The sequence below is a fragment of the Panthera tigris genome, chromosome B4 (assembly GCF_018350195.1).
Source record: "Panthera tigris isolate Pti1 chromosome B4, P.tigris_Pti1_mat1.1, whole genome shotgun sequence".
NCBI lineage: Eukaryota > Metazoa > Chordata > Mammalia > Carnivora > Felidae > Panthera > Panthera tigris.
Window position 1 is genome coordinate 125597414 of NC_056666.1, and position 487587 is coordinate 126085000.

The 487587-nt window shown below is 45.8% G+C and overlaps 3 protein-coding genes and 1 non-coding gene across 9 annotated transcripts; 2 read left to right on the plus strand and 2 right to left on the minus strand.

Annotated features, from left to right (window-relative positions):
• The first annotated feature begins 82832 nt into the window (after positions 1 to 82832).
• On the plus strand, positions 82833 to 397585 carry BTBD11 (BTB domain containing 11). 2 transcript variants are annotated; one of them, XM_042993104.1, is made up of 17 exons: positions 82833 to 84486; positions 264640 to 264789; positions 281585 to 281789; positions 319323 to 319475; positions 346755 to 346920; positions 349545 to 349634; positions 351583 to 351684; positions 353636 to 353729; positions 353846 to 353981; positions 354702 to 354922; positions 356702 to 356880; positions 371388 to 371493; positions 376318 to 376420; positions 378732 to 378813; positions 385796 to 385864; positions 387631 to 387744; positions 395547 to 397585. In XM_042993104.1, the coding sequence occupies exons 1-17, from the start codon at positions 83349 to 83351 to the stop codon at positions 395754 to 395756; spliced, it is 3318 nt and encodes a 1105-aa protein (XP_042849038.1). In that variant the 5' UTR covers positions 82833 to 83348; the 3' UTR covers positions 395757 to 397585. The 2 variants fall into 2 exon arrangements, with proteins under 2 accessions (XP_042849038.1, XP_042849039.1); XM_042993105.1 differs by lacking the exon at positions 82833 to 84486 and adding an exon at positions 261830 to 261974.
• Positions 107419 to 107521, minus strand: LOC122240628. The gene has a single exon (XR_006220407.1). It is a non-coding gene; the product is annotated as a U6 spliceosomal RNA (small nuclear RNA).
• A 21024-nt stretch (positions 397586 to 418609) lies between the features above and the next one.
• On the plus strand, positions 418610 to 442816 carry PWP1 (PWP1 homolog, endonuclein). The gene is made up of 15 exons (XM_007096455.3): positions 418610 to 418820; positions 421297 to 421355; positions 421715 to 421899; positions 423488 to 423573; positions 423674 to 423770; positions 429165 to 429275; positions 430131 to 430261; positions 430877 to 430938; positions 436110 to 436206; positions 437103 to 437164; positions 438601 to 438712; positions 440265 to 440355; positions 440446 to 440567; positions 441567 to 441672; positions 442459 to 442816. Exons 1-15 carry the CDS (start codon positions 418749 to 418751, stop codon positions 442566 to 442568), a joined length of 1503 nt encoding a protein of 500 aa, XP_007096517.1. The 5' UTR covers positions 418610 to 418748; the 3' UTR covers positions 442569 to 442816.
• On the minus strand, positions 430147 to 487351 carry PRDM4 (PR/SET domain 4). 5 transcript variants are annotated; one of them, XR_006220210.1, is made up of 13 exons: positions 487107 to 487246; positions 486639 to 486905; positions 484375 to 484508; positions 481672 to 481857; positions 478809 to 479603; positions 474750 to 474899; positions 473481 to 473599; positions 472401 to 472486; positions 471661 to 471788; positions 470416 to 470730; positions 468791 to 468959; positions 458144 to 458233; positions 430147 to 430228 (listed from the first exon to the last, which is right to left on the minus strand). XR_006220210.1 is itself a non-coding variant. In XM_042993108.1 (12 exons), the coding sequence occupies exons 2-12, from the start codon at positions 486647 to 486649 to the stop codon at positions 462588 to 462590; spliced, it is 2406 nt and encodes an 801-aa protein (XP_042849042.1). In that variant the 5' UTR covers positions 486650 to 486905; positions 487275 to 487351; the 3' UTR covers positions 461213 to 462587. The 5 variants fall into 5 exon arrangements, 3 of the variants coding, with proteins under 3 accessions (XP_042849042.1, XP_042849041.1, XP_042849043.1); XR_006220211.1 differs by lacking the exon at positions 430147 to 430228 and adding an exon at positions 441693 to 441777; XM_042993108.1 differs by lacking the exons at positions 430147 to 430228; positions 458144 to 458233; positions 487107 to 487246 and adding exons at positions 461213 to 462900; positions 487275 to 487351.
• Positions 487352 to 487587: the final 236 nt, after the last annotated feature.

Sequence of the window (487587 nt, forward strand, 5' to 3'; positions counted from 1 at the left end):
AAATTTTAGCTCTGGCTGGGTGATCAGGTGCCCAGCTAAAACTCCATGTGCTTGTTTGGATGGGGGTGAGGTTCCATTACTTAAAAAGGAAGAAGACAGGGGCGCCTGGGTGGCTCAGTTGGTTAAGCCTCCAACTTCCACTCAGGTCATGATCTCGTGCTTTGTGAGTTCCAGCCCCGCGTCAGGCTCAGTGCTGATAGCTCAGAGCCTGGAGCCTGCTTCGGATTCTGTGACTCCCTCTCTCTCTCTGCTCCTACCCACTTGTGCTCTGTCTCTCTCTCTCTCTCAAAAATAAATACATTAAAAAAAATTTTTTTTAAAGGAGAAGACAGCCTCAAGGGAATGGTTACAGACTTCATCACAGTTCCCCAAGAATATTTCTTGTCTTTCTGATACTGAGTTTTATTATGAGTCAGCATTCACCCACCAGTGGCCAGACTGTCTTTTTGCCATTTGCTTTATATGTGGCTGAGAAATGGATGCTGTCTCTTGGGTTTCACAAGTTCTCTTCACTTTCATTTCTTCTCTGCCCACCAAAGGAAATGTCATTATGCACACAGAAATATTGAGCTGAAAATGATTTTCTGATTTTACAGATGGGGAAATTGGGGTGCAAAGTAAATGACTTGTGTAGGGTTACTGGGATATTAAGAAAGGTGGGACTTGAACCCGGGTGTCCTTCTTCCATCCCACCCCATGAATATAAGTCCCTCCTCACCTAAGCCCCTTCCTTGGCCATTTTCCTGCTGGAGGGCAATGCCAAGAAAACGAACAACACATCTGGAAAGATTCAGAAGCTCTCAAGTTTTTTCTTAGAAAATCATTAACGGTGAGGCAAATCAAAATACAGACAAATCCTTCCACCTAGATAAAGCACAGTAATGCTCATTTGAAAACCGGTAGAAGCACTCCAAAATCACTCCTCGTAATTTCCACGCTTCCTATAAATCTTCCTGACACCCCTGAAGACATTCCCCGTCACCAGGATTGCTGTCTGGTCTGCTCATTGACATGAAAGGGTTACTCCATGCCTCAGAAATTCCCATATCCATTAGCACCATGAGGACCCAGGATGACATTGCTTTTTGTCCTTTCTTCTTTTCTTAGCTCAAATTCAATGTACTTGAGGGGCTGGAGGAATTCCATGAGCTCTAGAGTCTGGGTGAAACAGCCCCTCAACAGCATAGCAATCAGACAGGCAGGCTGTCAATAGGTCTGCTCAGCCTGGTTTTTCTTCACTGAGGAGAGATGAAGAACAGAGGAGGGACACAGAGGGCCCTCGTTTATGTGTCATAGATGCTCCTTTTAGGAGTATGTGTCTGAGAGGGTGTGTGTCTTGGGGGGATTAGAAGGGGATGTGGGTATGATTTGGGTGTGTGTTTTGTCTGAGACAGAGGAAAAGAAATAAAAGGAGAGAACGAAAAAGAATTCTAGAATGTGTGTCAGAAGTAAAATTGAAGAGGGGGCAAGAGGGGTACAGAAGGACTTAAAATGAGTGTGAGAGAGGGAAGGTGAATAAAGCACAGGTGGAGGAGAACTCTTGATGGGAGAGAAGTGACTTAAGTGTCAGTCCATCCATCCTGCAGTCAGTCAGTCACTGGCAGTGTTGTAAAGGCTGTAGGAATCTCAGATGTCTAGAGGTCATGGTCCCACCCACACGGAGCTTATAAGGAGTTGGGAAGGGAAGCCTGGGTGGCTCAGTGGTTAAGAGGTTAAGCGTCTGACTTCAGCTCAGGTCATGATCTCAATGTGTGAGTTCAAGCTCCAAGTCAGTATCTGTGCTGACAACTCAGAGCCTAGAGACTGCTTCGGATTGTGTGTGTGTGTGTGTGTGTGTGTGTGTGTGTGTGTGTGTGTACGCGCGCGCGCGCCCACTTCCCTGGCTCATACTCTGTCTCTCTCTCTCAAAAAAACCCAAAACTTAAACATTAAAAAAAAAACTTAAAAAAAAGGAGTGGGAGAGACACAGGAGAAAGACCCAAGATTTCCCAAGAGCCCCAAGGCAGGGGGGAAAGTGAGAGCCAGTAAGGCTGTGGGGAGAGACTAGCTCAAAGAGTTTGCCTGGAGGCAGGATGGGGAGGAAGGAGGACCCTCCTCCAGCGCTGAGTTCAACAAGAGGCCAGCATTAAATAAATTATAATAGTCTACCATATAATGTACCACCAGGAACAATGACGTAGATGCGCACTGATAAACACTGAAAGAGATCCACAACTTATTATGAGGTGGGAAAAAAGCAGGAAACAGTACATTATGGTATGGGGCAATTTTATTTTTAAAATTGTGTATTTAGATACATGAAAAAATATCTGGGAGGAGATACATAAAGTTGATAACTGGTTATTTTTGGATGGGAGGATCTTGATTTCCTCATTTTTCCCCCCCAGTGAGCATGTATTTCTTTTACATTCAGGAAAAGAGGAAAGAGAATGTGTGTAAGAGGGAGAGTGCCAGGGTGTGAGACAAGAGCAAGCGCTTACCAGTTCTCTCTTGGAGAGTGCAAAAGGCTCTGCCTGGAAGCCAGAAACTAAGAATGACCACCCTGGCTGTTCCCCTGTGGCTCCCCTCTCCTCCACTTCCCTCCTCTTCCCTCCGCCCCTTTTCCTCCTCCCCCTCCAGCCTGCCCCCACCCCAGCTGACCCTTGGGAAGGTTGCCTCCCTCACCCTAGGCAAAGCTGCACTCTGCTGGAATGTGCCCTTGACCCTGGGGGAGGAGGAGAAGAAGGGAGGAGCAGTGGGGTTTCCATTCAGGATTTCCCCCTCCGGTCCCCAGGCAGCAGAACTGAGTCAGGTCTGGGGAACAAGAACACACACGTTCTCTTGCTCAGATGGACTTGGAAGAGGACTTTGTCCTGCGTGACACTCAGACTGGGAATTCTTACGGAGAAAACCTGAGGAGCTCGGTCTTGGCAGCTGACTAATGTGAAATTCATGCCCTGATGGATTCTTTTAAAGTATGGGTTTGAAGTTTGCTCACACTGCTGAGGCCACCTGCCACATGGGCAGGGGCAACTCAAAAATCAGTCAGCCGTGGGGCTGGCAGAAAGGGAGACAGTGATAAATACCCTTCGGATTTAGCACAGGTCCCAGAAGGTGGACTTAACATGGACTTTCTTATTCACGTCCATCTTGCTCCCGCCATTACTGGACTTGCTTCTCTGTACAAGTGAGTTTTTATACATTATGCACATCAACAAATCTATTTAAATCACTATTTAAGACACAATTGCTGACAGCTGCTCTGCTCACAAACGGTGGTATAATTTCTGTCTAGAGGAGATGGCTTTTTGTTTAGTACAATTCAATTTAATTAGGTGTTCAAGCAAGCACCCCTCCCTGTGCCCCCTCGCACCCCCTACCAAGGATGGTTGAGAAAGTGAGGAGAAAGCAGAGAGAGCTAAACTCTCTGACAGCAAAATGAATAGAAATTCTGGGGCTTGGAGAAAGGAAGGGTTTTTGAAAAGTAAGTGAAATTTGGGGCACCTGGGTGGCTCAGTTGGTTAAGTTTCTGACTTTGGCTCAGGTCATGGTCTCCCAGTTCGTGGGTTCGAGCCCCACGTTGGGCTCTGTGCTGACAGCTCAGAGCCTGGAGTCTGCTTCAGATTCTGTCTCCCTCTCTCTCTGCCCCTCCCCCACTTGTTCTTTTTTTCTCTCTCTCTCTCTCAAAAATAAATAATAAAAAAAATTAAATAAATAAATAAAAGTAAGTGAAATGGTGGCAAGTGTAGATGATCTAGAAAAAGGCGGGTGGAAGGTCCCAGTGTCTGTGGTGGCTTAAGGACACCTAGAATAGTTTTTTATATTCAGTATTTTTTTTTTTTTTAAGTAGGCTCCATGCCCAATGTGGGGCTTGAACTCACAACCATGAGCTCAAGAGTCGCCATGTTCTACCAGACAGAGCCAGCCAGGCCCCTGTTATTGTTTTTAAAATCTGTTCTGACACTCTGTGGCCCCCTCAGTGACCCCCATTATAAAGACCATTATTCAAGAGAAAGAGTGTGGCACCAGTGGCTGGAAATTGGACTCTGGGTCCAGGCTGCCCAGTGTGAGACACAGCTGTGTCACTTGGCACGACCAGAACTTGGAATAAGTTCCCTAACTTCTTGAAGCCTCAGTTCCTTCACCTGGAAAATGAAAGGAATGGTATTTGTGGGGATTAAGTTTGTAAGGATTAAATGAGATCAGCTGTATAAAGTACTTAGGACGGGGCTCGGCTCCCAGTAAATGCTCAGTAAGTGGCATTGATGGCAATGGAGAAGATAAAGATGATAGTGATGATGGTGGCTGTGACAACACAGTGGTTCCAGCTGGGTTATGCAGTATTTCATCTGCCAGTATGTAGTATCAACTGAGAAACCATAGAAAGGAAGACCTAGCTGAATGCTGGACTTAGACAAATCAGTGGACTGGTTATCAAAGTGCGGTCCATGGACCTTCAGCATCAGCATACCTGGGAACTTGTTACAGGTGCAGGTTCTAAGCGCCCAACTCCAGATCTGCTGAATGGGAAACTCTGGGTGTTGACCCAGTAATCAGTATTGGGACAAGCCTTCCAGATGATTCTAATGCATGCTTTAAATTTGACAACTACTGGATTCGTGAATGCTGTTTTAGGGTCTTTCATGAAAGGTGCCACGTTGCTGGAGGGTTAGTATTTTCACCCTCGTTCAAACGCGAGTAGTGTACAATCATCATAATTTCACTGCATATGATTATAAATAAAGATATGGTGGAGTCAAAATTTACCCAGGTGTGAAAAATAGTGCTTTAGTTTTCTTTTTTTTTTTTTTAATTTTTTTTAACGTTTATTTATTTTTGAGACAGAGAGAGACACAGCATGAACGGGGGAGGGGCAGAGAGAGAGGGAGACACAGAATCAGAAGCAAGCTCCAGGCTCTGAGCCATCAGCCCAGAGCCCAACGTGGGGCTCGAACTCGCGGACCGCGAGATCGTGACCTGAGCTGAAGTCGGACGCTTAACCGACTGCACCAGCCAGGCGCCCCTAGTTTTCTTTTTTAAAATGTTTACTTATTTATTTTGAGAAAGAGAGAGCGTGAACAGGGGATGGGTAGAGAGAGAGGGAGAAAGAGAATACCAAGCAGGCTCCACGTTCAGACCGACAAGGGATTTGATCCCACGACTGTGAGATCATGACTTGAGCTGAAATCAAGAGTCAGACGTTTAACTGACCGAGCCCCAGTACTTTAGTTTTCTACAACTGATCTCTTGCTCTGCAGTTCCCATTCTCAGGGTGGGGGGGAAGTCTCTTTCAGTTTATCTCATTAGCTTATCAATTCTGAGTTCACACTCCTTTGGGGGATTTTTTTTTTTTCTTCTCTCACCACCCCTTGAAGAAGATGGCATCTGGATGTAAGGGGGAACTGAGGCAGCCCCGTGGATAAGGGAGAGGTCTCTGTGCAGGCGTGGTGTCCTCACTCTGTGGCTGTGGCTGTGGCTCATGCCCTAGGCTCACAGCCCTGACTCTGCTCTGAGGCTCTGTGCTCTGGCACTTGGGCTGGGTACCTGGTGATGGTGCTGAAAGCTGTGGTCCCTGGTTCCCCATGGCAGCCTAGTCATTCCAGTCCTACTGCCTAGACCTTAGAATGCTAGCAACTTGGACAGCAGACAAGAGCCTAGACCAACCACCTCAAACCAGGGAGAAATCAAGGGAAGAAATGCCGTTAGTAAGAAAGGACAGGCATCAATTTATCCCATAGCTATTTGCTATACTTCCTTCCTTTTTTTTTTTTTCTTTAATGAAAAGCCAAAAGGGAAGACATCTGTCTTGGAAATTGAGATTTAATAAAAGCAGGTAACACTTTGGGAGCCCCTGGTTGTTATAATTGCTTAAATATTCAATTCAAGATTCTTCCCAGAACTCAAGGTCTAGGGTATATGACAAGACACATCAGGAATTAAACTACTTTTTACTTTAGCTAGAACAAAAATTAAACTCTCAGTAAACGTGGGTTTAATATAAACCAGACCTTTTCTATGATTGTAGGCCACAGTCTCACTCTCTTTACTATTTTCTAGAATATGTACTAGATTGAAAATTTTCATTTATTTAGCCTTTGTTATAGGCAGTGAAAACTTATAATTTAATATTTAATTTTTCTTTTTTTTAATGTTTATTTTTGAGAGAGAGAAAGAGACAGAGTGTGAGCGAGGGAGAGGCAGAAAGAGGGAGACACAGAATCTGAAGCAGGCTCCAGGCTCTGAGCTCTCAGGACAGAGTCTGACGTGGGGCTCAAACTCAAGAACCGCGAGATCATGACCTGAGCTGAAGTCGGACACCCAACTGACTAAACCACCCAGGCATCCCTAACATTTCACTTTTCTTGATTCTTCTGTTCTACGTGAGTTGTAAGCCACTCAAGGACAATAATTATAATAATCATAGCTGATAATTTGAAAGGCTACTGTGTAGCAAGAGGGTTTATCAGGCAGGGAGGACTAGGTTGTGCTGCAGTTACAAATGACCTCAGATTCTCCGTGGCTTAACCAAACAAAAGTTTTCTCCTTGCTCAGTGTGCTCGTCCTTTGGGATCATTGGGCAGCCTCTGCTCCACATGGACTCTCAGGATGCAGATTGTCAAAGGGACCTGTGCCCCCACAGTCTTCCCAGCAGAGCAAAGAGGATGTGGCCGATTGTACAGCATCCCTTAAAACTTCTGCCAGAAGGGACCTATCAGTTCTGTTTACATCCCACTGGCCGAAGCAAGTCACATGGTCATATTTAACTTTAAATTGGGAAGGTGCAATCCTATCCTGTGCTGGGAAGGAGGAGAAATATTTGGGGAGCAGCACTAATGATTATACCAGGCATTGTGTTAAGTTCTTGACTCATGTTGTCTCCATCTTAACAAGTCCCTGATGGAGGAGCTGTGTTAGACCCATTTTTTTTTTAATTTTTTTTTAAGTTTATTTATTTTTGAGACAGAGAGAGACAGAGTATGAACGGGGGTGGGTCAGAGAGAGAGGGAGACACAGAATCCGAAGCAGACTCCAGGCTCTGAGCCATCAGCCCAGAGCCGGACGCGGGGCTCGAACTCACGGACCGCGAGATCGTGACCTGAGCCGAAGTCGGACGCTTAACCGACTGAGCCACCCAGGCGCCCCCAGACCCATTTTTTTAAAATAGTGTGAGAAACCAAGGTATCACACTTTGTTTCGTTTTGTTTTTTAGAGAGAGAGCACATGCAAGTGGGGAAGAGAGAGAGAGAGAGAGAGAGAGAGAGAGAGAGAGAGGGAGGGAGGGAGGGAGGGAGGGAGGGAGAGGGAATGAATCTTAAGCAGGCTCTACACTCACTGCAGAGCCCAACACAGGGCTGGATCTCATGACCGTGAGATTATCACCTGAGCTGAAATCAAGAGTCAGACCCTTAACTGACTGAGCCGCTCAGGTGCCCCAAGGTCTCACACTTTGTAAATGGTGGCATGGGATGGGAGACCAGATGCGCTGCATTCCAGTATCTGTGCTTATACCCCCAAAGCTAAATTGCTACTTCAAGAATAGTTGACTTCACTTTTGTTGAGCCTCACAGACTATCAAGGCACAAAGTTTAAGTGTTTCATCCACTTTTTCTCATTTAACTCCCACAAGTTTGTGAGGTGGATTCACTCATCAGCTAATGCTGAGGGAAACCAAAGCTTAGAGAGGTTCTCACGAGGAAACTTGACTCTTGTCCAAATCCAAGGACAATTCTTTTAATGTGCACTATGCTTCAGTGTGAATGTTCTTCATGAGAGTCACTTGTGGTGCTATTCAGATGCCAGCTCCTGGACCCCATCTGACCTACTGAGTCAACTTGCTGGGGAGGGCCTTGGGCATGACAGCTCCAGCACTCATGAGAGTTTGGGATCCACAAGCCTGTCGTCACTCTCACTGATGGCTGACCCATTGCCCCTGGCTTAGCACCTTGTTTCCCTGGTGGCAACTCAGTCAAAAACAACAAGACTCCAGCTCACCACCAGACCCAAAAAGGTGATGATTTCTTTGTCACTTTGCCAGCACTTACAGGAAAAGGTGAATAAATGAATACATTCAGTACCAGGTTCCTGAGCAAAATCCTTGCCATCAACATTTTTTAAGACTTAAGGCAGTAGGGAGGGGAAACAAATCAAGATTATTTCTCACTGAAATTAACTCCACAATTTAAGTCATAATTATAGAACCCATTTCTTACCTAAAGCGAAATCCAAAGACATTAAGATTCCGTGAGCATAGACAGTAGGTCCCTTTCCCCCTCCATAGCCCACAGGACAGCAGCTAGATCCTGATGCTCAGAACACAGGGGAGGGCAGATCTACCATACACAACTGTTAGGTTGAGCAGGTGCAAAGTGAGAATGCCACTCACATAGCCTGTCATGTACCTGCTATGAGGAGGGGTCACAGATATGAGTCAAGAGACCTGAGTTTTGAGCCAGTCTCAAGCTTGTGTGGCTTGGGCATGTCTCTTAACCTTTCTGGACCTCTAAAATGTCACGATTATGTGAGGTGCGATATAAGATTTTACAGATTATTACATTTATTGAACACTTTATATGCCACAAGCCCTATTCTAAATGCTTTAAGTCATGTAAATTTCAAAATAACTCTATGAAGTAAGTGCTACTTTTTTTTTCAGGAGGGAGACCATTTTGTTGCCTGCCCTGGACTGATGCCTAGTGTGGGTGGGGCAGGAGGGGTTAGGACCTGTTCTGGACAATAAAGGTATCCTCTGCGGATGGGGGCCATGTCACCAAGCAAGGGCGTCTTCACGCAGCCAGTGCAAAGCTGGTCCATCCAGAGTAGCACCTCCTTTGCTGGGGCGTGCAGTGTGTGTAGAAGGTGACGTCCACACCATAGTCGACAGACACCGGAGGGAGGCCATGTAGATGTCAGAGAAGCACACAAGGCACCTTGGGAAGTAGGTGGGGCTGTGGAAGGTGCAGAAGACGCTCCCACACAGAGCGTTGAACAGGGCCTGGGTGATGCACCTCAGCTCCTGCCTCTCATGTTTATTCATTTTTGAGAGAGAGAGAGAGAGAGAAGGTGAGTCGGGGAGAGGCAGAGAGAGAGAGACAGAATCTGAAGCAGGCTCCATGCTCCAATCTTTCAGCACAGAGCGCGATGCAGGGCTCAAACCCACGAATCGTGAGATCATGACCTGAGCCCAAGTCAGATGCCTAACTGACTGAACCACCCAGATGCCCCCAAAGTAGGTACTAGTCTTATCTCATTTTTACAGATTAGTAAATAGGCACAGATGGGTTAAAGTACTTGTGCCAGGCCTCCCAGCTGCAGCGTTATAGGGACAGGATTCAAATGTAGGCAGTCTGGCTCCCTAGCTTAATTCTTACCCTATGTGCAACATACTCTGTTCTACGGTACTTGAAGGCGGCAGGTATAACAGTGGGCCTCCAGAAGGAACTTAGTCCAATTTACTCAGGCTGGCCAGACCACAGTCAGCGGTAGTTCTCGGCTCTGGGTGATTAAAAGCGGCATAGGCAAATTAGAGGCATTTCAGAGAAGGCTGGTTAGTACAACAAGGGGGCTAGAGCCCTGTCAGCAATAATAAAGTCATACTTATTTTGTGCCTGACAATCCAGTGCTTTACCTGGATTGTTTTATTTAAGCCTGTATAACATCCCTATGCAATAGTCTTAAAATCATTCCCATTGGATAGAAAAAGAAACTGAGGCACAGACAGGCTTAATAATCTGTCTCCACACAACTAATAAGCATCAGGGCCAGAGTACAAACCCTGGCTGTGTGAATCCAGTCTGTACTTTAAACCAGCGTGGTGCACAAATCACCAGGAGATCTTGCTAAATAAAACTCACACTCTGATTCAGAGATCTGGGGTGAGTTTGAGATTTTGCACTTCTCACAGCTCCCAGGTGATGTTGCAGGTCCTTAAGCCACTTTGAGTAGCAAGGATTCCCACCACTCAACTTGACTGCCCCCAAAGTGAGTGGTGTTGGGAGAAACTAAGAGCGTCTGGCCTCCAGGCAGCTCAGCGGGGTGGAGTTGAAGAATGTCATGACTGTCCCCAAGTATTTAAAGGGCCTCCACGTGAAAAACAAATCAGATTTGACTTGTAGAGCCCCAAGGGACAGAATGACATGGACATGTCTCTATTCCCCGCCATGACATTTCCCCTGAGCTTCAGACTTCTATATCTAACCGCCTGCTGGACCAGTCACTTGCGTGTGTCCTTCAGGCAACTCAACCTCCAAAGTCCAAGTACACCCATTGTCTTCCCCCTAATTTTCTACCTCAATCTCTCACATCAGGAACTTGGAGCCATCCTGTACCACAGTCAGTCACCCCAACATCTGGTCAGTCCTCAAGACCTGCCCATTTTACCCTCTATTTATTTTTTTCAAAAATTAAAAAAAAATAGAGATATAACTGACAAATAACATTATATTAGTTTAAGGTATATGACATAATGATTTTGTGTGTATTTTGTGCAATGTTCACCACAGTAAGTTTAAATTCCATCACCACACATAGTTACACATTTGTTTTCTTGCGATGAGAACTTTTAAGATCTACTCTGTTCTCAACCTACAAATCTATCACACAAGCGTCGTTAACTGTAGTCACCATGCTGTACATGACACCCCCAGGACTTCTTTGTCTTACAACTGGAAGTTTGCACCTTTTGACCACCTTCACCCATTTCCCGTTTTTGCCCACCCCCAGCCCCACATTTGGTGACCACCAATATGTTCTCTGTATCTATGAGTTTGTTTTTGTTTTTGTTTTTTAAAGATCCCACATATGAGATCATACAGGGGTGTAAGGGTGGCTTTGTTGGTTGAGCATCTCACTTCGGCTCAGGTCATGATCTCACAGTTTATGAGTTCAAGTCCCACGTTGGGCTCTGAACTGTCAGCACAGAGCCTAGAGCCTGCTTCAGATTCTGTATCGCTCTTTCTCTCTCTCTTTCTTCCTCCCCCCTGCTTGTGCTCTCTCTCTCTCAAAAATAAATAAGTAAACACTTAATAAAATAAGTGAGAGTGTACAGTATTTGTCTTTCTCTGACTTATTTCACTTAGCATAATGCTTCTGTTTCCTTAATACATCTTCCCTCTGCTTTCTCTGCCTCTATCAACTGTTAGCATTATTATCTCCTGGCATTTCTTCCCTGAACTAGTCTTCCAGCATTCACCTTGGCCTCCTGGCCTCCAGTCTGATCTTGACTCCTTCCTCCACACTTTGGTTGCCAGAATCATCTTTCTGAGGCCCACGTCTTACCAAAGATCTCTTTGGTTTCACACATATCTGTGGCCCTAACTGTCCTCAGGATAAAAACCAAGGTCCTTAGAATGACCATGATCCTTCTCAGTTTGATCTCTGCAGATTTTTCCATCCTGAGTTCCTTCCATGTCCTATCTTGCATGCTAACCTCTAGTGACACCCGGTGCTTGGTGTGTTCCTCAATACCTCCCTGAGTTGCCTGCTTGCAGGTGTCAGGCAGGCTGGTCCCACCCCTGGAAAGATCTTCACCTGTCCATGCTTAGTCATCCAAGCCTTAGAGAGGCACTTCTCCCCCTGGAAGCCCTTATTGATCCTTTTCTGCGTTCCTGGGTATATTCATTTTAACGTTATCCTAACTACAATGTCCTTAATATATTAGTATCTAATATATTAAACTGCCCTGGGAGGGTGTCTGTCTCTCTTTCTGGGGAGCATGCAAATCAATCATAGGTATATCCCTTCCATCTTACACAAATATTTATTGAGGCAAGGCTGCTTGTTTAAAAGAAACTTGCCAGGGCACCTGGGTGGTTCAGTCGGTTAAGTGTCCAACTTGGGCTCAGGTCATGATCTCACATTTAGTGAGTGTGAGCCCTGCATTGGGCTCTGCGCTGACAGGGTGGAAACTGCTTGGGATTCTCTCTCTGTCTCTCTCTCCCTCCCTCCCTCCCTCCCTTCCTCCCTCTCTCTCTGTCCCTCCCCCACTCTCTCTCTCTCTCTCTCTCTCTCTCTAAATAAATAAATAAATAAACTTTAAAAAATAAATAAGGAAACTTGGAGCTGTCTTAGACTTTCCTTTCACTTCACACCTACATGTAATCCAACAAGTCCTGCTGGTTCTACTTTTAAAATACATCCAGAATCCAATCACTTCTAACCCATTCGCTGGCTGACCTAGTGCATTAACCTCCCAACTGGTCTCCCTTCTCTCCCTCTTCTCCGCCATTTTTCTGTTCCCACACAGCATCCAAGTGATGCTTTGAAAACATCAATTAGCTCACATCACTCCTCTGCTTGAAAGCCTCCAGTGGGTTCCCATTACACTTAGAGTGACTTAGTCCTTGGCATGGCTCTCAATATCTCTACTGTCTGCCTTCACATTCTTCCTCACATTCTTCCCTGATCTTGCTCTCCAGCCTTTCTCTCCTGTACTCACAACTTGCCAGCCACCCCCACCTTCGTGCTGTTACTCAGATATGCCAGGCAGGCATCTGCTTCAGGACTCCACCCTTGATGCTCGTCTTTCTAGAATGTCCTTCCCTCATTCACAAGGTGCCCTCACTCCAGTCAGGCCTCATGGTCCCTTCTTCATGGTGACCTTGCTTGACTTCCTTGCTTGACCAACCTTTTTAAATTGTACTCTTCTCACTCCCCTTACCTTGATTTAGTTTCTCCATAGCACTTAGTACTGTCTTTATATTTGAGTGTGTATGTGTGTGTGTGTGTGTGTGTGTGTGCATGTATATATACACATCTTAGTAATTGTGCACCTCTCTCACCAGAATCTAAGCTCCCTGGGAATAAGGACTTTGTTTTGTTCTCTGTTGTATTCTAGGACCTAGAACAATGCATGGCCCATGGTAGGTGCTTTATGAACTTCATGAATATTTCCTGAGTAAGGCCAGTGAGTGGAAACTCCAGAGAGACACTTTTCAGTTCATTAGAAGGAAAGACTTCCTGTCATTGGAACCTGAAGGTGGAAATAACTAGCTCTGTGTCGGATAAATCTCTTGTCGTGGAGGAACATTTAATTCACAGAAAAGCTGAACAATAGTTGTCTCATGGGCATGCATACTGGAGGCTTAGAGCAGCTGGGGGATTGGATGAGATGGTCTCCAGTATCCCTCAAGGCTTTGGCTGTATTTGATTTCATGCACCTGCACACGTTCCTCCAGAAACCCTGGTGGGAACCCTTGAAATTGGTTGAAGGAGACTGAATGCCAAAAAAAAAAAAAAAAAAAAGCTCACAGTGAAATGCTTTTCAACATAAAATTTATTCTTTTGTTTTTCAAGGAAATATATGATCATTCAAAAAATTCAGAAAGTATGAGAAGAAAACACACACACATAATCCCACCAGATGATCACTGTTAATATTTTGTGGTGTTTTTTTAAATATATTTTTTGTGTTACTCTATATAGTTATATATTTTACATGTATGTGTGTATATATATACGTGTGTGTGTGTGTGTGTGTGTGTGTGTGTGCGCACGCAATCTATTACTGCGTAAGAAATCACACCAAAACTTCGTGCCATAAAATGGCAATTTTATCATTCATGGGTCGGGAATTCAAGAGTAGCTCAGCTGGGAGTTTGGGCTGGGTGGTTCATGTGATTGCTGTCAGGCTGGGGCTAGACTCTTCTCAGTGGCTTCTACACTTGGGTCTGGTGCCTGGGCTTGAGGATTCAAGTAGATGGGACTTCTCAGGTATCTTTCTCTCTCTCATTGTGGTCTGCCCACGTAGTCTTTTGGGGATATGGTGAACATCCGTAGGGTGGCTCAGGATTCCAAAGCCATTTGTCTCAAGACAAATGGCAGGAGTCTTTCATGAGCTAGCCTTGGAAGTCAATAGCAGCACTTCTGTCACTTTTATTGGTAGAGGCAGTTACAAAACTCCACCAAGGGAGGAGGGTCAGTGTCACATTGAGACAAAAGTATCTATTCATCCATTCTTCTATCACCTATCTGCTCATCTCATCCTCCCACCCTCCCCACCTGCCTGTCTTTTTCTCTCTCTCCAACTTTGAAAAATCCATTGCACCATAAGTTATAATCATAAAATGTTTCATCCTATATTTAAAAACAACTTATTATAATATAAACCTTGCCTCAAGTTACAAACCCTTTAAACATTTTTTGTTTTGGCTGAAACAGAAATTTATTATAGGATAATGGTAGTAGATAATGTTTAGAAAGGTAGAATGGGATTGATTTTGAACATAAAATTCTAGACATAGTCAAGTTGCAAATATTTCTCTTTTAAAAAAATTTATTTATTTAAATTCCAGTTAGTTAACATACAGTGTAGTATTGGTTTCAGGAGTAGAACCCAGTGATTCATCGCTTACATGTAACACCCCACTGCTCATCCCAACAAGAGCCCTCCTTAATGCTCATCATCATCTAGCCCATCCCCCCACCTACCTCCCTTCCAGCAACCCTCAGTTTGTTCTCTGTATTTAAGAGTCTTTTACGGTTTGCCTCCCTCTCTGTTTTTATCTTATTTTTCCTTCTCTTCCCCTATATTCATCTGTTGTATTTCTTTTTTTTTTAATTTTTTAAATGTTTATTTTTTTAGAGAGAGAAAGAGAGAGACAGGGTGTGAGCACAGGAGGGGCAGAGAGAGAGAGGAGATACAGAATCTGAGGCAGGCTCCAGGCTCTGAGCTGTCAGCACAGAGCCTGATATGGGGCTCAAACTAAAGAACCACGAAATCATGACCTGAGCCAAAGTCAGATGCTTAACCAACTGAGCCACTCAGGTGCCCCAGCCTGTTGTGTTTCTTAAATTCCACATATGAGTGAAATAATATGATATTTGTCTTTCTCTTATTGACTTATTTCACTTAGCATAATACACTCCAGTTCCATCCATGTTGTTGCAAATGGCAAGATCCCATCCTTTTTGATTGGCCTCTTTAAACATTTTAATTGATCATATTTTGCTCTAATTAATTTTTTTTGATTTTTGACCCATGTTTAGTTTCTAGTTTTTTCTCTATTATAAATAATGGTGTAGTGGTACAATGGACATATTTATTAGTTATAAAGCTTTTCCTTCTTTATTTCAAGAATTAGGGATATTAGGAATTAGGAACTATTCTATGAAATTACTGGTTTAAAGAATATGTGCATAAAAAATAGGTTTCTCTCTTCTAAATAGGATAGAAATGTTTCTTTTAATATTCTCACTACATACTACAAAATTGCTTTCCAAAAGCGTTATATCTACCAATTTATATTCCTGTTACAATGCATGCAAGTGTCTTTTCACATAACCTTAGAAATTACTGTTAGGAATTACCATTAAAATAAAATTGTTGCTAATTCAATGGGCCAAAAGGTATTTTTCTGTACATTTCTTGAATTACTAGTAAGAGTGAGCATGTTTGCTTCTGCTTGATAACCTCTAACATTTGAACATTCTCTTTTTAAGAAATATTTAATAATTGGAAACCTGAAGCATTCACAAAAGTAGAGAGAATACTCTAATGAAGTTCCATGTACCCAGCATCCAGCTTCATGACATCCAACCCACGGATGGATGGATTTCATCTATAACTTGCTTACTCTGCCTCTCGCATTAGATTAAGTAAATCCCAGGTATCGCATCATTTCCCCCATAAATATTTTAGTATGCATCTATAAAAAATAAACATTGTTATAAAACATAGCATAAAATCACTATAAGACCTAAAATATTCTTTAATATTAAATATCCAGTCGATGTTCATTTTCCCACTTGTCTCATAATGTTTTCTTTTAATTTTTTTAATGCTTATTTATTTTTGAGAGGAAGAGCATGAGCAGGGGAGGGGCAGAGAGATACAGAGACACAGAATCTGAAGCAGGCTCCAGGCTCTGAGCTGCCAGCACAGAGCACAATGTGGGGCTCGAACTCCTGGACCACGAGATCATAACCTGAGCTGCAGTCGGATGCTTAACTGACTGAGCCACCCAGGCACCCCACTCATAATGGTTTTTTTTAATTGGTTTGTTTGAAGTAGAATCTGAAGGACTATAAATGGAATTTGCTTGATGTGTATCTTAAGCCCCTTTTAATCTATAGATTTATCCTCCCTTTTTTTAGTTTTTGTAATTTTTTTTTTGAGGAAACTAGGCCACTTGTCATATATAATTTGCCATTTCCTGAATTTTGCTGATTGCGTCCCTTTGTTGCTCAACACGTTCCTCTGTCCCATATATTTTCTGTGAATTATTAGTTAGATCTAGAGAACTGGTCTGATTCAGGTTTGAGTTTTGGCAAAAAGTAATTGACAGATGACAATGTATATTTCCATTAGGAGCCTTGCTGTCTAGTTGTCTCTTTTTGTGATGATCACTGCTATTGATGACCACTGCCTAGAACCATTGTATCTTTACAGGGTTTGCAAATTAGTGATTTTAAAAAAATTATCTCATCCCTTCTTTATTAGACGGAATATATTCCATAAAGAGAAACTTATCCTCATCAACTGTTTGGTTACCCTGAAGAATGTCTTTCCCTTTACTTACAAATTTCAGAACGATGAGCTGGTGTACCAGTTTGCTGGGGCTGCCACAACAAGTACCATAGACTGTGTGACTTAAACAACAGAAATTAACTTTCTTGTAGTTCTGGAAGCTGGAAGCCCAAGGTCGATGTGTCGGCAGGACTGCTTTCTGCTAAGACCTCTCTTCTTGGCTTGCGGATGGCTGTCTTCTCCCTGTGTCTTCACATAGTCTTCCCTTTGTGTGTGTGTCTGTGTCCTAATCTCCTCTTCTCATAAGGATATGAGTCATACTGGATTAGGATTCACCCCCATTTAATGTTAATTACCCCCACTTCATTTAATGTTAATTACCTCCTTAAAGGCCCTATCTCCAAATTCAGTCACATTCTGAGATAGTGGGAGTTAGAACTTCCACATGAAATTTAGGGGTACACAAGTCAGCCTGTAACAATTGGTTTCCAGGTATTCTCCAAAGGCAACCAATGAGGGACTTTTTTTGCCCCTTAGTATCCATATGAATTTATGGATTTTAACAGATTTGATATATTTAGCCTATCATAGTTTTTATTTTTTATTCTTATTGATGCTTAAATTGTCCCATCTTTAACTAGTGGGAGGCTCTCAAAGTTGGCTTCCGACCCTTTTAGACATGGTGCAGTTGTTTTTGATTTGGGTAGATTTCTTGCTTTCTGGCATTACAAAATGTTCCAGACTCATCTATATATCTCTTGCCTCAGACATAGAATCAGCCGTCTCTCCAAATAGCCTTGTTCCTTTCCTGGGAAGTAACAATTAGCGCCCACAATAGAGGTGTGAGGCACGCTCAATACTACCGGGTTTGGCTATGAGATATTCATAGTTTTTGAAGTAAGATGTCAAAATATTGATGGGAGGTGGTGATGATGGTGCAGTAACCACAAAACGCAAACTCCTAGCAAGGATGGGAGATACTCTTCTACTTACTGGAGACTCACTTCACTGACTCATACTTTCCTCGCTCACAATTTCATCTAGGTTAACAAATATGAACCAAGGGATCACTGTGGGTAAGGTACTCACAATGTGCAGAGAACCAAAAGACGAGTAAGACATGTTTCCTTCCTCCCCTCAATTTGGTTTCAATCTAGCAGATGCACCCACATGCCATTATTTTCATTGGGTTGCTTTAATAACATTCAAGTACTTCAGTATAGGTCTAACATTTATTTTGGCACTTCAAGCCCTGGTTCTGAGAGTTAGTCGCAGTTTTAAATGAATTAATCCTTATTAAGCCCTCAACCCAGTGCCTTATTCATGGTAGGGCTCAGTATGTGTCAGCATTTGCTGGTTGACTGCCTGTTTGCACTCCCATCCATCCCTGTCCTTCCTGTGCTCTACTCTGTATTTGAGGGAACTATGTTTCCTGGACTCCTTGACCCTATAGCTCCCAGGAAGCTTCAGCCATGGGAAGCTCTGGTGGGTTTGGGGAAAGGCCAGAGTATTTCTTCCTCTTTTTTCTGCATCCTGTGGCATCTCCTCTATGGCTCCAGCTCAAATCCTACTATAATTTCAGCTCCTGCAGGACAGCCCCCTGCTGTCTTTCCAACCCTAACAGCATCTTTATGGGCGTCTGTTTGGTGTCTTAGCTCTATTGTCTCCTGTATAACCTATTTCCTATATTGAATTCCTTTTGATTGAAAGACTCAGGTGGTCTATGTTTCCTGGATGGAAGAGTTGGCCACTGATATTAATATTACTATCTCATTTAACTGTATCTCAATAACTCTATCAGGCAGATGTTATTATCATCCTCACTTTATGGATGAGGAAACTGAGGTAGAGGAAGGTTAAATAACTTGTCTCAGGTCACATACTTAGTAAGTGGTGGGGCTGGGACATGAACCCAGATGTGCCTGTCTTTAGCCTGACTCTTGATGTGCACAATTAGGTAAGACAACCATCTACCCACTTGCTGTGCTTCCAGGAGCCTCTTCTTACACTTTGTAGCTAGTTCCTAAGCTGAGGAGTAGCACCTCTGGATATCTTGGGGTTATTTTACCCATGGGAGATTTTTGGGCCATTTTCTTGCAAAATTCCTCTCTTTGGGAACTCATGAATGAATAAAATGTCTGTGGTTCAGTTCTGCATTGCTCTGTTTTAGTGATTTATTGATAATTTGGAAGGTTTTACTGTCTAATGTGCAGGCATATAATGGACAGTTGATTAAGTGCAGGGTTTGTGGTCGTGTCTATAAAACACTGAGTATTGGCTCTCAGAAGGAATGTAACTCTGCATGATAACACAATTTCTCTGGTGTATCCAGAGTTAAGTGACAATACCCTTTTCTAAAAATCCATTCATAATAGTTCTAGGAATCCCCGTGTTATACAAAAGATGCTCAAAATTTAGAACATCTGCCTTTGAGTGGGATGAAAAGTGAGAGAAATCTTTACAAAGTGGAAAATTACTATTGTTCCCTAGAGCCTGGTATGAGAAATGGAACATCAGATTAATCTCACACATGAAATACAAAGTATTAAAAATCCCTATCGTCCCAGAAAGGCATTAAACATGGACACTGATGAAAGATTACTTTGGTTCAGAGAACTGGGGCTTTTTCCGTACAACAGATTTCGTTGTTATTACCAACAAGATATTTTCTCTCCCCGCCGCCCCCCCCAACTCCTTTTTGTTGTTGTTGTTGATATTTTGCCTTTTTCATCATGAAGCCACTCTCAGGTTTTGCCAGCCAGTTAGGTAAGGGCCCATGTCACCTTGGCAAGTCTGGTTAAGCTGATTATATGACGGGATTGCTGGCTTTGTGGATTCTGCCTTTTGTAGGCCCCAGCCATGAAAAACATTTCTGTCTAGCACCTTGGGTGATTTGAAGATTGGTAACACATTCCCCAGTTTGGTGTTTCTACTGTAAACCATACTGAAATGAGATTCTTTCGCCAGGACTTTTGAAACAGGATACAGTTTCAACAGAATGCTAGAGAAATGTCAGGAGAAAGACATCCTATGGCCCTCCTCCCTGCCTCGGGAACCTAGTGAATCCTTTCTTTATGGTCTTTTCCTGTTTCTCAATTCAAGGCATCCTCTGTCCACAATTACACCAAAGCTGATGGGGCTCAAGGCCACATCTAGCTAGTAAGTTTAGAGAAATCATCCTGTAGTGTTAATTCCTTAGCAATTTCTTTCCTGACCACTATGCGTGAATGCAAGGCACTGTAGCCAATTAACTTGCATTCTATTCAGAGACAACTCACCTGATAAGTCTGTTAAATTCTTTTCTGTGGGTGGGGGGGGCGCCTGGGTGGCTCAGTCGGTTAAGCGTCCGACTTCGGCTCAGGTCATGATCTTGCAGTTCGTGAGTTTAAGCCCCGCAAAGGGCTCTGTGCTGACAGCTCAGAGCCTGGAGCCTGTTTCGGATTCTGTGTCTCCCTCTCTCTCTCTGACCCTCCCCCGTTCATGCTCTGTCTCTCTCTGTCTCAAAAATAAATAAACGTTAAAAAAAAATTCTTTTCTGTGGGAATTCGAAAGGAACAAATCAAAACCAGCTCAAACCCATGAGTCTCATTAAACCCCAAACTCACTAAACTAGAATCATGAGGCCAGGTGTGGTGTGCAAGCCCATGCTTGAATGAGGTATTAGAAACAGGCTGTGTTGACCTTTCAGATTCTCTGCCTCCTTATCAATAATGCAAACCACAGCCCTCACAGCTTACAGCAGGCATGGAGCAGAGAACTCCTAGGGATCAGGATACATCTCTACTCCTATTCCATAAATATATATATATTCCATAAATAAATATGGAGAAAGGGGCCTCATCTCGACCAAGGGTCCAGGCCCTGACGAGGGCTGAGGAATAATTAGTGGGGAACAAAAGGGAAATTATCAGCCTATTTGCACACTTCAGAGTATGATACCATATCAGTTTTTAGCATGAAGCTGAGAACTTTTCCAATTTATGATCATCAAATTCAGAAGAGTCTCCAGGTTTCCAGGCTTCCAGCCTTATCATATCCAGTGAGCAGAATTCTTGAGGCCATTGTGGAAATAAGACTTTGCTGTAAGAGTCAATGATTTACAGTTAATAACTGTGAATCTCCTCCTTTCAAGAGATGAATTCAAAATGAATTAGAATCTTCTAGTACCAATTCCAAACACCCAGGATATGGATTCTCATTGGCTCAGCATGAGTCATATGTTTATAGTCAGCCAATCAACGTTGGGTAGGGTGACAGAGGCCTCATAGAACATACATGGCTTCCTGGGACTCATTCCTGTGCATGAGGAGGCAGACTAGGGTCCTTATGAATTGAGCATAAGCTTCAGGTAGTACATACTATGATTGTCTTGCAAAGAAAGTTCTGGGTGGCAATTCCTGTTCTTAGAATAACATGTCACTAACACAATACCTTCCCTGAAATTCTCCACTTTCTGGTTTAATTGTACTTTGAAGATTAAGGACATCTACTGTGCTAAGGGTCCTAGATCTTAGTTTTTGAATTTTGCGATATGGCTGTGCATTTCTCTGTATCTGTCGCTAGGCTCAATATGAACTAGATTCCACCAAAATGATAGCTACATTAGACGAATCGCCAAGCTGTAATGCATAGTTACTGAGATACTCCAGACATTTTCAATCTCTCATCCTTTGTTCTTGCTGTCTTCTCAGCCTGGAATAGCCTTAATAAATCCAGCTATTGAAATCCTATTCGTTATCCTTTAAGGCACAATTCAAGTGCCAATTCCACCCTGAAGTCTCCCTTGATCCTCTCAAGTTTAGAGTTGCCAGATTTAGCAAATAAGAATATAGGATATTGGATTAAATTTGAATTTCAGATACACAATGAATAATTTATAATACTCAAATATTTCACTGGACATAGTTAAAATTCATTTGTTGTTTATCTGAAAGTCAAATTTATTTGGATAGGGGCGCCTGGTGCTCAGTCTGTTAAGTATCTGATTCTTGATTTCAGCTCAGGTCATGATCTCACAGTTCCTGGGATAGAGTCCCACATCAGGCTTTTCACTGACAGTGAGGAGCCTGCTTGGGATTTTCTCTCTTTCTGCACCTCCCCTGTGTGCGTGCTCTCTGTGTCTCTTTCTCAAAATAAAGGAATAAACTTTAAATTATTTTAAAAATGTATTTAGATATTCTGTATTAAAATTTTTTTAATGTTTATTTATTTTTGAGAGAGAGAGAGAGAGAGAGAGAGACAGACTGTGAGAGGGGGAGGGGCAGAGAGAGAAGGAGACCCAGAATCCGAAGCAGGCTCCAGGCTCTGAGCTGTCAGCACAGAGCCTGACGTGGGGCTCGAACTGGGGCTTGAACTCACAAACCATGAGATATAAGCTGAGCTGAAGTCAGACACTTAACGGACTGAACCACCCAGGCGCTCCTGGATATTTTGTATTTTTATCCAGTAACTCTACTCCCATTGGAGCAGAATTGTTCCCAGCATTTTGCCTACACTCTTTTTTTTTTTTTTTACATTTATTTTCTTCTGTCATGGATTAGTTGCTTGTCCCTGTTTCCTTCTTTTTTCACTAAATTGTAAGATACTTGAGTGTAATACTGAATACTTGAGTATTGTTCCTTTTTCAAAAAGACTTTTTTGGGGGTGGGCAGTTTTAGGCTTACATTAAAATAAGGAGTGAACTACAGAGGTTTCTGGTATGACTCATGCCCTCACACAAGCATAGTCTCCCCCACTATCAACATCACTCACCAGAATGGTACATTTTTCACCAAGGATGAACCTACATTGACACATCGTAATCTCCTGAAGTCCATAATTTACATTATGGTTCCTCTTGGCATTGTGTATTCTGTGGTTTGGGCAAATGTTTAATGACATGTATCTTTCATTATAATATCAAAAAGTGTATTTTTACTGCATTAAAAATCCTCTGTGCTCTACCTGTTCATCCCTACCCTCCTTCTGATCTTTTTATTGTCTCCATAGTTTTGCCTTTTCCAGAATATTATATGATTGGAATCATTTGGTATGTAGCCTTTTCAGATCTTTCACTTAGTAACATGCATTCAAGATTCTTTCTTGTTTCTCATAGCTTGATAGGTCACTTCTTTTTAGCACTGAATAATATTCCATAGTCTAGATATACCACAGTCTTTCCATTCACTTACTGAAGAACATCTTGGTTGCTTCCAAGTTTTGCCAATTATTTATAAAGCTCTATAGACAACTAAATGCAGGTTTCTGTGTGGACATAGACTTTCAAACATTTAGGTAAATTCCAAGTGGTGAGATTGCTGGAACATATGGTAAGAGTATATTTAGTTTTGTAAAAAACCCACCAAAGCGTCTTCCAAAGTAGCTATACCATCTTGCATTCCTACCAGCAATGTATGACAGTTCTTGTTGCTCCACATCCTCCCCAGCATTTGGTGGTGTCATCAGTACTCTGGATTTGGGCCATTCTAGTAGGTGTATGGTAGTGTCTCATTGTTTTAATTTGCATTTCTCTGATGACATATGATGTGAAGCATCTTTTCATGTGCTTATTTGCCATCTGTCTATATTTTTTGGTATGGTGTCTGTTAAGGTCTTTGACCCATTTTTTAAGCAGACAGTGTGTTTGCTTATTGTTGAGTTTTAAGAGTTCTTTGTGGGGCACCTGTGGCTCAGTTACTTGAACATCCAACTCTTGTTTTAGCTCAGGTCATGATTCTAGAGTCATGGGATTGAGCCCTGTGTCAGGCTCTGCACTGAGCATAGAGCCTGCTTAAGATTCTCTCTTCCTCCCTCTCTGGCCCTCTCCCCCACTCACACACTCTCTCTCAAAAAAAAAGTTAAAAAATCTTGTATATTTTGAATAACAGTCCTTTATCATATGTATCTCTCGCATATATTTTCTCCAAGTCTGTGGCTTGTCTTCTAATTCTCTTGAGATTGTGTTGTGGCGTAGAACTTTTTAATTTTAATGAAGTCCAACTGATCAATTATTTCTTTCATGGATCACGTCTTTGATGTTGTATCTAAAAATGCATCACCACACCCAATATCATCTAGGCTTTTCCCTATATTATCTTCTAGGAATTATATACTTTTGCATTTTACATTTAGGTCTTGGATCCATTTTTGAGTTGTTTTTTGTGAAGGGTGTAAATTCTGTATCTAGATTCACTGTTTTGCAATGTGGATGTCCCAGCATCATTTGTTGAAAAGGCTATCTTTACTCCACTGTATTGATTTTGTTCCTTTGTCAAATATCAGTTGACTGTATTTATGGGAGTCTATATCTGGGTTCTCTATTTTGTTACATTGATATATTTGTGTATTCTTTCACCAATACCAGACTGTCTTGATTACTCTAGCTTTATAGTAAGCCTTGAAATCTGGTGGCATCAGTGCTCTACTTTGTTTTTCTCCTTTACTTTTGTGTTGGCTATTCTGGGTCTTTTGCCTCTCCGCAAAAACTTTTGAATCAGTTTGTTGATATCCATATAATAACTTGCTGATATTTTTATTTGGATGTCACTGTATCTGTAGATCAAGTTGGGAATGACTGACATCTTGACAATATTGAGTCTCCCTTTCCATGAACATGGAATATTTCTCCAGTTATTTAATCTTTGATATCATTCATGAGAATTATATAATTTTCCTCATATATAACTTAGGTATATTTTGTTAAATTTATACCTAAGTATTTAATGTTTTGTGGTGATAACGGTATTGTGTTTTTAACTTTAAATTCTATCTGTTCTTGTTGTATTATTCTTTATTTAACTCTGTACTTCCCACATTATATAGGAGAATGTTTTATACACAGCAGAAATTAATAACGATTTGAGAAAGTAAGTGAAAAATTTGTTGAAATAGGCTTTTGGCTGTCACATGTATGAGTTATATGTTTGCAACCAAAGTCCAAACTCTACTCTCAAGTAATAGGAACACTTGTTAGTACTAAGTTATACTAACTTAGTACAGTTATATGCCAGCCACTGTACCAAGCCACTATATGAAGCTGGTATAAAGATAGTATAACCCTATCTCACAGATAAAAATACTGAGGATCGAGAGGTTGAGATAAAAAATATTTTTTGAGGTAATATGCCAAAAGTCACAAAGTTAGTAATTGGCAAAGTCAGGATTCAAATCCCAGGTATGCCTAAATCCAAAGCCCATGTCTTATCTGCTCTTCTAAAAAATCTACTTTTACACAAAAGAGAGACTGAGTGGGTTTCTGTTTTTGTTAGAGTATTGATTCAGCTTTTCTTTAGAGAGATCAAAATTACAATGGATTAAATGAATAGAAGTTAATTGTCCTCTCACGTATAAATAAGAGCTGTTCGTCCAGGGAGATAGGCGGTCTGCTCCGCAAGGTCACTCAGAGACTTGGTTCCTTCTATTTGCTGCTCTGCCATCCCTTCTGCTGCTGCCCTTCCTGCACAGTTGATGTCAGGTCACCGCATCGACATTCCAGTCTATGGGATGGGGAAACTACGAAGTGAAGGGCAAGCAACTTCCTTTCAAGGACGTGATCCAGCTGTTGTTCATGCGTCTCTTCCACACATATCCATTGGCCAGAGCTTAGGCAAAAGGCCGTAACTTGCTTCAGGAAAAGCTGGGGAATGTAGTCTTCAGGTAACTGTCTTTTACAGGACAGGATTTCTCTACTGGAAAGAAGAAGGGGGGAATGGGTATTGTGCAGAAACAGCAGTTTCTGTGATAGTCATCTGAGTAAAGGAGGCAGAGCAGTTAGAGCGAGAAAATTTGAATTCATAGAGCTGGAGAGTCAGGGAGATGAGAGCATGTAAGTAAGGAAAGTTGTAGAAGAATCACTTAGTTAAGGGCTGTGCTGGATTTTCACATCTCCCTGAACTCCCTAAGGTTGACTGTGAGGGTGGGTGCAGTAGACATTTGCCATTCTTTCTGGCCACCCAATACCTTGAAAACCCTTCCTATGTTTGAGAAGTTCTCCTCTTAATGAATCAATTTCCCCATCTACATTCTTTTTTTTTTTTTAATTTTTTTTTCAACGTTTTTTATTTATTTTTGGGACAGAGAGACAGAGCATGAACGGGGGAGGGGCAGAGAGAGAGGGAGACACAGAATCGGAAACAGGCTCCAGGCTCCGAGCCATCAGCCCAGAGCCGGACGCGGGGCTCGAACTCACGGACCGCGAGATCGTGACCTGGCTGAAGTCGGACGCTTAAACGACTGCGTCACCCAGGCGCCCCTCCCCATCTACATTCTAACTGAAGCCAGAAACTTGCTTTTCTAGACTTTTTGGTAGCCAAGATACAGTCAATGGGATGCACCTGCTCTAGAAAATGAGCTGGAAACTAGTGAAGCAGAAAAGCAGTTTCTGGGTAGAATCCATTCTGAGGAAGATGCTGGCAAACACTTCCGTTTATAAGAAGTAGAGATAGAGGCTCCAGCAGTAGCATCTAGTGCCCAACATTAGTGTTGGAAACTGAAGGGGCTGTGTGTAGGAGTAGCAGCAGTAGGGGCATGTAGACTAAATAACTGTCTTTACTCTTCACTTTCTCCCTACAATGGAAGCCATGCTTTTGGACATGTGATTTCCAATGCCTCCCATGACAGTAGACAGAGTCTGCATTCCAGACCCATTGACCTTGAGCTTGGCTGTATAATTTATTTTGAGACATAGAAAGTAGATGGAAGGGACAGTGTCTCAGTTTTATCTAGACAGAGAGTCTAAGAAGCATGGCAAAGTTTCCATTAGCCCACTGGAGTCTCGACACTCACTATGAGAAGAACATGTGACACATAGCCATTGTCCCTTCAACCTGGGCCTTAGAATGAAGATTCCTGAAATAGACCTGAACCTAGCCTAAATTCTGGACCCAAACCTCAACTAAGCTCAGCTGAGCCCGGGTAAGATGAGCCAAACCACAACTGACCCATGAAGATAAAATAAAATGTTTGTTGTTGAGATTGGAGATAATTTGTTGTTATGTGGCTTATCAAAGAGGAAACCTGATTTATATAGTATTCCTACTGGAGTGCTTCCAAGATATGATTTGGGTAGGGCTGATATTCAGCGAATCTGTCCCAGAAGAGCTGTAGAGGTTATTTGCCATTTTATACTATTCTGATTCATTGAAGCCCGTGTCACATGGTTGTCAAATATTTGACAATCACCACTAGGTCTGGTTGTCTCTGGCCACATGGCCATCAAACCTGTTTCTGTAGCCTTTCTGGAGATTCTGTGAGGTACCTAATATCCTCAAATAATTTTTCTGCATAAAATAGGAGTAAGTATGTTTCAACTCATAAATTAAAACCCTAACTAAAAGAGATGAGAATGCCAAGGTCAGGGCCAAACGGGGGTCTCTCTCTTCCTTCAGTGACCACAGCACATTTTCAGATTTGCTTCGTAAAAGCATTTCAGTATTTTCTATCTTTGGACTTTGGGTAAAAATGTAAATAACCTAAGAACTCTGATCCTACATTTTATGAATTTGGCACCAGTACTGAAGACTCTTCTTCCTTGGTACCCCTGGGGCGGATTCTTTTTTCAGTCCAGTGGAAAGAAGCCTTGGCCATGATCCAAGAGACCTGTGCTCCAATCCCAGTTGTGCCAGAAATATGTGTGACCTTGAGAAAGTGACTTTATTTCTTTGGGTCTTAGCTTTCCTGGATGCTGAATCCCAGGACACTAACATCTGCTTTCCTTTTGGTGATGGTGGCCTGGGGAAAAGAAATGATGGGAACATATCATAGAAAGCCATGAGATCTAAATATATGCAAACTGTATGGCATACATCTCTGTTTAATACATAGTCTGGCATTAATTATATACAAATGTATATGTAAGCATACACAGTAGTCTGGAAGGAAATGTGCAAAAATGCTCTTTGTGGTTTTCTCAGGCTCTGAGATTATGGGTGATTTAAATATTCTTTTAAAAATGCTCCTGCATTTTCCACATTTTCTATAATAAGCATTTATTATTTCTATAATAGGAAGATTATTTTTAAAAGAAAAAAAGACTCTAATGTACTAAGTTAATGTAGGGTATTTTTTATGAGCAGTTCTCTCAAAAGCACTTTGGATCCAAGTAGGGCTTCTCTTCAAGTAAAGTAAACATAAGGAGAGGCGGGAGAAATGGGGAAAAAATGGTAGAAAGGAGGTGCCCACACCACAGTCAGGGCACTAACCCCTTGAGGGAGGGAGATGAGGAGAGGGGTGTGGAATAGGGATCCCCCTTCTAAGCCCAGGGAGCCCCATTGTAATGTGCACCCTGAGTCATGGGATCATTCATCACCAGTTAAGCCACGATCACCAAATGCACAGGAAGTCAAGAAGAAACCTGAGCCCCAGTATTAGCCTGTTGGTGAACGTTGTTCCTGTCTCCCAGCACAGGGCAATCAAGGATCTGATTACACACATCCTCAGGAAATCCTCAGGAAATAATCTGGGGCACATGACCCTGGTGAAGAGGGGCCAAAAACTTTCTCTGGGCTTTGGGTTTTTTTGAGGTGTCTGCAGCAACCATCTTTCAACAAGATTTTCCCAATATAGATTCGATGCCTAAGGAGATGAGGGAAGCTGAGGCTGTAGACTGAGGGTGGGCACAGAGGCCACAGGGTTTGGTTGGGCTATTTGCCACCTCATTCCATCCCATCTTTACTATTTCAACCCCCAACAAGACAACCTGGCCCTGCCAACAACGACAAAAATGAGACAGAAAAATCAGTTATGATCCTATTGCTTCTCAAGCCTAAATAAAGACATCTCTCCCCTCCCCTCCCTCAATGCATATGCTTCCTAAAAGTTGACAGATTCATTCCACAAACCTTTTTGGAGCACACAGTATTTCAAGGCCTAGTGCAAGGCTAGGGATATGAGGTGGTGTCCCCATGATTTTGGTCTAGTGAGGGAGATAAGCGGACACACAGGTTTCAATCCTGACTGGAGGTTCTCTAGAATTCATAACACTAGTTGCTATTATTTATTGAAGGTTCAATATACACCAGGCATGTGCTAGATGCTTTACATATGTCATCCCATTTAAGCTTCACTCCAACACTATGAAGTAGGTATTATTATTGTCCCCATTTTATAGATGAGAAAACTGCAGCTTGGGGAGCTTAAGTCTGATGTCACACAGGATTACCAGCAGAGAAGCAAATTGTGTGAATCTAACTTGCCTGGCTCCAGCCCCACCTGCTTAACCCCTCATCTCTATAGCACAGAGTGGGGAGTCAGAGGAAGGGGCAGTCCACACCACCTGGGGAAGATCAGAGAAGGTGACTCTTGAACTGGGTCTTGAAGGATGAGCAGGAGTTTGATAGGTGACAAGGAGGCAGGAAGGGAATTCTAGGCAGTGGAGCAGAATATTCTGAGGCAAAGGGTAGAGATGCAGCCTGTCTTCTTCTCCAAATACCAAATATTCTGATGCAGCTAGAAGGCAGGGGGGCAGCAAAGGTAGGCTACGAAGGATAGGAGCCTGTTGAGACCATTGGATCAGCAACTCCCTTACCTGGTGGCTTAGAATCATCACTGACATGTGGAGACACCAGCAGGCAGGGTGTGAGCCAGCAGTGGTCCCTCAGGGCCTGACGATCCCAGCACAGCTGGGGCTCCTTTCCAAGGAGCTGAGTTGGTTTTTTTCCCAAGATACTCCCTGGTGGATCTGAAGGCAGCCTGTCTCAGGGCCAGATCAGCAGCTGTGCTGGAATGCAAGAACGTTCTGGCAAGGAAGGACAGGAGAGTCTTTTACCTGAAATTCATGGTGGTCAAGACTGTCGGCTTTGTCTACAGAATGGTGGATTCGAAGCCTCCTCCGTTCACCTACTGTGTGACCTTGAGCACATCGCTTAGCTGCTCTGCCCCTCATGCATGTCTTATTTAAATCTGGGACCCATTATACCTATTTCTTAGGCTATTTGTGAAGAAGAAACGAAGCCATTTACGTCAAGTACTTAGCACAATGTCTTGCACAGAGTAAACACTCAGTTTATGATGGTCTTTATTATAAGCAGTTATGGCTATTACTCAGTCGATGTTCATTCAGCAAAGAATCATTTACATTTTCTTAAACCCAGCACCAGATTATAGCCATGAACGAGGAATACAAAGTTCTTACCTACCTAGAGCTTATATTCTAGGGAGGGGGACAGACAATAAACAATGAACACATATAATAATTTCAGATAGTAATGAGCAAACAATAAAAAGTTAAAGAGTGAAATGTTTGTGTGTGTGTGCGTGTGTGCGTGCATATGAGCTTTAGATAAGATAATTAGGTACGTTCTCCTTGATAAGGTGACCTTTGGGCAAAGACCTGAATCAAAGGAAAGTGAATCTCACGAAAATCACATGAAATCTCATGACAACCTCATGAAAATGTAGAGCAAAAATGATTCAGGCAGAGGACACAGCAAGTGTAAACGCCTGGGGGCAGGACAGAGCTTGACATATTCAAGAAATTACCAGAAAACCATTAACCTGGGAGGAAAGAGTGATAGGAGATGAAGGAGATGATGGTAATGGTAACAACATTAACAATAACAACAACTTGTATTGGACACTGGCTTAGATAGATGATTCCTACTCATCTTCACAACCACTCTATGAGGAAGGGGCTATTGGAGTTCCCATTTTACAATTGGGAAATCAAGGCTCAGCCAAGCAAAACGATTGCCCACGGACACGCAGCCAATATAGAGCTGCAGAGCCCATTCACATCACTGCCTCCTCCAGCTTCCCCAGGAAGGCACTCGACTGTGAATCCAGCTCTGTATGTGTGAGGGATACCCAAGTGCGTGCGAGTGCATGTGAGTGTGTGTGTGTGTGTGTGCATGCATGTAGGATCAGAGGAGGAGGACAGTGAGAATTACACGTGTATCTCAGCTGTTAGTTTGGACTAACACACAAGCATGATGATTAATGCATGACAGCATGTGGTTATGTGACAAGTTGTGTGGTACTGACACTGGTGCCTTAGGAATTGTCTAGAGAAGAAGGAATTGCTACAGGAAGAAGAGAGGGAAGGATGAAAAGTAAGGACCCCAGACTACACTGCTAGGGCTCATACCCCAACTGTTCCACCTACCAGCAATGGGATTTGGGAGCAAGTTATTTAAGCTCTCTGTGCCAGTTTCCTCATTTCTAAAATGAGAATACTATAATAACAATACCTACCTCTCAGAGTCGTTCTGAAGATTAAATGAGTTAATGCACATAAAGCACTTAGAATAGTGCCCAACAGAGTGTTGGCCATTATTAAGATTTTTTTTTTTGTCTTTTGCTATTTTGGTTCTAGACTTTTTAAATGCCTTCACCAATAAAACACACATGTTCATGGGGTGCCTGGGTGGCTCAGTCGGTTAGACGTCCAACTCTTGATTTTGGCTCAGGTCATGATTTCACGGTTGTGAGATCAAGCCCCGCATCAGGCTCTGCAGCTGAAAGCATGGAGTCTGCTTGGGATTCTCTCTCTCCCTCTCTCTCTCTGCCCTTGCCCCATGCACTCTCTCTCTCTCTCTCTCAAAATAAATAAAAAACATTAACATACACGTATTCGCTAATGGCCTCCTTATTTATAACCTATCAGCGTAGTCCTACTATCTCTCAATATTACAATTTCAATATAGGTGATCCACCCCCCTCCCCACCACCTGACACCTTGGTGTTCAGTTTCTTGAACTTCTTCCTTCAATGACTTTCTCTTCCACCATCTCTCCATTATTGTACCCCATAGCCACATCCATCCCTAATCTTGATTTCTTATGTCCACTCTCTAGCTACTAGTGTCTTTCTCTAAAGTACCCCAACTGCAACAATCCTGTCCCCACTGGGACCTCCAGTTTATGGATCTTACCATGTCACTATCCATGGCCAACCATTATAGGACTATAATAGATACATAATAGTATATATATACTGTATACCACATATGTGGTATGTTTATGCTATACACATATATACTATATATATTACATACTCTTATATGTACCACAGCCTTTATAGCATACAGTATACATTGCCTTAAGAATGTCCTCAACACCTTTGTCCCCTCTAGCTATGTCATCCTCTCTTGGCAAAAAGAAGCCCTAGTTAAATCCAGCACCACTGACTCCATGTCCAAATTTGAGCAACTAAACATGGCTGGAGAAAAATCACACACACACACTTCTTTCTGGTTTCACTAGAAATTCGTGACCACAGACTTCACATGATATTTCTCCAGTAAATGCATCTCTCACTGTGCAGATGAACTGTGCTTCTATCTGAAGGCAAGCCCTCCTTCTGCACATGGGATTGCATTCCCTCTACCAAGCGGCATCACTTCAGCAGGTCTCTCCTCTCTGTCCTGGATTTCCCCCCTCTGCAGGGCCATTCATAACAGCATGCAAACCTGTTTTCTTTCTTTCTTCTTAATAAAACTGTATCTAGCCTCACTGTGTTAGTTATCTATTGCTACATAACAAATCGCTCTCAAAACTCAGCAGCTTAAGACAACAAACACTTATTATCTCACAGGTGTTGTGGGTCAGGAATCTGTACATTGTTTCACTGGGTGTCTCTGGTTCAAACTCCCTCACAGGGCTGCAGTCAAGTTGTCTTCTGGGAAGGCAATCATTACAAAACTCCATGGGAACGTGGTCCATTTCCAAGCACATACACGTGGCTGTTGGCAGGCCTCACGTGTTTTGTCAGCTGTTGGGTAGACACCTCAGTTCCTTGCCACATGGACCTCTCCATGGAGAAGCTCACAACATGGTAGTTTGCTCCCCTTAGAGCCACCAAACCAAGAGGATAAGCCTTTTTACAACCTAATGTTGGAAGTGACATTCCATCACTTCTGTCTTATTCTAGTTGTTAGAAGCAAATCAATAAGTCAGCCTAGGAGAAATTATACACCACTGGTGGAAATGTAAATTGGTACGGTCATTGTGGAAAACAGTATGGTGGTTCCTCAAGACATGAAAAATAGAATTGCTATAGGATCCAGAAATTCCACTTCTGGGTATACACACAAAGGAATTGAAAGCAGGGACTCAAACACAGATTTATACATCTATGTTCATAGCAACACTATTCACAATAGCCAAAATATGAAAACAACCCAAATGTCCATTGATGGATGAACAGGTAAACAAAATGTGGCATACACATACAGTGGAATATTATTCAGCCTTAAAAAGGGAACGAAATTCTGATACCTGCTATAACATGGATGAACCTTGAAGATACTATGCTAAATGAAATAAGCCAGTCACAAAAGGACAAATATTGTGTGATTCCATTTATAAAAGGTACTTGGAATAATCAAATCCATAGGGACAGAAAGAAGGTAGAACAGTGGTTGCCAGGGGCTGATGGGGAAGGAGGATTGGGGAGTTAGTTTTTAATGGGTACAGAGTTTCATTTTGAGAAGATGAGAAAGTTCTAGAAATAGTGTTGATGGTTGCACAACAATGTGAATACACTTAATGCCACTGAACTGTACACTTAAATTGATGAATTTTATGTTAAGTGTAGTTTACCACAATTTAAAAAAATTTTTTTAATGTTTTATTTATTTTTGAGACAGAGAGAGACAGAGTGTGAGCAGGGGAGGGGCAGAGAGAGAGAGAGACACACACACAGAATCTGAAGCAGGCTCCAGGCTCTGAGCTGTCAGCACAGAGCCCAACGCGGGGCTCGAACTCACGGACCGCGAGATCATGACCTGAGCTGAAATCCGACGCTCAACGGACTGAGCCACCCAGGCGCCCCACCACAATTTTTTTAAATGAAAGGAAAAGTCAGTCTACACTTAAAAGAGGGCATGAATGTATGAACACAAGGGCATGAATACCAGGACACAACTCTGATGGGTGGGTAGTTAAGGCTATGGTGTGTATTCTCGGTGGGGGCAGTACACCCTCAACCAGATAAAAATGGATTCTTGGTGGGAGGGAGGACTGAAAATATCTTACCTGTATTTTATGTATAAAGCACAGATATACACACAGCACATAAGTAGATGGATAGTATATCCATATTATTAACATTTCATAGGGAATCTATGAGGGGAAAAAATGTTTCAAATTCTTCTTAGATAGGCCCATAATAACACTGGGGTAGGGCATAAAGCTGATCACTTCTGGCCATAGTGAGATGAGGTGGGTTTGAGGCAACCCAAGATCAATGATAAGAATCCTTTACACTGATCTTCCTTTATAGAATTTACCAAGGGCTTTCACATATGGCAGGTGTTCTTAGCTCTAGATCTGTGGACTTTTAAGTGATAGTGAATGAGCTTTGGGTGAAGGAATCTGGGACCCTTCTGAATTGTAGGCACAAACTAGGTACGCTTGTATGAAGAACAGTGAAGCATAGTCATTAAATCACTGAGTTTGAGTCAGATTACCTGGGTTCCAATTCTGCCCTTGCTGCTTCCTAGGTGACTTGGGTAAGTTGCTGAACCTAAGTTCATACCTACCTAGGTTTGCTGTGATGATTAAATAAATAAAGCTTCCAGATCAGTGACTGGAACATAGTAAGTGTTTAGGAAATGTTAGCTATAGTTATTATGCATGTTAATATTTCTGAGAAGAGAGTATATAGATTTCATAAAAGTCTATGAAGGGATCCATGACTACCAAAATGTTGAGTATCTCAGAAGTGCAAGAGCTATTCTCATCAGAAACAATCTTCACCTTGCTGATCCACATCCAAAGAACCACCATGATCTGTCTATTCAATTGCTATATCTATGACCTTAGGCTTCTCATACCTGGACCACTTCAAGAACCACCTCCCCGACACCTCCTTCCCACTACTCCAACTCTTTGTCTCCCATATTGACCTGTTTCAATTGTCTGGAATTGTTTTTGTTGTTTATTGGTTGGATTTTTAAAATTTTCAAGTCCTATCCCATCTCTCATACTGAAAATCCTTCAGTGGCTCACCCTGACTTTTAGAACCAAGACCAAAATACTTTGCATGACATAGTTCATGACCTGGCCCTGTTCACCTGTCCTGACTTATGGAGGCACACTCCCCACCTCACACTCTGTGCTAGAGTCATCCTGTGCCTACTCCTCTCCTGCCTTCATGACTTTGCGGGTGCTCTTCTCTGTCTGGAATGCCTTTGTCTCTGGCAGCAACTCTCAAGCTCAAAGCATTGCTTGATATTTCCAGACAGACTTATGTGCTTTCTGTATATGCCCCTTGAATTTTAAAACAATTTTTCATTGTTTTTGTAGTTATTTTTCCCCCAATTTTTGTCTTCCCAGAAGACTGTGAGCTCCTTAAAGCCAAGGATCAAATAATTCCATCTTTCATCCTTGAATGCCAAGTTCAGGGTCTCCCACTTGAGTAAGTGAATGAGTGAATACATGAAAGAATGAATAGACAGTTTAATAATTTACCCAGGCTTAAATGTTGTAAGTGAAACAGCCAAATCTAGAATCCTGTGCATTCAGACTCTGTTTGATCATATGTGACAATAAAAACAATATTTTCTTATATGAGAATAAAAACAAGTTGGCCTAGCTTAGTCAAAGAGAGAAAAATATGGCCCCATCTTGGAAGTCCAAGGGGTGGGTTTCAGTCTAGGTACAGCTGGCCTCAGGAGGTCCAGCATTCTGTCTCTGTCTCTCTTCCCCTCAGCTCTGTTTGCTTCTCAGCTCGTCATTCTTCTGTAGGCTTCATCCATTAAGGATGGACTCTATCAGCAATAGGCTAGCCCATCCTTAGAGCTCCATGATTCTAGAAATAACAGAGAACAACTACCTCTCCTAGCAACCGTAGAGCAAATTACTTGGAGGAGGTCTGATTGGCCTGCTTTGGTCGTGTGTCTCTCCCCTTCCCCCATTATACCAGTTGTTGTAGCAAGATGGGGTGTCATTGTTGGCTGAGACTGAATCGCATGTCCATTCTTGTAATCAGAAAGAAAGGCAATGTGGCTGACAGTCTACTGGCATCAGAAGAGATGGAGTCTGTACAGTGACAATGGACAACAGGGTGCAGGGAGGACAGAAGCTGTGTATCTTCATTTTAACCAGTATTCTCACCGTTACTTCATGGAGGCTCTTCAGCCAATGGCAGGCAGAGCAAAAAACATTTGTTTTTATTTGCATGGGTTCATTAAGGGTGTGGCTGAAAGGAATCATGGTCGTTCCTTTCAGTCAGTTTTGTTTAAATGTGACTGATTTGAGGAGTCTCAGCTGTTTGGGGGAATAAGCACATAACAATTTTATTTATTCTGTTCACTGTCCCCAGCCATACTGTGTTAAATCTTTTTTCCCTACTGGGTAGTAGATCCGTTATCAAGTGCATGAGCTGATCCAATAATTTCCTTGACACATCAGATGATTGAAATTCAGTTCAGTCCAATTTAAAACTCTTGCTCTGAATGTCCATTTCAAATTCCCTGGCTGCCCTTTCCCAAAAGGGCATTGTGAGCTGCTACTCTTCCTTTTTTGTTTTTTGTTTGTTTTTGTTTGTTCGTTAGTTAGTTTGTTTGTTTGTTTTGCATTTGGGAGTTGTGGGGTGGGTTGGGGGAAAGGGGAGAAGGGCTTGAGCAGCATCTGGTTCACTTCCTTCCCCTTCCTTTTCTTGGGACGATTCCCTATAGGATATAAAGGATCAGGAACAGGAGATGAGCTGGTGGGGGTGGGGAAATGCCCTTGGTCTCCTCTATTTGATGAGGTGCTCTCTGTGTAGATGACATGTATGGTTTTCTGGGGGCAATATTGAGCTTCATCCAGACCCCTGCTGTCCATGACCCTTTAATCCCCTGCCAGTGGCTCCTCACTTTGTGGGACGGAACATCCCATCTCTTGGCAGACTTGGACTACCCATGTCTCCTGCCTCTTCCTCTAACCCCCTGCTCCATGACATGGAGCCTTGGAAATCTCTGACTTCCTCTTTGACATTCTCAAATGGTTGCAGGGAACTGGGCTAGGGTGGAAGATGCATCATTTTCTTCCTAAGCACATTATCCATGATCCTTCTCTCCCTCTGGTCAAAACTATTGCAACAAGGGGCCCCTGGGTGGCTCAGTTGGTTAAGCGTCCGACTTCAACTCAGGTCATGATCTCACAGTTCATGGGTTCAAGCCCTGCATAGGGCTCTGTGCTGATAGCTTAGAGCCTGGAGCCTGCTTTGGATTCTGTGTCTCCCTCTCTCTCTGTCCCTCCCCCATTTGCACTCTCTCTCTCTCAAAAATAAATAAACTTCTAAAAAAATTTTTTAAAAGACTATTCCAACAAGACTCTTGACTTTACAAGCCTCCAGGTCAGAGGCCTCTGGGTGCATGCATACCCCAAAACAGAGCTGCCACTAAGTACACACTGCCTTTTGCAGACCATTAAGAGGCACTTCCTCTGAGTGGACAAATTACCAAAAAGTTCCCCTTTCTTATTGCTCCTCAGCCCCTATTCACCCCCTCCACCAGGCATCCTAATGCAGGGCAAAGATGTACAATCCTATGCTGTGGCTTTCCCAAATTCTGGGGTACACATGTCAAGTTCGGCCAAGAATCCCCTCAGGGTATGAATACTGGCTGCAATTCCATAAGCATCCAGAGAGAGAGAGAGAACAGGTCTCCTCTTCTTGCAGGCACCCCCTTTTTTTTTAGTTTTACCTCCCCTCAATTTTCTAGGATAGCTGTTCTCATAGTGTGATTTATGGATTCATGGGGTGTTTAAGACCCTTTCAAGGAATCACAAGGTCAAAAATATTTTCACAAAAATTATTATTTGCTTTTTTTTCACTGTGTTGACACTTGCACTGATGGTACAGAAGTAATTGGTGGGTAGAACTGCTGACACCTGAGCATGAATTAAAGTGGTGGCACCTGAGGGTACCAGCAGTCACTGGATCCTTCACCACCGCACACTCACCAGGACAAGAAAAAGTTCTAGTGTCACTTAAGAAAGTCTGGATGAAATAGTAAAAATGATTAAATTTAGCCATCTCCAATCCTTGATATATGTCTTTATAATAATATTCTGTGCAACAAAGTGGGAAGTACACACAAAGCACTTTTCTCCAAGCTGAAGTATGACGGTTGTCTTCAGAAAACACATTCGCAGCTGAGTCATAGGTTGAACTTAGTCACTTCTTTCATGGGACACCATTTTTACTCAAAAGAATGACTGGCATGCAAACACTTGCTAGCCCAACTTGGGTATCTGGCAGCTCTTGAAAATGTACCAAGCCTGTCACTTCCAGGAAAAATAGCTGATGGGATTTGTTGCCATTGATAAAAGTTGAGTTTTCAAACAGAAATTGGCATTTTGCAAGACTTGCATTCGAAACCATGAGCTTGATAGCTTCTTATATTTGAAGACTTTCCTGATGGCACCATGGGTGGTGATAACAAATGTGATTTTTGACTAGTATTATGAAGTATGTTAACTTAAATAGCTGTTTAACTCCGTGAACTAATGTTTCCAAATGACTGATCAATGAATGATGTGATAAGATATGGGTAAAAGATCTGTTCAGAATACAAGATAGACTGATGGGTTTTAATATAACAAAGTACAAAAGACATTTAAAAAGACTAGTTTGGTTTCAGATTCCACATTGCAAATAACCCTTCGAAGTTACTATTTGCTTTTTGTTTGTTTTTTAGAAATTACCACTTGTTGACTTTTGGTATAATATCAAAGAAGAATATTTCCAGTTATGTAAAAAGCTATTAGAATATTCCTCTTTTCTGAATGCATAATTGTGTGAGGCCAGATTTTCTTCATATTCTTTGATCAAAGCAACCTAATATAACAGAATGCAGAAGCAGACCTGAGAATCTAGCTGTCTTCTATTAAAATGGACATTAAGGAAATTTTCAAAAGTGTAAAACAAATATGTTAACTAACTTGAACTTAAATTAAAAAAAAAAAAGAGAAAGAAAAATGACTTGAATTATCTAAGTGTCCAGCAGTAGGTATTTGGTATATCAAATCATAGGATACTATACTATAAAAAAGTATGCTTTATCATGAGAAAATGTTGCTGAATCAGAAACACACGAACACAAATATAAAACAATGGTACTCTTATCATAAATTTTTTTGTTTTGGGAAAATATATTTTTCATTAAAATTTTATTTATGCTAGCATGTCATGGGTTTATTATTTTTAAATGCATTAATAAGTAAATAATTTAAAGATTTCTAGTTTTAATTTCTGATACTGTGGATGTTCCTAGATAGAGCTTACATAAGCATAAGCTCTTTGGGGTTATCAAAAAATTTTAAGAATGTAAAGGGGTCTTGAAACTAAAAATTTTGAGAACTACTATGCTAAGAAGTAGGGAAGCATCCCTCCCATCCATTATAGAAGAAAAAGGCTCTGACCCCAAGTGCAGTAGGACCCACTAGGCTTGTGATTACCCAGACCCCCCACAACCTCTCTCCTCCTGATATGGAACCAGTCCTTCTGCTGCTCTTGTGAAGTTCCAGATGGCTATGTGGCCCAGTTGTTTGTGGCTCTATTTAGAAGGTTGGGTATTAGGAACATTTCTTCGCTCTTCGTTGTCAATTCTTGTCAATGATCGTTAATAGTTTGAGAGTATTTATTTTGTTTTTCTGTGGGAGAATAGTTACTTGGTTGTAATGCAGATTCAATCTCATTTTTCAATATTCATTACCATTTTGGTGTGACAGTCAAGCAAAGCTGGAAGATAGGGTGATGTTTTGAAAAGAGCATGGGCTTTAGTTTAGGATCCCGGTTTCGCCATTTACAGAGTATTTGTGGCAAATTACTTAACTTTTCCAATCTCTTTTTCTCATCTGTAAAATTAGAAGAAAAAACCCTGCCTTCCAAATTGGTTAGAGATAATATGTACAAATCATCTGATACATAACAGCCAATCAAATGAACTACCATCATCATCACCACCATCATCATCATCACACTAGGACAGGAGTTGGGAGAATTTCTGTTGGAATCATGAGACAAGCAGCCTAAATTCTTGTTGGTGCACTTGCTAAATTCTTACTGGCCTCTTACTTCCTTTCTCCCAGGAAACTCAGGTTTATTTCTGAACACCAGGGAACGGCAGATCCATTGGACAAGATGAATACCTGTCACTCTTCCATGTTCTGTCTTGACACAGAGGAATTGATTCCACCCTGGGTGCGGGGTCATTCTCCCTACAGAGACTTTTCTTCTTGCCTCCGATTCCCTCCCAGGCAGACACCTTTCTACAGCCTTTTCCTGAAGTCTAGGCCCCAGTGTGGACTACTAGAATGGACCAAAAGGACCCACCACTGGATACTATGTTTGGCCAAGAGAGGAAAAAGTAACAACTAGATAAATTTTGTGAGGTCAGATTTGCTAAATAAAGACCTCTGTGTAACTGCAGAGACTGATTCCTCCAGTATTTTTATTTTTGTTTTTATTTTTTTAGGTAAGTGCTCCAGGGGGGGATTTTTATGGAATGGTGCATGAAAATGGTGCACTTCCTCATGCTGCTGCAATAGAAGCCCTGGGTCCCTTTCCTAGCTGAGGGAGGCAGATTAATGAGTTGGGGAATGTGGCTGCTGCCTCTCAGCAGCTGGCTCAATTACCTCTCCTGTTCAAACTGTGCTTTGGGCTTTGGAACGCAAGCCTGGTGGAATTCTGACCTTGTTAGAAGACTTTGTTCCTTCACCGACGCCGCCTACTTTTAACCAGAATATGCCCTTGACTTCTCATAGGTAGGTTTGCTGGCACCGTCGTTGTGATGGAGTTGTCCAGGGAGTTATTAAAAAAAAAAAAAAAAAAAAAAAAAAAAAAAAAAAAAAAAAAAAAAAAAAGGAAATAGGTGAGATTATGAGGATGTTAACAAATGAGAAGCTCTGGGAGGAAAAACTATAATTAGCTGGGGAAAAGATACTAGTGCACTGTATTCTAAGGAAGCATGTTGGTGGGAGTGGTGGCTTGTCCAAAGAGCTTGGTCAGAAAGCATTTGATTCCAAGTGACAGAAACCCACTCGGGTTAGTTCAAGTAAAATGTGAATGTAATGTAAGGCATTAGGCACAACTAAAAGAATCCTAACCTGAATACTAGCAAATCAAATCCAGCCACATAGTAAAAGGATATTATGGTGCATCCAAGATAGATTTACTCCAGGAAGGAAAGCTAGATTTAACATTAGGAAAGTAATCAATGTAATTTACTACATTCACAGAATAAAGGGGGAAAATCATAGGAGCATCAAATAGATATTGAGGGAATCTTTGCTAAAATATCTAGAAGCGCATCAAGGTTTTATGAGGCATGAAGCTGATACAATTTCTAATTCATTAATTAAAATTATGCAAAATTTTCAATGCAAAATACAAAAGGCACAGAAGTAAGTAAGTGTTTATTCAGTATAAGAAATTCCAACAAATTACAAGTTGTAAAAATCTGATAAATTCCACAGGGTTCTAAAGCCCAAAATAATAACAAATTATTTTTATTATTTAATTGTCTGACCTAACTCTGTAATATTTTCCTTACATTTTTTTTTTTTTTTTGCTGAATAAGCCTTCAGTCACTATTTTTTTCTGACAATTATTTTTGTAATATTTTCTATAGAGAAAATGAAAAGATAATTTGGTCTTTTTTCTAGCATGATTTGTTTTTAAAATTTTATTAAATATTTAGACATACATTAGAAAAATATATTTTATCTTCACAGCTTGTTATTGGTAATGAAATGTAAATCAGATTGTTTTCAATTTGGAGAAAAATCTATCAAATTTCTTTCATATGTGAGCTCTAACATTTCAAAGCATATAAAATTTTCTTGTAGCTATTTTTAAGTACTCTTTGAATTTTGATGACACTCATTAATCAATAGGAGTATTCATGGAAGTCATTCCTACAATAGGACAGCAAGCAATAACTCAACTACTCATGGACATGATTGAAAAGTACATAAGTATCTCCTACTGAACACAAAACCAACTGTATTCCCAATTTAGTTTCTCCTTTATTAGATCCCTCAAAATGCTCATGGACACTTAAATGCTATATAACATAAAAAGAAGTAAAATCACAGTAAGCTGGGGTAGAAAAACACAGTGATTTTAACTGAATGTAGTAAGTATATCTTTTTCACGTTTAGCAAAGCATCTGTTCATGTAAACACATTGCTAGGGCCTCTCTCAGAGCCTTAAAGAGCGTCCTTGGAAGTGAGGTATCCTGAAGCTGAAGCCTTATTAGCTGTATTATAAATCTGCTTCTATACACTTATTCATGTTAAAAACTCTTAGCAAACTAGGGATAGAAGATGTTTCAGCCAACTATTATTAGATAACAACCTACCATAAAATACTAGTGATATAAAACAACGAGCACTTATTTCTTGCCCATACATTGAACAAGAACTTGAGGGTTGACTGGAGCAGCTATGATTAAATTTATGGGTCTGTGCATTAGCTGAAGTGTCTCTTCCTCTCTTGTCACATTCTATCGCTCAGGATACCCAGGTATGTTCTCCTCATGGTGATGGCAGAGGTTCAGAAGCACAAGCTCACAGCACAAGCACATTTTAAGTCTCTGACTATGTCACATTCACTAACATCCTTTTTGTCAAGGCATCCCACATGGCCAACCCCAAGCATATCACACGGTCAGCCCCAAATCCAAGGGAGGTGGGGAATGCACTCTGCTTTCCTTGCAACAGTAGCAAAGGCATGGATTCTACCACATTCATTTACCACAGGAGTAATAATTGGTACCATGTATCATGGAAGTTAACATCCTAAATCTGATAAAGATATCTATTAAAAAAATTCTACGCAAGCATCATACTTAATGATGAAATATTGAAAGTCTTTCTCTCAGATCAGGAATGAAACAAGGATGTTCCCTATCACTACTCCTATTCAACACAAACTACAGGTCTGGAAAAAGAAAAAATAAAGAAAAAAAAATAAAGAAAAAATATACATAGCAGTATAAGAATTGGAAAGAAAGAAACTGTCATATTCATAGATGACAAGATTATGAACATAGAAAGTCTGAAAGAAGCTACAGATAAGCTCCTAGAATTAACAAAAGAATTTTGAAAAAAACACCAAAAAATGAATTTAGCAAGTTCATTGAACATAGTACATATAAATATAATATAAATTGTATTTCTATATATTTTACTACAGATAAAAATTACTTTTAAAAATTCCATTTACAATGGAACCAAAATATATCCAATACTAAGGATAAGTGAAATGAAAGGAGTTCAAGACCTCTCTGCTATAAAGTACAAACTACTATTGAAAGAAAGTAAACAATGCCCCAATAGAAGGATATTCCCTTTTCATGAAGCGGTAAACTCATTCTTCTAAAGATGCCAATTCTCTGAAAGTCGATCGATGCAGTCCCAATCAAAATCTCAGCAGGGTATTTTTTTCTTTCTGGAATTTGAGAAGCTGACTCTGAAATGTATGTGGAAATGTAAAGTGCTCGGTATGGCCAAGACAATCTTGACAAAGAACAACAACATTGATATTCAGGCTTGTTATAAAGCTACAGTAGTTAAGACAATAAGTAATTGGCACAGAGATAGACAAATGGACTAATGAAAGAGACAAAAATGATCCAGAAACACACCCACACTTGTGTGGGCATTTGATTTATGATAAAGGTGGCACTTCAGTTCAGTAGAGAAAAGAAGGGCTTTTCAATAAATGGTTAAGCTATGTCAAGGAGTTATGCATATAAAAAATCTTGGCTTCCACCTCACATGAAAATATCCTTAGCCTCATGGACTCCTCACTCTGTGTAGAGGGGCAGGGGCAGAGGAGGCTCAGAATGGGACCCACAAAAGTTGGGGTCAAGGGTAGAGACTCTTGTCCAGTTTTAAGGAAAATATTGCCTTTTCTTACAAAAAGCCACCTATGTATTTTTCAGTCATTAGAGAGAGAGAGACAGAGACATGCTTTTAAGTAGGGTGAGCAATTCCACTCAATGAACATATGAACTCGTACAAATCCCCAACAGGATATAAATACCATAAATCTATTTTGTTTTCCTCACCACTATACCCCTAGAACCTGGTGCCTAGTAGGTCTCAATGACTATGTGACCAAAAATTGGCTCTGCCGTTCCTTCTGTTGTCATCAGAAACTGTACACTGCCCCTTCTGTGAACGTCCTGCTGAGGCTGGTGTTGATACAGATGTGTGTTTTGAACCACCGTGGAAAGGGAGTGAGGTGGGGCTGGCCCACTGCTCCTACCTAGTAAGAGTTGAAGAATTTGGAATTATGGGCTGGATAAATGGTTGTTTAGGCCAGTGTTTCAGGGGGTCCAAGCTCCCCAGAAGCTGTATGCAAATATATGAGTGTGGGCGAATGGTCATTTTCCTGGGGAGATATCCGTGGTTCTCAATGAAAATTTCAAAGGTGTCCATTATTTCCAGAATGCTAAAAGCTGAGCTCTCAGTAAAACTTCTTATTTTACAGATGGTGGGTGTGTGGACAGGAGGTACAGGAAATCAAGGTCACTCAAAGCTCTACTTAAATCTACTGATTCGTGAAGCTTTATTTTACTGCCTCATAGCAGAACTCAGTCAGGGAGGGTGAAAGAAATTGTTCAACTCTTCTTTGCAGTGGTTCTCAAATTTACTTATTTTAAAAAAAAAATATTTTGGGAAAATGCAAGTAGGGGAGGGACAGAGAGATGGGATCAGAGGACCCAAAGCAGGCTCTACATTGACAGGCTGACAGCAGAGAATCTGACGTGGAGCTCAAATTCACAAATCGTGAGATCATGACCTGAGCCAAAGTTGGACATTCAACCAACCGAGCCACCGATGTGCCCCACAATGGTTCTCAAATTTAGCTGCACATTAGAATCAGGAATTTCTGGTGGGCAAGGTTGGTTTTCCTGGCTGCACACCCAGGGTTGAAAATCACTGGACTAGAATATTTCATGAGGAAGAGTGTTGCAGGGGTGGTGGGGTGAGATGTTAGTGCCAAGCCTTGCTCTGTGAGTCTTCTAGTCCCAGAATTCTGACTCCAAGAGTCTAGAATTTATACGAGGGAAAAGACGTAAATCAAAAACAAAGTTGTACTTCATTAATGGATGACCAGGTGTCCAATTACCCCACCACCACTCATGCAAATTAGGGCTTCCCTGGAAGCAGAGCTGGATCAATGGACTTCAGCTGGGAAACCCCAGTAGGGCTTCCTGTTTCTTTTCCCCTAAAAAGATAGCATAGCCCACAGAGCACACCCCACTCAGCTTACCTACATGGGCACAGGTTGGGGCACTGGCAGAGAGAAGAGAGGATGGCTGGCCCAAGGGTAGAGCCGCCTGGTCTCTGCCATACCCATGTTTGTGTATTCTCTTACTTTGCCAGAACTTTCCAAAGAGAAGAAGTGGAGGAAAAAGAAGGTTGCCGGGTCACTTCCCAGACCCTCTGTTGATGGCAGGGGAAGCCCAGGAAAATCCTAACCCTGCTGACCACCTATAAAATGGTCTTGACCATGGCAACCTCACTCACTAATGACATGTGGCCCAATCAACTTCTCAGGTGCATCAGATTAGCAATTACTTTCCCATTAGGTGGAGGATGGGGTGGGGGAGGAAGGAATCGGAAAGGAAAGAGAGGTGCTCTGATATTGTAACTGAACTTAGATCTGTCTGCCCAGTGTGCAGCAAAGGTAATTCCTGAGACATCAGGTATGCAGCAAGGAAGGGGTTTATTTGAGAGGCAGCCAAATGAGGTGACAGGAGGGAAAGTCTCAAATCTGCCTCCTTGCAGGAGTAAAGAACAAGGTGTTTTGTTTTTTTTTTTAAATAATCATAGAGGTTGAGATTACATACATTTTTTTAAGTAGGCTTCAGGCCCAGCATGGAGCCTAATGCAGGGCTTGAACTCATGACCCTGAGATCAAGACCTGAGCTGAGATCAAGAGTTGAACATTTAACCAACTGAACCCCAAGATTACATACATATTGATGAAAAGTGCAGGGAAACATAACTGCTCATGAGGAAGGATAGAGCATGAACATTGAACAAACATATATGTGACATACATCCTATGTTCACTTTGGGGTGGAGACTTAACGTCAGAATGAGGCAAGATTCAGCTCCCTGACATCAGGAAGTTATCTTAGGACAAAGGGAAGGGACTATGAGCATGCTCCAAGAGCCACTATAAACTGGATGGGGTCTTGGGCTCATTATCCCCAGTAAAGAATGTAGGGCCTTGCTTGTTCACAGGCTGGAACCATATCAGTTGACCTTAAATCCAGGCTTCTGCAGAGACAGCTAGTGCATTTCTTAGTAGGGTTTGAAAAGACACAATAGGTGATTATGGAAATACAGTTCTCTGAAAAACAAGCTTTAATTTTTCTGCTAGTTTCAACCTTACTAACCCTAAGGGGCATGGTTTCAGCATGGGAGGGAGAAAATCTTCCTTCATCAGCAAAGAGACAATCACAACATAGAAGGATGAGAGTTAAGGTCAGAGTTTTCTGGGTCATAGAGGAAACATCTGACCTGCATGGGGCAGAGAGTTAGTGGCCAAGGACAGCTCAGTGGAGGAGGTGACTCTTTAGCTGAATCCTGAAGGAAGAATGGATATTTTCCAGATGGACAGGAAGAAGGAAATGAATTTTCACACATATTATGGCATAGAGGTTGGAGTAATATGGTATTTGAGAGGATTATAAGAGTTGAGTCTGACTAGAATGTAGACTGAATGAAGAAGGTGTATTTGTAATGGGTCATTAAAATATAGGAATTAGGCATGGCTACCATGGAATTTGCTTAGAATGAATGACCCCCCAAATTAAGGAAATTCTTAATCTTCTTGGTTTGGAAAAATTCCACTAACTTTAACCAGCTTCTCTTTATTCACTAGACTCTGGATATTCTCAGAGAACAAGATTGCTTTGAATCTGACTCCATAAGAGTCACAAATAACAGTGTCTGACTTTTCATAAGTTCTGAATTAGTGTATTTCAAATAGGCTTTCTAGGCCACCACAGGAGAATCTCAGAATTATGGAAAGTTATTGAACTGGCCTGTGAGTAAACACAGCATACTCCTCAAAGTGGAGATGTTTTGTGCAGGTTACAGAGAGAGTGTTCTTGAGATCATGTGTTGATTCTGATACTGTGAAATGTCCCTCAGGACAGTGTGTGGTGAAGTAGAAGGACTTTGGAGGCTGACAGGCCTGGGTTCAGATCCCAGTTTAATTACTTACTAAGCTGAGCGCTTAAGCAGGTGATGTTGCCTCTCTAAGCCTTGATAACCACATTAACAATGTGGGAATAATACCTATCTCATTAAATTGTTGGGAGGATTAAGTGGGAAAAACGTTTGTGGACAGACTGTCATAGTCAAGGCTCTTTTCATTATAAGGAATAGGAAGCCACTTAAACTGGTTCAGCTGAAATGAAGGAACAGGAAATACAGTACAGAATTTTCAGGAAGAGGAACTAGGAACTGGATTTTCAGAATCCAGGCACATCCCTCATCCCCAGGGGCCACCAAATCGGTTTATGATGTCCCAATTTTTCCTCTGTGCATGTCCTCTCCTCTTTGTTCTCTGCAGCCTGGCGTCCTTAGCTTTCCTGGGTTCCCTTCCATCTCTCACTCTTTACCCTTTCTCTAGAACTTTCTACACCCCAGTCTTGCCACAGAAAGTGCTGTTCAGTTTCCTTGTGTCCAATGCCGTATTTCTGGGAGAAGAATTGGATTGACTGAGTTTAGGCCCAGTGTCCCATCCCATAGTATAAACATAGCCCTCTGTAGGCACACCCCCTCAGCTCTGGATGGGGGTGATTCCTAGTGAGAGGGCCTGTGGAGTGCAGACACCAGACATCTCAGCTACAAGCACCCAGCATACAGTAGAAGCACAAGCAATATTATCTTCCATCACTTTTCCTTGTTCTTACTCTAGCAGGTTTCCATAGTGAGCCCCACGCAAATTCATGATCATCTTTAAGTTCTTGCTTTTCCTTGCCTCTTAAGAATGTCCTCCATCCATCCATCATCCATTCATTCATCCATCTGTCTGTCTTGATCCCCCCTTGTCCTATCTATGTCTTCTTCACCTTTGCAGGCAACTTCCTCCAGGAAATCTTCCCTGATATCTTCAAACCCTCTTGATCCTTTTCATTTCTGTTAATTCCTTGGAGTCTTTAACACATAATTTAGCATTAAATTATAAAAGGGACTTTTGGATTTTTCTCTTAATCTTTTGAAGATGTTAATCTTGTTGTTTCAACTAGATTATAAATTCATTCAGAACAGAGAGTATCATAGTGCCAAGCACAGAGAAGAACAAGAAGTATGCACTCAATGAATGGAGAAAATTATAGCACAGTAAATGTTTTATAGTTGTTTTATAGTAATGTTTATAGTTGAATTGAAATAATTCAGTCTAATCTTGATTTCAGAACTGAGATCAAAATACAGGTAGTACTTTTGATTGATTGAATATAAAGGATAACATGGTGACTAAATATTATTTATGTAATAGAGGAATCCTCTGCAATCATACTATGGAATAGTATTTGAAGAATCACAATACATTTGACCTGGAAGAGAAGAGAGAAGTGATCTAGGACACGCTATTCAGGTCCATAGATGAGGAGATTCTTTCATAGGAAAAGGAAGTGATTTGTCCAAGCTCACCTGAGTATTTTGTGGCACAGCTAGGACCAGGCTCCACATTCTTCTGCTCTTATGACTTTCCCTTGCACTCCGCTGTCCAATTCTTACCTGCAATCTTAGGGGTTTCTATCCCTTCCCTTGACCATGCACCTGGCACCATGTAATAGATGAGTACCAGGCTCATTTGTCCTTCACAGCCTTAGTTATGTACTCTTTGCCCTGGTCCATTCCTTGTACTGCATCCCTTTTCAGCCTCTTCTTCCACCTGTCTGTTTTTACTTCCGTTCACTTTGTCATTTCTGGCTTTGCCTTGCCCTGAGGACTAAATGGTTGGCCTTGTCTCCTTGGCTATAACTTTCATTCTGCTCCTGACCTCTGACTGGTATAGATACACTTCCCAGTTCTGCCTAGCCTCAGGAATGGGTATTACCCACTATTGGCGAGTTTATGCATCAATTTAACACACATTTACCATGCATGTCTTCTGCAAAAGGTTCTGAATTCTGAGGGATTCGGAGATGAATAATAAGGTCATAGCCACCTCAATAAGCTCATAATCTAGCAGTGAGAGATTGACATTTTAAAACAATATGGCAGATGTATTCATCAAACTGAGCCTGGAGTGGTGGGAAGGTGCCAGCCAGGGAAGACTTCCTGGGTGAGGTGTTCCTTGAGATGAGATATTATGGACAGATAATGGATAAGCATTAGCTGATGAGGCAGTGGGGTGGGGGTAAGAAGATATGCCAGCAGAAGGAATAATACAAGCAAAGGCATAAAAGCATGAAATAGCAAGAAGATGAAAGAAATGACAAGCACCCTAATAGTTTTTGGAGGATGAAAAGGAGGGCAGGGGGTAGTGTGGAATGAGGCCAACAAGGTGGGTGGGACTCATCTACAAGTAAGAGAATTCTGTTGGGATTTAGGGAACTAATAGATGACACCCCTGTTCCCTACCCGAATTCTAATTAATTAAGAAAAACCCCAAAGAGTCAGGCATATGGAGATAAAAATGTCAGCTTTACTGCTGATAAAACAATAAGCATGGCTTAGATCCGGCCAAATTGCTTGCTGATGCTTCCCAGTACTGAACTTAATTCCCAAAACGTAGGCCTCTCCTGTGGGGACAGATCTGCTTAGAGCTGATGAGAATGTTTTGTGAGCCTCTGGCCCCCAAAGAGAGAGAGGGAGAAAGATGAAACTGACGATGTTGACTTCAGCTTAAATCCACCAATCAGGTAAGGCACTCCTCCTCTGGTGAAAGAGGGCAAAAGTGTTACTCTAATGGCAGTCCCTCCACTTGGAAACTTGAAGCAATGGGGAAAGGAGGTTCCCACATAACACTTATCCACCATTTCATTATTCACCCACTGTGTGCTGCCATGCAGAATACCTTCATTCCATAAATTGGGACTGGACAGAATCAGAATTGGTTTGGGAATATTCTCTAATGGAAAGGGTAAAGGACATGGAAACCTCCACCCTAGAATGTTGTGATTGAAATAAACCCTAAAACTCATTGAATCTGGTTCTCCACCAATGCTTGAAAATATCTATAGCATCTTTCTCCTGCCAGATGGCCATTCACTCTCTGCCTGGACATCCACTGAAAAGAAACTTATTGTCTCCTACAGCACAGGCATAGCAGAGAAAATGGCTGGGGCTGACTTAGGTGATATAGAGCTCTCTACAAGATTTTGCTGATACTCTTTGTGTTTATTTTTTATTTTTTATTTTTATATCTTCTCAAATTAGTAGGCCCTTGATAGATATTTTTTTGAATGATCACATGAATAAATGAATCTTTCAGTGCTAATATCTGATATGGCTACAGATATCAGGCTCATGGCTTAGTTAATCTGTATTGGTCACAAATCTTTCCCTGAAAGTAACATAAACTCAATTCAAACTCATTAAAAGAATTTTTTTAAAGCATGGGGTGGGGAAGGGATATGGAATTTTTGGCCCCACATAATCAAGGAGATGGATGGACAGGTTGGCTTCCAGGATGTCTGTCACAGGGGATCTCAAATGCTGTTATGTCTCTCTACTCCTTGTTCTGCTATCTCTCCTTGTCTGGGCTTTATTCACCCTCTGGTGGGGTGGATGGCCACCAGCAACTCCAGGTTCATTCAAATCCATGACTAGAATAGAAGAAGCTGAGCAGTGATTGGTTCAGCTGAGGCCACATGGTCATCATTGAACCAATCACTATGACCAGCAGAAATTGACCCTCTTATTGGTCCATCTTGTGTGACCATGGCAACCCCAGAGGCTATAGTATGGAACATGACTGGTAACATATACCAAAGGATTGTTCCCCAAAACATGGGAGGGACAGTTATCAGTTGAAGAAGGGGGAGCTGTGGAGGCCCCCAAATACCCATCAGATGCCAGCTACAGAACTCAGTCTCCAAAGTCTAAGTGTCTTTGCTGTAAGGCATCCCTTCCAATTATGAGAGCTTCTTCTTATCACAGAGGCAGTGGCTCAAAAATTGAGTACCTAATTTTTTTTCAGGAACAGAAGTTAACATAGTGCATGTTAAAGACACACAATATGTAACGACACACAATATGTAAAGACATACACAGTATGTAAAGACATACATACATTTACATACACACAATGTATGTAAAGACACACAATATGTGCTGGGGCCTGATTCAAAGAGTCCAAAGCGAGGTGGAGAATTCTGAAGGAAGGCAATAGCTGAGTCAGCCTTGATAAGAAGCCTAAGGAAAATGCCAGAAGGGAAGACAATGAACTGGTTTAGTAAGAGAGCAGAAAGACCGGATAGCTGTGATCTTGCTTTTATTCACAAAACTCATCAAGCACTAGTAAATCATCAGCTTGTGAGTAGGTTAAAGTACAGTGGAGGTGGCCTCTGTTTGTACTTGTGCAGGTTTTCAATGTGTGCAAGTCTTCTGGAATCATTAATCCTCCCTCTAAGAAGTCATTAAGCATTCCTTAAGTCCAACTCCCACCCTACCTCCAAGTAGAAGCCCAAACACCTTGAACAATTAGACCAAGGCCATATAGGATGTGCCTTTGATTTTAGGCAATTATTCAAATATCTGTGGCTCCAACAGTGGTTCTTAATGGGGGCAACTTTGCCCCCTCAGTGGTCAGCCCCTTCAGGCATTGTCCCAGCTACAGTGCCACCTTTCCTAGGTAACACAGATGCAATAACAGATCCATGTGGGGTCGGGGTACAAAGTTCCGGTTGTCTTGACCTATCTTGGTATAGCTATGAAGGGCTAGTCTATATTTAGTACTCCCCAGAGGTTCAACAGAAGCTGCTGTTGAACCTGCATCACAGCTCAGCTTATCTGTGCTCAATCTGCTTCTTTTCCTCCCTCTCTCTCACACTTGAAAGGTCCCAAGGTACTCCTTAATAAACATCCTTGCATGTAAAACATCTGGGTTCCTGCTTTCTAGGAGTCCAACCTGCCACATCCTGCCTATAAAGCTATGATCCAGCACCTGCCTCCCCCTCTGGTGTCCTATCTTATAAATCTCCCTCTCACTGAGTCCACTTTGGCCACATGGACCTTCTTTTGATGCCTCAGGGTCTGCTCACTTCTGTTCCTTTTGTCTGTGAAGCCTTCACTCCCTCATCCTTCAGGATTAGCTTAAACATCACTAATCTGGAGATGATTTTCCATGACTACTTCCACCCCTGTCCAAAGAAGATGATATTCCCCTTTACATAATCCCTTTCGCTATCCCCCACTTTTCCTTTATGGTGCTTAGATCCATTAAGATGCTTTAGCTGTAATAAACAGAACACCTGACTAAAAGTAACTTAAATAATAGAGGTTTATGAGTCTCATTTAATAAGAGGATTGAAGGCAAATCTAGAATTGGTGCAGTGGCTCAGCTCTGTGGTTGGGGTGAGAGAGGGCAGCTTTGTGCTCCCTGAAGTTTCCTTCCATGTGGAGGAAGTTCAATCATTGTAACTCCTGGCCTCTTTATTCTCCTTTACTGTCTCTGTCCCTGGGGTGGAAGAGTGGCTTCTCTGGTAGATTTGGTCAAGCTCCTCTTGTGGCAGAGCTTGCCACATGCAGCACTCATTCTCTGCTGCTCTGGGTGTGATCTGTAGTGCCAAGTCTGCCTAACTTGGGGGCTCAAACCTAACTGGTTCTCCCATTAAGTTATATCCCATACCTAGCACTTATCAGCAGCCAAAGATGATATTTTCCCCTTCATCCTTCTCCATTATCTGATTTCTCAATCTGTTCAGAACTCAGAATGGGAAAAGGGAAGCTATTCATTGGGCTTCTTTAGAGACTCCAACGATGCCATCAGGAACCCAACTATGGCTGCTCTGCCATCATCCGTGTGTGTGACCAGAGTGTCCCTTAGTGTCACAAGATGGCTGCCACAGCTGCAAATATCACACTGTCACATGACTGCATCCCAAGCAGGAAGGACAGGAAAAAGGACAAAAAGGCTATTCTTTTATCAGGGAGGAAAATATTTCCCAGAAGCCACCAGTAGACTCCCCCTCATGGCCTATTGGCCAGAACTGGGTCACACGTCCACTCCATTCCAGTGACTGGCAGAGCAAAATGGAAGTATGTTGACAGTTTAGTTCAACTGACCTAAATTTTGTTGAGTCACTTGGAACTAGGGATATGGCCCCCAACCAAATTCAGGGTTGTGTTAGCAAAAGAAAGAAGGGGGATGGTCTTCAATAGGCAGCTACTAGTGTTTGTTTTGATGCATTACTTGCTGCTCACAATTTGCCATTGAGTCTTTCTTGGTTTTGTGATTCATTAATAATCTGACTTCTCCTTTCCACCTTTCTAATTTACATCACACGAGTCAGGATGGGTGGCTGTGTTGTTCAGTGCTGTGCCCTCAGTACCTATTACAGAGCCTTCCTCAGGGTAGGCACTCAATTAGTATTTGTGGAAATGTATGAACAATTGCATGCACAGAATCACTGTGCATTGTAGTAAATCAGAAGAAATGTCAGACACACCCCTTGTTTTCAAAGAGTTTACAGTGCGGATAAGGCAAGACTAACACATTTAAGTCATTTTCTATAACTATGAGACAATATGTCGTCCTTTCTTCTTCCAAATAATACTTATTGAATGTCTACTATGTGCAGACACAATGGTAGGTGCTGAGAATGGGACCAAGACTTGAATCCTGTCCCTAACGGTGAAAGGATAGTAGAGGCATGAAAGGGAAAACCACCATAATAAAGGTAAGTAGGAAGGCTGGTGGGGCAGGGAACAGGAGGTGCTGTGTTGCTCTATACCCTCTAATCCACAGGATCCAGTCCAGGGCCTGGCACCTTATAAGCCCTCAAAAAATAATGGCTCTTGTCTCAGGGAAAAAAATATCCTCTCTCTCTCTCTCTCTCTCTCTCTCTCTCTCTCTCTCTCTCTCTCTCTCTCTCTCTCACACACACACACACACACACACACACACACACCTTACCAAACATCCAGAGCAGGCATTGTTGGTTCCACTTTGCAGATCAGGAAATTGAGACCCAGAGAAACAAATGACCTTCGTACAAACGACAAGGAACAGAGCCGGGATAAGAACTCAGCTCTGCTGATGGCTTGCTCCTTGTTTCTGCTCCTCCCTCCCTTCCTGGTGAGGTGACCAGCTGACATCAGATTCTCAGTCTTGGGAATTGTTCTGTGTCTGGTGTCCTCACTTGACCCACAAACATTTAAATCCATCTCCTCACATGTAGTGCAGAAGCCAACATTTCCCTCCTGTCCTTCAGCTAGCAATCCCAGCATAAGCGAATGAAAAGAGCCAGTGCTGGGAGACCAGGATCTAAACATGTAAGATTTATTTTCTCCTTTTCTTTTAATGATGGTATGTCTTTTGTATTTAAGCACTAATTATAATTAGTCACTTCCTAGAAAGTGTGCAAACAGCACAGCACAGCTGGGAGCCTGCATAATTTAAACATTATTGCTAATCTAACTTCACAGTCTGGGATTGTGTGGGTTTTTACAAAAGAGCCCTCAAACGCTGCAAGGTAGGGGAAAAGGTCCTTTCGTTTATTATCAGCATCTCTCCCCTAGTTCTCTGCAGGCCTTTGTATGGATCTGTAAGATTTCATAGGAAAACGGTAACCGATGTCCTCAAAATATTGAAATACTATTATTACATTAAGCTTTCAAAGAACCTTGGTTTGCCATCTCCCAGCTACAATTTTCATCGTTTAATGAGTGTGAATAATTCTTCTCTAAATCACGTGTATAGGAAATAGCATTTTCTTTATTTTCTTTAAATCACCTTAATTATGACACTGGGCCCTTATTCCACTGGGTTGTGGGAAATTTAGTCTCAGATTGTACTGCGGACTCTTTTAGGTCCCAGGGTTTTAATAGAACCTGGGAGGGGCTCCTGGGTGGCTCAGTCAATTGAGCATCTGACCCTTGATTTCAGCTCAGATCATGATCTCACAGTTCATGAGTTCGAACCTCCATCAGGGTCTGTGCTGACAGTGTGGAGCCTGCTGGGGACTCCCTCTCTCCCTCCGTCTCTACACACCCTCCCTCAAAAATAAATGAACAAACAAACAAACAAACAAATGAACAAACTTTAACAGGATCTGGGAAGCTCAAGTGGTCAGGTGTTCTCACTGTCCTAGTCTGAGGGGAAATACTTGCCTCTGGGCCATTCACAGGGTTCGGGGATCTTGCTGGATGGGCCCAGGGTCTCAGGGTCTCTGTCTCAGGAACACTGATCAGCTGTCCTCCCAGAAGCTCTTGTATGTTCTCAGAATTGGCCACGGAGCAGTCTGTGGGTCTCTGCCACATTCCGTGGTCAGTGCTCCTCTTCCTGTCTGGTTAAGTCCTCCTCTCTCAAAAGTCTCTCTACCCTCCCTTCTTTTAGGAGGAGACTGACATTTTCTCTTCAAATGGCTGATATTTGGACAAAAGATGGAAAAAACTGGTTCCAGGTTCTTCAACTCTTCCTCCCTGGAAGCAGGCACTCAAGTCTTCCCAGCTCCCCGCTTGAACTGCAGGAAGGGAAAAATTTGGGAGGAACAAATACAAATCAATCTTTTAACATATTATCCTTCTACAGTCTTTACCAACCAGTAGGATCCAACCCAGAGAGATTAATTTACAGGAATTCTCTCTACATTTATTGAGCAACATTTATTTCACATTTCTGATATACAATGCAGTGTGCCTGCTACTGCGGATACAGCCATGTGAAACACTGCATTATTGACCCTAGGTCTTCACCCATCCCTGTATTTGCACCCTCTGCAGTGTGACTTTGGAGTTGCCCCTGCTAAAGGCAGAGTGTATGTTCCCACTCCACTGAGATCAGGCTTGGCCATGTGGCTCACTTTAGCCAATGGAGTGTGGACAGAATGGCCAATTCTAAGACTAGGCCTTAAGCAACTTTGCTTTCACTGCCCCTTGCACTTCTGTCATTGCCACGAGAAAAACATGCCAGTGGCTCTAAAGAATAAGAAACACTGTCAGCTTGGAGTTAAGTTCAGTGAAGAACAGCCTCAGTCAGTCAAACCCCAGCCAACCTGTGGATATGTAAGTGATAATAAATCATTGTTGTAAGTTACTAAGTTTGGGTATTGTTTATCACACAGCATTAGCTGACCGATACAAGTGAATGAAAAAGACATGATTTTTACCTTCATGGAATTTATAGTCTAGAGAAAAAGACAGACATTAAACCTGTGATTACACAAGCAACTTTAATAATTGTAATTGTGATGATGTCATGAGAATACAGAGTGATGGGAGAGTATGTAACAGGAGCACCTGGTCTAGTTGTTTTTGTTTTTGTTTTTGTTTTTGTTTTTGTTTTTGATAAGAGTAACACTCAGGCTCCCTATCTGTAGCTGATTAATTTTACTCTTGAATTCTGTCACATAATTAACACTGTCACGTTTGTATGAGCCTTTAAGCTACCTTTACTCTGAGAAATTAAGCAACAAAAATACATGAATAGGTACTGATAAGTATGGAAATATGAGATTCAATGTGCTCTCAAGCCACTGGGGGCAGGGGAAGCAATATACAGGCAAACTAACAATATGAAATGACACATCATTAGTCTAAGAGTGTCTTGGGTAAACCCTGATGGACAGGTGAGGTGCACATCACTTGTGGTCCACACCTTATATTTTTCTATCCTAGAAGAAAGGAGTCTGCCTCTTTAGGAAAGCTCAAAATCCCACAGGGATATGCCAACAAGACATTCTCCAGATGCAAGTGGTCTTATGGGAGTATGTCACATTCATTAATGCCAGCAGTACAAGATGGAATGGGAGATGCAAAGAGGACCAAGTGGAGCAGTGAAAAAAGGACATCGGTGCCAGGCCAGCCCAGACTGAGGCCCAGCTCTGCCATGCAGTGGTCTGGCACCTTAGGCAAATGATGTAACTTCTTGGAATCTTGTTTTTCTCAGCAGGGAAATAGGGGTGACCACTATGGTTGGGGAGCTCAGCAATATCTGGTTCCCCTCTTCTTCCTGAGCACTGAGCCTGACTATATTTGCAGTTAGGTATGGCCCCATGACTGAGTTCTGGTCCATAGAATGGGAGAAGAAATGATGGAAGCCTTTTCTAGAACCAATTGACAAAAATCTCCCATGTGCAATCCTTATTCTCTTTCCACATCTTCCAGCTGAATAGAGAGAATCCTGAGATCCCAGAGGAGGGTCCAGCCACAAGGTGGAAGGATTCTGGGTCCCCAAATAACTGGATGGAGCAGAGCTCCCCCTGCCTAACCCAAACCACATTGATCGTGAAGTGAGCAAGAAATAAACTTTCCTTGTGTTCAAGCGCTGGGATTTGGGTATTGTCTTGTTATAGCCATTAACTTTCCTGATTCATGCAATTATCTACTTTGCAGGATTGTTGTGACAGTTCAGCAAGCTTATCAAATGCTTAGCTTAGGGGCTCAATACATAGTCATTGTTACCATCAAGATTATTGATAATTCCTGGGGCGCCTGAGTGGCTCAGTTAGTTAGGCGACTGACTTCAGCTCAGTTCATGATCTCAAAGTTCGTGAGTTCGAGCCCCAGGTCGGGCTTTGTGCTGACAGCTCAGAGCCTGGAGCCTACTTCAGATTCTGTGTCTCCCCTTCTCTACCCCTCCCCTGCTCACACTCTGTGTCTCTCAATAATAAATAAATGTTAAAAAATTAAAAAAAAAAGATTATTGACAATTCCTATAAGAATGCTGCTATACAGATGATCTGGGGCTTTGGGGGCATGGTGGTTTCCTGATTGACCCTCAGTTACCTGACTCTGGGCCCTGCCAAGTCACTGAGGTTATATGAAGTCTGAAGTTCTGGGAGACCTGGTCTTGGAGCTCTCTGATACCTGCCCAGAGGCCAGGAGACGATTGCCCAGTGCAGGAGACTGAGGGGAAATGAGAACAGGCTTGCAAATAGATGCAGTCATAAAAAAGCAATGCAGTTGTCTCTAGAATACAGACAAACAGAGGATTTAAGTTCCCAGAAAGCTCTGTTTTCCTTGATGATGACTGATGTTGGAAATGAGATGCCTAGACATGGCAAAGCCACAAAGTGCCTTCTGAATCAACCATGGAGCCAGCCTTAAATGCATTGTAGGGATGCTCTGATTCTCAGAGAGCCATCCATCTTTGACTGGGTATATTGTATCTGGTAAGTCAATTAACTAGTGTTTTCATTTAAACAGAATATAGCATTCTCCAACCCAGAACTTGCAAATTGGCAGCCCAGCTGTTAAAAAATTGAGCTAGTTGCCAACTTTTAAAAACTGGAAGATTTTAGGGGCGCCTGGGTGGCTCAGTCGGTTGAGCCTCCAACTCGGCTCAGGTCATGATCTCACGGTTGACAAGTTCAAGCCCCACTTCGAGCTCTGTGCTAACAGTTCAGAGCCTGGAGCCTGCTTCAGATCTGTGTCTCCCTCTCTCTCTGCCCCTCCCCACTCACGCTCTGTCTCTCTCTCAAAAATAAACATTAAAAAAAATCTTTAAAAAAAGATTCATTAAAAAAAATGGGGTGCCTGGGTGGCTCAGTTGTTTGAGCGTCCAACTTCGGCTCAGGTCATGATCTCGTGGTTTGAGTTCGAGCCCCGCGTCGCTCGGAGCCTGGAGCCTGCTTCGAATCCTGTGTCTCCCTCTCACTCTGCCCCTCCCCCACTTGTGCCCTGTCTATAAAATTTAAATAAAATGTAAAAACTGGAAGATTTTATATTTGAATATAAATATTTTTATTTCTACTATCTCTGTAATAATCAAATGACCTGTAATAATCAAATGACCATATTTCCAACTGCCAATGATTTTCTGGTGCTGAGTATCAGCTGCCCCCATTAGATGTGACAGACACTATAACATTTGCCTCTGTACTTACCCAAGGCTGTTTTACCATCTACACTACTTGCCTGGCCCTAATAGTCTTTTAAGTTTGCAACCCTTGCCTTAACTAGCATGATAAACATGACTTTAGTACATGGTATAATTGTTGGTGATTATGATTTATGGCTATCATCTTTATGCCAATGATATTTTGAAATATACTTGTTTATTTGTTCAAAAATGCCAATTGGGTAGTTGCTGTGTGCAATGCACTGTGCTGGGCATTTATGGTGACACGAAAATGAATGGTGTTCTCAAAAAGTCCTCAGTACAATAAGGGAGATATAATATATACAAAAATTCTATGAAAAGTCCCTAAAATATCGATTTCCAGGGAAGGACAAGAGGAAGATTTATTTCCTCTGAGAAGATAAAATAAAGCTTCTTGGAGGAGGAAGTATTTATGCTGGGCTTTGAAGGTTTGGTATGATTTAGGTGTATAGAGATTGTGGGGATGGACTAGGAAGGGGGAACAGCATGGGCAAAGGAATGAAGGTATTAAAGTACTCAATATGTACAATGAATGACCAATAATTAAGTTTCATGGGAGCGGAGGATTCATGAATGAGATTGGTAGGAAATAAAAGTGGAAAGTTGGATGAGACCAAAGCATGAAGGTTTGTGAAGCACTTGAGAGAGTTTAAACTATTTCTGTGCACAATGGGGAACCACTGAGAGATTTGGAGCCAGAGAGAGCCAGGCTCAGAGCTATGATTCAGCAAGAAGAGTCCAGAAATGATCTGGAATGCAAAGAGAGAGACCAGAGATTGCTGTAATTTTCTAAATCAAAAGTAATAGATATCCAAACAAGGTCATAGCCATCAGAACAACAAGGAGACAATGGAAGTGGGTGATACCAAGGATGTAAAGTCTCTGGGATTTTATAAGCAGTTCATTGCTGGGGGCCAAGAAACAACCTGAACTGAATGCTTCTGGAAGTGACGGCATAAATGGAGAGTGAGGGAGTGGGAAGTGTAGACAACTGTGAAGAACGGTGGCTGCAAAGGAAGGAAGGGGGAGAGCCTGGCAGGGGAAAGATGACTTTAGAATAGGGAGGCTTGAGCACATCTGTACTGCACTTTGTATTCTAAGGAGGATGCGGTGTCAGGCAGGGCTTTAAGGGGCAGGAAGAGGAATCAATGAGGGAGGGCCTCCTAGGAAGGAGAAGGTGGGACCAGAATACAGGAAAGGGAAATACTCTCAAGTGTTGCCTGACCAGGGAGAGGGATCTTCACCCAAATCAGCCACTGTTGGCCTCAGGACCGTGTTTAACAGGTAGGACACCTTGACCATTTATATCTGCCAAAAGCAACACCCCTGGGAAGTGCCAGCCAGGAGGCTCCCTCTGGGCCTCTGGTAACACTAGCCTGACAGTTTTTTAACTTCTGGTTATCCTTTTTAATGCACCACCTGAAAAGTGATTTACAACCAAAATATGTTGTGCCCCAGATAACCCTGTCCTCTGGTCCTTCCTTACAGCAGATTCAACTTACTAACCACAGCGGCTCTCAACTCAAGGCTCTATGAAAGCTCTTATACGCCTTCCCCATGCCGTGCTTTCCATAGCTGCTTCTATTTCCTTTTCACTTTAATTTTTTAAATTTATTTATTTGAGAGAGAGAGAGAGAGCAGAGGAGGAGCAGAGAGAGAAAGGGAGAGAGAGAGAGAGAAAGAGAGAGAGAGAGAGAGAGAGAGAGAGAGAGAGAGAGAGAGAGAGAGAATCCCAAGCAGGCTCTGCACTATTAGTGCAGAGCGAGATGCGGAGCTCGATCTCACAAACCATGAGATCATGACGTGAGCTGAAATCAAGAGTCAGATGCTTAACCAGCTGAGCCCACCCAGGTGCTCCTTTTTTTCACTTTTATTCTCTCTTCTCCATACATATAGATGATGATTACAACTCATAGTTGCAGAGAGAGTATTTAATATCTACAAAATGTTTTCTTCCTTGATTCTTCTAACAGCTTTACGGGGTGGGAAACCCCACCCATGGGGATTAAAACCCATCCCACAGATAAGGAAACTGAAACTCAGAGAAGTGAACTATCTTGTGCAAGCACTGACAGGCAATACATTGCAGAGCTGAGATGTGAATCCAAGATTCTGAGACTCCAGAGTTCTTGCTAGAAGGAACTAAGCCATTCAAACATTCCATCTCAACTATGGATTTTGAGGTTTCAGGAGTTTAGATTTAAGCACTTTGAGTTGAATGTATACCAGTTATCTACTGCCACTGTAATGCTGTGTAACAAACAACCACAAAACCTCAGCAGCATAGAAAAATAAACATTTATTAGCTCCCAAGTCTGCATGGTCCATCTGTTCTGGACTGGGCTGATCTTGGCGGGGCTCACCCCTGTGACTGTGATCAGGTGTATTTTGGATAATCAGCTTAGCTGATTTACCTGTGCTCACTCACAGTTGTGGGAGTTGGCTTGCTGTTTGCTGATCCAGAATGGCCTTAAATGAGAAGGCTGGGTCTCAGCTCTGGTCTGTGTGTTTATTCTTCCAGCTAGGCCAGATATGTTTTATGGTGATGACAGAGGAAGTAGAAACCTGCAAGTGTTTTTTCAACTCCCTGCTTGTATGACATTTGCTCACAGTCCTTTGGCCAAAGTAAAGTCACACATCCAGTCCATATTCTTTTTTTCTTTTTTTGTTGTTGTAAATTGAGGTAAAATTTTATTTTATTTTATTTTTTTCAATATATGAAATTTATTGTCAAATTGGTTTCCATACAACACCCAGTGCTCATCCCAAAGGGTGCCCTCCTCAATACCCATCACCCACCCTCTCCTTCCTCCCACCCCCCATCAACCCTCAGTTTGTTCTCAGTTTTTAAGAGTCTCTTATGCTTTACATCCAGTCCATATTCTAAGTGAATCTTTATTGAGAAGAATTGGAAAGTCACATGGCAAAGGGAATGAATATAGAGAGGGGAGAATAGGGACCACTAACGTGGTCAGCCTACCATTTGGAGATGAACGTCCAGATTGAGATTTTCTTATTTCTACAGATTGACTAATCCACTGACTATTGCAGCTAGAAGACAATGTTTTTCAACTTCAGTGGCTTCCCATGGCAGAGTAAAACCCAAGCTTGTTCCCATGACTACAAGGCTCTCCACTGCCTGACCCCTGACAACTTCTCCAAAACTCAACTCTGACCATTCTCTCCAGCTATCTCCATGCTCCAGCCACACTAGCCTCCAACAGGCCCAACTTTCCTGTCTCAGGACATGGCACATGATGTTTTCTTCTCCTGGAAAGCTTCCTCACCCCAACCTACTCTTCACCCTTTGTTTGGTTGCCCCCTCCTCATCCTTTAGGAGTCAGATTCAGTGTCACCTCCTCAGAGGGGACTCTCTATGACTCCTGACCCAAAGTTTTGGTCTCTACCTCAACTTAGGACTCCTACTTAGCCCTTATCCCCTTTTGCAGTAATATTCTTTATTTGTTTACCTGTCTTCTCTACCGTAATGTAAGGTCCAGAAAGCAAGGAACCATATCTTTCCATTCACCATTATTTCCCTGCACCCAGCACAGCACTTGACACATAGTGTATCCTCAATTGACACATGAATGAATGAATGAATGAATGAATGAATGAGGATCTTGGATAGAGTGTTTTCTCTTTTTTTAATGTTTAATGTTTATTTTTGAGAGAGAGAGAGAGAATGGGCAGGAGAGGGGCAGAGAGAGGGAGACACAGAATCCGAAGCAGGCTTCAGGCTCTGAGCTGTCAGCACAGAGCCCAATGTGGGGCTCGAACCCACAAACTGTGAGCTCATGACCTGAGCTGAAGTCAGACGCTCAACCAGTTGAACCCCCTAGGCACCCAGGGATAGAGTTTTTCTTGCAGATAAACTAAAAATAGAACTCTCTGGACTTGGAATTCTTGGTCTGGCATCCCCAGAGGCATCTCCATGACCTTAGAATTTCTAGATGCTTGGCTTATCGGTAAGAGCAACATTACAGAATGTCCTTCCACTTGCTTGGTGGGCAGTGGGCGGTAGGAGCAGAGCAGGACCAGCAAGCCATCCCAAAGTTTTGGGAGAGCCATGGAATCTGTGATGGGGAAGGAGTTACGTGCCACAGACCACAAGAGATGGATTCAAGGAATTGAGGCTCTCGACCTACACTGCCACTATCCTGCTGTGTATTCTTGAGCAAGTTCTCTGGAATCTGTGTGCCTCAGATTCCTGATCTGTGAAAGGGAGTAATGATCTCCAGCTTATAGAATTGATATGAAGGCGAAATGTACATGGTTGAGCACATCTCTCAGAGGACCAAGTTCAGGCCAGTTCAATAAGGACAGGTTCTCCATTATTATCTCTTTCCTAAACAGTTTCCAGGTGCTTGTCTTTCTTTTCACACTCCTCTGGAGTGCACATCACTCCGGGCCAATTCCTAGCAGCACAGGGTGGCCAGACACTCTCATTTCAGACCACGGGTCTGCATCTACTGCCAAGGGCTGAAATCATTTCTGAACAAGTGTAGGATGTTACTCAGCAATATCCCTAAGCCGATGGCCAGACTGGGAAATGGTGCAGACATTGGCAAACACTGGAGAACAAGGCCTTCCACGTTGCGTAACTTATCACTCCATGTCCAACAAACTGGTGGGGGAAAGAGAGCTCAATGTATTAGCCCTCACTGGAGCCTGACCCTCTGCCAGTCACGTTCACAAACATTTCCTAATGGAGGTCTCACAGTGATCATGGTATCATCCCCATTTTACAGATCAAGAAACTAAGGCTCAGGGACATGAAGTGTCCTTAGTCAGTGCCTGACTTTTATACAATGAGCTACTGAAAATGTGTGTGTAAGTCAAATGTTATAAGAGACAAAAGAGGGGAGTCTTCTTTGTTACAAACACTGGAATTCCTACTTATGCATCGTCTTTGATGATATGATTCCTGTACTTGGTACATGTTCTTTCGTTTTGTTCTTTTCCTTCGCAAATGAATATGATTGGCCAGGTTATATCAGTAAGTGTCCAATTCAAGCTAAAAGTGGGCTGATTTGTCTACTCCATGTTCTCCCTGTTGGTTCTTAATAGTGTTACATTTCTGAGAGTTATATTTCTTAGTGCTGATATCAATGTCATCAATTTTCTGTTTTCCACTCATTTTTATAGAACAATGAAGGGAAAATGAAATAAAATAGCTAACATTCTTTAAGTGCCTTACTATTTTGTGCAGGACTCATAAAAAATGTGTAGTTCGTTCATAATCATGTATGCGGCATAATCAAGTATTTTCCTGAAAAGAGAGAAATTCTGTTTTGATTAGGCATGGATGAGAACCCAATCCTCCACTTAGGAATTTACATGTCTGAGGCTGAAAGGAATTTTCCACAGACAGGATTCTGTTTCCCTACATTTTAAGCCTTGTTTCTCCCTCAGCACCCACTCCCTTCCAGTACCAGGCTCTGTGGGACAGTTTCATAGTACCGTGCCATCACCAGCCATGCACCTTCAGGTTACGAGGGATGAGTGTCACAGTATGTTGGAGGAATGCTCTGGAAGCCATTTCCACAATGGGGCGGCAAGCAATAGCTTAACCATACGCATCACTGACTGTGAACAGCGTAACATTCCACTCGATCCAAACTAAACGGTTCTTCTTAGACCACATCTCCAAAATGCCCATGACCACGTCAATGCCATCTGATACGAAGGAAAATAGGAGAGAGAGAGGAAATATTATTAAAAGATCTTCCTTGGGGTGCCCGGGTGGCTCAGTCGGTTAAGCGTCTGACTCTTGATTTTGCCTCAGGTCATGAGCTCACTGTTTGTGAGGTCGAACCCTGAGTCAGGCTCTGCGCTGACAGTGTGGAGACTGCTTGGGATTCTCTCTCTCTCTCTCTCTCTCTCCTTCTCTCTCTCTCTCTCTCTCTCAAAATAAATAAATCAACTTTAAAAATGCCTTCCTTAGGCAAATTAAATATTTCTTTATTCATTCATTCATTTATATGCAGTCCCATTGCTAGGGGCTCACCCAGCACATGAGTGGTGTACATGTGTACCTACATAGCTGAAGCCTCAGCAAATTCACGGTAACCCACCTGTGCTGTCACAGCCAAAATGGAGCAGCTAGACTCCGTATGTTAGCAGCAATGAGCACTGCAGATCAGGGGTGGGAGAAGCATGGGAATGCTAAGAGAATTAAGTGAGTGATAACATGGTACAGGGGTCAGCAATCACGACCCACAGGCCAAGCCAGGTCCACTGCCTGTTTTTGCAAATAAAGTTTTATTGGAACAGAGATACACTCACTCATTTACCTACTGTCTGGGTGGGTTTTGCGTGGCAACAGCAGCATGGAATAGTAGTTGCAACAGCAACTCTCTAGCCTACAAAGCTGAAAATATTGACGATCTGGCATTTTATATAAAAAATCTGGGGAGGGGCGCCTGGGTGGCTCAGTTGGTTAAGTGTCAGACTCTTGGTTTCAGCTCAGGTCATGATTTCACGGTTTGTGAGATGGAATCCTACATCAGGCTCTGTGCTGACAGCATGGAGCCTGCTTGGGGTTCTCTCTCTCCCTCTCTCCCTATCCCTCTCTTTCTCTGTCTCTCTCTCTCTCTCTGTCTCTGCCCCTCCCCTGCTCATACTCTCTCTCTCTCTCTCTCTGTGTGTGTGTGTCTCAAAATAAATAAGTAAACTTAAAAAAAAGTTTGGAGAGGGGCGCCTGGGTGGCTCAGTCAGTTAAGCGGCCGGCTTCGGCTCAGGTCATGATCTTGCAGTCCGTGGGTTCGAGCCCCGCATCGGGCTCTGTGCTGACAGCTCAGAGCCTGGAGCCTGTTTCAGATTCTGTGTCTCCCTCTCTCTGATCCTCCCCTGTTCATACTCTGTCTCTCCCTGTCTCAAAAATAAATAAAACGTTTAAAAAAATTAAAAAAAGAAAAAAAAAACGTTTGGAGAAAACTGTGAAGGTCTTGAAGATGAGAAAAATGAGGTAAGAAAAACCTAGTGCTAGATCTACACTATTAAGATTTAATTCTGGTTCCATCGTTTCCTGACTGTGTGCCTTTGGGCAAGTTACTCAACTTTTCTGATCCTCCATTTCTTCACCTGTTAATGGGGATACTAGTTCTTCTATCATAAAATTTGTTATAAGGATTAAATGAAACGCTCTATGTAAAGTGCTGGTACAGTGCCTGACATAAAGCCAGGGCTCAAAACATGGCTGTCATTAGGTGATGGCTACAAAGATACCAGTTTTTTGGTTAAAATATTGTTGGCTTAGGTAGAAGTATTTTACATGCGCTGTGAAACTCCATGGTTCGGTGCTGGTGCTTTGCCCCTTTAGAAGTTCTCATTATATTTCACGGTGATACAGCTGGGGCAGCTCAGGGGTTTTGATGTGACTAAGTACTCCCCTTTGTCTCTCCAGTGACTCAATTCCATACCACAACCAAAGTCTAGAACGTTTTCTTGTTTGTCAGGACACTCACCATTTCCCTACAGTCAAGTGTATTCTCTAACTCTAACATTCATTCACAGTGTCTGCTTAGAAAAATTTCTGGATTTTCTAAGGACACATCAGCTGTGGGGACCCCATTGCTATGCAGTTGCCACCTTACCTCTCCTTTCTTTTCTCATCCCACATCACTCTTCACCATCTAGTACATAACCTGGGATGGGGCTGGCAGAAGAAACCCTTTCAGAATAAACCTGAAATCAGTCAAAGTGCTTTGGGCTGCAAATAAAAGAAAATCCAACTAAATTTGGCTTAAAGAGTAAGGATATGTATTCATTCATTGGCTCTCATAAACCTAAATCCAGAAGTAGGACGGTTCCAGAGTTGGGTACTTGTGTAGCTCAGCAACATTTATAAGGACAGCTTCCTTCCAGTGTGTTGGCTCATGACCCCAGGATGGCTGCCCCAGCTCCAGTCATCACATGCTGCTGGCAACATCAAAAACAGAGGAAGATTTCCATGAAGCTAATAAAACTTGAGATTGAAAGTCTCTCACTTTCCCAGGTCCCTTCAAAGCCCAGCAATGTCCTCGGGTGACCATATACCTTTGCGAAATTTTTGGAAAGAAACTGTATGTGCATTCTTTTACTTGAAGAAGGTACTTCAAATTATATATGCTTTATGTCCCACAAAATATGGACCCATCCCTGGTCCTGAGACAGCAAAAAAAAAAAAAAAAAAAAAAAAAGCAAAGCAAAACAAAACAAAACACACCAAAGACAAAACAATAACAACAACAACAAAAACCTGTCCTAACTTGGGTCCCTTTTCTAAGAATAAAGACAAACTTCCTAAAAGCTCCCCTCCCAACACTCCCCTTTGCATCTCATTGGCCAAACTGTATCACATGCTCGTGCTGTAATTATTACTTGGTGTGTTGGCCCAGGTCCTCTAAGAAGCAGATGCTGGGGTACGATAAAGCATGCTAGAAATGCAACAGGGGGAACGTCTGTGAGACAAAATGGGGTGGGAGCTGGAAGGCACAGGGGAGCCAGCAGACAGTAACATGGGTCTGACCCTGGGTGAAGGAGAGAGAGCAAGAGGAAGGTTGGGCGAAAGCACCTTGCACTGCAGTGTAGCCTAAGGAATGTTCGGCAAGGTCCTCCTGTGGGAGGAGCCCTGTGACTCCCAGAAATAAGCCTGCCTGAGTATCCCTGCCACACTCTGTCATTGGCTGAGAGCAGCCCAAGGGAAATGTGAGTCATGGTCAAAGCAGGGATGGATTTTGGAGCACGGCAGACAGGCTGATGTCCAATTACACTCCCTACAGTAGGGGAATCTCAGAGGCATATTCTCACGGCCACTGCATTTAGCAAGGGGAATGAGAACCCCACAGCTGACTGACAGAGACCAATAAGGATTCATCCCTGGGGCAGGGAAGGGGCCTGCCTGGGGACTTGGCCACTCAGAGCAGCGAGAACAAAGTGAGGATTCCTCTGAGTGGAAGGAAGGAAGGAATGGTGATGGGGAGGCCTCAACAGTGTTTGCCGACCTCCCTCCACGCCACCCTACGTGGCTCTTGTACCAACAGGTGGCTGTTGAACATGTCCGTCTCAGCTTTATCTGTATCAGACATGGCTGCTTTTTATCAAGAGCCTTCCCTGTGCCCAAGGCCAGCATAATGTGTGAAGTAGACAGGAGGAAAACACCTTCTCCATTATTGCTATCCAAATTTCAATGTTTGTGATGAGCCTGTTCTACCGTGAAGCCAACAAAATGCCCAGATCCCGGGTCTCATTCTCTGTAGATCACCTGAGCTGGGGGCTGGGCTGCTTTTGGTTTTGATTTTTGTGGGTGTGTGAACCTTGGTGTCCTGTGTCTCTTCCAATTTGGCTAATTGCTTGTTGCCTATTTAAAATCTCCCCCACTGTTTCAATTAGATAAAAAGTTCTGCTTGGCAAATCAGGTTGCAAAACACTTGGGGTCCTCCCCTCTGGAGGGAAGGTGGGTGTCATTAATTATGCACGGGGTATGGCAGGTTGAATAAATCATCTGAGGAACGCTGTCATACTCTTGTCGATGATTTGGAAACCAAGGAAATATTTTATGTGACACGAGCCTGGATTATTGCAGCCATCTCTGAACTGGTCTTCCTGCTTTCCGTCATGCCCTCTACCCTCTATTTTTATTCTCTACCCAATGCCCAGAGTGACGCTTACACTGATCTACAAGGCCCTGCATGAGGGTTCTGCAAACTATGGCCCTCCAGCCAAACCCAGCTGCCTGCTGCCTGTTGTAAATAAAGGTTTAGAACTGCCACACTTTTTGTTGACATGGTGTCTTCGGCTGCTTTCTTGAGCAGTTGAGCAGTTGCAGTGGAGACCACATGGCTTGCAAAGGCTCAGATCTATTGACCCTTTACAGGAAAAGCTTGCTGACCCCTGCCCTAATCCCCCTCAATTCCCCACTGCCACTGTCACCTGTCAGACCCCACCTCCTCCTACTCTCCTCCCTGCTCACTTTGTTCACTCCACACTCAGCCCTAAGCTATTCCTCTGACTCAGCACACACCCTTCCACCTTGGCTGTGGCACTGGCTGGTCCCTCTGTGAGAATATTCTTCCCCTCAGTATCTTTTTGGTCTGCTATATCCCTAGGGTCTAGAATTGTACCTTGCACATTGTATGTGCTCAATAAATGTTTGTCAAAGGATCGCACATAACGTTAAAGGCTCAGAATTCTGCTGCCTCACAGAAGACCCAAACAATGTTGGCTCATTCAGGCCAGTAGGTGGCTCACAAGGCCATCAGGGCCCCCTTGGCCCCTCCAGGTTTCCTCTCTGCCATCTTTGATGGGTGGCTTTCCTTTCCCCATGGTGACCTTGTGGGCATAGGATGTTCACTCCACCTCCGGCCTCCCTTTCATGTTCCAGGCTGGTGAAAGAAGGAAGTGATGGCGAGGAGGAGGTGATACTCACATCAAGAAAGCAAATCTTTCCCAGAAATACCTCACAGATCTCTGCTTACATCTCTTAGGCCAGAACTGAGCCCCACAGCCACTCTCAGCTGCCAGAAAGGTTAGAAACGTGGTCTTATAGCAGGACATGTGACTATCTTGAAGAAAATCAAGGTTCTAATGGTAGGAGAAAGGAGAGATGGATATTGTAGAGGTGACTTATAGCATGTGCCACATCGGGCATTTGATTTTCACACTTAGATACATATATGTGAGCGTCTAAATGCCTATATTCCATTTATTGCAGGCTTCCTATATACCATCATATATATTCAATTCTGCCAACAATCCTGGGAAACCAATACTAGCATCTCCATTCTGTGGTGAGGATTATAGAAGTCTCTGTGTCCAGGCTTAGTGGCCTTAAGGAATGTGTTCCGCTCTACACGGCTAACAAGTAGTAGGGGCAAGACTTGAAAACTAGGTTGCTGGTTCTAAAGCCCATGTGCTCCTGGCCACATTCATTCATTTAGTCATTCAACAAATACATACTTGCTGCTTCCAGTGTACCAAGCGCTGTTGTAATAATCGTATTTCTTATGTTGAGAAAATATTTTTCAAGTTGAAACGTGTATGGCCGCTGGACCAGTGAAGGGTAATACAAAGAGATTAAAATATATGTGCCTTATCTCTTTTTATTTGTGTGTTTCCTCTGAAAGTTTCTAGACAAAGAACTCACCCCTGTGCCTCCAGTGTCATGTGACTTATTTTAAATTTCTCAATGGATTTCATTCATGTGCATGTTATTTATTTAACGAGATTGTAAATTCCTGGAGGTTGAGGATGAAGGACTATGTCTTATTCATTACCGAGTTTCAGTCTTAAGCTTGCCTACAGTTAGGACAGTGATGGCCACACTGGGCTCAATAGATACCTTTTTGATGAAACAGAATTAGTATCAGGCAAGGTTTGGGGCTGAACGCAACAGAAACCTGCCCAGAGTGATTTATGCAGGAGAGGGATTCGTTGGTGGGAATTTGGGAGGGGAAAGCTCAAAGACCCAGCTTCAGAGCATAGGTGGAACAAAAAGAGGTTGGAAAAAATATAGCGAAAGTCATGGCTTCTTAGGCTGATACCACTGGCACCACCACAATTGGACACTCGATCTATTGGTGCTGAACATCGACTGCTGTACCACACTGGAGTGATAAACAGTCCCAGCATCTCAATGTGTTAAATGACAAAGATTCATTTCTCATTTCTATTATATTTCTACAGTGGTGGACAGGGTGACTCTGCTCATCAGAGTCACTCAAGGGCTCAAGCCAATGGAGGCCTTGTGCTTCCATGATTCCAGAATCTGGAACAGAGAAGGATAATTGCAGCCCACCAACTTAATCAGCTCTTAGAGCTTTTTTGCAGTAGCGTGCTACGTCCCCTCGCATTCACTGGCCAAAGCAAGACATATGACCATGCCCAATGTATTGGGGGTGGGGAGGGGAGGGTTGGGAAATGCAATTCTATGAAGTGCCGTGATTAAGAATTTTTTATATCTATGATCAGCTTTGATGATTTCACGTGCTCCAATGCCACTTCCACCGTGAATGCTTGCTCACTAGCTCTGCACTTTGTGCGACTCATTTAGAATTCAAAATCCTGGAGTGCCTGGCTGGCTTAGTCAGTAGAGCACGCGACTCTCGATTTCAGAGTTGTGAGTTCAAACCCCATGTTGGGTATAGAGGACACTTAAAAAAAAGTTCAAAATCCTGCTAGAAGCAATCCTCCAGCCAAAGTTAGGTCATGTCCAGTGAGTGCTCTGTCAAGGAGGGACATGAGGGAGGGCACATGTTGGTCAGTTGAAAGACCACAAACATGACAGAATGCTCCCCCTTCTTTTTTTGTTATAATCTGTACTGCGAATCAATTAAGCGGGCTTCTCCTAAGGTGATACCTCTAAAAGGGATTCTCAGATTTGGCCTAAACTCTAAGGTCTTTTTTTTTTTTTTTTAACGTTTATTTTTATTTTTGAGACAGAGAGAGACAGAGCATGAATGGGGGAGGGTCAGAGAGAGGGAGACACAGAATCTGAAACAGGCTCCAGGCTCTGAGCGGTCAGCACAGAGACCGACTTGGGGCTCGAACTCACGGACCGTGAGATCATGACCTGAGCCGAAGTCAGCTGCTTAACCGACTGAGCTACCCAGGCGCCCCAAACTTGAAGGTCTTCAAGGAGACAGTGCTAGGTACTCAAAATATATTTATTTTTTTAAATAATAAATTAATAAATTAATTGTGCCTTATTTATTTTTATGCCCTAGGACATAGCACTCAATACGTCTTAGTTCTACATGTTTCCTGAAGTGTTTTTCTAAATTAAAAGCTATTACTTGAAAAAAAGTTAGGAGGCCAAATAAGAACAGATAACCCTGGGTTCATTCAGTCATTCTTTATGGTAGACAGGCTAAGTGGTCATGATCCTATCTCTCAGTAATCACACTGTTGGGTGTGGGTTGGGTTTACTGACTCACATCTAACAGAATATAATGGAAGTGATGGGATGTCAATTCTGATATTAGGTTATTAAAAAAACTATGGCTTCCGTCTTGGGTACCTTCTCTTGCCCTTTTGCTCAGAGGGAAACCCGCTGTCATTTTATGAGCTACCCATGTGACAAGGAGCTGAAGTCTTCAGCCAATAATTAGTGAGGACCTGAGGCCACCAAGAGCCACATGAGTCATCTTGAAAGCGGGTCCTTTCCAAATGAGGCTTGAGATGACTGCAGCCTGTGAGATCTTGAGCCCAGGACCCACATTAACTGTACCTGGATTCCTGACCCATAGAAATTGTGAGGTAGTCAGTGTTTGTTGTTTTAAACCACTGAGACTTGGGGTAATTCTTTTTTTAAAAAATATTGATTGATTGAGAGAGTGGGGAGAGAAGCAGAGGGAGAGAGAGAGCTGAGAGAGAGAGAGAGAGAGAGAGAGAGAGAGAGAATCTTCAGCAGGCTCCATGCTTAGCATGAAGCCTGACATGGGACTTGATCCTACAACCCTGGGATCGTGACATGAACTGAAATCAAGAGTTGGATGCTCAACTGACTGAGCCACCCAGGTGCCCCTGGGGTAATTCTTTATCAGCAATAGATATCTAGAACATTCTTCCATTTATTCAATAAATATCTAATAGCATTATATGAAGCTCTTGGGACACATTAGTGAGCACAACAGAACTGACTTCTGCCCTTATGGGGTTTAAGTTCATTTAAACATGTTTCTATGTTGTAGGAATAGACAGAGCTTTTAATATGCAAATGTTCATCATGAATCTCTAAGAGAGGGAGAATGGGTCTCTAGCTTTTCAACTCTTTTTCCTCTGCATTTTATAGGGCAAATGTTTTATGGAACACACATTGGAAAATTCTCTATTAGCTAAATGAGTAAATGAATTAAAGTTGTAATTTCAGAGGCTTAAGCTCCCCTGCAAAAATTTCAGAGTATGCCCCTTTTTGTTCATTATAGGCTTAATAGCTATTCTTTCCCTGGACCCCATGCACACTCTGCTAATTTGCTTAGCAAACATTGACTGATTATCTACTGTGTTGTAAGGCACTGAGAACACCAAATTGTTGCTTGGGTGATGGGGTTGCTGTATTTCTAATGAAGTATTTTTGGAAGTTCACTAATTGTTTCATTTTGTGAGTAATGGTTTCAGCCACAATATTTGGGCAAAGAGCAAAGGAAAGTAAGAATGGGATTGGCTAATGGTAAAATCAAAGGTTTGCTGAAAACACTAATGTGTATTGAAGCAAGGCATTGTCCTCAAGAAGAGGAGACATAATCGGTATTGAACTAGTGCCTGAAACACTTCATTGGACTGTATTTAAAGTGTTTAAAGAACTCTTGGAATAAATAAAGCCCTGAAAAGGTCTTTCAAAGTGAAATGAATTCTTGGCATGCTTTTCCCTCAACTACCACTGCTGTCCCCATACAGCCCACTTCAGAGAAGGCCAGGGAAACAGGGCTTTTCTCTTAACTGTCTAACATGGACCAAGTGTTTCATATTTGGGGTGGAAAGCAGGAGGGGTAGCTCATTTAGGAAAAAGACTGAAATGGAAATCCTCGTTTGTCTTTGGTGCACTCTCCCTTGGAATGCACGTGACATTTCCAGTTTAATAAAGTAGTAAATGTCCCGGGACCACCTCTCAGCAAACAATGTCCCATTTCTATCCCTGGAAGGTATTTGAGGTCTGGTCTAGAGCTAAAGCAATGCTGGTGTTGGCAAAGGTGCAGAGAAATGAGATAGATTGGGGGTTTCAAAGTAAAATGTGAAGATATAAGATAAAATATAGGATAATATTTATCCGCCAGAAAATAGGGCAGACTTTTTTCACTTGGCAAACTCAAACGGAAGAACTGACTAATGTAACTCTGAGAAAAGAAAAATCTTATGCTAGATAGATAAACAGACAAGCAAATAAATAAACAAATGAATTAAAAGGGGGAAAATGTCAGGGTGCCTGGCTGGTTCAGTCAGAAGAGCAAGCGACTCTTGATCTCATGGTCATGAGTTCGAGCCCCACATTGGGTGTAGAGATTACTTAAGTGCATAAATGAATAAAAACTTTTTAAAAAATAAAGGGAAAATTCAAGCCACAAAGAAAATAAAAACGTTATGCTAGATAGACACATATATAAATACCTACACAAGTTTAAAAGGAAAAATGACAAGCAATGGGGAGTTACCTGCATTACAGAGAAAGTTATATTTTTATTCTAGAAGTCATTCTTAAAAATTATTAAGAAAAAGACAAATATCTTAGGATCTACCTCACACCACCCCCTCTAAAAAGGAAATGATGTAAACAGGGTATTCTTACAAGCAAAGCTATAAAAGACAAATATGTGAAAAATATTCAGCTAAATGAAAAATTATTCAAATAAATGTTAGATACTCTCTTGAGAGGTAATAGTGGAAGGTAGATCATGACAGTCTCTGGATTAGGGCTCCCTGGGTTGCTGCTCCCCGGCTGTGTGACCTTGGGCAAGCTGCTGAAGCTCTCTTTGCTCATCTGTAACAAGAAGGTTATAGAGTGATTGCAAGGGTGAGGCAAGGTGATGTATGTCATATGCTCGGAATAGCACTTTACACATTTGGAATGGCATATAAATGTTAGTTATTATTCCTCTTATTAAATTGATAAATATAGAAATGATAATAGCCGTGGTGTCAAAGGAGCGGAGATGCACTCTTGTACACTGTTAGTGGGTATAAAGTGGTACAATCTTCTCCAAGGGCAACTTAGCATCATGCATCAGGCTTTTCTAATGTTGCACTGCCTTGGACCAAATTCCACCATAGGAAGTTTTCCCAAGGAAGTAAGTCAAATATATTTAAAAATAGCTGCAATGATTTTTTTTTAGAGCTGTGTACAATTAGGCAATCCTGGAAAGAACCTAAATGTCCAAAAATAATAGATTCATTGAACAAATTATTGGACATCCATTCAGAATTCTTTGTAGGTGTCAGATGAGCTAATGGAAAAAACAATACAAAGGATATTTGGGGGACAAGTGAAATATGAATTGTATGTCGGATAATGTTAATATATCAGTACTATTTCTTGGGTATGATAATGGTTCTCTTTGTAGGAGAATGTAGTGTATATACATGCGGTGGGAGGCATGCTGAAATGTGATGATCTTTGCAGCTTACTTTCAAAAGGTTCTGAAAAAAAAACAACATATCACACACACACATACACCTTTCACAGAGAGAAAGAGCGAGAGAAAGCAAATGTTAGAAATAGTGAATCTGGGTGAAGGGTGGATTGGGTGTTTGCCTATTAACTTCTCTGATTAAAATTTTTCAAATTAAAAGTTGGAAAAATGCAAAAAAACACTTAAGGACAGAGAAAAGTAATATGTTTTAGTGAAAAAGGAGCTTTCAAAGCAATATATACAATGTAATAATAATAATAATAGTAATATTACTATAGCAGTAGCTGTTATATAACCCCCGATAAATACTTATTGGACGGAGCCTTTCTATGTGCCAGACATTGTGCTAAGTATTTAAATGCATTGTTTCATGTAGCTAAAACCCTATAAAGTTATGAGGCATTATGATTTTCCTGATAGAAAAAATTAATAGTCAGAAACTCAGAAGTTAAAAACTTATCTAAAAACCACACAACCAGCCACTGGTAGACATGAATTTTTATGACCTCAAGTCCACACTCTTAACTACTAGTCTTTTGCACAGAGAAAAGAACAGAAGGCTGTTGCAGCTATTGACAATGGTATCAGTAGCTAATGATTTTCAATAAGGGTTAATGGAAGTCCATGTTCAATGTTAAAGAAGCAGAGCAAAGAGAAAGACTAGTTCTACAGGGCAAGACAGGATGAGTGTGGTAGTTCTTACCAAGTGGCAACATTTGAGATGGGCTTTGAAGGATGCATAGGAGACCAATAGGAAAAAAAGGGGGGGAACATTTAATACAGAGAGAATAGCATGAATGAGGAAGACACATAGTGAATTTAAGAAAGTATAATTAGTTTGTAGAGAGTGTGTAGGTAGGTAATGAGGGTAGATGGAAGTGAATGAGATTAGATTGGACAGAATCCAACACTACTCCTTTCTGATGGCAATGGAATTGTTTCAGAAAAATATCCCAGGCAGCAGAACAGAAGTGAGTGGATGGGAAAATGAGAGTGGCACCAGGGAGACCAAGTGCGGGGCTCCTGGACGGTCCTAACAGGAGGCGACGAATGATTTTACCGGGGTTAGGACAGTGGGAATGAAGAGGGGACAGAATTAAAGCTTCCACTTCTGAATGTCGGTAGCGTTATGTTGGGACACTCCATAATAGATACGTGTCTTGAAATATCTTTTTATCTGACTGAACTGGTCCTTTACTTGTTTGTACTCATATCTATCCCTGCCCTTCTCCTGATCGGCTTTGTCTACTTTGTATCTCAGGAACTACCTTTCCCAGAATTCCCTCACCCTCCAGCTTCTTGGTGGGTTTGGTACTGGCCGAAGATGGGGGATGAGGGTTCATGAAGAGCCCAGAGATTTTTTGTTTTTGTTTTTGTTTTTAAATAGTTTATTTATTTATTTATTTATTTTTTAATTTACATCCAAGTTGGTTAGCATATAGTGCAACAATGATTTCAGGAGTAGATTCCTTAATGCCTCTTACCCCCATCCCCCTCCCTCAACTCCTCCAGCAACCCTCTGTTTGTTCTCTATATTTAGGAATCTCTTATGTTTTGTCCCCGTCCCTGTTTTTGGATTATTTTTGTTTCCCTTCCCTTATGTTCATCTGTTTTGTGTCTTAAAGTCCTCATATGAGTGAAGCCATATGATATTTGTCTTTCTCTGATGGACTAATTTCGTTTCGCATAAGACCCTCCAGTTCCATCCACGTAGTTGCAAATGGCAAGATTTCATTCTTTTTGATTGCCGAGTAATAGTCCATTTTATATATATATATATATATATATATATATATATACACACCACATCTTCTTTATCCATTCATCCATTGATGGACATTTGGAGCTCAGAGTTCTTTAATCCTTATCTGTCCGCCTCAGGTTGTGTTCCTGGCAGCAGCTGTGTCTCATTCATGCGCCCAAACCCTGCCAGGTAGCCCCTCCCAACATGCAGCAACCTCTCCTGCTTTGCCTCCATTGTGGTTCTAGAGCCCGTCCAAAGGTTTGGTTTCTGAGTTCTGGCAACACTATCTCCCATTCCCTCCAGGGTTGGAGAGTACCTTCTTGCTGATGCTACTTTCCCGCTTGTCTCCTTCCTGTCCTGTTTAGCTACTCAGCTGTCCCATTTCCTCTGTAACTGATTCTTTGTATTAGATCCCCTCAGATGGAAACACGTAGAGTGGTGTCTGTTTCCTGGCTGGATTCCCCCCCCCGCCCCAACCTGGAGCAGAAGTTCCTAATGAACAAGGGCTGTACCTCTCCATTTTTAGAATTGCAGGAGGAGGAATACAGCAATCACTCAAGAAAGATTTGATTGATCTTGGCCTTGGATCCCAACGATAATCTTCATTAGCATCCTTGTGTGGAAATCTGAAAGAAGACACACAGGGAAGGGGAAGGAGCTGTCTTCCTGGTACTTTGTTTGGGTTACGGTGCAGTTTTCACACACCCATTCATCATTCATTCAACAACCATGTATTGAGTGCCAAGTAAGTGCTGGGCATATAGCAGAGATCCTTTCCTTGCAGGCTTACATTTGAGCAGAGGACTTTGGTACAGCAACACGCCGCTGGTAAGAAAGGGTCTGCCCATTTTCCCTAGAGTTATTACCTGGAGACCCCCATCAGATAATCTGTCTAGGAGGTGGAGGCTTTCAGGTGGAAAATAATAACAACTGTATCGTTTGGGGGGCCAGACGCTGCTCTAATGATCCCATTCAATCATCACAGACCACCATTGAGGCATGTGCTATTATTATCCCCAATTAAAGATGAAAAACCGAGGGGCGCCTGGGGGTGGCTCGGTCGGTTAAGCGTCTGACTTCGGCTCAGGTCATGATCTCGCCATCCCTGAGCTCGAGCCCCGCGTCGGGCTCTGTGCTGACAGCTCGGAGCCTGGAGCCTGTTTCGGGTTCTGTGTCTCCCTCTCTCTCTGCCCCTCCCTTGTTCATGCTCTGTCTCTCTCTGTCTCAAAAATAAATAAACGTTAAAAATAAAAAAAAATAATAAAAATAAAATAAAACAAAGATGAAAAACTGAGGCATGGAGAGGCCGAGGCTATTTGCTAGAAGGTAGCAGAGCCAGCTTCAATCCTAGGTGGCGTTGCAGCTCATGCACAGTAGACGTGTAGGGAGCGTGTGACAAGGCACCCAACATGTGTGAATCCAGCTGAATGAGGTTGGTTCACATTATGGTTGTTGGGTCAGTTGCTGTGCTTGCTGTTTGGCTTCTAGAATGCCGAAGGACAAAGGATTATATTACTACATTGATTAACAGGTAGGCTTCAGAACAGTACGCAGAAAATACTTTAATTTTCTTTTGGAAATAGCTTTCTGGCTCTGGTATAAATGATATGTCTTTGTCATAAAAAGTTCAGAAATACAAAGAAGAAAGTTAAAAATCATGGGAAAAAAAGAAAAAGAAGGAAAAAATGGACAGAACTAGAGTAAATAAAACTCCTTTAAAAAAAAAAAACACCAGAAATCCACCAAACTAGTTATAGCTATTATCTCCATATTTTTAGGCAAATTTACATACTTATATATATATTTAGCTCTACTCAAAGCATTTTACACAAATGGGATCATATTATACATGAAATTCCAAAACCCATTTTCAAAAACTTCTTCACTCCAATACAGCGTGGAAATAAAGACCACCACCATTATTCTTTGCAAGTGTTTAGTGTTCCCGTGTATGAATTACTATAATTCATTTCACCAGATCCAATTGAAGGACATTTAGGTTGTTTCCCAAAGTCCTATGTGAAAAAAAAATTACCAAGAGCATCCTGTATACTTCTGAAAAATTCACAAGAATCACTTTGGGTAATAATTAGAAGATACGATTTCTGGGAAATCACAAGGAATTCACATTGACATTCTGATATATATTGGCAAACTGCCTTCCCAAAATATTGCCCCAGTTTATGCCCCACCGTGACACACATTCATCATGACTGAATTGATAAATCTTTTCTAATCTGATAGGCAAAATAATCCCAGTAATTTAATTTTGGGAGGCTTTTTTTTGTTTATTCTTTAATCTTCAGTATATGTTTACTGTCTATTGGCATTTCTTAGAGGATAACCTATGTAAGACTTCTGGTTTCAAAGAAGAGAGTTGTTTCTGTGCAAAGAGGTCCATCAGAGCATTACTTATACTAGTTAGAAACAACCAAGAGAGGAATCAATACACCAATTAAGATACAAACATGTGTTGGAATATTTTGTAGCCACACAAAAAAAGATGTTTTGGATAAATATCTAATAGCATGTGGAAATGATTATACTATAAAGTTTGAGGAGCTTTTTAAAGTTTATTTATTTTTGAGAGAGAGAGAGAGAGAGAGAGCAAAACAGTGTGCATGACCGGGGTTGAGGCAGAGAGAGAGGACACAGAGAATCCCAAGCAGGCTCTGCACTGCCAGCACAGAGCCCCATGTGGGGCTCGAATTCATGAACCAGGAGATCATGACCTGAGCTGAAATCAAGAGGCAGACGCTCAACTGACTGAGCCACCCAGGTGCTCTAAGGAAATTTTTTCAGGAAAAAAAATCAAAATGCAAAATAATTTACAGAAAATTCCAACTCTATTGAAATACATATGTTTAGAAGAAGAAAGATGGGAAAAAATTAGACTAGAAAGGAAATGCAAGAAGTTGTTAATGTGGATGACCTATGTAAGGTGGAATTTTGGATTATTTAAATTTTCTTCCTTATACATTTTTGCAGACAGTGAATTTTCTAATATATGGAGCTAATATTTAACACTTGGTTGATGCATTCACTATTCTCACTGTCTAGAGGTCATTCACCCACAGATGTTTAACATTATCATTAAGGATTTATTTCAGTGTACAAAACGGACATATGCTTTGATTTATCCATAATACTAAGGAATACGCCCATTAGTGCTGGCACTGTATTAGAGGCCAGATCCTGGCTTTTGAGGAGTGTGCCCCTGGAAGGTGAGAGGAGGCATTGTGAGCAACATCTACAGCATAAGAGAGACGAGCACGTTTGCTGAGATACGGGAAAACCTTCTACAGGAGGCAGTATTTCAGCCCATCCTGGAAGAAGTTGGATTTTATATGTAACAGTTGTCACTCTCCCCTCTGCCTCTATAAGACACAGGCGTTTATTGCGGAGGATCAGAAAATGTGGAAGATAACAGACATTTACAGGGTTATTGTCACATGTGGGATACTGTGTTAATTTCTTATATGGAAAAAATCTTACTTAACCCCCAGAAACCCTATAAAGCTGGACGTGATGACTTTGTGTATTTCAAAGGCAAGGAAAGGGAGGACAAAAGAGATTAAATGAGTGAACACTGGGTACGTGGTTGGGAAATTGGCAGAGGCAGCACTGGAACCCAAGTTGGCCTGGTGCTACAGAAGAAAATAAATTAGTGCTAAGCTCATTCTTTCAGCTTCTTTTTCCCCCTATGCATGAAGCTTTCTCTGGTCTTCTTGCGACCTGCACCACTGGGTGGGTCTCACTCAAGCATGATTAGCACATAGGTGCTAACTGAAGGCATATGAGTGGGTGAGATCACCAGGGAAACATGCAGAGGGGAAGTAAAAAGGACCTGAGAACAAATCCCAAGCAATAAAGATGGATATGCTTTCCCAGGTCTGGACAAGGTGGAGAGCAGACAGCATGGGGAAATTTTCACAGTGATGGCAATCTTGGAGCTGGATCTTAGAGGATGAGAAGTTTGCTAGCTGGAGAACAGGGAGCCAAGTGTCCTGAGCAAAGGAAGGGAACAGCATCTGCAGAAACATACGGGATGCAAGGGATAACACGGTAATTTGGAAAACCAGCAAGTGATTTTAGTATGGCTGAGCATAGAGATTATGTGTGTGAGTGTGTCTGTATCTTTGCATGTCTCTGTGTATATGTGTGAGTGTATCTGTGTGTCTACATGAGTGTGAATATATGCTTAGGAAGTTAGCCTGATGATACAGAATCTGGAGAAAAAGGCAGGGGGCAGGGTTCAGCTCATTAAAGACTATGTATCCATGTGTTAGTTGGTTTTCCAGAGAATCGGATATATCTATATATATCTATCTATATATATAGGCTATATCTATAGATATATATAGATCTATATATATCTATCTATAGATATAGCCTATATATATAGATAGATATATATAGATCTATATATCTATATATATCTATCTATATATATATCTATATATCTATAGATAGATATATAGATATCTCCTATTGGTGTTCTGCTTCTTTGAAAAAACAGAGAAAAAAATAGAGAAATTTATTATGGGGAATTGAGTCATGTAAATTATAGAGGCTAAGAAGTCCCACAGCCTGACGTTTGTGAGCTAGAGACCCAGGAAAGCTGGTGGTGTTCAGTCCAAGTTCAAAGACCTGAGAACCAGGGGAGCCAATGGTGTAAATCCCTGTCTGAGGGCTGAAGAATGTACGTCCCAGCTCCATCAAGGAGGTGGGGGGGAAAGTAGTGAATTCCTCTTTCCTCTACCTTTTCTTCTATTTGGATTGGACGATCCTCAACCACATTGGGGAGAGCAATCTACTTTACTGAGTCCACAGATTCAAATTCTGATCTCATCTGGAAAGACCCTCAGAGACGTACCCAGAAACAAAGTTTAAACTGGGCACCTGTGGGCTGCTCAAGTTGACAGACACATAAAATCATCATAATCCTTTATAGAAGGTTTGGAATTTTATGGAAAGAGAGTCTGGAAACAGAGTGGAGAGATCCCTGAAGGCCAGCTAATTGCTACAAACTTTATTTATCTGGAAGGCAATGGGGAGTCTTTGAATTTTTTTTTTTTTTCAAGAAAGGAATGACAAGGTCAGAAATGGGCTTTTGGAAGATCCTGGACTGGATGGTTTGGAGAAGGAAGAGGCAGGAGAGAAGAACAGGCGGTAGAACATTATAATAGTCAAAGTGAAAAGTGATGAGTATATGTACTCATGTACTACGATGGTAGCTACAGAGGGTAGTGGTTTGTTGGGGGTGAAGGGATGAGTGGATTGGGGATGATCGATAGGAGAAACATCAGACGATCTATGGGGTTATCTGGGAAAGTCCATTTGAACCAACAGTTTGAACGCATGTCCTTCCTTCCTTTATCCACCCATTTACAGCACACATTTACTGAGTGACTGTTTTGTGATAGGCCTATGCACAGTGAACCCCTTGGCCAGTGTGCAATCTAGAAACATTATCATATTGCAACCACCTAGTGTTAAAAGGGCCCAGAAATCAACAGCTTCAGAATGGGGGTAGGCAGGTGAAGTCCCCAGGTGGGTACTGGACTACCTTTCTGTAGGAGGGGACTTCTAAGCTGAAGGAAGACGGTCCGAACCTCAGGCAGAGACATTGTGTGGGAGCTGGGAATCCCCTGGTGGGAAGGGTATCAATTCTGCCCTGGTGGGTGGAGACAAATAAACAAGCCCATGACATTTGATACAACTGCAGCTAAGTCATGCATACATGTGATATCTTTCTTTAGTCAAAAACCAAACCTCTCATCCGTGCAAATTTACCCTTTTAAGGCTGAGCTGTCTGGAACTACATGCACCATGATGGTAAAGTGGGACTGGAGCCTTCCCTCCAGCCGACCACCACCCGGGCCTTTGAAGGATGGGCGCAGGGTCGTCCTTCTGGCTATTGAAAAGAACCTAGTTCATGTGCCCTGGTGGCAGGTGGCTCAGGTCCTGAGATTCAGCCTTCTAGTGGTATCCATCGCCCTGGCCTCTCAGCTAGCTGGCCCTGTTTCTAACCTTCCCTCCACGTTGAGGCGAACTAGGGCTGAGAGAGGGCCGCATTAATTGGTATGGGGACCCAAAGGTGGGGGAAGGGTAGAGGAAGAAAAAAACAGGCTTTGCGTATGAAAGAGAAAAACAAAGTGAAATCCGAAACTCAGGGGCAGGAAGTGACCCCAGGCAGACACTTTGTGAACCACTGGCGGGTAGCACACCTCGGTGGGTGGGGGTCACCTGCCCAACCTACCACCCTCCCGTCCTGGTACCAAAGCCAGGAGACTGAGGGGCAGGGACAGCAGCAGAGGGACAGTATCCGCGGCTGTTCGTTCCCACAGACCCCCCGTAATTGCCGTGCCGCTGCCCCCTACTTCCTGCAGCCTTGGTCACCGCCGGGGGCGTGTGTGAGGGGCGGGGCTACGTGGAGCAGAGGAATTAAAAAAAAAAAAAAAAAAAAAAAAAGGCGAGATAATTAGCATCCTCTAATCCCATTGGCTCTCCGTCGGCCCTGCTTTACATACGCCCGCCCTGCTGGCTGCCAGGGTGTTGCGGGGTTCGGCAGGGTTTGCAGCCGCCGCGGTAACTGCTGCGCTTCAGTGCAGGGCGGGCTGGCGCTCTAGCGAACCTCGGGCCGGGAGCCCGAAGCCGGGAGCCGGGAACCGGGAGCCTGGACCCCGGAGCCAGCTGCCGGCAGAGCTGCTGCTGCGGCGGCATCTGAGTCCATTTCCGTCCTACGAACACTGAGGCCGGCGTCCGGCGGCTTCTGCGCTCAGCAGGGCCCAGGGAGGAGCGGGTCAGACACTTTTTATTTTATTTTGGAAGAAAGGGGCGAGTCCCGGCGTGAGCTTTCCTCCCGGCCTCGCTCGCTCCCCAGTGCGCCCCAGCTCCCGCCCGGGCTCTGGAAGATGACTTCGGGGTCTGCCCGGTGTCTACCAGCGGCGGCGGCGGCGGCGGCGGCTCGGGGAAGCAGCCGAAAGTAGTAACACTTGGTAGTAGCGGCTGGTGGAAAAGTGAACCGAAGCAGCGCGGACTCGGCTCTCCCCGCGCGCCGGCTCCCGCTGCTCTCGCTGCTCCTTCCCTGGCGGCCGCAGCATGAAGTGGCGCAGCGATGGCCAGGAGAGGTAAGAAGCCTGTGGTGCGGACCCTGGAGGATCTGACGCTGGACTCGGGTTATGGTGGCGCGGCGGACTCGGTGCGCTCCTCCAACTTGTCCCTGTGCTGTTCCGACTCGCACCCGGCGTCTCCGTATGGCGGGAGCTGCTGGCCGCCTCTAGCTGACTCCATGCACAGCCGGCACAACAGCTTTGACACCGTCAACACTGCCCTGGTGGAAGACTCCGAGGGGCTGGACTGCGCCGGCCAGCACTGTTCGCGGCTGCTGCCGGACCTCGACGAGGTCCCCTGGACCCTCCAGGAGCTGGAGGCGCTGCTGCTGCGCTCGCGGGATCCCCGGGCAGGCCCGGCGGCCCCCGGCGGCCTGCCCAAAGACGCGCTGGCCAAGCTGTCGACGCTGGTGAGCCGGGCGCTGGTACGCATCGCCAAAGAGGCGCAGCGCCTGAGCCTGCGCTTCGCTAAGTGCACCAAGTACGAGATCCAGAGCGCCATGGAGATCGTGCTGTCCTGGGGCCTGGCGGCGCACTGCACGGCGGCCGCGCTGGCCGCGCTGTCCCTCTACAACATGAGCAGTGCCGGCGGCGATCGCCTGGGCCGCGGCAAGTCTGCGCGATGCGGCCTCACCTTCTCTGTGGGCCGCGTGTACCGCTGGATGGTGGACAGCCGCGTGGCGCTGCGCATCCACGAACACGCCGCCATCTACCTGACAGCCTGCATGGAGAGCCTCTTCCGGGACATCTACTTGAGGGTCGTGGCCTCCGGACTGCCCCGGAGCTGCAGCGGCCCTGGCCCGGGCTCCAGCTCCGGCCCAGGCCCGAGCTCGGGCCCCGGCACGGCCCCCGCGGCGGATAAGGAGCGGGAGGCGCCGGGAGGGGGAGCGGCGAGCGGCGGCGCCTGCAGCGCAGCCAGCAGCGCCAGCGGGGGCAGCAGCTGTTGCGCCCCGCCGGCCGCCGCTGCTGCCGCCGCAGCCCCACCGGCAGCAGCCGCCAACCACCACCATCACCACCACCACGCACTCCACGAGGCGCCCAGGTTCACCGTGGAAACGCTGGAGCACACAGTCAACAACGACTCCGAGATCTGGGGGCTCCTGCAGCCCTACCAGCACCTCATCTGCGGGAAGAATGCCAGCGGTAAGTGGCCGCGCGGGTGCCGCCTCCTCCCACCCAACCCCTCCAACTCCGGTTGCAAGTTTGCCTCGCACCCTCCCCCCCGCGTCGTTCTGGCCACCCACTGCTGTCCCAGGCCTCTGAGAGGACCGCAGAGCTGGAGGCGGCCCGAAACTCGTCTGTTCACCCCCGCGCTCGGAATCCGCGTACTTTACGCGCGCGGCTCCTAAGGTTCCGAAGTCCCGGAGAGCACAGTTCTGCCCCTACTGCAGGGCGGGGCGGCGGCTGCCGCCTGCTGACTGTGGGAAGAACCCATCATCATGTGGGGGCACAGGTTTGATCATTTGCCCCTAGTACGTATTTCTGCCATAGCCCTGTGCTTTGTTTTGTTTTGTTTTTGACCTTGAAGATGCCAAATTCTCGGGCGCAGGACTTTGGCTGCTTGGAATTACGAAAGAGGTGCATTCCTCCTACTGCCGCCCAGTTCTCCTACTTCCCTGCGCCCTCCGGGACCCTATCTGGGCGCGGGTGTAGGAGAGGCCCCGCGGCCGTCAAGGCAGAACAGTGGAGAGATCGCTTGGCCTAGAAACAGTGGGGGAGAGGTGTGTGTGGTGAGAGGGTCGAGCGGGAAGACTTCTAGGTCCCAAGTTTTCCCGGGGCAGTTTTTGGAGGCTAGAGCGCACAGCTGGTGGGTGCTGCTCGACGGACACCCCCTTCCTCAATATCCGACCTTCCAGCTCCTGCCTCTCTCCGTTCCCTGTGGCGGGGAGCTGCAGCTGTCACCACTTGCCTTAAGGAGCGCCACTCGAGACCCGGGCAGGATGGGAGTGGGGCGGGGTTCTGCAGGGGGCTGTCAGTTTAGGGCGTCGTTTCCAGCAGGTTCGGTCATCCCCTCCCACAACCCCCGTTTTGGAGGCGGGAGCTGGGTGGGTTTGAACCTGCAGTTCTGGCGGTGGAGGGGGTGGGGCTGGGGGCTCTTGTTTTCGAGAGCTCGAGCTGGCGGTCCTGCCTGTCTGCGAAAGCCAGAGCTAGACACTTCAAAGCTTCAGTTTTCCACAGGAAATGGTAGAAGCGTAACTGGAGACTCTAAAAGCGAAATAAAACTTTGCTACATATTCGGTGGTTTGGCCGGAGATTGCGTGGTTGGAGCTGAAATGCAGTCTTTCTGGGTAGATTTCATTCATGTTGCTGCCTGTCGGTTTCCCGGGGGCTGAAGGAAAGATGCGGCGGGCGCGGCCCGGCCTCTGGGGGTGCCAAGTGTGTGCTTGTGAGTGTGTGCGTGTGTATGTTAAATGTGTCTGTGAGTGTGCGCAGGAGAGGGCAGGCGCGCGGGGCTCCAGCAAAAGCCCTTTGGAAACTGGCCCTCCAGCTCTCGGTCCTTTCACCTGGTTTTGATCATCGTTGGGGGAGGAGAGGGAAGGAGCAAAGTGGGCGTGGGGGTGGGGGAGGGGCGGGATCGCGACTTCCGCGTTGATCTGGAGACTCTCGAGGATCTCCTGGCCAGAGCCCTTCCCACTCTGCTGCCAGTCGAGGGCGCAGAGGCTCCCCCTTACCTCCCCCCCAAACACACATGAAATCCTGACCGAGGCGGAAACCTGCAGGAGAAGGTTATTATTGATTGGTCTTTGCATAAGCTTCTTCAGAAGGGGGAGGATTCGCTTGAAAACCCCGGGACCTGTGGACTGGACTGCTCTGTGTATGGAACTCTACCCCCCCCCCAAAAAAAAAAAAAAAAAAACCACAGAAGGGCTTAATTTTCCTCCCACCAGGTGCGCCCACCTCCCGTGATCGTACCTCTCCCATTACAATCATCCTTAATTCTTACTGGCCCCCCAAACCTTTAGCCCCCTGCTGGGACTGGACCTTCCTTTTAGTAATCTCTCACAGTGTTTCCTTCCGAGTAAGGAGCATTCCCCTTAGGGGGCGCCAGTCTTGGGATCTGGGAATCTGGGCAACCTGCTCCACCCCGCGTCTTTGCCATTCTCTTGAAGTTAAGACTTTAGCTGACTTTCCTTCTTGGGCCTCAAGTTTCTTCATCTGTAAAATAAGGGCGTCCTGTAGCTCTGTCTGTATTAGTAACCTCTAAATTTTTTTCAAATTGGTTTTACTTTTATGATCTTTAACATCTTTTAAAGACAGTGTTTGTGTTTATCCTTTTCAGAGTGAGTATAATTTAAGGAAGGAGAAGACCACAGAGTTGGTTTTGGGCAGGGTGAGTGTGTGGTGATTGGGGTTTGCAGCCATCCTGGCGTTTACCACACCACAGAGTTTAACTCCTGGGTGTCAGGGCCCCTTCAGCCATTTCTTAGTATGAGATATACTGTAATTTCACTGTGATCTATCTCTTTTCTTTGAGCTTGTTCAAAATGGCAGGTCATTTATGCAGAAGAGAAAGGAATGAGCAATTAATTTCTTAGGTATCTGAAACATACATTAAACATCAAACCTATTAAACTGTTTTGCATGGCAGTCTTTCTGCTCTGCCGGCCTTATTAAGGAGCCCAGTCCTCACATGATCGATTTTTTCCCCCTTTAACTCCGCAGCATCACTTATTTCATTTGTGAATTCATTTATTCGTCAATATTTATTGAGCTGTTAGTAAATTTAAGGACTGCGCAAATATGCAGTACACAGGTAATAACGGCCAATATATATCCAGCGCTATTCAGATGACCCATTTGATCTTCAGCGTTCCCTTGAAAAGCTACTGCTGTTATCCCCATTATACAGAGGAGGAACTGAGGCACAAGGAACCTAACTGTTTTGCTCTTAGGCCATCCAACCCAGTTGAACAGAGACCCTTTACAGCCTGACAGTCTTTCTGTCCCAACACATTACTCTTGTTGTTTCTTTCAAACTGAACTGGGCCGTACTAGATTATTACATTTTTATAATCTCTGCCAAAGTCTAAGGGAGCACCTGGTACACAGCTGGAGCTTATTAGATGTCTGTTAACACCTAGCATATAGCAGATGCTGAGTACTATTTGTTGAATGAATGTAAGAGGCCCATTAGCAGATGCTGAGTACTATTTGTTGAATGAATGTAAGAGGCCCATTAAATCTTTGGGATTTAAAATTTACCCATCAGCATCTATAATCAACTCTCTAAAGGCCTCTGAAGTCAGACTTCCTGGATTTGAATTTCAAGGCTGTCCTGTTCTAGCCGTGTGTTCTTAGGCATGTTAACTAACCTCTCTGAGCCCCATTTTCTTCAGCTGTAAAATAGAGGTAATTATTAGGATTAAATGAGATTACGTGTATAAAGGCATTACACTCTGGTGCCTGACACATGCTAGGGGCCAAAATGGTCATGGTAGTTGTGATAATCCAGGCACAGTGGTATCACACATCTTTATCTCATCCAAATGAACTCCTCTCTGGTGTGGACAGAGCCAGCAAGGTACAGGATTTTACTTGGATCCCCCTTCCCAAAATTCCCAAAGTCAAATAATTCATTGCACCCATCTCACGGATTGGCTCCATGGGCTCAGCCCCCACTGCCAAGGTCACAAAAAGATTGTTTTGGTCAAAAGAAAGTAGCTTATTTTATTTGCTGTATTTTTTATTTTTTTAATGTTTGTTTATTATTTTGAGAGAGAGAGAGAGAGCGTGAGCAGGGGAGGGGCAGAGAGAGAGGAAGACACAGAATCCGAAGCAGGCGCCAGGCTCTGAGCTGTCAGCACAGAGCCCGATGCGAGGCTCGAACCCACAAATGGTGAGATTATGACCTGAGCCAAAGTCTGCTGCTTAACCAACTGAACCACCTAGGCACCCCTTATTTTTAAATAAGCTGTATTATTTTTAAAAAGGCATGCTTAGTGAAGTGCTAGGGAACTTTCCAGGTAATAGAGTTCAGAGGTATATGCATTTGTTGAAATGGCATTGCATTGTAAACTTAAGAATGTGTGTTTCACTATATTTTAAAATGTACTTTAGTAAAAACAAACAAACAAACAACAAAGACATTAAGAAAAAAAAGATAGACGTCCTTGACTGAAATTTTGTTGTAATGCAGAGAGAGTTTGAAGGGAAGACTGGAAGAGGCAGTGTGGTGTGATGAAAGGGATAAAGACTTTATACTGGGAAAGACTTAGCCTTGTATATCAGCTCTGCTGCTTTCCAGCAAATGACTTAATTTTGCTGAATTTGGTTTTCTCATCTGCACAGTGAGGATTACCAAAACAAACAAAAAAGGCATTAAAAAAAAGGGAAGAAAATCCAAATCTACCACATACAGTGATTAAAGGATTAAATCAGATCAAGTATGTGAAAACACCTGTCACATAGTAGGCACTTAGCAATAATGGCTTCCTTAAAAAACTGATTATTCAGGCTGCTGATTTTGAATAGTCTCTTTCATTCAAGAATCCCAAATCACTTTATAAACATTAATTAACATGGGCCCCAGCCCCGGCAACACTGGCTTGGTGGGTAGGATGGTTTTCAGGTCTTTTTCTTCGCCGTTGCCCCCTTAGATTCTGTTGTGCACTAAATGGCTTACTCAGCAGTTTTCCTGTCCCCTATCTGGTCATGCTGTTCCATGGTGCAGTGTTGCTGTGCTGGACAAAAATGTCACAGAAGAAACCTAGCTTCTTCCAGAGAATAGCAAAACTATCTCAAGAGTCAGCCACGGCAGCGTCTGTGCTCACAGAGCACGTTTTTAATTAACTAGCTGAATGTAAATGAAAACTTGGAATTTGGGTCAGTGGAGGGTTATTTGGTTTCCTATGCAGACTTGCCAGTTCAGTGCTGGGGCATTTGCAAGTAGGGTGTTTCATGGAACAGAAAATAAAAATAACGGCAAAATAAAATGAGGAGGGATCAACCCGGAGACCTGGTATTAGGAGCCACATGCTGATGGCTTTTGAATAGGAGGAAGGCCTCCAATTCTGGGTCTATCATGATTAGTGACCTTGAGCCAGGCACCAAAATCACCTCTAAAATTGGTCTGATTATCGTCTACCGAGAGGTCCGACTTCGAAGTCAGGCACACCCATAACTTGCAAGCTTTCCTATCAGTAAAATGGGTATTCTAATAATAGCTACAGTTATGTAGTGCTTATTACATGCCAGGCACGGTTTCTCTTTATTATAATCATTATAATCACATTCGCTGTTACAAAAGACAACCCCCAAATCTCAGGAATTTAACATAATAGAAGGTTGTTTCTTACTTGCTAAAGTCTGATTGGGAGAGGAGTGATGGGGGAGGAGAAGGAGGGTCAGTTAGGTACCAAGATTGATGTGTTTGGCTTTCTTTACCTTTTAGTATGTGGCCTTCAGGGCCATACTTGGACATTCATCTAGCCAATAGGTAGAGAAAGGAGAGAGTAGAGATCTTACGAAAGGTGTTACGGGCTAAGCCTGAAAGGGATCTCCATCGTTTGTGCTTATATATCCTTGGCCAGATGTGCCAGGGTTTCTCCAGCCACCAAATATCTGTGTGTATCCTTCTTCTCTCACTTAAAACATGTTCCCCTTCCCAAGGGAGGACACTAATATTCTGTGCAGTCATTGCTTGCAGAGGAAAGTTGAGGATCTTTGGGTGAAGCTGAGTTCTAGCCATTGGATTGTGTATGGCTTCTCATGGTCCAGGGAGCCATGAGCCAACAGAGACATGTTATCTGCCCCTCTGCATCTATATTCCCACATTGGAAAGGGCAGGGTAGCCGCAGTAAAACTCCCATTAAGAAAAAGCAGTAGTGGAAGACACACACAGGTCACTGGGTTAGTTCTTCTGAAACCTTGGCAAGTAGGCACTGTGTAGTTGTGCCCTGGAAATGGGTGATGTTCCTTGCTTAAGCCCTGAGTCTGCTTCTGGGAGAAATTTCCTGGTTTCTTGTTCTCCATGCTCCTGGCTCTGCCTTGTGGTGGGAGGATTGTCTGTCCATTTTTTTTTTCTTGGCCCTTCCTGAAGCAGGTCCTGAGGGGTATGACCAACCTGAAGCTCTAAATCTTTTGTAACCTAGTTCCTTCCTGCCCTTGAACTTCTAGGGGCCCAAGGATTGTTTTAATGCTGTAACGGTAAAAGATTTTTAAAATGCACGCTTAGAGATGTTGCCAATGCAGTTCTCTTAACAACTTAGTAGGATTTTCATCAGTGACATCGAATGTGCCGATAGCCACACCCATAGTCATTTCCTAGAGCTAATTATCAAACTGGATTATTTCTTCACTTTCTTACCTGGATACCTTTATCTCCCCTTAATGACAGCTACCTTGCAGCCATCAGGCTTATGCGGAAGCTTATACCCTTAATCTGATCATTTTTTTCACTTAAAAGTCTTCTCAGTCTTTACTCTTACTGTTTGGGGTCTAGAAATCATTGTCTTTTTCAGCTCCTCTTTCTTATTAATGCCTTGCTAAACTCAGCCAGGAGCAATAAAGCAAACTATTACCATTTTTTTTTTTTTCCTAAACATCTTTCTCTAGAGCCTATAGGCTCAGTTGGCCCAGTTTCTGCCTCTGAGTCGTCCTAGGTGACAGTTAACATTTTACCACTGTCCAAAATGAGGCTGTCCAGTTTCCCAGGCTCTACTATCTGACTTCTAAGCCAGGACCACATATTTAAGCACCCTACTTCTGGTACCAATTTCTTTAGTAGTCAGGGTGATGGTAGCTGTTAGATCAGATCAACCATAACATCTTAGTGGCTAAACACAAGAAAAGTGGTCGTCTCATTCCTGTTGAGAAAAGTTGATGCCAGGGCAGGGAAGTGCTTTGTTCCACAGAAGTTGACGGAGGTTCTGCCTTCTGGAACATTTGACTCCCCAGAACTTCCATGCTCGGGGACAACAGGAGTGTGGAAGAGTGTAGGAGGTTTTTATAGGACAGTCTGGATGTGAGTATATCAACTCCTTCCACATTCCAGTGACCAGAGCTCAGTCACATGGCCTCACCTAGAAACGAGGGGGCTGGGAGTTATGGTCTCTGGCAGGGTAGCCATTCCCAACTACAATTCTAGATTAGAAAGTTGAGGAACAAAAAGTTTCAAGAATCTGTCTGAGGTGACACAGCTCACAAATGGCTGGGTCAGATCTGAACCCAGGCAGTCTGGCTCTGGACTGCCCCTTAGGATATTTGTGAAGATTAAAATAATATAAAAGAAATGACACAGTGTATACAAAGTGTCTTTCCCAGTGTCTCACGGTAAGTAAATACTTTATACCTATCATGCTTTACGTTTATTATTATTGTTACTGTCATCCTAATCCGGAAGTGGGGTGTGGTGTGGATTCATGGTGAATCAGTATGAACCTTTTAGGCATGGGAAGAATATGAATCCAAAACGAGTGGGTGCCCTCGGAAAAGTGTATTCCGTACCTGTCTCTTCCCCTCCAGCACCCCTTGCAGAGGGGCTAACACTTGCTGGGCCAGGTAGTGTACTAGCAGGGCGTTCCAGAATACTTCCCGCAGTCTTCACCCCATTCTTGTGAAGTGCGTGTTTCCTCTTCCCGTTTTACTGGGGAGGAAACCCAGGCTCAGACAGGTTCAGTGGCTGGCTGAGTTGCCACAGGTACTGAGGGGTAGAGTTGGGGTTTGGGCTTCAGAACCTGTGCTCTCTGAAGGGCTACAAGCACCGTGGTGAAGATGAGCCTCTGAGGGGATCCCAGAACAGCCCAAGGGGTGTGTGGAGTGGAAGGCACAGCTTGCCTTGGTGCTGGTGGTCCTGGTTGAGGATTGCCCTTCATGTAATATGTGATCCCAGCTCTTTTCTCAGCTCGTGCTGGTTTTCCCCATCCTGGCTGCCCCGTGAGGTTGCTGTGTAGCCTCTTCAGCCGAGGCCTCGGGGCGGTGGGTGGCTTTGTGGTCTCCAGGGGACAGCTCTGTCCATACCCTGCCTAGCTGGGTCAGTAGACTCAGTGCCAGAAGGAGGGCGGGCCTTCTCACTAGAACTGAGTGCAGAAATCTGTGGCATGATGGAGAATTTGTTCTGGCCCCCCTGAGAATCCCAGGGCTGGAGTTTTCTCAGACTTTAGAGTTAGTGGACCAAGGTGTAAACTCTGGTGACCTCGGGAAAGCCAGGTAACCTTTCTGAGCCTGGGTTTCCTCATCTGTTAAATGACAGATAATGGTAGTACGTCCTTACGGTGTCATCGGGAGGATGAGTTAGTTCATGTAGAAGTCCCTAGAATAGGTAGTATTGGACGTATCACAAACACTTAATGTCTGGTAGCAATTATTATTATTATCAAATGTTTAAGAGGTGCCAGCTTCCTTGCTTAAAGTTCTGCTTCTTGAACCCTGCTTCATGTATTGAGGAAAAACCTTCAAACACTCTACCAGTAACCAGGCTTCCGGGGTTTGACCACTTAACTGGTTGTATGATATCAGACAAGTTACCTAACCTCCCTGTGACTCATTCTTCCTCTTTGTTAAGTGAGAATAATAATAAAAGCGAATTCTTAGGGGAGTGTCTGACATGTAGAAATTGCTTGATAAATGTTGCTGTTGTTTTATTATGTTCATTATGATTTTTTCTGTAGGCACTATGTTAGATGTTAAGTAACATGGTCCCTGACCTCATGGAGCTTGCAGGCCTGTAGTGAATTATTTTCATCATGAATAATCATGTAGGTATACAACTGTGATGGTTGCTACAAAGGAGAGATACCTGGGGTAGTCAGGAGTAAGGGAAGGCTTCGATGAGGATGTGAGGCTCGAGTGAAGTCGAAGAATGACCCATTTGGTTGAAAAGGTAGAAGATACTCCATGATGCAAGCAGAATGTGCGAAGGGCCTGTGGCAGAAGGGAGCATGGTAAGAAGGAGAGCAGCCAGGATGGCTGGAATGGGAGAACAAAGTGAGGAGAGCTGGGTGGAGGTTGGACCAAGCCATCTTCCAGATTAAAGAGTCTTCTTTTCCCAAGGACACCGGAAAACCTTTGAAAGGTTTTAAGGAGGGCAGCGCTATGATCAGACTTGTGGTCTAAGAAGCTCATGTAGGCTGCAGTACTGAGAACAGATAGGAAGGAAGGGAAAGGTGAATGTGGGAAGGCCAGTTAGATATTGTTACCAGCCCCATCCTACCCAAGAAGAATCTGAGGCTGTGAGACATTTTGTAACTTGCCCAGAGTCTCTGAGGCAGTGAATGCAGAGTGGGGATTTGAGCTCAAGTCTGAGGGACTCCAGATTCTCCCTTTCTCCCACCCATGTGGTAGCATTCCTGGGGAGCATTCCATTCAACCCTCACAATTTTACAGGTAGGGAAACTGAGGCTCAGAGTGAGACTCCCCTTGCCCAACGTCACAAGGTCTTACAGCAGAGCTGGAACCAGTACCCGGGCTTCTGGATTCTTAGCCCGTCTCCTATTCTCTGTGATGCATTGCTTCCTCCAGACCAGCTCGCTCCTTGGGGGCAGAGAGGGCTGAGAAGCTGCGTTGTTGACAGCAGTTTTGGAGATTAATTTACAGCCAGGCTATACCATCTCCAGCTTTTACTCTGCGTATCACAGTAAAAGAAATGCTAGTCCAGGAGCATGGGGGAGGTTCCCATTCACTTGCGACTGAGCCCACGAAAGCAGTTACTGTGAAGATCAGGCATGCTCCATGTGGAACCATATTAGCCGCTCCCCAGTGGGTTAACATCCAAAAGCAAATCAGAGAGGCAGTTTGATACCTTAAAAAACAATGCTTGTGTCAGAGGTTGAGGCTGCTTGGATTAACTGGGTTCTTTTGGGTGGCGTGTGTCATTGTTTCTTCCTAATCCCAGCCCATAGCACCACCCAGAAGTCAGGATGTGCATGCAGAGGCAGACACAAATTACCAATCAATCTCTCTCTCTCTCTCTCTCTCCCTCAATGGCCTCAGAGAATTTCAAGTACTGGGGAACAGATACAGCGTTTCCTTTCCTCGGCCTCCCCTCTGGCCTCTTTTCTTGGCCTCCTGCCCCTCCTACCCCTTGCAGCCTTACCTTTGCTGACTCTGAGGGCTAGGGCCTGGGCTCACCCTTGTGAGCAACAATGGACATGGTCCTGCCCTGAGAAGCTTGCAGACCTGAAGTAGGTTTAGTTTATCCACAGATAATCACCCAAATGTAAAACTGTGCCCGTGACCGTAGCTCCTCGGCAGAGGTTCACAGGGTCGTAGGACAGAGTCTCCTCAGACTGTGGGGTGAAGTCTGGGGAGGCCCAGCTGGCCATCCTGTGTGCCTCCAGGGGTGACTGGGGATACCAGACCTCCGGGGATCCTGGGTGGGATTGGGGGTTAAGATTCGTGGTTACCTTCCCACCCTGGAGCCATGTCATCGGGGCCGGGAACGGAGCTGGGAATCTCCTCTCTCAATTCTGAATTCTGTGTGTGCCCCACTCTCTTTAGAAACCTACCCCGCCCCTCCACCCACTCTCTCCATTCTGCAGCTGCCATTTTCAAGGCCAGATGCTGAGTCTCCAGATGCTTGTTCTTCCCATTCCTGGGGTGGACTGGTGTGGGTGGGAGGCTAAGCGAGTGGCCAGGTGTGGGGCGCCCCCTCTTTCTCTTCCCCTCTCCATCTCCCGGGCTCCTTCCCTCCTGGTCCTGCTGCTGCCACTGACCCTCTTGCTGTTCCAGGTTTTCCTTTCCCTTAGCATGAGAGCTGTGGAGGAAAGAGCGACAGACCAGGAGCAAGCTGGCGATTTTGCAGCCTCTGGTGGTCTCAGCATGTGGAACCCCTTGGGGCAGCTGGGAGCCTGCAGAGTGGGGGCTGGTGGTCGAAAGGGAGGGGGTGCAGGAAGGTGCCTGAACCCTCTAGCAAGTAGGAGGGCTTCTTCGGCTCAGGCCTAACCGGGTTTACATATGCTGTGTGGCCTGGGACAGGCCCCTGACCTCTCTGAACCTGTTTCTTCTTATAAGAATGGGAAATAATGATAATACTAGGTTCTGGTATTCATGCTGCCATAAGTGTCAAACAAGGCAACACTTTGGAAAACAGTAAAGCCTGGAATTTACTAATGGGAAAAGGTAACATTTACGGAGTGTTCATCACTGTATTAGGGCTTTCCTGAGAAACAGAACCAATAGGATATATAGAGATTATATATGAGGTGATTTGTTATGGGAATCAGCTCACATGGTTGTGGAAGCCAGAAAGTCCCACAATTTGCCAGTGCTAGATGGAGAACCAGAAAAGCAGGTGGTATAATTCAGTCTAAATCCTGAAGCCTGGGAACCAGGGGCCACTGGCGTAAGCCCTGGAGTCCGAAGGCCTGAGAACTAGGATTTGCTGCCCTTTAGCTTCCCAGTGGCCTGTGTGAAAAGAGCCATCGTGAGCAGATAACACAATTCACAGTATGATGGATGAGACAGAAATAAACTAGCTGCTGTAACTTTTCCTGCAATTTAGGCCTGAACGAAATTTATCAGCAGGAGGCTAGAAGCAGTTATTAAGTGGCACTTAGCAACCTCACATTTCAGCCCATAGTTGTTAAGAAAGAACAAAGAGAGTCTCCTCTTGATTGCAAAGGGTCTCTCTCCCCTGTCTGTTCCGCCCCCCCACCCCCACCCCATACCTTACCGAACATCCAGTTGTGGTATGTGAGTAACAGAAGGCCAGGGATGGGGCAGCATATCAGTGTCCCTCCTGTGTTCTGGAGGAGGGTCTTAGGGTCAGAAGTTGGCCTGGAAGCTTCTATCTGTGTCACATGGTCCCTAGAGACAAGATATGCATTCATTTGAGTAAAAGTATATAAATGCTCCTCTGGGGAAAAATTAGCACCCTGTGCACTGTACCTGTAGATGTGGTCTTCAGCAAGCCTGGGTGCGAATTTGGGGAGGGCGGAGAGTGCTGGATGGGGTCTGGGCTTTGGAGAGATCAGCACCAGTGTGGTCAAATACCATCCTCTTAAGGGTTTAAAAACAGAAGAGGGGATGAAGCCCACTGTAGAACAAGCTGTGTGGTCTCAGGCAAGTGATTTAACCTCTCTGGACTTTTTTCCTTTTAATTTTTTTTTAATGTTTATTTATTTTTGAGACAGAGGGAGACACAGCATGAACAGGGGAGGGTCAGAGAGAGAGGGAGACAAAGAATCCAAAGCAGGCTCCAGGCTCTGAGCTGTTAGCATGGAGCCTGATGCGGGGCTCGAACTCACAGACTGTGAGATCATGACCTGAGCCGAGTTGGAGGCTCAACCGACTGAGCCACCCAGGTGCCCCTGGGCTTTTTTTTTTTTTAATTATTTATTTTGAGAGAGAGCAAGCTGGGGTAGGGCAGAGAGAGAGAGAAGGAGAGAGAGAGAGAATCCCAAGCGGGCTCTGTATTTATTGTCAGTGTGGAGCCCAACACAGGGCTCGAACCCAAGAACCATGAGATCATGACCTGGGCTTGAAACCAAGGGTCAGATGGACGTTTAACCTACTGAGCCACCCAGGAGCCCCTGCACTTGTCTTCTTGTCTAAAAAATCCCAAGAGTTTCAAGGCTCAAAGGATCATCAGTTATGATAGCGATCTGTAAACTACAAAATAATCATTTGTCCATTCATTCATTCATTCGACAGATATTTGTTGAGGGCCTGCTGGGTAGGAGGCATGGTTCTGAGCACTTAGCATATATCAGTTCACAGACAGACAAAGACCTTCATAGACCATGAATTCTGGTTGGGGGAGACCTTAAACAATCGTAAGTAAGCAAATATAGGATGTCAGAAAGTGATAACTGCCATAGAAAAGGTAAATCAGAGTGAGGGGGATTGGGAGGGCTGGGATGGTGAGTTGTAATTATAAATAGTGTGGTTAGGGTGGTCCCACTGAGAAGGTGACATTGGTGCAGACAGGTGAAGGAGGTGAGAACTTTGTGTGAGTATCAGGGCGCCTGGGTGGCCTAATTGGTTAAGCATCTGACTTCATCAGGTCATGATCTCACGGTTCATAAGTCTGAGCCCCACATCTGGCTCTCCTCTCAGCACAGAGCCAGCTTCAGATCCTCTGTCTCCCTCTTTTTCTGCCCCTCCCCAGCTTGTGTGCACTCTCTCTCTTTGTTAAAAATAAAAAACAAAAAAATTTAAAAAATTAAAAAATGGTAATGCAAATACTAAAAAAACAACAAAACAAAACAAAACAAAACAAAACAAAACAAAACAAAACTGTGTGAGTACCTGAGGAAGGAGTGCTGTTGGCAGGGGAACAGCCAGTACAAAGGCCCTGAGGCAAGAGTAGCAAAGAAGCCCTTGTGGCAGAGAAGTGTAGGTGAGCCAAGAGGAATAAGAAGTGAAAGCAGAAAATTATAGAAAGCCAGGTTGGGCAGGTCCTCATAGGCTATTGTAGGCTTTGGCTTTTACTTTTAGTGAACAGGAAGCCATTACAGGATTTTCAGTAAGGATTTGTAGGTCTGACTTATGATTTAAAAGGATCACTTCGGTTGCTGGTTGAAAAACAGGCTGTAGAAGAGGAAGAGTGAAATGAAGACCACCGGATAGAGGTTCTTAAAACAACCCAGGCAGGAGATGGTGGTGCACTAGACCAGGGTGTTAGTAGTGGAGGTGGGCTAAGAAGTGGTTGGATTGGGGTCATAATGAAAAGGAAGAGTCACCAAGACGTTGTTGACACATTGCAGGGGGAGGGGGGGTGGAGGGTGCGGTCAGGAAAGGAGGGGAGTCAAGGATGACTGCAGGGTTTTTGGTCTGAACAACTGGAAGGATGGAATTGCATAAACTGAGCCGGGGAAGCCTGGGGAATGAACAGGTTTGCAGATGGCAGAGAGATTGGGCGTCCAGTTTGGAACATGCGAAGCTTAAGGAGGCTTTGAGATCCTTAGGTAGAAATGTCAGCTAGGTGGTTGGATAATCATGGCTGCATTCAGGAAAGACTTGGGTTTGCAGGTATAAACTTAGGAGTCAGAAGCATATAGATGGTTTCTAAAGCCATGAGACATGACAAAGCCCCCTAGGGAATGAGTGTAGAAGAGATAGGTGGGCCAAGGGCTGGGCCTTTCCGTGGGCCAGGCCGAGGAGGAGCCAGCAAAGGACACTGAGAAGCAGGAGCCAGTAAAAAGAACAGAAATGTCCTCATGGTCAATGGAAGAAAGCATCTAGGAGGAGGAAGGGTTCATCTGTGCCTTGTGGCCTGTGAGGTAGTCACCACCATCATATCCTGAGCTGTGGGGGTATTTTCGCCTGCCGCCCCAGGGACCACTTTGGGCCCGAAGAAAACAAGCAGGATCAAGGTGCCTGATGGGGACCACACTAACCATAATGAACCAGGAAGATGTTTGGTATGTTTTCTCAAAGGGATGGAGGCAAAATGGTCTCAGTGTGTCATCTATAAACTGAGGGGATTAGACCGAATCACTGACTTCAGACTGGACTCTCATGGTCTGAAAGTTCTCTAAAGGGCATTCAAGTGGGGAGGCTTCCCGTCCCACCCTGCACACTCACTTCACCAGAGCTGCTACCCTTCCATCTGTTTTAGTATATTTGACTTTTGCATAAGATGCATTTGAGAAAGGGATTCTGTTTGTTGCCAAATAAAGTCTGCAAAGCACTGGTCTGGAAGATTAGCAAGTCCTTCCTGCTCTGACATCCTAGGAGGCTCAGCTACTCAGGGAGCAGGGATGCCACCATGTGCCTGTTTCTGTGCTTTGTTTGGCTTTGGCTGTGGAGATCAGGAGGGTGTGTCCCCCCCGGGGCTGGGAGAAGCACTGAGCCAAGTGGGATAGGGAAGGGAGAGTTAGGTAGGTGCTGTGCCTGGAACCTCGTAGAGCTCCAGGATCCCAAAGGGAAGGAAGAAAGAAGAAGAACCATTATTGGCAACAAACAGAACTGGTAGGATGCAGGGTCCAATTAGATGCTTCCAAGTCTAAGATGTCTCCTCTCTCCCCCTCCTCCTTATTGTTTGCAATTCTGCTTTTCTCCTGATGCAAAGCTCTTCTTTTTGCCCCCCCTTCACTGTTGCATCCTCACCTCCTGGGTGCCATTTTTGATACAAGGGAGCAAAGGTGGAACTCATCAAAGTCATCTCTGAACCAAAAATAACCCTGTCCAGCCAGACACGTCCCGACCTTCCAGGTCAGAGTGCTTGCTTTCATTTGTCAGTGCTGCTACATTCACCTATGGCTCTCAAAGGTCTGAGGTTTAAAGCTGGCTTGCCTCTGTATTAAAGAAATATGTATATTTTTTTCCTAATAAGTTCTGGGAGTAAATCAGTTTTACATCAACCAAAGGATCAGTCCTGAATTCCTAAACCCCAGTGTAGAAGATGGGGGCTTTGGGATGTTATGGCTTAAGTTGTTTGCTCATTAAAATGTCTAATCTGGCTGATGTTCTGGGGAGGAGTCTGTATGGTGTATCTTGCTATGTAGCCAAACGTCTGAGATCAGACAGCCTGGGTTCACAACGTGGCATCATCCCTTATTGGCTGGTGGCCTTGGGTGAGTTCTTCTCTCCTGGCCTTAGTTCCCCCCACCACCCCCCCCACCAGCGCATAGGAATGTTTTGGGGCTGGGACGAAATGCCATGATACTTATGAGCACTTAGTGTGGGGCAGTGAGCGCTTGACACATGACAGCTATTATTGCTGAAATTCTCAGTCCCTAGTCCCCTGAAACCTCTACTGTACCACCCATCAGGTTATACTGTGAACAGTCCACTTACCTGTCCATCTTTATAGGCCAGGCGATTTCCTGTTCATCTCTGGGTCTCTAGTGGGCACATAGTTGGCACTTACACAGATTTGTTCAATGAATGAATGAGGCCATGGAACACAAGCTCCATGCGAGCAGGGTATTTGTATATTTCACTCCCCACCATCACCCCGAGACTTAGAACAGTGTCCACACATAGTGGGCACTGAGTAAATATTTTGTAGTCTGTGAAATGAGCCATGGATCAATGAAACTTCACTAACAGGCAAACCAAGAGCCTGGAGCTAACCACTGGCCAATGGGCTGGGAGTCTTCCCCTGTATTTCTAAATTCCCAGCCCTGAAAAGCTCTCCTTTTCAAAGCTTGCCTCTCTCTTTGAAGAAGAGAAAAAGAATGGTTCCTCATTATTCCTTTATACCCACTTTCCTCCTGTGAGACCGCACCTTGCTCTCATTCAAAGCTGAAAGCTGTATCTGCATATAGACTCTCGGATCTTCGAACTGGAAGAAGCCACACAAGGCTCCTGGTATAGCCCTGCTGCCTTCAGATGGGTGTCAGGTGGAGTTTGCAAACCAGACATCTGAGAGCCAGGGGGATTAATAGATGTGCGTGGGGCCGCACCACTGTTGGCAGATGAGCGGGTCAGAGAAAGTGGAAGGTCCTCACTTCACGGCTGGACCTGGGCCTTAGCTCCCTGAATCCCAGCTTGGCGTCCATGCTGCCATGCTGCCCCAGGGAAAAAGAAACAAGGCTTTGTTTCCTTTACTCAACCGTGATTCAACCCTTTGTCCTGTTGATTGAGGTCCGCCATGGTCGGAATCAGTGTAGAGCAGTCTCCAGACATTCTCTCAGCCCAGTCCCTCCAGCCCCACCGATGAGGTCGGTATCTTTAGTTTGCCCCGCACAGCCTGGGGAACTGAGTCAGAGAGGCTGAAGAGACCCACTGAGGGCCGTGCTGTCCGGGTGCAGGAGCTGGGAGTCCCGCCCTGGCCACCTGGCGGGCCATTGGCAGGCTGTCCTGTGACCCATGCTGGCCGTCGGCAACAGGGGTGCAGTGTGACCCGTGAGAACTCCTTAAATGTTCTAATAACACTAAGACTGTGTCTAGACCATGATAAGACAGCTGGTCAGTTCCACAGCGGAAAAAAAAAAAAAAAGAATCAGCGATTAGACGAATAATCAATTTAATCAGATTGGCAATGTGGAATTGTAAAGAGAAAGCAACCGTGTATCTATTCCCACCCCCAGTACCCCCCACCATGACTCAGTGTTTGTGGTTTTGTTGGTCTCTCTCCATCTCTCTTTGTCCTTCATTTGAGAAGTAGTTCAGCGTTTACGAAACACTAGGCACTGGTATAGGAGGAAAAGCACACGTCGCTACCAGTATATAGTCCAGTTTTGTGATTACAAAAACCAGGACCACTTTTTTCCCTGGAACAGTGTGACACTTATTGATTCAAATACTTAAGCTGAGCCAGTTTAACCCGATGCTCCTATTGACTAACTCAGGTCTGTGTCGTCTTCCCCCTTCCTCAGGGAGCAAACTCATCTGCCAATTGAGTAGCATTGAAGCAAGGGGCCCCTGGAAGAGAGGAGGAAATGTTTGCTGTTTTTCAGGTTGCACTAACTGTAATTGTGAACCCCACAGTGCTTGTTATTATTAATTCTTTAGGCCTCCACAGTTTACAAAATTCCATCAGTTATTTCTATCAGTATTCCTAACAGCCCTGCGTATTAGCATGGGTGGTAGGCATTAGTGGCCTCATTCTGAGGGTGCCAGAGGTGACCTGTCTTGCTCAAGGTCGCTAAGTAAGTGGCAGCATGGGGCAGCTGTTTGAATCCTAGTCCGGTGCTCTTTCTGTGCGTCCCAAGTCGGCCCTTTGTGCATTGTGGGTGCTCAAGAGTTTTTAAAAAAATTTTTTTTTTAATGTTTATTTATTTTTGAGACAGAGAGAGACAGAGCATGAACGGGGGAGGGGCAGAGAGAGGGGGAGACACAGAATCTGAAGCAGGCTCCAGGCTCTGAGCTGTCAGCACAGAGCCTGACGCGGGGCTCGAACCCACGGACCGCAAGATCATGACCTGAGCCGAAGTCGGACGCTCAACCGACTGAGCCACCCAGGCGCCCCTGTGGGTGCTCAAGAGTTTTGAGAAACTGGATTGAATATCCCAAGGCAGGGAGGAAGAGTACACAGGGGTCCTATCTGAAGACTAACCAGGATCTGGAAGTTACCCCAGCTTTTGGCCCTCCTAACCTTTGGAAGTATGGGGTTACTGTGCCCCTCCCCTGCAGCCTGTCAGGTCAAGGTTCAATGGAGCCTTGAATCTGACCTTGGCCCCTACCTTTACATCTTCAGCCATTGCAAGAGGCTTCTCATGGGCTTCAGATGCTGCTGCTTGAAGGTCACAAAGTCCATGGGGTGTCCACACAGAAAGGAGGAGGGTTCCTGCTGTGCACTGCAGGACACAGCCCCTTAGCCAGCTTCCCACGGGCCCAGAAAGAATGGGCTATGAGAGCCTCTCCACTTGTGGACTTTCTAGAGGAATCTATGGCCCAGCCTGAACAAGCTCTTTCTGAAAGAAAGCGCAAGTTCAGAGGCTCATGAGGGCTGGTGTGCCTTAGCTCAGCTGTATAATCCATCCTGTTCTTGTATACAAGAAGTTGCTCCCTGTTGCACTGGGCACTTGAAAAGAGGGGGCGTGCCCAAGTGGGAGACACGCTCCCGGACAGGTTTCTTGCCTTGGTTTTCAGTTTGCCAAAAGTTTTCCATTGCAAAGGCTTGTCACAACTAGAAATCCTTACGTATTCTGTGCACAGGGTCTCTGTTATGGATCTTAATCATTCATCATGTTTTCCTTAAAGTAAAATGAGTTTTCTGTGAAAGGAGAAGTAGGAGGTTATTGATAGTACATCATATATCAAGGAAAGCTTCAGTTTGTTTCCATTTGGAAGAAGTGAGGGCAAGTGTTTATTAACTTCAGCAGTACCAGGAAAACAGGCAGCCATCGTGTGTGTGTGTGTGTGTGTGTGTGTGTGCGCGTGTGTGTGTGCACGCACATGTGTGTGTGCATGTGTGTGTGTATGCGGGCCTACATTAGTCCAGCAGACTTGTCAGAAATCGGGCATTTGCCAAGGCTTCCGATCTTAGTTGAGTTTTGATAGCTAAAATTGGCAGACTGTCACGTAGGTAGTTTTAACATCTTCCTTATTCCAGCCTCCCTGCCTTTGGAGGCACCGTCCCACATCACGCCCAGACATACCCCATCAAATTTATATTATGGCTGGAAAAAAAATTGTAATGATTTTGCTTTTGGAATTGTTTTGCCACACGTACATCTCATTTTTCGGTGGGCTCTGATTTCTCTGCTGTCATCATGTATCCTCAGGAATTCTTGCAAAATGAGAAAAGTCTAACTAGCCCTTCCTGTCCCCCCCCACCCCCCCCACCCCCGCGAATGTAATGAAATTGTAATGAATGTTGACGTCAGCAGTTCATGATGTTGACTTCATGTTACAGGTTTTAGCCACTTAATTACACAGCTATTCATTATGGCTTTGCGGTTTTCTTTTCATGTTTTGGAGCTGACAATTTTCACTTTTAAGGCTTTGGGTATTTTTGTAGACCCAAGAAGAGGCCCAGGAACTGAGTTGCCTAGTGGGAAAAAATGATCCCGTGCTGGTGACATTAAGAAACCGAGTTGAGATCAGCCTCAGGCCACTCTGAGAATTGCACTGCGCATCTCACACGTATGCACACTCACTCACACCCAGTCTCACATACACACTCACATTCATACTGTGATGCAGTTGTTGAGATAGTTAGAATCTAGCACAAAACCAAAGAGTGATCCCTCTCCGGCTTCTCCCTGCTCGCTGCTGAAGGTGCCTTGCATTGTCTACAAATCTGGACAGGACAGGCAATTTGGTCCATGGGTGTTTGGGCTTAGAGGTGTGGCCCTGCGGTGTGTTTCCTTCCTTGTACAATTCACCGGTCCCTTTTCCTACAGCTCCACGGCACTGACACAGCCCTTGGGGGGGCTGATTAATCGGCCAACCTTCCCATTTTAGAAGAACAATGAGCACCAGACAGAAAAAACACTCCTGAGAGGCTCACCAGAGACTTCCCAGGATGGAGCCCTTCCCTAGCTCAGTCACTATAACGGTCTGCACGTTCCCAAGTGTGTCTTCAAAGACTTGCCCAGGGTTGTTTTCTTCTTCTTTTTTTTAATCAGGAATTTGGTGAGGAGAAGAAGGGCAGTGCTGGGGGCTGGAAAGACAACCATGAATTTGACGCACTTGATGCCCCTGGGAAGCTCGTGCGATTCCTCAGGTGCAGGATGATATGAGCTGCAGTGGAGGCTGGAGACAGCCGGCCACATGGGGGTCAGGGAGGCAGACTCCCAAGCCACCGGTAGCTGGGAACTCTGTGAGCAGAGGAGCTGAGGATGCTGTTAGCACACGCCCGATCTCGGCCCCTGCATAACTGGGCCACGCTGAGCCAAAGGCGTGATAGGGATTGAGTCACTGGGGCCCTGCCACTGAAAGCCACCTGTAACCACTTTCATTCATAGCTCTGTTTGGAAGGTGTTTCTAAAGCACTTACCTCGTGGCCGGTCTTGTGCTGGGAGCTGAGGATCCCTCAGTGAATGGGAACAGCATTACCCTCATCTGTAAGATGAGGAAGGGAGTTGGGTTGCTGGTGGATTTCAGACTTGGTAGCAACCCTCAGGTTTGGAATGCAGCCTTTCTGGGAACCTAAATATAGGAAACACAAAAAAGCAGATCTGTTTTTGTTTGATCACTATCCCCTTTGTGAATAGTGGACCCTACTCCCGTATGGAACGCAGTTTGAACACCAATGGGTGAGATTATCCCCGAGGAACCTTCCAGGAGCCCACGCTATTCTAGAATTCTGGGGTTTCTTGATGACAGGTGAGTTCCCTTCCATTCCCAGTCATCATGATCCTGTGTCTGGAATCCCGAACTATCCATCGACTGAAGCTATCATCCTTCTTTGCCTATGGATGCCAGATTCATGTTCTGTTTTCCTTTGGGGGATGGGAGGAGTCTAAGTGCTGAAGCTTCCATCCGAGAAGCCTGCTTGCAGGAGAGGGGAGGAGGGATGACACGTGGTCAGTTGCTCTGTCTCTCTCACCATTCAGAGTGACTCTCAGCTACAAGGATTGTGGTCGTACCATTGCCACCATCATTCTACCTGCCACATGGGTCAGAGCCACTGACCCCCATCTCCGACCAGAGTGTCTCAGGACCCTACAGACCACAGTCAGCCTCCTTCCTAGAGCCTCACCTTAGTCTTGCTCTTCCTGTTCAGTCCATCCCTCCTGGCACCCCAGCCGCGCTCTGAGTACTATTTCCCTGTTGGCTACAGAGTCAAGTGCAAGCTTCTCATCCTGGTACATCCTAATACCTGTCTCAGTGGAACCTCTATAGCTTCCCAGGCTACTCCCATCCTCCCCCAAACACTTTCGTTCCTAATTCCAAGCTTCTGCTCGAGCAATGTGTCCACCTGGAATGGCTCCTTTCTTCCCCTCCTCTCAGCTGCATGGCTGCAAGTCAAGCCCTACATCCTTCCTGGGGCTGTCCCAGAACAAGCAGATTTTCCCTTCTTTGAAATCCCACAGCACTTGCCTTTGCTGTCTGAAATGCTTCATATGTGGATCACATGGGTCCTTTTGTTGGAAATCTTTTGCTGTGGCTTTGACCTGCATCTCCCATTACCCATAAGCTCTTCGAGGGCAGAGTCTGGACCTTTCAGTTCTTTTGCCCCTTTCCCTGCCCTGTGCTCAGTGAAGATATTACTTGCTCAAAGCTTCCAGAATTAGAGCACAAACCTATGTAGTATCCAGTTAGAGCATTCCGATTGCTAAAGGTGGCCAGAATTGAAGGTGCCTTTCTTGACCAATAAGCTTGATTTTAATTGGCCAATCTGATGTCAGATTGTGTTTGGTAGCTAGTATCAGAGACCAAACTAACTGGCTTTAAACAAGGCAAGGAGTTGTTTTTCCTCTCTTATGAGAGCGCAAGGCAGGTTGGCAGTTCAGGGTCAGGTAGGTGATTCTACGGCATCTCAGGTTCCTTTGTCTTTCTGCCCTGTCATCTTTAGCACATGGTTTGTATTCTCAAGGTACCTCATGGCCCCAAGATGGCTGCTACAGCTCCAGTCATCATTTCTGCATTTTAAGCATGATAAAGAATGAGGAAGGGTGGAGAAAAGCCCTTCTTTTAAGGAGCCTTACTGTTGGCCCCATCTATTAATTCTGCTTATATCTCTTTAACCAACGCTTGGCCCCTCTGCAGCCACCATTTCTCCAAGGGAGGCTGAGAAATTCAGTTCTTTAGCTGGACATATTTTTCCCACCATGACTACCCAATCAGAGTGCTCTTACTATGGAAGAGGACAGGAAGGGGTATCGATTGGGTTGGCAGCCAGCAGTGCCCGTTGTAGCTGGTGAATGGCACCCGTTGTTCTTCAGGCTGAAGAAGTGCCTGTTAAAAAAGGCGACAGATATTTCCAGTTCATGCCTGCAACTTTTTGCCAGTGAATCCCAGGACTTCAGAGGTTGGGTTTCTCTGAGATCTCATCCTCAGACGAGTATTTCTTGAATGATTCACCCTGAGCCCCCAAAACCACTGGATGTAATTGGCCTCATAAAGGGGTGATGGCTGACACTCTTGTCGTGGCCAGCTCATCCTTTAGCACTGAGGAATGGTCCTGGTGTTCTGGGTCACTTTAAAGATTTGCTAAAGCAAACATGGAGACAGGCCATGCCTTCTGTGTTAAAGCCATTGTCCCTGTACTTGATAATGAACATAATCTTGATTCCACACAATTTTGAGCTTCAATACAGATTTAATACTTCTGTATGTTTTAACTGAACAACCTGATTATATTAATAAGAGTAAATTCTGATTTTCAAAAATGATTGATTTGCTTTTAAAATCACTCTAGTACATAAAAGGTCTCTAAAAGAAATTGCAGTTGCTCTAGAAAGCACTCGTGATTTTATGGTCAGACCTTGTTTATTTCCAGTGGAAGACAGTGGTCTTCCAGCCTGGTCATTTATCCTGGCTCGCCAGAAGCTTCAGCTGGATACCTCTCTTGCTTTTACTGGCCCTCAGGAGGTTCTGTCTGTCAGGAAAGGGAGTCCCTTTTTACTTGCCTCTGTTTGCAGGATATTTAGTGTTTGGAGATGAGTGTGAAGTATCTTGTCGGTGAATCACCATGGACTGTCTCAGGGTTGAAAAGATGGGCAAAGTCAAGGGTGAAGGGGAACAGAGGGACCCTTTATAAATAAGTGGACACTTCAGTGGGCCTGAAAAATACATGTTTAAGGCCCAAGACCAAGAAGATGCTCCATTCTCTGATTTTATGTTATTTTACTTAAAAAAGTATGGAAGCTTCATGAATTGTGTGTCACCCCTGCACAGGGGCCATGCTAATCTTCTCTGTATCCTTCTAAGTTTAGTATGTGTGCTGCCTTAGCCCCGTTTCTCTGATTTTAGAACTCTCCATGAAGGTAGACTTCTGTGAGAAATGATTTTTTCTGTGGAGAGAAAGGGCTTGGTATTAGTTTCAAGTGATAAAACATCCAACCCAGACTTCACGTAAACATAAAGAGAAGGGAAGTATTGGCCCATGTAAATGAGAAGTCCAGGAACAGGATTGGCTGCACGAGCTGCTTGATTGAGGACTCCCATCATGACCTCAGACCTCAGCTGCCCCTTGCCCTTTTCAGCTGTAGCTTCCTCCCTGCGTGGGTTTATCTTCAGCTCAGCTTCTCATGTGCCAGCCAGTTGGCTGTCGCTACCCCAGACTTGACTTCCTCCTGTTAAATCAGGAGACGAGAAAGCACTTTCCTTTCCTCATAAACACGTCCTATGCGCTTTGGTTCTGACCAGATGTTGGTGGAACCCATCCCTGACCCAGTCACTAAGGTGAAGGTTTGCCCATGCCAGAATGAGGCTTCTTCCAGAAGCAGGGTGGTCCCAGAAAGCTGGAAACCATGCAGTTGCAACATCCAGAAACTCCAGAGAATGAAGGTGGGATCTAGAATGACAGAGAGGGGAGTTTTTATGGGGCTCCTGGGGCTGCAGCAAGAAAGCCATTATTCCAGGCCGCAGCTGATGGATGGTTAATACTGGTCTCAGTCCTCATCAGCAATGTTCATTCATTCCTTTGTTCACCCATTCATCTAGTTCTTTCATTCACAGCACACACATATCTCATGCAGTCCTCATGGGAGTCCCATGAGTGTCCTTGGCCTGATTAGACCCAGTGAGGTCATGTGACTTGTCTAAGGTCTCATTGTCTATAAATAGTGGAATCATGACTCACACCTGGGGCTTTTGAGGTGGTTCGTACCTATTCCCACTCAACTGCCCTGCACAGTGGAAGAAAAAGGCCTTTGCTCTGGAGCAGGGATTTGACCGGGGCATGACATCGGTAACTCTGAGATCCCTTTTGGGTCTGAGTTTATGATTTTGGGAGAGATGGAAGGTGTAGAGTTAGGTGGGAACAAGACAGAGAGGATTTTGGAGAAGCACTCCCACTGAGGAAAGCTAGGAGGTACATGAAGGGGCATCCCAGACCCGAGAATGGCCTTTGTGACGGTCCTATGAAGGTGTCCCATAGCCAGATCTCAGTTACAGGAAATATCACAGAACAGAAAGTCCTTCAAACTGAGACTGCTCCTAAATTTCAGACAATACAAAGTAAATGCAATTTTTACTAAAGACAAAGATGCTGGCTTCCCAGACTCTATCCCCGGGTGCCTGAGAGTAAATAGCCAAGGCCACAGGATCACACCCCCATTCTGGTCCTGCAGGGAATGAAGAAAAATACATCAGGGCTCCCTGGCACCCGACACAAAACTGGAGTATTTTTATGCGATGTTTTTACAGTGACTGTCATAACCGGCAATATTCCTAAAACTTACTGGGGATAATCGTAGTTTTATTTCATCCCTGTAAAAGTCTTTTGTCTAGAGTAGCATGTAATATTCTATAAATTTCCATGTAAACTCTACCCTTCCGTTTTTCACATGGGCCAGGTAGTACCTTCAGCTGATGACTCAGGACATTTTGGCTTTATTTACTAAAGTAGTCCTTCTAAATTGGGGGAAATTAAATTCAATCTGAGCCAGTTCAACCCTGCAGAATTTTATTGAGCTGTGAGCCTCGCGCTGTTCTAGATTAGGGGATGTAAAACTAAATAAAATAGAGTTCCTGTCTTCAAGGGTGTTTCAATTAACTAGTGCTCAAGCCAAACTACCCCAACAGTTAGTGGCTTAAAGCAACCCATTGATTTTGCTCTCAGCTTTGTGCGTAGGGATCTGGAAAGGGCTCGGTCGGGCAGTTCATCTCCGATGCACACGTCTGGCTTGCACATCCCTGGGGTTGCCAAGAGGTGGGCTAGAGGAGTCACTCCCAAGATGGCTTCCTTACACACACGGTTTGGTGCCTTGATGCTTTTCCACCCATCTCCACACAGCATCTTGTCTTCTGGGGCCTCTCCACATGGCTTGGACTAAACGCAGCATGGAGGTCTTAGGGTAATTGCCCTTCTGCCATGGTGGCTGGCTTCCAAGAGGTGGAAGGTAGAAGCTTCCAGTTCAGTTAATGGCTACATCCCAAGCTGGTGCGGAGTCACTTTCACAGTTGGCCAAAAGGCACAGCACACAGCCCACTTCCGAGGGATGGGGAGGAGCCCCACATCCAGGTGGGGGAGTGGCAAGGTCACGTTGCAGAGGAGCACGTGCCATGGGACAGATGACTGCAGCCATTTTGGTAAAATGCAGTCCTCCACAAGGACAGCAAAACGTGCGATTTAACAAATTATAATGCGGGAACATAACCCCAACCATAACAGCAGCAGCGAGTCAAAAGAGAGGGTGGGGTAATGGGCTCTCTAGCAGGGTGGGAAGCAGGGGAGATGGTCAGAGACATCCTCTGCGGGAAAGAGGCAACTGAGTTGGGCTGTGAAAGATGAATGGTTTGTGCATTTCAGAGAGAGGGAATAGTATATGTGTGAAGACGTGTGGTGGGGTCCTTGAAGGGCTTACCTAGAAATACCCCCCGCCCCTGCACTTCATTACTTGTATTTAATTTTAGTTGGGTTTTTATGTTGTGTGTGTACGTGTGTGTGTGTGTGTGTGTGTATCCATGTCCATATATATTTATTATTTTTGTTTTAAACAGAGACCTCCATTCAGTCTTTCACTCAGCAGCTATGTTCTGAGCACCTAATGTATGCCACAGAGTGTTTTAGGCGCTATGGCTGTAGTAGTGAAGGAAACAAAAGCACTAAACAAGAGAGACTGTTCATGAACTTCAGGTCTGTGATGGAGACCTGCAGTAAACAAATGGATGGTGATTCCAGGTAGAGACTGCAGGGGGTGCTCTTTTAGAGGGGGCGGCTGGGAGGCCTCCGGGGGTGGGGACCCTCAAGCAGAAGTGAGGGGTTTGGGCCGAGAGTACCAGGCGGAGGGAGCAGCCAGGGTGTGAACCGCTTTGGTATTTGCCCTCTACCTTGCAGTGTGGCTCTCTCTGTGAGCCTGCCTTGCTGCCCTGTGAGCTTTCTGAGGTCACAGGGCTGGAGTGGAGGTAGGACCCCCCGCCCTGTGCTCTCTGTCTGCTCTGAGCTCAGAGGAGGGCGGCTGCAGGTGCGGGTGGTCAGTGTCCAGGCCTTGAGCTCCAGCGCCATAGGTTCTCAGGATGGTGAGCAGCCTGCTCTGTCCAGTCCCCTACCCCGCTCCCCCCCCCCCCCCCGCTGTTCCTGGCACCAGGAGATTTGTTTTCACTTAGGGAGAACCTGGTCTCATCTACCGCATCAGTGTTGTTCCCAGGAAGCTGGCCCTTTCCCAAGAAGAAGAATGTGGGGCAGCAATCTCGCTAAGAAGGAAGTGTGGCTGGGATTCCAGGGAGGGAGTGATGACTCAGAGTAAGGTGCCTAGCGGGTTCCCTGGCCGCTCACCGTCTGCATGCATGCATGCCTTCTTTCATTCGTTCCCCAACATGGATGGAGCACGTAGATGGAAAGGTAGAATTTCACAGTCGGATCTACCACTGCTAGCTGTGTAATCTCAGCAGGTTATTTAGCTTCTCTGTCTCTTCAACTATAAAATGGAAACATGGGTATGATGTTTCAGAGTCGTGAGGATGAATTGAGAAGAAACCCTGGGGTTCAGACTGCCATAGTTAGCAAATAAAAAGGGTGCCAATGAGAGGATGTGGAGAAAGGGGAACCTTCTTGCATTGCTGGTGGGAATGCAAACTGGTGCAGCCACTGTGGAGAACGGTATGGAGGTTCCTCGAAAAACTAAAACTAGAGATACCCTACGACCCAGCAATTGCACTATTAAGTATTTGCCCAAAGGATACAAAAATACAGATTAGAAAGGGTACGTGCACCCCAATGTTTATAGCAGTATTGTCAACGATAGCCAAACTGTGGAGAGAACCTAACTGTCCATCAACTGATGAATGGATAGAGAAGATGTGTGTGTATGTATGTATGTGTGTATATATGTGTGTGTGTGTGTGTGTGTGTGTGTGTGTGTATATATATATATATATAACATGTGTGTATATATATACTGGAATATTACCCAGCCATCAAAAAGAATGAAATCTTGCCATTTGCCACAACGTGGATGGAACTAGAGTGTATTATGCTAAGCAAAATAAGTCAGAGAAAGACAAATGTCCTATGATTTTACTCATATATGGAATTTAAGAAACAAAACAGTTGGACATAGGGGAAGATATGGGGGGGAAGAGAAGAGAGGGAAACAGACCATAAGAGACTCTAATGATAGAGAACAGACTGAGGGTTGACGGAGGGGGGTGGATGGGAGATGGGCTAGATGGGTGATGGGTACTAAGGAGGGCATTTGTTGTAATGAGCCCTGGGTGTTGTATGTATGTGATGAATCACTCAATTCTACTCCTGAAACCGACATTGCACAGTGTGATAACTAAAATTTAAATTAAATTTAATTTTTTAAAAAATGGTGCCAAAGAAATTTTGAATGTCAGATAAATAAAGATTATTTAAAGTTTATTTGAGAGAGAGAGAGAGAGAGCAGGTATGTGGGAGGGGCAGAGAGAGAGAGGGAGAGAGAGAATCCCAAGCAGGCTCTGTGCTGTCAGCACAGAGCCCAAGGCAAGGCTCTGTCTCCTGAACTGTGAGGTCATCACCTGAGTGGAAATCAAGAGTCAGACACTTAACCGACTGAGCCACCAGGTGCCCCAGGAATATTTTTTACTGTAAGTTATGTCCTGAATATTGCATGCGTATCTAACATTCAGTTTTAACGGTGCACTTGGTATTGTAGTTGGCAATCCTACCTGGGGATAAAGATGCAGGGGGAGATGCCTGACTTTGAGAAGCATATCCTAGTGGTGGGACAAGCATGAAGAACAGAATTGCAGTGAAGGGCAATGTGAGAGGTACCATGTCAGAGGTATAGACAGAGTGCTGTGGAGACACAGACAGCCCCCTTCAGGCTCTTAAGAAAAACATCCAGACTCACTCTTGCTGGCATGCTTGTTGACCATCCCCAGTGACCGTGGGATTAAAGCCATGAGTGCACAAAATGCATGCGCATTAGGTGAGGTAGAGTTCCTGTTTGCTTTCCATCCAGTAATCCAGGAAAATGAACTGTTTTCTTTCCTCTCAAAGCAAAGGGTGATCTTTGTTGGTCAGGAAACAGACAATCTATTTCTTCTACTCCTTTTCTATAGGCCATTTTAGAATAAAATGAAATTAATTTGGGGGAAAAATCACATTGTTCCCCGACTTTATGGGATGTGCGTCCCTCAGATAAAATGCTAATAATTCATTATTCTGCTTCCCTGGAGATCTAGAGGTAAATTTGCGACGTGCCACCCAGAGATCTAAAAGGAGAAACACAATTGGAGCCTTTGGTTCCAAAATAAAACCTACCCAAAGCTGCAAGCATCAAGATACTGGGGGAACAGGTTGGGAATATTTTTAAAAAGGTGCTATCTGCCAGACGTTCTGGTCTTCCCTTGCAAATGAATGACCTGGTATTGAACATGGTCTGATCCGCATTATTAAAGCCTCCCTCTTCTTTCCCAGACATGGAAGGGGATATTTTAGATTGAGGGGGGTTGTTTGAAAGCCCTGAAAGTCCTCAGTTTGCTTTTAGTGAGATCTGAGTTGTGCCTTGCACAATAGCGAGGGATGGGAGGGAGCCAGAGGTAGGATTTGTGCTGAAGAGATTGGCAAAGGGGAAAGCCTGGGCCTGGGGCCCAATGGGGGCAGGGAGGGGAAGGAGGGTGCATCACGGAGATATGAAGCATTATTCAGTTACAGGATTCACAGCTCATTTTAATTGAGCAGCAAGTGCCAGGCCCTGTGCTAAGTACTTTTCATGCTGAGTCTCTTTCATCGCTACCCACACGTCATGCAGTATGTTCCCCCAGTTCCCATTTTACAGATTGGAGACCCAAAGTGTTTGAATCACCCGCCCACGGCCACACAGCTAGTAAGTAGCCCTGGGCCTTCTGATTGCAATGCAAAGCCCTGGGCTTAACCGCTGTGTTCCACCGCATTTTGCCATCAGACTCTCTCCTAAAAGAGCATCCCTTTTGCTGCGGGTTTTTTTTTTTCTCTGCCTGCTGTAGCGGGTGGAGGGTTGGCCTGGCCTCTAATGACCGCATGCGTGTGAGCTGAGGAAAGTCATGGGCATCCACCTCCTCCTCAGTAAAATGGTGGTCCAGCTGAGTGAGCAGGGGCCCTTTCCCGATCTGAAATTCTGTGTCCTACTCATTCACCTCTTCATTAGTTGATTGATTGATTGATTCATTCATTCAATAAATATCTCCCTCATGCCAGATACGTGCTCCAGATAACACTGGCGAAGAAGCAGCTGGCTCCTGCCCTTGCAGAACTTGGGGTCCAGGGACAGACAGCTGAGTAAACAGGCTATTATGGTACAGGGCGAAGAAGGGTATCAGGAGGGAGGCGTGTGTTTGGCATGGTGGGGTCAGGTGAGGCTCTGGTGAAGGGAGGGACATCTAAGGTGAGAGCTGAAAGAGGTACAGGCGTTACATAGTCTTAGAGGGAGCAGTTTGCGCAAAGAGAGGGCACACATGGAACCCTTAGGGAATCCAGAACAGTGCCGACTGTCTGGACAGAGGGTGGAGTGCAGTGGGAGGTGGGGGGGGGGGGCGGGCGGCAGGGGGAGGGCACAGCGAGGGGTGGGGCGTAGCCCGGAGGAGGAAAGGCCTGCAGAAATAGACCAGGGTCATGTTGAGCAGGACCTTAGAGGCCCCTGGCAGGAGGTTAGTGTTTGTCCTCAGAGCAGTGGGCAGATAGTGAAGGTCAGGATTGCCCTGTACAGTTACCCAGGTTGTGTCCTGTACAAGGGTGCCAACTAAGCGGGTGCCTCAACTCACTAAGGCATGGGCCACAGGACAGGGCCTATGCCTGCCTGGAGGAGGGCGCCTTTTTCTCATTTTCATCAAGGAGCCTTAAGGGCCGACGCTATCCTCGGTATCAGGAGAATGATGTGATCAGATTCCTGTTTTCAAGCCTTTTCTCTGATTGTGGGACTTTTTGGGTGAAGGATCAGGCCCGGGGAGGAGACTGGCAGAGGCGGTAGGCAGAAATGAGATGATGGTAGCCTGGGGAGACAGCTGAAATGGAGAGAAGGGAATGGGTTTGAGAGACACGGAGGAAGGCTGTGGCCTGTATGAACCACCTGGTTCTCATTGCCTCCTGTGAGTTAGTGAGATGAGGAAATTATTTCAGGAGCAGAAACCCTGAATCTTGGAGGAATGCAGCCTGGAGGATAAGTGTTTTGCCCCCAGGCTATTGAGAGTGCCGGAGTTTAGGTGTGGTCTCCCTCTCTTCAGCTCCAGCTCAGATATTTGATCCTGGCCAGGCTGGAGGCCAAGAGTCAGGAGACCCAGGAATTCAGCTCATCTTAGGCTGCTCGTCTGCGTTTCCAAATGGCTTTCTCCCTGCCTCTCTTTCATTATACCCTGATCCCCAAACATTTGTGGAGTGCCTGTTGAAGTGCCTGGCTCTGAGCGATAGAGCACCCTAAGGCACAGTCTCAGCCCTCAAGCAACTCACCAGTGGGGCAGTAATGAGCAGACAGGTGACCATTGAAGACTGCCTGAGAGAGGTGCCCAGGGAATGTTCCAGATGATCAGTGTGTAGGGAGGCAGAGCACAGTGGTTACTGACGTGGGATCTGGAGTCAGACAGAACTCGGTTCAAATTCGGAAAACACTTCCTAACTGTGATCCCGGGCAAGTCACATAACCTCTCTGAGCCTCCGTTTGCCCAGAGTAAACTGGGGAAAGTAAAATGCAGAGAGGAATACTTAGTAGTTTGTCTTAAGGATTAAATAATTCAAGGCACGTACAGGGCTTAGCACAGTGTCTACTAGAGGGTAACCGTTTTTCATATTGATTGGGATGGGCCAGTTTATTTGCATCTTTGACGTATGGTCCTGTGAGTTTTGACAAATGCATGGTCAGGTAACCAATACCGCAGACAAGAGACTCTTCTAACCTCCCCCGCAAGTTCCCTCGTTTTATCCCTTTGTACTTAAGACTTCCCCATACATTGTTTTTAACTTGGGATAATTTATTATCTCTTGGTTTTTGTAACAGCTTTTAATTTAAATGTTTTTTAACATTTTAAATGTTAAAATGTTTAAATGTTTTTATTTATTTTTGAAGAAGAGAGAGAGAGCACGAGCAGGGGAGGAACAGAGAGAGGGAGACACAGAATCTAAAGTAGTCTCCAGGCTCTCAGCTGTCAGCACAGAGACCGATGCGGGGCTCGAACCCATAAACTGTGACATCGTGACCTGAGCTGAAGTCGGACGCTCAACTGACTGAGCCACCCAGGTGCCCCATAACAGCTTTTTTGAGATATAATTCACATACCACACAATTTACCTGTGTAAGGTATACAATTCAATGGTTTTTAGCGCACATATTCACAGAGTTATATGACCATCACCACAGTCTGTTTCAGGACACCTTCATCCCCCCTGAAGGAAGCCCTACACGCAGTCTGTTCCCTCTTCCTGTGTCCTCCTCCCCTGCCCCAGCCCTTGACAACCAGTCATGTACTTTCCGTCTCTAGGATTTGCCTATTCTGGGCATTTGGTACAGGTGGAATCCTATACAGTCTGGGCTTTTGTTGCCTGGCCTCATTCACTGACCAGCAAGTCAAGGTTCCTCTGTGTCATAGCATTTATATGTACTTCATTCCTTCTTATGAATGAATAATGTTCCATTGTTTTGTTTTGAGAAACAGAGAGGGGTTGGTGGGGAGAGGGGGCAAGGGAGAGGGGAGGGTGAGAATCTTAAGCAGGCTGCACGCTCAGTGCGGAGCCTGACCCGGGGCTTGATCCCCCAGCAGGAAGTGAGATCATGATCTGAGCCGAAATCAAAGTCGGAACTTAACTGACTGAGTTAAGGCGCCCTATGAACAATCTTCCATTGTGTGGATGTGCTGTATTTGGTTATCCATCTGCCAGTTGATAGACATTTGGGTTGTTTCTGCTTTTTAGCTATTGTAAATAATGCAGCTACAAACACTGGCATACACGTTTTTGTGGGGACGTGTGTTTTCCTATGGAATTACTGGGTCACGGGGTGCCTTTCGAGGAACCGCCAGATTGTTTTCTGCAGTGGCAGCACCATTTTTCAAATCCACAGTGAGTGTCTGAGGACCCCTTTCCACATCCTCGCCAACATTTGTTGTTATCTATATTTTTTGATGACAGCCAGGCTTATGGTTATGAAGTGATGTCTCCATGTACCGTCTCCACATCCGTACCTTTAACCCCAGGCAATCCCTGGCTTAGTCTCTGGCCCTCTTGTTTTTGCCTTCTCTGGAACGTGAGAGCTGTAACCATACATGGGGCTGCCTTTTGCTTCTGCTTCACGCACCTCGCATAATCACTTGAGATTCATCCGTGTTGCTGTGTTTATCGCTGAGCTCCATTCCATTGCATGAATGTTTCACCCTAGGAGCCCCTGCTCTTATGCACAGCAAAGTTGGAGGGACCCCCTTGCCCACCTGAATCAAAGACTTAAGTCTCTCCCCTTGCCAGGGGTGTTTGGAGTTTGGAGGTCTTTTCCGAGGCCCTCCTGCAGGGCCATCCGTGTTACAAGAGACCCAGCCTGTTAGAATTTCTGTGCTGTGGCTCTGACGTGCCGCTCAGGGCAAGGTGCGGTGCCTTCATGGGTGGGCTGCAGCCCAGTGAGATCGGTGGGGCTGGGGCCCCGGGAACAGTTGCTGCTTGGAAGCCAGGGCTTCCGCTGTCTGGCTGCCTCCTGTCTCATCAGGCACCACCACCCCCCCACCCCCCCACCCCCCCCTGCAGCTCCTTGGGCTCATAAATGAAGCCATCTTCTCATTCCTTTACCTGTTTTCGTGGCTGGCTCTCCACTCAGGGCTTTGAGCACTTGCCACTTCCCTCCCCCCCAAACCAAAAGTGCAGCAGTTTTCCAACCGTCCATTACAGGCACAGGGAGAATAGGATGGCATGATAATAAAATGACAAGGAATCTGCACCTACAAGGTTAATTATCTACATCAGCATCCATGAGGTAGACATAATCACTTTATGCAGGAAGAAATCAAGGCCCCGGGTGAGTAAATAACTCATTCAGAGTCACCATGCTGGTAAGCAGCAGGACCGGGATTTGAACCCCCAGTGTTTCATTCGCTACCAGTGTGTCTGAAACCTCAGTCATTTGCATGGCACCTCCATGAGTTCCTTCTACCCCCTGTGCTTTATCTCACATTTTTATTGTAATCAACGTCTCACGAACAGGTTTTATTTATCAAATACACATCTACTGCACAAATGCATGTGACACAGAGGGTTTGATGTGCTAGTTGTATTTTTTTTAATATATATGAAAATAAACACATAACCCAGAACAAAAGTGTTTATCTGCATATCACATAAAACCAGCTCACATCCACCAGCGATAGGTAGGCCACATTGGCAGAAGCAAACGGCGTGGTGTGGAATGAGCTGTTTACAGGTCTTTTCTCCCTCGACGGGGAGTTACAAGTAGGCTGGGCCTGTGTTTTCTTTATCGTGGTATCCTCAGCACCAGGCACTGTAACAGACCCATCACTGGGACTTGCCACATCATTAATGACTCAGCAACAGAAGGAAGGGAGGAAGAGGGGCACAGTGAAGAATGAGTGGCTTGTCCCCCTTCCTTCCTGAGAAGACTGGAAGGAAGCCTCTTTCCCTGAGCCTTGAGAAAGGAAGGCTGGCAGGGAGCTGGGTCCTGGCACCAGGGAGGTGGGGGGTACGTAGAAGCAATGATGGCCTGAGCCACGGTGGAAATGTTGGGAAGCTGGCAACACATCCATCCAGCCCCCCTCGCTTGTGGCCTGTGGGACTGTGGGTACTCTCATCTCAACCACTGTCCTTCCTGCTTTGATCCCTGAATGTGGGGAAGTCAGCCAGTAGCTGGTTGTTTCTCAAGTCAAAGGTCTTCCTTCCCATCCTGTGTGCCACCTGCTGCTTTCCTCCCTCCTCCACCTGTGCTCGCCAGGTCCGACGACACTCCAGACAGATTCCACACCATCTCCTCTGAGGAGGGCACAAAGCAGCAGTCTCGGGAGCAGTCCACACCACAGAGCTGTGTTCCATATTTGGATAAGTCGGGAGATCTTGTAGTGAACCAATCAGTCGGCATTTATTGAGGACCTACTGTGTGCCAAGCACTGGGCTCAGTGGCCCTGAATTCTCTCCTACTTTTTATTTTATTTCTTAATGTTTATTTATTTTTGAGAGAGAGAGACAGAGGAGCGGGAGGGGCAAAGAGAGAGGGAGACACAGAATCCGAGGCAGGCTCCAGGCTCCAGGCTCCGAACTGTCAGCACAGAGCCTGACATGGGGCTCGAACCCAGGAACTGCGAGATTATGACCTGAGCCAAAGTCACATGCTTGACTGACAGAGCCATCCAGGCTCTCATGAATCCTCTCATACTTTAGAATCAGACCCTCTAGACATAGGCACTGAAGCCAGAACTTGATTTCTGAGCTTAAAAGGAAAAGCAGGGATGCCTGGGTGGCTCATTCAGTTAAGTTGTCCAACTCGTGGTTTTGGCTTAGGTCATGATCTCACAGTTTGTGAGTTCAAACCCCATATCGGGCTCCACACTGACAGTGCAGAGCCTTCTTGGGATTCTCTCCCTTCTTCTCTCTCTCTCTGCGCCTCCCCTGCACTCTGTCTGTCTCTCTCTGTTTCTCTCAGAAATGATAAATACATTAAAGAAAAAGGGGGGGCAAATATTTACTGAAGCCCTGCCAAGGTGGAATTTGAATTTATTCTCGAGAATACACAGACAATAAGTTCCTGCCCTCAAGGAGTTCAGGGGATCCAGGGGAATCTTCCTGAGTTACAGCTTGGGAAGTTGCATGTGCATTTGTCAGTGTCTTGAAATGTCACTGTATTTGTACCCTTAGACAGCCAGCATATTACAGGCAGGCAAATGTCGTTCATGAATTCAGCCAGTATTTATGGAGCGTCTTTTGCAAGGGCAGCAAATGTCTGGCACACCTGTGCTTCTGCCCCTACCAGCTACTCCATGGCAGGTGTCCTGGAGATGGCCTCAGCATCCTTCAATGTCCCAGGTATTCGAGTTGGTATCTGAAGGGAAATCTAAAGCCTCTGCTCTGTTACTTGAAAGGCAGTGGGGCTAAAATGTCCTTTGTTTCCTGAAACGGTGTTCAGAGCACCGTCTGGTGCCTTACAGGCTGCGTGTCATCCAACGCCAGGCCGCCATTCACCCAGGCTGCCCTGTGCTCAGCAGCTTATGGGCCACCCTGCAGGGCCCTGATGGGGTAGGAGATGGTAATTGAAGTTTCTGAGATTTAAAAAAAAAAAGTTTATTTAGAGAGAGAGCGAGTGAGCAGGGGAGATACAGAGAGAGAGGGAGGGAGCGAGAATCCCAAGCAGGCTCCACACCACCAGTGCAGAGCCCGACGTGGGGCTTGAACCCATGAACCGTGAGATCACGACCTGAGCAGAAACCAAGAGCCAGAAGCTTAACTGACCGAGCCGTGCAGGCACGCCAAAGTTTCTGAGCTTTTAAAACTCTTACTTGGCAAAATAGCAAAGTTGGCACCCGTGCTGTTGATCTACAACTATTGAAAGAATTTACTTGTCTGTAAAATCCCTTCCTTCCTTCTTTGCTTCCTCTGCCTTCCCCATTCTCTCTGCTTCCTTTCCCCCCCATCTCTCCCTCCCTTCCCTCTATGCTTTTGTCATTCTCTCTCTTTCTTCCACAAATATTAGATTACCTACAGTATGCCAGATGCTATTCTGGGATGCAGCAGTAAATAAAACCAAGAAAAATCCCTGCCCTCATGGAGCCTACAGTCTAGTCAGAGAGACAGAGACAAAACCAATGATGTAAATATATAGTATGCTATGTGAGGATAAGTCCTACAGAGAAAAATAAAGCAGGGAAAAAGCCTCACTGAGAGAGTGACAATTTAGTAAAGATTTTCAAAGAGGTTAGGGAAGAGCTATACAGATAACAGGGGAAGAGTCTTCTAGATAGTGGAGATAGTACGTGCAAAGGCCCTGAGGCAGGTATGTGCCTGGTATGTTTGAAGAATAGCGAGGAGTCTGGCTGGAGCGTGTTGAGCAAGTGGAAAGTGTAGATGAGTTCAGACGAGTAATGGGGGTAGGGGCCAGGCCTTGGAAGGTCTCAAATAATGGTTCTCAAAATTTAGTCTCAGAACCACCCCAGATCTGCTGAATCAGAAACCCTGGAGGTGGGATCCAAACCTTTGTTCAAACAAGCCCTCCTGCGGGGATTCTGATGTAAGATCCACTGTTATCAAACATCTAGGCTATTCCTAACCATCCCTCAGAGTCCGATGTTCCCTCTGGTGGGTGGGATAAGACAGAAGGGGCAGTCATCATTGACTTGACCTCCTGACCTCAAGAAATGCCATCATCTTAGTTTCTGGAAGTTGATATTCACACTAATAGAAAAGGTCAGGGGGCGCCTGGGTGGCTCAGTTGGTTGAGCGGCCGACTTCGGCTCAGGTCATGATCTCGCGGTCCATGAGTTCGAGCCCCGCGTCGGGCTCTGTACTGACAACTCAGAGCCTGGAGCCTGGTTCAGATTCTGTGTCTCCCTCTCTCTGACCCTCCCCTGTTCATGCTCTGTCTCTCTCTGTCTCAAAAATAAATAAACGTTAAAAAAAAATTTAAAAAAGGAAAAGGTCAGATGCTGTGCCTACGCTTAAACTGGGGGGGGACAAAAGGCGAGAGGCAGGGGTGCATGGACTGATGCCCGGGAGGTGGGATCATTGTCAGAGTAGAGAGACCCTGAGGACACCCAACCCTGGCTTCAAATTTGTCAGAGAAGACCAAAGCCTACAAAGGGGGAAATGACTCCTAAGTAGATACATGTAGAGTCCCTGTGGGTCCTCTGGACTTCTAAGCACCTGCTCGTTTTCAGATTGTGCCCACAGGCTGAGAGCTTTGTAGTACCTAGAGAACACTGGTACTAGATAGATGTAGGTGATGGTGGTGGTGTAGGCAGACATAGAGGGTGTTAGTGGTGTAGCTGGTGGTGGTGTAGGTAGCTGTAGAAGGTGTTGATGGTGGAGGCAGATGTCGGGGGTGTAGGTGGACGTAGGGGTGTGGGTGGCATCGGTGACCGTAGGGCATATTGGTGGTGTAGGTGGATGTAAGGCATGTTGGTGGTATAGGCGTAGGGGATGGTGGTGGGGTAAGTAGGCGTAGGGGACATTGGCAGTGCAAGCAGGTGTATGGGATGCTGGTGGTATAGGAGAGCATCACAAAGAGATGAGAGCTGGTTGGAGGAGGGTGGGGAGAGGAGACACCTCATCAGGGGTTTTGAGGGACCAGGGCGTGGACCATTTGAAGAGTCACAAGAGTTTTGCTGGTCAGGAGCGGAGCCAGTGGGATAAGTATGAGAGCCAGATCAGAAAGCCCTCAAATGCTATGTCAAGCAGTTGGGACTTTAACCTTTGGCAGGGAAGCCCCCCAAGCCCCACGTGCCCACTTCCCGTTAGTTGTTTCCAGGCTGTTCCAGGCTCCTTGCTTGGGTCATCACCTCCCCTCGCCTGCCAGCACAGCCAGTCCTGCAGGGGCTCCTGGGCCCTGCAGAACCCTGACCTAACTTCTTTCAGGACAGAACGACCAGACCCTCAACTGCGAAGTCAGGGAAGACACGTGGCTGTAGGAACACAGTCATATTGACCTGATGGCTCTGTTTCCAAAGAAGCAAGAAGCAGAGGTCGAACCCTTCCGAGGAGTTCTCGCCATCAGCCACCATGCACCTGGCTTGTTGAGAAATGAAAAATACCCTTTAGAAGAAATACATGTCCATCAGGGAGAAATTGGAGCATTTTTACATAATCAATACATGAAAAATTTAAGTGACCCACCATCCCACCACCTAAAATGTTAACAGCTTGTATATTTTTTCCAAATGTTTGTAGGCGCTTAATATTTTCCTTACAAAATAGTACATATTGTTCTGTGCTTGCCTTTTTCACTTTTCAGATTATGAACATCTGTATATGTCATGAATGTTCTTTGGCAACATCATTTTCAATTATTGTACTGTGTTCTATCTTATGGTCAGTTCCCTAATATTGGATACTTAGGTTGTATCCCATTCTTTTGATTCTATAAACAGCTCTGGAGTGAATTACCCTGTAATACAGCTTTTCATATGTGATTGGTTATATCCTAAGGATAAATTGCTAAACGTGGGATTGCAGGGGTTGGACCAGCCAACTCATAAAAGGCCTTGAACGCCTGCCAGTTAGATTGCTACAACAATCACTGAGGTTGGAGGCAGTCCAATAAATAACACCTCCTTTCTCTACCCCAGTTCTAATACAGCTGATGTAGATAGGATATGCCAGGCAGATGGAGATGAAAATATCGCTTTTATACCTAATAAAGACTAGTTTGGAGAACATGGCTTCGATATGCAGAAACAATGCCCTTCCTAGTACTGGACCCTGAAACCAATCAGCCGTAAGTACCTACTCGTGGACCATGCTGGAAAACGGCAGCCCTCCCCCCGGAAAGCTATGGCAATGCAGGAGTTCAGCAGAATGCTTGCTTCCTACAGGCAGCCCGCTTCCAAGGAGAAGGTGAGCTGATGGGCTGAGCTGTGCTTGCCCAGCTCTCCCCACAAACTCACCAGATGAATCACTCTGACTCCCCAGGGAAGGAGTGAGTAAGAGGGTAAGAAAAGCGAGGAGTGTTATACAAATGGATGTCCCCCTGCATGGCAGGAAACAACAGGAGAGGGCAATAAGTGTTCTCTAATAATTATTATTAAAATGACAGCTAATTTGTATGGCGCACTATGCTAGGCTTTTTTTGCATGCATTTATTCCTTTGATCCTTCTAACAATGAAATGGATATTTTGGCCATTCCTGTCTTGTAAATGAGGCTTAGAGGATTAAGCAACTGTGTCCCAGATCTCCTAGCTGGACGAACACGAAGGAGCTGACTCCAGAGACCACTCTCTCTCAGTCGTTAGCAATGTTTCTCTCATCATCAGCATCCTCCCACTTTTGAAAGGTTTGACAAGCCCTAAACTTAAGGGAAGAGTCAGCTAAGAGCCAGACTGGCCAGCTTGTCAGGGCCCCTGGGGTGAAATGGCGTGCCCCTCGCAGCATTCCGCAGACCTTCTGACCAGCCCTGTTCCCATGAAATTCATTAATTGCTTTGGAAAGAACCACTTAACCAAGTGTCCTAAATTGCAACCAGCAGCGATTATAACAGACTGCACACAACAGAGGGGACCTTGACAAGTGTCCTTGCTTCAAAGAGGGCCGAGAGAGACACACTCGAGTTCACAATGTGCGGTTTCTGATGGTTCCATTTTATCTTGAGGATCTCAGCAACTCATTAAAGATTTGCTTTGATTTAGGAAGAATCTAATGAATCTGTTAAATATATTTTTTTAATTAGGAAAAAAACATGTATTTGGGGGGGTGGGTGAGAACACTAATTATACTTTTAATTGTGCCGATGGCCCTTTGGGGTAACCTCTAAGGGATTGGGTAAGGAAAGAGAAACTGAGTTTGTCTTTAAGTGGTTTTCCCCCATTCCAGGCAATTCTCCAAAGAACAGTCACCTCTGTTGTAACCCATTTTCAGTTTTAACTGCTTTTACAAGCAGAAGCTAGGCTGGTTTTATTTTTTTCTTTTTTAAAGCAGGCAATTTTGGTGTTTCTTTAATTATATGTTCTTATAATTCTCTTATTCTTTAATCATTGGCTAAGATGTATCAAGAAACTTACAGACCTCGATGTTTATGCACTAGTATATCTGATTAAAAATGTTAGTGAGGAAATACAGGGTACTGATAAAGAGCATGGATTCTGAAGTCTCCGCTGGTGAGGTTCACAGTTGGCTCTACCTTTTATTAGCTGTGTGATCTTTGTCCAGTTACCTAGCCCCTCTGTGCTGTAGGTCGTGTCTGTCAACTGGGGATAATAGCACGCACATCATAGAACTGATAGCAGGATTTGTTGACTGTTAGTCAAACCAGGCTAGCTTATGCTACTTACCCTGCAGTAACAGACAAATCCTAAATCTCAGAAGTTTGTTGCAACCAAAGTTTATTTCTTACTCTTGCAAAATCTTCCAAAGATCTGGATGACTTCCAGTGCAGTTGCCTTCCGTGTGTTGGCTCAACATCCTCCAGGCTGCTTCAGTTTTACAGCCCCTTCGTATCAATGTGCTTTCATGCTTGCTACAGCGAAGAAGACAGATTACGGGAAATTATGTACTGGCTTTCAAATGCTCAACAGCCAGTGACACGAATCACTCTGCTTGCATTTCATTGGCCAGAGCAACCTGCATGGCTGTGCATAAATTCAAGATGGCAGAAACGGTCCAGAAGCCCAGGAATATGGGTGAGCTGTGCTGTGTCCACCACCTTATGTGTGGTGTTTATTCGAACGGTGCATGGCATGTAGCAAGCATGAAATACGCGTAAGCTTTTGTTGCTGAAGGCTCCTCCCGCCAAAATATAATTTTAATTGCTATTGAGGCTGCTTTGCTTTTCTTTTTAGATTGGGTCTAAAGAATAGCTTGCACACACTTCAAGAGGTCCAAATAGATTCCCCTGGGTGGCAGTGGGGGTAGCTCACTGTCACGGTGGCTGCTGTAGCTCTCTGGCACTTGGTAGACGGCACACGTTTGAGAGTTCGTGTTAGCAGTGTTCGAGAACACGGGCGTAGAGTCAGATGGACTTGGGTTTGAATTCCAGACCAACACCTACTAAATGAGTGTGTCCTTGACTTAGGAAAGGTGATCGAACTGTTCCTTAACTCAGTGTCTTCACGGCTCAAGTGGTCATAATAATGCTCGTGGCACAGGGTTGCTGTGCTAATTGAGTGAGGTAATGGATATAAAGTGTTTGCAGAGCCTGATACAAAATAAGTGTGCCTGCTGTTTGTGCTGTGATAGCAACGTGATGACTAAGAGACTCTCCTGCACCCTCAGCTTGCTCATCTGCGAAATAGGAATAATAATAATACTTTTAGAGCTTTTCACATCACATACGTGGACACTTAATACACAGAGTAAACACCAAAAAAAAAATTTTTTTTTTCCCTTTCTCTCCACCTGCTTCTTAATTATGTCAGATTTTGGTCCTGAGCTAACTGGAAGGGAGCCTTCTGGGTTATCTCCTTCACCCTTTCCCTGACTCCCAGTGTTGTTGAGGTAAGTGAGTGGATGGAAACACCTGCGTAGCAGTTACATAGTAACTGCTCAGTGAATGTTGTTTTCCATCACCCTCCCCCTGTCCCACCATGTCCTCTCCTTGCTAGAGCACTATTCACATGATGACATAGAATTCCAGACATCGGGGAGGGAGGTGTTTCACGACCTCAGGTGGGTCCAGCTGGGCACTGCACAAACCCCAACAGAGAACTGCCCGTTCTACCTGCTACAGTGAACCTACCCACCGCAAACTTAAAGGTACATTGCACTCACGGGAGAGTAGCTTTCCTCTCTCAAGGAACTCGACGACCTGCAAAGGGATGCTGGCAGCCAACGACCACCTCATGCTGGGATCCAGCAACAGTCAGCTATGGTGCCTGCGGGACATGATGAGCCACAGTAGGGATACTGCATCATGAGAACACGCCATACGTCCCTGATAATAACATCGCTGCCACCAGCACCTTTCAAGCCGCACGCCCTCTTCCAGAAGGCGTCTGAGAATGTGCCACCTTCTCTTTGAGGCCTTTTCTTCCCCTTCCCAGCCCGTTGGCCATTCCTTGCTCTGTGCCCCTTTGTGGACTTCTGTCAGTATCTGTTGGTACGTCTTCGGGAAGAGAACTGGACCTCATTCATCTTGGCACCCAAGACACTAACACACAGTAGGCAGTTAACAGATGATGGTTGAATAAATAATGAAGGGAGGAAATCAGGGACCTTGGAAACAACTGTTTTCCAGAGAAAACTTCTTACATAAGCTCTTTGGATGTGCGTCTCCTGGGAAGGGAAGAGTGCATATTTTTCTCTTCTAATGACTTTAAAGAAAAAAATAAAGGAAAAGCAAAGGAAAAAAGGAAAACTCTACCACCAGGAAGCACTGCAGGGTACCATGTGAGTCTGCGGAAGAGGTTCAGGCTTAGGGGGAAAGCACACGGTGATTGATTAGTCATGCCTGCTGGGGAGAGGGCTGGGAGGAGGACAGCACTTTGCCTGACAGCTGCCATCTCTCCTAAACCCTTAACCAGCGGCCAAATTAGTGAAAATGCAGCTTAAACAGTGAAGTATGGCTTTTTCTTCAACTTTTAATTGGGACATTTAGCAAATGTGTTTTACTATTAAAATGAAAATGGGGTGGAAAATAGACTTGATTTTATAATCCATACTGAGTATATATTGGTTCTCTCTCAACAAAGTATTTTTTTTTTTTTTAATGAATGAGAAGAAAAGTAACCCCCTATATCTGAATGATCGATTATTCTTTCTGGCTCGAAAAGGAGTTGATGGCAGTCCTAGGGACAGGAACGAGGGACACTGCTTACATACCAGAAGCCTCCTAGAGGGGTGGGTCGTGGTGATGCTTGGCTTTAAAATCAGAACACCTGTGTTTTCCTCCCAACTTTAATTGAAAAATTTTAAATTTTTTTTTAATGTTTATTTATTATTTTGCGGAGAGAGAGACAGAGCATGAGCAGGGTAGGGGCAGAGAGAGAGGGAGACGCAGAACTGGAAGCAGGCTCCAGGCTCTGAGCTGTCAGCACAGAGCCCAATGCAGGGCTTGAACTCATGGACTGTGAGATCATGACCTGAGCTGAAGCCGGACGCTTAACTGACTGAGCCACCCAGCTGCTTCAGTTGAAAAATTTTAAAGCTACAGAAAATTTGAAGGAATAGGAAAATGAATACCTGTGTACCCTTTGTCTTTACCTTGATTCACCAGCTGTTAGTATTTTGTCTCATTTGCAAGCTCTCCATGCCTTGCTCTCTCTTTACACACCCACATACTCTGGTTTTGCTGAACCGTTTACAAGTGAGTCTCAGCCATCATGATACGTTTACCCCCAGTCTTTACTACAAATATTTCAATTGCATTTCCTGAGAACATGGACATTCTCCTATATAATCCCAAAACCATTATCACAATCAAGAGATGTAGCATTAATAATATTATCACATCGCCCCAAATTAGTACCAATGCAATAATACCATCTAGTATTCAGTCCTTTTGTAATTTTCCTCAAATGTCCCAAGAATGACTTTTACAACTATTTAAACATCTAGAAAGCAATGCATTACATTTGACTGCTATATCTTTTTAGTCCCTTCTAATCTAGAACAGCTCCCCTGCCTTTCTACATTTGCATGACTGTTCTTGAAGAACGGACTACGTGTCTTGTAGAAAATCCCACGTTCTGGATTTGTCTGATGGCTTCCTCACGGTTATAGTACGTGAAAGATGCTTGGCAGGAATACCCACAGGTGTTACTGTGTACTTATTCCTGCGTCCCATGGGAGCATTTAATAGCTGGCTGCCTCACAATTGGAAACACTGTTAGACGTCTTGGTTAAAGGTGATGACTCTAAGATCTCTCCATTGTAAAGACTCATTCTCCCTTTGTAGCTATTCAGTAATTCGCGAGTGATACTTTGAGAGCATGTGAACATCCTGTTCCCCAACTGTCTTTCTCCCAGAAAGAAGTCTTTTGCCTCTGTTGCTGATCCTTACCTGAGCTGATTATTATGCTGAGGACTGCAACATGGTGGTTTTCTAATTCTGTTGTTCCTTCCACATTGATTAGTTTGCATTCCAGAAAACCGTAGGTTGATTACTTACCCTCTTTGAGCTTTAGCCTACTTATCTATATAATGAGCATCATAAGAGAATTGATATAAGGATTAATCTTGAATATGCGAGCACCTTGTATCACATGTTTGATAATTGAAAGGAATTACTATTATTTACATTCTGGGCAGGGGTGCCTCAAATAAAATGAATATACTTATCGAAGTTGGTGGTTTCTTGAGGAAAAAGAGTAACTAAGAAGCACATAAACAGTTCAGTTCAACAGATATTTATAAGCTTCTGCTGTGTGCCTTATCCAATACCAGGCATGGAGATAAATAGCTCAGTGCCCTGAATTAATTCAATGCCAACGGGCAGGGAAACTCGGACTCAGGTCTGCCTGACTTCAGGCTCAGCCCTTTCGCACCACACCAAGGAGGGAAAATGATGGCAGTGAGCCTCTCCGATGAGCTGTTTGAGCTGAGCTGTTTGTCTTTCAGTGTGTTGTGCATAGTCATTGCCGTGGTGTGGCGAGGGAGTGGATTTCCATCTCAGCCTCCTCCTCCTGAACCCTACGTCCTCCTGGGACCCAGCAAACTCAGACTGCCAGGAGCACTTGACTAAGAGCCTTGTATCATCTCCTGCTGGTGTGGGCCTGAGCTGGCCATTGGTCTCAGCTCACATCTTGTCAAGAGCTACCACTGCTCCCCACTAGGGAGGATACAGCTGATCAAAGCGATTGGCCTGGAGTTTGCCACTGTTGGTGTATTTCCGTTCTGTGTCTCCAGTCAGGTTGCTTGTTGCTCTGTTCCCTCAGGAGGCATCTTCCCCCAGATTACAGAGAAATGGGAGATTGGTGGTAGCTGCTGTGGCTGTAGTTTATCTCTTTGTACCAAGGAGGTGTGGGAACTACAGAGATTGTGAGGTGAAGCCTGTCTGGGTCAATGAACACTTGGGGAAAAGTTCATTCTTTTTTTATGGCTGAATAATACTCCATTGTATATATATACACCACTCTTTATCCATTCATCCATCCGTGGACACTTGGGATGCTTGTATAATTTGGCCATTGTAAATAATGCTGCAGTCAACACAGGGGTTCATGTATCTTTTTGAATTAGTGTTTTCGTATTCTTTGGGTAAATACCCAGTAGTAGAATTAGTGGATCCTATGATATTTCTACTTTCAAAATTTTGAGGGGTTTCCATACAGTTTTCCACAGTGGCTGCACCAGTTTACATTCTCAGCAAAAGTGCATGAAGGTTCCCCAGCTATGCTTCAAAAATTAAAAAAACAAAAAAAAAAAACAAAAACACAAAACTTGGTGGGGAAAAGGGATACACTGTGCTAGTAGAAGACAGATTGGCATGCAGTATTTAAAATGCATACAAAGTCAGGGGCACCTGCTCAGTCGGTTAAGCGGCCAACTTCAGCTCAGGGCATGATCATGTGGTTCAAGAATTCGAGCCCCGCGTCCGGCTCTGTGCTGACAGCTCAGAGCCTGGAGCCTGCTTCCAATTCTGTGCCTCCCTCTCTCTCTGCCCCTCCCCCTCTCATGCTCTGTTTCTCTCTCAAAAATAAATAAAAACATTAAAAAAATTTTTTCAAATGCATACTAAGTCAACCCAGGAGAGTTATTTATACTGTTTCCTCTTTCCTTTTCTTTTTGATCTTAGATAGAATAGAGAGTTGAGTTATTCATGCTCACAGATTCATGGAAGTTTCATCAACCTTAGTGCAAGGCGCTCTCCTGTTTTCATTCTTAATTTTTTTCTTTTCCTCTATGATCTTCCCTCTCCTAAAGGGACCCCTCTAAGGTGTTTGAGACCCTCAAACAGGTATGTGTCTATAAAACATGTGTTGTTGCTGTGTGTTTGTGTTTATGGAAATGATACTGCACCTGGGAGCTTCTTCTGTACTGACCGTTTCGCCATATTCTCACCATGGTTTTAAGATCTATCCCTGTTGTTGGCTGTACATCTGCTTTATTGCCTCTAACAGGTGCATCTTTCAAGGTAGGTTAAGTTATTCTGCAGCAATAGCACCAAAATCTTAGTGCCTTAAAATAATAAAGGTTTACTGTTTGGCCATAGTCCATGTCTGTCCAGTTAGTAGAGCTTTGTTTCACATCTCACTCGGGGACTTTGGGTGACAGAGCCTCCTCCTTTTGCCACAGCAGCGTGAGGACAAGGTGGCCACCCACTGGCTTGTAAACAGAAGGTGGCAAACAGCACACTGGTCCCAGAAGTGGTCCAAATAGGTCCCATGGTCATTCCTACCTTCAAACGGGCTGGGAACTGTAACCCTACCATGAATCTAGAAGGAGGAAGACTGAATAATTGATGAACGGTGCTAACAACTACCACATAGTAGGTACCCACCATATATTGTATTTATTCATTTAAGGATAGCTAGTTGCTTCCAATTTTCCACTACCACACACAGTGCTGTCATGAATACCCTCTTACTTGTCCCCTTAGGAACCTGCACAGAATCTCTCTCTGGGCTTTATCTCTAAGTGTGGTTTTATTGGGTCATAGGATTTATATGTACTTGGTTTCAGTGATCACTACCAAATGAGTCCCTAGAACGGTTGCATAGATCTCAACCATCACCTGGAGTGCATGTGGGTTCCCATATCCCTCCCCCAACACTCTATACAACTCAGCATTATCATTAAGCCATTCTAGTGTTGCAGCTACATTGCAAATATCTTTCTCCACTCTGCCATTTCCCTGTTAACTTTGTCCACGGTGTCTTTTGCTGAACAGAATCCCTTAATTTTGATGTAATCAAATCTATCAACTTACTTTGCTTTGTGGTTTGTGCTTTGGGAATTTTATTTAAGAAGCCCTTCCATACCCTAAGTTCAGAAAGATAGTCTCATACTTTATTGTGTTAGCCTTGGAGTTGTCTTTTCACATTTAGGTTTTTCATCTATTTGGAGTCTACCTTTATGGGTGGTGTACAGGAAGGATCCAAATTCATTTAGTGATCCAGTTTTCTCAACATTACTAGAGAATCATCCCTTTCTCCACCGATACGAGGAACAACCTTTATCATAAATCCATTTCTTCTCTGTATGGGTTTATTTCTGAGATTCTGATTCTCTAGTGAGTGCTCTGAACTTTACCATCCACAGGCAGAAGGAGGCTTTGTTTTGCAGAATTTGTGTGGTGTGTTTTGAGTAGGGGAGCCTTGATGATTTCCCATAATGCTGAGAGGTGGTGAGGCATAATGAAATAAACAGGAACCTTGGGGTCAGATGAACCTGCGTTCAGTCCTGGCTCTACGACTTACTGGTCATGTGAACTTGAGCATCTTCTTCAACCCCTCTGAGCCTCTGTTTCTTCATCTGTAAAACAGGGATGATAACATGTACCTCCTAGGAGTGTCCTAAGAATTAAATGCTGTAATATATGTGAATGCATACCACTTAATAAATGTTATTTCCTCTTTGATCATCATGTTCCAACAATAACTATAATGATACTTTTAAGCCAGTTCCCCAGGCTTCACCAAGCCGTAGGTATATATTACCCCAACTCCCCAGATGTCATTGCCTCTTACCTCTATCTGCCTTACCTCTACCTGCCTTACCTCTGCCTCCGTCACTTGCATTCACTTGTTTCTGGGTGTCCCCATGGTGGCCCACGTGGCTTCATGAAAGCTTCCCATTGGCCTTCCCACCAGCACAGCCATGGCACTGCTGAGGTTTCCATGGGGCACCTGCTTTGTCGAGCGGTATGAGGCTTGGAGACAACGGCTTGGCCCATGGTAGGTGCTTAGCTCAGCATGTTGAATGAGTCATCAGAATCTTCCTGCTGCCTTGCAATTTCTGCACAGGGGCTTTAGAAACATATAGTATTTCTGCTTTGCCTTCCTTCCCCCACCCCTATCCCTTTACTGTGACGTGAAAATAAAAATGAAAACAAAATAACGCCAAGTCTCTGGGCCACAGGTGTAAAGGAAGTACCAGAGACTTTACAACCAGGCTCTGAGATGGGCAGCCTGGTGGGGCTGCTCAGCCTATGATGCTGGTAGTACTTTGGTTTAAAGGCCACACAAAGCTGGCTCTGGAAAGACACATTTCTGGCTGTCTTTCAAAAAAAAGCCTTGAAAAAATTTTTTGTGTGTAATTTAAGCTTTTGCTCCTTCGGTTGTTGTTCTGTTCTGTTACCTTCTTCCCTGAGTCTTGGAGGACTGTCATTCTAGGTGAGAGGACATAGCCGTTCCTCCTGACAGCACACTGGCCAAGAAGGGCCACCACCTCCTCCTGATATGGTGGCCCTCACAGGGTGTGAACCTCCCTGACCCACCTCCTCTTCTCCTCCCTAATCACTGTGCTTTGAAGCACTGCTAGCACAGCAAATCCAGAACACTCTCCCCCCCCCCCCTCCACTTTGTGATATTAATAAAGCATTTCTATTCCTCTCTGGATTCTGAGACCTGTGTGCTCGTTTTGGTTCAACTGAAGCTTGACTAGCAAGTGGGAATATCATTCTGGAGCTTTGTTGTGTCAGAATGAGACTCGAGCCCTTCTCTGGGTTGCTTCTGCCTTGCCCCCAGGGTTCTTCAAACAGCCTACAAAACGGTGGTGGGCAAGGTCCCCGCAAAAGGAGACAGGAAGTCCTCCCCAAAGCTGTTGCTGAACAGTCTCTTGAAGGACTGGGGTCTCTAGGGTCCCTCTCTAGGGTCCCAATTCTTAGGACGCTCCAAGGAGGTACGTGTTACCATCCCTGTTTTACAGATGAAGAAACAGAGGCTCAGAGGGGTTGAAGAAGATGCTCAAGTTCACATGACTGGAAAGTCGTAGAGCCAGGACTGAACGCAGGTTCATCTGACCCCAAGGTTCCTGTTTATTTCATTATGCCTATCCAGTCCCTGGGAAGGGAGAATTTGACTGGCAAATCCAGTTCTAGGGTGAGACTTTACCTCTCCCTTACCAGGCTCCCCAGGATGGCCTTGGTGGAGCTTTGGGGCAGGGGAGGGGCCCTTGGCCCAGAGTGCTGCCCTGATTCAGAGCCAGTCACCCTCTGATTTCTAGTGGTGGCACCTTGGCTGAGTCTCTTTCTCTTGCCTTTTAAATACTTCTAGAGTTAAGGAGGTAAATAAATACACACTTAACATTATGCAATTACATTTTTTACTTCTCTTCCATTTCCACTTTAATAGTGGAGCATAGCTACTATATTTCTATGTTCAAGGTTAGAAGGAAGGACATAATTCACTCTTAAAGCTATAGGTCTACTTAGTTGGTCTCCACTTAAGCTTGGATGACAAAGAGACTTGATATGTCTCTGAACCAAGAAGCCTCTTGGTTTCATTGTTTATGGCAGACACAATTAATTGAATGTATGACATATTCTCACCGAGCTCAGATGGGACTTCAGAATCCTCAACACTCTTCTTGGCAACCACTGTTGATGAGAGTTGTCGTATGAAATGAAATCTTCATGCTGTCCTGCCTGACAAATAGTCATCCTCTTCACAGTCCTTTGTTAATTATCAATTGGTACTTTGTACCTTATGTTATTAATTAGGTATATGTTTGACTTCACTACTACACCGTACGTCCCTCGAGAAAAGAATCTGTACCTGACTCCTCTCTGCATCATCCCAGCTCTGCCCTATGGTCATCTCCAATGATTATTTGTTGGGTCAACGAATGACTGCCTTCCCACTGAGACTAAGAGGACAGTGTTGAAATTCTTCTCAGAGTCAGCTCTAAGTCTTGCTGCCCTCTTCTTGGTGGTACTTATCCTGATGCCACAGCAGCAATACTGATATACTTATAAGACCAAGGAAAATATGGGTTCCCCAGTGGCCCAGTAAAGAGGTCCTTTCTGCAGACCCCCCGACAGTCAGAGCGATTGTGAAACATCAGGGAGATGTTTCCTGACACAGCAGGAAGGGATATCAGCAATGCAAGGCCAGGGACCATAAGACAAATATTTCGCAGGCAGTAGGTCTGGCAGATACTCATTTAGTAACAACATGGTAGCAGTTTGGCCCCCATGAACCTGTGCCACCCCTGGCTTAGGTATTTACCCTGGGGGATGATACCGTATATGTTGCCCTTCGTATCACCAGAGGGTGTGTCTACACTGTGCACAGGCATCTCGCTTGGCACCCGTACTAACAGCCCTAACAATACCAAGCATCAGAGATTCAGTTATCATTGTATACTCTTGCTCCTAAAATGAATGAAAGCCAACTAGTAATTATACAATAAAAGCTGACAGCACATTAAACCCATTTCCTGCCCAAAACTAGAACAAAGCGGGGACAATTTGTCTCATGTAAATTTTGCAGTACAGGAAACCGCCTCCCCTGAGCCAAAATGCAACTCAACTTGGCGTCTTCTTCCCCTTAGTTCCAGCAAATGTGTGGCGCCGAGAGGTTGCATACGAGGGCATGACTTGTGTCCTCAAGGAGTGTACCACCTCAAAGAGTGTCCATACGGCTAACTCAGTTGTCTGAGTAACTCTCTGACCTTGTCTCTGACCACTCAATCCATGCTCACTGTATTCCAGCCACACAGACCTACCACTGCACCTAAGGATGAGCCCGTGCCCTGCCCAGGGCCTTCTCTCATCACATCAGGCAGCCACTGGTTCACCCCCTCACTTCCCTGTGGTCTCTTCTCAAATGTCACCTTCTGTCCCCGGTGACTCCATCACTCTTTTCTCCTGTCCTACTTATTTTCCTCCTTAGGACTTAGCACCAACAGACGTCTATCCATGTCCTTGGTATTTGTTCACTGTCCACTGTTCTGGAATGTGAGCTCCAGGGACATTGTCCATTTGCTGCATTGGTGGGTCCTCAGTCTTGGAGCAGGGTTTCTCGACCTCAGCACTACCGACAGTTTGGACCAGATAATTCGCCATCGTGGGGGGCTGTCCTGTGTATTGTAAGCTGGTGAGAGGCATCTGTGGCCTCTCCTCACTTAGATGTCAGCACCACTGCCTCACCCACACACACATTGCTAAATGTCCTCTGGGGAAGGTACAGAATCACCTCTGGTTGAGAACCACTGGCCTAGAAATGTTTAGCACGGAGTAAACACAGGTGTTAGCATTTATTCACACTCCCACCATGTGCCAGTCACTGGGCAAGGTTTGCATCTGTGTGCGGGTGGAACAGTTCTCACCTTGTGGGCTGGTCGTAAGGTTTGGTGACAATAACCATAAAGCCTCTAAAGCAGTTCCAGACGCTTCGTACTGGGTGCTTAATAAATGGCAGTCATGATTATGCAGAGGCTCTGACCTGACCCCCATTTGCCCTTTTAGTGTTGTCACCCACACCCCCACACCCAAGCCCTTCCCTTTCGTAGATAAAGAGCTGAAGGTGAGACAGCAGGAGGAATTGCCCGAGGTCAGGTGAGGGTGGCATCAGCCTTGGGATCCCTACAGTCCTCGAGAGAGGGGAGATCTGACACAGCCCCCAGCCCAGCGCCTTATTTATGCTCAGTAAATATTGGTGGAAGAATTGAGTGCACAACCGAGCAAATAAAAGTCAGACAAGGATAAATGCTGGAGTGGAGTCCATGCAGAGAACTCAGGACGCGCCACAGGGAGACGTTCATTCTGGCAGAGAGGACGTTAGCGGAATTACCGGGAGTCTCCCGGGCAGAGGCCCGGTGAGCCCGAGATCGGGTCTCCATGAGTCCCCGCGGCGGCAAGGGGACTGTCTCACTTAGCCCCCACGTCCGCTGCAGGAGCGGGCAGAGCAGGGGGCTGCCGTCAGCTGTGCCCCTCCTCAGCCGGCCTCCCCAGAACGCCCCCCCTTCTGCTTCATCAGAGGGGTTCTTTCTTCTCCCCCCTGTGCTCCTTTTCCAGATCCGAGGCTTTGAGGCTCGCTTGGTCCTTTGCCTTTTCTGCCTCCCACCCCGTGCCGCCCCTGCCTGACTTCCTGGCAGACACAGCCCCAGCTTCAGAAGTGCCCTAGATGTCTAACCTACATTTCCTTCCCCTGCTGCTCACTCTGGCCAGGCCCCTCCTGGAGGTGCAGAGATTTCTACCCTGCCCTACAGGGCGGGTGGGCTCTGAGACCTTGCTGGTGTCCTCTCTGCCTCCTCAACCTCCCAGACTGGGACCCTCCCCGCACCAAACCCAAGATCCCGCTTTCACATCTCTGTGCTTTGGCGGGCCAGGGGGAGGCACTTTTCTCCAGCCACCGTTCTCCTTGGCCTTTTCCAAAGGAGCTGCATTCTTTGTCCCCAACAGATGCAGCCCCTCCCGAGCCTGCCAGGACAGGATTCTTGGCCTCCCTGCCCGCTGTTGATGCTTCAGGTACATAGAGCGAGCCCCAGGACAGCTTTTGCTTCCCGGGCCTTGGAGGAGTTTAAGACTCAAGCTGGTGGCCTCTTAGTTTATGGCCCTGAATCTTCTCATGTTTTTCTGTGGCCACCACCCAGCTGAAGGCTTTAGGAGTAGTTTCCCTTCATGGTGAATGATCTGATTATTCCACACTCCCTGGTATCCAGACTCCTCGGAGAATGGCACTGATTTTCTCTCCTGGGCCCCGAGTAAGTGCTTTGGGATGGAGGACCGGTTCCTCTGGGGAGAGGTTAAGCCTTTTTGGCCTCCCCTGGTGTTTGGAACAGAAGAGGCTTCTAAGAGGACACAGAGAAACTGTTTAGCAACTGACACCTTGCTTGCCATGACCGAGGAACCTCCCGAAATGTTTCTATACACAACCTGTGTTAGGGTAGAGCTGAGAAACAGAAACCTCACTGTGGTGGACTGAGGCAAGCCATTTCCTCCTCTGTGCCCGGTGTGTAATAAAGGCCACAGCTGCCTTCCATTGAGTGATTGCCGGATGCCAGGCACGGGTGTTGTAGTCACGCCTATAGGAGCTGATGTGCGAGATACTATCAGTGGACCCATTTTACAGATGAGGGACTTAGAGGGGTAAGGGACAGGTGCTCCACAGGAGCTCAGGCCAACATCTCAACCCCAGCCTTGTGTTTTCCTGCTCTGTTTTTTGTTTTTGTGTTTTTGTGTTTTTAGATTATAAAAACTTTCTCTTTTTCTTTTCCCCGCTCTTCAATGGGGAAAAAGAGTCAAGGGCTATTACCTGGACTGTCTCAGACACCGAGAGGAGCTGTGAGGACCCCCTCAGGCCTGAAGATGCTCCATGTTGAAGGTACAGCCCTTGGCTCCTGTCCTTTTTGGAAATGGCCTCACTTCAAGAGAGCACCTGGGGTGAAGTCATGCGCCCTTCCTAGGCAGCCCATACTCGGTGACCAATTGACGTAGGGATATAAAAGCCAGTCCCCACTCACCAATTTAGGACAGTTCTGAAGAGTCATCCTAGTTTCTCCCTCTGCTCTGTCCTGCCTCTCACCTTCCCCTCACCCAGGGGTCAAGCCCAAGAGCACTCCTCTGCGTGTACATATAGTGTGTGTGTATGTATATACATATGATGTCATATAGATGATATATAGGAAATAGATATCCTCTATGTAGGTAAATCTGCATGCTCATATCCGTCCCCTCTTCTGCTTCTCAGGGAACCCAGCCTGCCACATACCCTCCCCCCTGCATCCCGTTGGAAATGTCTTGGGCCTCGGAGGGCCAGCATGTGTTGGTTGAAGGTCTGGAACTGTTTTCTGGCAGTGATGACCAGAGGAAGGGGACTGGCCAGCATCAGGCTCCGAATGGTTCTCGCTGTGGTTCTGAGTTGTGATGTTCCACTGCTGAGATAAGTCTTTGCTGAGCCACTGTAAGCCCACACTGTGGCCTTAGGCAAAGGCCTGCTGGGGACTGGATGGTCTGAAAAGGGAAAGACAGAATAGGATCGCCCTTTTCAGATTTCACCATAGCCCACACAGGCAAGGGAAAGACCTTGTTTTGGGTAGGTACTGGGATATTGGCCAAGCCTAATACATAATCTGTGCTCTGCCTGTTCACTGTTTATGTCTGGTTGCTTTAATTGCAGCCCTGCCCTGGACTTCTTTCAATACCCTCCTAGTTTCCAGAAGGACCATGAAATGTAGTAGATGGTCAAGAAGTGTGGAAGAAGATAAATGAATCACCGGGGGGAGGGGCAGGAAGCAGGAGAAGGGAGGAAGTAGGGAGTATAATCTCATTAGAGACTTCAGGAGACTCAGCCACATGTAGCTTTCTCAGCCATCAGTGGGGTGCCCACCCTGTGCAAAGCCGATGCCAGGGGCTGGAATATCAGATGATTCAGCCTGGTCCCTGCCCAGAAAATGCTGTGACTCAGCCTTGGGCACGTCACTTAACCACTTTCTCTGGCTTGGCTGTACTCAGACGTGGTCTGTTAACGTTGCTCTACTAGGAGATACGGGTGATGTGATGGTCGCTCCTTACATCTTACCTGCTCATGCCTTGGACCCCCACCTCCCTTACTTTACACATCAGTCAGCCTGGCTGTGTTACCACCAGAGCGTTTCCCATACACCAAGCCCTGTGCTCAAAGCAGTTTATATACACCATTTTATTTAATCCTTGCAATAGTTCTATAAGGCAGGTACTATTATTAACTTCATTTTATAGACGGAGGCTCTGGGAGGATCATTTGTCCAAGGTCTCGTAGAAGTAAATGGTGGAGCCAGGACTGTCTACCCACACAGCCCGTTCTCCTGGTGGCTCTCCACCTGGGGGTGCCCACCTTCCCATCATTTTGGCTTCCACCTTGGCACCTTGACATGCCCCATAGCGGGGCCCTCATTCCCCATGAGCTTCCTGGTTCTGCCTCCACATACTGGTCCTTCTTCCCTCTGTCTTCTTTCTCGTCCTCATCCTGACTGTTAATGCCCAAATCTACAACTTCACTGGCTCCTTCTGCCTTTGGGAACGAGAATGGATCTTCTGTCACTTGTGAAAATGCCCATGACGGGGCTTTGGCTGCACACCCTGCCCTGTGGACAGGCATCCGGGTCCTCGGGAGGGTGTAAAATGGGAGTCACTAGGGTGTGGCATCCACTGATGTGAGGGTCACTCCTGCTTTACTGCACAGAGTAACAGAAGGTGCCAGAAAGAATTTAAGATGAGGGGCGCTTGGGTGGCTCAGTCGGTTGAGCGTCTGACTCCTGTTGTCAGCTCAGGTCATGATCTCAGGGCCATGGGATTGAGCCCCACGTTGGGCTCTGTGCTGAGTGTGGAGCCTGCTTAGGATTCTCTCTCTCCCTCTCTCTCTGTCCCTCCCCCATTTATGTGTGTGTGTACATGTGCACTTTCTCTCCCTCTCTCAACATAAATAAACTTTTTGGGGCACCTGAGAGGCTCAGTCGGTTAAGCATATGTCTTCCGCTCAGGTCATGATCTCATGGTTAGTGAGTTCGAGCCCCACATCCGTCTCTGTGCTGACAGCTCGGAGCCTGGAGCCTTCTTCAGATTCTGTGTCTCCCTCCCTCTCTCTACCCCCTCACCCCTCCCCCGCTGCTTGCACTCTGTCTCTCTCTTGAAAATAAATAAACATTTAAAAAAAGCCCTTAAAAATAAAGGAATATGTAAAAATAAATAAGCTTTTTTTTTTTTTTTTTTTTTTTTTTTTTAAGTTGATTTCTGTTCCCAGTGGCAGGCAGTGTGGGGTGGTGGTTAATGAAGTACCTGAGCTGTCAAAGTTGACATTCTGGATTTACCACCTACCTGCTGAGTGACCTTGGGCAAGTTAATGAATCTCTCAGAGCCTCCAATTCCCTTTCTATACAATGGGAATAACACCAGTGGCTTCCCCTATAGGTTGTTGGTTTGGAGAAGGTATGAGACATTGCATTTAAAGCGCGGGTTTCTCTAGCTGGTGCAGAGTAAGGGCTCTGTAACAGTCTTTGTTCCAGCATTGTTTCAGTATTGGCAGACAAGCCATGAATTGAGTTCCCCACACTTGTCTCCCTGCATCCCTTCCTCTCTCGCTCCCTTTCTTCCTTCCTCAGTGTCGGGCACAATGCCTTGTGCCTGGGCAGCGGGAGACAGAGATTGACAAAGAAGGGCCCAACTTTGAGGAGTTCATAGAACCTTCCAGAAGAATGAGGATCATGGATCAGGCTGCCAGGAAGCTTTGGCTTGAGGCTGGGCTCCACTCCTAGCCTGCGACTCGGGGACAAGTTGATTTCTCTGAGCCCCGGGTTCCCTCACCAAGCAGCAGGCTCGCTCCCATCCGCACAAACGCCTGGTAGTGCTGTGTGTGTGGCTGCTGTGTCCAGAGGGGAAGCGTCCTCTCGCCATCCAGGTGCCTGTGGCCACAGAACCCTCAGGTCTTGCAGGATGCTGAGAGTCCTGTGTGACCCTAACGGACCTGGTCTAACTCCCGGCGTGCAGAACAACAGAATGGGTTCTCGGCACTGGCACGCGTGCTCCGAAGTGAGCACTAGTAAACGGACCTGGGATTTATGAATGGGTGTCACTGGCCTGCTGTTCTGCGTTTTATCACCAAAGATTATGGAAGATTGGGAGCTCTTATTTCAGCGAATGCTTTATGGTTTTCATTACTCTCTTGAATCTCTGCATAATTGGCTCGGGTAGGAGATGGAGTGCGTTTGTTTCCTTGTTTGCATTCTTTTTCCTTCTGTGCAAACCAGTGAAAATCACCAAAAGGCCAGCAAAGGAAAGCCCTGCCCACACCAGAGGTCGGCTGCAGGTTACACTTCCACAGAGTGGGCTCCCTTCTTTTTTTTTTTTTTTAAAGTTAATTTATTTATTTTGAGAGAGAGAGAGAGAGAGCAAGCATGAGTGGGGGAGGGGCAGAGAGAGAGAGAGCGGATCCCAAGCAGACTCCATGCTGTCAGCTCAGAACCCAACACAGGGCTGGATCCCATGAACCGTGAGATCATGACCTGAGCAGAAATCAAGAGTCAGACGCCTAACCAACTGAGCCACCCAGGCGCCCCTTCTTATTCAGGAAGCAGTGGCATGGCTTAGGCTGAGTGAATTGCAGCCTGAGTCTCTGTGCCAGTGTAGACCTACAGATACCATTGGCTATTTAGACCACACCCTCTATTTACAGATGGGGAAACTGAGACCAAGAATTAGGAAATGATCTGTCTGGGGCTGACTTAGCTAACACCTACTGAACACCATCCCCCGAGTCATTTGACAAATTATTTTTGGGTACCTGCTGTGTGTGATTAGCTAGGATCAGAGAGTAGCCTTGTTTCTTTGTTTGCACTTTTCCTCTTTAACACTAAGCCGAGCTGACATTCAGGCACAATGGTCTCTAAATCAGAGCGCATGCATGAGTGTGTAAGGTGATGCACCAGGGGGCAAGAAGAACATTCTAGAACATCCCTTCCTAGTAATTGTTTGCTCATCTTTTTGGTATTTCTACATTTTGTATCTATCTTATAAATATATGATAAAAGAGTGCAGCAGTGATTAGGTATAGTCTATAATTAAATGTAACTGTATATCCATATACTGGGAAGGTGTGTGATTAAAAAACATTTGGACACTGTTGGTTTCATGGATGCACAGCCATCCCTGACCGCTCTGGCTAGGCTAGCCCTACCTCATTATCTTACCCCATTCCTCTCTGCCTCTTGTTGCCTTGAGTCTCCCTGACGTTACATTGTATTTCTGTTTGTTTCTTGTCTGCCTCCCCCACTAGAAAGCTCTGCATGGTTGGAGACTGATTTGCCTGCTGAGGCCTCTCTCCAGCACCTATAAGGCTGGCCGTACAGTGGGCTTGCAGTAAATATTTGCTGAAACAAATGAATGGGTGTGGACAGGTGTCACTGCAGGTGGGTGAATACACATGCCCATCACGGTGGGCTACATACAAGGTTAGGGCAAGTGCAGGATGCTAAAGGGACAGAGAGGGAGTGTCTGACCCAAGACTTAGGAGAGGCTTCTTAGGCAGGAGCTGCCTGAGCTGGACCCTGATGGGTAAGAAAGGAGTTGGTCAAGAAAGAGGAGAGCTCCAGGTGGAGAACAGCAAGGCAAAGACAGGAGAGGGCAGGGTCTTCCAGAAGGGTCTGGAGGGCTGGAACTTGGTCTGTGCATCAGAGAGTGGTGCAAGAAAGGAGATTAGATTGGTCAGCGGAGTCTTGCTCATTGTTTTCAGGAATTGAGGCTATATCCCGAGGGCAGGGAGGACAGGTTGGTCTTCAGTGTGGTGTGTGGAGTGAGGACCTAGCAGCCCGGCTGCCTGGATTTGCCTCCTGGCTCTGTCATTTCCGAATAGTGTTTAACCCCTTCTGCCTCAGCTCCCTCATCTGTAAAATGGGGATGGTAATGGGAGCAGCCTCAGCGGGGTGTTGTGAGGACTAAATGAGCTAATTTATGTAAATCACAGAGATTGTTCCTGGCGTGGGATAACTGCTCAGCAAGTGTTACTTATTATAATTCATTCAACAAATATTAATTGAGCATCATGCTGTTCTCCAGGCTGGGGATACAGTCGTGACCAAATCATACATAAGCCACACTGGCATGGAGCTTGCATTCTAATCAGGGGGAAAAATGATAAATGAATAAATAAGTTAACAAGAACAAATCATACGGGGAGAAGGCTAGGAAGAGAATTAGAGTAGGGATATGTAGAGGTGCCTGGGAGGGTGGGCATCCGGGAAGGGCCTCCTGGAGGAGGTCACTTACCTGTGGTGAGATTGGGAGTGTGCAAGGGCCCCAAAGAATCCGTGTGTTTGGGTGTAGCAGGGAAAGGGGAGGAAGGGGATGATTCGGGAGAGGTAGGTCAGGACCCGGTCTTGCCAGGGTCAGGGGTTTGGGTGGAAAGGCACTTAAGGGTTTAGGCAGTGATGGGATTTGGCTCCTTTTGAAAAGATCCCATGGGCACGGTCTGAACTCATGGCAGAATAGGAGGGAAAGGTGAGATGGAGAAAGAGATGGGCTTATCTCTTTCCTTGTTCTTCAGTTCCTTCACCCCCCCCCCACCCCCCGCCCCGGGGTGGCACCTTCGCCTGCCATTGCTACCAGTGCCCAGATGTTGTCTCCCCAGCCCATGTCGTGCTCCGATGCTTAGTCAGGCAAAGTTCCAAATGACTGCTGTAGATTAGTTGGTGGCCCTTGGTTTGGGGGTGAGATCAGCTAGCAAGCATATGCCACATTTGGGGTGCAGACCCACTCCTGAAGTCGGGGTACGTGGGCCTTGCCCATTCTCCCTGCACGCTTATCGAGTCTAGGACTATCACCATCACTGAGATGCCTTCCACCAACAGCTCGGACTTTTGCATTTGTCCCTTGTGCCTTGTTGACTCCGGGGTTTTGGGAGGCAGCTTGGTGTGGGGATTTTTTTTTTAAGTTTTATTTACTTATTTTGAAAGAGAGAGAGTGCAAGTGGGGAAGAGGCAGAGAAAGAGAGGGAGAGAGAGAGAATCCCAAGCAGCCTCCCCACCACCAGCGCAGAGCCCAATGCGGGGCTCGAACTCACAAACCGCGAGATCATGACCTGAGCCAAAGGCGGACGCTTAAGTGACTGAGCCACGCAGGCGCCCCGACTTGGTCTAGGGACTAAGCAGGCGGGCTCCAGGGGCAGGCTGCACGGGGTGCCATCCTGCTTCTTCTGCTCCTTTTCCGTTTTCTACATTCTAGTGTCCTCCTCTGTAAAATGAGGATAATAATAGTAATTACCTCACAGAGTTACAAGTGAGTTAATATTTATAAAGCACTTGAAATACGGCCCAGCGCAGAATAAAGGATCAATAAGTATTCACTGTTACTATCAGTATTATTTTCCTGCCTGTTCAAGGGGAGAGGCGCCTGTTCGCTGCCCGCCTCTCCGAGACGGCTGTAGTATTAACAGGAATAATGATTGTCGACTGTTTGGAGCTTCGCAGAACAAAAGCACTGCATAAATACACATGATTATTATTGTCATCTTATGCTTTGCTGGGTGGGCCTATTGTGTGCTTGGTTGATTTATGGAAATGGTGTGTCCCTGGTTGATCTGAATTAGTGGTAAGCAAGTTTCAGATAGTTTAGATAATAACAGTGTCTTCCATCTGCTCAGGGTCCCTCATTCTGAAAGCTTCTAGAAGGCTAGGCAAGGTGGGAGAAAGGGAGCCCCCATCCAAGTGCAGACAGGCATGCCCCCATTTGCCCATCCACCCAGCGATCCACATCGGGGCCAGGCTCTGCTGGGCTTGCTGGGCCGCAGACCTGTACACTGTGGTCCCCACGAGAGAGAGGACGAGTGTGCACCTTGTGAGATCAGCAGCGGCTGAGGGCTGATGGGTCAGGGGCTCGTGCAGAGCGCAGGGTCGTGTTCTGAAGACTTCTGTGTATTGACGTCTGTGATACTCCACATCCTGGGAGACAGGATTCCATTTTACCAAGGAGGAAACAGAAAAGAAGCCTTGCTTGGGGCCCTGTAGCTAGGGAGAGTGGAGCTGGGATTTGAACTCCGGCAGCCCAGCTCGAGAGCCAGCAACATCCTTAACCAGCACATGGCCATTTCTAGCCAGGAACAATAATGCTCTCCAAGTCTCAATGAAACAGGTTGACTGGAAGCCAAGGACACTGGCCCAAAATTGGGATCCTGGTTGGGTTTCCTTGGCTTCCAAGGTGCATCTTGGGAGGCATCTTGGGTTGGGCTTCCTGGAAAAGCAACTCTGAGATTTGCACGCAGGAGGATTATTGGAGGGAACTCCTGGGATCAGCTCTGAGCAGCAGCAGCAGACAGAGGGAGTGGCTGAATTGCAACAGAGGCCTCAGCCAGTGACACGGGGTGGGGGGTGGGGGTGGCTCTGAGTCTGGAATGTCCCTCCAGACCTGTCTTCAATTCAGGCAAGGGGGCCAGGCCTTTGTAGCTCCACATGGACCCGCCATTAGACACAGCTGTCCCTGGGGGAGGGCGGCGTGTGACTTGGGGCAAGACCCTCCCTTAGGCTGAGCAGTTCCTAGGAAGGGACTCAGCTTCTGGGGGCAGAGTATCTTGAACCAGAGAGCCGTGGGAGGAAGCCCCACAGTCTCCACTACACGAGGCATTGCTGACTGTGACCAATTTTATGGTTTTTTTTTTTTTAACCACTGTGGAGTCATTATGGAATCACTGTGGAATCCGGAGTCATAACCAGGAACCTAGGTGAGAGCTAGGACCTTGTTTCTCTCTCAGCCCCCACGTGGCGTCACCTGTCAGGCTGCTTCTCCTTCTGTGTATCTGTGATTGCCGTCCTGGTTTCAGCACCCCTTCCTGGGCTGCATTTAGGCTCCGGAGCTCACGTGCTGGGCGATGGGAATGAGCCTGGCCTTTCAGGGAGGTGACAGAAGTTAGCAGGATGAAGAATAAAGCTCCCAGCCCAGGCTCTGGTGCATTTAGAGACACCCCACTAGTTCCTTTTCCCTTCCTTGAAGGAGGTCATTCGTTCTTTTCATCGTCACTCACCCCCCGCCCCCGCTACTTAGTGAGTGCCAGCTTCTGAGATAGAGCAGCGAGAAGGTGGGCACGGATGGGCTCTGTCCTCACGGAGTGTGCCGTCTCCTGGACAGACAGACAGACAGCAGACATGTTGCCACGTGGGATAATTTCCGGTGGTGACGAGCGCTGTGATGAAGACACAGCAAGGTGTTGAGAGAGCCACTGGGGGGCTTCCCGGGGGCACGAGCCAGTGACTGCCACATGTTCATGTCCCTTCTTAGAGCATGACAAATACCAGCTGTGTGAACTGACAGTCTGGCTTAAATGCCCTGGTCAGGGCTGAGGAGCCTGTCTTTCCTCCCTGCTGGCTGGGGCGGGGTTCCACAGGGCTCCTCCTGAGGTGTGCTGGCCTCTGCCTGGCGGGGTTGACCTGTTCCTTGGAAAACCACCCCCGTGGTGCTTGACCCGATACCGTAGAGGTGAGGATCAGATCGACTCTGCCACCATGACAGCTCGCGGGGCCTGATGGCTGACCACCTCCCCCAAGTCCAAGTTCATTGCCCCAACTTGGGCAATCACGTGGTGCCATTTCCTTGCAGGCCTGCAAGTCCTTGTGAGAACAGCCCTGCCCCCACCCTCCTGCCGTCTCCACCCACATGCCCAGCCCAGCCTGAGCTAGACCCGTGGCAGGGGCTGGGAAGGGGACCCTGGGGGCTTTGAAGATTCCATGGAGTTTCACAAAGCCAGGGTTTAAGCTTTGTGACCAGAGCTCGGCCCAGTCCTGGTTCTGCCTTGTGGTTCTCTGGGTCTTAGTCCTTTTTCTATAGAGTGGGGATTAGGTGAATATATTCTTGTTTGCCTCTCCGGGTTCTCTCCTGCCTTAGGGCCTTTGCACAGACTCTTCCATCTGCTGGAATGTTCTTCACTCCTTTCCCTTTAACCTAATGGACTCCATTTCTCTTTTAGGTCTTAGTCAATCATCACACCTGCCGAACCAGGTCAGGTCCCCATTATCCACTCTCATCAGCCTATGTAGGGCTATATTCCATCCCTTTGTCACCGGTCAGTTGACATTTGTGGGAGTCTCGCACATCCTTATATGGCCGTAATGAGGGCAGGCATCTTGTCAGCTTGTCTGTGGCTATATCCCCAACATGCAGCACAGTGCTTGGTGTTTCATAGATGCTCAGTAAATTTTTGTTGCTGAACGACTATTCAAATGAGATGGTGCAAGTAAAGACCTTTATAAACGTAAAGCGCTAAATAAAAGGGACGTGTTTTAGGATCAGCGGGATGGTAGCATTCACCCAGGGAAGCATCTCAGCTTCTTCAGAGATTTGTGTTAACTCTTCTAGAACCCGAAAGAGCATTTGCCCGGCTCTATCTTGAGTCACAGTGTGCCCAGGGAGCCAACAATCCTGACTGATCATTACTTGGCCTTTGTTGTAGCACAGGCGAGAGCAGGTGTTCCTGAGCCCCTGGCAGACTGACTTGCTCAGCCTCTCCCTGAAGTTGCCACACACAGCTTTCTAATTGTGTCATGTCACAGTGATATCCTTGGTGTGTCACAGCAGCCTGGGCGTCCCCAGGTGGGTGGCTGAGAAGTCACAGGAAGTGGGAAGTATGTGTGTGTGTGTGTGTGTGTGTGTGTGTGTGTGTGTGTGTATGTGAGAGAGAGAGAGAGAGAGAGAGAATGAGAATGCAGAAGGGGATGGCATGGATAAGACAGGCAGCTGCATTCCAAGCCCACTTTAAACATTCACAAGCCTGCTGTTGCAGACAGGTCCCTCCTGCTTCTCTTTGGCAGTAGGCAGGCTCTGTCCCTTGGTCAGTCTGTCCCAATGTCAGTATTTGTCAAACAACTACTGTGTGCCCAATGTCAGGCTAGGTGCTGAGGACTCAGTGGTGACACTGTAGGCAGGGTCCTTGCCAGCTTGCAAAGCAAGCTGTCCAGTGGGGAGACACGTGAAATGAACCAGCAGATGTAGTAATGACATGGCAACATGTGTTCTAGGTGCTACAAAGATGGGGACAGGATAGGTGTCTCATTTTAAAGTCCATTTATTTATTTGTTCAACAATATCTTGAAGGACCTAGAAGCATCTGTGCCAGGCAAGGTGCTAGGTTAATGAGCGCGTTTCCTCGCTGGAACCTTCCTAGACCACCAGGCAGAAGTGACTTTCCTTGGAATGGCCCACAACACCCCCCCTCCCATCTGGGATTTGGGGGCTCTTGGCTTATTCCAATTGGTTTCAGTTTAGTGCCGATACAAACACATATCAAGAATATTCAGTATATCAGGCCTTGGCTAAGTTATGGGCAGATGAAGACGAAAAAGATGCCTGCCTGCCCTGTAGCATCTCACTCATACAGGAGCTTTGTTGCTTTTTTTTGTCCCCTGTGATTTAGGGCCTTATTTCACCAAATAGTTTGAGATTCCCCCTTCCTTCTCTTTCTCCTCCTATTCCTCCTTCCCCTCCTCCCCTGTGCTCCCCCTCCTGCCTGAGCCCTGGCTCAGCCTCCTTGCAGTCCTGGGCTGGGGACCGCGTGAGTGTCATCTGCATAGCACCGAAGTATCTCCTCTGTTGGGGCGTTCTTTATGCCCTAGCCTCCACACCTGGGCCCACCGAGGCTCTGGTGACAGCTGTAGAGTGCTAGTCAGTGCTCAGAAACAGAGGGTGCTCATGACCGTGTTGGTGACAATGGGGAGGGTTATTAGGACCCATGCTTTTCCTTCCTTTTGTGGATACATTAATTTAACAAGGATCAGATGGGTTTGCTCAGATTTTGTGTTCCTTGGAGGAAGAGCGTTTACAGTTTGTTTTTCCATATTGGAATGAATCAACATTGAACATCAGAGTTCAATTTTTTAAATTTCCTTTTTCAAAGAAGCAACGTGAGAGGCAGGGAACTGGCCTGTGGTAATTGGGACTATACCTGTGCCCCTGGGGGACCCCAAGCCAGCTTTGTAGAATGCTTGGGGTTGGAAACGGAGCCAGAGGCTAATGCGATTCACCTTGACACATTTGCAACAATATTTGGGGGGAAAAATTAATTAAACAGAACTCTGTGAGGAAGCTGTATCACTCAGACTGTTCCAGTCTCTCCCCTGAAGTAGCTCAAAATGCTTAATTCTCATGTATTAGGCATTTCGTATCTTTCATCTCATTTAAGCCCACAACAACCCCTATAATCCCATTTCACAGATAAGAAAACAGGTGTCAACAAGAATATACCCAAGGATCACGTGGCTTATAATTGACAGAACCCAGAGTCACAGCGAGGCCATTTGACATTCGAGGCCACGCACTGCCCCACAGTGACATCCTGCCCTCAACAAGAACTCCTTTACATTGCACTCTGACACTGGCATTGTTACTCAAACTCCTGGGTTGGGTCTCCTCCCATACTCCGGCTCAGAGTGAATATATCGGTTATTAACTGCTATGTAACCAAGCACCCGAAGCATAGTGACTTAAAACAACAACCGTCTTATATCCTGGAATTCTGGGTAATGATGGAGCTCAGCTCAGTGGTTCTTGTCTCCAGTGATGTCAGCTGGGACTGGAGACAGCTCAGGCTCTCTTGGACTGGCACGTTGAGGATGGCTCACTGCCATGGCTAATGTCCTCATGGGAGAGGGTTGCCAAGTCTGAGGTCAGGCAGGACAGCGAGGCTTCTGGGAGCGTGTGTCTGTCTTCCTCCCCTGGTAGAAGGCTGCTTCCTTTTCACATGGCCTTTCCTATATATCTCTCCACGTGGTTTCCCCACGTGGTCTTTCCAACATGGTAGCTGGCCTTCTTACGTGGAGGTTCGGGGACCCCAAAAGCTCAGAAGCAGAAGCTGCAAAGCCAGAGTCCTGTCCAGACGCAACATGGGCAGAGACTAACCAAAGGCATGGCCCCAGGGGGGTCAGAGCAGTCAGCGCCCCCACTGGAGACCAGCCACCACAGTGAAGCGGGTTCGTGCCGATATGGTTGGTTCTTCTGAGGATGGAGAGAGAGTCCACGGCTGGCAACCTCAGGTAGTGCTTCTTGGAGGGAGTGGGGCTTACAGTGGACCTTGAAAAGTGACTGGGATCTAGAAAAAAGTCTGAGTTCTGAATTTGTATAATATATACCATGTGCTACACAGGGCACTTACAGTTTTAATTTAACTCATTTAACCCTCAAACAACTCAAAGATCTGGGTGCCATCATTATTGCCACTTTACAGATGAGGAGACTGGGGCACAGAGAACTGAAGTAACTTGGTCAAGTTTACACAGCTCCTAAAGTCGCAGAGCTGGATTCAAAGCCAGGCAGTCTGGCACCTGAGTCACTTTACCAGCCTTCAGAAGGAGGGCTGATTTTGAGGAGCTCTTCATGGGGTGGGGGTGGGGGCATATCAGGCAAAAAAGTTTGGCCAAAACCTTGGGTGCTTGTGGGGGAAGAATGAACAACATTCCTAGTTAACTAGTTAACATTCCACATTGACTAGTGCTTAAGTGGTGCCCGATTAGTTCCCAATTAGAGCCCGTCTCCTCTACGAGACTGTATGCCCCATGAGGGCAGGAATCCTGTTCTTTCGATGAACCGGGCCCAGCGTCAAGTACACAGTAGGCACTGAATTGAAGTGAAAAGTGGAGGTCATGTTCATAGAGAAAAGGCACAGCCTTTTTTATGGGCTCAGAGCTTTCTCTGACTCAGGAAAGCTCTACCTCCCTGTGGAAGCTCCTGACAGACTCACGGTGGACAGATCGCTAAAAGGCCAGAGGAAGTAGGCAGATGGGGAACCAGGAAGCGTTTTGGCTCCTTCAGGGTGCAGTCTTCAGAGCAAGAACCGTTGGGGAGGCGACAGGGGAAGCAGGTGTGCTGGACGTGCCCATCCCGGGCCTCGGCGGTGCCTCTGCGGCAGCCGTCGAAGAAGCTGGTGATTGGCATGGGGGGGGGGGCGGGGGGGACTCAGGAAATGCCTCCCTGAGGGGCGCTGGGCGGGGGAATCAGGCAGTGACAGGAGCTCCTGCTCTGCAAAATGCAATCATCAGCTCCCATCTTAAAAATAAATCTTTTGTGGTTTTCTAATGAGGTCACAGGAGCAACACTGCTTTCTAGTAAGAAGAGGGAGCAGGGCTGAGGAGGCAATCTCTGGGTCTCATTTCACATCTCGGCAGAGGTGCGTAGGGTGCAGGGGCTGCCAGGGAGAGTCAGGGAAATGAGGATCCCTAAGCATCCGGAGCCTCCCTTTTGCCATTCTTGTGCTCCGTAGCAGTGTAGACAGGAGACAAAAAATAACGACGGGGCCCTGAGCTCTAGCACTTACGGTAGCTGCTCAGTGGCAGTGACTGTGGCCAAGCACCAGGTGATGCCCTCCCCAGAGGTGATGCCATTTAATCCTCACCACAGCCCCCTCCCTGGCCCCACTTTACAGAGTCATGCCTGTTGCCTGGGTCATAGTAGGCTCTCCATAAACGTTTGTTGAACCAATGATTAAACCAAAGCGCAGCGAGGTGAATTCACTTCTCCAAAGTTGCACAGCTAAGCGGGGTCCAGATTCCCACCCAAGGTTGCCTGACTCCAAAGCCAGGGTTTTTAACCATTGCTTATTGAGCCCTTTTGCATAGAACTTACCCAGTGATGCTTCTCAAAGCCCTGCAAATAACCCCCAAAAGTGGGTCTTCTGCAGGCAGTTTGTACAGGGCATCTCACATAATTCTTCCAGTAGATGTTGAACATGTCTCGTGTTGGCCCATTTCTCAAAGGGGGAGACTAAGGCTCAGAGGAGATGACCAACTTAGCTGGGGTCAGAGTGATAGATGACAGAGCTCTGGAGTCGAACTAAGAATTATAAAGACATTTCATTAGGGAGTTTTGCATCCTGTTGGCTTAGTACTTCCTCTGGCACCGCCATCTCTGTCCATTCTGGTCCCGGCCACCGTGATAACGAGGGTACAGCATCACTGCAGGTTCACCTGTGGGCTGGTCTGCACAGCCTGTTTGGGGATGGGCTTTAGAGCCAAACGATGGGGTTCACTTCCCGGCTCTGAGACCAGCCATGTTTCCTCACCTTGTTGTGCCTTATCTTCTTTCCCTGCAAGGTAACACTTTCCTCATGGGGTGATCATAATGCCGAAGGAACTTAATGCCTGCGAAGCGTGTAGAACGGTGCCTGGCACAGAGCACGTTCTCAATACGTGGTAGCTGTTGTCATCACCACCAGGATGATGATCATCATCAAAAACATTATTCCCCTAAATAGCGGCAGGCCAGGGACTTCCGTCAGGGTGGCCTGGGGACTCCCAGCAGAACCAGTGCAGCCCTGCGGCCAGCCCTGGAGGGCCACTCTGTGCAGAGGTCCTGGGGTTTTTACCAGGGTCCTTATTCTCCTCTCCGGCCTCTCTGTGGAGTTCTGAGCACCCCCACCTGCACACCTGTCCTCCCCTGCTGTCTGACCAAGGCAGCCAATGCATTTGCAGCCCACTGCCACCCTCATCAGCAGGTGGCTTCTGGAAGTGCTCTCGTTGTCCTCACCTGTCAGACCCAAACACCTACCTGCACTCTTACTGAGCTTTATTCTCTACCCTGCTGCCTCTGGGTTTGCTCCTTCTTAGGCTGGGGCTCCTGCCTTGGTTTCCTGACCTGGCATTTAGGTTCCCTGCTAATGCTGTCTAGGGGTCCAGGCTGTTTGCCTCTGACCTTGGCACCCCCTCCCTCCAGTGCACACACCCATCTGGGCATTCACCTGTGCTGCCGGCACCCCAGCCAGTAGCTCCAAATGAGTTGTGTTAAACGTGTTGAGCAGTGCTCTGTGCACTGTTCCAGGCCAGCTTCCTGTGCCAAGTGTGTCTAAGCGTTGTCTCCATTGTAAGCACCCCCCACTCAACCCTGGTCAGGTGGGTGCTGCCACCCACCCCATCAGAGGATCTTTCTGGGTGTGTCCATGGCCTCCCACGTTGGCCACACTCCCTAGGTGCTGTGAGAGTGTCACATCTCCCCCCCTCCCCCCTCCACAAGCAGGGGCCAGCTTGGGTCACATCCCTTACTCTACAGCTGTTCATTCCTGGCTGCCTCCCCTCTCCCACCCACCGTCTCCCGAGTGCCCATTTCTGTACAGGATAAGTAATTCACAGAAGGGTGGTGACCAGAGACACTCGGAGCATGGTGTGATGTGCACCAGGAAGCTGGGCCTGGAAGGATGCCCGAGGTGATAGGACCAGGGCCTGGGCACCGTCCCACAGTGGGGATAAGCACTGAAGGTGTGGCCCTGGCTGGGGCAAACACATGTTTCCTGTTAGCTCCTGACCCCTTCAGGTCCTCCTGGCACTGCCCTGCCTAAACCTGGGAGGTCCAGGGCCAAGTGTGCCCAGCCCTTGCACTGCAGACCCTATGCAACCCAGCCTAGTCTGCCTCCGTGTCTCCTCATTGTCTTCTGCACATTAATAATAATACATTCCTCATAAAGTCGCCGTGCTGTTTTAATGAGTTAATCCGCATGGAGAATGGAAAACAATGCCTGCAACTCATGCACTCTGCCCCACCTTCTCCCGAAATTCCTGCTTCTCTCCTGTGCCCTGAATTTGCCCCACCCGTGTCTGTAGACCCAGGTTCAAAATCTGCTAGCCTTTTGAGCCTGGGAAAGTCATTTAACCTTTCCAAACCACAGTTTTCTCATCTGTACGATGGGGACACTTCTAAGAATGTTGTGAGGACTGAATGAGGTGTAACACATTGGAAAGGTTCATTCGTTCTGCACAGATAGACTGTGGTGGGCATGCAGAGCACTGGACAAGACAGGGTCCCAGGATCTGCCCGGGGGGGATGTACTCCTGAAATCAGTAGTGACTTGGATGATTTTTCTCATGTGATGAATTTTAATTTGGGGGATTAATTCTCTTTTCAGTAATTAAAAGTGCAGAGAATATAAAACCCCCTACTAGAATTAACAGTGGTTAAGAATTTCACATATTTGCATGATTTTCTGAAATGAAAGAAGGGAAACATTTTAGTTAAAGCTGAAATTCCCCGTTGGTCACCCTTGGTCCTTCCTTCCTTCCTTCCCTGGAGGCAGCCATCTTGAATTTGGGGCAAGTCTTACAGTCTGTCTTTATATTTTGCTTTCTCTGTGTGTTCATAAATGACAGATGGTCTTTAAAAAAATTTTTTTAATGTTTATTTATTTTTGAGAGAGAGAGAGAGATCGAGCCCAAGAGGGAGAGGGGCAGAGAGAGAGGGAGACACAAAATCCAAAGCAGGCTCCAGACTCTATGCTGTGAGCACAGAGCCCCATGCAGGGCCTGAACTCACAAACCGGGAGATCGTGACCTGAGCTGAAGCCCAAAGCTTAACCGACTGAGCCACCCAGGCGCCCTTCAGATGGTCTATTTCGTGTTACATTTACATGTGTAACATGGAACTGGAGGTGATATTCTGCAACTTTTTTTTTTTTTTACCCAGTATTGTTTTTCCAGTATATCCATGTTGAAACATTGAGTCTGCTCATTGATTTTGATAGCCACATGCTATTCTGTAAATTCCCAACCTTTGGTATCCCCCAGGGCTTCCGTGATCCAGCTGATAAGCCTCTCCTTGGGCTCCCATGGGAGGTATTCCTAGAAGTAGAATTGCTGAATCATAGGGTGTGCATGTCTGCAGCTTGGCTGGCCAGTGCTGACTTGTTTTCCAAAGTGTTTGTTCTGATTTACTGTAGCAACGTATGAGAGTTCTTGCTTCTCCACATTCTCACCAATGCTTGGTATTATTAGACTTTTTAGTTTTTGCTAATCTGATTGGGTGTGGGATGGCATCTCATACTTGGCTTTACCTGCATACCTCTGATCACTAGTGAGTTGAATATTATTCCAAGTTTTCTGATATTTAGGTCTTCTGTTCAGTAAAATACCTATTCAAATTCCTTACCCATTTTTTTTTCTACTGGGATGCTTCCCTTTTATTACCTTTATGTGTGTGTGTGTGTGTGTGTGTGTGTGTGTGTGTGTGTGGAATTTTTTGATAAATCCTGGGGACTGATTATCCACTACGTATGTTACAAAAGCCTTTTCCCAGTGTACTGCTTATCATTGGGCTTTATACATTAGGGGTTTCTTTGTCATGGTCAAATTGGTCAACCTTTTCTTTTATGATTATAATTTTCTTATCTTGGTTAAGACCTAAGACCATAAAGAAAGTCTCTTATATTTCCTTCTTATAATTTTGAAGTTTGTGTTTCAGAGTCACATGTGGATGGTGAATTGATTTGGAACTTATTTTTGTGTGTGGTGTGAGGTAGGGGTCTCATTTAATTTTTTTCCCCTAAGGAAAGCCATTTGTCCCAATACCTTGGTTTAAACAGCCCATCTTTTCCATACTGTTCTGTAATGCAAGTTCTGTTCTATACTGATTTGACACGTATATGTGGGTCTTTTTCCAGGCTCATTGTTTTGTTTTGTCCGTGGATATAAATTATTACTGAATCCTAATTGTGGCAAATGCTATGATAGAAAAGCCTAGGATACTATGAGAACTTACAGCAGGGTCATTGGCCAGGACTTTCATTTCTTTGCTGTCTCTCTTCTGCTGCTTTCTTGGCTTTTATATGAATTATGGACTTTTTACTATCTAGCCTGGCTGCCTTGTGTGAACTGTCTGCCCTGGCACTGGGTTGGGGCTGGGGTGGGCACCCACTTGGAGAAGAAAGCCTGACTCATTGAGCAGTGACAGATGCCACACCACTGTGGGTGGCTGTGTGCAGGCAAGTCCCAAGTTTGTTTGTGGAAGCTGGTGTTTATGCACGCCTGCCTTCACTGGGATAGAGCCATTTTTCAGAGCAATTTCAACGTGGCCGCAGGCCCATCCACACAGAGATTAGGTAATGCATGTGCACAACAGCACAAGTTGGCTCCCAGAAAAAAATTTAGAGTCTCCAAGCTCATTGGCAGGACCGATTAGCATTTTCCGACTGAAAGAGGAGGCTGGAGGTAGATTCCCAGGATGGGTTCTCTTCAGGCCAGGAGCAGAGCCCATCCATTGAAAAGCAAAGCACTCTGGTTGCCTGCGCCACTCCAAGGGACTGCATTTCATGTTGCCATCTCCCTGTGCAGCAGCATTTGCCTCTGCTCCAAGGCTTTCAGAAACGTCTCTTCATTCCCCGCTTCTGGTTCTTGCATTTCAGGATGTGGCTGAAAAGTTCCCATGCTGCTCAGTCTCTCTTTAAAATACAGTGCGTGCATCTTGGGAGACCAATAAATCGGGGCTGGGGGAACTAGAACTAGGTGGTTGTTTACAGTTTATACAGAGGGTCTAAACTCACACAGCACAGAACTTATTTAACAGGGGGCTCCACACAGCTCTGTGCAATTTACAAAGCACAGTTTGGCTCCCCAGTACCTTCTAAGAATCAGTACACTCAGTAAAACCTTAACATGCTGGACTCTGCAGACCAGACTTGGCATTGACTTCTGTGATCCCAGACAAGTTACAGTGGAGACCTATATTATATGCGGTGGGGATGACGGAGATTAAGTCTAACATCAATGTATTAAGTGAGAGTCCGTTTTATCCTGGAAAAATCCCTTGCATTTATCTGTAAAGTAAAATGTACAGATATAACATTCTCAAAACAGGTCCATCACAGCTAGCTTTTTTTCCGTCACTGGAGCAGATTGCTGTTTCTTTGCTTGAGCACCAGATGAAGTAGGTGGGGTGTGTGTATAGAGGATGCATTTGAAAACCAGTTCTCTTTAAACAGAAGCACAGCTGGCTGGGGAGGAGGGGTGCTGAGGTGCCCACTGAGCACGTGCTCTGAGAGTGACTTTTTTCAACAATATTTAAGTCACACGGTGGCCTGTTAAGACCATCAAGAAAGGAGCCATGTGGAAACAGGCTTCCCCAGCAGGGGCATGGCTCGCCACCCCCAAACCCATTCCCTCCAGTGTTAGAATCTGGCTCTGCCTCTGTATTTGAACAGTGGACTCATACTCAGGGCCAAGAGAGGAGACCGTCTGAGCTGCTGGGATCCCTGGAGGAAGCAGCAGACTCAAGATGCCCATCTCCCCTGTACTCTGGGCATGAGCTCATCGATTGAAGACTGAGCAGAAACACCTGTGCCCAAAATGACAATAGTCATCATATCACTAGTATTCAGCAGCTAACACGATGTGTCCAACACCATTCTAAATGCTTCATATACATTAACTTACTTGCTAATATGTGTGTAATAAACACCTCAGTGTGCACCCCCAGATAAGATCTCCTGGGACACTTACTTAACCAGACAGGTTACCAGCCCCTCCACTGGAATTTCTGGTTGAGTAGATCTGGGTCAGGGCCCAGGCTCTGTGTGTGTGTGTGTGTGTGTGTGTGTGTGTGTGTGGTTTAAGTTTATGTATTTATTTTGAGAGACAGCACAAGTGGGAGAAGGACAGAAAGAGAGAGGGAGAGAGAGAGATAGATAATCCCAAGCTGTGCAGACCCTGATGCGGGACTTGAACCCATGAAACCGTGAGATCATGACCAGAGCCAAAGTCGAGTTGGATGCTCAACCAGACTGAGCCACCCAGGCACCTTAGTACTCTGTGTTTTTAATAAGCACTCCAGGCACCCCTTATATACAGATGGGTTTTGGACACGCGGAATCATTATTTCCCTGTCTTCGTTCGTTCCTTTCGCTGAGCTGGTATGGTGACATTTGTGTCAGTTTGCATGCATATGGCCACCCCACCGGACCAAACCTTTCCGAGCCTGAGTCTCCTCTTCTGTGAAAGGGGAATGGTCACAGGAACTACTTCCCAGGGTGGGTGAGAATTCAGTGAGATCAAGCATTCAAAGTGGCATGTCCAGTACCTGGGAAGTGGCCAGTGCTCCCGCTGTTACTGTCGTTACTGTTACTTGGGGGTGCACGGAGCACACAGAGAGACTCACACCCCTGCACTGGTGTTACCTGGTGGAGTGGCCTTTACCCAGTTGACTGCTGGGAATGTGCTCAAGCCGAACTCCTTTCTCTGGTTCTTTACACGTAGATCCGGTGCCCAGAGGAAAATGGATTGGCAGAGAATGGATTACTTCCTGCCTCCCTCCGCAGCCCTGTTTCGAAAGGCCCTGGTCAAATTAAAATGCATTAACTGAGTTTGTCAAGGAGCCACCAGCCATCTGGGAAGGCCCAGCCCCTGCCTCCTGCCTGCCGTGTGTCAGGCCGTGGCCGCCCATGCCACATTCACATGCCGGACCACGCAGAGCCAGGCCTTCTCTTGTGGCCGCATCCCGGCTCCCATGGAAACCTGGGGTTTGGTTCTGAGCCTGAAGACAAATGAGGTGGCTGTCTGTACCGTGTTCCCAAATGGGTTCTCTTTCATGTCCAATATTTTCTCTGCCTATTGTAGAGCCTCGGCCTCAGAAGGCGAAAGCAAAAGCACAAAAAAGGCCAAATGGAGAAATAGACCAACGGAAGGGGAGCCGAGGGGAGGTGATTACATAACCCCGGCAGCCAGGCTGTCTGCAAACCCTATGACTTATTTAGCTGTCTGTCTTTGCGGGATGTTAGACTCCATCCTTTCCAGCTGGCTCTCCGCTTTGGTGATTACATTAACACTCAGTAATTAGAGGACATAGACACCTCTGTAGCCACCAGTATTCCCAGTGGCGGGATGGGGATATTCAATACCAGGAACGCCCCATCGCTGGCCTGCACACGGGTCCCTGCCCAAGGGTCTCAACCGTCTGTGGCAAAATGAGACAGAAATAAGGTTAAAAAAAAAAAACAACCTGCAAAATCTGTACAGTTTGAAGGCTGGTGCTTGATCTTGAGCTGATGTGAACAATGTCCTTTAAAAAATCCAAAGCGATTTCTGATACTAATTAGTGGTTGCTTCTGTCATTTTGATATAATTCAAAGTTAGTCCCTGATACTGCTCTCTACTTTGGGGAGAAATTCCTGATCTCTGAAATCCGAGGGTCTGAGAACCACTGCTCTCTCTATAAAAGAATAACCTAATAAACAGAATAATGTGGTATAAAAGGATTCTTCTTTCCTTTTTTAATCCCACATGCATAGCGGTTTTAGCCTCGGCCTCTTCTCTTTACACAGTAGGTGATAGCCGCTCAGAGACGCCTGCCTGTGTTCCTCCTGCCTTACTTCCCCATCTGCTCTGCAGGTCCTTGGGAGCCTTGGCTCAGCCCTGTCTTGAGTCTTAAGCCAGTCTTGGTGAGGATAAGAGTAAGAAAGTCACTATTAAACAGCCACCATCAGGGGCGCCTGGGTGGCTCAGTCGGTTGAGAGACTGACTTCGGCTCAGGTCATGATCTCATGGTTTGTGAGTTCGAGCCCCGTGTCGGGCTCTGTGCTGGCAGCTCAGAGCCTGGAGCCTGCTTCTGATTCTGTGTCTCCCTCTCTCTCTGCCCTTCCCTCACTCATGCTCTGTCTCTGTCTCAGAAATAAATAAACATTAAAAAAAAATTTTTTTAAATAAAAAATAAACAGCCACCATCAACTGCAGCCTTCCTCTGACATCCTAACTACTTGACATACTTTACTGAGTCTCTGTAACAATACTGGGAGAGGGGTACTATGAATACTATCCCTGTTTTACAGTTGGGAAAAGTGCGGCTCAGAGAGGTTAAATCACTTACCCGAAGCCACACAGCTTTGAACAGCAGAGCTGGGAGGCAGACCCAGGCAGCCTGACGTGGAGCCCATGTGCTTAACTACTAACTACACTCCCTCGTGATAAAGCATGGCCAGGGAGAAAGGTAGGCCTGGATTCCAAGCCCACCTTTACTACTTAACAGGCTACATCTTTACCTCTCCGAGCCTCTGCTCTCTCATCTGTAAAGTGGTCCTTGTAACAGCTGCCTCCCCCGGATGTGCTGAGGATAAAGTGAGGTAATGGAAGGCCCTCCGGATGGGTATCTCCTTGTCCTTCTCCTCACCGGGCCACACCCGCTGGGCTCCGAATGGCCCCCTGGGACTTCTTTACCGCCATTCAGTCCTGCAGCTTGCTTCTCACAGTGATTCAGCCCAGCTTCAGCTTCCCCACACGTTGCTTTATTACCTCTCTCAAGTTCCGACCAGCACCCCAAGCTGCTGCCTCCTCCCCCAGGATTCTGATTGGCGAGAGGTGGGGGTGCCTGCTACCACCCCACCCCCACCCCTGCTTTACCTTACCCCAAGGCCTTGCAGACAGAATTCCTAACTAGTGACATCGTGTTCCCTCTACTAACCCCTAAATACCTCCTCTTTCTGGGTTTGCATCTTCATGGCCAGCCCCATGGATTGGAAATGTGGGGCCAACAGTTTCTAGGATGATAGCGGTGGCTCTTGAGTCTCTCATTTGCCACGTTTCACCCCTTCCCAAGCTGTGTTGGGAGGGGAAGCAGGGTGGGTGGACCCCAGCCACAACATGCCTTAGGCATGGATCCTTGCCCCTTCGTCTCAATTTGTTCCAGGTTCCAGAGCTCCTGTGAGCCTTGGATGCAAATCACGTGTTCTGCTTACACGGATGACCTTCAGTGTGGCACCTGTAATGCCCCAGGCATGTCCCAGGCATGGTCTGTAGATCACAGATGTAAGCAAATCCTCCTGAGTGCTTGTGAGGTGGGTCCCCTTAACTTCCATTTGGTGGACGAGCAAAACAAGGCTTGGTGAGGGTGGAGAGATGTGCACGTCACCCATAGTCTGTTCCTGACAGATCTGGACTTGCCGAAGCCTTCCTGGTTCTAGATATTTCTGTGCCTGGCACAACACAGGCCAGAAATGCGGTGGGTTGTTTAAGCAGGCTGTCTGTTTCCAGAATCCATATGGAAAGTTTGGGGGATGGGCACCACCTGCCTACCAGCTACCTCTGCCCAGATGTGCCTTCACCTGTCCAGTGGGCCTTGGTTTTCTCATTATTCAAATGGGCCTACTGATACCTACTAATACCTCCTAGGGCTGTAGGGAGAATAAATGAGGTCGTGTCTGCAAAATGCTCACCAGCAGTTGATGCTTAAAAAACGTTATTCCCCTTACCCTTGACAAAACCCTCCATCAATGTAGCTACATTCTTGTTTAAAAAAAAAAAAAAATACAGCTCTCTAGGGGCCCAGGCTGGGGTCTGTGAGGACTCATAGAGAGTCCTTTGTGATCCCAGATCCCCGAGTGCAGAGACAGTGCCTAACAAGCGTGTTTAGTAGGAACCCTAAGGACGTCAGCGAGAGATGACCCTTTCCCGGCCCCCTCCCCAAATCAGAAGTATGCAGACAGAGGGGGCCCAATAAAATGCCCGGAATCTTTGGAATTGGTGTAGAAAACAAATTCAGTGGCAACCAGATTTTATTTTAATGATCCGTGTCCCGTCTGCTGGAAAGAACTCATTTCTGCGGCAGAATCTTTCCATATTGTGAGCAGAGGGAGAGTAACCAGCGATGCCGCAGTTGGAATTGGCCCCGTGAAGACAGAGCTTCTCCTCAAGACGGTGTAGCAGCTGTGCCTGCGCCCCACTGCCTCTCGTGAGTGCCTCCCTGTCACTGCGCCAATCTCTTTAAAATGCATAATAGACACAGATCTGCTCAAGATTGCCTTTGAAAGCAACTCTAGCAGCTCACATAGTATCCCGAAAGATGGAGTGTTTTGTGAATAACTTGCTGGATTTCGGTTCTCCTGGGACTTCCTCTGGCTTCTAGGAATAATGCCTACCCAGTTTTTCCCCCGGTTTGGGGAGCACTGATTAATGGTGCTGTGACGCGCATCGGAGGCAGGCACTTTTTTCACTGCCACTGCCGGCCCTGATGGATGGCACCGCCTCTTCCCTGGCTGGGGCGACCTAGATCGGGGCGCCCTCTCCCCACTGCAAGCCTTATTCATCACAGTGGCTACAATGTGCCAGATGCCCGCTGTGTTTGAGGAATCGTTTGTGTGTCTGAGCTCGTATAAACTTCACAGCCACCCACAAGGAAGGCACTGGTATTACTTCCCCAGGCCCCACATTAGCATGAGATGGCAGATCCAACCAGGGTGCAAACCCGGGCTGGTGTGAAGCTGGGGCCCTGCTGTGTTGCCACAACACTGTGCTTTGGCGAGCAGATCTTGGGAGTGATGTTAGTAGTGGAAGTTAATGATGGGAGTAGATCACATGCTGATATGATTCATCAGCCTTAGGAGGCACCTCTGTCTGGGCCATGGCATGCAGTTGGCCAGGTTGTGCACTGCACAACTCTAGAAGGTACCAGTCACAGGGTGATCTATGTGCATGGTGCCCTCTAGAATTGTGTAGTGCACAAGCTGCACAGCCATAATGTCTGCCCTGGAATCCTAGCTGTTTTCAGCTGTTTAGTCAGAGGGAGGGCTCAGGAGAGTACACACTACTTCATCAGCTCTGGGTTGGACAGCTGGCTCTGCCACTTTTCATTCATGTGACCTGGGGCAAAATCCTTAACCTTTCTGTGCATCAGTTTTTTTCATCTATAAAGCAGGGAATGAGAGCATTGTCTTTCTCCGAGGGTTAGTGCAACGATTACAGTTCATCTATACACAGTGATTGTGACAATCACGGCCCACAGTAAGCACCCCATGAATGGTGGCTGCTCGTGTGTGTGCTGTTGTTGTTGTTGTTGTTTTTTTTTTAACGTTCATTTATTTTTGAGACAGAGAGAGACACAGCATGAACGGGGGAGGGGCAGAGAGAGAAGGAGACACAGAATCAGAAGCAGGCTCCAGGCTCTGAGCCATCAGCCCAGAGCCCGACGTGGGGCTCGAACTCGCGGACCGCGAGATAGTGACCTGAGCTGAAGTCGGACGCTTAACCGACTGAGCCACCCAGGCACCCCTGTGCTGTTGTTTTTGTAACCTGCACAACCTGGCCTTCCGCTGTCTCCGTCACCCCCAACACCCTCTTGCCCAGTCAAATGGCTTTTCTTTCCACATAGATTCCTCCTCCTTTCCGACCTTGGGGCCTCCGCTCGCCTAGAATATCGTCAACATTTTTACTATGTCTGGATTCTACTTACAAGGTCTAGCTGGGGTACTGCCTCTTCCATGGGGTTTTCCCTGATTTCCCCAGGGAGAAGCTCCCCCTCCTCTGCTCTGATCTCTCACAGCACGTGACCCATGACTACATTTATGTGACAGCCATGGCACTGTATAAAGTGTCCCCCCACTAGACTCCGAGCTGGTTGAGGGCCCTCCAGGTGGTCTGACCTTGCCTCTCAGCCCGCTTTGCCCAAGGCTTGGCACATGGTAGAACTTTAATAAATGGTTTGTGTTTTTAGTTGAATTGGTAGATTAATGTCCTCCTAATGGTCACCTAACAGCAGGAGCTTTGCACCTGATGCACATAACGATGTTTCTTTTTCTTTTTTTTTTTTTTGCTGTTGTTGCCTTTTTAATGTTTATTTATTTTTGAGAGAGAGAGAGAGAGAGAGAGAGAGAGAGAGAGAGAGAGCATGCGTGGGGGAGGGGCAGAGAGAGAGGGAAACACAGAATCTGAAGCAGGCTCCAGGCTCTGAGCTGTCAGCACAGAGCCGGACGCAGGACTCGAACTCACAAACCGCGAGATCATGACCTGAGCCGAAGTCAGGCGCTTAACCAACTGAGCCACCCAGGTACCCCTCTTTTTTTTTTTTTTTTTTTTTTAAAATAGAAACTGTCATCATTTATTTGACCTCATTTTCTTCTTTTTGGTTTCTTTTTAATCGTTTAAGTTGTTTGTAGCATGTTCACAGCCATTGCTGTCCCATTCTAGAACATTTCTATAACCTCAGAAAGAAATCCCAGGCTCATTAGCGATCTTCATCTCAAGTCTCCCCCAGCCTCTAGCAACCGCTAATCTACTTTCTGTCTCTCTAGATTTTCCTATTCTGCACATTTTGTGCAAGTGGGATCATAGAGCATGTTGCCTCTGGCTTCTGGCTTCTTTCTCCTGGCACTTGTTTCTAAGGTTCATCCGTGTTGTAGCATGTATTGGGAACCTCACCCCTTTTTATGGCTGAATAATATTCTTCTGTGTGGCTAGACCACCGCTTCGTTTTCCATTCACGAGTTGATGGACATTTGGGTTGTTTCACTTTTGGTCTATTGGGGATAATGTTGTATATATAATCATGTACAAGTTACTGTGCATGTTCTCTTTTTCATGCTGCCCCTGATATTTCTGTGCATTCAGGCAAAGAGCATGAAAGGGATTGTTGCCAAGGGTGATGAGACGACTAGGGTTTATGATCTGATAGGGTCCACCAGGTGCCGGGCTCTGTCCCAGGGGCTAGATACCCATTATCCGCGATTTCTCTTAATCTTCCTGGGGCTCTGTGAGATTCTCAGAGAGGCCAAGTGCCGTGCTTAAGGACATGAAACTGATAGGTAGGATTTGAACCCACATTTCTGTGACTTTAGAGCCTGTGTTCATACCACTGGCCAGTGGTGGCTGCCTCTGGGAGGTGAGTGAATCCACTTAATTAAAGATGCTCCTTTCTTCTTCCCAAAGAACATGTGCCTGACCAGCCTCGCCACAGACAGTCATGGAATAGGGGTGCTCTCCTACCTTGTTTGTCCCTGGGCCACCCCAGCCAACATCGTGGGCCTCTCAGACCTGGGTCACCTAAAGCCTGACATTCAGTCCATGCCTCGAGGCAGGCTGCTACCCGCCAGTGTCCATGAGGATTGACATGGATGGAAGAAACCAAGTGTGTGTCCCAGGGTGGGGCTGGGCAGACCAGCCAGGAGCGCCAGCTGAGACCGGGCAAGCAGTGAACGTGCCATGCTCTGCTGTCCAGGAGCGCTGGGCAGGGAGGGCCCATCACACTCTGCACACACTGTGACAAGTTCATACAGCCAGCCCTTCTGAAGATGCACACAGCTGCTGCAGACCCTTCTGCCAGGGTGTGTGTGGAGCATAGCCAGTGCTGGTGACAATAGCTGAGCATCTGAAGGGGGCTCACTCTTCGCTTCTTTTTTAAGGGAGGGGATACAGGACCAGAGGCTGGGGTGGTAGCATACCGCTGTAAGGGCCTTCAGGGTCTCGAGGAGGAGTGAAGTGAGAGGACTGGCAAAATGGAAAACTGCATACGTCAGGGATATCAGAAGCCCCTGCAAAAAGACAGAGGCGAGGGCCACACTGCAGCCAGATCTTTCAGCAGATGGGCGGGGCAGCAGGCCCCTTCCAGAATACTGATGATTCCTCTAGATAGAGCTAAGTCTCTTGGCCCGGAAAGCTGAGGATCACAGCTTCCAAAGGATCCATTTGAAGCTGTGAAGGGGAAGCAGTCTCTTCCCCAGAGGGTGGGCTAAACTGGCCCACAGGGGTGTGTGTGTGTGTGTGTGTGTGTGTGTGTGTGTGTGCATGTGCGAGAGAGAGACAGAGACTAAGACAGACCCTGAGCTAACTGATGAGTGTACATGGGCTCCATCCTGAGAGGCCTCAGGCTCAGAGGGCATCATAAGGTCTGATGTTTCTTTTTTTTTTTTTTTAAACGTTTATTTATTTTTGAGACAGACAAAGCATGAACGGGGAAGGGGCAGAGAGAGGGAGACACAGAATCTGAAACAGGCTCCAGGCTCTGAGCTGTCAGCACAGCGCCCGATGTGGGGCTGGAACTCACAGGGCGTGAGATCATGACCTGAGCCGAAGTCGTTCACTCAACCGACTGAGCCACCCAGGCGCCCCATGGTCTGATGTTTCTTGAACCCCTGCTATGTAACAGTGTCTTGGGAAATGCTCTGTCTCATTCATTCCCTGAAAACAACCGCATGTGGTATTAATTTTATTTTACAACAGAGGAAAATGAAGCCCTGGGAATTACTCTTCTAAGGACGTACCACCGGAAGCAGTGGTGCTGTGATCTGGACCCAGGCTTGGGGTGCCAGAGCCCAGCTCCTTGGTCATTAGCCCCTCGTGCTTCCCCCTGGCTACAACTGGGGCTTTGCCAGCCTGCTCTTGGCCCCCCTGCCCAGGTGGTCCCGATCTGGTCCTCGCTGGGTTCCTCATTGCTGAGTGACCTTGGGCAAATCAGTTTTCCTCTCTGAACCTTGGTGTTCTTGTGTTTAAAGTGAGGGGTTGGCACAGAGCAAGGGTTTTCAAAGTGGGTTCCACGGACTCCCGGCATCCTATGACCCCACAACAGTGACCTTGTTATTTGTTCTGTTTATCAGATTTCTGTGGGAGACTTTGATTAAAGGCTTCTGGCGGTTATAAATAAACAAAAAAGTAAACACGAAAAAATGCTCCAACTGGATACTAGGCAGCCTCCCAGCTTCGGCTACCAAAGGTCTGGAGGAGTAGCCCTGAACTCCCCACCAGCAAGCCCCAGGAGAGTCTGGACCTGTGTGCTGGGGTTGTATTAGTGTTGGGGTGGAGGGTCCCCAAAAAAGTCAGCCATGAGTGGGCTGGGACAGGGCAGATCTCAGGATGACCCTGAGGAGGTGAGGTCACCAGAGTGGCCAGGGCAGTGTTTCCCAAATTCTAGTAATCAGAGCACTAAGCCATGATTTTTGCCACATCTGTGGTGCAAGAGGTAGGAGAGCCTGATGGTTAGGAATCAGGCTGCCTAGGTCTTCTACTTACTACCTGCTGCCTTGGGCAAGGTACTTAATCTCTCGGAGCTCAGGGTCCCTCTCTGGATGGTGGGCGTGACAGTGGGGTGTGTTCGTGGTGTTGTCATGACTTAATACATGCAGAGCGGGGTGCCTGGGTGGCTCAGTCGGTTAAGCGTCCGACTTCGGCTCAGGTCATGATCTCACGGTCTGTGAGTTCGAGCCCCGCGTCGGGCTCTGTGCTGACAGTTCAGAGACTGGAGCCTGTTTCGGATTCTGTGTCTCCCTCTCTCTCTGACCCTCCCTCGTTCATGCTCTGTCTCTCTCTGTCTCAAAAATAAATAAACATTAAAAAAAAAAAATTAAAAAAAAAAATACATGCAGAGCATTTGGCCCAGTACCTGGCCCACACTAAGGGCTGATTATTACTTAAGCAGCGTGACTTTGGCTCTTCACGTCTGTTTAATGGGGATAATGATAACAGCAGCCTATCCGGGTCCTCGTAAGGATCGGATAGTAAGTAGTCATTAAAGGGTGGCAGTGGTCCCTATTGTATTTTCCTTTAAATCTAGGCACATCTCCTTTATTGAGCCTCATCCCTTCTTGGAGGCAGCCACCATCCGAGTGGAAGGGACTGGCCAGGGGTCAGTGCTGGCACAGTTGCCTGGCTCGTCCGGCCATGCGGCCACAGGAGAGCAGTGTTAATGGCAGACACGTGAAATCCTCCAGTCTGGGCCAGAGCCAAGGCGGGTGTCTGACCCGCCAGCTCACACCGGGAAGGGAAGCCAGTCCCGGGGGGGGGGGGGGGGAGGCATGCTGTAAATAGACACACGCGCTGGCATGGACCCCGGCCAAGGAAGGCCTCCCTGCCTGCAGTTGGTGGAGCCGGCTTCCTCCGTCGCCCTGCTCTCCGCGGGCCTGCTCTCCGCACGTCCTGGGAAGCAGGGATTGAACTGGGCGGTTAGAGATCCAGGTGTGGGTCCAGCTCCCTGCCTTGGGCGTGATGCTTCCACTCTCTGACCACAGTTTCCCCATCTGTGAACGAGGGCATGTTCTGGATGACCTGGGAGTTCTCTTCTTTCCCCTCTCTGGTTTGTGTATGGCGGGGGGGCAGGGTCAGGTAGTGGTTAAGTCGGGGTGGGGGGTGGGGGAAGGAGTCACACATACTCCCGGGTTCCAATACTGACTTTGCCACTTCTTAGCTGGGGGATAAGTTACTTAACCTCCCTGGGTGTCAGTCTCATCGTCTGTAAAATGGGCTGGCCGTTGGGTTGTGATAGCACCTGTCCCAGGGTGTTGTGTCAAGGATTATGAGTTCATACATGCAGAGTGCTCAGTATGGTGCCTGGCACCAGCAGGGCTCCACCAGTGGAGCTGATGACTTGCCCACCCGCTCTTTAACGTTGCCCATCACCCCAGGATTCGGGGTCTTGTTGCTGTTAAGCCCGGGAGCCTCCCCAGCCTAAAGTCAGCTCAGAGTGCCAGAGTGGCCTCAGCCAATCCACAGCCGCCGTTCACGGAGCGCTTCTCCATTTGCTCATTCAGCCTGCTTAGTGAGCACCTACGAGGAGCCAGGCACCGTTCCAGGCACTGGACGTATGTGAGTGACCAAAACAGGTAGGACTCCCTGTCCTTAGAGAGTGTAGAGCCTAATGGGGGAAGACAGACACTAAACCGATAAACAAGCGGAGCGTAAGCCTGAATCTCCAGGCGTTGCTTTGGAACAACCATAGGTGACTTTCTGATGCCCACCACCCCCATTCCTGGCTGACACTCCCTGATCTTTAAAGTCCTGCTGTATTCCTGCAGGAGTTCCGAGCCGCACCCCCAAACTAGGCCCTCACTCCGTTACTCCAGGACTCGGGCTCTGGAATCAGTCGGGCGTGGGCTTTGAGTCCTACTTACACCAACTCTCCAGCTGCTTGACCTTGGGTAAGTCGCTTAGCCTTTCCCTTCCCGTTTCCTCATCTTTAAAATAACATTGCCCACATCCTAGCACTGTCACGGGGATTAAAGGAGTTAATATATGCAAAGTAGGTGTGTCGGGGCGGCTCAGCTGGTTAAGCATCAGACTCTGGATCTCAGCTCGGGACTTGATCTCAGTCTCATGAGTTTAAGTTCCGTGTTGGGCTCCATGCTGTGTGAAGCCTACTTAAAAAAATAAAAATAAGTTAATGTAAAGCATTGAGAACAGTGTTTACCCCTGTATGACTTTGAACACGTTACTCTTTGAGCCTCAGTTTACTCGCCCATAAAATGGGCATAAAATGGTACCTAATTCGTACGGGCACTTGGAAGGCTGAAATGTGATGATGTATGTACAAGGCTTGGCTTAGCATGGATCAGCTGCTCCTCCTCCTCTCTTGGATTGATTAATTATTGCTGAGTAACAAATGACCCTAAACTCGGTAGCTTAAAACAACAATTTATAATTGCTTCCGTATATGAGAGTCAGGGGAGGTAGCAGAACTACTCTAGGCTTGACTGCGCCACTGTGCGTTTTAAGCTGGGGGTCCAGCAGGATGTGGCTCCTTGCTGAGGTCTGGGCTTGGCTCTGCTTCATCTGTCTTTGTCTTGGGACCTGTCTGAGAGAGCGGTAGCTACACTTCTCACTGCACTGCAGAGCTGCAGGAGGGCAAACATGCAAGACCTCTTAAGGCTTAGGCTGGGACACTACTGTCCCTTCCACCTCATTCTGTTGCTAGAGCAATCGCATGGTCAAACCCAAAGTCAAGAGGTAGAGAAATAGACTCTGGTCCTTCAGTGGCGGGAACTGCAAAGTCACATGAAAGGGAGTGTGAGTAAAAGCAGGAGTGAGAGAGAATCAGGGGCATTAATGGGGTCGGCTGAGCCTCCCAAGAAGCCCCAGGAGAGGGCCAGTGTAAAAACTGCAGTGAGGGGCACTGATTTGGGTAGGTATCATTTTTCTGTTCCTTAAAAAAAAAATTAATGTCTTATTCATTTTTTTGAGAGAGAGAGAGAGGGAGGGAGGGAGGGAGGGAGGGAGGGAGATTGGGGGAGGGGCCGAGAGAGAGGGAGACACAGAATCCTAAGCAGGCTCCAGGCTCTGAGCTGTCAGCACAGAGTCCGACGCGGGGCTTGAACCCACGAACCACGAGATCATGACCTGAGCCGAAGTTAGGCACTTAACCAACCATGCCACTCAGGCACCCCTGGGTAGGTATTTTCGATTATATCGTGGGGACAGTAGCCCCGAAACATTCATTGGGTTGCTGCTGCAGAAGATGACTTCCTTTCTGCACCCACATTGCCCCGGGGACATAGTAAGGGATTTTCTTCCCAGGAATGTTGTGGGAAAATGAAGGATGAGCGCAGGAGGGCTGGATGGCAAAGCCCAGGAATGCCTCTCCCCACCCCCGCCCCTCCATTAAATCTGTCCTTGCAATGGAATAAATAAAACTGTCAGCTGGAAAAATGAGGGGCAAGCCGACCAAATATGATAAACTGTCTCTTGCTGTGTATTGTGCTCTCCACAATAAAACCCCAAGTGGATGCTAAAAATGTGTGCAGCTTTGTAAGGAGACAAGCATGCTCTGTGTGGCCGAGATTTTCTGAGAAAGGTAATTTAACTGCAACATGCATAGAGGGGAGAGATGCAAAGAGCAGGAATTTGGAAACTGTACAGCAGGTGTTTTTTTAAGAAATTGATATTGTTGGTTATTTTTCTTTTATTAAAATCTGGAGTCCAGCGGATTCCTGTCCCATCCTTATCTGGCTCATTCAAGGCATGTGTTGACATTTCTAATTTGCAAATTTAAAGATAGTCAGGAAATGGTTTAAACACTGGCAATGGTTGGGGAGCTCTTTGACTGTTAGTGACAAGGGCTCATCTCTGGGAAGATTGTGGGGGGGGGTGGTGGGGACGGGGGGACGGGAGCCAGACTGGATTTTAGGGAGACCTGGGAATAGCCAATATTTACTGAGCACTGAGTGATGGACACTGTTTCTAAGTGTTTTACACATGTATTTTATCTTACATTAAACCCGTGAGTTCCATTTTGCAGATGGGAGCAACGAGGCACTAGAAGGTTAAATAACTTGCCCAAGTTCATGCAGCTCCTGAGTGGCAAAGCCAGCCTTGGTCCCAGGCTCCTGCCTGAGCTTTGGTTTTTCGGTCTTGTGTAGATTTCCTGCCTACCTCGTGGGTATATTACCTGGACTCAATGCTAGGACGCCTCGGCCCTCGCTTTTCTCATCTGTAGGACTGTGAGCCTTGGACCCGTCATCTCTGAGTCAAGGGTCCACTAGCCCAAGGGCCCCAAGGAGCTGTGCAGACTCCAGCCTCCTCTCACTGTGTTCCTCAGCCCTGCAGGACTGATCTGCTGTGCCTTTTGGGGCGAGATTGAATTCAATGAATGGATGGAGTGGTTTATGAACTTCTGAGCTCCATCCAGCCACGCTCGGCCAGTGTTTCTGAGGGCCGGGAGCAAGTTCCCTTGTGGCCTGTTGTGCTGAGAGCTGAAGAGGCAGTGACTCAGTTTGTGCTTGCCTGGAGGATGTGAACTCTCACTCCTTGAGACAGATGAGCGACTTCAGTGTCGTCTGGGACCTGTTGGCCTTATGACAACAGTTGACAGTGTTTATAGGGCGGCCCTGTATTACTCTCCTTTACTGCCGCCATCAACAGCAGACATTTATTGAACTCTTATTGGATGCCAGGCACGGTGCTAACACTGGATACAACGCCTCGTTTTATTCCTGCAACAGCCCGAGTGGTGGGCAGAATGACGTATCTCCCTACTTTGCAGATGAGGAAGCTGAGGTTTGGCAACTTCAGCATAAGATGCTCCTGGCCACGTAGCTCATGGTCTGAGCTTCGCTCCGATGCCTGAGTCCACACACTTCCATTGGATATTATATATCCAAGCAGGAACACCTTAGTCTCGCAAGGTTGAAAGAGACAGTGAAGGAGAGCCATTTGTGTTTTGTGTCTCCCGTGGCAATGTCAGTCGTGAAATTGCATTAGCAGAGGAGTACTGAGATGTAGGAGGTCTGGGCAGGGCCTCTGAGATCTCTTTGTTAGTTTGCAAATGAGAAAACCGAGGCCCAGAGAGATGCAAACTGTACCGGGGGGGGACACAACAATTAATGCTGTGGGCAACCAATGGTGGAGGGCAGCGTGAAATTCGGCGGCCAGTAGAATTTTTGAATTCCAATGAGCATCAGTTTTTGTAAGACTCTTTTGAGTGATAGGGATCATATGGTATTTGGTAAGAGTCGTAACACATTTCAGGCTATGCAGACAGCCTGTCTGTAAGCAATAAAAACAGTGTTGCAAGCAATATCTTAGCGGGGGCTCTAAACACCCTGTGTGGGTCACATGGACCAGGGAAGTTAGCTCCATTCTGTAGGGAGCGATACTTTCAAAATATCAACCAGCTCCTGTCGCCCTCCCAATTAGAGCTCCTTAAAGTCTCACCATCCCACTGCTCACTCTTTACAAAGTCCTAAATTAGTGACATCTAAACTTTTTTTATTGTGTTCCCCCACGAAAATAATTTTAGCGTGTACCCTCATTCTGTGTATGTTCATTTAGAAATTAAATACCTTTACTAGTAGCAATAATATGGTGAGATTGAGTTTGATTTCCTTCTGCCTTTAGATTCAGAAGTAGATGTAACTAAAAGTTGTCACATTTTTTCCTGCACCTTATTGGTCATCCTGCACAGCCTGGTGCCTGCCTTTCTTCAGCATCATCTGTCACCATCTTAAGCCACACACTATGCTTTGGTCACACGTTTTCCATCTGGATCTCCAGGCGTGGTTCAGCCTTTAGACCTTTGCATTAGCCCTTTCCTCTTCTTGGAATGCTTTTCCCCTTGCTTTTGCAAGGCTGGCTTCCTGACACTCGGGTCTTATTTTCAATGTCACCTCCTCCAAGAGGCTCTCCATGACCACTCTATCTAAAGCTGCAATCGGCCTTTGTCTCTGACACTACCCATTTAAATGGTGTGAGTACCACTTATCACCATCTGATATTTTTTTTCTTGTTGGTAGCCTGCCTCCTTTGGCAGAAAAGCAGTGCTGGCCACAGTGGGAGAGCTCAGTAGCTAGTTACTGGGTGAACACACACACTGAGACTTAGAGGTTAGGGCACTTGCCTGGGCCACGCTGTCCCTAAATGGCAGAGCTAGGATTTGATCTTTAACCCTTGTGACTTCAAGTTCAAGGGGCTTTGCATCATGCCCAGCTGCCTCTTGTCCTTTAGAGCTGGCCAAGAGGTATTTGAATCCAGACTGACTGTTTGAGTTTGAAATCTGTTATGATGTCAGATGACTATGGAATTTGAAAGAAAAAAAAATGACTGGCATTTTACGCTCTGTTTCACAGCCAGTCAGTAATGGGAGTTTGGAAAAATTCCGGAGCCTGAAATAATTCAGGCAGGCCCAGCTGCAAATTGGAAAAGTCTGTGGTCAGGAACCGCAGTAGGTGAATGCAGCCTGGGGAAATGCTTGGCTCACATGTCCTAACGGAGCCCAGAATCTGAGCAGATCCACCAGAGTGGATGTGTTTATTGTAGTAGGAAAAAGGGTCCTTCAGCCCCCTTCCATTGCCTGTGAGGTTTTGAAGCGTGATGTCAAGAACTAATGCCTAGGGGCGCCTGGGTGGCTCAGTCGGTTAAGCGTCCGACTTCGGCTCAGGTCATGATCTCACACTCCGTGAGTTCCAGCCCCGCGTTGGGCTCTGTGCTGATAACTCAGAGCCTGGAGCCTGCTTCGGATTCTATGTCTCCCTCTCTCTCTGACCCTCCCCCGTTCATGCTCTGTCTCTCTCTGTCTCAAAAATAAATAAACATTAGAAAAAATTAAAAAAAAAAAAAAAAGAACTAATGCCTAAAGAGATCTAGAATGTCCAATTTCTTCCTGCCTTCTGTTGAGCACCTGTAGTGTGAGAGCCTATTAGCAAATTCAGGAAATCCCACTAGCTGGCCCTTCCTCTGCCATGAAGGCACCACACCCATCCCTTGGGCCTGGGGAAGGAGATAGGAGGGCAAGGAGTCCCCAGAAAAGAGGATGAACCCCTATGACCTTTTGAAGACTAAATCGTTCATTTTGCTGCATAGTTTGTTAAGGAACCGGCCACCTCCCTGTGTTACCTCTTGTTCTCTTTCTGGGAGTGACCCGCTCACATTAGAGCTGACAAACAGCTAGTTGTCTGGCTCAGGCAGGTGTTTCCATCTTCATTTCACGGCATGGCTTCTTCATGCAAGGCCTGCTGGCCCCTTCTCCCCTTCCTATTGAGCACAGGACCCCTAATGACGAATGAACAGGCAGAATTAAGAGGGTTAAATGTGATACCTGATGGCAAAGAAATTAGCAATTGATTTTTCCTGCTGGATCTCCCTCTTCCCCATCCTGTCACTGAAACCGTATTGATGTTCTGCTATAAGGAGATTTCCTGCATTCATCCATCCAGCCATGGATCCATTCATTCATGGTTAAAAGTGTGGCCTTTGGGGTCAGACAGACCCACCCACCTTGGCCATCCCCCAGCCTTGTGACCTATATTAGTGTCCTTGGGCTGCTGGAACAAATTACTACAAACTCAGGACCTTGAAACCACAGAAATGTACGTATTGTCTCCTAGTTCTGGAGGCTAGATCTCCAAAATCAAAACGTTGACAGTAAGGCTGTGTGCTCCCTCTGAAGGCTCTCCGGGAGAATCTTTCCTTGCCTCTTCCAGCTCCTGGTGGCTCCAGGCTTCTGACAGCAGACCTCTAATGTTTTATTTTTGAGAGAAAGAGACAGAGAATGAGTGGGCAAGGGGCAGAGAGAGAGGGAGACACAGAATGAGTGGGCAAGGGGCAGAGAGAGAGGGAGACACAGAACCTGAAGCAGGCTCCAGGCTCTGAGCTGTCAGCACAGTGCCCAACACGGGGCTCAGACTCATGAACCACGAGATCGTGACCTGAGCCGAAGCCAGATGCTTAACCGACTGAGCCACCCAGGAGCCTCAACAGCAGACCTCTAATCTCTGCCTCTGTCTTCACATGGCCACTTCCTCTTCTTATAAGGACCCTTGTCATTGGGTTTAGTATCCTCCCCCTGCAGATAATCCAGAATGGTCTTAAGATCCTTAACTTAATTACATCTGCAAAGACTCTTTCTACATTCATAGATTTCACCATTCAACTCACTGTATGACCTTAGACATATTATTAAATCTCTATGAGCCTCAGTATCTTAGCCTGTGTAATGGAGATGCCTCTATTCTAAACCTCACAGGGGTAATATGTGGAAAACCCTATCAGTGCCCGTACAGAGCTCCTGTTCCATCAGTGGCAGTTACTCTTCCTCACCGAGTGTCCACCGTGTGCTAAGACCCCGTGCTGAGCTCCCAGGATAATCCCCTGAGAAGTGAGACCCCTCCCCTTATGACACAACTGGCAGAACCTGTTAATTCCTAGGCCCACCTGAGGCCTAACCAGCTATGCGAGTACCCAGCAGAACCTAGCTCTCCGGAATGTGTATGGAAGGACCCACCAGTGGGGAAAAGTTGTGAAAACACTTCTAGAAAGTTCCTCAGCTCATCCTAGGAGACCTTTCAGGGAAATAGAAGAAATCAGTGCCTGGCTATTGGAAAGCACTCTGGTCCCGCATCCTGTCCTCCCACCCCTGCCAGCCCACCTACCCTCGCCATCATGTTTTTTATTCTCAGGGTTTGGAATTGATGAGGACACTTCTCATCCCCCACAGAGTAGGTATTCCACGAGCGACAGGGGTGCAGACATTCTAAGGGCAGTGAACGGCATGTTGTGGCCTAGAAACCAGGCAGCCAGGAAGGGAGTTGGCGTGATGGAAAGCTGGCATTACAGAGAGCTAGCAGGAGTGTTCATCTCTGCCCTTCATTTCCCTCCTATGACCTTGGGCAAGACTTTGAGCTCCCTTAAGGCCCAGATACTCAGCTAGAGATCTGTGGGGTTGATTTTGAGCAGTAGTTTTCTAATTTAAAACAAAACAAAACAAAAAGGCAGTAAAGGTTTTAAAACCTTTCCTAGAGAGGCATGCCTGGGTGGCTCAGTCAGTTAAGCATTTGACTTCAACTCAGGTCATGGTCTCATGGCTCAGGAGTTCGAGTCCTGTGTCTGGCTGTGTGCTGACAGCTCAGAGCCTGGAGCCTGCTTCAGATTCTGTGTCTCCCTCTCTCTCCACCTCTCATGCTCTGTCTTTCTCTCTCTCAAAAATAAATAAAACAAAACAAAAATTTAAACCTTTCCCAGAATCCCATTTTGTGTAGCCCAGTGTCCACTGAAAGCTGCTGTCCCCAGTCTTACCCCCGTTCAGGGTCAGTGGCTGCTCCGTGATTTTCTCCAAGTGTCTACGTTTGCTTCCTCATTTGCCAATACCTCCTCGGTCTCAGGATCCAGAACCCACCCCCTTCTTTCTCTCTCAAGAACTCCCCTTCACTCCAGGAAGTTTTGTGGACTTTATGGTAGGTGTAAGGAAGCCACAAGAAGGGGGTCACATCCTGGCCCACGTTGGACTTCACTCCCGGGTCAGATGCCACCATCTGCACCTCAGGCCCAGAGCAGACATGACTAATCCATCGCAGCACTCTCCCCCCACAGAGCCTCAGGGGGACCACAACCCTGGTAGCCCTGGACTGGGAGGACAAGGACGGGGGCAGGTGGACATCACTGCAGGGCTGTGGCCTGGCCTCCACAGCCTGTCAGGAGCAAGACTTCTGCTGGATGTGAGCCATGACCCACAAGTTATGGGTGTTGGGGTTCCTGGTGCTAATTTAGTTCTTTTCTTCTCATTTTTCCTTCAGACTATTTTCCCTTCCACCACTAGAGTTGTCTTTTTCAAAGATAGATCTGATCATCCCCCCCCAACACCCCCACCCACCTAACCAGGCTTAAACATCCCTGGTGTTCTCCCCAATGTCTACACAGCACGTTCCCAGATCTCAGGCATGGCCTCAAAGGCCCCCACTACTCTTCAACATCCTCTCCAGCATGTAACCTGCATGTACTATGTGACCAAGTCCCCCGCTTGGTTTTCTAAACCCAGCTGTACCTATTAGGCCTCTGTGCTTCTGTGTGCACAGTTCTTCCTGTCTGGAATGCCCTTCCCCACGGTAGTAGTTTTCTGTGGCTGCTGTAACCAATCACTGCAAACTCCATGGCTTAAAATAACACAAATCTATCATCTTAACAATTCTGGAGGTCAGAAGTCTGAGGTGGGTCTTAATGGGCTAAAAGTGAGGGGTAGCAGGGCTGTGTTCCTTCTGCAGACTCCAGGGGGAAATCTGTTTCTTGCCTCTTCTAGCTTTCAGAGGCTCCTACATTCCTTGGCTGGTGGCACCTTCTTCTATCTTCAAAGCCAGCAATGATCCGTCTTTCCCAAGTGGCTTTGCTTTGACTACTGCTTCCAACATCCTGTCTGTCTCTCTCCCTAACTCTCCCCCTCCTGCCTTCCTGTTATAAGGACCCTTATGATTACACTCAACTCACCTGGATAATTTCCTCATCTTAGGATCCTTCATTTAATTCCACCTGCAAAGTCTCTTTTGCCTTGTAAAGTCAGATATCCACAGGTCCCAGGGCTTAGACCATGGGTATCTTTAGAGGCCCATTATTCCACTTACCCGACCTGTCTTTTTTTTTTTTTTTTTTAAGTTTATTTATTTTGAGAGAGAGAGAGCGCGCATGAGCAGGGAAGAGGCAGAGAGGGAGAAAGAAAATCCCAAGCAGACGCCGCACTATCAGCACAGAGCCCGATGTGGGGCTCGAACTCAGAAACTGTTAGCCGAAATCGAGAGTCAGCCGCTTAACTGACTGAGCCACCCAGGTACCCCACCCCACCTGTCTTTTTACAGGGATTGGATTAGTCCTTTGGGGACATGTCAAATGTTTGCTCCTGTCCATAGCATCCCTTATGTTTCCCAGACAGAATTACTCTTTCATATCTCTTTCACTCCGTGGCACTTGGGCATCATTCTGTTAACAGATGTACTGCCGGCTCTTATGGTACTTGGTACTTGAACATGGTCCTGCTCCCTTGGCGGAATGTGAGCCCTTTGGAAGCGGCATGCTGAGACTTTATTATCTTTGGGACTCAGTGTCTTCCAAAGTCAAATATTTGAGGAATCTGTTGCATTTGTCTTTCCTTCCAGAGGCATCTCAAGTGCCACCCCCCACCATGCTCTTCTGTTCCCTCTGAAACATGCTTTCCCTTCTAATGAAGCCCAGCACTGACCCCATCCCGGTGCAGCACAGGGGCTCAGTGGATACTGAGACACTGACCGTGTCTTGTGGCCTCCAATCTGCATAGTGAAGCCACACCTCGCCCAGGTGTTGGATTGGAAAGTGGTTTCGTTGTCAGAACTACCCTGACGGAACAGAATCATACCCAGGGCTTGAGATACTCACCTCCAGGAGACAGCTGAGCCCATGGGAACTACAGGTTCCTATTTCTCATCTCATACCCATTCCCAGGTGTCTGCACATCAACCAGAATTGTCAATAAACCTGCCCACACTCTCCAGATTGTTTTTTTTCTCTCCCTCCCTGTGCTTCTGGGCGGGAGCGATTGGATGTGCATAAGGAAGAATGCCTTTAGGAGGTGGTGCCTAGACCTCTCCTGGGGACTCTGCTTCCCCCAACCCAGGCTGTTTCCTTGCTCCTCTGTTCCCAGGTAGCAGATGGCCTGGTAATTTAATGCAGTTAAGGGGAGCAGGTTGCTGGAATTTAATTATAAAACAGAACCACTTTGAGAACGCTTGTTCTTAGAAGCAAATTGGAGGGCTGGATGAGCAGGGTCACTGGGTTACACAGCCTGAGGGGCTACATTTACAACAGAGCCCTGGTGAACTGCTCCCATGGAGTTGTGTGGAACACGGCCTCCATGGCTGTGTGCAGTGAGTGGCCTGTGTGCCAGGGAGAGATGTTTGTTCTGTGAACTTCTCTCTTACGCCACTCCTCCAGGTACTGTCCTCCTTGGTCTCCTTGTAAGATTGGTGCAGGCCAGTGGGGGGCACTTAGAATAAAATCCAGATCCTGCTTCCTGGCCGAAGAGGCCCTCCACGCTCTGCCCCGTGCCTGCCTCCCCAGACCCTCCCAGCACCAGCCTCCTTTGTTCACTGCACTTCCGTTTCTCCACTATGCAGGCACGGTTCCTGCCGCAGGATCTTTGCACTTGCTACTTCCTCTGCCTGGATTGGTCTCCCCACCACCAGGTATTCCTATGACCACCCCCTGCAGGCCTCAGCTGAAAGATTGCCCCGTTGGAAAGAACTGCCTGGAACACTCTGTTTTTGTTGCTCCCTAAATTAGCTTGGGCCACCATAATGAAAAGCCATAGCCTGGGTGGCTTAAACAACAGAAATTAATTTTTCTCACAGTTCTAGAGGATAGAAGTCCAAGATCAAGGCTTCAGCCAGTTTGGTGTTTGGTGAGAGCTCTCTTCCTGGGCATCAGATAGATGGTGGAGGGGGTGGTCCGGGTAAGAGTGTGGCAGGGCATGGAGGAAGAGAGCCCACTGGTGTCTCCTCTTACAGGTACACCCATCCGGCCAGATCAGGACCCCATCTTTATGATCTCACTTAACCTTAATTACCTCTTTAAATGCCCTGTCTCCAAACACACTGGGGTTAGGGCTTCAACATATTCAACATACGAATTTTGAACATTCAGTCCCTAACACTCCCTGTGGCTATGCCACCGCTATCCTATTATACCCTCAGCTCCTTACCCCTTCTGTGCCTTGGCTTCTCTCCTGTGGGCTGACGTGGCCTTACCATATGGGATGGGAGGAGTGAGTTATTGCACGAGGAATACTTAGACCAGAGTCTAGCACAGAGGAGGTGCTGGGTAAATGTTAGTGAACTTCGTTATCACCCTCATTAACTTTTGGTCTAGATTTGCTAGCACTTGAGGCCTCAGAGAACACTCATTTGCACGCTTGTGGCAAGAACGAGAGGCCCCGATGAAGGAACAGAGTCTGGGGAGGAGCTGGGGGAAGGGCGTTCGTGGCAGAGGGAGCCTCAGGGACAAAGGCAAGACACAGCATGGAGAGCGGAGAGACCCGGGCAGAACGGCAGCAATGGAGCATCCGTTTGAGGAGGGAGGTGACAGTGGGCGGTCACAGGAGACCCTGTGGGCCAGATTGGAAGGCTGGCCAAGGGACACCAGTGAAGGGTTTCCAGCAGAGAAAGAGTGGTCAGATTTGCATGTCAGAGAAACCACCTTGCACTGTCTTCCCCACACAAGGGTCGAGCCCAAGGCGAGGGTCCCCTATCACTTCACTGAAACTGCCCTTGCAGGGGCCCCCAGTTTGCCAACCCAGTGGTGAGGTTTAAGGTGATGTCCTTCTTGATCTTTCTGCCACACCTGACCGTTGCCCACACCGTCCCTCCTGAGTCTCTTCGTCCTTGGCTTCTCTGACTCTGACTAGAAGTCCTGAGAGGCAGTGCAGTGTGCTGGAGAGAACCTTCCTGAGCTGGAACCAGGGCTCCATTGAGGTCTCCATTGTTGAGTCTCAGGCAAGACTGCCTGCTAACTCACCTTCAGAAGCTCCTTTGTACTCTGCAGATTAAAAGACCTGCCTGGGAATTGCGGTTAATTAAAGGCATCGAGGCCACTCCCCTGCCACACCCATTTCTTCTCTTTCCTGCCTTCCATCTCTCCTCCTGCCCCTACAGGTAGGAATCCTGCAGTGGAGCTGCCTGAATCAGTATTGCTCAGATTACATAAGCCTTGGCTACCAATTTTTCTTGTCTCTTCTATCAACTTTCTAAGCCAGTTTTCAAAGAGAAGAGAGGTCTCAGAGCCCCTTTCCTGGGGAAGGTCCACTGGAGGGTTACCGTCTGAGGTTTACTCTGAGCCTTTTTCTCCCCCAGGTGAATCTCTCAATATGCTGAGTCTACGGAGGAAAATTTTGCCTCCAAGAGAAGGTGCAAGAATAGGACAAAAGCACAGTCCTACTGAGAGCTTTTTTAATTAGCCTCATACACGCATCGATTTTCCCTTCCTGTTAAAACTTAACATCTCCGTAGTTTTAGAGAGAATTTGCCAGTTTCTCTAAATTGCATGCGGTAAAAGAAAAAGGAGAGATTTGTTGCCAAGTGAGGAGGAGGGAGGGGATTTCCCTTAAACATGCAGAGCATGGGGACCGCTCTGCTGGGGTCTTCCAGGGCAGTACTGACCAGATAATATATTGGTGCCAGAGGACAGTAACCCCTCTGTGCTTCTTTAATGAAGAGAAAGAGAATCTGCTCAGACTTTTCAGGATTTAAGGCAAAGGGAGAAAGACCACAAGGCTCTTCTGCTAAGAGTCAGTGTGAAAAGTGCCAGAATGATGTGAGGGGGAGGAAAGTTGCAAGCTTAGCCTTGAAGTCACCTAGAAGACCATCGGAGCCACCTCTTAACAGCAGTATGCCTTTGCTTCTTCTGTGGAACCCCAGTGTCTAAAAATAAACGTTGAGCTGCTCTATTGAAGCAGGGAGGCAGCTCCGAAGTGCCCCCCACCCCCACTCAGCCTGAAGATGAAATGTACTTTGAAAGCCATACATCTTGTCCCGTCGCTTCCTTCACACATGGGAAAATGGATGAGCCAAAGAAGCTGTGCATCGCCCAAGCTCATGCATTACCCGCTCAGCCCTCACTCGGACTCTCACCAAATGTTTACCAAGTGCCTGCGACATGCCTGGCACTGTGCTGGGCCCTGTCCTCATGAAACTTACAGTCCAGTGGGGGAACACAGGCAGTGTACAAAAGGAAATACATGTAATGTCAGGTTGGTAGAAAAGGCGACAGGATAAAGTAAGACCAGGGGGTGAGAGTGAGGGGGCTGTTTTAGATGGGATGGTAAAGGGAGGCCTTGAAGAGGTGGAATTTGAGCAAAGAGAGAGGCAGGAAAATATGGGAAGAAGAGGGTTGCAGACAGGGAGAGGCAGGTGCAAAGGCCCTGAGGTGAGAATGTCCTTGACGCAAGCAAGGACCAGCCAGGGGGCCAGCCTGCCCAGGGCTCAGGGAGCGAGGAGGGGGCAATGGAAGAGGAGTCAGACAGGGAGCCGGCCAGATGGAAGGCCTTTGGATTTTATCCAAAGTGGGGTGGGAGCCATTGAATGGTTCTGAGGAGAGTGACCTGGTCTGAGTGAAACTGCAGAAAGATCGTTCTGCCTGCCTAAGTGGAGAATCAGCTATGAGGGATAAGCGGGGAAATGGTGAAACCAGTAGTTTAAGTGAGAGGCCTTGGTGGCTTGCACCTTGCTGGTAGCAGTGTAGGTGATGAGAAGTGGTAAGATTTGGGATATACTCTGAAGGCAGATCCAGCAAGATTTGCAAGTAGATTAAATGAGGGGCGCCTGGGTGGCTTAGTCAAGTGTCCGACTTTAGCTGAGGTCATCATCTCACGGCTTGTGGGTTCATGCCCTATGTTGGGCTCTCTGATGACAGCTCAGAGCCTGGAGCCTGCTTCGGATTCTGTGTCTCCCTCTCCTTCTGCCCCTATCCCACTCATGCTCTGTCTCTCTCTGTCTCTCTCTCTCTCTCTCTCTCTCTCTCAAAAATAAGTAAACATTTAAAAAATGAAAAGAGAAATTCTGAAACCTCCTTTGTACAAAATATAGTGTCAGGTTACAGGAATCAGGATCCTTTTGCTTGTAAGTACAGAAACCCAACTCAGCATGGCTCCCATAACTAAACAGTATAGCCATACACAGGTTTCAGGTATGGCCGGTTCCAGGAGCACAGATCTTACCTTCAGGATTTAGTCACTTTTCTTTTCATATCTTAGTTTGGCTTCATTTCTCACATGGTAGCCCCCAGCAGCTCCAGCCTTAAATGAACCGTACAGCTAGCAATTGCCATAGGAAAAGGATAGGTCTTCCTTAAAGGATTCAATAAAATGGACAATTCATCAACCTTACATCAGCTGGGTATACCTAACCCGATCACTGTGTCCAAGGAAGTAGAATACACTGATTGGCAACACTTGCCACGTAACCAATCTGGAATCGGGAGAAACATACTTCCCCTCCCCCACTCCAGAAAATAATTGTGCATTCCTAGGAGGATGGAAAATGGGTGCTGAGTAGGCAAAAATACCAGTTTATAACACCTAGGAATAAGTAATGTTTTGTACTAAATGAGAATTTTTCCTTCTCGTTTTTTCTCGTGTCACAAAACGTGCTTTCCCAGAAACACAAAAAGTAATTGTCTGGATGAAAACTACAATGTTCTGGATACCGGTTTTGAAAGTACTTCCCCACACATTATCCAGCTGCAGAACATGATATCTGCATGCCAAGAAAAGGAACCTGAGCCTGAAAAACTGGCAGTCACATGTTCTCTAGCCACCCGATGAGCCCAGTGAAAGCAGAAAGAAGCACAATATTCCCTACATTCAGAAGGGACAGAACACTATACGGAGCTATTGTGTGTGGAGAAGGGAGAATCATAATAGCAGGGAGGTGGGCTGAGTGCGGGGCGGGAGAGGAGGCGGCTCAGAGCACAGTGGGCCATCTTGGCACAGAGCTCCCAATTTCGAGCCAGTGATGTGTAATGACCTCTGGACATCAGGCTTTCTGTGAAAAAGAGTGGCTGAGTCACACTGAATTACACAGACACAAGTTTTACGACAACGTGGTACAGCTCCAAGCCTTGTCCTCAGCAGCTCAGGCGGTTTGGCCTTGAGAATGCAAGCTGGACTCGTTTAAAGAAACATTCTGAGAAGGCGCTGTTTTCGTTTCATTAAAATAACGGTTCCTCCATCGCCTCTCTTGCTTAGAATGACATCTGATCACATCCCCGAGTTACTTGCTTTGGGTAGTTTTTCTCTTGCCTGGATTTCATTTGCCTCTGGGGTTGGTTGATTCTTGCCAGTTAAGAAGCTCCCCAAAGCCCCAAATTTGCCCGTGAAATTGTTAACTTGCATCTTCCTCCCCACCGTGGCACCATAAGCTGGGCCACGTGATGTGAGAGGGATCAGCTGATGCCATTACCTTGAGAGGCTGGAGGGGGCCCTTAAGTGTTGCCAAAAGACACGCACGGTGCCAGCTCCCCGCCCTGGGGACAGCTCCCCCGCTACCTTACCTGAGGCCGCTGCACCCTGTGGATGCTGGGGTCTAATTCAGGTTCAGCAGCATCTCCAGGGCATCCTCAGGAATTTTAAGGGTGTACTTGGAAAACAACGCCCCCCCCTCCCTCCCTCTCCCCTCTCGGCCCCCTGCTGTGGAACATCAAGATGGCAGAATGGCTGCTCTGTGGCACGTTCAGGCCCATATTCCTTTTCCCATGGAAGTGCTGGGTGAATTTAGGATTTGGGGAGAGGGATAGAAGGTGCAAGGAAAGAATTTAAGCTGTTTGGCTTAACGGAAAGCTCCGAGGCTTTGGAACCAGCCAAGCACGGATTCAAACCCTGACTCCGGAACTTAATCAGCTACGTGGCCTTAGGTGTGTGGCTTCATCTCTGGGAGTCTCCGTTTCTCCATCTTTAGAATGGGCGCATACCCATTCTCTGACGTAGACTGCCGTAAAAAATACATGAAGCAAGATTCCTAAACCTTCCTCTTCAGCCCAGACACCTCTCCTGGCCTAGTCTGAGGTACCACCAGCTGCTGCTGGAGGGGTCTGCCTGAATGACCCACAGAACCCTAAAACTTAACTCACCCATCAGAGCTGATAGCCCATCTCCCCCATTTCCACCCTCAAGGCATCTCTTCCTGGAACTTATCCAAGATTCCTATATATCTGTTACCCAAGGTGGGTGGGCCAAGCCTGTCGGGTTTCAGCTGCTCCCTCCTCTGTGTCCCTATGGCTCCAAAATTAGTCCTGACCCAAACACCTCCCCGGAGCATCCAATTCATCTCTCTGTGGTCCAAACGGCAGCCAGAACATCTTTTCTAAAATGCAGATCTAGTCATATTGCGCCCTGGTTTGCCTTCTGTGGCTCCCGTTAGCCAAGCACAGAGCCCCCTTAACCTGCTAGGCCCTTCCTAGAGTCCAGTCTCATCTTTGGCTGCCCTGCAGCCCTCTGGCCATCCTGACCTCTGTGAGGTCCCCAGAGGAGACCTTAATGTTCCATGCTTCCGTGCCTTTGCCAGCATCCCCCCCTCCCAGGAACACCATTCCGCCTTTGTCTCCCTGGCTTGCACACACCTACTCATTCTTCAAGATCAGCTCAAGAATCACCTCTTCTATTATTCAGCCATAAAAAGGAATGAAGTATTGACACATGCATGCTACGATGCAGGGGAACCTCAAAAATATTACTCTAAGTGAATAAAAGCAAACACAAGCAGCCGTATGCTGTATGGATTCCATTTATGTGGAATAGCCAGGAAAGGTAAATCCATAGAGACAAAAAGCAGATTGATGGCTTCCAGGGACTTAGGGGTAGGGGGAATGGGGGCCACCCAGTGGGTCTAAAACTTCCTTATGGGGTGATGAAATGTTTTGGAACTACATAGCGGTGGTGATTGTACAACACTAGGAATATACCAAATGCCATTGAATAGTTCACTTTAAGATGGTTAATTTTATGTTATGTGAATTTCACCTCAATTAAACAAACAAAAAGAATCGCCTGTTCGAGAAGACTTTCCGAATCGTCCAGGTGGAACAGACCCCTCTGTCAGAGCGGCCCCAGTGCCCACCATATGCCATCTAGATTTTCATCAGATGTCCCCCAGGACTTCGCGGCACTCATTTATTTCCACATCTGTGCCCCCAGCGGCCTGTGAGCTCCTTGAGAGCATCCATCCGGCTCTATCCAGCCTGCACCCTCTGGAGCTAGCGCTGGTCCAGGCATGCAGGGGCATCTCAGATTAACCCTTCCACCCTGCCTTGTCTTCCTGGAAGGTTGTAAGCTTTCAAGTCCTCCTGGTCTAGAGATGGGGGGAGTCCTGTACCCACTTGGGTTTGACTTCCTATCATTGTCTAATGAGACTCTGGCAGTTCATTTTTCCCAGGGGGGACTATTCTGGGCTGCAGAAGGCCTTTGCATTTTCCCCCACGGCTTCCTGGCCCACCTCCCTCCCACCCCCAATGAGGGGGTGGTTCACAGTTCTGGGCGTAGTTGTATAAATGCTGGCGTCTCCTTTTCGGCTCCTCTCCTGGGTGCTTCCTTTTTATTTATTATCCTCCAATTTTGTGTCATCAGCACTTCACAGCGGTGCCACGTCCCTCTTTTGGAGCAGTTTCGACTGATGGAGGACAGAACTGGAGCCCAGTAGTGGCCCGCTGGCCCCGTTGTGTCTGCGCAGACTGTAGGTGGAGGGATAGGGACAAGGATGGGGGAGGGGTGACTCCAAACCTGCAGCGGTGGCTGCCAGCCTGTTGTGAGTCTGTGTGGATCCCAGCAGGTGGCCTTCCCCATCCCTGGCGGGACATGGACCTCAAATCCACAGGTGGAGTGGGCTCCTCCCCTGCTAAGGCGGCACCAATTCCAAAGCTAGGAGGCAGGGGGCGCTGCTGGCCTCTCTTCCTGCCCACCCGGCTCGATTTCCCTTCCTTCCCTGGTCACCAAGGCAACATCCAGATGGCCCCTACAGCCCCCTAGGTGGCTCTCTTGCCCCTCTTGACGAGGTGGGTTGTCCGGATTAGCTCACTGGCACACGCTAGCCTTGTTGAGGGTCAGCCCGTGGAGAAAGGCAGCTGTCATGGAGATGCAGGGTCAGCACTGCCTTGACCCTGGGAGGCAAGAGGGCCTGGAGCTCGGGCTTGCCTTCTCCCCCCATCATATTCTGCTCCATCACTCAAACCAGAAACCTGAGCAAAGCTTCGCCCCCTCCTCACTCCACTCCCGCCTCTGCCAAGTCCTGGGGGTTCTGACCTGGCAATTCCTCTTTAATCCGTCACTCCCTCATGCCTGCCGCTGTGGCCCCACCCTTAGGGCACCATCCCCTGTGGCCTGGCAGTGGCCCTTTACTCTCCTGCTGCTCTCTCCGCGTCATCCATTTTCCCTGCTGTCCCCAGAGCCACTGTGGTGGTTTTCGTGTTGCCGTCGTAACTTCGTGGCTTAAAGCCGCACACACACACACGCATTCTCTCACAGTTGCAGATGGCAGAAATCCAGAGTGAGATTTACAGAGCTACAGACAAGGCTCAGCAGGGCTGGTTCCTTCTGGAAGCTCCATGAGAGAATCTGTTGCTTGCCTCTTCCAGCTTCTAGAAGCTGCTGGCATTCCTTGGCTTGTGGCTGTACCCCTCCAGTCTCTTCCTCCATCATCACATTGCCTTCTCTTCCATGACCTCTGACCCTCCTGCCTCCCTCCTCTAGGGATCTCCATGATTACATCAGCCCCACCCAGGTAATCTAGGACGATCGCCCCATCCCGAGATCCTGAGTTTAATCACCTCTGCAAAGTCCCTTTTGCCCTGCAAGGTAACATATTCCCAAGATAAGGATGTAGGTAGCCTTGGTGAGGCATCCTTATTCAGCCCACCACAGCGGCTTCCTCAAATACTCACCACGTCTCTCCTTAGAAATTAAAGATGGCTCTCCATTGTTTACAGATCACAGTCTAATTCTAACCTTCACAATGGACTGAGTGTTGACCTTGCACCCAGCACATTAGCGCCTTCCCATGAGAGTAGGAGTCCCCCAGGACACCCTTAACCCACTTGACTCTCCTTGTCTCCACCTCGTTTTTTTCCGAGGGTGCCAGGTCCAGCCAGGCCACCGCACTTGCTCCCTCCTCGGCATGACGAAGGTTCCCTCTCTCCCGGAGGAAGCTTGTGCTGGTCCCTTGAGTGCCTGGACTTCCCCTCCTGACCTTCTCTGCCTTTCAGACCAAACTCCTTCCTCTGACTCTTGCAGCATCTGGCACACAGCAGTCAGGAGGTGCTCCGTAGCTGCTTGGTGAATGGCTGAACAAGAGATGGAAGAAATGAACAAATTAATGTATTACTAAGGAAGACCAGCTTACCCAATAAGCCCTGAAATTCTGGGTAGATTTTAGCATAATCAACACTGCCCAACACCTCTCACTCCCGATGACAGGTGCTGTCAGTGACCTGGCCCTGTCCTTGGTCCCCTCCCACATACTCCTGCATATCTGCCCTGCATGTCCTCTGGCCATGGGGGCATTTCAGCCCGCAGCCAGGTGGACTGGTGGAAGTATCGGGAGTTAACACCCCAGGAGCAACCCTCTGCCAATGAAGGGTGGGAATTGGTGGCTAAAACACCCGTTGTCCTTGCCTCCTTGGTGGGACAGCTTTGGGGTGTGCTCAGAGCCTCTCAGAGGGTTCCCAGCAAGGCTGAGCCCCAATTACCCATAGTGTAACCCTCTTATCAAGGCTTCTTTGGGCTTTTCTCCCCGCTTCCTCATGGTGCCTCCCAGGATCACCTCCCAAATCATCAACTCCCACCTAAGTCCCTGCCTGAGGATCTGCTTTTGGAGAAGCCAAACGAAAACAGTACACATGGTGAAGAGGCAGCATCGGGTTAAAATAATAAAGTCTAACATTACTGAGAGCTTGTTAGGTGCCAGGCACTGTAAAGCGGGTGCTACTGTCGGTCCTCCTTTATAGATGAGAGAACCAAGAGGGGATGAGATGTGTTCCCAGTCACGTAGCTGCCACGTTGCTTCCCTAATCCAAGCACCTAGGGCAGAGGGCACAGAGGTCCAGGGGAAAGAGAGGGAGGGGAGGCCCATCGGTAAGGGAAGATTTGTTGCCAGAGTGAGGGCAGAAGAAGGTGTGGGGTTGTTCCTGTGGTTTAAAGCACAGGAAAAGCTCTGGACTTTTCTCAGCAACAGCTGGCAGGCTCCACTGCCTTCTTTCTGCATCAGAGTTGAGTCAGCTGCCCCAGCCTGGGTGGTGCCTAGGGGAGGGGCGGGACCAGCCGAGCTGACCCTGGGCTGCACCCCACCTCCTCCCACCCACCACCGGGCCTCCACCTGGACGCCCAGGTCAGTAGCCCCTCTGTCTCCTCCTTCCTCTGGGCTTGAGATGAGAACCACTCTGCCGTCAGCCTTGACAACTGGCCGACTACACTTGTCAGCCCACGCCAGTGGTTAAGTTTTCATTCTCATGCCTGTTCTGCCCTCTTCCCTGGGAGGTAGGGAAGTGGAGTGTGTGGTGAATCACAGCTGTCTCATCCGCTCACCTGGGCCGAACGCGTCCTTACCCTGTGGGCTGGGCTCTCTGAAGCTCTGGCATTTGCCCTCACCTGCCAGGTTCGAACCACAAGGTCAGCTCCGCAAAAACTGCTCATTTCTCATTACTCCTCAAGTGGTTTCTCAGCGAATGAGGGTTTCTCAGAGATTCGGCCATTGAGTTAGGTTTTGTCCGGAGCTCAGGGCACAAAATAGTCTGTTTCATGGTTGTGTACGTGTGGTTTCTCTTCACAGATATACATGGTCCAAACCAGCCATAATACATAAAAAGCTGTTAGCCTGTCCCTGGTCCATGGACGGGCCTTGCCGTTTCTGGCAGTGGGTACCCATGGCAGGTGCGGCCTGCGAGATACAAGCATGTCCTTACCAAGTATGGCACACCACACTTACTGCTCGTAAGTGTTGGTTAATTAATCTTTAAATAGCACATTGTATTTTCTAAATACTTTTCTACTTACTCATAAGCATGAAGAAAAGGTAACCCAAAACACCAAGATAGTAAGTTTCTACATTTGTGTGGGAGTCTTTCTAGTCTGTTCTATGCTTAGAGCTATTAGTTAGAAAATCTGGTTATAGGGAGCACACTCATTGTACCGTTCCCTTCTTCATTTAGTAGGATGTGATGCCTTCTTTCTTGCAGTAAGTCTTGCTTATCTAAAATATCATCTTAAAGTACTGTTTTAGATTTTATCCAACTTTTAGGGAAGATTATTTATTTACTGGACATTTTGCTGGACATTTAAGTTGTTTCTCCTTTTTTACTTTTGTAAATAGCAAAATGATTGGGGTGCTTGAACAGGACATTTGCCCATGCATCTCAGATTATTTCCGGAAGACACATTTCTAGATGGGCAATTATTAGATTAAAAGGTGTGAAAAAGCCTTTTGCTTTAGATGCTTGTTGTTTAAATGCTACACTTGAAAATTCTGCACAATTTATACTCTAATAATCAGTGTTCAGGAGCACCCATTTCCTCACAGTTTTGGCTTTTCTGGATTGGATGGTCACCACCAGAGTAGATTCACGACTTGGGCCCCTTCTCTCCAATACTTGTCTTGCTTCCACCTATCTATCCGTTCATCCTTTTCTCATTGTATCGGCTACAACTTCCAGAATAATGTTGACAAGTAATGGTGCTGGGTCGCTTTTTCTTGTACTAGAATGTAGTGGGAATATCTCAACAGCTACATCATTAAGTATGATGTTGATTATTAGTTAGAGACACACTGCCCACAACAGTAAGAAAATGTCCTATGCTCTTGGGTTTTCAAATGTTAGAGCAAATTATGAAAATATCTTTTGTCATGTACAGAGAAAATCATTTGTTTATCTCCTAGGATCTATCAGTGTGATTGAACTATATTCTTTGCCTAATATTGAGCCATATTTTATTATTAGAATGAACTATCCCCTTAGTCAAGATTTATTATAATTTTTAGGAGATATCACTGCATATGGTTTTCTTGTTTTCTTTCTTTCTTTCTTTCTTTCTTTCTTTCTTTCTTTCTTTCTTTCTTTCTTTCTTTCAAACTGAGTTGAATCCTCAGCAGCTTTTTTTTTTAAGTTTATTTATTTTTGAGACAGAGAGAGACAGAGCATGAACGGGGGAGGGGCAGAGAGAGAGGGAGACACAGAATCGGAAGCAGGCTCCAGGCTCTGAGCCATCAGCCCAGAGCCCGACGCGGGGCTCGAATTCACGGACCGCGAGATCGTGACCTGAGCTGAAGTCGGACGCTTAACCGACTGAGCCACCCAGGCGCCCCTTGTTTTCTTTTTTTAAATGGTTGTTTATTTTGAGAGAGAGAGCACACAAGTGCACTCATGAGCAGGGGAGGGACAGAGAAAGAGGGAGAAAGAGAATCCCCAGCAGTCTCCTCACTGTCAGTGCTGAGCCCCACATGGGGCTGCATCTCAGGAACCGTGAGATCATGAGCCAAAATCAAGAGTCAGACACTTAACAGACTGAGCCACTCAGGCGCCCCTCACTGCATATGGTTTAAGTTTATGTTAACTTTATAAAATACACGGAGAAGTTTCCTGGCTCTCCATTCTCAGAAACACACACCATAAACATATGAACATGTAAGTGCTCGTGCTCCTGCTGGATATTTCTAGTAAATGAGTCAGGGTCTGTCTGACCTGGATGAACGGAAGGTGGAGGCTGCAATTCTGTGCTGAAACATGACTCACTCGATTTGATTTCTGTTCTTGTTAAACACTGACCAGTGGGAGGAAAGCGCTCATTCCGATTCATAAGTGGACTTATTAGCTTAGTCACTTCGGCACTCCTGAGAGTTTGGGTGCATAGTAGGCACTTTAAATAGTCAACCCAAAGAACTACACATTGTGACTTTTTTTTTCCCTGGACAAGTATGTAGGTCAAGTTCATGCAGCCGCAACTGAGGTTGTATTATGTCCCTCCACCCACTCCGTCCTCCCTTGTGTAGCCAGGTGGTACTGAGGGTGGAAAGCCCTAGAGGTCAGAGGTCACTCTCAGGCTTAGGAGGCTGACAGGGTTCGGGAGAGAGGGCCAGAACCTTTTTTGCTTGTGGGAAAAGGGTAAAGGGTAGGATACAAGTGGGCTGCACGCTGATTTTGTGTGTAAGACCCTGGGGTACATTTTAACCTCTTGGAGTCACCATCAAACTATGGGGTCCTCAATGAGGTGGCCCCTCAATTCCCGTGGAGGCATGAACCATCTGCCCCTTACATTAGGAAGGCCCTGGCATTCTGTAAGTCTTCACAAAGGACCTACTGTGTGTTTAGAGCAGGCTTCCAAGGTGCTGAAAGTAGCAGGTAGGACCCTGCTCTCATTTGGCAAATCTTTATGGTGGCCCCGGTTCCCAGCTTTGTGGCTGGGACAGAGGTGTGCGGTGAGAGATGCTGAATGGATGGGGGCGGGGGGGTCACTCGGAGCCAAGCACTGGGCCAGTGAGCGTCATCGCAAGTAAGGAACAAAAGGACCGGGTGTTTCTGAGTGTGTGCTGTGGGGGATCCCCTGAGGAAGTTATTGAAATGCAAATGCCTGAGCGCTGTCCAGATTTCTGTATCAGAACCTCTGCAGGAAGGGCCTGGGAATATGCATTCCTAACAAGCTCCCCCACCCCCACCCCGCCAAAGGTTCTGACGTGCTCTTTAATTTGAGACCCATGCGCTAGGTGATGATTCTTAATGAGATTCTGTTATGAAAAGCTTCCTGTTCACAGCCCACTCATTAACAAGCACACCTATTTGCCTGCCTCTTCTTCACGGCAGAGCAGGGTTAACACGTTCAAGACAAGAAGAGCAATGGAGGTTTGTTGAAGGTGGCTCTAATGGATTTATCCAAATCACAAAGATGAGTTATAATTAGAATCTGTAATTACCCAAACAGCTGTTGGGGAAATAGTAAAGCAGGACATAGGCAGCCTAGGAAGGCCCTACAGGGCTTGATGGGCAAAGCAGTGCTGGGAGCGGATAGAAAACCTGAGCAGGGAGCAGCCCCCGTGGAAGGACGTCCAATTTGCCAAGTGCCTACTGGGTGCCAGTCTGGGTTTATGATACATACCTATTCTTGTCTTTAAATCCTCATAACAGCCCTACAGAGGGTAGGTGTCTGACCTAACCTTGTCTTAGGTTGAGGCCCCCAGAAGCAGACTCTGAGCAAGAATTTGAGTGCTAGGGGCGCGCCCAGGTGGCTTGGTCGGTTGGGCATCCAACTTCGGTTCAGGTCATGATCTCTGTCTGTGCTGACAGCTCGGAGCCTGGAGCCTGCTTCAGATTCTGTGTCTCCCTCTCTCTCTGTCCCTCCCCTGCTTGTGTTCCTTCTCTCTCTCTCTCTCTCTCAAAAAAAAAAAAAAAGAATTTGAGTGCTAGAAATTTACATGGGAGGTGAAGGTAGAGGAGTGGAGACATGACTTAAGGAAGGGAAGAGAATCAATGAGGAATGTGTGAGCAAGCCAGCTACCAGTGGGTGACCACAGCTTATTTCCAGCCAGCATAGAACACACATCTCAGAATTATCCTACCTGTGGGGCAAGGCACCTGGGGTATTTATATGCCAGCTTCCATCAGCCTCAGATACTCCATCCAAAAATACTCAAAGCAGACAGACCCAGGATTCAGATGCTAACTATAATTCCATGTCCAGGAACCATTTCTGCATTAGGAATAAAAGCTGACAGAGACGTGGAAGAGAAAATAACTAATTCTGCTCAGGATGGGTAACCTAGGAGGTACAAGGTGGCTCTCGAGTGTGACCAGCACCATCCCTAGGTGGTTCCCTTGTCCCCCATAAATATATCCGTGTGCCCCTAACTTAGCTGAAGCTTCTTTTTTGAAAGCGTGAGCTTTGACTGTGTTACAAAAGCAAACAAACCAAAACCATACTTGCTGAATGTGGCTTAAACACAAGGCGTCTGGATTCTCTTCTAACGTCTGTTGCTCCCCCCGTACAGGTGTTCTTATGGAAATGTCATCGGCCTACACCGGCCATTTCCCTGGCTGCTTCCACGAAACACTTGTGTGTGCATATTCCTGGGTCGTAACTTTAATCCAAATGCTCTGAGAGAAGCTAAGTTGTCTTCACAGGGTTAGGGACCCCAGGCACATGAGAACCCTTTGTTGATAGCACCCTCCCCCCTCCCCATCACCGTCTGTGGTTTCAGGGTTTTTTATTTCTTTGATGATACTTAACACATTTCGAAATAATCTTCTTTATGCATTCGTGGACTTTTATCATCTGCCTCCCACGCTCTGGAATGAAAGAACCACAAAGATAGAGATCCTTTCTGCCTCATTTGGCCTGGTGCACAGTAGGTGCCCAGTAAATATTTGTTGAGTGCGTACACAAACACAAATGTGAGGGGCCATTATTTTTCCCTTTGTTGTTAATATAGCTTTCACAGCCAGTCTCCTGTGTAAAAGCATTTGGGATGTTTCCAGCCTTCCCTTGTTTTAAATGATGCCCTCTCTACGAGATACTTTGGTCTTCCTTTATTATTTCCTTAGAATATAATTCCTGAAGTGGAGATATGGGGCCAGAGGGCATAGCCCTGGGCTGTCCAGAACTTCCTGCACTGACGATAATGTTTTATGGCTGTGCCGTCTGCTATGACAGCCATTAGCCACGTATTAAGTACTTAAAACGTGGCTAGTGTGCCTGGGAAGTTGAATTTTTAACTTTAAAAATTTTTTAGTTCATTTGAATTTAAGTAGCCCCCTGTGGCGAGTGGGAGCCACACGGGACAGCACAGGTACAGACCGTTTTAGATTCTTTCTCTGTATTTCCAGAGCATCTTCATCAAAATGCAGCCAACTGCTGTGCCGCAGCATGGCGCCCACGCACCCGTGTCCCCATGTCTGTCCACACGGAGTTTTCATGATTTTTTCTCAGCCACAGTGAAAGGAATGGGAACCTGGGACACATCACCGACTCATTTCTTCATTCAGGAAATGCCTACCAAATGCTCTCCAAGGTGTCAGATGTGGTACTCAGAGAAGAGAATTCAAAAGTGACACTTGGGGTGCCTGGGTGGCTCAGTCATTAAGCATCTGACTCTTGATTTTGGCTCAGGTCGTGATCTCATTGTTTGTGGGTTCGAGCCCTGTGTCCAGCTCTCCTCTGACCATGTGGAGCCTGCTTGGGCTTCTCTTTTTCCCCTCTTTCTCTGCCCTTCCCCCTCTCAAAATAAATGAAAAAAAAATTTTTTTTTAATGATCACATCATTTCTAATATGCCTCTTTGGTTGTCATCTTTCTTTTTTTTTTTTTTTTTATTTTGTAATGTTTATTTTTGAGAAAGAGCATGAGCAGGGGAGGGGCAGAGAGAGAGGGAGACACAGAATCAGAAGCAGGCTCCAGGCTCCAAGGTGTCAGTGCAGAGCCTCACGTGGGGCTTGAACCCAAGAGCAGGGAGATCATGACCTGACCCAAAGTCGGACACTTAACCGACTGAGCCACCCAGGCGCCTCAGTAAACACTTTTAAAAAAGTAACACTCAACCTCTGCCCTCAAACAGCTTATTGATTCCTTTCAGGAATGATGTGGCAAATGCTAAGAGGCCTAATCAAAGGCCAATGGGAGTACTGAAGAGGGAGGGACAGGCTGGGTTTTGGGCTTTGAGCATAACCTGCAGTTAGCTCTGGGACTGTTTTCTACACCACTAATGTGGTCACGTGGTCTAAACAAGGATTTGGGGCCACTTCTGGGCGAGATAGGCAGTCAGGAGTATGGTTGCCCTATTGGAATTTCTGGAACTTGCAAGGGTGTGAGGGCTTCCCATGGCAACACAGTCAAGCCGATGACTGACTCAGAGCATCCAGGAGGCTTATCCTGCCTGCCACAGTCTTCCAGGTGCAACAAGCAGGCAAGGCTTAAGGGAATTTGGACCTAGTGGGTAGAGACTCCAGGTGTTGAACTTGTCTCTCTCTATTTTTTTCACAGTGCATAGTGGGAAATCTACTAGTTCTGCTTATTTAGCACACAGCTGGGCTCCTGGCACATAGTAGTTGCTTTACAAATCTTTGCAGAATTATTGCAAGAATAAATGAGTGAATGGGTGATGAGTTGTGTGACCCTGGACAGCTCTGGGCCTTCGTGGAGGTCTGTGGTGTTTGGTACTTTGGGGGGTCCTTGTCCCTTTTGAGAGTCTGATGAAAGCTGATGAAAGCAGACACTTCCCCCCCCCCCAAAATGCCCAAGTGCCCAGTCACAGAGATTTTTGTGTATGATTTCAGGGGTGGAAAGCCATCCCCTGATGAGCATCTAGGGGTCCATGGATCCTTCTTGAGAAAGCTTGGGCTCCAGGCAGTACCCCAGCTCCTCTGGGTAAGATCTTCTGATTATGTGTATTAGTTTCCTCCGGTTGCAGTAACACATTACTGCAAACTAGGTGGCTTAAAAGTACAGAAATTTGTTCTTTTACAGTTCCAGGGGCCAGGAGTTCAAAGTCAAGGCGTTGGTAGAGCCGCAGTCATTCTAGAGGTTCTAGGGGAAAATCGGGTCTTTGCCTCGTCCAGCTTCTGGCAGCTGAGTCGTATGTTCATTTGCGGCCACATCCTCCAGCTTCTGCCTCCAGGGTCTCATTACCTCCTCCTCTTCTGTCTATCTCCAGTCTCCCCGCTGCTTTTCTCTTATCAGGACACTAATCATTGGATTTGAGGCCCACCTGGATAATCCAGGATGATCCCCTATCTCAAGATCCTTAATTTAATCACATCTCAAATAAGGTCACATTCACAGGTTCTAGGAATTAGGATGTGGACATATCTTTGTGTGTGGTGTGGGGGCAGCATTCAACTGACTACTGTCCCCTTTGGGGACGAGGGCTTGTTTTCCTTTTCTTACCCTTGTCCCAGTACTACCCCCAAACAGCCTTGACCTTGGTTGGAGCCACTCAGTGAGAACCACAGCTGGCCTCTCCGGAGGATATTCTTTAACGGGGAGGCCATTGAAAGGTGACCCAGAAATTCTGAGTTGCTCTGAGCTCAGCTCTAAGGTGGTACAACCAGGCCCCAAGGCACAGATTCTCTCTGGGTTACAGTGAACACCATAGAATGTTATTTTCTGGAAACGTGATTGGGGGGGGGGGGGCCTGGGGGGCAGGTTTCACACAGCACCCCCCTTTTCATGCATTAGCAGGTGTAGAGGGGACTGTCTGAAAGCCATTCCCCTGAGGACGGAGAGCCATCAAATTGTGCCTTTCCAGGCCACAGAAAAGAGTTTGCCTTAAAAAAAAAAACAAAACAAAAGTCTTATCCCAACTCCGCAGAATCTCGTGATGGAGGCTGGAGTGTGGTGTCAAATCTCCAGTGGAGCTGTTTGAACCCTCACCTGGACCCTGCCCTTTTCCTGCTCTTCCCCTGTCTTAAGCCAGTTCTGACTTGTGTGCTGCAGCCTTGAGAGACACGAGGATATTCTTTACATGCTCAGTGCTTTATCCTCAGGAAACGCAAAATACCTGTGCTTTCTGGAAACCTATCTTCCAACAGATAAAAGGCATCAGCCCTCTGAGAACATCTCCCTTTTTCTCTTTTTTGTTTTAACAATAAGCCATATCATTGCCCCCACTCCCCCTTGACTTCTGGGAGCCATTTAATTTAGCGACCCCCAAGTTCTCACCAAAGATGAGACAAAATGGCACATTAGCACCAGGTCCTTTGTAATGATTATCTTGATGAAAAAATACATTTCAGCATCAGGAGGCTACAGCTGCTTGCCTCTCAGAGGGCAGTTCCTCTAGGTAAAATAGCTCTGAATGCCAATGAATCGCACCACCTTTCAAAAAAATTCTTATCTAATATCAGTTTAGCTGAAGAAAGCATTCCTACTTGTGCCAATATTAGGCAATTAGCAATGGCAATGTGTTTTGCAAACATAAGGCATCACACATTTTATTTTATTCTTGTGGTTGTTAACAGCCATAGAAGTGTGGCTAACATTTGTCTCTTGAAGAACAAACTGTTTGTTACTTGAACACAGACAGTCACCCACACACACGAAGGGCTAATAATTGCACGTCTTTAATGGTGCTATAATTCGTAGATAATAGCACTTCAGATGTCTGCGTTTTTTTTCTTTTTCCAGGATTTAACCTTAGCCAGGCATGCCTGGCTTAATAATAAGGTTGGCTGTCTCCATCTGACATGAGCTGGGTCTGAACTTTAGCTCTGGGAATGTTTGGAATGAGTAAGGAAGCATTCAGACCAATTAGCTTCTCATTTCTCAACTTGGGCCTCTTACTCCCAGAGAGGGATCTGCAGGTCAGAAATCTCACCTCTACCTGTCTGTGCGGTTGTTGGCTGGGATGCTTGGGCTATACATTCCCCTCTGGTGAGCCCTTAGAGATGCCTGGGGTCCCATCGGTGGGCTGGGCTCCCGTGTGCCTTGGGGACCGTACAGAAGGGGCTAAGACCACCAACTGGCCCCACCTCTCCTCATCCTCTGTTTCTCCCTCCCCGCCCCCCATTCTCCTGGACCAGCACAGAGGTCTCCTCCCTGCCTCCCCTCACACTCTGGCCCCTCCCATTCATCTACACAGAGCAAACAGAATGGGTTTTTTAAATGTCATCCTGCTGCCGTTATTTCCCTATTGCTTTATCCATCAGTGGCTTCCCGTTGTGCCTAGAATAAAATCTAAATGCCCTTATATGACTTATTTGCTGGCATGATATTTAGCTGGTATTCATTGGGAGGGCCATATGGTTTATTAGAAGTCTTGTCTGGCTCATGACCTAGGAACCCCTCCACCCCACAGCTCCTCGTAATCCATCAGCAAAGGGTTAACACCTGGAGCATTTGGGGCCTTGGGGGCCCCTGCCTCAGCATCACGGTCAGCATCCATTTGGATGCTGTGTAGGCCTGTGAACTATTCTGACCATCACCAGCCTATAAGGCTGTACCTCATCTGACCAGCTTCCCCCTCCAGGTTCAGCCCTTTGCCTCCTCCATTCAGCCACACTGATCTCTTTCAGTTCCCAAATACCTCAGGCTCACTGTTGCTTTCCAGAAAATTCCCCATGTTATTCCCTCTGCCTGGGAGTTTCCAGTCTCCAAGCCGTTCTCATCCTTCCAGCTGCCACTTCAGAGATGACATCCTCACCATGCGTCCTAGTTAGGGTCCCTCCCTAAATCTCTATCTCGGTGCCTTCTTTATTTCATTCATAGAAATTGGTGCAGTCTTGATTACTTTGTTTGCTCACATGTTATTATCAACTCTCCTGCATGGAGAATGTCTGCTCCATCAGGCCTGGATCCATGTCCGTGATGATCACATTTGAACTTCCCAACTGCTTAACACAGCGCTGGGAACCTACAAGTCACATGATAATTATTTCTCAAATGGAAGAGAGAAAGAAGGGGGCAGGGAAAGGAAGAAGAGGAAAAAGAGACAGCATAAGAGCGTGGAAGGGGTGGCCCCCAGCAGTATGAGAACAATAACGATGATAGCTATATTGAGTGGATGCTTACACCATGCTGGACCCTGAACCAAGGGCATGACATGTTTAGTCTCCTTTAAATTCTCACAATGACCTGTACAAGTTTTGAGTATGTCTCCCCTTTTACAGATGAGGAGAATGACACTCTGAATTGGAAGCTGGGCGCTGGAGGAAGAGCCAGAACCAGCCTCTGATCCTGTGGGGATGATAAGCCAGTGGTTCTCAGACTTCAAGTTGAGATTCTTAAGAGCTTAAGAATCGCCTGTGGTATTTACTTAAAATGCAGAATTCTGATTTCACCCCAGAAGTTCTGATTTCAGTAGTTCTGGAATGGGAGCCCTGGAATCAATTTTTCTTTTTAACATCCTTGGTCTATAGTCTTGTTATTCTTGAGGACAGTGAGGGGTCATCCTTTCATTGCATTTATAGGGTCCAGCATGGATTACATAACTGGTGTTCAGTAAACATTACCTAAATGGACAGACGAGTGAATGAATGAATGAGTGAAGGTTTTCAATTTGGATCCTTGTTTTCCAATTAAGGTAGAAATTTCTAAAGTAATTCAGGTCCTGTTACAATTTAATAGAATGTTCTCTCCAGTCACTTCCCTCCTTTCTGGGCTCTAACCTAATTTGTGTTTGAAAAGTAGAGAAGACTACAGATTTCACTTCATTTTTGGGGCCCTTTGGAAGCCAAACATTTTCTTAGTTGCCATTGAATTGCCTACTGCTAACTGCAGAGCATTGATTTTGAAGGCTTATTATTTATTTTGCCAAATATCTTAATATCTGCTAGTGTCTTGTCACCAGGCTCCAAAATTTTAGGAAGTGGAGTAGTGGAAATTTAGTAGTGGAAGAGGTCTATGAGGTTTTTTTTTTTCCCCCTTTCTCCCATTTTTCCTTCTTTTCTTTTCCTCCCAGCTGGTAATGGTTCCAGGATAGGTGGTAAGGGACTCATGAAAAGCATAAAGCATGTAAATCCTGTGACATAATTGTGCTTCCCAGAGGCCCAGGGGGACTCTTAAGTAAAGAGCGCAGAGGAAAGGGTTGGGGGCATTTGGCCTGCTTGCCGCCCTGGAGTCTTCTCTCCTCCACCTGATGTACATGATTCCCAGGGCAGCCATGTTTCTGTTACACGTCCGCAAAAGGGTAGGATGCATTTGGTCGGAAGTTGGGAGAGTGAATGGCATAACTTGTTCTCTTGGGTTCCTCAAGAGCAAGAGAGAAGCTTGGAAAGACCAAGCAGCAGGCCTGGCAGAGGGACTGGCCTCCGTGGGAGGCCATCAGGGAGAAACAGGCAGTGGGGACGCCAGAAACTGGAGGAGTCAACCAAGGAAGCATGTGATTAGAAGGACAAGCCACTCACTCATTCACTCATTATTAATGCACTAATTCCACAGCTGTTTATCCACCCTTGCATTGTTTTGTTGATTGCCCTTAGCCTTAGCATCTAGAAAAGAATACAAGCATGAACACGACAAAGTCCCTGCCCTCTTGGAGCTTATATTCTAGGGGAGGAGACAGAAGGTAAATGTATACATAAATACATAAATAGGTAGTTGGGTAAATAAGTAAATAAATGCAGAACATGTTGGCTGGTGATAAGTTTTATGGAGAAAAAGCCAGAATAGGTGAGGCAGAGAGTTGCTGGGACCGGAGAAGTCCTTGAGAAGGTTTCATTTGAGCAAAGGCTTTGGTGGGGGGTTGGGTTCTTGAAGAGCCGACTCTGAGACAGAGATTCTCATGAAAAATCATCACAAATTTAATGGCTCAAAATAACACTAGTTTATGATTCTTACAGTTCTGGAGGTCAGAGGCCCTAAAGTCAAGGTAGAGCTGTGTGACTTCCAGATGCCTTAGGGGAGAATCTACTTCCTTGCCTTTTCCAGTTTCTGGAGGCCAGCTGTGTTCCTCAGCCTGCGGGCCCTTCCTACATCTTTAAGACTGATAGCATAGTGTCTTCAGATCTCTCTCTGCCCCTCTGCTTCTGTCATCCCATCTCCTTCTCTGTGCCTCATCCTCCTGCCTCCCTCTTACAAGGACCCACGTGATTATATTGGGCCCCCCAGGTAATCCAGGAGAATCACTCCATCCTAAGGTCCTTAATGTAACCGCATCTGCAGAGTCACTTTTGCCGTGTTAGGTGACATCCTCCCAGGCTCCAGCCCCATCTTTGGGGGCCATTATTCTACCTCCCACGGATGGGAGGGCATCCCAGACAGGAAAAAGTGCTTTAACTAAAGCAGATGCAGTGTTGGTGATGTGTGAATGCATCCTCAGAAAGGCTCCCCTCCTAGGTGAGAAGTGGGTTTTGGCTCTCTGGAGTTCCTAGATAGAAGGGGCTGGGGGTTAGTCTGGGTAGAAAGGTGGGCTGGGGACTTGTTCCAAAGCTACCATATTCTGTCGGGTCTGCTGTCTTTACTTGAATGGTGTGTTTGTTAGTGGTGGTTCATGAGGGGCACGGTTTGGAGACAGGGGAGGGCCTTGCACCATGCAAACTGGGATGGGGAAGAGGCACATCTTGGGTCAGGTTTTATAAATGACAGAGACTGGAAATCCAATGTGCGCTAGAACAGGGACACCAAACTCAATAAATGAGACACCTCAAAAGACCGGGGTCATTTCCTCCTCTGGTGTCCCTCCCTGTGTGGGCAGGGAGGCAAACTTCAGGTGACCATATGAAAGTCAGAGAAGCCCCTCTGTCCTTCGTGGGTTGAAAGAGCTTCATCCCAGGCTCCCTCAGCCTCTGTATCTGTCCCCAGAGTGACCCGTGACGCCGGTGAAGTCTCTAATCCCAGAGAAAAGAATCGCCTTCCAAATGCAGTGTCCGATAGACTTGGGGTGGCAGAATAAGGCTGGACTCAAATTCTGAAGATTTGTGTCCAGATCCCAACTATCTTGCTGCCAAACTGACAGTGGCCCTGGGCAAGTTTACTTAACTTCTCAGTGCCTCAGTTTCCTCATCTGAAACATGGGGATAATAACTTGTGAGGAGATTGGATGATGTAATGCTTTGAAAAGTGCCTTCCAAACAAGAGCTTTGTAATTTTTGAAAGAGTAGACTTTTTAAAAAGCATAGTCTCATTCTTTGAAAGGTGGTCATCCACTCAGGATCTCGTAGCCCTCCTTAGTTAACTCTGTGTTCTGGAGCAGTCTGTTCCAGAACATTAGTGGTAATAGAATGTATGGTCCCAGGCTTCTGCTCCCTGGCTAAGAAGAGATGGAGACCGTTAGGTTGACTTTTTAAACCTTGTCTCCACCTCCCTAAGGCCTGCCTGGTTCTTCGTGTTGGTGGTTACCTGAGAATCCGAGTCCCCCAGACCTGTACCCCAAGCCAGTGGTTGGGGGTAGGCATAGTGAGAGAGTGAAATGTACCCTGATCTGCACGCCAGGATGTTTCAGGCAGCCGGCCACATTTGAAATTTAAATAGCTGCTGCACTTCCCCAGACTGTATTAACTTTCACAATGACCAGGGAGAAATGTTCACGATGGAACTCATGGGTCAGCCCGTGTATTGGTTTTGTCCCTGTGAATTATGGGCCCGTCCCCAGTCTCCTCTGCCGAGAGAGAGGGAGATCAGAGGCACCAAGCACAGCCTCTTTGTTAAGTACTCCTGCAAGCTAAAAATTGTGATTTTGAACTTGCTTATTAGGGCCAAGAGAGAATGGAGCCTTGGCCTCTGACCGGCATCCCTGTGGGCCTGGTGATGGTGGCCAGGGCACGCTCCAGGGGCCCCATGCTCCGCTTAGGCTTCGGATGTTGTTCTCTCACAAGTATTCATGAAAGAGCTGATAACTAAACACGGGTGGAAGACTTTTCCAGAACTGTCTTCAATGTACTTCAGGGCAACCCTGTAAAAGTAAGTTCTGCAATGCCCATGTTGGAGATTGGAAGAACAAGGCCCGGATGGAAGCCAGAATCTGACTAACCCGAGTTGGCAACCATCTCCCAAGCCAGGCTCTGCCCCGCAGGGTGCGCTGTGTGACAGTGACTTGCACAGAATGTGACCCTCTCAACCTCCGTTCATTCACCTGCAAAAATGAGGACCGTTTACTGACTTCAGGGGTTGCTGTGAGGAGTAAATGAATGAGAGTGTGGAATGGTGGGAATTGCACTGAGTGACATCTGTGTGGTTGGCCGATTTGCCTAAATCCCACCTGAGAAGGGTTCTGTGAAGCCAGAGTCTCGGACCTGTAGTTCCACGCTCTGCCCCCAGGAGGCGCCATTCGGAGTCGGAGCTCTAACCCAACTGCTTTCACTGTAGTTGGCAGCCAAAAGAGGGCGGTTTCCAAAGAAATTAGAAGAGGTGGGAACAGGATCATTTAAACTTAAAGCAGAACTCCAAACGGAGCCCAAGGCAGGGCCTGCAAAGCACCCACCGTCAGCTGCATCTGTGAACCGGGGCAGAGCCTACATTTATTCGTTGTGGGGCCTCGGGACCACACAGAGTAGGTTTCTTGAGTGAATGCATGAATGAACGAATCCAAGCAGAATCTGGAGAATCGTGCAGAAGCCTAGTACTGATTGGTAAGAGGCATGAGGAGGTGTACAAGGAAGCCTTGGCTTGAGCCAGGTGACCTGGGACCACTCTGGGGTTGCCATTTGCCAGTTGTGTGACTTTGGGCGAGGCACTCGTGTGTCTGGGCCTTTAGGTTTCCCACTGGTAAAGTTGTAAGTGGGGGCCGGCTAGACTCCAGAGCTTTTACAGCCAGTGTGCAAGGCTCCAGGAGGCCCAGGCCAGGGAGAGGCTCTGCGGCTGGATTTCTCTTCCTCTGCTGGTGGGCCTGTGTCGGAGCACAGACAGGCCCGGTGCACTCCAGTGAAGCAGCACTCCTGATACCTAAGCTGCCCGCGTCAGCATCCTGTCTCCACATGGCATGCGGGACAAGTAACAAATGGACGTCCCAAAGTACAGGCTGCAGGGAACCTCCTTTGCCTCTCGTGGCACTGCCTACATCTTCCTCCCTGGCCCAGGGGGCACCGAGCCTCTCAAGGGATGGCCCCACCTTCTACTTCTTTGGAATCTCTCCAAGCGCCACCCTGTGTTGGCCATGGAGCCTCATAGCGTCAGCAGTCGTGTGCTGTCTGCATACCCTGAGCCACATCACTTAATTTTTCAGTGTGCTGTTTTTGCGTCTGAACATAAGGGTAATAAGATAGTCATTTCTGAAGAAAAGATGTTACGTTTAACCGAGATGGCAAGTGTAGCACCGTGCCTGGTATGCAGTAGGTGCTCAATAAATGTCAATGCTCTGTCTTCCCTTAATAGCAAACTTTTGCTGTCCAAATGACTAATGTACGGTTGCTGGATTTCTGAGTCATGACCAGCCCATCGGGATGGGTAGGAAGTGATTTGAAGCATTTCTTGGGAGTCATTATTCTGGTCTATCTTATTCTTACAGATCTCTCTCTCTCTCTCTCTCTCTCTCTCTCTCTCTGTCTCTCTCTCTCTCTCTCCCTCTCTCTCTCTCTCCCTCTCTCTCTCTCTCTCTTTCTCCCTCTCTCCTTCCCTCCCTTTCTTCTTCCTCTCCTTCCTTCCTTTCCTCCCTCACTTTTTACTTCTCCTTCCTTTCTCCCTCACTCCCACCCTCTCTCCCTCCTCTTTCTCTTTTCTTTCTTTCTTTCTTTTCTTTCTTTTCTTTCTTTCTTTCTTTCTTTCTTTCTTTCTTTCTTTCTTTCTCCTTCTTCCTTCCTTCCTTCCTTCCTTCCTTCCTTCCTTCCTTCCTTCCTTCCCCATTTTCATCTATCTCCATAAGAAGGCAGAAGAAAATTCAAATTCCCCCACTGGGTTAAGATACAGATCATTAAAAAAAAAAAAGAGTATTGAAATAATTCTGAATATTCTCAGATCAAGGAATTCAACATTAGAAAAAAATGGTGCCCTTTTGCAGGGAGGATGGATTCTGTGGAGCAGCCCCCAAGATATCACGCGACTGTCATGTACAGCACACTTCGCTTTGATAGGTTTGAAAGAAGTGACATTAAAAAGAGAAGAATATGGCACCACAGAGGATGCATTTTTGTCCTCTTGCTCACGACTTAATTTGAGATGAGGTTGGTATGCTTTGATACCTCTTTTTGTCCTCTTCCTTGCAAAACGTGTGGTGGAAACTTCGTCTCTATTTCAGCTGGAGGCTGAGACTCCAAAGGTGAGCCCATTTACAGCATGTTGAAGGCAGGGCTGTCTGCGACACCCCGTCGCCCTCCCGCTGCTTTACGGGATGCTGAGCCCTTCGAAGGGCTGCGTGAGATGGAAGGATGTGCTCCCTGGAGTTCATAAATAACCGTCTTCACCTGGCCCCTTCTAATTCATCCTCTGCACACATGCTGCAATGCACTGTCAAAAACGGATCAAGTCTTGCTGCAAATTCCCTAGGGGCTTCCCACTGCCCCCAAAGTCTGGGCCCCTTAGCACGACTGACAAAGTCTTCAGGATCTGACCCCTGCCTGCTTCTCTAGATGCATCCTTCTGGGCTCTCTCCACCCACCCAGGGCTCCTCCCAGCCAGCCAGATGCACGTGTTCAGTCCTGCCTCCCTGCTTTCCACGACCTCTCAGCTGGGATGTCCACGCTGTCTGTTTAATTCCCATTTGCCCCTTGAGACTCTGCTCAACTATCAACATATTGGGTAAGAATAACACTACTAGAATAACAATAGCCAACAACCAACAATAGGTATTAAGTGTTTACTGGATACCAGGCACAGAGCTAAGCATTTTATATACATTTCTGCCTGTGGAGTGTTCACGGCCAAACCATTATTAGCCTTTGATCCCTCATTTTGATAAAGATTTGCTTCTTTTGTGCTCCTGCAGCATCCCTGGTATAGACTGGATCATAATTATTGACTTACTTCTCTGCCTCCTGCACAGGACTGTGAGCTCATTCATTCATTCATTCACCCATTCATTCATTTGGCAAGCAAACGAATTCATTCATTAGTGAGCACCGATTGTGTGAGAGACACTATGTTGGGACTAGGGCTAAGAGTGACTCAGACAGATGAAAATATCCCTGCCCTCATGGAGCTTACAGAACTCTTCAGAGGTGGGTCATAGAGGGGAGATTCTTAAAAATTTAGAAAAATGTGTCAATAAAATAATCACCGGTTGTAATAAGTGATAGTTGAAAAAAAAAACCAAACAAGACGGGATACAGGATAATGGGGAAGGGCTGAAACACCTTTAGACAGAGTGTCATGGAAAGCTTCTTGGAAGATATGACATTTATATTCAGAACTAAAAGAAGAGAAAGGAACAGCATGGGGAAATTGGTCTTGGGAACAGCATGTGCAAAGGCCCTGTGGCAGGAAAGAGTTTGTTGTACTCAGGGAACTGAGAGGAGGCCCGGTTGGCTAGATAATCACGAGCAAGGGGGAGCCGCATCAGGTGACATTAGGAGATACTGGGGCTTGAGACCAAGGTTAGGAGCAGGGATTTTATACTAAGAGCTTTAGGAAGTGATTGGAGGGCTTTGAACAAGAGAGCGATATGACTTATTTACATCTAATTCCTCTGGAAGGAGAGAGTGGATGGGATGGGGCAAGAATGGAGGTGGGAAGACCAGCTGAGAGTTGTCGGAGCCCCCAGATGAGAGGCGTTGGTGGCCTGGAGGAGGGGTACCAGTGGGGACAGAGACACGCACAGATTAGAGCTAAGCTTTGAAGGTAAAACCCATAGGACTTGCTGTGGTTCTGCATACAGGGGTGGGGGGTTGGAGGGATCATGAGGACTCCCAGATCTCCAGCTGGAGAGATTGAGGGATGGCAGCATTGTTCACGGCGTGGGAGGAGTACAGGGACAGGAGGAAGGGAAGTCAAGAGTGCAGGCAGAATGCGCAGAGTTCTTACAGGTAGCTATGCCTCACTCCCTGCACACGACCCCCAGCACTTAGCCCTGTGCCTGGCACAGCAGGTGCTCGGAAATGCTTATTGAATGAGTACATATCGAAGTCCATCTGACCAGAGGAGGCTTCGGTTTTGATCCCTGCTGATGCAGATCTGACTGGGGATACGCAAAGGACCCACACTTGAATAGGCCACAAGCAGGAAAGTCTAAGTGATTTGCAGGCCATGGTGCAAAACGACAATGCAGGGCCCCTGGTTAAAAAGTATTAAGAAGTAAGGGGCGCCTGCATAGCTCAGTCGGTTAAGCATCTGACTTCAGCTCAGGTCACGATCTCACGGTTCGTGGGTTCAAGCCCTGTGTTGGGCTCTGTGCTGACAGCTCAGAGCCTGGAGCCTGCTTCAGAGTCTGTGTCTCCCTCTCTCTCTGCCCCTCCCCTGCTCATGTTCTCTCTCTCTCTCTCTCTCTCTCTCTCTCTCGCTGTCTCTCAAAAATAAATAAACAATTTTTTTTTAAAGTATTAAGAAATTCAAGTCAGTGTCGGCAGAGCCTCAGCCAAGCATGAGGTGCTGTGGGACAGGAGCCGGTCCTGCCCCTAAGTAGGAAGCTTCCCTCTTGCAGGTGAATGTGAGTCCACCCAGGGTTTCTGAGATAAAGTCTGAAGAACTTTCCTTAGAGGCAGCAGGAGCCCAGATACGCGAGCAGCCCAGCCTGCGTGTCCTGGGGAGCAGTTCAGCTGTGCATCTGTCCTGGGTGACGTGTCCTCACTGCCTCCCAGGGCAGGCCGTGATGCAGCAGGCCGTAGATGGATTGGGGGTGGGAAGGTAGGCCCTGAAGGGGCTGGTGTCCTTCCTGGGGCAGGAGGAGGCAGTAGCCCTTGACCTCTAAACTCCAGGCCCCAAAGGCATGGAGACCCCAGGGCCCCCATGCTGGGGGAAGGGATGCATTTTCACTGCTTTCCTTTACTCCCCACTTCCCTCTAATATTTATTAACATTCAATTCCTCCTCTGTTAAATTAGCTTACTTTGAATTATAACGAATAGTAATAGCAAATGTCCTGAGCTCTTGGCAAGTGTCACCTTATCTACAAGTGGGTCGTATTTAGCCTGAGGTCACACAGCTAGTGAGGGGCAGGAAACCCCCCACAAAACCCAGTGAGTGGTTTGAACTGCTGTCCCTCTGCTTCCAAAGCTGGGGCAGGGGGCCGCATGGCTGGGAGAGGCTTAGGCAAGTCTCCTCACCTCTTGGAAAAACTCTTACCTCCTTCGGTGGTGGAGATGATTACGGGAGTCTCCTGTGTCTGACGTGGGGAAGGTTGTTTGGTTCATGTAATGCCTCCTGGTTCAGGGATGCATATGCTCAGATCCCCTGCTCATCGGAGAATGGCAATAGGTGGGGAAGAAATACCTGAACGTCTGGGTTTGTCCCCAAACCCAACGAAGAGTCAGATTCACGCTCCTTTTACACCTCCCGGCTTTTGCCCATGCTGGTCGTTCTGCCTGCAGTGCCCTTCTCCCGCTCAGTGGGTGACCCCGCAAGGCCCAGCTGTGATGGGATTATTTTTTGGTGTTGTTTCTTCTGCTGGACCTCGAACCCCTGGAGGTGTGAGCAGTATCGCACTCAGTTCTCAGTATGTTGTGCGTCCTGTGTCAGTTAGGTATTGCTGGAGAGCAAACCATCCCAAAACCCAAATCACGTAAACAATAAGGATTTATTAATACTCACAAGTTTCGGGGGGGCACAGCTGGATGGTTCTTCTGGTCTCCGCTGGGATTTCTCCTGCATCCTCTGAGTCAGGTGTAGGTCAGGGAGTCAGTCCTGTTTTCTGGGCTGGGCTCTCCCCCTCAGTCCGTCAGGCTGGAGCAGGCGAATCGGGCTCATTCACGTCGCCACGCTAGGGCCCCAAGAAAGGAATAGAACTCGACGAGATTTCTGTAGGTCTAGGCTCAGGACTGGAGCACCGTCACATCCACTGCATTTTTGTGGCCAAATGAAGTCACCGGGTCCGGCCCAGAGTCAGCGTGGAAGGGCACTACCAGAGAGTATGGGTCAGAGAGGCCTGAGGCACTGGAGACTCGGTCAGTGTACAATAAATGTTTAGTAAGTAAATGAATAGGCACTCAACACGTGGACCAGTCTAAGCCTTTGCCGTTGCTAGAGATCGTTTGTGTCCCCTGCAAAATTTATTTAGCCTGACCCCTAACGTGGTAGTGTTTGGAGGCAGGGCCTTGAGGAAGGGTGGAGTCCTCATGAATGGGATTAGTGCCCTCATAAAACAAACCCCAGAGAGTTCCCTTGTTCCTTCTGCCATGTGAGGGTATACTAAAAAGCCAGCATTATGAACCTGGAAGCAGGCTCCCACCAGATACTGCATCTGTCAGTGCCTTGATCTTGAACCTCCCAGCTGCCAGAACTGTGAGCTTTGTTTTTATTGTTTACAAGTCACCCAGGATAAAGTACTGAGTTACAGAAGCCCAAACTGAGATATCAATATTAACACACTGGATCCTGATACTAACTGCCTGAAACAGTTACTAAGCTTTTTATCCCCATTTTATACGTGAAGAAACAAGCACAGAGAGGTTATGTAATTTGCCCAGGTTCACACAGGTAGGAGGTGCTGGATCCTGAACTTGAACTTGAGCAGTTAGGCTCTAGTCATCATGTATAAATAAGGCCACTGCGGTAATCTTACTGCCTCTCATTAATCCTGGGCAGCCCTTAAGACTGTTCAGAGCCACTTCTGCTGGCTGGGAATAATTGTTTGACAAGCTCATTTTTGATGGCAGTGGTTGTTTTAAATCTGAGGGTGTGGAACTTTGAGATATGGCACTCACAGCCTCATTTAAATACAAATGGTTTCAAAGGCTATCCCAAATGTTAATGCCCGCCAGCAGAGCTGGCTAACCGAAAGACAGACTCCGAAGTTTTATTAACTGTCACCATGGCAATTTCGAAGACATTGGTTATGCCGAGAGACTTCCTGATACTTCTTATTCATAATGGCGCTGGCGGGTCCCAGGCAAGCTGATCTATGGCTTTTAATCAACTAATGGATGGGGTCTCTGGGTACAGATACACAGTGTTCAATCTAGTTAGAGCAGAAAGGATTCTGTGAGCAGAGCTGTCCCAGCTCCCAGCCTAGGAGCAGAGCCTTTCTGGGCAGACAGCGAGAACACAGCCCAAAGAACTTGATAAAAAGCTGCAGTGTCACCCACAGCCCTAGAGGTACGGCCTCAGCTGCCTGCTGTGTGCCAAGCCTCACACCCCGTTCCTCTGCCTGTACTTTCCTGCTTGGCCGGGTGGGCCAAGGGAGCCAGTGGCTCAGTGCTTGGCCGGGAGAGGCCGTCAGTGCACTGCAGTAACAACCAAGGCTTTGGCAACACAAAGAAATGGGTTTGAGTTCCTGCCTGTCCATTAGCGTCTGTGTGACCTTGAGCAGCTTGCTTGACCTTGCCAAGCCCCAGTTTCTTCTCGTGTAAAATGGGAATAATAAGGTGGTGAAAATTGAAACAGGTGATGCATCTAACTCTGCACAACGCTGGCTGCGAGAACGTGGTAACTGCTCCCTGCTGCTGTCTTCATTGCCTTCCTCCCCCTCATCTCCCCCTTCCTGCCGGCCGGATGAGAAGGGGGGTACAGTGTACTGAGCCCCTACTGTGTGCCAGGCACTGCTGTGGGGGTTTTATGCAGGCTCTGTTATTTCGTGGTCACACCTCTCTGTGGGATGAAGGGGTTTTACTGTGATTCGACAGATGAAGAGAATGGGTTCAGAGAAATTGAGTGGCTCACGTAAGGTCACGCAAGCAGGCGCAGAGCTGGGGCTGGAGCCCAGTCGGTACTAAGACCAAGATCCACACCCTTCAGGCACTTGGCAGTCCGGTTGGACCCCGAAGAGCAGCCCCATCGATGCTGGTCTGATGGGTCAGGATGGAATCTGATGGGATGTGTCTCCCTCTGCAAGTCCTCAAGGTGGAAACCTGGCCTGGTCAGGCCCGTGGAGATAAAGACCCAAGAGCATCACCACTAGAAGGGGGCTCTACTCCCTCATGCCTCTGATGGGGAGACCAAGACCCAGAATGGTCAAGTGACTTGTTCCAGAGCCATGCAACCAGCTGGGGACAGAGCCAGAACTTGGACTCCAGATGTCTGAGGGGGCCTCCGTGGCCGGGCAAAGGTGAGGGAAAGCCAGCAGACAGCCCAGTTCATCTGGGCACGCCCCACCCTCCCGCCTCCCCTCTGCTGCCTCCCATGAATGAGGCCATGGGACATAGAACCATCCTTTGTCAGGGGCCCTGGAGAATGAGGCATTTGCCCTTTATCTGCTGCCCACTCTGTGCCCCGCACTGGGATAGATGCTGGTAGCTTGGTGGATGCCTTGGAATTCTTAAGAACCCTGAGGGTAGGGGGCGTGTCTCCCTTACCTCATCTCCTGCAGAACTTTGCAGTGTTCTTTCCCAAATAATAATAACAATCCAATAATAATAATGACAGCTGATGTATACGTGAAAGGTTGGCAATGTGTCAGGCACTTCAGATTCACTCACTTGACCTCCTCACAACCGTACGGGCTAGGCACTGTTATTATCTATCCCCATTTGACAGATGAGAAAAGTAAAGCCCAGCTACACTTAGGTGATAGGCCGAAGGTCCCACACCAGGCAGTGAGGAGGCAGATTCGATTCTAGAAAATCTGAATCCAGAGCCTCACGTTCCTGTGCTGAATCTTGTAGTAAATTCACCCATTCATGTATTAGTTTATTTACCAAATATTTATTGAGGTCTAGGGATTCAGCAGTGAACAAAACAGATGAAAATCCTTACTCTCTTGAACCTTACAATGTAGAGGGATAGGCTACAAAATAAAAACTAAAATACATAAGATGTTAGAGAAAGATGCAGGGAAGGAGCTAGGGAGTGCTGGGGGCTCAGATTTTAAGACGGCTGGTCAGAGAAAACCTCAAAGATGAGGTGATTTTGAGCAAAGGCTTGAAGTGAGGCCCATGTGCCCTTCTTGGGGAAGAATGTTCTGGGCAGAGGGAACAGCAGGTGCGCGGCAGCCCCCAGGCGGATAGGCACAGAGGCCAGTTATCAAACTCTAGTTTATAGCCATTTATCAAACAGGCGAGGCTCTGCCTGCCCTTTCCCTCCCCCCCCCCCCCCCACCTCGCCCCTGAGCGCTGAGATGTCCTTCCAGGCGGCCCGGCCCTCCGAGCGCCCCCTGCAGGCGGGCTGAGCTCCTCCCTCCCGCGCTCCAGCTGCCCAACCGCATCTCCCTTTCATCTCTCGCAGGGCCTGCGGTGAAGACGGAAGACGGAATTAGCGCCAGGAGTCTTCGGGAGGAGCCTGCGGGGAGCTTATGTGGGGGGACTGCAGGAAGAGGGACCCGACAAACTCAGGCTTCTCTCGATTGTTTTCGTTTTGGGGAGAAAACAAGCTGGCTCCCTCCACCCTGCCGGGGCCCTGCACCTGTGTCCCGGGACACTCCCTTACTCCTTCTTACCGCCTTCAGCCGCAGTTTCTCCCCAAACCCCCAACAGGTTTCCAAGCCACCTGTTTTCTGTTGCAAACTCACCAGCCCCTGCCTTTTCCCTGGTAAGAAAATGGAAAGACAGAAAGAGCCTTGGATTTGGGGGAGAAGGCCTGGGATCTAGGCCCCACTCTCCACTGAGCAGCTGTGTGACCTTAGACAAGTGGCCTAACCTCTCTGAGCTGTTTTCTCATTGGAAGATGAGGAAACTCCGTCTCCCTCCATGGCCATTATGAGATTACACTGACATACTGGCTGGGAAAATGGTTTGAAATCTCCAAGTGCTCCCAAATAGGGGCCACAGTGTTGCTTCCTTTCCCATGCTACATTGGGGGGACTGAGGGCTCTGTGAGGCACTGAGAGAGGGTCCCAGGGACGGGTTGGGGAGAAGTACTAAATAATTTAAGTCCTTTCCCCCTATACTGGGTTGAATACTGTCCCCACCCAAAATTCATGTCCACTGGAGCCTCGGAAAGTGACCTTATTTGGAAAGAAGGGCTTTGCGGATATAATTAGTTAAGATGAGGTCATGCTGGACTAGGGTGGGCCTCTAATCTGGTGTCCTTATAAAAAGAAAAGAGGACACACAGAGAACAGACACCGGGGGAAGAGGCCACGTGAAGACGGAGGCAGAAACGAGGTATACAGCCATAAGCCAAGGAGTTCTACGGTTGCCGAAAGCCACCAGAAGCAGGGCGAGGCCTGACACGGATTCTCCCTCCGAGCCCCCAGAAGGAACAACTAGGGTGACACCTTAATTTCAGACTTCTGAGAACAGATTCTGTTATTTTAAGGCACCGAGTTTGGGGGGGGGTTGTCACCACAGCCCTGGGAACCAAATACCCACCCCTCCCCTTTGGTTTTTAAGTCCTTGCCTCTTAAGGCTTCTGAATAATCAACTTCCTACTTTCCATTTGCCCTGAAAAAGAAAAGATGGTTTTGAGGGTAGGAAAGCAGGGGAGGTGAAGGACACCGATAAGCCTGGAGTCAGAAACCCAAACCTCAGAGATTCACAGCAGCCCTGAAGCCTCCAGAGAAAGAAAATAAACCAGGCCTGGAGCTGGGAAGCTCTCTGCCGAATCAAGTGTCCTCCCGCTGGCACGATTCCAACGTTGGCCAGACTTAAAGCTGCTAATGAGTAAATAAGGAGGGCCAACCGGAGCCATGGTTCCTCTGGAGAGTTCCGTCTGATTTTGCATCTCGGGTTGGGGCAAAGAAGTGGGTGCCCCAAGAGAAGATGGTCTGAATGGGAGAAAGGGGTTCGAGCCCCTTTCTGTTTCCTGTTGCCCTCAGGATCCCTGGGAAAATTGCAAGGCTTAAATCAGCTTCCGTTTGGTGGGGCTCTGCAGATCCTGGGAATCTGTAAATTTTGCACTTTTTATTTGCAGAAAAGTTGAAGTCTTATTTTCATTAACACCTTTGAAAGAAGTGAGATTTTAATATTGGTTTAATATTCAATGACTACAACTGTCTGGAGTGCATTTTGGGGCCCTCCTGTGATTTCTCTTGTAGTTAGAACAGTTTTTGAGAGTTGAGAAATCCTCTGAGCGAGTGTTTTGGGAGAAGCAGAAGCTTCCCTGGGAACTAAGGGGTGGAAATGTGAAAGTCAATCAACACGGAGATTTGTGGAGCCCTCCTGTGGGCCTGGCATCGTGCCTCACTGCATGGGCAATTTGGAACAATGAGAACATGATGGTGGTAGCACTGGGGACAGTGGCGGAGGCGATGACGGTGGCGATGGTCATTGTCATGGTCCTTGATGACGCTGGTGTTAGTAACCTTTAGTGAGCACCAGCTATGTACTTGGCCACAGTGCTAAGCACTTTGCGTACATGAGTTCGTTTCATCCTTACAAGCTCCCTATGAGGGAGGTTCTGTGATTCCCCCCATTTTAGGCATGAGATGACTGAGGCACAGAAGGGTTAAATCACTTGCCCAGAATCACACAGCCAGTAAGCAACTGATCTGGGATTTGCACTAATACAGTCAGACTCCAAAGCCTGTACCTAAGCCACGTAAACTCGGTATGCGATAAGGACTTGCAATAATGATGATAAGAACAGCAATAACAGGTGTGATCTGTTAAGCTGCTACTTTGCACCAGGCATGTGCTGGGTGCCTCATAAACATTCTCGTTTAATCTCCTTCCTCAACAACCCCACAAGGGGCTTACCCTCATTTTGCAGATAAAGAGCCTTCCCTAATGCTGTGTGAACCAGCCTCCCTTTCCGTTTCTGCTTCTAAAGAATGCCATCCCTGCCTGGCATCAGCAGAGATGGGGATTCTGGTCCCTACATTGCCACGCTGGGAAGATCCGCCCCCATCTCTGGGCCTCTGCTGTTCCATCCGAAAATAAGGGGGAGACCAGGTGATGGCCACAGTTCATCTGAGTCTGCCCAGCGGGGAAAGCACAGGCTCAAGGGGCTGGTGGAGCCACATTTGGGGACAGTTGCAGTCTGGCTTTGCGTCTTACATTGTGTCGGACCCACAGCCTTCTGAGGGGGGCCAGTGCAAACTCTGGTCAGATGTAGTTAGCTACAGGTGAAGGTTGAAAAGGAATTTGAGGGCCATGAAATGGGTATGTGGATTGTGTGTGTGTGTGTGTGTGTGTGTGTGTGTGTGTGTGTGTGTGCATTGCATGTTGCAGTGTTCAGATAAGGCGTCTCTGATGAGGTAGTGTCGTTTGAGCAGAGATGTGAGAAAAAGGGAGGATCTGAGCCATGTGGTTGCCTGAGGGAAGAGCACACCAGGTAGAGGGAACAGCAGGTGCTAAGACCCTGGGGTCTGAGTAGGCTTATCTGTTTGAGGAACAGCAAGGAGAGCAGTGTATTCAAAGTGGTGATTCTCAATCGGGGCCATTTTACCTGCTTGGGGACATTTGGCAATGTCTGGAAATATTTGTAGATGACAGCTGGGTGAGGGGAGGGAGGTGGTGATGCTACTAAATGTCTACAGTGCACAGGACAGTCTCCCCACACACACACACACACACTAAAGATGATCTCTGATCACAAGTGTCAGTCATGCTCAGATTGAGAAACCCTGATCTAGGGGTGGAGGGGTGGGCAGGAGTGAGAGTGTTGAGAGTTGAGGTCAGAGAGGGGCTAGATGGGGCCCAAGGACCATGGCAAGGATTGCAGTAGCATTTGTCACAGTGTGACAGTAAGGGCTATTATCATCAGTAGCGGTAGTATATCAAACTCACGCAGAATATGCTGCAAACCATATAGTGTCTGAAGACTTGGTACATATTAACTCATTTAAAACTCATGACTCCCCCAGAGAGGTAGGCACCATTACTATCCACATGTTAGGGATGAAGGACCCAAGGCAAGGAGGTGCAGTGACCTTCACAAGGTCACATGTTTAGGTGATAGAGCCCAGGATCTGACTCGGCAGTCTGGCTCCAGAGCACAAGCTCACGGTCACCAGGCTCCACTCTCTGTGTTAGGATCATCTGTGTATGTCTCTGTTCCTCCACCACACCTGTGAGCCCCTTAATACCTTTGTATCCCCAGCACCCAGCATGGGAGTTGGCGCATAGTAGGGACTCAATAATGGCCTCTTATATGCAAACGGGCACGCAGATTTAAAAACAAATTCCGGGGGCGCCTGGGTGGCTCAGTCGGTTAAGCGGCCGACTTTGGCTCCGGTCATGATATCGTGGTCTGCGAGTTTGAGCCCCGCGTCGGGCTCTGTGCTGACAGCTCAGAGCCTGGAGCCTGTTTCAGATTCTGTGTCTCCCTCTTTCTGACCCTCCCCCATTCGTGCTCTGTCTCTCTCTGTCTCAAAAATAAATAAACGTTAAAGAAAAATTAAAAAAAAAAAACAAATTCGGTCCCTTCATTCTGAAAGTGGAGGCATCCAGCTTAGGAGGCTTAGGAACGAAGAGGGCAGGAGGACAGACAGGTGAGGCCTACCCTCATCTACATGCCTGGGAGGAAAAGTTACAACCAGGAGCTCTGTGCTGAGGTCAAGCTCACCACTGTTGTCCCTTGATCACTAGGCTGCTCTTGGTGGCTCATGCCTCAGGCTCTGGGCTTGTCCACCTGATCTCATGGGCTTGTCTTGTCACTTCCTACCTTACGTATTCCCAGGCCTGACATCCATGATCCCCACTCCCAGAAAACACACATGTGCATGCACGTGCACATACACACACACACTCTCTCTCTCTCTCCTCTGTTTATGTCTTCCCTGCTCTTGTAAGAAATAACTCTTCTCTGCATTTTGTACTGCCTCTCAGGGCTATTCGCTTATCATTCATTCATTCATTCATTCCACAAAGTCACTTATCAAAGCCCTACTATGCATCCAGCATTGTGCTAGACACAGAGGACACTGCTAGGCAAAACAGACAGCACAGGGAAGACAGTAAACAACTGTAATAAGCAGAGCCATTTTATACGAGGCTATTAAATAACCGATCCCCCAGAAGGATGCTGCCTGCTGTGGGGAAAAGTCTGGATGAGCGGCTTGCGGTAGAAGGTGGGAGCCTGAGGCCCAGGGGATGGGGTGGGGGGTGATGGGAAGGGCCTGCACGAGGGAAAAGTGAAGGAAACGGGAGTCGGAGTTAGATCTGCTCCTCTGAGGGTGGAACAGAAGCAAGAAGAGAACAGGGGGAGATGGTCGGAGGCTTGGGACCCCAAAGGGTAGAGGAGTAAGGCATCATCCCGTGGGGGCCATTTAAGAACAGGACCCTCCCTTTAGTTTGAGATGGGCTGTATTTCTACAGTGGAAACATCACCTCCCTTCCAGCCACCCCAACTGCACGTGTCTAGGATAGTCTGCTCTGCTGATGTGTGCTTGTGAGCCGGATTGGTGCTGGTCCTTGTGTGAATGAGACAGCCCAGAGGAAGAAGACTGGAGGCTGCAGAGGCCCGCGGACTCTGCGATCTCCAGACAACTTGAGGGAGGCTTTGACTTCAGAAGGGCATGGAACTGGGAGCTGGTGCCTGGCTTGTCCGGATCCCAAAGAACAGGCAGGGTCTGCTGGCATCTGGTCAAATGCTCAGTGGAAAGTGCCCCGAGAGAGTTAACCAGGAGCCTCGCAGCTCTGAGCAGGGCCAAGAGGGACACAGCAATTCATTCTGAGCCCACTGGGATCAGTACATGCCTCACCGAGGAAGGGCTTCTGTAGGATGAATAGGAGTTGGCCAAACAGTAACAGGAATTGGGGGGCATTCAAGGCAGTAAGGAACAGTATTTGCAAAAGCCACAGGAACGAAAGCCCCCGGTGTGTTCAGTAACCTGCGTGGTTGGCTCTCGGGTGGGAACAAAAGCGTGTGAACACCACTAGGTGGACACCACTAGGTCTGGGGAGGTGTGTTGGGAGCAGCGTCTGGAGGTCTTTGCATCCGTGGAGGTTAACTCTTCAGAAGTTCCCACATATGCATGAGCGAGGCTGTGCGACGTACAGGGGCTGAGAGCCCAGTTCGGGAGGTGGTTGGCTTGGGGTTGAAGCCTGCCTCTCCTCCCCGGCTCTACCTTTCCACATTTCACTCTTCTCTGCAGAGTAGGGCTTCATACTCCATTATCTGCAACTCCAAAACCCAGAAAGCTCTGGAAACCAGAGGCGTTTTTTCCATACATTGGCAGAAATTGGTTCGGTGGCTCAATCTGGCCCATAGGACACAGGGCTCTTGTAGTCTTATTATTCCAAGTGAGGTTATCCCTACGAGTTGTTGCAGATGTGTGCAGGTGATTGATCACGGGCTTCTTCCTGGATCCTCTGTGTGTGTCAGTAATATACAGCAGTCCACTGTATCATCTTTCTGAAATGCAAACATCTCTTAATTCTGAACCGCATCTTGGCCCCAAGGGCTTATGGAAAAGGGATTGGGTGTCCTTAGTGTCAATCTCGTAGGGTTGTGGAGGGAGATAAAAATCAAGTAAAGCACTTAGAACAGTGCCACACAGCACATGGTGGACATTCAGTAAAGGGCAGCTGTCCGTGCAGTTAGTTTTGTGAGCTAGAGTCTTAGCCAGAGCTCACTGTCTGCAGAGTTGGGGGGCCGCGAACGGAACAGCCAGGTGGGGTAGAGAAGCCATCTGCGTGACGGCCGGCCTCAGCTTAGCTGGGACCACATAAAAGTGGGTCTTTGTGCTGTGCAATTGTGGAGAGCAGCCGTCATGCCCTCTTCTGGCCAGTGCTCCCTGTGGGCATGCTGTGCCCGCAGCAAGACCAGCCCAGCCTGGCGTGGTACAGACAGCCTACAAGCTCCTGGCAGCCTGAGCTGTCTTGTCACCCTCTCGTCCTCAGCGCCAGCTGGGGCACTCGATAACTGTTCACTGAGTTGAATCCCATCTATTGACTCTAAGCAGATGCTAACTCTAGACCTGCTTAAGATGCTGCATTCGTGTGCAGCCCTGAGACACACATGCTCACACACACACACACACACGCACGCACGCACGCACGCACACACACACCAAGATCCAGTCTGTATTTTGATGCACTCGGGGATCGGGAGAAACCAGTTTCCTGAAGTGGCACTCATTTTTCTCCTGCTTTTCTCTTTCAGAGAAAGGGACTTTAGGGAAAGGACAAGGAGAAAATGCTTTGTTTTACGTCAAAGGTTACCCCACCTTTTGTGTATGAGAAGAACGGTTTCCTTATGCATTTTCCCCCCTTTCTGGAGCCACTTTGCTGCCTGCCATCAGCTAGTAAACAAAGAGCAGAGGCGTGGCTGGCTTCAGAGGGCTCCAGATGTGGCCACCAGCCAATCCCTCCAGATGTGATCCACTTGAAGGACCAGAAGTCCCCAGCCACGTGCAGGAAGAGGCAAAAGGAGATGCCTGCAGAGACCCCCTGGTCTTTGCCTTGACTTGAAAAGTTCTTGGGCTTTGCCAAAACTTGCCCATGCTTTTTACAACCAGGACATGCCAGACCCATCCTTTGCCCCTGGATTTTCGCATATGAGCCCTTCCTGCAGGAGCTGAGGTCAGCTGAATTAAAAGCAAAGCATGCCTCTCAGAAGGCTGGGCAGCAGGGAGCTGGCATTGTGTTAATCAAGCCAAAAGGGGGAAAATCTGAAGACCAAGGGCTCCCTGGAAGCAGTGAAGGTAGGGCTGGAGTCAGCCAGCAGCATGGGATATTTATTTTTCACTTCTGTGGGCCTGACAGGGAAAAGGGCTTCTTCCCCCTTTATGCTGAGAGAGAGGGAAGCTGGCCAGGCAGTGGCCTTGTGATTGGGTAGGGCTTAAGGGGGCTCTGCCTTCTGGCAGGGGCCACTGAGGCCGTGGAAGTTGCAGAGAGCCAGAGATGTGAGTGTGAGCGACACATTGCTGGGGGCTGCAGGCGGGGGAGAGAGACCTTGAAGATGACCATGAAAATGAATGGTGCCTCTTCAAAGGTCCTCTGTGGGTGAGGCTGGGTGGGGAAGGACGAGCTATAAAGAGGAGCAGCCCCTGGGTTATGGGTTGTGGGCTGAGTGGTTCTTCTACTCTGTGAAGGGAAAGTAGCCATCAGGTATTAATATACTAGGTTTTTCAGCAAGTATTTTATTGAGCATGTACGATGTGTTAGGCACTGTTTTAGGCAAGGGAGATACAGCGATGAACAAGAGAATGAAGACAAGATAATGTAAGCTTCGTGGAGTTTACGTTTTGGTTGGGGGGGTGGGGAATAATAAGAAAGTCAACAAATACATAAATACTATCATTTCCGATTTGGATAAGTGCTAGGTAAAAAAAAAAAAAAAAAAAAAAAAGCAGGATATGGGAGTAGGAAGGAGGTGGGTGTTCTCCCTGCTGCTCTTGACCTAATAGTTAACATTAATTGAGTGTTGACTCTGCACCACACATTTTTTTCTAGGAGTCTTAAACCTGTGGTTTATCACATTTAATCCTCATGGCCACTCTATGATCTGAATGGTGTTGTTCACCTGTGGCCACAGAGTGTGGCCACTCCGTGCTCTGTTTTTGTTGTGACACCTTCAGGATAGTTGAGGCTTGGAGCCACTAGACCCAGGTGACCTTGCTGAAACAGGGTCCAGCAGACATGAGCAGGGCTGTCTGACCTCAGAGAATTTCATCCAGGTCATCTAACCTTCCCACGCCTCAGCCTCCTCATCTGTGAAATGGAGATGGTTCGTGTGGGGATCTTAGGGGTTCAATAAATAACACCTCTCTTCCCATACTCCCTCTCTCTCTCCAAGAGAGAGAGAGAGGGAGAGCGAGCCAACTAGGCAGGCAGACAAGGATAACGATATCGCCCTTCTGATGGGGGGAGGCTGGGTTGAAGGTGGCTTCCCTGTGGAGCCACAGGGGGCTTCTTAACGCCAGACCCTAGCCCTTGGCAGCTCTGGACAGACTTGACCTTCTCCCGGAGGCACAGAGCCTGCCCCTGTGAGGTTTTACATAAAGGGATCCCACAGGCAGAATCTGTGTCTCCTGTAGGCCACTCATTCCCAGAAACAGACAAGAAGGGAGAGAGGAAGGAGATGAGCTTCTTCACCACCAACACGGCGTAGCCTGGGTTCCAGTGCTGGCTTTGCCCTTTACTAGTTATGATGACCTTGAACAAGCTGCTCGACATTTCTGGGACTCGAGTTTCTCATCTTTAAAATGGGAATGACACTGGCCCCCATCTCATAGGGCTCCTGTGAAGAGTAAATGAGATGACACATGTCAGTCACTTAGGACAGGGCCTGGAACATACCGGGAGGGAGACAGTGAGGTGGCAGGCTGGCTATTGCCATCAAAGCCTTCTACTCTGAAGCACAAAGCCAGAGAGAGGAGGTCCTTCCACCAGCAAGAGTGAGCTTATAAAGACTCACCTGGTTAATATGAGGACAATGCCTGACACATAGAAAGTGCTCGATAGATAATAGTAGTTTGAACCGTATGGGATTGTCAGTATCCAGTTCCTTTTTGACTTACAGAAATGGCAATTTCATATGGTCTGACCCTGGAGTTATTACTATTTCTTAGCAAGGTGCTTCTGGCAAGGACTCAATAAATGTTTCGTTTCTTCCTCCCAAAAGTCTGGTAGGACTAAGCCAATCTTGGAGGCCCAGGGAAAATGGAGATTCCCACTCTCCCTACCTCCACTTTGGCCCAGTGTTCCTCTGGCTGCCCTGGGCATTGGCCCTGGGCATTAAGGAGGGCCTGGGCCGGCCATGGTACCCCCCGAGCAGCAGGTGTGACAGGTGCAGTCACAGGAACCAGCATGGACACGGCCTTTCACAGAACTGGATACACCCAATTTATCACTCTCGGCCAAGCAGGCTACCATCTGTGGGGTCACCCCTGGGCCTTGTCACTTAGCGCATATGCTAATTAAAGGCAAGATTAACCGACCCCAGTCTGGTGGCACCTCTCCCAGTGCCTGCCTCTGACTGGCTGGACCTCAGCTGAGAGGGGCTGTCTCTGCTTCTTGGGACTGTGGCCAGAGAGGAGGAAACCCACCCAGAATGGAAACTCAGGGGAGAAGGCACTGAGCCATCTGGAAAGCTGGAGTTAGCTGGATGCCTCACTGGCCATCTGGGTGAAATGAGAGCTTGGTTTGATGGGGGAGAGACAGGGGAGGGGCGGGGTGAAGTGTGGAAGTCTTAATCCCCCTGGCATCCCCAGCACCTTAGAACAGTTGTTGAGAATTGTTGCTGTCAGAGAACAGATGTGAAGGACCCAGCGTGCCAGACATGAAGGAGGCAGTCAATGAATAATAAATTGTTGAATGGCCAGATGCATAGGTGGATGGGACTGTATGTATACAGTTGGTGCTCAGTACGTTTTTTCACATACATTATAATTATATGTAGATTATAATTATAATACAAATCCTTACATGGTGCATTGAGTCAAGTACTACTCTGAGCATTTATATATACCTATATCGATATCGATATAGATATAGATATACATGGCAACTCAATGGATTCTCATAAGAACTTTACGAAAGATTTTATCACCTTGTTTTATGAATGAGGAAACCAAGGCAAATTAAGTAACCAGAGTGAAGTCATAGGACTGAGGAGTATTAGGGATGAGAGAAGGATCACAGGATTTGGGACTAGAGGGGTTATCTGGGTGAACCTACAGAGTCTGCTCTCTATTTCCCTGGAATCTTAGGATTGGGAACAGAAGTAGGGGTTCCCACTGCAGGTCAAGGGGAGAGGAAAAAGGAGTGCAGGGGAGAGGATGTAATTGTAGTAAAAGCAATACTGCTAGATACTGAGCCCTAGCTGTGTGCCGAGTTCTGTACTGAGCGGTTGAGGTGTGTCATCTTAGTTAATCCTTAGGGCAGTAGCACCGAGAGATTTGTTCCAGTTTTGTTCCCAATGTGTAGTCTTTACAAATGGGACTCGTTGCAAATGGCCCTGGAGTCTGGGAGGGAAATATAGCAGCAGCTTCTCTGTCTGCGATCCAGAAGCTCGGGCTTTAAGATGGGCCAGCGGGGCTCTGTGGGCTCATCCATCCTGAAGTCCATGGTGGGGTGAACTCTCCGTGCCTCAGTATCCTCATCTACAGAATGGGACTCAGAACGCCTCCCTCATGAAGCTGTGAGGCTCACCGGCATGGCGGGTGCCAAATTACCCCTCGTGCCTGGAGTTCTGAAATGTTGGCTCCCTTGCCTTAAGGCTTTCTTCCTAGACAACTGCACATGGGCTCCAATGATTGAGGCTCCCACACCTTCCTCTTGGACCTGGTTATAACCCTGTCCCCTGGAGTAGACAGAGCAGCATGATCTCCCCGCTTTTTAGAACAGGGACTCGGGTGAGTAGTCACCCCGGCTCCTGGCCCGGTGGCGTTTGGGGGCTCCTCAACGCCTCCTAAACCTAGAAGTAAAGTAGCCAGTCATTACCGGGAAGGATACTGGGAACCAAAGAGAAAACACCACGGGGCTCTTGAACTTGTCTCGTGTGACAGAGCCCAGACTCTCCATCCATCCCTGTTGTTTCTACAGCAAAGGCAGATCCAGGCTGGAAAAGTCCAGAGCAAGGCAGTTAAATTGACGAAGGGCTGTGAGTGGCTGCCGTGGATGTGAACAGATAAACCTCAAAGGCCTCTCCCATCCAGGAGGATTAAGGCCAAGAAAGGCTAAGGTGGCACCCTATCAAATGTCAAAGGGAAGGGGTAGATAGAGCAAACGCAGGGTAGTAGACGCCCCTGTCTTGCCGGAAGCCAGGACAAATCAAAGCACATCTTTAGGGAGAGGGTAAAAACATGGATCCTGAGCCAGACTGCTCAGTTTGGAACCCTGCCCTACCATTTATTAGCTGTGTGACCGCAGGCAGATTACTTGGGCTCTCTGTTCTGCAGATTACAGCTATAAAATGGGCTAGTGGATAGAACCTGCCTCGCAGTGCTGCTCTGATAATTAAATAAGATACTATCTGGAAAGGGCTTAGGACAAGGCTGGGCGCAAACACAGGAAAGGCTCTTCCTGTTGTCACTATTGCCCCTGGTGGGAACATCGGCCGTTCAGGTCAACAGAAGTTGATCTGTTCCTCTACTTGGGGCTGGGTGCCCACGGCAAAAAAGAGGAGCGCTACCCGGAGGACCTCACAGGCTGGTGAGATAGGGCGTAATGACAAAATTGAGCGCTGAGAGAGGTCTAGCTGACTCTGGGGATGTTCCATGGAGTTCTTTGAGGAAGTCAGAGATATTTGGATATGACCTTTGCCTCTGCGTGTCCCTTAGCACCATCATCAGAGACAGGCCCCGCCAGATGACAGAGGCCATCCTACTCCAGTGCGTCCAGGGATCAAGGTGAGGAGGCCACAGCAAGCCAGTAGCTGAATGAGGACAGAGGAGTCCCATGTGGCAGTTTTTTGGATCCCTCGTCTCGTACCTTTTTTTTTTTCTTTTTTCCGTTCATGGACGTCTCTGGGGCAAGACTGGTTTTAACTTGAAGTGTAATATACGTACAAAAAGTGCACACATCAGAAGTATACAGCTCCACGAATTCTCACTGCTGGAACACACCTGTGTGATCAGCCCCCAGACCAGGACTCAGCGCATGACCGCTCCTCCCCTGTATCCTCTTCTAGTCACTGCCCCTTCCCAGGGCAATGCCATCCTGACTCCTGCAGCATGGATTAGTGCGCCTGTCTGTGAACTTCCCATAAATGGAAGCATGCAGGGTATATACTCTTGTGCCCGGCTTCTTTTGTTCAATATTATGTTCACTTGATGTAGCCACGTTGCTGCATATAACTGTATTTTATTATGTTCCATGAAGAAACCCCACTTGGATCTATCCATTTGACTATTGATGGGCATTGGATTGTTTCCAGTTGGGGGCTACCATATATGGTGCTGCTGTGAACATTCTAGAGCATGTTTTTGGTGATGGTTTGCCCACAGTCCTGTTGGGTATATTACTGTGGGTGGGATGGCTGATTTCTATGTGCTTGGACCTCCAGCATCAGGCTTGACAGGAGCCCCTCAGCTCGCTGTCTCTCTAATGCGGTTGTGACCCTGAGTCAGGCCCCTGGGAAGGAGCAGCGTGAGAGATTTATAACAAGGTATCGACACATTTAAGGGAGAACTGCTCCGAACAGCAGGCCCTTTGTGAGTGATTAAAAGCCATGGGAAGCAGGGATGCTTGAGCAAAGATTAAGAAATCAGAGCCTGTCTCCTGAAATGGCTCAGCCTTGGGGCAGACAGGCTGGGACTGTGGGCCTGTCGCTGGACCAGTGATGTTGGGAAGGAGGTGGTTAGCCACGCAGGGAGGCAGGGCATTAGAGAAATCGGAAAGGTTTGAGATTAGGATGCCCTTGGCGCTAGGACAGATAAGGAGGGGACAGCCAAACGTACATTGAATCAGGGTGGATAATATGATAAACCTGCCTTTGGTACCACATTTTACCAACCTTCAGCACAGTGCTTGGTTCCCAGCCCCCCAGGGCTGCAGAAGCGCCCCTGAGGTGAGTTTAACACAGAGATCTTATCCTTCCACTGAATCACATTCTCCCAGGCTGGGGCCACGGAAACAGTACTTTTGTACGAACCCCAGTAGTGATTCTGATGCCTGGCCAGGTCTGGAAACTACCGTTGAAAAGCACCAGCCTCTTTGGCCCGCGCTGGGCCCCATCAAAAAGGAACTCAGCTTTCTTAACTCACAACTCCTAGCCTTGGCCCACTCCCTGACTTACCTGGCTCTCCCAACACCGGGCTTCTCAGGATCATTTTTTTCCCATGCACCTTATCTGGCTGCAGCATTAACTCCACTCAGCAATGGATTTGCTGGAATGTCCATCCCAGCTTGGTTTTAAACAACACGCCTTCACACTGACCTCCCTCTGGTGCCTTTTGAGGGACAGCTTCACCCCAGGTCCCTGATCAGGAAGCAGTCTCTGTGTGCTAATGGGCTCAATGGAAGTCTGACTAGACCTTGACCTTTCCCAGCCTGTTTCCTTACCTGCAGCCTGGAAAATAATAATAAGACCTCGATTCATTTGTTGTGATTACCGAAGGATATGGTGGACATAAGGGACCGAGCATGACTCAACTGATGGGTTGGGTGCTCAGAGCACCAGTAACAGAAGGAACCCAAGGGTGAGTGCAAACCATTTCTGTTGCCCGGGGCTTATTGTCCCCAGCCTCCTGCCTGGGAGCCCTGCTGCAGTCTTGTCCCCTCCAGTCCTTCTGCACAGAGGGATCCTAGTAGAGCCCAGATCTGACCCAGACCCTCCTGCACTGCGACCCCTCAAGAGATCTACGGTGAATCGTACGCATCTCTGTGCCAGACCCTGGGATGTAGGGACTTTACACGAGCAGTTTCACTTCCTCCACACAGCAAACCAGATGGCACTGTTGTTGTCCTCATTTTTAAAAGTGAGGAAACTGAGGCACAAAGAAGTCATGATGAAGCTGGGCCTTGCACTCAGGGCATCTTACACCAAAGCCCACGTTCATTCCTTTGTACCGATTTGTTCTCTGGCCTTCCCCCGGCCACCACGGGTAAATGTCTGACAGGACAGCATGCCATGCCAGCTGATGGTTGCACCATGCCTCAGGATAGGACTGTCTGGCCAGTCTGGCCAGAGAACATCTTTACAATTCCCCAGGCCCCTGGAGCCACCGTGTTGGCATCGAGATGTTGGTTCTTGGTGGCTGGGGATTAAAGCGATAGATTGCATTTCTGCCGGATGGGGCAAGATGCAAACATTCCTCCAGCAGCTGGGGCCCTGATTTGCTTAGTTTGCAGAATCAAACCACCACTTCCTTCAGCAGACTGGGTGGGGAGAGAGACAAGCAAAGGAAGGGGCCCTGCCGGAGGAGGGGAAGGGCAGAGGCGGCGGGCTGGCTGGCCGGGGGCCCCTGCTGTCCAGGCGGAGGCGACTGTGCGCAGGGCTGACTCCAGCCGCTCAGCCCATTGCCTGCCCCTCCCTGGTGACGATTCCTGGCGAGCCAGGTGCGAGCCAGCAGCCACCAAGCTGCGTTCTACCACCCTACGCCCTCCTTCTAAACTGTAACCCAGAGACTTGAGCGTCCTGAAAAACCAAGGATCCTAACGCTGCCAAAGTGGAAAATGAGCACCTTGGAAATCACCTAACCATCTGTCCCTCATCTTCCCCTTTGGGTGTCAAGGGGCCTGGATTCATCCTGGCTCCTCCTTTGCCTGAAGGTGAAATCGAGACATGTCAGACAACCTCCTAGGGTCTCAGTTTTGCCATCTGAAAAATGGAGATAATGACAGTTCCTCCATCGTAAGGTTCTCGGAAGAAGTAAGTAACATGTGAAACGCATCTAACACCATGCCTGACACACAGCAGCTGCTCAGAGTCGATAGTCCTGGTTCAGTTCACTGGGGAAAACAGCAACATCGTCCACTTACTCATTTATTCATTCACTCCCTTGCCCCCTCTTCCGTTCTGCAGATATTTATGTAGCACAGCCTGGGTGTTGTGAGTATCTCATAGCATCAGTACTGCTACTAGGCCTAGTAACACCCGGGACACCTGACCTGCCTGGGGAGACACAGGCTGGAGAGAGATCAGGACAGGCTTCTCAGGGGAGGTGATGCTTAAGCTACATTGTAGAGTCTCCGTAGAAATTGGTGGAAGGTAGTGAGCCAGGACTGTAGGCCAGCTGAACTTCACCCCCAGCTGGACTGTGAGCTCCTTGAAGGCAGGGAACATATACGTGTGAGGGCATGCGTGAAGTTTGCGTGCGTGCATTTGCTTGCTTGCTAATTTGCTTATTTGTGCCTGTATAAATGCACATACCTACTCCTTGTTCATTTCATGCCTGTATACTTGTGCCTAATATGCTGTTCACATAGTAGGTGCTCAATAAATACATGTTAAGTTGAATTAAAGGAAGGCAGTTTTGTTTTCCAGTTGGGGGGTCCAGCCTTCCGAGGAAATCCGCATCAGCTGTGTCCCCAGGACTGCCAGTGCTCTGTGCTGGCTCATGAGGGGCATTTAAATAGGTCTGTGCTCTGGCTCTGAGCGTGTTGGTTCTTTGTGCTTAAAACTCGAGGCACTGGTGTTCGCGCTTTGAAAGATGGCACGAGGCCGCTTCTGTCTCTCACCTCTGACCGAAGCAAGGCCAAGGGGGCCTGTGGCCTGAGAGAGGCCTGCTGTTGCCTGTTGCACATGACCACGATACAAAGTTCAACAAATAGGTCAAGAGACATCACTGTGAAAAGCAAAGGAATGGAAGGCTGACCACCTCTTAATACTTGTTAGTGGAAGGTGGCAGGGAAAGCGATTTTCTCTTGGGGTGGGAAGGTCATTAGCAGACACACCGGCAATTAAATTTGTTTCTGCCAGATGCATCAGTTGGGATGGGAATATCAATCTATTTCCATGTTGGTAGGCCTTTGGAAAGACGATGCTGGAATGTACTCTTTGTATTTTACTGTGAATGCTTATATATATGTCATCTTGGTATATGGGCAGACCTGGAATTTTTCAAAACTTCAAGCTCAAAACTGTTACTTTATTTCATTCTACTTTATTTTATTTCATTCCATTCTTAATTCTGTTTTATCTACCACCATGTTCCAAAAAGGATTAAAGTTTGCTTTCAAGGTTATATAAAGATAAACTAAATGTGAACTCAGTGACAGAAATAAAAGAAAAACAGAGGTGAAGACACAAAAAAGAGCCAGAAATGAGATGAATTTAGAAATGAACCCTCTACCGCTCTCTATATGCTTGCTCTGGTGAGCCGTAAACAGGGCTCCGAGCTTCCTGGAAGGCATTAGGAAAAGGGGAACCCGGTCAGTTAAACTGTCCCAGTGGCCAATCAAACAAGACCGTTGATCAGAACAAGCAAAACTGTGGCTGAAAATGACCTGAAGGGATTTCCTCTGAACCCTTTGTGGAGAAGAAAAGCCTCCCTAGAAAAATCCTTACAGAGAGCCTGGCGTTGTGTCAAATAGCTCGTCCGCTGTGGTAATAACTCAGCATAGGCCTTCCCCAAAGCACAGATGCTGCTCCTGCTAATTATTTGGGTTGGTTTAGCATGGGGATTCTTGTCCCAGAGCTGAAACTATATGCAGTGATTTTAAATTGGTCTTTAGTTATATGCCATACATGTTTGCTTTTAAAAAGTCATGATCTTATTTGAGTTTTGAAAGCTGGGAGTGTTGGTTGGAGAGGAGCTGGAAGGGAATACAGGGGCTGGGATCCTGTTGACCAGGCCCCACGGTCAGGCATGAAGGGAGGGCCCCGTTGCTCTGTTTTCTTTTCTTTTTTTTTTTTTTAATGTTTATTTATTTTTGAGAGAGAGAGAGAGAATGAGCATGAGTCGGGGAGAGGCAGAGAGAGAGGGAGACAGAGGATCCAAAGCGGGTTCTGTGCTGACAGCAGCAAGCCCGATGCAGGGCTCAAACCCACGGACCGCGAGATCATGACCTGAGCCGAAGTTGGATGCTCAACCGACTGAGCCACCCAGGCGCCCCCACATCACTCTGGTTTACTGCTGTGCCTCCCATGCTTAGTTGGGTATATGGCACACAGTAGGTGCTCATGGTAGGCGTTTGGTGAATGAATGGGGTGGGATGTGGCTTGAATAAGCAAATACATGAATGTTTAAAGAAAAGAATCAATCAATCCGTGTTAAGACAGGGAGAGTAGACACTGCCAAACCATTTTTCCTTTTCCATCATCGGAAGAGTTTGAATAACGAGACAATGACTTAAATCATCTCAGGTAAAAATTCAGTCTCATCCCTCCAATTTTATAGTTTATATAACTAGTGTGTTTTGGGGTACAGGGGCCTTGACACCCTTCTCATCTCATATCTTGGAGAGAGGACTCTAGTCTCATCATAATCTAGAATCCAAGAGTAGTCCGTGCCTTGGCTGTCCCAGATTCCCACCTTGTTAGCCCCCGACACCCCAGAATGGCCTCGGGCCCAACCAGCTCCTAAGTGCGCCCTAATACACGCTGAACCAGGAGTGCTAGCCTTTGAACCCCTGAACCTGCAGACATTTGAAACTGATAGGGGAAATGGGATTTGTTTGAGACCCTTCCTCAGGGATGTTCTTTCTAACTCTGCCCCCCAACTTCTTCCCTGCTCCCTGCAAAGGATTTTAAAATATTTTGAGAACCAGCAAGTTTTGAAAATTGTGCATACATTTTCTTGGCCCAGGGAATGGCAGACACATCTGGGCTCCAGATGTTTTCTGGGCCTGCAGTGTGGTAGCCAATCCCAGGTGGTTGCGGACGGAGCTCAGACTAAACAACAGATAACCCCGCATAAAGGCACCTTTTAGATTCCCGTGTGGGCTTTGCCACTGTCTTCTCCGGATCCAGGATGCCCCTTGAAGGACTACCCAGGGTCTCTGCCTTGAGAGATGTCACAAACATACCCTGTTAGGGCAGAAGTGTAGAGGGGCTCAAGAGCCCGGTGGCCTGGGCTTGAGTCTCAGCTCAGCTGAGCTGTGTGATCTCAGGTGAGTTACTTGCCCTCTCTGCATTCAATGTGCACGTCTCTATAAGAGAGCTCATTGACTCCGCCTTCCAGGCTGCAGTGGGAATTATAGAGCAAATGCATATAAAATGCTTAGGACAGTGCCTGGCACCTGCTGAGCACAAAGTAGGTGTTCGCTGTTATTATTTCTAATGATCCCCTCCTCTGGAGGCCACTAAGGAATTAGAAGTTGGTCCATGGCCTGTAATTGGTCGTTATCAATTTGCCTCAGCCCTGTGGAAGTCTTTTTTCTTAATCTCTCCCCAGGGCCTGCTAATGATGGCAGTGATGGTACTGAAATTTATTGAGCACCTCCTCTGTGCCAGGCACTGTGATATAAGCATTTGATATATATTTGACATATATAAGCCCATATGAGATCCTGTAGCCTGGCTTAGTGCCTGACACTGTGTTTAATGTGTGCAATAATTCTTGGAAGGAGGCACTATTATTAGCTCCATTTTTCAGCTGAGGAAGAGAAGGCCCAGAGAGGAACTGAGGAAGCAAGTGGTGTCTAGGACTTGATCCAGGATAGTCCGCCTCAGCCGCGGAGGAACGCTCTCAACCGCTACGCAGAGGAATGTCCTTGGGACCGAAGCCGCTGCTGTGGGATACAGACAGAACCTATGACGCCAGGTGCTACAGGAACTCAGGATGGGCACAGGTTGTGTCTCCCTCCAGAGGAGGAGGCCTTTGTGAGCCGGGCCTCAAAGAGGATAAATAGAAGTAAGGATGGAGAAAGGCATTCCAGGTACAGGAACCGCATGAACGAAGCTTTCTAGGTAAAAACCTCAGAAAACGTGTAAGCACTGAAGTAGTTAGCTAGGGTAGAAAATTGAAACGGGACCTGGTCGTGAAGAGCACTGGGTAACCGAAAAAGGATGCAATCCTCTGGGAAATAGGGAGCCAAGGAATTTTTTGAGCAGAGGAGAACACGCGCATACCTGTGCCCTAGGAAAATTAACCTGGCAGAGGGAACGTCAGGTGGAATGAACAGTAGAGAGAATGGAGATCGTTGGATCCGATGGTACCTTACTTTCCTGGCAGCCCTAAGGCAGTGAGGTCTCCCCAGTTTTCCAGAAGCGAGGCTCAGTGAGCTCAGATGGCTTGTCCAAAGTCACACGGCCAATTAAGTAATACAGCCCAAACTCCAGCCAGGTCTTCTGACCCCAAGTTCTGTGTTCATTCTGCTCAGATCCATGAGAAGGTCTGAAAGGGTTAAGCCCCATGAACTTGAAAGGATTGCCGCCCTAGCCATAAGGGGTCTGAGGATTCTGACATCGTAGGCAGAATGGTGTGTACATGTGTCCTTGTGCCCCGGTGGCATTTGATGCAGGAGATGGCCCACTCATCAGCATCTTAGATGAGTCTGTGACCGTGATGCATCGAGAATCACACCCAAAGGTGAAGGCCAGAATTCTGCAGGGGCAATCCCTGGAACCGAAAAACAAGACTAAAGAGAAACAGAGAAATCAATTGACTGATTTTGGTGGGAAGAGGGAAGTATAGAGGTAAAATGAACACTTCAGGTTTAGGAACAAAGAGTTGTCCCCTTGGCTAACCAGTATTTTAGAGCAGTTGTTCTCAATCACAGATGACTTTGCCCCCCAGTGACACGTGGCAGTGTCTGAACAGCTGTCATAACTGGGGGATAGGGGGTGATGCTATTGCCGTCTCATGCTTAGAGACCAGGGATGCTGCTAAACATTCTGAAATACACCGAACAGCCCCCCGACAGCAAGAATGATCTGGCCCGTAACGTCAGTAGTGTTGAGGATGCAGAAGCCTGCTTTAGAGAACAAAGGAAGTCCCGCCTTATGGATGTGCACAGAGGCTGAGCAGGGCTACTGGCTGCATGCCTTCTATTGCTAAGCTTCCAGAAGAGGCTGAGGGCTAATTAGCATCCTATGGAGTGATAGAATTGTGTGTGGTGAGCAGGTGCATGGAAGGCTTCGTGATACCCCTTAACCTTCAGTACAAAAGGGACCATGAGGATCCAGGTCTGACCCAGGAAGCCCTGCCCGGCACTCACTTGGCCTGATTTTCTCTGGACACCAGGGTGCATCTCTTTCCCATTAGCAGGAATTCTGGAGTTGGCTGAAGGTGGTGGCCCTCAGTGCAGACTCACAGCACAGCACTGGAGGAGACCTGGGACCTCACTGAATCCTTCCACCCCCCCCCCTCCATGTTGAGCTAAGGCACTGAAACCCAGGGAGAGGAGCTGACTTGCCCAAGCCTGGGGGTGTGTATCCACGTGGGATCCTCTGGCAAGTGGAAAGCCTGCTCAGACTAGATTAAACCAAGTGTCTTCATTCAGTAACCGAAACGTCCAGATTTCAGCTCAGGCACAGCTGGATGGGGGGACACTGACAGTGTCATGAGATCCTGCCTCTGGCCACCTCTTGACTCTGCTCTGCTATCTTCAACTCTGCTCTCTCCTTGGGGCATTGCCTCCCTTCTTGCAGACAAGATAATCACTGGCCTTCCAGGCTGTACCTTCACAGTTTCAAGCAAGGAGGACATAAAGTACCTCTCTGCCTGTGGTCCCCGAGAAAGCACATTGTGGCTCTGAATTGGGGAACATGTCCACCGCTGATCCAGCCTCCGGGTGCTGGAAGGAATGACCAGCCCAGAACAGATAAAGAGTCCACATTGCCTCTGTGGTTGGAGGGAGTAGGAAGGGGAAGGTCCTTCACGGGGAATTTGGGGGTGCTGCTGCCGGAAGCAGGGGGAGTAGACACCGGGTGGACCAGAAGGACACATGGCCACCACCCCCAGCTGGTAAGCATCCTGCCTTTTCCACTCTGCCACAGCCTCGTAAGGCAGAGCTGCTGCCTCTCAAGGTCCCACCCTGGTCTTGTCACCGGCCCAAGGGAACAAGAGGTGGGGGAGAGCTGGGAGGCGATGGCCCAGGGCTGAGAGCTCAGCCCAGTGACTGGCCAGTGACTCAGAGGTGGAGGACAGAAGAGCCTGGGTCCAGGACTTGGGAAATGACTTAATGCCCTCAGTGCCTTCCCTCTGGTAAATATGAATAGCATGCACATAGCCTTCGTTAGTTCCCACTCCAGGCCACGGGTCGAGTGTAGGGTATCTCCTCCCTGAGACTCCCCACGCACACACACCCCTTACCTCCCCACCCCCCACCCCCACCCCGAGCTCCCTCTGATGCTTACTTTAATCCCATTTCATCGTAGGGCACATGGGGGGGGGGGTGTGGAGAGGATGGCTCTCACCATATGGATGCCTTGGCCCCTGCTTTTGCCAGGGACCAGCAGGTTGTCAGACCCTGCACAGCAGACACTCCGTGGCCCTTCCCAGGCACCCCCAGCCTCTCTCCCTGCAGTCTCCTCCTCTTCCCCAGCAGATCTCTGGAAACTCCTTTACTGGCATCAGCTAAAAGCTGAACAAGCTTGGTTGGTCTGATTCCAAACTGCCTTCCCAAAGCTCTTTCCAGATATAGACAAGATGGCTGGTTAGATGGACCCAGGCTGTTTCTTTTTAATCCAACACACACCGTGAATATCGAGTGTGCCTCTTGTAGAGAACCATCTGGAAGTCCTTCCGTGGGTGTCCATTGAGTGCTTTCTCTGTGCCATCCACTATTCTGGGTGCTGACGATGGCGAAGGAGACACAAGAGACAACCACCCCTGCCTTCACGGAGCTAACTGTGAATATGTAAGAAGTCCAGCAGATAGTATGTCAGATCAGAAAAGCTCACTGGGGAGAAAACAGCATGGGTTGGGGGACTGAGAATGCCAGGGGCAGGGGCTGTGGCTTCTGCCAGGAGTTCCAGAGCCTCCGAAAATGTGGCATTTGCAGGGACACCTGAAGGAGGGGAGGGAGAGAGCGGGAGATGTCCAGGGAGAGGCTCCAGGCAGAGGATGGGTCCAGGTCTCGCCGGAGGGTAAGCCGAAGGAGGAGTCTACCTGCACGTTCAAGGAGAAGTGAAGGGGCCGGGTCATGGTACATGGAAGTGGTCCAGCTGGGAGGGAGATGGCGGACGAGCCCCAGGGGTCGTGGACCCCCACACACCCAGGCATTGTGAGGACTTCAGCCTTTACCCCAGTGTGGCGGGGGCACTGGAGGCTTTTGAACAGAGAAGGGACCTGAGCAACTTTTTTTAAAGACAGAATCACCTCGCTGCTGCGTGGAGAATAGAGCTGGGTGGGGGAGGGAGCAGGGATGGAAGCAGGGAGACCACTCCTGGGGCCATGGCAATAGTCCCAGTCAGAGATGGATGGCGACACCAGGGTGGTGGCAGTGGGGATTCTGAGCTTATTCTGAAGAAGAGGCAACAGACAGATTAGATGTGGATATAAGAGGACCGAGGAGTTGAGGATAGGCTCAGGGTTTGGGCTGGAGCACTGGAAGCACAAGGAAGATGCTGGAGGAGATTTGGGGCAGCCATAGGTCAACAGGTCAGTGTGGGACATGTTCAGTGTGAGATGCCTTTAACAGCAAGTGACGATGTCCGGTGCATATCCACCGAGGCGAGGAAGCCTGCAGGAGGTGTGCTCTAGGGGTTACAGAAATACCTTCATACACGTTCTCTCCTTTAATGTGTACAAGAACCATAGGCTGGTAGATTAGATTATGCCCATTTCAGAGACGAGGAGACTGAGGATCGCGGGGTAAGTAACTGGCCCAAGGTCACAGGATGTACCTATGGCAAAGCAGGCCCAGCCCCTCTGATTTCAAATCCATTTCCTCTTTCCTCTCCACATGCTGCTCCCCCAGGATTTCAAGAGATTTGAAAACTAGTGGATGGGGTGCCTGGGTGGCTCAGTCAGTTAAGCGTTTGACTTCAGCTCAGGTCATGATCTCATGGTTTGTGGGTTCGAGCCCTGCATCGGGCTCTGTGCTGACCGCTCAGAGCCTGGAGCCTGCCTCGGATTCTGTGTCTCCCTTTCTCTCTGCCCCTCCCCCCACTCAAGCTCTGTCTCTATCTCTCTCATAAATAAAATAAACATTAAAAAATTTAAAAAAACTAGTGGAGAAACAGAAAACCAGTGAACGCTATCACCTTTGTCCCCACTAAGGGAGGAGAGTCCCCATCTGCAGCTCCAGACCCCAGTCCTAACCTTGCCACTGCTGTGTCCCAGGCAGGCAGGGGCTGTGGGGGACAATGGCACAGGTACCATTCCCAAGATCAGAGCAACAGGGCCATCTGGTTCACGTGATGCTTTTTCTTTCATGCCTCTTTCTGCTGGCTCTCTGCCCTTTGCTTCCTAAGAGGGACCTCTTTAGGGGACCCTGGGTGTATCTGTCTGTGTGTATCTGTGCATGTTTCTGCACCTTGGAGGCCAGAACAATGAAAATAGGTGAATGTTTGGACTCGTAAGACGAATAACCCAACCTTGCAAATAAATCAGCTGTTCTACCAGCCCAAGGGGGGATCCACCTGCAGGGCAATAAATGAGATCATTGTTTTCTTTCTTCTTTTTTTCCCCCATGTTCTCTTGACATACAGCATAACTTTGTCTGGAAAGCGATGTTTCCAGGACTGCACAAAACTAGGGATGAAATTATTTTCATGAAAGAAAACTCTATCTCTGTGGTTAATCTGAAGAAATGACTTCATATATCCATTTGACTCCTTCAGTGTTTCTCTGATGCATGCCTAGTGGCAGAGTCTTTCTGATTTGTGTTCTCAATAGCAGAACACGTGAGCTGTGGAGGGGACAGATGTCCAAGCCTGGAGCAGGAAAACTACCTGGTTGGGAGTTTGTGCGGAGGGCAGAAAGGTAACCAAGATTCTCGGATGCTCAATAATGTGCTTGACATGGCTCCTTAGTATCCATTGCCTCATAAAATCCTTACAGCGACCCATTTTACAGGTAAGAAACTGGGGTTCAGGGGGAGCCCCGGTCATGCTCCAAAGCCCATGTTCTTTTTAGTACCCCACATTTGTAAATTCCATCCTGGCCACACGGACAACATTTGAAAAGTCTACCCAGGTGTGGGGTCAGGGGACACAGTGAGGGCCCTGATGCTGACAGACATGGGCCTTAACACACCAGCCCAGCCTTTCCTGGTAGAACCCATGTAAGGGTCCGGTGACCCGACTGGGACACGAACGGCTGCGGGGGGGAAAGGGGGGCAGGTTCAGAGCACCAGCGTCTGTCCTACCTCCCTCCTCAAGGTGGCACACATTGAGGACTTCTGGAAGAGGCAGGCTTTGTGCCGTCCAGAGCTGCCTCTTCTTGAAATTTCTTGGCCCCCAGGAATGTCAGTCAGGAGGGGAAGATGCTGGAATGCTGTCTCTGACATGGGCTGGGATGTAGCTGTGCTGTCTCTGCCTCTTGGTCTCTCTGTCTCTCTATCTCTATGTCTCTCTCTCTCTCTCTCTCTCTCTCTCTGTCTCACACACACACACACACACACACACACACACACACACAGCTTTAATAAAGGGATGATTATCTGTGCATTAATTTCCCCTCTAGTTAGTCTTAAGAAGTTTTAAAGAAATGTTTACAACTTCGCTGTGGAAGAGCCTGAGGATCAGTTCTGCACCAAAACAACAACAACAACAACAACAACAACAACAACAACAACAAAACCCAAAAGCATTAATCTAAAGGACGATGGCATATTAAAAATATGACATATTTATCTGCCATAAATATGGGTTTGTGTCCCCTTAATCCTCTTAACTCAGAGGTTGGCAAACTATGGCCTGAGGCCTTGTTTTTGTAAATAAAGTTTTATTGGAACAGAGCCATACTCATTCAACAGCAGAACTGAGTAGTTACCACTGAGATTATATGGCCCACAAAACTGAAAGTATTTACTGTCTGCCCTTTATAAAAAAAAGTTGGCTGATCTGTAACACACACACACACACTCTCTCTCTCTGTCTCTCTCTCTCTCTCTCTCTCTCTCTAGCAAACTCCTGTGAATCCTACAAGATCCAGCTTAAGTAGTCTGTCTGCCAAGAAATCTCTTTAACCACCCAGGCCCAAGACAAAGCTAACCATATCCTTCTCAGGCCCCGCAAGGGGCTCCAAAGAGCAAATAGACATTGTTCGTGGAACAATGCATGCCAGACATTGTTCTAAGCATGTCACGTGCTTTATGATCACTATTTTACAGATGAGGAAACCAAGGCACAGAGAGGTTAAATGACTTTCCCATAGTCCCACAACTGCGAGTCGGAGTTTAGACCCAGGAAGTGTGTCTTCGGAGGTCAGTTTGTTCACCATGTTGCCACAGGTAGTTATTATCCCCATTTTACAGATGGAAAACAGAGACTCTTACACAGCGCGCATTCTGTTGTGTTATGATAAAATACATCCAAGTCTATCTCTTCGCAGTTTTTCCTCGAGGGCAGAAATGCTCTTCCTCACCCCACACCCTAGTGCCTGGCACATAGGAGATGCTCAGGGACTAAACGTTAAGGTGGGAGCAACTTTCTGGAGCGTGAGCTCCTCGAAGCCAGGGAGGTCAGCATATATACCACTGGAGCTCCAGTGCCCAGCACTGAATTTGCCTCAAAGAAGTGGGTTCAGCAAATGGGCGAGAGAGGGGAGAGTTTTTCTGGGAATAGGAAGCCCTCCTCTGACTGCCTCTGCTCTTCCTCATTCTTCTTGGCTGGGAAAGGTTGGCCAAAGCTCTGTGCCAGGATCTGTTTAACTTGGCTGGGAGGCATTGCCAGGAGAAGGAAGGGATGTCACCTGCCGCGTTCGCTGGTGTTCAGACTTGGCCACATTTTCAAAGGCCTCACTGATTGCTCACGAGGAGTATGTCTGCATGAAATTCTGCCGGCACCAGGAAATATGTCGGCAGATGTAATTTTACTCCTTTCATTCCAGTGGGGTTGATCTTTGAGGAAAACCACTGATTGACAAAGACCCCGGCTACATTTTTGCAGTCACAAAATCCTGGTCATTGCCAGAAAGACTCAGGGATCATCTGGTCCATGAGAGGTAAAGGACAATTTTTGTTTAATCCCCAAAATAAAAATGGTGTTTGATCACCATCAGTTGAGTATCTGAGCAGCACCCAAAGTGTTACACAGATTACAAGGAGATGGGCATTCAGGGGAGAGGGGGCCTGCCCTTGGGCTGGCTGGGGCAAGGCAGAAAGACTTCTTGGAGGAGAGAAATTAGAGGCCAGCTCCTAGGAAGGCATGCAATTCAGTCAAGGAGAGGAGGAGGGACAGCATCCCAGGGCAGAGGTGGGAGATCAACGGTATGGTTCAGGTACAGGGGGCTGCCATCAATGAGACGCGTCTGGGGAGTTATAACTGGAAAGTACTGGGAGATTCAAGGGGGACAGGGAGGCCAAGAGCGTGGTTCCAGAATCAGACCTGACTTCAATTCTCCGCCACTACGTTTGGTGGCTGTATATCCTTGTCTGGCAACCTAAATCTCTTCGTGCTTGGGGGATGGTGGACATGGGCTATGACTCGTTTGGGGTCTTTGCTACTACGCAAGTTGTAGCTGTGTCAAAACTTATCCAGCTGTATGCTTAAAATGGATGTTTTGTGGTCAGTAAATTATTCCACAATATAGCTGATTTTAAAAGGAAAAGACCTCTTTGCGCCCCGATTTCCTCATCTGATCATCCGTCTTTCATAGGAGCAGTGTGAGGGTTGACCAGGACAATGCCTGTAAACCGCTTACCCCAGTATTGGCTCAGTGTCAGTTAGGAGTACTGTTATGTTATGCTTGTGTAGAACCTTAAAAGCAAAGCTGAACACTTTGAACTTGTGTCTGGTAGGCAGAGGGAGCCCCTAAAGCTTTCTGAGCAGGGAAGAAATCAAAAGGTTTTTTGTTTAATTGCAGTAAAATAAACATAACATAGAATTTACCATCCTAACCATTTCTAAAGTATACAGATTAGTGGCATTAAGTACATTCACAATGCTGTTCAATCATCACCGCCATCCAAAATTTTGTTTTTAAGAGAGGAATTAGGCGGGATGACCCAGAGGAGAGAGATACTCACGGGTGGCCCCTGGAGAGGTCATTGGAACTGTGCATGCGGGGATGTTACAGGGATGGAAAAAATACATAAGAGAACTTAGCACAGAAGAAACCAACCATATGATTTGGTGAATAATTGTATAAGGAAGAAGGAAGCATCAAAGATGACTGTAATTTCCAAGAAGAAATAAAAGGAGGGGCCCCTGGGTGGCTCAGTCAGTTAACCAACCAACTTCAGCTCAGGTCATGATCTCACAGTTCATGAGTTTGAGCCCCGCATCGGGCTCTGTGCTGACAGCTCAGAGCCTGGAGCCTGCTTCAGATTCTGTGTGTGTCTCTCTCTGCCCCTCCCCCACTCATGCTCTGTCTCTGTCTCTCAAAAAAAAAAAAAAACATTAAAAAAAAAGAAATAAAAGGACATCTCAAGCTCTCTTTGAAATACTTTTATTTATAGCATATTATTTGGCTTAAGATTCTGGCGGTCCTGATAACACAGAGCGCTGGTAAAAGTATGCTGAAGTTGTCACTTACGTATATCACTTGGGGTACAACCTTTAGAAAACTAATTTGGCAAGACATGTTAAAAGCCTTTTAAAAAAATGGTTCTTATCCTGATCCAGTGCTCTGAATTCCCGGAATCCATCCTCAGAATAATCCAGACTTCAGAGAAGCTGTGTGTGGGTTGATATCCATGAACTTAATGTTGTTGGATTTTGAGTAATAGCTCCCAAGTGGAAGCCACCTGACTGTCTGTCCCCACCTAATGAAACAGTTCAAGGTTTTGAACCCTTAAAAATTTTTTCCTTTAATGTGTTGCAGGGCTCCATTGCATAGGGAGGTACCCTGAGGCATTTAAGTTATGCTTTGACAAACTATATTTGTATGCAACAATTAGGGCATAATTGGCCCTTTGCAAAAGTCCCCTCATAGGTGGATGGAGCTGTGTCCACAGACTCCTAATATCCTTATCTTGCCCTGGCTGCCCTGACATGACTGAGGGAGTGACCCCCAGATTCCAGTGACTGCAAGAAGGGAGCTGTTCTGTAGCCCTCCTCCACCTTCTCTGGCTTACTGTGTGAAAGCAGGCCTGCCTAGGGAGAATTTCCATGGCCAGTCTGTGCTCCTGAGAGGGCAGATATCGCGGGCAAATAGTGGACAATCCCATCCTGGGTGATAGCCCGACTGTCATCACTGAGACCAAAAGTGGTCCATGAAAAGGGTTGGAAGGAGCATCATCTATGCCCTTGGATAAGAATATTATTCCATCTGGACTGGGAAAATGGTGGCATAGCACTGCCTCCAGCTTTCTTAGGTGACAGGATCAGAAATGATAGTGTCAAGGGGAGAGGCATGTGGATATTCACCAGGAGGAAGCCAGCCCAGGAAGCTCTCACGCCCTTAGGAATTGAGTTGGAACAAATGCCCAATAGGAGTTAACTACAAAATAAAAGTCCTTTTCCCTTGGTACATTTATAAAGTTTATAGAGCACTTTTACTTTCTTCATCTCTTTACAACAGTCCTGTAAGGAGGCTGGGCAGATGTGACTGGCCCCACTTCACAGAGGGAGAAACTGAGGCACAGTTGGGCAAAGCAGTTTGCTTTTTTTTCTTTTGTTAATGTTTATTTATTTTGGAGAGAGAGCAAGCAGGGGAGGGGCAGAGAGAGGGGGGACAGAGGATCTGAAGCAGGTTCCATGCTGAGAGCAGTGCGGGGCTTGAATTCACAAACCATGAGATCATGACCTGAGCCAAAGTCAGATGCTTAACCAACTGAGCCACCCAGGCGCCCCAGCAATTTGCTTTCTTGACCCACAACGAGGATCAGGGGAGAAAGAGTGCTGTCATATGTTAGCCACTCAGTGTTTCTGGGACTGGGCTAGGAGCTTTTAAATAACTGCCTCACTTAAATTCAGTCTTTACAGCCACACTTGGCTATTGATAGCCCCTTTTGTAGATGAGGAAAGAGGCGCAGAGAGGCTGAATCACTGGCCAAGACCACACAGCTTGTGAGAGAGGCAGAGTTGGGATTAGAACTCAGATCTCCCTGGCTCCAAAGCCTGCTGGGGCCACACCTTTACAAGAGTCATTGACGCCTCTTAATAGAACTATACATCTGAGTAGGCAGGCCCCTGTGGCCAAGGAATCAGGTGCTCCCAAGACCGTGGAGAAGAAGACCAGCTCTCCACGCTTGTCATTTGTTCATAATACAACACGAAGAATAACCCCTTGGCTACATGCCTCAGCATGTCAGTGTCCTGTTGATGAGAGCAGGTGCACAGTCCTTGTCTTCACACCCTGTTCTTCAGGTCTGCTCACAACATTAATAAACCGGAGGGACTGTGGTGACAGAAGTGGGCAGTTTCCGCAGTTTCCTTTTAAAGGCAGTCATTCTTTCTTTCACAGATTCAATCATTTATTCATTCAACAAACACCAGCAAGATGTTTGGTTTTTTTCCCAGACCTTGAGCTAAGAACTTGGAGCTGCAAACGGAATGGAACCCACTCCTTGCCCAACAGGTGGAATAGAGGATTAACAGTGAAAAACCGTTTCATGCAATGATGGGATGAGTCGTGGTGCTGTTGACAGTTGGGGTCCAGGGGCTTTGGCAGGAGAGGGCTGTAAAAAGGAGCAATTTTCTGAGGAGACTTTGTTTCTAAAGCCCTTGGATGAGAAATGAGATTTTGAGAGTAGAAAGAATCCCTTCTCCCTGCCGCCCCTCCCCCCCCCCTTTCTGGAAGCTTCCTTTCATGTCCACCTGTTCACACCTGCTAATATAATTCATTGACCATGCACCATCTTCTCATCTGAGAAATGGGGGTGATACTACCAATTATCATGTGCCAGCCCTCTCCGTCTTACAGATGGGGCGGCTGAAGATCAGAGACGAGAGGGCCTGGCCCAAGGTGCCCTCAGGAAGGCAGGCAAAAGGGCAGGATGTTCACTCGCCTCATCCAGGCTCCAGAGCTGGCCTCTTTCCCACCAGAGCCAGTACCTCTCACAAGGCTAGTGGCACAGGTGCCCCCAGCCACAGTTTAGCCACAGTGGCCAAGCCCCACCCGCACCCACTTCCCCGTCCTGTGCGTCAGGCCCTCAGACTGTCCCCTGCCTCCCTTGCTGTCCTCTCTTCTTCCTCCCTCCTAGATGCTTCCCTCTCCCCACCATGAGGTCTGCCCAGTCCTTCTGGAAGAAGCCAACCAACCACCCTCAACACAACCAAAGGAAACAGTGTCGCAGTTCAAGCTAGCCCCATTTGGGGACAGCCGCAGGGAAAAACCTTGTGCTGACTTCTCCGTTTATTTATTAGCTTTGTGCCCTTGGGCTGCCGTCCGCCTTCCAGCGGAGATAACCCAGCCGAGGTCGGCTGCTGGTGCAGAGTAAGCTGAGAATCCGGAAGCAACTCCACATTACTAAGTGCCACCCAGCATCAGTGTTTAGTTGGTATTGTTTTCACAGTGCCGCTGTTAAGATCAAAATGATATCAGATAAACAGGAAGCACGTTAACCCCCAGGCAATGCTGGAGAGAGGAGCTCTGCTTCCCCAGGGCCAAGCAGGAGAGAAAAGAATTCTCTTCCTGATAGAAAATAGAGGGAAACGGCCAAGCGCTAGCCCAGAGGGGTAACCTGGGACTTGAGGCAGCTCTTTGGGCCTCTAAACCCAGGGTCCCTGCAGGGAAGCCTGGACAGAAAGAGACAGGCAGGCGGGGCTGGCCTCGCCCTGTCCCTTCCCTGTCTCAGGTGGGTGGAGCGATCATGCAGAGGACAGCCTCAGCCTGGAACAAGGAGGTATTCTCCAGGCAGGACATCCCTAACGGGAAGGTCAGGCCAGAGCACGAAGGCAGACCCCTGGCACTTGTGGGCGGCATTTTCCCTCCAAGCAGAATCTGCATCCTCAGCCAAGCAGCCCAGAATGCTGGAAACTTCTCTCAGCCCCTGAGGCTAGCTTCTGTTATGGGGAAGGAAAGGGGTCTGGCATTTCTTGAGAACTTACTCCAAGCTTGGTGTCTTTACATAGTGGTTATGGTTTGAATTGTGTCCCCTCAAAAGTCCTAAAACACCCCCCCGACCAGTACTTCAGAACGTGACCTTATTTGGAGATGGGTTTGTTGTAGAGGTAATTGGCTAAAGATGGGGTCATCCTGGAGTCGGGTGGGCTGCTAATCCAACATGACTGGGATCCTTACAAAAAAGGGGAACTTGAACACAGATGCACATGCACACAGGGAGAGCACGAGGTGATGATGAAAGTGATATTTCTCCATTCCAAGAATGCCAAGAAACCAGCAAATCACTGGAAGCTCCAGGAGAAGCGTGGGACAGATTCTTTGTCTTTGCTCTTAGAAGGTGGCTCGACCTGTTGAGTGTCTGACTCTTGATTTTGGCTCAGGTCATGATCCCCGGGTCGTGGGATCGAGCCCCATGTCGGGCTCTGCACTGAGTGTGGAGCCTGCTTGGGATTCTCTCTCTCTCTCTCTCTCTCTCTCTCTCTCTCTCTCTCTCTCTCCCTCCCTCCCTCCCTCCCTCCCTCCCTCCCTCTGCCCCTCTCCCCTGCTTGTACTCTCTCTCTCCCCTGAAATAATTTATAGATGCATACATACATTAATAAATAAATAAGGAACCAACCTGCCAGCACTATGATCCCAGATGTTCAGCCTCTAGAACTGTGAGACAGTAAGTCTGTTGTTTAAGCCAGTAAGGTTGTGGTACTTTGTTATGACAGCCCCAGGACAGTAAAACCGTATTTTACCTTCTTAGACCTCACAGCAAGCCTGCAAAGGGAGGTATTGTTATGCACACTTTACAGATGTAGGAATTGAGGCTCAGAGGGGTCAAGTGACTTGTTCAAAGCCACACCGTAATTAAGGAAAGAGGGCAGATATGAGCCCAGCCCTGTTTGGTTACAAGCTCACACACAGATGATAGGATCTTGAGCATTGAATTCTGGATCTTGGTTGGAAGGAAAAGGGATCTGAGAAGTACTGTGAGATTCCCAGAAAGCACTAGGCATCTAGGCGTTCTGGGCCCTATGAATGAGTCCTGCCAAGTCCCTCCTTTCTCCCAGGATAGTGGGGGCTGGGCAAGAAAAGGCAGGACTAGCCCCAAGGGTTTCGAGCTGAGTCGCTGGTGAAGTGTCTGGGAAAGTCAGAGGTAGGGAGCTGACCAGACATCAGAGGGAGCCCCGCACCCTGCTGACCGAAGGCCAGGGGCCAGAAGACTCTCCCAGCCCAGGCTGGGTGTGGCCAGGGAGCCGAGTGGCCCCAGCTCTGAGGCTTGACTTTGCAGGGGCCAAGAGCCAAGAGGTCATTGGGGTGTCCACCAGAGGCCTGGGGGAACCTTCCCCTCCCTCTCTTTAATGTCCTTCTTCTGCAGGCTTTCAAAGCCTGTGCCTCTCCCCCGCTGCTCTAGAATTGCCGAGGTATTCCCCATAGCCCTCCCGCTCCCCTTGCCCCCTCCCTCAAGCTTGAGCAGCTGTCCCCAGGCAGCACCCCCCTTTGCTCTGCACTGTCGCTCCCCCTTTCTTGTATCTGGTGCTGTCAGGGGAGTCTGCCTGTCCTACAGCAGGGCCCCAGGATCATTCTTAATCAAGGCACGGAAAGATGGCATCACAGTCCCCCTGGAGCCTGCAGAACAGGCCTTTTAAGCTCTGTCTCCTGTGGGGGGATCGTGGAGGACACAGGGGAGCTGTCACTAACAGAGCCAGGGAAACGACTAGATAGGGAGCAGACTGGCAGTCGCTTCTTAGGACCCAGGGGAAGGCAGGGGGCAGCCAGGACCCCCACCTGCCCCAGGGTCCTCTCTCTGAGGCATTTGGAAACTGAGGCTTGCTGTTCACAGGAATGCCACCCCCTCTCCCTTGGTGACTGGGAAGGGGGAGTGGATGGGGGACCTGCCATGTTTTGCCAGCAGCAGAGCTAAATTGCAGTTGAGGTAATTACATTTTGCCTTAGTCATGCCTCCCGCTGGACCACTTGGCCAGTGTCCGGCCTTCAGGGGGAAGGCAGGCCCACTTGTACTGGCTTAGCCACACTGTGGTGTTCCTCTGCTCCTGTGCTCTGCAGGTGCACCAGACTCCAGGCAGGCAGCAGTGGGGCTCTGGGGCCCAGCTTGGACTCCACACCCTGGGGGTGATGGGCCCGGGCACGCCAGCCCCACCTGGTGAAAGGCCCGAAGAGGGGGCAGCCAGGAGCCCCGTGGGCTAATCACAGCCATCCTGGGGCCCCATCCCTGCCAGAGGCCAGATGGGCATCAGAGAGGCTGGGACTGGCTGCCCCCTCAATGACCACCTACCTCCAAGGCTTAGCCAGGACCCCACAATCCCATCTCAGGGCCTCTCCTCCGTGAGTGCTCCCTGAACTTTGGAGAAGCCCTTCCTGTCCCCAGCTGGTGCTGACTCGTGGGCTATCTGTTCCTGACATCCATTTCCCACTGGGGAAGCCAGGGCAGCTTCTCACTGTGCCTGAGTCCTGGGTGTCTGGGTTTCTGTGCGGTTTTGCCCCGGACACATCACGCTCCCCTGCCTCTGTTTTTTTATCTGTAAGATGGGGATAATACCAGTGGTGACCTCCTCTGGTTACCGTGCAGATCCCACGAGATAAGACTCAAAGTATTTAGAATGGCACAGAGTAAGTATGAAATGACAGTTAATTGTAGCAGTGATGGTGCAGATGACTCAGTCCCCACAGTGCACCTGCTGCTACAGCTGCTGTTACTACTACAGTACTAATGCTACTACTGTTGTTATTATTGCTACTCTTAATTCCATTATTACTGCAGCCACTATCTGAGCTGGGACTAATACTCCCACTGGGATAAACACCACCCTGTAGGATATCCGTTATGGCTACCAAGTTTATAAAGCTTTGGAAACTTCAGTGGTCTCCCATTGAACTTCTAAAACGTTACTGTGGGGGTCAAGACTTTTCATATATAGTTCTGCATCTTGCCCCCCAGGCTCCTGTCTTCTCCTCGGGCACAGCCTCCTGCCCAGAATTTCCACCAGGAGTGTCCCCTCTACCCCTTTTCTCCCTCTACCTGGACCAGCTCCTTCCCCCTTTATTATTAATGCCCTTCCCTTTTTAAAATCGCACACTCCAAAAATCTCAGCTCAAATGTCATGTGAAGTCTTCCTTGGCTGGGGAGAGACCGAGATGCAAAATAGGAAACCACGTTTAATCAGAAATCAGGACTTTAGTGTCCACGATGGCAGCAAGAATGGAGGCAGGAAGGACTCCCACTTCAATGCTGAGAACTGGGGAGAAGCCAAATTAGGAACCTGAAGCAAGCCGCATCCTTCCTTCTCCTGGAAGTGGTTCATTCCCACCTCAACCCTCTGGCCCAGTGGGCAGGAGTGATTCCCCCTCCTCACGCTAGAACATGGAGCCTGGCCCTGCTCCATAAGCCCCTCTTGTTTCCCTCCACACCAGGAGGGCCTGGAATCTCAGGCACATCCCCAAAGCGGAAGTCAGTCTCCATACAGAATCTGAGCCAGGGCCCACAAAAAATCCCTTCTTCAATGGGCTGCAAGGAACGAACACAAAGAGTGTTTCTAAAAATAAAATGACAGAGACCGTGATCTCGAGGCAAAGAGAGAAGTGTCTGGAAGAAGTGAGAAAGAAAATTATGAAAAATGGCATTCTTTGGTCATCTCTATTTCTGCATTAAACTCTGGAATTTACCTAGAGAGGAAAAAGTCAAGTTTCCTGACTGCAGACAGATCCTAAGATTTAAAGTGAGACTTGCTGTCTGGGCTTCTAGAAAGATAAGTGATGTTCACTTCAGAATGACTCCATCAGGCCCCCTGAGGAGCTTTGTAAGGCTCAGCCTTAAAGTTATAGGGCGCATTGGTCTCCTGTAGATGCTGTAACAAATCACAAGCTTAGTGACCTAAAACAACATAAGTTATTCTCTTACTGTTCTGGAGATCGGAGTCCAAACTGAGTCTCACTGAGGTAAAATTGAGGTGTCGTCAGGGCTGTGTTCCCTTCTGGAAGGTGTAGGGGAGAATCCCCTTTCTTGCTTCTTCCAGTGTCTAGAGGTTGCCCCCATTCCTTGGCTGGTGGCCCCTTCCATCTTCTAGACCAGCTATGGTCAGCTCAGTCTGTCGAGCACTGCATAACTCAGACACTGCCTCTTTCCATGTGTAGGACTCACATGAGTACGTTGGGTCCACCTAGATAGCACAGGACAGTCTCCCTATCTTAAAGTCAGCTGATTAACAACCTTAATTCCGTCTGCTACTTTAATCCCCCCTTCCCGTTCCCCCTCTCCCAGCCAGGTAATTTAACATGTTTGTAGGTTCAAGGGGATAGGATGTGAACATCTTTGGGGACCATTATTTTGCCTACCACACAATGTTAGGAATATAGGATTGCATTCTGATTTTTTTTTTAATCAGTAATTCATGCCTGGAATTGGAAGTGGCTTTCTATTACCCAGAAATGGGACTCAACCAGCTTAGTGTGACCTCAGGAAAGTCGCTTAACCTCTCTGGTTAAACCTTTGTTTTCTCATTTCCAAAACTAAGAGTTTAACTGTAAGCTCTCATGATGAGTGACCATGGCTTCACCATCTCTCCTGACAAGGGTCTGGCACATAACAGGTGCTCAGGAAATGTTTGTGCTGACTCGGGGACAGGGGCTGGACCTAGGGCGTCTAAGCCCTCCCAGATTTCAAGGCTTTCATGACTCACAGTTCTAAACAAAAAACACGAATTTTCAAAATGGGTATTCATATCTCTCAAGAAACTCCTCCTAGGCAGAAAGTGTGTCAGTTTTCTATGTGGCACAAATCTTTGTACTACAGGGCAAACTTTGTACTACAGTGTGTGATTACACACACACACACACACACACACACACACGCACATTAAATGAATGGATGGACACTATAAATGTGTATGTGTGTGTGTATATATATGTATGTAAACATGTATATGTATATACACACAGAGGGTGAAAAAGTGTGTGTGTACATATGCACACATGCTTGAGTCTAACCTTTAATAATAATAATGCCAAAGGGAAAGTGGGTGATGGGCATCTGTTGGGGGGAGCACTGGGTGTTGTATGGAAACCAATTTGACAATAAATTATATTTAATATAATAATAATAACAATGTCAAATGCAAAGCGGTGTCGTAAGGATTAAAATAGTTAAGACGTGCATAATGCTTAGAATAGTGCCTGGCTGATGGCAGGTGCCACAAAACCTTAACTATTGTTTTTCATCATTGTTATTATTATCTTGACATGATGCTGAACGGATGTGGAATTTCCATAAGTCACCCTGCTGTGGGAAAAAGGAGGATCCTAGCCATCTGGGGAAATCTGGAGTAGCTTGCGGGAGGAAGTAGCATTTGAGCTGTGCCTTGAAGGGAAGTGGAAAAGCTCCCTGTAAGAGGCCAAGGGAAAGGCATTCTGGATGGAGGAATCTCGTGAGCAGAGGCATGCAAATAGAGAGCCATATCAAGGGAAGTGAGCCCCTCTGTCACTTTAGAAGTCGTGGGACATTTGCTTGGACAGCTAGGTAGGGTGAAGGTCACGGAAGTTTAAATGCCTGGCTGAGAAGTTTCCATCGTATCCTCCAGGCAGTGGGGAGCCACTGACGGTTGTTGTAGTCGAGAGGGTGGTCATGGGCTCTAAGTCTTTGCTCTAAGCAGAAGGAGAAATCAGTCCTATGGCTGTGCCAAACAAATCACCACAAACTGGGAGGTTGGAAACAACAGAAATGTATTCTCTGGAGGCCAGAAGTCTGAAATCAAGGTGCTCGCAGGGTCAGTTGGTACTGGGGGCCTGAGGGTAAATCTGTGCGATGCGTCTCCCAGCTTCTTGCTGGTGCTCCTGGGCTTGTAGGCACATCACCACGGTTTCTGCTTCCTTCTTCTCTACCTGTCTCTGTGTCTCAGATCCTCCCCTGCCTTTCTCTAAGAGACACATGCCATTGGATTTAGGGTCCACTCTAATCCTTAGTTACATCTGTAAGACCCTTTGAACAAATAAGATCACATGCCAGGTGCTCCATGGTTAGGACACAGATGTGTCTTTTCAGGGCCATTATTCAACCTACTACAAGTGGCTATAACAATAGTCTGGCACGTTGTCTGCACTTGAACACCAAATTCTTGCAATCAGATGGGATAGAGCTTCCAGAAGTGTGGGAGTGGCATGGAGCCCTGAGTCAGCTGTTTTTTTCCTGTGGCTCTTCTCATCTGTAAAGGTAGATGGGGGTGTATGGGGGCCAGGCTCAGTGAGGGGGGGCCAGCAGTTGTGAGTTGGGTTATAACTGAGAGGTTCTCAACCTGGATGCAGATTAGAATCACCCAGGAGAATGCTGAAAAATACCAGTGCCTTGGCCCTGTCCCCAGAGGTTCTGGTTTAATTGGTCTGGGGTGAGGACCAGGTGTAGACACTTTCTAAAACTCCCCAAATTGTTCTCGCATGTAGCAAGGGTTTACTTAACTGCCAGGTTTTCAGCGAGGGCAATATAGTGCCAAGGGGATAAAAATTGGTTCGTGGGAAACAAATTAACCCTTAAGTATTACAGTGGTTTGTGACCCTCCAAAGGACCAGTGTATCTATGGTATTAAAATTCCGTGGGGTGGGGTGTTTAAAAATGTAGTATATTAATATGAAATCTGAGGTGCAGTAAGGCCAACAGATCAGGCAGATAGTTTGAGAAGACAGTTTGTTACTCTCGGTCCCCAAGAGCACGTGTGTGGCACATCACACCCTGTGGGTGGGTAGGCAGGATGGGGTACTCCAGGACAGGTCAGGAGGCAGAGGGGAAGGGGGAGATGTAGGGAAATGAGTCTCTTTTTTTTTTAATATGAAATTTATCGTCAAATTGGCTTCCATAGTGCTCATCCCAACAGGTGCCCTCCTCAATGCCCATCACCGACCCACTCCTCCCTCCCACCCCCCATCAACCCTCAGTTTATTCTCAATTTTTAAGAGTCTCTTATGGTCTGGCTCCCTCCCTCCCTTTTTTTTTCCTTCCCCTCCCCCATGGTCTTCTGTTAAGTTTCTCAGGATCCACATAAGAGTGAAAACATATGGTATCTGTCTTTCTCTGTATGACTTATTTCACTTAGCATCACACTCTCCAGTTCCATCCACGTTGCTACAAAAGGCCGTATTTCATTCTTTCTCATTGCCAGGTAGTATTCTATTGTGTATATGAGCCACAATCTATTCATCCATTCATCAGTTGATGGACATTTAGGCTCTTTCCATAATTTGGCTATTGTTGAAAGTGCCGCTATAAACATTGGGGTACAAGTGCCCCTATGCATCAGCACTCCTGTATCCCTTGGGTTAATTCCTAGCAGTGCTATTGCTGGGTCATAGGGTAGATCTATTTTTAATTTTTTGAAATGAGTCTTTCTTGTGGTTCCCACTAGAAGGAGCTGGTGAGGCAGGGGAAGCAGATTTAGGATTGACTGGTTTGAAGAATTTCAGTGGGCTCTGGGGCATAGGGGCTGTGCCTGGCCGTCTGATACCTGACCCCGGGATGATTAGGGCAGGGGGGACAGTGACCTGGAGCTTGAGAGCCTAATTAAGGAGTGTGGGCTCTGGACTGGTTGGTTCCCATTTGAAAATTACTCTCACTGGCAAGTAGTTTGCTGTCAGGAACTGGCTATCCAAGGGAGGGGCAGACCCTCTATGGTCCCTTAGGCCCCAGACGTCAGAGCATCAGAATACCAAAAATAAAAGTGGAGGTGGGGGACAGGGAGGGAAGAAAAGGTCCAAGAAGGCTTATTGAGGGGAAGGGAATAATAACAAATAATAATAATGATGATAATAATAATAATAATAATAATTAAAAGGGTGAGAAACCTTGAGTGACATCTGGGCTACTTCATATATTCCTGATAGAACTCCCAGACCAGGCGCTGGGGGAGAACTCTCTCTGGAAACATCCTTATCCAGATGTATAGCTGGATGCGGCCCTGCTTCGCCAACAAGAACCATGTGCTCACTTCCCCAAGGGTCCATGGCCTCTTCCAAAGTGCAATACCTTTTAATAGCAGCAACAAAGGAGAATTTAGAGTCCTCTTGTGGTTTATTTTGCTCAGCAATCAGCTGCTGAATTTAACCTAATGGGATTCTAATGTTTTTAAAAGCCAATTTAGTAATCTTTGTATTTTGGATGGATTGTGAAAGCCCTATTAGTTATTTATATCAATGTGTACGTGGAAGGCTGCGAATGGCAGATTTATGCTTTTATGTGCCATTAACATCTACACTATGTTAACAGCAGCATTTAGCCAGATCTCAGAATGTTGGCCTAATCTCCTCTGTGCCTGTAAACACATACACACACACACACACACACACACACACACACACACACACACCCCTCTGTCATTCTGTGTGGTCAGCCATAGGGTATTTCAACTGATTAAACATCCTAGTGAATAGTTCCTCACTATATCATATCAAATAAGTGATAAGTCTATAGTCACCAGGCTGTTTAATTAAAGATAATCAGTCTTGGAAGACTTAGAATACAATTAGATATACTTAACACTAGAGCTTGGTTGAACATGATTTAATCTTTCTTGGGTGATTCAGGATCTTACAGGCCTCGGGGGCCTTCGTTATGAATATAAATGATCTTCATGCTCTTACTTTGCAGAAGCTCCCTTGGAAAGAGATTTCTAGTTGAAAACCTGCCAAGCACATGGGCTTCCACCGTGGAAGGTACCCTCACAATTACCTGGAAGTGGTTTCTAGACATCCTGGGGATAACAAATCTGTGGATGTTTGTCCTTGGCATAAAATGCTCTGGCAACTGGTATGAAATTCATTTTGCGGCCCCCTTTTATCTCTCTAACAGAGAGAAATCCTCAGTGGGGTGCTAATGTATCATTAACACCTTTCTTTACAACTTACCGTTCTTTTCCATCAAAAACTCTACCCAGGACTCACTTATTAATTCAATGCGTAAATGTTTATCAAGCAAGTCTGAGTGAAACACAGTAGAAGTGGGGAATTGGCAAGAGGCAGTAAAGCTAAATTTTTTTTCAGGGTACATAATGCATATGCAAATAATGAATCCAGAAGCTTTTGTAAATAGATACACCTCCATTCCACCTCTACTATTCATCATCTCCTTCTTTCGCTTTCTAGCGTGACCACCTGCACTAGTTGAATCATATTCAGATACTCAAGATTTAGAGTTAAAATTAAAATGGGAAAGAAACAGCTAAAATAGCCTCAACATACCTTTCAAAAACAAAAGGCAAGGGGTGCCTGGGTGGCTCAGTCAGCTAAAGGTCTGACTCTTGATTTCGGCTCAGGTCATGATATCATGGTTCATGGGACTGAGCCCTACATCAGGCTCTGTGCTGGCAATGCAGAGCCTAGTTAGGATTCTCTCTCCCTCTCTCTCTTCCCCTCCCCCCCCTCTAATTCTCTCTCTCTCTCTCTCTCTCTCTCTCTCTCAAATAAACTTTTTTAAAAAGGCAAAAACTGATAGAACTGCAAGGAGAAATGGATGAACCCACTATTATAGTTGGAGACTTTCACACCCCTCTATCAGCAATGAACAGATCCAGCAGTAAGGACACAGTTGAACTCAACTTGGAAGACTTAGAACACAATTAGATGTACTTGACACTAAAGCTTGGTTGAACATGATTTAATCTTTCTTGGGTGATTCAGGATCTTACAGGCCTTGGGGGCCTTCGTTATGAATATAAATGATAAAACTCTATCAATCAACTGGACAAAAATGGACATCTGTGAACTACTTCATCCAACAACAGAATGCACATTCTTCTCAAGCTCACATGGAACACTCACCAGGTAAGACCACACGCTGGGCCATGAAACACACCTTAACAAATGTAAAAGAATAAAAATCATATAATGGCTGTTCTCAGACTACAGTGGAATTAAACTAGAAACAGAAAGCTGGAAAGTTCCAAATACTTGGGGGTTAAATAACACACTTCTAAATAACACATGGGTTAAAGAAGAAATCTCAAAAGAAATTTTAAAACTACTTTTAACTACATGAAAATGAAAACACAACTTATCAAGATGCGTGGGATGCAGAGAAAGCAGTGCTTAGAGGGAAATTTATTGCAGTGAATGCATATGTTAGAAAAGAAGAAAGATGTAAGATCAATAATCTAAGCTTTTGCATTAGGAAACTAGAAAAAGAAGAGCAAATTAATCCCAAGTAAGCAAAAGTAAAGACATAATAAGAATTAGAGCTGACGTAAATGAAATTAAAACCAGGAAATCAATAGAGAAAATCAATGAAACCAAAAGCTGTTTCTTTGAAAAAGATAGAATTGATAAGCCTCTGGTCAAGCTAATGGCTCACTAAGAAAAAAAGAAATTACTAATATTAGAAATGAAAGAGGGGACATCACGACAGATCCCATGGACATTAAAAGAAGAATAAAGGAATACTATGAATAACTCTATGCCCACAAATTTGATAACCTCAGTGAAATGGATCAATACCTTGAAAGATTCAGTCTACCAAATTCACACAAGAAGAAATAGACAATCTGAATAGGCCTATATCTATTAAAGAAATTGAGTCAGAATAGTCTTCCAAAACAGAAAGCACCAGACCCAGATGGATTCACTGATGAATTGTCCCAAACATTTAAAGAAGAAATTATACCAGTTCTCTACAAGCTTTCTCAGAAAATAGAAGCAGAGGGAATACTTTCTAACTCATTCTGTGAGTCCAGCCTTACCCTAATACCCAAACCAGACAAAGATATTACAAGAAAACTACAGACAAATATCTCTCATGAATATAGATGCAAATATCCTCAACAAAGTAGTAGCAAATCAAACTCAATAATGTATAAAAATAATTATACACCAAGTAGGATGTATCCCAGGTATGCATGGCTGATTCAACATTCAAAAGTCAATTAATGTAATCCATCACATCAACAGGCTAAAGAAGAAAAATTACATAACGACATCAATGGATACAGAATATCATTTGACAAAATCCAGCACTCATTCATAACAAAAACTCAGTAAACTAGGGAAGCGCGGAATTTTCTCAACTTGATAAAACTCTCTATCGACAAAATATCTACAGAATCTCTACAGCTACATCATACTTCATGGTGAAAGGCTTGAATCTGTCCTACTAAGATCAGGAAGAAGGTGAGGATGTGCCCTCTCACCACTGATTTTCAGCACTGTATTGGAAGTCCTAGCTAATACCATGAGACAAGAGAAGGAAATAAAAAGGTATGCAGATTGGGAAGGAAGAAATAAAACTGTCTTCATTCACAGATAACGTGATTATCTATGTAGAAAATCCAAAAGAACCGACCAAAAACTCCTGGAAGTGTTAAGCAGTAATGGCAAAGTTCCAAGATATAAGGTTAATATAGCATTGAGCTCCTTAGTATCTGCCCAAAGGAATAGAAAAGGTATGTTCACATAAAACCTGTACATGGATATTTCTAGCAGCTTTATTCATAATTGCCAAGACCTGGAAGCAACCAAGATTTTTTTCACTAGATAAATGGATAAATACACTGTAGTACATCTAGACAGTGGAATATTACTCAGCGGTAAAAAGAAATGAGTATCAAGCCATGAAAATACACGAGGAACTAAGTGAAAGAAGACAATCTGAAGAAGCTAAATACTATATTATTCTGGAAAAGGCAAAACTGTGGAGTCAGTTGAAAGATCAGTGATGGGCAGGGATTAAGAGGAGAGAGGGATGAATAGGTACAGCACTAATTTTATGAAGGAGGAGGAACAATTGAATAGCAGTGAAACTACTCTGTGTGACATCATAATGGTAGATGCATGTCATTCATTATGCATGTTTCCAAATGCATAGAATGTGCAACAGCAAGAGTGAAGCCTAATGTAAACTGTGGGCTTTGAATGATAGTGATGTGTCAGTGTAGCTTCTTCAATTGTAGCAAATGTGCCATTCTGATGGAGATATTGATAATGGGGGAGATTATGCATGAGTGGACATAGGGGACATGTGGGAAGTCTCTGTATTTTATGCTCAATCTGGCTGTGAATTAAAGCTGCTCTGGAAAATAAAGTCTATTAGAAGGGGAGGTGGTGAGAAAGAAGAAAGAAATAGAAATGAATAGGGGCCACCTAAATTTAAAATATACCACCCCAAACCCAGAACTCAAAGAGAGTCAGACTAATACATTTGCCTGTGTTGAACAAAAACAATCCTACTTGAAAAATACTCAAAGGCAGGTGACAAACTAAGAAAATGTGTGCATGGCGCATGTCAGACAAAGGGCAGATTTCCTTATTATAGAAAGAATTATACGAATCAGTAAGGATCTGATATTTCTATAGAACACTAGGCAAAAGTATGCAAAAGCACTTCCCAAACAAAGGAAAACAGATGCTAGTAGCTGTGAAAAAGTTGTCTTGCTCGTAATTACTTGAGATCAAATTAGACACAATTTTTCAGCTGTCACATTGGTTAGGGTATGGTGCACACACATGTACTTTTTCTTCATGGCACTTCACACAGTTGCACTTGTACATTTATTTGGGATTACCCGAGCCAGACTTTGAGCTCCATAAGGGTAGGGCTTGTGTGTTGTTTGTCTTGTCTGCAAATTGTACATTGTCTGGGCTCAGTAGCTATTTGTGAATGAATAAGTCAATAAATGAGAATGGACAGAAAATTCTGAAACCTTACATGACAGAGAACAGTGGTTACTGGTGGAGAGGAAAGGAGGTTGCTTTCAGTTTACCATTTTATCCCCTTCTTAGCATTGAAGTTTTTGAAATGGGCATGGATAGCTTTCTAATTAATGCTTTGAAATTAGGTAGCTTACATTTTTTTTAATTTAAATTCAAGTTAGTTAACATAGCTTACATTTTTTTTTTTAATGAATGGCTAAGATGGGAGAAAGATGGAGAGTGGACAGAGGATGCATGGAGGCAAGCTTCCAACTTCCTATATTATCTCAATATGTTGATAAGGAAGCAAAGAGTCAGCCTAGGTGGGATGCTGTCAACACAGTGCTGAGGGGTCAGGAAATCCAGTCACGTGCCCTGCTCAGCCACACCAAGGGGCTGGATAAGATCTTGAGGCTCGGACAGAAACGGAGAAGGATCAAGTGGGTATCAAGGGTCCAGGAAAGCCAGAGGTCAAATTTGAGACACCCACTGAGCCAGAAAAGACCCCCAGGCAGCACTCTGAGTCCAGGAGATCTGAGAGGCAAAGAATGGTATGGGGCAGCGTGTTGATCTGGGTCTGGTGGCAGCCTGAGCAGGATGCCATTCTCTGCCTCTGTCATATCTCCCACTGACTATGGACGAATCTGGGTGTTTGATGGTTATTCTGTCCAGAACACCAGCAATGAGTCCTGACCTCCTGGAGGCAACAAATGAGGCATCAGAGTTACCTCCCAGAGGACTCAACTGTCCCCCTTCTCATGGTGTACAAGCCCCTCCCTCAGCAAGGCACTCAAGCCCATCCATGATCCAGTCTCCACCTACCTCCCTAGTCACCACCTCACTGTGATTTTCAGTCCAGCGCCCCAGCTGATTATAGTCCCTACAGTGCACCAGGAGTTTTCTTGCCTCTATGCCTTGGCTTTTGCTGCTTTGTCTGGTTTGCCCTTCTCTCCTTCACCCCTGATCCAGTTCACCTAGTGAACATCAGCTCATCTATGAAACCTTTCCTGACACACCACCCAGGTGGGGAATATACCGATTCTATTTGTGTCATCTGTGTAGCATGTATGGACTTCTCTTATAGCACCTGTGACACTCATGGGCATGGGTACTTATCCCATTAGATTATGAGTTTCTCATAACATCTCAGGACAGGGTCTGTGTCTTACTTTTCATTGTAATCCAATCTGGCAGATTATATGGGATGGATGGATGGAAGGAAGGAAGGAAGGAAGGAAGGAAGGGCAGGCGGAAGGAGGGATAGATGGATGGATGCATAGATAGATGAATAGAAATTAAGCTCCACAAGAGCTGCTACTTTGTTTTGTTTCCTGCTGAATCTCCATTGCTTAGCACAATGTGTAGCACATAGTAGATACTAAAAAAAAAAAGCTTAATTAATTAATTACCCTTTAATTGATTAAATGATGATTCATTACATAAACAGAAGTTTGAATGGATGGATAAATGGATGGTTGAGCAGATAGATTGGTGGATGAATTTGCATTATAAGTATTCAAGAGCAAGATGCACCTTGATGTAAGACAAGAGAGTCTCCATTGTCCATAAAGCTGTCTCCTCATTATTTTACTCTGGCCTGTTGCCACGTGTTTATTGAAACATCAGAGACCAGTTTTTAACTCAAAACACTCTAACACACAACTTCCCTGTCAGTCACACCCAGAGCTGAGGTTTATCACTACCATGTGACTCAATACCCATTAGTATCACTGCTGTATAGTGAGCAAGGGAGATGTTTTTCAGAGAACTTCCAGAAAGCCACAGTCCATGTCCTGGGAACCAGATGATCTCTAAAATCTGACCTCTGTCATTTCCACAGCTACCCAAGACCTAGCTGGAGGTCTAAAATGCCCTTTAGGAGGAGTCAGGGACTCCTGGGCTTGCTCACAAGCCCTGCAGGGACCCAGGCGCTCATCCCTACAGAGACAAGGACACTGGGAAGATGAGTCTCCTTCTCCTTCTAAGCCCCTATGAGATGCATGTAGCTCAGGACTCTATAGGAGAAGTTGCAAGGATAATGCGATAAAGGGAGAACACTGGGAGAGGAGGGAGGACGAAGGGGGCATCCAACAATCTTGTAAGGATATTTAATAATGCTCCCTAGGGACAGGGAAGAAGAAACATGGGGGGAAAGCTATAAGTCACCATGGGGCTTACATGATGAGGCTTTGCTTCATGGGAGGTGAGGAGAGACAGCAAGAAAGCCTGCCCAGCATCTCCTCTGGGGTGTCCAGCAGATATCTCAAATTGAACAAAACTGAACTCTTGATCTTCTCCATAAGCCTGCCCCTCCCACGATGTTCCCATTTTGGTAAATGGCAAATCCATCCATTCAATTGTATAGACCAAAAACCCTGGAGCTGTTCTCAGCTGCTCTCTTTTTCTGACACCCTGCACCCAATTAGCAACTCCACTGGCTTTACCTTCACATTGTGTGGAGAATCACTTTTGCACCATCTTCACTGTTACTACTGTGGTTCTGCCCTGGCCTTTCCCTACAACCTGTTCTCCACCCACCAGCCCTCCAGAAAGGTCAGGGCACATCGCTTCTCTACTCAGAATCCTCCAGTGGCTCCCATCCTCCTCAGAGTAAAAACCAAAGTCTAGAGTCGCCCACAAGGCTCAACCCAAACTGCCCTCAGCACTTCTCTGGCTCGATTGCCTACTACTTCCTCACCTTCTGTTCCTTCCTCCAGCAAGAAAAGCTCACCCCTCTTGAGGTCTTTACCCTTATGATCCCCTCTGCTGGCTTGCTCTTCCCCCAAGATATCAGCCTGGCTCCCATGCTCACTTCCTTCATGTCTGTCTTCAAATGCCCCTTTCTTAGTAGGACAGACCTGCTCCCGGACCCAGCATTCCCCATCCTCCTGCTCTTCTCTTCTCCATGGCACTTACCAGCCAACCAGCTACATATTCTACTTACGTATTTGGAACACACGTACCAAGACAGCAAGGGCTTCCAGTATTTTGGTACGGGATTCCTAGTACCCAGAAGTGCACCCCAGCATCTAGTGGGTGCTGAACCAGTACTGGCTGAATGAATGGATGAATTAATGAATGAGCAGAATATTTTGCTTTTGTTTCTTCACAGTCCTGTAACAAGTTGATTTTCTTATTTATGCTCTTAGTGTCGCCTCACTGTCTTGGTGTGCCTCGTACCACACACAGTGCCTTAATAAGAGCATGGCTGCCTTGTGCCCTGCTCTCAAGGCTGACACACCCAAACTCAGATTCTAATTAGCTCCCTTGTTCCTGAGCTGACTGCTAGGGAAAGCTGGTTGCACCTGGCTCATATGGGGAGGGCAGGCTATGGTGTCACCTTGGGCCACTTCCTCCTTTGTGACCCTACCTTGTCCCTGCCTCTCTCTGCCTCAGCATGCAGTAGGTATACCAGCTACAATAAGCTGTGGTTTCATCATTTCTCAGGATCTCCCTCTCTGGACTGGGAACTCCCTAAGAACAGGGCCTGTAGCTTTTTTGAGTCTTAGGATCTCAAAAGTGACATTTGAATTGGGCCTTGAAGGATGAATGTGAACTTGCTGGCCACTTAGCAGAAATGGCAATAACTAGGTCTAGGTCTGATCCTGAGGACCAGGAAGAAATGGAGATAGTTGGTGCAGACCACTCTTTCTAGGATTTTTGTCTGTGCAAGGGAAGAGAGAGAAACACGGTAGCTGGAAGGTAAAGGTTTAGTTTTTAAATCTAGACCCTTTATAACCCAGGGCCCTCCGTCCCTGTCTCCTAGTCCCTCCTCCTGCACACTCTGTTTCCATCTTGTTCCCTCTTCTCCAGACATGTACATGCAGAACACATGCCTCTGGGCCTTTGTTATTCCTTGGAATGTCCTTATCATCATCATCATCATCATCATCATCATCATCATCATCATCATCGTGAGCTATTATAGTGAGCTATTTACTGAGCTATTTATATGGCCAAGATTCACATGTGTTTACTTATTTGATCACCCAGTGGCCCTATGAGGATTGCACTATGACCATGCCTGTGTTATTCACAAGGAAACTGCCTGTGTTATTCACAAGGAAACTGAGGTACAGGGAGGCTTGGGTGACATTGCTGTAAAGTGGCAGAGCTTCAATTCAACCTAAGTATTCATTTGGGCTCCAGATTCCACAGTCTCAGTCCACAGCTATAGGGTGTCTGCTTCCCCAAGTCCCAGCCCCCATGTTAAGCTACCCTGGGAAACTTCCCTGAAACTCCTGGTCCAATGTGTGCTCACCTCACTGTGCTCCCTAGTGAGACCTCATACACGCCTCTGCCCTAATCCATCCCTCATAGTGTTTCTGTTGGTGCTGGATCTGTCTCTTCTGCCAGCCAGGAGCCTTTGAGGGCAGAAATGTGTCCTGTTGTCCTTGTGGGGCTCAATGTTTGTGGTTTATCCCTAAGTATCTTCATGTTCTTTCAAGGTCAGCATGTTTATTCCATTTAAGTACTTCAGGCTCCATTTATGGGCATGTTATTGAACCCGTTTCTGAAAATTCTCCATCTTTGTGTTTTCTACCTCGTATTTCTTTTGATGGTTTGACTTCAGAAGTCCTAAGAATTTTCCCTTTGAATGTAATTCATTATGAAGGAAAAATGAACCATGGTCTGGGTTTATTCTAATTGGAGTATGGCATGCCTGTCACACATGAATGGGTTCGCCAAGCCAGCCCTGAATTTGTTTCCCACTGCCAAGTATCTTAAAGGAAAAAGGGGTTTTCAAGCCAGTTGTGCAAATATTTTTAAAAATCTGATAACTTCCTATCTTGCTCCTTAATAAGTTTAACGGTAAAAGAAAGCCTTCTGGCATCATGTTATTGAATTCCTAAATCTTTAGCTTCGAAGAACTTCACTTGGATTATTAGCAAACATTCATCGACCCCCTTTTCTGTGCCAGGTTGTCCATATATATTATCCCATTATGGCCTCCCAGCCATGCTAGGCAGTAGATAGCATCAGACTGCTTACAGAGGAAGAAACAGAAGCTCAGAAGAGCCAAGTCGCAAACCCTGTGCCACACAGCTGGGGTTGGGCACCACAGAAATCTGAACCTGGCCGGGTCTCGCTGGTACCCGTTCAAGGGTTGGTCTGCTGAACGCCAGCTGCTTCCTTCCTGTTTCTTAAAGCTGGTCCTGGTGCCAGGACCCTCCACTTTAAATTCTGGGTATAACTGAGCAGCAAACAAGGTCTAGCTTGGCAGGCGAGGCTTGGAGAGTTTGTTCTCTCCTCTTGCAGCCAGACAGACAAAGCAGAACCCAAGCCTGTGTACTGAGTGCCAAGACGTGCATAATCTCCTTGAACTCCTCCATCACTGTCGTCACCATCGTCATTGAGGGGAAGATGGCTGAGGGCTGGTGGCTGTCTTATTTGGTTTTCTCTTGGTGGGTAAATGGCATCCAGATCCAATAATAGAATGGAACTTGGAGAAAAGCTGAGAGGAGAGAAGGGATGGGGGGAGGGGACTTTATATTTGCTGAGGGGCTTTCCTATGCATGTAGGAAGGTAGGCATGTAGGGAGGCAGAAATGCAGCCCTGATTGTCCCCATTGGAGACAGAATGCCCATGTGGTTGGCCCAGAGGAGGAGTTCTCATATTTTATGTTCTAAGCAACCTAACCAAAAGGTTGTCTGTCTCCAGTCCCACAAGATTTTGGAAAGATGATCCTCAAGACTGTTTGAATCCAGACATTAAATAAACAAAACTGCACATTTGTGGGAACAGGGTATTTAGCAGGAGCTTACTATAGGCCAGAGGCTTTAAGGATACGTATTATCTTGTGTAATCACTGCAATAAACCAATGAAGGAGATATTTTAACCCCTCTTTGCAGACATGGAATCTGGGGACCTGGGAAGTTCTTTGTCCAGGTTGCACAGAGGCTGCTGTGGGATTGGAGCTCATGGTTGTGCCAGACCACGGCACTCCACCTACAGCCAGTCCCAAAGCAGAGTGACCTGGTTGTAGCTGGGAGGATGGACATTCAAAGGCCATCATCTTTTCGGACCCACAGACCCCTTTGAGAAAGTGAACGAACTTCTCCTCTTAGACAAATGTACAACCCACCCCAAGGTAAGAGAATTTCAGGGAGACCATAACCCCTTCACACTCATTGTTGACCATAGCTGATGATCACCTGCTCCCCAAGGAGGTTATTCCCTCCAGATCCAGAGAAGTCATGTTTGAATGTTGGTTCCCCTGTCTTTGAACTTGAGTCTCAAGCACCAGGCTGTGGCTATCCTTGGCTCCAGTAATGGAAATTCATGAGTAGTCCAAAGCTCTGGCCTGTACTAACTAAAATAACACTAAAATAACATGCTAGGACCTTCCTATTGACCCAGTTCATTTTTATACAAAAAACAAATAATTCCAGTTTATGTGTATATCCCATACAGAGTCCTCTGAAAGAAAGAAAACCCTGGTGTATGATCTTTGCATAATAGATCATTATAGATTTATTAAATCTTAGTAATCTAGGTTTCAAAGCTTCTTTGAATAATTCTATTTTCACATGTAAATTTGATAACCCTCTAAAAAAAAAGGAGGAAAACTTCCAAGGGAAATTATTTATTCTTATTATAAAGCCTAAAGTAGTCCAAAGCTGGGTTTATACACATTAACTGTGAGTTTCATCACAGTTAACATATGTTGACCCCCTATTATTTGCTCAGCACATGCAAAATGCTTTAATATACATTATCCCATTTCATTGCTTGCCCACAGCAGCCCCTTGAGGGAGACAAGGCCATCATTATGACCTCTACGTCACAGAAGAGGAAACTGAGGTCCAGAGAGGCTCTGTGACCTGGCCAAAGTTAAACACCAATAGGTAGTGGCAGAGCCAGGACTGAAGCTCTCTGGGTTCCAGACCACCCCAGTTGCTTATACCTCAAGCAGTGTGTGAAGCAATGTTTCACATGGATGTTTGAAATGAGAACTTGCTGCCTATAATGCAGATTCCAAGAAAGCAATCCTCTGAGTACATGTAAGTGTCACTTGTACTAGAAATTAGAAAACTTTTGTCCTCCCCGACATTCAGGGCTCACTTGTGGAGATGGGTCACCTTTGTTGTGAAGCCCTCTGACCACCACCTCATCCCCTGGAACCTTGAGCTACTTACCACACTAGGTCATGATCATCTGCAGTGAGCTCTCCACAGGTAGTAGTGTTCTGAATAAGAGGCAGGGACACTGAGGACATCCGATGAGGGATTGGACCAACATTCATTGCCATGGCAACGGCTACTCAACTTGGCCTCTGACCAAATGTCTCAGCAGGTGAGCAAGCAGGAAGAAGCAAGGATGACTCAGGGCATCCCAGCCTGGGGTGAACAGGAAGATGACTCATCTATTGAGGGAAGGGAGACAGGCAGGAGGCCCGCCTTGGATGTTGGGCATCTCCGTGAAGGTCTTATCTTCCCTGCAAGGCTGAGGGTTTCTGAACTGCAGGGATCAGCTCTCCATCACATCTCCATCCCACATGGAGCTCCGCACAGGACTAAGGAGTGCCCAGTGAATCTGTATTGTCCACTTAATGCCGAGTTGTGTCCTACGACAGTCCACAGTGTTTTCCAAACTGCTCATCATGGCCCATTAGTGGGTCATGAGATCATTTTGGGGGCTGCAGACCAGCATTTTTATTAATAAGATAGAAGAGAAGTGAAAAGGGAAAAAATGACAGTACGTCCTACATAGTAAGGATCATGAGGTTTTTTTTTTTTCATGGAAAACATGCAAAGTATGTATGGGGTGTGTGTGTGTGTGTGTGTGTGTGTGTGTGTGTGTGTATACACTGGGCTGTGATATAAAAGGTTTTTTTATCCTGAGTCACAATCAAATGTCTGAAAAATAACAGAGAAAAATTTTAGAAAGACACTTATTTGATCAGTTTCCTGATTGTAAGAATATTACCAGTGACTGTTTATTTTCATTGTTCATCCACTTCTTCGGGATTCATCCAAAAATCACCTACTGGCATGGCCTTCTCCACTGTGTCATCCTGTTAGGTGTGAATGGGAAACACCCAGGAACAAGTGACTGGCTCAGTGTGTCTAGAGTCACTAATTGGGCAACACGGGTCAGAACTGGTGTGTGACTGGTACCACCTCACACCTGCCCATCTGCAAAGCAGGAGTCTTTGTTTGCTGAGCCTTTGTAGTTCAAGCAGGGTGAGCAGTGGGCTTGAACTGCTGAGCTCTGCATTCTGTCTCCACTCCCCCTACCAGTTGGCTTAAGTCCCTCAGCACCTGTATATTAACACTTGTATCGTTCCCATGTTATTTTCCCATTGGCAGTCTTGTCTCCTTGGTTAGTTTATGCACTATTCGAATATGTCTTCTGCTGCTTCTGTAGCTCCAAAATGCAACCCTCTAACGGGGTTGGGAGTAGAGTAGGCACTCAATAAATGCTTCCTATTTATGGACAACTACTCATTGTTCAGATCCCTGCTAAGACACCCCTTCATTCCTCCTGTTCTCCTACAGTAGAGCATGTACTATACGGCTTCATGGTTATGTGTGTTAACGGTCTTCTCCTTCGCTTAGACTATGACCCCACCGAGAACAGAGAGTGTGTGTATTCTCTCCATCACCGAATCCTCAATCCCTAGCACAGCACAATACCTGCCTGCCTTGCCCATTTGATCTGCACTTGGTAGTTGTATCTGTTAGTTATCACCAAAACAATGCAGAGTAAAAAAAACCCACACTACCTCAAAGGCATACCAAATACATGTTTGTTTTTGTGGAGGAGCTCGAAGCTACAGGGAGGTACTAGATCTGTTCCATGTGTCTTCTCACCGCCCGTCGATTAGCAGACTAGCAAGGGAATGTTCCACTCACGATGATGGCGGAGGTACAAGAGAGCAAGTTTGGCCATACAAGCACTTTCAGGCCTTCGGTTCCATCATGTGCATTCATATACTTTCTGCCAAAGTAAGTCAGTTCGTCAAGCCCAAAGTCAAGGAGCAAGAAAGCATGCTTTGCATAGGAACTTTTGGGTGGTGAAGGGAGAAGTGAATATTTCTAAATAAGAAACCGAATTAAGTTCTCAAGCTCTTGCTAAATGCTCATGGAATGGAAAAGAAGGGAAGAAATTATTCGATTCCAGGGATTTCCCATAGGTTTTCACCATACAGTTATAAATGTCCATGGGGACTCTCCTACCTCCTGACATGTATCTCCACAGAGAAAGACAGAGTTTTGTCTAGCAAATAACAGCCCAACCACCCAGAGTTAAGTTTTCTGGGCAAATAGCGACTGCCAGCAGGCTGCTCAGGGACGCTCAGGGATGGCAGCCGCCTCTGGGAGGGAGAATGGGACGGTGACTGCTGGCTTCTCAAAAGGCATCTCTGAGTGGATAGAAGCCAGGCTGGAGGGGGAAAGAGTGTTCTGTTTTGTGTCCCCTAGCAATGTGTGCATGCAGATGAATACCCACACGTTTGTTAAAATCAGCAGGTCAGGATTCTCAGGAAATCTTTTAAAATAACTAGTCATCACTTCTAAAAGGAGTTCAGAGCCCTGGTCCCCGTGTTGGCTTTGCGGTACCAACTCTGGTGTGGTTTGAGCTTGTGCAAGGCTTTCGCACCCCTCCTCTGCTTAACTGAAAAATAACGGCCTGTTTTCTTTCATTCTCTCTCCCCACCCGCTGCAGGGGTGCTGTGCCTGCCAGACAGCCTGAACCTTCACAGAGACCCTCAGCGGACGAACAAGCCGGGGGAAATGCCCATGTTCAGCCAGTCGGAGTTGAGGACCATCGAACAGTCCTTGCTGGCCACCCGTGTGGGCAGCATCGCAGAGCTGAGTAAGTGGATGCCGTTCTCTGGCTCTCTCCGTGCCCAAGGTGCCACTGCCCTCAGGATGGTGCTTTGTAACCAACCAGGTGACACCTTTTATTGAGCACATGCTGTGTGCACAAAACGGTGCCATGATAGCGTGGGGAAGGCAAGGGCTCGAGTCAGACAGGCCTGGTAAATTTCCTGGCTTTGTCACTGTCGTAAGTTTTCTGAGCCTCAGTTTCCTTTTCTATAAAATAAAGAAAATAGGGGTGCCTGGGTGTCTCAGTTGGTTAAGTGTCTGACTCTTGATTTCGGCTCAGGTTATGATCTCAGTTTGTGAGTTTGAGCCCCACATTAGGTTCTGCACTGACAGCCCGGAGCCTGCTTAGGATTCTCTCTCTGTGTCTCTCTCTCTCCCCCCCCCGCCCCCCGCTCCACCTCTCCCTCTCTCTCTGCCCCTCCCCTGCTGGTACTCTCCCTCTCAAAAATAAATAAACTTAGAAAAATTTTTAATAAAAAGTCAAATAAAGAAAAAATAGTACCTAACTTAAAGTATAGTATAGTTGTGATGATTCAATGAGCTAATGCCCATAGAGAGGGTTTGCCGTGGTGGCTGGCACACAGTAAATGGTCTATAAAGGGTGACTGGTCACTGTCGATTTCCAGTGAGATCCATTAAAAGCGTACGTCCTGGGGTGCCTGGGTGGCTCAGTCGGTTAAGCGTCCGACTTCGGCTCAGGTCATGATCTCACGGTTCATGAGTTCAAGCCCCATGTCGGGCTCTGTGCTGACAGCTCAGAGCCTAGAGCCCGCTTCGGATTCTGTGTCTCCCTCTTTCTCTCTCCTCCCCCACTCATGCTCTGTCTCTCTCTTCTCAAAAATAAATAAACATTAAAAAAAATTTTAAAAATTAAAAAAAAAAAAAAAGCGTACGTCCGGGGGACGCCTGGGTGACTCAGTCGGATAAGCGACTGACTTCAGCTTAGGTCATGATCTCGCGGTTCACTAGTTTGAGCCTTGCATCAGGCTGTCTGCTGTCAGCGCAGAGCCCTCTTCAGATCCTCTGTCTCCCTCTCTCTCTGCCCCCCCACCGCCACACACATACTCTCTGTCTCTCTGTCTCTCTCTCTCAAAGATAAATAAACATTAAAAAAAAGAAATTTAAAAAATGTTTATACAAAGCATATGTCAGATCACATCTTTCCTCTGTTCAGAATCTTCCTCTGACTTTCCATCAGACCCATAGGAAAAGTTAAAGTAAGCCCTTACAATTGCTTCCGAGCCACCCCACATATCCCTTCTATTCATCCACTCTCCCCCGAGGCCCACCCCAGCCATCCTGGCCCCTTGTTTTCCCGTGAATATAGCAGGCATGCCTCAGGACCTTTGCACTTACTATTCCCTCTTCCTCAACCACTCCCCCTCCAGATAGCCATATGGCTGACTCCCTCATTACCTTCAAGTCTCACACAAAATTATGATACCCTGAAGACCCTTATCCTCCTGTATTTTTTTGTTTTTTAACAAAAGTTTCACTGAGATAAGTTTGCCTCTTCAAAGTGTGCAATTCAGTGGGTTTTAGTTACTCACTAAGGTATACCAACCATCACTACAATCAGTTTTAGAACACCAGTGTTTATCACCCCAACAGGAAACTTGATAACCATTAGCAATCATTGCCTTCTCCCTCCATCTAGCCACACTCTATATTTTTACTCATTTCCTTTTTTAAAATTATTTATCTCTGAATATATTCTTACAGAGAGTAAGTTGAGATATTTATTTTGTTCACTGATGTAATCCCAATGCCAAGAATACTGCCCGGCACATAGTACGCCTTCAAGAAATATGAAGGAGGAGGGATGGAGGGAAAGAGAGGAAGAGAGAGGGAGGGAGGGAAAGAGAGGAAGGGAGGGAGAGAGAGGAGCAGAAAGGCAGAGAGAAGGGAGGGATTGTCAGGAAGGTTGGGTGTCTCCAGTTTGAGCAGTGATTTGCCATGTTTATGCACCCTCTAATTCAGGGCTGTGCTCTTTGAGTCTGGCCATTCAGAACAAAATAATAAAACTGTATTTACTTACGATTCCGTTGATTGCCAAATTACTTGACTGTTGTGTTCCTGATGGGACCGGAGCATTGATCTCAGAAATGCTGGATTATGTCGAAGTATGAGTTGCTGTGAAGTTCTAGACAGTTCTGAACCATGAAAGATTCAGGGTCCAGAAGGCAACTTGCACCTCTTCCCAAAGGAATTCCTGTATACACAGGACAGGCACATAGCTTGCCCCTCCAGAAAGAGAAGTCGTAGCTGATTGAAGCCGTTGTGAGCCCTGTGGTCATTAGGGAGCTGATTTCCTTGCACCTGAATTTGGAAATTGTGCTTGATTCTTATCAGACCCAGAAGTCACAAGATGCCACCAGTCACAGGGTCTCCGGCTACCAGTTGGCTGTTGTTCTTAAACTTTTGGGTGCCCCGGACCCTTTTGACAGTCTGGTGAAGCCTGTGGACCCTGCCTCAGAATAATATTTTTAAATGCATGAAATAAGTGGACACATTTACAAAGGAGGCTGATTATATTAAAATTCAGCTACTGAGGGGTGCCTGAGTGGCTCAGTCGGTTAAGCAGCCGACTTCAGCTCAGGTCGTGATCTCACAGCTCGTGAGTGCAAGCCCCACATCAGGCTCTGTGCTGACAGCTCAGAGTCTGGAGCTGCTTCAGATTCTGTGTCTCCCTCTGTCTGCCCCTCCGCTGCTCATGCTCTGTCTCTCTTCTCAAAATAATAAACATTAAAAATGAATAAATAAAATTCAGCTCCTAAATCTTTTTAATCAAAATTGCGATGGAGTCATTCTACAGTTTTATTAGCACATTATGTAACAGGATCTAGCAGCAGTTTTGATGTGTCCATTATTTTGAAGTAGTGATGTGTGTGAATGATATTTCGAAATCTTCAATAATTGGAAAGGTATAAGAAAGTGTCTGCATTTTAACAGCTCCCCAGGGATTTGGTGGTAGCGGGTCCAAGCGGCCCCCAGAGTGGGGTGGTGTCTGTGTGGACATAACCTGGGAAGAGCTCCCTCACTGACTCTGCACTGGCATCCCAAAGGTTTCTCCTGGGATACGTTAAGGATCCCTCTTGGAGTCTAGCTCCTGGGCTGGGGCCCTACCGACTTCTGGCACTCTTCTAAGAAAGGATTTGCTAAATAAATCTGTACTTCACCAAAGCAGGCAGCCTACAGGAGCGGCTGGCCCCATGAACTGTTTTTAAGGACAATTTGCTCTGTAAACTAGACGCTGTCGTTCTCGTTGAATGTTGACTTTCACATACGAATTGTTGGCATACAAATGGGGTGCTGCTAATTACAAAGGGGTTTTGTACGTTCATTAAGTCAGCCCCACAGAACGTGTGTGCAGAAACACTTTGATAAGCCACCTCAGCGACTGGAGGTAATAAAATTGCCTTCTTTTCTGATCTGACTGTAATTTAGAGTGGCTTGCTCTGTGGTCTGAATCAATACAAGCCTTGCTGTCTCTGTGTACATAGAGAGCCGTTCTTCATATTCAGAGATTACTCTACCAGTGCGGATTGTAGAAACTACTGTTTTTCTGCAAGGGCGAGATGCAGTGGGTTCGTTCCCAGACATCCCTGCTCTTCTGGAATCAGGCTGCCCAGGGTCAAGGGCAGAGCCCCTACCCATGGCCTTCTCAGTAGTCAGTAATAATAATAGCAGCAGCTGATGTTACTGAACCAGGGAACTATGATAAATCCACATGAGTTATTTCCAGTGTAATGACTGTTGTCCACACTGGCAGGAATGGAGGCAAGAGGAGAATGAGCAACTTGTCTAAGATCAACCATACCCATGAGCTGGAGGGCTTGGGACTGAGCTTTTCCGCCTCGCCTCTAGACTGCCCTCCCTCTGGGAGAAGCCCATTGGATGTTTCTACATGTTACAGGTGCAGTGAGGGCTGTGTTCCAGCTCTGAGGATCTGCCATTTGCTCTGTAGGATGCATCGTGGATGCTCTCCTCTAAACATAATCGGAGGTGCAAAAAGTCACAAAGAATTCTATCCAGATGGGGACCACCCTGTGGGCTGAGACTTCTCCCTATAGCTTCAGACCCTGCCTATAGCTTCAGAGCATCACACTAAAATTCAGAACTTGATCAATCAGTCAGGATGTCCAGAGCACTTATCTTTGTCCAGCCTATTATGGCTTGGGGCGAAAATACGTCCACTCTTTCTGGAGCACCTACCGTGTGCCAAGTGTCTGAAATAGATTAAAGGTATTCCCATTTCACAGATAAGAAACTGAGACTTGGAAGGATATGTGTCTTGCCCAAGGCCGCATAGCTGGTAAGTGGCAGTGATAATTCAAACCCAGTTTTTTCTTTCTCTGCCTTGATTCACTGTGTTCCAATTCAGCTTCGCATCACGAACACCTAACACATCACTCCTAGTGTGGGAAACGGGATGGCACACAGCGAATGAGTCTGTGAAAAAAAGATCCGAAGAAAATGAGGGGAACTCTTGATGGAGGTCCACTCGAATATTAAATATTCTATGGAACTGGATTTTGATCTCAGAGACCTGGAACTAAACCTACGTGTGTCTAAAATATTTGAGTACAAAGCTAAATTAGGATGCTAAGAGACCCCCAAACTAACACAGGCTGGGATTCTTTTTTAACTTTGAGCCCTAGAAAATTTACACAGTGATGCACTGAACATCACAGTTGACCTAGAGACTAGTGGGCAGTTCCTTCAGGCACTCCTTCCCTGAACCGGTGAGCAGATCTGAGGGAATTGGGTCCATCCAGTCTCTCCTAGTAAGGCCATGGGAAAAGCAGAAGTCCTGGATCGTCTTACTTTTGAATCAGCTTGCCTCTGCATTTGGCTCCATTCAATCCCACATTTGTGTCCTCTGAGGTCTTACCTCATTTCTTCTGCCTGATGTCCCAGCCTTAGCCACAAGCTCTCAATGAAACCCCATTGGAGAGTCATTAATTACAGTGTTTGCTTTCTGTGGTTTAAAGGGGAGAAAATGAGAGCCTCATTGTAAAATGCCTCTTTTTATTGTCTTTTCACACTAAACTGTGAACTTGTCTCTTCCACTCAATGAGGCAGTCAAAATGGGGCCATTAATTTACAACAGTGAGTAAAAAGAGTTTCTGGGTTATCTCTCCTCAGTATCACTAGAAAGAAAAAAAAAGCTCAGTCCTTTTTGCTTGGACAAGAGGGTTTCTCTCCTTGTTTGGAATGTAGCTGGGCTCTTTTCAGAGAGTCGTGCTGCCTCTAGCCCCTGGGGTGCACCTGTGACCCTTTCAGGTAGCAAAGTGGCCAGTGGCCTCTTGGTATTTCTCAAATACTCCACTCCACCACAGGGCCTTTGCACTGCTGCCCCTTCAGCCTGTAAAGCTCTTCCCCTGATATTCACAAAGCTCCTCTGTCACTTTATTCAGGCCTCTGCTCAAATGTCACTTCCTCAGAGAGGTCCTCCTGTGACCACCCACCTCCCCCTCCCTGACTGCTCTCTATACACTCTTCCTGCTTCAATTTTCTTCATGGCACTTATTACCACCTGACATACTGTATGTTTATTTATGTATTTTCTGTCCACGCCACTAAAACTGTAAACCCATGACAGCTGAGAGATTTTTGTTTTAATATCACTGTCCTTAGGGACTGGAACGATGCTTGGCACACAGTAGGACTCACTAAATATTTGATGAATGAATGAGTGAATGAATGGTAAGTTTCCTGCTGAATCCAGAGTTCAGTATTCTGTTGCATCTAATGACTTGGATTACACGTGGTCTTTTCATTCTTTCATTTTCAAGGGAAGGGGTTTGGGTGAGGCAGGTTAAACAGCAGTTTATGATGCTGGAGAATGCCTCTGTTTTCTCCTCCATGCTGTGTAACATAAGGCAAGTGACTTGGTCACTCTGATCTCTGGTTTTATCGTCTATGGAAAAAGGGTGACGATACTTTCTCTCCCAGGGTTATAGGATGTTTTGAAAACGTACTGTAGTAAGTGGCAGCTGAGTGTGGATGAGACAGAGCGGAAAGAAGAAGGTGAAGTTGCTGTCTCCATTGCTGTCTTCTGTTCAAAAGAAGCCTACCATTGGAATGTATAGCCCTTTGTCCTGGGAGATCACATCTGGCATGCAGGGGGATGGCTAGTGGGAGCTTCTCTGATAACCTGAGTCTGGCAGGTTACAGCAGCATTTCCCAAGGGTGGGACAGGAGATGATCATAGGTGATACACAAAACACTTTTTATTTTTAGTTGCTATGAATTTTTCATGAGCACTAGAAAAATATTGGTTTCTCATTTATGGCACTGATATGAAGCTTCCTTTTACAATGAGTGAAAGAATGAGCTAATTTAAAGAAAAACATTAAGTAGATAAATTGTACCTGCAGCCCACAGATATGAGAGAAGTCCTGATGGTGATTCCCCCATGGCTGACATTTGAGAAACCTGGTTATAACTGAATTCTATAAGGTTTCTGGAACCAACTGCAGCTGCCCAAACTTAGAGCAGCTAGTGACAAGTGTGTTTGTTATTTTCAGTTCCTGAAGCTGACAGGTGAAGCAGCAGATATGTGCTCTACATACGTGTAGGGTAGTGGTTGAGATGGGGCTAGTGATTGCAAAATACTTGGGCCAATTCCATCTCCCGTGGCCAGACCTCCTCAGAGATGACCTTAGGGCCTCCAGTCAGGAACTAGGCTGATGATGTCGATGGTGATGATAATGATGACGATAATGGTGGAAGTGATGGTGGTGGTGATGGTGGCAATGATGATGGTAATGGTGAGGATGGTGGTGGTGATGATGGTGGTGGTGGTGATGATGCTGATAGTAGTGGTGATTATGGTGGTGATGGTGGCGATGATGATGGTAATAGTGATGATGGTGGTGGTGGTGATGATGCTGATAGTAGTGGTGATGATGGTGGTGATGGTGGCGATGATGATGGTAATGGTGATGATGGTGGTGGTGATGATGGTGATGGTAATGATGGTGATGGTAGTGGTGATTATGGTGGTGATGGTGGCGATGATGATGGTGGTGGTGATGATGGTGGTGGTGATGATTGTGGTGGTGGTGATGATGGTGGTGGTGATGATGGTGGTGGTGGTGATGATGGTGATGGTAATGGTGGTGATGGTGGTTGTGATTATGGTGGTGATGATGGCGATGATGATGGTAATGGTGATGATGGTGGTGGTGATGATGGTGATGGTAATGATGGTGATGGTGGTTGTGATTATGGTGGTGATGATGGCGATGATGATGGTAATGGTGATGATGGTAATGGTGATGATGGTGGTGGTGGTGATGATGGTGATGGTAATGGTGGTGATGGTGGTTGTGATTATGGTGGTGATGATGGCGATGATGATGGTAATGGTGATGATGGTGGTGATGATGGTGATGGTAATGATGGTGATGTGGTGATTATGGTGGTGATGGTGGCGATGATGATGGTGGTGGTGATGATGGTGGTGGTGATGATTGTGGTGGTGGTGATGATGGTGATGGTAATGGTGGTGATGGTGGTTGTGATTATGGTGGTGATGGTGGCGATGATGATGGTGGTGGTGGTGATGATGGTGGTGGTGATGATGGTGGTGGTGGTGATGATGGTGATGGTAATGGTGGTGATGGTGGTTGTGATTATGGTGGTGATGATGGCGATGATGATGGTAATGGTGATGATGATGGTAGTGGTGATGGTGGGTGGTGGTGATGATGGTGATAGTAGTGGTGATTATGGTGGTGATGGTGGCGATGATGATGGTAATGGTGGTGTTATGGTGTGGTGATGGTGATGATGATGATGATGACATTAATGATGGAAGTGATGGTGGTGATGAAGATGGTGGTAGTAAGGGTGATGGTAATGGTGGCGATGATGGTGGTGATGGTGATAAGAAAAAAGAAATACTGCTGAATATTTATTAAGCACTTAGGATATGCTAGACTTCAAGTGTTTTAAGTGATTTATATGCATTACTTCATTTAATATTATAAGGTAGGTACTATTTTTATCCACCCAATAAATCCATTAGTTTATAAAAATCCCCATTTACAGAGAGGTTAAATAACTCAGTCAAAGTCATGCAACTAGTTAGTGGCACATTGGAGGCTCAGACTCAGGCAGTCTGAGTCCAGACAGCATGTTTTTAGCCACCACACATCCTGCCCCTCCAGGAACAGGACAATGAGTGAAGCACAGTCTCTGCTCTTGAGGCTCAGTAGGGAAAGCATACTGTGCAAACAATTAACCATGAAACACGACAGAAACAAGTAACATGTTAGACTTTATTAGCAGGTATTGTGGGTACACAGGGGGGATGCTGACTGGGCGCATCCTGGAGAGCTGCATGGAAGAAGTAATACTTGGTCACAGCTTAAAGGTCTTCAGTAGTTGAGAGAATGAGGGAAAGGGCACTCCAAGGTGAGAAAAGAGGAGCAAAAGCAAGGAACCTGGAAGTGCAGGGCTAGCTAAATGATGCTCAGAGGAGATGGTTAGCCCAACCAAGGTCAGAGGTGCCCCAGCATCTTGGGGAACTAGAAAGGTGGTACAGGGGTCCAAATCATGGACCTTCTCTTCTTCATTCCCTTGTGAGTTTTCTTGTTCTGAACTTTTTCATGAGAGCTTTTGAGAAAGATGTATGGAAAGATGATACTCCAGCCTGATGTAGATGGAAGGTATACGAAAGAAAACATCACCTTGGTAAGCTTATTATCCTGATAATGCCAAGTCATGCATGCCGTAACTCAAAATTCAGAAACTATAGACAAGTCGGAAGGGAATGCCACCCACAATCCCACTAGACAGAGAAATCTTTGGTCAATATTTTGGAGGTTGTTTGGAGTGTTGGGTTTTTTTTTTTTTTTTTGATGTTTACTCAGTGCAGAGTTTTTAAATAACATAATCCATGGGGGAATGGAAGGGGAAAAAATAGTTTCAACCAGAGAGGGAGGCAAACCATAAGAGACTTGTGAATGCGGAGAACAAACTGAGGGTTGATGGAGGGCGGGGAAAATGGGTGATGGGCATTCAGGAGGGCACTTGTTGGGATGAACACTGGGTGTTGTATGTCAGCGATCACGGGAATCTACCCCCAAAACCAAGAGCACACTGTATACACTGTATATTAGCTAACTTGACAATAAATTTAAAAAATAATAATAATAATGATAAATAAAATATAAATAAATAACATAATCCTGATCTCACAGTATGCGATTGTGAATTTCATTTGTTTTTCAACTTTACTTAACAGGAGTATTTTTTTGTGTTATTTCAGTTCTGTGTAAACATTTTTAATGACTGCATCCATTTATTATTTCATCACATGGATGTACCAGAGCTTATTTAACCATGCTGCTATTTTTAAACATAGATTTCTTTGTCAAATTTTGGATCCCATAAAGAAGGTTGGGTGAAAATCCTTGTGCATAAAGATTTGCTGCATTTTGGGTTCTAACACTGGGAAGGATTCCCAGAAATGGAATTACTCAATCAGGGCATGGAGCATTCATTAACCGGATTGCCTCGGTATGGACTTGGAGCTGACCACAGCTGCATTGGGCCATCTCTGGAAGAAGAGTAGGATGTAGGGTGAGGGCACAGGCATTAGAGTCAGATAGACCCAGATTGGACTCTTGTCTCTGCCTCAGTTTCCTTATGTGTAAAATAAGATTTCTCATCCTTGGCATTATTGACATTTGGAGCTAAGTTCTTTGTTGTGGGGACTGTCCTGTCTATTGTAGGATGTTTAGCAGCATCCCTGATCTCTATCCATAGGATACCAAGTATCAGGCCCTTGGGTATGACAACCAAAAATGTCTCCAAACTTTGACAAGTGTCCTCTGGGAGGCAAAATCCCCCCAGCTGAAGATTAGTGCTGTAAAACTGGTCTAACATAACACGTGCTTTGCAGAGCCCATGAAGATTAGAAACAGTGCCTGTGAGGTGCTTACTCACTGTCCCTGGCCCAATGTAGGTGCTCAGTGAATGGCACCAGTTACTACTGTTCATAACAATAGTGACAGTGACATTTCCCACACTGGATGCTACAGAGATGACACCCAAGAGGACACCCAGGATCAGCTTGGAGGCCACACCCAACTCTCAGAGTCTCTGGGTCTTTGGTTCTTTGGCCAAGCACCCAGCAGTTTACTGTTCTCCTTCCAGAGGTTACCATGCATCCTACGATTTAGAAACAGAAATGCTCCTCAGATTTTCCTAATGGGGGCCTTTCTCCCTTCATGTCTTCCCCCCTACTCCCCCCCTGTTGTTTGCAGCTCAGCTTTCCTCCAGAAGGACTGTGAGTGATGTGCTGAGTCAGTTATTGGGGAGCCCAAGTCCTTCCACCTGCACCCCCCCTGGGAGTGAGGGGGGCCCTCAGACCCTGCCTCTTAAGTGCAATCTCACTGGAAATCCAGCATCTCTGAAAAGTTCACCCAATAGGTTTTTGTGGGTTTTTTTAAACTTTTTATTTAAATTTTAGTTAGTTAACATACAGTGCACTATCGGTTTCAGGAGTATAATTCAGTGGTTCATCACTTACATACAACACCCAGTGCTCCTCACAACAAGTGCCCTTCTTAATACCCATCACTCATCTAGCCCATATCCCACCCACCTCCCTCCATCAACCCTCAGTTTGTTCTGTACCATTAAGAGTCTCTTGTGGTTTGTTTCCCTCTGTCTTGTTTACCCCTTTCCATATGTTCATCTGTTTTGTTTCTTAAATTCCACATATGAGGGAAATCATACGGTATTTGTCTTTCTCTAACAGACATATTTTGCTTAGACTCTAGCTCCATCCATGTTGTTACAAATGGCAGGATTTCATTCTTTTTGATGGCTGGGTTATACTCCAGTGTATATACATACCACAGTCTTCTTTATCCATTCATCAGTCTATGGACATTTGGGCTCTCTCCATAGTTTGGCTATTGTTGATAGTGCTTCTATAAGCACTGGGGTGCATGTGCCCCTTCGAATCTGTATTATTGCATCCTTTGGGTAAATACCTAATAGTGCAATTGCTGTGTCATAAGATAGTTCTATTTTTAGCTTTTTGAGGAACCTCCATCCTGTTTTCCAGAGTGGCTGCACCAGTTTGCATTCCCATCAACAGTGCAAGAGGGTTCCCCTTTCTCCACATCCTCACCAACACTCGTTGTTTCTTGTGTTGTTAATTTTAGCCATTCTGACTGGTGTGAGGTGGTATCTCTTCATGGTTTTTATTTGTATTTCCCTGATGTTGAGTGATGCTTAGCATCTTTTCATGTGTCTGTTAGCCATCTGGATGTCTTCTTTGAAAACGTTGTCTATTCATGTCTTTTGCCCATTTCTTCACTGGATTCTTTGTTTTTTGGGATGTTGAGTTTGATAAGTTCTTTATAGATTTTGGATCCTAACCCTTTACCAGATTTGTCATTTGCAAATATCTTCTCCCGTTCTGTAAGCTGCCTTTCAGTTTTGTTGTTCCCCTCACTATGCAGAAGACTTTTATCTTGATGAGGTCCCAGTAGTTCATTTTTGCCTTTGTTTCCCTTTCCTCTGCCTAAATGTGAGACAGGAAGCCATCAAAGTCCTAGAGGAGAACACAGGCAGCAGCCTCTTTGACTTTTTGGCCATAACAACTTCTTACTAGACACATCACCAGAGGCAACAGAATCACCCAGCAGTTTTTGAGAGTCCCCAGGTAGCATCTCACATATAGCCATCCCTTCCTCCGGCCTTGCTGTGGCTCACTCTGAAATCTTGGCCTCCCATGAATCTGTGTGAAACCTCACACTTTGCCCCTGCCCACAGCTAGGGCCACCTTTAAGGACCCTGACATCACAGCCAAGGGCAGAACTGGGAAGTCTGCAATACTTTCCAAAGCTGCTGGCCACTGACCCTGTCTGCCATGGCCTCTGTGCTTGTCCCCACTCTGTGCCCACCAAGGATGTGGTTACTGACAGATGCCAGTTAAACATGGGCTAAGCTTTTCTGCCAAAATTCTGGATGTATCCAAGTCAGCCATGATCTCTGGAGCTCCTGATGAGCTACCAGTGAATGAAGACCCCTTCTCTCCTATCATCATGGAGGCAGTGTGATGTAGTGGCTAAGAGGCCCAAATCAGAGTCGTTTGAAGCTCAGTTCTTGCACTCAGTAGCAGTGTGACTTAGCCAAATGATTTCCCTGGACTCAGCTTCCTCAACTGTAAAATAGACATGCTATCAGGACCTACCTCATTGCGTTGTGTGGCACCTAAAGGGTATCATGTGTATAAAGCTCTCAGAAGTGTCGTGCCCACAGGAGCACCAAATGTCTGTCTGCTGTTGCCCATCAGAGCCTCATCCTCTGGCCCCAGAGCCCAGCTGCTTGGCTTCTACCCACTTTCACAGCTTTCCAAGAAAAACTCTTTCAGCTCTGCCATCGCCTGGGCCGGAATTCTGATTTGAGAGACCAGGCTTCTGTTGGTTCCATAACCAGCTTCCTGCCTATACGTTGCTGGTTACTTATGTGCCCCTCCAGGCTCTCTTCCCTTAGGGCAATTTATCTTCCAAGAGGCTGCGGGGTCATTTATGCGGATTGACCCATCAGCCCCCACACCCTCCTGCAGACCAGTTGGACTCTGAGACCCCTCAGCTGGAAGCTCTACTCTGTCAGCAGAGGCTGACCAATCTCCTGAGCCCCGGCCCATGGACTCCGCAATGGCATATGTTTTGGGAGACTTGGGATTTAGCCCTCAAACACTTCACCAGAGTTTTTCAAAGGCCACGCCCTGAGGTAGATTCTAGATAAGTGCCTTTATGGAGGGACTGTGGTGTAGTGACAAAGAACATGAGCCCTGGAGGCCTAGTTGGAGTCACAGCCTGCTACTTCCTGAGTGACACCTGGGCCAATTGCCCCTTGCCTTGATTTTCCCACCTCTGAAGTGGGTGTATGTCCCATATGGTTCTTATGTAATTAAACTGGAAAGTGTATAAGTGGCCTGGTAGCAGGTTCTCATTGTATCGTGGTTCCCAGTTCTGCTGCCACTTCCATCTACCTCATATCATCCTCCTCATCAGAAAAGTCAACACATTGTCATTGTGCCCAATCCCACCCTGGACCCGCCATCCTGTTGGTTTCTTCCAGACTCCTGCTCAGCATTGGCCGACTGGGCTCTTACATTGCCAGTGCTTAGAGCTGCCCCTTACGAGACAGACTGACATGACCAGCCTAGAAGCAGGCTTCTGGCTTCCTTTTTCCCTCCCTCCCGAGGAGCCTGTTTCTAAAAGATGAAAGGGTAGAGAGAAGAGGGAAGAAGAAGCAGTTAAGGACCTAACTGCACCCCAAACACATGCCTGGGGTGAGCAGCTTTGTAGCATTGATTCCTAATGATGTCAACCCCAGCATGAAGCTGCAAGTCAGGCACTGGGTCAGGGCATGGGCTGGACTGTCCCTGCATGTCCCAGGCACCCACCTTCCCGTCTCGCCATCCAGAGAGAAGGAAGAGCAGTGAGCCTAAGAGAGCTGCTTATTTGGTGCCAACAGTGTGCCAGGCATTTCCTCATTCTGCGTGTGACCCTCACAACCACCTGATGGGGGCGTATCACTTCCCACCAGAGAGGTTAAGCAACTTGCTGGGCTGTGCACAGATGAGTGGCAGAGCTGGGATTTGAATCCCTTCCCCTGCCTCTTACCTAACTTTGAGCACTGGTTCTCCATATTTTCCACCTGCAGGTCCCTTTGGGGTCTTCCCTGTCCACCTACTTCTAAAAGAGAATTTCCTTCTCTGACTCTTTTTTTTTTTTTTTTTCAGTTTCTTGGGCATATTTTCCTGCTGTGGGGAATGGATGGAGACAGGAGGGTCAGGCTCTGAGCTAGGCATGGTAAGATGCAGGGGGGAGTAGGGAAGCAACCCCCCACTACTCTCTGTTCAACCCCTGCATCTGCTTGCTGTCCAGATATTAAGCGTAGTGGGTTGTACTCTGGTTAGGTTGACCTGCTAAGGCCTCAGGACTCTGACAACATGGAAGTTTCTTTTCCTCTGAAAACCCCTATAAGAAATAGTGGCCACTTGGAATCTTGTCTCAAGAAGGATTTAGAGGCTACATCTACACTTAGTGCATGAGAGCTCTGCAGTTGATTAACCATGTCTGCCATGGACATGGAATGGAAAGGGGAATATTTGCCATTTCTACCCTTAGCTGAGACCTCATCTCCATAGTTGACTCCCCTAAGGGGGATGAATGGCCCTGTTGTCAATCTTTTGAGGAAGTGGCCTCACTTTCTTGGCTTTGGACTTTAGGTCGAAGTGTCATGTTAAAAGATACAGCTGGATGACAAAGAAGTGATAGACTCTGCAGGCCTGGTTTCAGCTGGGCAGTGAAGGATTGGGGATGGGGAAGACAGTCTCCTTCCCTCACTAGGGGCTGCCTGGACAGAGTAGAGGGACAGTAAATTCCAGCAGGAGTTGATGTTTCAGTCTTAGTGTGAGAGCAGAATTCCTTCTTCAACGTCTTTTCTCTTAAGGCCTTCAGCTGATTAGATGAGGCTCGCCACCCACATTTTGGAAGATAGTCTGCTTTTCTCAGAAGTTACTGATTTAAAGGTTAAAGGTTAATGTGAAAAATACCTTCACAACAACCTACAGATTACTGTTTAATCCAACAACTGGGTACCATAGCCTCACCCAGTTGACACATAAAATTAATCATCACAAATATATCAGTTGAGTGTTTCCCAAAGTGTGCAACACATGCTACTGGATGAGTGGAACAGAGAAGTACATTCAATAACATGGGTCATGGAGTGATCCTTTTAAATTCTATTTTATTCACTCATATGTGGAATTTAAGAAACAAAACAGATGGACATATGGGCAGGAAAAAAAAAGGAGAGAGAGAGAAGCAAACCCTAAGAGATTTTTTTTTCCCATGAGAGATTCTTAACGATAGAGAACAAACTAAGGGTTGATAGAGGGAGGTGGGTGGGGGATGGGCTAGATGGGGGATGGGTATTAAGGAGGGCACTTGTGAGGAGCACCAGGTGTTGTATGTAATTGATGAATCACTGAATTCTACTTCTGAAACCAATAGTACACTATATGTTAACTAATTAGAATTTAAATAAAAATTTGGAGAAAAAAATAAAAAATGAAAAATTCTATTTTAATTCTCCTTGCTTCAAGAAGAAAGGCTCTATTTGGTATGAACCCCTAACACTTCTCTAACACTTGTTGTTTATAACAACAAAAAAAAAAACAGTATGAGAATTCAGCTATAAATTAATTACATGGTTTTGTTTTCGTTGAATTAACTTTTATAGTGATCTTCTGTTTATGGCAAGGGATACTGATCATCCATTTATAAGTGACAGAACATTTCCTTCAGACCCATACTTAAAAAAACTAAATGAATCCATTTAAAATTAAGTAAATGATGGCACAGATGATGCTTGGATGTAGTTGCACTTGAGAAGGTGGTATAAAATGGCCCAAGTTTGGGGAACACCATCTCAGCCTAGAAAAGACAGGAATTTCAGACCCAGCCAGCCTCCCCACAGGAAGATCCTCCCTGTGCGGCCAGCCTGGGGGCATGCAGATTGGTCTGATGAAGGAGAAGGCTCCTTCCCTTTGGAGAAAGCAGGGGAAAGACTAGAGTGTTCCCAGGACTTCCCAGTGCTGGGAAGAGTAAGACAAAGCCCCCGCCCTCAAGGAGCATGGTTCAGTGCATGGATTCTGGAGCCAGACTACCTGAGTTCAAATCCTGGCTCTGCCACGTATGGCTCCTGTGTATCCTTGAAAAGTTGTTTGACCTCTTTGGGCCTCTGTTTCCTCATCTGTAAAATGGGTATATGAAGGTACCCACTTTAGGGTGCTATGAGGATTAATTGAAGTACAATATAGTAAGTGTCATTTAAGACTGAGTTTCTATCATTGGGAAAGACTGACAAAGAAATGGCAATCCTAACACAGTGCTCTAAATGCTGTGATAAGAAAGTATAGTGTGATAAACGCACAGGGAGTGGGGGAGATTCCAGGAGGACTTCCTTGAGAAGTTAATACATAAGCTCATACCTGGATGATCAGTAGGAATTAGCCTGGAGAGGAGGAGAAAAAAAATATTCTAGATAGAGGGAATAGCATATGCACAGGCTCAGAGGCAAGAGACAGTGTAGTCCATGGCTATGCTTGTGACTGCAGGGAAGACAGTACTGGCTACAGCAAAGGATGTGACAGAAGGTGTGTCCCAAGGTGATGTACACAAAGGGCTTCCTGTGCCTTGTTAGAAGCAGTGGGTTCCAGAAGGGCAGGACTCTAATTATCTTAGCAGCCCTCTGTGCTTCAAGTGCAGCCCAAACCTGGCAAGCGGGGACAGTCATGTGGTGACTGAACAGATGCTTTCCTCTCTACTCGATGTGAGACCTGGAGGTCCCAGAGGACCACTCCAGTTGAATGAGGGAGTCCCAGGATTAAGAATCTCTGCAGAGGGGCGCCTGGGTGGCTCAGTCAGTTAAGCATCTGGCTTCGGCTCAGGGTGATCTGGCAGTTTGTGGGTTCGAGCCCTGCATCGGGCTCTGTGCTGACAGCTCAGGGCCTGGAGACTGCTTTGGATTCTGTCTCCCCCCTCTCTCTGCCCCTCCCCCACTTGTTCTCTCTCTCTCCCTCTCTCTTTCTCTCTCTCTCTCTCTCTCAAAAATAAACATTAAGAATTTTTTTTCAAAAAAGGAATCTCTGCAGAGATATTCAGCACATCTTCTGTGCAAGTCATGGCTGCCTTGACAAGGATCTGAAATCTTACTTCTGTCCACAGGTGACCTGGTGTCCCGAGCAATGCATCACCTGCAGCCCCTCAATGCCAAGCACCATGGCAACGGCACCCCCCTGCACCACAAGCAGGGGGCGCTCTACTGGGAGCCAGAGGCCCTGTACACCCTTTGCTATTTCATGCACTGCCCGCAAATGGAATGGGAAAATCCCAACGTGGAGCCTTCCAAAGTCAACCTCCAGGTGGAAAGGTAAGATCTGCCTTGGCTCCGGATGGCCAAAGAGAGGAACTCCTCTGGCCAACACCGCCTTGCAGTGGGTGGGTGCTTTCTCCAGAGTGGCAGAGGGGTACCAGAGGGGAGCCATGCTGGTGGTCACAACTGCACAGTGCCCAGAAACTCGCTGGAGGGGTCCAGGTTGGAATCTTGTGCTCCAAGGGGTGTCTGAGACCCAGGTGGGGTCTTTGAAATGGGTTTGCATAGGGTTGATCCAGTTTGGGTTAAAAACGGCCTGGGTCAGAAAGGTGGATTTGCAGATTCTGAAGGCGTAAAGGACTCTGCTGTGCAGGGTGGCTCCCTTGTGAAGGCAGCTATGGGGGAAACCAGCTCCTTGGGTGGGAGGTGTCTTCATTTCCTCCTGGCTGTCCTGGGGACTCCCTTGGGGAACCGTAAACACCTGCTCAGCTGAAGTGGGTCCTGAGGTGGCCAGGAGACTGGCTGGCTCAAGCAGAATTAAGGGAAAGGGAAGAAGGGAGGGTTTCCGGGGGGGGACACTTCCTCAGACACAGCTTCTGACCCTCCCAAGCACATTCCCTCCACTTCTCTGTGCCTCAACTTCCCTTTCTGTAAACCAGTGGCTGAACTAAGTTGTTCCCAGGTCCCCTTCTGTCTGGAAAGCCCCAGGACGGTTTCACCCTCTCAGAGGCAGAGTATGAGAAACCACACTGGGAACACCCCACAGAGCCCATCTCCCCACAGCACCTCACAAGTCGGGCTCTGCTTCCACATGAGCCTGTTTGCTGCAACTACTCTCGTAGTGACCCATTTATCAAAAGAGTGGTTAAGAGAGTGGGCTCAGTGATCCAGAGAGTGGGTTCAAATCCTGGGTCTTCCAATTAAAAGTCAGAGGACGGGGAGGGCCTTGGGAAAGTTCCCTAACCTGTCCATGCCTCAGTTTCTTCATCTGAAAAATGCGGCTACCAAAAGTAAATCCTTCAAAAGGCTGTTGGAGGAGTGAGTGAATTGAACAGTGCCCAGCACACGGTAAATGCTCAGTAAAGGTTCACTTTTGCTTCTGTTGTAGATACTATCTGCATTTTGGTGGACTTAATGCAATTTTCTTTTCTCTGTTAAATGGTTCCAAGCAATTTTGAAATGCTCATTGGCTGCTTTGCTGCTGCAGGAGTGGACTGGGGCTTACTTGGGCTTCCTTTTACAACCACGTCTCTTGGCTTTCATTTCAGGGAAGAGAATGGAGCACGAGTTAGACAAAAGTTGCTGAGTTTTTGTTCCTGTTTTGTTTTTAAGAATCTCAAGTTAGCATGAATATTTCAATCCAGTCTGGAGTTAGCTTCATCAGGCATCCCACGGTCTAGGCCAAATCAGTGGGTACCCTACATGTATTTCCACATGCCGAAGATGCCCGAATTCAGGGGGCCAAATGCTCCTTGTCCCTGGGCAGAAAATAACTTCAGTCAGAGACACCAGGAGTGCTTTCTGTGAATGTGCAACCTTAGTGCTGAGAGAATGGGAGCCAGCAGCCTCGGCCTGTGGGGCATCTAGCTCTTAGGCATACCCCCCTGACAGCCTGTGGGACAGTGAGCATCTCTGACTTACCTCCCATCAACATGCACTTGACCCCCAGATGACTCCCTTCCAACTCCGGCTAGACAGCACCTCCTCTGAGCTCCAGAACCTCCTCGTCCTAGTCAGCCTCAGTTTCCCCATCAAGTCTCACACTCTCAGACTGGTTCTTCTCATCACACCTTATTCTTTTCCACATAACACTTACTACAGTTGATAATCATAATTTCGTTACGTGTTCGTTTATTGCCCGTCAGCTTCATGAGGGCAGAGAACACATCTGTTATGGTTGTCCCTCCACACCCAATGCCACGCTCAACATCTGGTGCTAGGTGGGGAGTCAGTAAATTTTTGTAGAGAGAACGAACGAACCCATCGACCTAGCTGCCCGTGGAACATGTCCCTTTGTGCGTGCTCACAACTACCCCACATCTGAAGTTATCATCTTTTCTCTGAAACCAGCTGTCCTTCCTTTCTCCCTCATCTCTAAGGGTGGCATCACCACCAACCCAGAAAAGTGGGCCTCGCCCCACACTCTTTCCTCCCCCTCACCCCGTCCTGCAGCCACTGGTCAATGTGTGTTACTGATGCCGCACCTGCAACATCTCTCATTGCTCTCTCCCTTCCTTCCCAGATTGCTGCCACTGTGTGGTTGGGTACCTTGTTCCCTCTTACTTCTGTACTGCATTGGATTTCTAAATGGTCTCCCAGGATGTAAGGCTTAATATCCTCTGACCAGCTCCATCGTCCTCATAGCCATCAGACTGAAACTTCTAGAATAGGAATCTCATCATGTAATGTACTCCCTGCCCCCACACAACACCCGTGCATGGCCCCATTACATCTTCCCTTACACGGCTTCCACCTTCTCTTCTGGAATCCCTTTCAGAATTCAGAGTGTAGCTGGAGTGGCTATAAGTCTGGGAGACCATCTGAGGTTTCCAGACTTTCTGGGACAAGATGTGAAGATGCGTGAGCTTTGAGGGAGAACAGAGTAAAGAGAAGATGGCCCAAAATGCTATGGAGTCACTTCTGTCTCCGTCTTTCCCTTCTTCTTTGGTTGGTTTTTCAGAGGTCATCACAAAATGCCGAGTGGAACTTGACATTTTTTGAGTTGTGTTACTTTGGTCCTCTGGAAAGAATATGGATTTGGAAACTAGGCTGACCTTTGGCTTTGGGATGCTTTGGCTTTGCATTCCAGCCCTGCTTCTTCTGGATCTGAGACCTTTTTAAAAAAAAAAAATATGAAATTTATTGTCAAATTGGTTTCCATACAACACCCAGTGCTCATCCCGACAGGTGCCCTCCTCAATGCCCATCACCCACTTTCCCCTCCTGCCCACCCCCAGTTTATTCTCAGTATTTAAGAGTCTCTTACGGTTTGCCTCCTTCCGTCTCTGTAACTTTTTTCCCCCTTCTCCTCCCCCATGGTCTTCTGTTGAGTTTCTCAGGATCCACATATGAGTGAAAACATATGGTATCTGTCTTTCTCTGCCTGACTTATTTCACATAGCATAACACTCTCCAGTTCCATCCATGTTGCTGCAAATGGCCAGATTTCATTCTTTCTCATTGCCAAGTAGTATTCCATTGTATAAATAAACCACATCTTCTTTATCCATTAATCAGTTGATGGACATTTAGGCTCTTTCCATAATGTGGCTATTGTTGAAAGTGCTGCTATAAACATTGGGGTACAAGTGCCCCCTGTATCCCTTGGGTAAATTCCTAGCAGTGCTATTGCTGGGTCATAGGGTAGATCTATTTTTAATTTTTTGAGGAACCTCCACACTGTTTTCCAGAGCGGCTGCACCAGTTTGCATTCCCACCAACAGTGCAAGAGGGTTCCCGTTTTTCCACATCCTCGCCAACATCTATAGTCTCCTGATTTGTTCATTTTAGCCACTCTGAGTGACGTGAGGTGATATCTCAGTGTGGTTTTGATTTGTGTTTCCCTGATGAGGAGTGACGTTGAGCATCTTTTCATGTGCCTGTTGGCCATCTGGATGTCTTCTTTAGAGAAGTGTCTATTCATGTCTTCTGCCCATTTCTTCACTGGATTATCTGAGACCTTAAACAAGCCATTCTTCCTCATTGAACCTCATTGACTGTAAAATGAGAGTGACAGAAGTTTCATGGGACTGGTGTAAGCAGTGAATTCAAAATTGTAGCTAAGACTCTGGTGCCATGGCTGGCACAAAAGGAGCTCTCCTCTCACCCCCCAAAAGAGTAGCTGATACCATACATCTTTTTATTAGGGGGAGCCTCCAAAATGCTGTTACCATTGTCCCTGCAGAAACCTGTGTGTGTATTTCTTCTAGACAGAAAGCTATTTCTCCTGCTCCCTGATGGAATAGGCCTTGGCATTTAGCATCTGAAATCACACATGGAAGGGCTTCAGAGGAGAGATGACTTCTGTTTTCAGTGAAGGGTTTACACCAGCTCCATACCAAAACTTCTAAATAAGAAGTTTCCAGCGGGATATGGACTCTAATTTGGAGTTGTTTTTCTCTCTGTATTTCTCTCTCCTCACTCCCAAAATCAAACAACATTTCCTTAACTCTTTATTTTTATTCTGGCAATGTCAAGTAGGGCCATGGTGCTTACATGGTTTTTCACTAGACTATATTCTTCAGAAAAGGGACTGAATATTATTTGCTTTTGTCCATGCCCAGCAGAAAGCCAGAAACATTTGTTGACTGAAATATGGATTGTTTTATACCTCAAATCATCTCTGCTTGTCAAAAGAGTCTTCCTTGGCTGGAGTATTTGGAAGTAGGCCTACATGCACTATTTTACTCTTTCATGTGGGCATAGCTTTAGAGTTGCTACATTTGTTTTGGATAGTTTCATTTTTCACTGCGGGATTTTTGAAGGAGCTCAGTGCCAGTGTGAAATTTCTATAGTTTAAGTTTTTCCAGAACTTTGGCGACTAGTTTTTGAGCTTCTAAAATCTTTCCGAGCAGCTCTTTGGGTCACTGGAAGCATGTACCAGGAACAGGTCCTGTAAAGAGCTGGAGGTCCAGAGTGAGACAGACAGGCATGACCCAGACCACATGGAGTAGAGACTAAGACTAAAAGGTCAGACTTAGAATCTTATTCAAGTCAAGTGTTGGCAAATTCAACATGGAGAAGGAAGAGGAGGAAAACATTCTGTATCAAGGAGAATCCAATCTTTGATATCACTGAATCTGATATGTGCCAAAGCCTGGTCACTGGAGATTTATGATGCTCTGTGAAATACAGTGCTGACCTTCCAAGTGCCTCCAGGAAGACAGTAGCTTCAGATTCCATCAAAAAAAATAAATTGCTGTTAATTATGGTACCCAGCCTTAGTTTGTGACCTAATTTTTTTAATCCCTTAATTCAATTTATAATAAAGCTCCCTGAGGGAAACAATCTGCCTCTTATATGTTTTTCTAGAACACAACATAGTATTTTGGGACATTACACAGGCTTAACAAGTGTTTGTTAAGTTAGTTAAAAATAAATACAACCAATGTCATCAACAAAGCCTGTTTTGTATTGGAGCATCAGATGTTTTACAAAGAAATCTTAGTTCAGATGTCATCTTTATTTCTGGCTTTCATTTATTCAATATTTATCCAATATTTTGAAGAATTTTCTAAGAAATAGGTAATTCTACTTAATTTTTTCCTAGGACAGAATCTTCAGTAATTTAAATTCAATATCAGAATAAACATATCATACTATCAATCAATAAATAAAATCTTTCAGGTACTTCAGATATTTTTACTCAAAAAACTCAGATAAGTTTTGTAAGATTTATGATTAGGCAATATTTGTTTTATTATATGTTTATATATAATTATATACTTATGATAAGGCAATGTTTATTTTGTAAGATTTATGATTAGGCAGTATTTATTTTAGTAATGATAAGTGTAAACATCTTAATGTAAATGTAAAAAACTAAGATCTGAGGCTACTGAATTTAAATAGAATCATCTTAAGTCTGGGACAAGGTTTTCCTCCCCTATATCATTACTGGAAATATCAGTGATTCCTAGATGTGTTTGGCCATGGATGATTTCAGTAATGGCCAAAAAATGAAAAAAAAAAAAATAGCAGGATAAATTGGACTATTTTGTTGCCTGAGGTAGCTGGCAATGCCTGAGAGGTACAGAGATGTGTTTTAACCAGAAGACTAGACAATTAGGTAGTTCTGTCCTCCCCCAGTCTCACCGAAAGCAAACAAAAACATATACTTAGGCAATCCCTTTTGCAAGCAGAACTGTATAAACAGATGTGGTTCACTGTCTACCAGGGAAGCTGGACCTAAAACATCAGTATATAATCACCAATCACCAACTGTTTGAAAGAAATGAAACCATCTTAACAAATGAAGAATTTACACTTGAAGAAACAGAGCTAATAAAGCAAACATAACAGACATTAGAAGTTAATGGTACCCAAATACATCTTCCAAGACACTCACCCTACCAAAGGATCACTCCAACACATCAGTTCTTGATGCTTTCTCATCTGTGGCATATATGACAGGTGATAGTCTAAGGTTAACATACTCCAGTGGACATATCCAGGGTTGTGTAGAATTCCAAGCACTCTGTTGTAACTCTTCCTCATTCCTTCCCGCTAAGGAGTGTATATCAGAATGCAAGTGGACAGAGATATCCTTGACACAAACAGCATTATTAGTAAAAATACTGTGTTGCAAAGGTTAAACCTACTATGACTGCTTAAAGCAGAAAGATGACCTCTGGGAGACCCAGTTTAGGTAGATCCTTTCCTCTTCCGCATCAGAATTAGACGTTGGGTTAATTCTCTAGCTCTTTTCTCCTGGAAATATGATAAAAATTTCAGTATCAACTACATTACTAAGCAGCATTGCTTATGGTTAGAGTAACTCTAGATTGGTAAAATTGATCTAACCTGCTAGTACTATAAATATTTGATAAATCTCCAGAGCTTTGGGCCTCCCTGATTTCATTGGCTCTTGTCGCTGACAGTGTCCTTGCATGGACCTTGGAAACTATATCTGTGGAGTTGCTACAAGAGAAAGTGGGGTTCATAAACCAGGATAGTTCTCACAGTCACCCAAGTGGATTTCATCTACTTTCACCTGAGTGTCACCTGGGCAGAAGATAGCTCTAGGATGGATGGGTGAATTGCTATAAGGACTCCTACTGAAAGGAACATCTGATGCTATCCTGCTGGGCCATGTGTGGCTTATGATAGTCCCATGAATCTAAATGTTTAGTAGAGCTTAAGAAGACTTCTGATGGGTGTTAAAGCCAGAAAAGCAGGCTTTGGGGCTGCACAACCTAGAGCAGTGTCCAAGTTGTACCCCAGGACTGCTTCAGCAGATACCTCACACCACCAAGGCTGGGCATTGGACACTCCTGGCAGGATCTGTGTCACAGTTACCCATGAAAGCTGAATGTCTCTACCAACACCCTTGTCAGCTTCATGTTCTATCTATGTCATACTACTTGCTTCCAAATCAGCGGTGCCTGGGTTATATGCCTGCACCCTAGCTGCAAAGGAGTCTGGGAAGTTGAATTTCTACCTTGTTGAACCATGGACTAATAATATGGGAAATTCTCTAAACACAGTAAGGTCATCAGTGTTTCCAGGCAGCCGCAAAATTTGACAGTTTCACCACACTCTTCTAATTTATTTGTTTTTGTATAAATAACACACAAGTGAATCACGTATTCAGTTGAGTACTTCTGACCATTGTTAGCCACACATCTCACAACTGATTGGCTTACACACCACAACTGAGAACCAAAATACTGCCTCAACATTAGGACTCCTTAGCCTAACACTCTGGGAACCTTGATAGCAAGGAGGAGAGAGGACTGTTCCTGACATCCTAAGCAGGGATGCAGAATGCATTTTCCCAGAGGAGGAATGCTACTTCCTCATCTTCCCAAGACCAGTGATCATGTCTGGCACAAAAGTCCCATCAAATGCCCAGCCCAGTGCTGCTGAGTCCTGGAGAAATCCAGAGTCAATGGACAAATAGAGACACGTGGAGAGGGGGAGACCTGTTTTCTGCAGCGCTGTATGTGGGCTTTGGTGGATTGGCCTGGAATCCCAATACCCATATAAATGGTTCTAAGAGGGAAAACATGCATGTTGAATACTAAACAATTAACTGGAGAGACAAAGTTTTAAAACAGGATCCATTCGTAACTTGAGCATTGCTGCATCTGGCACAAGATGAAAGCAACTCTAATCCCAATATTTTTCAAACTGTGGGTTACAGCCTGTTAATGGGCCATTAAATCAGTGCAGTGGAGAGATTGGCAAACTATGCCCCAAAGGCCAAATCTGGCCCACTGCCTGTTTTTATAAAGTTTTATTGGGACACAGCCATACCTATTTGTTTAGATATTATTTATGGCTGCTTTTGCATTTTTGATTAGCTGTGTCAGATGGCTCACACAGCTGAAAATATTCTTTGGCCCTTTCCAGTAAAAGTTTTTTTGACCCCTAATGTTGTGGGTTGTGACCTAAATTTTTAATAAATGAACTATAGTAGGAAAAAAAAAAGTTTTCATGAGGTAAAGTAAGTATGTTTTGTGGAACTTTTTTTTTTAAGTTATATGAATTTAACTAGAGTTGATTGATTTGCTTAAGGTCATGTAACTAAAGTTGTAGAGCTAGTGTCTGAACCCTTGGAGTCAGGTGCTGGTCTGTGCTCACATTCATTAGGCTGTTCTGCTACCGATGGGATTTGATTTAGAAGAAATAACATTTGGAAGCCTCATCCCTAATCCCTAGAATTTGTTTCATCATCTTCATGAATGTTTATTCTATATAAAACTAATATGTACGTGCATTAAATAAAACATGGTAACTACAAAAAAAATAAAAAAGACACTTTGAATCACCCATAAGCACCATGACCATATAGGGTATATATTCTGTGTCTACATCCAAGTTGTTTGGTTATTTCACAAAATAAGGACCATATAGTACCTGCAGTTTTGTTGATCTATGTCATTGAGTAGACTTCAAAAGCATGATTTTTCAAGGGACTCTTCCATCATTGGACATTTAAAGTTGAGAGAACTCCAAGAACAGGCATGTTGAACATGTTTTATGATGAAGAAGGTGAAACTGAGGCCCAGCGGGATGAGTGGACTTGTCTGGGGTCATAAATGCACTTGCAATGGATTTGCAAGGCAGTGCCTCAGTGCCTTTGCACATGCTTTGCCTTCTTCCCAGAACACTGCCTCCCCTCTGTCATCTGGCTCACTGAGTCAGTTCATCATTCAGTACTGATTTTAGGCATCACCTCCCCCAGGAACCCTTCCCTACCGCCTCAGGCCATGTAGGTGTTGAGGGCCTACCTCAGTGCATAGCATATAGTAAGTGCTCAATAAATGCTTGCAGAACTGAACAGAACTGGGTCTGAAACCCATGTGTTCCAACTCCTGGCCCAGAGAGCTGTGGTGACAGTGTCAACTCAGGCAGCCCTCAGCTTGGCACCTGCTATACGCTTCACATGCTCCAGACCTCAGTTTCCTCAGCTGCAAACAAATAATAATTCCTCCTTCATGGGGCTGTTTCGATGACTAATGAACTAACTTATGTCAGTGCCATACACACTCACTGGCCCATAGCAGAGAATCCATAAATGGTGGGGATTATTACTCTCTTAATTCAGGTTGACGTCTTATAGATATGTTCATCTATATAAGGCACTTAAAGTCCAGCATACATTAGGCTCTTTATAGATAATGCCCATTATTATTCTGTCATGGTGCTTGTAACCTGAACATACAATGTAACAGGGCTTCTCAAACTGTAATCACTAATGTGCATTGGAATCCCCTGGGATCTCATTAAAATGCAGATTCGATCCATAGGTCTGGGGAGGGCCCAAGATGTTTCATTTCTAACAAGCTCCCAGGTGAGGTGATGCTGCTGGTCATGGGCCACGCTGTGAATAACAACACATCGTAGTTTTCTGTGTGTTTGTCATTCATTTCCCCAACTTACTCCACCCCCCATTTTTAAGTTACATAAGGGCAAGAAATAAGCTTTTATGGCGATTTTTGTATCTCTGGTCGAACTTGGCACACAATAGGCTTTGGGGGCTGCATTGAGCCTCATGAGATGCTGGATCCCTGTGCCATTTGACGACATGAGCGGATCCCAGAGGTCAGACATGGCCAGCCTGCAGAACCTTGGGGCTGCAACAGCCAAGGAAAGACACTGAGTGTCTGAATATAATGATCATCTTCAGCCTAACAAGGTGGCTCCTCTAAGGTGGCTCAGGGATAGCAAATTAGCGACAAGCGTGCAAGGGAAAGGTGAGGCGGGATTTCACAGGTGTCCAGTCTGGAGAGAGGCAGCAGGGCAAATCTGAATGCTCACCGGCTTAACACTGTTGAACACCTCTAGCCTCCAGGGCCTGCCAAATGGCTTCGACTCAGGAGTTACCTGGTTGTTGTTGTTGTTTTAAGTCTATTTATTTATTTTGAGAGAGAGAGCATGAGCAGGGGAGGGGCAGAGAGAGAGAGAATCCCAAACAGGCTTTCGCCGGCAGCACAGAGCCCCAAGTGGGGCTCAAACTCACAAACCGTGAAATCATGACCTGAGCAGAAATCAAGAGTCGGAGGCTCAACTGACTGAGCCATCCAGGCGCCCCTCGACTCAGGAGTTTTTTCCAGCCAAGGAAGAGAGATTGCTCCTGACCACAGGTGACAAGCTGAGGGACTCGAGTTTAAGAACAACCTTCCCTCCCAACATGCAGGGTCAGTCTGATCAGATGCACGCACTGCAGTTGTTCGTTTGAATATCCAGGCCATTTCTGAACCCCGGTTAACTGGCTGCCCCAGCAGTCCGCTCTGCTCTGACACACCTTCTCTTTGTTTTATTGGAAAAGAAGGAAAACCTCACCTTCGCGCACAGAGACTGGGGAGCTAGCACCATACTATCCAGTGTAGTAACCACCAGCCACGTGTGGCTGTTTGAATTTAAATGAATAAAAATTAAAGAGAACTAAAGCTTCAGCTCCTCAGTACCCCTGTCCTCCTTTCAAATGCTCAATACTTGCCTGTGGCGAGCGGTTCCCGCTCTGGACGGAGCGCCCGGATAGGCTGTCTCCAGCATCACAGAAACTTCTCTTGAACAGCCCTGAACGGGAGACTCAAGGTTGGTAGCAGTCCCCTTTTAGAAAAACAGCCCATGGGGGCGCCTGGGTGGCTCAGTCGGTTAAGCAGCCGACTTCGGCTCAGGTCATGATCTCGCGGTGCGTGGGTTCGAGCCCCGCGTCGGGCTCTGTGCTGACCGCTCAGAGCCTGGAGCCTTTTCGGATTCTGTGTCTCCCTCTCTCTCTGACCTTCCCCCGTTCATGCTCTGTCTCTCTCTGTCTCAAAAATAAATAACCGTTAAAAAAAAATTAAAAAAAAAAAAAAAGAAAAGAAAAACAGCCCATGGAAACCCGTGCTCCCAAAGCAGTACAGTCTCTACAAGAGACCAGGGACCAGCTGACCTGCCGAAGGGCATTCCGCATCCTCTTATTTTGATCACCTTGGAGCCAAAGTGCTTCGAAGCAACCATCACCATCACCACCCCAAATTTTACAAGGTGTTTGGGACGTGCAAGGCTCTCTTCTAAGCTCGTTGGCTCACTGAGTCCTCGCAGAATGTCATGAGCGTGTTAGCACCCTTACACTATTGCTGTCTCTTCCTTCTCTTGAAGAAGGTCAAGCTCAGAGAGGTTGTGTAGCCCGCCCAGGTTACACAGCGAGTCAGGGGCAGACTCTTGCAGGAAGCTTGAGTCCAGAGTTCACGCTCTCAACCGTGTGCCATGCCACAGGGACGGGAAGGACAGGGGGTCCCAGGGGGAGTGCACAGTGTCCCTCTGAAGGTTAAAAACCTGAAAATCTCGAACCAGGGAATGGTCTTGTTTTAATATGCTTCCCCCTCCTCTTCCCTTTTCCTTCCGGTATTTTCCCTGGCTGAGGCCTCAATAAATATTGCTCATATAAGTGGAATAATGATAATCAAATCACTTCATTTGATTAGACAGCAGTTAAACATCTTTGAGAAACATGTTTATCTCCTGGAACGAACTGCTATAAACCCAGAACCTGCCTCTCCAGTCTTCATCTCAGTGCTACTTGAACTTTTCAGTTTTTATTTAATTTTTAAAACTTGTGGGCTTTTTTATTTTTTAGAAAGAGAGAGAGCGCAAGTGAGGGAGAGGGGCAGAGGAAGAGAGAGAGAGAATCTTAAGCAGGGCTCAATCCTGTGACCCTGGCATCACGACCTCAGCCAAAATCAAGAGTCAAATGCTCAACCGACTGAGCCACCCAGGCCCCCCAAAACTTACTCATTTATCACTGAACTTCTTATTCAGTTGTTCATCCTTCATCCATTTATTCAACGGACATGAATTGAGTGCCCGAGCATAGTAATAGGAAGAGCCAGTGTTGACTGAGTTTTCATATGTGCCAGGCACCATTTTAAGTACTTTACATGAATGAAGTCATTTGTCCCTCGGGATGACCTCATGATGGTAGGTATTATTGTCATCCCCACTTTACAGATGGGGAAAATGAGTCAGAGAGGAGAAGTACCTTGCCCGAGGTCTCAGGGCTCAGTAGTGGCCTCGTGGGGATTCATGCCCAGGAGCCTGGCCACAGAGCTCACTCCCTTAACCTCTACCCGTGGCTGCTGTGTGCCATGCCCTATGCCAGGGAGGGGGGCGACCCAGGGGACCTCGCATGGCTCCTGCCCTATGCAGCTCATTTACCATCAGAGAAAGAAAGGGCAAAGGGTCAGAAGGGACATGCAGATCAACAGCCGAAGGGGATCCGGGAAGGTAGTTTTGGGGCCAGACGGAGGCATGGATGAGATCAGGCAATCCAGGTGGCTCCAAGGTCGGAAGTCTCCCGAGTACCCTAGAGCAGCGAGCGAGACCGCGGCAGGGGCCAGCTGACCTTCAGCTGGCTCACAGAGGTACAGCTGTTATGCCAGCTGTTCAACTGCTGAGTACTTCTCGATGCATTGGTAAAGAACCACTGCCCCAAATGCCCCCACCCCACGTCCCCACCGTCCAGTGCCTGCAGCTAGGCATCCAGGTCCACGGGGGTGGGGGAGGGGCCTGCCTGTATTAAGACCACAGGAGGGGGCGCCTGGGTGGCGCAGTCGGTTAAGCGTCCGACTTCAGCCAGGTCACGATCTCGCGGTCCGTGAGTTCGAGCCCCGCGTCAGGCTCTGGGCTGATGGCTCGGAGCCTGGAGCCTGTTTCCGATTCTGTGTCTCCCTCTCTCTCTGCCCCTCCCCCGTTCATGCTCTGTCTCTCTCTGTCCCAAAAATAAATAAAAAACGTTGAAAAAAAAAATTAAAAAAAAAAAAAAAAAAAAGACCACAGGAGGTAGGCGGTGCCTGGGCCTTACTGATAGTTAAATAATACTTAGAATGTCACTGCTGAGTTGGAAGTGTGTGGGAGCAAATTATGTCCTACAGGTGTTGGGCCTTTGTTCCCTCAATGGTGGGGTTCGTGTGACGGTTGGAACAAAGGGAGAAGGCTTAGCCAGATGCAACGTCCTGCTCAGCCTTCGGGACAGCTGCATCCTCACCGCTGCTGTGGAACCTGTGCCGCACCCCACCCCGAGCAGGACAAGCCCCGCCCCCCCCCACCCCCCAGCTTGCTCTCTGTGAAGCCCTCTGTGAGTAATTATAACAACACCCGGAGCCATCGTGTGCCAGGCCCTGGGATGAGCGCCACTTCTGATTGCCCTACTTAAACGTCCCCATCACCCTCTGAGATGCTGTAGTTCTGCCTGGTTTCAGATCAGATGGGGAGAGTGAGGCCGACAGAGTTCAAGGACTTGCCCAAGGTCACACGGCTTAAGCTTGAGAGGGGCCGGGCTGGAAGTTAAGCCCACGCAGGGTGAGTCCCGAGCCCGTGTCCTCTTCATCACCTCCCGCGTGGGAGGCAAAGGCTGGGACCATTGCCGCGGCAGCGTTCTTTTCTTCCATGTCTGTCTCCACTGCCGGACTGAACTGGTCAGAGGCAGGGACTGGGCTTTGATCAGCTCGTGCTCTCTCTGGCAGGCAGCCAGGGCCTGGCACAGCCGGGTGGGGATATGAAGACCAGTCTGAGTGCAAGGCAGCAGGAACACGGAGCCGGGCCTGATGCAGAGGGCTGGTTGGAAGGTTCCTGCAAGAGTCCCCGAGCGTGTGGCTCGACCGAGTGCCATGTCCCATGTTCCCCAGCAAGAGAGGTCACCAACTGGCCTCCTCCCTTTGCCTGAACAATCCCAGGGGAAGCTATATTAGCCTCCTTGGATTTTTTGGTGCCTCCTCATTTGCCTGAAACTGCCAGCCTTCTGCATACCCTATGTCTGGGACTTCAGACAGTGTGCTTGAATGTTCTGCGCTACAGGGAAAAAAAAAAATTTTTTTTTTTAAGAACATTAGTGAAAATTAGCCCTTGAAGCTGCCCAGTGCAAACTGGGGGCTGGCCCAGCATGGCAAGGGCCAGTAGCAGCCGGGGTGCCTGGGAACAGAAAGGCCTGCCAAGAGGGAACGCTCCCCGAGTTCAGCCAGCTTTCAAACCATCTGCCCTGTGCCAAGTTTCCACTCTGTTTTATCCTTTCAGAATCAGTGATATTGACAGCTTCCAGCACATACCTGGGTTTCACACGTTATGGAAAGGAACAGGGCAGTAGAAATATGGTCATTCGCCTAGGAGACCTAGCATCTGAGTTGATCTTGCATTCTTCAAAGTCTGACTTCCCACATGAACCCCACACATGTCTGCATGCCTCCTAGTAGACCTTCGTCCTAGGTTTTCATTGATTTAATCACCTTCTCTCCTCCTTCCATTTTGCTGTCCTCACGGGCTGCGTCTTTTAACAGCTGTAATACAAGGTGCTATAAAGTCAAATTTTTATATTATATTTTTTTTTTACTAAAAAGTTCCTTTGCTCATTTTTTTTAACTTTGGTAAATACAGAAAAACATAAGAAAGAAAATTAAAATTGTCTACAATTCTGCTACCGAAATGATCGTTGGGTACCTGTTCTCATCTTTGTTTTCAATGCAGACAGTGAGGCTTTTTAAAATAGTCGTACTGTGTATATATAATTTTATATCTGTTTTTATTTCACTTAATATGCCACAAGCCTTTTTCCTGGTACACTACAGAACGTTCATAAACATCACTTTTAATGACTGCGAGATATTCCATCTTGTGAATGCACTGTAATTTGCCTAACAGTTCCCAGGTTGCTGGTCATTTGGATCTTTCCAGTTGGTGAATTGCTGTTCTTTTAAAACGACACACAGTAGCATGACTAAAACATCAATGGAGAGGGAATGGATGTAAAAAAACAAAAGTAGTCTCTTTGGAGTAGAGCACCTAGGGGTTAATTCGTGAGGCTTCTGATGGCTCCTCTGAGTGAGAAATTACAGAAAAGGAGAGCTCTGGATGGAAAGCTTACCCAGCCCAATCCCAGATCCCATGTCATTGTGTTTTCCAGGAGGAAACACCTTATGGGAAATGTGAGAAGTGGCCTCCACCTGGTCTGCAAGGTCTCTGGCCACAGTCATTATCAAGATCTCTTGAAACTTCATGGTTTCCAGGGTCTTCCACACATACAGTCTCCCTAGATTCTGGGAGTGGGAAGACCAGACACAACTTTAAAGACACTGGCTCTAGTAAAGTCATGAGATTTTCCCAAAGCCACGCAGTGTGTGACCACGTTGAGACCATAAGGGCTGCTCAGGGCAATCTCTGGTGAACCCCCACCCTGTGTCCTATACTGTTTCTAGAATGGGGCAGAGCATTAGGGCATCTGGATAGCTCGGTCAGTTAAGCATCTGACTCTCGATTTCAGCTCAGGTCACAATCTCACAGTCGGTCGTGAGATCGAGTGCTGAGTATGGAGCCTGCTTAAGATTCTCTCCCTCCCTCTCCCTCTGCCCCTCCTCCACTTGCACTCTGTACTCTCTCTCAAAAAAATTAAAAAACTTCAAAAAATAATAATAAAATAGAATGGGGGAAAGCCTTAACACAGCATCACCAGAATGCAAGTTTTGAGCTGGCCCCATGCACAAAGTTCATTGTGTATGCCCTTGGCCATGTCCGTAGATTAGGAAGTCTCCATAATTCCAGGAGTCCCTTGTTTGGTGGTCGCGTTTGTTTATTATCCTGGATTTTAAACCACTCTGTTTTTGTTTTCCCTGTGTATAAGAAACATTGCCGATGAGGGCTTCTTCAGCTCTTTCAGATTGGCGTGAGGAATTCTTTCAAGATTCAGCCCGTCAGGTTCTGGCCTGCCCAGGAATTTAGGCAGAATATGCTAGAAAAGAAGGTGGATCTTTTCCCAGGCTTCTGTTTCACTAGAAAGTTCAAACTCCCAGGCTGGAGTGAGCCTTTGTGGCAGTCTTCTGTCACACTGTCCCTTATTAGTTCCTTACACAGAATCTCACCCCTTCCTTGGAGACCCTGTGGCAGCAGAGTGTGGAAAGAACATTCCGTGAAGAAAAAAGGAAACCAGTAAATAGGCAAAACCAAGGACCAACTTGTTGAAAACACCAACACTGATGGCATATTCCACTGCCTCCAAAATCCTTCCCTGGAGGCACCGTCCCTCTTTAGAGGACCTTATAAGACCGTCTCACAAGGCACTTTCCATGGTTGGCCTCGGATTATAGTTACCTGTCCTTCCTTGCCTGATGGCCGACCACTTTATGCTCCAGTCCACCAATCCAAAGACCAATCAAACAAATATACAAGGATAATTAAGGACAGTTAAACAGACTTTAACATTCAAGGCTGCCCTGGAAGATGGGAATGTGTGCCCACACTAAACACCTCTGCTAGATCCAACACTAGGGTCCAGGTTTTAAACCTTTATGTCTTCCACAAAACTCGGCACAGACCCTTGTTCCAAGAAGATGGCCAATAAACAGGGAACAGGTTAAGTGAGCAGCGTGCACAATATCGCCTACTCCCTTTTTTCTTCAGCCACTTCAGTCCACAGACTCCCCTGAACTTGCCCTGCATTTCTTCAACTAAGTTCCTCTGCCTAGAGTCTTCTTCTGAACGATTCTCTCTCTCTCTCTCTCTCTCTCTCTCTCTCTCTCTCTCTGCTCCCAGGCTCGAGATGGCATTTCCCAACATATTCCCACCCCTTTAACTGCAGCTTATTCTGACTCATTCTCCCATAAGACTTTGCACATAAAGCTTTTTAGGTAGCTTCCTTTCACATTTCTTTTGCATTAGACCAAGAGTTTGTTAAGGGCTGGGACTATTGCAGTATCACCAAGTGTACGAGTTGGTACATAGCGGGCACTCATTTATTTATTCATCTATTCAGCAATTACAGAACATCTACCATATGCCTGATGGGGAACAAATGCATAAATAATAAAGCATCAGTCACGGATAAGTAACATAAAGAAAAATAAAACTAGGTCCTCAAACTACATACAAGTCATATAAGTTGCTGTCTCAACTTATATGGTCTGGGGTGGTCGGGGAAAGTTCCTCTAAGGAGGTTGCATTTAAGGCAATAAGCCATGTCAATATCTGAGCACAGATCTTGCCAGGCAGAGAGAATAGTAAGTGCAAAGGCCCCGGGACAGGAACATTCTTGGCCATGCAAGATAAGCAAGGGGGCCAGTGAGACTGAAACAGTCTCACAGTGAGCAGGGAGAGCGTAGGGGATGAAGTCATATGGACTCAAATCTTGCAGAGTCTTTTGGGCACGTGACGTAGTTTGGTTTCTATTCCATATGTGATGAGATGCTCCATAGATGTCTAGAATTATTTGAGTTGAGTAAAGAATTGAACTGAACCGAACTGGGTTTTACTGAACTGAACAGAATTGGGTCTCATCTTAGTATGGACAGCATACAGTTTCTGAACAACGCAATATCCCAAGTCTGTCCTTGTTACCTACAAACGGGAAAGCACTATGAATAATCCCTTTTAACAACTTTAAAACCCATTAGTGTGGGAGTTCACCTGTTCGGGAGCCAGCACGGTCTTGTACGTTGTGCCAAAAGCCTTGCGGACAGGGACACATTTGCCAGCCCCTCCCACATACACTAGTTTCATTGTAGTGGCAGAGGGGGTACAGGGAACATCTAATCTCAAGACCAATGTGGTGCTAATGCCTGCCCATCGTTTCTGTTTCATTTCTGACTCTCCTAGAGTCTGAAGTCTTCAAGGGTCACAGGGATTTATTCTGGGCCCTTGGCCAGGGTTTTGGACCTGACTTTTAGCATAGTTTTTACCCAAGCCTGGTTCTCACTGAATCTTAATTATGTGGATTCCTACCCTCAACACAACTGAAAATAAACCACACTTAGCTATTTTTAGAATTTTGCTTGGTTCTTATGAAAACATTCCAGTGAACCATCACCCACAATAAAGTGGGAAACCCACCAGAATTTAAGCTAAGCAAATAAACACTTGTGCATTCATTCCAAGAATGTTGAGAGCCTATGAACCAGGCACTATACTAAGTACTGGGGATATAGCAAAGCACTGGATAAGCCCCTGTTCCCATGAAGCTGATGATCTAATGGAGGAGACAGAAGAAACAAGGACACTAATAGAAAATGTCATGTCGAGTAGTGGCAAGCTCTACTATGTGCAAGTTTGGGGGGTACAAAGGGGAACAATTGATGCCTCTACAATGTGGTTGGGGTCATAATACCGTTTGTAACATAGTATGCCGATAACAGAGCATTATGGAATGAGTGCTGTATGGAGGTCGATGAGAACAAGTAGCTAACTATATTGTGGGTATGGGGAGCTCTTGGGGAATACATCCCAGAGGAAGTGACGTTTGATCAGTCTCTTTGGGCTTAACTGGATGGAGAGGGTGGAAAGAAGGAGGAGACGAGAGCAGAGCTAAGGCAGGGAGATGTGAGCACGCACGGGTGTTCCAGAAAAGACTGGTCATTTCCTGTGGCCGGAGCACATGACGTTGGGCAGGCATGGAGTGGGAGCATCAAAGAATGAAAACATACATGGGTTGAGGCCAGTTCATAAACAGCCAGGCCAAGGAATTTATACTTTTATCAGATGACCAAATTTACATGTTAGCACATTCATCTCAACAGCAACGTGAAAAGATTGGAGAGAACAACTAGAATGAGGAAATTGTTATGAAAACAATGCAGTGGTCCAATTCTAGAAAGAGTCTGTGTAGAGGTAGCCAATTGGCTAAATTTGGAGTGTGGGACTCATAGGGTATGGAGGACTGGGAGTCTTTAACCCAACCATCCCCCAGATGTTTGTGTCTCCTTCCTAACGTCCTCCCCTTGGGATTGTCCAACCAAGGCACCAGCCCTAGAGACTTCCCTCCCATTCCAGCTTCAGATTGCTGACACTCTTCTGAGGTCTTACTTATTTGGAGCTGAAATCTGCTCCCAGGAGCTACCACCACTACTTTGTTTGCTCCTTGGGGCTTCTAGAATCCGTCCAATTCCTAATTCAGATGGAACTTTTCACCGTTTAAAGACAGCTGTAATTTACTGAGCGCCTTCTGTGTGACAGGCAAGTTTGCAGGGCACGTATTCTCCCGATTTCCAGATTAGAACCAGGGGCTCATGTGACTTGCTGGGGTTTGGCCACTGACCTAGTTAACTGGCAGCACCAGGATAAAAACCCAAAGCTGTCCTACTCCAGAGCCCTGCACTCTTGGAAATAGCTATCAGTTTAACTTGGCAAACATTTACTTAGCACCTGCTCCTATGAAAATCCCTGTCCTCAGTAACATAGAAGGGGGAAACCTAATGTAGATAGAAATGGTTATTGATTTCCAGGGCTCCCCATTCTAGTGATTTGGACAATGGAGTCAACACCCAAGTGTTGTGATCACGTGTACTTAGCTTGGGCTTGCAGTGTGGCTATTTCCGAAGAAGCAGCTGATGAGGTGTTTTACATTTGGTCCATTGCATGGGCCTAGTTTCTGCTGGTGGCACTGGGACAAGCCCCAAGCAGGAGCCACCACCACAGAGTCCATGCTGGGGGAAGAGGGCTATATCCTGGGAAGACACGAGAGGGAGATCTACTTGGAAAGGTGGAAGGCGTGAGACCAGTGTGTATAATCAGATTTAAGGAAAGCAAAGCTTTCAACTTGGACACAACCCAGTGGTGAGCAGAGAGGAATACAGCAAGACTGAGAACCTGGAAACAAAATGAGGACAGGTGTAAGGAACCAATGAGAAAAACCAGGAGTAGAACCTGTGCACTGAGCATGTGTGCAGGGGCTCCCCCTTTAGGCACTCTGTGGTATTGCTACAGCTTAGGCTGGAGGGCTTAAGGGAAAAGGACAAGACCCTGACAAAGTGAGGGTTTTGTTAGCCGACTTACCTTTCCAGTTGTGTTTTTCTGAACCTGATGTTTAAATTGGTAACAACTCAGACTAAATGTGTTAGATGCGTGATGTACATGAAGATGCCTGAATGTGTATCTTCCGTATAATTGTACTTCCACACCTGTTGCCTGTTGTGCTCTGGGTGGCCCTACGAGGAAGGACCAGTGGGCATTAATGTCACTCTTCAGAGGAGAGAGAGATGTAAGGGCTAGATGACATCTTTGCCTCATCCATTCGCTGTGCACCCAGCTTCCATGCAGAACCAGCACCCACACCCCAGCCAAATCCAGACATCCTCCCCTGCTTGCCACCCTGCATTCCTCCAACTCAGAGAAAGGCAGCCCCCGCATGCCTGGGCCTCCCTTCCTGGCCCAGGCTTATCCCTGGATGCGATGTGCTTTGGTTCCTCTGGTTGGTAATTTCTCTGCCTGCCCTGGGGCTGGCCCTAGAACTCAACCCCTTCACCTGCTGATTTAGAGAGACAGGCTGCAGGACCTCTCCTGAGGGGGGCTGGACAGGTTGTGGTAGGTAGGTAACAGACGCACCCAGTTTTCTTGCCACCTACATGATTAGCATCCCTGAATGTTCTGTGAGTGTAGGCGGAGAGGGTCACCCTGGAGCACTGCCCTGTACAAGGAGTCCTTTCCTAAATAGTACCAAAGTCCAGCCTACGAAATAGCCCTTTTGCACTTCCTTTTGTTAAAATCAGAAGCTTCTTTTCTGGTTTCTGTCCTCTCTCACTTCCAGATTCAGCAAAATGGAAAATTGGTAACGTTTAGTTAGAGAAGTAAATTGCACATATGATTTCTTCTCATTATGTGGAGGTCCCATAAATCTGCTAAAAGGCCAAATGGTTGTTTTGTGTGGTCACCAAAAGTGCCTCTTTTTACCCTAGTCTCTTCCTTGATTTTTAAGGCTCTCTGGGAATCTCTCTTTTCTTTTCTTCCTTTCCCCATGTTCCTTTTCTATTTTCTTTTTACTGGGAAATTCCAATTTCCATCCCCTACCTTTTCAAAGGACCTCCCCATTCTACATGGTGACACTCTCTTTTTTTCTTTATTATTCCAGTTATTCCTGGGGCTTTGGTATAATCTGAGACAGATGATGTTCTATCTAATAATAATTTTTAAGTAATCTCACTCTGCAAAGGATTTGAGCTAGACTCACAGTGTGAGCTAGACATAACAGAACCACAAAACAAGGATAGCGATACAAAAAAAATATATGTTATTAACACTAAAGAACACCTCTATACCGGAAAATCTCTCCTAAGGTTTATTACTGCAATTGAGTGCAAAACTCAGCTTTGAGTTTCCTGGCCTCCAAGGCAAAAAAAAGGAAACATGCATTATAAAACTCTCATCATCTAATTTAAACACACACACACACACACACACACACACACACACACACCATAATCTTTACCAAAAAAAAACTGTTTACAGAAGAATTATTTCTGACTTTAGCACATTCTATCCAAGGCCAATAATACTCTTAGATCTTTCTGGTGATCTGAGTCAGTCACCTGGGATTTTTTTTTTAAACACTCTATAACAAGATCTACACCTAGGTTACATCTAGGGAAATTATTGACTCTTCTCAGGTCAGTCAGGGTCTTTTCGAGTCACATGGTCACATTTGTAAATAATAGCACTCATTACATAAAGTGCCCTCCACCCCACCCCAGAAAGCAAGTATGAAATCATGACCTTTTCCTTAAGGAAAATCTTAGAGTTCATTTGGCCTAGCTTCTTCAGTTCCCAGATGAGGAACTGATGCTTCTCAATGTTTGGTAACTTAGTGCCTCACTGTTCTTTGGAGAACCCATATAATGACTAAGCTCGTGCACTTTGGATTCTTGCAGACTTGAGATCAAATCTCTGGCCCAGTAGCTACAGTATCCTATCTCCCATCTAAATATGCTATATAAGTTACTTAGCTTCTGAAGTTTCTCAGCCTCAGTTTGCTCCTCTGTAAATAGGGATGATAATAGTAATTACCTTCCAAGGCTGTTTTGATAATTAAATGCAATAATATATGTTTAAGCTTTTTGCACAGAGCGTGACACATTGTAAACACTCAAGAAATAGTGGGTGCTGTAAAATCCTGAGAATGATGATGATGACGTAGACCATGATAATGGAAAACCTGGATCAAAACTTAGGTTGCCTAATATCTACTGTAGCCCTCTTTCCATTACCCCCTTATACCAGGGTTCCTATCTGAAATTATATGCCAACCTGAACCACATCCCTTAGAACTGCACTACCCAACAGGGTAGCTGCTAACCATCAGTGGCTATTTACAGTTAGATTAATTAAAAATAAATATCGTTAGGGGCGACTGGGTGGCTCAGTCAGTTAAGTTAATGACTTCGGCTCAGGTCATGATCTTGTGGTTTGTGAGTTTGAGCCCCACGTCGGGCTCTGTGCTGACAGCTCAGAGCCTGGAGCCTCTGTTTCAGATTCTCTGTCTCCCTCTCTGCCCCTCCTCTGCTCATGCTCTGTTGCCTCTCTCTCTCAAGAATAAATAAAAAAATTAAAATATAAATACATACATAAGTAAATATCATTAGGATTTTAGCTGCTCAGTCACACCAGCCCCATTCCCAGTGTTCAGTAGCCATGTGTGGTCTGTGGCTATTGTATTGGACAATACAGATACAGGACATTTGCATCATAGCAGAAAGTTCTGCTGGAAGCTGCCTTCACGGCTCCCCCCACCCCCCAGCAACTTCCTGATGTCAGTATTTTGTTATTTATGTATTTATTTCAAAATATTACACTATTCTTCTAAGCTACATGAGAAGGTTCTCTTAACTCTACTGGTGAGTTCCCTGGAGGCCCACAGAGCCTCAAGGGGAGACAAGTCACAGCTGGTCCAAAACACGCTTCCGACTCAGTCACTCTGTGGTGGCCCAGAAGACCCGCAGAATCAGCTGTCTTAAGTCTGTTTCCATAGGGTTTGGATTGATCAGGGCTGGAGTACGAATTTAATCCGTCTTGTCTTACTGCCAAATGCAGGGTAATATGAGTTCAAAGGGTTTATTACAAGAGCACAAGAATATCGTTTTCTCAAAGCCATAGCCCGGTGGCACAGACACCGAGGAGGGCATAGGGGAGGCTCTGGACCATGCTCGGTCTCGCCCTTTTATCCTCCTTGTTTTTAATTTTTTTTTTAAACGTTTATTTATTTTTGAGACAGAGAGAGACAGAGCATGAACGGGGGAGGGTCACAGAGAGAGAGGGAGACACAGAATCGGAAACAGGCTCCAGGCTCCAAGCTGTCAGCACAGAGCCTGACACGGGGCTTGAACTCATGAACCATGAGATCATGACCTGAGCCAAAGTCGGACGCTTAACCGACCAAGCCACCCAGGCGCCCCTATCCTCCTTTTTTGTAAGGAAGAAAGAGATTCCGCGTGGTGTTTCAAAATTGATCTGTTATTGGAATATTGTTCAGCCATGAGAAAAATAAAGAAAATCCTTCCATTTACAATAACATGGATGGACCTCGAGGGCATTATCCTGAGTGAAATAAGTCAGAGAAATACTGTATGATCTCGTATATATGTGGAATCTAAAAAAGCTCAACTGATAGAATAGAACGGTGGTTGTCAGGGGTGGGGAGGTGGGGGCACGTGGAGAAAGGCTGGTCAAAGGGTGCAAGCTTCAGCTAGAAGATGTGTAAGTTCTGAGAATCTCATAACGTACAACACAGCGACTATAGTTAACCATACTGTCTTACATATTTAAAGGTGGCTGAGAGAGTAGATCTGAGGTATGAACTATCCCTACCCTGATAATCACTTTGCAATACATATGTATCAAATCATCACGCTGTACACCCCGCATTGACACAATGTCACATGTCAATTACATCTCAATAAAGCTGGGGGGAAATAGCTAAAATAAAATAAACCTGATTTGTTAATTTTAAATGTGTAATGTTTCCTTGCCAGAGAACGTTTGCAAGGATAAAGACTTTGATATATGTTTCTGACTTCAAGAGCATCTGTTATTATTTTTATTGGTTACGTTAATTATAATGAGCTCAAAGCCATTGTCAGTATATTTTCACAAGGTTAATAAACTCCATTTCCTATGACATAGTTTACAGCTTTAAATGAATAAACAATTCATTGTAACAAGTATTTTGATACATGTGGTTTCTGGGAACAGATAGTTTCACGTTTCCAAGTTTGTAGTCTTCAGACGATAACTATTAAAAGGAAAAGTTGGAGTGCCCAAGTGGCTCAGTCGGTTAAGCATCTGATTGTTGATTTTGGCTCAGGTCATGATCTCACGGTTCATGGGCTCAAGCCCTGCATCAGGCTCTGTGCCGACAGCTCAGATCCTGGAGCCTGCTTCAGATTCTGTGTCTCCCTCTCTCTCTGCCCCTCCCCTGCTCGCTCTCTCTCTCTCTCTCTCAAAAAATAAACATTAAACAGTATGGGAAAGGATATTAGTGTCAGAATTAGATTTGGCTATGAGTGATAGAAAACCCACATAGCAGGCATTTAACAAGATAGGAGTTTATTTCTCATATAAAAAAAGTCTGGAAGTAAGAATCCAGGACCAGGTGTGGCCACCTAAGCAAATGTCAGAAATCCAAGTGCTTCTAGGTTTTCTGCTCTGTCATCATCTACATGTGGCTTCCACCTCCTTGTCCAGTTTTTCTGATTTAGCAACAGCCATCGTGTCTACGTTCTTGCCAGCAGAATGGACATAGACCAGAGAACACTGGGCTTCCTCCTTTTAGGGACCTTTCTAGAAGTTTCACAAGAAACTTCTGCTTAGGGGCACCTGGGTGGCTCAGCAGGTTAAGTATCCGACTCTTGATCTCAGCTCAAGTCATGATCTCACAGTTTGTGGGATCAAATCCCACGTCGGGCTCTGCGCGGACAGCATGGAACCTGCTTGGGATTCTCTCTCTCTCTCTCTCTCTCTCTCTCTCTCTCTCTCTCTGTGTGTCCCTCTCCCCCCCACCCACATGTGCGCACTCTTTCTCTCTCTCTCAAAATAAATAAATAAAAACTTAAAAATAATCTTTATTCTTCCAAATCTTAACAAAAAGAAAGAAAGAAACTTCTGCTTATATTATCATAAGAACCAGTCCCCTAGCTACAAGGGAGACTGAAAAATGTGTGCCAGGTGGTTATGAGCCCAGTTAACTAGTGGGGGGTTTTATTACTAAGGAAAAAGAAGAAAACACATATGGAGGGATACCCAGTGGCCTCTGCCAGAGTATAAAAATATTCTCTGTTAACTTTGTGAACAGTTGCAGCGAACCTTTCATTTTGCATTCTCAGAGGTGTTTTTGTAGATCCATTCTTGACATTTCTTTTCGAATACTTTTCTGATTTTGTGTTTTTCCACTGCAGTTCTGGGGAAAAAGTAAAGTATTGGGAGTTTACACTTTTATTTCAGAAGTTATGAGGCCCTAGGTGGTGTTTCCCCCCATCTCTCCAGTGTGATCCTACCATCCCTCCCCTGCGTCACTCTCTCTCCTTCATCTCAGCTCCAGCCACACCAAGCTGAATTCCCCGAAAGCACTGTGCCCCAGCCTGCCCCTGGGCCTTTGCACATGCTGTATCCTCTGCCTGGAATGATAGTATGTGTGGCTACTAGCCCTGGCTCTGGGTCTAACTGCCTGCATATACACCCCAGTACTGTTCCTTATACCTGTGTCCCCTTAGGCAAGCTGTATAACCTCTCTGTGCCTGTTTAAGTATCTGCAGAATGAGGATAATAATAGTACTTACTTTACAGTTCTTGTCCTTATCAAATGAGCCAATGAAAGACAAATGCTCAAAACCATGCCTCACATATGAGCCTTTAATAACAGCTGACTTTGTTGAGCATTTACTATGTGCTAAGCACCTTACAGAGATTATCTTAATCTTCCACAACAATCCCGTGGAGTGGCCTTGCTATTTCTCCCATTTTACATACAAGGAAACTGAGGCACAGAGAAGTTAAGTAACTTGCCCAAGTCCCACAGCTAGCTAGTGATGGAGCCTGGGCTCCAACATAGGGCCTTCTGTCTTTAGAACGGGTGCCCTTCCCACCACACCAGCGCCACATATAAAGGTTTCCCTCCTAAGGCTGTGTGCTTCCCTTTACAGATTTTCATGATAATCCTTTTGGGAGCAGGGGCAGGCCCAGGTGATCCCTGTGGGCCCATCCCTGGCCTTTGCCTCTCAGCCTGCCACAGCCCAAGCCCTGCCCTTTTAGGCTTCTGGAACCACTGCCCCTGGGATGTGAGTCCCTGTATCATTTGCCACCTCCCAAGTGTTTATCTGTTGTGCCCAAGGCTGTGAGGAAGGTTCTGTGGCACCTCAAACAGCCTGTGGCTTCCCCTCTTCTGAAGCCCCGGCTCCCCTCCCAGGCCATTTATATCCCAGGCCCTGCCATCATCCCAGCCACTTGAGATCAGGTTCCCACCACAGAGGCTCTGCGCCCCTAAGCCAGGCCTGGCTTCAGTGCAGCCAGCAGCCCAGAGTGGGGAGGTCCAGGCTGGTCTGTTGGTCCCTGCGTGGTGTGTGAGGAAGGACTTCGGGGCTGCCATGCATCTTGCAGCTCAGAGCTGGCATCCTCTAGACCTGACGGGCTCCCTTTGAGCGGGCATCAGAACCCCTGCAGAGAACGAACCAGGCAGATGCCCAGGGTGCTTGTCTCAATAATGGCCCTCATCTCTGCAACCTATATTTTACAAAGAAAAAGGGTCTTTGCAGATGTGATTTAGTCTTGGGTGCTAACAGTGGGGAAATAATCCTGGATTATCTGGGTGGGCCTTGTATCCAATCCCACGTGTCCTTAGAGGAGAGAGAAATTTGACACCCACCCCAGAGGAGGAGATGATGTAAACACAGAGGCAGAGATGGAGAGATACAGCCGCAAGCCAAGGAGTGCTGGGGACCGCCAAAAGCTGGAAGAGGCAAGGAATGAGCTTTTCCCTAGATCCTCTGGAGGGAGCACAGTTGTGCTGGAACCTTGCTTTTAGACTTCTGGCCCCGGACACGGTGAGAGAATACACTTCTGTAGTTTAAGCCACCGAGTTTGTGGTACTCTGTTACAGCACCCCCAGGAAACCAACGCACCCTGCAATCAGGCAGGAAGGCAGGAATATGCATTTTAATCCGTTCCCCGGGTGATTTTGAGGCCCCCGCCACCACCAAGATGCAGCACTAGACAGAGAGTGCAGACTGAAACTCCAGAAGAGCTGTAATTCCTCCTCTCCCCCATTTTTGCTCCTCTCCTGTTCAAACGGTGGGAGACGGGAGCACGTTGGATGCTTAGATGCAGGTGGGAAAGTGCAGAGGAATGGGGGGTGGCGCTGAGTTAGGGGGCAGGGAGGTAAGTGATGGAGCTTCCTCCCCACAGGAAGCAGAGGGAGGCAGGCAGAGGAGGAACCTTCCTCCCCAGGATGGGAGGGGAGCTGAAAGCGGGGCGAGGGTGCAGGGAGGGGACAGTTGTTACTCATATATCATATTTGCTCTGCCTGAACCTGCTGGTACCTCAACCCTCCGTTTGCAGCCCTCCAGCCCCCTACATCACCTGCTTCAGAATGTGTGACAGGAAAGCCAAAGAAGGTTCCAAGGTCAGCCACAGGGGCCTGTTGGCATGATTAGCAGAGGTCAGCCTCCCACTCAGGGACCCTTGGCCCTTGCCTCATGTTGTGGAATTTATATAATCACCCCTTGATGGGGCTGACTTCCACACTCAAAGGGCTTGTCCTTTGGGTGTGAAATGGCTTGCTCTTCCCGAAAAGCATAAACCTACCCATGATGCCTTTGTTTCACAGCCCCCAGGCAATGAGTCTACACACTCAGGTGTTGGGAAGCAGTCTTCTGTGTGACCCAGCACCCAAGCTTCCTCCCTGCCCTGGTGATTGTGGGTGACGGTGAAGGGGTTCCCCCATCAGCACAGAAGGAGGAGGCTGCAGGTCTGCTCAGGTCTGAAAGCGGTTAGTGGGCAGAACCCCCTGGTGGTCCGAGGTCAGCCTTTTTCTCTTAAGGACTCCAGCCGATTGGATGAGGCCCACCCACTTTACGAAGATAATCCGCTTTACTCAAAGTCCACCCATCTAAATGTTAATCTCGTCTTAAATAAAATACCTTCATGGCAACATCCAGACTAGGCTTGACCACATATCGGGGTACTGTGACCTAGCCACGTTGACATGTAAAATTAATCATCATAAGATATATTCTTTTGAATAAGAATACACACATAGGATACATTCCCAGGATGATGATAAACACTGTCATGAATACAAAATTCCTACCAGACAGTGGGATGAGTATTTGGGTCAGAACAAACTCCCTGAGACTGAGAACTTTCGTTTAGTAAGACTGTTGGAAGACCAAAGGGGAATCCTGATGGGAGGCAGAACCCACCTCCCAGGATAAAAGCAGAAATTGCCAGACACCTTCTCTCCCAGCCTCCCTGACAGTTTGGCACAGGCTCATAAACTAGGCTCACACAGGCCTCAGGAGGTCTGGATCCAAAAGAGCTCCTTCTTCCCTTCCATTGTCTCCTGGGCCTCTACCCCCTTTTGCAAATGACTCACTTCTGGACTCACTTTCTCCTCCTTAAACATGATAAGAGAATTCACCTTCCCTGGTTTCTGGCTTGAGTCATAATACTGCCCTCGGGCCTGGTTACTCAAAATGTGGTCCATACACTGGCAGGTGCATCATCACCTGGGAGCTTGTTACAAATGCAGAATCTCAGGCTCTGCCCCAGACCCACTGAATCAGAATCTGCATTTTAACAAGATCCCAGGCGATTCATGTGCACGTTCATGTTCGAGAAGCACCGACCTACAGCACCCTCTTGGCTTCTCCCACTCCAGACCCTCTGCCAGAACCACCCTCGGGGGCAGTGCAACTGTACTTTGCACAGTGGGACCCTGTCATTCTAGCAAATGAGCCATGGCCACCTCTGACCTCGGCGTCTTCCTAGCGTTCGTGCCCACAAGTACACGGAGATCACAGTGAATATTGCTATGGAAACCAACCTTGAATGTTGTCTGCTATCAATTTTGCTGCTTTTCCTTCACTCCCTGCATCTCTGGAATTATGAGCTCCTAAATCACACTCGAACACCTAAATTTCTCTGCAGCCTAAGACTTAACAAATAACAAAGATGTAGAGTCAAGGCCACACAATGTATAAAGGAAAGGCCTAGCAACTGCAGAGGTTCGCCTTGATTTAAAGAGCAAAGACAGGAGTGGTGTAGCAAGGCTCTCCCTCCGCCAGCCCAGAGAACACTTGAGTGATGCTAAAAACCACGCCAGTGATGCTGATGAGTGAAGATACCACCTGCTGAACATTTCTTGGTGCCCGGCTGTATACACCAATCCATTCAATTCTGATAGTACCCTCTGTCTTAGTTTCCTGTGGCTGCTGTTAAAAAAAAAAAAAAAATGCCACGGATGTGAAGACTTCAGACAATACAGATTTATTGTCTTACGGTTCAGGAGGTCAGAAGTACGAAATCTGACTCACTGGGCTAAAGTGAAGGTGTCAGCAGGGCTGGTACCTTCCAAAGGCTCCAGGGGAGGATCACTTGGCCTGTTCTAGCTTCAGAAGGGCGCCTGCATTCAGTGGCTCATGGCCCCTTTCCTCCATTCATCCAGTTACTTCTCACGTCCTCACATCTCCTACTCCCTTCTAGTTTTTAAGAAATGTTTATTTATTTATTTTGAGAGAGACAGAGAGAGTTAGAGCAGGGGAGGGGCAGAGAGATGGAGACAGAGAATCCCAAGCAGGCTTCACATTGTCAGTGTGGAGCCGGACACGGAGTTTGAACTCGGGAACCGTGAGATCATGACCTGAGCCAAAACCAAGAGTAGACGCATAACCCACCCAGGTGTCCTATTCTCCCTTCTTTGACCTTCTCTCCTCTCTCTGCTTATCCCCATTTTCCCATGACAGAACTCAGGCACAACAATTGAAACACCTTGTTCAAGGTCACACAGCCAGAAGGTGGAGCTGGAATCCAGCTCTGGGTCAGCTTCTCTCCAAAGCCCGAGGTTCTAATTCCAACCTCTGCCCTGCACGGCCTCCAGATGACTTTGAACTCACCCGCTGTTGTCAGTAGGTTCAAGGAAATGAACTGAAAACCGTCAGCTCTCTAAAGAGTTGGAGCTTCCAAGTGAAATTTGTCTACCACAGACCAAAACCTCAAGGGCAAGGCAGGACTTAAGTCAAACCACAGGTGTATTGGTCTTCTAGGGCTTCTGTAACAAATTAACACAGGCTAGGCGCCTTGAATAAAGGAAACTTATTTTCTCACAGTGCTGGAGGCTGGAAGTCCAAGATCAAGGTGTCAGCGGGTTTGATTTTTTTTTCCCCAAGGCCTCTCTCCTTGGCTTGCAGATGGCTGTCTCTTGCTACCTTTTTCACATCGTGCCCTGCTGTGCACACACACCCTTGGTGTCTCTCTGTGTCCTAATCTCCTCTTCTTTTAATTTTAAATTTGCTTATTTATTTTTAGAGAGAGAGCACGCATGTGAGCTGGGAGAGGCAGAGAGAGAGGGAGAGAGAGAATCCCAAGCAGGCTCCTCACTGCCAGCGTGGAGCCCGATGTGGGGCTCAAACCCATGAGCCATGAGATCAGGCCCTGAGCCGAAATCAAGAGTTGGACGCTTAACCAACTGAGCCACCCGGGTGTCCCCTAATCTCCTCCTCTTATGGGGATATCAGTCATACTGAATTAGGGCCCAGCCTAATGGCCTCATTTTAAAAATTACATTCCGAGGTGCTGGGAATTAGGGCTTCAACATAAGCATTTGGAGGGGATACAGTGCAGCCCTTATGCAGAGGTATTCTCTGCCCTCAGAAACAAGGCAGTTTATGTGTCTGAGGTGAATTCCAGAGCCCTGTGGACGCCTTCATTCTCAGCTTAAATGCTGGTGCTTCGTTCTTCATCACCCTGTTTCCACACTAACCCGCTGCGACCCTATCGGTCCCCCAGCTTTGTGATCCTCTTGGTTTCCTATGGCTGCTGTGATGAGTCCCCACAAACCTGGTGGGTTAAAACAACACACATTTATTCTCCAGGTGTTAGCAGGGCTGTTCTCTTCCGGAAGCTCTGAGGGAAGAATCCATTTCCTCACCTTTCCGGCTTCTAGAGCTACACCTCTTGGCTTGTGCCCCCGTCCTCTATCTTCAAAGCCCGCAACAGAGCATCTTGCTTCAGTATCACCTGTGCCAAATCTCCCTGTTTCTCTTTTATAAGGACCCCGATGACTGCACGTAGAGCCCACCTGGATAATCCAGGGTACTCTTCCCTTTTCACAATCTTAACTGAATTACATCAGCAGTCTCTTTTGCCGGCAACATTCACAGGTTCCAGGGGATAGGACTTGATATCTTGGGGGCTGTTATTCAGCCTACCACATGAGTTTTCCTCATTCATGTCCTGGCCACTCCAGTCATCCCTGGAGGGCCAGTATAGGAGATGATGCACGAGTGAAAGCCCTTGGTGAGCTGCAAAGGTTTTTTCCACCTCAGGGCCTTTGCACAGTTAATGCTGCCTGGAACATCCATGTCTTTACACACTCATTCACATATGCCAATTCCTTCTTGTCTTTGAGGTTTTATTACCCCCTCAGAGAGGCCTTCACATTGCTCCACCTAAACCCTGTTTATTCTCTGTCCCAGCACTGACACTGATCAGCGTTTGTAATTGCTTTATGACTTGTTGGTTTATATGTTCCTTATCTGTGTTATCCCTGTTAGACTGTTAGTTCTGTGAGATCAAGGACCTGACAAGTCCTGTTCTCTGCTCTGTCTCCGGCTCCTGGAAGCGTGCCTGCAGCATGGGTGCTCTCTAAAGGATTGTTGGATGAATGAGTGACGTTAACAGAGGACATTTCATCAGTTACACACCCCTGACATGGTTTGGGTTGTATTCTTGACCTGATTCTTGAGGTACTGCCTCTGGGGATGCCTGTGGTTCAGTATTCCCCAAATGCAACCATGACCTCCTTGTGGGAGGGCCCTATTTTCTAATCTCTCCAAAGCTTTCTGTCCCCATCATTGAGATCTTCACGTGCTTCTGCCCATCTTCAGGGCGTCTTCCTCAGCCCCCAGGAAACTGGCTATATTTCAATATATTCCAAGAATTTTAGAGGAGGAAGGAACTGAATGAATAGACCCAGGGTCAGCCAACTATGACCCGCCATCTGATTTTGTGAAGAAAGTTTTCGTGGAACACAGCCAGGTTCTTTCATTGATGTATTGTCAGGGTCTGCTTTCACACTATAATGGCCGGGTTGAGTGGCTGAGTCGGAGACTCTATGGCCTACAAAGCCTAATATATTTACTATCTGGCCTTGTGCAGAGAAGGTTTGCTGGCTCCTGAAACAGACCATCTGATCCAAGCCCATCCACTTTATCGATGAAAACACTGAGAACCTATTTTCAGACCAGAGCCAGAATCCTGCCGTGGGCTTCTGGCAGATTCAGGGCTAGAATCCGGTTCTGCCGAACCCCAGACAAACCAGGCTTCTCCCACATACCCAACCATCCCCCTTAGCGCCCAGCCCCTCCCTGCCCAAACTCCCTTTCAAATCTCGGCGGTCACCCTCCTCACCAGCTCTCTCTTCAGTGTTTCAGAAAGGCCCCACCCATGTATCTTCTCCATCTCCCACCACTCGAATTGGGGCCCAACAACCTTCCTTAGCCGACTTGCTCTCTTGATGCTACAAGAAGCCCACCCCTAGGCTTTCTCTTCCCTTCTAGAATCCCTGGTCCCAACCCCACAGACCTTCTCTTCGAACACCACAGCAAAGATTTCAATGGCCACTGCCCTGGTTGAGTTGACCGTGCCCTCCCTCTGTTCACCTCAGGCCACCCAGTTGGAGTTATCAAACCCCAGAAGGAGCTTATTTAGAATGCACGTGCCCAAAGTTAGAGAGGGAGGGAGCCAAACCATAGAGACTCTTAAAAACTGAGAATAGACTGAGGGTTGATGGGGGGTAGGATGGAGGGGAAAGTGGGTGATGGGCATTGAGGAGGGCACCTGTTGGGATGAGCACTGGGTGTTGTATGGAAACTGATTTGACAATAAATTTCATATTAAAAAAAAATAGAATGCACATGCCCTGGGGCACCTGGGTGGCTCAGTCAGTTGGGCGTCCGACTTCAGCTCAGGTCATGATCTCACATGAGTTTGTGGGTTTGAGCCCTGCGTCAGGCTCTGTGCCGACAGCTCTGAGCCTGGAGCCTGCTTCAGATCCTGTGTGTGTCTCTCTCTCTCTCTCTCTGCCCCTCCCCTGCTCATGCTCTGTCTCACTCTCTCAAAAATAAATAAATGTTAAAAAAAAAAAAATTTAGAATGCACATGCCCAGACCCCACCCCAGACTTGTTAAACCAAACTCTGGGGGTAAATCAGGGCCTGGGGAATTTTCAGACATATGCACAGTACCGCATGATTCTGTTGTGGAGCACACAGTCTAAGATTAACCACTTCACTGAGCCATGGGCTTCACAAGCCTCCTGTAGGCTTTAGTCACTGCAGACAACTTCAGAACAAAGTCGGTAGTCAATGGAACACGGTTCTCTTCAAAAATACATCAGGAGAATGCAGCCTTTCTCCTTCCGTTTCCTGCATCCTCTCCTTAACTCAAGGCCCTAGAATTCTTTCCCGTCTCCAAACTCCTCCAAAAGAAACATCACAAAATAACACTTTTCCCCCCTCTGAGTAGACAGGATAAGAAGATTTTTAAATGAGTTGCTGGCAAAGAATTCATGAGCTTATAAACTATTGAGGTCAGGGTGATGGAGAGAGAGAAGGCAATGGTGAAAGGAGAGTAGGTACAGAGAAAAGTCCAGAGCAGGCTGGAATCCTAGGGTTCAAGGTTTCTTCTTCTGGTGCTCACCAGCTGTCTTGGTACAGGTGTTATTTTGAAGACAGCAGTGTCTCTTTCTCTCCTCTTCAGTATTTGTCAGGAGCTGGCGGCGTGCCCTGGGCCTTGCACGTCACATAAAAGGCAGAAGCCGAAGGGCAGTCTGCAGTAGAGAAGGGACGCAGCCCCCCAGGGGCTGAGAGTTCTGGGCTGCGCTTGGGGGGCACCGAGCAAAGGAAAGGCCAGATGGGATGGTGGCTGCCTTGGAAAAACAACCCAGAGGAGAGTTCTCTGAGCGCTTGGGGCTGGTTTCTACAGCGACGGAGACATGGTGACAAAAATAAGTCCGGCTCACCTGAGACAGTAGAATCCTATTCAATTCCAAGTCAGTGTGTGTTTATTGAGTGCCTGATTCAGTTTAGGTGATGGAGAGAACGAGAGAATGAGGGCGACAGCCTAAGCAGCAGGCTGACTCAGGCAGAAATTCCCTGGGAGACTGCCTCCCAGATCCATGGGTCCAGAAACTCGATTGTATCCATTGTACCCGGTAGGAAATCGGTAAATCTTTGTCTGTCTGGTGAACAAGTATTTATTAAGTGCTTCCAGCCTGCCAGGGCCATCCTGGGGCCGTGGCTGAATCAGTGAATCTAGCAGGCCCATGTCCCTGCCCCCAGTGGAGTTTACATTCTTCTACTGGGGCATCTGCAAGGCCAGTGGGTAAGGTCAGTGGAATGGGGTCTATTATAGGAGGGGTCCACTGGGAGTGGATAATCAGGAGGAATGTTTAGGGTAGGGTAGGACTTGCTCTGTAGTTGGAAGGGTAAGTGGGGTGTGGATTTTTAAAAAGCTGGAGGCCTTACAGACAGGGGACTGAGCTGCGTGGCCGGAAATGAAAATGGTGTGCCATCGAAATTCCATGACCAGATCAGCTCGTTCTTCTGGGGCAACAGGTGCATGCTGGTAACAGAGCACATGTTGGGAAGTTAGACAAGAGAATGTCAGTACCACAAGAGAATGTTAGCAGTACTTGCTAACCTTGTAATCCAAGGCATGCTACTTAACCTCAATAAACGTCATTCTCCTGATGGAGAAAATAGGCGTAGTCACAACTAGCTTATAGGTTGGTCCTAAGCATTTCAATGAGATCATGAATGGGATTAATTGAGAACGACTGTAAAAAGCTTAGCTGTTGAATGTTAACATTGGATATACAGCTTGCTTTCTAGGCAAACTGGAACTCGCCACCAAAAACTTGGTAGGGAGCTCAGGATGCCTGTATACAGTGAGCAGTTTGTTGCCTTGGCAACCCTCCATTTAAGACCCTTTTTCCACCCCGTGGCAGCCATGCTGGACTGAATGGCAGCACTGGGGTCAAGGTGAGGCAGGAGAGGTGCCTAGAACATATTTGCATGACCTGGCCTCCTTCAATTTTGCACCCTGAGTGCCCTGCTTGCCTCAGCCTAACCATGGTTCTGCCGAATACAGGAAACATTTTTGGTCTGCAGGTTTGTGTGAAATCTGCATTTCTCAAAGTGTGTTCTTTGGTCTACTTAAATCAGCATCATAGGGGCTGCTTATTAAAATTATATTTGTGGGGGATGCCTGGGTGGCTCAGTCGGTTAAGCGTCCGACTTCGGCTCAGGTGTGACGATCTCATGGTTCATGAGTTTGAGCCCTGCATCAGGCTCTGTGCTGACAGCTCAGAGCTTGGAGCCTGCTTCGGATTCTGTGTCTCCCTCTCTCTCTCTGCCCCTCCCCCACTTGCACTCTGTCTGTCTGTCTCTCTCTCTCAAAAATAAAAAATGAAAATAAAAAAATAAAAAATTATATTGGTGGACCTGACAAAATCAGCATCTCTGGAGATGAGGTGGGTGGGGCGGGTGTGCATTTTAACACACACACGCACACACACACACACACACGCACACACATTCCCAGGCCCTCCACCAACCCTAGAGCAGAAGTTCTTTGTGTGTGTGTGTGTGTGATAATAATAGCATTATTTTATTTTTTTTATTTTTTATTTTTTAAAATTTACATCCAAATTAGTTAGCATATAGTGCAACAATGATTTCAGGAGTAGATTTCTTAATGCCCCTTACCCACTTAGCCCATCCCCCCCTCCCACAACCCGTCCTGCAACCCTCAGTTTGTTCTCCATATTTATGAGTCTCTTCTGTTTTGTCCCCCTGCCTGTTTTTATATTATTTTTGCTTCCCTTCCCTTGTGTTCATCTGTTCTGTGTCATAAAGTCCTCATATGAGTGAAGTCCTATGATTTTTGTCTTTCTCCGACTGACTAATTTCATTTAGCATAATACCCTCCAGTTCCATCCATGTAGTTGCAAATGGCAAGATTTCATTTTTTTGATTGCCGAGTAATACTCCATTGTGTATATATGCCACATTTTCTTTATCCATTCATCCATCGATGGACATTTGGGCTCTTTCCATACTTTGGCTATTGTTGATAGCGCTGCTATAAACATGGGGGTGCATGTGCCCCTTCGAAACAGCACACCTGTATCCCTTGGATAAATGCCTAGTAGTGCAATTGCTGGGTCTAGAGCAGTTCTATTTTTAGTTTTTTGAGGAACCTCCATACTGATTTCCAGAGTGGCTGCACCAGCTTGCATTCCCATAGAGCAGAAGTTATTTGAGTGTGACCCCAGACCAGCAGTATCTACATCACACAGAAACTCATTAGAAATGCAGATTCTTGTCTACCTCCCCAAGCTACTGGATCAGACACCTTGTGGGTGGGGCCCAGCAATCTGTATTTTAACAAGCCCTCCAGATAATTTTGATGTGCAATGAAGTCACCCCTTGGGCGGTGGGGGGTGGGGGGGGTGGGGGGTTGGGAGTGGGGGGGGTGGTAAAAACTGCTAGTATCCAGCCCCATCCTAGATGAATTCAATCAGAATCCCTGAGATAGGGCTCCCCGGCCAACCCAGCGATCCTAATGGGAGGACAGAGTTTGTAATCATCACTGGAAGAAACAGGAAGTTGGCACAAATGTATTACACTTACAAAAGTACGGTCAGCCAGGGGCAGGGTCTCAGTTAATTCTTGCAACAAGCTGGCCCCTGCTGTGGTCTCGTTAGCTGGTGAGGAACCTGAGACTCCCGGAGCGTCAGGGGGTGTGGCCAGGCCCCCAGGCACCGGCAGTTGTGCAGGCTGTGCTGGGCAGAGCCACCTGGCTCCGGGAAGACTGCGTGGGGTCTTGGATCTTTGCTGTTGGAAGCGTGGTGCTCAGGCAGAGCTGGGGCTGGGAGAGCTCCACGAGGGGAGCCAGGGGAGATGGGAGGGGAGATTTGGAGGACACCTTAGGGCCAGATCCAGAATGGGGAGTCCCAAGTACCAATAACCCCAGGCGTTTTTTGGGTTTTCTACTAAGTGCCAGCCCCTGTGCTTGGTGCTTTAAGTGAGCCATCTCCTGTGTGTTCACATGATCTCTGAGGGCGATAACACTCGCAGGATAGTCACACGGTATCCCTGTTTTGCAGATGAGGAAACTGAGGCCCAAAGACTCCGGAGAGTCTGCCCCGGGGTCGCCGGTGCGGTCACCCGTGCGATCAGGATGTCTCCAAAGGTTCTCCCACCACACGGGGATTCAGAGTCAGGGTCCCCAGGGAAAGCGGGGTGGGGGTGGAGGGGGGCTCAGGGGCGGGGGTGGGGGGTGGGGGCCGGCGAGCAGGAGGTGGGGCTGAGCCGGCAGCCCCCGCCACCCGGCCGCCCTAACGCTCTCGCGTCCTCCCGCGCAGGCCCTTCCTCGTGCTGCCGCCGCTGATGGAGTGGATCCGGGTGGCCGTGGCGCACGCCGGCCACCGCCGCAGCTTCTCCATGGACAGCGACGACGTCCGCCAGGCGGCCCGGCTGCTGCTGCCCGGCGTGGACTGCGAGCCGCGCCAGCTCAGGTAGGGCCGGGTCGGGGCGCAGCGAGGGGCGTCCTCCCCGGGGGGAGCGGGACCGCCGATCGAGCCCCGCCCGGCGCCCGCCGTGCGCCCCGCAGACGGTTGAAATGACAGACGCGGGCTTGAGGATAAGCGGGTCCCCGCACTTCCAGGGATGGAGGAGGACGGGAGCAAGGCGTGTTGGGAACGCTCCGCTTTTCGATGACCAGTTATCGGCCTGCCTGTTTCTGTTCACATTCTTTGAGTCTCATTCTCCTCCTCTCCCTCCCTCCCTCCCTCTCTCCCTCTTTCCTCACTCCAAGAGAAAGAAATTATGGTCTTCCTGTAGTTTTCCAACAAAATCTTGCACAGTAAAATTGCTGGCTGGGTGAAAGCACATCTCTGCTTTTTCACATCCATAGGGATGGCCGGAGCCCTCTATTTCTGCGCCTGTAACCAGGTCTCTCCCCCATCAGGGTGGGAATTTTTCTTGGGCCACTCGGGACCCCCCCCCCCCGTGCATGGGGGCTCATTTTTATCCAAAGCAAAAGAAAGAAAATAAACCACTCAGCTGAGTCAAAACCTGGGTCTAAATGCAAAAAAGCAGGAAGCTCAGAGGTGTGTATGCATGTGTGTGCTGTCTTCCGGGTGGTCATTGTCACTATTTTCTTTCTATTTTTCTTTCTTCCCCCCCTGGCTTTATTAATATATAGTTGACATATAACATTGTGGACCTGTAAGGTGTACAAGGTGTTGGTTTGATACATTTATATATTGCAACATGATTACCACCTTTAAGAGGTTGGCTAACACTTCCATTCCATCACATGATGACCATTTCCTTTTTGTGGTGAGACCATTTAAGACCCACTCTCTTAGCAATAGCAACTTTCAAGTATATGATACAGTATTATTGGCTATAATCACCATACTGTACATTAGATCCCCAGAACTTAGTCATCTTATAACAGGAAGTTGGCACCCTTGGACCAACATGTCCCCATGTCTCCCACCCTCTTGCCCCTGGTAACCACCATTCTACTCTCCGTCTCTCTCAGCTCTATTTAGAGTCCACATATAAATGAGAGCACACAGTATTTGCCTTTCTCTGTCTGACTTATTTAACTTAGCATAATGCTCTCAAGATCCATACAAGTTGATGGAAACGCTAGGGTTTCCTTTTTTCTCGTGGCTGAATAATATTCCATTATGTACGTATATATTTTTTTCACATCTTCTTTCTCCATTCATCCATTGATACTTAGGTTGTTTCCATATCTTGGCTATTGTGGCTAATGCTGTATTTGAACGTGGGGGTGCAGATGTCTCTTTGCAATCCTGTTTTCATTTCCTTTGGATATCAACCCACAAGTGGGATTACTGTATCACATGGTAGTTCTATTTTTAATTTTTTGAGGAACTTTCACACTGTTTTCTATCATGGAATGGTGGCTGTACCAATATACATTTCCACCAAGAGTGCCCAAGGGTTCCCTTTTCTCCACATCCTCACCAACACTTGTTATTTCTTAGCTTTTGGATAGCTAGCCATTCTAACAAGGGTGTGCTGATAACCCATTGTGATTTTGATTTGCATTCCTGAGCATGTGGGGTTTCTAAACAGTATGGTGTTTTTTTCCCCTTAGTGTGTGAGGTCTCTGAGTTCTTGGGTGTCTGTGTCCCTGAGTGTAATGTTTCTGAGCTGTTGGGGGTCTGTATCCCAGATTTGGGGTCTCCCAGCCATTTAATATGGTCCACGCAGGATTGGAAGTCCCTCGATTCTTTGTGGGTTCTGCATCCTGGATGTGTGGACTCTGAACCCAGAGTGAGAGTTCTCTGAGCTGTTTAAAGGGTCTGTATCAATGTGTGAGATCTACTGGCTGGTTGGAGCCTTTGTTCTTGAGGGCCCTGAACTGGCTGGCTGTTTCCCCAGGTGTAAGGTCTCTGGCTATATGGGAGTTTGTATTCTCGGTATATGATCTGCAAGGCAGCTTCAGGTATGTGTCCAAGATATGTCTATCTGTAGGTCTCTGTGCTGTTTCTGTATCTGTTTTCAGATTGTGAGGTCTCTGAAGTATTAGCCAGTCTGTACACAGAGTATAGCATTCTGAACACTTGGGTATGTTCGTCCGATAGAGTGAATCCCTTGAGCCATTTGCAGGTCTTTGCAGGTCTATGTTTATGAGCTGTGTGGGCATCTTTGTTCAGAGTATGAGAGCTCTGAGACATTTGGGTGTCTTGTCCGAGGCGTGAGCTGTTGAGCAGTTTGAGGGTCTTCATGTCAGAGTTTGAGGTCTCTGAGTTGTTTGTTAAATGTTTCACATCCATCTGCTATTGGGGATTTGTGAGGAAGAGTGGAGTTTCTGAACTTTTTGGTGGTCTGTGTTTCAAGATACGAATCTAAAATATGTAAAGAACTCATACAAGTCAGTAACAAAAAAACAATCTGATTATAAAATGGGCAGAAGATCTGAATAGGCATATTCCCAAAGAGGACGTCCAGATGGCCACCAAGCACATAAAGAGTTACTCCTCATCCAGAAAATGCAAATCAGACCCACAGGGAGATACCCCCTGACACCAGTCAGAATGACTATTAGCAAAAAGACAAGAAACAGGTGTCGGCGAGGATGTGGAGGAAAAGGAACCCTCATGCAGCGTTGGTGGAAATGCAGACTACGGCAGCCACCGTGGAAAACGGTAATGGAGGTGCCTCAAAAAATTAAAATTAGGGTTACCACAGGATGCGGCAATGCCACATTGCTGGGTATCCAGCTGAAGAAACAAAAACACGAATTGGAAAAAATGCATATCCCTATGTTTACTGCACATTATTTATAAGCTAAAACATGGAGACAACCTATGTCCATCGATCGATGAATGGATAAACAAGATGTGGTGTTTATACACAGTGGAATACGATGCAGCCATAAAAACCAATGAAATCTTGGTTTGCAACAACATGGACGGACCTTGAGGGTATTAGGCTAAGTGAAATGAGTCAAACAGAGAAAGACAAATACCACATGCTTTCACTTATGTGCGGAATCTAGGGGAAAAAAAAAACAAAACCCAGACTCATAGATACAAAAAACAGATTAGTGGCTGCCAGAGGAGGGTAATGAGCAGCGGGCAAAATGGGTAAAGGGGATTAAAAAGTTCTGGGGCGCCTGGATGGCTCAGCTGGTTAAGTCTCTGACTTCAGCTCAGGTCATGATCTCGCGGCCTGTGAGTTTGAGCCCCACGTCAGGCTCTGTGCTGACAGCTGGGATCCTGAAGCCTGTTTCGGGTTCTGTGTCTGCCTCTCAATCTGCCCTTTCCTCACTCACACTCTGTCTCAAAAATGAATTGTTCAAAAACAATTTTTAAAAAAAGTACAGGCTTCTAGTTATAAAATAAGTAAGTCACAAGGATGAAGAATATAGTCAGTAATATGTATTAACTGGGGCGCCTGAGTGGTTCAGTCGATTGAGTGTCCGACTTCGGTTCAGGTCATGATCTCACAGTTCGTGAGTTTGAGCCCCGCGTTGGGTTCTGGGCTGACAGCTCAGAGCCTGGAGCCTGCTTCGGATTCTGTGTCCCCCTCTCTCTCCGCCCCACCCCTGCTTGTGCTCTCTCTCTTTCAAAAATGAATAAACATATAAAAAATTTTTTAATAATAATAATACGTATTAACTTTGTAAGATGACAGATGGTAACCACACTTATGGTGGTGACTGTTTCACAATGTATAACAAGTGTTAAATCACTGTATTATGTATATCTGAAGCTAATATAATACATCGGTCATGCCTCAAAAAATAAAAATAAATTTAGAAAACACCTTAGGACAGACATCTTCAAAGATTTCAGAGGCCTCACACCCTGAACACATACTCGAGATACTTCAGAGGCAAACTTTGAAACCCACACCGTAATGAGTTTGCAGACCTCATACCTTGAATACAGAAGCCCAGAGGCCACAGATTCAAACTTGGAACACAAACCCTCAAAGAGCTTAGAGACTTCACACACTGAACACACATTGTGAAAGACTTTGAACTCATACATAGTCACTATTTTCAAATCCCCACTGTGCACCCAATGAGAAACTGCCCTTCCTCTGAAATCCATCTGGCCCAATCGTGTGACCAGGCCACAGAGATTTCCACCCCTCTGATCTGATTGGGGTCTTCCAGGAAATAGAGGGTTTACAGCATAAAGCAGAGCCCGCCCCCACCCCGGAGACCCCAGAGATGCCCCTTGGCCCAGGAACATACGGGGGGCTGATCAAGTCACCATTGCTGGCCTTTATTAAATGCTTTACCATATTCTGGGCACTGTTTGAAGTGCTTTACACAGATTCATTAATATCTAATATTCTCCAAACCTTACGAAGTGGATACTGTTATTATGTCCACTTTACAGATAAGGAAACCGAGGCACAGATAGGTTAAGTAACATGCCCCAGGTCATAGGACTCGTAAGTGGTGAAGCCAGGACGTGGATTTAGGTGCCCCAGACCCCCAGGCCCGTAGTTCTAACTACTCAGGTTTCTGTCTAGGCAGCTCCTGCCTACACTGTCCTCCCATAAGGGATGACCTTGTCACCTAGAATAACGGCAGGTCTTGGGGAGATGCCAAGGGGCGGCTATTTATTTAGCACCTACTGTGTGCCAGTTCTCTCCCCATTTTACAGATTAGGAGGCTGTTGGTGGGACACTTTATAGATGGAGGTACCAGGGGTGGGATCCTTGTGGCTCATGCTCCAAAGCCCATCCTTTGCCCACTAGACTCCCCTGCTCCCTGTGTCCTCGGGGTGGCACCTTATCTGTCTGCTTTCTCCCACCACCCTTGCCTGCCATCACCAGCTGGAATCTGACTTGACCTTGAGGCTCAAGCTCTTCTCTTTGCAACAGTCCTGAGTCTGCTGGGTGTCAGGGAAAGTAAGGTATTGGACACCTACTCTGTGCCAGGCACTGTCTTCGTGGCATGCAGTCGCCAACAATTGTGCAAGGCAGACTTTTTTATCCCATTTTACAGATAGGAAGGCTGAGGCTAATGGAGGTAGTGGAACTTGCCTGAAGTCACACAGCTACTGTGAGGCAGATGAGTTCTAGAATGGAGGACCTGGCCAGTGGAGGTAACAACAGTGTCTCCTTGGCTCTCTCCCCTCCCCCCACTCCCAGACATTCACCTTCCAAGTTGCCAGGTAGGCTCCAGGTTCTGAGCCCAGCCCAGCTGAGCCCGCTTCTCTAAGTAAACAGCCCTAGAAAAGTGCGGGTCATTGGGGCTTCTAACAAACGCAGGAACTTGGGATCTCGGTGTTGGTGACTAGAGTGTCAGTGACTATTAGCACATATAATTACCTACCAGCTGGCCGAGGTTTCCTGGTGGGAGGCAGCCTGGATACCAGCTGGGACAGAGCAACCAGAGTCAAGGATTCTCAGGTCTGATGCTAGTACAGCCATTGATTTTCAGAGTGATCTTGGCCAAATGCTGCTGGAGCTCTGCTTTTGTCTTTATTCGGCTACAGTAAAGCCTCACCATGGTGATGGGGTTTATTCAAAAGGAACACCATTTGATGCGGCTGCAGTTTGTAAGCTGACAGGGGTGACCCATTTATTCTTCCTTAATTAAAATATCAGATAATGTAAACCTGGGAAATTCAGCCTTTTATTTCTTCTCTTTTTCCTCTCCTTTGGGAGGTGGGGGAGGGGGCCCGTAGAATAAAAGAAAGAACAAATAATACATGCGGGCAGGGTTTTACATTTTCTTATTAATAATTGGTCTTGAAACAGTTTAGAAATACAAAGAGTAAATCCTGTTTATTTCCCTGTATTTGTAAGAGGCAATTTTTCTGCTCCAGAGTGGGGCTGTGTTAAAATAATGATAATAAGGGATGTTCTCAAATCCTATCTTAGCTGATCAACAGCATCTACCAACAGGATTTAGGGGTTATTAGAACGATGAGCTCACTCCAGGAAACAGTTACTTTTTGCAAGTATTTCTTAAAGTCAAAACAGATTTTGAGCTGTCCCAGAATGGATAAGTTTAGGGAGCAGTAAGGCGCGAAGGGTATCAGGATGGGATTCAGGAGACCAGGGTCGTTACGTTCTTTCCTTCCCTCTTTTGTTACATTTACTGAGACCTTACTAGGTGCCAAATGACACTCTCGATGCTCTCATCTGGGTCTGCTGCTGTGTAACAGGTGACTTCGCCCATCTCACAGGACAAGTTTGCTTCGTGAGGTGGGGAACCCCAGAAGGGAGCCGAGTATGAATTTAATGAATTGAACCCTGCTTGACCTCTACTTTAAAAAAAATTTTTTTTTTTTTTTTAAATTTTGAGAGACTGAGCACGAGTTGGGGATGTGCAGAGGTGGAGGGAGACCCAGAACCTGAAGCGGGCTCCAGGGTCTGAGCTGTCAGCACAGAGCCCGATGCAGGGCTCGAACTCAATGAACCTCGAGATCATGACCTGAGCCAAAGTGAGATGCTTAACCAACTGAGCCACCCAGGCGCCCCTGATCTACTGCTTTTAACCCTTCTCAGGTCTCCTGGACACCTTTTGAGGTTAACAGGCTTTTGCCATTTGTCCAGTTTGGGTCAAACTGGGTTCTAAGGTGAAGGTTGCACCCCAACAGTACCTGTCCTAAAATCCTGGTGCCTCCCACATAGCCTCTAATGACAGCTGGAGGTTCAGGTTTGTTTATCAATATGTATGGGGGTGCTGGTGGTCCGTGACGCCCTGTGGGAGGCATAGGGAGGCCACGTCAGGGCCACAGCATCTGGTGATCACCGAGTCACCTAGGAGACAGGCATTGTGCTGCTGGAGCTCTTGGCCCTCTTTCCCATGAACATCTGTGGCCCTTTAAGAAGAGTATCGCCCCGTGAGGGGACTTCCGGCCCTTGTGTCAGAAGGAGAGATGCTCTCCATCATTCTCCACCCATCTGTATGGAACCAGGCCTTGTTCTGGGCTCGGGGCGGGGGGGGGGGGGGGGGGGGCGGACACAAGGACCCCAGGACTTAGACACTGCTGGGGAAATGCAGGCAATAAACAACAGTGACAAATGGGCAAGATGATCTCACATAGTCTGAGTGTTGCAAAGACAGGGAAGCAGTGTGGGGTAGATAGGGATTGAGGAGGGAGGGGCGGACGGTCGGTATTCAGAGAGCACCTTGGGCTCCCAAGGGGAAAGACAGTGCCACACTCCTGATTTAAAGGTACACTTGGTATCTTGGGCAGAAGACCGGGAAAAAAACTGGGGGGAAAGGGTTCCATCCGGAGCCACATCCACGCCAGCCATTTCCCTCAGTCATTTCCATAGCCACCTCTGAATCCAGACCTGGAGGCCTCCCCATTCCCTCCCTCAGAAGGTCACCTGTGGAAGTGGAGCACCTGGGCCCTGGCATGGCTCTGTGGGCCCCGGAAGGCTCCCCAGCCTCTCACCGAGTCAAGAGCTGTTCTCTCTTCTTCCTTGGAGTGCCCTTGTCCTTGATTGGCTCTGGAAAATTCCTGCAGCTCCCCACGGCCTCTCCAGAGGGGCTGGCATTGGAAGGGCAGCCACAGAATGCCAGTCCCTTCCTCACCTCCAGCGGACATTAAATCTATGCTTCAGGCTCCATGGTGACCTGGTGGAACCACTGCTGTCCCCACACTGATGTCAGTGCATTAGCGCCTCCTGGAAGACCGGAAACTGCCCTCTCCCTGATCCCAGGAGAGTCCCGGTGAGGCTAGCTGTTCTCCCCTAACAGTATCAGGGACAGGCCATGAAGCCTGCTCCAAGAGCTGAGCTAGCAAGGCTGTCCTGCTCTCAGCGGGCACAGACCGAACACCTTCTGTGTGGCTGACATCCCATGTGTGTCCCCCATGGCCAGGCGGGGGAGAGGCATGTCCCCAAGTAATTACAGAAAATTCTGGTAACTGTTATAGGGCAGTAAAGATCTGGCTCCGGGAGAGCTGGAAACATACGAGGTAGCTTCGATCTGAATGCTGACGAATGAACAGATTGATCAGGTGGAGAAAGTGAAGAGAGGAGAGGAAGGGAAGTCAGTCTACACGGAGGGGACCACACAGGGGTCCTCAGGGTTGGAGCTCGGGTTGGAGGAAACCTAAGGAATTCACACCATTCAAGCACCACCCTCCTGAGCACCTCCTGCAGGCCAGGCTCCGGACCAGGCACCGAAAATAGGGCTGAGCTCATCTGACTGTATATGCGGGACATAGGAGCCGTCACAGACTTTTAAGCAGGGAGATGACATCAGATTTGTAGTTTAGAAGGAAGGGCTGGTGGCTGTGTGGATAATGGGCTGAGGCGCGCAGGGGTGGGGCCAGAGTCCAGAAGCTGTTTCGGGAACCCAGGTGAGAGCCGCAGGCAGCCGGACTGAGAGGTGGGGAGGGTCGGAGACCCAGTGAAGGTGGAAGCAGCAGGACTTGGTGATGTATGTGGGGTGAGGGAGTGAGGGGTATCAGGCATGGCTCTGGCAGCCGTGGGCTGGGGTGTTTGGTGTTTCCTGGGGACAGAGATCCAGTTTGGGAAGATGAGCAAGTCCCCAGGACGGACAGTGGTGATGGTGTCATGACGATAGGAATGTACTTCATGCCACCGAATGCGCACACTTTAAAATGCTTAAAACGGTAAATCAGTGTTGTATATATTTGACCACAATTTCTTTCAATGGCTGTCGTGTGTTACCAAATGAAAGAGACGATGCAGGATAGTGTCTAAGGTGTCACCCTTGTGTGAAGTATGCACGTGTATTTGCTATCCATGTTGGGCTGTCGCTGGAGGGGTAGATATGAAGCCAGTAACCAGGGTCATATCCACACTCGCGGAGGAGAACTGGAAAATGAGTGTATGGGACTCCTGTGGCTGCTGTAACAAAATACCATGGGCAGGACGTCTTAAAACAACAGACACGTTGGTCTGGAGGCCAGAAGTCCAAAATCAAGGGCCATGTTCCTTCCAGATTGTCTGGAGGAGGATCCTTCCTTTCTTCTTCCAGCTTCTAGAAAAGCCAGCTATTCCTTGGCTTGTGGCAACACAACCCCAGTCTCTGCCTCCTCCTCACATGGCCTTCTCTCTGTCCAGATTTTCATCTTATAGGGACACCAGTCATGTTGGATTGGGACCCACCCCCGTGACCACATCTTGATTTGCTTACGTCTAGAAAGACCCTATTTCCAAGTAAAGTCACATTCACATGTAAAGGGGTGGAGGGTTAGGACATCAACATATTGAAAGGGGACATAATTCAACCCATCACACTGGGGGACAGAGACGGCAGGGAAACCCATGTGACTGTTGCATTCTGTAGCATGTGGTAACCTATTCCCCTCACCAAATTTTTTACATTAAAGATTCACCCTGAGGTTTCTGTCTTGGGAGGGTGTGTAGCTTAGGGATGCTTTTAACAAATAGAGGACAAGGACAATATGAGCTAAGTAATAATGGATTCAGTTTTGAAAATGTCAAAGACAAGTTGCCATGCCAGCTGGTTGTCTGCAGAAATGAGAGAGTCCATGTAGGGCTTCTCCACCAGAGCAAGGTTGCCAGTGAGTCAGGTGCTCCCCGAGCATCTAACAGAGAGGAAGCAGAGCTCAGTGGTTAAGAGTGTAGGCCTTGCAGCCTGACTACCTGGGTTTGAGTCCTGGCTTGACCATTTACTCTCCATATGACCTTAAGCAAGTTGCTTACCTCTCTGGCCCTCAGTTTCTATATCTGCAAAATGGGGACAACCATATGCCCACCTCATGAAGTTGTAGGAAGGATCAAGTAAAATAATATGTATTTATTAGCACCATGTAGCACGTAAACCACGTAGTATACTTGCGTCATAGTAAATGCACGTCGGATATTAGCGATTATCTTTATTTCTCCACTCTGGACCCAGAAGGTTACCTCCTGGTTACCAAAAACAATAGCCTCAGCTTCCTCTGGTAGAGAGCGGAAATAAGTGTCTCAATGCATGTGGTAGTATACCATCTGGGATGTGGTTTGTAGCCCAGGCTGAGGCCTCTACCCTCCTCTCTCTGCTGGTGAGCCAGCCCCCCGAGGGTGCAGGAAGAGATTCAACCCGGCCAACTGGCCAGGGGGCCACTCTCCCACCCCAGTGACAAGTAGGAGATTTTGAAGGCCATCAATGGTTAGACAACCACACTTCTTCAAAGCAATCGAGCACCCATCACCAGCTACATTTGTGACCTGAGGTGGGGTCAGTAGTGAGAAGACACAGCAGAAGGAAAGGAGAATGTATGTGGCAGATATGGCTCCCCATTGGCAGGGCCTTGCCCCAAGTGAGCAGAAGTTAGGGAAGAGGTTAGGGGGGCATAGAATATTCTAGAAGATAGGGTCTTGCAGCATGGACTTTATCTCAGACAGCTGGCTTACTTGGCTAGGGCAGATATCAGATACCTGAGGGGCGCCTGGGTGACTCAGTCAGTTAAGCATCCGACTTCGGCTCAGGTCATGATCTCACAGTTCATGGGTTCAAGCCCCGCATCGGGCTCTGTGCTGACAGCTCGGAGCCTGGAGCCTGGAGCCTGCTTCAGATTCTGTGTCTCCCTCTCTCTCTGCCCCTTCCCCACTCACACTCTGTCTCTCTGTCTCTCAAATACAAATAAACATTTTAAAAAAAGAAGAGGAAGAAGAAGAAATCAGATACCTGAATTCTGGGGCCTACCACAGAGCTTGACACTTAGTTGGGGCCCAGTAGAATGAATGAATGAACGAATGAATGATGCAGAAGGTTGTTACTGTGCTGCTACTGTACTAAATGACTAAGACTTTTCCTGGCCTGACACAGATGAGAACAGGCTTCGACATGGGAGACATGGGTAAGCAAGTGTGGAGCTCAAAGAGAGGTCGCACTAAGGAGGCCTTTGGGGGCAACGCTGGCAGATGGGTGGCCACTGATGTCACAGGTGCGGGTGAGAGCGTCCCAAGGAAGGGACTGAAGAAGAGGCCTCACCATGACACGAGGGAAGAGAGGCCCTAGGCCAGAGAAGAGGCAGCGGTCACCAAGGGAACCGAGACGGAGAGGGCTCACCGGAACCCCGGGTTGCTGTGCCAGCACAGAAGATGCAGACAAGAGGATGTCACCGGGCATGCCGGTGAGGGGAGCACAGCACCCTTTGCTTTCTGCAGCCTGGCGTGGGCGGAAACCATATTGCAGGCGACAGACAGTTTGCCAACACTTGGAATTTGTTCTGAGCTTTCCAAGTGTTAAAAGCAAAACAGAAACACAGTTGATGCTTCACGGCAACACAGAGAACTACATCTTAAATGGCATTTGGGGCTCGCTTCCAAATTGGAGCTTCCGATCCCAGCTGGCAGTTGTGAGGGTGTGTACTTTGTTTGCCATATGGGATTTGGCTTCCTGGGAACAGGGACCTTTTTTTGTTTTGTTTTGTTTGGCCTCCTCTTGAGTCTGTTAAATTTCTGTCCAGGGTGCTTTATTTACTTATCTGCTAGCAAATCTCTCAAATTCTAGTTTAAAATAATACTTAACACAGGAATATTCTCTTCCCTTAGCAATTAGGCAACCGGTACTGATTCAAAGGCATGTACTTAGTACAAAGTACTTTGTTCAAAACCATGACAACAAAGGTGCTTTGGGTAAGAGCGAAGGAGCGGGTCCCAATCACTCAGCAAGTTTCTAGGCACCACGATGTTCTGTTGTCTGTGCCATTTTTCCAGAATGAACTTCCTTTTCATCAGCTCATTAAATTTTTCTATAAAACATTAAGAATCACCAGACTTGATGATCTCCAAAGGCCTGTCTAGCCCTGAAGATTATTCAGTCTTGTGGCCTAACATTAGGCGTGCACATGGGAATGACACTTTTACCTGTGGGGGAAACTGAGGCCTGCAGAAGGTGAAAGAAACGGGTAGAGGTTCAGCTCATGGTCTCTCCTGTATGTTAGCAGATGATAGAAGAACTAACAATCAAGAACCTGCCTGGGCCAGACACTGTCCTGGGTGCTTCTCGTGCTCTGCTCCATTCAGCTCTATGAAAGGGCTCGATTTTCCTTTGCACATCTGAGAACACTGGGGCTCCAGGAGGTTCATAAACCTACCCACTATCACATGTAGAATGTGTCCTGTCTTGGATTTGAACCAAGTCTGTCTACAGACTCCAAAGCCCCGTTCTCTCTGCTGGAGGGGGTAGCTCCAGTCAAAGAATCAACATCAGGAAGTGTGAAAGTAACTTTGAATGAGGCCCACCTCGTACAGTCTCCAGCCTTAGAATCTCTTAGAAATTCAGATGCCGGGCGCCTGGGTGGCTCAGTCAGTTAAGCATCCGACTTCAGCCCAGGTCGTGATCTCAAGGTTTGTGAGTTCGAGTGCCGCATTGGGCTCTGTGCTGACAGCTCGGAGCCTGGAGCCTGCAGCCTGCTTCGGATTCTGTGTCTCCCTCTCTGTCTCTGCCTCTCCCCCACTCATGCTCTGTCTGTCTCTCTCTTTCTCGCTCAAAAATAAACTAACATTAAAAAAAAAAGAAGAAGAAATTCAGGTGCATGGCAGCCTCTTGTGCAAATCTAACATAGCGTTGACCAGTGCCAAAGATGCCTGTGAAGGCTTAACGTGGAAATATGCTACCACATAGTCCAGAAATCTATGAAGAGGGCTGAGCCTCACTTATAATCCTGAAGTGCATTCAAAACCACACATAGGCATGCCTTTCACACTCATCAGGTCAGCAAAAAAGTGACAGTCTGATGATACCAGATTTGAGCAAAGATCTAGAACAGTCAGAACTCCTATACAGCACTGAAGGGGACTCTGAGTCCACTTTCAAGGAAACTTGGAAACACATAATTCTACTCTTAGGTTTATACCCTAGAGAAACTCCTCCACATGGAAATCAGGTGTTCATTTTGTGTTTATAATTGCAAAATGAAGAAAAGGGAAAAGAAACAAGTTGTCTACAAGAGAAGGAGTAAATGTTCATTCAATGGCATACCAAGTAGCAAGGAAAATAAATGAACCAGATCTACATGTTATTACACAGTCAAATCCCAGAAATGTAATATTGTGTTAAAAAAAAAAAAAAGCAAATTGAGACAGGATTTGTGTAGTGTGCTAACATTTACATAAAGTTTACCAACATGCAAAACAGTCTATATATTATCAGGAATTTAATAAACGCAGTAAAACATCTAAAGCATGCATGAGGATGATAAATTCAAACTGATGAGATAGGGTAATCTCAGGAAGTAGATGAAATGATGGAATCAGGAAGGGGGTCTAAGGGACTTTGTAATTATAATGCTTTATATATTTATAAATATAATTATAATGGTAAGCATATAGGTGGTCATTGTATTGCTTTTTCTTTTATGTGTGCCTAAATTAATTTATTAACAATAAAAGTTACTTAGCCAGTGTTTGCAACAGCATATTTAGAAGGCCAGTTATGGGATATTAATAAGCATTATTTTAAAAAAAGTGTTAAGAGGCTCAAATTTGGGGAACACTGGCAAAGTAAAATTAAATAGGCTTTAAAAAAAAAAAACTTTCTCCATGCTTTTAACATGCTGTGTTTCTTGTAAATCCCAAAGAGAAGGTTATCCTGTTTAAATATTTTACCATAGAACAAGGGTTGGCAAACCAGAGCTGTCTGCCACCTAGTTTTACAAATAAAATTGCCTGGACAAACAGCCATACCCATTTGCTTATTATATAGCCTGTGGCTGCTTTCACACTTTGCTTTCACACAGTGGCAGAGTTGAGTACTTATGACAGAGACCGTATGGCCCACAAAGCCTAAAATATTTCCTAGTCGGCCTTTTACAGAAATCATTTGTGTACCCGTCATAGAGCATCCTATGGGGCTATTGTCACTGGGAATGTTGGAATTGTAACACTCAAACTTTGCTCTCATACCACGGGAATAGGTGTGTGTGTGTTTGTGAAAACTGTTAAATAGAAGACCACTAGCTCTTTCTAGATTCCTTGGGGGATGGGGTGTGTGCTTTTCTCTTTGAATCTCCAGCACCTAACATAATAGGTAGCGGGTACTTAGCACTTGCTGCGTGCTTTCCTGAACTGATTTTAATTTAAAAACCTGCGGAATGGATTCATTAGCATACAGATTCATTAGGTGTAACAGACATGCAAAATACCTGTAGTTTGGATTGGATAAGAGAGGAGTTTAAAATTCTCCCTCGTACAAGAATCCAGGCATAAGCAGTCGGGGCTGTTATGGCGTCTCCATCTCAGGGATCCAGGCACCTTCCCTCTTGTTGCTCCACCATTCTTTAGGTGCTACCTTCCTCTGAGTGGTGCCATATGGCTGGTTCCACCCACCGGGACTTCCTCTCTCCCTCGTGGGCAGAGGAAAAGTAGAAGGATAGAGCAGACCCCAGAGACTGCACACATCACTTCCCCTTATTTCCTGTTGGTCAGCACTTAGTCATTTGGCCACATCTGATCGTCAGGGAGCTGGGGAGTTATCATCTTTCTCTGGGCAGCTAAAAATTCAGGTCCTATAACAATACATGAAGGAGATAAAGAACTCTCTGAGGGACTATAACCAGTCTCTGCCAAAAAGGGATACGTTAAGGCCTTGCCAAAATTAGGGGTGACTCTTTTCTCCAAAGGATAGGCTTTATTTTCGACTCTTTTAAAATAAGCCATGATGCCAAAGCAAGAGATGTGTAATGATGCTTCGTCATTTTCTACTCAAAATCACATGACAGCACATTCAGAAATGAGCACACTAGTTTCATTCTCCTGGGTGTTTGTAGCCCTTGCATTTGAGAGACCTCTTTTTTCACATATTTGAATGGACCCAGAATTTGTTTTGCAGGGAGGCAAACACAGTGGGTTTTGCCACTAACTGGCCATCTACTTCTAAAGAGGAGAAAGGTTCCAGGCCCCTTGGGATCTCTCCCAAGGCAGAAAAGATTAGCTGGGAGGAGCACGTGAACTCACACTTTCTTTACCTTATCCGAGTCAGGTTAATGAGCCGGCCCTTCTCTGTACTTTGGTATAGCAGCATTAAACAGCAGGTAGACACCATTTTTGGACAAAGATTTCTCCTAGGAACTTTGCACTGTTACATGTTCCATTCGCTGCAATAATATATACTTTTTTTTCCTTAGAAAGGTGCACAGAGAACTTGGTGTGACTTACTTCAGCACAGAACAGTCTCAATTTGTTCATCTTTTTGCTACCCAAAAGAAAAGGAAAAACTCATCCACTAGGGGACTTGAAGCCTTTGAAATGGAATGTGGCTTTTTTGGGAAAGTGTGTTGAGGAGGGGGGCCAGGGGCTGGTATCCAAGTCAGGCCTGTCGTCTTCTGAATTGTCATTTCACGATTCATTTCTGAAGCTACCATTTTATTGTCACGCTTACAGAATCCTGTAATGGGAACCGCTTGATATAGAAGAGACAATGCAAAAAAAAAAAAAAAAAAAATGTTATTACCCTCTCCCAGGATTTCTCAACCTCAACCCGTCTCAACTGTGGACATTTGGGGCTGGATTATTCTTTGTTTGGGGAAGAGGGATGCTGTCCTATGCAATAGCATCAGTCTCCTGTACCTATGAGACAACAGGAGCACCTCATTATTCATGACAACCCAGACTGTCTCCAGACATTGTCAGATGTCCCCTGGGTGACAAAAGCGCCCCTGATTGAGAATCGCTGCCCTACACAAGCCTACAGGTATCCATAGAGAGACTTGCTAAATAACCCTAGCCGAAGACGTGCATTCTGCTCCTATGCATCTGTAACTGCTTCAGATTAGTTAACCCTTTTCAGGCTTCCAGTTTCCTGATCTTAGGAAGGTTAGGAGTTGGCCCCAGTGCTCTCTTTCAGCACCGACATTCTGGGATGCTGCAAGCCAAAAGCTGTTAGGTGGGACTTGTATCTGGAATAGGATTTGAAGGAAACCAGGATACGGGGAGAGGATCTGAAGCGAGGGGCACACTGTGCATGCAGACCAGAAAGCAGTCGGGAGGCTTGTGTGCCGAGTGGGTGGCAGGCCGTATTGGCTGGAAGGGCGAGAAAGAAGAAATGGGGGCGCCTGGGTGGCTCAGTCGGCTGAGCATCCGACTTTGGCTCAGGTCATGATCTCACGGTTCATAAGATCAAGCCCCGCACGGGGCTCGCTGCTGTCAGCGCAGGCCCCAGTTCAGATCCTCTGTCCCTTTCTCCCTGCCCCTCCCCCACTGGCCCTCTCTCAAAACTAAAAAAAAAATAAAGAAAAAATAAAAGAAGAAATGGTTGGGTGATGGGGACCTCTCGGGAGAGGCGGTTACAAGAGGGCCTCGAGTTTGAGGCCTGTGAGTGGGAATTTATGTTTCTTTGGCATCCTGCACAGCACCTGGCATCTAGCAGTGACCCAGGCAGCGTCAGCATAGAATCTATGTGTTTGTGGAAGACCTTTACTAGAACCAACAGGCAGTGGGCTGGGGCCATAAGAGCTGGGCTCCAGCAACAGTCTTCCCGGTTCAAATCTCAGTCCTACCACCTGGTGGCTCTGTGACCTCGGTGAGTTTCTTAGCCTCTCTGTGCTGTAGTTTCTTCTTCTGAAAGCTGAAGATAAATTGTGTAGGGTTAAAGTAAGGATTAGGTAAGATCATATATATGAATGAGTATCTGTGTGTGTGTATACATACATATTTTACATGTATATACAGACACCCACTCATTCACAGGTGTGTGTAGGATATATATATATATATATATATATATATGGGTGTGTAAAATTGAAACCGTTCCTGGCACACAATAAATGATATGTGTTTGCTATTATTATTATTATTAGGGAACCAAAAAAATACTTTTTACGTTTACTTATTGTCAGGGACAACATGAGCAAGGTGGGGTCAGAGAGAGAGAGAGAGAGGAGAGAATCCCAAGCAGCCTCGCACTGTAGGTGCAGAGCCCGCTGCGGGGGGCTCAATCCTACAAACTGTGAGATCGTGACCTGAGCCAAAATCAAGAGTCAGACACTTAACCGACTGAGCCACCCAGGCGCCCCAGGGAACCAATAAAATATTCTGAGTGTGGAAGCACTTAGTGCCTTGCACACTGCCTGACAAGTAATAGGTGATCAGAATGAATTAATGAAGAATTCTTAAATCTTAAATTCTTAATATCTATAACTGACCGCATTCATCCTTAGCTAGGCCCGGGTCCAAACTCTGAGGCCGAGGCCAGGCAGGGCACACACATGAGTGGACCCAGCATGATGAAGGACCACAGAGAGGACTGGGCACGTGGGTGCCCCACATGAAAGTTTTCAGGCTGTTTCCAAACCCTGTGCCGGCCAGCAGCATGGGATTTAGGACTGCCCTGGCCTAGAGTTTGCCCCTCTGCACCCACACCCTGCACCTCTCCCTGCTTCCTGAAACTCTCTTCCGGTCAGACCTCCTGTGCCTTGCAGCAGGAACAGAACGTGGCTGTCTTTGTGGCTCTTTGAGAACCACAGGGCTGCTTTTCCCTAAAAGTGTAAACCAGCCAATTCTTGGCTTTGTGCCCCCATCCCCCACCTCCCCCAGGCTGACCTTCTCCAGGTAGGAGGTCAATAAACTGGGAAACTAGGGCCGGGCACCTGTGGCCCTGGTACACCCTCAGGATCCCCCCAGGCAGCCTGGCCAGTGCAGCCGCTGGCACACTGAGAGCACATTGTCTTGCTTTTATCCTGGGGGCCACCAGACCCTTATAAATGAAACCCAAGAACCTTATTCTCCTACATACTCTATAGCAGTAAACCCCTGCCTTGGACCTACAGACTCTCATATTCTTATCTAGAGACACAGAAATTAGGAAATGGGAGAAGGCAGCCCAATCTGGCCTTTTAAATTCTAGGAAAGGTATTTTTCCATTCTGATGTATTCGGAGAGTAGCCATAAAGGGCAGTTACTTTCTTAGCTCCTGTATTAGTTAGACAAATGATAAGAGTATCTCAAAGTACAGTGACGTAACTATAATAGATGTTTATTTCTCCATCATGTAATAGATCAGCCAGTGCAAGCTCATGGGGCACCTCTGCTTCACAAGATCCCCCTGAAGACCCAAATTCCTTCCATCTTGTTGCTCTGCAATTCCTTTAGAGCAGGCATCGGCAAACTATGGCCCGTAAGTCAGCCTGGCTTTTTTCTTAACAAAAGTTTATGGGAACACAGTCACACCTATTTGTTTGCCTGTTGCCTCTGGCTGTCCTCAAGCCCCAACAGCAGACCTGAGTAGTCCCAACAAAGACCATCTATCCTAAAGCCTAAAATAGCAGCTACCTCATTCATTAAGAAAAACTTGGCCAACTTGGGGCACCTAGGTGGCTCAGCTGGTTAAGCAAGCGTCCAACTCCTGGTTTCAGCTCAGGTCATGATATCACAGTTTCATGAGTTCAAGCCCCACGTTGGGCTCTGTACTGGCAGCACGGAGCCTGCTTGGAATTCTGTGTCTCCCTCTCTCTCTCTCTCTGCCCCTCCCCCACTCACACTGTCTGTCCCTCTCAAAATAAATAAATAAACTTGAAAAAGAAAAACTTTGCCAGCCCTGCCTTAGTGCATTGGGCTCACCTGCACAGTCAGAGCTAGGACGTGGGCAAGTCTGTTTATCAGCTGGGGAGGGGGAAATGGAACTTAGTCAAATGGCTGTCACTGACCACAAGGGGAAATATAATTTCTAACCGGACAGCCATGTGCCATGCCAAAACTCAGTGAGGGCAGAAGATGCTGTATTACTATAAGGAGGGGGTGGAGAATGGATGCTGGAAGGTGGTGGTCATTGTGACACATTCCTTTCCCAGATGATCCCCTTGGCCACGAATAAGTGTTCGCATGAAATAAGAGCAAAGACAGAGAAGCTAAAATGTTGGGATGAAGCCAGGGAGGAAAGCTGTTGCCTAGTAAGGGATAATACATGAGCACCAGAAAACATGGGATAAACTCAGAGAATGTCCATGCTTGGAGGCACCCAAGAGCTTGACCAGCCTAACACCCCCATTTTCTGGATAAGGAAACTGAGGCTGTTGAAGGAAATGGGATTCATCCAAGATCACACAGCTGATGGGTGGTGCAGCCACGACCTGAAGTCACATTCATCTGAGCCTTTATCTTGGCCCTATTTCTGCCTTACCAGTTACTTTCAGAACTGTTCTGTTGGGTCCTACATGCCCCTCTTTCCTGGCAAAGCCTTGACATGGCCTCAGAATCTTCCTTAACACCATACCCCAACCAACACAACACCATACTCCAACCAGCCGCACTAGTGAATCAGAGTTGGAGCCTGAGATTAACCCTGTTTTCCATGCCTAGTTTACATGTTGCTTCATAGCCAACATATTACCCTAGTTCCCATAGAGGTACTAGGGGCGCTGAGTGCCTGTAATGTGTGTGCTGCGTTTCAGGTGGCTGAAATATGTGCACATCTTCTAGAAATCCATAGTCTGTACCAGCGTTCCACATCCCACATCCTCTAGCCACGTGTCTGTATTTGAACAGGGCCTCCAGAATAGCCAAAATAGATTCGTATGCACTGTCTCACCTATTCCTCACAAAATCTGAACACGGGTACTGGTTCTCCCCATCTTATAGATGGGGAAATGGAGGCCCAGAGAGAGATGGGGGAACTTGCCCAAGGTTACGCAGCCAGGAAATAGGCTATATTGGCATATACATCAACATCACTAGTTGTCTCCACCACCCTTCAGTGAGTTCCTGAAGATCCAGATAATGAAATCAGCACCTGTTGTCTCCTTCTCGACATCATAAATCTCTCTAGCATCCCCCCCGAGGAACAGGAAAGGCCAGGGACTCGATTCTCGGTTACTACTTTGAGTTAGGGTTCTGTTCTCCTTTTTCTCCCAAGACACGTCCATTTTCAATTACGTGGTCACCAGTGGAGCCAACAACTTGCTCAGTATCCTTCTGTCCGTGTAGCCTGAGAAGGCAGGGCTTGATCTGGCTCGCTTGCTGCGGGACCCCAGCACCTAACCCTGTACCTGCCTGTTGCTGGTGTTCAGTGAACGGTATGTGGGAATGAATGAATCGTGGCATGTCCCCTAGCCTCCAAGTCTCTCGGGGCAGAAATCTCATCCAGGTGGGCTCTCTGGACCCCCCAGTGTGCGTGGCACACAGTAAGCATTTGTTAATGTCAGATTCTGTGGAATTCGGCTGACAGATTGTGGGAGATCACACACACACCCAAGTCTGACATTGAGATGAGACAGGTCTGGGCTGAAATGGAGATGGAAGGAGCCAAGTGACTTTAGGACAGGATGCTTAACTTCTCTTGGTCTCTGGTTCCTCGTCTGTAAAATGGGGGTACGGATGCTTGCTTTGGGGGCTCCTGTGAGGGTTTAAGCAGGATGCGAGCGTGGGCTCAGGAGTCGGACCAGGGGGGTCGAATGCCGGTTTTACCACCTATGTGCTATGTGACCTTGGGCAAGTGACATAACCTCCATGCCTTAGGTTTTTCATCTGTAAAGTAGAGAGAACAGTGCCCAGTCCATTGGGTTATCTTGAGGATGAGGTGAGCTATTACATGGGAAATGGTTAGCATAGGGAAAGCTACCTGTCAATGCCATTATTAGAATTAACTAGAATGTGTTAGGAAAACTGTAAATCTTCACTATTTCTCTGACTACTGTTAATATCTTTACTCTGTTCCAAGGCAACTTATGTGATCTCAAGCCCTTGGGAACCGTACTATATACCAAATCACAGGTCCTGGGGTCCGGGGGGCAGAGGAGGGCTGCACCTTCCCAGGGTGATCCCCACAGCGGCCACATATCTCCGCCTGTGCCCCACCATGGTGGGCACTGGTATCTTCCATGGGAGCAGAGCAAAGTGACTCCACCCCTCACATGGCCTCCCCTCCCAAGCTGACCTCTGGTCACAGCCTCTGAGAAAGGCCTGGGAAGTTGCTCTGTCCCGGGTTGCCAGCCTACTGGTAAGACCCAGATGAACAAGAACAAAAACCTGAAGGGGAAGTGAGAAGCCGTGGGAGCCACGGCAGAACTGTCTCAGGCTCTGTAAGCCGGGTCGCAGTGAGGGCCACGCTCAGAGGCACTGGGCCCCACAGCAGCTGGAAAGGGCCTTGGGGGCAAGGAAAGGACTGGAGAAGTGCGGTGTTGGAGGATGGGGAGGTGGGGGACTTCCAGATGGCCTGATTAAATCCCTGGAAAGAGGACCTACAATTACAAAATGGTGCGTTCTCCATATCGGGCAGTTGTTATCACGACTGTGCTGGGTGGTTCAGAAGTACGACCTCTGGATCCTTGTCACAGCTGCTGGGGACAGAAGTGCTGCTGTCAACCCTGCTTTGCAGATGGGAAAACAGGCCCAGAGAGGTTAAGCCACCTGTCCCGGGTTTCAAGTATGAAGCACAAAGGGATATGAACTCTGGTCTTGAGCGCTGGGTTCCGTCTGCCCCATGGGAGACAGGCTTTGGGGTCGAGCACTCAGCCCTGTGCCTCAGTTTCCTTGTCAGTAGAAAGGGAATAATGATAAGACCTTCAAGGAGAGGTCAGTTGAAGTGGGAGGAATTGAGCACCTAGTATGCTGCCTAGCACACAGTGAGCTATGCAATAAAGGGTGGCTTCTTTATTACTGATGAGGGAAGGTCATGGTTGCGGGGACTGTTTGGGCCTTTGAGGTTCAGATCCCAGAGTCATGCATGGATGCCCTGTGATTGCCAGCACATTGCTAAAACCTGGGCTGTACAGAGTGGTTATTGGGACAGACTCTGGAGCCAGACTGCCTGGCTTTAAATCCTGACCCCTATTAGCTATGTGACAATAAGCAAGTTAATTAACCTCTCTCTGCCCCATTTTTCCTTGTCTATAAAATAGGTAAATAACAATAATGCCTTCTTCACAGGGTTATTGTGAGCATTGAACATGTTCATATTTGTAAAAAAAAAAAAAAAAAAGCTTATAATATGCCTGGTACACGGTAAGAACTAATAAATATTTATTAAATCAGTAAAATGTGTATAAATGTTAGTGTCCCCATTTTACAGGTGAGAAAATGGAATGAGTTTAAGTTACCTGTGCAGGGTTAGGTGCACAGCATAAGCAGTTAGTGAAGGTAGAGCCAGGTGACAAGCCCAGGGAGTCACACTTCGGAGCCCACACCCTTGGGGACAGGCTTCCCAGAGTTAGCCCAGAGTCAGCGCTCAGGGAGCCTGGGAACCGCCGGCACTTTCTAGCACCCATGGGATCAGGATTGGTCCAGGTCGTGGGAAAGAAAAGAGGGGCTGGGAGCCTGGCCGGGCAGGCCCACAGTACCTTGAGTTGCTCTGTTCTGCCATTTCCTGCTTGTTGAATTATTCCAGAAACTGGACTTTCATCAGGCATGACCCCCGTTCCCCCTTTCTTCCCTTACAGCTTGCTGGCAAAACCATGCTGGGGCATGGCAGTCTCTCTGGGGGCCAGGGTTTCCCCACTGGGAGAAGGACTGCCTTTATTCTGGTGAAAATGGTTAGATGTGGTGTCTATTTGAGACCTTAAGAAACACTGTTATTACAGTGTTCTTCAGTCTCCGAGTCTCTGTATTTGCTTCTTCCAAATTCAGTGTGGTCTCTCCAGTATGCACCTTGCTTGGTGATTTACAATAATGATCGTAATAGGAGATCTGTAACATTTAACGAGAGTCGTGTGCTAAACTCTGTTTCCTTCTAAGCACTATACATGGTTTATCTCATTTCATCCACACCCAAAATCCTGTGAGGAAGGTATTATTACTAAACTCATTTTACCGATGAGAAGACAAAAACAGAGAGGTTAAGTGACTTGCCCCAAGATCACACAGCTGCTAAATAGAACTGAGAATCAGAGTTCATGCTCACAACTACTATGTGTGCTAGCTTTAAAAATTCATACGTGAGTAAAATGTGTCTGAGGCCTCACCAGCTCCCATTCGTCACTGGGAGTGGATCAAGAGACCAGCAGAATGCACCAACATCCCGCCTCAATGCCGACTCCTTCCTAGGGGAGAAAACCCGATTACTTGCCGTGTGTGTGTGCTCAGGCCTGCAGGCTTCCTGGAAAACATCTTTCTGAAGTCACATTCTTGAAGTGGTGGAAAATACTGAGCCAATCTCTTGGGGCCAGGGCCCTTGAGAAATCAGAGAAATTGACTACCTCGGTAGCTGACCTCTTATTTAAATTGATCAGATTTTTTCATGGCATCGTTGAAAGCCACTGGAAGGGAAACCACAAAGCTGATCACCTTCTGGTGAAGCCCCAGGGTGACCGGCTTAGTAGATTTCTGCATAAATAAGTCCCACACTTAGGCAGGCACAGGGGGACCTATTGGTCTTTGGTGGTAGATCCTTCCGAGGCTTTCCAGAGACAGTAAATCAAGCTCTGAGTCGTGTTTACAGGAATGCTGCAGGAATTTAAATTTGGCAGAGTTTAATTCTCTAACAAACCAGTTGAACAGACACCTTTATAGAAGATGTTTCTTACCTGCTTTAGCCAGTAAAATTCAGTAACCAGAATCATTACTTACTTTGTATGACTGAGGAATTCTTGAAAAACAGGTGTTTCCTGGGGCCTGCTCTCAGGAATAAAGGGCAGGCTGTGCATGGCTTACCTATCAGTTAATACCACATGCTTTAAGCACATAACACAGGCATAAGATAGATGTGGTCCTGCCCCCAGGAGGCTGACAGCCTCATAGAGAAAAGAAATAAGAAGATATATAGATGATAGATAGATAGATAGATAGATAGATAAATAGATAGATAGATAGATAGATAGATAGATAGATAGATAGATGATAGATAGATAGATAGATAGAATGAATAGAGAGTAGTCACAGATTGTAAAAGGTGCTAACAAAAGGAAGGATGAAATTGTTATAGAAGGCCTCCTTTGGACGTGACATTCAAGCTCCTATTTGAGGGGTGAGAAGGGGCCAGGAGGGGGAAGGGCAAGAATAAAGTCCTCAAGTCAGGAGAGAGATTGGCCAGTGGAGAGTGGCCCCTGCCAAAGGAAGGGTGGGAGAGCAGGACAGACCCCACCCCTGCAGAGTCCTGTGGGCCATCCTGGGGGAACTGGATTCTATTCTCAGTACATGGGAAGGCATTGGAAGGTCTTATTTAAGCAGAGGCACAACACAGTTTTATTTACAGTTTAAGCTCACTCTTGCCTTGTGTAAGAGACTGGTTTGGACGGCAAAAAGAATAGAAGTGACAGACCAGTGAGGAGGCCACTGTACTACTAGACAAGAGAGGCTGGGGTTTGGAACCAGTATGTGGGCAGTGGAGCTGGAGGGCAGTGGGCGGATTTGGGATTTGGGTGGCAAAATCAACGGCTGATGGAATGGACCTGAGCGTGGGAGAAGGTTCTGGCCTGAGCACCTGGGTGGACAATGGTGCCATTCATGGCGACAGGATGACTGGGGGACAGGTTGGGAGGGCAGGGGGTGGACGTGTTAAGAACAAGTTGCATTTTGGACATACTAGATGTGAGGACCCTGGGAGACATCCAGGAGATGCGCTCAAGAAGGCAGTTGTATAGGGGCACCGGGGGGGGCTCAGTTGGATAAAATGTCTGACTTCAGCTCAGGTCGTCATGATCTTGCAGTTCATGGGTTTGAGCCCCACGCTGGGCTCTGCGCTGACAGCTCGGAGCCTGGAGCCTGCTTGGGATTCTGCGTCTCCCTCCCTCTCTGCCCCTCCCTCACTTGCGTTCTTGCTCTGTCTGTCTTTCTCTCTCTCTCAAAAATAAACACTTGAAAAAAAAAACAGAAGGCACCTCTATATGTGGGCACACCAGCACAATGGAAAAGTGCCAGGTCCCACCGAGCAGGGTCATACTGGGGTGTCAGATCGCTGGTCAACCTTGGGCAGGTTCCTCACCTCTAGAATGGGGCCCCTATGTCATGGGCTTGTCGTGATGAACCTTGGGCAGGTTTCTCACCTCTGGAATGGGGCCCCTATGTCATGGGCTTGTCGTGAGGATTGTATGACTTAATACATGGAAAGAACTTAGATTTCAAAAGCAAGAATTCAGTAAACATTAGCTTCCTATAATAACAATTCTCATCATCTTTGCTACAGTAATTTTCTTGCCATTTGTCTCTTTCTAATTAAAATCAAGGACCTCTGTAGCTGGTAAACACTTGTCCTGATGTTCTTGGAATTATTGGTTTACGAGTCTGGGCGCTCGGGGAACACGGGGCGGGGTCTGTGTCTTCCACCTCCTAGCCCCCTGCCATGGTGCCCCCGCACAGTAGGTGCTCAGTTACATTTAGCCAGTCACGTGGAATTCAGCTTGACTCCAGAGAAAAAACAAAATGCTTGTTTGAGAGAATCAGTCAAGCATGGAGGATAGCAGAAGGGACTTCGACGCAGACAGGAGAGAGGAGATTGCAAATTCACTGACAATGACAATTCATAGCATCTTTGCTCTTAAGAAGGAGGCTCTTGAGTTCACAAACCAACCTCTTCCTGAAGTAGATAATGGTCTTTTCGAAGAAAAGTTTTCCTTACAATTAGTCAAATCTGATACCTCCCCAAGATCTGCACATGCACCTGACCCATTCAAGGCTCCAGACATGTCAACACAACACATGCAAACACCCACCTTTCCCCCTCCAGAAGCCTCTGCTGTATGCCCCAGCACCTTGCCCTCACCTGCTTTGCTCTGTCTTGTCCATTTGGCCTGAAGCTTCTTTCTTAACCACTTTTTTAGGGAACTCCGATGAAGCCTGCCACCCCACTTGGGGTTTCTCCTCTAACTCTGGAGATGCTGGGATCCATGGTCTCTCCTCAGACTCTTTTGATTTTTTTTTAAATATATGAAATTTATTATCAAATTGGTTTCCATACAACACCCAGTGCTCATCCCAAAAGATGCCCTCTTCAATACCCATCGCCTACCCTCCCCTCCCTCCCACCCCCCATCAACCCTCAGTTTGTTCTCAGTTTTTAAGTCCTCAGACTCTTTTCAAATCATGACAGATGGCTCTGCCCTTTCCCAAGTCAAAAAAAAACAAAACAAAACACATTTACTTTCAATTTCAAATAAGCAGTGTATTAGTGTAGATTTGTTCCACACCGCATTTGCTACAGCACACTTCGGTTTGCTAAATCTAGCCACCCTCGCTGTAAGAGTCCCAAGTCCAACGCCCCATGTACCATGCCTTATGGCATAGCTCCATTCTGTGCCCTAGGGGATTGCATCTTGGATGCTGAGGCCCAGGGTCTTTCAGTCCTCTCCCACCACCTGGGGAGACCTCAGGCGTGCCCAGAAAGTCCTCCAACAGTGTTGGGTGGTCTTGGCTCCCCTGCCTGCCATGAAAAGGTCTTAACCCCGGAGTCCAGGGTCCTGGGCAACTGTGCTTGTACAAATAGGCTGTTGGAGACCTAGCCTGACACCCAGCTGCTCAGGTGGGCATGCAGATTAGACCCCACATCAACACCAAGCTTCCAGTCTTTTACTCTGGTTTCTATCTTCACTGTATCAGCTCCCCCTGGTGGCCAGAAGCAAATTCTTATGGTCTCCTGTCCAAGCCCTTGTAACTCCTACAGCTGGGTTTATATTTCAGGGTAGACTTCTGCCCAAGGTTCCGCTGCCAGAAGAGATGAATGATATATCAGAAACTCAATGAAGAGTCAAGCACATACCTATCCCCCCCCCCCACTTCCTGAGGCTCCCTTTGTGGTTCGGCCCTCAAATGCTCTCCCCCAGCTCCTAACCTTACTGATGAACAGGAGCCTCGGTGCCGTAAACTTTCTGGAACAATAGCCCCTCTCATTTCCTCCAACGATAAAAAAGAAGGTAGTTCCCTCACAAACGTAACCTTTCCTTGTGCCACAAACTGGCTTAGGGAGAAGCAGAACCAGGAATTCTGAACACCTGGCTCCTTTCCTCAGTTTCTACTCTCTGAATTAGCAAGGGGAGGGGATGAAAGGAGGTTCTGGGACAGTGTTTACTGCAGCTTGTTGGCTTTGTGGCCCTGGGCAACTCCTTTATCTATGTCTGTTTCCCCAGGGTTTAAAGAGGGGTAGTGATAGTACTTGCCTTTTGAGGTTGTGTGGGGATTGAACAAACTGATTCATGTGAAGAGTTTAGCAGAGGGCCTAGCCCACAGTAAACATTCAGTAAATATTAGCTATCACCATGCTTAGCTCAGTATGCTGTGGAAGCAAAGAGGAAGACAGATCAGCAGCAGTTATAAAGGACAAAGGATCGAGACATCCAGATTTTAATTGGAGCCTAGGAACAGGCAGTTGACATGAAAAACAAAGGCAAAGGATCCTTGGTGCTTTCTAACTCTCACTGGTCCTCAAGGACCAGTTCCTGGGGAAGCCACTGCACCCCACTGATCGTCTCTCCCTTCCTTAGGGCCGACGACTGCTTTTGTGCTTCTCGGAAACTGGACGCTGTGGCCATCGAAGCCAAGTTTAAACAGGACCTGGGTTTCCGGATGCTGAACTGTGGGCGGACGGACCTGGTGAAGCAGGCGGTGTCTCTCCTAGGGCCGGATGGGATCAACACCATGAGCGAACAGGTACAGGGCCCGAGTCTCTGAACAGGCAACCCCTCCAACCTCCGCCAGGTACGCTGCCCCACGACTTTGCCAACAGCAGGCACTGGACACACACTCCCCCTGCTGGTGACTTAGGGTGATTTTTATTTATTTAGTTAGTTTCGGTTTTTAAAATATAAAAATATCCTTGTTCATCTTTATAGAAATTGCACATGATCATTGCAGCTGAAATGGAAAATTGAGAAAAATAGGCCTATTCCAGAAAGGAAATAATGCCATCACCCAGATAGCCATCATTTATATTTAGTATGTGTCCCTCAAGTCCTTTTTTCAGCGTGGTTAAAATTAGTTCTCTGCCTGCCTGTCTGTTACTGCATCACAGAACAACTCCAGGAGTATTTTTACAAAACTTTCAGGGTATGTTTGAGATACACAAAAGTCATTCTGGGGAACCCTGGGAGGCACCTCAGAGATATAGGCAGCTATCCCCCAAGTCCCTGAAACTGAGGTACAGGGGGAAGCTCGTGCGTCTACCAGTCAGGGAGACACCATGTGAATGAAGGTGTCACGGACAGAGAAACAAACAGCAGTTTTCAATGTGAGCCCCAGATGGAAAGTCACAAGGGACAGATGGAGCTGTTTCTCATATGGGCAGCTCATGCAGTGAGTTCCAGGGAAGGAATAGCAACTAAGAATTTTCTTGAGCAACAAGGATCCCTAACACACACACACACACACACACACACACACACACACATTTATTTTTTTTTTTTTCAACGTTTTTTATTTATTTTTGGGACAGAGAGAGACAGAGCATGAACGGGGGAGGGGCAGAGAGAGAGGGAGACACAGAATCGGAAACAGGCTCCAGGCTCCGAGCCATCAGCCCAGAGCCTGACGCGGGGCTCGAACTCACGGACAGCGAGATCGTGACCTGGCTGAAGTCGGACGCTTAACCGACTGCGCCACCCAGGCGCCCCTATATTTTTTTAAAACAGAGATTTATAATATCTTGCCTTTTTCGACAATTTATATTATAGGTACTTTGCAATATCATTAAATACTATTTTTTAAATCACTTTTAATGGCTACATAAAATGGTCCTATTATTTGTTCAGTTAACCATACCTCAGTTGGATATTTAGGTTGCTTCTCACTACTTATATCAATAATGCTGAGTTAAACATATTTACACAAGTCTTTGTTCAAAATCCCTGATTATTTCGTTAGGGAATTTTTTTTCATTAGGGAAATTTTTTTTTAATCGAAGTATAGTTGACACAGTAGTTTCAGGTGTGCAACATAGTGACTCTGCAATCCTGTACGTTACACTGTGTTCATCGTTAGGGAAGTTCTTAAAAGTGGACGTAGTGGCTCATAGACATCAACCTTTCTGAAATGACTTTCGCAGAGACTTTGTTTCCTTGTACACACCCTCCAACAACATATGTGTTTCCCCATCAATCTTTAAAAAAATTTTTTTAACTGTTTATTCATTTTTGAGAGGCAGAGTGTGAGTAGGGGAGAGGCAGAGAGAGAGACACACACACACACACACACACACACACACACACACACACAATCCGAAGCAGGCTCCAGGCTCTGAGCTGTCAGCACAGAGCCCGACACGGGGCTCAAACCCATGAACCGTGAGATCATGACCTGAACCAAAGTCAGATGCCTAACCGACTGAGCCACCCAGGTGCCCCTCCCTATTAATATTTTCCTTACCTTTTGCCAGTTTTTCACTGGAGCTTTTATTGTCTTCTTTATTTAGAAGAGCTCTTTACATATTAGGCATATAACCCATTCTTATACTATGACAAATATGTCTCAATTTATTGCCTACCTTTCAATTTTGTTTATGTTTTCGGTTTTAGGTCCTCAACACCGTAATGCTTTTCCTTCATGATTTCTTCCATTACTTTTACACCTAGAAACAGATCCAGTTAGATGGTGCGAGATAAGCTCTAACTTGCACGTTTTCCCAAGTAGCCACCTTCTCAACACTGTTTATTGAAAAATCCATCCCTTCCTTCTAATGGTTGTGGAACTTCAAAATAAGCAGGAGTCACTGGCAAATATGGAATTCCTAAAAACCATTTCTCATTCACTTGCCTTTTGCTTGTAAATGATAAACCAGACATCAGTGATGGGGGCATGCTCAGAGGCATCCAATTTCCCTTGACACTGGCCAGCAGCTGTGTAGAGCAAAGATGATACTTACATTGTGAAAGAGAAAAATGTCAAGGAAACAGTGTTTATGAGTTAGATAACTTAGGACTGATACCACAGAATCCAGAAAGTTCCCAAGACCTGTAAGTTGAAATCAGCCACGTGTTTTAGCAAACCCCCTTAGATCTCTTGCACCTTAGGACAGACAAATGAAAATACTCCAACTTAAGCAAAGATAATTGCAAAAACGGCAACCCCCCACCTTTTTTTTTTTGCCTTCATTTTGGTTTTCAAAATAGGGAGGATTGTGACTTTATGAGTCATAAGGGCAGCACATTTATTTTTTTAATGCTGGATTTTGAGTACAAACATAGCCACCTACACACAAGTAAGATTTTCCATTTGCTATCGTCCAGTGACACAGCTACCTTGTAAACCTTCTCCATTCTCTGGTTTTTAACCCACCACAGGGCATGACCCCCCTGATGTATGCCTGCGTCCGTGGGGACGAGGCAATGGTTCAGATGCTGCTGGATGCCGGAGCTGACCTGAATGTCGAGGTGAGGGTGCAGAGGGCTACAGGGCCCCTGGGCCTGGCAGTCCCCCAGGGAAAATGAGCAAAGAGAGGGGGGGCTTTTTCTCCTGAGAGCCACCACTGGGGGGCGGTCAGTCCAGCAAATAGGTCAAATCAGCCGGTAGATTTCCTCCATCTGGAGGCCCCAGCCCAACCAAATCCCAGGGAGCTGCCCACGTGCATGTTTCATTTAAAAACAAGCAATGAAGCTACAAGAAGCACCAGCCTTCCCTTATCTCAGCTGAACTGAGTCTGATTCTTATTACTGATCCATTCCTTCTGGGATCAGGGCAGGGAGCTCTCTCCTGAGCCATCAGGACATAAGACAGAGCTGCTCCGCATACCCTGACCTAAGGTGTAGCTCCCTCAGATCCTACCCCCTCCCAACCAAATCCTGATTGGTTCGCCTATTGGCTGAGTTGAAGCCACAGGTCCTAAAGCTAATGGCAAAGCTTCCGTGAGGCAGTGTGGTGTATTTATTGTGGGAAGTGCACCCCCGCAGGCTTTAGAGTTTGACACTTAAGCTCAAATTCCAAAACTGCTGAGTCTTAGTAACTTGCTTTTGTGCTGGGGCAGGTGGCTTAACCTTTTTGAGCCTCAGCATCCCCATCCACAACAGGGGGAGAATAATCACACCCATCTCAGAGAGTTGATGGAAGAAATAAATACAAAGAGGACCTAGCATAAGTTTGGGGCTCAGTCAATACTGGTTCGTGCACACACACCACGAGGCTTGTGATAGGTGAAATCACGCTTTTTGACCACGTCCTATCCTGTCTTTCTGGCAGCCAGCAACTGGCAGCCCCAGAGGCTAGGAAGGTTGGCATGCTACAGTCCTAACTCAGCAACCCTATAAAACTTTTTTAGTTCAAAATTAGATGTTCTTGTAGTCTTAGTACTGTGCTTTTTTTAATTAGTGAGTTTTATATTCATCTGAGGAAAACAGGCAATAGACCTAGTTTTGCATCCAGACCATTTTGGATATTATAAGTTTCAGGTACTGGGGATTTTCTTGCCTGTTATGAATCCCCCAACACCATGCAGACCCCTGCAAGGGCTCCTCATCTTTGGGTCCTGGTGGGCTTCTCTGATCCTCTCTAGCCCATTCCATGACTCCTAGCCAGCTCAAGGCCTACCCTGACAGGTGACGAGTGAATTCAGCTGCTCTGAATGAGTCAGACATCACAGCTGTTTGGTCCCAGGGTTGTTTGGGAGAAAAGCCATGTGTGGGTGCCAGTCCTGAAGGGCCCCAACCTTCAGCTTCCCTTCCCTTGCCTCTCTTTTGGCCTAGAGTGTTTTGATGCCCCCCATATTGAAGGACCAGTATCAGATTGCTCACTCGTGGTATGTCCAGGGAAGGTTTTGTGCCCAGGTTTCCAGTAGCATGAGGGTCCTTGTCAACTGAGAAGCCAGAAAAACAGTGAAATGAGAACAGGGTAGGGTGAGCTGTGACCAGATGGGAATGTGACTCCATCAGATGGGTAGTGGTCTTCCCTGGCTTGAAAACTCAAAGCAGACCTTGCCTTGCCTGGGGTTGGCTGCTGCTGAGAATTTCCCCTAAAGGTGCGAATGTAATGATATGGCATCTCATGCTGTCTGACACCCTATGGCTCTCAGAACCACCACCCTTAAGCAGAAAGAGGGGACAGGCTGGGGAGTTGGCTTGTGGTAGCTGCCATTACAGCTTCTCCAAGACACCTCAGAGGAAGTCAGAAATCATCGGTTTAATTCCTTTCAGACAAGAAGCAAAGGAGACCTTATGAGGCACAGAGAACATAAAGTCACTACCCCACTATTACCGACATTTCCCAAAGCACTTCCAGAATGTCCTTCTGTACATCTCTAGCCCACATGCCCAGCCACAGATAGGTCAGATTTGCTAGTCAAAATATTGTGAAGGTCACATTTTGAAAATAACTTCAATTTGTTTATAGGTTGTCAGTACTCCTCATAAATATCCATCCGTCCACCCTGAGACCCGCCATTGGACGGCTCTGACTTTTGCTGTGTTGCATGGACATATTCCTGTAGTTCAGGTATATTAATGTATTTCCCTATCCACATCTGACCTTTAATTTTACCCTCTTCCATCATGCAAATCTGTTACCTCTCCCAGCATGCATATTCCCTAAGAGATTCATATTGGTTAATTGCAACTAAATATAGCACATTCATATCATATAAGTGAAAATATCATATGTAATGATCTATATGGCCTGGCCTTAACCAATATGAAACGATCACATACCCACATGCAGCCTCACACAGAAGAGTGGCAAACTTATGAAGTTGTTCCTGGTTGCTCGGGGGTGGGGCCTGAGCTGCAATTTTGTGGATTTGTTCATTTTGCTTGTCGCAGCGTGAATCGTAAGACGTGGATGGTGTGAGACCTTAGAACCTCCCCTGAGGTGTGACCCTGGTGTTTGTGTAGAATCTAGTGGTTTCTAACTAGTGGAAAGAAGCATCCCCAAGTTGCCAAGGGAATGATTCTAAATGACACTTGCTTGGATTCTACTTATCGAGAATCTGATCCAAGAGGTCTAGAGTAAGGCCTTTGGATGTGTCTTCTGAAACAGCTACCCAAGGCTCCCCAAGTACGGAGAGAAGTCCTCATCCGAGGGCCGTTGGGCATTTAAGTATGTATTGGTTATACTTTTTCTGGCTCTTGTACAGTTGGTATTCAACAAATAGCCATCGAATATATTCTAGATCTTAAACTTGCTCTTCACTTCGTCAGGAAAAAAGAACTCAGCATCCAGGTCCATTATCACACCTGGCCTCATGGTGCTGAGCTGTGGGTACATCAGGAATACTTGCTCTTATGTGCTCCAAGCATCTTAGAAGTTTACAGAGCAGGAAATAAGTGTTCCAGGGACCATGAGGCAATGTTGGAAATCCACAGGAATCTTTTGTTGTTTCCTCAGTCATGGGACTCCTTAGGACAGACCCAAAGTCATGTTTCAGGAGGTTGAGAATATGACGTGTTATTCTGAGAGCTGAAACTTCTGCCCACTTCACTCTTGGTAGAGGAATATAAGAAAGAAGGGATCGGGAGGTGGCCTAGTGGACACAAATGCCATCCTTAAAGTGCAGTGGCATCCCCAAGCCTTTAAATCAGGAATAGGAGCAGCGGGCAGCCAGGCAAACCCAAAAAGAAGTCAGGCCACCTCTTCACTGCAGGTACACAGGTCCCGGAATGCCAGGAGTCAGCCCTCTCCTGGCTGTGCCCTGAGGGAGCCCTGGATATGTAACAAAGAAGGTAGATTTCCCCCCCTCCCCATTTTCCATTGGTGGTCCTGAGAGCACATTCACTGAGAGTGAGATCCGGCACAGACAGAATCTCCATCTTGAAGAAGCCCTTCAGGAATGCACAGAACGGAGTAAACTCCTGGATTCTCACTCTGCCTCTTTATTAATTGCTGGCCAGGAAATTTAGCATTGGCTAAACTATACTCAGAGCCATCCAGAGTGTTCTAGAAGGCATCCTTGCCCTCATTGGCCCAGGTGGTCTCCAGAGTCCTTCAGAACTCAAGATTCTGTGGTTCTAAGAGATCCCTCTAATGCTCTCTCCGAGGCTTTGGGTAACCGACCCGAAAAGGGAGTCTTCCAGCACTCTGATGCCATGAGCTGCTCAGTCAGCACTTCTGGAAACTTCAATGTACTTATAAATCACCTGGAGATCTTGCTGAAATGCAAACACTCTCATTCAGTTGGTCGGGGGTGGGCCCTGAGAGCCAGCATTTCACAGCTCCCAGGGGATGCTGATGCTGCTTTTCCATGGACCACACTTTGATAGTCCGAGGTTCTAGTAGATTCGAGGGGCCATCAGTTCATCCCCCAAGGTACAGTTGCCCTCACCCTGTGCACATGGCCACTGACCCAGAGGGAGGGCAGGAACATTGGCACTGTGCTGACTTCCACCAGCTCTCCTGATGTGTCCTCACAGCACATGTCTTTAAATGTCTCAATGGCCACTCTTCTCTGCAGCTGCTCCTGGACGCCGGGGCCAAGGTGGAAGGTTCCGTGGAGCACGGCGAGGAGAACTACTCAGAAACGCCCCTCCAGCTGGCTGCTGCCGTAGGTAAGAGTTGCTGATTCTCATCCCGGCCAAGGGTCTCCACCACCTCGGCCCTCGCTGTGTCTGTGACCGTGTATTTGCTTTATTCGCTTATAAACCCCCCTTCTCTGGGCTTGCAGGAAATTTTGAGCTGGTTAGTTTGCTGTTGGAGCGTGGTGCGGATCCCCTGATAGGAACCATGTACAGGAATGGAATTTCTACAACCCCCCAGGGTGATATGAACTCTTTCAGCCAGGCCGCAGCCCACGGACACAGGTAGGCTAGGATGGGCCAAAGCCACAAGGTCCCAAGTGGTGCTTGTTAAAAATGCAGATTCCCAGGCCTACCCCAGACCCACTATATCTCTGGATGTGGGGCCCAGAGGCAGGCCAGACACCAGGCCTGGCCACAGTGGCCTTCACTGCCAGCTTTCTGCTCAGAGCCAACTTCGTGCAGCGCACATCCACTCAGACTGCCTTGCTTTGTCCTTTCCCGGATCAGCTTCTGCCTCACAGAGATGCCACTCTTTGCCAGCGTTGGTCAGAGCCCGTCACGTCAGCTGCCATGAAGTGACAAGGATCCATTTAAAAAATAATAAAACCCCTCGTGTTTGGTTATTTCTTGTCACATGGCCTTCAGGTTTTACCCCATCCAGTTTTATTACACATAACCCCATGTAAAGCAAATTCACGTGGGACCCCGTGCAGGTTGATGGTTAAAAGAGCACAGTTCTAGAGCCTTCTGGATACTTGTGGAAAGCATTTAGCTGCTCCAGGTTGTCCTCCAGGAAACAAAGCCAGTCACGCTCCACCGTCTCCTCCACCCAGCCCTAAAACATAGCACCCGTGGTCAGGCCTCTGAAGCCACAACTCCAGAGTTGTTCCTGCCATTCCCTTGTCTCACACGAGTGGTGTCCCCACTGCCCACACCCCATCCCTGCCCCGGCAAAACCCTTCCATCTCTGAGTGTCTTCCTCTCTGGGTTTATGATTGACAGGAATGTGTTCCGCAAACTGCTCGCTCAGCCAGAGAAGGAGAAGAGTGATATCCTGTCCCTGGAGGAGATTCTGGCCGAGGGGACTGACCTGGCGGAGACAGCCCCGCCTCCCCTCTGTGCCAGCCGCAACAGCAAGGCCAAACTGAGAGCCCTGAGGGAGGCCATGTATCACAGCGCTGAGCATGGCTACGTGGATGTCACAATTGATATCAGGAGCATAGGTCAGTCTGGGCACCCTCCGCCACTGGACACAGCATCACTGCCCAGTGCTAGGTGACTCACACACACGTGTACACACCCACACACGCGCGCGCACGCGCACACACACACACACACACACACACACACACACACAGAGGCCCAGGGAATTTCGCATTTGCTGGTTGGAGCCCTTCCAGGCTAAACTGCCCGAGCTATCCCCAAAGACAGCATCACCCTTCCAGCCCCAAACGCCTGACCTCGGGTCATTTTCTCATGATTCCCAAACTCTGGACCCTGAGAACTTAGGAATTGGAATCACCTGGGAGCTTGTCTGAATACGGATTGCCAGGCCCTACACCCAGAGGCTCTGCTGTTGAGGGTCTGGATGGATAAAGGCCGGAAATCTTTATGTTTAACAATCATCCCAGGTGGCTCCCAGTGGTTGGGGAATCACTGCCTTAGAGCACCCAAATCACGAAGCAGCGGCCAGGCAACAGCTAGGACGAGGGCGTCTCTTTGCCAGGCTCACCCACTGAGCTTCGGGGGGCAAAGCCACTCTCGGGAAAAGTTGGGGGTGGCTCTTCCTTGAATGAGCGAGCTCACACCCATCTCCTCCGTGCGTCCAGGGAACAGGCTCGCCCAGTCTTCCCCGGTCTAGAGGTAACAGCCCCACACAAGAACAGCAGGACCTAGCCTGGACCTTCAACACACGGAGTGGCAGGTCAAGGTGGGCTGAGGGCCTGAGGAGAGGCCCCCTGCTGCTGCTCTGGACGTGGGCCCCTCTCTCAGGGTAGCTGTTCAGTCTGTGGGATATTTTTTTTTTTAACGTTTATTTATTTTTGAGACAGAGAGAGACAGAGCATGAACAGGGGAGGGGCAGAGAGAGAGGGAGACACAGAATCGGAAACAGGCTCCAGGCTCTGAGCGGTCAACACAGAGCCCAACGCGGGGCTCGAACTCACGGACCGCGAGATCGTGACCCGAGCCGAAGTCAGACGCCCAACCGACCGAGCCACCCAGGCGCCCCTCTGTGGGATATTTATGCCACTGCCCAGAGAGCCTGTTTACCATAATGATGACGCTCCAGGCTCTGAATGGCCTGCTCGTTATAAACAGTAGTGAGACGCATTCTTCCTCTGTGCCTCACCTCGACAGGGGAGAAGCAAATCACAGCAATCAGCTGCTGGAGGGGTTTCTATTAAAGGAGGAAGAACCTGATGAAGTGCCCACAGATGGGAAAGTTGTTTTGCACAGGGGAGAAGCGGCAGAATCCTCCCGGGTCTTTTTCCAACATACGCGTCCGTCCCGGCCAGTGCGGTAGATGACAAAGTCCACCGATGGGTTTCACCAGCTCTGTGCTCTCGCCTGGTGCTATCTCATCCTGGGCAAGACACTTCCCTCCCTGGGCTTCTGTCTCCCCAGAAGGCAGAAGGGGTGGAGGTGAATGAAGTCAGGACTCAGAAGTATGGAGTAGGCAGAAGCAGCGTGTGACAATTCCACGTTCTACACGGTGGTTCTAGCTTGTAAAATGCAGCCCCCGCTAATGTGACGAGCATGCAGAGGTGGACACCCATAGCTAAGGGAATTGAATTGTGATCTTTAGTTTCAACATCTGCAAGTCGTCAGGGGGAGAAAAAAAATACAAACTACCCTGGCTGTATTCATCCCAAGTCTCTTGGTCTCGTAGTTTGGTGATGTCCTGGGGAAAGGCCAGCTTCCAGATAAAAACACACCTTCTGTTGTGGTTGTTTTCTGTCTCGCCCTCTCCTCCCCTCCATGCCCTCCCCACCCTCTCCCAGGTGTCCCATGGACACTGCACACGTGGCTGGAGTCTTTGCGGATCGCCTTCCAGCAACACCGCAGGCCTCTTATCCAGTGCCTGTTGAAGGAGTTTAAGACCATTCAGGAGGAGGAGTACACAGAGGAGCTCATTACTCAAGGCCTGCCCCTGATGTTCGAGATCTTGAAAGCGAGCAAGGTAAGAGGAGTTTAACGCTGTGGTGTCGGTCGGCGGCAGAGAACGAGCGGGGAGGTCCCCGACCTCAATGGCCCCTTAGCCTGATCCTGCCCTCCGGATACGAATCCTGCAGTCATGGCCACTGGTGGCATATGTACGTGGCTGACTGAAGCTACTTGTGCAGTCATTGTGGGCAGCTGTTTTATTGAGCACCTGCTATGTCCCAAGACACTTCTAATAACCCAGGGGATTTGCAGGAAAGCTGGGGAGATGCTGCCAACACATGTGCCCCAAGGGCATCTGAGGTTTATGAAACAATGTTGAATGGTGGCATGGGCTCTGAGGGGTGTGAGTCAGTCAGGGAAGGCGTCAGGGAGGTGCCGAGATGTGAGCAGGCCTGGCCGGACAGATAGGAATCCGGCGGGAAGAGGGAAATGGTATAGCTCCCAAGATCCATGGGATACAGACCCTTCCAGGGTTCCCACAAAGCCGGGCCCTGGAGAAAATTTTTCAGGTACAGAAGATCAGATGAGTCTCCCCCCGCACCCCCCTTCCTCCTGGGTCCCCTTACTCCTACAACAGAGAAATAAATGCTGCAGCCCCTTCAGAACATCAGTTCATCCCTTGGGCTATTATGAGATCAGTTCTTAAAAATCTCTTCGGGGCCACTTGTTTGATGATACAGTATAGATGTTCTGTCCCTGCCAGGGGGCCTTTGGCATCATTGCGTGTGTTGCTGGAGAACTTTGAGAATGGACAGCCGTGGCATGCCCATCCCCCAGCCATCCTATCAAGGGTGGAGAGCCAAGGGCAAGAGGGAGACTGTGACAAATGCCCCACCACTGTGGCCATGGAAACACCAGGGGTGGCCAGGCTGCCTTGAGAGGCTCTGAGGAGTCTGTGCATCAACTACCGCGTACCTGAGGGCTCCCCAGTGGGCCACGAGGGAATGAATATATATTTATATGGCACAGTGGGTCAGAGCATGGACTCTGGAGCCAAACTATAGGGATCCAAACCTTGCTATGCCACGTACTAGCCTTATGACCCCACTCAAGTTACTTAACTTTCCTCTGCCTCAGTTTCCCTACCTGAAAATGGGGACAATAACTATATTGACCTCTTAGGGTGGGTGTGAAGATGAAATGAGTCCGTGCCCTCCAAACTGGCTCTGCAACTTGGTGAGTGCGGTACAAGTGACCCTGTCACGAAGCTGGCCTCGCCGGAGTATGACGCACCTCCAGTATTTCCCAAAGGGTGTTCTGTAAAAGCCATTCCCCCAGCGGGGTTGGTACCAAAGTGTTTAACGCCCCGTTGCAGTGCACGTACCAACCAGCCCCGAATACTGGCCTGAGAGCAGGGCTTTCAGCTCCTTCTACAGGCTAACATTGGTTTACTCCAATTTCTCGCCCGGAGAGCCTTGAATACCCTAATTCACAAAGGCAATCAAGCGTTTCCTGAACTCATTTAACCTCGGAACCCTTTTATAATGAACTGTCTCAAGACACAAATGAGGATTTTTAAGCTAAAATATGTATTTTTTATATTTACTATATGCCTGGCACTATTCTAAACACAACATAAGGATTAACTCAGTTAATCCTCACAACCTTTGAAGGAGGTGATGTTCTTATCCCCCATTTGACCGATGGGTTGACTGAGCCACAGAGAGGGTGATTCCTTGCCCAAGGTCACACAGTTGGTAAGTGGCAGACCTGGGCTTAAACCCAGGCAGCCTGGCTCCAGCACCAGCCTCTTACCCCTTTGCTCCAGAACAGACTTTGCAGAAGTCTGGGGTCCCTCTAAGACACGGGAACCTCTGAAGTCTCAGGAGAAATAGGCCTGTGAACTAAAAGGGCACCGTGGGTTCCCCCACCAGGCTGGGCCGACAGGCTTCCCAAAGAGTGAAGAAGGAAGCATGGAGCCACCTTCTCTGACAGCAGGGATGGCCCCACAGCAAAGCAGCAGCGACACGGCCGGGCCCGTCTGCTTTCTGAGCCTCGGAACACCTGGCCTGGGGTGCAAAGCAGCTCTCCTTAGGTATTCTCAGCAGCCTATCCTGGCCCAGAGTCTCAGGGCCCCCTGCAGGCTGGATTTGCACTTGATGAAGGCCCCACCACAGGACCCAAAGTGGGAGCAAGAGTGCAGCTCCTGGGTAATGAGCCTCAGTGATTCCACAGAGCGCAAAACCCTGTGGAAGCATTTCAAAACCAAACTCTCCCTGCCCCTCACCCTTCATCCCTCTAACATGAATGAATGAGTGAATGAACGAACGAATGAATGAATGAATGAAGCTTTCACCTGCAATTACCTAAGCAACCACTTTAGTGAGGAACATTCCTAAGTCTGCTCCCAGGGTTAGGTGTTCAAACTTGTTTTTGGTTTCTTGGTTTTTGTTTCCTTTTTTCAGACTATAGTGGGAATCCCAGAAATTACTGAGGCATCCTGTGTATTAAGTGAACGTAATCTATGGGTTTTTAAAATAAACTGTATTGGGGCGCCTGGGTGGCTCAGCCGGTTAAGCGTCCGACTTCGGCTCAGGTCATGATCTCGCGGTCTGTGGGTTCGAGCCCCGCATCGGGCTCTGTGCTGACAGCTCAGAGCCTGGAGCCTGTTTCAGATTCTGTGTCTCCCTCTTTCTCTGACCCTCCCCTGTTCATGCTCTCTCTCTCTTGGTCTCAAAAATAAATAAATGTTAAAAAAAAATTTTTTTTAATTTTAAATAAACTGTGTTTTGGAATTTTGGAGTATGATATATGTACAGAAAAGTGCCCAGATCATAACTGCATAGAGCCCAGTGAATCTTCACAGGCTAAACCTACCTGTGTGATCAGCGCCCATGCCAAGAAAGAGAACATTACCAGCACCCCAGTAGGCCCCTTATGCCCCACTCAGCTACTACCCCCAAAAGGACAGCCAGTGGCTGGGAGTTGGGAAGAAGGGAGGAGTCTTTGCCAGGAGATGTAGACTAGAATCTCCCCCCAACCCGACCCCACCCCACCCCCATCAGCTGTACTGATCTTCAAGAATGGAGGGAGCCAGGGAAAGGAAGCAGCTCCTTGTCAGAAGGACAGTCTGGGGAAGAGTGCATTCAAGAGTGGGGTTTGCCCTTATAAGGGTCCAGTCGTAACCCCTACTGGTGAAGTGTGGTATTACACATCATGTACATTCCTGGTGGGAGGAAAAAGAGGTGATTAATTTCCCATGGCTGCCATGTGAAGCCAAGCATTCCCCAAGCATGAGTGATGTTCTTGTGGTCAAAAGAAGACTAGAGAGAGATGATGGCAGAGAAATTCAGAGCGTTGAGAAAGTGCTACAAAGCTGTGCCCTCCAGTGTTTCATATCGGAGGATAGTAGTAGTAGCCACACATCACACAACTGCCTAGCCTAGTTCCTTCTCCGTCCATTAAAGGGTTCCTGTTCAGATTTCATCTGCTGTTCTGTGTGGGCAGGTATCTGGTTTCATCAGATAGATAAGTAATAATGCATAAGAACATAGAAATGCAATAAAGAAATTCACTTTATCGTCAACTCCCAGAAATACAGCTATACTATGAAGTGAAGCATACGCCTTCCCATCCTTGACTTGTGTTCATTCATACATTACTTGAAATCTAGTTGCAGATGTGTTTTACTCCCTTCTCTAAATTTTAACTTCAAAAGAATTCAGCATCTCTAGATTTCCCAGGAGCCAAACAATATAGTCATTTCTTAATATACATCTGTTTCAAGAAAGTTCCTGGCCTGTTTCCCGCCCCCCCACACACACATAATTCCCCAGGGCACTGATTCATTCAGGAGTCACACGTGCTCACTATGCTGCAATGGTGATGGGAGAGAAATGTCCTTTACCCTCCTGGAGCTTGCTATGTGCAGGGGAGGGGCAGACAGACAGTAAGCAAGGAAATGGATCAGTAAAAGAGAGAGAGAGCTTGATAAATGCTATGAAAAAAAAAAGTGAAATTGGACAATGATATAGTCTCTCTGAGGATGGGGCAGCCAAGGCCTAATCTAGACAAGATGTAAGGAAGGTCTGAGAAGGTAGCATTTGAACAACCACTGAAGTGAGGAAAATGGCAGCCATGCAGAGGTCTGGAGCAAAAACATTCCAGGTGAGGGAGTGCAGGAGCTAAGGCTCTTCGTGGAAACGTGCTTGGTGTGTTGGGACAACAGGAAGAAAAGCAATGTGACCGGTGCAGTGGGACAAAGGGAGAAGCATAGGAGATAAAAATCAGATTGCACGGAGTCTTTCTCCATGGTGAAAAGCTTGGGTTTCCGTCCACGTGCAGTGAATAGAACACCCCTGGAGGTTTTAGACAGAGACAAGACATGATCTGGGGGGGGGGGGGGGGGGGGGGTTCTTGTGGTTTGTACACTTTTTAATTTTTTTCTCACTTTTTTAATTGAAATATTTTAGTTTTTTAAACTTTTGATTTTGAGATCATTTTAGATTCACGTGCAGTTGTAAGAAAAAATACAGAAATAGCACTATGTATGTACCCTTTACTCGGTTTCCCCCATTGGCAATCTCTTACTAGAGTACCATAAAATATCACAACCAAGATACCGATGTGATATAGTCAACATGCAGAAAATTTCCAGCACCCACAGGATTTCCTCATGTTGCACTTTTCTAGCCAAACCCATTTGCCTTCTGCCCTCACTCCATTATCACCCCCTGGTAACCACTAATCTGTTCTCCATTTCTCTCATTTTCAAGACTGTAATTTCAGTAGAATCATACAGTATGTGACTTTTTAGAACTGGATTTTCTCACTCTGCATAATTCTCTGAAGGTTCATCAGGTTGTTGGATGATCCCATAGTTTGTTTCTTTTCATTGCTAAGCAGTACTCCATGGCATGGATATACCGTGGTTTGTACAAGTGCTCATCCACTGAAGGACATCTGAATTGTTTCCAGGTCCAAGCTATTACAAATACAGCTGTTCTAAACATTTGTGCACAGGTTTTTGTGTGAATGTGTTTTCATTTCTCTGGGATAAATGCCCAGGAGTGTAATTGCTGGTAGCTGTGTGATTCATTTTCAAAGAAACTGCTAAAGTTTTACATTCCCACCATTTTACATTTTACATTCCCACCAGCAAAGTAGGAATAATCCAGTTTCTCCACATCCTCACTGTTTGGTGTTATTGCTATTTTTTCTTTTAGCCATTCTGATAGATGTGGAAGTGATATCTCGTACTTTTGATTTTCATTTCCCTAAATAGCTAATGGTGTTGAACATATTTTCATGAGCTTATTTGCCATCTGGCTATCCTCTTCAGTGAAATGTCTCTTTGTGTTTTTTGTCTGTGCTCTAATGAAGTTGTTTGCTTTTTAACTGTTGAATTTTGAGTGATACTAATCTGTTGTCAGATAAGCGGCCTGCAAATATTTTCTCCCATTCTATAGCTTGTCTTTTTATCCTCTTTATAGAGTCTTTCACAGAGCAAAAGCTTTTAATTTTGAGGAAATCTAATTTATCAACTTTTCTTCTTATGGAGATTATGCTTTGGGTATCAAGTATTAGAACTTCTTGCCTAGCCTTAAATCATGAATATTTCCTCATATTTTTTTCCTAGAAAGTTAAGTTTTATGTTTTCCACTGAGTCTGTGATTCATCTTGCCTGAGGTGAAGTGTGGAACTTACATCAAGGTTTTTGATGTGTGTGTGTGTGTGTGTGTGTGTGTGTGTGTGTGTTTGCTTGTTTTACCAATGGATGTTTAGTTTTCCATCTCCATTTGTTGAAAAGGCTGTCTCTCCTTAATTGAATTATTTTGCACATTTCAAAAGTCAGTTGGGCATATTTGTGTGGGTCTATTTCTGGGTTCTCAACTCTCTTCCATTGATCTATATGTCTGTCCCCCCACCATTACCACACAGTCTTGATTAGTGTAGCTATAGTTAAATCTTGAAGTTAGGTAGACTTATTCCTCCCATTTTATTCTTCTTTTAAAAATTATTTTAGCTATGTTCTTTGTCTTTCCATATAAATTTTATTTTTTTTTTTAACTAAACTCTACCCCTGATATGGGGCTCAAACTCATCACCTCAGGATCAAGAGTTGCATGCTCTAGTGACTGAACCAGCCAGGCACCCATCCATATAAATTTTAGAATAAACTTGCTTTATCAACAATAAAGAAATCTTGCTGAGATTTTGATAGGAATTGTGTCAAACTTCTATATCAGTTCAGGGAGAATTGACATCTTTACTATGTTAAATCTTTCAATTTGTGAACTGTATGTCTCTTCATGTACTTAGATCTTCTTTGGTTTCTTTCATCAATATTGTGGAGTTGGTAGCATACAAGTCCTGTTTTGTTAGATTTACATATACATATTTCTTTTTTTAAGAAATTATAAATATTATATTAATTTTTCTGTCCATGTGTTCATTGCTAGCACAAAGAAATAGAATTAATTTTTGTATATTTATCTTGTGTCCTGCAACCTTGCTGAACTTGTTTATTCTAGGAATTTTCTGTAGATTCAATGGAATTTTCTACTTAGGTAGTCATGTCATCTACAAATAAAGATAGTTGTATTTCTTCCTTTTCAGTCTGGCCCTGAAGATTTCTTTTGGGGAGAGTTTTATTTTAATTATGAATTCAATTTCTTTACACAGCTATTCAAATTATCTATCTAATATTAAGTGAGTTGCTCTTTTTTTTTTCAGAGAAAAAACTCATTTCATTTGTGTTAACAGATTTATGTGAGTAGTTTATCATAATCCCCTTATTATTCTTCTGATGTAATGATAACCCCTGTATCATTCCTGATTTTGTTAATTTGTGTCCCCTTTTTTCTTTGTCAGCCTTCCTAGAGGTTTGTCAATTTTATTCATCTTTCCAAAGAACCAACTCTGTGTTTCATTATTTTCTCTACTATTTTTCTGTTTTAACCTTCATTGGTTGCTTCTCCTATCTTCATTATTTGTTTGCTTTGGGTTTATTTTGCTTTTCTTTTTCCAGGTTCTTGAGTAGGAGCTTAGATTATTGATTTAAGACTTTTTGTTTTCTCTTATATATGCATTTGATGATGTACATATCCTTCTCAGCACTGCTCTGGCTGTGTACCACAAATTTTGATGTGTTATTTTCATTTTTCATTCAGTTCAGTGTTAACTTTTTATTTTTCCCTTATAACTTCTTTTTTGACTTATGAATTATTTCAAAGTGTGTTGTTTAGTTTCCAGATGTTTGGAGGTTTTCTTATATTTCTGCTCTTGATTTCTAGTTTGATTCCATTGTGGTCAGAGAATACTTTCTGTATTATTTTGATTATTTTAAGTTTTTGAGGTTGGTTTTATGGCCCTAAGTATGGTCTATCTTGATATGTTCTGTGGACACCTGAAAACACAGTTTTCTGCTATTGTGGAGTGAAGTGTTCTATAAGTGTCCATAAGATTCTGTTGGTTGATGGTATTGTTGAGTTCTTCCATATCCTACAAATTTTCTGCCTCCTTGTTCTATCATTTCAGATAGGGGTGTTAAGTCTCCAACTATAATTATGGATTAGTCTGTTTCTCCTTTCAATTCTGTCAGTTTTTGCTTCACAGATTATGCAGCTCTGTTATTTGGTGCATATATATTTAGGTCTACAATGTCTTCCTGGTGAATTAACCCTTTTATCATTATACAATGCTCCTCTCTGCTTCTGTTTTTTTTTTTTTTTTTTTGCTCTAAAGTCCACCTTATCTAATATTACAGTAGCCACTCCTGCTTTCCTTTGATTAATGTTTTTGTGATTTTTTTGGACCATTATACTTACTAGCTGCCATTTTCATTATATTTGAAGTTATTTTCTTGTAAACAGCATATACTGTCATCCACTCTGCCAATCTCTTTTAATTGGTGTATTTAGACCATTCACATTTTATTGATACTTTAGGGCTTAAGTCTGCCATCTTATTTTTTTAAGTTTATTTTTGAGAGAGAGAGTATGCACATGTGCGTGAGTGGGGGAGGGGCAGAGAGAGAGGAAAACAGAGGACCTGAAGCAAGCTCTGTGCTTTCAGCGCAGAGCCTGAAGTGGGGCTCAAACTCACAAATTGTGCAATCATGACCTCAGCTGAAGTTGGACACTTAACTGACTGAGCCACCTAGGTGTTCCTGTCATCTTATTTTTTATTTTCTGTTTGGTTTCTCTGCCTTTGTTTCTCTTCTTCCTGCCTCCCTGTGGGATAGTTGAACATTTTTTTAATTCCATTTTTATTTGTCTGTAGTATTTTGATAGCTTTTCTATAGCTTCAAGTAGCTTTTCTAGTGGTTGCTTGCAGTATTACATGATATATACATAACAGCACAGTCTACTGGTGTCATCATTTTACCAGTTCAAGTGAAATAGAGAAATCTTACCTCCTTTTATGCCCATTTATCCTCCTCCATTTATGACATAGTTGTTTTTAAATATTTCCTCTACACACATTTAGAACATCAGACACTCTTATAATTTTTGCATCAACCAAACATAATTAAACTCAAAAGGAGAAAGAAAGAAAGCCTATTATCTTTATCCATACTTTTTTTTACTGTTTCTGTCTTCCTGTGGTTCCAAGCTTCCCTTTTTATCCTTTCCTTTCAATTTAGAGAAATTTCTTCAGCCATTCTTTTAGGATAGGTCTCCTGATGACAAATTCTCTTAATTTTCCTTCATTTGAGAATGTCTGGCTTCCCTTTCATTCCTAAGAGATACTTTCACTGGTTGTTATTTATTTGATATTTTCCTTTAAATCACCTTACCATATGTTAAATGTACTTAGAAAGGAAATGCTATAGTATTACCATAAACAGAAGGCCCACATCACTTGCAATGAATAGAGAGTACATATCAAAATACATGGATGACTATTTAAAAGCACTTTAGTTTATTATCTGTTTAATTTCATTTTGTACACAATTCCGGTGACAGACGTGGGATTGTGCATTGACTTCATGGGACTCTGTCTGGTGCCCTTCCCATCTCTTTACCTTTTCCAAGTGTACTATAACAAAAAGAGGCTCACTGCTCATAGGTCAGCCCAGCATATCCTACACAGGAGGGCCAGTCTAAAAACAAACCGCTGTTCATGATGGATTGAGGCAGAGAACTCACTGCTGGTATCCCCAGAAAGTAACTGTATTTCCACCATCTCCTGATTTTGAGATGCGGCTTTTTTCACCTTTTAGCATTTCACAATTTGAAATGGGTTTTAAAAATGAATGTTTGTTAATGCAGTGAGTTTTTTTTTTTCTCTTCCTAAAAGCTGTCATTAATTGTATGACATTTTAGAATCTAGAAAAAGATTGGTTTGAATTATAGGAAATTGCTGTTTGGGGGTTAAAGAATGGTCAAATCTCAGCAATTTCCTTTAATTCAAGCTAATGGCATGTTGTGATGCGCTATCCTTTTTAGCTCTCCTAGCAACCTCACCAAGCAGATATTTTTAATCCACTTCGGAAGAGGACACAGAGACCCGGAGAAGCTGAGTAACTTTCCTAAGGTCACAGAGCTAGTATGTGAGGAGTCAGGACTGGGGCCCAACACCATCTAGCCCTGCTGTCTATGTTTCTACCACTGGGTAGAAGCCCTGCCTAACCCACCTGAAAAGGACCTTTGGGATCAATCCCAGCATTCCTTTCTGAAGAAAAGAAAATGTTCTGGTATCTTTTTAGGAGAGAAGTGAGGGTCAGAGGAAGAGAGGAAAGATGTCAGCCCTGAATCCACAGAAATCTATCTCAGGAGGCTCCTGCTAACTGTGGTATTAAGAACTTCATTCCCTTTTGGTTCTTTGTAGCCACACGGTTCTGAGTCCTGAGGACCTGAGTTCACCCCATGTGCACACCCAGCATTTTCCATGAGAGACCTGAGTGGCTGGTACCCAGCAGCGTGCCAGTGACAACCGTTAACCAGGTGCTATGTACCTGGGCCCAGCCAAATGCCCACCTGTCCCCAGCCCACGCCTCCTCCTTGGACTTGCTCTGGCCTCCCAGCTCAGAGCCTGCATGCACAGACTGGCATGCACAGACCAGTCAAGCCTTGTGGCACCTTTACCTAAAAGCACTTCTCTTAAATGTACAATTCAGAGGAGAATATAGGTACCTATCACAGCACAACTACCCCACCTACCATGTCTCCAAAATAGACTGAGCCTCAAGTTTGGTTAATTCCAATCTGCCATCTTCAGGTTTGGGCCCAGAGCTAACCAAACCCAAAGAATAACCCAGTTCACTGCTCCAAACTGACCCTCTAACCCAACGGGTCTCACCCCACTAGAGCTCTTAACCGATACTAATTACAGCACCCCTTCTTGCTTAGGGGAGCCCTCCTGGAGACCCAATTCATTTTGGGTGCTGGAGAACTAGAGTGAATGATACCCATAGTCCCCCCTCCCTGGAGGAAACACACAGGAAAGGGCACAAAGCAGACACCTTGACAAACACAGGTGAATTCAAGGACACAGTGGAGACTCTCCTCTTAGGGCTCCAAGAAAGCCTTGGGAAAGGAGGCAGCAGTTTGGACCCCGACATTCGGAGCGTCACTGACAACCCTCCCATGGTGTCCGGTATTTAGCAGATGCCCAATAAATATTTCAAGAAAGAATTAAGTCACGAATGGCTGCCTCACTTAGCAAATGGGGTAAAGTTCACATTCATGAAACCTTTAGGGGATCAACAAATAAAACCCAGAGAACTGTTGATGTCCGCTTTGATCCTTGACTCCCCCTCTTTCCCCTTCTCCTGAACTTCTAATACTTCCATCATAATGATTCTGTTTCCTTATTGGGCAGATTGTTTCCAAGAAGAGACTTCAGGTTTTTAGAATGGTTTTAGATTTACAGAAAAATTGAGAAGATAGCACAGAGTTCCCCCATATAACCCCTAACCCACATTCCCCTATTGTTAACATCTTACCTTAGTATCGTACATTTGTTATAATTAAAGAGCCAACACTGGCACATTATTATTAGCTAAATTCCATATTTCATTCCTATTGCCTTAGTTTTTGTCTAATGTCTTCTTCTGCTCCAGGATCCCATCCAAGATACCACATTAGTCCTGTTGGCTGAGACCACGTTTCAGACTTGGTTTTGGTGACCTTGACAAATTTTGAGAAATACTGCTCAGACATACTACTGTAGGATGCCCTCTAGTGGAATTCGGGGTGTTTTTCTCATGGTTAGACTGGGGTTATGGTTTGGGAAGGAGGACTACAGAGGTCAGATGCCATTCCCACCACATCAAGGGCACACACTCTCCACACGAGTGTTCACTATGGGAGGTGACCTTCATCACCTGCCTCTGGTGGCTCTTGCCAAGTTCCTCAGCTGCAGGCTTACTCGTTCCCCCTTTTCCCAACTGCTGTCCTTGGAATCAAGTCATTATGTGCAGCCATCAGCTAGGTGGGCAAGGACACTCTTCCAGATAACTTGTAAGTATTTGGGGACTGTCACTTTGGAACAGACATGGTCAGCCCTTACCTATACCTCATCAGGTGGTACAACACATACTGAAGTTACCAAGCACGAGCCAGCTGTGGGTTCCAAGAGGAGGGGTCTTGCCCTGCCGGCTTGGGTTACTCTGGATACACTTCTCGGATGATTCCTAAGTACCTTTTGAGTTGATCAGTCAGTCTCCACAGAAGAACGTGGGCTGCTCAGGCCTCTCTCACAGGAAGTGGATCTTCATCCCCCCACCCGAGGTGGTTAGACACCCCCTGCTGTAAGTGAGCAAGACCAGCGTCATTCATCACCCAGTCTGTGCGGCACATTTCGCAGACACAGGCCGCCTCTTTTCTGTGAGCTGCAGGTCCTCACTGAGCATGCTCAGTGCGTCTGGCAGACTGGGGTCACGAGGATGGTGAAATGCAATCCACCTGAGGCAGACTCTAGATGGGATGTAGTAGTGTTCTATTGCTGCGCAAGTTACCACAGTGTAGAGGCTGAAGGCAGCACTTGCTCAGTATCTCGTGGTCTCCACGGGTTGGAAGCCAGGCACAGTACTTCACTGGGCTCTCTGTGTAGGGTCTTACAGAGCCCCAGAATTAAGACGTCAACAGGGCTGTGTTCCTTCCTGGAAGCTCCAGGGAAGAATCCACCTGCACGCTCATTCAGGTTTGGGTAGAATTGAGTTCCTTATAGTTGTAGGATGAGGCCCCATTTCCTTGCTGGCTGCCAGCTGGGGATCCCATTTTTCTCCCACTCTTGTTACCTGCATTCCCCCTCTAGCTTGCCGCACGGTCTCCTCAATCTCGAAGCTGGTGACAGCACATCAAGTCCTTCTCAGGCTTCAAATCCTCTTCTCCATCCCTTCTGAATTCATCTCCTGTCTCTAATTTTAGGGCTTGTGTGATTACACTGGGCCTGCCCAGATAATCCAGAATAATATACCTATGTTAAGGTCCATTTAAACCATAGTTAGTATCCCTAATTATTCCTGCCAAGCCCCTTCTGCCCCGTAATGTAACGTATTCACGGGCACGGTATCTCATGATATTCTCAGTCCCAGGGATTTGGGGGATGCAGTCTTCCAGGGGGCCATAGCTGTGCCTACCATACAGTGTTTCTCGAACATTAGCGTACATGGGAATCATCTGCAGGGCACCGTATTGCAGATTCTGATTCAATGAGCCTGGAGTGAGAGTCTGCATTTCGGACAGGCTCTCAGGTGATCCTGCTTCTGGTGGTCCAGGGAACACATTTTGAGTGGCAGGCTTTAGACCACGGGTAGCAAATTTACAGCCCCCAGCTCAGAGGTCAAACTCAAGAGAAAACATCAGGACATAAAACCTGTGGCTCGGGGTCCCTGGGTGGCTCAGTCAGTTAAGCGACCAACTTGGGCTCGGGTCATGATCTCGCAGTTTGTGGGTTCGAGCCCCGGGTCGGGCTCTGTGCTGACAGCTCAGAGCCTGGAGCCTGCTTCGGATTCTGTGTCTCCCTCTCTCTCTTTCTCTCTCTGCCCCTCCTCCACTTGTGCTCTCTCTCTCAAAAATAAAAATGAAACATTAAAAAAAATTTTTTTAACTGTGGCTCTCAAACCTAACAGCACACCAGAATCACCAGAAAACATGTTAAATAAAATACAGATCGCTGGGCCCCTCCAAGTGTTTCTGAGTCAGAAGGTCTGGAATGGGACCTGAGGATCTGCATTTCCAACAAGCCCAGGCAATGCTGATGGCTGCTGGTCCAGAGACCACACTTGGTCTGTCTCACGGCTTCGTGCGGCGGTTCTCCGAATTCTCATTCCTTTGCCACACAACGCCATTGAGACAGCCAATCACTTTGTGAGTGTTGGGAGGAGCACTTAAGACCATTTGGTCATAAGGTCATAAGGCGTCATCTTTGAAAGCAGAGTCCCTGTGTCCGATATCCATTGCACCTGTGGGCACCTCTGTGGCTCTCGTCCGAGGTAACCTGGTGCTTCGTGGGATCTCCTCCACTTTCATCAAATGGTCAGTTCCTTTTCACGTGTTGAGCTGTATCCTTCTGCTTCGGGAGCACAGTGAAGCACATTCAAGAATATCTCGAACCACTGACATCATCAGTTTTCCCAAACCCATCTTTTAAAATGAAAAGTGAGCTTTATTGTTTGCATTACAGAAGCAACACTCGTTTGTTGTAGAAAATGCAGATAAAAAGAAAAGGGAAAACATTGTAATCCCAGCCAAAGGTAGCTTATTCTGTTTTCCCTGGCATTTTCTATACATACCTGTCAATCCAAGTATATATGTGGGGTTTTCTTTCCAAAAATACATGGTACAAACTGTGTTGTAACCTACTTTTCTTAATATATTATAAATGTCTTTCTACCTCATCCTCATTCTCAGCCCCCTTCACCCAATAAAAAGCATCAAGTGCTGTGATTTGTGGCTTCCCTCCCACACACCTGCAGTTGAAGGGAGACTAATGAACAGCAGTGGGTCCCAAGGGGAAAGAGGCAAAAACGTGAAGGACACGGGGCGATCAGAAACACTCCTTTGTCCCTGAGCAATCGGAGGCAGCTGTTACAGAACTCGTCCCCCACCCCCCACCCCCCGCCCTTTTTTTTTTTTTTTTCTTGGAGAAAGTGATTCAGCTGAGCATTCCTGGATCCGGAAATGCTTCAGCACCAAAATCAAATTCGTAAGAAAGCTGAATCAGGAGCATTTGTGTCTGGGTAATGGAGAGCACAGTCACAGGATCAAAAGGGCTTCCTGCTGCTGTTTTCAGGTTAATTCGCTGCTTCCAGAATTCTGGAGTATTGATAAAGGTGTGTTTGGGGTAAAAACTTACTTGCCATTCTCTGAGCTACGAACTTGCTCTCCAAAGGATGATATGTGAGTAGGGCAAGAAAGAAGGATTTATTTACGAATTAAGCTTTCACCAGTGAACCCACTAGAAACAGACAGCAACCTCAAGGTGTGAGGTCCAGGTGGGGGGTGGGGGGTTGCTTCTGGAACCTGCAAGAAGTTTGTGGGCCCCTCTCGCCCGGGGACAGGCATTCCTGCTGACAGCTTGGAGGAGGCCGCCCAGGGCCTGGCAGCCTGACCTGTGCTTTCCTTTCCGCAGAACGAGGTCATCAGCCAGCAGCTGTCGGTCATCTTCACTCACTGCTATGGGCCCTACCCCATCCCCAAGCTCACGGAGATCAAGCGCAAGCAGACCTCGCGCCTGGGTGAGTGCCTCGCCGCGCCCTGCCCCTCGCTGTTGCCTTGTGGTTTGAGGACACAGAGGTAGCAAATGCCCCAAAGAACAGTACCGGAGGACGTCTAAGATGGATACAGGAGTCAGGCAGGTGGTGATCAGGGTATCCTCACGTGATAACTGGAGCCTATACCTTGGAAATGTGGACAAGGAGACCCACCAGTCCCTCTAACCGAGGGATTTTCTCCCGCAGGGACGGCAGCCCCAGAGCCCATGCACTTCCTGCAGGCAGGTAGATTCTGGTTCCAAAAGAGGGCAGAGCTGTGCAGGCAGCTCTTTGCCCCCACCGCTCCCCCTCTAAGAAGTCCCTCTTCCTCCCTGAGGAGGAACAAGCAGGGGACAGTGCCAGGCCCGCAGTGTTCTTCTAGTGGAGTCCTTCTGCAGGGACCCAGGAGAGGAAATAAGTGCCCGACCCCTCCACCCCCCGCAACACACACACACCTCACACACGCAGATACACAAGTGAGGGGAACACACCCGAGCTGAAGAGACTGGACACTCTGAAATGCCATCAGAGTCCCAGGAATCACTTTTTCTTCTGGTTGGACACTGCGCTGGGCTGGCCCCAGCCTAGCACTTGACCTTCCCCGTCTCAGGTAACCCTCAGGCCGCCCCAGGAGGCAGGCACTGCAAGTCCCCCCACACCTCAGCGGAAGAAAGGGAAGGTCTGTGCTGCCTTCAGATTCACTTCACGAGCTGCCCGCCTCCTCCCAAAGCCATGATTCCCTCCTTCTACAGTCCCAGCTTCTGGAATTTTCCAGGAGAAAACTTTCCGTCAGGCAATTATTTCATTCCAAGGATCCTGGGGCTGCCGTAACCTGGCTGATCAGTCTGGAAATAAAGCAAAGAAATGCTTCGCTGCCTTGAAGCCCGAAACACCAGCCTTCTGTTGCAAGGGCCTTTCTCCTTGCTTCCTGGAGAATGATAAAATATTACAGACAAATCCTTTTATGATGAAGGTTGGGGACTTTCCTACTTGGCTATTGTTTCCTGCAAAGACTGGGAAACATTTGAGAAATGGAAGCATCTGAAAATGCTATCCTTTAACAAAATCACTACGTTTGGAACAGGTGAGCTAATTTAAATTAGTGAAAAGGCTGAATTCGTGGAACTGTTGTATTCTTGCTCCTGTCGTGAAAAAGTTGTTAATTGAAATGACACCAACTTTTTGCTGAAGTGAAAACCCGAGTAGCCACGTCAAATGTTGTCTGTTTTCCTTTCTGCCCATTCATGTGGGCAAAGTAGGACGTACCAAAACCGCAAATATTTCTACCTTGTAGAAAACAGGTATTAATTAAAATGCTGTCAGAGCAACACATCACAAAGACGAAGCAAATTAACAGACTTTGGAGACTGAACGTTACATTCCCAGGCCATAGCAACATCTGACATCTCGGTGCCTTAACAGACACCCTTGTTAGAGCAAACATTTGTAAGGGCTGTTTCAATGACACAGCATAAAATCTCCTTTCCTGTAGTTATAGGCGAGGAGGGAACATTTTTTCCTTCCAGATTTGCTGAGCTTTCTTTCAGCAATCAAAAGGGCCTAGTTTTTGAGGCCAAGCATTGGAATTCCAAGGGTTATAGCATCAACAGAAGAAGAGCAGACTGGAGAAGCTCAAAGCTCACAATATGGAAGAAAAGGGGCAGAACGTATTTATGAATAGGTGGAGCATGAACCAGGTAGGGTTGGCATCTTCAATAAAGCATTTCAATCTAGGGTAACTCCTAAGTTGTCAAATAGTGATTCTTTAAGGACCTGCTTTAAAGGGAAGACATGAATGATCAGTCACAAGGGCCAGGCAGGTCATATAAGTGAGTGAAATGGCTTCCATGTGAGACAATAGGGAGTGGTGGGGACTGTAGCAAACTGGAGACCACATGCCTGATTTTTTTGTGACGCATTGTCCTCTTGCCTCCCAGTGAATTCTGGGAGAGGATGGTTCAAAGGGCTACAGGCAGGAGATTTTAGCAATTTGGGAAACAGGAGTATGGCTATCTGGAGGTAGGCAGTGAGAGTGAGAGGGAGTGGATGCTGAAAAGAGGGAGAACGTCACTCAACTTTTAGTCTTTAAAGCAAGCGGAGATGTGAATTTTAGTCAACTCTGAGGACTTCTGTGGCCTCTCTTCTCTCTTCGTCTGGATTGTTTAGAAATTTGAGGGGGTTTTTTTTCATAAAATATTTTCATGATAGTGGAATTGGAAGTGATTTTGACTGTTTTATGCTTTTATGATATGTTCTAAATTAAGACTTTTTTTAATGGGAAGAGGTGAGGTAGCTATACGTACAGACAGAAGTATGAATGGAGGACCACCATCTGGGGCAGTACAGGGGCTGAGGGGCCATCCTACCTTCAGGGGCTGGAAGAGGAGAGTTGGCCTAGAAGACAAATTCTGGGTCCAGGGTCTGGGCAAAATGGAGCCGGCCAGGAGTCCAAGACAGAGTTGTCAGGGTGTGCCCAGCAGTTGGGGTTATGGCCCCCAGATATCCAGGGGGTTGATCCCCACTCTTAATGGTTAGGACAGCCTAAACCCAGCCAAAAGAAGCAGCTGGAGTTTTATTTCAGGACAACTGTTTAACCCCTGGGGAAGGGCCCATCAACAAGCAAGTCCCCAGGCTAAGAAGGAGCCTGATGTCCTTGGCAGGATCTAAGAACAAGACTGTGGAACAAGGGTCAAGGCATTCTTCACTCATTCAAAAAAATATTAATTAAGCATCTACTATGATAGTCATGTTTATTGAGGAGTACTGTGTGTAAGCCATGTTGCTAAGTGCTTTGCAAAAATTAACTCATTTAATGCTCACTGTAAATGATGTAGATGTATAATGGATATTACCATTCCCATTATAAAGAAAGGGAAACAGAGGCACAGAGAGGCTAAATAACTTGCCTAAGGTCATAGAGCTGAGATTTCTGGCTTCAGAGCCCACACTCTTCCTATGCGTTACCACCTTTCTGTTCTAGACACAGAGCAAGGATGTGAAAAGAACAGACAAGGTCCTGATCTCCCAAGCAAAGTTACAGGGAGGCAAAGTAATAGTGAATACTCTATAGCAAATGAGGCTACACCAGGGGGCTATGAGGGCACAGGTAGGGGATGCTTGGTCAGTCTGAGGAGGGTGGGGGGAGTCAGGCAAGGCTTCTTGATAGAAGGTGTCTGCACTGAATCTTGAAGCCCACATGGGGTGAACCAGGTTTGGAAGGAGTTGGAAGTGTCCCAGGTGAAACACCAGAGGTGGGAGTATGTGGCACTCGTGCAGCTCGAGCACACTGCGGGTTGACGGGGGGATGTGACTATGGAGAGGCCAGAGAAGGCAGCAGTCTAATCACAAGGAGACTTGTTAAGAAGTTTGGACTCTATTCTGGGAGCGCTAGGGAGCTATGGAAACGTTTACAGCAGAGGAGGGGCGTGATCAGATCTGCCTTTAGTAAGAATGACTGTGGTGAGGTGGACCATCGGGTTGGAGGCAGAGACCAACAGAGGCTCCTGCGGGTCCCCAGACAAGAGATCTTGTGGCCTAGCAAGGGCAGGGGCATTGGGGATGGAGAGAAATGAGGCAATCGAGAAACACTTAGGAGGAAGAGGGGACAGTGTTTGTGATAGACTAGATCTGGGTAAGCCCAGGAGAGGAAGGTGTCTTGTTGCCTTCGAATCCTTGGTTTGGGCAACCAGTAGATGGTGGTGCCGTCCACAGGCAAGGAAGAATCTTTCTCACGTGAGCTGAGAATGCAGTTCATCGTGTATCCTCAGACTCAGAAGCTTGGGTGCAGACACCGCAGAGAGGTAATCTCCCATTTAGAGACTCCTAAAGGTCCCCCCACCGCCGGGCCCCGCAGCTCAGGTCAGGGCGGGTGACGTAATAGGAAGCCCCACCAGAGGTTAGGTCCACCTTGCCCTCGTGCAGGGGTCCAGACTGACTCAGGAGCGGAGTGGGGCGGAACCCAGTAGGGGCAGGGATGTTGGTGGATATTCCCAACAAGCAAAAGCACTGAGCTGAGGACAGACTGGCACCTTCAGGAGCTCTAGGTCTCAGTGGCTAAAAGGACAGACAAATTGGGGGGTGAGGGGGGGTGGAGCTAAGGATCCTAGTGCTTAATCATGCAGACCCTCCAATCCGAATTCAAAGTTCAAAGCCCACGTTCAGATCCTGGCTACTGCACCTGTCACTGGCTCAAACTTCTGCATGCTTGTTTCCTAACTGCACAACTGACGATGGTCCCTGTCTGCCGGGACCGAATGAGTTTGCATGTGCACGTGCCAGCTTCCACAGCACCTGGCACGTCGTAAGTGCTCAGCGAGTGGTGATATACCTCCTTTGTTGTCGCTGTTGATGAGAGCAGGGGACTGGCTCACGTGCCTCTGATTCTGGGAGAGAGGGGCTTGGATTTTGAACCACCTGGAATACGGTGGTAAGGGGGCAGAGTTTCTAGACCTCTTTGCCATCAGGCAGGGAGAGCACCGAGCCCACGTAGGAGGAGCAAAGGGGAGGTGGGCATACATTTGCCTTTCCCATCAGAAAATCATGTGCATCAGGCCATGGCTGAGTCTCCTCTGGGGAAATGCTACTTCTAATCACAAATAAGCTACGGAGATTTCCTATGAAAAAAACTGAATTTCAGTGATTTGAGTGTTCTTTTGACGGGTTCTGTCTCCTGTTTGGCCTCTGTCTCGCCAATGAGTATTTTATGACCATGGTTTCCCCTGTCGGCTCTTCTTGGCACTTTCCAGAAGAAAAATGTAAACTTCACCCTTCTCTCCACTAAAGCTACCCTTTTTCCCCTTCCTATTCTAGATCCTCATTTCCTTAACAATAAAGAAATGTCTGATGTTACCTTTCTGGTAGAAGGAAGACCATTTTACGCTCACAAAGTGCTGTTATTTACCGCCTCTCCGAGGTATGTATGGTCAGTTTTGAAAGCAGCTGAATTATGAGTGTGGCTGTTGCTGTTACTAGTCTCTGAAATTCAATTTTGGTGGGATCTTCCCTGGACTGGAAGATGATCTTTTCAAAATCAAGAATTCGAGAGCAAAGTGCATTTGTACAACCAAGTTCACAGCAACATTATTCATAGCAGCCAACAGGTTTCAGAAGCATCCCAGGTGTCCGCCAGGAGAGGAATGGACAAACAAAATGTGGTATATACATATATTATTTAACTTTAAAAAGGAAGGCAGAGCTGACAGATGCTACAACCTGATAAACCTTGGGGGTGTGATGCAAGGAAACAAGGCAGTCACAAAAAGACAGACACTGTATGATTCCACTTATGTGCAGAACCAAGAGTGGTGAGCCTCATAGAGACAGAAAGTAGGATGGGTGGCCTGGGGCCGGGGGCAGGGGAAGGTGGGGGAGTTGTTCCATGGATACAGAGCAAGTTCTGGAGATTGTTTTTTTAAGCACAGAGCAGCCAGTAGTATAAACAGCAGCGCCTTTGTGTGACTCAGGCAAGGGCACCGGTCCTCTGGGCAGACAGAGTGTGTACCAGGCCCAGGGCTTCAGAGCAGAGCGTGAATTGGATTTTAGCTGCCCCAGCCCAGCGCCCTCACGCAGTGTACAGCCTGAAATGTCGTACAAAGCGGCCTGGAATGGCCTGTCCTCCAAATATCCAGGAACTCTGGCATAAGCCATCCCACACTTACAGGTCTCGAACCTGACTTTTCCTTGACTGTGGAGTTGACAGTGGTATCACTCCCTCCTCTGCTGCTGCTCTCTCTGCTTTCGATTGGAGTTAAGTTGGCCGTTTAGAGCCGCATTATCCAAAGCGCTGAACTGGGATCAGCAAAGCTCTGGCACAGAGGAAGGCAGGATGCTGAAATGAGGCAGGCTGCTGGGAACAGAGGGGGCGGGGGGAGGATGAACAAAGTGATCAGGACACTGGGTACCCAGAAACAGAACCCACTTCCAGGACATTTGCTAATGAATGTATGTGACCAACACTTCCTGGGTTCCTAAAAGCATCCTGGACTCTCCACTGCCTCTCCCCAAAATCACATGCAAACCCCCAGGTGTCTGCTTTGCCACAACAAGAAGAATATGCCATGCCTTACACGGTTCTTGGTTATGATGCCATAGAAAAGCAGGATAGATATCATACCAGTGTTAATTTCTTAGTCTTGACAACCATGGCTGTGTAGGATGTTAACATCCGGGAAAGCTGGGTGGAGGGCATCCAGGAGCTCTGTACTGTCTTTATGACTGTTCTGCGAATCTTATTATTATTTCAAAACTATAAGTTGAAGAAAAGAACACAGCTTATGCCTAAATGTTTTGAGTGTCAGGGTGTTCCATTGACTGGGTCTGTACCCACTAGGAGCTTACAGTTTTGTTGATCGCAGGAAAGCACATCTGAAGCCCATCAGCAGGTCATCCGTGGGGAGGTCGATAGGTAGTCAACGGTTGTTGATTAAATACCTACGATGCAGCAGATCTGGAAGGTCACAGGCTCTGGAGATGCAGCAGAGCAGAAGGGCAGAGTCCCTGCCCTCCAGGAGCAAAGGTGCACAGGAGATGGGGAGCACCACGGGTATCAGAGGACCCCATGAAGGAAGCAGCCTTCGTGATAAGTCCTGTGGGACAGACAGATGGGCTTTTAAATGGTATTTGTTCTGTTCCAGTCACCTGTTTGAGAAATAACAGTTCAAACTACTATTTTTGACTTTAAAGTTTTAACTTCAGGGCACCTAACTGGCTCAGTCAGAAGAGCACACGACTCTTGATCTCAGCGTTGTGAGTTTGAGCCCCACGTTGCGTGTAGAGATTACCTACACCCAAATAAATAAACAAACTTTATTTATGTTTGAGAGAAACAGAGCGTGAGCAGGAGAGGGGCAGAGAGAGGCAGACACAGAATCCTGAACAGTCTCCAGGCTCTGAGCTGTCAGCACAGAGCCCGACATAGGGCTCAAACCCACGAACTGTGAGATCATGACCTGAGCCGAATCAGAAGCTTAACCGACTGAGCCACCCAGGTGCCCCCTAAAAAAAATAATTTAAAAAAAAATAAAGTTGTAACTTCAGATTTGAATATGGTATCTTACTGGGGTGGCATTGCATTATGACATCTGTGGATGTACTGATGGTGTATTTCAGAGTGGGGGGCGGGGAATACAAGATACTCCATGTTTCTCTCATTAGAGTGGTGTTTCTCACAAACTGTGGATGTGTGTGTGGGTATTTTTTATCTCCTTTCTTGTGTTCTTTTTCAGGTTCAAAGCACTCCTCTCCAGCAAACCAACAAATGACAGCACCTGCATAGAGATCGGTTACGTGAAGTACCCCATCTTTCAGGTGAGCCCCAGTTGTGACCTAGGGCATTGTGCTGGTCATCCACCTGTGGGTTAGCCACTGCAGAGTCCTCAATTCCTTGCACACTGCGCCCCTCCTTACACCCCCTCCGGCTTACCATCCTTTTATCCCTACAGCATTAGTTGAGCACCTACTGGTTGCCTAGCCCTCTGCTGGGACCTGGGGACACAAGGATAAAGGACATTCCTCCCCTGGGGCGTCACAGGATAGAGCGGGTAACTGAATAATTAGTCACTTACAATATAATGTGGGGAGGTACCGGTAGGGGGCAGGGAGGCGATGTGCTGTGACGACTAGGACCAGGGAAGTTGGAGAAGGAGACCGATGAGGTGTCAGCTGAAATAGTGAAAGCTTAAGAGAAGCTGGGGAACCCTAGGAAGGCTCGAGGCTTAAAAAGGGGGTTAGAAGATTCTAGGCAGAGAACAGCAAGGATGAAGTCCCAAAACCATGGTTGAGCCTAATGTGATCAGGAGCCAGTGGACATTTTTTTTTTTTTTAATTTTTTTTTTCAACGTTTTTTATTTATTTTTGGGACAGAGAGAGACAGAGCATGAACGGGGGAGGGGCAGAGAGAGAGGGAGACACAGGATCGGAAACAGGCTCCAGGCTCCGAGCCATCAGCCCAGAGCCTGACGCGGGGCTCGAACTCACGGACCGCGAGATCGTGACCTGGCTGAAGTCGGACGCTTAACCGACTGCGCCACCCAGGCGCCCCAGGAGCCAGTGGACTTTTAACGACTGCACTCCCTCCATGCTGTCCTCCCACAAGCCAGGGTCAGGGAGCCGACGTGGGTGACCTGGGGGTGGGATCTGTGGAATTCTGAACAGAACGTTGTTTCCTGCGGTTCAGTTCAGGAAGTAGGGCCTTGGGAGGAGTGCAGTAAGAGTGGATAAGATTCAGGCAGGTGTGCCAGGGATTCATGCTCTAAGAGGATTGTTGAGACAACTCAGAGATAATGGGGGGGGGGGGGGCGGTGAGGGGTGGAGACAAGGCTGGCCATGACCAGGGCCACGGGTCAGGTTTCCAATCTGCACTTGGAAGGAAAGAGCTGCAGCCCAGGACTAAAATGCTGCATTCTCCTATTTAAAATTGGTGTCTATCACATGACGATGGGCAAAGAACCAACCTTTCTAAGCCTCAGTTTGCTCATCTGGTGGATAGGAGAGGGGAAACTGCAGTGGGAGGCAGGGAACAACATAAGCAAACGGACAAAAGTGGGAAATCATGGGGTGTGTTTGAGGGAAAGTGATTATCAGTCTATTCAGCCGGGTCTTAAGGTATATTGGAGACTGAGAAGACACTGGGACCACTCAGTATGAGCCAAGTGGGAAGAAAGCAGGCCAGATGGTGGCTTTTCCCTGGCCCCTCAGATCCTCCTGTCCAGAGGGCTGCCATGGATGTTCAGAGGAAGCCACCATGCCCTCACACTGGCCCCTAAAGCCTATTGAGGTACCTGCATCTCCACCATTAGAGATGTATTTCTTTGGTTATGTTAAAAGTTCAAATGAAAGAATCCTTCCCAAGTAACTATGGGTAAGACACTCTTCTTTGAGCCTCACTTTCTCCATTTTTAACAAGTTAATATCACCTCTGTCTATGTCATGGGTTCTTGAAGAGATTAGCAAGTAGGACAACTTGGCAAATTTTTTTTTGATGTTTATGTATTTTTGAGAGAGAGAGAGGCAGAGCATGAGCAGAGGTCGGGGACAGAGAGAGGGAGACACAGAATCTGAAGCAGGCTCCAGGCTTTGAGCTGTCAGCACAAAGCCTGCCCGACACAGGGCTTGAACTCACAAACCGCGAGATCATGACCTGAGCTGAAGTCAGACGGCTAACTGACTGAGCCACCCAGGAGCCCCTCAACTTGGCAATTTTTAAGTGGGTTGTTATTTTTCTAACCCATAACTGGTAAACCATCTCCCTACTAAGCACAAGACCCTGTAGGATAGGTTACTATAGACTGAGCATTGGGGAAAGGATTAAAGCAGTTTCCAGGGACAAGGCCAGTCTGGGGGAGCCATCCCATTGGGGTGGGGGTGGCAGAGAGGAGCTGGATCCCCAGTGTGGGACCAGGGAGTTGGCATGCCCCCCCCAGACCCAGCCTCTCACCCCAATTCCTCACCACATTTTCTACTGAGAGCAAAGTGGCCACAGCCCTTTCTAGAATGGTGGTGACTTCTGAGTTTGAAATTTTCCATGAAACTGCTGCTTTGTTTTAGGATTAGAGTTGGGAGGGCAGAGAACAAACTTCTGTGGGGCTCCAGCTATAAATGAGGCACTAACCTCTGCTTGCTTGGTTATCTGGATACTTCTTGCCATTTTTAGAGATGAATAAACTGAGGCTCAGAAAACTTAAATGACGTGCCCCAAGTCTTAGTGCTACTTTAGTGACACCAGGATTGGAGCCCAGTCTTCCTGGTGCCAAAGCCTGGATGCTTGGTTCTAGAATACCCTTTCTACGGGGGAACAGTGATAATAACAGTGCCCATTTCTTTTCTTTTTTTTTTTTTTTTATTTGTTTTGAGAGAGGGAGAGAAAGAGTGAGAGCCTGGAAAGGACAGAGAGAAAGGGAGAGAGAGAGGATCCCAAGCAGGTTCTACACTGTCAGTCCAGAGCCCAATGCAGGGCTCGAACCCACGAAGCCATGAGATCATGCCCTGAACCAAAACCAAGAGCCAGACGCTTAACCAACTGAGCCACCCAGATGCCCCATAACAGTGCCCATTTCTTGAGCACCAGCTATGTGTCAGGCTCAAAGCTGGTGCTTCTCAGCCTCTGCTGGACATTGGAGTCACCTGGAGAGCTTTGAAAATTCCCAGCACCCAGGCTACCAATCAGAACAGGGGCTGGGGCTCAGGTGTCAGTATTTTGGAGCATCTGCCATTGTCCCAGCATGCAGTCAAGGTGGAGACACAGTGCTCTGCACTAGGGTGGATCTCAAGCTTTAACAGGCACCAGAATCTCCAGGGCAGGGGAGGAAGGGGGTTGCTCGATAAAACACAAAACTTGTTGAAATGCAGATTCCTGGACCCCATCCCCAGAGTCCTAGATTCTGTAGGCCTAGGGTGGGGTCCTAGAATTTATATTTCTTACAAGAGCCCAGGTGGTGCTGATGCTGCTGGTCCAGGGACCCCACTGTGAGAACCACTGCCATACATCATCTCCTTCAGTCCTTCCAGCCGCCCCTCCGGGAAGCTCTTCTCCCACCTACAGCCAGGACACAGACCCAGAGGGAGGAAGGTAGTGGCCCCAGCTCCGGCTACTCATCACAGCCAAGCTGAGGTTCAGACCCGGGCCTGACTGACTTCCAGACCTGATCTCCTAGTTGCCCCCCAACTGCAGGGACTTGGGCCCTCCCACCCCTCTCCCCGCCGCCAAAAAAAAAAAAAAAAAATCACCCGGCCCTGAAGAAAGAATCGTAGGCCCATTCGAGTTTGAGTATGAACTAAGTGCTGGAAAATGCATGCCTCCCCAGCTCTCCTGAGTGCTCGTGAAGGGGGCACTTTTGCCATAAAGCCTGGAACTAATTGGGGAGGTTCCTGTAATAAGAACCTTGTAGTAGGCATTCAATAAATGTTTGCTGTGCGGATTCATTGAACGAGAGACCTACGTGGGAAAGCGTGGCCCCAGAGGAATCCAAGGCCTGTAATTGCTTTTGCCTGGGGAAGGTTTCCTGGCCACATTAGCCTGGAGTTACTGTAATGAGTTAGGAAGATTTAGCAGGCCCTGGGGACTTCTCTGTGTGCCTGTCCCTTCCCCATAAAAGAAGAAAAGCCTCATTTGTGGCTTGAAATAGGCCAAGGAGGGCTGAATCCGACCCAGAAGGAGGCTCCCAGGAGCCTGTTCACTCCACTTCATGCCGACAGAAGAATTTTAGTTAAATGAGACTGCTTTGAGTTTCCTCCCCACAAGACTGTTTAACATCACACACGGGCAAGAGCAGGACGCAGCTGAGGCTACACGTGGAAGTGGGGGCCTCCGCGAGGCCGTGGATGCCATTTAAATCCCGGCTCCGTGCAGGTTGACAGCTGCCAAGGAAAACAACTCCATAAACAGGCCCTTTGGCCTACTAAGGGTTCGTTTTGCCCCCTTTGCAGAAAAGGCTTGTGTTGGCAGAGTCTGACGGCAAGGGACAGCCCAATTTAAATCCCATTAGCCCCAGGATCTGCATCTGCTAAGGAGCAGCATTTTAAGTCAACAGCCCGACCTCTAATGAATGAGCTAATATGATGGAGGCACACTTTGTAAATGGAGAGGCCCCGTATTCGGGGTAGTTATTGTCATGGCTCGCATTGTTGTCATTATCGGTTTGGCCATTGTAAAAGAGAGGCGCTGGGGGGACCCATTGATTTACATAAGGCCAGGATCCCCCCATTCGCTGACATGATACGTTAGATGCCTGTGGCCCATCAGGATGAGGGAGGGGAGGGTAAACGATGCTGTGTTATCATTTCCCAAAGCCTCAGCCACCACCATCAATGCACCACCATCCCTGTGACGAGGCAGGTGGGCACAGAAGCCCAAAGTCAGTCCGTGGGAGACTCAAACACGAAAGAGGAGGTGAGGCGAGGGCTCGTGTTCCTGTTTAAAGTGTGTTTGCTGAGTGCAGGCACGAGAATGCAGAGAAGGACAAGACATAGACGGTCCCATCAAGCTCTCGTGGGAAGTAACACTGCAGTTGTGGATGATGTGTGCCCAGCCAGGGGTTACAGCTAGGACATCTGAGAAGGCTCCACACATGTGACCACTGAGATCCCAAAAGAGGGGGCCCAGTTCAACAGGTGGAGAAGAAGGGAAGGGCATCCAAGCAGAGGGAACAGCATGGGCAAAAGTGCGGGACTGAAAGAGAAGTGGTAGGTTCTGTTAGAGGCAAGTGGGTGGGAGTGATCAGAGTATAAAAGGCAGATGTTGTCCAGATTAGGATGAGAAGGTTTGGTTGACAGAGGAGATCTGAAAAAGTAAATTGATTCATAGCAGCAGTATTCATAACAGCCAAGCAATGGAACCCATCCAATGTCCCTCAGCTGATGAACGGATACACAAAACGTGATACATTGTTCAGCAATAAAGATTGTAGGAGAGAGAAGTGACAGCAAGAATGAACCTTGAAAATATTACGCTAAGTGTCATCAGCCAGACACAAAAGAGCATGTGTTGTGTGATTCCACTGATAGGAAATGTCCGGAATGCGCGAATCCATCGTGGTTGTCAGGACAGGCCCAGGGGGAAATGAGACTGGTTGGTAATGCGTACGGGGTTTCTCCTGGGCGTGTTAGAAATGTTCTAAAATTAGATAGTGGTGATGGTTGCACGACATTGTGAATATACTAAAAACCACTGAACTGTATGCTTTAAGTTGATGCGTTTGCATTATGTAAAATAGACCTCAATAAAGCTGTAAATATATATTTTTTTAAAATGATGACTTTTAAACACTCGTGCAAAAGGTAGATTGAGATCAGTCACAAAGGGCCTCGAATGGCCTGAATAAAAACGTGGCAGTGCACAGCAGAGCACTACCGGAGAAAGATTTTTCCACCTCAGAGAACACTGAAGAACTAACATGTATTCAGTTCTTGCCATGTGCCAGGCCCCTGCTAGGCCTGTTACATATAATTTAACCCTCTTCAGAACCCCATGAGGTAGGTAATGTTATCCCCACTTTGCAGATGATGCAACTGAGGCACAGAGAACCTAACTCAATTCAGGTCCCTAAGATCTTAAGCGGCAGGGCTGCTCAGAAGCTGAGGGAGCCCACGTGCAGGGTCCTTGCTCTTAACCACTGCCATATGTTGGTCACAGACCACTGGAGCCTGAAGGGACTGTGGAGGACAGCCCAGCCCCAGCGCCTCATTTTACAAGTGTCCAAAGATGGGACGTAACCAGTCTATAGATGTTTCCGGCACAACTGCCGTGGGGTGAGGCAGGTATAGTCCATGTGTCATAAGGCAGAAGACAGTGGTGAAGAGCATGTTCACCACCTAAAATTAAAGCTTTGGGGCGCCTGGGTGGCTCAGTCGGTTAAGCATCCGACATCAGCTCCGGTCATGATCTCGTGGTTCGTGGGTTCAAGCCCCACGTCGGGCTCCTTGCTGACAGCTTGGAGCCTGGAGCCTGCTTCGGATCCTGTGTCTGTCTCTCTCTCTCTCTCTCTGTCTCTCCCTCTCTCTCTCTCTCTCTCTCTCTCTCTCTGCTCCTCCCCCGCTCGGGCTCTGTTTCTCTCTAAAATAAACATTTTAAAAAAATAAAAATTTTTTTAAAATATTAAAAGAAAAAATTAATGGCTTCATGGGAGGTAGTGACAGCCAGTTCTACACATCTGGGGCCTCATTCTAAAGGGACACCAATTTGCAAAGCTCTGGGACTTTGCACACCATTCAGGCCTCCTTAATACATGAACAAAGAACAGCCTGGCTCAGACTGTTCACATCATCAGTGAAACATTGAAACTGTGGACCCCTAATGGCTTCATCCTGGGTCTTGTCAAGCTGTAATGAGGAGCAGGTGGTCCCATGGGAGCCCAGAGTCATCCCCTGGGACTTAAGTAAGAATCCTGTCAAACTGGGCCATGCTTCCATGCCAACCTATGCGACCCCTACCATAGGTTCCTTAAACTGCCTGTTTGGGGGCAGCCTGATGGCATGGGAGGTGGAAAGACAAGCCGCGACTGCCATCTGTAGATGGAGAACAGAGAATTGTTCAGAATTGTTTAATGTGATACCGGGGATGCACTTGGAACCCAGCAGAATCACAAGGAGACAAATGTCAGCATGCCATAAGGAAAAATATCCAGCCGGGAGAAGCATCCTAAGTGGAACTTCTCCTACAAGGCAGTGATCAAGCGGGAATGGCCACGCTGGGGACAGGTGTCCTAGAGGGACCGATAGACTGCCCGGCTGTAAGCTGACGGTGTCTGTGTGCTGACACTGACTGATGCTTTGCTCGCTGTGTCCTTTCTTCCAGCTGGTTATGCAGTATCTCTACTACGGTGGCCCAGAGTCACTTCTCATTAAAAACAACGAGATAATGGAGGTAAGGAAACTGTTGTGTCATCGGGTCGGTGGCTCCTCTGTAAACTCAGGTCACTGGCAGGTGTTGGCAGTGGCTGGGGGGACCTGGGTTGGGTTTTCACTTGGGTGCAGGGTTTGGGGTCCTGCCTCCCAAGGGTTTTGCATCAGAGCCCCTTCCGGAAGGCCAGGGTGCTCAGTGCACTTGCAATAGGAGCTCCGTGAAATCCACTTTTAATTGGCTTTGGGGTGGGGGGCAGGGGGGGCAGGTAAAGGAAGTTGCCTGCGGAGGCGGAGGCTAACTCTAGGTACAACTAGGGCTCAGATACCATCATCAGGAGCTACCCTTGTGACTTCTGTCATTGGAAAACATTCCCCAAATCACAGTGCGTCTGTTGATACAGAAGCCAGGAGCATCCCAACCAGCTGAGGATGACCATCCCCCCTTCCTGAGTCTCCTTGGCTGTCCCCCATCTGCTGTCTACCTCACCGTTAAGCCTGTCTCCCCTCCCTAATCCAGGGGCCTTGTTTCTGCTCCCTTCTGCCCAAAGCCAAGAGTCCCTGCTCTTTCCTAAACCTGGACCCCTTGTTGGTTTTCCTATTCAAAACTGGAAGCTTTGAACCGGAAGCCAAGATTACTCCGATAATCCTGAGCAAAGGAGCCAGGATCCATTCAGGTGTCTGTGGAGTCCAGGGTGCCTGGCTGATTAGAGATGTCAGAGCACTATCAGTCATTCAAAAGATGACCCCACACAGGGGTTAAAACATGGAGTCAGAACCAAACTTGGTTTAAATCCAGGCTCTGTCCCTTCTGAGCTGTGTGATCTTGGACATGTTAGTTAACCTCTCTCAGCCTCAGTTTCCTTCCCTGGAAATGGGAATAATTGTCTGTCTCATTGGATTTTTAAGATTGTAAGAGTTCCTATGTTCAATAAGGTGCTTATCCTTCCCATCATACTCTGAGAACCCTTCCATCGTCATCCCCACCCACCCACAGTTCCTCTCTTGCCTCTCTGGACCACTCCTTTGACACTTCTCTACCTCAGGACCAAGCTACCATCTGAGAACTCAGGCTCTTCTGTAACATTTATTTTTATTTTAAAATCAAAATAACGAACATACATGTAAGTCATGTAAATAATACAGAAGAGCTGGTCACAAAAAGCAGCTCACCCAGGCCCCCTCATCCCCCGTGCCCCCATCCTTTCCCCAAAGGCAATCCCTCTGAACACTTAGGGCCAAGCTACAGCAGTAATGCAAAGGGACAGAGATCTCTGCCCTCATGGACTGAGGGCGACAGGCATGACATCATGTCTAGGGAGAGAAGGGCTCTAAGGAAAACTAAGACAGGGTAAGGAAGGCAGACAGTGATGAAGGGAGATGACCTGAGGCGGGGTGGTCTGGGAGGCTTCTCTGAGGGGACATTTGTGTGGACACCTGGATGAACAGAGGGAGTGAGCCGCGCCGAAATCCATCTTGCTGACTAATGGTGTTCACCCATATTTCTGGACGTAACAACTTCAGGCATTTTTGCTCGACCCCCTGCTAGAATAGATGTGAATCTGGTTCACTTCAAACCCCTCTCCTCTGCCATCTTCCCCCGCAACAGAGTTCGATCACTCTATCTTAGTGGCTATTGTTTCCTTTGGGCTTTAAAATGACATTACCAATGCCTATATTCCCAGCCCTTCACCTTGGGACACTTCTGCGGAAGATAAGGATTTTTCCCATGATTGTCATCCCTTTATTTCCACCTCCCAGCCACTAACGGGCTCTTTTTATGGTTTTTAGCTTCTGTCTGCTGCTAAATTTTTCCAGCTGGAGGCTTTGCAGCGACACTGTGAGATTATCTGCGCAAAGAGCATCAATACCGACAACTGTGTGGATATTTACAACCACGCCAAGGTAATCAGTCCCACTCTGGCTGCCCTGAGCATGCGCCGTGTACTGAAATGGGTCAGGCTTTTCCTTCACAGACATGGAGTCAAGGCAGAGAGCTGGTGCTGACCCACTTGCTCCAGGCTGAGCCACCCCTGCATTCCTCCCACCATCAGCCTCCTGCTCTAGAAAAGATGCCTTTCCTTTTATGTCACCCCTCCCAAATACAACAAGAGCAGGAACTCAGAAGTTCCCAAAGCAAAGTTGTTCTCAGACCATGCTTCTCAAATGTTAATGTGAACATGAATCATATTGTAGACCCTGACTCAGCAGGTCCAGGGTGGGCCCTGCATTCTGCATTTCTAACAATCCCCCAGGTGAAGCCTCTGCTGCTAGTCTAAGCCACACCTTGAGTAGCAAGTGGTTGTCGAAGAGTGTTCTCCAGTCCAGAAGCATCAGCATCTTTAGGGAACGTGTTAGAAATGTATATTCTAGGGCCCCATTCCAGACCTACTCTGAATCAAAAACTCTGGGGGAGAGACCCGCCGCCTATGGCTTCGCAAGCCGTCCAGGTGATTCTGATGCATGCTCAAGGGCGAGAATCACTGTTCTAGAACTCTGTTCCTGGTGCTGGCTGTGCAGTAGAATCATCTGGGCACTCACTTAAAATCCCTATGCTTGGGACCTATCACAGACCAATTAAACTCACCTCTGGTGGTAGACCCCGGGGAAAGGTGTTTTCCAGAGCTTCCCGAGTGATTTCCAGTGTGACCAAGGTTGAGAACAGATTACCAGCCCTGGAGACCCCCAAGGAATTCTCCTGGTCAGGTAGACTAATCAGAATCACCTGGGGAGAGTCCTGAATGTGTTTAGCCCCCCACCCACAATGGTCTCTGCAGTGGAACCCAGGAATCTGTATTTTTAACAAGCTCCCTAGGCTACTGTTATGACTTCAGTCCTAAAGCCAGTAATGACTCCAATTTTTGGGAACCACTGACCTCATCTCATCCAATCCATTTCGCATGTAGGGATACTGGAACTGAGAGAAGTCAAATAATTTGTCCAGGTGCCATTTTATTTTTGTTTCATGTGCTCAGGATGGGCAGATTAGCATTTGCTAGGAAGAAACAGTGAAATGAGTTGAGATCAGGAATTTAGAACAAAAAAGTCTTCTTTTGAGTAAGTGGAGCTCAAGAGACATCTCCCACACCCGCTGCTTTGTAGAGTGACAACTGACGTGCATTACACTCTCATTGCCCATCCTGAAAACTCAGGTTGCATTTGAGATGTTGTTTTCTGTCTTATGCCAACATCCAACGAGCCCTTTTAGTGTTCAGGCGCCTGTGCTAAGATCCGTATTACACCTACTTTTTCTTAAAAATAATTTATTGTCAAGTTACCTAAAATACAGTGTAGTCTTGGCCTCAGGAGTAGATTCCTGTCATTCATCACTTACATACAACACCCAGTGTACATCCCAACAAGTACCCTCCTCAATGCCCCTCACCCATTTTCCCTGCCCCTCCCAATCCCCCACCCCCATCAACCCTCAGTTTGTTGTTCTCTGTATTTAAGAACCTTTTATGGTTTGCCTCCTTCCCTTCCCCTATGGTCTTCTGTTAAGTTTCTCAAATTCTACATATGAGTGAAAACCTATGACATCTGTCTTTTTCTGACTGAATTATTTCACTTAGCATAACAACTTCCAGTTCCATCCACCTTGTTGAAAATGGCAAGATTTCATTCTTTTTCATCACTGAGTAACATTTCATTTTATATATATACCACATCTTCTTTATCCATTCATCAGTTGATGGACATTTGAGCTCCTTCCATAATTTGGCTATTGTTGATAGCGCTGCTATAAACATTGGGGTACATGTGCCACTACAAATCAGCACTCCTGTATCCTTTGGATAAATTCCTAGTAGTGCTATTGCTAGGTCATAGGGTAGATCTATTTTTAATTTTTTGAGGAACCTCCACACTGTTTTCCAGAGTGGTTGCACCAGTTTACATTCCCATCAACAGTGCAAGAGGGTTCCCCTTTCTCCACATCCTTGGCAACATCTTTCCTGAGTTGTTAATTTTAGCCACCCTGACCGGTATGGTTTTGATTTGTATCTTCCTGATGATGAGTAGTGTTGAGCATCTTTTCATGTCTGTTGGCCATCTGGATGTCTTCTTTGGAAAAGTGTCTATTCATATCTTCTGCCCATTTCTTCACTGGATTATTTGTTTTTTGGGTGTTGAGTTTGGCAAGTTCTTTATAGATTTTGGATACTAACCCTTTATCTGATATGTTGTTTGCAAATATCTTCTCCCATTCTGTCGGTTGCCTTTTAGTTTTGTTGATTGTTTCCCTTGCTGTGCAGAAGTGTTTTATTTTGATGAGGTCCCAGTAGTTCATTTTTGCTTTTATTTCCCTTGCCTCCAGAGATGTGTTGAGTAAGAAGTTGCTGCGGCCGAGGTTAAAGAGGTTGTTGCCTGTTTTCTCCTCTAGGATTTTGATGGTTTCCTGCCTCACATTTAGGTCTTTCATCCATTTTGAATTTATTTTTGTGTATTACACCTTCTTTTTTAGTGCTCACTACAACCTTTTTAAGTAAATGCTATCATTAGTCTCATATCATAATAAGAAAACTGAGGCACAGAGAGGGGAAGGAACTTGCTTAAGGTCACACAGCTACTATGGAGATTTGTGTGTGTGTGGTAAAATGCACGTAACATGAAATTTACCATTTTAACCATTTCTAAGCGCACCATTCAGCAGCATAAGCCCATTCACATTGTTGTAAAATCATCATCACCATCTATCTCCAGAACTTTCTATCTTCCCAAACTGAAACTTTGGGAACCATTTCCCTTCCCCTCAGGCCCTGGAAACCACCACTCACTTTCTGTCTCTATGAACTTGACTACTCTAGGGACCTTATATAAATTGAATCGTACAGTATTTTTCCTTTGTGACTGGCTTATTTCAGGTAGCACGGTGCCCTCAGGGTTCATCCACACTGTAGCATGCGTCGGAATTTCGTTTCTTTTTAAGACTGAATAATATCTCATTGTCTGGAGAGACCACATCGTGTCTATCCAGTCATCCATCAGTGGACACTTAGGGTGGTTTCCACCCTTTGGCTACTGTGAATAATGTTGCTGTGAACACAGGACAAATATCTGTTCAAGTCTCTGCTTTTAGTTCTTTGGGGTTTGGGGTATATACCCAGATGGGAAAACCTAGATTTGTCTTACTCCAAAGCACAGGCTCTTAACCTTGCTCTCTGGCCTAATAAATGGTTGAAATATTTGCAATAATCATTGATACACAGAAGAGATCTTCTCATTGGTCATCAGTAAATCAAAACCTACACACTACTTACTACACACACACACACGCACACACACACACACACACACACACACTAGGTGCTTTGGTTAAATGAGGGTTTTACCAAAATCTGGTCTCTCAGGACACAGCACATTTTTTTTTTTTTAATCTTTAAACTGAGTACTCTGCAGAAAAGCATCCAGAGACTGTTCTCTACCCAAGAAGAGAGCCTGATTATGAATCTTGTGGTCCTTCCCCCTCTCCTGGCCACAGACACTCCAATTGTCCTGTGAACCCAGCATCCACAAGTGGCTTTGCCATGGCCTGTCATGTTGTCAGCAATCCATTTTAACCACTTCAGGCTTCTCGGCAGGCAGCTTCCGTAGCTATTGTATTTAATACTGAGCCTGATGCAGGAGGAGCCCAGGTTGGGAATACATTAGTGCTATGGGCTTTGAATACCTATGGCAGGGAACTGCCCCTTCTGTTTATGTAACTTTGCAGCCAGAGCTCTGCCTTTTACAGACACGAGACTCTGCCTCGGTCTCCCAGGCCACATCCTGGTGTGTTTCCAATGCAAAAGTCTGCCTTTCGTGACATTTGCATAGAAAACAAGGCAAAGCCAGCCAGCCCTGCCCTTTTCCCGTTCTGTATGCTGTTGCCCCTGTGCTACAGATACTGCAACACCACTAACGAGCACATGCATGTGGATTCTATTTCTGGCAGATTGTACTGCACATCGAGGCGAGTTTAGTAAAAACGGAAAAAAAAAAACCAACTCTTGGTTCAGAACCCCAGGAAACACAGGAGTTTACATGCTAATAACAGTGTCCCAAATGTCAACAAGACCTTGGCAACATTACCTCTATACTACATCTAACTGTTTGAGACAGCTGTGGAATTTTATACAGATGAGAAGTCCATCCCATAAATGCATGGCTTAACCATCTTTTTTTTTTTTTTTCCTGGTAAATCTGTCCCAAATTATTCAGTCGTAAAAAGGGGGCCTTGAAGCTTCTGATGGCCCTTTAAACCTGAGAAAAAGAAGAGGCTGGTTCATCAAATTGAATCTAAGCTAATGCAGTAAGCCCAACCATGCACTGTGCTAGAAAGAACACAGGTTTGCAAAACCTAGGGATTCATTCATTAGTGTTTATTGAGCACCCACTATTTACCAGGAACTGTATTCATCAGAATATAATAAAAAATTAGTAAGACATGAGCTCTGCTCTTGCAAAAATTACAGTCTAGGACAGGGGCCAGCAAACGTTTTCTGTGGAGGGCCAGGTAATATTTTCACACAGGCCATATGGTTGCCATAGTAATGCAAAAGCAGCCATACATGATGCATAAATGATGGGTGTGGTTTTGTTCTAATAAAACTTTATTCACAAAAACAGGTAGTGGGCCAGATTTTGCCCACAGGCCTGTAGTTTGTCAATCGTTGGCGTAGGAGATGAGAGTTCCCACCCCAGTTCTGTCAGTCATTATTTGCGTGGAGGTAGGCAAGGGTCTGATGTATAGTCACCACTGAATAAATATCACCAAATATAAATGTAAGTATTTATTGTGCTTGTTGTTCTCCACTTACACTAACTTGTGATGAGTGACATTTATATACAAAGCAAGTGGCCAGGTGTGGTCAAGGGGAGTGCTCTCTGTGTCCACAGAATCAAAGATAGGCGATTCTGAGCCTCAGTTTCCCCACCTGTACGATGAGGGCTTGTACTCTGTGACTCTAATGTCAGGGTTCATGTTGAAAGAATGAAAGCAATCCTAAGATCTCTCCCAACTTCAGGGTACTGTGCAGCTATGGGAACCCTGGGTGGTAACAAGCCCTCTTGCCTGATAAACCTCACCACGTCTTCTAAGTTTCTCAGAGACTGCCTAATTACCTGGTGTGTCTGCACTGAAGAGCATGGTACCCTCTGAGTCACGCCATTCATTCTGTGGCTGAGGAAACTGAAGCACAGAAAAGTGATTTGACGTACCCAAGGTTGCACGTGGTTTTTATACATACAGTTGCCATTGGCTCAATGAATGGTGTCAGTGAGTTCATGGCCACAAGCTTGGTCCGTTAGCTGGGCTAGGTTCCATAGACACAGTCAGTTCCCTTTTTCCCAGCCTGGCCACCTACTTTGTGCATGAGGGTCACTGGATACCAGTTGGTGAGAAGGAGAGCGATAAATAGTTTACATTTATGATGACAACTAATATTGAGTGAGTGCTGACTCCCAATTGACCATTGTTCTGTCACTCCATGCATTATCTCATTTTAATCGCAACAACAGACTGTTGAGTAGGTATTATCATCAACCCCATTTTATGGATAGGAGTTTGGAGGCAAAGAGAGATTGTATAAATTGCCCAACAGCCAATAGCTTAGTGGTAAATCTGGGGCAGGGAGGGGGGCAGGGCAGGATCCCAGAAGCCAGAAGCCCATCCCTTAACTACATTCCTAACCTATCTCTCCTAAGTGTGACAAACGGCAGAATCATGGTCTGGGATGCAGGTGTCATAATTCTTATTTTGAAAATGATGCACCTAAAGCCGGAGGCCAAGTGGCCCAGTCCTGGTCACATATTGAGGGAGGTGGGTGAGCCCCAACTCAAACCCAGGTGTTTCAGCTCGTTCCACCATAGCCCTGTTAGCACTGCCTCATTATCATTTCCCATCTAACAATTAAGTGCATCTCTGTTTTTTTTTAATTTTTTTTTTTAACGTTTATTTATTTTTGAGACAGACCTTGAACGGGGGAGGGTCAGAGAGAGAGGGAGACACAGAATCTGAAACAGGCTCCAGGCTCTGAGCGGTCAGCACAGAGCCCGACGCAGACGCAGGGCTTGAACTCACGGACCGCGAGATCATGACCTGAGCTGAAGTCAAGAGTCAGACACTTAACCAACAGAGCCACCCAGGTGTTCCACATCTCTTGTTTAAAGGACAGGATAGTTCAGAAGGATGATTCAGCATTTGGATAATTTAAATAAATCAACATTTAAATAAACCAGTGGGATGTTATCTCAAGGAGCACTTAAGAACTTCTGAGCTTCCAGTTCATTGCCATAGAGGGACTTTGGAAACTGTAGAAAAGATCTGAAGACAGCCAGCCCACATATCTGCATTTACTTCTGTGCTTCGAACGTGAGTTCCTCCACCACGCACACAGGAGGCTGAATACCTGGCCTCTGATTAATGGTGTCAGAATGAGGGCAGTGTCTTAATGGTTAAGCACACAGCCTTAAGGATTCAGTTCCTGGTTCTGCCCTTGACACGCTGTGTGACTTTTTGTAACCTACACTCTTGTCTGTTCCCTCATCTGTAAATTGGAGGTGGTAATCTGCCTTCCTTCAGGGAAGTTGAAGATTAAAGGAGATGATGTACTTGAAGTGCCTACCAAGGTGCCTGGCACATTGTAAGCCCCCAGTAAATGTTCACTGTTAGTTCATTACTCCGAGAGTTAACTGCTCACTCATACATTCAACAAACAACTTACCAAGTGTCTGCCATCTGTCAAGCCCTCTGCTTGGGCTTATAAAGGTGAGCTAGGTCAACGTAATCCCTTCCTTATTGGCTCAGTCTGTGAGGAACCCCATCTCTAGATCAGTGTCTCAGCCTCAACACTGCCAGCTTGAGCCACAGGATTCTCTGCTGCAGAGTCTGTCCTGTGCATCGTGGCATGTTAGCATCCCTGGCTTCCACCCATTAGATGCCAATAGTACACACATCACTGCCACCACCCAGTCGTGACAATCAGATCCTCTCCACACTTTTCCAAACGTCCCCTGGGCAAAAAACCCCTGGTTGAGAACCACTGCTCTAAATACAGAGAATTGGTAGTCAGTGCCCACTCGGGGTTGCTGGGACAGTCAAACAGGTTAACAATACTCCAAGAGCATAGAGCTGTGTCTGCAACTCCATTCATGTCCCAGTTGTCTACAGCCACAACAAAGAACCGTAGAACCCAGGGGATAAAACAGTAAACCCTTCTTCGGCACATGAGTCGACGGGACAGCTGGAGGTTTCTTCTGGTCTCCATGGGCCTTGCTTCTGACATCAGCTGTCTGGTCAGCTGTGCTTGGCTTTGTTGACCGTGGCTGGACCCTGTCACTCTCTCTTCTCAGTTTCATGGAGCCGCTAACCCTCCAAGCAGGCTCACCAGGGCTTTTGCTCCCGTGACAGAGGCAGGTTTCTGAGCAAGAGTGCAGAAGCACAGACATGGCCACTTGAAGGTAGCTCAGAATCAGCAACTGTGGCTTCTGCCGTGTTCTGTTGGCCTGAGCAAGTCACAAGGCCAAGCAGTGAAGAAATGGACTCCAACCCTCTCATGAGAGAAATTGCCAAGTCTTGTCCCATGAGGGTGAATACAGCAAAGGCTAGAGAATCGGGGCCATTTTTATAGTCAATCTGCCTTAATAGGTGTTCACCATTATTAGCTGTGCAGGCAGCCAGGTGCATTTCAAAAACATAACCGTCTCCTGCTTCCCCTTGCCCTCCACAGTTTCTTGGAGTCACAGAGCTTTCCGCGTATTGCGAAGGCTACTTTCTCAAAAACATGATGGTCCTCATCGAAAACGAAGCGTTCAAGCAGCTCCTCTATGACAAAAATGGTGAAGGGACGGGCCAGGATGTGCTCCAGGACTTACAGAGGACGTTGGCCATCAGGATTCAGTCAATCCACTTGTCATCCTCCAAAGGTTCTGTTGTATGAAACGTCCAGCGCAGGGAACAGTCCCCTGGGGACTTTCCAGTTCTGCTGCTGCACTGGCTTCACACAAACACATACAAAGTTCACCTGGCATCTGTTTTTGGCTAGGCCAAGGAGCTGCCTCTCCTGCCCGAGCTTTTCTTGAATAAGCAATTCCAGCTCCTGTGTGTTCCAATTGAGAAACAAAGGACATTCCACTGGTCTGCAGATCAGATCTGCAGTGGGGTCCAGGGCTTGAAGGTCAACATGGGACAGCCAAGCCAACCCCATCCGAAAGCACCCCTGGGGCCCTTGGACGCCCGTTGCCGGGACCACTGTTAAATGGATGAATTGAGGAGTAAAGGTCATTCGGGTTGCAGGTGGACAGTTGGAGAACTGAACTGTTCCGACCCCAGAGAGTGTTGTGCTCACATCAAGGACCTTAGTAGCTACAGCTCAGCGAGAGTCAACCGTGGTAGCAAATTGGTGAGACTGTTACCAATAATGAAGAAATAATTTGGCAAATTTTTAGGGGTGGGAACTTTTTAAAATGTTCATAAAAAAAAAAACAAAACAAAAACAGGGCAGCCTTGTAGTTTAAAAACCTATTTCTAAAAGCGCAACAGTTCATTTTCAATTGAATCGTGTTTAGGGATCTGTGTTTTGAGTTTTGGTTTTTTTAAAAAAAAAAAAAAAACAGTAAGTCGCAGGTCTATACCGTATAAACATGCATCTGACAAGATACTGCTGATATTCTATACAAAGTGAAATAATAATCTTGCCTTAGTGATCATGGTTACACAAAAGAGGTGCACTGCCAATAATTATCTCTAACTCAATAGCTGAAAACAACTTGCATGCTAATTGTGATTTCGGGGTGACAGTAAAACAGCCCCACGTAACAAACATGCATCTGCATGGGCCCGAGCCAGTGAAACATTATGTTTGTGCTTCATTTTTGCCAAGGTAAAAATGTTTCATCACTTCTTGCTAAAAATCCATTCGGTGAAACTGTAACATATTCCTTTCCTTTAACAATGATTCTGGGATGCTTTAGCAGACATGTGTTCATAGATGATGCTGATCAGGGGCGGGAGGGGCGCGCACGTCCAAGAATTTACTATGAATCCCAAAGTTTTCTCTGTACTCTCAAAAGATGTTAATAGTTTGCTACTAGCCAGAGAATATGACTATGTTAGATTATTTTTAAAGATGAAATATGTATGATAGGAAGGATTCTTTCTGTATTCTGAGAATGTACAGTATAGGGTTATCTCTGATGAAAGTTCCTATCGACAGGGTTCCGTTTTCTCTGCCATATATTATAAGCAAAAGAGATTGGTGAAGTGCCACAATATTCCAAATAGTTTTTCAGTTGCTGCCTTTTTCTCTTGTCCTTTCCTTGGAAACCTAGATAGAAACGAGAATGACTTTTGCCCTTTGGGGTTGGCAAAGTTTCTTTGGTAACCCTATTTCCTAGCATGCCTTTGGGAAGTTGTGCACAGACCCCAGATTCTAAAAGAGCTGCTGTCATGCTCCCTGAGCCACTGTTCACAGGACTGAGGCCAGGTTACATGGGTGTGATCCCTGGAGCAGCTCCTGGGCCACATCTGCCTCCAACATCGGCTCTCACGTGATTTGGATACATGAGGCCTCTCTTCAACTTGGTCATTTGCAAACCACCGCAGGCCCTACAATCAAATGAAGAAGGGAGAAAAAAAAGAAAGGAAAAAAAACTGCCTGCAGAGGAGTCCAAGTTACAGATACACACAGCACGTGCGTGAGTCTCTGCTGCCTCCTGCCTCCTCTGTGTCCTCAGAAATGCTGCGTGATGTTCCCTTCACCACGACTGACTTCCCCCTGTGAATGTCTAGTGCTAGTTTGGGGCCTCTGGGCTTCGATTTGTACAGCGGCCAGTCCTGACGGGCTTCTGTTCTAGTTTGGTGTGCTTTCTCTGTCATTAAATGATTTTCCCAAGCCGTGCATCGTGTGTATGGTACGAGTGAGCTCTTCACCCAACAGGGGGAGCCTGAGAACTTCGTTCAGTTAAAAGATTGGAAAAGGTGGCCGTGCAGAAAAAGTCGAGGAAAATGGAGATACAAGGTAAAAAAGGTAGGGACCGCCACCTGTCCACTCCGTCAACCAGGGGTTGGCTGTGCAGGCTCGAGTTCCCTGGGTCTGCATATACCTCCGGGTGCCACCCTTGGAGGACTTGACAGGTGCCACTTTGCCTAATGCAGAGAGCTAATTTGCCTGCAGAGAGTGGAGTTCTGGCTGCCATTTGTGTGCCACGAGGAAGCTTTGTGGGGGTGGGAAGATGGGAGAAAAACGAGTTCTGCCCACATGGTTTGGCTCCCATCAAGGGCCAGCATGACCTGATGCTTCTGGATGGTGGCGGCATTCTGGGGTGGGGGTCACAGCAGGGCAAGCGGCTCTCCCCTTGGGTATTGTCATCACTGAGCTCAAACCAAGTCCCCACCTGATCCACTCTGGCTCCTCACCCAGCCTGGGCCCAGCTCAGGTCTGGGTGGAGATGAATCCCCCTGGATCATCCACAAGGACTACGGGAAGCTGGGGCGGGGAGACCTGGGCCAGTGAGGCCCGGTAGACAACTGACGTCACGAGCCCCTCCCCAGAATGCCCAGCCCTGCTTAGCAGCCAAGTTCCACTTCTTCTTTAAGAAACAACCAAAGCAACAGGAACCCTCTTGCACTGTTGGTGGGAATGCAAATTGGTGCAGCCGCTCTGGAAAGCGGTGTGGAGATTCCTCAGAAAATTAAAAATAGACCTACCCTATGACCCAGCAATAGCACTGCTAGGAATTTACCCAAGGGATACAGGAGTACTGATGCATAGGGGCACTTGTACCCCAATGTTTATAGCAGCACTCTCAACAATAGCCAAATTATGGAAAGAGCCTAAATGTCCATCAACTGATGAATGGATAAAGAAATTGTGGTTTATATACACAATGGAATACTACGTGGCAATGAGAAAAAATGAAATATGGCCTTTTGTAGCAACATGGATGGAACTGGAGAGTGTTATGCTAAGTGAAATAAGCCATACAGAGAAAGACAGATACCATATGGTTTCACTCTTATGTGGATCCTGAGAAACGTAACAGAAACCCATGGGGGAGGGGAAGGAAAAAAAAAAAAAAGAGGTTAGAGTGGGAGGGAGCCAAAGCATAAGAGACTGTTAAAAACTGAGAACAAACTGAGGGTTGATGGGGGGTGGGAGGGAGGGCAGGGTGGGTGATGGGTATTGAGGAGGGCACCTTTTGGGATGAGCACTGGGTGTTGTATGGAAACCAATTTGACAGTAAATTTCATATATTAAAAAATAAAAAAAATAAAAAAAAATAAAAAATAAAAAATAAAAAATAAATTAAAAAAAAGAAACAACCAAAGCATCCATGTGCCAGGGGCCAGAACTCTGAGGCCGGGAGAACAGAAGGTCGATTTATTTTTGTGCATCCTGTGTAGCCTCAGGGTGAGTACACCATTTGATTTATTCCTTTTGCAAAGATAAAGCGTATGCTGCCACGTTTGTCTTTTACTTGTCGATGGGCAGCGTTGTCATTTGGTCTTCAGTGAAGCCTGTCGCATCTGAGGCCCTTAGCATCTTGGGGGGAGACAGGATGAGTCCTGTGGGAGACAGGAGCCAGCCACAAAGCTCCTTCTACTGCTTCCATTACAATGAGGAACTGGAAGGAGGGTGGTCGAGCAGCCGCTTGAATAAACACAAGGGCCTCGACTTGGCTTCTGCCCCCAATGCGCACATGTGTAATTCATTTTCTCTGTACTGTATTTAAACATGTCACCCATGCACCCAAAATGGGGGAACAAGGTGGGAGCGCCCATCATAGGAGGCAGAAGCTGGAAGACAGCGTAGGCACACCTCAGGGTCCAGTTAGAGGAAGGGCTTCTAAGATCTCCGCCCCTGAGAGTCTGTAGTTCTGGGATTCTGTTTCTCCTGCTCACGTTGTTTGTTCCTGTGAAGCCCGAGGCAAAAAGTGTTACTCCAGCCGGGCGTCGTCTCATCCAGGGTTGTGTTATCAAGGCTCTGTGGCTGAGCAGTGTTTCACTGACCTCAGGCAGCGTATGCTGGCAGGATGGATAATCGGGTCAGCGTCCCAGACAGCAGTTTGAGAAAAACTTATTTCACCAGCCCTGGGTTCCCTGTCTTCTTCAAATTCAGCGCTCGCTCCCTCCTCCCCTCGCCTTGCCAGTCGCTAGCTTGAGTCCCAGGTGGACAGGCACGGAAGTATCCGCTTCCCACCACTTCTGACTCCCTTTCCGACCAGCCCTACCAGACACCCTTTCCAAGACCATTTCCTGGGCTTCTTGGCGTGAGGGTTCAAGTCAGGGAGATGCTCACCACTGCCAGGCTTCAGGCTCCGATGCAAGTCTGGAAACTTTCACATAACGAAGCCCCTGACTGGAACCGAGATATTGGATGAGTCACTCCATCTAGTTTTTGTTCTTCTCTTTTGAAAAATTGGTTTCAGGGCACCTGGCTGGCTCAGTCAGTTAAGCGTTAAGCATCCAACTCTTACTTTCGGCTCAGGTCATGATCTCACAGTTCATGAGTTCGAGCCCCATGTCGGGCTCAGTACTGAGCGTGGATTCTGCTTGGGATTCTCTCTCCTTCTCTCTCTCTACCCCTCCACCCACATTTCTTTCTCTAAAATATTTTAAAAAGGGTCATTGGAAAGATTAAGCGAGACAGTTTGCACAGGTCCTACACAGTTAGTAGCAGAGAAAGTAATTCCCAAACTTCTAAAACTAAGCAGAGGGAAGGAGAAACTGATGATTCACACAAGGAAGGGAAGGTTAACAATTTTGCCCTTTGTTTCTAGAACTTTCTACTGTAGCCATTCTGCAGCAACCCACAGAGGTGTGTGATCTCTAGGGTTGTACTACTTATTCCAAGGGATATGGAGAAATTCCCCCCAAAACAGCTCAATTGCAATCCTACTTCCTAGCATGGTGCCTCACACAAAGTGAGTGATCAAGAAATGTTTAAGTCAATGGAAGCCAAGTTCAATTTGATTTCTTTCATATAAGTACTATAAATATTTCACACAAAATATTTTCATGTAAACACTAAATGTTAGTACTAAAAATACTTTCATGTTATTACTATATTTGTTAAATATTAGGGTTGTGGGGATTCGCTCTCCTCAAACTCCTCATCTACTCAGAAACGTGAGACTCACATTTCTGTGACTCATATGGCATAAGTCCAAGGCTGTCCCACAAATGACCAAGCAGCGACAGACCCACTGGCCCAACTCTCAGTCCAAGGCTGGGGACCCTGGCTCTTTGAAGAGAAGGTAGGTAGCCACAAATCCCCAAAGGAAACCAATACCAAATGTCAACTCCAGAAAAATCTGGGGTCGCTGTCCTCATCAAACCAGCAGCCAGCCCACATCCTTTCCTGCCACTTGAGTGTGTGGACACTCCTCTCCTACCCTTCCACCCAGAAATCCCCCTGGTGAAACTTCATCCTCCCAACCTGGCCAATGCCTTGAATAAAGCAGCAGGTGCCTTCGGACAGGACCATTGGGAAGCTGGTACGATGCCTATTTTTTCACCCCCTTTAAAAATAACCCCGCAGATTTTAAACTTCCTGCTTGGTAGGAAAAAATAGAATTTGTACTCAGCAATCACGTTGCACATTAGTTCCCATTACTGATGAGGCAGTGGGATAACAAGTGCCCTATGAAAGGACGTGCCTCCAAGTTTAGCTCCGAAAATGAAAAGACAATCTGTCTGCGTGAATAGGCAATTAAAAGAGATGCCCTGATGCCGTTGATGCGTTCTTTGGATGTTGCTGTTCAGAGTTAACCTCGGATGAGTTCTGAATTTTAATGCCACCTCGAACCTCTGGGATGAAGAGTTGCCGGGGGAGAGGGGGGTGGTGGTATGAAGGGGCTCTGCACTGGGCAGCGGATACTGCCCTTGGTCCTGTTGCTGCCGTTGGCTACTTGGTGACCTTGGACAGGCCTCTTCTCCACTCTGCACCTGTCTCTTCAACTCTAAATGAAAGTCTTTCCGAGCTGATGTTCTGTGAGCCTAGACTGGACATGTCACACTCTTCTTGCTACGCTCACGTATCAGAACCTTGTGGTAACACCATTTAGGGTGATAAAACATTCCAGATGGCATCCAGGAGGACTTAGGAAAAGGGAGCTCAGTGTACAATGTCTTTGGGGAAAAAAAAAAAAAAAAAAAACAAGAAACCCAGTAAAAGCCTTACGACAAGGCTCCAAGGATGTTTTATTACGAGGATGCATCTCACCAAATCATAGCCCCATGACCACCGTCTCCTTTTTGTTTTGTTCTTTTCACTTTTTGTTTTTAAATAATGACAGATTCATAGGAAGTTGCAAAGATAGTACAGAGAAGTCCTTGTACGCTTCACCCACTCCCCGTCAATGATTGCATCTTAAGGATCTCTAGTACAATATCAAAACCAGGAGCTTGACATTGGCAACAATGCATGTGTCCAGTTCGACGCCATTCTATCACATGTATAAATCCATTTTACCACCACCACAATCACTGTTCTACACCACAAAGGTGTCCCTGTGCTACCCCTTCCTAGTCACACCCACGCCCTTCCTGCTCTCATACAACCCAGCCCCTGGCAGCCACACAGATATGAGCTCCACCTCTATAGTTCTGTCAATTTGAGAATGTCCTATAAATGGAACTGTAGAGTAAGTGGCTTTCTTCACTCAGCACAATGCCCTTGAGATCCGTCCAAGGATGCTGCTGCGTGTATCAGGGGTCGGTTCCTTTTTCTTGCTGAGTTGTATTCCCCAGTGTCTCCTCTCCTTTTAATGAAATGCATGTGCATGTCAGGAAGTATGGCAGTGAGACAGCTTGGCTCTGGCAGCTGATTCTCCATCCATAGCTCCCAGAAAACAGTGACGTCTCCTGAGAGCTGGACAGGACTTTCTCATCCTGCAGCATCCGGGGGCGACCGTTCTGTGCTGTTAGTCCAGCACTTCGGTGTCAGTGATGGGTCATGGAGGACCACTGCTCTCACTTGGTCTAAATGGTCTTTCAGCTGTGCAGTGAGGTCCTTCTACCATTGACTGACTTTTCCAAACATCTCACGGATGGTGTAGGGAAGTGCTTCTCAGACTCACTCTATATGCGCATCATTGGGGATCTGGTTGAAATGCAGGTTCTGATTAACTAGGGCTGGGTCAGGCTTGTGCTTCCACATTTCCAATAAGCATCTAGGCAGTGCTCATGATGCCCATCCAGGGACCACCCTTCCCATAGCAAAGGTGTCAAGGATGGAAGTCACAGATTCATCTCCAATCCTTTCTGCTGCCAGAATTCACCTGTGGCTCTCATCTTGTCACCTGCCTCTTTGGAATCTCAACCTTGTGGGTTGTTATGAGCCTTTCCTTTCATCCCAGACCATGAAGACATTTTAGGAATACATCTGGGGGGGAGGGTACCTGGGTGACTCAGTCGGTTGAGCATCCGACTTCAGCTCAGGTCATGATCTCACAGTTCATGGATTCGAGCCCCCCATCAGGCTCTGTACTGACTGACAGCTTGGAGCCTGGAGCCTGCTTCGGATTCTGTCTCCCTCTCTCTCTGCCCCTCCCCTGCTCATGCTTGCTCTCTCTCATTCTCTTTCTCAAAAATAAACATGAAAAAACTTTTAAAATAAATAAGGAATACATCTGGGGAAATCATTTCAAGTTCTATTTTCCTAGGTGGAGTGTTTATTATTCACACAAACCTAAGGAATTATTGACACACTCCACCTTCACTTTTCCTGGTCTGCTTTTAGTCCAGATCAAATGTATTTATTTCACGGGTGTTTACTGATGGCCTAGCATACATGTGGGACCCGCCTCCCTGTTATGACTTAAAGCACCCAACCTCTCCCGCTTTGGTTTTCATTTTCCCTACTGTGTTGGCCAGAGAAGCAAAGAAGAAAACTCTTGTTTATTGTAAGACTGTTTTTACGAGACTTCTTTCTGCACTCCCAAAGGCCTCCTGAGAGTGGCAGGGACACACAGGAGGATCAAGAAGGGACAATCAAAGACAGCTGTCTCTTCCACCTTCATGAAAATTACCTTGATGGTGGAATGGGATGAGTGAAGCATCTGGTTCGAAATGGCTGCTGGGTGACCTTGAGACTTGTCTGTCGTTTGCTGTGGGGAATGAGTGGGTGGCAAGAAGAAAGAGGGGCAGATTTTATCCATAATTACTCTTTCCTTGTCAAGGGAATGACTGCATTTCCAGTACTTCAAAGGAGTCACCCTCACACATTAAATATCGTTGGGGGACGCTCAGACATTGTTTTCTGTTGAACAAATAATAAGAAAATAATAAGAAAGTACATAAAGTCTTTTTTTCTAGAAATTCCTTAGACCAGGGAATGAATCTGTCTGTACTCCTGACAATCTGAGGGTTTCAACTGACCAGGGAGTTTAATGAAAATCAGCTATGTGATATCATTGCTTACAAGAGTTCATTTAGCTATAGACCACATTAATAGGAGCATGATCATTAGAATAAGGAGGTGATGGTGCTCCTCTCTGCACTGCAGAGATCCCTCCTGGAGTGGTACATTCGGTTTAGGGCCTGTATGAGTCAGGGTTCCCAGCAGCAAGCAACTCTGGCTAATTTAAGAAGAAAGGGGATTTATTCAAAGATATTAGACAACTCATACAATTGTTGATGGGCTAGAGAAATCATGTTAAAGGCAGAGCGTTAGCTGGTTAAGCATCTGACTCTTGATTTCTGCTCAGGTCATGATCTCATGGTTCGTGAGATGGGGTCCTGATCAGGCTCCACGCTAACAGTGTGGAGCTTGCCTGGGATTCTCTCTCTCCCTCTCTTTCTGCCCCTCCCCCGCTCACGATCTCTTGATCTCTCTCTCAAAATAAAGAAACTTAAAAAAAAAAAAAAAAAAAACTCAAATAAAGGCAGGGCTTTTAGGAATAACTTACAAGCCATGACACAGGAAAGGCCTGATAAAGTCACTGCTGCCACCAAATGCTACGAAAGCAGAAATCCATGATGGCAGCTCCACAGTGACCAGGAACTTGATTTCCGTGACTGCTCCTGCCACAAGCACCAACACCATTCCTGCCTCAGGAATTCAACCTGCCACAAAGAGCGATGCCTCCACCTCCACTTGCACCACGAAGTGGAAGCTTCCATTCCTTCACCGTGCTGCTTCTCAATCAGAGTTTCATTCCCGTACATCCGATTGGCAGAACCTCAGTCACGTGACTGTGCTTAGCTGTGGGCGTGGCTGGGGGCTTCGGTTCTTCTTGTTGCATTAGGGAGACAGGACAAATACCACGGCATTCCTATGGAGAAAGACGAGGGGTAGCCATGAACTTGACAGATGTCCCCTACACTTGATGAAGGTCACTGACTCATCAGAAGAAAATAACCAGAGAGGTTTTGTAGATAAGAATTAGCCTCACTCAGTATGGCTGCAGGGATTAGAGCTGTTCTAATGATGCACTCTTCAACGATTCAGATTTCATCAAAGCATAAATAAGAACGTTTACAAGTCAGAGCAAAGCCTTCCAAAGATGGAATGAGATGACACAGGGGTAGTGAGTTCCCCACCACAGGAAGCATTCAATAAAAACACTGGCCAACCACTTGATAGAGATTCAAGCAATAAATGCGGGGGTGGGGGGTAGAATTTAAAGGTCCTTACAACTCAGATATTGTCATTATCAGTTCTCTCCCTCTGATATTAATCCATCTATTTGGCCTCAGAAAACCAATCAATCTTGATATAGAATTTGTGATGACCTCCTTACGTAGAATTTGTGATGACCTCCCTGCCTTCATTTTTTGCCACTGCTGCATTTTATTAAAGCCTGCCACCCCATTTATCCTCATCATGTTAGTGAGGCAGCTGATCAATTCACTACTCTTACTTATCGAATACAGGAGGAAGAGAAATGGTCTGCAAAACCTCACCAGCTGGGGGAGAGAAAAAGTAGCTAGGAGCAATTCAGTTACTGAAAAATGGGACTTCTTTTTATAAAGGCAAAAAAAAAAATGGATTTCAGTAAAGCAATCAAGTTAGGGAAGGGCCATTTCTGACAGTAGAATGAAACCCAGGTATGTGAAATTGCACATGTCAACCCTGCATCTGTTGTGCATTTTTTAAACCAGACTCGACAGAGAAAAACCGTGAGTCGTGCACTAGTTTGGCCACAGGTGCCTGGTGAGTGAGCCCCTCCCTTCCAGCCTCCGTCTTCCCTCCTATAGAATGGGGATGTCACTTCGTTGCCATAGCAGGTGGGAGAGAGGAGGCGTGGTTGAAGCCATGTGAGAGGGAGGGCTGTGTCAAAACGCAGCACACCTTGTTCACCAGGCAGGGAGAAGCAGGAGGGAAGCTGGGTTTGCTCCTGCCCTGGGGCGACTGCCACCAGTCTCAAGGCTGATTGGCTTACCCCACCTCAGCCTTACCGGCAGCCTCAGGTCCCCGGAGGCCAGCAGAGGTTCTGTCAGCATCCTGCCCACGGCAGCCGAACAGCTCCCCTTCTACCACACTAGGGTCCAGTTTAATTCATGACACTCCCTTGACAGCCTCACTCCCTGCAGCCCCCAGGGACCCCAGCCCTTTGTTCATCTCCTGCTCTGAGCTCTCTGGTAGGGAATTCTACTAGGTGACTGTCAGCCGGCTGCCACATCTCATCCCAGAGGCAATGGAAACAGTGCCGAGCATCACACCTCTGTGTGCTGCTTCGAGATGCTTCTCTGACTGAAATGTCATTTCCAGTCCCTCTTTTACATCGATGAGTGCAGAAATTGGCAGGGAAGGACAGGGTCGGCTGTAGAGAATGATATCTTGACAGATGAAGGCCCGCCACAGCTCAATCCTGTACATACCTGCTGTGGAAAGACACCCTGCAGTGTATACAAATATGAAAACAAGTAAAATCCAACATTGCTCTGACTCGGACATCACAGTGAGAACTAACGTTTATTGAGCATCTATCATGTGGTAGCCACTGTACCCAGCGCTTTGTATGCATTATTATCTCCATCCTCTTCTATGATAGGGATTTGTATTCCCATTTTACAGATAGGGAAGCTGAGGTGCAGACGGCAAGGCAAAAAGTAAATGCAGTGCTGGGATTGAGTGCAGACTGTGTTAGCTTGACTAATGAGCAAGCTCTAACCCTTCACCATCCTCTTTGTTTAAAATGCCTCCTTTTGGGACGCCTGGCTGGCTCCGTCCATGGAACATGTGAATCCTGATCTCAGGGTTGTGGGTTCGAATCCCACATTGGGTGTAGAGATTGTTTAAAAATAAAATCTGAAAAAGGAAGACAAGAATTTTAATTAAAAAAACAAATAAGATGCTTCCTTTCCAGGGAGGTGGGGGAATGAAATGCTTTTCTCCTCTCTGCTGCTTTAAAAAAAAATGACCATTCAGACACATATTCAGAAGAGGAAGAAAAGCTTTCCGGGCTCAGGGGAAGGTTAATCGTGCGCATCCGTGGTGAGCTGTTATGCCAAGGTCAGCTTCCTCTACATGCAGTTTTGTGTGTGCGTGAGTTTTGTTTGGGCGAGACAGGGGTGTTGAGTTCAGTTCAGATGGGCCAATATTTAATGGGTCTTGACTGTCACTGGGGACAGAGGTAACTGGGTCCCTCGAGGGGACCTGACACACAGACACACGGACACAGCCTGGGGACAGACTTGCTGCCTGGCCGACTCCTGGTGTGAAGTGACCACCACCCCTACCACCACCCCCACACCTCTTTGGCAGATGGGCCCTGATTGTCAAGGTCATGCTCAGTGAGGCCAGGAGTCAGACAGGAGACACGTTTGGTCCATCGCGCCTCTGAGTCCACATGTTTCCTGTCTCAGGTTTTTCGCTTTTATGGGGCCAAGTTCCCACCAGCCTGGGTCCCTCAGTTTTGCTGATAAGTAGAGACAGCATCAGGGGGAAGTTTCCTAATGGCTGAGTTTGCCCGCAAACAGCAGCTCAGTGATGGGCATCACTGAACCAGGGACACACACACCTAGGGGGCATCTCCTGGCCTCCCAGATCCGTGCTCTGTCAACCCGGGATGCAGGGAGCAGCATTAACACAACCACAGGGAATAATCTGAATGTGGGAGGTTTGTGTTTTAGTCCCTTGTTAGAGCTGAGAAGGACCTCAAACACTCAACAACTTCATAGAGCATTTTTTTTAATTTATTTATTTTAAGAGAGCATGCACGTGCTCACATGCATGTGAGCAGGGGAGGGGCAGAGAGAGGGAGAGAGAATCCCAAGCAAGCTCTGCCCTATCAGCACAGAGCCCTGCGCGGGGCTCGAACTCATGGACCATGAGATCATGACCTGAGCTGAAACCAAGAGTCGGATGTTTAACCAACTGAGCCACCCAGGCGCCCCCATCCAGCTTTTTAAAAGAGGAAAGGCCCCCAGAGCCTGCAAAGCGAGGCCTCCCTCATTCGCTCCTGAGGGGGAAGAAGGTGAACCCCGTGGCCTCTGCCTGCAGTGCATGGACCCGGCTTCTTCTAGCGGCCTCCCCACAGAGGACAAGTGTTCGTTTGCTTTCTCCTGCCATGGTGCTAGAGAAACAAATTTCACTTTCAGCTGCAACCTTCCAGAAGCACAAAAATAAGCCACCAGAAAGTCCTCAAGCTCAGGACCCTCAGTTTTTCCAGGGTTGTCGGGTTGTGTTTTCTTTAATGAGCCAGTTTGAGCTGCAACCCGGTTCTGTTTGCTCCCGTCTCAGGCTATACACACAGCATCTTCACCTTCCGTGGGTGTGTTCAAGGGAGCAGAGCACAGGAGCGGACTGAGAAAGCCCGGGACAGACCTGGGTTGTGTTTTGTTTTGTGTTCGTAAAACCAGGAGATAGGTAGCTAGCTCTGGTGTCGTCGAGGCAGCGGGAAGTCAGGACATTGAACAACATACGGTCTGGGCCATGGATTTGGAGGGTCGGCCGTGTGGCTTTCGGGAGCGTCAGACTTGAGGAAGACCATCTGGCCTTGTTTAGAATCTGTCGTGTGGGGGTCGCTTCCCTGCACCGATGTCACATACGCACATGTTAAAGCCGAGTAGTAGGCAGCCGGTAGGTCGGATGGGACACGAACTGAGTTCTCTGATTGGGTAAAGTCCTTTAAACTGTCCAGCGAAGAGGCTACAGCCCAGCTGCTGCTCCTTCTGGGGCCTCTTCTATTTCAAAGAAGAGAAACAGCCCAGCAGAGACTTGAATCCTGGCTCAGGAACCAAGCGCCAGCCCCACGTCTCAGAGGCCCTCGCTGTTGGCACCTGGGGGCAAGGCAGGCACTCTCTCTGCTCCACCGCCACTCCTCCATCCATGTAAGCATCCGTGGCCTTTCTTAAGAGACGTGCTCTGCTCCCTTGCTCCTCAAAGTGGGGTCCACAGACAGCAGCATCGACCTCCCTGGGAGTTTGTTGGGAAGGGAGAATCTCACCCCCTCCCCCAGACCTCCTGCCCTGGAATCTGCATTTTAACCGGAGGCCCAGACGACTGCTGAGCACACGGAGGGTCTGAGAAAGGCTGTGACTGCCATAGGCCCTTCTGTCTCCTAAGGACACTGAAAACATGCCTGAAAAGAGGATCAGGACCCGGGGAGAAGCGGGGTGGGCTGTGGGAGAAGATCCTTAGGCTGTTTTGTGCATTAGGCCATAATGAGTCATTTTAAGACTGCCATGTTCTCTGAGAGTTTCAGAAACTCAATTGTGCATTCTTCTCCCGCCAACAATTTCTCCCCTGACTAGACGTGGGAGGTGTTTCTCCAGCTGCCGGTGAATGTCTGGTGAATTACCTTACCCTCTGCCGCTTCTTTCCTGCTATCTCTCACCAGGGGGGACGTTGTGTCAAAAGCTTTGGAACAGTGTGCCCGCAATCACTATTTCCAGCCACCTGTTTCTGCTGACAACTTTAGGAATTAGCTTCTTTATCAAGCACTAGATAAAAATCATTCCACTCTTTATCAAGCATTAGATGAAAGTCATTCCACTCTGGAGGAAAATGTTAACAGAAAGCTAACAGAAAGTTAAGGGCTGTTTGTAAAACCACATACACTCGGGTCCGGTGTGCCAAAAGCAGCTTGTGTCCCAAGTGGGACAGACAGGCCACGACGGGCAGGAATAGAGAAGAGGGTAGACAGAAAGAATTGTGAAGGCTTGAAAAACGATGTTTGAATGGTACATGGAGGGGACCATGTGGCAGTCTGAGATGGCTTTCTCAGAAATGTCTTTGAGAGCATGAAGGTTATAAGAAAAAACTGTGATTTTTACAGAGTGCCCCAAACTCCTAGGACTTCAGTCCTTAGGTTCTGTCTCTACATCCCTATTAATGAAACGTGACCTTTTCATCCCAAGGAGACCAAGGCTTTACCTACAATGCAGCATAGAGAAGGAGAATTGATCAATTATCTAGATAATTCAAGGCCAACCTCCCACCTCAGCTACCTCTCTGTACACAAACCAACATCATGGCCTTCAGCAAAAATATCTGACCAGGGGCACTAACCACATGACTAGGACTTGGTTTAGCAAGCCACCTGCCTTGTGCGGGGGGGAGGGGGAAGGATTTTGCCCCCAGAGCCATTTAGCAGCGTCTGGAGACATTTGTAGTTGTCACAACCGAGGGAGAGAGATGCTACTGGCATCTAGTGGGCAGAGGCCGGGAAGCTGTTAAACATCCTACAGTGCATAGGAGAAGCTCTGGCTCACAGAATTACCCTGTCCCGAGTGTCAGCAGGGCCAAGGCTGAGAAGCTCTGTTCTGGGGAGATGGGTTTGGGTCTCCAGTCACTGCTCAGCACGGTGGTTTGGAAGGAATTTGGGTCAGCATTTCTTCCCCATAGTTTCCTGGATCACAGGAAAGTCAACACAGTCTCTAGCGATGAGCTCAGATTCTCCTCCTCCCGGAGCCAAGTCCAGCCGCATCCAGCTGGGTCATCATGGGCCTCCTCAGACAGCAGAGCCCGCTTTATATTTTCATCTTCCAGGGGATTTCCGAGATTTACTCTTTTGCCAGCCTTCGTACTTTGGCATACAGCACGGCCTCTGGGAGGTCAGGAGAAACCCACCAAGGTCACATCTATTTTGGAAGCTCCAGGTATAAAAATGAAGAAAGGCAAGAATAAGATTATAAAAATTTCAATTTGTTTTAAATATTTGCAAATGAGAAATTAATACTTCCACCCCCAAATAATGGAATCAATATATTTGTACAATATAACTGCAGTATCTATAAATTTCATATATTAATTCATAGTGCCCTACAGGCAGGGTGGTCCTGTAATGGGAAAGGGCACAGTGAAAGCTTTCCTTTTTGCAGTCCCACCAGTGTGTCCCTGTGACTATGAACAGGGCTTACTTGGAATAATATTAAAGATCTAAACGTACAGCTATCTGAGGCTATGTCAGAAGGAGCAGCGAAAGTCCCAAGGCAAGGCGTAGTAGTTAAAACACAGAAATACTTATATATTTTTATATATGTGTAACTATGTACTTATAGTTAAAACATACAAATACTTATTGGATGTTCTTGTCCTGGGTAGTATTATGAGCGTGTGTGTGTGTGCATGATATATAATATATAATCTAAATATACATATACAGGGCACCTGGGTGGCTCAGTCGGTTGAGCGTCCGACTTTGGCTCAGGTCATGATCTCACAGTTCATGGGTTCGAGCCCCGCGTCGGGCTCTGTGCTGACAGCTCGGAGCCTGGAGCCTGCTTCGGATTCTGTGTCTCCCTCTTTCTCTCTGCTCCTCCCCCACTCATGCTCTGTCTCTCTCTCAAAAAAAAAAAATAAACATTAAAAAAAATTTTTAAATATACATATACATACACACACGTATACGTGATCTCAATACTTTGTTGTTGTTAATCCCATTGGACAGATGGGAAAACCCAAATGGAGAGAAATGAAGCCATGCCCAAGGTCACATACCTTATAACTAGATATGTGAGTGGAATCGGTCATGTAAGTAAACTTAGGCAGTTGGATTCCAGAGACCACACCTGTAACTCTGTGGATATACAGCCTCTCAAAAAGAGAGACACAGGTTCAAGAAGATGTGTGCGTAGCACCATAAAAGGGCTTTAGAAAGCATCTAGAGGAGATGCAGTGCCCAGGACAGGTGTTAGAATCATATGGCTCTGAATTCAAATTCTGGTTTGGACCCTTCACTGTGAGTCCTGGGCTCCTTAATTTAAAGCCACTTTCCTCAGCTGCAGTGTGGTGTCCCCATATGTCCAATGAGACTGTGGTGGGATCTGTGCATTATCCCAGGAGCACAAGAGGCACACAGTGTTGTGATGATAAAACCGAAGCTCAGAGAGAGCAAGTGTGTTGCCCAAGGCCACACAGCAAAGTACTGACGGGCCTCTGAATACCTGGCCTAGTGTTCCTTACATATCAGCTGCTCTAAGCGACTTCATCTATCTGGCCCCCTCCATCCCCTAAGTGTCTTTCTCAAATCGCCCATTTCAGAGCTCCAGATAGGCTCCTCTCACCTGCAGGGCTATGCTGTCATACTTGGTGATCTGTGCCAAACTGGATGAATGGGAGTAAGTAATCATAGAAGCTACACAGTTCAAAAAACGTGGGGAAAGGGGCGCCTGGGTGGCTCAGTTGGTTAAGCTCCTGACTCTCGATTTCGGCTCAAGTCACGATCACCCATTTTGTGAGATCAAGCCCCAAGTCAAGCTCTATGCTGACAACATGGAACCTGCTTGGGATGCTCTCTCTCCCTGTCTCTCTGCCCACGCGCCAGCCCCCCCCACACACACACCGTGATTGCTCGCTCATTCTCTCTCTCTCTCTCTCTCTCAAAATAAATAAATAAGCATCAAAAAAAAAAAAAGTGGGGAAAAATGTTTAAATTCCAAACATAATCCACTAGGTGGAGCCACACTGCTGCATTCAAGGAGGCCCAAACTTCTAGATAAGCGTGAATTTGGCACTTAAGTGAGGGACTGAGGTTTCACTCATTCGCTCAGTCATTCATTCATTCAGTAAATATCTACTAAGCACCTACTCTGTGTTACGCACGATGATACAACATAAACACTGTAGCTATGGACAGTGTAATTAGAACCTGACAATTTCTTTGCTTCTGTAATGAATCTCATAGCCAGGCAACAACTTGATCCTTCCATTCACTCCATTGTGATCAGGGGACCAGTGATGTCATTCTCCCACTTCTTCCTAAAATATTTATTTGGCATGGATTCTCCACCAGGCTCTGGGAACCGTAAGGGAGATCAGACACAGTCTAATGGAAGAGGCAGGCATGTGGCTAGTGTGTGGTCAGCATGGCCTGTAGGATGACTGATACTTGCAAAGGCTGGCTGGAGTTGCCCAGAACTCATCTTCAACATCCTTTAACATAAACTCATGTCCTTTCTCCTTGGGCATCCTGAAGGGGGAGATCAAAACCTTGGATCCTTTCTCTGCTTCTTGTCAATAAATGGCTCCAATTTGCTGTCCCCCTCCTTCAGAAATCTCTGTTAGTGCCACCCAAGTGAGGCTTGAAATGGCAAGAATGAAACTGACTTCATTACAAGTGGATTACACGAAAGCGTGCACTCTTCCCTAGGCACACATTTCTGCCTCCCCTTCCAAGAGAGTCTGCATGGGTGTAGATGGAACCACATAGACCAATATTGAGAGGCCCGGGCTCTGAGCCCAACATGACGCGTGGTCGTGAATCAGTCACATCCTTTTTCTGGCCTCAGTCTTCTCGTCTGCGGTAGCCTAAATATGGGCATCAGTTAATTACAGACCTTCCCAGCAGGAGATGGTGTCTTTCCCCAGTTGCCTCGATCCCAGAGTCAGCCATCCTCCAATCCACACCACATCATCTGCCCTGGATTAGCCATAAGGAGCCTGCCAGTGGTTCTCCCGCAGTCACTCTGCCCCCAATATATGTGCATTTCATGCAGGAGATCAAATGACACGAAAACATAAGTCCTTCATCTGCCACATACCCCTAATCACCTTCCTTCCCACGAACTGCAAGATTGGGCACCGTCTGGCTCCCCGCCACCTCTCTGTCTTACCCTTGTTCACACTGTGCCAGCCTCAAGTCTGGGACTGTGACCCGAGGACCACACAGCTCGTCATCTCTAGAGAGACTGGAGCCAAAAATCAAGACAGAACCTGAGCCAGAAATCTTACGAAGTTTCACTTCAAGATAAACACTGAAGTGGTACCCAGGAGCTAGGGGAGACAGGAAACTACTCCTGGAACCTGGCGGAGAAAAGTTTTTCTAATAGGAGGAGATGGGGGTGGCATGAAGGAGCAGAGGACTGCAGAAACGCTGTTTCTGGTGGAAGCTAAATGGTCAGAAACCTCAGCTGTTGCCCCGTAGCTGGACGGTGAACAGGTGAGTGAGTCCCCAATCAGGTTGGTGTGACCACATTTGCTTGCACATCTTATTTGGTTTTCCCTGAACTTACAGGTCTGATCCTCTGTGAGAGTCTAAACTCCCATGACATGTTCTCCTTCATAGCTCCCTGTCTTCCTGAACAGAACTCTGCACAAAGATGGCAGGGACAACGTTTGCTGAGCGTTGCGAGCCACAATCCTTCTCGCCAGCCACGCCTGGTAGCAGCACCCCAATTTTCTTCTAGGGCGTGCTCCCTTCCCCACCTTCACCCCTGTGCTCCACATAAGGGCCGATTCTCTCCCTGGCTCCAGAGCTGGACACATGGCTCAGAGCTAGCCAGGCAAAACATCCCTTTCTCCTGACCACACTTACTGGTTCAGGAATGGGCAGGTGACCATTCCAGAACTGAGGAGACAAAGGAGACAGAGGTGGGGATGAAGACAAGTGCTCTTCTGCTAAGGCTGCAAGACATAAAGATGCTGCAGGTTTTAAGGTGCTGAAGGCCTAGAATTAGCCAACACAGTGGAAAACAGAGACAGAAGATGGGAGAGGTCAAGTCCTGCTGACATGGTTTAAGCCCCTGGATCCAGCTGAGTCAGAAGCCATTTGTGTCACTGGATTCTTGAATTATATGAGCATATAATTTCCATTTCTTGCCTAAGACAATTAGAATTACTTGTCACTTGCATCCAAAACAGTCCTGACGAATGAATGAATGAATGAATGAATGAATCTACCAGAAAACTTTGACACAGAGGAAAGATTCTGCGCTGGGAGCCAAGACAGTGTCTCACCATTTGCTGTGTGATGCTGGGAAAGTTGCCTGATGACTCTGGACTTCAGCTTAGAACTCTGAAACCATTAATTTATCCAACAAATATTCACTGGCATTAATTGTGCCAGACACCATGTTAGGTGTTGACTCTTCTGTGGTAAGTTTCCTGTTCTCATGAAAATGGAAATGAAGTTCACTCCTAGAAAAGAAAATTTACATTTTGCATACCTGACTTTGTAAAAATCTGTTTGTGGCACAAGCTTCTAGCACTTGGTAACTGGTAAGGGTTATTATTCTTTCCACTCCTCATCAGCTACTATCGTGAGGTGAGCTGGAGGAGGGGCGAGAAACAGGGCCTAGTACAATGGGGAGGAGGGTACCCAGACTTCACTTCCCTCCCAGAACTCACAGCCAATTGGATATAATGTTTATGAGCCTAATTACACATGGCACCGAGCTAGAGAGTGTATAAGAGCCTTGCTTGGGCCTGGGTCCGATCCTTTGGGACTTTCAGCTCTAAGAATAGTCAACATGCATTTTTTCTGGCCTCTGGCAAAGACACTTTTTTGAGTCAAATATGCTCATCAGTGTTCCCAAGAATCAGGCTTGGAAACAGAGGTACTTAAGCTCCATTGCTTTCATTTCTTGTTACAAAGAATTAATGACAGGGCGCCTAGGTGGCTCAGTTGGTTAAGCATCCAACTCTTGATTTTGGCTCAGGTCACGAACGTGAGATCAAGCCCCAAGATGGGCTCTGTGCTGACAGCATGGAGCCTGCTTGGGACTCTCTCTCTCTCTCTCTCTCTCTCTCTCTCTCTTTCTCTCTCTCTGCCCCTCCCCCACTTGCTCACACACAAGTGCGTTCCCTCTCTCTCTCTCTCAAAATAAATAAATAAACTTAAAAAAAAACCCAAAGAATTAATAATGCCAACCACAGTTGGATTATTTTTGAAGGGAATTCACAACTTGGGTTGAAGTGGCAGAATGTCAGGCTTAAATAAGCCCAGTATATGAGTGTAAGCTTAGCAGGCCAAAAATAACCCGAGACCTAGTCCACCTTCTGTGATTTAATTTGCTCATTCGCTTAACAAATATTTACCAAGTGCCCACTCTGCACCAAACACCATCATACAGCAGCAGCTGGCTCCTAAGAGGGCAGCCCCCAGAGGGAATAGATCCAGAAGCAAATATTCAAACATAAACCCATTCCTTGTATTCCCATGCACACACCTGACTGAGCCCAGCCAAGTGTTAATAAATCAGCCTCTACTAATAAATCAGTGCATGTGCCCTATCCTAAATATAGCACAGGTTCTTGCCTGTTCGTTATTATTGCTGCATTTAAAAAACCTCAAAATTTAGTGGTTTGGTACTTGATGCCACGGAATAGTACACTTAAAAAAGGTTAAAATGGTATTTTACCATAATAAAAAACCTAGGGAAGGATAAAAAAAAAAAAAAACTTAACACTTGGAAACAACTCTTTAAGCTCACGGATTCTGGGGGTCAGAACTTTGGGTGGGGCCCAGTGGGGCCAGCTGATTTCTGCTCTGTGGTGTCTGGGTCTCAGCTAGGAAAACTTGAAGGCTGTGGGTGAATCAGTGGCTGGGTGCTGGCATCATCTGAAGGCTCTGACATTTACATGTCTGGGTTGACTCAAAAACTAGGGACTGTCTATTGGAGCACCCAAATATGGCCTCTTCATCTGCGGCTTTCTCACAGCATAGTGGCCTCAGGGTAGTGAAACTTTTATAGGATAGCTCAGAGCACCTAACATGAGTATTTCCAAAAAAGGGAGGAAGGAAAGGCAAAACCTTTATCCCATTTATGGCCTAACCTTGGACATGTCACTACCGTCATACTCTATTGCTCAAAGCAACCATAAAACTACCCAGATTCAAGGTTAGGAGGTGGGTAAGAATTAGACTCCGTGTTTTGATGGGGGACTATCCAAATTACATTGTAGGAAAACACGTGTGAAGGAAGATATTGTTGCATCCATTTCTGGAAAAATACCATCTGCCAAATCACCTTTTTAAATGGGTCAAAAGCAAAGAAATCACAGAAGAATCAGTTTAGAGAAATAGCAGTGGAAGAGGCCTTAATGAATACATAGTCTGAGAAATGAAGTCCTGAGAGGATCTCTCCTCAGGCTGGTAGAGCACCCAGGGCATTAGGCTGAGTGGAGAGAGATGGTCCTGTCTAGTTGCAATTCTATCATCAATTCCCAACTGTGTGTAATCTCAGGCTAGTAAGGCTTTTCACCCCCGAGAACTCTAACTTCCTCATCTCTAAAATGGAGGTAATTCTTGATCACGTTTCATCAGTGTTGTTGTGAGAACCAAGTAAAATATTTTATGTGAAGACAAGTAGGTTACAAAAATGCCCACAAATTGACCCCCAGGTGGACAGCCCACTTTAGCAATGCAACAGGTGAAGGCCATGTATTTCCCGTTTATCTTTGCCACCTCTCTCTCCAATTGCAGCCCCTCTCCTGGTTTTGCTTGCCCATCTCAGAGATAGGAGCGGCAGATGGAAGCTCACAGAGGGCAAATGACCTAAACAGAGTCACACAGCCCACAAAGGTCAAAACCCAGATTGTTCTGGGATGCGAAGACTTGCCATCTGACAGTGCCCCAGCCCCTGACATTTTCTACAACAGGTGACTCTCACTTTAGCTGAGAAGCATGACACAGATTACAGCAAGTTTCTAGAGTCACACAGTTACAGGAGGGTGGGACAAAATGCTGGTCCTCATCTCATGGAGCCGAAGAATGAATCTCCCAGACAACAGAGTGAGCAAAGCGATGAGTTTATTGAGGGAGAGTATGAAGCTCTAGAGTTAGAGCCCAAGTAGGGTCCCAAGTAGGTAGCCACAGAGGATTTCTGTTCCTGACTCTATGGGGACCTTATCAGAAAGTTTGTGAGACTCCATGCATGGTGGGTCTGGAATACTTTTACGCTTTTTTCCCCCCAAACCCCGCTTCTTCTTCAGCCTCCCGCTTGCAGCTGCAGCCTGCCTCCCTGAAGATCCCTGATATCGCCCAGCCTAACGTTAACCCTTTCCCCACTCAACACTGCCTGGGTTTATACTCTAACTACATCAGCTATGTGACCTTAGGAAAGATCGTTAATTCTCCCCCATGTGTAAAGTGGGAATAAGACTTCCCACGTGGAGCTAAGCAAATTAACAGAAAGCTTTTAAAAAGTGCCTTGCACATAACAAGCGTTTTATGTTTGCCGTTGCTACAGCCACCAACCACTGTGTACTTAAGTATATAATAAGTGCTAAATGTTTTAAGCTGAGGAAGTAACACCCAAGAATGTGGTGAGATGTAATGGCGGAAGTATCTCCTGAAATGACAAATCCGTTTTGGAGAAAGTTTTAAAAGAAGAAAACCACAAACTTCTACCATTTGTCAGCTTTAAGACTATGGAACTTCAGGCAAAATAAAGACCTATGAAAATCCGCCTCTGACCCCTACAGTTCCAGTTTTATTTATTGCCTCCATGAAGCCTGCAGAGACCGTCCCACGCGGAACAGTCCTAAAAAGCCCATTCCGGTCACACAGCGCGACCCACCCACGTGGAGTCCCCTCCCGGCTGCTTCCGCTTCCACCCCTTTCCCCGCCCCTTTCCCATTCGGCGCCCTGGAATGACGTCAGAAGTGGGCGCGGACTCGCGGAAACCAGAGCCCGCGCGTGCGCCGTGCGCAGGCAGCGCACCGGGGCTTGTGCGCGGAGCGTGCCGGCTGGGAGTCGGCGGGAGTCCCAGTGCTGCTGGGGGCGAGTCTGTAGCGTGAGGCGCCCTTGAGCTGAAGACCATGAACCGCAGCCGCCAGGTGACGTGCGTGGCCTGGGTCCGCTGCGGCGTGGCCAAAGAGACTCCGGACAAGGTGAGGCCTGGTCGCTGGAAGGTAGGGGGAGCGGCCTCTTCGCAGCATCCTCGGTCAGCCCCGCCTGGAGAACCGGGACCCTCTACACGCGCGGCCTTGGCCTGGCTGCTGTGACTGGACGGGGTGAGGCCGGCTTTGGCCTGATTGTCGTGAGGAGGCCTGAGGCTCCCCGGGCCTGGGAGTTGGGGGCCGCGCCCCCTCACGGTCCCCTCCCCCGAGTCCAGCCCCACCCCCGAATTGGCCGGCACGTGGACCTCTTCGGTGGGAGGAGGGCGGGGTATTCCTCAGAGTGGGAAATCTCCCCAAAGCCTTCTTGACAGCACCCTGGCTTCGCGCACACCCCAGTGCGTTTTCAGGCATAACGGGAAGAGGGAGCACGTGTGTAAAACCACTTTCCACTCCTGCGTTCGGAGGAGTGAGCGTGATGAGAGGTGTAGGGTAGGAAAACTGGTGTGGAGACCATGGTGCCGTGAGGCCTGGAGTTGAATGAGGAATTTCCTGCAGCGATCCAAGTGAGATGTTGTTGCGGCAGTGGGGGATGAGAGGTAAACGTGACACATTATGAAGGAAAGACCTACAGAAGTTACAGAATGAGTCTGTAGTGGAGGTATGACTTAAATTGTTCAACTGATACTGACAAGTGCTTTCTGCGTTTTGGGCATTGTTCAGGGTCTGGAGATAGACATAAACAAAACAGAAAGATTCCCGTCCTTTATGGAGTTGACAAGTGCATGTATGTCAGTGGGAGTAAAGGAAGGGGCGGGGCGTTGGATTGAATGTAATTGGGCCCGTGATGACCAGAGATGAGAAGTGATAGGAATGTAAGTGGCTGAGACGGCCAATTAACAGGAATGAGGGATTGGAATAGTCCCCGGGAGGTGTAAATTCCACTAAGGCACAGACTTGCTTGTTTTATTCACCAGTGCTTGGCTCCAGTGCATATTTATAACGGGGCCAGAAAATGATCTCATTAGAAGTTATTGAAGAAGGTAATAGTTGTTAGTAAAAAGGGATATATAGGCTTTTAAAGGCTGTATGAGTTCCAAACATGTCAACATACTGGAACCACTTGGGGGCGCTTCAAAAAATACTGATGCCTAGGATGTCCGGCTGGCTCAATTGGTGGAGCATGCGACTCTTGATCTCAGGGTCATGAGTTCAAGCGTCCCCCACCCCCTATTGGGCATAGAGCTTACTTAAAAAATACCGATGCCTGTGCCCCACTCCCAAATACGTGATGTAATTGGTTTGGAGTGTTAAAAGATTTCCCCCATGTGATTCTAATTGCCAACATGTTTGGGAACTGCTTGAAGAGTTTATAGGAAGAAGAGGTGAGTTTATGCTACAAAATCCCAGAGAAACCCAGATCAATGAGAATAATTAGAAAAATAAGTATCTTAAAAAAGGGGGGCGGTGCCTGGCTGTCTCAGTCCATTAAGAGTCCGACTTCAGCTCAGGTCATGATTTCGCATCCATGAGTTTTTCAGCCCCTCGTCAGGCTCTGTGCTGACAGGTCAGAGCCTGGAGCCTGCTTCGGATTCTGCGTCTCCTCTCTCTGCCCCTCCCCCACTAACACTGTCTCTCAAAAATAAATAATCGTTTAAAAAAAAAAAAAAGAAAAAGAATTATCTTTTAGTTAAAAACCCTTAGTTTCTGGAACAATGGAATGTCACCCCTCGAGGATTTCCATATTACTAGAGGTGGTTTAGTGCAAACTGAGTGAGTGACTGATTCATACATGGATCCCTACCATAAGCTGAGCATTGAACTATATGTATAAATACATAATGACAAGTGGGTTTCTGTCTTCAGGGAGCTTACAGTTTAGCACTGATGGGGTGTTTTAAAAGGTACTGAAGCACTGATTAGGCGAAAGACTGCAGTTTTGAAGAGAATGATTCCAATTTTGTACAGGATCTCCCAAGTGGAGAGGGTCTTAAAGGCAGCTAGAAAGATGGAACTGGAGTGTGGGGCTAGAGAAGGGGGAGTTTGGGTAATCAGTTTGTAAGTGGTAGTTTTAGTCTTCAGAATGAATGAGCTTCACAAGAAAGCAACAGCATGAGTGAATCGTTGGCAGTGAGAACCAGAAAACGAGCAGGGGAGCAAGGCAAGGATGGTTTGTTTAGGAATACCCACAGGGAAAATGAGAAGTAACCAAGAAGAAAACAGAATAATTAAAAGAAATGAGATGGGCTATCATAGAAGTCAGTTTATGCAAGTCAGTCTTTTTTGGAAAGTCTGGGAAAAGGTAGACTGAGCATAATTTTTTTTAACAGTTTGAGGTAGGAAAAGATTTAATTACATAAAGACATGTGAAAACTCCCATTTACAGTGAATTTAGAGAGTCTAGATTGAAGTTTAATTCTTGATGTCTTTTGAAGTTATATTTTACATTAGTTTGCAAACTTCTTTGTAATTCAGAGATTTAGAATGATTTCCTTAGCCATGTCTCAATGAAATGTTTGCTCTCTTACAGGTAGAGCTTAGTAAAGAAGAAGTAAAACGTCTCATTGCTGAAGCAAAGGAAAAATTACAGTAAGTTTAAGATTGTTGATAATCTGTGGCGCCTGGGTGGCTCAGTCGGTTAGGCGTCCGACTTCGGCTCAGGTCATGATCTCACAGTTTGTGAGTTCAAGCCCCGCTCTGTGCTGACAGCTCGGAGCCTGGAGCCTGCTTCGGATTCTGTGTCTCCTTCTCTCTCTGCCCCTCCTCAACTTGTGCTCTGTGTCTCTGTCTCTCAAAAAATAAAAAAATAAAAAGATTGTTGATAATCTACTTTAGGTAGACTTTAAAGTCTAGGTGAAGTGGAAGTCTTAAACAGTGATGACAGGTGGTCTTGTTATTGAATGGTACCATTTGGGTGATTTCTTTATCTTTTTGTTCCCTTGGCATAGAGAAGAAGGTGGCAGTGATGAAGAGGAGACAGGCGATCCTTCGGAAGATGGCATGCAGAGTGCACGTACCCAGGCACGACCAAGGGAACCCCTGGAAGATGGTGACCCAGAGGACGACAGGACGTTGGATGACGATGAACTGGCTGAGTATGACCTAGATAAATACGATGAGGAAGGTGACCCAGGTTAGAATTCACTCACTTCTTCTGGTTTTTAATCACAAGCTTCGTGTATTAGATCATGCTTCTAGTGTTGCAGACCTTTACTGTGAGATTTCGTTGTCCTTTATGCCAGTTAAATAATCTGGCTCAAGGCTCAGGAAGATCGTGTGTTTCCTAAACTAGTTTAGAAAATAAGCTAACCCACTAATTTAAAATCTAAAAAAAACACAGTATCCTATATTTTATTGTAAGTAGTGAATATAACCTGTAACTTGGGTTGGGGGATGGGCAAAATGGGTGAAGGGGAGTGGGAGGTACAGGCTTCCAGTTATGGAATGAATAAGTCATGGGGAGGGGGATGAAAGTTACAGCATAGGGAATATAGTCGCAGGTACTATAATAGCATTGTATGCTGACTGTCAGTAGCTACACTTGTGAGCATGGCATGATGTATAAGAGATGGGAAATCCCTGTGTTGTGCACCTGAACCTAACGTAATACTGTGTTTCCACTGTGCCTGAATGAGAAAAAAATTGTTTTAATCTGTAACTCGTTTCTCTTTGTGTTAATGAGAGAGGAGTTATTACCCCCATTTTACAGAGAAAACTGAGGCTTACACAGATGAAGTAACATTACCAGTGTGACACAGCTGCTGAACAGTGGAGCTGAGGGTTGAACATTCTCTTGCTCTAAAGCCTTTATTCTCTCCGTGTACTTCATTAGATGCAGAGAATAGTGTTTTCCTTCGGACTCGGGGTTGTGGGCCCCTAACCTTGCTCCCATCCTGCTAGGACAGAGTGCCATGGGAATACAAAGAAAGGAAGAGCTAACCCAACCTGCAGAAATGGCATTCAGAAGCTGCTTCCTCATTATCCCCACACTATGTGGACTGTTGGCTCTTTATCATCCAGTTGAAATTCCCATGTCTGTTGCCGGACAAATGTTCAAGACTGAATCGTCCTCTTCCTTAAAGTAGCTTCCCCCAGCAATTAGAGTATCTTTCTTCTCCTGAGTTTTCCATTATTTGGGGTGTACTCTGTGTCACCCTTGCAGATAATGCCATAAGAGAATGCCAGTTGGAAGTACGTTTAGTGGAAAAGGCACAGTAGTGGTTTTTTCAGAGTCATATGGCAAATTAGCATATCAGCAGTTCTCAGAAATCTTGCAATAAAGAAGCCCATTTAACTTTGTGAAACTCACCATTTTTTAAATTTGATTTGACCAGGCCACCCTTATTTGTATCAATTCTAGTGTTTTAGGGTAATTTTATCTCCACATTTTCAAGGCCACCTCTCTGTAGCACTTTTTAATAATGACTACAAGGAGCAAGTTAGAGAATCTGAGCAGAGTTGTAATATTTTCTAAGAGAGAGCTTCACAGTTTAATTCTTTTATTGGAACATTGTGAATACCAAGACTATCAGATACGCAGTCCAAGATCACCTATAAATGGCTTTTAAATTCCTGTTGATTACTCAGTATTTCCTTTCCTGACTAGGGATGATCCAGTTAGTTATGAAATAGACAGTTGGAGTTTAGTCTAAATATTGGATGCTGTAGGAAAATGCTTTCGTCAAAATGACTTACTGGTTTCAATTTATGAATTTTTACAGATACTGAAACTCTTGGTGAGTCTCTTTTGGGTCTTACAGTCTATGGAAGTAATGATCAAGATCCTTATGTTACTCTGAAGGATACGGTAAATACTTACATGGCTTTTCTAATTATGCTTCTTAGTAAGTCTTTGGGAACCTTACCAAATATATGCTTCTAGTTAATGACTTTTTCTTCCCACTTAGGAACAATATGAACGTGAAGATTTCTTGATCAAGCCCAGTGACAATCTCATAGTCTGTGGCAGAGCTGAGCAAGACCAGTGCAATTTAGAGGTGCATGGTAAGTGGGGGACATCGCTTGCAGAAAGGTCCTCTAAGATTAAAATAATCACTATAGTAGTTGCTATTATGAGTTTTTAGGTGCCAGGTCCTGCTAGATTTCATTTCAGTTACGTGGTTAATTGCATATAGTCTACAGAAATTCTGGTCATTGTGCCTGGGCGTGTGTGGTCTGGTCTGTCATTTTGGTACCTGGCTTTATTTATGGAAATAGGTCTCCTGGAAGATGCTAATGGGGTTTTTTAATCTTTTATCGGAACATTTTTGCCAGTTTTTCACTCCCCTCCTCCCATCCTCACCCCACCCCCCACTGGAGAAAACCTAGAAGTAAAACAGAATGAAAATGCAGGAAACAATTATAGTCTCATTACCCTACGGTAACTTGTTGCCCTGGTTTTTTACTGCATTCTCTTTTTTGGGTATTTTCTCTCTATGTGGTAAAGATTACCTTTAAAAGACAGGTTTTTATCCTGCTTTCCACAGTCAATTCAACTATTTCCCTTTTTGCAAAACATGTTATTTATTCACAATAATTCAATGCTAAGGTCTCCATTCCTCTGGTCACCTTTCCCAGTTCAGGGAATGTTTGTACCGCTGCCAGAGGTGAACGCTTTGAATCTGAAGTAGGCACTGACTTGAATTTTTCATTTTCATTTGGATTTTTGTATCAGATGTATTTAATGTTGATATTTATTCAACAAACATTAAATAACTGTTTTCTAAAAAATAGACCTTCAAGATGTCTACAATATTCTGCCTCTAGATTTTCCCTTTTGTTTTTCTTGCCCCTTTTCCCGTGCACACATCCTCAGACATGTCTGTCCTTCTCCAGCAGTCTTCTATTCATCTGTCTTTAAAATTCGAAGCTCTACAGATATTATTAGGCGAAGGCCTTTTATTATAGGAAACATAGCTGCGTAGCTCAAAAATTAAAATCTTTAGGGCACCTGGGTGGCTCAGTTGGTTAAGCATCCAACTCTTGGTTTCAGCTCAGGTCGTGATCTCACGGTTCCTGAGTTCAACGCCCACCTCAGGGTCTGCACTGACAGTACAGAGCTGGCTTGGAATTCTCTCTCTCTCTCTCTCTCTCTCTCTCTCTCTCTCTCTCTCTCTCTCTGCCTCTCTCTGCCTCTCTCTGCCTCTGCCCTTCCATCTCTCTCTCTCTCTCTGCCCTTCCATCTCTCTCTCTCTCTCTCTAAGTAAATAAATAAACACACACACACTAACTAACTTAAAAAAAAAATTAGGGGTGCCTGAGTGGCTCAGTCAGTTATGTGTCTGACTTGGTTTCGGCTCGGGCCATGGTCTCACGGTTTGTGAGTCCAAGCCCCACATTGGGTTCTGTGCTGATGGCGCAGAGCCTGCTTGGGATTCTCTCTCCTCTTTCTTTGACCCTCCCCCACTTGAACGCACATGCTCTCCCTCACTCTCTCTCTCAAAAGTAAACATTTTAAAATATATATATTTTTTAAAAATTAAGATCTTTATGTTTAATGTTTTTTGACATCTTCTAGGTTACTTTGTCACTTACTCAATTTCGTAGCTTGGATTTCTGGAACTCTTTAAGGCTGCCTGCAGGAAGCCTGTAGATTAAGCCATTTTAATCCCATAGCCCATTGTGGATCTATTTATAAAATGAAAAGGCTTTAAATAGCAGATACCTCAATGTGAAGTTATTCTTCTAATGATCTTTGATCTTTATGTATTTCAAATGAAAACCATGTTGGTGAAATTTTTAAAAGACCATTTTTTTTTTTTTAATGTTGGCTCTGTGCAGCTATATCTCGCCATCTCTCTCTCTCTTTTTTTAAGACCAATTCTAATTTCAGAAAATTGAAACTGTTTGCATTTGCCATCGATTTTTATACATTCTGTGAGAGCTTACTGGAGTCATTCCTTTGAATTTAGTATCAGGAGTTAAGTTAAATAAAGCAGTTGTGTTCCCTCTTCCTTCTAAGCTAGGTCAATAAGGATATTTTTTTTTTTTGGATTTGGTTGGATCTCCAAATTATTCAGCATATCTCTAATCAAGAATGAGTTCAAGGGGCTCCTGAGTGACTCAGTCAGTTAAGTGTCCAGCTTTGGCTCAGGTCATGATCTTGTGGTTCGTGAGTGGGCTCTCTGCCATCAGTGCAGAGCCTGCTTCAGATCCTCTCTGTCCCCTTCTCTCTCTGCACCTCCCCTGCTCATGCACATGTGCTCTCTTTCTCTCAAAAATAAACATTAAAAAAAAAAAATTCAAAATTGCACTCTAAAGCTGATCTGAATGTTGATTTGACATGGTTAAAAGAAGATTGTTTTGAAGCATCCTTATCCTTTTTATCTAAAATGTAAGCTGAGTACATTGACCATAGTTGAGATTCTTGCAGGATCACAAGCTTATCATTTTGAACATATGTCTCAATGTGAAGTCATATGGAAGTCACATGACATGGAATCTGCTGATCCCAGGGTCTATCCCAGATGCAGAAGTTTGAGGACTTTTTTCTTTTTTAATTTAAATTCCAGTTATACAGTATAATAATAGTTTCAGGTATACAATATAGTGATTCAACGCTTCCATGTAATACCTAGTGCTCATCAACACAAGTGAACTCTTTAATCCCCACCCCCCTCCCCTCTGCTAACCATCACTTTGTTCTCTGTAGTTAAGAGTCTTGGTTTGTCTCTCTTTTTTCTCTGTTGCTCATTTGTTTTGTTTCTTAAATTCCACGTATGAGTGAAGTCATACAGTATTTGTCTTTCTCCATCTGACATATTTCATTTAGCATGATGCTGTCTAGCTCCATCCATGTCACTGCAAATGGCGGGATTTCATTCTTTTTTATGGTGGGGTAATGTTCTATTGTGTGTCACACTCTACACGTTTTGGGTTTTTTAAGTTTATTTTGAGCGAGGGAGGGGCAGAGAGAGGGAGAGAGAGAATCCCAAGCAGGCTCCGTGCTATCAACACAGAGCCCTCTGCGGGGACTCAGTCTCACAAAATGTGAGATCATGAGTTGAAATCAAGAGTCAGACTCTCAACCGACTGAGCCACTCAGGTGCCCCTATACCATATCTTTTTTATCCATTCATCAGTCGATGGACACTTGAGCCGTTTACATAATTTGGCTATTGTAGATAATGCTGCTATAAACAAGAAGTGTTATAAATAATAAGAATTCACCATAGCTGCACTTTCAGTTTCGTGGAGGAAGACTTTATTAGTTATAAGGAAAAGGAAGTATAAGTAAACAAGAGGGAGAGGTATAGAGAACAGAGAAGGCTTAATACATCAAGTCGGGTACTTATAATAGCCAACCTTCTGGCTGGGGAAGCCCAGCGGCGAACAGCCTGGTTGGAGTCCCAATTGAGGTTCCTGGGCAGAGTGTCCCCCAGGTGAGATTTCCAACTAGCTGCTCCCTAGGGGCAATATATATATATATATACACACACACACACACTATATATATATATATATATATATATATATATATATATATATATATATATGCATGCATATGCACACACACATACATACACACACACATACCACTCGGGTGTGATTTATGTTCAGTCATTAAGTTTGCCTAAGTGCAGTCCCAAGTAAGCTGTTTTTTCCTGTTTCTCTTATGGTATCAACAATCTTAGGAGCCCGGGTGTCTGCATATTCCTCTTCCCTCCCTGATCCATTCCAGGGGGACAGGCTGGTCTGGCTCAGGGAAGAATGTGAGGCACGTTAATCCCTCTTAGTGTCAGGAACAGAAGGGCCAGTTTTGATCCTGAGGCCAGATACAGAGTGTAAAGCCAACTAAGCCCCCATGATTGTGTATGTGCGGCTCCAGGCGGAAATGCGTAAGTCACACAACATCTGTACAGAACACCAGGGTGCATGTATGTATCACTTTGTGTTAGTATTTTTGTTTTCTTTGGGTAAATACCTGGTAGTGCGATTGCTGGATCATAGTAGGGTAACTCTATTTTTAACTTTTTGAGGAACCTCCACACTGTTTTCCAGAGTGGCTGCACCAGTTTGCATTCCCACCAACAGTGCAAGAGGTTCTCCTTTCTCCACATCCTCGCCAGTACCTGTTGTTTCTTACGTCATTGTTTAGCCATTCGTACAGGTGTGAGGTGATACCTCATTGTAGTTTTGATTTGCATTTCCCTGATGATCAGTGATGTTGAGCATCGTTCCATGGGTCTGTTGGTCATCTGGATGTCTTTGGAAAAACATCTGTTCATCTCTTCTGCCCATTTTTAATTTGGATTATTTGCTTTTTGGTGTTGAGTTTTATAAGTTCTTTATATATTTTGGATACTAACCCTTTATCAGATACGTCATTTGCAAATACCTTCTCATTCTGTAGGTTGCTTTGTAGTTTGTTTTTTTTGTTTTTTTTTTTTAGAGAGGGCAAGAGCGGGGAGAGGGTAAGAGAGAGAGAATCTTAAGCAGCCTCCACTCTTAGTGCGGAGTCCAACATGGGGCTCAATCCCACAATCCTGGGATTATGACCTGAGCCAGAATCAAGAGTTGGACGCTCAACCAGCTGAGCCACCCAGGTGCCCCTGCTTTTTAGTTTTGTTGATTATTTCCTTTGTTGTGCAGAAAATTTTTATTTTGATATAGTCCCAGTAGTTTATTTTTGTTTTTGTTTCCCTTGCCTCTGGAGACATACCTAGAAAGTGGTCTGAGGAATCTTTTTAAAAAATCCTTGGCCTCTCTTAATAATGCTTCTTTCTAATAAAAGCATATTTGGAGGAATTTCTGATTGGGTTCTATTTTATCAGTGTTTCATTATATAATTTTTGAAAGACTTTTTAGTCACTGATTTTAATGGTATTTTGTGCTCCTTAACAGTATAACTGAGAATGATAAGGAGCTGATTCTTTTACTTGTCTGATTCCAATAGTAGTCTCAAGAGCTTTATTTACATTGTTGGTCTCTAAATATTAAAGAAGCAATTTAAAAAATAAAAGTAAGTAATTTTCAAGCTTTGAGATTTCTAAGTACGAGTTCTTTCTCTCCAGTATTATTTTCTGTTTCTTCTTATAAGCAGATAGACCTCTAAAAGATCGTAATGAAGTACTCCCTATGGAGCCCTTATGAGTGTTTTCTGTAGCGGGCAGACCGGAAGGTAGGACTGTGTGAACAGTGCGCATGCAGAGCGCTCAGGCAGATGTCCATTCTCTGTCCTTGCTCCTGGCTCCTTGGAGCGCACCAGATGACAGGAATATATGAGATTTGCACAAGTTTTGCTGAGCAGTAACAACTTTGGAGGCTCCTTTTAATGCCATCAAATGTATCTCACTTTAAGCCCATGGCTCCAGTAGGTTTAATAGGGAGAGTCTGTTCTTTTCAATGGGATGTGATTTCTTATTCTCATGCAATAAAGTCTCATCCCAATATTTTCAGTTTATAATCAGGAAGAAGATTCTTTTTATGTGCATCATGATATACTGCTGTCTGCATACCCTCTAAGCGTGGAATGGCTGAATTTTGATCCTAGCCCAGATGATTCTACAGGTAACTAGAACAACTCAGATGGCCCAGTGTTTCCTGGTCCTGTATGTGATTCCATAGCATAAGTCATGTGTCCTGTGTGAATGTTTTCACAGTTGATGATTTTTTATGAAGTTAATGTTACTTTATGAAGTTACATAGTTCTTAAAACACAATCACTTAGTTGTTTTGAGTCTGCATGTGTCTGGACGTCAGATAAAAAAGAGGTGGCTGCTCCACTGAGGGCAGAAGAACAGGGCCTGACAGCATTGGCCTCTGTAGAACTGGGTGAAGGTTAAAAAAAAAAAAAAAAAAAAAAAGCCCAGCATAAAATAGCATGAAGTGTCCAGGAGTTTAATGGCGTGACTGTTTTCAGAAAGCATCAAGTAAAACCAAAATGAAGAGAGAATTAGGTTCTCATGTTGGTGTTTTTGGCCACAGCTGCACATTGCTAGTTGCACCCCCTTCTCCCTAAGAAAGGTGAAATCTGGTAATACTCCTACCTTACATCTTGTTGGCCAAGCTTATTCGCATTCATGATCTGATTAGATCTTCCTCCTCACAACACGGGTGGAGGTGGCAGAGGGTTTTTGTTCTCCTGACTTAAGTGAGGACCCTGGGCCAAGAGACTGAGCCCTCGTTATTCAAATTATTGTCTAAGGACCAGCAGCACAGTATTGACATCACCTGGGAACTGGTCAGAAATGCAGACCTAGGGCCCCCCGCTCAAGAATTTCTGAAACAGAATATGGATTTTAACAATATTCAGGTGGTAACACATGCATATGGAAGTCTGAGAGAAACCACTCTGAGCCGTTACTCAGTCTGCAGTACAGTATTTTTAATTATTTAAATCAAACACCTCGTTTCCTCCTGTAGGAAATTACATTGCTGTGGGAAATATGACTCCTGTTATTGAAGTGTGGGACCTTGATATAGTGGACTCTTTAGAGCCAGTCTTCACACTTGGAAGTAAACTGTCAAAAAAGAAGAAAAAGAGAGGAAAGAAGGTAAACAAGTTAATTACTTAAAACTCCAATGACAGAGATAAATTTACTGGTTGGGGGGACAAAGAGAGCATACACTTTTTCAGTTAGACACTTCGGTGGAACAGGACAGATAGTTATGAAGTTACTGTAGTTTCTGGTTTCAAAAAGCCCATCCAAGGAAAAACTGATCTCTGATTCCACAAAACTTCCATTGGTACATTATACATCCTTACACAAAACAGTTTACTCTTTGGTTATGATCCTTTTTGATAGGTGGTAACTATTCGTGCTAATATGCTGGTTTTGAACTTTTGAAAAATTTCTATTTAGCCTTTAGTATGTTGAATTCCAAATACCCATGGTATTAATTCCTGTAGCTTTGAAAACTTGACTTTGGGGGTGGGGGGTGATATTTATAGAACTGTACCACCTAGATTAAGAACGACTACAGTTTCTCTTCTGTAAGGAGTATTTATCATGGGTCTCTAATAGGAAGACAAGGTATTTCTTTATCTAGGTCTTCAAGCAAGTTTGCTTAAGATGGAACAATAACCTTAAGATTGAAAGACTCTTTCAAATTAACCCATCAATTACAGGGGCACTTTAATACAAAAAGTAACTAAACAATTATTACAGAGTTCCTCAGCAGAGGGGCATACCGATGCTGTCCTGGACCTTTCTTGGAATAAGCTGATCAGGTAAAAAGCAATAACATTTGGAGGATTGTTAGAGACTGTAACCACTGTCCTCTCACCTCATGCCTACACCTGTCTCTGTGTTGTGCATTGGGGGTCTCTGTGTCCATGTCTTCTTTCCCTTTCCTGCAGTATGTCCACTTGAAGGCAAGAGCTCTGTTGTCTGTATCCTTGCGGCCCCCACACCACCTGCCAGCTCTACGCTTGGTGGGCGTTCGGGCTCGTTACATACGTGGCGAGCAGGTGCCCTCTCCAGCACCACTGGAAAAATTGTGTGTGTTGCGGCATCCACGGTGCCAAACTGTATCTCCTCCTGGGAGACGTTGCCCTCACTTCATTTAGTTTTCACAAAATCTCACCCACATTTGTTAAAATTTATGTAATTGTGGTAAAATATACATAATATTTACCATTTTTAACTATGTTTTAAGTGTATGGTTTATTGTTATGCAGCCATCATCGCCATCCAACTCCAGAACTTTTTTCGTCTTCCGAAACAGAAGCTATGTGCCCTTGAAACCAGCTCTCCATTCTGGCCACCCCCAAGCCCTACGACCCACCACTCTACTGTGTGTCTCTGAATTGACTCCTCCGATTACCTCATACGGGTGGAATCCCGGTACCTGCCCTTTTGTGACTGGCTTCTTTCACTTAGTGTGAGGTCATCCATGTTGTAGCATGTGGCCAGCTTTCCCTCCTCTTTAAGGCTGAATGATACTCCATTGTACATATAGCCCACATTCTGTTTGTCCATAAATCTGTCCATGGACACTTGGGTTGCTTCTACCTCCTGGCTGTTGTGAACAATGCTGCTGTTTTGCACATTGGTGTAAATAACATGGGTGTACCAATATGTGTTTTCAGTCCCAGATTTCAATTCTTTTGAGTATATACCCAAAAGTGAAATTGCTGGATCATGTGGCAATTCTGTTTACCTTTTTGAGGACCACTCTTCAAGTGCTTATTGGCCACTTGTATATCTCTGGAGAGATGCTGACTCCAGTCCTTTGCCCCATTTGTGAATTGAGTTGTTAGGGTTTTTTTTATTGAGTTGTAATTCTTTATTCTGGATAGAATCCCTCATCAGATTTACAATTTGCAAATATTTCCCCCCATCTGGTGGATTGCCTTTAACTCCTTTGATAGTGTTCTTTGATGCACAGAAGTTTTTAATTTTGACGTAGTCCATTTATTTTTACTTTTGTTGCCTGTGCATTTAGTGTTCTATCCAAGAAGTCTTTGCCAAATCCTTGTCATGAAGCTTTTCCCTTAAAAGTTTTACAGTCTTGGGCGCCTGTGTGGCTCAGTCTGTTAAGCGTCTGACTTTGGCTCAGGTCATGATCTCACGGTTCACGAGTTCGAGCCCTTGGTCGGGCCCTTTGCTGACAGCTCAGAGCCTGGAGCCTGCTTCGGATTCTGTGTCTCCCTCTCTTTCTGCCCCTCCCCCACTCATTCATTTTTCTCTCTCTCTCTCTCAAAAATAAATAAAAATGTTAAAAATTAAAAAAAAAGTTTTACAGTCTTAGCTCTTGGGTTTAGGTGTCTGACCCATTTTGAGTTAATTGTTACATACGGTTTAAGGTAAGAGTTCCACTTCTATTGCATGTTTCATCTGCATATCCTTTATATTCATCATTAACAGTTACCCCAAAAGACCATTTTCCTAATAGCATAGTCGGCTTGAGGGGCTACTAAGGCAGAGAAGGTAAGCATTAGGCTGAGGGGTAAAAACAAACTGGGTTGTCCGAGGCACATTTTCTTAGCATTTCTATTACACAGGATACTTTGGAATTGTGAGCATTCTGGGGAGGATCCCAGCGAGCTAGCTTACCAAGGGACATCTGCATCTCGTTTGTGTTGGGACCTCTTCAGAGTTAGAACCTTTTGGTGAAATGGACCCAAGAAAGTTATGTAGGTTAGTATCTCCCAAATTTAACCTGCCAGTCAGAATCTTCTGGGTGACCCTTTAAGGTACCAGTTCCTAGGCTCTCATCCTCTCAAGATTGAGTCAGATCTGGAGCAAGGGACCAAAAATCTGTTGTGCTTTGTTTTATTTTGTTTCTGAAAGCTTCTCCAAGCTTTGGCTAAATTGGGCCTGTTCCTGATGAATGGGCAGATAAATAAGAGATCAAATATGAGTGTACCGTGCTTTGAGGAACCTGCTCATTTACAGATCTGAGCTGTCACAGTAATTACATAAACTAAATTTTTATTATATAGCAGGTGTTACTTTGGGTAACTGGAAGTTCTGATGGAACAGCCGCTCATCATCAAGCCGATTCCACAGTCCCTGTCCCGCCCCGTCTGCGCTCACGTCTCCCTCACTGCAGTGCCTTCTGTGTCTTCATCCCGAAACTCTTCTGCTTTCTCCATCTTATTTTAGACCTGGGTCTTCCTTTGCCCTTTCTTTACCAAAAAGGTGCAGAATGCTTTTAAATACTTTCCATCTTCTGGTGCAGAGGGTTTGGGATCATGGTGAAGAACAACATGCTGATGTTGTCTTCGTTGGGGACCTTGGTTTCTCCTAAAATGCTCCCAGTGACCAAATGCATGTTCTCTGCTCGTACTCTTATTAAAGAGTACTCTTCTTGGGAATGGGTAGCAATTGGGAGTTTTGTGGGGGGGTATTTATTTTTAAGCCTCATACAAGAAGAATTTTAATGTGGAAGGAATCTCAGATGTTTGAGAAAGGACTAGGATGAGAAACAAATGTACCATAAAATTCTTAACTTTCTGCCGTTGGCAATCATTGAATATAAATAAAATATTGGGAATTTAACATTTAGTCTGTGACATGCCGAGGACTTAAAACATTAATGGCTTGTTTATGGGACTTAATGTTAGAAGGTTTGAAATTCATTGAGTAGGGGAAAAAGCTAACATGATCTGAATACACATGATCATCTTAAAGAGAACCCTACCCGTGTCACTGAAATGGGAGTAATAAAACTGAAAGCAGTTTGTATAATGGAAATACTTCTTGAGGAAATAATATCCAAAAATGAACCCATTGACATTTTAACAGCATTCTAGTTTTCTGAACAAATACTATCACTAATGACTTGATTCTGTATCAAGCCATGTCAAACTAGATATTGAAGAATGAGCTTTCAATTTCAGGAATATCTATATTTTTACAAGGAGAAAAGGCAGGCAACTAACATCAGGGGCCTACTGTATTCTGGTCATTCAGCCACGTGCTTGAATAGTAATAACTTTAAATTGATTGTAGCATTCTCATTGGTAGGCAAGGGGGTGTGACTGACTTTTAAGTCTTTAGCTAAGTCTTATAGCTAATAAATGGCAGCACCAGAAATCCGTCTCAGGTTTCCTGGGCTCCAAGCCTGTGTTCACTTATAGAACTACATTATTAGTGCTTGATCCCTAAGAGATAGGCAAATTGGTTTTTCCTATTAATAGCATTTAATGCTTTTTTTTGTAAAAAAAAAAAAAAAAAAAAAAGTTGAGGTATAAATTTACATGTCCTAAAATTCACTCTTTAAAGTGTGCAATTCAGTGGAGTATATTCCCAAAGTTGTACAATGATCACCACTGTCTAATTCCCTAACATTTTTATCCAAAAAGCAATCCAAACCATTAACAGTCATTCCTCATTCTCTTGTCCTTCCAGCCCGTGGCAACCACTGATCTTCTTTCTGTCTCTATGGATTTGACTGTTCTGGACATTCCTAGAAATAGAATCATACCATATGTGTCCTTCTGCGTCTGGATTCTGTTACTTTGTATAATCTTTTCAAGGTCCATCCTATTGTAGCACTTATCAGTACATCATTCCTTTTTATTGCTGAATAATATTCTCTTGTGTGGATATACCATATTTTGTGTATCCATTCACCAGTTAATAGACATTGGTTTGTATTTGCCCTTTGCCTATTATGAATAATGCTACTGTAAACATTCATGAACAGACTTTTGCACAGACCTGTGTTTTCATTTTCTAGGATATATACCTAATTGCTAGGACATAGGGTAATGTGTGTACCGTTTACATTCCCACCAGCAAGGTAGCTAATTTTTCTGTTTTGCTGGCACTTCTTGTTTGTCTTTCTCATTATAGTCATCCTGTGAGTATGATGGTATCCCATGTTTTCATTTCCCTAGTGAACAACTTTTCACATGCTCACCGGCTATATAGATCTTTCGAGAAATGTCTGTTTATATTCTTTGCCCATATTCTAATTGTGTTATTTGTCTTCTATTTAGTTGAGAGTTCTTTATATATTCTAGAATCAAGTCCTTTATTATCAGATATATGATTTACAAATATTTTCTCCCATTCTGTGGATTGTCTTTTCAATTTCTTGATGGTATCATTTGCAATACAAAAGTTTTTCATGTTGATGATGTTTTATTTATACCTCTTGTTGCTTAGGCTTTTTGTGTTATATCTGAGAAACCATTGCCTAACCCAGGGTGCAAAGATTTATACCTCTTTTCTTCTGAGAGTTCTATAGTTTTAGCTCTTACATTGGTAGGTCCATGATCTCTTCTGAGTACAGTGTGAGATAGGGGTCTAACTTCATTCTTTTGTGTGGGGATATCCAGTTGTCCCTGAACTATTTGTTGAAAATACTGTTCTTTTCCCCACTGACCAGTGAATAATATGAACCTTCTTGTCAGAAACAAATGACCATAAATTTGAGGGTTTATTCTTCATTCTATTCTGTTCACCTGTGTGTCTGTCCTTAAGCCAGTAGCACATTGTTAGGATTATTGTGGCTTTTCAGTCCATTTTGAAATCCAAACTGTGAGCTTATCAATTTTGCTCTTCTTTTCCAAGATCATTTTGGCTATTCTGAGTCCCTTGCATTTTCATATGAATTGAAAAACCAGCTTGTTCATTTTCTGCCAAAAAAAAAAAAAAGTTTGCAGGGATTTTGAAAGGGATTAATTGAACCTAGATCAGTGTGTAGATGGCAGAATTTCTGTCTTAACAACATTGTCTTCCAATCCATGAACATGGGATATCTTTCCATTCATCTAGATACTCTTTCTTTCAATAATCTTTAGTTTTGTATTTAAATTTTGAATTCTTTTTTAAAATGTATTCTTATGTGTTTCATTCCTTTTGTCGTTATTGAAAATGGAATTCTTACATTTAGTGCTCTTGACTTTAAAGAAAGATTACCTGATTTTTCTCCTCCCTTTCTCAGAAACGTGTTGGCAAGTGCATCAGCTGACAACACTGTAATTCTGTGGGATATGTCCTTGGGGAAACCAGCAGCTAGCCTTGCCGTACACACAGACAAGGTATGGTGATTGAGTGGATAAAATGGATTCTAAAAAAATCTGGGACACATGTTGGCTACAAATAATCCCAAACATTTATGTATGGCTTTTTGTGAATTACAAAATGCTTTAACATACTGTCTTAGTGGATCCTCACAGAGCCCCGTATGATATAATTACCCACCTTAGAGATGCAGACATGAAGACAAAAAGATGAAGTGACTGGAAACACTAGTACATTATGGCATGTTTACCAAGACCCTGAAGAGACAGGGGTGTCAGTCACCAGATGAGGTTAAAGAATGTAACAGATGTGTTACTGCAGAACTCGGGGATCTAATGTGCTGGTGTACATTGTGGGGCTTCCAGAGTGTGTGGAGTTGTCCAGGTAAGCTTGGCCACTCCCTGTTTTGTTCTGCACATATTTAGCATTTGAGGGACATCTGCATTCTGTGAAACACAACTTGAGAAATGCTGCATTATGTCTTTTAAGTTTTTATTTGAAAACGTGTTTTGTCCTTTTGACTATGTAGTACGTTTGTTTCTTTATTTTTTTTTTTATTTTTTATTTTTTTAATTTTTTTTTAAGTTTATTTTTGAGACAGAGAGAGACAGAGCATGAACGGGCGAGGGTCACAGAGAGAGGGAGACACAGAATCTGAAACAGGCTCCAGGCTCTGAGCTGTCAGCCCAGAGCCCGACGCGGGGCTCGAACTCACGGACCGCGAGATCGTGACCTGAGCCGAAGTCGGACGCTTAACCGACTGAGCCACCCAGGCACCCCTTGTTTCTTTAAATAGTACTACGTTTCAAAGGAAGAATTTATGGAAACATTGCCAAATTGATTCTGTTGAGTATTAAGCAGTTTTACCAAAACCAAACAAACATAGATCTGTTTTTATGTTTCCTTCTTTTAGGTCCAGACTCTGCAGTTTCATCCATTTGAAGCACAGACTCTGATTTCTGGATCCTATGATAAGTAAGAAAATACTGTAGGAGTTATCCCTACTGTTTTTATCCTCTTGATATGATTTAAAAAGTATCACTTGATGCTCAGAATATATTACTGAGTGTTTAAACTTTTGGTAATACTTAGTTTTTTCCTTTTGAACTTTGGTTCTTTCAGTCTGCATGGGAATGTGTTTTTGTCATAATAATGTAGTTCCTAACTAGCAGCTGCTTTGATTTTTAGAGGGTGTATGAGTTAGCCATTGCTACGAAACAAGCTATCCCAAAATTCAGTGACTTAAAATAATAAACATGTATTTCCTATACCACTGCAACATTGAGCTAATCTAGGCTAGATTCAATCGGAGGTCTGCTAATCTTGGCTTGTTTTGGTAGGACCATGAAGATTCATCTCTCCTTGTGTTTCACATCCTCGTGGGACCAGTGGGCTAGCCCACACATGTTCTCAGGCTGAGGTCAGAAGCTTAAGCAGGGATACCAAGGCCTCTTGAGATCTAGGCTCAGAACTAGTATACTTCTGTCTTGCTTTCTTGGCCGAACGAGATCACATGGAGCAGGAAATGAACTCTGCCTTTATGGAAGGATTCCAACATTATTGACTGAGGGCATGGATTTAGGGACAGCTGAAGAGTTAGACCCATTACAGTCCATCACGGAGGGTTTCTAGTCATGTGTCTGCATCTTTTTATGGATTGGGTCTGAAGGTAGAGATAGCTAATAGAAGTAGAAACCAATTAGCAGTCTTTGATTCCTTCTTCTTCTTCTTCTTTTTTTTTTTTAATCTATTTTGAGAGAGAGAGAGCGAGCCCAAGCAAGTGTACTTGGGGAAGGAGCAGAGAGAGAGGCAGAGAGATAATCCCAAGCAGGTTCCACACTATCAGCGTGAAGCCCGACGTGGGGCTCATACCCACAAACCAAGAGATCATGACCTGAGTCAAAGTCAGATGCTTAACTGACTAAGCCACCCAGGAGCCCCGGGGTTCTTATTTTTTTGAAGAGTGATATGTTTATATTTTTTGGTTGGGATTCATTCAGAATCACAAAGGTGTATCCATTAGCTTCCCCCAGCACAGAAACCTACTTGTAGAGAGTAAATGTAGCTCAAACATGGGTTATCTGGCTCTGAGCACTGCTGGGAAAGGGGAAATTAAGAAGTTGTCCTGTCTTTTGCAGATAGGATTCATCTTGTAAGTGGAGGGTTCAGCCTGGAGACAATTAAGGCTACTGTGATATCCAGAGCCACCAGTGCCTTCAAGTGATAGAACCAGAGTCTGCCAGTTAGTGAAAATCAATTCCTCTTTTCTGCTTTTAGAACCTTAAAACTGTCTGTAAATAATTGGATCTCGAGTTTGCAGGGTTGTTTTATTACCATTTCATTATAAATAAACATACAACATATAGAAGAAATGAACTCTTAAAACCCTGACTTTGCTCGTCTGTGTTCAGGTCAGTGGCTTTGTATGACTGCCGAAGTCCAGATGAAAGCCATCGGATGTGGCGTTTCAGTGGGCAGATTGAGAGAGTGACTTGGAATCACTTTTCACCTTGTCATTTTTTGGTAAGACTACATACTACTGTTTTGCTTATCCAGGTTGCTAATGACTTATTTTTTTAAGTTTATTATTTAGAGAGAGAGAGACTATGGGGGGAGGGGCAGAAAGAGAGGGAGGGAGGGAGGGAGAATCCCAAGCAGGCTCCACACTGCCAGCACAGAGCCTGATGCAATGCAGAGCTTGAACTCAAGAACCTTGAGATTGTGACCTAAGTGGAAACCAAGGGTCGGACGCTCAACTGACTGAGCCACGTAGGCTAGGTGCCCTAGTAACGACTCATTTTAATTCCACTGTAGAGAGAATTTCTGAAAAGCTTTTTCTGTTGTTTTGTTTTCTTGAGTAGGCTCCATGTCCAACGTGGGGCTTGACCTCATAACCCTGAGATCAAGAGTTGGCATGCTCTGCCCGCTGAGCCTGCCCTGTTTTTCTGTATTAATCTTGTGAAGTATTTAGATCTAAAGATAAAAATAGTAACATTCCACTGACATTTTAATCCATGGAGAAATAACATCCCAGCTTTCATCCAGAAGATTAAAGAAAGTGTGGCACATCCATATAGTTCCTAACTTTCGTAAAGTACATATCTAGTGCTTTATAAATGAGAGAACAACCGCTTTCTTAAATATGTGGACAGTTTTAATAAGGTTCCTGAAACAGTGATTCTGAGAACATTTAATCTCAAAGGTGCTCAGAGGTGCAGTGTCGCTCCCAGCTGTTACCTGAAGCCAGACTCCACTTAACTGTGATCGGGAGTGAGGTCCCGGTCGTATTTGAATGCCATATTGTACATTGGCTCTCGACACTCCAGCACACATTTCCTGAGGTTATTTGCTGACAAGTTGTCATTGGTACTAAAATCACAAATATTTAGGAAGATGGGAAGGGATTACAATAAAATGGTGTAACCACCTTCCCACGCCTCCCAAGGATGAGACTTCTGTCCTCTTCTGTTTTTGTCCCCTTCTGCAGCCCTGGCTTCAAGACTGAGTCACTTGTCCTTTTTTTCTCCTTTTCCTCTAATGGCTCTTTTGCCCTCAGCCCATATATAGGCTCAAGTCTCTCGCATCCTGACTAGGTCTATCTCTTGGTTCCTTCTTTCCTGTCCCTTTCTTGGAAGTGTAACAACCCCCTGCTGCCTTCCAGTCCTTAGCAGATTAAACCTTTCCACCAAAATGTTGACACCATTCATCACTTTTCTTCAGAAACACGATTTCCTTGGCTTCTCTGACCTTTGTTATGCCCTTCTCCCTCTGATTCTTCTGTGAGTTCCTCCTCAACATGTACCTTAAATGACTGTGCCCACCCCCACCCCCAGGCCTCTGTTCTCTTGGATCTCACCTCTGCTTCCACATGTCTAACTGTAGTCTATGCCATGACCAGCACTTTGTCCTCATACCCAACTGCAGAGTTGTCTAAGAGGTGGATTAGTTCATGTAGGAACAAATTCAGCTTGTCCACAAGTAAATTTTGTAATAAGCTCCTCAGGTAATAGCTGGGTTTCATTATAACTAAGTTTTATTGCCATGTAGCATGATCTTGCCCATCTTCTCTTTCCAGGCCAGCACAGATGACGGCTTTGTGTATAATTTGGATGCACGTTCAGATAAGCCAGTTTTTACACTCAATGCACACAATGATGAAATCTCCGGTGAGCAAGAATAGTGTTTCATTTCTTTTAACTTAATGATAAAGTAAATCTTTATGTCAGAGTCTGAACTGATCTTTTATCTTCCTTCAGGTCTTGATCTAAGTAGTCAAATCAAGGGCTGTCTTGTGACAGCATCAGCAGACAAATATGTGAAAATCTGGGACATATTAGGAGACAGGCCAAGTCTGGTTCACTCTAGAGACATGAAAATGGTAAGACTCTCTCTGGGCATTTTTTCTGCTTTTGACCTGTATTGTCATCTTTCCCTAGGAATCACTGCATTTAAGAATGTGGATTTGTTGGGAAGTTAATTTTGAGCCTAGTTCAATTTGGTGCCAGGTTTATGACTTAATCTTTGATTTCCCCTATCTGGCTCCTTTCCCACCTGACATGATTAACAGTTGCTTGGTAAGAAGAGTGGAAAGAGGCTTGTCTGGGACTCAAGTGGAATGGCCACGGTTTTCTTTTTTTAGCTCTAAATTGAGGACCATCCCAGGAAAGCTTGGACCGTTAGGGCATTGCAGCTATTAGGGTCCGCTTATTTAAGCACTGCCTCTTTGCATAACTAGTTTTGACTACACTGAAATTGATTAGCATGTAGGAAAAATTCAGAAATAACCAGAATTCATTTAGCAAATATTTAAATGCCAGGCACTGAGTTATATAATTGCATATGCAGATGTTTACAAACGTATGTGAGAAGGTAGGTTACAGACACAATTACATGGTACTATCCCATGCTTATATTTGAATGCTTAAGTCCTTACGAGACCTTGTCCCAAAACATGATGGTGATTATCTTAGTGATTTTTATACTTTTTCGTGTTTATATTTTCCATAATGTATATGCATTACCTAGTAATAAAGGTAAAAAAATTAGAAGTTTAAAAAATGATTCAATGGTGACCCATAGTAACATCGTTGCTTAAAAGGGAAAATAAAGTTTCTGGGAATACCGAGCAGATTAGAGACCTGAGTGGTCAGAGTGCACATATCCTCACAGAATAGCTATATCATGCCGAACTTGTCTGGCTTCATTTTGTAATATTCCTTCCACCTTGATTCTGAACTACTTCATAGGCTTAAAAGAGATACTGGTGAATTGGTTCTCTGTTACCATTCAGATAGGTTCATATAGATAGGAACAGGGCTTTACATTGGTGTTTTTTGGGAAGACTGGAATCATTAACCTTCTGTTTTCTTCTTCCCAGGGAGTTCTCTTCTGTTCTTCCTGTTGCCCCGATTTGCCATTTATTTATGCTTTTGGAGGTCAGAAGGAAGGACTTCGGGTCTGGGATATAAGCACAGTCTCATCAGGTAAGAATCTTAATTTCCTTTATCTGAACGAGTTCTCTGTGGGCTAACACAGAGTGTGTGGCTTGAGTGTATTCGGTAGATCCAGTGTTCATCCTGTAATATAGTCTGCTTGGGAAATAGACAAGATCACATTTAATTTGGAGATGTTCATATTCACAAATCTGTCTTCATAATTTAAATGTAAACTGCTTTAAAAATATTTTATGACAAAATTTGAATTTCTAGAAAAGCTGGAAGGAAATGTAACATGGTCTCAAAGAATAGCCCTCCTCTTCCCAGTGTGAATCATCTGCCTTTTCTCAACTACTTCGTACAAAGTCCTGCCTTCCTCAAGAGACCACTCACCCCCCTTCAGGGGAACCTGGCCGCTTATTTATTATTTGGAGTTAATCTGGTTTGTCCTATAAACATAGAAGACATAGCTCCACTGATTCCTGAATCTTCCATGTAGAGAAAAGGTCCTAAATCCATAAAAAGTTCTCTGCTGGTTATGATACAGAGAAAGATGAAAGAAGAAACACTTTATCAAGGTAGATTACATAATCCAGGACAAGACAAAACACAGAATAAATGGTAGACCAATCTAAAACACGGTTAACATCATTCAGAATGTTACCTTGGACTTCTTGGTAATTTCATTTCCCATTTATAAAGCATCAAATATATTTTCATAAACTAATTTCCACACTAGGGCAGAGAATCATACTGTTAATCTCTACATCTCTGTTTTATACTATAGGTTCTTAATTTTCTGATCTGGTAATTTCTTAACTATTTGTGTTTTAGTAAATGAAGCATTTGGAAGACGAGAGAGGCTTGTTCTCGGCAATACAAGAAGTTCATCTATTAGTGGCCCTTTTGGGAGCAGGAGCTCAGACACACCAATGGAGTCTTAATGAGGATCATAAACTTTTTATTACTTTAACTCCGTTTTTTAAAAAGCTAGCCTAAAAAACATCCATGTATGGCTACAGCCATGTAGTGACTGAAACAAATTTCATCTCCTACTGCCAGACATTCTCCTGCAGCTATGGGGGCAGCACAAACAGGGTTGATCTTTGTGCTTGCCTTTTAAATGTGGTGTTTAGGGCTCCCACTGCATTTCTTAAAGAGGGTAATAAAAACAAAAAAAATCTTTAAAAAATAATTCCTTAAATATGCCATCTGTCATAGGTAACCTACGTTTGTAAAATAGTCATTTATGGAATTTTAGAAGAACAGTGATTTGGCCAAGATTTCACACTAGCCATGAACACCCAGGAATTGTTCTTCCTGAGTTGATCGTTCTCCAGTTGATGTTGTTCTCCAGTTAATGTTCATGATTTTAGGAGTGTTCTCTATGCTACTCGTAAAGTTTAATCACTAAATTAAAAGTGGCCTGCCTCCCCCCGCCCCCCCAGCATGGTATTCATTGTTATCAAAGACAGGGGGCACAACATTATGATGGTATCAGTCCAACAAGAGGCTAGAACATCCGTAAATATCACAACCTAAATATATAAAGCAAATATCAACAGACCTAAAGGGAGAAATAGTAATACAACAATAGTAGGGGACTTTGGCCTTAACAGACATGTACAGAACATTCCCTCCAGAAGTAACAAACATCCTTCCCAGGCACACATATCACATGTACCACAAAAAGCTTTAATAAAAAATAATTTCCACACTAGGGCAGAGAATAAATTGCAGAAAATTGAAATACCAAGTATCTTTTCTGACACAATAGTATGAAACTAGAAAATTACATGAAGCAAACTGGAAAATTTTCAAATATGTGGAAATTAGATAACAGGCTACTGAACAGCCAATAGATCAAAGAAGAAATTAAAACATACCTTGGGACAAATGGAAATACAATATACCCAAACTTCAGGGATACAGCAAGAGCAGCTCTAAGAGAAGTTCACAGCAGTAAATGCCTGTATCAAAAAAAACAAGCTCTCAACCTAATTTTACAACTCCAGGAACTACAAAAAAAAAAAAAAAAAAAACGAAGCCCAAAGTTAGTAGAAAGGAAGGGAATAAAGATCAGGGAGGAAACATGTGAAACAAAAACAGGAAAAGATCAATGAAACCAAGAGCTTGTTTTTTGAAAAGATTGACAAACCTTTAGCTGGACTAAGGTAAGGAAAAAGGATGCAAACTCAGACACGAGAAGGAAGTTAACTGATATGCCACCAAAATGCAAAGGGTCATATATAGTACAACAAATCAGACAACCTAGAGGAAATGGAAAATTCCTCAAAATATACTACCTACCAAGTCTGTATCATTAAGAAACAAAATCTAAAGGGACCAAATTACTAGTTAGATCAACTCAGTCATCAAAAACCTCCCAGTAAACAAAAATCAAGGACCAGACAGCACCACGCGTGAATTCCACCAAACATTTGAATAAGCATACTTAATCTTCTCAAACTCTTCCAGAAAACTGAAGAGGAGGGAATACTTCAAACTCATTTGATAAAACCAGCATTACCCTGGTACTAGACTAGAAAAGGACATCACGAGAAAATTATAGGCCAATATCCTCATGAACATAGGTGCAAAAGTCCTCAAAACACTAACAGAATTCAACATTAGACGGATCAGACATCATAATCAAGTGGGATTTACTCCAGGAATGCAAGGGTGGTGCAATACCTACAAATTAATCATACATCTCATTACGAAGGATAAAAACAGGGTCATCTTAATAGATGTAGAAATGATATCTGACAAAATTGAATAGCCATTATAAAAATTCAACAAAGTGGGTTAGCAGGAATATACCTCAACTAATAAAGGCCATATATCACAAGTGTGATATGTTCAGTGAAAAGCTCAAAGATTTTCCTCTAAGATCAGAAACAAGACAAAGATGTCCACTCTCCCCACTTTTATTCAACATAGTATTGAAAGCCCTTACCAGAGCAATTAGACTTTGGAAAAAGTAAAACAACCAGGTCAGACCACCAAAAAACCTGAAACTAATAAAGTTCATTAAGGTTCCAGTGTACAATAATCAATACACAGAATAGAATATAGTTGTATTTCTATACACTAACAATGAGCTAGCAGAGAAGTTTCTTCATCCCATTTACATTTGCATCAAAAAGAACAAAATAGGAATTTAACCAAACGGGAAGACCTATACACCAAAAACTATAACAACGTCCACACTACCCAAGGTAACCTACAGCAGTACAATCCCTTTCTAAATTTCAGTGGCATTTTTCACAGAATCCTCAAATCTGTGTGGAACCACAAAAGACCCCAAATAGCCCAAGCAATCTTTTTAAGACTTTATTTTCAAGTAATCTCTACACCCCACATGGGGTTCAAACCCACAACCCCAAGATCAAGAGTAGCACACTCCACTGACTGAGCCAGCCAGGAGCCAGCCAGGAGCCACCAACCAAAGCAATCTTGAGAACAACAAGAGCTGGAGGCATCATGCTTTCTGATTTCAAACTATATTACAAAGCTACAGTAATCAAAATAATATGGTATGAGCACAAAAGCAGGTATACAGATCAATGAAACAGAATAGAAAAATTAGAAACAGAAAAGAACATACAATGGGGAAAAGAGTCTCTTCAATAATTGGTGTTGGTTAAACTGGGTATTTACATGCAAAAAAAGAAAAACTGGGCCACTATCTTCTACCACATATAAAAACCAACTCAGTGGATTGAGACTTGACCATAAGACTTAAAGCTATAAAACTAGAACATAGGTGGTAATCTTGGCATTGGTCTTGGCAATGATTTTCTAGATCTGACACCAAAAACAAAGGCAACAACAATAAAATAAATAGGATAACATCAAATTCAGCTTCTGCACAGTAAAGGAAACCAACAAAATGAAAACACAACCTACACAATGGGGAAAAAAATACTTGCAAATCATCTGGTAAGGCATTAATGTCCAAAATATATAAAGAATTCACACAACTTAATAGCAAGAAAACTTTAAAAATGGGTAGAGGGGCGCCTGGGTGGCTCTGTCAGTTGAGCGTCCGACTTCAGCTCAGGTCATGATCTCGCGGTTCGTGAGTTCGAGCCCCGCATCAGGCTCTGTGCTGACAGCTTGGAGCCTGGAACCTGTTTTGGATTCTGTGTCTCCCTCTCTCTCTCTGACCCTTCCCCACTCCTGCTCTCTGTCTCTCAGAAATAAATAAATGTTAAAAAGAACTTTTTAAAAATGGGTAGAGCACTTGAACACTTTTCAAAAAGATATACAGGTGGCCACAAGTACATGAAAAGGTACTCACCATCACTAATCAAGGAAATGTAAATCAAAACCACAGTGAGACAGTATCTTACATTCATTAGAATGGCTGTTGTCAAAAAGAAATAAGGGTTCCAAGAGTGGAGAAAAGGGAATCTTTCTTTGTGCACTGTAGATGAGAATGTAATTTGGTGCAGCCACTATAGAAAACAGTACATTAGAGGATCCTCAAAAAATAAAAAATAGGACTACCACATGATCCAGCAGTTTTGCTTCTGAGTATTTATGCAAAGGAAACAAAAACACTAAATCAAGAGGATATCTACACTACCATGTTCATAACAGCTTTATAACATACACACACACTGGAATATTCTTCAGCCATAAAAAAAAAAAAAAAAAAGAAAATCTTGACATTTGCAACAACATGGATGGACCTTGAGGGCATAAATTATGCTAAGTGAAGTAAGTCAGAGAAAGACAATACCATATGATTTCCCTTGTATGTGGTATCTAATTTTTCTTTTAAACCTGAGCTCAGATACAGAGACCAGATTGGTGGTTGTTACAGGTGGGGGTTGGGTGAAATGAGTGAAGGCGGTCAAAAGGTACAAACTTCCAGTTATAAAGTATGGAGATGTAATGTGCAGCATGGTAACTATAGTTAATAATACTGTATTGTATATTTGAAAGTTGTTAAGAGTAGATTGTGAAAGTTCTCATCACAAGAACATTTGTAAGTATGTATGTGAATTGATATTCGCTAGAATTGTGAACATTGCACACAATATGTACAAAAATCTAATCTTAATGTCCTATAACTGAAACCAGTATAATGTTATATGTCAATTATATCTCAGTTTTAAACAGTGAATGTGAAACAAAGTAAAGATTGCTCTCTGAAGCAAAAGACAGTATATCTTAACTGCTTCTGTCAAGGTCAAACTATAGTACTTCTCTCAAATGAACTACTTCTTCCAACACTAACTTCCTCTCCCCCCAAATGAGTTAAATATAACCAAAAAAGAAATTGTATATGATGACTATATTAAAAGCAAATGAAACGGACGGGAACTCTACAGATTAATTGGGAAGTATTCTAAAACAAAACCTGTAAGGAAATCAGAAAAGCAGAACTGGGCAGAAGGAAGGGCTGAACCATTATGAAGTTTCCACAGATGTCCCTTGCAGATCTCTAGTTCCAAACCTGAAATGACCCTTCATAGAAGTCCTAATTGAGTCACTGTGGCTGAGACATACTCCCATCTCAACTAATCATTTAGTTCAGGCTATCTTCCCAGGCAAGGCAGCTGCCATAAGCTGAGCCATTTCCAGAGAAAAATTCAGCTGCGAGCAGTCACTAGCCAGTGTATGTGGTACCTCTGGAAAGAGCTTATTCATGAAAAGGATTCTAGGTGGTACATCCCAGCATCCATTACACAGTTCAACATCTACTTCCGCAGATGCTGGATGGAAATACAGGTCATAGAAAGCCCAGAGGTACTGAGGAAAGAAGTCATTGAGAAAATAACGCACCAATAGTCAGGAGAAAACATAAAACCCAGAAAAGAACCTGGCATTTGGGACAATCTATTCCTTAAGAATATTGTGGATTCCAGAAAGTGGCTAAGGGCCTGAGAAAAAGTATAGATTTTTTTTTTTTTTTTTAACCATGCAGTGCTAGTGGGAAACAAAACTGGTATTGAGAAGGATCAAGTAGGTGGTGCTTGAATACCCGCCCCCCCACCAAGGCTTTGAGTTGGCCTAGAGCTAATGACTAACTAGAAACTGTTCCTCCGACAAACAGAAGTCCAGCTTTAAATCTTCTGAATTATAATTCATTACTGTAATCCAGGATTACTCTTACCCTTAGCTGCCTACCAAAAATGTAAATCTTCTCTGGAGGAAGAAAATGTCATATTGGGCCACACACTTTTATTATAATTTTTGACATGTACTAATCAGGGCATGAAAATAACCATGTACATAAGGAAATAAAACACAACTGTAAACTGAAAAATATAGACACTAGGAACATACAAGAGATCTAAATAAAGGCCCTACCAGAAACATATTTTGCAATATGCTCAAGCAAATTTAAAAATTGAGAATTTTGACCAAAAACTAGAAATTGAATTTTAAAATGGAAAATCTGGAACTAAAAGATATGAGACATGGAAAACTCAGTAAGTGGCATTAACAACAAATTAGATAAAACTGAAAAGAAAAGCAAAAGGCCATGTAATTTCTCTGAGAAGGAAAAGCTAACAGTACAGAAGAGATATGTGTAAAAATACTGGCTAAAAATTTTCCAGAACTAATGACATCAAACCAGATTTAGAAGAACCACTAACCCCAAACAGAACAGACCAAAGAAAACCACATCTAGACGTACTGTGGTAAACTAAAAGCTAAAGCAAAGGTAAGGCACAGCCATGTGAGGCATGAAGGAGTGTATTATCTTGAAAGGAGCAACAATTCAACTCCTGGATGACTTCTTAACAAAACTATGGAAGTTGGAAGATAATGTATAGATTCAAAGTGCTATAAAAAATAGCAGCCAAATGTTAATACTAAGTGAAAGTATGCTTTATGAAAACAAGTGAAAGTTTTTTCAGATAAATAAAATGAGAGTACTTCCTATTAGGAGACCCACATCAGAATAAGTGGAACAGGCAAATATTAAAATATACCAAAGAAAAATAATTCTATGATAAAGAGAAACCTTAAACCAAAGAATGAAAATGCCCAGAAGTATACTTAGCCATAAGGTGTTTCCTGATTACTCTGACCTAAAACAAGGGTTGGCAAAGTTCCAAAAATTTTCCAAAAAGTAGACATTCCTTTTAGCTATCTAGTTGCATCTGTCACTACACTTAACTCTGTTGTGGCACAAAAAATCCATAAATGGAAACCTTAAAAAACAGGCTGTACATTCATTCTCAAACACCGAATGCCTATCCTGTGCCTATTGCCATATAGAGCACGGGAGATTCAGTGTGAATAAGAAAAGTCTTTGCTCTCTAGCTAAGGGACAAAAGTTCTCTTAGGGGACCCGATCCTAACTTAGTCAGATAAAAGAGCTATCAGTCCATGAACCATTAATATTTCCTGTGTGATTCAGGAATATGACTTCAAGCAACACCCCGTCTCCTGACCCAGGCCTTTTGCGTGGCCTCAGTTCTGTCAGCAGTGGTGACAGCAAGTTGTATTTCACAAGCAGGCCAAAATACTCCTTTAAAACAGGCCCGACGCAGCCAGCGACCAAACACTGCCCACAACAGGCAAAGAGAGCCACAGCAGACAACTGGGCTGAAAGAAAAAGAGGCCAGGACTCAACAGCAGGGCACACGCAACACACACGGGAGACACTCCCTGAAGTGCCGGGTACTGGGGAACAGGAGACACTGCATGGCAAGGCACTACCGGACCTCGTCTTCATAAGGCCATTACTTTCAAGAGCAAAAGCTCTCCCTCTTTTGATTTCCTAACACACAGAAGCAGAGAAGTAGACAATATGAGGTGACAGAGGAGTATGTCCCAAATGAAAGAACAGGACCAAATCACACAAAAGACCTAAGCAAAACAGATATAAGTAACGTGCCTGATGGAGAATTTAAAGTAATAATCGTAAAGATACTCACTGGACTTGGGAAAAGAGTAGAGAACATGAGTGATATCCTTAACAAAGAGATAAAAAAGAACCAATCAGAGATGAACACCATAAATGAAATTAAAAATACACTTGATGGAATAAATAGCAGGCTACAGGAAGCAGAGGAATAAATTAAAGACCTGGGAGACAGAGTATTGGAAAGTAAACTGAGCAAATGAGAGAGAGAAAGAAAATTATGCAAATTGAGAACTGTCTTAAGGAGCTCAGTGACTCCATTAAACATAATAGCATTAGCGTTATAGGAAGGAGAGAGAGAAAAGGAGGCAGAAAAGTTATTTGAAGAAATAATAGCTGAAAACTTCCCTAATCTGGAATGATATTCATATCCAGGTGGCACAGAGATTACCCTAAAAACAAACAAACAAAAAACCCAAGGAGATCCACAATAAGACACATAGTAATTAAAATGGCAAAAAGCAGTAACAAAGACAAAAATTTAAGTAGCAGGAGACCGTTACATACAAGGGAAATCCCATATGGCTCTCAGTGGATTTTTTTCAGCAGAAAATTTGCAGGCCAGAAGGCAATGATAGAATATGTTCACAGTGATGAAAGGGAAAAATCTGCAGCCAAGAATACCCTATCCAGCAAGGCTATCATTCAGATTAGAAGGAGAAAGAGTTTCTCAAAAATTAAACAAGTTCATGACCACTAAACCAGCTCTACAAGAAATATTAAAGGCGACTCTTTGAATGGAAAGACCATAAGTGAGAGTATGAAAAGTAAAAAAACACAAAAGCAGGAATAATAAACATTTCTGTAAAAATCAGTCAAGAGATTCATAAAATAAAAGGATGTAAAATATGATGCCATCTACCTAAAACGTGGGCGTAGGGGAGAGGAGTAAAGAATGGGTTCAAACTTAAGCAACCATCAACTTCATATAGACTGCTATATGCAGAAGATGTATGCAAATCTAATACTAACTACAAATCAAAAAGCAGTAATAGATATGCAAAGAATAAAGAGAAAGCAGTCCAAATATATCACTAAAGAACGCCCATAAACCATGAAAGAGAGCAAGAGAAGGATCAGGGAAAAAAAAAAAAAAAAAACTACAAAAACCACCACAAACAAGTAACAAAATGGCAATAAATACACATCTATCAATTTCTTTGAGGTGCCTGGCTGGCTCAGTTGGTAGAACATGAGACTATTAATCTCAGGGTCAGAGTTTGAGCCCCATGTTGGGTGTGTAGCTTACTTTTTAAAAAAATTAAATAGTGGAAAAAAATACTTTGAATGTAAGTGGACTGAACACTCCAATCAAAGGACATAAGGTGACAAAATATATTTAAAAAAAAAAAGACCAACTATATGCTGTCTACAAGATACTCATTTCAGACCTAAAGACACCTGCAGATGGACAGTAAGGAAATGAAGAAACATTTGTCATGCAAATGGATGTCAAAAGCAAACCAGGGTAGCAATGCTTCTTTCAGACAAAATACTTATTTTAAGGTTTTATTTTTAAGTAATCTCTACACCCAGTGTGTGTGGGGCTTGAACTCACAACCCTGAAATCAAGAGTCCCATGTTCTACCAATTGAGCCAGACAGGCACCCCCAAACAAAATAGACTTTAAGGGGCAACTGGGTGGTTCACTCAGTTAAGCATCCGACTTCAGCTCAGGTCATGATCTCGCGGTTTGTGAGTTCGAGCCCCACATCAGGCTCTGTGCTGACAGCTCAGAGCCTGGAGCCTGCCTCAGATTCTGTGTCTCCCTCTGTCTCTCTGCCCCTCCCCTGCTCTCTCTCTCTCTCTCGCTCTCAAAAATAAATAAATGTGAAAAAAAATTTTTTTAAAGAAAACAGTCCCATTTACAATTATGCCAAAAACAATAAAATATATAGGAATAAACTTAACCAATTAGAAGTGAAAGACTTGTACTCGGAAAACTATAAAACACTGATGAAAGAAATTGAAGATGGGGTACCTGGGTGGCTCGGTCAGTTAAGTATCTTACTTTGGCTTAGGTCATGCTCTCACAGTTTGTGGGTTTGAGCCCCACATCAGACTCTGCTGACAGCATGGAGCCTGCTTCAGATCCTCTGTCTCCTTCTCTCTCTGCCCCTCCCTCGCTCATACTCTCTCTCTCTCTCAAAAATAAATAACATAAAAAAAGAAATAAATTGAAGACAACATACACACAAAAAAATGGAAAGACATTCCATGCTCATGGATTGAAAGAATATTGTTACACTGACATACTACCCAAAGCGATCTACAGATTTAATGCAATCTCTATCAAAATACCAACAGCATTTTTCACAGAATTAGAACAAACAATCCTAAAATTTGTATGGAACCACCAAAGTCCCAAAATATCCAAAGAAATCTTGAAAAAGAAAAAAGAAGCCAGATATTACAAAGCTGTAGTAATCAAAACTGTGGTACTGGCATAAAAATAAACACATAGATCAATAGAACAGACAAGAAAACACAGAATTATATGGTCAATTAATCTTTGACAAAGGAGGAAAGAATATACAATGAGAAAAGGACAGCCTCTTCAACAAATGGGGGTGGGAAAACTGGACAGCTACATGCAAAAGAATGAAAACGGACCACTTTCTTACACCATACACAAAAATAAAACTCTAAATGGATTAAAGACTTAAATGTGAGACCTGAAGCCATAAAAATCCTAGAAAAGAGCATTGGCAATAATTTCTCTGACATTGGCTATAGCAACATTTTTCTAGGTATGTCTCCGAGGCAAGGGAAGTAAAAGCAAAAATAAACTATTGGGACTACATCAAAATAAAAAGCTTCCGCACAGCAAAGGAAACAATCAATGAAACAAAAAAGACAACCTACTGAATGGAAGAAGATATTGGCAAATGACACATCTGATAAGGGGTTAGTATTCAAAATATATAACCAACTTATACAACTTAACACCCAAAAAACACATAATCCAATTTGAAAATGAGTAGAAAACATGAACAGACATTTCTCCAAAGGTGGCATCCAGATGGCCAAGAAACACATGAAAAGATGCTCAATATCACTCATCATCACAGAAATGCAAATCAAAGCTACAATGAGATACCACCTCAGACCTGTCAGAATGGCTAAAATCAAAATCGTAAGAAACAGTAAGTGTTGGCAAGACTGTGGAGAACAAGGAACCCTTATGTACTGTAGGGAATGCCACTGTGGAAAACAGTGGAGGTTCCTCAAAAAGTTAACAATTACCCTGCAACTCAGTAATCACACTACTGGGTATTTACCAAAACACAAAACAAAACAACAACAAAAACCACTAACTCAAAAGGATATATGGGGGTGTCTGGGTGGCTCAGTCGGTTGAGCATCTGACTTCGGCTCAGGCAGGTCATGATCTCATGGTTCATGTGTTTGAGCCCCACGTCGGGCTCTGTGCTGACAGCTCAGAGCCTAGAGCCTGCTTGGGATACTGTCTTCCTTTCTCTCTGCTCCTCCCCTGCTCACCTCTGTCTCTGTCTCTCAAAAATGAATAAATATTTTAAAAAGAATGTTTAAAGGATATATGCACTCTTGTTTATTGCAGCATTATTTACAATAGCCAGATTATGGAAGCAGCCCAAGTGTCTGTTGATAGATGAATGGATAAGGAAGATATGGTAGGTATACATATATACAGTGGAATATTCTACCACACTTTTTTACTTTACCCAATTTACTTTACCCAAAAGTAAAGAATAAAATCTTTACTTTTGCAACAACATGGATGGTGCTAGAGAGTATAATGCTAAGCAAATAAGTCAGAGAAAGACAAATACCATACAATTTCACTCATATGTAGAATTTCAGAAACAAAAACAAAATAAAAACATGACAACTCCAAAAACACACTCTTAACTATAGAGAACTGATGGTTACCAGAGGGAAGATGGGTGGGGGGATGGGTGAAATAGGTAATGAGTATTAAAGACTACACTTATCATTATGAGCACCGAGTAATTGTATAAATGTTGAATCACTATATTGTACATCTGAAACTAACACAACACTGTATATTAACTATACTGGAATTAAAATTAAAAACTTAAGAAAGAGTAGAGGAATATACATTATGCAAGTACCAAAATTAATGTGGTACGGCTATTTTGCTATCAAAACGGACTTTAAGGAAAGACACATCATAAAGACAGCATCCTTTTTATTTTCTTTTTTTATGTTTATTTATTTTGAGAGAGACAGAGTGAGAGTGGGGCAGGGACAGAGAGAGAGAATCCAAAGCAGGCTCCAGGCTCTGAGCTGTCAGCACAGAACCCAACACGGAGCTCAAACTCATGAGCTGTGAGACCATGACCCGAGCCAAAGTCAGACACTCAACCAACTGAGCCACCCTGGCACTCCAAGACAGCATCCTTCTTATAACAATAAAAAGATTGGTCCCACAAGATACATTTCTAGATTTTTAAACATTCAGAAACATAGTTTTAAAATATGTAAAGCAAAAATGACAGAACTAAAAGGAGAAATAGACAAATGTACAATCAGAGTGGGAGAACTTAATATATACCTTTCTTGGTAACTGATTTAACAAGGAAACAAAAAAGTAAGTTGATTATCAAGTTAACTATCAAGTTGACTTAACAGCTATTCATAGAACAATGTACCCCAAAATAACAGAACACATATTCTTTTCAAGTATGAAAGGAACATTTCCCAAAATAGTCCCAATACAGGGCCATTAAGCAAATATAAACAAATTTTAAAGAACTGAAATTATTCAGAGTATGTTTTCTGATCATGGCATTAACCTAGAAATCAATTTGAAAAGAAACTAGAAAACTCCTGAAAATTTGGAAATTCAGGAATTCATGTATAAATAATCTAAGTAGACTGTCTAAGGAGAAAGCACAGCAGAAATTAGAAAACATTTTTAACTGAATGACAATGAACGTAAGGCTCGTAACATCTTGTAGAATGTAACTACAACTGTATCAAAGAGATGACTTTCAGCCTCAAATGCCTATTAGAAAAGTCAGTTTTCAGTAGTCCTCGTAAGATGAAAAAGAACAGCAATTTAAATCCAAAAATGTAGAGAGAAGGAAATAATAAAGAGAAGAAAATCATGTCACAGAAAACAAACATACACTACAGAAAATCACCAAAGCAAAAAATAGATACTTTAGAATGCTAAGAAAATTGATAAACTTATGAGCTGTAGTGATCATAAAAAAACACACGTTATCAACATCAGGAGCAAAAAAAAAAGGGACCTTACAGGTCCTATAGACATTGATAAGATATAGAACAACTGCACGTAACTAAATCCGAACATGTTTAGAAAATGGGCAAGTTCCTAGAAAAGCATAGTTTACTAGAACTGATACAAGAAAAAATGGAAAACCTTACTATTGAGGCAAACTTCATATTCCTATCCAACTGCCTAATAGACATATACGCTAGGTCAGAGAACCAGGAATTATCCATGACTGTCCCGATTAGTATCTTCCCTCTGGTAGCTATAAGGCTGATATGGTGATAAACCAGAAGCAGAGTCTGAGCCAGTTACTGATTTACAGCACACAGTTTGGACTGTGTTGGACTCACAGTTTCAACAGATTTCTTAAATGAAAATTATTATATTTCAGTGGGAAAAGTACAATCCCGAAACAGGGAATGGTGATACTTGAGAGAATTCCAATACTGTAACTCCAAGTACCCCGACAGAAGCTCCTCCTCCTCCCCTATCTAATGAGAATGGTTGACTTTCTTGAATACCCTCTAATGACCACACCAAAATAAAATTCCAATTCTCGTTTGCCATTCATACACCTCTTACTGCCTCTGACCTCTGACTAAGCCAAACCCTGGAAAAGAAGGCTGACATATTAAGAGAGTTGCAACAACTTTCTAGCTCTTGAGGAATACATGTCAAAAAAATTCTGAGGATACTAAGCCAGGGGAAGAAAAACATAGTTTAGATCAAGCTGAATTGATTGAGTACATTTCATAGCAAGTGATCAAAGGTGAAGATCTAACACCATTCCAGCACAATTCTGTGTCCCATCTTCTAACAGTAGCTGGGTTCTCGCTGCCTTGAAACGCACCCAGGTCATATAACTAAAACTAAGATCACATTTCCTTGAGGATATGTTTCCTGCAATATTTCTGATACCAATTACTTAATCAATATTTGTATTTTCAAACAACAGAATCTCCTCAATCTAGTTTAAGCAGTATCGTAAACTCACAGTATCACTGAAAACGTTCGATAGGATTCTAGGCTGGATTCTAGGAATGTCTCCCAATCCCATAACTGTAGAAGTAAACTCGCCAGGCGCAACAGCTGCTTTTATGACCAAGGAGCTACGTGCCACGTCAGAAAACCTCCATCCATCACAGCCACTAGCTCCCAGATCACATCACCCTTGGTAAGAGCCAAGCCTGCATAATAAACAGATGCCTCAGGCCTTGCTTCTCTCCCCACATAACTCAGTTCTGAATCAAAATCTCATACAAGTCATCTGATCAGAGGAACTTTGGTTTTGTTTGGCATCTTAGCTCTGGAGGAGTCTGGGAAGCAGGTTTTAGCTTTAGCATAGAACAGGAAAGTATAAAACGGGACTGACAATCTATAGTATATTCTTTATACAATTCAGGGTTTTTTAAATATTAGATCGATAGATAGATAATAGAAGGTTAGACAACATACTTTTTCACTTAATATATTTTGGAGATAATTCTATGTTAACATATGGATTACCTCATCCTTTTAGATAGCAGCACTGTAATGCTTCATATGGATGTGCCATAACTTACTCAACATCACCTTTCTGGAGGATACTTAGGTTTCTTCCATCTTTACTGTTTAAAACAATGATGTAGTTCTTCATCCTAACCACACACCTGTAACAAAGGCCTAGGATGCTGTCCATACGTTTTGTTTTCTCCTTCCTTTTTAGAAGCTTGCAATTGGGTTTCCTGGTCAGAGCCATTGTTTTTACTTACACATGCACCTCTCCCCTTGCCACCCTTAAGGTCTAACATGTTCCTTTCCCAAAGAGAATATATGCTGACACGCTTACTTGCATTTGGGGAATTTCAGATACAAAATAGCCTGGTTCACTTTCTTTTTGCTGCAGCATTTCTGAGTCAGTCATCTTGAAAAAGTCCCTAATAGAGCACTGTGTCCTCTCCCACGCTTTTGAATAATTCATCTTTCGTAGAGTGCCAGTTCTCTAAACCAATTAAGAACAGTGGCTCACAAAGGCATTCTCTGTTTATAAAAATGCATTTCACAACCCCAGGGTAAACATACAACTACTACAGGGAGAGTGTGATGCCCACTGAAATGAGCAGTCACATCATCAGATTAACATGAAAAAGAAGCTAGAAGAGAAATATACACATTTTAAGAAATGCTCCCAGGTAGCAAATCATTGAATATGAAATGCAGAAAATCGTAATTTTTCTGAACTTCATTTTCACCATTTATAAAATGGGATAAAACCCACTTTCATAACGCTCCTTAAGGACTAAACAAACATTAAACTAAAATAGCCTACTACTACTGAGGTGCCTGAGTGGCTCAGTCAGTTAAGCATCCGACTTCAGCTCAGGTCATGATCTCACAGTTCCAGCTCAGGTCACGAGCTCACAGTTTGTGAGTTTGAGCCCCGTGTCAGGCTCTGTGTTGATAGCTTGGAGCTCAGAGCCTGGAGCTCGGAGCCTGGAGCCTGCTTCAGATTCTGTGTCTCCCTCTCTCTCTGCCCTTCCCCCGCTTGCTCGCTCGCTCTCTCTCCCTCTCTCTCCCTCTCAGAAATAAACATTGAAGAAAAAACCTAATAAAATACACTAGCACTATTAGACACTAGATGTACAAGTAAATGTGTCAAAATGCCCTAGGACCATGTTAGCTAAGAAGGGCTGTAAGTTGTCTATTGACCAACTTTTCCTAACATTAGTACCTTTCTCCTTAAGTGATTTTCTCTTATTCTGGCTATAAATTGATTATATGTTCGTCCTACCCCAAAGCCCATCTTCCAGCCTGTGCCTCAGCAGGTACGCAGCCAGGACAAAAGGGCAGGGGGAGGTGCTCCAGCAGAGACCAGAGACCAAAGCATGCTTTTCATGAGCTCCCTAATTCGTGTATACACATATGCTTTGTGTAGTGGAATAGTTTAGATTTTGTGATTTCCTTGCAAGACTTGTAACCTGGATATATGCCATGGTGAGACCCCAACTTCCACCGAGCCACTGCTGAAGAACCAACAAGGCACACACAACCGCTTACTAGCCGTGGAACCGTGTGCCACATAATTCTGCACCTCAGCCTCTTCTTACGTAAAAATCATCACAGGTCACCGTGCAGAGTAAATGTTATTTCTAACGCATTTAGAACAATGCCTGCCACAAGGAAACAGTATCACTGTAATCAAAAATAAAATAATCAAAAAGCAGCTATTGATTTGGTAAGCTAGGTATTCTCTAAAATTTTTAGTCCTGGATCTCAAATGCATTGCCCCATCTTCATTTATTACACCTAGACCCAGTTCTCCCCCGTTTTACTAGGCTTCTCTTATGACTTTTTCACTCTTGCTCTTAGATTTTAATAATACTTATACCTGTAACACTCACCATGGTATGGCTTGCATCAGGTACAGACGTCTACAACTGTATCTTCTGTGGTCTCCAATAGAAGACTCCTGCGGACGGGTTCAGGATCACCTGGGGAGTCCAGGAGACTCATCAGTAGGTCTGGGGCTGACCCAGACACTCAACATTGTTTAGCTCCTTAGGTGAGCCAACTGTGCAATCAGGTCTCTAAAATTTTGAGTTCCAGGGGGCAAGGGCAGAGTCCTGGCTGTTCTGTTGTCCTCTACAAAGCCTTACACTGTGCTGGCGCTTAATAAATGTTTTGTTTTTAAAGATTTTTTATTTTTTTACTTTTGTAAAGTTTACTTGAGAGAGAGAGGGCAAGCATGAGCAGGGCAAGGGCAGAGAGAGGGAGAGAGGGAATCCCAAGCAGGCTCCATGCCGTCAGCACAGAGCCCCATGTGTGGGCTCAATCTCATGAACCGTGGGATCATGACCTGAGCCGAAATCAAGAGTCGGATGCTTAACCAGCTGAGCCACCCAGGCGCCCCAATAAATGGTTTTGGAAAAGTTGTCCTTGTGTGAGGACTACACAGGCCTGGGGGCCTCCAGGACTCTCAAGTGTGTATACGCGAGAAAAATGAAGGAACAAAAACATAGCTGAGAAGTGATGCTATCCCTTTCAGAAGTACAGAAACCTGCCAGTGGCAATACATTCCACTACGAACTGAACTGTCGCTGCCATTCATGTTGCAAGTGATAAACTGTAAAGCTAAGGTTACAGTTACAATCACTGTACTGAAAGCTGTTTGTTCAGCATCCATCATAAAGGTGATACCTTCAGGTGGACAGTGTCTAGCTCGCCAGGGCTGCCACAATAAGTACCACAGACTGGGGGACCGAAACAACAGAAATTAATTTTCTCACAATTCTGGAGGCCGAAGGTCCGAGATCAAAGGATCAGCATTGTTTCCTCTGAGGCCTCTTTTCTTGTCTTACAGACGAGGGGTTTCCTTCCCGTGTCTTCACACGGTCTCCCTGTATCCAGATTTCCTCTTCTTAATTGGATCAGTCATACCAGATGAAGGAACTCACTTTTAACTGAATCACTTCTTTGAAGACTTTATTGCCGAATATGCTCATGTTCTGAGGTATTACAGGTTAGAATTTCAATATATGAAATTTTGGAGGAACACAATTCAACCCATAATAGTAATCACTTGTATACCTGAAGACTCATTGAGTATTTGACTCTATGGGGTAGTGTTGCTGATCAGATACCGTAAGTTTACAAACCTGATGAGAGGCTGACCACTTCTGGTACGCTCAAGACACAAAGGAGGGTTTACTAGGAAGCGTGTATGGGGCACCTGGGTGGCTCAGTTGGTGGAGCATATGACTCTTGATTTCGGCTCAGGTCACGATCTCACGGTGAGTTTGAGCCCCGTATCAGGCTCCACATGGACAATGTAGAGCCTGCTTGGGATTCTCTCTCCCCCTCTCTGCCCGTCCCCCTGCTGTCTCTCTCTCTCTCAAAAACAAACTTCAAAAACAAAGCAAAAAAAGAGGAAGTGTATATATAGGCCAACAAGCTGAAGAGGTTGAAGGAAACAAATTCTTGTCACCTCTTTGCCCTTTGATGTGCTAAGGACCTGAGTTCACACACACAAGGTTATAAGCAGCTCACCTTTTAAAGAAGGAAACACCAAGTACTATATACACTCACGTACAAGAAAACTAAACCAGCTTCCAGGCTTGGCCTTGAAGACTCCAATCATGCCAGTTTTACTTGTTTCACTAAAATCTGGAGCATCTTGAGTCAACGACAGACTTTAAGGCTAGAAATCTATGTGTGGCTAATTTAAAACTGAAAGACTATTAGCTAACACTGCTTTCTGTATGTGGGGCACTATAATAGCCCTTTACATTAAATAACTAGTAATTAGTATTAAATAACTTTAACTTCGAACAGTATTATAAAATGGGAACTCTTATTATTCTCTATTTACAGTTAAGTAAACAGGCATAAACTGGTTGCAAAACTAGGCTAAGGATACGAACCATCATGCAGCAAGGCCCACGCTGCAGACATTCAGCAGGGCTCCAGAGCCCACACTCCTATCCTGTCTCTCAATGTGACTAATCTTCCAACAACAGACTGACCCCAACAGCAGCAACAGATGAAGCCACCTTTAATAGGTAGACAAGGCAGAGTAAACTCTTGTCAAAAGGGCAGTTACCAGGCGGTTCATTTTCTGGGAACAACTTAGAACATGCCATTGAGATCGAAGAGGTAAAAAAGGAGAGGCGGCGCTCCTGGGTGGCTCAGTTGGTTAAGCATCTTGATTTCCGCTCAGGTCAAGATCTCACGGTTCATGGGTTCGAGCCCCACACTGGGCTCTACGCTCACAATGCAGAGCCTGCTTGGGATTCTCTCCTCCTCCCTCTCTCTCCGCCCTTCTCCCACTCATGCTCTCTCTCAAAAGAAACTAAAAAGATAAAAAAAAAAAAAAAAAGGTAAAAAATGGAGGAGACAGTTGAAAATAAGCAACAGCTACATTCTCAAACTATTTTCCAGGCTTCCTGTTTTCATACCAGGCTTAACTATCTGTGATGGCATTTCAACCAGTGCTGGGAAATGAAGGAATTTAACCCAGCCTGAGCTCCCGAGACAGAAGGAGCAAGGGGGCCTGTAGTTCCAGCACCAGCAGTTTCCTGAGAACAGAGGTGGCCGGCCACCAGGATGCCTTCAGCAAAAGGCTGAGTTTGGAGCTGCCCCAGTCCCACCAGTGCTGCCTGCCAGAGGCTTCATGAGCCAGTATCAGCAGCCAGCCCTCACCCCATCCCTCAACCGTAGACCTGCCACAGTTCTCCAAGGAGGCAGCATAGTCAGGGACCCTCAGGGAGGAAAGAAGCAGGAGGGGAGAGTGGGAAACACAGGAAAAATAGTTTGATCAAGCCCTGTTATGCAGAAATACATGATCTCAAAGTTACACTACTTAGGAAATACTTTCTCCACTTCTAACCTTAGGGGGAAAAAATTATACCTGATTTTTCCCTAAATGACTCATTCTTCTTCCTCCACAAAATGAGATTACAAGCAGAATCCTGTATTTTAAAAAAGGCTTTTATTTTAATCCTTCCTAGAGGAATACAGATTTGAATGAAATACATTCATTCCATAAATACATTAGCAGCAAAACCTTCCTACCAGAGTCCTCTCTGCTCCAGCCCCAAGGCTGCACCTTAGAGCAGGCGCACGTTCTAGCAACCGTCAGCTCAGGGATGTGTCTGCCTCTTGCTGTGTAAACAGGGTACGCATGTGAGACCAAGTGAAGGACCGGAGGGATGAACTAACTAAGCTGGGACCCTGAAACACACCCATGTGGTGACCATTAAGCCTTCTATACCTTCAAAATCCTTCGGCACCTGCCATGCTTAACAGAGGAGATCCTTCACCACGGACAACTGAGGTCTAACCTTGCAAATGCTCCAATGTGTTTGGAATCATTTGTCATTCCGTGCTGGCAACATTTTCATGGTGTCTTGTTCTTTTTCATAGGATAAATCAGATATAAAGGATCTTCCCCTCCTTCCTTCCACGGTCCAAGATACCACTTTGCCAGCTGAGTCCACATGTGCTTGTTGTCAGGAGATTATCCAGCAGGCATTACTTGGCTCACTACACCTCCGGGTCCCCTTTGTCTAGAGGCTGGAGGCTTTACTGGAGACAGACACATGTCTGAACCTACAAGGATCTCTAAGGAATAATAACCAGGTGGCTCAACCTGGCTTCCGCCAAAGCTAGTTTTCTGGACAGTGGCCCAAGTGTCTCTCCTTTTCTTTTCTCCACCATTGCCTGCTGCCTGGCTAGTCTTTTTTAATCTGCCCTCTCTGGGCATCTGCTGAAATTTTGGGAAGCAAGGTCTACCCTAAATTCCCAAGAAGCCAAGAGAGATTAAGGCAGGTGTTGCTTTAACCTTGTTAGCTGCAAAGTAACAAGCTTACACTGCCGTGTTCCAATCCACTCTGGGATGACTTAAGTCACGATAGTCTACATAAAACGAAACACCAGAACCACAATCAGCAATCAGGATGGCTGTGAGGCAGGGACCAAGTCATGGGGCTGGGAGGAAAATGGAACAATGGAAGAATCTAAAATAAATCTGACTGGTCTGGGCAGAGGACAGCTCTGACTCAGGTATAAATGCACCACCTAGTTTCCCATGTAAATAAAGAACAGACTTCAAAAGCTGACGCTTTCCTCCCCATACATCACTTAAAAATAGGTTACCTGCTCTCCTTTCCCAATCTGTTCTAAAGTGTTTTCATTAGGATACTCTTCTATAAGTGCTTTATCCATTCCCAGTCTGCTTTGACTGTCGGCTGGAAAAAAATCAGAAACCATTTTATACAAAAACCACTGTAGTGGATAGCTAGTTGTACGTTTTTCCCTTTTGCATTTTCCATCCAAAATAGTTGGCTTTTATTTATGTGCCGAGAGAGACTCATCTGCCGAATACACAGCACTGTTAATTCGACAGTCTTCTGTCCCCACAGAGTCTGCTAGCTCTTCCTCCTCGGAGTCATCCTCTTCTTCCTCCTCTTGTGCTGATGAACTGGAGGTGGGACCTTTGCAGGTTTTCAGGTGGCGGGTGAGATGATATTTGGTAAGATAAGCCTTTGTACACTTTTCACAGACATAATCGCGTTTTCCTTCATGAGAATTGAGATGTTTCTTTAAATGATTTGTTCTCAAGAACAGCTTATCGCACTTGGGACACTTGATCTGGCGCTCTCTAAGAGGAACACAAGGAAAAACCTTTGACTTGGGGTTACACATGACAACCGAGGCACACAATTATTCTGCACAACCTCACGTCTTTGTTAGAGGAGCTCTACTCTTCTGGAAATCAGGCTTTTTTTCATAGCAAACAGCAGAGTCATAAAACATTTGTATAGTTTAAACAGCAGAGATGGATTCTGCCTACCTGTATGTATCTCCTTTGTGTTTCATGTTTATGAAATGCATTCAAGCTGCTGTGAGAACGAGTACTTTGCTCCTTTCCACTGCTGTGCGCTACTTACAAATATACCACAACTTCTCTGTGGTACTGGATTTGTCTACTGTTTATGGATGTTTGGGTGCTTTCCAATTATTATCACAGGCAACAGTACTATGAATATTTTTATACTTGCATGTTGTTCTGCATATGCACGAGTTTCTCTAGGGCATGTACTCAGGGCGCTAGAGTTAGATGAAAGGATATGCACATCCTTAGCTTTACTGAATAATGCTAAACTCTTCTCCACTGTGGTGGGTTGTTTTTTTGTTTTTTTTTTTTAAGATTTTATTTTTAGGGGCATCTGGATGGCTCAGTTAGTTAAGCATCCAACTCCTCATTTCAGCTCAGATCATGATCTCATGATGCTCATGAGATCAAGCCCCACATCGCACTAGGCACTGGGAGAGGAGCCTATTTAAGGTTCTCCGTCTCCCCCCCTGCCTATTCCCTGTTCAAGTGTGTGTGCGCAAACTCTCACAAGCTCTCCCTCAAAAAAAGAAAAAAAACAGTAATAATTTATTTTTAAATAATCTCTACACCCAACATGGGGCTTGAACTTACAACTCTTGCTGTGGCAGAGCAAGAGTTGCATGCTCTACCGACAGAGCCAGCCTGGCGCCCCTCCAACGTGGTAGTACGAATATACATGTCCATCAGCAGCCACTTGAGAGCTCCTGTTGCCCCACATTCTCAACAGCTGGAAGATTCAAATTTGAACATTTGTGCCACCTGGCCAATACATAATGGGATCTCACTATGGTGTTAATTGTATCCCATACAACAAAAATTACCCAGCTCAAACTGTCAGTTGTATCAAGGTTTGAGTAATCCTGGCTTAGACATTTGAGAGAGAAAAAACAGAGATCATGAAAACCTGGAATTTTTTAACTCTAGTTGAACAAAGCTTAACAAGGCTCAGTATACAAAACAGATAAAAGAAGGTTAAGATCCTCGAAAAGGTAGGGTGCAGTGAGAAGTTCTGAAGCCTGAGCCCGTTAGCATTTCTACCACCTTCTCCCAGCAGGAGAGGGCACAGAGGGATTCTGTGTAGCTACAGGATATGGAAAACGAAGTCCCTGCCTTCAAGGAGTTTATGTTTTCTTTTCTTTAAAACTTTTTGAAGTTTATTTATTTATTTTGAGAGACAGAGAGAACTAGTGGAGGACGGGCAGAGAGACAGGGGGACAGAGGACCCAAAGCAGGCTCTGTGCTGACAGCAGAGAGCCCAATGTGGGGCTCAAATTCACGAACCATGAGCTCATGACCTGAGCTGAAGTCTAACACTTAACTGACTGAGCCAGGCACCCCTCAAGGAGTTTATGTTCTAATAGAGGAGTTATACCATAAACAAAAATAAGAAACATGATACCAAACAGTAAAAAGTACTATGAAAAAATGAAACCAGGTAAGAGCAATGGAGTTCTATTTTAGATAAGATAGTCAAGAAAGGCTATTCTGAGATGACAACATTTTTGAGCAAAACCTGAAATGAGACAGAGAGACAGGGAGATATCTAGGGTGGGGGTATGTCTAGGCACAAACAGTTCAGTGCAAAGGCCCCGAGACTGAAGTGTGTTTAGTATGCTGAAGTATCTTCAAAGGGAAGGCAATGTGGCTACTGCAGAATATGAGGAGAAAAGTAATAAAGATGAAGTGGGAGACACGGCACTACCACACCATGAAGGGACTTCCAGACTATGGTAAAAACCTTCTAACCCAAGTATGATGGGAACGACGGAGAATTATGAGCAAAGAACGTTAACAGTCTGACTTGTGTTTTAAATGGATCATTCCAAGGGCGCCTGGGGGGCTCAGTCGGTTAAGCATCCAACTTCAAACCAACTTTGTGGGTTTGAAACCCGCATCAGGCTCTGTGCTGGCAACGAGGAGTCTGCTTGGGATATTCTCTACCCTCCCCCCGCTGCCCCAACTCACACTTTCTCTCTCTCAAAATAAATAAACTTAAAAAAAAAAAAAAATAAGCTAAATAAATGGATCACTCTGGCTGCTATGACAGAATACAGTGTTTTTATGTGTGTGTGTGCCTGGGTAACTGTGTGAGGGAATGCATGAGGAGAGAACAGGAGGAGAAAGGGTGGCTGGAAGACTACTGAAATGGTCCATACAAAAGAGCCTGGTGGTCTGGACTGGGTAAAGCTGAATGAAGAATGGAAGACTGAGTTCAAGATGGCTCCAAGGTGTCTGACTTGAGCCACTAGGATGAGTGGTGGTACCATGTACCGAGCTGGTGAACACTGGGGGAAAATCAAGTTTGTGGAGGTAGTATTAAGAGCTGAGTTTTGAACACACCAGCTTTGAGTTGCTTTGGTGGACATCCAAAATTCAGAGATGCTGACTGGTTAGATACAGAAGGTTGGAGATATCTTAAAGCTGATATCCAAAAACCAATGGGACTAAGAAGATGGCCTAGGGAGTAAGTGTCCCTGCTCCTGTTCTCAAGTTCCTCTTTCTGAAAGGACAGGCAAAGTCAGTCTCTGCTATGTGCCTCACACTCTCCTCACACTGTGGGAGGGAACTCCTCCTGCATTTGGCTTTAGGGCTGTAGCTGGGTTTTTTTCTAAGAAGATAAAATGCATTCTAATAGTACTATATCCATTTTGAAATGTCTAAAGGTAAAAATACAAACATCTGAAAATTTTACCAATGACCTCCCTAGGAAAGGAGCTGTGCTGACAGCTCAGAACCTGCAGTCTGCTTTGGAATCTGTGACTCCCTCTCTTTCTGCCCCTTCCCCACTCACACTCTGTCTCTGAAAAAATAAATGTTTAAAAAAAATTATAAACAAACATTAAAAAAATACTTTACATATTGCATTATGCTGTGAAATGGCTACAAAAAAAGCAAGTGCAAATTCAGCCATCACGTGAAAGAAGAGAAGGTCAAGGTCAATGAAGAAAATAAGTCCACTTTATTAATGTTCATTTCTGGGTACCAAATTTGAAACCAGGTGATGAGGGAAAGTTGCAGAAATTAGAGGCATGAAGGCTGATGAAAAGAGGGCTTAAAGGGAACATGACAGCAATCCCAAGTATGAAAATCTGTGAATTAAAAGACATATTAAATTTACGGGTATCATTCCAGAAGACAGATGTAGCATGAATGGAGGCTGACATAAGTTGATTCAAGCAAAACTTTCCCTCAAAGTATTATCAGTTGTATGGTATTCAAGAAAAAAGTAACCACTTGTCAGAAACACTGTGGAAACAAGGGGAGCATTTGGATGAACTCAGTAGCTCTCAACCCTGGCTGGACATCAGCGTCACTTGGGGAGCTTTTAAAAAATAAAGTCCAGGGCTCTCCCCCTAACCAACTAAATTAGAATCCCTGGAGGTAGGGTCCTGGCACCAACTGGTTTTCACATTTTCTAAGTGATTATTATGAACAGTGTTACAGGTTGAATGTCTGTGTGCCCCACCCCCCAAGAAATTCATGTTATAGACATAAACCACAATGTTATGGTATTTGGAGATGAGGCTTATGAGAGGTAATTAGATTTAGATGAGGTCACGAGGATGGGACCCCCATGATGGATAAGTGTCACATGAAAAGACAAACAGACCAGAGCTCGCTTGCTCTCTCCCCAATGTGAGGACAGAGCAGGAAGTCAGCTATCTGCAAGCTAGGAAAAAGGCTCTCATCAGAACCCAACCATATTGGCACCCTGATCTTGGGTTTCCAGTCTCCAGAAGGTATTTTGTTATGGCAGCTCAAGCTGACTAACATAAGCAGCTGGATTAAATGACGCCAGAGATCTCTTTCAGTGCTAGTATGTATATTCTATACAGTATTTGATAATTAGTGTGTCTAATTTCCAAAATTCACACTAATAATGAAACTATTTCATGAAGACTTTCTTTTAAAAAGTCATTTTGAGCATTATAAATGTAGGCCTAGACTCCTTGTTTTAGTGTCTCAGGCTGCATTTGATTAGGAATCAGACAAAAGAGCTAGTATCTTTACTAAGCCTTATCAAAGTATCAAGTTTCCATTGAACATAACTTTCTAAATAGTACCTCCCATAATATAAGCTAATATTTTCTCCTTCTTCTGACACTTACTAAAAGCTCAGGACCACAAAATCTGTTCTCTTCTCTTTACCAATACTGTAACTAACAAAGCCCAGACATTTAATTACACTTGGATTCATGTAATTTTTTAAAAAAAATTTTTAAGTTTATTTATTTTGAGAGAGCAAGTGAGTGGGAGCAAGGGAGGGGCAGAGGGAGAGAGAGAATCCCAAGCAGGCTCCATGCTATCAGCACAGAGCCTGATATGGGGCTCAATCTCACAACTGTGAGATCATGACCTGAGCTAAAACCAAGACTTGGACGATTAACCAACTGAGCCACCCAGGTGCCTCTCATGCAATAAATTTTTTTTTTTTAATGTTTGTTTATTTATTTTTGAGAGAGAGAGAGAGAGACGGCGCGTGCGTGCGCACATAAGGAGTGGAGGGGCAGTGAGGGGGGTGGCTGGGGAGACACACACAGAATCTGAAGCAGGCTCCAGGCTCTGTGCTGTCAGCACAGAGCCAGACATGGGGCTTGAACCCATGAACCATGAGATCATGACCTGAGCTGAGGTTCGATGCTTAACCAACTGAGCCACCAAGGTGCCCCTCATGCAATAAATTCTTAATGAGTCTCCTAATATTTGACCTTCTCCTTCAATCCTTTATAAAATGGAATATCTCACCTTGACATTTTTCCTCAAAGTCCTTCAACACTTGTATAAGAGTGTGAATACACTTAACATTACTGAACCGTACACTTAAAAGTAGTTAAGACAGTAAATTTTATGTGTTTTTACCATAATCAAAACACACACATGGCACAGAACGGTGCCTGCGACATGGGGAGGTAAAATCCTTCAGTGGCTCCCCATTACCTCCAGAATGAAATTTAATTTTCCTAGTTGGATAAAAGGCTCCTGACTTTACTGCCGCCTCTCTCTCCATTGTTCTCACACGCACACTGTGCTCTAACTGTAAAGAACCACTTGCATTCCACAGTCCTTCTCGTACATGTATTTCTAAATATGCCTTTCCTCTGTCTAGAATACTATTCCCATCCTTTATCCTTCTCTGCCTCCCTAAATAATTCTAACTTAATCTTCTTTACTACTTAGCTCAGACTACCAGGAGGCTCTCCCAGACACCCTGGCCGGGTCAGTGACCCTCTTCCACAGCCTCTCAGGATCTGATGCTTACTCTGACTGCAGCACGGTATGGTAGTGCTGTACTGTTCTGCTTCTCTTACCGGACTTCGAGCTCTTTAAAGACAAGGTCTGTGTCTTTTATCTCTGTGTATTCACCAGTTGGCATAATGCTGGACATCAAGGAGATACTTAAATATTTGTTAAACCAAATCACACTATGTGTTGGAAAAAAGCAAATACAGAGAAGTGAAAAATAAGAAAAATAAAGCAAACAAGTAAAACCTTCCAGGATAAAACCAAAAACTTAGGTTTCCAACCTTTGCTTGGCTGTGTGGACACAAGCAGTGGCTACCAGGGTGCCAAGCCAGGAGGCACACAACGGGTCAGTGCGAGCGAGCACTCGAGTTCACCACCCCAGGGGCGTGTTGGCTGTTGGAGGACTTACTGTGTGTGGATGAGTACGTGTTGCTTGAGGTCCTGCCTCCGCATGAACAACTTGTCGCAGTAATCACACTTGAGATTCTTCTCGCCCGTGTGGATAACCATGTGGGACTCAAGGTGAGCCTTTTGGGTGAAAGACTTGTCACACAAAGTACATCTGTAGTTCTTCTGACCTGCACATGAACCCAAATTGCCACACTGTGACTAACACAATCATTAGCACTCCCAAGAAGACCAGGCACATGTATGGGCATGTGGCAGAGGCAGAAATGAAAGAACTGACTGGTAACTGGAACATCACTTTCTAGGGCTATCTACCAAGAACCAGTCAGAGAATATGAACTTATATTCTGTGACTAAAGCCAGGGAAGCTAATAAATCTGACCTCCTTCTAGGACCACTTACCTGGATGTATATAAATAATTTTTTACTGTTTATAGCTGACACAGGATATAAAATCTGAAAAAAAAAAAAAAAACTACTTATAAGCCTAGAGACCAACCTAACTCAACTATGTTTAAAAAACCTCATAAATTCTAGCACTGTCAACAAATATACTTTTACAACCTAAATTTATAGTTTTCCATTTTTTAAACATATGACCTCATAAACCAGGGATGAAATAAAATACTAAGAATGCAGAAATAAGATTACTCTAAGTCAGGGGATAGCAAACTTTTTCTAAAGTCTAGTCTGTATCTTAAGCTTTGTGGGCCATACAGTCTCTGTTATGACTACTCAGTCTTAATGCAAAGGACAAGAAAGAATTTTACTTTCAAAGATTTGGAAAACCAATGACTCAGACAAGAAAACTAAAACTTCATCAGATATTTTGTAGTATGTATTTTAAAAAGTGTTAAAACAAAGGGGTTGGTTTACATGGAATTTAGAAAACGGAACCTCAGAAAATAGAACTTGGCAGTGTTTACTGAGCACTATTCACAGGAGAGAAACTGGTTCTGGCTGGTGTCTAGGAGTGAGCTCTCATGAAGGCTCAGAGTGTTTCCTTAGAATTCCCTTTGCTGTAACGTCCAAACGCAGGGGCACCGGGGTGACTCAGTCGGTTAAGTGACTTCGGCTTAGAAGAAGGATGAGCTGCATGGTGGGAGCCAGTGAAGACATCTTTCTTTTCATGCCTATTATTAAAAAGCAGCTCCATAGGAAGCTCATGATCTCATAGTTGGTGAGTTTGAGCCCTGTGCTGAGCTCTGTGCTAACAGCTTGGAGCCTGCAGCCTGCTTTGGATTCTGGGTCTCCCCCTCTCTCTCTGTCCTTCCCTGCTTGTGCACGAGTATGCTCTTTCTCTCTCAAAAATAAATAAACTTAAAAAAAAGTCCAAACATGGATCACCTTTCTAATTCAGTACATTTTCCCAGTCACCTTCACACTATGGGGTGGGGAGGGGGGACCTGGAATGGGGAACACTGTAATAACTGGAGGCAACACTCTCTGAGGAAGCACAATTATTCCACCCAGATTTATCACCCAATGAAGTCCTGCTGAGAGCCAGCTGGATTCATTCTCTAATATCTCAATTCTATACCCGCAAGACTATCTTGTTGCAATTTCTTTACTACTGCAATTTCTAATTGTCGTGAAATTCCATTTTGATGGTCCAATATAACGTACCTGTATGTATCTTGAGGTGGGTCCGCAGGTTGCTGGGATCACTAAAAGCCTTGCTACAGAAATCACACTTGTGGGGCTTCATACCCATGTGACCCATAAAGTGGACGTGAAGTTTGGAAGGAGAGATAAAAGCCTGGGGGCACATGGAGCACTTCCACTTCCTCTCTTTGCTGTGGCTTGGTCCATGGCTGCTGCTGTGGCCCTGGCTATGAAGATGGTTATGGATGTGGCTGGTAAGGTGAGCTTTGAACTCTGTATAGGAATTGCACTCCTTGCCACAGTTACAGAGGTGCACATCTGGGTGTTCAGGAACACCTTCAAAAAAAAAAAAATTACTCAATGTCTTCTCGTAGTTAAATTTTAAAACTCGTTCTGGGTATTAATAATGTTGCTTGCATTCTCCGTTCTACCAAAATTTCCACCTTGCCCATTACCTGTAAAACTAAAATGTCTTGTTCAATACTCCCAGCATCTCACAGAGCATGCCAGATACAAAGGAAGCACTTGGTAACACTGGATTATAAGACATCTTTCCCAGGCAAAAAAATTTTTTTAGTGGGGCGTCTGGGTGGCTCAGTGTGTTAAGCATCTGACTTCGGCTCAGGTCATGATCTCGCAGCTCGTGAGTTCAAGCCCCATGTCGTGCTCTGTGCTGACAGCTCAGAGCCTGGAGCCTTCAGATTCTGTGTCTCCGGTCATGATCTCGCAGCTCGTTGAGTTCAAGCCCCATGTCGTGCTCTGTCCTGACAGCTCAGAGCCTAGAGCCTTCAGATTCTGTGTCTCCCTCTCTCTTGTCCTCTCCCCCAATCGCACTGTCTCTCTCAAAAATAAACAAACATTAAAAAAAATTTTTTTGGTAGTAAAAACTTTTAAACTTGTCGTCATGACACAGGGCAAAGGAAAAGACTATGAAGATTAAATCCATTAAAGGAGATTGTCTGTTTTTTATGAATTTAAATTACAATGGTACTGGCTCAAAAAGCAGCCTCAGGAACTTCCAATACCCCAAATCAAAATCCTAACACAAAAGTTCCTTTCATATGAATACTGCTTAATCAATAACATTCAGTTTATGAAGAACCTCACAGATTTTAACACTTCTAACATAGGGTAATATCCTACTTTTATATATATGAACGTATGTAATTTGGTTCACCTAACATGTAACCATTACCAAAACTACTTCTGGTCCTTGGTGTTTTTACCATGCTAGATTCAGGAGAAATAAGTCTTATCGTAACTTACCAATCTGCTGAGCATAATCCCGGCTGTAATAAAAAAGCAGTTCATTTTCAGGAGGGATATCTTGTGAAGTGCAGAAATAGATTTTTCCATCATGGGGATAAGCCACCAAATTCTGTTCTTCCCGGTTCCTAAGTTATCACATTTAATAGATCAAGCATATCAATTTTGAAATATATGCTAAACACATCATATCCCTAGAACAAAACTCTACATGAATACTTAGACATAACTATTTTCTTTAGGTTATTTTTCCAATTCCCTACCCTAGTGATTAGGAGGGACTCATATAGAAACAAAATTCATACTTGTGTACATCAGCTGATTGCCCTTTATAGTCAGAACCACTAGAGAGTCTTTCACCAGAAGAAAAGTTAATAAAATGAAATATTAAGAGCATATGACAAAGACACAGAGATAGAGAACTGAACAAGAACTACAACAGCCTGAGGGCTGATTAATAGTGGAAATAAAGAGAAGGTACCCACTTGCAAATTCAATGATAACTGTATCATTACTTATTGTTTAAATAAACTAGTTTAAAAAAGGATAGTTTCTTGTGTTTTGACTTACAGTTGCCATTAATCAGCAACTACTGGAGGAAAGAAGGTAAAAAGCCTTAGGCCTTAACATATGTTCAGATAGCAGTATAATCTGGACCCTGACTCTTCCCTATTTTATGCAAAGCTTCCTACTGAAAAACATTCAAATCGTAACTATTTCTTCATCCAGACTACTCTTACCTGGCTTTGCGCACAAACATCATCCAATTACATTCATTTTCATCAGTTGTAATGATGCAGAATTCTAGGACACCGTTGTGGTATATCTGTCAACAGAAGGTAAACATACATATCAAATGAACTAACACAATACAAAGCGCTATTAAACTTAGGCTAGCAACAATCGCATTTACTCTGCAGTAGATCTCAGCTTTCATAGTCAGTGTGGAAATCCATGGTTGCCTTCTCACACGTTTGTCATTCCACCAGTCCCCCATTTCCAGCAACGTCATAAATACCATCAGAGACTGACAGTGCTCAAGGTATAGAATGACCTTGCTCTTGATTATTCACATTTTGGCTTGACTGGAAAACACAAAACAGTCTACTTGTCTTCATCACCTACCATATGGTGGAGGTGGATCACTGAATGGACAAAAAGGTCAGAGAACCATCTCTTCTCATTCTTTTTCCACTGGACCTAGCGTTCTTCTGTGTTCTTTCTGGAAACCAAAATTCAAGTCCCCAGTGCCAGCAACACCATACCTTTCCACTGATCACAAGACCAACCTTCCTCTCACTCCAATTCTGCAGGCATCATTCCCAATCTATTGACTACAAGTGAATCTCTACAAACATGTTACAGGAATAGCTATTTATGTCAAAACCCTGCATTTCCAGCCCCTCCCATTAGAAAACTAGAGAAATGGTCTCAGCTTCCAATCCCAGAACTGTTTCTCAAGCTATTTGAGAAATGTTTTCGTTGATTACAAAACAAGACTTTCATCATATAAACAAAGTCCATGGCCTCAGCTGCCACAAGTAATTAGAATGAAGAATTACTGGATTATCTAACAAAAGAAAGACTAAAAACAGTTTACCTTCTAAATTCAATAGCTGGTATTTTGCTAAATATTATAATTTGGCTATAAAGAACAAAAAGGACATAATATTAAACAAATGACTGACAGGTGAATGGCACCGTATGAGTCTTGCCCAATTTCGACTTTTACTACGTCACTTCTACTGCTTTTACACTTTTAACTACATCACTGTAATAAAAACATCCAAAAGTCACAGAAGAACTTCATGAACGCTGACCTTCCATATATGGTTAACCGCCTTGTCTGTCCATTCTGCTACTTCCATGGAGTGACTCTGCTGGCCAATGAGAGGCCCAAAGCAAGTCCGCACAGGAATGGTTTCTCCAGTCCATACACCTAGCAGGGGAAAGACACCAACTACCCAGTCAATGATTTAAACACCTAATAGGATATACAAGAGAGAGTAGCTTAGCTCACATAAAGAATCTTATCCTCAGTGAACCTAAGAACTGATACTCCAGCACTCCTGTGAGGTAGCTAAGTTTTATGGGTTCTATCCTATAAATATGGAAAATGTAATCAACACATTAAAGGAAACTCAGAAGAAATATGCAGAGTAAGAACCACTATCAGAAATTCCTAAACCCAGTTTTATACACAAGGAACCAAAACAAGTCCTTCCCAAATGACTAAAGAACATTACTTGATGATAAAAACATAGACCAATTACTGTAAGTCAAACTTATGAAATCATCTGTGCTTAAAGCACTGCTCTATATTATTTAAGCTTTTTAATGCTTTCAACTGACTCATACCCAAACTACAGCTGAAAAATAATGAACCTAGTTTGGTATTTTCAAAGAAAAGGCACAGTAATTTAGAAACCATTTTATGTTTATTTATTTTTGAGACAGAGAGAGAGCGAGCATGAACGGGGGAGGGTCAGAGAGAGAGGGAGACACAGAATCCGAAACAGGCTCCAGGCTCTGAGCGGTCAGCACAGAGCCCGATGCGGGGCTCGAACTCACGGACCGCGAGATCATGACCTGAGCCGAAGTCGGCCGCTTAACCGACTGAGCCACCCAGGCGCCCCTAGAAACCATTTTAAATTCAAATATGGGTAACCAAACTCTGGCAGTCCTTTCTCCTAAGGAGTATTAGGAAATTTAAAAACACTTGATCTTTTTTTTGTGACAAAAAGTTATCAGTGGTGAATTTTCCACGTCTTAGAGAAGAAACTTAAGTTTCGAGGAATGTTTTGTCATAATTGTTAGAGGATGATACAGCCAAGAATCAAAGTCTTCAGACTCAGGCCAAGAGTTTCTCCTTTATTCAATTTTGATTCTAAGAAAGGGGAATTTTCTCAATAAAGTTTCAACTTGATTTATTGCTATTACTACACAAATGTTCCTAAAAGAATGCTTAAGCCATAAATTAACTTTTGATCAACCAAATAATGATGAAATTATACCTATCCACTTTTACAACTCTACACTAACAGAGAAAGAAGAGAACTGATGGGCTTTGAGAGTTCCAAGGTTCTTACCAACTTCTGCTCCCACAACTGACTGGCGAAGAACAAGCTGCTTTGGGAGAGAAAGCCTCGCCCTGCTCTCTATTGGAGTGTCAGGAACAAAAGTCACTGGTCCGTGATCAGGGCAGTCTGAGGGATAGGCTCGGTCACAGAGCGTGCACCCTATGGATGGGAAATTTGAGAGATACAAACGGGGTTAGTTCAAGCAGCCTAAATTGCCACCTGCTTTTTAATTTAAATGCTATTACTAAAACATAACCAATAAGAAGCAAAGTTCTAATAAAAATATTCTGATCAAACAATCACTTTCTTACACTAAAATACATATCCCAGTCTTAGATCTCTCTCTGACAGGATCTGAATTTTTTTTTTTAATCCCACAGGACAATTTTACTATTCAGTCCATAAGAGACTGATTGAAAAGTAGATTACTTTTTACACTAGTAAAAGTAGATTACACTAGATTATTTAAAAAATGAATTACATTATTCCTTACATTAGGTAGATACCTTTACATATATCTAAAGTCCCAAGATTCCAACTCTACCCAACTATATGAGGACAGTGAGTTGAAATGCTGTCATGCAAGGTCAAAACGGAGAGGACAATACAGGTCAACAGAGTCAGAGACAGCGGCACCTCTGTTCACTTTTCTTTCACTATCAACAAATTGGTCAACCAGGTTTTGATAACAGATTCTTTTTTAAAAAAGGCGGGGGGCAAAAAATGCTCTTTGGGACGATAGGTAGAATCAGCTTCTTGCAGACATGTTTGCTTAAAATTCTTAATTTCTTACTGTTCATACTGTCTTTCTTTTTGCATTGTCAGAAAGGGTGCTGCCTTTATATACTGATCTCTATGCTTACTGTGACTTCACTTTTACAACAAGTGTCATTCTCTGTAAATCTTCTGCTTTTTTATTTCTGTTAAGGAAGAGCATACATGACCCCTTTTAGTCAATGATTATGTTCAAACTTTCCGAATTCGTCCACAAATAGTTGGAATACATAAACCTTAGAACCACAGCCATCAAAGTGTCTTTCTCCTAAGCAATCATTACACATTTCCACTTATATGACATAAAATATCAAAGTTTTCATATTTACGCAAAGCAGAGATAATATCTTACTTCAACTACTACTTGACTAAAAATTCCTTGAATATTAAAGATCCCCTACAGTTGGTGAGAACTGATTCTCCATTGCACTGAAGAATCCATGTTAAATCTCCAAATGAGATTCAGATTTCATACCAGAAAAATGCTTAAAGGTTTCTCCGAAAATACACAAATGGCAAATAAGGACAGAGGTTCAACATTGTTGTCACTGGGGAAATGCAAATCTAATCCACAATGACATGCCACCTCACAGCCACTAAGATGGCTACAACAGAAAGTGTTTAAAAGATGTGGAGAAATTAGAACACTCATACACGGATGTTGAGAACTGAAAATGGTGCAACTACTTCAGAAAACAGTCTGGCAATTTCTCAGAAAGTTAAACATAAAGCAATTCTACTCTTTTTTTTTTAATGTTTATTTATTTTTGAGAGACAGAGAGAGACAGAGTGTTGGGGGGGGGGGGGGGGGGGGGGGCAGAGAGAGAGAAAGACACAGAATCTGAAGAGGCTCCAGGCTCTGAGCTGTCAGCACAGAGCCTGATAAGGGGCTCGAACTCACAAGCCATGAGATCATGACCTGAGCCAAAGTCGGACGCTTAACTGACTGAGCCACCCAGGCATCACAAAGCAATTCTACTCTTAAACATGTATCTAAGAGACTTAAAAACATGTTCATACAAAAACTTGCATATGAATATTCATAGCAGCATTATTCTTAATAGTCAAAAGTAGAAACTAAATGTTCAAGAATGAAAGGTAGATAAACAAAATGTGGTTATCACCACACAATGGAGTAGTACTCAACCATAAAGAGGAATGGGGTACTGATCCATGCTACATGGACGAGCCAGGACATTATGCTAAGGGAAAGAAGCAAGACAAGGAAAGCCACAGGTTGTATGCTACCACTATATGAAGTGTCCAGAATAGGTGAATCTATAGAAAGATTAATGGATGCCTGAGAATGATGGCAGGGAAAGGAGGAGGGGAGGAGGGGTTAGAAGGAAAGGAATGATGAGTGACTGCTAGTGGGGTATCTGGGGTGATAAAATTGTTTTGGAATAAGATAGTGGTGCTGGTTCCACAACCTTGTCAATATACTAAAAGCCACTAAATTGTACAATGTAAAATGTACATGTGAATTAAAAAAAAACACATAGGAGCAAGAGGTTCTGCATACCCATATAAAAAAGGATCAATAGGCTTACTTAGGCCACCTCTTAACTTCTGCTAAGTTAATGAGCCTACATTCCTAAATTATTTCAAAATTATAAATTTCAGACTTTAAAAGGTTAACATAAAAGTCCTCCTCACTGCTTGGCTTCTGAGGCACCAGAAGCTCTGTCCTACTTTTCTGACCCTCCTGTTCAATCTACTTCGGAAGCTCTTCCTCTGCCATCGCATCTTAAAATCCCTAACCCTCTTATATGCCATACTCGCACTAGGAGCTAATTTCACTCCACTTCCATGGCTGTGATTAACGTCCTAATGCTGAGGATCCCTAAATAGCTGCAGACAGATCTCTGTGTTCCAGATTAATATTCTCACTAAACACCTCCACTGGGTATCTTATAGACACTAAAATCAACAGGTCTGAAACCAGACTCACCATCACTCCTCAAAAAAACAAACAAAAAATAGAAAACTACAATAAAAAACAACAGTCCTCCTCCGCCATTCATTATCCTAAGGAGTGGTACCACTACCCCCTAGTCTCCTGCCAGAAACCAGGGGTATCTCCTTAACCCTTCTCTCCCAACTTCTGTAAATATACCCCACTTTTTCTCACCATCATTCCTTCTATTTTAGGTTAGAAAATCACCTTTCACTTAAATTATGGCATCATCTCCTTTACCTACTACTTGCCTCTAACAAACTAGCCCTCACCTTGCAGCAGAACCCCCATCCCAAACCTCACTCCTTCAGATCCTTGACTGGTCTTAGAAAACCCTTTGTGTTCTGGCTCCTACTTCTTTCTCATCACCCACATTTTATGCTTCAGCAATTCTGAACCATGTGACATTCTCTTAGTTCTAGGCACTTATGGGTGGCAACTCCTGTCTGGGATGCTGTTCTTCCTGATCCTCTGCTGCCAACACCTTTAATGTCCTTTGAGTCTGTGCTAACACATACACAGTGTCCCCTGATAAGTCTTCCCTATTGCTTCCATGGCGTTGTTAGATGCCCACCTCAGGCTCCTTCAGACCTGGCACTTAACCCCACCTTCCCATTTATCATACCATATCTCAACAGCCCCTTTACTTGCCCACGCTTCCCATCAGATTATAAGCTCGTTAAAGTCAGCTGTCCTCTGCTGCAGACTGCTTTCTACCCCGTGTCTGGCACAGAGGCCGGCATATACTAAGCATTCAACATGTTTCCTGCATGAATGACGCATGTAATGACATCAATAAACCAACAGTTTTTCTATTGCTTTTTGTTATTCTTGACCCATAAAAAGAACTTTTACATGCCCAACTACAGTAATTTATACGCAATCTGAGCAAAAATAAAACTTGCATTTGTATCTACCTACTATTTCCATACGGATAAAGAAGTACATGTGATCTAATAAATCTTATGTTGAAAAAGCACACAACCTGACACACAGAATACCTCAGAGAACACCTCACTACAGTTCTATAATTAACTCTATTTTTGAAACACAGGGATAGATCTTGATTACTGGGCTGAGAGTATCTGTAAAATACAGAAGGAAATGACTATGGTTTCATTACTTCAGGATACTGTAAGAACCAACAAAATGTCTGTATGTCATCTGACTTACTTAAGAAAAAGCCATTAACATAACGGACAATGCACAAAGAAAAATTCCAAAGTCTATTACTTTCTATACTCCCTTAATCAACACCTGACTTTGTGATTAAATCTGTTAGAGATGATAGCCCTTTCTACCAATATTTCCAAAAGAAAAAGGCTAAGCACACTCACAAATCGTAAACAAGGTTGCCATATTTTCCTTGTTTGAATTGGAGTCTTCCATTTGCAGTGAAGGTGGTACAAAAGAAAGACTGTCTGAAGATACATCTACATGACCTGTCCCCATAGCAACCTCCTGGGTGATGGAGGAGACAGCCACAGGTTCTAGGCTTAGGCCAACTTCATGGAGGGAAACAGATTCTAAGGAGGCGAGGTTGTGTGAGGTAGAGAGTGCCACGCTTACAGAGTTGGTGCTCATGGCCACGGTGTGGATGGAGTCACTGAGGGCACTGTCAGACATCCCGTTGACCCGACTTGCAATGTGGTCTGTCTCCATGACCACAGGGAGCTCCAGACCATTCCCATGAATGGGTATCACACCACCATGTCCTACAGTGTCTGCTGCAAGGTTGTTGCTCACAGAATCTACAGACAGAGGTTCATGACTTCTGGAGCCATTTGGGATTTGGGCATGCTCGCCTGCAACTCCGTCCATTGTAAGCTCTTCTGCCATTCCATCTGTAGAGATTGGGCTGGTAACCCTAGAGACGTTCTCCATAGTGATTGTTGTGTCCAAGGCCACCTCATGGCCATCACTGGGATGAAGACTTTGGGCACCATGTGTGTTCACAGAGCGAGAGTCTATTGAAACAATGCCTGGTTCTAATCCAACATTTCCATTGGACTGATAGGGATCTAGAGCTGAAGCATTATTGGCAATAGATAATGCTGTATTACCATCAACATTTATAGAGTTAGGGTGGATATACTGAGGTGGTGGTCTGTCAGCTAAATAAGATAAAATGCCTGAAAAAAGAAGAAGATGAGATTTTAGAGACTTTTTAGTACATTGTTAAATATAAGGAATTCCAAATCTTAGAAGCTACTTTCCTTAAAAATATAACTAAATTAATCTCTTATCTACTTCTTTGGTTTAATTAACATATATGCTTTATAAAAATAGCAACATAGGAGTGCCTGAATGGCTTAGTTGGTTAAGCATCTGACTCCTGATTTCAGCTCAGGTCATGATCTCATGGTTCATGAGTTCCAGCCCTGTGTTGGGGCTCTACACTGAAGAGCAGGGCCTGCTTGGGATTCTCTCTGTCTCCCTCTTTCTCTCTGCCCCTCCCCAACTCATGCTTGCTCTGGCTCTCAAAATAAATAAAAACTTAAAAAAAAAAAAAAAAAAAAAACTTTAAAAATGGCAACATAAATAGGCCATAAAATAATCTCCTACCTATTTGGTTTAACTGATATATACCTTATAAATAGCAACATTCATATACCATAATTCAGTTTTCCCTGTGAAACTCAGAAATCGTAAAAAAAAATTAACTATGTTCCTTTGAAGTCACTGGAAATTGAACATTTAAATGACGCCTTTAATATGTATATAGTTGGAATTCCTGAAACCTAAGATACTGAAATTTCCTCTATTATAGTTAAAAGGTAAAAGGATTTAAAAGCAGATCTTCCACATGAAAATGTTAATTAATTTAATAAAATTTAATTAAATACAACTAAGTTTTAAGTTATTAAACTATCATAACACATTATGGTCTATTCAAAATAAGTCACAATTGTATCTGCTTTATTAAAACCGAAAGAAACATTTAAACACTCATGCTTATAAGGATGTGGTCAAATGGTACTTGCTGCACTGCCAGTGGGAATGTAAATTACTAAAACCTCTTTGGAAAGTATATATATCTTAATATATAAAAGTATACATATAGTTTTAGATATATATATAAAATTAAATACATACAAGTACATACACACTTAATACATATACTCATGTGCAAGAGCATATGAACCCCAAAAACACTTTCATAGGCTCTTGCACAAGAAATTCCACTTAATGGTAATCTTCACTAAATGCATTTCATAAATATTATACACAAAGACTTTCCTATAATAGTAATAAGAACCTGGAAAAAACCAAAATGTCCAACAATAAAGATTGATATAATAAACAAACGATGGAATATCCATTCAGTAGATTGTAACGCAACATTAAAAAGAATAATTACAAAAACCATGCAGAAGTTAGGAAAAATAACTATGTAAAAACACAGGAAAATATTAAGTGGAAAAAAGGACACACAACCATATAGAAAGTACAGTCTTAGTTATAAAAAACAGTAAAAATCTATACACCAAAATAAAAGACAGGAAGAAAGTACACCAAGAAGATGGATGATAGGACTATTGGTGGTTCTTCTCCCCATTTGCTAAATTTTCTGAAACATACACTGAGAATAAGAAGTCAATAAACTTAAAACCAATAAACCTTAATTTATAATAAATAGTGACACTAGCAGGACGTGTGGTTGACAGGAATTACAACTGCAAAATTATAAAAATTAAATCAAGGAAACACTGGAGGAGAAAGGAAAAAAACTGTTCATCTGTCATTAAGAAATCATGCTTAGTCTGGGGCGCCTGGGTGGCTCAGTTGGCTAAGCGTCCGACTCCGGCTCAGGTCATAATCTTGCGGCTCATGGATTCGAGCCCCGCGTCGGGCTCTGTGCCAACAGCTCGGAGCCTGGAGCCTGTTTCGGATTCTGTGTCTCCCTCTCTCTCTGACCCTCCCCCATTCATACTCTTTCTCTGTCTCAAAAAATAAATAAACGTTAAGAAAAAAATTAAAAAAAAAAAATTATGCTTAGTCAAACTGCTATATTAATAATGTGTGATCTGTATATGCTAAAAGGAAAAGTACAAAAACATATAAAGATTTTTTTCCCCACCTAGAGATTAATATCTAATACTGACAAACAGAAAATAGGGTTATTCAAGTCTTCAAGAAGTGAAGTTAATAGGAGGCTCTATTCTTTCTTCAAATTTCCCAAATAACTATAATACTTACCAGGTAGAATGGTTCTGAAGTAACTGCTCTCCAGGTGGGGGTAAGGTGGTGGAGGTAGGGTGTAGTTTCTTTCGGGTAACCCACACATCACCCCTCGATCCCCAATACCCATTGGGAGCATCAGAGACAAAGCAGAAGGCAGAGAGCTCAGGGAGGGACCCAGGTTTGGAATTGCCACTGGCAGGCCTACAAAAAAGTTTTTTTTCTCAATTAAAAGAAAGTTAAGTACTTAAAAATTCTCTCAATAATCACTAGCTAAACTCAAGAAAGTTTCTGCAAATGGGGAAAAATCTCACCTAAAAGCCCTTTATATCCCCAGACAGGAAGTGTTGTGCAAATATCCACAAACAGGCCCTAAAGTTAGTTCTCAAGTTAGTTTTAAAATGGCCAAGTTGATCCTCCAGTTGTCTGTATTGCTTTCAAGTACTAAAACATTTAATTACAATTAAAAACCTAGTTTAAATAAAATTTAAAAGAACAAATCATACAGAGATAAAAATGGGAAAAAATACCAAAGCTCACAGGAGTAGTCTTTGAGTAATGATATTACAGATTATTAATTTTTTTTTAATGTTTTTATTTATTTTTGAGAGAGAGACAGAGCATGAGCAGGGGAGGGGCAGCGAGAGAGGGAGACACAGAATCCAAAGCAGGCTCCAGGCTCTGAGCTGTCAGCACAGAGCCCAACACGGGGCTCAAACTCACGGAGTGTGAAATCATGACCTGAGCTGAAGCCGGACACTTAACCAACTGAGCCACCCAGGCACCCCTACAGATTTTTTTTAACCTCATTATTTATATTTACCATTTTATATGGTGAGAATGTTTTACTGTTTAAAAATTCTTAGCCGGGGCGCCTGGGTGGCTCAGTTCGTTAAGCGTCTGACTAGGCTCAGGTCATGATCTCACAGTTCATGAGTTCCAGCCCCAAGTCAGGCTCTGTGCTGATGGCTAAGAGCCTACTTCGGATTCTGTGTCTCCCTCTCTACCCCTTGCCTGCTCACATTATGTGTGTGTGTGTGTCTCTCTCTCTCTCTCTCTCTCTCTCTCTCAAAAATAAATACACATTAAAAAAATTAAAAAGGAAATTCTTAGAGGGGTGCCTGGGTGGCTCAGTCAGTTAAGCATCCAACTCTTAATTTTGGCTCAGGTCATGATCTCACAGGTTGTGAGATCGAGCCCCACATCAGGCTCTGCACTGACAGCATGGAGCCTGCTTGGCATTCTCTCTCTCTCTCTCTCTCTCTCTCTCTCTCTCTCTCTGTCCCTCCCCCACTTGTGCGTGCATACGTGCTCTCTCTCTTTCAAAATAGACTTAAAAAAAACTTTAAATAAAATTTCTTAGATATGCTTCTACTTGGAAGTGCAAAACTGTACAAATATACAGTCTTTAGTACATATGCTGTATTTCATGATTTAAAAAAATTCAAACTTTAGATTGTATCTATCTTGGATTATATCTGCAAGGTGTGGAAACGACTCTTACTGTACCTAAGTGTAATAATGAATACTGACCAACTTGAGCAGTGATTTATGTTTGCCCATGGCAATATTTTTTAATAGGCTTTTCCTCCTTAACGAGAGTGTTCACTAAAAGGAATGCCTAAGAGATAATCAAATGAACTCACTAATAAATTGTTTAATTTCTTTTGTGGACACTGAAAGGAATGTGGAGACCCTAGTTCAGATGAATTTATTTAACTGCTGCACAGTAGTAATTAAGCAGGTAATTCCCTACAGAGAACTATTTAAACAACTTATAGATTTAAAATATCCTTAGGGGTGCCTGGGTGGCTCAATCGATTAAGCATCCATCTTCAGCTCAGGTCATGATCTCACGGTTTGTGAGTTCGAGCCCCATGTCAGGCTCTGTGCTAATAGCTCAGAGCCTGAAACCTGCTTCTGATTCTGTGTCTTCCTCTCTCTCTCTGCCCCTTCCCCACTTGCATTGTTTCTCTCTAAAATAAATTTTAAAAACATTAAATAAATTTTAGGGAAAAAAATACCCTAAACATTAATTCTTATTTTGATAAAGAAAGTCCATTATGATGTCACAAATCTTTAACGACCACTAGCTTACCACTGTAAGAACGAACAGCTTATCTCTTTTCTATTTCAGGAGAAAAAAGAAAATAAAGCAGATAAAAAGGTTTTAAATGTACAGCGATAGAGAAAATGGGAGCTTTTTCTGTACAACTCCTCTCTGGATACTGAGGCTCCCAGGGAGCCCTACCTGGGAGCTCCATCTCTGGCATCTCCTCTTATAATTCTCAGCCTCATGCATTTGCGGTTGTTCCTGGTTTTGGATGTAATAGAAAATAAAGCTCAATTCCTCCTATTTACTGAGAAGGCTTAATAGAGTAACTTTCATTCTCTTCTATTAACCCAGGGACAGAGCGCCAAGGGAGTGAACCAGATGAATGGGTAATCCTAGACAAAATGCCAAGCAAATTACAGCTCTAGGTAACAGGCCACCCACCCCACAAGAGGACTAATCAGAAAAAGCTGCCACTCCCGTCCACTAGAACTCCAGGACTCCACAAAAACATTCCTTCCATTACGCTGCCACTCGTGGAACTGCTGTTCACACCTGCCTGGCTTCCCCTTCACACTCGTAAAGGGGCTTTGACCCCCTGCAGGCTCCATTTAGAACTGATAATACAATTAAGTGTTCCAATCCAGTCGCTCTCCCTTCCCACTCACCTGGGGCAGGGATGGCGTTGTGAGTGGGTGAGGCAGCCAACCCTAGGTGACTCCCTGAGCCTGGCAAGGCATTGCTCACAGAGGATGAAGTCAGCTGCTCCATCCCCACTGGGCTCAGGTTCATTTCATTCATCCTAGGAAAGAGCACACACGAGTGAGGTGAAATCTTACCTCAGTGATTCCCTTTTAAGGTACTGCACAACCTGAGGCAATCAGGATAGGGAAATGAGAGCAGACCAACTACTAATTCATTTTTATGCTCACAGCTCTCAGACAGCGAATGTCATATTCTTTCTAATCATAAAAACTCTGGGATTCAGAGACGTTAACTCAGTCAACGTCACAAAGCAAAAATATGATGTAACTCAGGTGTGCTTTGTTTCAAACCCTACGCACACTACCCGAAGCAAAGCACAATCCTTAGAGCACATGGCAATAAGAGTTTTTGTTTTTTTAAATACCCAAGCTTTCTCTTTCACAGTATTTTCTCCAAATGGCCTATTACTTCAAACCAGACTTTTGCAGATGGTTTGGTTTAATTCACTTAAAAGAATTTTTACTAATTCTTTTTACAGGAGTTATAGTGATACTGGGTCTGAATTAAATTATTAATAATGAGGGGCACCTGGGTGGCTCAGTCGGTTAAGCGTCCGACTTCGGCTCAGGTCATGATCTCGTGGTTTGAGAGCTCGAGCCCCGCATCAGGCTCTGTGCTCACAGCTCAGAGCCTGGAGCCTGCTTCAGATTCCGGGTCTCTTCCTCTCTGTGTCCCTACCTTGCTCATGCTCTGTCTCTGTCTCTCAATAATAAATGTTAAAAAAAAAAAAAAAAAAAAAAAAAAATTGAAATATGTGATCTGGATGAAGCAATGCATCTTCATCCTTACTAGAAAGGCAACTAGAAGCATAGGATAAATGAGGTGCATCAAGGACAACACATTAATAACAGTACAAGTATTTAATTATGCTATAAAAGAATGCAAAAAAAATCCTATAGCCTAAAGAAACAACAGCTACCTGTAATGCTGAAAGTTTCTAGGTGAGTTTGTTTAAAATGGACTTTTCCTGTAATTTCTTACAGCTATAAATGTAATTAAAACTCTACAACCACCAGAGCAGTAATAACCTATAACAAATGGCTACGATATTTTTTTTAAGTAAGCTAAAAGTCTATAGCTTCAAATCTCAGTCTAAAAATTCCTGAATTTAATCTGTGTACCTAATCTCCAGATAAAAATCAAAATGGTGTTTCTGGGTTGACTCCTAGGCCTTCTTCTCAAACCAGTTCAAACCAGAGTTTAGCGTGAGGCTCAGCAGATTTCTGCTTTGTCGTGAGTCACTGAAATGTGATGACCTCAGCAGCCATAAACCAAAGGTAACAAATATCCCAGGGAAAGCAAGCAGATGAAGGGAATTTACAATAAGATCCGAAGACTCTCATTCTAAAGGGCAATTCTATTCTACCTACCTTTCTCATACGGGTTTCTAGGAAGCAAGCTTGGAAGAAGAGCTAAAAATCAAGATCCCAAGCTCTCTCTTCTTCCCTACTCATTCCTGGTAAAATCCTTTCCTTCACACTTCTGCAGTTTGTATGTGTGTGTTTCTAACTGACTTACAGAATAAACCATTTGCCACTTGCTAATCTTGCAACTTTTTCTTAGAATGACATATAAAAAGCTAACTGAAACGCACCCACTTTGCAAAAGGCATGGACAGGTTCAGCAACTTCAGTGAATTCGTCTTCCTCATCCTAAACATACAGCCTATGAAAGGGTCCCGAAACAACAGCCAAATGTAACTCTATCTGGCACCGATCTGTACTGCCATGGTATCATAAAGTACCTGAAATATTTGCATGAAACCTGCAACACTAAGAACTTAATTCTCCCACATTACCATCTGGGCCACAGGGTAACCAGCAAAATTCAAGGTGAAGCATGGTGTTAAGCTAAAAATACACTCTGGAATCCAGATCAAGATATTAAACGCTCAAATAACTCAAAGGCACAGGGAAAAGGTGTGAATGAGCCAAAAATCAACGTGTGACTATCTAGAACGATTCGCATTTGGAGTAAATTTGGTTGCATGAGGCTGGATTCAACCCAACTCTGGTTTCTGGATTTCTGGTCTCCTTTGGGACATAAATCCATTTGCAAATCGCACCTGTAACCTCCCTCGCGGCACCAAAACCAAAGAAAGGCACTCTGAACTCTGATTTGCCAAACGCTTCCCAAAGATGTCACCAGCACAGGGCCCATCACTCACCTGTGATGCATCTGCTTGGGGCCAAGTGTCAGAGAAAAGAACACAGGCGCGGCGGGGAACCGGCATCAGGGTTTGCATTCCAGGGTCACGTGCTACCGCATCTTGCTTACAACCGCTGCACAAACGCGGCCCCGCGGCCCCGCGGCCGCCCGGGGCCGCCCAACTTCTCCCGAGGGCCGGCGGCCGCGCACCCCGCCGCGAGATGGGGCATGCCGGGGGACACCCGGGGCTTTTCCTCCAGAAGCTTCGGGAGGGGGGCTGCCCAACCTGGGGGGTGGGAGGGAGGAGAGGACAAGGGCGGTCACCAAAACGGAGTGGATGCAGTCCCCGTCCCCTCGCCACCGGCGCGCCCGGGCGCTTCGGACACCGCCTCCCAGGGGCGGCCGACTGACTCGCCCGCCCGCCGGCGTGAGGCCCGCAGGCCCAGCCGCCCTCGCCCAGCCCCGGCCGGGCCCGCGCGCAGCCCACCTGCCGGCCGCGCGGGGGGCGCGCGCGCCTGCCCCACCGCTTTGTTCCTCATCCGGGCAGAGCTTGCCTCGGGCCCTCCCCGCCCGCTCGACCCCCGCGCCCCGGGGGCCGCTGGCCTAACGTTTCCCGCCCGGCCCGGCCCAGCCCGCCGACTCCTCAGGGCCGCACCCTCCGAGGCGCGTTTCCGGCTCCTCAGCCACTCGGGGCGCCTGCCGCTCCGCCCCTCGTGCGTGCGCCCCTCCCGGCCGTGGCCCGCTAGCGGCGACTGCGTCCCGGCGCCCCTCCCCCAGCCGAGCCCCTTCCGCGCGTGCGCACTGAGAGGACCCAGGCCCGAGGGGTGCGGGGCCCGGAGAGGCTCCGGAGGGAGCGTCGCGTCTCAGGCCTGCTGGATTGCGTCGAGCGCCGAGCTATCGACCCACAGTTGCTAGGCATCCAGCGCTGCAGAGCATGTATTGAACGGGTTCTGAGTCCCCTAAATCCT

What these genes read in the sequence shown, in the direction of transcription:
- BTBD11 (XM_042993104.1), top strand. Translation starts at nt 83,349, where the DNA reads ATGGCCAGGAGAGGTAAGAAGCCTGTGGTGCGGACCCTGGAGGATCTG. An exon ending in CCAGCTGGCTGCTGCCGTAG is followed by an intron (nt 353,730 to 353,845) that starts GTAAGAGTTGCT and finishes CTGGGCTTGCAG; the next exon opens with GAAATTTTGAGCTGGTTAGT. An exon ending in TTATTTACCGCCTCTCCGAG is followed by an intron (nt 376,421 to 378,731) that starts GTATGTATGGTC and finishes GTTCTTTTTCAG; the next exon opens with GTTCAAAGCACTCCTCTCCA.
- PWP1 (XM_007096455.3), top strand. Translation starts at nt 418,749, where the DNA reads ATGAACCGCAGCCGCCAGGTGACGTGCGTGGCCTGGGTCCGCTGCGGC. An exon ending in CCAAAGAGACTCCGGACAAG is followed by an intron (nt 418,821 to 421,296) that starts GTGAGGCCTGGT and finishes GCTCTCTTACAG; the next exon opens with GTAGAGCTTAGTAAAGAAGA. An exon ending in ATGTTACTCTGAAGGATACG is followed by an intron (nt 423,574 to 423,673) that starts GTAAATACTTAC and finishes CTTCCCACTTAG; the next exon opens with GAACAATATGAACGTGAAGA.
- PRDM4 (XM_042993108.1), bottom strand. An exon ending in CTTCAGAACCATTCTACCTG is followed by an intron (nt 479,604 to 481,671) that starts GTAAGTATTATA and finishes TTCTTTTTTCAG; the next exon opens with GCATTTTATCTTATTTAGCT. An exon ending in CCACCTCAAGATACATACAG is followed by an intron (nt 468,960 to 470,415) that starts GTACGTTATATT and finishes GTTCATGTGCAG; the next exon opens with GTCAGAAGAACTACAGATGT.